The sequence below is a fragment of the Lycorma delicatula genome, chromosome 1, assembly GCF_047948215.1.
Source record: "Lycorma delicatula isolate Av1 chromosome 1, ASM4794821v1, whole genome shotgun sequence".
Lineage (NCBI taxonomy): Eukaryota > Metazoa > Arthropoda > Insecta > Hemiptera > Fulgoridae > Lycorma > Lycorma delicatula.
In genome coordinates, this window is record NC_134455.1 from 208,441,793 (window position 1) to 209,018,508 (window position 576,716).

Genomic DNA, 576,716 nt, shown 5'->3' on the forward strand with positions numbered 1-576,716 from the left:
TTTGTTTTTTTTTAGTAAGACTGGTTTAGAAATTTAAAAACAAATTTCAGAACAAGTAGATGAATTTAAATCTATTTTTTATGCAGGTTTAAAAATGAAGTCGGTTCTCCTCTATCGCCTTCAGAACTTTCAGTTACGATAATCCTAAAATGTAACAGCAAAATTTTAACTTTATGATTTGTGTTATGTAAATTATGACATAATCTACTATTCACATTTTAGATATTTATTGGTAATAACCATCATTTCAGATATGACAAAAATAAGCAAAATGTAAGTTTGTATCTATTTCTATTTAGTACAAATTTGTTCTATTTAACTGGAAAAGTACTTTTTTCTGAATCGAGTTATTTTCTTTTTGAGAAACCCATAGTAGTCTTTCATATATATTCATCCCATCCTTTTGATAACGCTCTTCTTCTTGTAATATTACCTTTGCGGAACCTTCCTCCTTTTGAATCGCTAGACCTAAATTTGGATGGAAGTCAGGATGAGAATACAGGAATGAATTTTTAGTGGAATTCTGCAACCTAAATTTTGTGTAAAATTAATTTTAATGAGCAAAATTCTTAAATTGCTAGTACGATTACTAAATTACCTACTCAGTTATCATATCTCAATTTATCTAACTTTTTTTTAATATACGGTAAGGTTTCACGAAATAAGTCCATAAAAGTTCCACTTACAACCGCATTTTTATATCAGTGCAGTATTTAGTTAGAACATCACTACACTTCCTACATCTTATTTAATAAAATAATACGAACTTTGTATGTGTTTTATGTAATAAAATTTTAATTATAAAACATTCATTTAGGAGGCGGTGGGCGATGATAGCTTGAAAACGTGATCATGTTGTGTGAATACTTCAGATTATATATTTGATTTAGGATGAAAAAATACTATGTAAAACATTAATTTCCTTTCCATTTCCAAAAATTATGTTAATAAGTGTAATTTTGAATCATTTTTAAGTAAAAAATCTATAACCATTAAATCAATAAGTACAGATTATCTTCCTGAACATTCCTTGTGTTTTTTATTCTCTTTAAAATGTACAAGTACTTAAATTAGTTTGTAATCAGGCAATAGAAGAAATAGTTATGTAAGAGTCACTAGTACATTATTTTATTAAAAAATGTATTTATTAGCAAAAAAAATTTACCTTGATAAAGAAAAAAAACAATATACGACATGAAATTTAAAAAAATTATTTTTTTAAACTGGGTTTCCGGCCAATCCGTTTTTTCTGCCGATCTGTCAAAATTATAATGAAATAATTTCTCGTTTAGCAGTTGAAGAAAACCTGAAATTAAAAATATAATCTATTACGTAAGAAAAAGGCCGAGATTTCCAGTTTTATGTGAAACTGAAAATTTTCAGAAAAATTTTCAAATTTTAATCAAAGGAACCGAGTATTATTACGAATTGATGTGTTATTTAGATCAAAGTGTCTCATTAATTGATTGTCCGACCAAAATTGATAAACTGTAGGAAGTAATATGACATTTCCGAAGTACACTGAACAATCGATAGCAAATAATTTGTCATGTAATTGTATAAATCATATTGTTTAGGACGATATATCTAAGCACGTAAGCCTAGACAATATAAACGTAGGATTAGGCACTTAAAAAAAAATCACAATATAAAAAAATGGTGCATATTTCCATTTGATTCTTTTTTTTTCACGTAAAGTCACGTTGCCTAGTGGAATCGCATTGATAAAAAATAATAATTTAGATGACAGTATATCATTTGCGTGCCTTTTGAAAATATAAAGGCATTTCTACCACCAATGATCTAACTAAAAATTAATTGAAACTGTAAATAATATATATATATACATATAGTGTAACAAGACCGGTATAGCGGGTCTGAGTAACGGATTCCTACTAATTATTATGAAAGTAATATAAAATATAATAATTGGAGTAATCCAAAAACGGACAAAAAGGCGAACCGTTTTTGTAAAGAATAGGTCCGTTTAACTATCGTCCTTTGTGATACCGCCCGTTGTCATACAATGAACACCTGCTTTACAGTGAGAAGTGACCAGGTTTGAAATTCATGGGAACAAAAGCCTCGCTCGACTGTTCTCACGCTTCGACTTGGGTCCGATCCGGCAAGTAAAGAGGCTAGGAGTATAAATAGCTCTGGAAGACCAACTAAAAATCAGTTCTGTTTTGTGAGACATTACTACGTCAGTTCAGTGAGGAGAGGAGACTGCGAGTTGCGTGGGTTAGGCAGAGTTCTATTAGAACTTGTCTAGGAGACGTTACGGAGTCGGTCCCGCAAGGACAATTCTACGAGGAGTTCAGCGAGGAGAGGCTGCGAGTTGTGTGAAGTCGTGTGGGTTTTGGCGGAGTTCTGTGAATCAGTCCAGCGAGACGTTACAACGACGGTCCAGCGAGGAGAGTTACGGGTGTGAGTCTGCGAGACAGTCCAGCGAGGTGAGTCTTGAATCCAGTTCGATACGAGTAAGATGACGCCCGAGTAGTTCAAGTAAACTAGAAATGTTATCGGTGAGTTACAGCAAAACTATAAGTGTATAAGTGAAAGAAATAATGTAATAAACTTCATTCATAAACTGTTGGATAGGTAGCAAAGTGAACATTATACGATTGTTTGTTAATATAAGACAGTGGTCAAAAAGGAGTTGCGGTTTCTTTTGTTAATGGATCTAGTTTTATATTTATCTACTTGGAATAATTTCCGAACGATCATTTATTTTGAACTCTGTCTTGTGTGTAATCTGTATTTATTATTTACTAATGACATTTATCACTATTTGCTGAATAATAATTTGGTTGTTATTCTTTGTTGATTACGCTCTGTTTTTATGTCATGCTTACTGTTCTGATTATGTTATATTTGATATCATGTACTATATTATATATTGATTATTTGATTTGTTATTATTGACGTGTAATATTACAATCGTTTACTTCTATTATCCTGATTATTATTGAGGTTGTAATATTACTATAGTAATATTTGTGTTCATTAATTGTTTATTATTGTCACTTATTATTATTATTTTTTTTTTTACTGAATTTTTACGGGCATCGACTGCTAAGGTCATTAGCCCTCGTCACATTCTTAAAAAGAAATTATTATCTCCATCAGGATCGTCATATGTAAGGGTGTAAAGGGCCCTTACATTCTATTTAAAATCACAAACTTCACAATAAACATTAAGACATAAAAGACAAGGACAATCACAAACACTTATGGGGTGTAAAGGGCCCCAATATTAAAATTTGAGATAGGTTCTCAAAAGACCATAAAATTAAAATTTCAGCTTATCAATACCATATCTTTCTTTCTTTCTTTCTTCTACGAGTCTCATTTATAGTTTGTTTAAGCACCCTCGGGGCGACCAGAACCGCCGTTGAGCAGTATATCAGTCGCGCCAGGGTGCCGTGGCAGTTGAATCCTTCTTATAAACAGGCTATAGGCATGCACGGCGTACACCCAAAGCCTCGCGCCCTCAATTCACCCTTGAGGGTCCCCCATGCCATCATCGGACATACCAAGAATCACTGCTCTTGAATGCAGGTGAGCCAAATTGGCCTAGGCAAGAGGGCTACCTCCCGTCACTATACGTGCCACGCTTCGAGACTCCCTTATATATATATATATATATATATATTAAACTACCGCTTAGAGATTCTTTTGTCACAGCTTTAAACATTCATTTTATAGACTTTTAAGAAGTCCACTGGCGTGTAAAAATGCAACTATATTTTCTTCATTTCCATTATCCAGATCAGCACTAATATTATTTGTAAGACGGAACCTCTTTCTCATATATGGTACACTCTTCTATTAGATGCTTGATTGTCAATGTTTTATTACAAACACCGCACATTGGTCTCCCTTCGCCGGTTAACAAATATAAATTTGTTAATCGCGTGTGACCGATTCTAAGTCTGGTCACCGCTACTTGTTCACGGCGAGTCAACTTAAAGTCGCTTTTCCATTTATAAGGAGAAGTTTTTACTGAGTTTAATTTTGTATTTAAACTCCTCCATTCAGCGTTCCACTTATTTCTTACTATGTTTGTTAGACGGTTTTTAACATCTGCCACTCTTACAGGAAATGCATCCAAATCATCGCAGACTGTTGCCTTTCTGGCAGCTTCGTCTGCGATTTCATTACCTGTAATACCAGCATGCCCCGGAGTCCATACAAATACGCATCGCTGTCCTCGTTGTTTTAGAACGTATAAAATGGACAGGATGTTTGCAATTAGGACATCCTTAATGTTCTAATTCCTTATCCTTTGTTCCGAATTACGACAAGTGCACTTAATGAATCGGAACATATTAGCACTCTCTCTTCGCAATAGTGTTCAGTGTAGCGAAGAGCTTGCTGAATTGCAGTGAGTTCTGCCGTGTAGACACTGGCCACATCTGGCAAATTTCCAAAAGTGGGCTTCTTCATTTACATATATTGAGCATCCAACACCATGTTCGGTTTTAGAACCGTCAGTATTAATTCTAAGATGTTCTTCGTAACTACTGACGGTTGCCAAAATTTCCTGTTGGATGATCACAGCTGGTTTCTTTTTTATTTCTCCTTGAGAGAGATCCAAATTTGTATTTACCGCTGGCAAGAGCCATGGCGGTATTTCTCTAGTAGAAATTGCCAATGTATCTGGAATGGCAACTTCATATTTACTTCTTAATTCGTGGTACCTAATTCCGGCTGGTCTGTAATAGGTAGCACGACGTTCGTATAATGCAGCCATAGGATGGTTGTTAAAAAGTTTATTATTTTAATGGGCAGGATAAGCCCATATATTTGCTGCATATCTTAGCAAGAGGATCTCTCTTCTATAATGTAGTGGCATTATTCCGGCTTCAGACATCATACTAGCCGCCGGACTTGTGTTGGGAAAGCGGCTGTTGCATATCTTATTCCGCTATTATGAACTACGTCTAACTTTCTTAAGTGCGACTTTCTAGCGGATGAATATACGATACATCCGTAGTCTAGTTTAGATTGAACCAATGCTTTATACAATCTCAATAATGTCTCTTTGTCTGTGCCCCAATTTAAGTTCGATAAACATTTTATAATGTTTAGGGCTCTTTTGCATCTATCACTCAAGTCCTGTATATGTAATCCCCATGTAAGGGATTTATCCAATTTTAATCCTAAATATCTTACATTGTCTTTATATTGTATTGGATTATCATCAATTGTCAACGCAGGACTTTGATGAGGAATTCTCTTCCTACAAAAGTGTACACAGCACGTTTTTTCTGGTGAGAATTGGAATCCGTTATTCTTTGCAACTTCATTTAGAGCATTGATCGCTCGTTGCAATTTGTACCTCACCATAGCAGTCTTGTTACTGGCATACATAATTGCCAGATCATCAACATAGACGCTTTTGCTGATTTCTACTGGAATGGCTAATATCAATTTATTTACGGCAATGGTAAACAAGGTACCGCTCAACGGCGAACCTTGTGGTATGCCATTTTCCAAATTTCTTACAGATGAATATTCGCTGCTGACTCGTACTTGGAAAGTACGGTCATTCATACAGTTGCTGAGCAGTATAGGCAGATTGCCACGAATGCCCCATTCATGTATCTGGAGCATTATACCATGACGCCAGGTCATATCGAAAGCCTTCTGAAGATCAAAGAAGACTCCGACACAATGTTTCCTTGTAATGAAGCTGTTATATATAACGTCCTCTAAGCTGATCATTTGATCAGTGGTAGAATGGTATTGCCGAAAACCTGCTTGATACGGTGATATCAGGTTTTCATTTTCCAAAACCCAGACGAGTCGATTATTAATCATTTTTTCCAACATTTTCCCCATAGCACACGTCAAAGAAATAGGACGATAGCTATTGGGGTCTGTTAAATTTTTATTTTTCTTTGGTACTGGAACAACATGAGCTTTTTTCCACTGCTGCGGGTACGTTCCATCCCGCCATATTTTATTAAAAATTCTAATAATCTACGCTTTGCAGTGGTATTCAGCTGCCTGATCATATTATAGTGGATTTCATCCGGACCAGCAGCTGTGTTACCTGATTTTTCCAACGCTTTCGCGAGTTCTTCCTTTTTAAAGGGTACATTATATGAGTAATTATACTCAGTTCTGAAGTTTAGTAGACCTTCAAGTTGTTCTTTTTTAGTGCGAAAATCTTCTTCTTAGTTGGCCGTTCTTCTGGCCTTTTCGAAGTGATTGGATAACAGCTCTGCAATTTCATATGGAGTGTCTTTTATTTCATCTTCATCTTGAAGGCTAGTTATGGGAGCGAAATCATTACGCCCACAAATCGCCTTCACTTTCCTCCAAACATCTGATGCAGTAGTAGTTTTGTCAATGGACGACACGTATTGCTGCCAGGATCGTTTTTTCGAGTCTATCATAAGACGTTTTGCATACGCCCTGTATATCTTAAAGGCAACAAGATTTTCTATACTAGGACGCTTCTTAAAGGCGTTATACGCCCTTTTCTTTCTTTTTATAGCTTCACTTATTTCATCGTTCCACCATGGAACGGGTTTTTTCGTAAGTTTCCCAGATGTTTTGGGAATATATCTTGATGCCGACTCAGTTATTGCATTAGTTATAGCGTCGACATCGTCTCCGATAACTCCAGTTGTTTCTGGGAGTATCGTTCTCGCTGTGAAGCTCGTCCAATCTGCCTTATCAAATAACCATCTTTTAGAGATGGGATATGATTTTCTTGAAACATCAGTTACAATTTGCACCGGGAAATGATCGCTTCTATGCAGATCGTCTATGACATGGAAGCTGTACCTCGGTGCTATCGATCCGCTTATAAGTGCAAGATCTATACAGGACGTCGATCCATCTCTGGCATTGAAAAAGGTTCCTGATCCGTCGTTTAAAATAATAAGTTCTGAATTCATCAGGAACCCTTCCAGTTCTCTTCCACGGGGATCTACTCGATCCGATCCCCAAAGGGAATTATGAGCGTTAAAGTCACCCACCAGTAGGACAGGTGGGGGAAGCTCGGAAATTAGTCTTGTTATGTCATCCTTATTCCAATCAAAATTCGGCAAGTATATGCTGCAAACAGTGATCTGAAGCGGACGCTTCATTCTAACGGCGACCGCTTGTAGGTTTGTGTTTAGAACAACCGCTTCGGTGGTAGCTCTAGTCGATGTTAATATAGCTACTCCCCCTCTAACTCTTACATTTGGCGGTTGATCTCGCCGAAATATATCAAATCCTTTTAATTTAAAATTTTCATTTCGGCGGAAATGCGTTTCTTGCAGACATATACAAATCGGATCTACATCATGTACCAAGCGTTGGAGCTCATGGATGTTTGAAAAACATCCATTGATGTTCCATTGTACAATCGACTCGCTAATTTTTTATTAAATTGTTGTCTGGGTTTGCCTTTCGTCCATCCTTTTTTTATCTTCTTCTCCATTATGCGAACGGCATCAAGTTCGCGGAGAACGTCGTTGCCGACGTAGCTTCCGGCCTCCGAATCGGAGACCACCGAAGCCGCCGACGACGACGGGCATGGATCGGCGCCGGTTTCAGGCGCCGATTGAGAGGCGGCAACCTGGCCGCTCCCCAACACGGGGGGCGCACCGGTCACCGCCTGTGGGAGGAGGGACACTCGCCCCCCCTGTGTGATTTTTTGTGGCCTCTGAGGCTTAGAGGCCACTTCAGTTGCAGGAGGCTTGGGAGACTTCATAACAGTCTCTGTAGGTATTATCGTTTTCTTGTCATCAAGAATCTCACTAAGACGGACTTGGCATTCTGCTTTGGCGTCCGTTTTCTTCTGAGCAAGAGTAGCTTTCGCTGTTTTATCTTCGGGAGGAGGATGTACTAATATCTTTGGCTTTATTGGATCTTTAATATTGAAAGATTTCATTTTATTGTCAATAATTCTTTCAATCATGTTAGCCAAGGTCGGAGCAAGTTTACTGATGAGCTGACTTTCATCTACAGCAATTGGAGCAGGAGCAGGAACAGTAGCCGCAGCTTGAGCGTAAGATGTTGTTGCTCTGGGTTTGCGGGCGTTAACAACCTTTTTGACTTCGATGTAGCTGACTTTCTGCAGAGTTTTAACTTCCTGCACAGCTACTTCTTCTTTGTAGACAGGACAATTCCTGGATCTACATGAATGCTGTCCCTTGCAATTGATGCATGTAGGGGGCTCTCCCTCATGCACCTCTTCGCCGCACACGCATATTTGCGTTCTCTCACATTTGATGGCGGTGTGGCCAAAACGTTGGCACTTGAAGCATCGTATTGGTTGCGGGATAAATGCCCGCACATCCAATCGATGTATCCCCGCTCTAATCTTCTCCGGCAAGGTAGACCGGTTAAATGTGAGAACATGAGAGGCTGAAGGTAGGACCTCGCCATTCCTCCTCATGTTCAATCGGCGACACTCTATGACTCCCTGCGTTGACAACTCCTCAACAATTTCTTGCTCCGTGCAATTTAGAAGATCCCGACAGACGACTACACCTCTTGAAGTGTTGAGCGTACCGTGGGGATCGACATGTACAGCCAGTTCTCAAATCTTTTTAAGCCCTAAAATCTTTTGAGACTGGACATCATTTACAGTCTCAACATGAAGTCCCATGAAGGTCTTCCTTATTCTTTTACAGGGCCACCAGCGCATTTGGTTATCTCCCGAGCGATGAGAAAAGGACTCACCTTCGAAAAATTTCCATCCTCCTTGGTAAAAACCAAATATTTAGGTTTCGGTGCATTATTGCTCTTGAAAAAAGCTTTTTGTAAGTTTTTTCTAGCCTCAATCTCTATCCTTTTAGTTTCCGCACTTTTTCTCCGTTTTGCCTCAGGCGAAACGGCTGGTTCTAAACGAGGGTGTTTGCGTGAACCCTCTGCCACGTTTAATTGTTCAGTTTGCATGAACAATAAATCCCTTCTGTAGTAAGGCTAGCCGCCGGGGTACACCCCCACTCCAGGGCTACCAACCCTGGAGGTCCGTTCCGGTACTCCGGTGGAACCGGCATATGTCCTGGCAGAGAGCGGATGCGCAGTCTCTGCACTGACTCCAGGCCCTTACACACCGAGGCTTTCAGGGTTCCCATGCTCCGAACAATATGGGCACCTTAACTACATGCTTGCCATCGCGGGGGGCATGTGGACAACGAAAGGTCTCTGTTACACACGCAAATAACTTCGACCATGGCCGCCACATCGCCAGCTCTAAGTTTGGTATATGTCCACTTCCTAATCCATAAATTGTTCATATCCTGCAGGTAGCCGAAAAATCCAATCCATGAGTGGACCTGAAGGTGGAAACAGGTCAAAAGAAATGCATATCCGAGGAATTTACTCGGAGCCCCGTTAACCAGCTATATGTATTGTACATAAGTACGGCTGTTACCGCCCTGGACGTGGAACGTAGATGTTGTGTTCCGGACGTGGAGATTACCTACCTCAGGGCATTATTATTATTATTATCGTTATTGTATTTATCACCATTGTTATTATTAATTTGTCTTGTTGTAATTATGAACATTTTAAACCAATAAACTGTAATTAAATAAACATTTTAAATTGCTAACCTCTCAATATCCCGATCGAGCAGCGAAACACGCGACAATATATATACTCTAGAAGGTGGTGTCTAACTTTAAAGAAACCGAAATTTGAAATTTTTGAAATTCAGGTAGTTTTATGTTTTATCTTTTAAATGAGAATTATTAACATTTTTTACACAGTCTGTAAGAATTTTGAGGTAACTTTAAAGTTAATAGATTTGATTTTGATATTTTCCTTATAAAATATTTCATGTATTGTAGTCACATAGTTTTTAAGATATTTCCAAAATTTCTTAGTGAACTTTGTCATCAGAAACGAAAGTTGTGAATTTTATTTGAGCAAGAAATGAATTTTTATGTGTTCAATCATTACTCAGATTTTCTAGTAATTTTAAAACTGATAACATGAGATTGTATATTTTTACGTAAATCTAAATTTGAGGAACCCCCTTCTGATTCCAGAAAACTTTTTATTAAAAAAAAAGAAAAAAAAGTCTCTTCTCATAGTGTAATATATCAAATACTATTTCGGTTTTTTAAACAGCACTTTTAAACAACACAGTCGTGTTGTGTAAAAGATCTTATTACAAGACATCAGCCGAGTTGGTTTTTAAGTTACTCATCAGATCCAGAACCATCCAGAACCATAAAAAATACAATCATCTGATAGTTATTAGAAAAAGAGAATTTATTTTTAGATATGTTTCTAATAGTAGGCAAACAAGATTGTTATTAACAAATAACACATTAACACATTCTGTAAACTGAATTATATTTTAAATGATTTTTAGTAATTTTAATAACATACACGTGGATCTTATTTAATAATTTTTATTTCTAAATTTCAGTGTTTACATATTATGCACGAGTTCATGTGCATAAATGTTACAATAACAAAAAATATTTAATGATTAATAAAGAATCATTTTAACATAGATTTTTCATAACATATAAAACATTGGTACCTAATTAAATTTAACTAGGTATTTGATAAACTCTAAAAACATAATTTAAATAATTTTATTAAGGTGGAGCATAATCTGATATAATAATAAAAAATAATAATAGTATTATTTAAACTAACATTTTCACATAAAATTATCTAAACTAGTATTAAAAAAAAACCTATTTTCTTGGAAGGCAATGATAAATAATATGGAAGTACTTATTCTTAGTACATCTTTAACGAAGGAAATTGATTATCTTGTGTATTGTACGGTAATAAAAGAGAAACAGTTTTATAAATTCCTGAAATTTCTGAATATGTACCTTACAGCTGGTTATTTCTAATAAATGTGCTCTAGTCTGAATTAGGCCAGTAGAAGGAAAATCGCATCTCAACACTGGAATGTTTTTCACATAAATTTTATCTGAAAAATTATGTTAAAATTATAATATTATGATCAAAATTATTAATATACTTTTATTGATAGAAATATAATTTAAAATTCAAATTTGTATTTTCTGTTACCAGGTAATTAAGGTATAGAAATGAAAAATGCTATTTTTCAGAAATTCATTTTTGCTGTAAAAATCTTATATGACTAAAGACTAGTACCACAGAAATGTTATAACTGCCACATTCCTAAGAAAAGTATTAAGGTTTAACGTACTGAAAAATTAAGGTTTTAATAGCTTCCAATAGATAGGAGCTGTCGTCACTGAAGTGGTACTGGTTTCTGGTAGTTTGTTGCTGCTGGGTTATACTTTTCTTGCTTATGACTATGAGTTCAGTTACTTTGTAAAAAAAGGAAAGGGAAAGAAAAACCCCAGGTATCGTGTAATTTAACATTAAGTATAAGATTTTAACATTAATTAACCTCTGTTTAAATGCAATATTTAACCTTTTGATATTATATGTTGTATTAAAGCAACTGATAAACCTACAGTAACCAAAGAACTGCCTATTTCTAAATTTGAAAGAGAAGGTGGATGAAAGAGATCCCTGTCATAAACATATTCCTCAAACCAAGTTTACTAATTTTGAGCTTAATGTAGTATCTATATCTTTTTTATAGTAAATAAGACCAATAAAAATAGCTGTACGAGGCAGCAACCTACTCCAGTTTGATGAGATATAAATAACTGACTTATAGGTAATTTTGCTGAACTTGAATTGATTGTCAAAAAATTGTTGTAATAAATTGTTCTGTTTCCAAATATTCAGTGAAAATGATAATTAAATAAAAAATTTTAAACAAACATTAAATTTATCTGTTATTTTATTCTTGGACTTTAGAATATTGATATTTTATAATGTTTTATTGCAAACAACCTAGCATAATTTTTTTATTTGTAAGTTTCATCTCCAAGTACAATTAAATGAATTATGATTTCATATTATTTAAATTAAATAAAACTGTATGCTTTTTTACTGTACTTTGTTATAGTGGTTAGACTTTGGCAATAAGACCTATTGTATATTACAAAAAAAGCTTCCTTATGTTTTTAATTTTATTTTTATCAAAATATTTGAGCTCAGAAAAATGGAATCATCTACATTTCAAACTTTCATCTGAAAAGTAAGATAAACATATGAATTTAATACTTTTGTTTTTAAGATTTTTTATGACACTTCGAATGTTTATTTTCTCAAACAAAAAAAACATATTGAATCTTTTACTTAATTAAATATAAAGTGTAACCATTAAGTTGAAATTATTAAAAATACTTTTCAGATTAATAGTGTGTGTGTGTTTTTTTTCTTATTTATACATAGGAAAATGCAGGCAATTATTTTATAATTTCAATATTATAAATATGTGTGAATGTATATACATATATACTCTTACTGGAATTATATATACACACAATCTTTTTTATAATTTGAAATTGCTCCACAATAGTCCAATTAACTTAATTTATCATTCATATTTATGTCTTTTACACCTTATTAACTGTTTTATTCGATTAATGGAAGTACAGTGTGTATATATATATATATATATATATACATACTCACATACTCATTATATATGATCTTTTTTGATTTCATTGTATAAAAGTCAAGTTTACACAAGAAAAAAAAATTACTGTTGATCTATCGTTGGTTTAATTCATTCAAAAGTTTGCTGCAACAATAATTTATACTGAATTTTAATGAAATTGACTGCAAGTTAAAATAATATTAATTAGAATTCTTCTGGCTTGATGTATTACTAAATATTTTCTTTATAATAAAGCGATATAATATTATCTTTTTTCTGAAATAATATTGATTTCAAATTATCTATGATTATGAAATAATCAAAGTAAAAGATATACTAATAGCAACTTTTTTCTTTGTTACATGATAAATGTCTGGCATTTTCGGTTACACCACTTTTTTTTAGTATTTTAAGTTTACTTTTATACATTTTTAGTATTTAAGTTTTTTTAAAATACCCTATGCAGTATTAATACTGCATACATTTCCACAGAACTTTCTTTGTATTTTGCCCTGCATAGATCTAAAATCTATAACTATGTTAGTATGTCACAGCAAACATTTGGTCAATCATTCTTTTTAATTATTAATATCATAATTGTTTTGCGTCACCTGTACTTATTTGAATGCATATTTGCTCGTAATTAAATTATTGTATTTTATCACAATTTTTTTTCAGACCATTTTATAATATGGAGTAAAAAAAATCTCTAAACATTTAAACAACGTTTAATGATGCATCTGCAATGTCATAAAGCAGAACACAAAAATAAAGTTTATCATTAATTTATTTTATCATTACGATTAATTCTGTGAAATAAATTAATTTTATTAAATGTTATTTTGTAATGCTTATGTAGCTGTATAAAAAGGTTTTTTCTAATTATGTAGTCGATTTAATCTAAGTAACCTTTTAAGTTAATGTATTATTCTCTTATATTTAAAAAAAAATATTTACCTTTATTATAAGAGTTGTATTTACTTTTACAAAATTATAATACGATAAGTAAATTGTAATTCATACTTTCTTTTAAAAGAAAAATACAAGTTAAAAGAAAAATTAAAAAAAATGTTTCTTTTAACTTGCAACTGCAATAAACACCACATTATCTGGAGCTGTTGGTATTTAATGTCTGATAATTACAAATTCAAAATCAGTTAAAAAACAATGCAATTTTTTCATTATAATTATTAAATCTTTTTATTCAGTATAGGTATTTACTTGTTTTTTTGTGAATGTGTGATAAGACCGACTGAATGGAAAAAAGTCCATGAATTACTCAACAATTGTTATGATATTAATTTTTATAGTGCATTAGTATATTCTAATAGACTAAGGAAATCTGTTCATTACAAAAAGTGTTGTGAATGTCTCTATTGAAACAGAAAAAAATGATTTATTTACAATAAAATTTCATTGTTTAACTTAGTTATTCATTTATGATTGTATTTGCTTGATAGATTTTGTATTAGATTAATTTAAAGGAACCCAATGTTTAATAGCAGTTACAGTATTTCAGTACAGCATTACAGTATTCATTTACAGCAATGGATGAAGATATGTAAAAGTAAGGAAATTTAGACTGGATCTGATTTATAGATTACATGTAAATTACTGATGTGACAGGTTATAAAAAGATGCATAACAGGCTAGCCATATATATTTGAAGAAAAAAGACGATCATATCAAAATTCTAAATTTTAAGCTAGTTAGGAATAATGACTGATTCATCTAATATTCTCAGTTGATCTATGTGTTACACCATCCAAAAAGCTACAAGGTAATTTACACTTTATGAGGTATTAAGAGACCTTGCATTACCTTCAGTCAGCTCAGTCTTACGCACAGACAGAACTGCAACAGGACAGAACTCCTATCTCTTTTTAACAAGGGACTACTGTCCTTTTAGCTACTGTATTCTCAGTATAGATTAATGGGGGGTATAGCTTAATTCTCAGTAATAGATAATGGGGAACCCAATAAAGACTCACAGCTCCAAACTAGATACAAAGGATAAAAAAATAGAGTGGATGGTAAGAAAAAATGATATAAAGAAGGAAGATCGCTGCACAAGACAACTTCTTGTAATTACTGCTATCTTGTACAGAACCTTTTAGCAGAACAGGCTAATTTTGACTAGGAGGAATACCATTTAGAACACAAGACAGCATTTAAAAAAAAAACCTATATTAGATCATTTAGGCTTTTAAACCTGCATAAATTTTAATAAATGCAGTTTCATGAACGAAGATATGACATGAGTTTCTTTATAATAAAATTCATGTATATTATTGACATAATACTTTTCCAAATTATAATATATATAATATATAATATAATATAATAATATATATATCTAATTATAATCTGTTTTTTTTTTGTTTCAAATTCTGACTGTGGGAAAGAGGTTCAAGAATATTGTTCTTTTGATTACAACGTAGTCTAACATTTTCAAAAAATGATTAATTTATTACTTTTTTCTGGAATTATTGAGTAAGGTCAGTTTATATATTTGTAAATATATTTTAAAGAATAAATTGCAACGTATATAGTTTTATATCTTCTTCATTTTAAAATAATAGAATAATATATAATAAAACAGCATTGAGCACATAATAAAATAAACTATCCATGACAAGCATGTCACATTAGAATTGTATTCTAAATTGGTATTACTAGAGAACTGCTAATAGTACATTCGTCTTTCTTGGAAATTTATCTTTAATAAATAAATCTACACTGATGTTATTTGTTATCAATTTTCATCATTATTATATTTAGAATATGAAAAAAAGTTGAGCTTCTATTAGGGTAAAATGCAATTATTTGTTTAATGTGTGCGCGCGCGAGTGAGAGTGTGTTTGGATCTGCATGCTTTTATTTAAGTTGTCACTTTATTTTATGGTTTTGTAATCTTTAAAAATATAAAAGGGTATGTAACATCTATGAGAGTATATGTTTTTTTAAACATGTAAACAGTGATTTTCAATATTAATTTAATAAAATAGTTTAACAAATTTTGTAAATCTAAGAGAATCTTGAAGTCAGTAATACGAAACAAGGAAAAACATCTGTTGATAGTGATTTTGTTTAAATTTTTAAAACATCCCAACCTCCAATTTTCTTTTGGAATATGCCATGAAATTTACATACTCGCTTAAATAAAAAAAAATATAAAAATTAAGATTAATTAAAATTTATTTCTGCGGAATTAAATATATTTTATAAGATGGTTTTCCATGATTTAATAAAAAGCAACATTAAAAAAAATATCAGCAACACTACTGCAAAAATAATGTTTTTTATCTTGTTATTTCTTTCAAATAGTTTTTAATAGATAGAGATTTTAATTAGCGTGAAATCTGACAAATATATTATCCAAATACATGTAAAGATTAACATACTTGCACTGATTACTCAGTTCAGTGACTTAATTTATTATGTTAATCATAAAGTCTAGTTGTAAGCATATCCCACCTAACTACTAAAATTACAAAATTAATTACTTAATAATAATTTCTTAAAAATCAATTTGCTCCACCGTTTCATAATTTTTTCAGAAATAATTTATAAAGATAGGCTAATAAAAACATTCATTTTATTACACAAAAATGGAACAAATATCTGATCTTGCATTTGTTTACCATGATCATCTTTAGAAACACTGATAAACTGATGATTTTTGAATCGAGGTTTAATTTTTTATCTGATTTAATTGGTAAGCTCATTAGGGTAAAAGTAAAAACAAAAATTAAAATTAAAATAATTTTGTACAAGAAGAGTACTGTTCGTTAGATGAATAATGCTATTCATAATAATACTATTTATTAATGTAAATAAATGTAAAAATGTTTTATAAATGTAAAAATATTCTCATAAAACTTAACTAATTGTACTGTATCTTACAGTTAGTACAATGTTTACTCGTTTCATTATAATTAACTTAATATGAAAAAAGTAAAAGGTGGTGCTAAAAGTTCTTATAGTCTGTAATGGTTTTCTAAAAAAAAAAAATGTGAGGCATAACTGCTACGTACACAGGTTAACTGTTCAGGAATTCATCTGTCATTCATAGAACTGTCCTCTGGTTATAAAGGATGTATGTGTGTATGCGTTCGCGCGCTTGTGAGTGAGTATATGTGGATGTGTGTGTGCATATATATATATAACATGTGCATGTGTATTTTATCACACGCTGCATGTGGGCATGAGATGATTTGCCAAATGATCTAAGTTTATAATGTATACTCTGCATGGAATTACAAGTATAATACATGATATACTCGTCTATGTATTGATACGACTGTTTAGTATCTATCTGAATGTGCTAGCAAAATCCCTATGAACAGAATACTATTTCATAGTATTCAAAGACAAAATTTAAATAAAACAAAAATGAATTGTATACAGTATTATCGATATAAATTATACTTATTAAAATATTGTGAAGAATAAATATACAGTTTTAAAAGGTAATTTATCAGTGCCAACAAAACAAAGCAAGCTCACATATTTATTACATTTTGTTGAAAATTTCATCTGATTTCAGCCTATTTACAAGGTACAATTTTACAACTGGCAACATTGAAAGCGCTATTTATATAACACAAGATTTCTTCTTTTCTTAAATAACGTAGTTATTTTATTTTGTATAAAACATCTCTGTTTCTCGTATCGTTTAATTAATAAATTAATGAAGGAATGACCAATATATTACAAAATATTTATTTTAATTCATTTATTGAGCGGTCACTTCTAAGTCATTAATAAGTTTTATATGAAATAGTATCAGTTAATGTCCATTTTAATTATAATACAATAATTATTTTAAAAATTTATTTATATACACCGATCAGAACATTACATACATTCCAAAATAAATATTTATTTAAGAAAAATTTACATATAAAGTTATCATTCATAAACGAACAACCTCTCTTGTTATTTTACACAATTCATAAATAATTTATACAACAAAAGGTCAACCAATAAACTGCTAAAATTGTCCGGTTGATCGAATTACTGATCGATCAATCGATCAATCAATAAAGACTGGCTGATTCTAAAATAGATTTTGTTATAAACATAACAGAATTTACAAATGTTATTGATAAGTTATAATTATATATTACATAGATTTTTTTAAATTTATATAATATTATATTTTATATATATATGTATAATAATAATCATAATAATTTTAAAGAATACCATCAATAATAAACTTATTAAATTCATAACATTTATTTATTTTATCATACAACAAGAATTTTCTTAAAATAAAGTCTAAATGAATCATTTGATAATCATAATGCATTATTAATTGTCACAGTCAAAAAATCACTTTTAGTGTCACTAATAAAATGATTTCACACTTTATAAGTGTTAAATGTTTTGTATATATATATATATATATTATGTAATTTTAAATATATAATAAAATGTTAAAATGATAATAAAAATAGGTTTTATACACATATATATTCATTTATATCACACACAATGTAGAAATTATTAATTGTTATTAGTGTGTCCTGGACTATGTATATATATATTTTTTCTCTCACCTCACATATAGAAAAATAATCATATACTTGACCATATATATATTAAAATAAATGAAAGTTAAATTTAAATTTAAAATAAAGTAAGTGAATATCAGTAACATTAATGTAAAATTAATGATAGTTTTAATATAATAAATGAAAAGGTTTGAATAAAATAGTTATTTTATGCTACATAATTTTCATCCCAAATGTGAAAAACTTTCAACAGAGAATAATTAGAAATAATATTAATGAATACTAATTGAATATTATCAATTATTATTTTAAAAAAGCCATATCAAAATTTATGAACCCATTTTTAAAATATATTTGAAACTACATCCCATTTCAATTATATCTCAGCATTTACATACTAGAATATAAATATTGTAGAAAACTAAATTACACTAATAATGTTGATTAATAAATTGATGTGATACAATTAATTCAATAAGAATAGAAGCAGGCAGTTATTTTCTCACAGTAAGCTGCAATTTTTTTCTTCATTCTTTTGTCCTGAAATATCAGTAGAGTACTCATTGTTTAGCCAAAGTGTAGTTTTAGCCTCTTAATTATCTCTTTGTTTCAACAGTCACTGTGAAATCTACCCAAACCCCATCATTTAAAATACATGCACTTTCAATTCTTAATAATCATCGCCATGACGACGACTCATCATTATTATATTAAAAATATTAAATGTACTCTTTAACTTGTTTGGTTAATACCACTACATCAACCACATATAACACATCACAGTTACTATGATACCTAAGTCATCCTTGTTAGGAATATTAAAATTCTGATTTCTAAGAACACTTCTAAACAAGGTAGCACATAATTCTGTACCTAATATTTCCTTCTTTTTGAGATTCTCCAGCCTCCTTAATGTACCAATTTAAGTAGTAACAGCATTCTTGACTTGGTATTTATTGATGCATCACCAACATTTTTCATAATCATTCTCATCACTATTTCATTCATAATTAGAAAACTTACATTCTACTAATACTCAGTTTTTGTAACAAGATGCTTATTGAATGATCGGTCAATTGATCCTTAAAGACTTAATTTTGACAAAACAGTCTACTCCTGGGGTTTTCTAAATTCTGGTTAAGTTCAGAATTTCAGGTTTCCTTTTAAAAAATGCAAAGCAATTAACATACAAGATTTTATGTTTTTAAACTAGTGCTTATTTAATAATGTATAGTTTTTCTTCTTGCACTTTTTCCTCAGTCGTAATGTTTGATCAAAAATGAAATATGAAATCATAATTTTGCACTTGTACTGTCAGATTTTGTAAGTTACAAATTTACAGGTTTTAGTATGATCCATACAAAGTAAATTATACTTACAATATAAAACAGAATTCCTGCTTCAGAATCGGTGTAGGCTCCAACTTAAATCAGTCTCACTTAAAAATTACAGCTATATTCGTTTATTTTAAATACATGATAAATATTCTTTTAGCTTCATTTCCTTTTAAAATTTGGTGTAAATTCAACTAAACATATGTTAAAATATTGATAAATTTACTAAATCAATAGATAGTCAGCAAGTATAAAACCATGCAATTTAAAGATAATTTCGCTAATTTTATGGTTAAATTGAAATGAATATTGAAAGTATTAGTTAGAAAAAAAAAAAAAAAAAAACAATAACATACAACTTTTTTCTCAGATATGGTTTTTTTTACATATTTATTTGAAGGTGTGATAATGTGTATTCGTATTTATAGGCAGCATGTATAAACCAAGAATTAACAGTGTAAAATTTTAGAATTTGTAGCGGTATCTTCAATTTCACACTAATCCACAATTTATCAGAAAAAGACCAAAAATGTTCAATTATATGAACATTTTTTTTTCTAATTACCTAATAATTTAAAGCAGCCCATATTTATGAATCTTGATTCAACTTTTTATCATTTTATGCATATATTTATATAAAAAAAAGCAATATAAATTTTAAAAATGATTTGAAGTTATGGTAAAACTTGAGATAATTATAACTTTATTCATATAAATTAAGTTTTATCAGAAGTTCAAATTATCTTACTACTTTCGGTCATAGTACATATTTTTTTTATTCATGTTGTCCTCTGAAAAAATGCAATATTAAAGTAGAAAACAAAATTCAACATAGAATTAATAGTAAATTTTTTTTAATAAAAAACTAAAATTATTAAACGTATGTTCTCGTGGCATAGTTTACGCTAAGAAAATATAACAAAGATACAAAATTTACTACATTTGGAATGAAATTTATGTTTATGTTTTTATACTTTTTACAAAGGATTTAAATAAGGCCTTACAGTAAGAGGACAAATAACCGCACATAAAATGTGTCCGTGTTGTCCACAGGGGTTGATTTCATCTTGGTGATGCTGATGAAGAAATAATACAATGAAGATGATTATAACTATGTTCATAATGATGAAAACAGCAACATCCGCAATGATCTAGAAGCGAGGCTGTTATGGGCACAGCAACAACAGCGATAAACAGAATAGAAGACAATGAGCATGCGAGGATCGATGATGTGCCTGGCCTCCGTGCTGCATAGCTGCTGGGAATTCTCCTGTAAAAAAATAACTCTTTGTCATGTTATAATTTCATAAAATCTGATACAGATAAAACACAGTTAAATCAACATTTTAATTATTAATATCGTTTGAATTATTTGGAGTTTAATTCACTAATTCTTGTCGGATTCTTAATGAATTAACTACTACATAGTCCTCAACCAAAACATTATTTATTTCAATATTATATTGCACTTAATTTAACTGAACTCAAATTATATTCAATGTTTTCATAAGGCTGTAATACAGTAACCCGCTGCGACGTTTCTTCTAATGGAAGACATCTTCTGTTCTTGTTACGCTCTTGACTAAAGGAGGTCCTTTTTGCCTAATGACTAAAATGTTTGTGTAGTAGATATAAACATGTTTATTGTATATGTATTTATTTGGGATCAGTCACCAGCTACACTATTCGTTACCTTTAAATTATAGGACACACTCAGTGCCCATCAAAATTTAAGATAATTAACATTCTAAAATTTCTGCTTTTATAGAAAAGAAAATAATTTCAATACATTAACGTGTTTTTGTGCGATTGCTTCTTATTTCGTTCAGATATAAGACTGGAAACATATTTAAAAAAATTATTATAGTCTATTTTTTAGCAAAGAGGACGGTCATCGTATGAAATTAGAAAATTTAGTAAACGTGATAGAAAAGTCGGTACTCGAAAAAAACTTTTCAACTGTATTTTCTGTGAAAAAATTTAATTTGAGCGATTTATTTCTAGTAAGAATGAAATAAACAGCTCAAACAAAAGTAGTAGTCAGCATGTTTGCATCCACTTTATGCGATAATTACTTTCTTCATTTTTAGATAAAAATACGTAGATTTCTTTAATTCACCACATAAGCTCAAAAGCTACGAGCGGGAATGTGATTCGGAAGTTTACAACGTGTGAAGGATGCCATGTTTCTCCGGAATTCAAACCCAGAATCTCCAGATGAAAGGTCGGGATGTTATCAGTTCTCCACGGAAGTCGGAGGTCTTAATGCTGCAATCATTTTAAAAATACTACTTTTTAATAATAATAATAATAAAAAAGAAATTAATACAGTAGTTAGAACGCACTTATTTTTTATCTGAGCTGTCCGAATTAAATAATTAAGTTACGGAATAGTGTAAACATTACGCCAGTAGTATTACACTATAGCGATACGCAAACTATTAATTGCAATTGGAAAAATATGAGAATTTTTGAAGTAATTTTCTCATTTTAATTAATATATCTAATAAGTATTCAAATCAGTTAAACAGCATTTATCTCTATTTTGTCATGCAATTTTATTATTATTTTTTAAACCATTGCCAGTAGTGATTATTAACATCATTATTGAAGTAACATATTATTAAAAGAAGTCTAAAATTTCCTTGATTCTAAACAAGATGGTGAATAGTGTTCAGAGAACCATTTTACATTGCGACTGCTCACTTTATGTAATCTAATATATTGAACCATGAAATATCGGAACTTTTACAACTCGGTATGTCATCATAGAGGTACATAAAATATTTACTGAATAAAAAAAAATTATTATTGCTTAAAACAGAATAACACTGTAAAAATAAAAATTTGTTACGAAACTCTTACCGGTCCGATTTTATTTATTAAAGAACGAATAATCATAAGAATTGTATTATTTCTGTAAATGTTGTATGTATTACATATAAATGAAATCCGGCCGGTAAGAATTTTGTAACAAATTTTTATTTTTTTTGTTTATTATATGGAATGCTTAAACGTTGTTTATTATCTATTATTGCATATCTATTGTCTATTACTTATATTTAAAATGTATATTTTATAAAGAAAATTCTAAAGTAATAACAGATTTTGATAATAAAAATGTAGTGTCTTACCTTTTTTTATATCAGTATAGTTTTGTTAAAAAATGTTTTTTTAATATTACAGAAATTTTTGCTTTTTGAGTGCAAGAAATGATATCTGCGGGACTGTACTTACCGTACGGCTTACAATTTCATTGTAACTTTTTTTTTGGATATGGTTGCGTTTTGTTAGTTTATTCTTTTACTATTTTTTTTTTAATGAATTACTGATTGTTATCTTATGGATTTATTATTAAAATTTATAGTCTTAGAACAAATTGAATTTCACAGCCAATTGTTTTGTTAATAGTCATATCATTTACTTCATACCATATCTTTCCTTTTTTAATAAAACTAGAATAATGACCTTTTAGAATCAAAAATCCATGATGTAATATTGCACTTATTACTTTGTAAATGTAACCCTCAATTTTTATCGTTAAATTCGATTTTATCAACCGAATTTATTTCTGTTTTATTTATTCCTTTTTTTATTAAAGAGTAGTATAATCTCTTCTACAATCTCAAGTGATGGGAATTAAAAAAAAATGTTTCATCTTCAGTACTTTCATTTACATAACAGCATTTACTATTAAAACAAGCTGTAGTATATTTTCTTTTAAATTTTGTATTTAAAGTACATTGTCAACGTGCTCCAATCAAACATACAAGTCGGAAACTAAAAACAAGTGAAGAAAAATTAAGTTCTTAACGTTTTCATTTTCTTGCAAGAAAAAAATCGATAAAATTACATAAGAGCACATTATAATTTCTATATTAACTGTACGTAAAATCAGAAATGAGTTGATAGAGAGTAGAAAATTAACCAACTCGGGCAAAAAAGTAAATGAAATATAACGTTTTAAAGGATTGTGATATATTTTCTAAAGAGAAAATCCGACTAAAGGTAAATAATTTCCTCCCTCCCATATGAACTATTTACTTATAAATAGAATATTACTTTGAATAAATTGTTGTTAGTACTTGACAGAGAAAACGATTATCTAGATGTGCATAATATTAAAAATGTACTGTAACAAGACCGGTGTAGCGGACCTGAGTAACGGATTCCTGCCAATTAAGAAGAAAGTAGTAGAAAATATAATAATGTGAGGATCCAGAAAGGGGCTAAAAGAAACCCTTTTAGTAAAGGTAACAGGTCTGTTTAACAATCGTCTTTTGTAATACTGCTCACTGACACAATAAACACTTGTCGCTTTCTGTGACGAGAGTTACCGGACCAAGGTTTGGAATACATGGAAACGAAAGGGCTCGGTCTATCGTTATCACGATTCGAGTTGGGTCTTGTCAGGCAGGTAAAGAAGGTGAGAGTATAAATACTTCGGGGAAGACCAGTTAAAAATCAATTTCGCGAGAAGGGTCTGCGAGATGTGAGTTTTCGAGCTCAGAGTCTGCAGATGTGACTCTGCGAGATAATGTCTGCGATCTCAGTTCTGCGAATCAGTCCGCGAGACGTCAGTCAACGAGAGTATTCAGTGAAGGAGAGAATTTTAAATTGTAGTAAGTCGGCGCAACTAAGGTAAAGTCAGAAGTAATGGTTCGGTGAGTTACTGTAATACTATAGGTGAAAGATATAATGTACTAAATTTCATTCGTAAACTGTTAGGGTAGTTTCAATTGTAAACAGCTAAGGTTATTGCAGTAAAAGAACTTTATACTTGTCTTATTGTACTATTGTTGTTAATACAAGACTAGTGGTTAAAAGTGTTAAGACTAGCGGCCATGCAATGTCTTTTGTCAATGGGGCTGAATTCTGGTTTTCATTATTTATCTATTTGCGAATAAATCCTGAATATTACTTTAAATTCTGTTTTGTGTGTAATCTCTGTTTATCATTATTATTGAAATTTATGATTGTTATTATTGTTTAATATTGCCATTATTGTTATTATTATAAATATTATTGTGCGATGTATTTTTATTGTCTGTCATTATTATTACTATTATTCTGATTATTATTGTGGTTGTGATTACGATACGTTTTTTATTTATTTGTTTTGTGACTGTCGTTTACTATTATTATTACTATTGTCATCATTATTGATTTGTCTTGTTTTACTTATGTTTTTAAACCAATAAATTGAAATTATATAAAAATTTTCAATTGTCAATCTCTCAATATCCTGATTGAGCCGCGAACACGGGACAGTATGTTTTACAAATTTAGTATCATTAGGTTTTCAATTTTTGTCCAGAAATCGAAAATGTATGGTTACTGACAAAAAAAAGAAAAAAAAACATTTTTAACGAAGAGAGATTTTGAGGACAATTGCTAGTAAGAAATAAATAAGAAGGACTAAAAACATTTTATCAGGATGAAATATCGGTTAATGAAAGCGAAACCAGTGTAAAAACTTGGTGTAATATATTGAATTCAACCAAGCAGACACTCTTAAACAGATCACTGGATTAAAATCTTATTACTACTGGAGCACCCGGGTGATCTTTGTACACAATGGAAATGATGATATGCTTCTACATTTTGAAGCAAAGAAAACTTTCGATAACTTATCGTAAAAAGATAAATAACGTGCTATCCAAAATAGTTTCAAAAAGTAACTCAACTGTTGTCAAAACAAAATCTATCAGTTGCAGATAGTGCATTATATCACAGTGACCAAATAGAGCGTATTCCAAGTATATCTTGGCGTAAAATCAAGTTTATTATTATTTCTTGGCGTAATATAAAGTGCATAACACTATACAACATTCATTAAGTTATAACTTATGCAAATTGTGAGATATCATTAGCAGAAATATTTTAAATTCGCAATTAGCGAAAGGATCAGAGATCACGGGTATTGTAATCTAAGGTTTCCGCCTTGTCATTATACTCTAAAATCCTGTAAGGGTGATCTGGAGCCAGGTCTAAGGGCGCAAGGCTAAATAGTAAAAGCTTTAAAAAAATGATATAAAGCGTTTACTTGTATAAGAAATTTATAGAATAAAGTCTGAGAACTGGAAAATTTTATTCTTCACTTTACGACAGAAGGAAAATAAAATGTGGAAATGGACAGCATTTCCGATATGTTGGAAAACAAAATGACGTTAAATGTTTGTACTTCGGAAACAACAGATGAATCTAGCGATTCAAGGGTGAATTAGAAGTCAAAAAGTTAGAAGACTGTTCATTAAAGCAACATTAATTCTGATTTTATTACATATTTTTATAATTAACATTTATAGTCAGTTTTCAATTTTTTAATATAAACCCTATGTCTCTCTAACAAAATATTACTTTATGTTAAGACTAGTTTAGCGGTAATCAAGTTTTTTAATTTATTTTGCTTCTTTGTATCCCCATAAATATAAATTTAAAATAGTACTGATTAGCAAAACAGTGGTACTTTTTCATACGAAAACGAACGTAGTGGTACTTTAATCATCACACGATGACTAAAGGTCATTTAAGATATTAGGAAAAATTATTAGCCAACGTAAAGGCTAATAATTCGGCGGCGGCGGTGTGTTGAAAAAGTATTACAATAATAATAATAATTTTCTCTTGGAATAATTATTTTTCACATTTTTTCAGAAATTTGTTATGCAGTCTCAAGTCGCAGTATCTTTTTTATGTTATTTTGTCTAAGTAAATTTATGTCCTTGTTTCATTTGAATTTGAACGTTTATTTTCCTATCGCCAACACAATTGTAAAATATTGTAAGTATGAACTGTATTGATTTATTATTTATTGCAGTGTCAGGACTATCTGTTGAAATTCAAAATGATTGCCACTCAGATATTTTATAGCCGATTAAAACTGCCGATTGGATAAAATGAACGTGATATTTTAGACGGGATGCTGTTTACTTAAAGCTCATTATTGTTTATAAATGTAGGATATTTGCACATAATACAAAAAAAGGATAGATTCTGAAGTCGTTTTAATAAGCTTTTACAGTTGCAAGTAATATAAAACACAACAATTTACAAATTATAATTCTTTAAGTTTAGAAAAGGTAAACACATAGGATCATCCTATTCTAATAGGGTGTCTAAAATAGTGTTGACACTGCTAATAAAACTAGAGAAGGGATAGTGTACCGCGACAGGCTGTATTAGATACCAAGAACCCGTTCTCCGGTCCAGAAATTCATCTCTAACCAGCGCGTCATGAACCTTCTAAACTTTGACGAGTAATACATTTTAGCGCAACAATTAGAACCCTTATATAATATAAAAATTATTTTTAATAAGCAGAATTTAATTTTACATAATAGAAATTGCGTTATAATATACTTATTTTGACAGAACAGGCGCGACTAAACTAACATGTGTGTATATAGATATATACTCGTATATATATGTACTCAGTATGTCGGAGAAGTCCAGCAATGCCAAAACAAATGTAAGTTGTGGACTTTTCAGCGTTGTATATATATTATTTGTACTTACGAATTATTCAAAGAATTTACATATTATTCGAACTTGCGAATCCCAACATTTTAATATCCCAAACTGTAAATTTAAATTAATTACTGTCAATTATCATGGGTTGTATAATTTTTATTTTTGTAGTTTTTATGTAGCATTTAGTGATGTCCAATATTTATTTACTATGTATTACACATCTAGTACACATGCATATTATTTACATTTTATTTATTATTAAAGGCAGCTCACACAATTCAAGTAATGGCGGCGCTTATAGATTTATTTGTAGTGAAAAATGTAGTTTCTAATGTGAATAATTTTTAATTGGCTTTTCCTTTTGATATATGTGCAAAACTAAATTTCAGTTAGGCCCCATTTATGACACCGCAAACATATGCATATGTTGCGATTTAAAAGTTATTGTGTTATTAATGTGTTTGCAGCTCTGCTACGCAAACGTTTGTTGCTTTTTGTGAAAATGAGACAGCAATGACGAGGCAAATCATTAGATAAGGAAACAATGGACAAAACATGAAGCACTTACGCCTGGACAAAAAATTTTGTACATTCAACGATAGTTAACTCAGAAATAATTCTTCTAGCTCCATCCATATAAAATTAAGGCTTTTCAAAAACTTTGGTAAGACGATGATAAAATGGTATTGGGTTCAGTATTTGAAAGAAAAATCTCCTCGTTTTAGTAATGCTAAGATCAACAATGAAACCTTTTAGGTTTCCAAATAAGATTTTTGATTAAATATGGACGATTTGAAGAATTGTTAAGCCAAGTCGAAAAGTCAGCATAGAGGTCACTTTAAAAGTGTCACGCAAAACCTTTTAGAAAATCATAAATTTCCCAACAAACGTGACATTGTAAGTGAAATATTACAGTCTTACAAACACACGGCTGTATCATGTCCCAAAATATTCATTTCTTGAATTCACTCCTTGATTTCTTTCCGAACAATCTCGGTATCATCAGTGACGAGAAAGAGGAACGCTTCCATCAGAAATTCTGTCATGTAAAACAGACACCAGCGACAGTGGAGTACAAGAATGCTCGCTCATTATTTTTGGACGCTGAAAAGGGATATTTCAGATACCAAATACAAAAGAAAAACAACAATTACGATATTTCAGGTAAGTTGAATAGCGCTTATAAATTGTTACATTTCTTTTAACGTTGCCTACGTATCACAAAAAGCGGTGAGTGATGAAGCAAATCCATTTAAATATTTGAATTCGGCGTGAGAGATTCTGTTAGGATCACATATTTTATTCCTTGTACAAAAAAACAGTTTAATTTTTTTTTCTTAGTGTAATATGTTAACATTTATAATAGAGTAAATAAACAATAAACAGATAAGAAAATAATAATAAGTTATTAAAAAAGAAAAAAGAAGTGATTAATGTAATAAAAAATTTCATTACTAGTTAAATATCGGTAAAAAGTAAAAAAAATCAAAAATTCCTTAGCTTCACAGCGGCACATCGGACATAAATATGTCTCATATTGATTAAGGTCTGAAGTACAAATTACACAAATTTAAATTTATATAGTCGATAATATTTTTTTTTGATCAAATTATGCACATATATACATTAAAATATTACAATCATTATATACATAAGTTATAATTACAAGCAATAATTCGTCACCTAGATTACAATTCATTACATCACATTGATCGAGTTAGTAGAGGCCACAGTCGTAGACAAAAGAGGACGGTGCGTACTGAAGTACGAAACATACGCTTTCGTTTCGAGTAGGTCGATATATCGAGAAAATACTGCGTCGATACACGTCGAATTTTGCGTGGTGGAAACAGCACGGTCGTTGTTGAGTTCAAATCCGAATCGGTCGTGCATAAATTCAAGAAATTAAGCACCATTTGGTCCAGTTTAGGTAAGAAACTGGCTGCTGTGGAGGAATTCACACCTCAATTTGTTCAATAAAGCTTTTATTAACAAAGCTTACCATACAATCAATTTGGACGTACGGTATTGAGTTGTGGGGTACAAAAAATAATTGTAACGTAGATGTTATACCCAAAACAAGGTAACGAGGATAATTGCTAAGGCGCCATGGTTCACAGGAAACGATGAGATTCTCGAATAACTGGAGTTTCCGAAGGTTCGTGAGGTTATGAGACATTGCAGTGTTAAATTCCAACAACGTCTAGAAAATCATCCATCTAACGACAATTTGCTTGATAACAGCGGGGATGTCCGAAGGTTGAAACATCTCCACGTGTTTGACTTAGGGGCTACTGAATGACAATTTGTAGTTTCTATCGCCAAAACTAGCGATGCTATTTTTATTTACTTCTTTACTTTTTTGTTTATAGTTACAATTTCTGTATTTTATATGTCTATCGAATTTCTATGGCTTGATTATTTTATTGTTTTTATTGACTATTTATTAGTTATTATTATTTGTTTTTATGAACTTGAAGTGAAGGCTGATAAATATATATATATATATTTATATATATATATATATATATATATATATATATATATATTGTTTTACTAATAAAATTTAATATCATTCTTACTGATAATTTTAGTTATGGAATGATTTATTTTGGGGGTTCCTTAAGAATCCCTTATCATGTGCTTATTATTATCATACAATTTACTTATAGTACCACTTAAGGAGCCGATTGTAAATATTTTAATTGTGAAAAAAAAATTTAATGACATTAAAAAATGGCAGGACTAATTTTCGTTCAACCTATAGAAGAAAAGAAACTAAATCAATATATTACTCTATCAGTTTGGTGAAGTCTTAGGGCATATATTCGAGTAAAAAAGTGTTTGAGTCTTCGAATTTTATTTACATTAGGAAAGTTATATTCAGACAAACGTAAACATAACTTTTGCGTGATATTAGAATTCACTTAATATTGACAAATACTTTAAGTAATTTCAGAAATTATGAATTAAGAATATAGAAAAAATTAATGACGGTATGAATAAAAGACATGATTAATATGATTCAATTCTTCACAGATAGGTAATATGCTTTTCATTACAACTTGTTACAACTGCAAACTTACAGAACTTCGATTTACTTCTTATAATTCTAATAAATACCAAGCAATAAATCTTCAAATCTATTTTCAGGGTAATAAGTTAAAACATTCTAACACAAATTTAAATATTGAAAGTTAATCAGCGGAATGGAGAATTTGTGAATATTTTATTTACAACGACAAAATAACTGTACTAAAAGAGTTGTCAGTTACCGGCCGTAAGATTTGATGTAAAATGATTAAGATAAAATATTAAATAATGATATCCTATAAAATATCTTACCGTTTAGGACGTGAACATTGATTGATTTAGCCTGTGCATTGGATGGGTTACACTGATATCTACCAGAGTCTGTAGGTTTCGCTCTCTGGATCAATAAAAAACTTGTAGTTGTTTCTCCTTTTTCTGTAATTACACTAACACCGCCTCGAGGTGAATCGTAGCTAATAATCTGAAACATAAAATAGATAAAAGATGTGAAATTTTAGTAATTTTTTTTGTGACTTACATGTTTATAAAATCTTAATAAAGTATACCTGACGAGGAATATTTTTGAAGGAATGATAATATGTAAATGAATTCTATTACCATATCAACCAATTCCCGCTACGCACACGCCCACACAAAAACACGCGCGCGCACGCATAGAAATATCATCATTATTGAAATACGTATTTCACGTATTAAATAAGGAAAACATATTAAACGTACTTGAACTAGTACGTCATAAAAATTAAAAAAAATATTCTACATGCAAAACTGTTTGATGGAAAGCAACAAATCTACTACAATAATATTCAATACAGAATTATTCAAACTAAAACATTTCAAATAATTCTCTGAATCCTAAAACAATCATTCATTCTCTCATCCCAATCCAACAAACTTTCCCACATTTCTGCTAAAACAACTGCAATATTTAATTGTGATATTTATAACTGAACGTGAAATGGCTGTTTGGATTTGAAACACAAACACCAACATACATAATAAGTTCTGGTATTTATGTGTGTTTTATGAGATATTATTAAAATTAGTCTCCGAATGTACACAGACATTTTTAAGAATGCTTTAATGTAATGTAAATTATTGAAAAGGCTGTTCATAAGAAGAAACTACGAGATATATGTATATTCAGCGCTAGCCTGAGCTTGTTTGCCGTCACAAGCAAACCTTTAGAGGCCACAGCATATTTTGGCACTCACCCGGATTATTAAAATTTGAAAAGATTTATTTAAATTTATGCGAAACAAATTATATTTATTGGAGATGAAAAGGAAACAAAGTGGATACAAATTTTTTTATTTGGAAAAAAACACAGTATACATATATCATTCAACAATAAAGTACAGCGTAAATATATATTAACAAAATAAAAAAGGTAAAAAACAAAAACTTCAAAAACGTTTCCTACCTTTTATTGATACGAAATCATTCAACAGCTGTGAAAGATTAAGAATTTTAGCTATTTTACTCTCTATTGAAATGGTAGCTACTCCTGACAACCGCCTTTGAGAGATTGTGCTTCTCAAGTAATTTTTTATTATTTTCAATTAGGAGAAACTTCTTTCTCCTGTTGATACTGATACAGGTATCATTAAAAGAATTCATCAAAATCACAGCAACATTCGACGCTAAATAATTTTTTAGAATACATTTCCGTATTTCTCTATTGGTGGTGTGTTCGGTGTAAAGAGGTCCAGTAAAGCTAATAATTCATTCTAGAGTTCAATTCCATCAATGTCGGAGTCTATATTCTCCCTCCAGCCTAAATACGCATATTGAGTTGGAGAGGTCGTTGTTCCTTAATGACTGTGTTTAAATTCCCAATGTCATATAAAAATTCGAATTTATTAAGTTTCATTTAATTGAAAAAAATCTTTCTTCTAGTGATTTGTGACTAATGTCCAGTATGTAAAAGAAACATTCTATTTTGAATTTCTCCTTCGGATTAATAATAACATTAGCTTCAGATTCATAATTAAATCCCTTTTAATTTTTGTTGGCCTGATGTTTTAATGTGCTTGAAATTTTGGTTCTATATTTACATTTTGTGGAATTTACTTGATTCTTATAAAATATTTTCAAACCCATTATCTGTAGAAATATCCTTAAAATAATTTGCATTTTAAATCGTTAAAATAAACTGGATTTTGCATTTGAGACAAGTTGAAGAGAAAAGTTGAAAAGATAATATCGATTGAAATACATGTACGATTAAAATAATTTTCAAACCACAGTAACAATCGACCACAAATTATTTTTGAGAATAAATTTCAGTATTTCTGTATTGATGGTGTGTTTGATGTAAAGAGGTAAAAATAAAGGTTTTGCAGAATTTTACTACTACATTTAGTATACTTAATTGTAATTGCCAAGTTACAGTAATGCAAGCTAAATTAAAAATGCATTTTTAAAGCTAATGATTCTGTTTCATGACGAGAAAAAGTGTCAAATGAAATACTTCCACTTAATTCATATAAACTGTCATACATTTCTCTAACTGAATATCTAAAAGGTTTAATCGAATCAGTTTTGCTTTCCCATCTGGATGTGCTTAATGATTTAAGTGTAAACTTATCTTTTAAATTAATTTTTAAAATTGCCCATCGAGAAGTGGAATTACTGAAATAGTTATAAATTTACTGAATGTCACAAAAAAATGAAATAACTTCCTTTGGTGATTTTGATGGACCACTAATTCCTAAATTCAACGAATGAGAGTGACAGAGTATGAAAAAGCGGGATTGTTTAAATTTAACTTTTTTTGTCCTCATAATCGCACCATTAGTCCCTTGGCCTTGCATATTTATTGAAGAAATTCCGTATTTATCTAATATTTCTAAAATTTTATTTGTAAAAGCTTTTCTTGTAGTTTCGCACACGGGAAGAAAAGTTAAAGAATGTTCTCGTATTTCTACTCTTATATCCTCATCAATGTGAACAAATCGCAGGGTAATAGACATTTATTTTACTTTACTGATATTTTGCGTGCATTCGACATCGAATAATATTTAGCTTTGAAAGTCGATTTTGTGATTCGGTGAAGTACACACGTGTTCACGGGAGCTCCGTGAACCATGAACACTTGTGTAACCGTCTCATGGACGTATTTTGTTATTTTCTTTCTATTTTTTGTTGTTATTTGCATTTTCTGTTTGTTTTGTTGAGATTTTTTTTTTATTTCGTTTTGTTACATTTAGTTTCTTTTCCACATTTGTTACGGTTGGTGTTTTTTGTACTGGTTATTTTGTGTGAGTTTATTAACAATTCGGCTTACGATTATTTGTGTTTAGAAGATTTTTTTTATATTTTGTTGGAGTTTAATTACTTTTACTTGCGATTTTCGGTCCTAGCCTACGGTTGCTAGGGCTTGTTGATTTAAGTAGCTAAGTGCCCTACACATCGATTGTTTACGTTTTGTTTTTGTTGGGTTTCTTTGTATCTTGGCTATGTCGGAAGACAGCGAGGACAGTAGAGGGTACTGTAGGGATTTTTCGACGCTTTTAGACGAATCCTATGGTGAAATGGGTCCAGGACGGTCGGCGAGGCAGCCTCCTGGTAAGCATAGGTTACGTCATTCTCCGCCTGCTAAGGTGAAAGATGTCGCTACGTCTTTAGCCGGAGGGTCCACATCCTAGTTAAGGATGTAGACGCACTCACGACTCGAAGAAGTTTGTGAAGGAATTTTGCAAGGTTACGGGGGAGGCAATGACCTTTGACATCTTGTCCATTTGGGTGGCCTTCGGGGCGACACAGTTGGTCACTGTGGCGATCCCACCCATCCTGACAGATAAGTTACTAACTGATGGGCGTATTCCCATTGCATGGGTGGCCTGTCGGGTAACGAGGTTGCTCTCAAGAGGATCGCTAATTCCGCTGTTGGAGTCCGGGTCATAGGGATAAGTTCTGTAGGGGTCTGGATTGGAGTGGCCACTGCTCTAGCTGCAGGGAGACCGGTCATGTACGGAGGGACTGTAAGCGGGAAACTAAACGTCCCTCCTGCAGCATGCATGGACATGCGCCTGGGGTTCGGGGATGTAAAGCTTCGTCTGGAACATGAATGTGTGGTGCTGGTGTTGGATAGCCCCGTTCGGTAGGAGTGGGATGCTTCGGTGTCTTATCATCGATGATCGGGCGGGGACTCGTCTGCTGTGGTACCAAGGTGAAGTTAAGACCGTAGTCCCGGTGAGGGATCCCCTCGGGGGTTGGATAACCATAGTCCCGGTAAGGGAACCCCTTTTTCATTAGAAATTGTCAAAAAGCATTTGACAATGCTTTTTCATTAGATTATAAAATTTTACCAGTAGTTCAAGAAAGTCTAAGGAAATCTCCATTATTTTTTTATATAACAAATCAGATGTATCATGAAATGCAAGATACTGTTTTGTCAAAAAAGTTACTATTGACACTAATCGTTCAAGTACAACTTCACAACGGACAGTTTCTGAATTTATTAAGCGTTGCTGCTTTGCATGAATTGTATTACCACAGTTTAATATAGTTAATCTTATTAATGATGCCGTTTAGTTTTTTGAGTTTTCATGATCTTTTAAATGCTGATGCAGATTACGTAAATCGTTAAAACCAGATGATGTCAAAAAAATATTACAATTACAAAAATAGTTTACAGCAGTAACAAAACACAGAATCCTTGATCAACGTCATGATAAGGTTGTTATTAAAAAATACAAAAATCAGAAGTAAATCGTGATGTAAACTCGTACTCAAAATCGAAACCGCCTTCAAAATTTTGCCACCCAAAGCAGTTGCTTGCAGTTTACTTGCCTTACTTGGCTAGCCGGCCCTGTGTATATTGGATCTATCTGAATTTTTAATACAAAAATTGTTAGGAGCGTTGCTGGCTTAATACTCAAAGTCAGCTTTTTGCCCCTTTCTTTCTATCTTTGCATTCTGCCAAAAAAATTGACTGGGAAAAATTAATTCCCAGGCAAATTGTAATACTGTTTGTTCGAAAAATATTCTCAAACCTCTAGAGGGGTTTCTTTCTGCCATACTGTTGGTTGTTTTGCATTTTATCTGTTACTTCCTAAGAAAGAAAGTAATGCGCAACGTTTATCTCCACCTTTTGTCTACTTTTTATTATTATATTTTTTTGGAGGAGTCTCATCCCTTCTGGAGAGAAATTGAATCTTTTAATTTCTCCATGTTGCTTTCTGTCAAAATATTAAATGGTCACTGATAAAAGTTCATGCAATTTTCAATAGTACCAATTTTTTTCTCCTAAAACTTTTATTAATATGCGTCTTATTAAGTAATTAAAGACAGTTAGAAAATTTTAAACACCTGGTTCATTAAAAATATAATTTTTTCGTTGTCGAGAATAGCTGACAGAATAATTATTTTATAATGAATATAATTTTATATTATTTTTCGAACATGGTACCGCTGATATGTTAATTAATTACATAATATAATAATTAATATAATCCACCCTACCAGCACATTAAGATAGCCTCTAGATCTTTCAGCTTACTTGAAAGCCATCATCAGGAGATAAAAATATTATATTGAAGTCATAAATTAAAAGTCGTGGGTTTAAACAATTCAAATGTATAATTTTTAATTTGTGACTTTAATATAATATTTTTTTCGCCTGATGATGGCTTTCAAGTAAGTCGAAAGATATAGCGGCTAACTCAATGTGTTGGTAAGATGGATTTTATTAATTGTTATATTCTTTAAATAACTTTATATCCTTTTACAAAATTTGGACACAATTTTGTTTTCATATTATTTATGTTTTACGGTATTAAAGCTATTTTTGTGAATAATCGATTAGCATATCAATATTGATAATTATATTCAATTTACAATGCATGCATTCCCTCTATAAATAGAGTTACAATTAACATGTTAAGAAATATAAAGCAAATTATGTAAACAATTCAATACCTGCCAAATAATGTAAACTAGTTAACTATAGATTCTTAGGAATATTAAATTATATCATTTCACTATATTCGTTATCGCCATCATTCCATCCGGTTAATTGTACGTATGATATTTGATACGTCACTGAACTGAACTTTATTGTGGTGTATTGTTTCTTTAATCTACGCACAGTATTTCCAATGATATGAACTCTATCCGATTAAAAATAAATAATTTGCTTCAGTTATAAATACTAATCTTTTTTTACCTTTAATTTTATGTATTTAATATTTCCACACATGAACACACTCGAGCACGTGCCCAGACACCCCCTACACATCCCCCTACACACACACACACACACACACACAGGTATGGGTGTATCTATGTTCATACAACCACCACCCACCCATCCAGCACACGCGCACGCACAGGCGTACAGTAAAACGTTCTACTAATTTATTTAATATTAAATTTATTTACTGTTGACTTATTCAAAACAATACACCCACACATCCAAATATACACGCGCAAGCATTCACAAATAAAATTTATTCTTATGTATAATAATTGTGTACATTGTCACGTAAATCAAGCATTATTATCTATCGTTAAAACTGCTATTCAGAGTTATTAATCGTATATTTTTGCATATAATTCTTGTTTAGATTGTTAAGATATTTTAGTACATAATTTAAAGTTAATCAGTGTATCGCAGTATTACTGGTGGATAAATTTTTAGCCTCATTCTCTAAAACTGTAATCCAATGAAATTCAGGATTGTCTACAATGTAGGCTTGCTCAACATTGCGAAGTTGGAGTGTAGAGCGGCTAATTTTAAGTTCTATGCTTTGGTGATAAACGAAAGTATTGATGCTACTAATAGAGCTCAATTGGCAATTTTTATTAGAACTATAGATGATATATATAATATCGCTGAAGAAACGGCTTCTGTAGTGCCATTAAAAGTCACAACTAAATCAAGAGCTTTATACGAAGCAGTGAAAAATACGTTAAAGCGGTTTGCTACGTACATTATGAACATTTCTTTTATAGTCATTGATGGTGCTCTAGCGGTAATAGGTAAAAGAAATGAATTTGCAAAATAAATAGGAGGAGATGCAATTGAATCATAGCCAATACCTTAAATTTAAGGAAGCTGACTATGTATGTTATCATTTACTTTTCGGAAGTAAAATGAGTGAATTTAAATAAGAGATAAGTAACATCTTGAAAATATTTTATAATTTGCTAAATGAAGTAAAGTCGTTTACAGAGTCAAAGAAAACAAAAACCTTTTTTTGGCAGAACTTGATGATGAAAACTAGCTCACAAAATTGACATTTTTTGCAGACTTGATCGCTCATCTAAATGAGTCAAATATGGTTCTTCAATCTGAAATGAAGCTGATCAATATGTTTCAGCTGTAACAGCATTCGAAATAGAAACTATGGCAATCGCAAACTAAGGCAGTTTAAACGTTTTGGTTCGTTAGCCAAACATGGTCTTGACAACTAACAAAATACTTCTACCTCCGTAGTCTTTTCTCGTCATATTTTTATATTCAGTGGTCCATCTACTTTATTTCTACTATATTTCATTATTTTCATTTTGTTCTTGTTAATTTTCATGAAAGAAAACATATTTATTTATAAAAAAGAATGAGAGAAAAATTATTTTCTGTTTTTATACAGTTGTACTTTTGCATTGCTTTCAGCTACAAAGCACCCAAAGACTAAAATGGATAAGCTTTAAGTTTATTGTTCTGCTGTATCAACTGCCAATCAGTTTCTCCCCTACGTAGCAACTATGGTATGTCCACCAGCTTCTCAAGCAACAGAAAAGCTTCTGCAAGTGACGAGTTGAGTAGTTTAATGCAAGATTGACTGCATTTTTTTTGGGAAACAGTTATCCCTTAGACAGTACCCCATCACATATCAGGAACTGCCATGACTATTTATAACTACTGCTCCTTATTTGCAGGTATCCATCTTAAAATGGTCTTTCCCCATTCTGCAATTTAGAGATAAACCCTGTTGCCTGACAGTAGACTTCTAATCCAAAGGTCAGGAATTAATTAATTATTATTTTTATTAATCATGAGTTCTGAAAGAATCACACTTTAATTTTTTTATAATTCGAATGAAAACTTAGTTTTCAGATTTATGCTGTTTAAGTAATTTTTTAATTTTTATTTCTCTTTTAGTCCCATTAAACATCAAAAAACTTTTCATTATACTAATGTACTTAAAGTTTCATTTGTCTTACGGTATGTTATTTTAATATATTGCCTTTTTTATAATTGTCTAAATAGAGATCAAATAATAATCCAGACAAAAACAATCCTATTCAAACTTCTTTTCAGTGAAAATTTTTCAAAAAGACTTCTCTTTGTAACAATACACATTGTAATTATTGATTGAGCTATTATTCTAACTATACTGTTAAAGGGGTATAAAAATCAAAATCATATCTGAGTAAATTAAATTCCTTCATTAATGTAAAACGTTTCTTAGAACCAAACTTTCTTTATTAATAGAAATTAATTCACAACTCTAACTCAATTTCATAAGGGCACACAATCACCAGAGATTATTGCCAAAAATTTGTTATTTTCAGATTACAATTCAGGCTTTGTTTAAGCAGATTTATTTATTTTGGTATTAATATTTAAAGCTTGATTGTTTTATGGGTAGGCTAACTTATTATAATAACTTAGCATTTTACACAAATATTCCATAGTTTAGGTGTATTATTCCTAAAAGACTGAAGCAATTTTTACAGTAGTAGATTTTGCAAAATCTATAAATACTTAGTTTTAAAATAGCATTAATTGTAATTATTTTGTTTACTCTAATTAGTTATTGATACAGTCTAAGAAACAGAAACTTAAAACCTACTTACTTCTTGCACAAGTATAATGAGTTTTTTTCTATAAAGAAAAAAATCGGCATGTGACAAAACATTTTCTTCATTCTTCTTTAATAAAATAAGATGGCATTCTTATAAGTAATATATTCTGAAGGTAAAATAAATCCTAACTGTTCTACAGGAAAGTACTGCTCAAAAAGAGATCATAAGTAGTAAGAGAACGCAATAGTTGGAGAAATACTAGAGTGAAAAAATAGTTATGTCAAAAAAATGAAAGAGGAACTAGGCTTCCATAATTTTTCATTAAATACAAACTCAAAGAAGTGGGATGCAAATGGATTACAAAAGACTGGTGAGAAAGTAAAAAGTTTATGTCAGTAGGGGTAGAATATAAGGCTAAGAAAATTATAAAGAGAAGCAGGAATGAATATACTAAACAGATGAATATAAAAAATTTATAAAATAAGAAGAGTGTCTAAAAATTTAAAAAGATAAAAGGAAAACTTTATATCATACCAAAGAAAAAAATGCAAATAAATTAATGAAATGCAAGGAAAATATTAAAACATTCGAATCCCGGTCAGGGTTGGCAATTTTACATTCTTCAAAATTCATCTTTCATTAGTAGCTGTAATTGGACAATTAGCCTGTAGCTGTTAAAATAAATAAAGTAGAAAAACGTAATTTAAAAGAAAATATAAATAAATATTTTATTTTAGATTGTAGAAAATAGAAAAACCATAAAAGAAAAGAATTACTTTTGAAAAGGGTATTGTTATAAGGAAAATAATAATTACATTTAATAATGAATGTAATAATTATACAGTAGTATATTTGTATGTGTGTGTATGTGGGCGCTCGTGCTTGTGCAAAATATAACATTTATACAAAAGAGATAAATTAGGTAGAGAGTGACTTTTTAGTATTCAGCTGTAATTAATTCTGCAATAAAGTAGTAGGTGGATAAAAAATGCAAAGGAAGATAAAATTTGGAATGTATATAAAACACCACAGAAGATGTTTGATTAATTCATTATGTTAAGATTTATAAATTGGCAAAAATATCACAGAATGGAAAAGATTAGTGAAACATTAGAAAGTCAAAGAACTAATGACCCTCCCCCTAAACAAAAGTCGCTTTAAATCTGATAGACAGCTGTATAATTCGTGTTGTTGAATTTTAAATTTCATAATAGTATTCATATTATCCGCTAAAAGTGTGCTTATTATGTAGAAAAAAAATCTCACAAATATTTTTATATAAAACGAATCCAACTTTTAAAATAAATAAGACCATTTTAATTAAACATAATTAATTATTATTCTGGTTGTTTAATTCAAAGTGTGAATTGTATTAAAAAGGAAACCAAGAAAATGAATGTAATTTAAACAAATTATTTATTCATAATTCAGGGTGTTCGCACATGAGTATTTCTGTGGGTTCAAAGTGCTTTGATCATTTTAAGTTCAACGTAGTGAAAAAAGGTTTCATTACCCGTCTGTTGACTACCAAAAGGGTACATGGAATTACATTTGATAAGCGGTAATGTATTTCATAAAATATTGAAATTTTCACAATAAATAAATTCTATATAAAACATAATTGAACTTGGCATACAAAAATAATTAAAAAGTATTTATAAAAAACTGATTAATACTAAAAGAGTAACGTATAACTTTAAATAAATAAACAGCACACTTTATATCTAGTTACTAAGTATAACATGTGTATTAATTTTATGTTTCTCTCCTGACAATAATTTTTAAACATATAATGAGGATTATATAATATTATATTATTTCACGGACTTCTTTATTCAGTACAGCTTCAACCGGCCACTCGTGGCCTGACGATTTATCTTTTTATTTCTATGTTTTTCAAAAAATATAATTACTGTTGGAGCTCTAGACGAACCTGATTATTTTGCAAACCGGCTTAATAAAATTTAAGATTTTTACGAAAGCACATTATCTTGAAAAACAACTAAAACAAAACCGACTCAATTTAAAACATCCATTTCAAACAACATACCGTATTTTAATCAATAAATCAATTTCTTTTAAAAGATAACACTGTATGTAAAAAAATATCAAAATGAAACCTGGGAATAAAGTTCTGAATAGTACGAGCAAGAAAAAAATAGATAAAAAGTTATAAATATAAAAATGGGCAGATAAATAATGTCTAATTATTCCGGCTACTGCCGGCTTAGAACTGCCCAAGCTGTAAGAGTGTCAGTGCGGTAAATGATTTTGATCAACCTGTAATAAGATGAAAGAAATATTTTATCTGTTTAAAGGGGGAAAAAACGTATTCCTACGCTAAAACTACTGGATTCAGCTCTCTAGAAAAGCATTGAACTCAAGAGAAGTAAGAAGAATGTTAAAACTCTCATGAAAAAACTAGCTTCAGATAAAAAAAAACCTCAATTTTTCTATTTTGGTAAAATGTCTGATAAATGAGAAAAACACATTGCTTATCTTCAAACCTTAATAAAGGTAGTGATGTAAAAATCTATCTATATACTTACAGACGAATCGTACAATCTCTTAATATTGTTTAGAAAAAACTTGGTCATGTTCTTCAAAAGAACGTTTACAGGTACAGACTACAAGAGAAGATAACAATATAATATCCACGCTAATGAAGAGAAGGGGGTAGCAGATGCGTTAACAACGAGGAAGGCTGGCCAAAGTACAGCAAACTATCATGATCAAATGGACACTAATAATTATTGTAAATGAATGCCGAAACTACTTCCCAAAATTAAACCGAATTCTGTTATTATTATTATTTGTAATTCTGTTATGTAACACTTGTGGTACGGTGCCACAAACTCATTGTGGCACAGTACCACAATGTCCGGTCTGAAAAAGTTTCCAATTCAAACAGTACGAAGGAAGGAATGGTTTCATGAAAATTAAATTTTGTGTTCGATGAAAAGGTTACTGAAGTCTCAGCTGTATTCTTTATTAAAAGCATAAAAAACCGAAATGTGTGCGTAATTTAGAGTGGATGATATTAAAATAAAGGGTGGTTACAAAGTGTTACGTTGATTTCCACACTATCCTGATTAAAATGGAATTGAACTAATTTCGACTAACTTAAAAAAAAACAGCTTACAAAACGGAATTTCTTGAAAATTTTGGAAGCACAAGAAGTATGCGAGAAAAAATTAGTTCGGTGAGACCAACTGGATCTATAAATCTGAGAAAATTAAGAAACTTTAACTGGAATTTCTGAATCGGAATCAGTGATAAGCAACTTTATACTTTCATTTCGTTGTTATTAATTTAAATGAAAAAAACTATTACATAGTTTGTTTTGTTTATTCAGAGGATTCATTTAGCAAATCCTCTGAATTTCTCAGAAGATTCGCTGAGTGAATTAGAAGAACTTTAGTTAATTTCTATGCTCTCCTGAGTTTTAATTGTATTACTACTGTTACAGTTAGTTAGATTTCAAAAACTTAATTTTTCTTGTAAGAGTTGTTGGTTTTCACTTTGTAAAATGTGACATTGATTCATTATCTAAGGGTCTTGGGGAAAATATCATCTGTTATATCTGCGCCAAATGAAATTTTGACAAAGTTGTACATATTACGGAAAAAGAAAGCACACCTTGAAAAAAAAGTACTTTACCTTGAAAACTTAATGACAAAATGAAAATAAATTTAAAAAAAATGTGTATTAAATTTTTCGCTCAAGAAACCTCAGTAACAGGATTCAAATTAAATACAAAAAATTTACCTCCTGTAGTCAGGTAACATAAATCCCTCTTTTCGTAACAACCAAGACTAAGAAATCATGCATCAAGAATTTAATCTTGAGATTTGCTGTAAGGTCCAAACGTCTACGTGGATGTCCCATACCTCTTAGAACGGTTTAATTCCAATTGTCCTTAAGATTTAAATAAAAACCAATCTATTAGATGCTTTTATCAACCAAAAAAAAAGCCTTGTAACAGCCAGGGCTTATGAACCCAGTAAAAGGTACTTTAATTCTTCTTAGGGCTCAAACTAATCCCGATAATCTGTCAAATGAAGAAACAATTACAATAATTTTGTTCTTACTATCAAACCTTGCTAGTCTGGTCCAATCCATGGACCAACATGTTAGTAAAAAGCTTCTATCTGAAACAATGGATAAACTTGAAATCGATAATACAATACGTTTAAAAGATACAAACATCGAAGTCATAATCTACATACGACTAGAGAGAGGCTTATGAAGAAATGCCTACCACTAAGAAATATTAATGTAGAAAAGTTTGACTGAATGTTAAAATCTGGATAGAAAATATAAAATATGTATATAATATATAGGAGCCCGAAAAAAAGAAACGCTATTTAATGATATTCAAAAGCAAAATTAAAAAAAAAAAATTGTTCAGGAATTACACACTTCTGTACATTTTTTTTTTTCAAAATCCTTTATGGTAGATAACTAGCTTGAAAATGTAACTCATGAAAAAATTATCAGCGATGGTGTTAAGAAAACAATGGCTAGGTTGAAAAAACGGAGGAAGAAGAATTAAGAAAAGAAAGGGATAGCTACATTTAGGAAAAAGACACTGGGGGTAAAACAGTGGAGGGAATACATCGAGCAACAAGTATCAAATGTAACCGATCTAATATTTATTAGAAAGCGGGCTAATATTTATTATTATTAAATAATAAATAATTATTATTTATTTCCTTGCTTTTTAAAAGAAATATGGAAAGCAAAAAAGTGAAAAACTTAGAGACTTTTTCTAGAACATTTTAGAATTTTTGTATTTTATATACCGTATTTAATTATTACTGTAAGTATTTATAATTTTATAGTTAATGAAAAATAATTGTACGGTTTACAGTGTCGTAATGTAAAGTTCCTGAAAGGAAAAATGCAATTTCACAGTAACACGACTGTCATATACTCGCATGTATTATTGTCAATTTGTATCACATTTTCTTTCTTACAGCAATAATCAATACATTAAAAAAAAGTTACTTTAGAAAATTACATAAACCATTCTTAACAATTTTATTTATTTTAATTTTAGTTATCGACTTTTTTAAATACATAGTAATCAAGGTCATGCAGTTGGTGGATGAGACGGCGAGCGGTTCCTGGAGGAGGCGACCCATCCCGGCAGTGGTGCTGTTAGACGCAAGTAATGCGTTCGACTCGCTGCCGTTCGGGTAAGTGGTTCAAGAACTTACGAGACGGAAAAACAGACGATATTTGGTTAGACTCATTCAGAACTACTTTGAAGGAAGGTCAGGAAGGAAAAAGACCAATACGGTTTACGCCCTGGCAAGGGCACAGAGAACGCTATTCTTGTGATGTGAGTGATGGATATTCCTTCGGCCAGCGCGTGCAAATATGTACTCGGTATCTTTTTGGATATATCCGGGGCTTTCAGCAACTTGTGTTGGCCCTCTGCATTGTTTCAATTGCAGAGGCGTGGTAGTACATAAAATGAGATAGAGGCTTTTTCAAGCTATTTCAGTAACCGGGCCGTTGTCCTTCGCGACGGCGGTTTGGAAGCAGGAAAGACCTTGTCAAAAAGATGTCTACAGGGCAGTGTTTTAAGTCCCCTCATCTGGACTGTCAAATTCGACTCTCTGATGCGGTTGCGCAGTGGCTGCCGCATCATCGCTTATACCGATGTTGGGTGGCTGCTGGTCGAAGGAAACTCAAGGAATGAGACAGAGTACCGAGCACCTCAAGCACGCAATGTTTTAAGGTTGTGGAGTATTCAGCATAAGATGGTCTTTAGTTCAAAAAATACCACTATGACTTTTCTGATAGGCCGCCTAGCCGCGACTGGACATCCACGAGTTTTGATGGGCGGCCTTCCCATTATGTATCTCACCGTTCAAAAATATCTGGATGTAATCTTTGATGAGAGACTTCAATTCAGACTTCACATTCAGTATGTCGCAAGGAAAGAAAATAATGCCTTTTTGGTGTTCGAAGATCATCCATCCCGACTGGCGGTTGAATTTATGTACCATGCGGATTCTTTACAAAGGTGTCGGTGAGGCTATAATGTTGTACGCTGTGTCCATCTGGGCTCATCGTATGCGACTTCAATGTTGTAGGCATATTTTATTACGAGCCAAGCGTCTTCTATTCCTAGCTGTTGTCGGGGGCTACAGAACTATCTCGCGAGAGGCTGTTTCTGTGATCGCCAGCACTAAACCTACAGTTATTCTAGTTACAGAACGTAGCAAGCGGTATGTTTCAAAGAAGGAAGGTCTTCTACTCCCAGGGCGTACACAAGAATTGAAGACCAAGGTTTTGATTCTTGGCAAATTAGGTGGAACGAATCTTCTACTGGTTGATATACGAATATTATGTTCCCGGATGTTAGAGCTTTGCTAGCGGTTAAGTGGATTTCTCCCAATCAGAACATAACAAAATTTCTGTCGGGACAATATTTTTTTTGTGCCATTAGAGACAGATTGGCTAGGTTTGGTTTGGTCGATTCGAGCCTTTGCCCGGATTGTAGAATTGACAACACAGTAGACCATGTCTTTTATGTTTGTCTCCGCTATGAGGCTGAACGTATCAACTTTGCTAGGGAACTTGAGAGAGTAAATTCTTTCCTGGATCTGAGGTCAATTGGAAGACCTGCAGAAATAGGACCATTGTGGCTGGCTTCCTCCGTTTCCTCGCTCAGCGTAGGACAGCTGAGGGTGTCTAAGTAGACAACAACCCGGGTAGCTAGGGTACCGCCTGTACAGTTCATTGGCCGTGGTAGGTGCATTGGCATCGCGCCTCGGTTAGTCAGAAGCATATTGGGAATTGAGTAACAGAATAGCTGTCGGCGGGACGGCAACTGCACTGCCGGGGGGATGATTGTTCAAGCAGCCGTGAGGTGTAGTGCCATCTTGACGATGGTAGTTTTATGTGATGAAGTAAATGTCAGCGGGATTCTGCGATAGAGCTGATTGGGAGTAGGAGGTCTGTCCTTCTCTCCCTGGTATACCAAACCGGAGTCCGTAGTTGCAATTAATAGAAGGATTAAATTTGTCCGATTTGAGAACATTAAGGGAATTAGGACTAAATTCCGTTGTTGCGATCAATATTGCTGGTGATGTGGATTATAATTACCAATAAACTCGTATATCATGCGACATTTATAGTCTCTAGTTGTAACTTAAATGTAGAAGTAGGCTCAGGGTTCGTGCTTTACTGAACTCGGTTAGCTAGTTCAGAGGGCAACGATGTAGGACAGTCAAGATGTCCGGAAGACGCCTACAGCGAAGGCGAAGGCTGAGTTAATAGTCACTGATGTAAAAATCTACCAAGGCATGTGCATCGGTGGCATTCCAACCGAGGCCTGATTAATTACTGTGAAGTGTAGTCAGTTAGAGGGTCTAAAGAGGACCTCCGTTAAAGTCTATCAGTGGTAAGAACGGGGGGGGGGTTGATGTGGGGACCGGAATCGTCACAAGGTCGGGGTCTTCCCCTACGGGGGTTGCGATGTATTATTAGAGAATAAGAAATTCTATTTCAGTTTACTGCAGATTTATTTTATTTATATATTTTTTCATATTTATTTTGAATAATTGTAATCAAAAAAATATCATTATAAATGCAATTAATACATTGGTGCAATTTTATTATTTTCTTAATATATTTTTTTGTTTACTGGTTTTTGTTTCTTGAAACAAAGAAATTAATATTATTGGGAGGGGATACGTCCACTACTTCTTGATAAAACGCACTTGACATCTACATTAATTTTATAGGCAAGTGTGCCTATTTGTGTGTTACTCTATTTAAGCATATAAGGGTAAGCTATTTACTATAGTCACCCGTCTATATGAGTCTATGGTCTTTAATGTAATTTTAACTCAGAATTTCTTTGCACAATGATATGTGCTAATCTACGTGTATAAGACGAGCGAGGTGATATCCTACCTTGTGGTGCAAAGTAATGCAGAGCGTCTTGGTACCTTTTTCCTTTCCTTCCCTTCCCTACTGAAGTGTACGCTTAAAATGGTCAATGTATGACTTACAATTAAAAACCCGACCATCTACGCGAGCTTATGTGGGTGTGTACATAGAAAGGTGACTGAAATACCTACAACAGTAAGGCGAGTTAATTCGAGCCTATATTTGCACTTTATAAATAGAACATATCCATAAAGCGTGAAAAATCCCTACCCGCCTTCGTGAGCCTAACTTGTTTGTGTTATATTTCTAGCATAATAACAGAATAGGAGGGAAGGTACCCTCTGTAAAATCGGCTTAAAATCCATTTCAAAGACAAAAGCAGTTTAACGTGTGTAAATTGTAATACCTATTACAAAAATGAGAATTTATTAACAACATTTTTACAGTAACAAAATCTATTTTTGATTTTTTATTGTTGAGGATTATTTTATTTCGCGTTATGTAATAATTAGAATTTAGTAATTAATCATTCTGATATGTTGCTTTCTCAAACAGAATCAGAATCAATATTATGAAATTAATAATTTTTTAAATTTTACATATTTAAGTAAATGTCAACAACCGTTACACACACACACGCGCGCGCGCGGGCGCGTGTATATATATATATATATATATATACACGCGCTACATATATATATATATATATATATAAAATAATAATACATATACATATATATATATATATATACATATATATATATATATATACATATACATATATATATATATATATATATGTTAGTAAAGAATAAGAGAATAATTTTTTCTACAGTTTGAATTACAAAAGTTTCAAAATTCTTTTCCCAAACATATTCTTACTTGGCTAATTTAACACTGATAAAGCCTTTAAGTTAAAAAATTCACTTCTAATCATTCAGAACAAGAAAATGAAAACTCAGTAAAACAATTCCATTCCAAATTATTGTGAATAAATTAATTTAGTCTCATTTTTAGTGTCATATATTTTTCGTGCTATGTTTCAAAGGCACTTAATAAATAAATACTCTTTCTTACGTTTCGTAGTTTTTAATGAATTTTTTTCTTGTTTAAACGTTAAGTGTATTCAAAACTTCTTGGTTTTGTATTTTATTATTATTATTAACCATATTTTTGTTTTTGGCTTGTTATGGCAAAATTTAAATCTGTAATTAAGAATAAAAATTTTTATAATCAATTGCGTTAAATCGTAAATAATATATGATTTAATGAAGAAAGGATTTTATAAAATGGAGATTCGAGAAATTAATTCCCAGTCATTGGCAGTTACTATAATGGAGTGATAGTAACGAAAATCCCCTATATTATAACTCTCTAGCTGATAAAGCTCCAAATTCTAATTCAAAAATGCTTTGAAAAATAGATTTGATGTGAGTTTTTAAATCAGCCAACCTTCGCTACAAACAAACCCTTTGTATCCAAGCTGGTTATCCTGACCCCTCCCCATAGGGGAAGACACCAGTCTAGTGATGATCCTAGTCGCCGCACTATCTCTTCCGTTTCTAGCCCTGATGGGTTTTGCCGCAGATTGTCTTTTAGATTCTCTAAACCTGATAACACATCACAGTAACAGTTCTTCCAAATTGTTGAGGCAGTGGAAGCAGAAAACCCATGAGTTTATACACATCAGATTATTTGCCCGTTTTCTAATTCTTCAATAATTTTTAATTGTCCGAACTGAAAGAACTTTTTTTTTAATCACTGACATTACTTCTGTACCGTAAAATTATATCTAAAAACACCATAACATGCTCGCAGAAAATACACTCACTTCAGCTCGAGTTAAACACACGAATGTATTGTACAAAGCAGCAACAAACCTTTAAGAATCAACTGTCTGAATTCGATTGTAAAATTACTCACACTTCGTCATACTACCTGTAAAAATTTTATTATAGTGGAGGAATTGAATTTTCCAGGGTTCAGAAATAGCCAGTTCAAAACTGTACATGATCTACTACTGCATCTGTAGTTTGTTATTACTCTTACTTTCACTTATTATAAAGATGTCATTGCCTCCCTAGTCTAAATGAACAACGTTCAACATAACTTTCAATATTACAAAAACATACAGTAATAATGATTTTAACGTTTAATTTCTGTACTTGTATTTTGAAATCATTCACGTTTTAATTACTCAGGGAACAAATTTATTATTCGAAAGAAATTAATTTGTTCGTTGTAACTGATTTCTAATAAATTATTAGCTCGTTAAAAACAAACTTTACTGTACATTAATAATATAGGAAACAACCAATTTTTTTCTATTTTTGCTTATTACAACCGGATTCTCGTTACAAACGACCTCGTTTTAAGTCACTTCTACTGTAATATTCTATAATTCTCTTTAAATCTCCTGAATTTAACATTTATTTATTATTTAATAATTGATTAGATAATGATAAAATATTTATAAAAAAATTGATTGCATAATAATAAATCATTTAAAAAATATAGAATACGCTAAATTAATTTTTTTTTTTGTCTTCAGTCATTTGACTGGTTTGATGCAGCTCTCAAAGATTCCCTATCTAGTGCTAGTCGTTTCATTTCAGTATACCCTCTACATCCTACATCCCCAACAATTTGTTTTACGTATTCCAAACGTGGCCTGCCTACACAATTTTTTCCTTCTACCTGTCCTTCCAATATTAAAGCGACTATTCCAGGATGCCTTAGTATGTGGCCTATAAATCTGTCTCTTCTTTAAACTATATTTTTCCAAATGCTTCTTTCTTCATCTATTTGTCGCAATACCTCTTCATTTGTCACTTTATCCACCCATCTGATTTTTAACATTCTCCTATAGCACCACATTTCAAAAGCTTCTAATCTTTTCTTCTCAGATACTCCGATCGTCCAAGTTTCACTTCCATATAAAGTGACACTCCAAACATATACTTTCAAAAATCTTTTCAAATTAATATAGATTTGAATAAAATTAAAAACACTCAGGCTAGCTACTTACTTAATAATGTTTAAACGTATATTAGACATTCATATAATAATATGACAGTTCATTTGAAGAAACACAAGCACATTTACAACAGTTTGAAATAAGGAGAAATTCTCTTTTCTCATTTTATTTGATTACAAAAATATGAGTAACGCAAAAGATATTTTATTCATATTTTATTACTTAGCTCATGATCTAAATAACCTAGGAACTTGGAAATTTGAATAATTTTGTATGACAAGCTCTTGAATCGTGTTACTGGTCAATAGTCATAAAGTAATAATTTTTCCGATGCTTACTGTAGAGTTGTGATATCAAAACAAATCTTTGACTAAGTGAATGACTGATTGTTACATTACTGTTGGTAAAACTGCTAGTTGGCAATTGGTTTTACTGAAATTCATTGCGCCCCCTTAAATTTACTTGAAGAATGGCCATGCGTATAAATGCTTAGGTATTGAGTAACTTATTCATTCATGCCATTCACCCAAATACAGAGATCATAATAGTACTGTTTATCAGATTCGGTAATAAAGTTGAGCATATTTTAAGAAAAAAAGAAAAGAAAACAGTATTTAATTGTAGTATAGTAGTACCTTATAACTTAAATTTATTTTTGAGTAAGTTAGCTAAACTTTCATTATCTCATACTTGCAAATGATGGATAAGTACATGGTAGTTATAGTTATCTACATGTGTGTATAATTATATTCTGCTTCCAAAAGTTCTTTTGTCTTGTATGATACGCATAACACTGTTATCTAAGCAATTTATTTCTTTACATAACATAGTTTAACTTTGTCGATGAATTGTGCTCTTGAAAGTTGTATTTGTATCTTAACTAAGTGCGATTTGTGTGGAAATACATTTAAATATACATATTATATATATATATTTTTTTTTTACATAAGAATGGGATACGTTAAACACTATCGTTGTTATCTCATTTAAAAATGGTTTTTTAAACGGATAACAAGTATCGATAACGTACAGCTAAAGGCATTGCGCCTCTCGCAACTCTTATTATTACTGTTACCTAACTATGTCGTAAGTCCATATTTAAGAAAATACATCGTATTTACCTCTAATTTTAACCTTTGATTGCAAGCGATTATGACAAAAATAATGACTAAAACTGAAATTAGTGGATGAGTTGAAGTTAAAAGAGTCCTTTTTCATTCACTGACAGCTAAGGGAAAAGTGTAAAAAAAAAAAATAGTAGAATGTAGTTGCAAACAAAACTATTAAATTATGAATCGTTTGGTAAAATCGTTTCAAATAATTTTTAATTATTCATAAAGAAAAGGTACCTTTTCTTTCACTTACGGCTAAAGAAAAGTGTAAAAAAAAGAATATAGATTACAAACAAAATTATTACATTATTATCTTATGTTAAATCGTTTTAAATATATTATTGGCTAGAAAATGAAAATGGTTATGATATGAAATTTTTGCATAATAAAAATCTAAATTATTTATTGAATTTTAATGTAATAGATTATATTGTTTTTATATGAATCTTATCTAATGAATACAGGACATATGTATAAGGGAAAATTTAACGGTCAGATATTTTCCTATGATGAAATCAAACTCCAAGACCAGTTTTCTACACAAGAATTATTAGTTTTCCCATTTCTATTTCAAGAAAAATTCTTCGTGCAAGCCATAAATATTTCAATCCTACCACCGACATAAATAAAGATTTTGAAAATTTTTGATGAGCAAACCCGTTACTTTCGAAATAGAGTTTAAGTAATTTCAAAAGAAATAACTGTTGTGGTTTAAATATTTTATCTTACTTCAAAATTAAAAACTAAATAAAAGCAAAAATAATTGTTATTTAATTTCTTTAAAAAATAAAAATAAATGTTTTATAGAAATAGTACGTAAGTTTTTTTTTTAATATAATGTCGATTTCTTAGGAGCAAATAATAAAATAAAATGCTTTAATAAGTATTTCTATGAAACAAATATACATTTCTTCACAATTTGAAATGAACAATGGAGTTGCGTGTCTTGGAGCGCACTAACTGTAAAAGATAACTGCGTTCAACCAAATAGGCTCACAAATAATATAAAGAAGCAGAATTGTATTATGAGATTCTGCACGCGATGCTAGCTAATCAACTAAGAAACGCTGATTTACCGCACAACCAAATATTTAAAAATAAACCAATGAAAACAAAAGAATTTTGGTTCACAAAAGAAAACCCCTTTTCTTATTCTTTGATAAATTTTATTAAACCATAGTAAAAATTCAATCTTCTATCAAATTAAGGTAGTTTTACCAATATTAATTTATGTACTACTCGATTTAACAAACCAAGAGTCACATTTAAATTTCCAGGAAAAAACCCAATTTTCACACCTTTTTTGCAATTTGTAAAATAATAACTTAAAAAACGGTGTTTTTAAACGCGTGATTAAAATGCCGATTTCCATCATTACCCTCATGAAATCTAAGATAGTTTTGGTCATTATTAGGCGATAGTAAGAATTTAAAAGCGTTGAGAATTTATTTTTCCCAGTGAATACCTGGAATTTTTTACAATAATTTCATATAAATTATTACTATTTTAATTTATTAGATTATAAGTTACTAAAATATAAATTTCGTTGACAGTATTTGCATTTTAAGATCAATATTTTCTACACACACACGCGCGCTTACGCACACACGTACAGAGAGAGAGAGAGAGAGAGAGAGAGAGAGAGAGAGAGAGAGAGAGAGAGAGATAGTGAGAGAGAGAGAGAGAGAGAGAGATAGAGAGAGAGAGAGAGAGAGAGCGACAGAGAGAGAGAGAGAGATAGAGATAGATATATAGAGAGAGAGAGAGAGAGAGAGAGAGAGAGAGAGAGAGAGAGAGAGTGAGAGAGAGAGAGAGATAGAGAGAATTAGAAATACAAAAAAAATAAAAAAATTACAAATTCATTAATGTCCACTTAATTTAATTAATTATTGTGTAAAACAATAAACCAAAATAAAAATCTGTCTACAAATAGTGTGCAACTGAAGCATTCTGGACTGGACCAGTGATCTTTATAGTAAGTTGCAGATTGCAAGCTATTATGACTGGGATTAAAAGGAACACAACTCTCAAACTGCTAGCTCTGTAAAGAGTGGTTCTAATTTAAAAAATGTGACAAATAATGTTTAAACGATTACTACAAATCTTACAGTGGAAATAGTTTTAACTATTGTCATTTCTAAATAAAATTAGACAAGCTGAATATTCCTCTTGTTAAGAAACTTTTGTGTTATATACTTATTAGTAGGCTGTTAGGTGTGGTTTAATACCTATGTCAATACTGCTGACATATTATTTGTTAACAAATAAAGTTTCTGCAATATTTGTATTTTAGGGATGTTAAATTAATAGATCTCTGCAGAAGGCAGATTGGTAGACGTTTTCATGTATGACATAAAATTCATTTCTAGGAATAATATTATAAAAAAAAAAAAAAAAACTAATTTCATTACTGAAAAACTTTTAAATTATACCATTACCAAAAACATTTAACAAAAATCATTTAAAAACCATGTATAAATTAAGTACTGGCATCTAAAATATTACTCATCTAGAATAATTTTTATTACATCCCTGAAACAATATTCTCCTTAAGCAGTTACAAATTAATTTAAGTTGAAGTGCATTTCTATTTCCTGCAATGTTCACTGACCCATAAATTATTATTCCTTCAAATAAAAGCTAAAATAGTAATAAAAATATTAAAAAACACAAAAGAATGAGATGAAGGACAGATTATAATAAAATAGTTGTTATTTTGAAATTTAATTAAAACCATTTACAATTTTAAGTTATATGCATTGGATTTTACTAATGACAAAAAGAATCTATGAACATGGTGTTACAAGCCTTCTTGTTATTCAGTTAAATTTAGTAAAGTTAATGAATCTTATATAAATAATTACTTATTAAGGAAATGTTACAAGATCTTTCAATAAATTTTTCAGTAGGCAAAAATCCCTCGATGAAAATGAAGAGAGATTAGAAATTAAAATTTTTTTCCGTGGGGAATCTATTTACTGTTAATAATATGTACCTTAACGAACATTTCTGTTTAGAGCTTATCCTTTTACATCTATATTTCAGTACTTTTTAAAATAATTTCTACAGAAGTTATCAATTATTCATTCAACTTCATTTTTAATAGAATTGAAACCATTTAAGTTATCAATTGCTACAAGGTGCGAAAATACTGAATACTTATTTCATTCAAATTATTTTACAGCATAGACTATACGTTATTGATCAGACTAAATTTAAATATATAGACAACCTTATCAAAAAATAACCTTTCTTTTGATACCACTTAGAAATTACTGTTGGTTTCTCCTAAAACATTTTTTACAAGAGGTTTATCATTTTTAAAATCAGCCCTATGGACTTCCTCCTGAATTAATGTAATTAGGTATAATCTGTGTTTCATAAATAAACAAAAGAAACCCAAAATGTGGTTTTACTCAAATTTTTATATGAAATAAAATAATTTTTTTTTTTGTGAAGGTTAAGTAGAAATTAAAATTTTGAACTTGAAGACTCTAAGCTCAATCTAATTACAGTAATTAAAAGTGTATGTAAATATGTTTTTTAAATATACAGGGTGTCCCATATAAAACGCAACCTAACCTTATATTGGTACGTATTGAAATAATAAAAAGGCATGTGTAAATGTAAATGTAATTTTTATTATTACCATCCATTACCTTACATTTAGAGTAAATGTTGGAAGTGGCCGCCATCTTCTTGAATACAAGCTTCAATTCTATTTACAGCGTTTCTTGCAACTTTTTTCAAAGTTTGTGGCTGGATATTTAATACAGCTTGTTTAATATTGACTTTCAATTGTTCAAATGTTCGTGGTTTGTTGCTGTAGGCTTTTTCTTTGAGGTAACCCCATAGAATAATATCCGCCGCAGTCAAATCTGGAGATCTTGGTGGCCACAAGCCTCGATCGATAACACGATTACCAAAGAATTCCTCAACGAAATCAGATGTTGAACCTGCGTAGTGCGATGTCGCACCGTCATGTTGTAGCCAGCAGTGTCTGTCTTCCTCTTCTAAGAGTGCAATGAAATTAAATAAAATATCTTGATATCGTTCTGCATTAATGTTGTACTCGAAAAAAATAGGACCGATTATTTTCTTCCGCGATATCGCGGACCACACGCCCAACTTCTGCGGGTGTAATTGTTTTTCGTGATAAACGTGGGGATTTTCAGCACTCCAAATTCTGCTGTTTTGGCTGTTTACGTAGCCATCCAAATGAAACCGTGCTTCATCTGTGAAAAATAACGAATCCATAACATTAATTCCCTCACGCAGAAATCGACGGAACCATTGACAATATTGTAGCCGTTTTTCTTTGTCGGGCTCAAGCAGTTGATGAACCGTTTGAATGCGATAAGGCAATTGTAATTGTTTGGTCGCCCGATGAACAGTTGATTTTGACAAATTAATTTCATCAGACAAACGTCTGATCGATTTATTTGGCGAGGCGAGTAATCGGTCTTTGATATCAGTGACTGTATCTGTATTCAACACTGACGAAGATCTTTTGTGTTCCTTGTTATTAACAGAACCAGTCTCTCTAAATTTTGCAACTAACCTTAATACTGATGTTTTGTTAGGCGCTGGTTTATCTGGGTACTTATGGCGAAACAAATCTTGCACTGCAACCACTGATTTCGTACTGAAGTACGACTCAACAATGAAAACACGTTCATCAAGCGAAAACACCATCTTGTCTCTAGCAATACACTGAACGTTATGCTCGCATTGTTGTTACTATCGGTAGTGTTCTACTTCGTCGCCGCGATGTTCAGATGTTGGACGAGTCCATTTCAGTAACGAGTAGGGGAGTAAGCTTGACTTTTGAAATTTCATGGATGAGTGATTGATGGGTTGCGTTTTATATGGGACATCCTGTATATTCAGGATTAAGAATTCAGTTTTATTTGCCTGTTGTCCAAGTTTTACATAAAGTGATACAGTTTGTACAAATATTTTCAAGAATTCCTTTGTTAATCCTTAGACCTATATTTGATATTAGCAGTTTATATTTATCAGTTTGATGAACTGTTATCTTTTCTGTGATATTGTTTTACTCTTATTTATTTTCACATTAAATTTCGTTCTTTCAAGGAATTTATTTCATTAAGAGATTCTAACTTATTAACTTACTCAAGGTTTCTATCAAACAATATCTTCAGAGAACCTCAAGATTTTAATGTCTTCTCACAGAAAATTTTCTTCATTTTTTATTCTCTTCCTGTATCATTCTACGTACAAGCAAAAAAGCAATGGGCACAAACCTTGCCTGTTTTGTTTCTGAATCAAAGTCTACCTTTCTTCATCTTCTACTTATATCACTGATACTCAATTCTAGTACAAAGCACATAAAAAAGTCACATTTTCCTATATTTAATTCCCATTTTCTTTAAAATATGTACCATGTTATTGCATTATACATTATCAAATACTTTCTTTAGATTAAAAGGCTTTTATTTAACACATGCTTGTCCTGAATTGAAAATTGTCATCATAATTAAAAATTAATTTGTAACTCTTCATTGTTACTAAATTTGGGTCTTATCTTTGATAAATTTTCTAATCCACAATTTGGTTTCAAAATCTATGCTTATTTTTCAAAGATTTACGCCACAATTGGAGCACCTAAGTTGTTCGATGTTCATTAAGCCTTCGAAGAACAAGGTATGGAGATAGCTTACTGCTATCTCTTCCGTTCCCCCATCAGTTTCATATTTTTCGATCTGGCGACTTTCTTTTCTTCTTGTTTTTTTTTTTTATAATTTCTACAATTATAGTTAAACTCTTCGTATGGGACTTTATTTCCTGGATCCATTTATTTTGGGTCTTGTTTTTGAGTAGATAGTTTAGGAGCTGTTTAGTGAGTCTTGTGTCAGGTAGTCTGTACAGGTGGCTGAAAAAGGCGGCTCTCCTTTTTCACAGTGTGTCTATTATTGACTGGTTTTCCTTGTGAACTATGCTATTAGGGATTTTCCACCATTTACCATGAACATGGTGATTGAAATTAATGGCTCTTCTTAATATTCATCTACCTATCTTTTGAAGTTTGTTGATTATTGATTGGGTGTTTAGTTTGAAGAAGGTTTCACAGGCGTACGTGCCCTTCTGGTTTGATTATTGAATTATAATGTTGTATTTTAGCATTGATTGAAAGGGACTATATAATTACAATATCACAGATCGTAAGTTGCTAATTATGATTGATCTAAAAATAATGGCACCCATCATGATTAGAAATTAAATATTTGGAAGAATTTATCTTAAACATTGATAACATAGATTATTAAGAGAAAAAGATGTTTCATCCTAGGCTAGACCAGCACCTTTCATTTGTTTGAAACAAAATACTAGATGCTAAACATAGGTACACATTGTAGCCAAATATATGAGGATATATTTAATAATTTTTTTTTATTTTTCATATAGGGGTAAATTTTCTAAAAATTGCAGAAATATTCAGAATCCCTACTTTGTAAATCAAGCATTGATCATTAATACTGTAGCAGTATTCAAATCCTATTTTGTTTAAAGAATTAAGTACTATTAATAACTTACTACAGTGATCGGCTGGAGAATAATGCATATATTAATGGGGAAAACAAGTGTAAAAAATGATAGAAAAACTTGGGTTGAGTTTCAAAATGAATAGCATATTTTTTAACTCTATGCTTACTAGATAATTAGATCAAATAATTCGATTTATGTTCTGGCAGCTGGTTTAAATAAATTTACTATTTTATAAAATAATACACAAAATTAAAATAAAAAAATAATATACTAGTATTGGTATTATAAGAAGTTAGTTCAGTAAAATTTTATTATAGTGTTAAATTCAGATGAAATTAATAGCAGTAGAAGTGAAGGTGAAAATAGTGATTAAAACATTGTTTCATACATGTATATGTATTGCAGAACTATATATTTTTTATTTTTTTCATTTTAATAACAATTACTCTTATTTTTTAACCACGGTTATCTATTATTAGTAGAAGGAAATTCTATTTGTAGGTGCAGCGTTTCATAACAATGAGATATTTACATGCTTGTGGGTAAGTAGGTTAAACATTGTGTACCGAATGTGTATACAACTGCCGAATGCATTCTGCTGTTAGAGTCTGACAACAATTAAGATGTAATTAAAGTTATTTAAAACCATTAACGTATTAATTAGATGCAGGTCTACTATCAAGTTTGAGTAGATTGTGAAAACGTTATCATATTCGAAATATAAAGTAAACTAACTTTACTGGCGAGAAAATCCACCATGTTTATTGATGTCTATAAACGTATTGACGTCGCAATTCGTTGTGGTCGCATGCAGTCACAACCACGTGTTTTCGTTGATTATATTACCAGAGTTGGTTGGTATTATAAAAGCTAAGTAAAGGGTGTTGTCTATTGATATATTATATAATACATTTCTCTAAGGCGCTTTCTAAACTGTCAAATTTTCATTAACGCCACACAGAAACACGATTCCACATTCTCATTATCCTTTATTAAAATTCTCAACTGCGTGTCATGGAATTTTTCTCAGTTTAGTAGAAACTTTGTAATAAAAATACGGTCATATTAGATGGTAAAAACTATACAAAATACTGAAACACTTCATCGTTCAAGATCAGATTCTATATCCGAGATCGTGAAGTACCGAATACCGGATTGGAACGTACCGTATACTCTCATGTTCCAGAGGGAAGCGGGAGTTTTAATAAACTACTATAATTTTTTTGAATTTAATTAATTTATTTATGTTTATTTTTCGTATAGTTGTTTTATTTAAAAATAATTTTTACCTATTGTAGGTATACATTTTTTTTAGTATAATTAATTAACAGTAAAATTTATACATTTTGGTAAAAATTATTTGTAGGACTTTGATCAAAATTGGGTAAAATAATAACGGGTCTACCAAAACAGACTTGGGGGGGTTTTAATTTGTTATGATACCTCTTGGTTGAGGTGTACAATACTAATTTGAAGCTAGAAGCAAAGAGCAATAAGGACAGTTTCAGTTACGCTCAAGGCTGTAGATTGATTCCCTATCTTTCCGCTTGACAGCGCCCATAGCAAAGATGGCGACTCCTGAACAAAACGTCTTCTTGTCTTTTCCTGTTTCCTAATTGTGAATCTGCAGTTGCAGTTCAACGGGCGTTCCGTAGAAAGTTTAGTTGTGATTCCTTAAGTTCAATAACAATATGTCATTAACCGTTTCAAAATGATGCTAATCACTTTGAAACGACCGAGGATGTTAGAAGAAAATGATGAACATATTAGGGTGTCTTTTCTGCGGGTCCTAAAAAATCTGTTAGGAAGGCCCGTGGAAGCTGCCCGTGATGGCGTGTAATATTTTAAGAAACGCGTGTATATGAGTCCATACCGTTTACAGCTGATATAGAATTTGAAGCATATCGACTACGCTGTGCGCTCCGATTTCGTAATCGAAATTTTGCAGCATGTAGATGACGACATTCTTGATCGTGTCGTGATTAGTAATGAGTCAACATTTCATGTTAGTGGGAGAAGTTAACACACATAATATCTGTATCTGGGGTTCAGAAAATTTAAAGGGACTGTATCGCAATATATAAAAATAAATTAAAATATATCCCGCCTATAAAAAAAAAAACTTATTACAGAAATATTAGAAAAAATAAAATTGATTATTACAATGAGCAGAGATAAATATGCTTAGCAGACGTTTTTGTTTACACTATACACAAAGCATGTCATGTCATTACTTCACTTTTTTTTAAATTATTTATTTCAATTTTTGTTTTTACAAAAGGAAATAAAATTTTACAAAAGGAAAGGAATAGAAGAAATAAAAAAATTCTATTTTCTTAAAATTGGCAATAAAAAAAAATTAATTGATGCCATAAATTTTCACAAACCTGTTAGAATTGTATCAATATTACTTCGATCGTTGTAGCTGGCATTTATTATTTCAATAATCTATTTCTTCATGAGCAGTTCCAGTTTCCATAATTTCAGATAGTCATGTTTTTCTTTTCAATTGGGTTGACCTATTATTGTTTCCAGCTGCTTACGAGAACAAGGCACTGCAATTCTGACGTTGAAAACGACGGGTTTCATCTTTTCATAATCATCTGGTTCAGGGTCGATCATTTGCCGTCATATTTCAAATTACAAATTTCAAATCCAACGCTAATTCGTTCGATTTACAATACAATTTTCTTTGCTAATTTCTCATCAAGATTATTTTTCGATGTTCCCAATTTTAAACTATCATGTTTCAATTGTCAGTATGTAATCTGTCATCTATCAATAATTATAGATGACTATTCTCTTGTAATAAATATGTATTATCTTTTACCAGTCTTTCACTTTTACTTTCTATGGCATTTTTGTCGGATTTCTGTTTCAATTTTCTTTTTTATATTGTTTTGCAATTCTTCCAAGTTTTCCTATCTCTTTTCTTTTTCATCATGTTTTCTAATTTCGTTTCAAGCCTCTTTCATAATAGTACCAATCTTGTAATTAGAAATTTGTTCAAAACAATAGTATACGATTTAAAATAATTCACAAATATAATTCAGTTGTTGCCAACTTCAAAAAAATGTCAGTTACAGTCGTGTTTCATCATTGTATCACTTATTTTAAATATAAAATCGCTGTAAAAATTAAACCAGTTCTGAAAGACTAAATGCTTATTAATACGGTGCAAAACTAAAAGGCATTATCCTCCACCTCAAAAAAACAAGTTCTAAAATGTTTACATTGACATATTCGGTTACCACTACTATCACAAGGAAAATCTTATAACAAAACCTGATATTTAGTAAAACAATCCTTAAATTACGTTTCTTATTTACAACAATTCCTGTAAGAATTAACAAAAGTTTTTATTCACAAAAAACAAGGTAAATTTTTTCTTAAAGTAATTTTAAACAAAAGGTAAATATAATTACCTTTTTTTATTCATCTCGCCCAATGTTTAATATTTATTCATTTAATTAAATAAAAAAACTATTTACAGCGTAGTCTGAAAATAATAAAATTAGAAATCATAATATATATGTTAAAATTTATATTTAATATATTTAATTGTATTTCATAAAGAATATAAAATGTAGTTTGGAAATGAATACCTGGGAAGATATTCATTGGCTCTATTTACAGTCAACGAAAAGTATATTTGAAATAGATTATAGATTATTACAATGACTTTTTTTGCTGTTGAAAGTCGTAATTTTATTAAGAGGGAATGATTCAGATTTGAGCAGAGTAATTAAAACATACATTTATTAGTTTTTAGATTAGTTGATGGAAGTTTATCGTTGATTTTTAATTTAAAAACATGCATGAATTATTTACAGTGCTTAGGAATTTTAGAGTGTATAGGAGATTTGAGTAATTTTTTGTTGCGCGAGGTTGCAGGAGGTGTTATGTAGGAAATTGATCTTCAGAGACATGAATTTGACCATTATGTTTTATTAGATAATCTTTGTTTATATTGGTATGTTTTTACGCAATTTTATCGTTTGAAGAGTCTAAGTTATGAAGTGGTAATACAAATTTTCTGTGTCTGTTCAATGGTTAACGTTCACTGTAAATCTTACAAGTCTGGCGGTTCAGACAAATTCCAGGTAAAGTAGACGTTAATTTGGTTTTTAGAGTGAACTAAATTAAAAAAAATAAATAAATAAATAACCGTAACTCTTAGTTGTATTACGATCGTAATCTATATATATAAAAATGAATGTTTGTCTGTCTGTATGTCTCTTATGCCTTCCTAAACCGTTCATCCGACAGCGATGAAACTTTAGGGAATGGTTTGACGCATGCCAGGGAATGTTTCTGAGTTACTTTGGACCCGCTAGGTGGCGCTGGCGTTGAGATATTTCGAAAAATTGTATTTATGGTCTGATTTGCCTCATATTCAGAATACATGTTATTTACATGGAAAGAATTATATCTGTAAAAAATGAACCCGCTAGATGGCGCTGGGGTTGAGATATTTAGAAAAATTATATTTATGGACCGATTTGATTCACATTCAGAATATGAATATTAGTTACGTGAAAAATTATTTTTGCAAAAACTATACCCGCTAGGTGGAGCCGGTTTCGAGATATTTACGAAACAAATATACAAACAGACTTTTTTATTCTATATATAATATATAATATATTCTATATATATATATAAAAGGCATATTCGTATGTGAGTCCACTGAAGACCAAAAAACTAATGTACCGATTTACGCGCTGGCAAAAGGGAAAAAGGGGAAAATGGAAAACGGGGAAAAGGAGAAAAGGTAGAAAGAGAAAAGGGGAAGTAGAATAAGTGAAAGGTAAAATTTGTGAAGTTCAGTTTTTTAAATTTTTTTATCAAATTTTCAATTGTGTTCATTTAAACTCTCTCTCTCTCTCTCTCTCTCTCTCTCTTTATATATATATATATATATATATATAGCAATAGCGAAGCATTGCCGGGTCTGCTAGTGATTTTATAAATATAAAATAAGAAAGAATTAATTACCTGAAATATATAAAAAAATTCATAAAAAAATAAAAAACGGAATTATGAATTAACTGTATATATATATATATATATATATAAAGGTTAAGTTCGTTTATGTACACTTCAAAAACTCAAAATGTTCTGCACCGATTTAGCTCAAATTTTAGATATATATAATCATATCACATATCATATATATCACGATATATAACTTGCATCAAAGGCAAAGATTGTTTTCATCTACTTTTAATAAATCCATCTATCTATTTTTAATTTGTACAGTTTTTTAATAAACAGGAGGCTAATAAATCAGATGGAAATGTAAACAAAGGAAAACCAATCAGATCAATGCATGATGGCCGCTGTCAAACACAACGACCAATCACAAAGAGCCCGTATGGCCGTTGCCAATGTAAACAAAATCACAACTGATTAAGTAACAAATATCTTTGAATTATATTTAACAGCTAAAACATCTGTATTTTATTAAAAAAAAAAAAAACACCTAACCAAAAAAAAAGCCACCAAGAAGGATGACTTACAGTAAATAAATTAAAACACCGAACTTTCTTATAGCCCAGATAGACTTAAGACTATGCAAACAAAAAAAGTCGAAATAACCAAATACACAGAAAATAATATCCCTACATAATGACCAAAAAATCCTTTGTTAGGTTAAATATTCACTTTTGTCTGAATTTACAGAAGCCATTTACAACGAAGCATTGGTAAAGATTGAAGACAAGTACTTAGCTAATGCAAATAAAGTTCTTAGTCAATTGGGAATGCCAGCACCCACCCGAAATGCGATTGCTTCATTTGATGTGGATTTACGCCGTGAACAGAGTTACAACATTGGTGACCTTCAGTCATATGTCCAATCAAACATTCCCAAATTAACACGTGAACAGAAAAGCATTTATGATCGCATAATGCAAATGATAAATGACGGAGTTGGGGGGACCTTCTTCTTGGATGCGCCAGGAGGAACTGGGAAAACATTCTTCATTAGATTGATTCTAGCAACGGTTCGATCAAAAAATGACATAGCCTTAGCTCTTGCTTCGTTTGGAATAGCTGCGACATTATTACCAGGTGGAAGGATTGCGCATTCAGCTCTGAAGTTGCCATTAAACATGCAAATCTTCGAGACTCCCACGTGCAATATTTCCAAAGCATCTGTATGGGTAAAGTATTACAAAAATGTAAACTCATTGTTTGGGATGAATGCAGGATGGCACATAAAAAATCGCTTAAAGCTCTTGATCGATCGTTACGAGATTTGCGTGAAAACGTTTAACCATTCGGGAATGCTTTGATATTGCTCTCAGGAGATTTTAGGCAAACATTGCCTGTAATTTCTCGATCGACACCAGCAGACGAAATAAATGCTTGCCTGAAATATTCAACACTGTGGCGACACGTACGTACATTGCAGTTAACTACGAATATGCGTGTCCAGTTGCAGAATGATCCATCAGTTGAGGTATTGTCACGACAGTTACTGGACATTGGAAACGGACAGCTGCCATTCGATGAGACGTCTAGACGAATATCATTTCCTGATAATTTTTGTAATTTAGTAACATTGAAAGAAGAACTGATCGAAAAAGATCAGTATTTCCTGATATTCAAATTAATCATAGAAATCACGATTGGCTCAGTGAACGAGCTATGCCGCAAAGAATAAAAATGTCTATCAACTTAATAATGTTATTCAATCCAGCATTAAAAGTGAGGAAATTACATATAAGTCGATAGACACCGTTGTGGAAGCAGATGAAGTAGTTAATTATCCAACGGAATTTTTAAACTCACTTGATCTGCCAGGGATGCCACCACACATATTAAAATTGAAAATAGGTGTGCCAATTATCCTGTTGTGGAATATTAATCAGCCAAAACTCTGCAACGGCATGTGACTTGCAGTTAAGAAATTGATGAATAACGTAGTGGAAGCAACGATTTTAACGGGGCCTTTCAAAGGTGAAGATGTCCTCATTCCTCGAATATCCATGATCCTTACCTATACACCATTTCAATTTAAAAGATTGCAATTCCCAATTCGATTGGCATTTGCAATCACAATCAATAAAGTTCAAGGTCAATCTTTAGAATTGTGTGGTTTAGATTTAGATGCGGATTGCTTCTCACATGGACAACTGTATGTGCGTGTTCCCGAGTCGGCAAACCAGATAGCCTTTATATCTACGCAGACAGTTGAAAAACAAAAAATATTGTATAACCACAAGTATTGCAAAATTAAACTTCTATGAAACGTATGCTTTGTTTTGTTTCTCATTTCTCACCCATGCAACCACAAAGTGCCACAGCGAAGCGTGGTGTGTACAGCTAGTATATATATATATATATATATATATATATATATCATCAATATAATGAATTTAGAATACAAAAATAATATTTTTAGGTAAATTCAATCGACAAGATTTGTGGGAATATTAAAAAGGAAGTAGGTAACAAAAGAGGTTGATTTTTATATTAGAATAGCTCTAAAAAAGGTCAAAGAGTACAGTGGATAAGTTGAGGACTGAAAGTTTCTAGCAGGGAAGAGAACTGAACAGAAAAACTTTTTGGGTTAATTTTATTGTTAAAAAATTATACATTTTAACAGATGTTAAGCAATGTTTTACCTGAAACACAGACTTCGACTAATTTAAAAATCTTTATTGCAAAATATTTTAATAGTAAAAAGAAGTAATATGATATTAATGATAAGAAATAAAGTTGACAATATTGATTCTCAATTTCTATTTAAAAAATGAGAAATGAGCTTATTCATAATTTTATTTTATTGCTGATGCAAAAATAGATCGTTTGATTAAAAAGAAAATTATTGTAGAATTTAAATACGTAATTATCATTTAGACTCTCAAAAGAATTTATTTTTAAACAATCATTTTTTTTATTTTTCAGTAAAAAAAAATTAGAAATTTGATTTCTGTTCATGAAAAACTACAAACTAAGTATATATAGTTACCCCACTCGCTAATATAATTGTGATAAAAAATAACAATTTCTATTCTTTCTGATAAAACGTTTTTTTCTCACAGCTTTCAAAACGAGTGAAAATTTAGATTTAAAAATAATACAGTAACGTCGTACTTTTTATACAATAACAGGAATACGATATAATGAACTTATAGCTCAATAAACTTCTTATACCTCTTAATAAAAATACCAAGTTGAAGTAAGGATAGTCAGCCGAGACAGTGACGAGAAATTTAATGAGCCAATTTAACTGTAAACGAAAATCAAATAAAACTTTTTTTACTTTAATCACGATTACTTTTTGTTGAAGCAAAAAATCAGGGAAAAAAGTGACAAAGTTTTAGGTAGTTTAAGCGGGCTCTTAAAGTAAAAGAAAAAAATGTTTGATGGGAAAGAACTTTCCAATACAAGTACACATTTTCCAGTTTCAAGAGTACCTGTTAGGTACTTAATTCCGCACTCCCTCAGATGAGGTAGTGTTTACTTGAATGAGATAATCCTACAAAAATACACATTCATTTTCAAAACTAAAGAAGATAGTACTACAATTTCCATTTGATTTTTTTGGTTAATTTTTATAAACGATTTACAATAATTCGAAATTCTATTAAAATTAACTTTACGTGAAATATTCCACGTGAAATATGTGAAGAAACAGATGCCATTTATGTTAGGTGGCAAAAATTACATCTGGAAGGTGATGACCATCTTCCCCGATTCATGTTTCAAGTCGAGAAATGAAGCTGACCCACACCCGTTCCACTGTCTTCTGCGTGATCTACTGTACTTCCCTACGAATACCTGTCTTTAGTTGCTGTACTGTACGGAGTTTCTCGACGTACACCCGCTCCTTTGAGTATCCTATTAGGGAGAAGCCGCACATATTCAACTCGGGAGATCGAGGGGTCAAGGAACATCTCTGAACCTGAAAATTTGAATTGCTACCACTTACATACTCATCGTACGTGAACAGGCGATGTTCCAGTGACCACTCAAGCATGGTAACTGAAATAAATGGGATTAGTTCACACACATGTGACGACAAACAAATTACAGGTTGGAGTAATAGTAGCACTGTTCGGTTCATTCCAAAATGGGTATACATCTCTGTGACACTCTTTATTAAAAAATCGCAAGGTATTAGTAATATCTTTCTAACACTACAACAACATTTTTTGAGTATATTATGCAAATTTTAACTATTGCAGGGTATTATAAAAGACTATATCTGACTATATGCTTCCATAAACATACGTTTTTTTATACTTATTCATCATGTAGTATACAATTTATTATTCGTATCATTAGTTTTAAATTTATTCGCGTTTCTATTAAAAATTATTTGAAATAACATCAGTAATGACAATAGTGACGGCAATGATATTAAAGCCACACAATTACATAAATAAATATATAAAAAATAGAAAATAGGAAACGTGAAAGAACAATATAAAAAAAAACTTTGATTATTTCCATATTTGTACATTTTGTGGAAAACAAAATAAAAATAATCAAAACGATTATGTTAATAAAATTATAAAATATTCTTCTTAAAAAAGGTCAAGAATTGTACTATTATTTCGTTATTACTATAATAGAAATTACCAACGGCGCAGAAAAACTTGTATTGAAGAACAAGTTATAAAAATATAAACTGACAAATTTGTTCTATCTCTTCATACGTACACATAAATAATTTAAAAATATATTGTATAAGAGTCCAGTGTAACTTAGGCTAATAATGAAAGCAAATTTACTATATGTTTTATTACTATTACTATCATGTTGAAAGTAGATTACAATAATAATATAAATCTGATTACTTGTTACTAATTTGCAATCAATAAATCCTTACTCTTAATATCGTAATATTCTTATTATTATACGAAGTAGGCGGGAAGTTCCTTTTCACTATGATAAATCCAGCTTAATCGGACCCTTCTGTTGCTAGTTCTCACCGCTGATACGACTCAATGCTGCTGGAAAAGGGGGGGAGATAAGTCGTGGTGGGGATCGTCCATGTGTTCCATCGGGATGACCTCAGTTGTTGTCGAGTGCGGAAAGATAGCGCGGATACGAGTGCGTTCACTACCGAAGAGAGTTTGTTAGCTTGTGTGTAGGTCTACGAACGTGTGCAACGGGGAGTGTTCTTGATGAGCCACGCAGTGGGAGCACTCGAGCTGAGACGTGGGCTGCTGTTAAGGTATCGGTTCAACGATCACCGATGAAATCAACCCGCAACCGTTCTGCAGTTAGGTATTCCAGATCGACAATGCGAGATCATACGCGGAAGAACTCGAAAGTTAAATGTTTATGTTCAGCCAAAATTAATGAGTCGATTGACAGTGACCTTCATAGACGTGTTTATGCATGTCAGTTATTCCTTCAACGCTTTGCGAGAGCAATCGATATAAACAATGTCATGTTTTCAGATGAGTGTGAGATTTATCGAAGCTCTCGTAACCGAAAAGTTTTTTCTGGGTGAAAGACAACCCTCACTTTTTTGAAGAAATGGAACAGCATCCGCCACATGTTATGATTTGTGCCGGGATGACAGCTAGACATCTCCTTGGTCTTTATTTTTTCGATGGCGCAGTCCTTATTTTTTTCGAAGGTGTAATCAACACAGTTATCTGAGAAAGTTCGACGATTGGTGGCTTCCAAAATTAACAGAAAAAGGGATCGCTGACATCATTACCTTTCAGCAAGACGGTGCTCCAGCGCATTTTACTTTGAACGACCACAAACGCTTCAATGAGACTTCTCTGAATCGCTGGATCGGACGTGGGTCAGAAGAGTTACCGGCTCCATTGCCTTGGTCAGCACTAAGCCCTGACTGCACCACATCAGACAATACACTCTGAATGTTGTAAAAGAAGAAATCGGAGAATGCAGATAGTCAACAACGAGCAGCTTCAAGACGTTGTTCGCTCAGCATTTGAAATGAATATATCTGATATGTATGCTGTTTCAGATGAGCAACCGGACATGGAGGCATATTCAATTGTGCTTTGAACATGTTGGAACCCACACAGACGTATTTGTTTTATATCCATAGAAGGTAAGCTGTACCTATCTTAATAATTTCATAACTGGCATAAAGGAACCCATCAACTTTGTATAATATGTTTGTTTTCTCCACTCAGTTTTCCAGCTACTGCCAAGTCTGGGGGTGTGTGTGTTTAGGCAAATGCAATTACTGCTACCAGTGCCAGGTCTGACAAAGGTGCAATGTAAGTGTAAATGTACCGATAAACATTGAGTCTAGAACCAACTCAGGTCGACTACTATACTACTGTGTACTGTACTACTGTGGTCGACTACTACTGAGACATGTGGTTAATTCAGACGTGTGAATCGAATTCAGAAATCTTAGAACACTCGAGTTTGAAAATCAGTTGGGTTTAACCGCTAGACTAAGCCGGTTAATTATATAATAATATATTATTGGTGGGCCCTATCTGCCCTGCAGCATTAATATTACAGATTAATGTTATATATTTAAGAAAATTGATTGAAACCCTATTCTAGCAAAAACCTAGTGAACCCCTGCTGTTACACAGTGTTATAATTACACGATAATGTTACATGTTTAAAAAATCGGCTAAAGTCCTACTCTATTTACAACACATCTCACCCTCAATCTTCTTGATTTTCTCTTTCCTTTACTACTACAGCTAAAATGTGTGCTCAAAACTTATTTTCAGTCCATCCAGATATTGGTGGTTTTTTTATTCTGCTAGGAATAGCCAACAAATATTGTTATCAAGCATCAGCAGACCTTCAAAATGATTTTAGGGTGAATAATAAGCTCAGAATTTCTTCAAATAATTAATAATGATGATTTTTTTAGAAATTCTTGGAGGAGACTCAAGTTTGTAAATCTGTAATTTAAATAAATCACAAACAACAAGATTTTCCAGTTCAAGTGATACATTAAAAAAATTTTAAGAAAAAACTTTCGAGAATGATTTTCGTGTAGATGATATTTTGAGAATCCACACATTCCATGTGGAGAATTTTTTGTCGTTTTATTTTTGTTCTTTTGAGGTTGTTATTGTAATTAATATAATTGTTAGTGGTATTCTAGTTTATTTAAGACATACACACATTACACGTAAATTGGCCTAATGTGATCAACAGAAGTCCTTTTTTAATGTTCCGATATTGCTTCAAGTTGTGGTTTTGGTTTTCAAATAATTCGTCCAACGTAAATATACAAAGTATTCAAGTACGGTTCATTATATAAACATGAGACTAAAATAGAGATTTAATTTCTCGTTCAGCTGATATTTTTAAATCGTTCAAAGGGCAAAATAATATTTAGGTTCAATACAACACTAATTATCAAACATTAAGTAAATACTATTCTTAAAAATTTTATAAACTAAAATTGTAATACAGTTTAATTCGTAAATAAAACATCCCTTATGAATTGTTACGATGATCGATGACTACACGATGGTAATAAGTACATTGCGCTGACACAATTGTAATATACAATGACAGTAATAGGGACCCTTTCTACTCAATTTATTTTAACGCGTGACATATTATGCTAATTTTAAAAATGTTCACCAATACTCTAAGTAACTTTTATTTCACATACACTTCAACATCATACACTTCATACAGTTCAAGTAAAATCTTATATTATTATATGTTATTTATTTGATTTATATTACACGATTAAATAAAGAAGTACCCGATGTAAAGAAATAACTGTGGAAAGACAACATAATTATAAATTATAGAAACATAGTAGTGCAATCTTTTATTACTGATAGCGAAATCAGTTCATAGGTTCGTGAATTTTGTGTTAAAAGAGTAAGTTGTATTAATAATTTGTAGATATTTGATTTGTAGAGGAGAACTGTACCCAATTCCAACATCAATAATTACAAAGTAATATGGATCAAGAACCACATTTCTACCAGATTATTTATTTTATATATACTTTAGTGAGTAATAATTGCAGAGAGCAGCATCCTTACAACAACCCACCGGGTTGGTCTAGTGGTGAACGCGTCTTCCCAAATCAGCTGATTTGGAAGTCGAGAGTTCCAGCGTTCAAGTCCTAGTAAAGCCAGCTATTTTTACACGGACTTGAATACTAGATCGTGGATACCGGTGTTCTTTGGTGGTTGGGTTTCAATTAACCACACATCTCAGGAATGGTCGAACTGAAACTGTACAAGACTACACTTCATTCACACTCATACATATCATCCTCATTCATCCTCTGAAGTATTATCTAAAACGGTAGTTACCGGAGGCTAAACAGGAAAAAGAAAGAAAAAGAAAGCATCCTTACAACAGTCACGCAACATGTATGTATATAAATACATACCGTACATCGAAGTGTACAACCGTATAAATTTGTGTCAGTGAAGTCATTTAAAAATCATAATTTATATGAAATATTAAAAAAAAAATAAATAAAAATAAAATATATATATATATCCATATAAATTGATTTAAATTAACAAGGTAGACAATACTTTTTTATAATAAAACCAAATTATTATCTTACATTTACTGTGATTGTAGACTATTACAAAAGACCACAATATTTTAGATTGTAGGCTACATTAAAAGTTTGTGGTAAAGTTTATCATAAACAAATTCTAACAAACAAGTGTACGTTTATAGCTGTCGGTTTACTAAAAAGAATTAGACTAAAATTTCTCTCAGCCGTAGAATTTAAATTTATGGCAGTAATTCAAGGCTTATTGTAGGATCTGAAATTCGAAGTTAGTAAAATGACTAATATAGGAAAACAATAAATTAACTCAACTAGTTGTTTGTTAACAATTTTAATGAAATTAAGGGTGAGAGAAACGAGATTTTATAAATACCTATATGTATGCGCTTGTCGTGTTGTAATATTTTCTGAAGGAATTGTGCTTATAAAATAAACAGTAAGTAAATGAAAAATAGTGAGCTATATTCGTATAAATAATTATACGGTATTATTATGATTATCTTATGATTTAATACCTCACCATTAGGTTAATAAATATTTTAGTTACGGTTTTATAATATCAAAGATGGTTAATTCACGAGACAGACTTGTTATTTATTTAGATTTTCAAGATGTCCCACTAATCACACCGCAATAACTCTTATTGTAACATTAATAAGTGTGACGAAAGATATCTTGTGTGAGATGTACCTTAAAAATTATTTTTTTCTTAAGAAGTAATACATTTTTAGTATTATTTATTCCTTACAATTAACATTTCAATGAAGAAGAGTTATTGAGAAAAATTCCCAAGTGTCCTTTTCAAAAGTAATTCTCTTATTAAAAGAGAGACCTTCTCAAAATATAGTTATCTCCTCGTGAAAGCCCAGATTCTTGCCGGAAATCGAACTTGGGAGCCTCAGTTCAGGAGTCTAGATGCTATTAAAGAAAAAAATTGTTAAGATGCATGAAAACAAATTTCTGATTCTTTTGCGTTAAAAATCAAGTCACATTAAACATGTTATATTGAATATTAGCAGAAGAATTCCGAAAACCCATACTCTAGTAATTTCAAATACACACACACACACACACACACACACACACACACACACACACAAACTATATATATATATATATATATATATATATACATATACGCATACACACTCGCATACATGTACAAACATACACAATAGCGCGCGGGTTCAAGTCTAGTTAGTGATAGAACACGATCTAACATATGATATAGCATAAACATAATCAAATGATCGAAAAAAATTTGAACCGTTAAAACTTACAAGCATTCTAATTTACCTCGCTAAGGTAATGTTTATTAATTGTATTTAAAAGTTGACAACCCTTCCTGTGTTGCAAATTTTGACCTCAAGCGATTATTTTCTAGGACAAAAAACTAGTTTCTTCTACTAGTTTAGGGGGTTTCTTATGAGAATATTTCAAGTTGTTGAAGTGATCTTTGTAGACTTTCGACTGTACAATCATAACTTTAACGTCTACAAACAAAAGTAACAATGTCTTTTCTACTTCAATACCAGTCGCTATCTTCGATTTTCATTCTTACACAATACAGTCAATTTACAGAGAGGACTAGTGACGAAGTGTAGCAATAATGTTTGGTTTATTCATTTATTTTAAATTTATCCAGTAACTTGTAACATTCTCTAATGTCTATAATATTACATTTAAATATGCTTAAGATCGGTTTTCATTTCGCTGTATTACTAATTTTACTCGGTTATTTGAGATGGCTTGTTTGTTATCTACATACTGAAATCAGAGCAGCCGTCCGTCATCATACATCCAAGAGCTGTAGAAGAATAAAACTTGCAAACACTTGCCGATCCAAATGCTGATGTGAGGGGGAATCCCCTAACAAACATTTACAAGTTTCTTGTAAGAATTAATGTTTATCTGCAGGCCCAATTATTTGGCATCAGTAAGTATCCTTTATTTTGCAGCGTGAAATAAACAGTCTATCCATTTTTCATGAAATTTATAACCATCGTTTAACTTCAGCTGTTTTTCTGAAAAATCTTACAAATACGTACTTCTTTTCCCGGGTAAACCGCATGATGTTGCCTGTATGGACAGTTAGGTTTAAGATTAAATATAGTAGCTTAATTAGGTTTTCGAGAAAGTTTATCCTACCATAAAAAGCTTTACATAAGATTGTTAAGATTTAGATTTGATAAAGATTAAAAAAAAATTATATATGTAGGGAAAATTAAACGTAAAAACACTATTATTTGTTGTTTACAACGGAAGAAAATTGTCGTACGTACTCGATTTTTAGTAGATATACGTATTAGTTCGTAAAGATAAAATACAATAAATAAATAAAATACATCTATGATTTAGGAATTAATATATTCAAAATTGAAGAAATTATGATAAGAAAAATAATTTTTTTTTGATAAATTTTATGCTTAGAATAAAACTACAAAAAAAAATAAAAAAGCTTTGAATTTTACTATAATGGTTGAGGCGCAAAAATAAATGAAAATTTTATTTTAAACATTAGATTGAAAAATATGTTTATTTCAAATAAGTTAAAAAATATAATTAAATAAAAATATTCTTTTCTTTAAATAATCTAGATAAATGAAACAATTCATGTACACACAGTGTGTATTACACTGACTGTGATTTTAATTATGTTATTCAAAGAAAACTTCTTAAAAGCCGCAAAAACAATTATAACGCTTGGAAAAATAAATAAAAAGCAATATTTCTAATGTGAGTAAACAACGTTAAATAATAATCACACTTTGATATTCCCACAATTCACATAAATGTTAAAGTATATTTAAAAAAGTTTTTAAAAGGATTTTAAAATGAATATTACGAAGTTATTTTTTAAAAAAAAGGTTTTCACAAGTAGATAAAAATCTTATGAAAAAAATTCTGAATTTGGAAATGATAACATATTTAAAAATGTATTTAATATAATAATAATTAAGTCTTATAATTAAAAATTAAGTCTTATAAAGAGTGATTCGCGAAGAATGTAACAAACTTTCAGGATATGTGCTACTGATGAAAATAAACGATGTACATATAAAGGTAGGTTCAGAAACGCAATGTTACCATATGTCTGCTGGCAAAGTAATTCGGCCTGATTTTTGCCCATTCAATAAAATTAAGTTAGACTGTAATTCTTGTAATTAAATTTAAGTGGTTTTATATGAAATCTGATCTGAAAAATTGAAAAAAAATTATCCCAGAACTGTATTTTTAGTAGTTTTAAAAAAAATCAGAGGTAAAAGACAAAATATTTTGATCGAAAAACCTACTTTATGTTAGCGTAAAATAATATTGTTAAAAGGTTTCAACAAAACTTGAAGAAAATTTTATTCTGAGAAAAATGGCATGAGTAAAGTCCACAGAAACTAAATACAAACGTAAGAATTTCAAAGTTTATTAAAAAAATAAAATATATCAAAATGAGACGATCTTCAATTTAAATTTTAATTGTTGAAGTTGGTTGTGTCGACGTACTGAATCGTAGTACTGCCGGTAGCACTACCAGCTGTTGATATTGCCAACTTATGAAATAAACTATCTTAAATTTAGATAAAATAAATTTTTAATTAGTTTAGATGTCTAAAAATTGTTTAACGATTTGTTGTTTTATTTGATTTTATCATTTTTTTTTAGAATATGATTGTTACTTTTCAAAAAAAATTTAACTCTTTTGTTTTGTAATAATGAAATTTTGTTTTGTTTAATATCAAGTAAAAATCTGGTTCATTTTGATATGTTTTGGTTTTAATAAACTTTAAAATTCTGTCGTCTATATTTAGTTTTTGTGGACTTTATTCATAATTTTTCTCGAATCAAACTTTCTTCTAGGCTTGTTTAAAATGTTTATGTGTTTATTATTCATTTAACAAAGTTATTTTATATTTTATGTTAAACATAAAATATTTTGCTTTTCTACCCCAAACCTTTTCTTTTCAGTTTTTCAGTTCAGATTTCATGTAAAACCTAAAATTTATCCCTTCATTTGGGCCTAGCTTAATTACACTGAAAGCACAAAAACAGGGCAAAATCTTTTACTAGCCCACATTCGCTAACGAAGTTTCCGACCCTATGTCTATAATGTCTATAAACGTTCTTTATTTTCACTAGTAGAACATATCCTGAAAGTTTGTTACATTCTTTGTGAAATATTCTGTATAATTTAAATCTTATTGCTATGAAATGTAGTTTTATATAGACTGCTCCTTAATTTGTCTATACTATAATGTAAGTGAATTAATAGGTTTTTAAAAGAGTGAACAAAAAAGGTTTACATCGAGTTTAAGTTTTCTTTTTAACGCATTAATTTATGACTACTATGCTATGACTATAAAGATGTTTTATTGTAAAGGGAAATGCGTTTAAACGTTATATATGAAAAAGTTAATAAAATTAAAAATATTTTTACAAACGAGTATATCAAAGATATTACAAAAAATAAGAAAATTCATTTGTTGTTAATTTTTATTTATACATTTTGATATTTATTTCAAAATGAAAGTTAAAAATATATTTCGTGTTTTTAATGGTATAAAATATAATAAAAAAAGAAATTATTAATGAGTGTTTAACGTAAAGAATGACTGAAAACCAGCATGTATTACACATTGACGTCTATAGATGGTAATCGAATGTTTGAACTAATTAAATTCACTTACTGAGTTATGCATAATAGGTCTCTTCAGCGCAGATCCATAATTGTGAATTCCTACTGAATATTCTCGGCTGTAATCTCCATCAGTAATCAGTCGTGAAATAGTAAAGTACTGTTGAAATAAATCACTTGATGTCGAAATATGTGGTTGAAAATAAGCAGCAATAATTCTGTGCAATCTATTTTAATTTGTCACATCTCCAACTTTCATAAAAAGAATAATCTTTTTTTCCAAAAAGTAATCACAATTAGGTAAATTAAAAATTATCATTTTTTTAAAATTTAGCTGAGAAACTCAGAAATATCGAAAAATATTCCTTTTTCTTTTAAATTGTAAGTTTAAATAATTATATTTACTATTAAACGACTTAGAAAGAAAACTGCACATACATTCTACGTTTAAATATCTCTCACTTTATATACGTATTGATAACGTATTATGCATCGGTATGATATAGTAAAGTAACAGAAACGTCCAGTATAGATATAAAAAAAAACACGTGTATTTATCCAGACGTACTCATTAATTTATATTTAGCAATACATACTTTATAGAAGAAAATCCTTCTTAGTACTTTATTTTCTTCTTTTAAAATACTGGTATTTTACAAAAGAGAAAGAAAAATAATGGTTTTTTATTGCTATTTAAAACAGATCAAGTATGGTGAAAAGAGCTGATTTTCTTTGCGATAAAATGTTTATCAAATCAGACTTTAAAATGCGCTTAAAGTTGTTTATTCACTTTGTAAGCTTCTTATGCATTTAAAATATTTTGAAGAAATATACAAATAACATTTTAAGAAGTTTTAAAAATAATCTTAGCAAAACAAAATATTTATTTTATTCAGTAAATATATATATATATTTTTTCCCATGAAATCGGACATCAGCAGCTATGGTAATTAACCCAGTGGAAATAGGTAGTATGTTAAAAAATACCATGCCTGACCGGGATTTTACCCGGGACCCACGCACAAATGCATCTTGGCATTTCGTGCGGAGGTCGCAGGTTCGAACCCCGGTCATGCATTGCATCTTTTCATACGCTAACAATTTCCACCAGGCTAATGACTGTAGCTGTTCATGCTCGCTCTTTCACAGAGGTGGTACTGGTTTCGTCGATTCCTGCGTTAGCGTATTCATGTTATGGACTCGATTGTTTTCACAGACGAGGAGTAGTTTCATCTGGACGGCTGCGTAATAACAGTAGGATTTTGAGTGCTGTAAATCCCTATCGTGAAAAAAATTGCAGACGATGGAGTATGGTGTGTGATATCACGAAAAATAAACTGGGCATCTTTTCTTCGAGTACTCCATTACTACAGTACAATGTCAGAATGTTTTACTGCGATTCATTACAATCTTGGAAGAGGATGATCGATACTGTTGGTTCCAATGTGACGGTGCAACATCAAACTACGCACATTCAACTTCTGATTTTAATAACGAATTCTTTGGTGATCCCGTTGTTGGTTGTGGCTTATGGCCATCAAGATCTCCAGGTTTGATTCTGCCAGATCTTTTTCTTCGGAGTTATCGCAAAGGAAAAGCCTTCAGCAACAAACCATGAACACTTGAACAACTGAAAGTCGATATCAAACAAGCTGTTTTTAATATAATTCAAAAGCTATGAAAACAGTTGCAAGAAACAAAATGAAAAGGGTGGAAGCTTGTATTCACGAAGATGGCAGAAAATTCCAGTATTTATTCTAGTATCTAAGGCTGGAAAGTTCGGAAATAACGTTTTACTTAAAAACTTACAAAATGCCTTTTTGATTTAAATATACCTTCTGACATAGGTGGGTTGCGTTTTATATGGGATACCTGAATTTGCGCCCGCGTTATCGTAAGAGTGATAGTCTTTATAATTAAACTTTAACAAATTATAGGCAGTAGAAGGTATCTGTAGAAAAATTTACTCTGAATTAAACTCTAATGACCTTTTATTTTTCGTCTTTTGCTGTCAGTATCTTTGATATTCTTCTCTGTTCTTTTCTGAAGTTAAAGATTTTACTTCCTGGCATCATAGCTATAGAACTCTGCTGTAAGAAGGAAAGTGTAGTAATCCGTTAAAAAATTGGGGTATGGATTTTTGCATTTCTTGACACTTCATGAACTAAAAAACAAAAAAAAAAAATAGTGATGGGGTAATATTCGTACGTACATATGTACGTGTGTTGGCGTGTTGGAAGCTTATTAACTTTTGATTTGATCGACTGATTTTCACGAAATTTGGTACAGTGATTTGTGTATATGGGACAATTTGATGGTAAAGGTTTAAATGCAAAAGAATGTACGAAAACTTGCAGGGTAAGATAAGTATCTGTTAATATAAGCATCTTCCAATTTTAAAGAAAAATTTTACCCAAAATTTTACCCCTCCCGTAAAACGGAAAAATATATTTTTATTTATCATTTATTGCATATTTTTAACAGTTTTTGTTTTTAAATTATCTATTAAAGTATCGATTTAAAAGATATCGACTTTTTTTAACTTTTTTCATGTATTATTTTTTCTCTAGGAATAAAAATCTAGTGCCAGGAAAGTATAACAACTTTTTAATAAATTTTTTTTTAGATTTTGGTTAAATATAATATTTTGTGTAAAAACGGTGTCAGTATTTTTATTTTGTAGTTTTTAAATAAACAACTACAAAAATGCTAGATAGAAAGGAAAATTAGTAAAGAAAAAACGGGACAGCTCTAACCTACTTCAACAAATAGAATGTAAGATTTTATTCAAACCATGCAAGGTTCTAACTAACTTTTTAAAGTAAGATAACTTTAATAACTTCATAAAAACACTGCTAGAAAATAACCTTAAATGAAAAAAGATACTAAGAAAAATATCAACGACAAGTAGCTGAATGAAAACCTTGTAATAAAATATCAGATGTTAACATGGATATTTTATGAAATTCGGGCGTTGTAACTGTAAAATCTGTTTCTTAATATTTGACTGAAATTTGTTTTATTGGTTTCCTTCCTGCTTCCTTTTGAATATGTAAATATTTTAAACATTTTGTTAATCAAACATAAAATTTTTCTTTTTAGCTAAGGGATTAAAATTACTTAGAAACAGCCAATAAGATTTTTCTAATAGCTACAACTTCTCTAGTAAAAACTGTTATTTTCTAAACATGAGATACGCGCAATTATTTGTCAAAAACATTTTTAAATTTCACTTCATAAAGAATCAGGAATAGAATACTCGTATGTCCAATAAAAATTTACATGATGCTTTAAAATTCATAATTATGGTTGCTGTATTTCATGCTAAAATAAATTTAGGATTTAAATCGTAATTACTTATATTTAAATTTATAAATTAATTTGAAAGTAATTGGGTGTACTAAAATATTTTCAGTAGTTGTAGGTTTATATAATTTAGAAATAAACTGTAGGAATTTCGTGCAGAAATTTTTTTTCTAAACTTTTTTTGAAGTGTCGGAGGATATGGGGGAATCCTTTCCGCCAGAAAAGGAGCTGGGGAGAATTTACAGTTATGGGTAAGTGCTAAAGGAGAAGTAGCCAAGATACTTCAGAATGAGATTACTCAGAAAGTGAAATTTGTTGGTGTCAAGTTAGGTGGAAGGCAAAAGGGTACACATTTTGCTAAAGGACTTTGACAAATTGACCACCACTACGGAAGTTCAGAGGGTTATAGATAAGGCAGTAGGATAAGATGGATTGGTTAGAGTGGTTTCAACACGACCGGCTTTCGGGGCTACTAAAGTGGCAACAGTGGTAGTTCCGGCCAGAGCTACGGATCAATTACTGAAGAGCGGCCGGGTGAAGATAGGCTGGATGGCCTGCAGAGTTTCCCTCAGGGCAGTGGAAAAACGGTGCTTTAAATGCTGGACTGTTGGACACCGTGCGGCCAATTGTAATAGGCCAGACCGTTCACAACTGTGTTTTAATTGCGGTTCAGTGGGTCACAAGCAGAAAGACTGCACACAGACTATGAAGTGCCCTGCCTGCAATAGTGATGGTCATACCTTTGGAGGTAGAGGCTACAGGTAGTCCACTCAAGCACGAAGGTGCTCCAGCTGAATGCGGCAAGACGTTCCGCAGTTCATGACGAGTTTGTGGCTGTCATCATGGAGCGGGACATGGATTGTATACTGATCTCTGAGCCCTCTTGAGCCCTGTGCGTCACTGACGCACAAGGTGCGGCGGTGGGAAATATTTGCTCAAGATTTCCCACCGTCAGATCCGGAAAAGGTCGTTGCTTTGTACGGATGGAGTCGACGGATGTTAAGCTAGTCAGTTGCTACTATTCGCGTTATAAGAATTCCTGATGGATTTCGATGAGTTGGAAGTATAGATGCTGGATGGCATGTTCACTTGGTGATTATCCCAGTGGAGTTCAATGCGAAGCACGTTGAATTCGGTGGAGGTGTAACTGATAGTACAGGTTGTGCACTCCTCGAAATGATGACCGGTATTGTTTTGAGGAGGTCAACGATGGGAAATTCCGACGTTTCGTAGGGATAACTTCTGTTCGTTTATAGATGAATTACTTGGAACGAAGCGTTTAATTATTAAAGAAGGTTTGTGGCGATGATGATCTGTCACACCGTCAGTTTATGAGTGTTACAAATGCTTTCATGAAGGCTGAGAAAACATCGAAGATTACGTTAGTCCGGGCGAATTAACACATCAATCATTGATGAAAATATCGAACAATTTAAGGATATCGTGCTTGCTAATTGCAGAATCACCGTTACATAGGTTGTCAAAAAATTAGAAATTTCATACTGCTCAAGAGAAGATCTTTAATACCGATTTGCACATGAAACGGTTACTACAACCAGCCTTTTTCTCGACATAGCAGCGTCAATCAAATCTTCCCGATGAAAGTTTTGTGAGGAATCAAGACTAAGAAGTATCCCGAGGTATCCACATTTGGGATATTTCAGGGGTCAGCCCAACCGCAGTGTAATGGTAGTTAATCACGAATTCCTACCGCAAGATCGTACAGTCAACAAGAAGTACTTCCCACAAGTTTTACTCGATTTGCTTGTGGCACTCCGGAAAAAAGACCCGAACTTTGGAGAGACAACTAGTAGATTTTGCACTAGGACAACGCACCGACGCACACCGCATAACTTATCCAACAGTTCTTGGTGAAACGTAACCCCGATGTGGTGCTGCAACCACCCTATTCTCCATACTTCGCTCTCTGACGTTTGTTTATTTACTAAACCTAAAAGGACACTCAGTGGCAATATTTGTCAGCAATAGATAAGATAAAGATGAAATTGCAAGCCGAGCTCAAGGCGATGCCCAAAAAGCCGTTTCACAAGTGTTTTTCAATCTGGAAGCTACAATGGCGTAAGGGTATAATGTCAACAACGGGATAATACTTTCAAGGAGACGGGATAAACATTGAAGACTGAATAAATACTTTCGGAGAAAATTAAAATTTCACTTTTTTTAAACCTTTTATTTATATATATATTATGCTGATTATTTTTTTTATTACATTTCAATTTTCTTTTTTATTGTTTATTTAAAATTCTGATTTGTGATATCAAAGATATATATATATACGTATTATTTTAGTATTATGTAAGCAGAAAACTTGAAAAGTTTTTATAGTTTCTATGAGTGTTGTAAAGGATTATAGTATATATAGATGACATAATATATGAGGTCGCAAATACAGACTTCACAGAATTGAAAGATCAGAGAGGTGGTAGAATGTATTAAAAAAAAAGAAAACAAAAAAAAAAGAGGGTTAAAAACTTCTGACATAACGGCCGTTTCCTATCGACCTTCCTCAGTAGTCGGATCCTAATACACATTTACACTGTGAATTGATATTTTACTTGTATATATATATGGTGATTCTTTTTGAAGTCATGTTTTTCCTAATATTAAAATTGAAGACGTATTAAGTTGCTAAAAAACTATAGGGCAAAAATATGAAACACCAATGAATCTATAATGGAAGTTTTGGCAAAAATATATTGCTCTAAAACATTACAATTATTTCATACAGCTTACCAATTATCATAGTTCTTGATTTATTTTTAAAAAAATAAGAATAATTAATAAAACTTATGTAGAAACAGTTACAATTATTTATTCATAGACTTACTCAAATTTTATTTATCTGCTTATTTTTATAATTTTTTTATTTTTTAATTCTACGTGAGTAATCTATCCAATCAATAAGAAGTTACCGATGGTTAGTGTAAGCAGTAATTTTTTATACAGAGTTTTCCAGCACAAACACAAAATGTTGCATTACTTTTATTTTGGGGCTAAAGTTGTTTTTTTTTTAAATTTAATTTTAATAAATAAACAAATATTTTATTTTATTTGATTCATAAGTCTTTGAGATTTTTAAGATATTAAATAATATTGATTATTATTTTATCTAAGTTGGTCTTTCAATGTAAATATTTTTTCCACATTTCTAGGTTTAATAAAGTCTCGAACTTAAACACACTCTTCCTTTACCCAACTTTCAAATACATGTTGATTCTGTTTGTGCTCAACTGTAAACAAGAAAAGTTATCACAGAGGATGATTGTGAGACCGATTCACAAAGCGTGAGGTATGTTGACGTCTACAGCGCACTTCGTCAAGGGAAATCATCTGCTTTGCTTGTTCACCGACTGCCTGTTTTTCTCTGTGCTCGTTGCTCCTTCCAGTTTTTGTCCTTTTGCAGCTACGTTTAACCAGTCTTTTCAACCATTTTGCTTACACTTAACTACATCTCATTCCTTTTTAATTTATAAATATTTTCCAAGATTTTCCTATGAACGTTGTCATACAAATAACGATTCTTGGAACAATTTAATGCCGATTTTTCCTCGCATGCTACTTTTTCTTTCACTATTACTACTATTACAAATTCGACCTAAGGATGTTGTAAATAAAGAAAAACTAATAACAAAATATGATCTAAGCTGCACAATATATTTAATACCAATAACAATTACGCCGCTCTTTCCAACTTAGAAAGAGTTTCTTTCTTTCAAAAGAAACTGTTTTGTTTTATCTCCGATTTTTTATTTCTTTTGTTTTATCTCCGATATTTTATTATATACGGATTTATATATCCAATTTACATTATTAGTTTATAATTTTTATTTAGTTTATAGTTTATTTCGATTTAATTTATACTTGCGAAGAATAGTATAAAGTAGTCTTAAATCTTATATCGGATTATAATTGTTGATCGAAAATTAAATAGCACGCGAATAAAATTAAATGGGAAGTGAAATTGTTTATTATGTTGAAAATGTTTAGAAATGTACTAAAGTAAAGTGGTGCTAATGGTGGTTTTGCGTGCGAATTGGAAGTCTTCGGCTCGACTCCTACATAAAACAAAAGCAGGTTAATGTCGCAAAATAATATAGTCATTTAGTATTTTAACCTTCATTTTCTTGCTCAACTATTTTGTAATTTTACCTAACCTAATAATTTTCCTAACTCATTTATTTTGATTAACAAAGTTCATAAAAAAATAAATTAATCTTCATGGAAAAAGAACAGAAAAAACCTTAATTTTTACTTAACATAATTTTCCTAAAAAATAAGTTATTAATCTTTTTTATATTCATTCAATCATAATTCTGAACTCAAAATTAAAAATCTATTCAGCGGTATACATAACATTTTCAGAGAGAAAATATTTAAAGTAATTTTTTAGATCATATAATTTTACATTTATTTTCTCTGTTAATCATTCTAAGAACTTATCATTTTATCAGCTTGTTACTTTTATTACTTATTGCTGCTGAGTGTATATTTATCACAATCTCTTAATACTTAATTTATAATAATTTTCCTACATGACATATATTTTGTATACTTTGATAATTGTTAGGCCGTTTGTTTTACCTTATCTTCATTTTTTAGATTCAAAAATCTGTATTATATTTGCTTGTCTTTTAAGCGGTAAATAATTCTGCAGGAAACAAAGATAAACTCTCTCGTTACTTCAATTGAGTAATTATAATTATAATAAATCACCAATGTATTTTTGTTTTAACTATTAATCTTTGTATAACTTGTATAACTATGTATAACTTTAAACTATTAATCTTTGGTTAACATTTTTTATAGCTCCATGTTTTACAGAAAGTGTAAAATATTCTGGTCAATCTTGTTTTATTTTTTTTTAAAACTATATAAATGAATTTAATCGCAGCCTAGAGATACGAAGAATGGATATAAAAAAAATCATTATGAATTTTCATCGTTAACTAAAATTTAAGTTCTTTAAATTTAATTTATATTAGTAAGTTTAGTTATATGAGATAAGTCATTTCTAATAATAGAAATTTATGTGTAACTCTAGTGTACGGTGGAATTAGTCATACATTTCCAGTGTTGGAAACGCAAGATATATGTTAACTCGAAAGTATAAATACTAATAAATCAAGTTTATCAAGATTAAAATTGATGATTATTTTACATTTAGACGACTAAATTTCACATAGATTTAAATGCTCTATTTGTAGTAAATGTTTCATTTACTGTTTGGGATTCTTAACAAGAATTCGGTTTAAATACAAGTAAAAGCAATAGTGATTTGTAAGAATGTAATATTAGTTTTTGTAAAATAATAAAATATTCATTATTTTTTAAATGTGTGGCAATGTGATCCTAGGCGATACTTTCAGATCTATAATGAAGTCAGTATCGTCAGCAATGATGCAAAAATATTATTAAAAGTAATTTTATAAACTTAAGAACGTTATTAATGTTGCGTAGAATCATTAAAAGATATTAAAAAAAATCCTCATTACAGAATAAGTACTTTGGGATGGCAATGATAAATTGGTACACACTAGAGACCTTAAATAATACAGAACTTTAGGGTATTTAAAAATTGTTCAATATGAAAATAAATAATTTAATAAATGTTTAATTTTATATATAAGTGTTTTAAATTGTAGAATACATGAAAATAAAATAAATTTGTCTGTAATTCTTGAATTAATATATACCAATTTTATTATTTAATAAAATTATAGTGTAATATGTATTGTATTTATGCATTAACCAATTATAAAACAATTTTTTTTTACTTTCAGTGATTTACCACTACTATCATCTACTTTTTGTTACATAAATAATGCGGCACCTCTAAGTATTTTTAAAATGGATCTTTTCCCGTGGAGAGATCTAGTGACTATCTAAGTTTATTACTTACTGCAGCTTCATTTAATCAGTCAATTAATTATTCTGTTACTTTTAAGCTACTGCATATTTCTCCATTTCTGTGACGGTAGAAAATATTATAAATGATTACGTTCATTAATGCATATATGTATATAAGCATATCTAACTTCAAGTGAAGAAAATTGGTTTAAAAAATAAAACAAACTCTTGTGTATTCTGCTCAAGAAGACCGACTTTTCGTTTCCGATATCCTTATTATTTCGCAGTCAGAAACGCAGTGCTTTCAGAGTACAACCCAATACATACGTTCGATTAGCGACCCTACCTAGGCCCTACACACAAACATCAAGTGCTATTGTGAACTAACTCACAACCGTGACTCGCTGCATAAACGCGTATAAGAAACACACTACTGCACACTCAACATAACCTAAAATTGAGGTTATATTGTCTGCTTTCGACCTTAAATTGAGCGTAGCTATGGAACGACTCAACCAATTTTTATCAAATCTTTTCAAGTTCAGATGTTGATAATCAGCATACCCAATTTCAATTAAATTGATTGGTATAGTTTTAGAGATTTTCGAAACATACATTTAATACATAGGCCTCTAGATATATATATATATATATATACGGAAATTTCATTTTAAGTGAATGGTATATTTGTTTCCTCATACCTCAAAACGTAAAAGAAATTCAATTTTACCTCCTAATCCCACCTTGCGACCAATAGCAATATTGTACTTTTCTTCGAAAAGTCGTTAAAAAATATAGAATTCCATAAGAAGTCAACTATAAAATATTTAACATCAGGCAAGTAGATTTGTAAACTAAAATTAATTAATTAATCTCATGGCGCAATCATCGGTTAGAGGAATACATTCACAATAATTGTTTTTCTTCAATACAAGCAGCAGGTTTTTGGTGTAATTATAATAATTTAATTTTGTAATTTAATGTAATGATTATTGTTTCAACAGTGAAACGTACAACACCAAGAGGGATTTGTATCTCTAAAGGTTTAACTCAGTTACTTTATATAATTTCACATTCATGTTTAATAACTCATTGTACTCTTGAATTCACTATACACAAATTTAATTTTCTGAATAATAAGATTTTATCTAAGTATGATACAATTATAATAATTAAATTTACATGTATATTTATTTAAAGTTTACGCTTCATTAGTTAACTTTATATTTCATAAAATAAATATCAGAACGAGGTAAGTCTTATAATGAAATTGTAATTAAAAATTTGATAATTAATTCAGTTTTGAATTAATTACCAACCGACTTATTTTGTCACTGTTCATTTTACCAGTTAGATAAGCAGACATTCATTCAGTTTTATTCTACCTCATAACATCTTCAAAACATCTATCAGAATTAATTGTTTATTATTAATCCTGGTACGTCTTAAGATTCGCCTCATCATTTTTTGTTAGTAAGATACTAAACATTTTTATCTTCTCCATTTCTTACACACCGAACGTAATTTCATATTTTTCTAACTGCTTTAAATTTATTGATATCTCTGATTATAAAATGTTGATTCGAAGTGGCTTTCGCAGGAATTACAGACTACAAAAACTTATCGTTTTATCTGGGATCGAAAATTTCTATTTTTTAGTAATCTAGTACATTTATTAAGTCAATATTGTATTTATCTTTTATTCATGCATTTTTATTACCTGTTATTTTACATTACAGTGTATTGCATCTTTATTTTCTTTTTGTCGCAACTCAAACTTTTGCACTTATACTAATGTTCGTAGACGTTTCTAAATATCTTCTTAAATAATTGATTTCTAGCAATTCCTGTATTTTCGTTGCCCACTTAATCACAGGATTTAAAATTTTTGTTTGTTATTGTTTAATCTCCGGGACCACCGTTAGGTATTGCTTCAGAGAATGAGATGAATGATTTGTAGCTGTGTGAAAATGCCATGCCTAACCGGGATTCAAACCCGGGATCTCCGGATGAAAGGCCGAGGCGCTACGACTCCAGGATTTTAAACTTAAGTCGTACTAACCTTTCCATGTCAACTGACTCTTTGAGTTGCTCAAAAAGATAGGGAATCTTTAGAGTTACAGAATCGACTTGGATATTGAAGATTAGATTTAATTCCCGCACCTGGTTTTTTCACAGAATTACAGAGGATACAGAGGATTACAGAGGTTACAGAGGATTACGTGTCAATTCTGCGGAGAAATGATGAAGTTGCTATTCTAGTGTCGCTGTTAGATGTAACAGAAAATTATTCTACTCCGACATATATATAGGGGATCAGAGAATGCTAGATTGAATATTCAAGGCCTATTTCGGCCAGGCTTACCTATAGAGAATTCATTTACCTATAGAAAGTCAAAAAAACGTGTAGGATATCTGTTATTATTAACAGAATATAAATACATTTTACCGTTATTCAATAGAAATCTTCATAGATTATTCCTCGTAGAATGCTATATTTTTTCTGTTATTTCCGTTAACTCCATTTACAAACAATAATGTATCAACTTAGAAAACTTTGATATAAACAGTTTTAAATTTGAATTATTTCTAAAAACCTATGTACGTTTCTCTCTCTTTCTTGTCTGTGAGTGGGTGCGTGCGTGGTTTTTATGAATGCGCGCGTGTGTGTGTTATGTGTGTGTGTATATTTGTGTTGGTGTGAGACAGAGAACAGATGGGTGATTTAACAGGCAAATCACCGAATATTCACTTTCTATTTATTCAATGCTAACAAAATCTTGTTTATACAAAAAATTACTGGTGCACATTTACTTTTTATGAACTTTCAGTGTCGGTTGCAATAAAAAACGGAATATTTAAAAAAATTTATGAACACACTTACATTGTTATGGACTTTAAGTTGGTTATTGTATATCAGATAGAGCCGATTACGACGAAGTGAACCTTCTATTTACGAGAACGGCTGGGTCGGTTTTATGGCGTCCTATAAAGAATACGGCATCGTTAATAACACAAGTTTACTACCGTCTTACGATGCTACGATATCACATCGTTTGAAGAACCTTCTGAATGAATGAGGCTACCCGACAAAGTATAGAAATATTAGCATCAGTTACTGATAACATTTTTTTTTCTAAGGAAATATCTCTCCTACATTAATTAAATTATAAATAATTTAACGATAGATTTGTAATTTTTTCGTGATTAATTTTAAAGATATGCACAAGCTTTTTTAAATTATTTGATCACTTTTCTCAAAATTTTCCTCTGGCACTTGATGAATGTAGTTTTCACCAATAAATTTTCAGGTTATTATGATACCATTAAATTTATTAGTATCAATCAACAATGAATGATACATTTAATATTTCCTTTCACTTTTAAATAAGATATTTTTTTTATATTTTATTTAAACATTTTTCTAAATTTGTAAGTTTTCTTAAATTGAAGGAAATGTTTTTATAAAAGTTACTTTAAAATTACTTTATAGTAATTTTAAAGTAACTTTAAAAATATTAATATTTAATAATATTCAATATATTCATATATGAGAACAATGCTTACAGGAAATCAAAAATCATCATGATCGCCAACAATAATAAAATAATAAAATAGAATATATAGCAACAAGACCGGTAGAGCGAGCCTGAGTAACGGATTCCTACCAATTATTATGAAATTAATAATTAACATAATAATTGGAAGAATCCAGAAAGGGACAAAAAGGAGAACCTTTTTAAGGTATTGGTCCGTTTAAAAATCTTCCTTTGTTATGCTGCCCGCTAACACACAATGAACATTTCTTTACGATGAGAAGAGACCAGGTTTAGAATTTATGGGAACAAAAATCTCGGTCAACTGTTCTCACACTTTGACTTGGGTCCGGTCCGACAGCTAAAGAGGCTAGCAGTATAAATATCAGGATAAGACCAGCTAAAACGGGAGTTCTATTAGAACCAGTCTGCGAGGAGTTCAGCGAAGAGAGGCTGCGAGTTGTGTGGGTTCGGCGAAGTTCTGCAAACCAGTCCAGCGACACGTTACGACGACGGTCCAACAAGGAGAGTCACATAGTCACATGTACTATTTTTCACTATTTGATATGTAATATTTTGATTGTTATTCCTTGTTGATTACGTAACTATTTTGCTCTGTTTTATGTCATACTTACTGTTTTGATTATGCATGTTTTGTCATGTAATATTATTATCGTTTACTACTATTATCCTGATTACTATTGTGGTTGTAATTACTATATTAATATTTGTGTTCATTAATTATTTTATTATTATCAATTGTTATTATTATCATTATTGTACTTATTACCATTGTTATTATTATTATTAATTTGTCTGGTTGTAATTTGAATATTTTAACCAATGAACTGTAGTTATATAAACATTCAAAATTGTCAACAACCTCTCAATATCCTGATCGAGCCGCACGGAATACGCGACAATATCTTATTTAAGTGGAAGTAAACAAAATATCAGGATACTATTAAATATACATGTGTCTGGGATGCTATCAAAGGCTACTTAAAATCTTAGATTTTTAATTATACTATTAAACTTAATTACTACCTGATATGGAGTAATAACTTCATAAAAATTATTTTTTCTGGTACCAATAATTTTGGAATTTATTGTTTAAGAAAATAGAATAAAACTTTGAGTTTATTCTTATCGCAGACTTTTAGAGAACTATCTCAGTTTGTTCTAAATTTAACGTAAAAATCATTAAAAATAACTTAAAAAAATAACCGATATGAAAAATGATATTTTGTTTCAATTATAATTAAATAGAAGTTTGTTACATCTGAAGGGGCTGAATTTCAAAGCAATTAAAGACATCTTTTATAGTTTGTGAATAGTTATCTAACTGGTTAAAACTTATTGTGAAATTTTAGCCTAGAATTTTATGGATTGAAAATTTAAAAAAATTAAAACTATTATTTGCCCACTTCGTACACTAGAGCGTAATATATTTACGAGAGCAATCGCGTGTGAAAGTGTGTGTGGTCCGATTTTAGTAAAATACGAGCTGTTTTCTTCTACCTTAAGGAATTGAACTGATTTATTTTCCAATTTAAAGTGTGGAGAAACTTTACCTGAGCCGTAAATATACTACTAAGGTTACAAACCTTCTGTTATTGTCTCGATAACTTATACACGGAATTCACAAGTTTCTTCGTAACTGGTGCTATTGATATGTTTTCTTAACAACTCTGTCCCTTGGAACTTAAATTGTATCTGTACATTAAAAAACCTGCAGATGTATAATACTACCTCTTCAATTAATTATTTATTACAAATGCGTTATTTACATATAAGGTTACTTTTATTAAGTAGAAAGTCACATAATTATATTTCTTATTAAAAGTAATAAAAACATATTAGATCTTACGAAATTGTTTTTTAATAATATATTTCCAAAAATGACTAAACATGTTAAAAAGTATTAGTAACTTTTTTACCCTAAATATAAAGTTTAAAAATAATAACTTAAATATAAAACAGCCCAAGAACGCTTTAATAAAGTCTGTATTATAGCCAAAAGCAATTTAATAATTATCTGTAATATCTTTAAAATGATTCTTGATGGCAAATTAATAATTTGTGCTATAAATGTACCTTTAAAATATTCATCAACTGCCCACAAGACTACGTTTGACTTACGGACTTACGGAATAATAAATACGGTTTATTATTTTATAAAAATAAACTAAAGGTTGAACAACTTCCACATTCAACTCATCGTTGAAAGTAATAATCCAACAAACAAATACCAATACATCAAACATTTGAAGACAGAAGAATAGCTATCAGTGAGATTACAAAACCGTTAACCTCGCTATTGTTTTTCTTTTTTGGAGGGCTTATGAAAACAAGAAAATGAAATTCAATATACTGAATGCTTTAAAAATTGTTATGTATTGTAAACTGGGAGAATATTTGCATTGCAGGCTAAAATTGGTACGCGCCGGGATAATACTGGCAGCTCTAATTAAGTCACATGATTTTTCTACTCATATTAAATTCGTATTCAATCCTTGCCTCATTTTATAAAGTCGAGATTTTTTTTTGTTAAGTATTAATGTAAATCGTTTATTTTAAGGTTGCGTGATCTATTATTAACCTGTATAATTAATTCATACAATTCATGTATAATCCATCTGTGTTATTTGGTTTTTTAAATAAACTTTATTGCATTAGAGCTTCATTTTTTTTTACACTTTTATCATATCTAATTCCTACTCAAAAGGCAGTGTAAAGAGAAAGTATAACGCTTTTACAGATAATGGCCTAAGTAAAGTGATAGCCGATATTAGAGATGGCAAGCACTTGGAAGTAAGAACTATAACGTAAGTAGAGATTTTTTTTTTGTTTGGGGGCGAAAAACGCCTGTGCGTTATCATCGCCCGGAATTTTCTTTAATAAAAAGGTAAAATAACTCTAAAATAATAAAACTAAATAAGGTTTAAAACTAATAAAAATTTAAAACTAAGTTAAAACAAAAGTTAAAAAAGTGAAATAAAACTCAAAACTAATATCGCAGACGGAGTCTTTAAAATATAAACCTAAAATATTAGAAAATGGAAACTATATAAAACTTAAGTAATTGCGATAGGGAATGCAAAAGGCCCCCTACACGGATAATAAAATTAAAAACATAGAACCAAAAAAATCAAATTGAAACTAAGGGAACAAAATTAACAAACACTCTTCTAGCATAAAAAATATATATGACAATATTAAATTTTTGCAGTAACCTAGTACTACGCAAAAACAGAAACATCCGGTTCAAAATTTCATTATCATTGTACAAGATACCACGGATGTTTCTGGGTAGATTAAATTTACGACGCAACGCCGCTTAACATATGCAGTCTATGAGAATGCGGTGCACAGTCATGCGGCAGTTGCATCGTGTACATATGGGTGGTTGTCCTCCTGACATCAGGTACTCGTGTGTGATCCTCGTATGTCCTATCCGCAATCGGCAGAGGACTACTTTTTCACGTCGAGTTTTTCTGCAAGAGGAGTCTCATGGTAAAACAGAATCTTTAATCCGTCGGAGTTTATTATCGACGGTAGTCGTCCAGTCACTTTGCCGCCTTGATCTCAGCGATTGTTTTACACAATTAATAAAATCAGAAGCAGCAACTCGGATGGTGAAAGGATTACATGCTTCTTTGGCAGCGGAATTAGCACGTTTATTACCTGGAATCCCTACGTGGCTAGGGACCCAGCAAAAATTTACTTCTGTGTTGCGATTACTCAAATCAGCGATTGCATTGTAAATTTCAATGACGACAGGATATTTGGAATAAAAGTTTTCAAAAGCCTGGAGAGCACTAAACGAGTCACCGCAAATAAGAATGTTTCTATATTTAGGGTTAATGATATTTAGAGCCTTTTTTATAGCGAGCAGTTCAGCGGTGAACACACTCATAATACCGGGTAGGCCAAACATATAAGTTCTTTCATTGACAACAAAAGCACAACCAACAGTATCGTCTTGTTTCGATCCATCAGTGTATATCACCACGTCTGGGTTCGTCTTGGTGAGGACACACTGAAACATTTGCCGGAAAACAGTAGGTAGTGTTGATTGTTTATCGTATGTCGTAAGGTCAAAAGTAAAATTTACAAGGATTATTCTCCACGGAGGATATGAGCACGGATATATGATGGAAAGAATGACGGAGAGTCAACACTTATATGCTGCAGCAGACGTCGGGTACGGACACCTACAGGTGCAGTGCAGCGTGGACGGTCCTCATAATTTCTTAAATTAGGATTTCTAAGAACTGAGTCAAAAGTGATTTGGCTGTCCTTTGAGACGGGCAAAATAAGATAACAAAAGCTGGTCTCGTCTATCCCAAAGTGATGGCTCACCACAGTCTACAAGTAAGCTTGCGACAGGGCTTGATCTAAATGCACTTGTGGCAAACCGAAGAAAAGCATGATGTACACCATCCAGCATTTCCAGCAAACACGGTTTGACGAGCTGAAGAGTAGACAACACAACCATAATCTAAACGGGAACGAACAAGGGAATAGTAAAAACATAACATACATGACCGATCGGCTCCCCAATTGGTGTTACTAAGGACCCGCATCATATCTAAAAGTTTGGAACATTTTGTCGTCCTTAATTCCTTTTATATGTTCGACCCAAGTAAGACGGCTATCAAAAATGAAACCTAGAAACTTGACGTAAGGAGAGATAGCAATAAGCCCTCTGTTCAGAAAAACTTGCGGAATAGAAGGGTTTCGTAGCCGAGAAAAACAAGATAACACTATCTGAAAGACAACACTATCACACGAACACAAAACGTTCGGTGATTTAAGAATACACGGATAAAATCAAGCATATTGTCCTTGATTCCCCTTCCCTTGAAGGTGTTAAGAATACTACGTCGCCAGGCCGTGTCGTACACCCTTTTTTATATCGAAGAAGATAGCAACGAGGTGCTGGCGGTTTAGGAAGGCGTTTTGTATGGCTGTTTCCGTTGACACTAAATGGTCAATGGAAGATCGTCCTTGTCGGAAATCGCCGACAAGTTCCGAAGTTCGAAGAAATCAGTTCCGAAGATAGAAAGCCATGATTCTCCAAGTACCATGAAAGCCTGCGGTTAACCATTCTCTCCATTATTTTACATAACACGCTTGTTAGAGAAATAGAGTAGCTTGAGGGATCGGTTTTGTCTTTACTAGGCTTTAGTACTGGTGTAATAAATGCTTCTGACCAGCCGGGCGGAAAGACTTGTTCGGAGAATAAACCATTGTGAATATCCAAAAGATGTTGTAGTGCTGAGTTAGGAAGGTGTGAAAGCATACTTAGGCGAACGTTATCTGGTCTAGAGGAAGTGTCACGTGAGTTCTTAAGTGCGTGTAACAATTCATTAAATACGAATGGAGTGTTCAATTCACCAACCGAATCACCAATGTTTAACGACAATATTTCTATCTGTACTTTGTACCTCTGAAAATCGTTATTATATGATGAAGTGAGAGACACCGAGCGGAAAGATTTTGCTAAAGTATTTGCTACAGCCGAAGATGATGACAGGAGTTCTCCTTCATCAATGAGACCGAGAATAGATTGTCTCGGTGATCCGAAAATTGCATGGATTTTTTCCACACAGTAGACGTGGGAGTAGTACGTGAGATGGTGTTCACATATTTTGTCCATGAATTCCTCTTAGCGTTCAAGACCCGACGGCATACCGTCTAGCTCTGCTTTACAAATTTAGATGTTCAGTTGTAGGTCTATTATTAAATTTGCCTAGTGCTCGCCGTCGATTCTCAATAGCACATTTGCAATCATCATTCCACCATGGAATGAAAGGACGTTTAGGATTACACGATGTTTGTGGGATATATCTGCTGGCAGTTTCAAGTATCATGGACGTAAAAGAGGAACATTGGTCAAGGATGTTCGCACCATCGTCATACTGTGATTGGAAGGCTTTATGATATCCATTCCAATCCGCCCTTTCAACAATCCACCTCCGTGGCCTTTTCTTAACCTCGTGGTCCACACCGAAACCAATAATAATTGGTTTGTGGTCACTGCAGTGAAAGTCATCACAAACAGACCAATCAAGATGCGGGAGTAAATTCGGTGAGCATACGGAGAGATCGATGTTAGACATAGTAACAGGTGAAAAGACATGAATGTGTGAGATCCATTACTCAGCAAACAAAGGTCTAAGTCTTGTCTCACACTGTGTACTGTATTTCCTCGAGTGGAGCAGAAGGTCGATCTCCAGGAAACATAGTGAGCATTGAAGTCTCCTATTATTAACGATACTACTCCACCGGTCTCTCTACTGTCTACTATACAGTAGTATCTCTCACAGAAGTATCCTCTGCGTGCTATTGGGTCATGTTGTAGAAGATGAGTTTCCTAGAAACGCATGATTATCGGATCATGTACGTGTGCCAGTACTCCAATATCTTCAATGCGGGACCGAAGACCTCTAACATTCCACTGAATAATGTTCATAAGGGTAAAACATATAAACAAATAATTTAAAAAAAAAATAAATATACCTAGGAAACCATATAATTAGTTGTATGTGATTCGGTTTTTCTTTTTCGTATTATTTATTTCAGATAACTCTGACGCCCTTGGGTTCTTCAACCATATCCTCCAGTTTATGGGGTGATGGTGGAGGAGACTTATTAGAATGGGATGCCGCTATTTAAATCCCAGAAGGGATTATGTGGGTTCCCTTTACGGGGAGCTTATTAGTTGGCTTACTGCCAGCTGTGATAGTCTCTGCCCGTACCGGTAGGACTTTGGAAGCAGGGACTTTCGTATGGATCACATTGTTGGATTCATTTACTGCGACGTAAGACTTTTTATTCATCTTTGTCAGCTCTGAAATAGTGGCTGTAAGCGAAGCAACTTGATCAGAAAGGACCTGAACGAGTTTCTTAAGTTCATTCCAGGATCCGCACTGCTGATTATAAACATTTGTTTCTAGGAGTTTGTTTTGACGTAGCGGTGGCGAAAGATACATCTGGTTTGACGAGGTTCCGTGAGTTAATTATCTTTCTATATTCCCTGCGTGCAGCCGAGAAAGATAGCTTCTGCTCAGTACAAATTTTAAGAATTGCCTTTTCTTCTTTAAATGTTGAGCAATCTCGGGAGCGGGCTGAATGTGAACCACTGCAGTTCGCACATTTTTCACTTTACTCGCAGTTAGTGTCATTGTGATCTTCGTTAGCACATCGAGCACAGATCTCCGTTCTTGAGCAAGATGTTGTAGTGTGACCATACCCTTGGCATCTGAAATATCACCGTGGGTTGGGTATGAATGGTCGTACCCGAACCGAGAGGTAACCCACTTTATTCTTCTCTGGTGGAACAGGAAGACTGAATGTCAGAATAAGAGACGGTGGCGGTTCTTCTGTTCCGTTCTGCCGTTTCATTATACGTTTCACTTCTATAATACATTGAGCACAAAGTTCATCAGCAATTTCACTTAAATTCATTTCCAGAAGGTTACAACAAAAAATTACCCCTCGACTGATATTTAAGATCTTGTGGTATGTCGTACTTATGTTTATGCCGCCCATATTGGTGAGACGTAATATGGAGCGACTCTGCTCATCGTTAAATGTTTCCACAAGAATTGTTCCATTATTTTTTGTAATGTTCCTCGGAGAACCAATACAACCGGTGACACATTTGTTAATCAGGAAAGGTGAGACCTTTTGAAGGAAGCCACTTTCCTGATTATTTCGAAGAACAACAAAGCGAACATTCTTACACCTGACACCATCTTCGTCTGCTGTAGCAAGATTATCCTTGTCAGACGAAGTTGACCAAGGCCTTCTCACTAGACTGAAATTGGTGGTTTTTTCAGATGGACCACCAACCATCATAGAATTTACTGAAGGAACTGATATTTTGGTCCCACGAGAACCGGCGATGTAATAGACCACTCCAGCAGAGCGCACGCGTATTGGAGCTAGAGCTAAATACAACTGGGTTTGCTCTGGTGTCCAGAGGACATCGTTCGAGACTCATTACGTAGAGCCATTCACCCATCGGCACAATAGTTCCGACCTTTGGTTACGGTTGCGTTTCGTAAGATGTCGCAACACCACCGAGTGTAAATGAAAGAGAAAAATTGTGTTGGACGTTGTTGTGTAGTTGAGTATATGTATATGTTGCAATTCGTGTAGTGTTGTTGGTGTAGTATATGTGTATAGTGTAAAGCATTCTGCAGCTCAGTGTGTAGTGCGAAGAAAAGCTGCAGAGGTTTGACCCATGGAGACGCCAACCCCTAAAGTCTTAAAGAATAAGTCCCCCGTCGGGGAAGTAGAGATACTCTTCAGTAACCTGAATGATTTTTGAACCAAATCTATCGGATATCTAATAATTCTGAAAAGCGATGAAGTGAATTTCATTTTGAAGACAAATTAGAAGCAGCTAGATGTAGCTATCTTTTCACCGTAACATATGAAAATAATAAATAAAAAGCATTTCGATAAGAAAAAAGTCACGATCAGATAATTCAATAACAGTTTGCCTGGTGACGACTTATAATGTATTCCTTCTTGCAAAAAATGATTCTGTAGTCATTAATTTCACGCGTAGCCAATAATATTAAACGATCAGGAACATCGATTATTATGAGAGCAGTTTATGATTATTTCAACAGAATCAAGAATGCTCCAAGAAATGCCATCTCTTATATTCAATTTTCATGAAACTACTTATAAGGTACTACTGTTGCAGACGATCCGAAAAGTAAAAAAAAAAATTAAGTAAAAAAGGTGTTTCAATTTTTCCTCGTGATAGAAGCGATTTAAATAAGAGCTAGAGATTAAAAATCAACTTATCTCTTACGGCATATTTAACTGCTGATGGTGAAATTTTAGCTCCATTCGTTGAATACAAAGTCCAGAATTTGTAAATGAATTGGATTAAAGGAGGACTAATTGGTACAATAAATAATACTACGAAAACTGATAGTTTTATTGTCAAACTAACATTCAAACTCTGGTTCTCCAAAATTCTTCTTCGTCATACAAGATTTTGGATAATTGAAGGAAAAAAGCAGGGTAATCCAGTGATTAATTGACCAAATATTAAACAGGGATTTTTTAAAAATAAATACGGGAAAATTTGTCTGTCTCTGAAAAATCAATCGAATCTGGATTTTAACTAGTTGGTCTGGTCCTGTTCAATCCTAACACAACATTAAAAAAAATTCTGAATGCAGAGAATGAAGAAAATACCATCGAAAGAAATTTAGCAGAGATGCTCCCTAATCGTCAAAGGACAGAACAAACCGTCTATAAAAAAGAGACGAAATAAGAAATAGTAGTCCCAGGAAAATCACTTGGCAAGGAACCATCAGATTCCCTAGATAAGAATAATCCTCACATTCATCTAGATCAGGAATGCAGACTATAAATAACCGGTAATTTTAAATACGATCTCTGCAAGTTCTTTTTCTGTGAGTGGGAAAATACAAAGGACCTGACTGAGCACAATTCATAGTGCGTATCTATTGACTCTGCAGATCTTACAACCTTGAACCAAAGAGCCAAAAGGTTAAAGTAAAATATGAGAAATTTTTACATGAAAGTAAAATAGCAAAACATGTAATGATATTATACGGATTTGAAACAAATGTAAACATTTTCGTTTTTGTATTACGTTTAAAAATTACGTAAAAACTTAGCAGGGTTTCTTCATGAAAATTTTTTTTTGTAATAATAATTATTATCATTTAAAGGAAATATTTCATATACCAGTGATTCCGAAACTGTGCGCCGCGAGGCCGCGGCTCTCCAGGCAATATTGTAAATGCTTCATAACTGATTGAACCAAGATATTAAAATTATTAATTTAATGTTAATAATGTAAAAAATTAATGAAGATACATGAGTTTTAATTTTATCTCTTACTAACGAGAGTCATACTTTTATTGAGAGTAGGGCGCCATGGAAAAAGTTTAATTGTAAAAGGGCTCCGCGATTCGGAAACGTTTGGGAACCACTGTTATATACAAAAACAAAACTTTTTATGGCTGTTTATAGACGTATCATTCGTTTTTTAAAATTTAATATTCTAAAGCAGTATTATCAACCAGTGGTCCGCAGGACCGGTGTCGGTCCGCGAGGTAATATTACCGGTCCCTGAACAAATCAACCAACAAAAAAAATTTAAATTTTAAAAATATGAGAAAAAATTAACATAAAAAAAATTCGTATAACGGTAATATAAAATTTATATATTATAATTGCGAGTATTTAATAATGTTCTGTTCACATACACCGGCGAATACTGCTGCATGTTTAATTTATTGAATACATTGTATTCTTTGCACAATTCGGCAACAATAAACTATCCCGCGGCGCATGAAGTGATGATATCAAAACAACGCCGCACTAAAGAGTGCGGCTTTGGCGATACCTTTGTTTTATGACAGCTATGCGCATGTTCAATTTATTCTTTACTTTACGCAATCGATTAGTGTCATAGTGAAGTGGTTTACTTTTAATTATTGCAAAAACACAAATTTTTATTCTTCTTAAATGAGTAAAAAAAGACAAGGAACTTTACATAATTTTTTCCGCACTGAAAGTTCTATTCCGAGAAATGTAAATACAGAGAAATCAAGTGAAACAGAAAATGAATGTCCACCAAACAAGTCAAATAAATCTGCTTTCACAAGATGTTGGAACACGTTGGACGTGTAGACGGTTGGAATGGAAGTTGGAAGACGTTGGAATTACTTGTAACAGTAAAAACAAATTATATGAATAAATGTGAAAGAATTATATTTTCTAATCAATATTGTTATAAATGAGCTAAAGTCACTCAAAAATAATGTAGTGTCAATTGATGTTGACAAAAGGGTGCTTCTTTAAATGATGTAAAACATAAAAGGTACGATTACTAGGGAAGAAGTCAATTTAGAGATGCAAAAGAAAGGAAATTATGTATTTCATAGCATTACTTCAGTAACAATAACAATATTAAAAAAAACTTCTATAGTGTAAAAGTACAACTTCTTAAAGTAAATACGAAATTAAGTATTTTTTTTTTTTTTATATTTGAAATATATTTTGCTCTGGTTTTGCATTAATTTTTTTATTTATTTCTTTCATTCGCTTCATTTAATTGATTATGATTATTTTATGTCAGCAATAAATTTTATTATTATTACGTTTTTTTTAGTTATTACTTTTCAAGACACATTTTAATTTTTTATTATTCTTTTTAAATAAGATTCAAATGTATACTACAAGAATCATTTATGAATTGTATTAATCTACAAGAAATAAAAGTTCTTTATTTGCTAGAGACGCTTGCATTTGGAAACAGTTGTAAAATACATTATATTATACTCTTCCATTAAATATAAAAAAGGTACCTAGTTCTCATAAAAGTGACGAAAGAACAATCAAGCGGGGGAGATATTTATTACTCTTTATGTCAGTGAACTTAAAGGTCATCTCTGGATAAAAATATTTAAAAAAAATATGAGATCTTTGATTAGTTTTAACTTCGGAACAAAGTAAAAGTGTAATTTTTTTCAGTTAATTATTACTACAAATCTTGCACAATAGTATCTGTAGCGCCAACTTATCTATTATTGTTAATAAATCACTACTAATAAATTGTACAGTAACTACTATTATATAATAATACTATTACAATTATATTACTACTATTATAATTACGTTGAGAAAAATAAATCAAACCTGCGAGGAGTATGGGATAAATACAAAGAAGACAAAAAGCATGATAATTAGCAAATCAATCAAAAGGGTAACGATTAGGATCGGGGGAAGTAAAGTTGAGCAAGTGGCATCCTTCAAGTATCTGGGGTGCATCATTAAGGAAGATATGATGTGTGATCAGGAAGTTAGAGTACGAATTGCTAGAGCAAAGGAAGCATTCAGGAAAATATGTAGCAAACTAGATCTGCGACTAAGGAAAAAACTTGCGAATGTTTTGTGTGGAGTGTGCCCCTTTATGGGGCAGAGACATGGACCATTAGAAAGGGAGAGGAGAGAAGATTGGAGGCCTTTGAAATGTGGTTTTGGAGCCGGATGGAAAATATCAACTGGGCGGAGACAGTTCGGAATGAGGAAGTGCTTCGTAAAGGAGGAGAAGAGTGGACGATTATTGAAATAATAAACTGAAGAAAATGCAGTTGGTTGGGACAATGGCTAAGATGTGGCTGCCTGTTGGTGATGGCATTGGAAGGATTTGTAATGAGGAGGAAAGCAACAGGTCGGAGACGAATGAAAATGACAGACAATATAAAAAGGGAAGTAAGTTACTATAAAATGAAACGGTTGGCAAAGAATCGTGCAGAATGGAGGGCGGCCATGTGAAAACCTACCTTTGGGCAGAACACTTACTATTATTATTATAATTACTATTATATAATAGTATATATATATATATATATATTTATTTATATTATTCTATTACTATTTGATTTTATTAATTTTGTTACATTATTACTTAGTTTTGTTGCTGCTTTTATTCTTAAAACCTTGTAACGTTGTAAGATTGAACAATTGAATTTTGTTAATTCATAATACAATGGATATAAAAATTAGTATTCTCATAAAATGTAAGTTAACGCGAAATTTAAAAACGAATAAAGTAAAATAGAATTTGTAAACAACTATAATCTGAATACATGCAAACGTTTTTACAAAATTAAAAATATAATATTTCCAAAAGCATCAGTTCAATAGAAAAAAACAGCTTTGTTCAATTAGCGAGAACCCAATTTAAAATCAAATTTTAAGCTCTTAACATGTTACATCAGAGAGCATTTAACTAGAGCACGACTAAAAGGATAGGATATACAGGACAAACGGTAAACAAATCAGTAAACTCTGGTGCCCTGATTGCTAGCTGCTAGTAGTATATTATTCTGTAGGGATACTTTTCATAAGTGTATTATTATTTGTTTATCACTCATTTTTGTTCCAAATTGACATTTTTCAACTTATTTCTTGCTAGTTATCTGAGAAATTTGTTGTACTCTATACATTACTGTACTTGTTTTTTGTTAAAATCTATTTATTTAAAAAATTTAATCTTAAAAATATAATTTAATTTATCTATTTAAATATTTTGTGTAACTTTAAATTTTTAAAATCTTAATTAAGATTTTATTATTATTTATTTATTTACTTTTTTTGCATTGAAAAGTCTGAATCACTTAATTGCACTCAATTCAGCAATTCCTAGGGTATAACTGGACGGAAAATAAAATTTGAAAGAATGTCCATATTTATTGAAAACTTTTAACAGGAATCTTGGATTGACATAATATTGATTTAATAGACAATTTTCACTTATCTTTGTTATTATTACACTAACAATAGTAAAATTTAACAAAAAAAAAATTGTTTTATAAATATAAAGAAAAATTCTACCGTACCGATAGAACAAAATCAAAAAAAAAATGTCTAAATTTTGTACTGTAATTAAAATACACCGAAAATCAACATAGACTCAAAAGAAAAAATAAATATAAAAAGAAACAAGAGGATTATACGAACGGACGTTAAATCAAATAAATACGCTTTAAAAATGACATTTTGAACATTTATGAACCGTCAATGAATTTTCTTCAATCTAGTTTATTTTTTTTTCAGTTCTACTCGTCTACTTGAGAGGTAAACAGAAATTATGAGATAAATCTCAAAGAAAAAAAATGCTACTTTATTTGTAAAATAATTACTGCGATAAGTTTATTTATAAGATATCATCTATCTAAAATAATTACTGCGATAAGTTTATTTATAAGATATCATCTATCACTATAAATCAACGATATTTCTTTGACCAAGAAGTTAAGAACTCCTAAGAATATGATCAAAATAATTGATTGAGACGTTTAAGTGGAGTTTTAATATTATAATTTTTTTATATTATTTTCAACACGCTTTACTAACTGTCAATTTATTATGTCAGTCTTCAACGTAAATGGATTATTTATACGCTATAAGCACGATGTTTCTTAACTGCTGTTTATTATACTAGTAAGCATAACACAAACATATAATATTTGTATGTAATAATACAAAATGAGAAACATCGTTTATTTGCTTGTTTGTTCAATCTCACAAATAACTTGAATTAGCAATTTGAAAAAACTTTACTGTTTTAACTGTTACATCCTTCTCAATTTCACAGTTATTTCAACCCATCTTCTTTAAGTACCTCCTTTGTAATAAGTTTGTTATTAACGCAAAACTTTCAAATTACAAATAAACTGTTTATCGTTATTCAGTCAAGCTATAGAATCTGAATCTAACCCAACAAAGGACTTCTCTACAAATTTAGTAAAGGTGCAAAATTCTGTAATCTTTTATTGATTTACTTGTGTTAATCAAGTGTACTTCCATTACTAACATAAGTTACTTCCATTCAAAATATACTCTTCAGAAACAAATAAAAAAGTTTATTCATCGTAGAGGTTCTGGCTTATATGAGGAAGGCTGTAGTAATCAGCTTTAGTTGAAAATATTAGGCCTAAAATCTGGTTCCTTTATTTCCTCATCCTGTTACATTTATTGATCTAAAATCAACAAATGAAATATTGCAATACTAGAATTTTTTTTTCAAAATGTTTTCTTCCACCAAGGATAATTAATAAACAACAGATGACCAAAAAAAATGTTTAAATCTCCATGTCATCCTTTTGGAGTCTCCATTAGCCCTTCACTTAACAATTCGAAAATATGGCTATAAACTGTAAAAAAACAATTGTTCTGCTTCCAAGGAGTGACTCACTTAAATTGTGACTTAAATATTATGGTCCTTTTAGATCAGTTTCACCACTTGGCATACTTAGTTCTACAATTCCTTTTATTAAAATTACTGTTATTAATTATTTCTTTAATTCTTTAATTATTTCTTTTTCCTCCTCTATGAATCATGAGACCTTGCCGTTGGTGAGGGGGCTTGAGTGCTCAGGGATACAGAGTAGCTGGACCGAAGGTGCAACCATATCGGAGAGGTATCTGTTGAGAGCCAGACTAAGGAATGATTCCTGAAAGAGGGCAGCAGCTCTTTCAGTAGTTGTTAGGGGCGTGAGTCACAATGACTTAAACGGCCGTATCAACATCACTCAGTCCTCTGAGTACTGCGCAGCTGAAAGCAATGGAAAACTACAGCTGCTTTTTTCCAAGAAAATGTGGCTCTCTGCATTTTCACATATCAATAATGGAGGCGCCTTCCTTGGTAAAATATTCCGGAGGTAAAATAGTCCCCCGTTCGGATCTCCGGGTGGGGACTACTAAGGAAGGGGTCACCAGAAAATTAAAAAATAACATTCTACGAGTCGGAGCGTGGAATGTTAGAAGCTTAAAAAAGGTTGGTAGGCTAGAAAATTTAAAAAGGGAAATGGATAGGGTGAATGTGGATATAGTAGGAATTAGTGAGGTTCGGTGGGAAGAGGAAGGCGACTTTTGGTCAGGTGATTTTAGAGTAATTAACTCAGCGTCAAATAATGGGCAGGCAGGAGTAGGTTTCGTGATGAACAAGAAGATAGGGAGGAGAGTGGAGTATTTCAAAACGCATAGCGATAGAATCATTGTAATAAGGATAAAATCAAAACCTAAACCGACAACGATTGTTAACGTTTATATGCCTACAAGCGCCCATGATGATGATGAGGTAGAGTGTGTATACGAAGAGATTGATGAAGCAATTAAACACGTAAAAGGAGATGAAAATTTAATAATAGTTGGAGATTGGAATGCAAGCATTGGAAAAGGCAAGGAAGGAAATATAGTGGGTGAATACGGGCTGGGCAAAAGGAATGAAAGAGGGGACCGACTTATAGAGTTTTGCACGAAGTATAATTTAGTAATTGCCAACACCCAATTTAAAAATCATGATAGAAGAATATACACTTGGAAAAAGCCAGGCGATACTGCAAGGTATCAGATAGATTATATCATGGTTAAGCAAAGATTTAAAAATCAACTCGTTGACTGCAAAACTTACCCTGGAGCAGACATTGATAGCGACCATAATTTGGTGATAATGAAATGTAGATTGGGGTTTAAAAACCTGAAGAAAAGGTGTCAGATGAATCGGTGGAATTTAGAGAAGCTTGAGGAAGAGGAGGTAAAGAAGATTTTCGAGGAGGACATCGCAAGAGGTCTGAGTAAAAAAGATAAGGTAGTAAATGTAGAAGAAGAATGGGAGAATGTTAAAAAGGAAATTCTTAAATCAGCAGAAGCAAACTTAGGCGGAATAAAGAGAACTGGTAGAAAACCTTGGGTTTCAGACGATATATGAAACGTACATATGAAACGCACGTACATATGAGACGATATATGAAACGCTGATGGATGAACGTAGAAAATATAAGAATGCTAATGATGAAGAAAGTAAAAGGAACTATCGGCAATTAAGAAATGCTATAAATAGGAAGTGCAAACTGGCGAAAGAAGAGTGGATTAAAGAAAAGTGTTCAGAAGTGGAAAGAGAAATGAACATTGGTAAAATAGACGGAGCATACAGGAAAGTTAAGGAAAATTTTGGGGTACATAAATTAAAATCTAATAATGTGTTAAACAAAGATGGTACACCAATATATAATACGAAAGGTAAAGTCGATAGATGGGTGGAATATATTGAAGAGTTATACGGTGGAAATGAATTAGAAAATGGTGTTATAGAGGAAGAAGAGGAAGTTGAGGAGGATGAAATGGGAGAAACAATACTGAGATCTGAATTTAAGAGAGCATTAAAAGATTTAAATGGCAGAAAGGCTCCTGGAATAGACGGAATACCTGTAGAATTACTGCGCAGTGCAGGTGAGGAAGCGATTGATAGATTATACAAACTGGTGTGTAATATTTATGAAAAAGGGGAATTTCCGTCAGACTTCAAAAAAAGTGTTATAGTTATGATACCAAAGAAAGCAGGGGCAGAAAAATGTGAAGAATATAGAACAATTAGTTTAACTAGTCATGCATCAAAAATCTTAACTAGAATTTTATACAGAAGAATTGAGAGGAGAGTGGAAGAAGTGTTAGGAGAAGACCAATTTGGTTTCAGGAAAAGTATAGGGACAAGGGAAGCAATTTTAGGCCTCAGATTAATAGTAGAAGAAAGATTAAAGAAAAACAAACCAACATACTTGGCGTTTATAGACCTAGAAAAGGCTTTCGATAACATAGATTGGAATAAAATGTTCAGCATTTTAAAAAAAATTAGGGTTCAAATACAGAGATAGAAGAACAATTGCTAACATGTACAGGAACCAAACAGCAACAATAACAATTGAAGAACATAAGAAAGAAGCCCTAATAAGAAAGGGAGTCCGACAAGGATGTTCCCTATCTCCGTTACTTTTTAATCTTTACATGGAACTAGCAGTTAATGATGTTAAAGAACAATTTAGATTCGGAGTAACAGTACAAGGTGAAAAGATAAAGATGCTACGATTTGCTGATGATATAGTAATTCTAGCCGAGAGTAAAAAGGATTTAGAAGAAACAATGAACGGCATAGATGAAGTCCTACGCAAGAACTATTGCATGAAAATAAACAAGAACAAAACAAAAGTAATGAAATGTAGTAGAAATAACAAAGATGGACCACTGAATGTGAAAATAGGAGGAGAAAAGATTATGGAGGTAGAAGAATTTTGTTATTTGGGAAGTAAAATTACTAAAGATGGACGAAGCAGGAGCGATATAAAATGCCGAATAGCACAAGCTAAACGAGCCTTCAGTAAGAAATATAATTTGTTTTCATCAAAAATGAATTTAAATGTCAGGAAAAGATTTTTGAAAGTGTATGTTTGGAGTGTCGCTTTATACGGAAGTGAAACTTGGACAATCGGAGTATCTGAGAACAAAAGATTAGAAGCTTTTGAAATGTGGTGCTATAGGAGAATGTTAAAAATCAGATGGGTGGATAAAGTGACAAATGAAGAGGTATTGCGGCAAATAGATGAAGAAAGAAGCATTTGGAAAAATATAGTTAAAAGAAGAGACAGACTTATAGGCCACATACTAAGGCATCCTGGAATAGTCGCTTTAATATTGGAAGGACAGGTAGAAGGGAAAAATTGTGTAGGCAGGCCACGCTTGGAGTATGTAAAACAAATTGTTAGGGATGTAGGATGTAGAGGGTATACTGAAATGAAACGACTAGCACTAGATAGGGAATCTTGGAGAGCTGCATCAAACCAGTCAAATGACTGAAGACAAAAAAAAAAAAAAAAAATTATTTCTTTAGAATGGCTTAATTAAAAAAAACAAAAAAACAATTTAAAAAAACACATTGTCAATAGATAACCCTTAAAATACGAAAGTAACCCAAGAAAATTAAAATTGTTTTGTAACGATTTCTTTTTTCAAGGATAAGCACGAAAACCATGATTCTTTGAGATCTCTTGCACTCCTGCTCTATCAACTAACTCCTTCATTCCCATTCCCATTAACATTTCCAGCCTCTTATTTCCATTCAGTCAATAAAAATTATATTATGATATTGCAACTGTTATTTTTAAAAACATCTCTTAACTCTTGTTTTAATCTCAGTATTACCAATTTATAATCTAAAGATAATCATGCACTATCATCAACCTACAACATTCCAGTCATTTATAATAGTGGAAAAAGGAAGAAGTCGGCTGGTGAAGAAAGACTCACGAACTTATCGTGATTTAATTATAGTAGCTGCTCCCAGTTCAAGAACTACCATGATTTAGAACATATATAAGTTTTGAAAGAACTTTTACCAGTTATACCTTTCTCCAGTTTTGAAAATGAGCGTGAAATACATGATGCACTTAGTAATTTTGAAGTAGAATCGTCCATCGATAGTCAGTGATTAAAATGACAGCATTGTAATTCTCAACATGACATCCGATATGAAGTATTTGGTAAAATAGAAAATGCAGTTTGCGGGGGGTATATCTGAAAAACTATATAAACCTTTTTCTTTACTCTTCAACGATGGATAAAATTCCAGTGACTTTAATTATATCTTTAAATTAATTCCGTTTCATATTTACGTTGAAATTATACTACCATGACATTCTAAAACATATCGCTTCTTATTAGAAATTTAGAATGAATTCCTATATTTATAGGATGTAACTAATAATGTTACGGGTAGTTACAGTGTAATTTAAAAATGAAATTAATTAAAAGAAAGAAAAATTAATAGCATTTAAGTTTTATTGGATTTTTATTTTTCGTTTACAGTATTCCTGTAATAAGAAATGAACGATATCAGCGAGAACAGAAGAAATATGACGTACGGCTAGAAATGAAACATTAACCAACAATGACAACCCTAAAACAATTATCGGGTAAGCACAATAAATAAAAATAAAGAACGTGCAAAATCTGTGACAAAAGATTAATTAAACAATAACATTTTAAATATCAGTATTCAATAAAACCTTCATATCTTGTTTCACATAAATAAATAAATAAATAACAAAGAAAAGAATAATATATATTTTCGTTGTCTCTGACAGAGTAAGAAAAACAGCAGCGATGGTGATGATAAATTACTAGCATATATCATTTTATTCCAAGCTTATTAAAAAGTATGAATAAAGTATGCAATAAATAATATGATGCAATAATTCGTCGTGAAAATATTTATAAAAATGATACGTCAGCGTTTTCATATGTGAGATTAACTTTTGCACGCCTGCAAAAAATAAACTTACTTATTGCTGCACAAAGATATACATATAAATTTCACTCAGTACAAGAAGAAACTCGACATAATCAGAAAAGTTCCAAATCACTCCGGAAAGGTATTGTCTGTTCTTAGAAAAAGATTTGTTTTGATAATCTTGATAACTTTCACCATTGTGGAAAAAATATAATTCTCTTAAATATTATTTTTCTTAAATAATTTGTTATTGAATGTGTTAGAATTTAAACATACTTGGAAGGAAATATTTTAATGAAGTTATTCCCTTAAGTTATTTGCTATAATTCTAAGAATTATAACGGGATAGTAAAAGTAATTTACTATTCTGGCATTAATATGCAAGCGATCTAATTTCCTACATCTATCAAGAAGTGATGATTTGTTCACTTTATTTATAGTGCAATGCTATAAAATTATATAAGCAGTGCAAGTAAGGGAACCGATCTCAAGAATTAAAGGAAGTTTTTTACTACGATGGAGTGTCCTACATCTAGAGTGGTTAATCGATCGTACTTCTGAAAACATTTCAATTTACAGTTATTCCGCTGTACGTATTTCTGAATGCTTTGTAAATGTTATTAATGGAAACTTTTTTAAAGGAATCCATAGTTTTTTCAAATAAAAATGTTTATTTTCTTTTTATTAGGATAGATTTAATTTTTAATTACGTGGTTAATATTTGTGGAATTATATATTTTAACTTAAGAATAATAACAGTTACTTGATTTAATTATTATTGGATAGCACTTATCTGACTACTCATCTTGTATGACCAATTTATTTCTTCTCATACTTTGAAAGTCTTGAACTTCAAGAAGGGGGACGAAAACATCTTAAATTAGGGGAATTTGAAACCTTTTTTTCATTAGTTTTTCAACCAATGTATGCACAAGATTTTTGACAGGGTAAGGAGTACACTGTTTATTTTAGAAATCGTTAATTAAAATGAAAGTTACAAGAGATTTTTAGTAGCGCTCGATTTAGATAAAATGCTTCAAAATATCATTTTAGTCATCTTTTTCCAGGCAAAAACATTACTCTTTAAAACATTACTTTCTGAAATGTCAATATTTAAAGGGTTTTTGCCAATATTTGAAGTAAAACTGGTTTACTAAAATCCGGATTCACTATATGCAGTGTTGAATATAATTTGCAAATAATAGATCTTTATATTGTTAATAGAAATTTCTCTTTGATTAAAAATCGGGCTTTTCAATACGCTGGTTAAGGGAATATTTAAAAAATAATAATAATTTGTCAATTTAGATCAATATATCAAACACCATTTAAAATTTATAAGTAATTAAATAGGTTTTTCTGTTTATTTTAGAAATTACTTATTTCGGTGGAAAATAGCAAAAAACAGCAGCAGTTGGTCATATAAGATTTTAAATGAGTTGTAGGACTCAAATGTAAAAACATATTTTTGTAATTGCTCTCTATTATTTGGACAGAATACAACATGAAGAAAGGGTGCCTGAATAATAGTTTGTTAATTTAAAATCGAGTTTTAAACTCATGTAAATAAATCTACACGCATATGTACATTGTCCAATGTTTTGTAAGAAAGGTTTCTCTAAATTAAAGTGAAGAACATGAAAATAATTTTTAAAATTTTCTTTTATTTCGACCTTAAATAACAACATTCCTTCGAAAACAACAAATATGTGTATTCCACTTACCTCCTTTACAATTATATCCAATATATTGATTTAAATTAGTAAAATATGCTTCTTCATATTTATCCTGTTTCTTTTATTTTAAGATAAAAACTTGTAAAATAATAAGAATGATTTTACAGATATTAAACCCTATAAAATTTAATATATAGTTCAATTAGAGTAATTATTAAAATTTTAACCCTACTCAAAGGTTAAAACTTCTTTCTTCTTTCCCCTTCAAGTAATAAAAATATTGAATTTTACACCAAGAAACACCTAAGGTATCACACATTTTCATGAAACTATGAAAATTAATATTTATGCAAATATTTTTAAAAAGGTTCCCCTTTTTTTAAAGTTGATAAGGAAAACAGACTACTTACAATAATGACAAAATTAGATTATAACAAACAAATTAGATTGAAGCCAACGCTTCAAAATTTATTACTTCTGTTTCTTACTAAACATCTTAGGTGGTTTATAGCCTAATAAAGTTTTGAAGCAGAAAACATCTTTTAAGTTAGTTTCTTCATTTGAGTCTAACAAAAATGAAATAATAATAATAGTAGTAGATTAAAAGCCTACTCAAATTTCTTTTTAATAATGTGGGTAATAACAAAGTTTTCTTTTGATCAGGATTGATTTATTCATATTCCATACAAAAAGAAGAAAAAAGGAAATAGATTTTGTTATTTGTGATTTATTACATAAAAAATGTATTAGAATCATTTAGGTGTAATACAATGGAATTAATATTTAAATATTCTGGCTTCATATACAGTTGGTCCAGAATTTGACTTTCGGAAAAAATCTGAGATTTTCAGTATTACAATCATCATTACAAATACAGTAATTTAATTAGGTTAGCCTTTAAACAAATAAAAGCATAATTTTTTACCCCTTGGTATTATGATAAAGGAGAAGAGAGAACAATAATAATTGCAATGTGTATTATTAAAAATGTTTTTCAAGGAGAAATTTAGTAATATAATTAAAGTGTAAGTAGGAATTAAGAATTTTAATAAATTATCTAAGGCGTTTTGTTTATGGGGTACATGAACTTTAAATGTAATATTTTCTCAAATCTTTATTTATACTGTGGATTTTAAAAATTCATTTAGCTGGTTTTGAAGTAAAAATAATAAAACACATTCTAATTAACATTTCCACTTACATAATATAAGTTGCTTATATTAGATTACATAAAAAATATTGAAAATTAGAATGAATTAAATTCATTTCTAGGAATTACCGACTTACAAAAAAAAAAAATCAAAAAGTAAATATATTGTAAAATTTTGATATTCATACAACGGAAATATAATTTTACAATCCCTTAATTACCTATTACTTAAAATAGTTTATTTATTTATATTACTAATCATTATTTTACACCAACTTTACATAACTTTACACCAACACTATAAAGAATCTCCAACAACAATTTATTAAAAAATTAAGTCCATTTATCTCAGGCCGATTTGAGACAATGGCCGTAATTTAAGTTTCGGCTATACATTTATTATATTCACCAACAATTTTTGTAAACATTTATTAGTATTTAAAAAATATCTTATATAGATTTCGTGCCAATTACGCGCATAAATTATGTAATACTTCAAATCTCAATGAGCATAATTTATGTAAAAATTCATAAAGCCATAATGAGCGCAATAAAGTGTTTTCTACAAACTGTTTGTGTAAATTTGTACTATAACTGTAGGTTGTAGATTAAATTTAATGACTATAATGTAAGAGAATGTTTAAAATTATAGGTTCTCCAAAGTTGTAGGAAGAAACTAATAACTGTATTTCTTCCCTTTATTGCACTGAACGAAGTGTATTTCCATTAATAGGTGCTAGTCATTTATGAAATATTAATGAACGAATATTTTTGTGGTTTTTAAGAGAAAATTGTAGAAATAATTAACTGAAAATATATAACTATTACTTAATTTAACGTTCTGTAGGAAAGTGTAATTTATGAGTAGGAAGTTAGACTCGTATATAAAAATTTAATTCGATGCCTCCGGAAATACAATTTACTTTTTCTTCTAGTAACACCATAATCCACTTTCTTACTGTTTACAACCACTATTCCGTAAAGTAAATGATTAGGAGGCTGGGGCGTAACATAAGATTCATTGCTCGCAAAATAAAACTAAATAATACGGTCAAACTCTAAATGAAATAGTTGGTCTTGTGAACGAAGATAATGGTTATTATGGAAAGAAGTGGATTGTAACTTATAAATATTTCCAATGTTATGTGAATTACAACGGTAAAAAATGGAAATGGAAATGGAAAGGAATGTTTTTTTTTATTACATTATATCAACGAAATATCTTATTACTGATATTCAAAATGATGAAACTCGGAGTGAAAGGAGATTCATTTCATGAAATTAAAAATTTATATAAAAATAGAACGTGAAGTATTGCAACAAAAAAAGAACTAAATAAATTTTAATAATTATTTATGAATGTTTAATAAAATCACACTCAATTATCAAAGAAAAATTAAGTATACTTTATTAGAAAATTGAAGAGATGAATTGTTGAGAATTGTAGATATGAAATATAAACGCCAATACGCAATCATATTATAATATTTCGATTTCAAAGTGAAGTAAACTGCCATGATTACATTCTATTTTCACCGATGAAAACAGTCAAATTGACTGAGGGAAGCGAGGTCTTGTTTTAACTAGACATCTTGAAGTTCGTCAGTTTTAGGTAGTTTCATAAGAAAACCACCTATTTCTACTTGTGACGTAGTACAGCCAAACGTGTTTTCCGATATTTATAAAATTTACAGTAAATTTATTTCATATTACATAGAACAATTAGGGAAATTTTTCCCACTCACCAGTCACTAACTGGCAGATACTTCTAATTCTGTAATATTAATATATTTCTACTAATATTTACTTCTTTTGTAAATATTAACTTTTCTTCATTTATTGTACGAGTATATGCTCGTATATAGTCTAGTTAAAAAATTAAAAAAAATTTTTAGTGCTAAAAATACAATAAAATTCATGAAAATTTGATAACTGTCAAATTATCTTGATAGAAAACTAATATTTCAAACAAATTATAAACTGTAAGAATAAGAAAACCTAAACGTTTATTTGATTATGAAGGAACAAGAGCAGGTGAATGTGTAAATGATCCAGAAAGAAATTTCTACAGATATTATTTCTTAGCAATAATAGATCAAGCCTTATCTTCATTACAAGAAAGATTTGAACAAATTGAAAATCATATTAATATTTTCCGTTTTCTTTACAATATTCAACTATTACGAACAATGGAAGACGACCAAGTTATAATGTTTTGCGTGGATTTAGATTTAAAATTAAGGCAAGATGATAATCGTGATATAAATGGAGCCGATTTATACGAAGAAATTAAAATTTTTTGTTCGATCTGTACTAATGTTGAAAATGTAACACCAGTACAGTGCTTGAATATGCTGAGAAATATGCACGACTCTTTTCCAAATCTGGCCATTAGTTTAAGAATATTACTATTAAAAATTTCGATTTCAACAGCATCAGCAAAACGAAGTTTTTCTAAATTAAAACTAATTAAAAATTATTTACGGACAATAACGTCACAGGAACGATTAAAAAATCTGACATTTTCATCTATTGAGCACGAAGTATGTGAAAAACTAAATTGCTGTAATTTAATAAAAGATTTTGATGAAACAAAAGCCCGCAAAATTAATATTTCATTAAGTAGTACGAAAGGTTCATTAAAGAAAATTACGATAATAATAAATAAATACAAATACAATCTTAAAAAAACTATTTTTACAATTTTTGTTTTATAGTTTCCGCAATTTTGTTAAAAAAATTTTTGAAATGATAAAGTTAATTATTTTCGTTTTTACTTTTTTTTTTTTCCTAATACTTACTTTATTTTTAGAAAGGGCTCCGCAATTTTAGATTTGTCCCGGGCCCTGAAAAAGCTAGGGGCGGCTCTGTATATGTGTATGCAAACATATAAATTATTTATTCATTACTTTATATCTATTAATATTCAACTGTTTTACTGTTTTCAAATCTGTTTTTTTTTGATAATTTTGTGTCTACACTATTAAAACATTTTTTTTTTAATAGTGCTGAACCATTTTCACATTATTATTGCAGTTGCTGAAATAAATCAAAATAAAAACTCAAATACTAATAGATGACTAAATATCGACTAGAAAAACTGACTGATATGAACTAGATCAGTATTAATTTCATTTTCACTGTAGTGAAAAAAAGTCATTTATGAAGTCAAGTACTTAATTTGATGAAAATTTTGGAGTTATTTTTTCATAAAAATAAGAAGAATCTTATTATTAATAAATGACTAGTTATTAACTAGACTTGATATATCCTCTAAAATTTCACAGAATTTAACGAATGAACAGAAAACAAAAAAACAGATTATATCAAAACTCCCAAAACAATAAAATTGTTAAGGTTTCGGCGAGAGTTGAAACATCAAATTGAAAACATCAAAAATCGAAAATCAAAATTTATTTATTTATAGTTCTTCAAAAAGACATTGTCTGAATCAAAAAAGTACAAATATGTATAAAGGCGAGATAATAATTGTTATATATTTTTCCTACTTCATTTACTCAAACACAAAAATATACACCGTTATATATTTTCTTCCTGCAATATTGTAACAAAATAATAGAACTTTCTTAATATGAAACAAATACGAAATCATCGACAAATAATTGGAGATAAATAATTTTTTTTATATACTTGTGTATATACCGAATAACACAAATCATATAATAAAAATTCGTCAGATTTTCTCAAATATGTTCATTGAAAATGCAAAAATTCTTGCCGGGTCGATTTTATACTTTTAAGATCGAATTTGAAAGAAAATACATTATTTTACGCTTAACATTATTATTAATTGTTCTACGCAAATGCATTACGATCTTAACAATAAGTTCAACTTTTTCCGTTGCGGCGAAAAAATTCTATAAAAAACAATATTCAATTTTTTATTTCAATAAAAAGATCACTTAATGAACACATCAGGTATTGATCAAATATCAACATTAGGGGCAGTGCGGATCGTTGTTAAAGTGAATGTTACACAACTTAATATGTAAACAAATTATCATTCGCAGGTTTCTATTGATAAATTTATCATGTGTTCCTAATGGTTAAAAATCAAATAATATTAATAATATATAATTTTATCTTTATTAAAATGTTTTGTTGATATTTTAAAAATTCGTAGTGACGAAATCATTTCTAATATCACCTTCACTCTAAAGTATAATAACTATCAGAACTGCCTCTTACTGTGTATTAATTAGCTTGGAAAAAATTAACTTACGGAATAAAAAAAATTATTAAAAACATATTTCAATTTTGTGAACGAAATTTACATTTTGTTTTGCTGTTTTGAAATTACACAACATTTTTTATAAAACTGAATTAATTTTTGAATCAAAGAAAATTGCTAACCGTAAATATTTTTTCAGCTAATTAATTAATTATTTTCAGTGATTGAATAATTTGATACTGTCATGAATTTTGAATTGGAGAATGATCACTCATTTGATTTGCATTGTGTATTATCGTCTTTGAAAAGCAAGTCAAGAAGTAGAACACTAACTTATGGATCTTGAATTATTAGGATTTATTAAGTATGAAATCGGGCCGGCAAGAGTTTCAGCATTTTCAATCAACATATTTGATAAAATTTGACGAATTTTTTATTATGCTTTGTGTTATTAAGTATACATAAAAGTATAAAAAAATTGTTTATCTCCAATTATTTCTCGATGATTTCGTATTTGTTTTGTATTAAAAAAGTTCTATCATTTAGTTACAATATTAGTAGAGCGGGAAGAGAATATTTAACTGTGTATATTTTTGTGTCTGAGTAAATGACGTAGGAAAAATATATAAAAATTATTTTCCTGCTTTAATATATATCTGTACTATGTTGATTCGGATAATGTCTTTTAGAAGGACTATAAATAGATTAATGAATTTTGATTTTCGATTTTTGATGTTTTAAGTTGACGGAAAACTCTCGCCGAAACCTTAAAAATTTTACTGTTTTGGGAGTTATAATTTACGTGTACAACCTCATGCCATAATGCTCAAAAAGCCACAAGAAGTATATTTCTCATTAATTATTTGATTATTTAATTAATTTTATCCATAAAAAAGGAAATTCATAAAATTTATTGTTAGGAAACGTAATTTACTTAATTAACTCATACGTTTATGGAAAATATTTAAAATTTAATTTTTTCTTAGGTTAATTATTTTAAAACGTAAGTTTTTTAAATAATATATTTTTATTATTTAACTATTTTATATTTTATTAAAGTTTTTGAATAGAATGTATCTAATCGTCAGGGATTTAGGTAAAACATTTTAAGTAATAAATCGTGTAACATAAAGTTATAATGACTGTTACGCCTTTATAAGTATAGACTATAGTACTGTAAATTGTTATTTTCAGCCGCAACCAATCGGACAACTTTAACCGCTGTTTTTGTGTAACAGCTTCAAGTCACAACACAATACACAATTCTTTTCAGTTCATTGTGCGTGATACGTGAATATAGCTTTACATCACGTCATCTCATGATTACGTGGTAATATTGAATTGAGTAGCACGTGGAGTTTATTGATTCCTGGTAATAGCGTTCATATAAAGTACAGAATGAATTCTCCATTATCTGTACGGTACATTTTCTCTTTTCATACAGAGTTAATTTTTTTTTTTAATCGAATGAGTTAATATGCTAAATGCATATTAATTAAAATCTCTTCTATGTAAAACAATTATCCTAAGACTAGTAAGAAACATTTCCGCTAAAGTATCGTTTCTTCATACTTTAATTAATATCAATGATTAACAAAGTCGTTTTTGGTTTCGACTTCGTTTGTTTCACAGATGCATCACTCCAAACAGAGAACGATTTCAATCATCGTCTTTTTACTTATCTTTGAATTTATATTTGAAGGGGACATTTCATTACTGTGATCACACCTATTAAAGCTTGAAAAGTAATTTAATTTTGTTGCTAGATTTTCACATGATTATCTTTATGATTAATTAACCACATAAGCTCGAAGCTTGTCCGTGGGAATATAAAATGGAAATCTTTTACCAAATAAATGTGCAACACCTGACAAGGATTGGAAGCCTCGACCTTTTATTCGATTTGATGCATAAGTGAATAAATAACAGTGAGTGAGGGGAATATAACTGTGTTAATGTGCAAAACTCTCTCCTTTTCTGTTTAGCTTCTGGAACCACCGTAAGATATTAGTTAAGAGGATGAATGATATGTTGATATGTGTGAATGTACATATAATACATACCATTCATACAGTCTTTTACAGTTTCAGGTCGACCATTCTTGAGATATGTGGTTAATTGAAACCCAACCACCAAAGAACAACGGTATCCACGATCTAGTATTCAAATCCGTGTAAAAGTAACTGCTAGGATTACCTAGCAGGATTTGAACCTTAGAACTCTCGACTTCGAAATCAGCTGGTTTGCGATGAGGAGTTCACCACTAGACATACCCGGTGGGTTTAATGTGCAAAACTAAGACGGCATTGTTATCTGGAATATCTAAGAATAGTTCAGCCTTGGTAGCAGTAGTAAAAGTCTGAACAACTCGTAGTAAGTCATCATAGATATCTATTAAAGATAAAGGCTAGTAAATATGAAGTATTTAGATCCAACGGCATCCGGTGATGCTATGAGAAAGAACCATACTGCTTGAGCCAAAATAGATCCAGGCGTGCATCTCGTCACTCACTAAAGGTCATTTGTAAAAGCATGTATCTTATCAGTTTTGTTCTAACTATATTATAAAAAAAGTCCTATCAGATTAATAAAGAGCTTTTTATTAAACAAATGATTTGTATTTTTATTTCAACAATACCTAATAAATTATTATCAGTAATATTATAAAATAAAAAATGGAAAGAAATATATACTGTTAAAAAAAAATTGTGTTCTATAAAAAATAATAATAGTCTTGCAAAATTTCTTTTTTTAACAACCCAGTTTAACTCAACAAATGAAACTATTAAACGATCAGTTTCATCAAATTTAGCTTTTGTGTAATGAACTGTACTACATCTCTTGTATATAAATGTATATTTTAAGTATAATGAAAATACACTCGTGAAGTTAATACGTTATTATTATTATTTTTAATTTAATATATACAAATAAATTTGATGAAGAATATCAAATTACAATCTTGTTTAAAGACCTTTTAGGGATATTTTTAGGGTATTTTAGGAGTATTTTTGTTTACATAGGTGATAGATAATATAAACAAACGGCAGTAAGATTGTGAAACCAGACATCAAACAGCCCCTAAACTGAGTAGCTATTTTCAGGAATATATTCTCTTATACTTACAATGTAAGTGAGAAGGAAGTGGTTTTCCATTGTCTTTTTTCGCTTATCTGAAAATATTTTTTATTATTTTCATGCCCAGCTCACTGAAATTAAAAAAAGGTACTCAGGCACATAAGTGACAGAGTCATTTTGCTCACCATTAGGACTGGCTGTATAATTACCATCGTTGACCTCAGAGATAGCAACTCCAAATAATGCCAGTTTTACCTCAGAGCATTACATGCATCTTAGTAGCAAGAAAGACGAAGACAGAGAATCTAAAAAACAAATTAGTGTACCCCTTTTTGCGCGTAAATCGTATTATTAATAATACATTTACTCAGCAGAGTAATTGCAACGATTTTGCATGTAGCTAAGAATTCTTTAAATACAATTTATACTGTGAATTTATAATACAGTCATAAATAAAAATATTGCTAAAATTTATTTTTTCATTTTTTTCAGTTTTTCCATTTATCCTTTTAGAAGGCATTTGATATTTTTTTAATCTTTCCACTGATTTTCTTAAACTAACTCATCCTGTTGGTCCATCAATTCAAAATGTGCGGTAGCTTGCGGTGATTAGCGGTCGAAATCTCCATCAGATAAAATTTAGTCGGGTGAATTTCACAGTTTTCTCGGAAAGACGAAAAACAAAGTTTTATGCAAAGAAATAAATGTATTCCATGTTTGGAGAATCTCAGACTATCAATCTTATGAGCATTTCACAAGGAGAGGAGTGCAAATAAAAATGATTTTCAAAATGCTAGAGATTTTATATTTATAAGTATTGCTTTGCTTATTACTTAGAAAATGAGATTTCTGAAATTAATATTGTTTTTAATATAAGTTCAGGTATAAAGAGTAGAATTTTTTTACTGTTTAATTGTAAACTAAGTCTAGAATATATTAAAATTTATTTACATTTCTGTTTAAATTATTTTTCTTTGAAAAAGGAAAATGTTTTTATTAAAACCTTTTTTAATAAATATAGGTTTGGTATAACGAAGTTTTATAAAATATATCCATAGACGTAATAGTTAACTAGAATTTTTTAAATATATATATACACAATGTGTGTGTGTGTGTGTGTGTGTGTGTGTGTGTGTGTGTGTGTGTGTGTGTGTGTTACACATTGTTCAATTTATATTGTTATAAGATCTTTAATTTTAACTATTTAAATATGAAAGATACATAGATTATGTGTAAGTTACATGATTATGTATAAACTGCTTCCAGTGTGTATTATATTGTTGAATATACGCATATGTAATTTATTATGCACATGTTAATTGTGTGAAGTAATAATTTTTGAGTAAACAATATAATAATTATAACACACACAACGATGGTCAGAGACTGCCAGAATCTAGTGCGGAGCCGGCTTATACAGTGTAGATGGAACCGAGTGAACCACCAGGAGCTGTGTGAATTATCAGAAGCCGAGAGAATCGTCAGGAGCTGTGCAAATGACACGGAGTTGCGTCTGAACATACTGCCCGCCAAAATCATATGATGATTTTTTTATAATATCTAAATGAAAATGATAACTCTTCAATTGTAATATTAATATGCTAAATGTACATGAATGTATTATACAATGTAGTCAATGAATAAATAATATAATATACAATTCTGCATAGATTATGCCATATTACAGAAAAATAAACACAGTTTAAATGAGAATATCTGTTAAATATAATATTACAATTAAATTATTGAACAGTAAAATAATGATTATGTAATTATATAATGCATAAAACTGAGGAGTTTCAGCAACATGGAAAAAACTAAATGTAATTATTACATATATAGAAGATGGTGTTTCCTAACTGAGTGTAAATGTGATATTTGAAACACAAATTTACGCGATATCCAATTGAACTCTAAATGACTTAGTTGAATTACTATAATGATAAAACAATATTTAGTCTTAGAATTATATACTAGAAAAGCAAATTTTTTGTAAATTAAACTGAAATATTTGTAATAGTACATAACTGTTTACGATTACGATCATAAAAATATTTAAATAACATAAATATCCAATATAAATTAAGCAGAAAAATTATTATATTTTTTTTTTAATTACGGAAGAAAACTAAAAAAACAAATATAGTTTAATGGTTAATTTTTAATGTCAATAAATGCCATAAACATGCCAAAATAAACTAGCTAACAGCTCTTTAAAAAGGTAAATGTAACAAACGACTGAAAATTTAAGCCAAAAGAATAAATCAGAAACATAACAAAGTTATACAAATTTGATGTAAAATATAAGAATCCGGAATTTCAATTTAGAGAAAAAACGTAATATTAATAGAGATACGGTTATATAATTTATTCAGCAGGAAGTTTTATTCATATTAATTAATATCTTAATAAATTAAATAAATATTAAAAATGCAGAGTTCAGTTTAATACACTTTCTAATAAAATTAGAACAGGTAGGGATACTTTCTGAATATCTGATTAGATTCTTTCTTACAAGTATTTCTAGAAAAGATGACTTGAATTAAATCAAAATATTTGATTTAATTTTCAACAATATCTATGTTTAAACGATAGCTAGTCAAACTGAAAATAAATTTTAACAATTCCTAGTGAAACTAAATTGGTTGCAAATCGTTAAAAGTAATTAATAATATAGTACGCGGTAATTGTTAAATATATTACTAAGTGTGAAGGTCTAGAATTGAATAAACAATAAAATTGCCATAAATCTTAAAGTACCTAATAACAGTATATATTGCAGGTACTTTGACGACTATTTTAATTCTTAAAGCATTAAAGAACGCGTAATACATGACTCATCAAAATATTTATTAAAAAACTTAATTAGTAAATCTAGAATCTAGTATATAGTTAAAAGACCACAATTTATTTAATAATAAAACAATTAATATGGCTACTTTTATTACAAGCGCTTCTTTAATTGTCGGACATATAATAGCAATTAACAATTTTTTATCAGGATTAAAATAAGATAGATGGTAGTAACTTAATTTGTATTCAGAATGTAACAAACATTTTATGCGTAAATGTGTAAATAATATGATGTCACCAAATACTAAATGATTTCAGTAAGCCAAATAAAGGAGATAAAAATAAATGAGGGTTGTTGAGAGTTTGAGAAAATAGAGAAAGAGAACCCCGGTTAATAATTTTGTATATATATATATATATATATATATATATAACCGGAGTTTATATATCAAATTCGCTATGTTTACGTAGTAAATAATGAAACGTTACGTAATTTTAATTTTCAACTGATAGAAAAAGAAGTGAATGAGCATGAAAGAGAATGAGTGGGTGAGTAAACGGGTAGGGAGAGAGTTAGAAGTAGTATATATTAGTATTCCCTAACACATTTTTTTAGTTGAGAGCCTGCTTAATCTAAATGATTATGCCTTCCTTCCCGAGTGAGAAATCAAATTTAAAACTGATTAAATTTTAAATTATACATTTAAATTATTATTCGACTTGGTAAATATGAGTTCTCTATTTTCCACATCGAACATTTTCAAATATTTGCAAACTAAAACCAACAAATTTTTTTAAATTGAAAAGTTTAATAATTTAAGCCATGGAATACCTAAATGTTTTCACCTGTGTATTATTATAAAATAAAATATCAACAAAGTAAATTAAATTTTAGGATATTAAAATATCGATATTTTGTTTTAGAAAAATGAAATATATTTCTTTTACCGAATAAAATTAAAAAACTGCCATAGTTCTAATTTAAGATAAATTAAGATTTTTTTATTTACTCTACCCTGGCTTTTAGACTGAAATCTGCCTAAATTCATCTGAATCATGAATGAATTTTTAAAATGTCTTGGTTTGTATTGAAAAATGCTACTGAATCGATCATTACATTTTATTAAACAAAAAAGAAATGGAATTCTAATGAAAATAGACCTTTATCATTATATATACCTTTATCATTCATTTACTTATGAATGATAAATGCCTATTCAACAAATTTGGAAAAATTATTGATAAATGAGAGAAATATCACTGATTTTAAAACAAAACTTTTAGTATTTATGGCACATAAGTATATTTCTTTATTGCTCAGTGGAAATTAAGCTTATCTTATACCAAGTTTAATAATAAAAGTTTTAATTTTATCTAACTTCCGAGTGGTTTAACTCACAACTTTATTATTTGTATTATCGTAATATTAAAAAAATAAAAATAAAAAAAGAACGAGATCAATATCAAAAATTAAAAAACATGACTGCCAAAGGCCATTAATGAAAAACATTGCTCTTTAAATAGCGTCATTGGAAGCCTCTTCATCGTGACGCGGATGATAGGCATTTGCTGGTTAAAGGAGATTCGAGGAATGAGATCGAATTCAGGGTACCCAGGCTTGCAAGGTACTCCAGTTGTGGAGTTTGCAACATAAGATGGTGTTTTGCCCAAAGCAGATAACGATAATATTGCTCAAGGGCAGAGTAGCTGTTACAAGACAACCTCGTATATTAATGACAGGTCATCGAATTAGGTATGTCCAGTTGCAGAAGAATCTAGGTGTTGTTCTTGATGAGACTCTTCGATTCAAGGAGCACTTTCAACGTGCTGCCAAAACGCTTGTTCTGTTTTCTTTGGTGTTCGGAGAGCAGCTCACCTCGATTGGGAGCATAATTTCAGAACCATGAGTGTTCTATATAAGGATGTATGCAAAGTTATAATGCTGAATGGTGTACCTGTCTGGGCTAATCGAATGAGATAGAAATGTTGTAGGAATATTTTGTTGAGACCCCAGAATCCCTATTGTTATCTGTGACTGGCGTCTGTAGGACTGTCTCTCGAGAGGCAATCCTTGCTGTTTCTGGTATTAAGTCCAATGATATCCTTGCGGTTGTAACACCTATTACGTTATAATGCCAAGAAAGTAGGCCAACGTACCTCTGAGAGCATAAAAGAAATAGACGACCAAGGTTTTTCATTTATGGTAGGGCAGGTAGAATGAATAGTCCGATGGCCATTACAAGCGTGGTAGTTTTCCTGATCTGAGAAGTATGCAGGAAGTTAGGTGGATTCCACAATTGACATATTACACTGTTTCTTTCTGGATGTGGTGCTTTTTGAGATAGGATTACCAGATTTGGTTTGATTAATTCAGGCTTGTGTCGTAAGTATAGTGCCGTTGATGATGTGCGCAATGTCTTATATGTCTGCTCCAGGAAGAAAGCTGAACGTACCAAAGTAGCTAGAGAGTATGCAAGGATCAATTTTGGTTTTGTTTTGCAAGTAAATTGAAAAACCAAGAGGGAATGGGACATAGTTGCTGGCTTCTTTAGATTTTTAGCCCTGCGGAGGATACTGAGAGTATCTGATGCTGTTATAGAGGTATAGATAGAATAGAAACCCAGTTGGAGCCCACCTGGATGCATACTTTGCCAAGATAGGCGTTTTGACATCGAGCTCTGGTTTGCTAAGATATTCACTGTTAGGATAAGAATAGGTGAGTGGAGAACTAACTCTATGATGAAGCTGCGGTGTGGTAGGGTGTAGGTATTGACCTCGCTCCCGAAAGCGGACTAGATCCTCTGATAGGTATATTTTTATAGATATTATAGGTTTTAGTATATTTACTTTATAGTACTAAATATTTTTAGTAGGTAGGTATTTTTAGTATATTTATCGATTTTTAACGGTATATTGTTTATATACAGATAGAGTATATTTTCATTAGAGGCTTATTAAATTCTTTTTCTTGATTTTTAGGTAAATCAAGATGACTTTTAGCAAACTGAATTGTAGAACAAAATTATCGTTTTTGCAATCGATACTTGTTTTATTAGTTTGAGGATACTATTTTTGGTGTTAAAGACCAATGAAGTAATAATATGTGTGCATAATCTACTTGAAGTTAGATATGGGAAGAGTTTTTCTGTGAAAACTTTGGTGTTAGAGGAAGGCGTGGTGATTGTGTTTCCGCGATCGGTAAATTTGATAGTCCAGGATTGTCAGTTATGGTAGGTATTTGTGACTGAAAAAGGCCATATGAAGGCGTAGCAAGTTGTATAAATACACTGATGAAAATGTCTGCCGAGGCATTTGCATCAGTGGCATCCTGACAGAGGCCACACTAATGACTGTGATATGTTATGAGGTTTAGAGGTTCTAAAAGACGACCTCCGGTAAAGTCTATCAGGGCTGTGAACGGAAGGGGTGGTGTGGTGACCGGAATTGTCAAAAGGCGGGTGTTTTCCCCTTACAGTAGTCAGGATGCTATAGTTTAAAATAAAAATTTAAATCGCTTAATATATATGTGAAAATGTTAAGTACTTGCAACATGTACTTTTGAAGATTTAATTTTATTTCATGTGAGATTTCGTTCAATAATAGTTTATGTTTACATAATTATTTTTTCAGTATATCCATAAATCCAACATATCACTATTTAGCATAAAAGTTAATTATAATAAAAAACTAATTTGCTACCGGAACGTATATGAAATGTGTGCAAAAATTTAATACAAACACACTTCTAAATGATTATATTCTATACTATTTTATTTCATCAAAGCAAAATGTATGCTTTGATGTAGTAGAATTTTAGTTAAAAACGCAGTTTGTTCCTTTAGTGGTATTTTTAATAAAAATTGTGCTCAGCGACATTCTGCAGTAAGTTGCTAATCATTATTTCCGTGGAGAAAGAGTATGAAGATCAAATATGAGTACACACACACACACACACACACACAAAACAATATTAGTCTCTTTTAACAAATTAATATCTCATACTTTAATGATAGACAAAACTTTACTAGATTTAATGGTTTTATGAAGTGGAATATTTTACAAAGGGAGATTTCTGCATGAGAGCTGGGCTTAGACGTAATAAATTGAAGTGGTTTTTAACAGTAAAAATGTAAAAAAAAATTGAGCTCTTCGGTTAATAACTCAACACACACATCCGCGTGCGCACACACGCACACAATAATTCACATTCAGAGATTGGGAATATAAAAATTAAAAAATATTGACATTATTTTGATAAATATTTACTTAAATTCTTTTAATACACTCTCTCAATACCATTGCCTCAAAAGGAAAACTAAGTAAACATAAAACGGAAACTACAGCTACGAAGTAAAAGTTTTAGAAAGTTTAGAGCTCCCCTGAAAGCATCAAAACTTTTAAATAAATGCAATACAGTTAAAAATGTGAACACAAAACAAACGAAATTTTTGAACAGTTTATTGGTAACCGGGAGTGATGAAAAAAATTATATTCACAGAAGAAAAGTTTGATTAGTAGAAGATAATTTGGTACAAAAGAATAAAATTGTAATATATTAATTATAATAAATTATTATAGAAGGTAATAAAAATATTATGCACTTTGATATGCCTTTCACAAATTATGTAAATAGTTTTTTTTTTGCATAATTTTTGAAATTTATAAATTATCTATTTTTGTCAATCAGACAAACAGTATCCTATTTTGGAAGTTTTAAAAAGTATGTTTAAGGTCCTAAACAAAAATTATTTTATTTTCGTGCAAATTTAGACAATTTTATTTGGGTTAAATTTTGTTTAATAGGTTTAAAATAATGTCTAATCGAAAATGAGAGGTATAATTTCATGAGGAACAACCTGACTTTTAATCTGCCTAAATTTTTAGAGTTAAGCCGGGTACCTACTGCTAAAATTAAACTATAAAGTACTAACTTAAAAATTTTATGTAAAAATTCAGGTCATGATAATATATGAAATTTTGTGTCAACCCTCTTTTAATAGTAATCGGTAAACAAAGTAATATGATTGTAAAATATTTCCTGAAAAAAACTTCATTTAGCTTAGTTAGGTGAAAGCATGACGTTATAATGTGATACTCTATCAGCTTTTTTTAGCCTCCGGGACCACCGGTAAGTATTGCTTTTATAGCGTGTGAAAATTCCATCCCTGAATGGAATTCAAACCCGGGACCACCGGATAAAATGTCGAGACGCTACCACCCGCGCCACTAAGGGCGGCAACTCTATCAGTGCTTAAAGTAATATGAACTTCCTTATGACGTTTAAACAACATAATTGGGCTAACCAAACCCCATTAACCCCATTAATAACTATGATTTATTAACCCCATTAATATCCCATGGTTATTAATGGGTATTTACAAAACAAACATAGTTTCTTTCCTTCTTTTAGTAGTAATGAAAACATCTAAGTTTAGCCTTTTTTGAAAAATAAGTAAATTTTTATTAAAATTTGCATTAAAACGTAAAAAAGAAATGAATGAATGAAGTGTAATAAAACACATCCTAAAACGCGTAGAAAAGAAATAATAAATTTCTATCTGTAAGTTTCTTGAAGCTGCAGTTTAATTACAAAGTTTGAAAACAGAGAATGATGTAAATTTAAAACGTTTAAAAAATTGTGCTATCATTCTTTTTTATGTAAATTTGAACTTGTAAATATTTTTCTGATAATAAATGTTTATTATACAACAAAAAGATATAAATATCTACAAAAAATAAATATAATTGTTTTTTTGTAACGGTATTTTTAACAGTGCTTTTTTGAAGTGAATTTGATTTCTTTGACAACGTTTCGTTAGAAAAGGCTAATGTTTTTAAGTGACAAGGGCCATTATACCCTTTTCATTTTATATTTTATTCTGGAGTTTTAATAACCACGTGTATTTTCTACTGATGATCTTTTTTTGACAAAACAAGTGTGCTGAATGTGTTGCTAGTGAAATAACGGGGAAGGGAAAAGAAATATATATATATATATATTTTTATACATCTTTTTTCACAGCAGACAATGTCCCTTAAACCACAAAAAATATAAAAATTATACGAGTAATAGTAATAAATTTCAGTAGCCTATTTTGTAATATTTGATTCCGACAGTTGTATCAGACTCCAAGCTGGACTTATTAGATATGAATTTGTAATATGTGATGTGTCACCGGATTACTGATATGTTGTTACTTAATTTTAACTGGGTAACTAAAATATATTAATCATTCTGTACTTAAATTTTATTTATTAATATTATTTATTTTTTTATTGCATATATTAATTTCGGTAAAAAGTTAAAAACAAGGAAAATAAAAATGAAAGAGTATAATTTCATTAACTGTGTAAATGATTTAAATTTTAATATTATGTTAACATACAAAGCACCTGTAATACGAGAGGCTTTAGAGTACCACTATCTCTGAAAGTTATTATGTTCGCAATGCAGCTAGCCTCTGAGGTTGAGAGTGAATTTTTCAGTTGTACTGATAATAATAATAAGTGCATATTGCTAAAAAAAAGGATTTTATTTTAGTTAGGTATACTACATCAATAATATTTCATAATTAAATTAATTTTAACTGGAACCAGTTTTCATTAGCATCCGTTAATAATGGAAATGTGTGAAGACCATTCCTGACTTCCTAAGTGCGCGCTCGTGTGAGTAGTGCATATATATATGCACGACACACACACACACACGTGTGTGTGTGTGTGTGTGAGGGAAGCAATATTTAAACTTATTATGAGGCGTATTGTATAAGTTAAAGTAGATGTGCCACGGTCGTAAAATATGAAATGTGTAATTAGATTCTAGTCTTTATACTGAATCATCATTATTTCAGATGTGAAGGAGCTTTTGTAATATTTAACCGTAATAAATTTTGTTAAAACTCATGCTATTAATAATTTTATTATTCATACAAAAACTATAGAACTAGAGAACTACTCTGTGTTTTATTCTCATTAGATTACACTTATTAGATAAGAAAGTTTATGGTAGCAAGAAGGATCAAGGTCCTCATTTGAATCTACGTGATCAGTTTATGATGATTCTGAATAAAAAAAAGTAAAACAATAAAAATATAAATTTCGAATTTTTATAAAATAAATTAAGATTCTTTGTAATACAAGAAATTATCATTATACATTAGATATATATAATGCTTCTATAGTATTAAATATGATACTAAATTCAAATTATTTTTCTGTTCGTTTGAAAGAAATCTTTATTTCAGACAAAAGTTTAACTTAAAAATTCAAGTACTCAAATTACAACAACTTTGTATTTTAAGAATACAATTCTTGTAAATCTAATTTAAATATTAAATTAAATTTTACAGTAATGTCAATTACTTTCTGCGTAACAGGTGTTCAAACAAAAGTCTAACTTGAAAACAAGGGACTTAGAAGATAAAGGACTTCAAAGCACTACAGTCTGTATGAAAATTAACGTAACTTTTATTAATATTTTCCGCTTTTTGCAATTTTAAACATAAATAGTAAAAGATAATGAATACATATAAATATTTATATAACCAAATGTAATATAACAGACCCAGAGTAACGGACTAAGGTAACGGGTTTCTTCCAATTAAGAAGAAAGAAAGAGAAAATAAAAAATAATTTAGTAGGAACTAAAAAGGATTATTTTCTTAGAATAACGAGTCCATTTAACAATTTGTTCTTTGTTATCCAGACAATGGCATCTCCAAATGCCATTGCAAATGCCAATGGCATCTCCAATGGTGTTGTTCGACCAAAAGGAATATCGGACCCTGAAGTAGTTTCGCGAGGCCCTGTTCGGCGCATTCGTGATTACAGCGATATCAGTAAGCGTGTAGTAACAACGAATGAAAGAGTATGTCACAAGTATTCCAGTGTGGACAGTAGGTGATTACAAGAAGTTGTTCGGTGAGTTATTGGTAAATAGTAGTGAAACATTCATAAAGTGTAGGGTGGAGAATCTTCTCAAAAATTATACACTATGCAAAGAACTTTTGGGCAAATAGCACAAACAGTAAGTAATTATGAACAACATTTAACGCCTAACCGTAGAGCAAGAGAAAGCAAAATAAAAGAAGTCATACATAGCAAGAAAAACGATGTAACAATGAGAAGAAAAAGAAAAGAATATACAATAGTTTTTAAAATAAAAATCAAATAAATAATGCAGAGCACTCACAGCTGAAGTTAAACTTAAGACACTATAGACTCACTAAGGTCCCAAATGTGTAGCCGTTTTAATCCTCTAACATCATTGTCTAGGAGGTTTACGGCTAAGTGATTCACGTGGTCGTTATGTCGTAGTTCATACTCGAATTCTCCATGTACTTAACCACCTGTTGATTAAATCGAACTGAAATTGTAGGCTATTAGATGCTATAATTGGGCTGGAATCAACAGCGAGAACAGCTGTGTCATCCACAAAGGAAGCGACAGTAAACTCGTCTGTAATCGTAAGATCTACAGTAAAGATGGAGTATGATACGGGCTCCAAGACAGCTTTGAGAAATTCCCGATTTCATTTCGAAGAACGTCAAGAACTCCAGGTTATACTTTACATGTGAGAAACGTCCTTCTAGGTAGCCGCGTAGAATAAGGTAAAAAGGTTGAGGAAGGCTCATTTTTAATTTGTACAAAAGACCAGAGTGCCAGAGCTTTTCAAAGGCTTGTTGAATATCTAAGAAGGCTACCAAACAGTATTTTTTCTCTTTGAGGCTGATTACAACGCCTGTGTGTTTACTCGATAGTGGAATGCCCACAACGGAAACTGAACTGATAGTTAGAAACTACACAGCGTGTTCCAAAACAGGCCAAATCCTCTGAAGGACCAGCCTTTCAAACACCTTCGATAGAATTGCTAACAGGCTTATTGGCCTGTATGAAGTTGCTTGTATGCCGGTTTGCATGATTTCGGGACCATAGCTATTTGTGAAGTAGTGAAGATTTTCACTCCTTTGGGAAGTATGTTGTCTGGAGAATGCCGTTAAATATGTGTTTACACGATGGCTTTAAAAGGTAGCATAAAGAACGTTATTTTTGTGATTAAATCAAGGTCTGGAGCCTTCTATGAGCTTTTTCCCTTGATCACATAATAACTGAAGCTCTACGGAAAGTCTTAATTGAAAAACTCAAAGGGATAGGACTATCTAAGAAGCCGCCAAATTTTTGTTTTTATTTTTTAATAAACTATACCTACATTTATTCCTACTTTAGCATTTCGGAGTTTTCCTTTTAAATGTAGCTCTAAATTCATTTGGGTGTTAAAATTACACCTAATATATCATACACCTGATTTATATTTATTGCCGCATTCTATTTCTCTACCCCTGACAACTTACCTTTCATCCTTTCCCATTACTTTAACAAATTATTATTTTTTTCTTTTGTAGGCTGATCCTTAAATTCTATTGTTCACAAAAATTCGTCTAATTATTAATCATGCACTGAAGCTCTACAGGGGTATTTGTTAACAGAACTACGTCATCCGGGTAAAATAATACCCTTACCTTTTCCATCCTACCATAAACCTTAGCCCAATTGCTCATGTAAATCATTTAGAAAAAGAGGAAATAACAACAAACCGTATAAACATCCCTCCGCAGTCCCACTGGAGTGTTAAATTTCTTCAGTAGCCCATATTTACACCAAATACTACCTGCTATCCCGTCATTCAAACTTTATAAAATATTTATTATTTAAGTTGACAATCCTAAACATTATTATTCATAAAAAAAGAATCGTTCGATCGTGTGAACCAAATGCGATGGAAAAATTTACTAACAAATTAATAACTTTGCCTTTCTTTTTTTCGAGAAGTTTAATTCAAATATTGATGAAAATACAAAAGTATTATAAATGATGGATTATCCCTTCCGGAAGCCAGCCTGAAACACATTTAAAATTCCGTTTTCCGGAACCCACTTATTAATCCTTTCAACAAAAAAACTATAAAAATGTAACAATTGTACCCATAAAGTATGCACTTTACGGGTAATTCATATCTGTCATTTTGCCCTCTATCAACTTCCCCTTTCTTATAAAGTGGAAAAACAATGGAAAATTTAAAACTATCTGGAAGTTTCCCTAGTGTGTTCATATTATTATATAAAACTATCAGGAGGATGGTGTTCTTTTTCTAAAAACTTATCAGGAAAATTCTTGTAAAATTCATACGGGATGCGATCAAAAATTCATGCAGATCGGATAAAATCATAGGACTTATTATTTTTTGCCTTTAATAAAGTCCATTTGGAAAGTTGCTGTGCGCTGGAATTATGGAAGTGTAATGACGAAACTTCTTAATTATTACTTTGTATTTTTCTTTCATTATTTTATAGTTTATAAAAGGTCTTGAAAATGACCTCCTCTAACATCAATACAAGACTGCACACTTTGAAACGTGTGCAGTCTTGTCTTTGAAAACAAATTGAAATTTTTTTTTCAAATACTTTAAACAGCTGATGTTGTGGAATGTCTCGTACGTATGCCGTTATTATAGTTTTCACTTTGTCAATCGTGCGTAATATATTGCGATATACTGCTTGTTTCACTGCCCTCTCACCATAAAAAGTAATCTAAGGGAGTCAGATCGGGCGATTGTGCTGGCCACAAACCCCTCGAAATGATTAGTTCACCAAAGACATTTCGTAAAAAAGTCATTGACCCGTTAGTTGTGCGCGATGTGGCGCCATCTTGTTGGAACCAACCGTGATTTCCACTTCGGTTAATGACTAATGAAGTCTGTTAAAACATTTCAATAATGATCACTACCAACTAACTGTATTTTCGAAAGAGACTGGACTCACAATGCGCGTTCTACTCACACCGATCCAGACTCCAATTTCTGCTTCGTGTAAAGATTGTTCGTGTAATTCATGAGGATTAGTTGTCGACCGCAGTCGTGCATTTTGTGTATTAATATACCCTCTCAAATAAAACCACGCTTCATCTGTAAAATGGTAATGTCGAGGATACCTACGGAATTTTGGTCAATAAAACGTTTTAACTACTGATAATAATTTAAGTTTTTTTGCATGATCTGTAGGTTTCAGTTCATGAACATACATTACCTTGAAGGGGAAAAGTTTCAGTTTTTCTTACAGCTTTATGTGCGATAGCTAGTCCGATATCTTTCTGCTGTGCTAATTTACCCGTTGACTTTGATGGACTTTCGGCCATAGTATCCAAAATATCAAGCAGATTCTGTTCGTTTAGTTAGTGGTTTTCCACTTTGATCCGTATCTTCATCAGAACCTGTTACTCGAAATTTTCCGTTAAGAGTTCGAAGTTCATTAAACAGGAGTTCATGCATTAATAGTATTTTGTATTTTTTCAGGAAACTTGTGCTTCACTAAATCAGTATGGTTGTCATTTTCCCGTAAAACATGTTCAACGAGAAAGTTTCCTCTGCCGAAAGAACTATTACGTTTCTCGCAAATATTGATTCCTATAAAGGAAACGATTCACGTTCATCACAACTCAACAGCTGACTTCTTGGTTTATTATTTATCAATCCAACGAATACGTAGGGCAACCAACTTGACGCCGAATTAACAGAATTCACCACATAATTCTAAAGCATACTGCACAGCGACTTTCCGCACGCACTGTATAACGTTTAATTCCTCCATCAGAAAATCTCGGTTCAATGAATCAGTTTCCAAATGTGTCATATTCTACTGAATTGGAGGTACAAGCAATTTGTGAATTTAGAAGAGAATTAAAAAATCAACCTACTGCCGAACATCAATTGAATTTGTTATCGGTTTATTTTTATTCTTAATGGAATTTACAAAAATTATATTGGGCTCCTCTTCCCTAAAAATTAGTTCATATTTAGTTATATCTTTTATTCGAAAAGTTTATTATAAATAATATTTAATGTAAATAAAAACTGTAATTACTAGTGACACTATAAAAAATAACTTTATCATTAAAATAATCGGTGTGTAATTAAAAAATGGCAAAAAAAACAAAATCGGATTATTTTATAAATTGTTCGAAGTATCATTTTAACTTAATTGAGGAAAAAAATGAAAGTAGTGTAGTTATTTAAACTATTTCTTCTTTATTACTGAATACAATTTTTCAATATTTAATAATTTTTTTTTAAATACGCTAATAAACCCATTTTAATCGACAGAACTTTGATTAAGTGCTGTGGGTTTATGTAGATTATTTTTAATGGCAACGTACAGAAGAAAATAGGACCTGCTAGTGTTAAAAATCAGGAGACCTGTTGGTTGAAGTAGACTGCTATTTTTATGTTAATCAAAAGGGATCGCCGGTTTTTCAGTACAATAACTTGTTCCCGAGTAGAAGGAAATTTATTTTAGTACCATGCCTCTGAAAGGTCCTTGGTATTAACAATATACCTTACAAATAAAGATTAATAAACTGTTCTTAACCTAACAAGAAAGCCGGAATAGTCGGTAATGTCGTTCTACACAAACGTTATCGATTAAATATCACTAACCTGTAATTAGACTGTTGAAAGGTTTTATCGCCTATAATATAAAAATATTAAGTCTAAAATATATTTTATTAAATCATAATTTGGTGGCAGTTGATTATTAAGCATACAAATATACCTATGAGATTTACAAAAATAATTACTAAGTAATGTTTGATTAGAGTGATTATACAAGTATTACGATTGTTTTTATTGATTAATGATTATTCTCCAGCCATGAAAACGCATCATTGATGTGTATTATTAAAATAATTTTGAAAATGATTAATATAGTGGATTTCCAAAAACTGTGTTATCAGTATCAGTACATCGTACACTATATATTGTATATTTTCAATAATATTTTTATAAAAGCACATAAGGCAAAAATTGACTAAAGGATAGCAGATTTAATAATTTTTCTTATTTAAATCGGTCCTACATTCTCCTAAATATTCTAAAACTATTAACTTTTAAACTATTTTAATAGTTAATATGTTTTCCAACGAAGAAAAACAACGGATCAATAAATGTCCTAAACATCCAATAAATAAAATTTAGGTATTAATTTCATATAAGTCTAAAAACTTATATGTTAATTCTATATTTTAAGTTATTTAGATTTAAAAATTTACGAGGACAGTTACATCCAAAAATGACTGACATCACTCAGATCGGCTACCCAAAGAAACATAATAAATGACTCAATTTACATTTTACATCTTCATTTAAATATATGAACATTTAAAATAACATACATACAACACATATTCAAAATGCTATTCTTGGAGATATATATATATATATATATATATATATATATATATATATATATTTTAATACCCTTATTTAGAAGTCATTTTTCAAAAAATTTACCCATGTGATGTGCTTTACAAATGTGTAAAATATAAACATGAACCAGGTTACAACATAGTTAATAATACAACAAAGAATATTATGTAAATTTGTTTTTAAATTATTGTTACTATTCAAAAAACCACTGTTATGCATGAATCAGTCCATTATAATCCTGTCAGTTAAAAAAAGCGCTCTGGTCCTAAGGTTATTAGAGCCTAGGGTGCGGCGAATGTTACTCGATTTAAAACTGCTCCAATTCAGAATACCAACTAGAAACTGGGCTACAAACAACCCACAGCAAACTCATCAAAAACTGCTCCAATCACCCAAATTCACAGTATTTTTAGCGATTTTAGCATTTAACATTGTAGGTCCCCATATTTATTATGAAGATTATGATGGACGAACAATAGCTGTTATAGCTGATCGTTACTGTAAGATTTTGGGAATGTGGAATAACGATTTTAAGTAATGAAGATATAGAAGGAGGATATTTACAGCATGTAATTGTTAAATCATAAGTAACAAAATCTCCCAAATCTTTCCTTTAAAATTATTTATATATAAGTATCATTGTAAAATAAAAAAAATTGAATTTTAAAATTTGACAGTTCTTTTTGATATACTCTGTATATTTATTTAATATTCAGGAATTTGATAATTGGCTCCGTGATCCGAGTCCTCAGTCATACAACTTTTCACTCAACGCCCTATCTATCTTATATCTATATTTATAGTATATATTCAGTTTTAATAAATGTTTCATTGTACTATAATTCAGGGTTGATGTTGAAGCTTAAAATTAACTATTCATAAATTTGAACTGGTTTTTTTTTATAGTACTGTTATTTCTTTTTAGATATTATTTTTTTATGATACCAGTCACGTTTCTTCAAATTAAAAAAAAAAAATACTTATAATTTTTTTGTTTGGTATGTTGTTATTCTCCCTTTACGTTTGCTTATTACACCAAGTGTGCTTTCAGAGAAGTGCAAAGAATAGCAACAAAAGAGAAAAAATCCTTCTTTACATAAGAAACAGTGATATTAAGAAAACAACTATCGCGAATAAACTGTCGATCTAAAAGAAAAAAATGAAAGTGTAAGTATTTCAGTGTATTAGCTCAGTAAAAAATCAATCGAAAATAAAATATTACAGACAGTTTCATGGAAAATTCAAATCAGCAAGAAATTCATTCTAATGAAAACTGTTAGATAAAAGATCAACAAAAATAAAACTTGCATAATTATAAATCTAATACATTCGATAGGTTAAGATATAAATATATAAGATAAAAATTTAATGATTTAAATGTTACTCTTATTTCTTAAAAATTAAAATTTTTGCTACTTCTAGAAGAATACGGTTTTATTGCCCCCTTCGACCCGATAGTACTAAGATATCCCACAGCTGAGAAGTAAATCATTGCTATTCTAATTGAATGCGGTGATCAAATTCCTTGGTGAGGCAAAATTACATATGATCTATAATTTGTAGTAATTCTACGGTGATTTCTTCTCCAATTGAAAATTTTTAGTATTGCTATTTATCGCAATTACGTGATAACTTACCACATTCTTCAATTTGTAAATCAGACACGTTTTAACGCTGACAAACCTCTTACGTCTCATCAATTCTGATATTATTTTGTGCCTCCAGATAAGTGCCTCCAAATTACTAATAATAACCTTTTTCTTCTAAATTCCTTATATCTTAACTGACAGGGTAAAATCGGTTTTTATATTAAAAATAATTTTGAAGGAGATTATGCCACAAACTTACTGGCAAATAACTTTCATCATTCATACCAAAGAATGGATTTAATTTCAATAGAGCATATCTTTAAAAAAATAGACTATTATTTTTGACAAATCTTCAATTTGGTTTTTTACTGTAAATATATAGAACAAATCGTAATCTATCTGACATTTGCCTGCTTTACATTGAGGAATGTGCAGATATCAAATTTTTCTGTTATTTTTATCGGCTATGACATGTAAACTTTTTCTTCTAAAACCCTGATATGTCTTTGATTTCAATGGTCGCTGTAGATAAACTCACATATTTATTACATAAAACATATTTATTTATTTATTTAGTATGTTAAAAATCGTTCCTTTTTTCTTTATTTTCACTCTTGTTCGTTTATTTTATTCTAAGTTATCTATTATCCTTTCACTCATGATCCATACTTACATGCTCATGATAAAATATATATATAAAATATAGAATATTAGTTATATCATTACACAATAGACACAAAAGGTAATAATAAATAATATTACTATAATACTTTAAAAATATCATATAACCATATATCATTACTATAAGTGTTAATAGCATCACACCAACTGTAAGGTTACGGCTTTCTGAATGAGAATAATGTTTAATAACTGCTACAATATCTATTTGTACGCAGAAAATATAAACGAACGGACGTCAAATTAAAACTTCTCACTCATAAAATTTATGAAAATTAATTAACAGTAAATTATAAATAAACGAAATATGGCAATGGCGTAAAAATCATAAATTTCTATTACGGAATCCTTTGTCGGATTTGGAAGGAGCAAGGTAAAGCTTTAATTAAAATAAAATATATTTGTTTAACAATATTTTACTTTGGCGATAAGTTTTTAAATAATAAAACTCTAAGCCTGAATTTTATTCTTTCTAGTTCAGCTTATTAAGTATAAAAAAAGATCTACGATAAACGGCGGTTACTGAAATGAGTTTAAAATAAGAAACTTACAAAAACTGTTAGAAAATTTTAATTCTAAGACTAGATGGTCATTCCCATTTTTAAACAATGATCTTCCAAAGAAACCGAGAAATTAGTACAAAAAAAAGTAATAAATAACAAAAAAAAAATGAATAAATTTTAATTATTAATTAACAAAGAAATGATAAATATGGAATACTACAAAATCGTATTTACCTTTACTTTTATAATATAAGAAAAAAATAAATAAAAACAACTCTTGACCAAAAAAAATAAGTTCGTTTTAGTTAAAGTTACTTAATTTAAAAACATTCTAAACCAATGGAACTTTTAACTTAGATTAGTCTCCATGACCTGATGCACCATACATGAACTACATGCAAACAAAAAAGTGGCAGTGCTAGTACTATTTTTCAGTTCCCACTACTTAATTTTCATGACTGGCAAAAAATTCCTTTTCATCGAGAACAAGACGTCTCTTCCTCACTGGCTTATAAAATTATTGGTTGTCCGGGGACAATACACTCCTACAAAAAAGCACATAATTACAGATTATTTAATACTACGTTATTCTATTGGAATTACTGAGTATTATTAAGAATTTACTTTTTTTATTATAATTATTTTTTGAATTTTTTTTTCAGAAATCAGTGTGCTAGTATTCATTTGTTTATATTCAGATAATTAATATTTGAATTTGAAGAGTTTTAACAGACTGAATTAAATATTATCAAATTCAGTAATGTAAATGAAACGGTTTTAAAATTCTTATATTGAGATTAAATTTGGTTTGTTTTAAACTGTAGAATAAGTTTGTTGTATTGTTGAGATTTGTAACACAGGATAGGTGAGGAACAAAATGTACTTCAAAATGAAGTCATTTTTCAGACAATCTAAAGATTTTGTTTTAAAGCACAACATCAGAGGTATGTAAAGCTTTTTTAAAAATAACTATTAATTAGTTATGTTGGATATATAGTTTATAAGGAAGGAAAATTTTCTTACATCAGCTTAACGAGATCTTTTATTGATTTGTATTCTGTTTATTTTTCTGGGATGTTTAGTCCTAAACCTGATTGTCAGTGTTTTTTTGATCACATTGCGGTTAAATTCGAGTTCTCCATGTAAACGGTAAACAAATAACTAAAAGCTAAATCAATTTTACCAGAAGTTATGTAATCGAGGAAAGAAAACACAAGAAAAATGTAGCGATAGAAACTCTAGGAAATTGGATGTACCTTGTGTACATCAAAACGCTGATATCCATCCAAATTATTTGAAAATTCTGTAATTAATAAAAAAATAATAGCAGTGATTCTCTTTCCGCAAAATTCTTTTGGCAGAAATTCTATTCTTAATTAAGGCCTTCTTAATTAAATGGTTGCCTTCACGTTGTGCTGCTAGATAGCCCAAAGCTCCTCGGAGCTTTCGGTGAACTAAACAAGAGAATTCTCCAACTTGCAGTATTATTATTAAATCGTAGTATTATTTTAGAAATCACAAGATTTTCATGTATCTGCTAATAATCATAGTAAAGATGGAAATTTCTTTTCTAAAAAACCAATCATCAGGGGGTAAAAATCCGTCACACTAAAAGAGTGTGCAACTGGCCATCTCGGATTTTGCGGTGCCAGATAAAGAAAGGACCCGTCTTTTCTTTATCTGGTCGAAAAGACGAGTCGATTGGAGGACTCTGGAAACTTAGAAAACTGAAATTAAAAATTAAACTGATAAAAAAGGAAGTATTTCATAGGATCTTTAAATTTACTCGTAAATTCACTCTTAAATTCGGTGAATTAAGGGAACTCACCAAACTGTTATATAGATTCCACATCAAAATTTGCAAGATTCATGAAACGACATTCAAAGATGAAAATAATTTTAATTATGAAAATTATGAAAGGAAAGCCAATTGAAACAGTTAAAAATACAAATGGATTGAAATGTTTGGGACAGCCTTTATAGTTGACAAACAGTATGAGAATAATATTATAAATTTTCAATCTATAAATCATAGACTTTCTATTTTAAATTTAAAATGAAAAAATAAATATTACTATATAAATCAACTGTCATGCTCCCATAAACCAAGTCAATTAAGAAATAAAGGAGAAGTAGAAGAATTGTGGGAAACTTTAGAAAAATAAATAAAAAACTAAACAAATACATATAAAAAATTTTATTAGGTGACTTTAATGCACTGATTGGAAAAAAAGAAGATTTAGAGAATAAAGGAAAATACTCAGCCCATAAGAAAACAAATCCAAGTGATAAAATATAAGCAATCCGTAAAATTTTGGTTTAAAATTTATGTCAACAAGACTAAAGAGAACCCCAAAATAATGTAAAATAAGGAAATGTTTAAACTAGATGCTTGGATAATTTCAAGTAGATCACGTTGCAATCTCTAAAGATAACCTAAAAGAAAACTTAAACGTAAAAGTAAGAAATTCTGAATTTGATTCAGACCATTATTTGTCCAAAATTAAAATAAAATTTCTCTCCAAAATCAAAATTCAAGGAAACCCACACAATACTAAAAGATTTAATGTCCGAAAGCTAAACTTAAAAAAAGAGACTATTGAAAAATTTGAAAACAAAATTGCAGGAACGATAGATAAAGATTAGAATAAAATTTTAAAAAAATTATAGAGTCGGCAGAAGCAACTTTCTCTAAAGTTAAAAAGAAAAACAAGTTTGGTGGAATAATGTCTGTGATGATGCTCTTCGTAACAGAGGAAAAGTATGGAAAAATTATAATTATAACCTTACAAAAGCAAAACACTAAAATCTGAATAAAATGAATAAAAAAGATTTCTAAAATCATTAGAAATCAAAAAAAAAGAAATGAATAACGGCAATATAAAATTTTATAAGAAGGTTTTGCTAAAAATAATACAAGAAATTTTTACCAGATTTTTAAATACAAATTTTCAGTCTTTAACCTAATTTGTACTAACTTTTGAATGAAAAAAGGGAACCTAATAATGAATAATTAAGAAAATCTAATACAATTAGCTAAATATCTTGAAAACCTGCTGAATTTCCCCCACTCCAAAGAAACCTTTAACAAAAAAAAAAAATAATAATCGAAACTTCCAATTTTCCCAACCTCCAAACGGAAAGGAAATAAAAGAAATAAAAAAATCACTTAAAAATAATAAAACATGTAGAGAAGACAGTATAGTTGCAGAAATACTGAATTATGCCAACGATGAACTGAGCGAAAAATTAGAAAGAATCTTTAAAGAAATCTGGTAAACAGAAAGAATTCCAGAAGATTGAAAAACGCTTTAATACATCCCCTTTACAAAAAAAGGAAGTAAAACAAACAATAACTGCAGAGAAATTTTATTGTTGTCAGTCATATGAAAGGTTTTGACCAAAACACTGTTAAGTGAAATACAACCGACAATAGAAAAAGAAATCGGAGAATATCAAGGTGAATTTAAACGTGCAAGGTGGAAGAAGTTGTGCAGAGCAAATATTTTAATCTAAAACAAATGTTACTATACCAAAAAATTAAAAATCCAAAATTAGTTACAATTTTTATAGATTTTAAGAAAGACTACTCCATCCAAAGGGAATTTTTATTTAAAATCCTTGAAAAATTAATATAGATCCTAAGAAAATTAACATTTTAAAAGAACAAACAAAATCAAAAGTAAAATTCTTAGGAAACATTCAGAACCATTCGAAATTAAAACTGGTGTAAGGTAAGGAGATGGGCTGCTCCGATCTTCTTTAACTGTGCCCTTGAAAATGTTATAAGGGAATGAGAGAAAGAATCTAAAGATTTACATACACGAAAACATAAAAAAGGCACTAAAATTAAATTCATAAATACAAACATTCTGGTTTTGGCAAAATAGACGAGGATAAAATCAAAATTCAAAAACTAAGCGAATGCGCAAGAAAATTGGTCTTCATATTTCTTATGAAAAAACTAACTGGTTGTCCTGTGACAAAAACATAGCTCAAACTCTTAAAATTTCCGACAACAAAGAAATAAGTAGATTTCAAAAATTTAAATATTTGGAAAAAATCATAACACCGAATATTATTGAAAAGAATGGGATGAAGAATATAGTAAGAAAAATGGAGACTGCCTATCTTCTTACGAAAAACATTTACAATAAAACATCCCTGTCATATAACTCCAAATTGGCACTATAAAACTGTATTCCTACCAAAGAACTGTATGGGACAGAATGTCTGCAGTTTTTTCAGAACAAGAAATAACAAAAGTAGAAAAAAGGATTCTAAGAAAAATTTATGCACCAAAATATGAAGTTCAAATTTATAAATTGAAAAGTGAAAAATAAATTTGCAAACATACAGAAAAACTAGAGGACTTAATTCGGCAAAGAAGATTACAGTTTTATGGACATTTATGCAGAATGAACAACCAAAGTTTGACAAAACCAATATTTAATTTCTACATAAACAGAGCCACAAAGACCAACTGGTTTAAAGTAATAGAAAAATGTCTAAAAAATTAAACATTTCTGTATAGAGACAGAGATAAATTTGGAAAAATGATTCCAGAATCTAAGTTTCCAGAGAGAAAGGAAAAGAAGGGTATAACCATGAATAGTTGGAAGACAGCAGAGCAAAAAAATGAAAATTTTTGGAAAAGAAAAAAATCAAAATTATGTAAACGTGATCCGTAGCGGTCGGAACGATAAGAAAAAAAGGAATAATATTAATTACAGAATTATTTGTTAATTTACTTTACTAACATTACTTGGTTAGAAAAATTATGATCTATAACGCAGCCAGAAATGATTTAACATCGTAGTGCAAGAAAGAGGAAAGAGATGTTTAGGCTTTTACATCTTTATAAGAAAAATAATTCAGCTGATGCAAAATTTTCTAATTTTAAATATTCTTATTTGAAAGTTGCAAATAACTTATAAGAAATTAAGAAAGATTGAAAGTAATCGTAGGGAATTGAAAAGATTAAACTGCTATGGATGTCACATCCTTTATAAAAATTTTGTTAATATTAATGAATATAATATATTAATAAAATAAATTTGATTTTATTAATACTTTTCAAGGTGTTAAATAAAGTATAGTGATGTTTTTTTCACGAAGGGTTAAAAATATATTACATTGCAATGAATGAGGTTATAACCAATAATAAGGTTGCTTCCTTTAAATATTATTATTTTCATTATTCTTTACTGACTTTTATGAAGAGTTGGAAGGGAGAACGTAAGTAAATACCTTAGATATTAAAGTGCTTTTGTACTCATATGATGTTGCTGGTCTCTTGATTTTGTGATTTAAGAATTATATTTGAGTTCGTAGGTTACGTATTAAAATATCAATAACAATTACAACTACAATTTTAATAAAAATTAATACAATTTTACTATTGTGCAAACAAACACCAAAATCTTTACCCTAAAACTTAAATACTTAAGTATGCTGAAATATGCCAACGATGAACTGAGCAAAAAATTAAAAAGAATCTTTAAAGAAATCTGGAAAACAGAAACAATTCCAGAAGATTGGAAAAACGCTTTAATACATTCCCTCCACAAAAAAGGAAGTAAAACAGACAATAACTACAGAGGATGCTAACGTAAAATTTCCTAATTTTAAATATTCTTATTTGAAATTTACAAATAACTTATAAGAAATTAAGAAAGGTTACAAGTAATAGGGTGTTGAAAAGATTAAAAAGATGATGTTGGTCAACATCATCATAATAGAATTATTTTTTATTTCAATTAATCACTTGAGGAGTAACGATGAAATATACAAGTCTCCCAGAAACTGAATTTTCTTTTAAAATTGGTTTTTCCTTATGTCTTATGTTCATTATGATTTTTGATTTTGTTTGTGTGATTGTGTCATTCTGGTAGGCGTTCTCAAACACGCTACGTTGGTGAATATGGTATGACTGATTTCGTATGTTTCAAATTTTATTATTTTTTATTACACTTTTTTTTTTTATTGAAAATTGATTTTATTTTGGACAAACGAGGTTCACTTAATTATACCATATTATTTAATTATAAGCTTTATTACATTATCTTATATATAATTCTTATTCTGAAATTATACCAATTTTTTATTTTATTGTGCGTTTACTTATACGTTTATGTATCCGAGGTATACCAGCAGAATGGAAGAAATAGTAAACCTTCAAAAGGAAGTCAGATAACCATATGTGTATTCCGTGTAATCAAGTCTGTAAAAATATTAAAAAATAAATCGATAAAAGCTATATGGACTTCTTTCAGTAATCACTTGTTATAATATCGTCTGAAACAGTTTTTGTTTATATGAACTTTTTGCCTAATGCTGAACTTACTAGAAGAACGGGTGAGAAAATTTATTTACATTAGGAAAACTTATGCAGAAAGATAATTATATTTTGTTCCTTTCACTCAAGATATAAGGAGATGTCAGAATTTAGAAGTTTATTTGGTAGAGTTTGATATAGGGAAATTAGTACGACATACTGCTGGAATACTACACTTTCCTTGAGAAAAGTTTCAACACTTTAATGATAACACTATACATGTGTTTAAGCAAGGTGTAAGCTAAGATAAGAATTAGGTTTGATAAAATACAACTATTCATAATTATAGAATTTATTAAACTTTGACTATTATATATATATATATATATATATATATATACACATATAAAAAAAAAAAACACCTATATTTTCGAATGGAATTCAAATAGTTACTATAATTTTTCTTACGAAAGACAGATGCAACGAAGTCGGTTGTAAATCTTGATTAACATACTTTATTAATTTTAATGCTACATTTGTGTAGTATGTCATCCCTTTGAAAATTCCAAGACCTGTAAAATTAGCTTTACTTTATGATGTTATCTTGAATGAAACCTTAATAATATTAGCGCATTAACGAAACAAAAAAAAAGTGATTTCTTAGACAACGTACTAGCTGGCGGGAGGGTGGGGGTGAAAACGGTTTACGTTGAGAATCAATATTTTTACGCACGATGAAATAGGTTATTCATTTTTATTAAAAAGATAAAATAAAAACAAACAGAAAAGTTGAAGATTAACGAGAAACAAGAACAAAACATATGGAAAAATACTACGGATATGAAAAAATCCCTCTGCGATTTATGACAGAGGAGATAGAAGCACACTAGAGAATCATTTTATATAATATAAATGGAATGCAGTTGTAATCTGAAATCGGTATGACAGCAGTCTGATTGTACTCTTAAAATATAACAATAATAATTAATATGGTGTGTTTTTATTTTTTTCTACGTATATTTCATTTGTTTTTTTTTCTTTTTATTCACAACTACTCAGAATTGTAAACTAAAATTGCCTGTACAATAAAAAATTAAAAAATGGCTTACGGGAAAACGAAATTCCAAATTGGCAGCTTCTGGTCGCGGTCAATATACAAATAACGTGATATATAACAAAATAATTTTGCTGCTTTGATGTACGTGTAACGAAATTGAAATCGTACAATGTTTATTACTGAAAAAAGAACTGACCCCTCCGGTAATGTATAAATACCTTAATATGTTTATTTAAAATACATGAGGAGGTTTATTCACGATCATCCAGAAAATTATTGAAAACATTGTTTCTTACCTGTTTCAGTATATTTGTAAAAATATCCTTTTTTTTAATTTAGCATTTTCGGTAGTAGATTTGAATATTTTTTTTATTTGATACAGTTGTAATTAAGTTTTTTACAGTTCGGCAGTATTCTTTTCCCATCTATACCACATTAGACGTAAAGTAATGCCATCAACATAGCTCCAAAAACAAAAATAAATGTATTGGGAGGAATTTAAATTCATTTTAAAGTAACTGTAGCTGGATTTAATTGCACTAATTGCATCCTATATTATATTTAATTAACATATTAATTTAAATGGATTTGAACCAGGGTCTGTAGCGTAACCCAGAAGCTGTCATATCCAGTATCAGGTGACGATTCAGTAATAGTGATTTATTTTCGTTCATCAGATATATAAGGTCTTTTTATCGTATTTAATCTACTTTTTTTTATTTTTCATATTTATTTAATAAATTTTGTTTATATTTTTTACAGAGTTTTTAACTGTTTAGCCTGATAAATTATACGTAGATCTTTGCAGACTCGAGCACATTTATTAATCATATTTAAGTACTTATACTGTGCTTTACCTTACGTTCAACGTTTGTTATAGCTGATTAAAATGAATGAAGTGCTAGCTCAGGATTGAACCGGTCAACAAAATTAAAGTGAATGAGATATTATACTATTGTAATGTTTACAGTGTTGAGAAGTAATTTAAAATTAATATTTAATATTGTACTTACCGCTTCATTGTGATTCCAGAATATATATGCTGGAGGCTCTGGGCTATATAAAACGACGCAAGTTAGGTTTATCGTACTACCTCTATCAATATACAAATCAGGGCCGCCAATTATGTCTGTTGTAGGCTCTACAAAAAATAACAGCAAAACAAGTGATTAGTTTTCTGGACCTAGAAATTTTGTTTAAATTTTACATAAGTTGAAATTAATTAATTTACCAGAGAAAAGTTTTCTTATGTATATTTTTGATAAATGTATATTTGTATAAATGTATATTGTTTTTTATAAACATTTATTCTTCAAAAGATTGAAAGAGGATAAAATTTAGTTTGTGGGCCTGAGAGAGCTAGAAAATATAAAAATATATAATCTTTCTTAATTTGCAACTTAATGCGATATGGATAACTGTTAATAATAGTTGTCAGATAGTCAATGTATGCGTGGTGGATATTGTCGCGTGTTCGCCGTTCGATTAGTATATCGAGAGATTGAAAATTTAGAATGTTTAAGTAATTAAATTTTACTGGTTTAAAAACATAAAATAATGTCAGTGGAAATAATGATAATAAGCGACAATAATAAAACCATTAATGAAAAATAGTAAATACAAAAATATTAATCATAGCGACCACAACCACAATCAAAATAATAATAATAAGCGACAATAATCAAACAATTAATACGTAACATAATATATAATATAAAAACATAACATAATCAAAACAGAAAACAATCATAATGTTAGACATCAATAGTCATAAATGTCAATAGTAATAATAATAAACAGAGATTACATACGAGGCAGAGTATAAAATAATCGTCAGGAAATAATTCCAGGTTAAATAGAAAACCAGAATTCCGACCCATTAAAAAAAATATAACATAATTGCTAGTCTTAACACTTTTAACCACAAATCCTTTATTAACAAACATATATACGTACACCAGATAAGACAAGTATAAAGTTCACTGCAAATACCTTTGCTGTCCACAAATAAAGCTACTCTAACATTTTATGAATGAAATTTAGTACATTATTTCTTCCAGTTATAGTTTTACAGTAACTCACCGATAGTATTTCTTGTTTACTGGAATTCGTGGCGTCATCTTAATCGAACTAAATTTACACTGGAAATTCGTTTTTTCACTGTCCTCCCCGCAGAATGCTCTCGCCGACTGACGTCTCGCAGATTCACGCCGCAGACTCTCCTTGCTGTATTGACGTTGTAACGTCTCGCTGGACTGGTTCGCGGAACTCCGCAGAACTGATCGATACTTCGCACAACTTGCAGTCTCTCCTCACGGGATTGATGTCGTAACGTCTCGCTGGACTGCTTCACAGAACTCCGCCGAACTGATTTTTAAATGGTTTATCCCGTAGCATTTTTATTTCTATTTTCTGTACCTGCGGACCGGACCCAACTCGAGTATTACAAAAGACTATTGTTAAGCGGACCTGTTACCTTTACTAAAAGGGTTATTTTTAATCCTCTGGATTCCTCCAATTATTATATCTTCTACTACTTTCATAATAATTGGTAGGAATCCATTACTCAGTCCCGCTATACCGGTCTTGTTACCGTATATTATTACTGTAACACATAAATTAACCTGAAGCTGTAACATTCAAGCGATGCGTCGTATTAATTTCGTTTCGTTACATCAAACTCTACCGAAATAAAATAAAATTAGAAATTCTGACATCTCTGTACATCTTGAGTGAAGTGAACGTAGTTATCTTTCTGTTTTCTTAATGTAAATAAGTGGCAGTAAGTTATGCAGTTTAGGCATACAAGTAATACCTGTACTCTGTTCACTACTAGGACTAAGCATTATTACAGGTTTCTAACGTAAAAATCTTATATTACGCAATAAACTCTTGGTCTTATAAAGACCGAATTCTATACTGTTCTGAATGTTTTGCTAGTTTTTTTTTATAAGAGCTGATGGTTTTGTAAGAGATACTGCTAGTGAGCAGAGTCTATGTATTATTTGTAGGGCTAAATTGATTTTGGTGGGCTTGGCATAGTTTTGGTCAATATATTCAATTCAGCGAAGCAATTCAGCAGGACTCTATCACTTCTCAATTTTCATATTAAACCTGAAATTGTTATTTTTGACAAAGGTGTTTTCAAGGGTGAATGAGTCAAGATTTGACATTTTATCATGAAGTGTTCCCTAAAATTTATAAACGTCTCTTGTAACATTCTCTACTTTGCTAATATATTACTGTGTAAAATGTTTTTTTTTTAATTCTCTAAAATTATTTTTAATTAATTAAATAAGTTATTTTTTACCTAGGTTCAATCCTACAAGTTTTATTTTATAAATTTTTATTAATTTTAATATTTTTCCAAACAAGTAGGCCTTTATCAAATTTAAGTTTTCTTTGGAGATTTTTTTCCATTGCTGATATTAATAATATTAACTGAAAACGAAAAAAACAGTCAGGCGGGTTATTTTTAACTGGTTGAAATGTATTAAATTCAATAATTTTTATCAAATTTTAACTTTACTTTTTTCTTTCACCAAATTAAGGTTAGGTTAGGTTGGCTAAGTGTGAACTAAAAAAAAGACGCGAGCTGATGTGGAGTAATTCACGCAAAAAACAGTAATGGAAATAATTTAAAGCGAAGAAATCTTATTACTCATTCAGAAAAAAATAACCATGAAAGAACTAATTATACTTTGCTTATAAGTCAATTTTCCATCTTCACAAGGATCCTGCTACTAAAATAAATTAAACCAAACTGAAATCTAATCCATTTATTTAATTTATTTCTTTCTTTTGTAGTAACTTCGAAATAAAAGAACTTCTACTAATGTTGTCATAAAAGATTAAATCTAATTTAGTTAAATGTAACTATAAATACATTTGCTTTCTTTTACAAATAAATTCATTCATAAAAAAAAAAAACTAAGCAATTCAAAAACATTAGCGTTAAAAAAAAGATTTTTATTTTTAAAATAAAATTTAACAAAATGTGTCAGTGTCTCCGCTACTGATATCTTTCATCCGGAGATCCTGGGTTTGAACCCCGGTCAGGCATGGCATTATTCATACGCATATTTTATTTTTCAAAATAACCAAAGCGTCGATGTCAGTCTTTAAAAAAAACAAAAAAAACGCCGTTTCTATGCAATGTAGTTTGGTTTTCTCTAAATAAACCAGTCTTTTTATATTTAAATGTTAATTTTTATAAAATAGAACCTGAATGAACGAGAAAAACGGAAGTATACCACAAACAAACTGTTGTTTGAAAACAATAAAATTCGGTGTTGACACTGAATTTTGTATTTTACGTCGGTATCTTAAAAACTACAAGAGTGACTGTTTTGTGACCTTATTTATTCTATTTTTTTTGGGTCCCAAAGATTACAGTAGGGATTCTTTTTATTAGAAGAGTTGAAATCGAGATTTTTCGCTAACCGTAACTCGAAAACAAATCGTTTCCAGACCTATGTTTATATGAACCATTATTTTCATAGGTAGAACATGTCCTGAAAGTTTCTCCGTTTCTTCGTGGGACATTCTGTATTTCTAAACAAACAAATAAAAAATTTTTATTTTTTACCATCCTTCATATCAAATACAGAAATAAATAAATAACTGTTGAAAGTAATATAATACAGTAAATTTAAGGGCCGATTATAAAATTTATATACTTTTTTCTGCTATCATCGATTTTGTAACTAAACAAACCTTTGTATCATGTCTTATTCTTTAATAACGGATGGCCTTAATTAAAGTAGATGATGATCATATAAAATACAAAAGCATCTAAGGCAGTAACAAATTTACAGTGGCAATAAAATAAATATTCCATAAAACGGAAACTTCACTACATCGAAATAAAATGTCCAATTAACCGCGTATATTTTGATGGAAAATTATAATCTTCCAAACCCTTGGATGAGACCGTTACAAAGCAAGTTGATTGCTAACTTATATATCAGTTTACAGTATCAACGTATATTTATTTGGACTATCGTAACTTCTCATCTGAGTTTAGAAATCAATAACTCCAATAATGCATAAAAGCATTTACGAGCAGACTTTTGTCAAAATGTTTAGTTATCGATTTATTTTTAGTGGTCTGCTCTACTAACAATGTAAACAGAGAAAAACTGCTATTAACTTGGACTTCTGGCAAACACCGTTTATATTCGATTTCAGGTTTTACTTGTGTAATAATTAATTTAGTTGTTTAACTCTAAATCTCTTATTGACCTCATTAAAACTCTCCACGTTTGAGCGAATGCCTTGGTTCTTCAGTTTCAACCATATTTGCTTTATTTATGCTTGAGCGTTTAATATAACCTTAAACGTTTAAATATAACCTTACTTCATATTCTACATTCTTAGAGTTTAAAAAAAAATTCTATTTTATTTATAAATTATTTTATAAACTATTCTTTTTTTATTAAGTTATTTCTTCTTTAAAATCTTACATCACATTTTTACTCATCAGTAATTATTGTACCCTAATAAATACAAAAATAGTGTGGATTTTCAGGAATTTTCCTAATTAGCGAATTCTACAAAAGTTTTATTTATTTATATTTTGTCTGTTATTAAGTTGCTTAAATACATTTAAAACTTCGTAAAGTTAATAAAATCTCAATTTACTACGTGTTAATTGTTTTATCCGTGCAACTCTTCGTCTTTAATTACTTCATTTCATCATAGAATTTTTTTTAATGAACCCAGAAACATATCCTTCTATATTATTTAACTCTATCTTACTTGTGTTCGTAAAGGATCACCATACAAATTTAAAATTAAATAATGATGTTTAATTTAAATTAAATTAAATGATGTTGTAAATAATTACGCAATCTAATTATTTTTATCTCATTCTTAATATTCAGACCCCTGAATATTGATAAAAGAATTTTTTTAATATTAATATGCCAAACAGCTTTTCATAATTAGATTTGAGAAGGAGTTTTAAGAACTTTTAATGTTAAATAAGTTTGGCTTTTTAAATTATCAGTTAATTTTTTTTTTAAATTGCCCTCATAATTGACGGTAAGAAGCTGGAAAGAAAATAAATTATAAAAAAGACAGGCCTTTTTACCTGGAACCCCCAAACCTCAAAACCTTTTCATGTAACGGTCAGTCAGCACGCTAGGAGCTGAACCGGTCAACTGGCCGACCGGTCGATGTTACTAGGATGGTACAGTTAATGTACATAGAAATTGGTTTTGACGAATTTTTAGAAAACTGATTTGTTTAAATTATTTTTGAAGTAAATAAAAAACATATTCGTAATTTTACATTATTTTAAAAATAATGTTTCCTGGATTCATTTAATCGTGTACATTTGATAGATAAAATGCACTTAGCCTTACCAAATGTATTTTTATTATTATATTGAAAGAAAAATATTAAAAAAATACTATTAGATTTTTTAATAAAATTTATAGCTGCTGGGGAAAAAATACTATCTTGGAGTATTAAAAGAAAGTTAAAACTTTTAAAAGTTTAAGAAATAAAAAAGTGTAATATATTTTTATATTTCTTATCCTAAAATTTATTATGTAACTATATTAAGGATGTAAATATTTTTAAATTTATTCCCGTTCATTTGTTTATAAAATATAATACATCTTATGGGAATGTATTATATATAAATATATCGTTGTGTTTTAGTACTTTACTACTGCATACGTTGTAACCAACTGTCTAACTATTTCCATCATATTATGGAAGCAGATATTTCAAGAGAAGAATTTCATATTTTATCATAGATGAATGAGGAGGCTTTTTTCTACCTCAAAAACTCCTTTCTTCTTATCTTTGGAGAGTTTCCAACATATACATTCTACTACTTTCTATCTGCAAACCAAACGTTTAAGTTTTTCATTCTTCCCCTTTTCAGATTTTAGCAAAACTCGATAAAGTAACTTTCAAGTTCATTTAGTAATAAGCGATCAATATATAAAATAAAAGTTTTTTTGATTCTTGATATAAAGAACATGCTTTAGTGATCGAGAGTTATTTTTTTAGTTACGTGATATAATCTAGAATACGTTCGAGTTCATTAGATTAAATAATGACATTATATCTTTTCAATGATTATTTAATTTTAATAATGAGTACTAACAATAGTTATGAGTTAAGAATTAAGATAGTTGATAAGGACGTCTAGATAATTTGATAAGGAAGCAAGAAGTAAGATTTGTTATACGTCGACATCTAACAGGCCGAAAAATACATTTCTCTGAAGTAGACTTTTTCAATAATAATACAATAATTTTTGCGACTGTTAAATCTTTATTGTATTTCAAAGTTTTCTGTTTTTTTAGAAACCTTTTTTTGAACCTTTCAATTTTTTGCAGAACATATTAAGATTTAATTTACAATTGATTACACGTTGCACTGATTCGGATAGTAAACGTATTCTACTTTCAGTGAGTAAAATTTTAATGAATAAAAGTAGCACCAGCACAAAGTAACACCGTTTTTGGTTTTGTAGCACATAGAAATAGATTAGAGAAAAAGGTAAACAGGACGTTTTATTAAATTAATGTAAATTTCAATTTATACAGAAAATTACTTGAATGGAATGAAATAATATTTTTTTCTCACAAAGAGAACACTTTAAAAACGATTTTATACTCCTGAGGATCTGTTAAAATCTGTTTAAGCGAAGCAACAAATAAATTATCCATAAGTAAATATTTATGGAATAATAGACGATCATTTATCGAAAACTATTTAAAAAAAAAAGTAATTCCGAAAATGAGATTTCTTTAATTTATTTTGTGTGAATGACAGAAATTTAAGGAAAATACATTAATTTGGGATATAATCTATTTCATGTATTAGTTGTAACTAATCAACAACAAAAATAAATAATTTAAAAAAAATTAGTGATTTAAATAATCTACTTGATTAATAAAAAAAAAAAACTTTTTTAAATTTACGTTATATTTTGGATTTGTCTAGCAACATTTTTGGGGATGTGTTTCCCGCTTATAGCCCTATCAAGTGACTAAATTTTACAACAAATTTATATATATATATATGATATGATATATATTATATGATCATGTATTGCGCGTTGACGGTGTTCGTCATCATGTTATATTTCGACTCTAAAAAGAGGTCGTCTTAACTTCTAATAACATTTGTTTGTGATCCTAATTTATTTTACATGTAATCCGGTGATGTATTTTGATTCAGGATCTTTGTGAATTTTAATAGGAATTACAATGAACCCGAAAATATTAGGACTACAACCCAGAAACGAATCGTTACATAATCGAAGTTATATGATAATCCAAAAATAAGGTCAAATTTTGTTATTATTCAATTGCGTTAAAATATGATAAAATAATTTAATGGAATGTTCCATTCAAAAGTAATAGTAATTAATTATTTAAGAACATAGAAGCACAGTATATCAAAGTAAAGATAAGTAAATATAACCTTGTAATGAAAAATAAAAAAAGTATTTGCGTCAACAAGGTAAGAGTTAAGGACGGGAACTTTGTAATTAAATGAAATCGTTATTTTTGAAATTCATCAATCATAAAAGATAAAGTAAAGACACAGGCTAAAATTGACGCTCTACAGTCTACAAGTTTTACGTCTTCCTTTGATAATAATAAATTTAAATTTTGTTTAATGTTAGCAGACGTAACATATAATTAATTCTTATTTTGATAAATATCTTTTTCACCTGAAGCGGAAATTTAATAATTTGGTTCGTTTAATTTGACTACTATGAGTGAAAACAAAATAATAATAAAAAATAAAACTATTAGTAAAAACATTAATAACAATTTGATTTAAATTTTAATTAGCTCTTATTTGGTTAGATGAGCAAGAAGATACACACGCAACAAACGTATTTGCCCAGAGATTTATGCATTCAGCAATATACTTAACACTGCTGTTAATAGCAACTAAGAAAATCAGTTTTTAATATTCTGTCCATACCCAAAACAGAAGATATGATACTACATTATTTTCTTTTCATAGGATCCTGTCAGTTAATTAATAAAAATAAAGAGTATATTTCCGTTACGTGTTTTAACTCCCTTTATGAATCATGAGATATTGCTGATGGGCTTGAGTGCTCAGAAATACAGAGTAGCTGGACTGAAGGTACAACCATATCGGAGAGGTATTTGTTGAGAACCAGATTAAGGAATGATTCTGAAAGAGGACAGCAGCTCTTTCAGTAGTTATTAAGGGCGTAGGTCAGAAGGACTTAAACGACCATATCAAAATCACTCAATCTTCTGAGTACTGCGCAGCCAAAAGCAACGGAAAAATACAGCAGGTTTTTTTTCAAGCAAATGTAGTTCTCTACATTTTCATGTAACAAAGATGGAGTCGCCTTCCTTAATAAAATATCCCGGAGGTAAACTAGTCCCCCGTTCGGATCTCCGTGTGGGGACTACTAAGGAAGCGGTCACCAGAAAGTTAAAAAATAAAATTCTACGAGTTGGAAAGTGGAATTTAGAAGTCTAAAAAGGTTGGTAGATTAGAAAAGTTAAAGAAGGAAATGGATAGGTCAAATGAAGATGTAGTAGGAATTAGCGAGGTTCGGTGGGAAGAGGAAACGACTTTTGGGCAGGTGATTTTAGAATAATTAATTCAGCATCAAATAAAGGTCTGGCTGTAGTAGATTTCGTAATGAACAAGAAGATAGGGAAGGGAATAAAGTATTTCAAAAATCTTAGTGATAGAATCATTGTAATAAGAATAAAATCAAAACCTAAGCCGACAACGATTGTTAACGTCTATATGCCTACAAGGCTCATGATGATGATGATGAGGTAGAGTGTGTTTACAAAGAAATTGACGAAGTAATTAAACACAAATAGAGGGGATAAAAATTTAATCATATTTGGAGATTAGAATGCAAGCATTGGAAAAGGCAAGAAAGGACATTTTGTAGGTGAATACGGGTTGGGCAAAAGGAATGAAAGGGGGGACCGACTTATTGAGCTTTTCAAGAAGTATAATTTAGTAATTTCCAACACCCAGTTTAAAAATCATAATAGAAGAATATACACATGGAAAAAGCCTGGTGATACTGCAAGATATCAGATAGATTACATCATGATTAAACAAAGATTTAGAAATCAACTAGTCAAGGGCAAAACTTATCCTGGAGCAGACGTTGATAGCGGCCATAAATTAGTAATAATGATATGTGGACTGGGGTTTAAAAACCTGAAGAAAAGGTGGCAGATGACTCGGTGGAATTACAATCTGAGATCTGAATTTAAGAAAGAATTAAAAAAATTGAATGGCAGAAAGGATCGTGGAATAGACAGGATACCTGCAGAATTACTGCGCAGTATAGGTGAGGAAGCAATAGATTGTACAAAACTAGTGTGCAGTATTTACGAAAAAGGGAAAGTTCCGTCAGATCTCAAAAAGAGTGTTATTTTCATGATACCAAAGAAAGCAGAAGCAGATAAATGTGATGAATACAGAACAATTAGCTTAACTACTCACGCATATCAAATCTTAATTAGAATTCTGTTCAGAAGAATTGACAGGAGAATGGAAGAAGTGTTAGGAAAAGACCAATTTGATTTCAGGAGAAGTATAGGGACAAGGAAAGCGATTTTAGCGCTCAGGTTAATAGTAGAAGGAAGATTAAAGAAAAAAAACCAACATAATTGGCATTTATAAACTTAGAAAAGATTTTTGATAACGTTTGATAACGGATAAAATTTCAGCAGTTTAAAAGGTTTTAAAAAGGTTCACGTAAGATATAGAAGAACAACTACTAAAATTTACAGGAACCAAACTGCAACAGTAATAATCAAAGAAAGAAGCAATAATAAAAAAGGGAATCCGACTAGGATGTTCCCTATACCCATTACTTTTTTATCTTTACATAGAACTAGCAGATAATGATGTTAAAGAACAATTTAGATCCGGAGTAGTAGTGCAAGGTGAAAAGATAAAGATGCTACTATTTACTGATAATGTAGTATTTCTAGCTGAGACTAAAACGATTTAGAACAAACAATGAATGGTATGGATGAAGTACTACGCAAGAACTACCGTATGAAAATAAACAAGAACAAAAGAAAAGTAATGAAATGTAGTAGAAATAATAAAGATGGACCACTGAATGTGAAAATAGGAAGAGAAAAGATTATGGAGGTACAAGAATTTTGTTATTTGGGAAGTAGAATTACTAAAGATGGACGAAGCAGGAGCGATATAAAATGCCGAATAGCACAAGCTAAACGAGCCTTCAGTAAGAAATATAATTTGTTTAGATCAAAAATTAATTTAAATGTCAGGAAAAGATTTTTGAAAGTGTATGTTTGGAGTGTCGCTTTATATGGAAGTGAAACTTGGACGATCGGAGTACCTGAAAAGAAAAGATTAGAAGCTTTTGAAATGTGGTGCTACAGAAGAATGTTAAAAATCAGATGGGTTGATAAAATGACAAATGAAGAGGTTTTGAGGCAAACTGATGAAGAAAGAAGCAGCTGGTTAAATACAGTTAAAAGAAGGGAGAGACTTATAGGCCACACATTAACGCATCCTGGAATAGTCGCTTCGATATTGGAGGGACAGGGCATATGGGAAAAAATGTCCTGGCAGGCAACATTTGGAATATGTAAAACAAATTGTTAGGCATGTAGGATGCAGGAGGTATACCGAAACGAAACGGCTGACACTAAATAGGGAATCTTGGAGAGCTGCATCAAACCAGTCAATGACTGAAGACAAAAAAAGCATGTTTGAAATAATTTCCTGAACCTTCCGATATCAGTTGTTTACAAAAAGAAAAAAACTATTATTGTAAATGCTATGTTCTTGATTTTATTTGCGTATTGAAAGTGAAAAATAGTTTTTTAACATTCAATATTTATAATGTTTAGTATCACGCAATATAATTCGCTATGGATTGAGGTATTTTCTGAAATAATTTAGAAAAAAGTACACATTTTTGAGTTTTAAAATACATTTTAGTATAAATTTGATTAAAATCCAAATCTGCAAAAAGGTGATCAATTTTTTTATCATCTCAATCAAATGATAAAGTATACATGTTTTCGTATCAATGAAAAGAATGAAGTAAATTTCTACTGTTTTTTTTTTTTTTTTTTTTAAGATTGTGTTATACTTGTAACGAATAAATTTATATAAAAGAATTTGGTTCTTTTATAAAAACTTGTCCGACAAGTTCTTTTGTAAAAATTTAATAAGAAAAACAAACGGTATAGATAATGATTTTAAAAATATTATCTAGTAATATTCACCAGATAATTTTGAGTATTACTGCCTAACTTCTTGACATTTTTAACATTCGCAGCTATAAATCGCATGTAGACTTTGTAATGTCTATATGATGAACGTTGTATATTTATTCATTTTAATACAGTTTGGTGTCTGTATGTGTTGTCCTACAAAAATCAGTTGGGGAGTAGTGTTTTTTCTTAATATATGTTAACAAATTAAAGTTCGATATTAAAGTTACCTCCTTAGTACAGTTTATTAAAACTTGAATCTATGTTTTCTTTTTATGATGGCATATTTTAATCAACAATATTAAATTCATACCGAGAACGATTATTCTGACAAGCATTGTAAAACGCAGAACTCAGTAAAAGACAAACAGTATTTCCATGGTGTAATATGTGATTTGTTGATATGAAATTAGATTTTATTATATTCCTACCCGACTATGATATTTTGTACTAAAAGAATTCAAGGTATGAGTCTGTAACATTTGATTCAGTTATTTCCATAATGCATATGAACACAGTTTAAATTATTTATATGACGCGTTAAAATTATCGCTGTACAGTTTTAAATAGAACATTTTAAAAATAGAAGTAAAGCAAGGTCTAAAAAAAATGTCATATATAGAGAAGCAAACTTAATTCCACAAAACCTATTGAGCAGCTTGGTGAGGGGGCAGTAACAACTAATGTACTGACGAAACAGATTTAATATCTCAGAAACAGTAAAATATTACCTCGAACAGATTTATTAATTTAAAGTTTTGTTAAACAAATTGAATTAAATTTATATTAGTTGGGGGAAATGGCAGAATACGGTTTTTAATTGGATAGTTTTCTATTTAAGTAAACCGTATTAAAGCGTCTAACGAAACCGGAGTTAGAGTTTAGTCTTACGTTGAGTATAAAAGAGGAAAATTATCACTAATAACAAGACAGAAAAAACAAGCAATTCACGAACAATTTTAGCCGTGCTCAATATTTTATTCGTTTTTTTATTATTATTTCCTTCACAAAAAATTGGAATCACTCCACCGGGTTGGTCTAATAGTAAATTAGTCGCCGTAAGTCATCTGATTTCGAAGTAGAGAGTTTTCAGGTTCAAATCCTAATGAAGTTGCTTTAATTCGGATTTTAATACTAGGTTTTGGATACCGGTGTTCTTTAGTATCAGGATTTCAATTAACCATACGTCTCATGAATGGTAAGCCTGAATTTGTTCAAGACTACACATTTAACGGTATAGTTACATTACACTGATAAGTCGGGGGCCAAATGACTAATTGTTAATGAGATTTTGAACAAAAATATTTAACGAAAAAATTGTAGTCAACGTTTCCATATATTAATATATTGGAGTCAACGTTTTGATTATTATTAACAATCAATTTAATTTTACAATGACTTGTAACCGTGTATTATATAAAGATCAAAATTTTTCAATCGACAACTTACCTATTAATAAGATAGAGATAACGTTATGAAGTCATTAGATATGCTAAACGTATATTGTTTAGCAACAATGTGTCCAAATCTCTTCAATCAACTAGAATTAAGACAGAATCATCATCGACAACACACGTTATCATTTATCTTCATTACAATGGCAATTAAGTTTAAACTTCGACATGAGTCAACCTGTAACGGTGACAATGTATGGGCGCGACCAATAGTTTATTTCCTGCTAAATGCCTAATTATGACAAGTTTTTGTATATCAAAAAACTGTATTTTTCAATTCTACTTATTTAAATGTATCATTTTTAAATATTTCAATTTTTTAGGAACAGAAAACTTTCCTTACTTCGTTAGGTTTTATGTTAATTTGTACCAATAAAACAAAGTACCTGACTTCAACCCCCAGCAAAAATTACTGAAGATAAATTGATGAAATCTTTGTGTACATGTCCTTTTTACGGTATAATTTCACTTTAAGGAATTTTTGAAATGCGATGTTAAAGGGTTAAACATTAAAGGGGTAACATTTAGTTTTACTATTTTTTAAAAATCTTTTGGTAACAAATGAAGATATCAACTTAATTCTTGGTGTGTGTAATCTTCATGTAAATATCTAAAACCTATTTCAAGATTTTTTTAAATTTGGCTTAGAAAGTGTTGAAAAAGTTTCAAGTAATGTTTACAAACTTCCCCCTACAACTTTCCGTCTGCACTAAACGAGATATTCGCACGATTTGGGCTGGCAAGTCCCTTCAAATAAACATCTAAAAATCTTTTAGGTTTTTTACTTCTTTGCACGTAATAAAAGAAGTACTGTGATTGCGAAAAATTTCAGTTTTCAAATTTCAACGGAAATATCCATTTTGACCATTCCTGAATCCATTTTGACTAGTTTCCCTAGGATTTTGGAATTTTGGATCTAGGATTATTGTAACATCTAATTGTGATTTCTGAATTGCGCTTTAGTTGTGTTTTCTGATTGCAATCTACTAAACCAAAAGTGTCGAAAAAAGCCCAAAATCCAAAAAAAATCTGGATTTTGGACTTTTTCTTAACTACAGTAATAAGCGCTCACTGAGAAGTTTTCAGCGATATATCATAAGTGGTACTTATTTTCATTGGCTCCAGAGTTAAAGCCAAATAAATTTTTAATTAATGAAATATTTGGAAATAAAAAGAGGACGGCACATCGATTCGAATCAGACTTCTCCTTTTTTTTTACCTTGTTTTTTTTTTAATTTAACTATATTAATTTATTAGTAATTATTAATCTCTGGTTGTTAAAAAAATTTTTAGATAAAAATTCAGTAATAACAATAAAAAAAATATGAAAAAAATCAAAAGTTATTATTGAAATAAAATTTTATGTACGTCTCATTTAAAAAAAATGTGTGTATGTAATTTAATAGGCGTACAAGCAAGTCATGTACTGTTCACATCAGATTTTTTAAGGGGTAAAAAACAAAAATTGTTTATTACATCTTTGCCTTTTATTCTATCGCTTTTGAATCGATTTTATGATATTACCAGCACATTGTGCTGGTAATTTAGAAAAATGCATTTTCCGTTGGAAAATGAAACCTACAATCCATGGTGATAAGGGATTATGGGCCATGTAATTTATCGTGGGTTTACATTTAGGTAAACGAACAACAGTAAGCTGCCTAGGTAGTGATTAGCAACCTGCTTGCTACTACGTAGCAAATTTAGATAATGTAACCCTTAGCATTTTCTTCGAAAGTAAAGTAGCCACACCCTTCAATATGAAGTTGTCAAATATAATTAACTCAAACTCTAGTCCAATTCCATCCGCACCCTTCATTGCACATGATTTTCAATATAGTAATTCCAATTGTCACTTCAGTAAGTACCTCCCGGTTGATAGCACGTTTCTCGATCTTTTTGCTAAGTGTTAGTGTTAATTTTAATACTGCATATAAAAAACGTTCATGTTTTCATGCATATACATATACACGCGTACGTATTATATAACTTCATCAACCTGCCTATTCGCATGCATACACGCATAATTTGTACACATATACTAACACATCGATACCTACTCATTACTTACCTATACATCTTTTAAATGGATATGCTGTTGATTTGCCTCAATATGACCCGAATAAAAAGACCTATAGCAAACAAAACAGTCTGGCAACAAACTACTACACTTACGGTCTTATGATTAAAGAAGAAGATAATATTTAATGCTGTGTATTTGTTCTCTTTTAAGCCAATGTGTAATTACTAGGTATAGCAAAATAGAGACTAAAATATTGAACTTCATTTAAAACACTACAAAACAGGTGAGAGCAGAAAATTATATTCATCTGAAAGATTGTTTACGAAGTGGGAATGTTAATGCGATCGATGAGGCCCTCAATACATGCATGAGCGGACTCAGGATGCTATGACATATGTCCGTCATTATGGTAGCCCTGATCAGTCTTCTGATGAAGACACAGTTTTCTGAACTTCTATTGAATATAGGAGATACACAGTACCCTGAATCTGGGAAGACTTCGATTCCTGTTAGCTTAGGCACGAATATGACGATCTTAAAGAATCTTATACCTAGAGTTTATTTTGATATTGCCACCTTAAAGGATAAATCCATGGATTGGTTGTGTGAACGAGCTATTGTTACACCAAAAAATAAAACAATACACTGATATTAATGACATAATGCGGAGGTCATTTGAAGGAGAAGGAAAGGAGTATAATTTCATTGATTCAGTGAATTGTGTTTGATACATAGTTCCTCAATTCTCTCATTCCTCCTAAATCAAAGCTTGTGTGCTGTATTTCCAACACACAAGCTTCTTCTCAAAGTTAGCGCTCCCGTGATGCAGCTAAAAAATCTCCAGCCACCTAAATTGTGCAACGGTACCGACTACAAGTTAAGTCCACTCAATATAACGTCATACAAGCTACTGTGATTATTAGCTATGGTCAAAAAGAGTCCATATTCATACCTCTTATGTAATCAGAATGTCCTTTTGAGCTCAAATAGTTGCAGTTTTTTTTTAAGGTAATGTTTTGTAATGACAGGCAATAAGTCTCGAGGACAATCCTTAAAAGTGGCAGGAATTGAACTGAGGTTTCTCTCACGGGAATTTTTATGTAGCCTGCTCTAAGATGAGCTAGCTATTTATTTTGACTCCAGACTAGAAGGAAAGACTACTATGTAGTTTACAAGGAAGTCTAAAATAAATTAATAAAATCATCTCAGAATCTACCTTAACTCAAACAGCATTCATACGATTATAAGCTCATTTAACTGGATGTATATACGCACATGCTGACAAGCTCTGTACCTACCTTTCACTGCTAGCTAAACAAACTGTATGTTTATACATTTCTTTTTTTCAGTTCATGCACACTTTGAACGTTTTATATTCATTCCTTTTTAAGATAAATTAAAATGACAATCAATCAAACAGCCCTTTTCAGTGCTATACACTCGGTAGGACATTTTCAGGGCCATATATATCCGTTACCTGAGTAAAGGATTTCTACCAGTTAAGAAGAAAGTAGTAGAAAATATAATAATGGGAGAAATCCAGAAAAGGGCTAAAGGGAACCCTTTTAACATATTGCGTGCTAATGTAGTAACGGATTATTGTCGCAGTCGCCGGGCCACATTTAAGGTCATGCTGGCTGCCGTTACGGAGCACTGGCGTACAAGTTTTTATTTTTTATTTTTTTCTCTACTCCCCTGGGCCGGACCGACTTGATGGTATTACGCCACCCAGGGGAGTGTCCGTTACTCTAATAGGCCCTCCCCGCCTACCGGCTATATACCGGCATGGCAGGTCAGGCCTACCGGTGGCTCTTTTGAGATTTTTTATTCTCTATTATGTCCTCTATGGAACCACATCATACCTACAAGTCGTGATGTGATCCCCGGAACTTTCATAATACTCTCTTGTCCCTACAGCACACCCCAAGGAGTCCTCAGCGGATCATTGAAACCAGCACACCTAAGCATGCTGGCTCTCACCGCTGAGGCTGTCCGACCCAACCTAACATACTAGAAACCCATACTTCTTTCATCTTCATTCTTCTGTTTTAGTACTGTCTTTATATAATCAGTAACCTTCCTCCAGTTCTCCTTACTGCTGAGCATGAAATCCATGGTTTCCTTCTGCGTTTTTCCATGAATACCCGCGTCGTGTCTTAGTCTTATCCATTTATTACATACTAAAAACGTATGCTCAGAATCATCGTCCTGTTCGCAGTACATGCACCTGGGTTCATTCCTTCTTCCCACCTTATGGAGATAACCATTGAAACACCCATGTCCCGTCAGGAACTGGGTGATCCAATAGTCAGTTTCTCCATGCCGCCTGTTTATCCATCCTGTTAATTCTGGAATTAAGGTTCTTGTCCATCCAGCCACTCCAGCCTCCGCCCATCTCTCCTGCCAGATTCTATGTATGTTTTCCCTGACTTCATTTTTTGCTCTCCCTAAAAACCTGTCAGTTCTATATCTGGCGATAAGGTCAATCGGTAACATTCCCGAGAGCACACAGAGGGACTCGTAAGAAACAGTTCTATAGGAAGATACTACTCCCAGTAGTATCTCCCTGTGTGCTCTTTTCAACCTGTCTCTATTTCTGCTAATAGTGAGAGCACAACTCCATGCCGGCACGGCATACATCATTGTTGACACTACGGTTGTCGCTAAAACTCTTCTTTTTGATGCCCGAGGAGCGCTCTGCTTTGACAAAATTATATTTAGGCATTTAGTCAGTTTCTCCGCACTCTGACAGACACTTAGTACCTGCTCAGTAAATCTGCAGTTTTTCTGTAAGATGACTCCAAGATATTTTAATACTGTTACTTCCTCAATATTATAGTCTCCAATTCGTATATCTACGGCGTACAAGTGAAGTGATTCAGTTTTGTTTTGTCTAAACTTTATTTTTTTGTTATTGTTTGTTTTTCTATTCAAAAAATTGTGTACCAGTAATATTTAAAACAAGACAAAATTATTTTAACAATAATTTTATTGTAATTTATTTTCAAATACACACTTACGTAGCAAGCAATAATAAAAAAATTAACAAATTATTAAAAAGACTATTTACGAAAACACTACACAAAAATGATTAAAAAATTGTTTATTTAATAAAAAAAATGAAATCATCACGTAAAAACAGGAGCAATGGAAGCAGAATGATAGCGAAAAACGATCCTCACTAACAAGTACAAAACGGCTCCGATTTACAATCCAGGACAATAAACACACTCTATGGACTATTGCTAGAGGCCACTAGGAACACGAAACATATCCGACAAGTGCTGCTCTCTGAACAGATGATATAAAAGATATCTGTCTTACGTATCGGAACCGATACGCTGGCCGTGATCGGTAACAGTGAAGTATATCGGAGCCTTGACGTTGGCATTCGGCGTTCGTTGGCATTCAATGTGTTAATAAAGGTAACAGGTCGGTTTAACAATCATCTTTTGTAATACCGACCACTGACACAGAAAACAGATGTTCTTCCGTGAGAAGAACACCTATACCGGATTCAGGTTTGAAATTTCATAGGAAAATGTGAGAGCAGTCGATCATTCTCAAGCTTCGAGATGAGTCCGGTCTAGCAGGTAAAGAAGATAGGTATGTAAATACTTCGGGGAATACCAGTTAAAAATCAGTTCTACGAATCAGTCTAAGCTAGACGTGATGATGTCAGTCCGCGAGATGTTGATCAGCGAGAGTATTCTGCGAGGAGAGTCCGCAAGAGAGTACGTACTATAGAGAAGTTATTATGCGAGTAGGTTAGTGAAGGAGCGAATTTCTAGTGTGAATGAAATTTGACGCGATTAAGGTGATATCACAAGTACCTTCAGTGTGGACAGTCAGTGAAAACGAGAAATTTTTTGTTGAGTTACTGTTAGACTATAAGTAAAAGAAATAATGTACTAAATTTCATTCATAAACTGATAGGGTAGTGTTATTTGTGAACAGTAAAAGTATCTGCAGTAAAAGAACTTTATACTTGTCTTACCTACTGTACTATTGTTGTTAATACGAAACTAGTGGTTAAAAGTGTTAAAACTAGCGGTCAAGCAAATGTCTTTTGTTAATGGGACTGAGTTCTGCTTTTCATTATTTATCTACCTGTGAATAAATCCTGACGATTACTTTAAATTTTGATTTGTAAGTAATCACTGTTTATTATTATTATTATTATTGTGGTTGTTTTTACTGTGATTAATATTTATTATTGACATTTATTATTATTATTGTGGTTGTGATTACCATATTAATTTTTTGTTTTGTTATTGTCGTTTGCTATTATTATTACTATTGTCATTATTATTGAATTATCCTGTTTTACTTATGTTCTTAAACCAATAAATTGTAATTATAGAAACATTTTCAATTTTCAATCTTATCCTGATCGAGCCGCGAACACGCGAAAACATATATACAAAGTGTGTCTCACGAAGAGGTATACGCTTCTGATTTAGTAGCACTCGCCCATTCCTCCATCGGTTCTATGGAAATTTACAGACCTTTTATAGAAAATTCTAAAAATTTTCTGTAAAAATAGAACCTTTAATCATAAAGGGTTAGGTTAGTCATAACCATGACTAATTATCTAACTGATTTTAATTATTCTAGTTCTAATTACCATCGGTTTTTAATCATTTATAACAGTTAATTTTAATGAATAAAAAATGTGGTTTATATGATATTTATGGTTTTATTTGAAAGCTGTCGTTTTGTTTTTATATATCCTAAAAGGTTGAAGTTTTCACAAACCTTTTTAGAACTTTTGTTAAATGATCAGTAAAGTTTTAATAAAACCGGTAGGGGAGTGGGCAAGTGATACTTAATCAAAAGCGTGTACCTATTCGTGGGAGATACGGAATATAGATAATCTTACAAATTATTCGCAAATATCTTACAGTTATACGTATTTAAAATACTTTGTATTTTTGAATAATTACTCTTTTTTTTTTAATTAAAAAAAAGCTTGGATTTAAACAATTAATTTTTGTTTTTATGTTCAAATTCTGATGATGGATTTCGCGAAGCCGCGATGTGAAACGCTAGTTATTGAATATGAGATGTGTAAAGTTAATATTTTTTTAAAAATTAAACATTGGTAAGAATGTATCAAACAAACCGGAATGGTTAAAAATAGCTGAAATCATCATGACAGTTTAGTAAACAGCGAAGTGGAGTAGTATCTTTTGACCGATCAACATACTGATGCAGTTACAATAAAAACTGCAATAAAGCTGTCAATCGTGTTTTAAAAGGTTTTCTTAATGCTCTACGCTAACTTTTACGTAAGTCTTGTAAATAAACAAATAAATAAAAAACAGACTACATCCACAGAATTAATACTTCTACAGATCTGTGAATGTCAAAAATATTTTCAATAACGAACAGTACTATTTAGCGTTTCTAGATTTCAACCAACTATTTCATAAGTACTGGTCTTCACTTAAATTGAAAAACATGTTTCCCTCAAAAATTCTAAAAGATCTTAAATTCATATTTGACATTCAGATATTTTGATATCAAATTTAAAATGTTTTAACTAATCTACCTGCCATAAATTCTAAAGTCCCACAAGATGTTCTTGGATCGACACCTACATTACTAAATTTCACTATACATTTTTATTTCACTAAATTATTAATTCAATCGGAAGATAAAATCATGTTTTATAAGTTTATCGTAAGCTTCTGATTCCATTGATTCAAATACTTATACATATAGGTTGTTTCAAACTCAACAAGTTCTATTTGAAAAAAAAAACGGATTTTATTTTATATAATCAAATTATTATAATTAATATCCATTTAACTTTTAATAATTAATTGTTAACTATTTAATATTCACTTAAATAGTTCTATTTCATTCATTATGTGTACATTCTAACGATTTATAAAAAACGAGTTAGTAGTTTAACGAAAGAGTACAATAGTATATCCGTACATGGAGCGATCTTAAGTAGTATTAAATAACATTTATTTAATAAAGATCAAGGTTGCAGCTGCAATGCATTCTTGAGCGTAATGCTTTCCAGGAAATGAATGAAAGCCGGATGCACGTAACAACTGGAATGGGATGAGTCGGTGACTTATACTATAACTTATATATATATATATATATATATATATATATAGTTTAGTTATAACATAAAAAGTGTTGAACTGAGCAGACGTTACTGAAGTGGACAAATAGTTTTGTGACATAAACGTCAATGGGTGGAAATAAATAGTTTGCTAATTCCGGTATATAATATTACGGATCGGATTTCCAGGGTACTCGTGACCCAGGATACTGAATGGTACTTTCTCTTCTAATGAATATCTTTGATAATATCAATGAGGTTTCTGAAAGTATTTGTAATCTTTTTACATATGACAACATAATTTTTTATTCAACTAAAAAAAATAATTAATAAAACAAAGAAAGCCGATCTCCGTGGCGAAGTGATAGCGTCTCGGCCTTTCATCCGGAGGTATCCTGTTCAAATCTCAGTCGGGGGTGGCATTCATACGCTACAAAATTCCATCAGAAAAAACCAAAACATTCCATGCCCGTAATCTCATAGAGAAAAACAACAAAATTAAACATTTTTTTTAACTTTTGCATTACAACGACGGCTTTAATTAAAAAAAAAAAAATTGACAAAATTAATTATATTCTTTTTATAACTAATTATCGATATATTGCAATCAGGTCATCATCTTACGTTAGTACAATTAGGCCAGGTTGTGAAAACTTTGAAATAGAATTTTATTGACAGGAAATTTTGTTATATTTTATATCACGAGGGTTATTTTTTTTCAAGGTCCGATCAGTCGCGAAATAAAAACCCGGGCAAAAATCGGATGAACCTTTGCGCATATGTGTTGCGCAGCGTCTATAGTATGGCCTTCAATCACGCCGCGCCACTTCGTTTAGTTCTGAACACGCAGATAGCACTTAACATGTCTACAACAATAGCATCTCCCACCAAGTGCGAAGTGCGTGTGGTAATTCAATTTCTTCAGGCTGAGGAGTGTAATGCAGCTGAAATGCATTGACGAATAAGTAATGTGTACGGTGAAACTTCAATGACAGCAAAGTGCGACAATGGTGCAGGAACTTTAAAGCAGGACGTACAGATGTTCATGATGCAGGCGGTCAGGGAAGGAAGCGAGTGTCAAACGATGATCTCGTTGAGCGAGTGAATGAGGCAATTCGATAAAATCGTCGGTTCACAATTTCTGTATTGAGCAATGTGTTTCCTGAAATTTCAAGGTCAGCTCTACACCATTGTGAGTGAGAGACTTCAGTACCGCAAACTGTGTGCGAGATGGGTTCCCAAGATGCTGTCCGACCATCACAAAACAATGAGAATGGACGCCTCCCTAACGTTTCTCCAGCGCTACCACAATGAAGGAGAAGATTTTTTGAACAAAATTGTCACAGGGTACGAGACATGAGTCCATCTCGGAACTGAAGAAACAAAAAAACAAACAGTGGATGCATTCTCATTCTCCTAGTAAACCAAAGAAGTTCAAGCGAACCTTTTCCAACAGAAAGTGTATAACTACTGTGTTCTGGGACCAGAATGGAGTTCTCTTGGTGGAATTCATGGAACGTGGCACGACCATAACTGCAACCTCATACTGCGTGACTCTTCAACGTCTACGAAGGGCAATTCAGAATAAGCGGAGAGGAATGTCGTCATCAGGTCAATGCCTGATGACAACATTCCATGGAGAAAGACAATTCTTTCTCCATGACAATGCTCAGCTGCACTGCAGTTGTAACAAAGAAGCTCTTGCAGCGTTTTCGTTAGGAAGTGTTTGATCCCCCACCATACAGCCCGGACTTGGCTCCATCCGATTTTCACCTCTTTGCTCACATGAAACGCTGGCTAGTAGGACAACATTTTGGCACAGACATCGAGCTGCAGACCAGCCTAGAAACATGGCTGTAAACACAGGCGGCTCCGTTCTATGACGAACGTGTTGGAAAGTTGATACCACGCTACGACAAATATCTAAATGGGAGTGGCGACTATGTAGAGAAATAGCGTAACTATGTAAGTACTTATAACAAATTAAAAAAAATTATTTTCACTGTGGTTTTAATTTCGTGACCGATCGGACCTTGAAAAAAATAACCCTCGTATATTTTACATATTAATAGCGTTAGTGTGTATAATGAAATGTTATTGATTGTATTTGATGTTATTTAACATTAAAGTTAAATATGATTGATGTATTTATTTTTTTTTTGATTTAGGCTATACGAATATGTTGCATAAGTGTAAAATCGTTTCTTGTACGGCAGAATAAAAGAAAACCTAAGATAATCTACCTTTACTCAGTAATCGATATTGCAAGCACTGAAGGGCGTTTAACTTTTATTCATTCTACTTCTGCATAATTATAGGAAATCGAATTAAGAAAAAAGTTAATTAAAATTTTAGTGAATAATTTAAAATTAAAAAAAAAAGTTAGACATTAGTTTTATAAACATCTCAAACTAATTGTTTAATAATACAATGAACAAAATTTATTTATTATTAAAAAGATTAGTAGAAAAGTAATTTATTATGTAATTAACAGAAATAGCAAATCTCTAGATCAGAAAAATTTAGAATAAATCTTTAAAAAAAATGTTTTCCTGTTTTCGGATTTTTGGATATTAAAGTTACTTACTTAAAATTACTTTAAAATTTTCCCTATTAGATTCAATTGTTTTGAATACAGAAAATTACATTTTCACAACTTTTTGTTATGAGATATTCCCTAAAATGAAGTTAAACGACTGAAGGATAAGAACGTCTCATGCGAAATGTTGTTTTGTTACCAAGGGGGTGGTTGAAGCTGACCACAAAGCAATACTAGCCTTTTCCACTAAGAGCATTTTTCCGTCTCGCTTCTTCTCTAGGTAGAATATTTTTTTCTTTTTTTAACGTACAGCATTTGTATTTGTGTGTTTGAATTAGTGTGTATTCTAGGTTTATACATGTAGGTCTATTAAATACACAGACAACCACACGTGTGCAAAGTACTCTCACGCAGAAACACACACACACACACACAGGTACCAGTCAAAATACAAATACCGCTTATATTCACCGTTTATCACGTACGTTATTAAACATCTCTTACAATGCGACTATCGTCTAAATTTTAGACACATAAAGACCGCAACATTTGTAAAATTTGGTCTACCTAATGAAAACTTTTCACATATAAAAGATAAAATAAAACTTTAAAGCGTGTTGAATGTCTTTAAAAAAATAAATTTAAGTCAGAAAGGTCTTTAATTTAAGTCTTTCCTTTATAAAGACTTTGTCCTACAATAAATTTTGGTACCCAGACTTGGTTACATAAAAAATTAGAAGCTCAATTCATTTCAATTTCAATGAAATTTACAAGTACCATATTTTTTTATCAAAATAAGATAGTTTTTTAGGGTTGCAACTATTATTTGTTCTGAAGTTACTTTTTTTTTAGTTTAAATCATGATATTAAAAAACAATTATTTGTGAAAAAAATTTAATTCTAAAGGAAAATTTAAAAATATAATCTATTTTAATTATCCTAATCTTTAAACTTAATTTATTTTAACATATTATTTCACACAGAAAAAAGAACCTTAAATTGCTGTGCTTCTCTTACAAGTTCCGTAAATAGATAAATGAATAAAAAAACTATAATATTTTTTTCAGGCTGGGACATAAAATGCATTGGGTAGATTACGTCGCTACAAGGTAAATAATAAATATTTATATATAATTGCGAAAATTTGTAGATCAGTTTGTTTGCAACAGCATCACACGTGTACAAACCGACCCTTTCTTTCAAATTTTCAGGATATGTCTGTGTTACCCCAGGGAAGATTTTAAGCCATAGATCGCGGCCGTATTCTTCTTCAGGGTTAATATATTAAAGATATTCGTTAAAAAAGAAAGAACTTATCCTTTTACTTCATTATAACGAGTGTTTCATAAAGGACGCAACCCTAGATTTAAGATTTAAGAAGGTAGAAGTCACTCGTAGGTAAATTTTATTTCTCCATACATGTCAGTTGGCAACACTGTATACAAGGTCAGCAGCTTGTAACAGTTGAAATGACCTTTTGCACTAGTGCTATACCAGTATAAATTCGTCTGTATTGTATTAACTATGCCGTTTTCCAAGGTCGAATGTGTGTTTATTATTGAGACTTATTATTGCATGTAAATCTGACGAAAGACGAGTTTTAGATAAAATTACCCAATTCTTCAATTCCTAATAAGTCGACAATAAAGGATTTAATAAATAAATATAGTGAGACTGGAAGTGTACAAGTTAACACGTACGGACGGTTAACACGGGACGGTTTCGTTGTGTTGATGACAACGGTATTGAAATTTTGGATCGTGTTTATTACAGCGACGAGGCATGATTTCACGTGGATGGCTACATTAACAGCCAGAACTGCCAAATATGGATCGCTGAAAATCCTCACGCGTTTCATGAACGATCATTACACGCATGTAAAATTGGTGTTTGTTGTGCGATCTCCCAGCGTCATGTTATAGGGTCTTTATTTTTTGACAGATCCGTAAATGGTGCGATTAAACGCAACTTAATCGAATAGTTTATTGACATGTTAGATTTACACGAACCAGAATGTTGGTTCCAGCAGGATAACGCAACATGTTATACTGCTAATTAAATGCTGAATATGTTACGAGAATGTTTTGGCCATCGTTTGATATCAAAAGCCTTGTGGTCTCCAAGATACCCAGAACTTACACTAGCAGACTTTTCCTTTGGGGGTATGTAAAAAGTAGTTTTTAAAAACAATCCTCATACACTTGATGAATTGAAGGCTAAAATTGATAGTGAGATTTCCAACATTACTGAGAAAATATTACGTAAAGTGGCTGAAAATGTTATGAAACGTATACGAACCTGCATCGGGATCACAGGAAATCGTTTTGAACATCTATTATAAAATTACGAGAGATGGATCAAAAAATAAGTTACACCCTTGTCGTGTTCTTGAATTGAAAGGGGTATATTAATGTCTTGTGGTGGCAGCAATGGTTGTGTTGTTTTCACGCTTCCTCAGCAGCAATTCTGTACGACATTCGAAACGTGTGTAGTGTCGTCGTCAATATGGCTTGTCCTTTAGAGGTATCGTTTAGCTTTCGTTTAGGTTTCGTTTTTTCATAGAAGTGCGTTCAGTAATCCAATTTTTGTGGGGAAAAAATTATAATTGTTGTGAAATTCATCGCCGAATTGTTGAAGTATACGGTGAGAACGCAACATCATGTCCCATGATCATAGATTTGTGCCAGTGTTCAGTAACGGAAGAACAAATGTGAGAGATGAACAGCGTGCTGGGCGTCCTTCAATTGTAAACACGACGGGTAACGCGGAACGCGTGAATGAAATGATCTTCAGTAACCGGAGCATTAAAATTAGAGAGATTACTAGTGAACTTAACATCAGTTATGATAGTGTGTTTCACGATCAGCTTGGTTACTGTAAGATGTGTGCCACATCGTTGACCGACAACCACAAACATCAACGTTTCGCGTTGCTATTTTTTTTCTTCAACTGCATTCCAAGACTGGTCTACAATTTTTGAAACAAAACATTACAGGGGATAAGAGCTGGGTATTTCATTACCCTCCTGAGACTAAACGATCATCACATAAATGGAGACACAAAAATTCGCCGCAGCGAAAAAAAAGTGAAAACATCCCCACATATTCGAAAAGTTATGCTGACAGTCTTTCTCGATTCTGACGAGTGATTTGCTGTAAATTTATGCCCCGAGAAACAACAATCAATGCCGAATTTTACTGTGAGACTAAAAAATTTCGTAAAGCCATTAAAGATCGAAGACCCATAAGATTGAGCGATGGGGTCGTTTTTCTTCACGACAACGCTAATTCTCATTCAGTTCATGTGATAAAGGAGTTACTGTAAAAATTCAAGTGGTAACTGTCTTACAGCTCTGACCTAACACCCTGCGACGACCGCTTCCTTCAATTCAGAAAAATTCAGAAAATATTTTAATTGTATTTTAAATAAATCCATTGAAAATGTTTTTAAATGGTTTGTAATTAATTAAAAATTACAACGGAAGTAAATTAAGGCTCTTTCTCGAAAAGAAACTATTTCTTAAATATTGTGTCGAGTTTTTCAAAAACAATTCCATTGTCTGATTTAGTTCCTTCAGAAGTGGACCATCTCCTTCAAATGGTTGAAGGAAATTGGAAGAAATTTTTATAAGAGGGGAATAGAAAAACTTGTTATAATGTATGAAAAATGTTTAGAAAAACTTTGTGTTTACGTACAAAAATAGATAAAAATATATAGTTTTTTGTTCAATAAAAAAAATTGTTTTATAAATATGTGTTTGTTTCATAGAGGGGATGTAACTTACTTTTCATCGTCGTATTAAAGGTAATTTAAATAATGTAGTGTAAGTATTTTATTAACATTAATATCTTTGTAATAAATTCGCGCCGTTAAACAAGGGGGTTGCGTCTTTGAAACACCCGGCACCATGACAACAGATATATAATGAAGTAAAACGAATATTTTCTTTTCTTTAATGAATATTTGTAAAATATTTAATATTTTCACAACTATGAGGATAACGAACACGTCGGGACTCCAAGGGGTGGAACCCTGACCGGCTAGTTATAAGATAAAAATTAAATGTAATTAAGTTAATATTAATTATTTAAAATGGAATAATATAAAATACCTTAAATAAAAAAAAAAAAAAAAAAATTAAAAAATAGTTAAATTTCAGAAAGCTATAATGAAAATTATTTTGAGCACATAGTTATTATATAAATCGAAAAGAAGATTCACGGTTTAAAAAGAAAAACTATTAGTATTGTTTAAAAATTCATCAGTAAAGTAATAATATTTTTTCAGTAGAAGTAAATTTTTTAATTGTATTTTAAATAAATCCATTGAAAATGTTTTTAAATGGTTTGTAATTAATTAAAAATAACGACGAAAGCAAATTAAGGCTCTTTCTCGAAAAGAAACGGTTTCTTAAGTGTTGTGTTAGGTTTTACAAAAACAGTTGTATTGTCTGATTTAGTAGATGTAAATATTGCTTTTTTTATAGTGGCTAATTTTTTTTTTTTAGCAAAGATCGCACGTTTATAAAAATAAATAAAAGGATAAGTTACCATGCTGAACTCTCTAAAGATCGGTCTAAACCATTTCTAATGTTATTATTTTTTATTATTATCGGCGCTAAACAATGATTTGAAAGCCAATATTTGAATTAAAAACACGTCCTTGGATTTTAAGACAGCTCCAAGAGATGAAATTGTAATTTAGACGGTAATTTACTTAAATTTAACAGATATTGATAATGAAAACTAGCTTAGCGTTTACTACGAAGCTTCAAAACAAAACAGTACTGCTTGATTCTGATGCAATCGAAATCAATTTGATCATCCCACAAACTTATCATCTAATAAAACACCCAGAAATATCGATTTTTAAGCAAAAGAAATACTATTGTTATTATTAATGGGAATTCTATCCAGGCAATCAGGAATGTTACATCAACCTGAGAAGCGTGGTCATAACAGTTTTCTTCGTGTTTAAAGTTAAAGAATTACATCTAGCTGCATTAGAATCTAGCTGCAGAATTACATCAAGCATTTTTTGAGCTGCTATCGATTTAATTAAATCCTTTTAACTAATTGTCTTCAGATATCGATGCAGTTGTAACATTTGCGAAAAGCGATGTTATCTTGAATAAATGAATCAAAGATGTTGAATAAATTCAAGATTTTGAAACAAGTAAATCATAAGAAAAGAGAAAGACTGATAACACTTTCTTGAGGCACTCCGCGTTTTGCGTTTTGAAGCGAGGACCTAAATTGTGTATTTTTATGAAAAGATGAAATTTCCATTACTTCTTGACGGTTGGTATGGTATGACTTTAATCAATTATAAGCAGTTCCTCTGATACCAACTATTAAGTTTTTAAACAGTAAAAAATGTAGAATTAAATAAAATGGTTTACTGAGATGAAAAAATATTGATAATGGAACTTTTTATTCTCTATACAATTTAAATATTTTTCGAAAACTGAATTGCTGTGTTGGTAGGCAATATTTTCTGAAACTCATACTTAAAGTCTATTGAATATGCTTTTTAAGAGATTTTAAATTCATAATTTGTGAAATGTTTTTCAGAATTTTTCAAGTATTTTGGAAAATAAGAACAATAACGAAACTGGCCTATATTTTATAAATTAAGTTCTGAATCTTTCTTAAGAAAAGGTATAACAACGAAAGTTTTAAAGCAGCTAGGTTGTTGAAAGAATAATTAATTTGTAAGAGGAACAATAATGGCATCTACGACTTCTTTTAAAGTACTGGCAGGAATTTCATCAACACCCCCACTAATTGTTTACCCGTATTCTTTATATTTAAAATACAAATTTTAACTTCCTTGATATCAACAGGAAATAAAAGTGCTGATTCATCTACAAAAACAGTAAGAAGGGTGGCTTTATTTGAACTGGATCAATATGTATTGTTTATAATTCTGAAAAATAAATAAATTATTCTACTAAACAAATAGAGATAAGATAATGTAAGTAAATTCCTTTTGAATCCTTGGTTAAGTAATTTGATCTTCTTTATTTCCATATCTGCTTTGATTTTTAATAACTACCCTCATAGTTTTAAATCTATTGTTTGAATTAGATAATAAATTATTATAATAATCTTTTAGCAACATTAATGACTTTAACAGCAAGTTCGTTTGTAATTTGTAGAATTGTAAAAAAATTGTAACCTTAAAACAGCCACGATCTATGATGACATTCATGAGGAATTTGAAGAGAGTTTCTGATAGTTTATGTAGAAAGATTTCAAAAGAACTAGTAGGGATCTATCAATAAATTATCAATATTAGTTTCAGACTAGGGGGTTGAATTGCAGTCTAATCTGAAATTATTTCTTCTGCGATTATATGGTATGATCTTATGCGATTATAAGTTTCAACTTTATTAAAAAGGTGGTCTTTAAACAATTGATGTGAAAACAATGTGTAAACAATTTATGTGAAGTTCAATATAAAGCTTCTACCAGTTCAGAAATGATTAATGTATTAGTCACCCAATGTTTTGAGAAAATTACCAATAATTAAGCAGTTGATGTGGTAGTAAGCTCGTAAAACATCCGATACCACAAAAGGATTTAGCAAAAATTCCTTTCTTTCTTTCTTTGAAATCAATGGTATTACCTATTACCATACAAACAGTTCCTGTTGTGAACAGAGCTAATGTGTCACTCGGAAGACTGAACATCACCCATTAGTAAATAGTGAATTTCTACTTATTCAAAAATTTTAGTCTTCAATTCATAATGTTTACGTTTATTTTCGTAGCAGAAAAATATTCAGTTAGGAATGCGATAAAAATTACGGTTAATACACGTATAGATCATAACGGGCTGTTATATATTTGGTAAATTCATGCAAACAGAACATTTTAAATTATTCTATGAGATAATTAAATAATTGTAATTCTTAAAATTATTAAAAATACGTTGGTGTGTACTGCATGTGCCATAGCAATAGATTCACCATCAGTAGCAAAGCTGTCGTGGAGTTATTGCTTCTGTAAATGTGGTTGGAATAACCCTAAGTGTGATTTGTACCTTTATTAAACTTATTTTCACAACGAGATTTAAGCAGCTGTATTCACAACTACTAATACTTTTTTAAGTAGAAATAAAGATTGGTTGATTATACAAGTTGAAATATGCACTAAATAGGTCTACAGTGCTTTTAAGTAAAGATACTCCGACTGGAAGTGATGCTCAATAACAAAATACTTTGTGTATTTCAGTATGTTTCGAATACATGTTAATCTTATATAATTCAAAGCAGAACAATTTCAGATTCTGTAGCTCAACTTCGGCCAAATAGGCAACCAAATAGACTGACCAAATGAGAAACCAACAATGATAGTTTCCAATTTCTTTTTATTCTACCGAAGTTGGGCTGGCAAAAAAAAAATTATATAAAAGAATTAACTTAATACCATAATTATCATGTTATAATCTTCATCTTCGCTTTCGAAATCTTGTAAATTAATCGTGCAAATCTACACCGAACATACCAATCAGTCAAAATTACTGATTTATACAATAGAAATCCTGGCTTGTTTTATCAGAATTATCTAAGCCAATTTGTATTGAGCAAATGCTAATTGTTCCGATACATCCTGTTATATAACACACTACAGAGTGAAAGTTTTCCTGTATTTATAATCTGGAAAAGTACTTAATTAAAGATAAAACCCTGAAAATTCTATGATTGACAATTCTAGTGCAAAGATATTACAAGATTCAGAAGGTAGATGCCGAAAGAGATTTTCCTCTCTTAAAGTTATTTGAAGCCAAAATATTACATGTCTAGTATTTTATTAACTCATTAATTTTCTACTGACATTGTTGTAAATTTCACATTTAACATTTTACTAAAGATAAATTGATTTTACAACTATGCAATTTACTTATTGTTAATAGATTCTCTATTTATTGGACTTGTCTTTACCCTTCTCAAAATATGAAGTTCGTAACAAATATAATTATCCCTACAATTAATGTAATTTTCTTTTTGTCTTTTCTTTCAAAACAGATGTACGAATTTAAGAAAGATTTATTTCTGGTAATTACAGGTAACTTTTAAATAATGTTTTGGTGTAAAAATTACACTGGTTAACATGATTTTTGTCTCACGAGTACCAATAGGTGTACTTAATGCAGTTTTATTCTGTTTTCAAATATGTACTTGGAATTTCTCCATAACACACAGTTTTTTGTTATTTTAATTTTTTTAAATATTTTAAAACGTTTTTTCGTCCATTTTTCTATTGTCAAGTAAAATATCTTAGCGCACTGTAAATATGATGGAACCAAATGAGCTAACTCAACGTTGCTACTGTTGTGCAGGTTCAGACGAGTGTAGACATATACAAACGTGATCTAGTGTAGCACACATTCATCAGAACGATGCCGGTTTGAGATAGTAGTGAACCAGTAAACATTAATTGTGCGTGCTTTGTGTGAATGAATTATTGTGTATTACATATTTACAACTTTATTTCTTTTAAAAAAAGTCGTTGATTAGAAAATGACTAGAGTTTGTTTAAATCATTCTAACAATTTTTGTGATGTATGTGGTGAAGTGACGCTCAAGTAAGTCCCAAAGGCGAAACCTTACTCAATTAGTAAAAAAGTATTATGAACTTTATTTTGGGTGTAAAGTCGGGGACCAAACAAGGGCCTAGGCACCACATATCTGTTGTTTATCGTGTTCTAGGCTTCTCACTGCGTGGAAAAATGGCACAACCAACATGCCATTTGCTATCCCTATGATTTGGAGGGAACCCAAAGATCACTGTTCTGACTGTTATTTCTGCTTAACAAACATTAAAGGGAATACATCAAAATGCAAAATTTAGCAGAAAATCGTCATTTCTTACTTTCTAGATGGGTCAAATGTTTGAATGTTGTGTAGTTAAGAATGCAGAAAGTATTAAAATGTTCGAAATTATAAATGCCTGTCTCTCGGAAACCTAGCGTGATGGGGAAAATATCGTATTTGAATTCAGGAGAAAAAATACTATCAGAATCACATATTTTTCTTCCCGAGACAAAAAAAAATTCTTTTTTGTTTCCAGTGTTATATAGAAAAAAGAGAGAGTTTGAGTTATTCCCCTGATTAAAACCTATATATTTCTTAATTGCCTGAAATTATTAAATTTGTATAAGTTATGCTATCTCTCAAAGCCTAATGCTGGCACCTTATAAAATAAATGATATCTGAAATATTTTTTCTTCCTAAACATAGGTATAATTTATAGGAATTAATTATACCTATGCACACAGAAACTATTGTAATAATTACGCGAAATAGTAGTAATGGTAGTAGTGTTAGTCGATAAGGTGGTAATGATAGCGATAGCGGTACTTTTATTATAGTTGTTTATTAAATTATTAATTTTAACATTTAATAAATCATTAATATGCTTTTTTAATTTTACCAATATATTTTTGATTAAGATACTGGAAAAGGTGTCCTAAGTAGTATATTTATATATTAGTAAGAAATAATGGCAGAATCCTTTCAAAGACAACGTATACTGCTAAAAAGCGATTTATATACTTACATAATATTTTAATATGATTAATAAATTTTCCATAATTTAAAAAAATACTAATTAGTTATTTAAATGTTGCTTTTTTGTTCTTTTGTTCCATATTTTTTACTTTTAAATCTTTATTATTATTGGTAATGAACCTTAGAATCTGGCTACAATATTGTGCTTGTTTATCTGCGACTTAGTCAACGTCTTTCTTTACCCCAAGCAGCAGTAATTATACGTATAAAAACTAAGTGTACCAGAGCGAAACTACACGGAGGGTTAGGTTTGTTGAGGTCAGAAATAAACGGCACGCATAACAAAAAGCCATTCACGATCGTAGTCCCAAGTCACCGATTCTACCGCATCGAGTATATCAACAGCTTAACCGCCTTTGGCTGTTATACCAGTAAACATTATGTCACGCTTTATTAGAAACACAAGTCACCGTACTCCTTCCTTATCATAATACTATGTACAATGCCAACATACAAAGAACTTTAGGGTCTATTAAACGGTGTGATACAAACACTATAAAAAGTATAATAAAATTTTATTATACGCATACTATGGTTCAAATACATTTTGAATTTTTACGGTAAGGAATATATTCTATTAGAAGAAGTATCTCAATTCCGGATTTCTTTGTGAGATTACTGGTATTTCTAGTGCGGAGTATATTAAATAATTGACATCTTCAGTAATAACACGATTTAAACAGAATAGATGAGTGTTAACCCAAAATTATTGCTAGAGTTTACACATTAACAATATTTATAGCGATTCATACATTTCTTAATACTTTAAATAAATACATCGAGTGTTTTATTATAATGTGTATGGAAACCGAGTAAAAGTTTCGGAAAAAGTCCTAAATTTAAATTATTAGTAGCTAAAACAAAGATAGGTTATTTTAACTCTAAAAGATTAGAAATTAATATACGGGTGTGATATGCCATGACATACTGACATGAGGAATAGGTATGGTATACTAAAATCGTTATTGTTCATTACCAGCCCCATCTAACGACACATTGCTTTGAACCGAAGCTAAATTTTTTAATATTATTTGGAAAACGCCGAATTTTTGTGCTTAACCAATTTTTTCAATAACTTCTCAACTTGATAAGTCAAAGATATCCCGAAACAAAGTAAAAAAACGTCATTATGAAAGCAAGGCAATTCAGAGTTTGGGTTGCTTTTGCAACGACGATTCTCTTACTACAATTTAGTCTGTCATTGCGCTTAACACTTAATGCTAAATTTAAGCGTGTGTACGCGTGCCCGAATGGTGTTTGTTCCTAATTACGCTTCGATTTTTTTTCAATAATTCTTCACAGGTTGTTCTTTAGTCCTTGATGTAATAAAATTATACAGTTTGATAACATATATAAAATTATGTTCATCATAAGGTAATGTCCTCAGCTCACTCTCTCTGAAATGAAAACTATGCTCTTTAAAAATAAGCATTTAGATCTAAGTTTCCGATCAATGTGTTAGGTGGCTGGAGATAAATATAAACCGTCATTCTCCGGAAAATTAGGAGTCTGTATTATATCTATATGTAGAATACATATATAAATTAATTTATGTTGCTAGTCTTAACAAAGTGTAGGCCATTGAAGTCACCATCTCATACAGCCTACACAGGCACCCGATTTCAACATATAATCTAGTTGTAAGAAAATACAATTGCCTGAAAGAAAAGAAAGAAAAACGTTTTAACTATTTTTTGTTCGGTTTTCATAATTATCCTAGGTAGATGTGTACAATTAGTGGTCAGATTTTTTGTTTTTTAATAATTATTTTATTAAACTTTTTTTTTGTTGTTTCCATAAGTTTATTAATATCCAACTTTAAATGAAAGAGCTCCATTTCAAATGTTTATTATATTGAAAATGTATTTTATTCCTCATCCTAATGAAAACAAAGTTTTAAAATGTAATATTTGTTACAAATAAATGATTTATTTTGATAAAAATAAATTCTCTACATAAAACGATATAGAATGAAACAGATAATATGAAAGAAACCGGAAACCTAAAAACAAAGCTTTTCCCAGTCAGTGAAAACACATTATCTGATTACATTCTTATATTACTGTTTACATGAAATGAAATAAATTATCTATTACACAAAAAAAAGATTATTATTTTTTTACTGAAGTTTCTTCGACGTGGTGTTTTAATGTTAGACAGATTAATTTCGCATACAACGCTCTCAATTGAGTTCTTTATCACATTAGGGTGTTTTGAAAGATACTAGACATTATAAAAGTTTTATTCATGTATATATAATAAAATAATGTGTTAAAAATATGTATAATTTAACACATATAAAAAATAAAAAACGAAATATTATCCAACATACAATTATTTGAATTTTCTATAATTATTGTTTAGTTTATTACTTTGAAATTTTTATATGATTTTTTTTTTAATGAGGCATTTATAGAGTAGGAACCGCTTTTAATTCTTATTATATAGAGAACGGTTATATACACACTCTCAATCAGAAAAATATAAATTCGATAAGAATATATTATTATTTTATATTGTGTTAATCTACTATATTAAAAAAGAAGAGGCTTAGAAATGAGTTAATGGATGAAGATGCTAGTTATAAGCCTAATTCATTTACGTTAAAAACATTTTTTTATCTAGCAATGTCATAAGAGGGAAAAGTAACTTAACAGGGGAGACGTTAACTTTGCTCCGCAAATATTTGTTGAAGTCAACAACATTGGTGTCAGAAATATATTTTTATAAATATAATTAAAATATTATTGATGAGTTGGGTAACTAATCATACTAAAATAGGGGAACAAAAGATAAAGTTGTGCTTCTGCCTCCGCGGTGGCGGTGAAGTATAACATAATAGACAGAAAGGAGAGTAAGAAATCTTTTACTGTAAGAAATAATCTCTTTTGAAAGAGAACGAGAACGGTAAAACGTAGTAGGGGAAAGAACCTCTTGACAAATGTGATCAGATCGCGCCGGTCGGGCCAATTTGTAGAATGCTATAAAAACAGACTATTTGTCTTCATGGCTTAATGGGGGATGAACTGACGAGCATTCGTTGTGCTATCTCTTCTATTATATATAGTACTTGCTAACTGTATAAACGTATACGAATTCATCGTAAAATTTACTCTCCATCATATCACTATATGTTTCTTTTAACAATATAAGTTATTGTAGGACATACTAAAGAAAAACGAGCTAAACACGTTTCATGATTTCTATTAAAAGATACTGAAAGAAAATGTAGAAAAAAATAACTCTTTCCTTTTACGCAATGAAACTCTCCGTGCCGTACACTCAAAAATGACAATATTTTAGATTAGAATCTTACAGCGATGTCTATTTTAAGTATATCAGTTAACAAATACACTGACCGTTCGTTTATTACATTCTTACGTTTTTTCTGGGATGTAGACTTCAGAATAAAGTGACAAAACGAAAAATTGTAACCCCCTTTCAAACAGTGCCAAAAATTAAATTATAAAAATATTTCTTTTAATCAAAGAAAGCAAAATAAAGAAGTTTCTCAGTTCTTGTTTATTTCTGCATTGAATAGAAATAACTAAACTTAAAATTGTCCTAACGTTTTGAAAAAATTGTAGATAGAGCTAATAAGAGAATATTTTTATGATTATTAATAAATAAAAAGAAAGGAAATTTTAAAAATGAACGGGATTTATTTAGAAACTCGTTTAGAACCACTCATATATAAGAAGTTTGCGAAAATAAATATTACTCTTAAGAATAAATCATCCTTTTATCATAAACACGATTAGATAAATTTAAGAATAGATAAACAGTAAAATCTATTCTTAAATAGATTTAAGAATAGATTTTATTATTAAGAATACATTTTATTATTAAGAATACATTTTATTATTAAGAATAGAATTAAGAATAATAATTATTATTAAGAATAGATTTTATTATTAGATTATTAGATTATTTTTATAAGATTAGATAATTTAGACAAATTTAAGATACATTCATTGAAGTTTGATGTTTTCCAAAGCCTCATTAAGTTACTTCCCAGGGATTGCGTAGTGTGTTAAAAAAATAATCACAGTTGCTGGTAAATTTATTTTTTATACACTAATTCTCAAAAACTGTGACCTCTATTTCAATTTATAAATTGATCTTGTTCCGACACAAACCAAAACGTCTGAAGATAAAGCTGTTAATTTGAAATCAATTACTAAAGGCCACCGATAAAAATGATAGTCAATTTCAATTAAAATTAACTGCATTATACCTTTATTTGGATTTGAACAATAAACTTAAGCGGTGTTGAATAGATTTAATAAAACATGATCGGAAAATATTCTCCACTAACAAGCTTTAAAAAAGAAGTATTCTTTTATATAACACGATGGCATAAAAAATTCCACCTGCAGTGGAAAAATCTTGGTTTTAACAGTTAGCAGATACTTGATCTTTGTTCTATAAAGTATTTTTAAGTCGTAAGGGGTTAAATATTCCTCAGAGTTAAATATTTTTATTCTTATAGGGGAAAAGATTAGTTTGTTTTATTACTGAGATTGATGGTTGTACAGTAATGAATATTATTAAATGGATCGAATTCAAACCATCAGATTCGTTGTTTTAAAGTACAGATGAAATTTTATGAGTAAAATAACACAAGTGATCAGTAAAAGTTAAACAAAAATTTGGTAATTTTTTTTATGAATAAGAGAGAACAATATTAAGAAATTCTTCCTTTTAATTAAAGATTTCTTCACTTTGAAATTATTGTAATGAGATGAAAAATTTCAAAAGAATTGCTATGTAATGTTGATGTTTGGATTTTAGACTTAAACAGAAGGTTGTGGTTTCAAATCGTAGTCAGACGAGCCAGACGACCCTATGAGACTTGCAAAGTTTTTTATTTTAACCGAAACGATACACTGTACTTGGCTGTACCTTGTCTATAAATTATTCTGTGGGACTTGAAAAATAATTTATGAAATTTTTTATTCGAGCAGGATCCTTTTTTAAGAACCAAATATAGTTTCCATCCAGCAACAGCTTTTGGAAAAGATGTATAAAATATATTGTATAATTCACTCGTTTTATGTAGTTTTTCGATTACATTTATAATTAATTATATGTATATACTTATTTATTTTTTTATTCATTTTGTATATTTACTAACTTGGTAGATTACAGATAATATTAAAGTCTTATTTGCAGTTATTACAAAAAGGCTGAAGCTGATTAAGCTTGCTACCACGTATGCATATAACAATTTAAAAATTATTGACCGGAGAAATTTTGAAATATTGTTCCAGGAAAGGTGAAAAGATTTCTAATATCCATAACCTTCCTAAATTATATTTAGAAAAAGCTAAAATTTGGTTATCCTTGAACATGTTTAAATTAATAGTATTCAAGAGGTTTAAGGGTTCTGGACCCATTGAGTATTTGTCTCTCAAGGCTCCTCAATTTTAAGAAATTGAAATATTTAAATATTCGTAGTGCTTTTTGTCGTAATGTTATTTGTCATCGTCAATACGTTCGAGCACTTTTTCTTTAAAGGTCTGCAGCATTCTAGCCTCAATCAATAAAAAGAAAAGTAAGTTCTGGTTTCATTAAAAAACAAAAACCATAACGCTATCCAAAAGTCCAAACTGTATTTCAAATGAAGTCAGGTATTTTGCTCAGCTGGGTATCCTATTTCTTAGGATTCTTGATTAAAAAAAATTGAAATTTTGTAATGTTCACAGTTTATTTTTATGTGACTATACAAACCTCAGTGATTTTAAATAATTCCAGAATCTCCTAAAGTTGAAATCTTTGTATTTGATTTCAGTTAATGAAAATAATTATTCTATCTTCTAATCATTTATTTTCATAAATTCTATTAAAAATGTGAATAAAACCACTCAGTCATGTAGATGAAGTCTGAGTCCTTCTTTGCCCCTGAGTACCATTCAGTTATAAAAATTCGATGGACTATATAATTCCAATAAATTTTTCGTTTGACAATACTTATAATTATTAATATCTATACGTATAAAAATACATTTTGTGCACGTATTTCTCTTAATAGTTTTCAAGTATTAGATTTGAGTAATAAAAAAAATTACATAAGCAAACATTTTTGTACTACTTGTATATAAGTTAATATTAGCTCAAAAAACCAACGACGTTACCAATTTTAATAAAACTTGTGGGCTAAGGTAATCGTGATTCACGATAGAAAAATATTTTATCTTTCAGCATGAAATACGAGAGAACTTTTTATCACCTAATAATTTTGGAAACGATAATCCTATGCATATAAAAGTCATTAAGGATTGTATTTTGTTATTTATTTGTAATACATACTGCCTTTATGAGTAGTTTATGGCGGTAAATGACTACAATGGAGTAAAATTAAGCACTTAAGTGAAAATAAAACAACTGGACTGCTTCAAGTAAACTCGTAAGAAAAAAATTTAAAATAAACTATGTTGAAAGTATATTTAACGAGATATTAACTAGTTTTAGAATGAATAATAGTATGTTTCGTAGAAACGTTGAGAATATTCTCTCATACACGAAAGCAGTAATAAATCTATTCCTGTTAATTAGTATTTTAACGAAGGACGTAGGTAGAAATATGAGGAATAACGAGCTTCTACATAATGGACGTCACATGATACTGCAGTTGCTACTGTATTTAATAATCTTTCACTTATTATATTTCATTCACGTGAAATATATGATAAATGGTATCCAATCAATTTATTACGGATGTAAAAATAAAAATAAATGACGATAATTTTAACGATATTAAGAAACTAAGATCAAAAATTATTATCTCAGCAATGTTTTCTCAATGTAACACATGTAGTGTGTCAACTAAAACGAATACCACATTACTTTGATTATTATTTAACTTTTACGCGATTTTATAATAAGTTTATTATTCCTGTATTCTTTCCATCATACAAAAGAAGTTCAATTGGTTCAATAAGAATATTTCGTTCCAACCGTCATATTTTCAAAGATCACCCTCTTATTTTTTTGACTGGTGAATTCTACGAAGATAAAATATATAAGAATTAATAGAAAAATCTTGTATTTATTTACTTAAACAACGAAAGTATATAATCTAATACAATACAATTACAAATAATCTAGTACAAATAATTTTTATTGAAGAACCATTTCTTAGATTGATATGCCGTCGTCCTAATATTAAATTCGAATAATACTTTCCTTGTATACTCTCTTATAAGAGATTAAGTTGAAGTGTTAAATGTTAAATTCGCTTTTATTAGACTTTTCGTTTCTGAGTTTAAATACCAACTTCATACAGAATCCAAATTTTAATAATTTTTATGTAAATCTCAAAATTTAAATAACATATATAATTTATAATCAGTAATTTTATGAAAATGAAGTTGATTAGTACAAACGTTTGTGGTGCGCAAATGAAAAAATGAAGACCAAACATAGCTAATACTGAAATTTCCTTATCTACCTTAATCACAAAATTCACTGAAATAACAGACCCAACCAGACTTAAAGGGGATATATGCTGAAGCTAATAAATTAATGTATGAAATTCTTAATTCATAAAAATAAAATATTATAGTTATTCCGAATAACTTTATAATAAGGTGCGACCTCTCAAAATAATTTCAATTCTTAAGATTTTTAAAATTACTTAATTTCTTACAGTCTATCAGAATTTTTTTGATTTCAAGTTCATTATTAGGTAAGTTTTGGACACTTTATCAGCTTATAAATTATTATGATAATCGTTTGTTTTATTCATAATCTATTCTTTACAGTTTAATCTATTTAGTAATACACTTAATAAATTAATTACTGATCACCGGTGTAAAAATTCTGTTCATTAGGCAGAATAGTAAAATTTCTGTAGAAATAAGAAAAAGAAAGCACGAGATAAAAATGAAAAATTCTCACAGAATGAGTAGAAATTCCTGACGCATGCCATTCCCTTTTAAACGAGAGGGATTATTATAGTTAAAGGGGCGATGTCGGACCGAGCGTACTGGTTTTGGATGAGGTTCAGTCTAATTTTCCTTTCTTCGCCTTTTATCCATGACACTATTTGCGCGGAACATTTTTAATTACTTATATGTCAGCTAATGAAATATCGGTCTACCTCATTTCAGTATTTGCTAATATAAAAGGTTGATATTACTTTTTTTAAATTTATGATATGATTACTGCTTTATTATTTCATTTCTTTAAGAAGAAAAATTGTATATTCTTATTTGATAAATAGTTTTATACAATTAAACTCAATTCAATACTGGGATTATTAAAAAGAAAAAAAAACAATTGGTATACAAGAATTTTATGACAAAAATAACTGTATATATATATATATATATATATATATATATATATTAGTGAGACAAAATTTCTTAAATCCATCTTGCAAAAAAACAAGTAAATTTCTATTTATTATTATAAAATAAAATACCATTTTGGGATAAGTATCTAATTGTAAAACACTTTGTAGACCACTTACTGCTCTGGACTTCTTGCCATCAATTATTTCCATCCATTAAAATAAAACAAAATTAAAGTATGCAAATACATACACATAAAATTTAAAAAAAAAAAAAAATTTGCTCAATAACTAATGTTTTACTTGCTTAATTTCAGCGATGAAAATTTTTCCCGGTAGACTAATATTTTCCAATGAACAAAAACGCATGAAATTTTGCACTAAAATGCATAATAGAAGTCTTTTGTAGTTAACTAAATTTTTTATAATGGGAAAATTTCGTGTACCTAAGATCATGATTTACTGTTTTGGATTTCATTGAAGTGGTATTTATTACATCACTAAAATAGCTTCCCGTACTCATTTCATTTCTTTAATGTGGTTTTAAATGATAATTGTAAGATATTTTACGATCAGTAGTAAAAGATTTCTTATCAATAAATTTAAGATTGAAATATAGGAAATTGAGACATACTTTCCATACCCAGTAACTTAAATATATATGCTCACTTAAATATATATATGCTAATGCAACTATATACACTAGTCGCGTGTTCATATGAAATAGAACACCTTTCTTTTTGCAATTTTTTTTAGAACTTTTATCTTTTAACACTCAAAATTTTATTTTCTAAGAAATAATTAAATATGACTTTTTACAACCGAAATTTTTTCTGGATAAAATTTATTACTTTCCAGAAAAAAAACGAGAAAACAATTTGGGATGTAGACAAATTAAGAATATTATAGACTTCTGTACACATCAAAAGTAAGGGAAATATCTTTCTGCAAAAAATCTTTTTTAGATAAAAATTGTTAAAGCTGTTTCTTTTTAATTTAAGTAAATAGTATCTAAAAAAAAAATAATAAATAAAAATAAAAGCCAATCCCATTTTGGTTGTTGAACTCAGGGCCATATCTAAGTCAGTTAATTTCTGTAATATTTAAGGTACACGGGTGACATTTATGAATTTGCACGCATCAATAAAGTTAGAATTATATAATTCAGTAAAAAATTAACCATGAAGATCATTTAATAAAGTTATATTAAGATGAAAGATAGAGGCTTTGATCCACTCAGAGACTTACTCACACAGATTGATTCAACCCTTTTACATATAAATTCTTATAAAATTACTATCTCTTTTTTGCCTAGTTTTCATCAAAGCAGGTATGTTTTTCTGTGAAAAATTAGTTAAATTAACTATTAGCTACTCTTTTTAGTCAAGAGAAAAAAAAACGCATTCAGTCTTGTTTAGCTAAAGTATTTAATTATACTTATTTACCCTTGCTCCAATAAAGAAGCCTACTCAGTAATTTGCTCTTAATTGCGTTTTGTCTTCCGATGGTGTGTTATGACTCTATCTCTCTTTTTTACTAGACTATCGTTGTATTTATCAATGTTTACAAGTAGACATTAACCGTATACCTAAGTGAAAATCAGAAATCTAAGGAAATCAAACGACAAAAGATATATGACTTCTGTTTTCAACTACGTAAACTATTAATAATAAATAAACTATCTTCGAAAAGACAAAAAAGCAAAATCGAAAATGCAATTTCTTCTAAGAAATTTATCTTTCAGAAGTCTGTGTAAAATTAAAAGAAATCTAGCAACGAAATATTAACCTTTAATTTTGAGCAAAGGTTTTCAAATTAAAGATTGAAGAAACATTTTTAAAATATTATATTTCTTTCTTTAATTTTAATTACACGTCTTTTAAATTATAATTTTATTATATTTTTTCTTAGTGTTTTTTAATTTATAATTGTTAAATTAAAAGGCAAAAAAATTACCAAAGAAACCGCTAGCAAGAGGTGATAAAATTAAGTCTTGAAAAAATAATAAAAAGATTCACTGAAAAAAGCGATGGGGTTACTAATTAAAACATACCAGTAAAGCCTCTATTAAATAATATAATTTTTTGATTAAAATATTTTTGATATGTGTTATCAGGCAGCAATTTAAGAAGAAGCAACTAGAGGAAGTTCCTCAGGCTTGGGTTAGCTTAAAAAATTTCTTGCGCAGTTCTGTGCAAGAAGACTAACCTTTCGTTTCTGACGTCTTTACTATTCCGCTGCCAGAAACGCACTGATTTTCAGAGTACAAAGCACTACGTTCGATTTATCAGTAGACCCTGCTACACACATGCATAAACTTTCAAATCACTCACCACTGTGGCTTACTGCATAAGCGCGTATGAAAAGTACTCTATTACACAGTTAACATAACCTCAAATCCTTTTAGGCCTTAAATTGAGCGTAACTCAAATACAAATCAATCAATTTTTATATGCACAACTTCATTTACGCTGCTACAGCATATCTAAATTGTAATTGATTTAGTAGTTAGAGAGATTTTCAAGCCACAAAATTTATACATAGGCCTATTTATATAAATATATATAAGGAAACCCCAATTTAAGCGATCTCAAAACGTAATGAGAATTCATTTTCATCCCCCAATCACACCATGCGACATATATATATATATATATATATATATATGTAGATTTTTTACCGTACTTTTCTTCGAAAATTCGGAAAAATATCGATGCCACTATGAATATGAATTTTTTTTCATAAGTCATTAAATAATAAACGTTGATTTCTTATTTGAATTTTTGTGCTTTATAACTTAATTTGACATGTAAAAAAGAAATTAATCAAGAATTATTTTAGAACTTCTTTTATAAACTTTAACAATCGGTAAATTAATAATTTAATGATTTATTGGATAATAAAACGTAGGTAATTCCTAATATTCTATTCTATTGTGTTTCGATTAAGGTTAGAGATCAACACAGATTTGCATGTATTGGTAATAATGATAGGATCATAAATTATAATAAATTTATTTGATGAATATTTTGGAGCTTAGTTTATTTGTTTTAACATTTTTACTTGTTTCACCCTCGTTTAGGCTGGTACAAGGCTTTAATTACGGTTTTTTTTCTACAAGCGATTAACAGGACAGCTTTAGACTCCGTAGGTGGCATGATATTTCTTTTGAAATGAAAATGTTATTATTTAACAAATTATTTGAGAAATAATTATGTCCTAAGAAAATAAATAATGTAATATTAATAAGCACAGTTATATAAAAACAAAAACTATTTATTAAAAAAAAAAAATAAATAAATATGAACACCTCCAGTAAGAACAATAAAAATCCTACTACTCTCTTAGAGAGTAGCATCACTCTCCAATTTATAGATGTAAAGTAAGGTACAATATTGATTAAATAGGATGTAACACAAATGATTCCACGATAATTTTTCAGTGATAGATGTATAAACAAAATATTATCTTTTTTTCTAACCGTAAATTAATATAAAAGTATGAGTGTGGATGTAAACGCGTGTGCGCTTGTACTTTCCCACCATTACTGTTCAAAATTTAATTTAAAATATTACTGAATAATTTGTAATTAAAGAGCAATTTGTAAGGAAATACTTGAACAGTGCTTCATTTATTGTACGTTTATTGAAATTTTTTCAGAATTACCCTTTTGTTATTAAATAATGTTTTTTGATTAAACTTTAAAAAAATTTTCCGCATGGATAATTTCAATGGCTGAATAGTGAGAACATTTTCACCCTAAAATAAATATTATATATATATTGTCGGATCGATCAGGATATTGAGAGGTTGGGAATTAGAATGTTTAAATAAATACATTTATTGGTTAAAAGAGATAAGTAAAACAAGACAAATCAATAATAATGACAATAGTGATAATAGTAATAATAATAATATTAAGCGACAATAATAAAACAATTAATGAAAAATATTAAATAAACAAATATTAATAGTGATCATAACCACAATAATAATCAGAATAATAGTAATAATAATAATTTTAATAATAATAATAATAATAATAATAATAATAATAATAATAATAATAATAATAATAATAATAATAATAATAATTTATTTATTTTGTTTTTTGTGCAACAGAACAGCTTTACAAAGCCTTCATATGTTGCACAGTATTACATGAAAATATATACAATAGTTACAATATCTATAAACAGTTATAAGTAACAATTCATATATAAGTTGAAAATACAATAATTAAATACATAAATATCAGTATACAATAATAAAACAAATTATAAATTTACAACATTGGAAATAATAATTAATGTTTAAGTCACTATTTACAAAACGTTTACAAAAGTACATTAATTTCGTTCAACGAACTTGCGGCAAGAAGTAATAATAATAATAATAATAATAATAATAATAATAATAATAATAATAATAATAATAGTAATAATAATAATAATAATAACACACAATAGAAAAATCTCATAATAATAGAATAATGACAATAACTGCAACAGTAAACTATAATAATATTACATGTCAATAACACCAAAAATCATAAATTTCAATAATAAATAGTAAACAGAGATTACATACAAAACAGAATTTAAATCGTCAAGATTTATTGGCAGGCAGATAAATAAATAATGGAAATCAGAATTCAGTCCCATTGACAAAAGATATACTATGACCGCAAGTCAAAATTTTTAACCACTAGTCTTGTATCAATAACAATAATACAAAAGATAAGACAAGTATAAAGTTCTTTCACTACAAATAACTTTGCTGTTCACAAATAAAACTACCCTAACAATCTATAAATGAAATTTAGTACATTATCTCTTCCACTTATAGTCTTACAGTAACTCACCGATAGTATTTTCTTGTTTAATGGAATTACTCGTGGCGTCACCTTAATCGTATGGAAATTAATTCACACTGGAAATTCGTTCCTTCACCGTTCTCCTCACAGAATGCTCTCGCTGCTGACGTCTCGCAGACTCACATCGCACATGCTCCTCGCGGAACTGATGTCGTAACGTTTCTCTAGACTGGTAAGCGGATTTGGTTTTTAACTGTTCTTCCTCTGAGGATTTATCTTCTAACCTATCTTCTTTTCCTACTGGACTGAACCCAACTTGAAGAGTGAGAACGATCGACCGCGCCCTTTCTTTCCCATGCATTTCTTAACCTGGTTCGGTAACTCTTCTCACGAAATAACGATTTATTGTGTTCCAGCGGGCAGTATTACAAAAGACGGACCTGCTAAAGGGACTGTTAAACGGACCTGTTACCTTTATTGAAAGGATTCCTTTCTGGCCGCTTTCTGGATTTGTTCCGTTATTATATTTTCTACTACTTTCTTCTTAATTGGCAGGAATCCGTTACTCAGGTTTTTTGTACCGGTCTTGTTATTATATATGCATATTTGTAACTGTCCTGTTCTCATCTTTATAAAATAATACTGTACAAATGTGTTACAGAAATATTAACATGCATAAGTCTGAAGAATATACTTTGAGATCTATCTATTTTAGTTAAATATTGAAGTAAATATATCATGATTAATACTGAAAAAATACTTTATGCAATTTTGTGTACCATTTTATGAATGTCAGTATAAAAGTATACTTACACTGTATAAATACATGTTTTAAAATATTATGTTTGTGAATGTAAATGCTGACATGTATTATAAGTGGAGTATATGAAAAGTTAGCTGAAAGTTTCCTACGTAGTATAAATTACATGTCACTAGCACAAAGTATTCAAAGAGTTTTTTGAAACCTTTCTTTCTTATTATTATAGTGTATCTTTATCTTTCAACAAGTTGCCGAGAAACATATTTAGAAACAAGCAGTATAATGTAGGTTTACTTAAGAGGTGAGGATGAAACGAAAAGTGAAGCCAGAGGAGTGGCAGGATTTCTCTATAAAGTAAAAAAGTAAGGTTAGTTTGTCCATACTGTATATAAAACTACAGCACGCCATGAATAAAAAACACTGTGTAGATTCTCAGTCGCGTTTCAAATCACGTCTCCATAGGTCTATCTCTCCCCCTCTCACACACCCCTCTATCACATTATCTCTCTCTCGACTTCATTCCCTCAAATTTTATTCCTTGCAACGTTTTTTCTAGTATATTTTTCTAAAAATTTATTTTTAATTTAAAGAAAAACATAAATATAAAGAAACTAATCTATTCTACAAATACATTAATATAATATTTTTATTAAATTTCAAAATTAATTAAAAATATTTCTGAATATTATAGAGGTATTACTTTACATTATTTTATTCACAACGATGCTCAAAAAAACCGTGAGGCTTATGCTTGAATAATCGGATGAGGATGAAATTATGTGATTCAAATTTTTAACTCTCCAATACACAAACCCACAAATACATGACCTTGAGACGATCACGTTTCTGCTTTATTAACTTAAATAACACGGATACATACGTGTTACGGCGAATTTGTTATATTCGTTAAATGAGTAGAATAAAAATTCCTGTAAATGCTGTACATGATTATTTTTTTATAAATAAATATTGCAACCTGATATAGCAGTTATATAAACATAATCATAATAAATAATGATCATAATATTTCTGTAACGTGTAGCACGAATGGAATGATTCGTAAATAATTAAAAAATTTTTTTTTTTATTTGTAAGTTTGTTTACATAGACTTATTTACATTTGTGAATAGACAATTTTACTGTTGTCAACCAGGCCGGCCCGCATCGGTCTAAGGAAATGGTCTCACCAGAAGAGGATGGGTTCACAGCTATCTCTAATAGCAGCGGGGCTGAGAGTTTTGCTGACATGGTTGTGGAAGAGTTACTGCGAGAAGAACTGCTAGAACGGGAAATAAGTCGATTCGGCGGCGGCGGATGACTGTCAATCCGGTAGTCTCGACCAGTGGAGATCTTGCGGAAGGTTTTCCGTCTCTTCCGACTACGTCCAATGGCAGTGTGGGTGAACAGCCCCCAAGTCATTGTATATGACATAGAACAGAGCCTCTCCGACGACGAGGTTCTGTCTCTCATCAGAGAGCAGAACACTGACTTGGACAAGTCAACGTTCAAGGAACCGTGTAAGCTCATCTTTAAAACCAGCAAACGTGATGCCCTACGGTATCACGCTTGCTGATACCGTGGAGTTTGCTCATGGAGTTTGTGAGTTAGGGGCTGATCTCCATCAAAAGTTCGTGTCGGAGGAACGAATCGTTGACTTTGCAACCTGTCGCGACAAGAACTTCGAACTTATGCCCTCCGCGCGTATTGTGGTCAAGAGGGCCATAAGTGTGACGCTTGTCCGCAAAATAAAGAGGCTCCGTCTTGCGTAAACTGCAAAAGGTTACGCAAAAGTCATGGGCATTCTGTCAATGGTAAGAGTGTGATTGCTACTTGAGAGCGGTTGAGACCTACTTCAACTCTCTCGATGGTTATGTTCGGTCAACTTAATGCCCAGGGAGCCTATGCAGCCCAAGTTGAGCTAGGTGAGGTTGTTGAGAAACGGAGACTCGATGTTCAGCCAGGTTTTTCAGGCTGGAATAAGTTTTTCATTGTTGATAGCAAATCCACCGTATCGTGCAGGAAGTCAATAGATAGTGAGTTCATACGTGAGGTCTCTGACACGCATCACGTCGTTGTTAAACTTGCGGTGAATGGTTTGGAGCTGGTTGTAGTTAGTTCGTGCTTTCAGTACAGGGATCCCACTGAACAGCACTTGGAAAGATGGGATAGAATTTTTAGGTTGGTAGCGGGTCGTTCTATTCTTACAGGAGAATGCCAATGCCAAATCGCTTTTTTTGCACAGTGGGATCACGGACGATAGCGGCGAATTAATAGAAGGTTCATCCCGCATCATCAGTTTGAAGTTTTCAATGTAGCCGGCGAATTGACTACTTTCGCCGGTGCAGTTGGTTTGCGGAGGGCCTTCCATGGCACCAACATTGATGTTACCATTGGTAAGGATATCCCTGGTAGGATTCTGAATTGGTCGGTAGTCGATGATTGCAAAAGCGATCATTGATTAACAGTTTTTGATTGGGTAGGTGGGCTGCGAGATATTTTTAGGGTTGACGTTCCTGTTCGGCAGCGACGGTTCCTGCACAGGCGGGCGGATTGGCCCAGGTTTTCTAACATTCTTGCGGCCAGGCTGCGAGTTATTACTCGAAGTCTGGACGAGGATCCATCAGACGACCTGGCAGAGAATTTCTATTCTGCGGTAGTTGAAACCGCTGAACATTTCATCTCCAGAGGTACGGGTCGAGAGAGAGTAGCTGGATGGTGGACTCGGGGGTTGACTGCGATGAATTGGACTGTAAGCCAGCTCAGTAGAGCCGCACAGCGTGAGGATGATTCTGATCGGCGTGCAGTCTTGATTGCGGAAGGGGACCGAGTGTTTTCATAAGGTTAGGTCTTCTAAACGTGATTCCTGGCGCTCTTTTGTGCAAGAGCAAGGGAATAAAGACCCGTGGGTTGTTGTTTATCGACTACTTGGTCATAAGTGAAAAAAGACATTCTTCTTTCAGCTCTCTCGACCCGGTGTTCTTAGATAAAGATCGTGTCCTCACTAATCTGATAGACGATCTATTTCCAGATGATACCGAGGTTGGTCTGACCTCTTATCATCGCCGTGTCAAAGAAAGTTGTAGGTTTTCATTTCACTCTGAGATTATGTCTTCAGAAATTACTGAGGCGGAAGTCTGTGAAGGAATTTGTAGCCTGGCTAGGAATAAAGCCCCCGGATGTGATGGTATCACGGCGGAGCTCCTTGTTCGCACATTGCCTGTGATTGTTGGTTCTTTGACTACGTTTTTCAATAGCTTTCTGTTTCCTGGGCACTTCACAGCCTGCTGAAAACGCAGTGTGTTGAAATTTCTCTTCAAAGTTAGCGACAAGGATCCCACTGTAAGTTCCTCTTACCATCCTCTGACGCTCTAGCCTGTAGTAGGTAAGGTTATCGAGAACGTCTTGTACCTCCGCATTAAGAGTAGATTAACTTCTAACCATATGCTGATGGACGACCAGTGTGGTTTCCGCCCCGGCAAGGGCATAGAAGACGCGCTTCTGAGGATCATGTATTTGGCTTCAGCCAGCGAGTGCAAGTATGTACTCGGTGACCTTTCACCGAATCAGCAATGTGGCGTCACAGACTCAGGTATGTCCGCAGTTCTGTGTAGGAGGAAATTAGATTATGTCTTTTTGAGGCACGTTTCTGATGGTCATCATATCACTGTTAAAATTGTTATTGATGGTCTTGATTTCAATGTTCGTATTTTCAATATAGAGATCCAGCCCGCTGAGGAACGTTTAGAAAAAAAGGATAGAATTCTTGATCTTGTTGGTAACTGTATAGTGCTGGGTGCTGTTGTAAATGCTAAGTCACTACTTTGGCATAATGGAGTCACAGAAGATAAGGTGAACTAGTACAAGACTTTGTTGTGTAGTATGTATTAGAGGTTTTTAAAGTTTTTGGTATGTTACCAACAGATGTTGGAATAGTAGATGAAGGAAATTGTTGAATTTCCTTCAATGGTGGAACGAATATTGAAATTAATGTTGGTAGGAATATTTGGTAGGGTTGATGCTTGGTCGGTCGTTTATGATTATTCTCGTGATCATGCATTAATTATCTGTGAGTTGGTTAGTGAATTGCGAAATGTAATGCCCCTGTCTAGCAGGGGAGCCCCCTGCACAGGAAGGCGGACTGATAATTTTTTAATATTCTTTCTGTTAGACTTCGGTCTTAGATCGAATGCTAGACGACATCCAATTGGAAGACTTGGCAGAAAGATTTTCTCTGAGTTTCATCGATGCCGCTGAGAATGCAATTCCTCGTAGTTAGTGGACGAGAGAGTTGTCTTTGTTGAAACAGTCCGTGAACCGTTTCAGGAAAGCTGTTCAGCGGTAGAGTAATCCTCAACGGCGACTGGATTTGGTAAATAACTACCGAAGGCTGAAAATTTTCACTAAGTCAGAACATCAAAAAGGGATTCTTGGAGTTTTTTTTTTCTATAGAGTTAAGAAATAAGAATCCTTGGGGTGTTGTGTATAGAGTCCAAGGACATAAACGTAAGAAAATGTTCTTTTGTCGTCTCTCTTGACCCAGCAGGGTGTTGTTTCTTATAAAACTGAGATTTTAAATATTCTATTAAAAGATGTATTGATGGATAATTTTGCGACTAATGAACCTTGTATCATCTGTGAGTCCGAGATGAACTTGCTGCTTTCTTTTCCGATATTTTACCATCGGAAATTACAGTAGCAGAGCTACGTCATTTAAAGTTTGTGGACCCACCGTGAGCTCCTCTTACAAGCCTTTAAAGTTTTTGCCAGTTCTTGAAAAGGTTTTTGAGCTTCTATATCTTCGTATTAGTGATAGTTTGACTTCTAAAAAGTTTTATAAGGATGATAAGTATGGTTTTCCACCAGGCAGAGCACGGAAGATGCTATTGTTAATGTTATGAGCATTGTTTCTTTTAGTGAGTCTGAGTATGTTTTAGGAATTTTTCGGCTCAAATAAAAAGATTTTAATAGTTTGTGGTGGTCCGCTGCCCAATTTCCGTTGCAGAAACATGATTGTAACCAGAATTAGCTGAATGTGTTATATAGTTATTTCAGCAAACGAGACCTCATTCATCTATGTGGCATCTCAAAAGTAGGAAAGACGCATTCTAAATGTTGTCAGCAGGGTAGTGTTTTAGGACCAATGCTCTGCGTTGTTAAATTCGATTCTTTGATAGAATCAAGGTTGCTCAGCGGATACCGCATCATTGCTTATGCGGATGTTGGGCTTTTGTTCGTTAAAGGACATTCGAGGAATGAGTTCGAATTCAGGGCAGTCTAGGCTTGCAAGATACTCCAGGTGTGGAGTTTGCAACATAAGATGTTGTTTATCCAAGAGAAAACAACGATGATGTTGCTCAAGGGCAGACTGGCTGTTACACGACGACCTCATGTATCAATGGCAGGGCTATGAATTATTATGTCTTGCTGCAGAAATATCTAGGTGTTATCTTTGATAAAAATCTTTGATCCAAGGATCACTTAAAATATGCTGCAAAAAGGCTTGTTCTGCTTTTTGCAGAGTTTGGAGAGCAGTTCACCCGGACTGGGGGCTTAATTTCAGAACCATGCGTGTTTTATATAAGGGTATATGCGAAGCTATATTGCTGAATGCTGCACTTGTCTGGACTCATCGAATGAGGTACAATTATTATAGGAACAGGAATATTTTGTTTAGAGCCCAGCATCTCCTATTGTTATTTGTTATTGGTGCCTATAAGACTATCTCTCGAGGGGCAGTCCTTGTAATTTCTGGTATTATGTCCATTTGAAATCCTTATGACTGAGCGCTATTTATTTTATGATGCTAAGAAGGTAGACCAACTTACCACTGGGTGCATAGACGACCAAGAAATAGGTGACCAAGGTTTAAGGTCTAATGGCTGTTACATGCATGGTATTTTTCCTGATATCACAATTATGTATGTAGTTAGGTGAATTTTCCCGAATCGGCATATTACACTTTTCTTTCTGGACTTAGGTGTTTTTTGACTTAGGTTGATAAGATTTGGTTGGATTAATTCAGGCTTGTGTCAAAAGTGTAGAAACAGTGTTGATTTGCATGCTGTCTTATATGCGGCCTGAATGTACGGAAGTATTCATTACGAAGCTGAACGTACGAAAGTGACTAGAGAGCTTGAGAGGATATTTTCTAGTGTTGATCTGCAAGTTAATATGAAAGCCGAAAGGGAATGGGATATAGAAAGCTTCCTTAGATTTTTAGCCCTGCAAAAGATGGCTGAGGGAGTCTGATGCTGTTATAAATGTATAGATAGAATAGGAAACCGGGTGCTTACTTCGCCAAGATAGGCGTTTTGGCACCAAGCCCCCGTTAGCTGAGTTATTCGCTGACAGAATGACAGGATGAGAATGCATGTGTTGAGAACTCTGTGCGATGGAGCTGAAATATGGAAAAGTGTAGGCATTGACCTTACTCCCGAAATCGGACCAAAGCAGAGAGAAATAGGGTTGTTATTTATTATTATATATAACATATTAGCGGCTTGTTAAATTTGTGAATTTGTTTCTTGATTTTTGAGTAAGTCAAGAGGGCTTTGAGTAAATTGAATTATAGGAATAAATTATCATTTTTGCGATCAACACGTGTTTTATTGATGATAGTATTTTTGGGGTTTAAAAGATCCATTTAAGTAAAGATCTGAGTGCATAGTTTAATTGAAGTTAGGTACGGGAAGAGGTTTTGGGTGGAACCTCCGGTGTTAGAGGAAGGCGCGGGATCACACGCTTTCACGATTCAGTTAATTTGATAGTTATGGCTTGTAGGTTATGGTAGATGGTCGTGGTTGGATGAAGCCATATAAGGCGATAGTATGTTGTGTAAATACACTGACGAGAAATGTCTGCCGAGGCATTTACATCGGTGGCATCCTGACAAATTAATGACTGTGATGTGTGACCAGGTTACGGTTTAAAAGACGACCTCCGGTAAAGTTCATTAGAACTCTGAACGAGGGTGTGCTGTGATAAATGGGATTGTCACAAGGCGGGTTTCTTCCCCCTACGGGTGTCAGGATGTTGTCTACTTAACTGGGATCTGAAGAAGTTGTTAATAATTATCATTATCTAATTACCTTCCACTTTTATGCAATAATAAAAGTACTTTATGCAATAATAATAATGCACTTAATGAGAATAATGTTTAAATATCCAAGCCAAATTTGAGAAGGATGTATCAACAGATTCTTGTATTAATTTTGTGTTATTACCTAATTATTTAAAGAATGACAGCAACATTGATCAGGGCGTAATCGTTTATTCGTTGTAGTATTTTGAATTTACAACTGAGCTACAATTATTTCTGTATTATTAAAAAACGATTTTGTAAATTGCTCAATGAAGCTATTGATTATTACTATTATTAATCTAATAAAATTAATTGTACGCAAAGTAAAAGAAAGACTAAATATGGATTAGTGGTTAAATACTGTGACAAAATTAATAATATTAACAGGCTTATTAATTGTATAACATTAATTAACAATATTAATATAATATTAGGGAAAAAGTTTTATTCCGTATTGTAAAATTATCTGTCCGTCTATTTGTTTTGTGCTTTTATCAATACGATTTTATTTGTTTTTAATAATTTCTTATTCTCCACTGTTTAGAGAAATTACTTGAAAAGGATATCTTGAAGATAAAAATGAAGATTAAACATATAAAAAAGGTACCCTTTCTTATACCGCAGTATTTCCTGGTGATATATTAGAAATTTTTGTTGCGTGACCATAAAAATCAATTTCATAAAATCAATTGTAATAGTCGGCCCCTGTCGTGACCACCTTCCTATAGATACCTTATGAATCATCGCCTCGCATGAACAGCCGGTCATAATTCTTTTATTCCTTATCCACACTCCTGTTCTAGTATGAGATTATTAAAACTTGAAAATAACTCCTATAATGCAATACAACTCATATACTAACATGAGAAAAATGATTACTTAGCAAACAGGAGAGAAAAGAACGAACTGCTTGGCATTAGTTATTGATTTATCATTTGAGTCGGTCAGACTACTCCAGCTGCTGGTGACTGACGCTTTTTCACAGACTAATTAAACTGAAGGTAACAAATATAATATTTTTCAAATTGTAACAAACTGTGAAATAAAAACTAGTCATACATTTTTTTGTCTTGTGAGGCGTTCATAAAAATTAAGGGGAAAAAATTCCAGCATGTTTCAACATATCAAGAAAGAGCAGAATCTCATGCATGTGTTCGATGGTGGAAAGGATTAAAGGAGGCTCAGCGTTTGATGTTAAAAGTAGAAAAGTTGTAACGAACCTTTTTACTTTTGTAGAGTGCTTTCATTTTTAAGTTATTAACAGAATGTTTACATTTGTCATCCACTCTTTATTCTTTGATATAAAGATTAATTTCATCTCGGAGACCGTATTCTCGGCGACATCTTGTATACTTTTATGCGCTAGGGAAAATACCGATTACATTTTTGTGTTAGGAACTAGTAAGGAAATAGTTTACCTCTCCAAATCCCCTTAATCCAAGGCGCGACATGTATAATTAATCTGTATGTACATATGTCTTCACTGGTCGAATTCATCCCATCTGAACTGCCAAATATCTATGAGAACTCCGTAAGACGACGCCCTATTTTCTTTCCCCCCCCCCCCCCCCCGGTAACGATAATCGTTGAACCGTACCAGCAACTCTATCAGCGGCGTACTGACGATAAAGAACACTGCCTCAGAGAGACAGTTAAGTAGCCCGAGCAGACTCGCAGAGACATCCTTCTCTGGACACGCTCAAGTGTCAGTCTATTATGCTGTGTGTTTCAGGACTCTTAACCAGGCAGATGCCCTGATACCCTGTAGCAGCCCTACAGCCTGGTGCTCTATAGCAAGATCGAGTTCACGATACTGGAGTACACAAGCTGTTTCGAGGAACTTGGCCCATTTATGTTGCTGAGAAATCTGCTCAGCTCGGCCACCGTCTTCAATGCCTTAATCGCGGTTTATATAATATGTCTTCTAAAGGAACGCCTCCAGCCATATCCCAAGATACTTCACTGAAGTAATGGGAAGCTCAGAGACATCTTGTACTCTGAAGATGATGTGCCCCAATCTCTGCCTTCAGGTCTTGACCAACACCTTATCTTCTCCAAGGTCAGTTCTAGGCAATTATCAAGTAGCCAACCAGCCTCTCACTAACTCGATGACTGTGTTGTGCGTATGGCGGGTCCGGTATTCGCGTGTCGTAGTGGATGAAGGGATAGTCGGTGAGAGCCCGACACTACCATCTGTGCGGGTGGATGATGTATGTTAGAGATTACCCTCCTCCGATGTAAAAAACTAAAAGGTTTTTTTACATAACTATTAAGCTTATTTTCAAAATAATTATATAATGATCAGATGGGATAAAACCAGATAGAAAGGGTTTCAATAAGGAAGGGTTATTCCAAGGCTGATTCATGAGGTGCTATTGATGGACGTAAGTTAAGTATCTTATAACTACTTTTAAGTTAAGTAACTTATAAGTTAGCAAGTAAGATTCCTTTGGAATCTTAAAATTTAGAAATGTCTTGTGTTCAGTTGCAATGGTAAATATTTTTCTACCGTTCCATTGAAGTTACAACGAATAGGATCATAATGTATTTCCAATTATAGTGAGATTTTGAAATCGAATTGCAGTGAATAAATATTTGATTGTCATCTTTTCAAGAACTTATTAAACAAAATAATTCAGGCATACTAAAGAAGAGGTGAAACATATTCTGTTATTCTACCGTTGTCTGACACCCTTGGGACTGAATTCAAATTTATAATTCTTAAGCTTTACAAAAAAAAAAACTAACTCAATTAACTTTGATCGTCATTATTTCTTTAAAGAAAGGAGCTGCTTGATTTCATTCGTTACAAGATAAATAATATTTTCTAAAGTCCTTTAGAATTTTTTTAGTGACAAAATTGACAATAATACTTGTTAAGAAAGAATTTCTTGATAATGTTTTTTTTTTTTGTTAGCAAAATGCGCTAAACGATTTTTCAGTTTCCTGAGATTTATGGTTAATTAAGCACACAAGTCAAAGTATAAAGGATTCAAATAAAATTGGCATTTCCAAATGGCTTAGAACTTTTCGTGGAGATTAATATTAAAGAATTACTTGAAAGATATTATGGAATCGTTTTTTATATAATAGTGATAAAATGTGATGTTTTTTTTTACACGGATGTTTCTTGCAAAAATTAATGTTGGCAACAGACTGCCAAAATCAGAAATAAACTCTCTTTACTTCCATGAATGAATTGGTATCACAGAATGAATACGAATTTGTAAATATTCTACCAGATAAAAATGTACGTAATACCATGCGATATTTTAACTTCTTATTTTTCTTCTATTCCATCCAAGTTTGAGTACACGTAGAATAACGAGTCCAAATAAAGATCCATCCTAGCAAATTCTTGTCAATGTATCGTAACTGATCTTTAAAAAGTAAAGCAAAAAGAAATTTTAAGGTCCTTTGATGAATTACTGATAAATTTTTTTTAAAGCTAAAAAGAACAGCTACGTTTAGTAGCATTATATGGATAATTCAGCTTAGTTTTATTATTTACCTATTGTAGTGTTTTTGAAAAAAAAATTATAGGTGCAAGAAAATTCTTAAAAGTGGCACAAACCAGCAATCATATTCATTGTTTCTGTTAAAACTTGTAGAGTTTCTAAACTAGATATGACTCTTTTAACCCACTGATTAAAAATATGACCCACTGGTGAAATCTTATACTCGAAACGATATTACTGAAGATTTTTTTTTTTAGTGCGAGTGTTGATTTATTAACGAAGAGTAGCATCTTAAAGCATCCAAATTTTGAATCGTCACCTACTGAAAGAGATTCCATTATTACAATAAAAACATGAATTGAAAGGATAGTGTAATAAACAAATACTTTTGTTATTCATATAACATTAGGATTATGTCATTTTTAAATGTTTTCAAACTTTGTTTTTCTACTTTAAATTACAGTCGAATATCCCTTGAGTTAATGAAAAATTTAAGGACGTGATTCAGGATATGAAAATATACATAAAAGGAGTCAATTTTACAATCTTCTTCATTACCTGTCCGCATTTATGTTGTTTCAGTTTTACTAAGAATATTAGTCATAAACCGGATTGCAAAATCTAAATAGATATATTTATTCTTTATATATTTTTTTTACAACACTCAAATAAATAAATGATTTTAGGTTACTAAATATGTAATGGAGGCCGTGTTAATTTTTAAATTATCCCTATTTAAATAACAATTAATCCTACAAAATGAAATTGTATTAGGAAAAATGTCAAAAATTTGGAAATGGACAAAAGATTTCCTGATACGCTCAAATAAATTTTCAAGTTACATGTGCATTTTTAAACATGACAAAATAAGTGAAATATTCAAAAATATTCCGTTAACATAAGTTGAAATATAAACTTTCATTTTTTTTTCTTATCGTTCCAGAATATAGAATGATATTTTAACAGCGATGAAGAGTATTGTAACAAAAATTAAGAAACGTTGTCATCCATAAAATCAGACTCAAGAAAATGGAAAATAAAACTACAACTATATGTGGATTCTGAGTTATTTTTATTCGGAAGATAATCATGAGCATGCAGATTAAAGTAACGATAAGGTTTTTTTTAAATTAGATAAGTACGAGTTTACTACTACTACTCGTACATGTTTACTAACAATCTCTGGGGCGTAATATTTTTATCATTAACTAGGACCTACACCTTTTCTTTTCCTTTTCAACCACCAGTCAAAATTTTGTTGATGACCATATTTCTGAATCGCCGTGATAAAACTGTTTCTTATTATTAAGATGATTCGATATAACATCTGGAGAAAGAAATAACAACCTTTCAACCTTTTTCTAAACGCCTAATGTAGAAAGAAAAGCTAAAAATGTAGAAAGATGCGATGTGAAATTTGATTAAGGTAAATATAGAAGCCTGCAATTAAACACATCTTCATGGAACATCTTTTTGGTATTTATTTTAAAGTTACGGAATTTGGAAATTGTGTATATAGGAAAGTATGAATAGTGTTTTATTTTACGTTCATAAAATAAGTTATTTTTCCTTCTAATGAATTTTAAAGAAATCATTGAAGAAAACAAAGATTTTTTATAGTTTTTAAAAAATTTTTAAATTATAAAAGCTCAAAGTCAGAATGTCACATTCGTTAATCTTCGAATAAATAAAGTATATAATTATATATATAATAAGAATATCATAAGTTGTAGAATAAGCATGGAAGTATTAATACGTATTCCTTACCTCTAAACCAGAAATAAATAATAAATGCTTGTATTTTCTGATCCTAAGTAGGCAACTCTTTTATTTGGTGATACATTATTTGCAATTAAAGTACTGGAAGATTATTTTGAAAAATTCATTCATTTTTTATCAGTGGTAGGAAAACAAGTTAGATTATACTTAAGTTCAGGGCGGTGGGATTAAAATAGTGTATCCAATATCTTTTCCAAAACGATTCCGGTCTATAGATTTACATTAAAATGCAAATTAAATTTATCATGTGTAAATAATTGTTTATTATCTTCCAAAACTAAAGCGGTTTAGATAACCTAAACATTTGTAAAAATGCGTTTAAGTCATCCCATTCAAATCTTATCGTTTAAAGTGAAGATGAGTAGTTCTGTTTCTATGTTTAACCGAATAAATAATGCATCAGCAGACAAAGCCTGTCGAATTTAATGCCACTTCAAACCATAAAAATGGGAATTATTTCATTGTTTTTATCACAGTTAGTACCAGCTATGTAATCAATTCCATTACTCCCAGACAAAGAAATTGCCTGGTGCTTCTTATAGCTCGGGTACTTTACACTGGACTCAGAAAAAAAGGCTGAAATAGTTTATATAAAGCAACAAGTTATTGTATCTATTCTGTGCTGAAACAATGAATTAATTCTTGGCTAATATGTAGCAGGAGACTTACACATAGCTTTAAAAGATTAATATTTTTAAAACAAAAATGAACCGGTTTCAGGTTACTTTCGGATCTAGGTAAAATCTAAAGACACAATAAAAGAATTACCGCAGAAAAAAAACCATTAATATACCAGTGTTATAGGAACGTATCTTTATTTTATGAAAATTTCAAAACCATATTTTAAATCGAAATAACTTTCTTTATTATTATTTTTTGTTAGAATGCTGAATCAGACAAACAATTTTTTAACTAGTGTTTAATTCACAGATATATACAGTTGGAGACTGTCACCTGTGTCATTAGAGAAATAAAATACGGTACAGAAGTATCTAACCGTAATTATTCAGAATACACATCTTTAAATAAATTATTGATTAGTTATGAAGTAATTGTGGAGTCCATCTCTAGGAAGAAGAGGACGAGCAAAAACAAAAATAAAATTACTACACTTAAAATGAAATAACTAAAAAAACCTTTCAAAACTAAAATAAAACCTGTAATAAAAATATAACTATCTATGAAGCTAGAACAGTAAAAAAAACTTTTACGTAAGACTGGATTGTATTATTTATAATCAAATCTTGTGAATTTCTTAAATTTGACTGTAAATATTTCTGTTTTTAAATCGATTATGTAACATAAAAATATATACAGAAATATAAGTATCTCATGATATTAAAAAGAATACTAGAGTACACTTCCCATGTAATATGAAAGTATTTTATTTATAAATTGGAGATTTTTTTTATAAAGATATCAACTAACAAATCCGCTTAACTGATTTTTATACGTTAATAACATCACTTAATGCATTTATTCCCCATTGATTCAATACAGCAAGTTTTTATTTACGGAAGGTTTTACCGGTCTGAGTGAAAAGTTTTATTACTCGTAAAAAATGCAATAAAAATAACAATATTAATGTAATCTCAAAGGCCATAAATAAAGGTTCCAGATAATATTCAATATGTTTATTAGAAAGTATAAATAATGCATATTCATAAATGTATATATATTAATATGCTTTGAACGTATTTGATGAAATAATTACAAATACTACGTATTTATCCAAAAGGTGTTGGTTTTGGTTTTAAACAAAATTGAACTGGGTTTTTTTTAAATCAGTTTTTAAGTAGTGAGCAAAATAGAATGTGTGATAGAAAGAGATACAGCAGAATAAAAATGAAAAACAGCAGGAGTTTTTGCGAAAGAGCAATGAAAGAAGACTGGAAGTTCGAAGAAGGTATTTAGGATGAGAGATGTTATAAGAAAGCCGCTTAACTTTTTACAATTTATCGAATATCATATTTAAAGATTGGGTTCATTACTCTACTATATCTTACCGACCCGTTCCAACATTGCTGCTTAAGTTTTTACCGTAGTGTTACTTTAGATTTATAGAAGAAGATAATGATAAATTATTCCAGAAAATATATTCAAATGCAAAGAATTTATAATATCTAATTTAGAATTTTAACCATTAGTCAGTATCCTTTTATTTGTCCATGGAGCTATATGGTTTTGACTTTTTTAAATGAAAAATGTATAGTTTTATTTCAAGCAAGATAGCAATACAAAATAACACACTGGTGAATGCTATTTCATAATCAGTTATTAATGAGTTTGTGTAATATATAAATCTTTTATGATTATGTTACGTATAAATTAGTTAAACAAGGTCCATTAATTGTTTTTTTCCTTTTATTTAAATAAAGTACTTCACGATAATTAACGTGACAGACACGACAAGGAAAAAAATACATTTTGCTCCTATTTATTTAGAATGAATACAGTAGATTGACTAAACAGATTTCTGATTTCTTCCGAAAGTAAAAAAAATTTTCTTCCGAAGTAAAAAAAAAAAACTATAGGCAGATGGTTCACACAAGTCCAAGAAAACCTAAAAGAAGTGAAAAAATTGTAAGAGAAAGAGAAATTTTAAATAGAATATTAAGATGAAAATAAAAGGTTCCAAGAAGCGCCAAAACGCAAGAACAGAGCTGAACTTTCTAAAGAACGAAGGAAAGAGATATCAGAAAGAATGAAGAGGTACTGGACAGATTAAAAAACAGGAAAACAGAAACAACTGCAAATACATAAATAATCTAATGTGTTCCCTGGTGAACAATCAGGGGGAAAGGTACTTTGCAAAGTACTAAACTTTTATCATTAAAAAAAAAAAAAAAATTAACAAAACACTTTTTCTTCTGACCGTACGTAATGTTTATTAACGGTTAATAAAGTTTGATAAACATTTGTAGATAGAATTATTAACAGAGCCATATCATAACATATTAATATTCTGTAAATTACCAAAGCGAGAGCATTTGGCACTTCTTGAAAACATTGTTAATGACTTTTTCTAAGCAATGTCCACTCGAAATTTTGCATTTCGTCAGAATCTATTAACCACAATTATTTTTTAAAAAGTAAAAAAAAAAATTCTTTTAAAAATCATTATCATAAAAAAACAACAATGAAATATTGTGAAGTTTTTGTTGTAAAAATACAATTAGAAATAAACTTATGAACGGTAATAATACACCAAAAGTAGATTCTGTAACTAACTCCTATGGTTCTCATAACTTACTAAAAGTAAAAAGAATAAAATAAAAAGTGTAGATAGCTTTAAAAACTGGGCAATTGAGGTATGAATAATTGACAGGAATGATAGTAATAAGTATAAGTGCAAAATCTATGCAGGAAAAGTTTATTTCTAAGAAAGAAATTCTTCATTTTGTTTCAAAGAGTTATATGGCAAATAGAGTATTGTTCGGAATAGATTGTAAGTATGTAGCTGGCCATAACCAAAGTTATAGAAGACTTGGTATGAAAAACTCTAGCATTACCCAAACATGGGATAACCATTTTCAGGAACAATAATTACGGTGTCAAGCTTAATAAAAATATAGAGGTGTGAATTGTTTTCCTATTGGCTAACAACAAGCCAAATAGGTTGTTGTTTATCAGCGAGTCAAGGCCATCAAAATACGTGTGACGTTTAACCCATTACGAGATTGTGTGACTACATTACGAGAATTGACAATGTCTCTCAATATGTTGAGAGACATTATAATATGTTGAGAGACATGTTGAGAGACAATATATTAAAATTAAGTTTTTAATATATATATATATATATATATATATATATACTTATATATTTTATATATAAAATTATATTTAATATATTGTCGCGTGGAGGTTCCGCGCGGCTCGATCAGGATATTGAAAGGTTATTGACAGTTTAGAATGTTTAAATAATTACAGTTCATTGGTTTAAAATCTTCAAAAGTACAACCAGACAAATTAATAATAATAATAATAATAATAATAATAACAATAATAATAATAAAACAGTTACTGAACACAAATATTAATTACAACCACAATAATAGTCAGGATGACATAAAACATAACATAATCAAAACAGTAAGCATGACATAAAAACAACGTAATTAACAATCAAAATATATATTTTTTCATTATCCCTTACCCCCCTGGGCTGGACATAAAATCAAGTAAAGCTCAACCCAGGAGAGCGTCCTTCACCTCTAAGAGGGCCTCCCCATTTACCGGCAGCACGTCCGCCATGGCAGTTCAATCCCCCCCCCCCTTCGGTGGATCTTTTTTATCGCCTGCCTCTACTCTCCGAGAAGAGGTGTATCGGACCCGACTATGTCGTTCCTGGGTCCCTCCCCGGAGACCGGGTCTGGTCTATACTTTCTAATGCGTCACGCCTCTAACCACTGAGCAGGGAGAACTGGGCTTGACCAAGTAGCCCCCGGTTCTCCAACCCAGCAGCCGGGCCTGGGTCTTTTATTTTGTCCCATCACAGCCTTAAGGACCCCGAAGTCTCCGGTCGATCATCGTAACCGACACACCTCGGCATTCCAGACTTTAAGACCAGAACTATCCGCCCTTCCCTAACTCTAAAATCCACGCCGGCGCCCCTGCTCGACTTTGTTGCGTAGTATTTTAGTGGCGAACGAATTAAAAGCCCTCCAATTTTCATCTGATGTCAAAATAAAACGTATTAAAATATCTGGCTGGAGCCCATTCAGGCCAGCCTTTCTGTTTCCTGTTTAGCCTCCGATAATTACCTTTCAGTAATACTTCATAGAATCAATGAGGATGATATATATGGGTGTAAATAAAGTGTAGTCTTGTACAGTCTCAGTTCGACCATTCCTGAGATGTGTGGTTAGTTGAAACCCAACCACCAAAGAACACCGGTATTCACGTTCTAGTATTCTAATCCATGTTAAAATAACTGACTTTACTAGGACTTGAACGCTGGAACTCTCGACTTCCAAATCAGCTGATTTGGGAAGACGCGTCAACCACTAGACCAACTCGGTGGGTTATCCCGGCCAGCCTGCCTACGTAACACGCGCCGTTCCTCACACTCAAAGATTGTATGTTCCGCCGCAGTATCCACCCTACTACAATACATGTAGCAGGAGGAATTACGTCTGCCGAACCTATGCAAATAATATTTGAAAGTCCCATGACCTGTTAACATTTGTTACATTTGGACTCCAAACCGTTGCAGCATACAGAACAGAAAACATAACTGTAGAAACTATTAATCTTCCCTTAGAAGCTCTGGGAGCAGATTGAGTAGAAAGCAGCATGTTCAGCGACTTAAAAGTCTTTTCACATCTCGCGCAGGAGTCAAGAATGTGTTGCGTAAACTTACAGGATTTATCAATCCTGACCAATGTTTTCATTGAACTGGAACGATTGGTCACCCAGTCTCAGGTCTATTCCGCCAATGCGTCTTCTCCCCGTTAGGGTGGTGAACATACATTTCTGTGTAGCAAGCTCCAGCCCATTAAAGATTAAACATCCAGTTACTAATACTAGTTAACGCCATATTGCCACGTTCCTCTACATCTGCCGTCCTGCCACTCACCAGGACTATAAGATCGTCAACATACGCCACTAATTGGGTATCCAACGGCATGGGAAGGTTAAGAACCCCATTGTACACCAATAACCATAATAGGGGGCTCTATGGACTTTACGCTGAGGCACCCCGCCAAAGACTTGGCATCTTAATTTACCTCCCAGTGTGTCGGCCTCAATCCATCTCAGTCAGTTATTTGTCTTCTTAGATAGGGAACAACTCCCCTCCTCGCAAGCGCTATCATTATTGAATCCAAGGCAACAGATCCGAACGCATTGCAAACATCCAGCATAATGATCATTGGTATTTTCCTGGTCCTCCAGGTGATCTTTTTTCCGTAAAAGCTCAGCTAACCACTTTCTGAATAGCCTGCACCGTGGACCGTCCTTTCCAGAAGCCGTACTGACTTCTAAGAATGCCAGCGCCCGCATTAAGCTCCTCAATCATACGACACGCTGGCATCCCTTCCACGGCCATGTTGTTAATTAAACATAGTGGTCTGTAATCAACATTAGGCACGTTTTCAGCAGATTGCGGAAGGAAGACCAACCTTGAATCCTTCCAACACTTGGTAAAGCTTTTGGTTTCAAGACCGAAATTAGCAATGTCGGTCAGCTCCCAAGGCACTTTACTTGCTAGATCTTTTAAGACCGCAGCCGGTATTTCATCAGGTCCGGGGCTCTTGAGATCACGCAGCAGATTAATCGTTTTGACTACTTCCTCCTGAATGAATTTCTTACGATCACATTCTACGATTTTGGTTACCCACTCTCCTTCCTATTGTAGAGTTTAGATATCTGTCTAGAAGCAGACTCTTCCGTGAGGATGGGTAATCATCTATTAAACCATTTCATTGTAATCCGTTGTAATCCCCACGGATCCGCGTCGAGTCCATCACATAACTCCCGAACAATCAAAATATTACATGTCAACAACAACATACCAAACAGTGATAGTAATATCATTAGTAAATAATAATACAGATTACACATAAGACAGAGTTCAAAATATATAATCGTTCGGAATTTATCCCACGTATATAAACAGAAAATTAGTATTCAGACCCATTAACGAAAGAAACCGCTAGTTTTACTCCTCTTTAAGCACTAGTCTTATATTAACAAATAATCGTATAAAATTCACTTGCAAGTCCCTTTTGTTGTCTATCTTAACAGTTTATGAATGAAGTCTATTGTATCATTTCATTCACGTGTACACTTTTATTGCAACTTACTGATAGTATTTCTAGGTTACTGGAATTACTCATGGTGTCACCTTAATCGTATCGAACTGGATATTCTCCTCGCTGGACTGAGGTCTCGCACACTCGTCTCGGATAGTCACAGATAGTGACTATCGAACCTGAATCGCCGTCGTATGTCTCGCTAGACTGGTTTGCAGAACTCCGCAGAACCCACACGATTCCACACAACTCGCAGCCCCTCTTCGCTGAACTCCTCGAAGAACTGCCCTTGCGGGACCAACGCCGTAACGCTACACAGACTGGTTATAATAGAACTTTCTTTTTAGCTTTTTTTCTTATCCTGACTATTTATACTACTAGCCTCTTTACCTGTCGGACCGGACCCAAGTCAAAGGGTGAGAGCAGTTGACCGAGGTTTTTGTTCACATTAATTTCTAATCCTGGTCTTTTCTCACCGTACAACAGGTGTTCATTGTGTGTTAGCGGGCGGAATAACAAAGGATGATTTTGAAACGGACCTGTACCTTAAAAAGGTTCTCCTTTTTGTCCCTTTCTGGATTCTTGCAATTGTTATATTAATTATTACTTTCATAATAATTGGTTAGGTTAGGTTAGGTTTGCATTATCTGTTACTCAGACCCGCTATACCGATCTTAATATATATAATATATATATATATATATATATATATATTTATATTATATATATTATATGTTTTTATATATATATATTAAAATATATATTTAAGCCTACAGAATAACGAAAAACAGGTACAACAAAAAATGTATATCCATACAAGCGGAATTAAGACAACACTGTTATCAAGCCAGAAGGATTATACGCCGTAGAATGTTTATCCATGACCAGAAAAGGGGATATCAAAGAGATCTAAACGCGTGAACGAAGAATCCTACGGAAAATTTCAGGACTACGGAATAACAAAGAAGGAGACTTGCGACTAAGGAGCAACGAGAAACTCTACAAGAAAACGGAAACTTTCACAACGAGGGCAAGAAAACGAAGAGCTACATGTTATGGACACCTAAAGAAGATGGACGCAAAAAGGCTGATGAAATTGATTTTTGAACATCTTAAGAAACTAAGAAACACAACAAATTGGGTTAAGAAAATCAGAAGTGATCTGGTGAATCAGAAAATAAGGTTTAAATTGTTTTATTGCGGTAGGCTTAGGCTAGGTAGGCACATGGTTGTCAACGTAGTCGGGATCCCAGGACGATAGGGGTATCATAAAATTAATAAGGAAAAGGAAATATGCAGTAGGTATATTATTTGAGAATATGGAGAAAGGGTAGTCTTGCTTTGGAACCCAGATCGAACAGACGTCCTGGTGATCGCGAATTCGTTATTTCCCTGAGCCTCGGTCTATCGCAAGTTGTTTTAATATTATTTGAATTCTAAATTGAATTAATCTTATATTGTAATTCGTGTGCTACTGAGTTATTGATAAGTGATAATTATCATTTGTAATTATTTCATTGTACGAGTTATCTACTCATTTTTATTAATTGAACTTTATTGTAATCTGATATATTCTCCACTTGTAATGGTGGGAATGAGGGAAGCACAAAACGTTGAATCCCTGACAAATCTCCTCGCCTCTCCGACATCAGAAGTGGGATCGTCTCCATCTGGTCCATCACCTGATCAGTGGAATACATTGTTTGAGTTTATGAAGTGTTGTATGCAAAAGCCATTATCGACAAAGAAAAGTGTTGCGTTACCACGATTTAATCCAGAGAGTGCGGGATCGGATTCTGTTGCTTGGTGCTCTGCAGCAGAATTGTGTCTATTAGAAAATCCTCTTCAAGGCAGTGAATTGATATCTGCGCTTAGCAAAGCTTTGGAAGGTTCAGCAGCCGTAGCGGTCCAGGGAACAACAAGGAGAATGGTAGCGTCGAACGCCGTGTGAATCTTTGCACAGTTGCAGCCCCTACTGGTATTCTAAACCATCTTGGTGAGTCGCTTCCATATTGTTTTGATTCAGGAGCGGAATGCTCATTAATAAAGGAATCGATAGCGATTAAGTTTTCTGGACGTAGAATTAATGAATTAATAATTTTGAAAGGCATCGGAAATGTTGTAGTAAATTGTAGCATGCAAATTTTATCTATTGTGATTATGGATTTGTTTACATTAGAGATTCTTTTTCACGTTGTCCCAGATGAATATTTGAGTTATAATATTTTAATTCGTCGAGAAATTTTGAGCTTGGGTTTTGAAGTAAATATTTCTCAAAATAATTTTAAAATCTGTAAATCTAAAGTAGTAAATGAATGTAGTAAATTCGAAATTATAAATTTTTATAATTGCAGATACGATAGAAGAAGCGTTTGAAAGACTTCGAGTGGTATTTAAAATTCTTATAGATGCGGGATTCTCATTTAATTTTTCAAAATGTTCTTTTCTCAAAACATCTGTTTCATACCTTGGGTATGAGATTCAAGAAGGACAAGTTCGTCCAAACCGTCGTAAAATAAACTCTTTAACAATGTTACCCGCTCCAAGGACCGTTACTCAGCTTAGACAGTTTATTGGCCTTGCATCTTATTTCCGACGGTTTGTCCCTAAGTTTTCACAAATCATGAAACCATTATATGCTCTTACCTCAGGTAAAAAATATATTGAGTGGACTGAGACACATGAAAACGCCCGACAAAAAGTAATTCATACTTTGACCAACGAACCCGTCTTAATTATCTTTGACCCAGATTACCCTATAGAACTGCATACCGATGGGTACGGAGCAATACTCATGCATAAAGTAGACGGTAAAAATAAAGTTATTGAATACTTTAGTAAAAGGACAAGCCCAGCCGAGTCCAGGTATCATTCTTACGAACTCGAAACTATGGCCGTTGTTAAATCTATTAAACCTTTTCGGCATTACTTGCATGGACGACAATTTACTGTTGTAACTGATTGTAATTCATTGAAATCTTCTCAAAATAAGATTGATCTTAATGATAGAGTCCATAGGTGGTGGGCTTATTTACAGGCTTTTCAGTTCGATATAGTTTATAGAGAAGGCAAACGTATGTCGCACGCGGATTTCTTCTCTCGAAACCCTTTGTCCGATTTACCAAAACAGGTTAATAAGTTTAAAATAGGAGATCACGTTTTGATTACGAACGAAGAACGTAATCAAACGAAACTTGATAGGAAATTTAGAGGTCCATTCGTAGTAACAGAATTACTTGATACCGACAGGTACACACTAAAATCTTTAAGTAGTAGTAGAAGTTATAAGTATAGTCATGATAAGTTGAAAGAAATGCCTGAGAATTATATTCCTAATGAGTTGGATGTTTCCTCGGACAATGAAAGTTGTGCCGAGGAGACTGTTGATGTTGGTCCTGAAACAGGGACTATGGTTTAAAAAGAGACCACCAATGACGCAATGCACTAATGGCTGGCAGCAGGTCGTGGACCTGGAATTTTTATTTTTCGCACATGCATCAGTGTGTAGTCGTAACTGCAAACTAAATTAGTGGCTAATGTTAGTTTGATCAGGGCGCGATGGGCACCTGATGATGTGTCGGGCAGGTAGTTGTGGCAACTACAGAATATGTATGATACTGTATGTGGCATACAGGGTAGCCTAGAGATAGTGCAGAGGTCTATTGGTGGAGGAAATAAGACTGTTGATGTTGGTCCTGAAACAGGGACTATGGTTTAAAAAGAGACCACCAATGACGCAATGCACTAATGGCTGGCAGCAGGTCGTGGACCTGGAATTTTTATTTTTCGCACATGCATCAGTGTGTAGTCGTAACTGCAAACTAAATTAGTGGCTAATGTTAGTTTGATCAGGGCGCGATGGGCACCTGATGATGTGTCGGGCAGGTAGTTGTGGCAACTACAGAATATGTATGATACTGTATGTGGCATACAGGGTAGCCTAGAGATAGTGCAGAGGTCTATTGGTGGAGGAAATAAGACTGTTGATGTTGGTCCTGAAACAGGGACTATGGTTTAAAAAGAGACCACCAATGACGCAATGCACTAATGGCTGGCAGCAGGTCGTGGACCTGGAATTTTTATTTTTCGCACATGCATCAGTGTGTAGTCGTAACTGCAAACTAAATTAGTGGCTAATGTTAGTTTGATCAGGGCGCGATGGGCACCTGATGATGTGTCGGGCAGGTAGTTGTGGCAACTACAGAATATGTATGATACTGTATGTGGCATACAGGGTAGCCTAGAGATAGTGCAGAGGTCTATTGGTGGAGGAAATAAAATCTTATTTGACAGTTAACTGATAAGGAATAATGATTGATGGCTTTTCGATCTCTTGAGTACTGTACGATGACTATTTAGGATAATGAATAATTAATGGATTTCTGTTACTCGAGAGGACTTCTGAATCTATCTTTTGTACTTTAACTATTGTAAAACGCTTTATAATGACCGAGGTCAGTTGAAAACAAAAATTAAAATACCACTGTAACTCAATGTTTTAGATACACCCGAGGGCGTGTGATTGTCAGAATGGCCGTGTCGGAGAATAAAGTACAGTGGAGTATCTTCCGACAAAACGATGAGAATATTCTTTAGAATGTCTGTATTTTTGGTAGTTTTAAGAAATGTATTATTACTAGTAATATTTTGTAAAATAAGGTTTAAATTGTTTTATTGCGGTAGGCTTAGGCTAGGTAGGCACATGGTTGTCAACGTAGTCGGGATCCCAGGACGATAGGGGTATCATAAAATTAATAAGGAAAAGGAAATATGCAGTAGGTATATTATTTGAGAATATGGAGAAAGGGTAGTCTTGCTTTGGAACCCAGATCGAACAGACGTCCTGGTGATCGCGAATTCGTTATTTCCCTGAGCCTCGGTCTATCGCAAGTTGTTTTAATATTATTTGAATTCTAAATTGAATTAATCTTATATTGTAATTCGTGTGCTACTGAGTTATTGATAAGTGATAATTATCATTTGTAATTATTTCATTGTACGAGTTATCTACTCATTTTTATTAATTGAACTTTATTGTAATCTGATATATTCTCCACTTGTAATGGTGGGAATGAGGGAAGCACAAAACGTTGAATCCCTGACAAATCTCCTCGCCTCTCCGACATATATATATATATATAAACTCGTATATATATATATATATATATATATATATATAAACTCGTATATATATATATATATATAAATAAACTGCTTTTTTTAGTTTTTATATAAAACTTATCTGATGAAGTACCAATCTCTAAGAAAGCGCTCATTTATTAGACGATTACGTAAAAATGAAAAAAAGTCAGTAAGATAAATAGGTTAATTAAATATAATATAAATTAATAACAAATATGTTTTCTTATTTTATCACTATATGACATCATAATAAATTATTAAGAACAATTCTGAAAATGTTCTTATAAAGTTAAAAAGATTATATTTTATTGTAACAGTCTTACCAACCATATTCAAAACGCCAGTAAAAGGTTTCGAGGTTTCATCAATATCTCTCTCGAGAATAGAATTGGAGGAATATCTGGCTAATCAAAGCTTAATCTTATCACTTGATTTTTTATTTCATAATAGTCATTTGTTATTGTTAGGTTTGTTTATTTCAGACTTGTAGATAAAAAATACATTTTAATGACATAATGATTCGCAGTTTTTTTATATAGGGTCGGTATTGTGTTGGTTTTAATCTAGTTCTTTAGTTCTCTAAATTATTTTATCAAATTTCAGAGTAGAGTAGCTTTTGAGTAACATTTGTATTGTACTCTGATCGCTCTACAATTTGCTTGGTGTGGATTTTTGCTATTACATATCCTGGCGTTTTTTTGTAATATCCATTCGGATATTTTAACGTCTTATTAATTTCAAAGTCACTCTTAAAATAGATACTTCTTTTCAGGTAAATTTCTTTGTTTATTAAAGTTAAATGAAACTATTGGCTCTTCCATTCATCGGCAGCTTTCCAGTTTGGTTTCGACATAATTCCTTATCATACGGTCTTTTTTTTTACTTTGTGTTGCTATTATAAGTTGCTAAACTTTATTATTTAAAATGATAAATTCTTTTATTTTTATCTCTTTTAATTATAGTAAATGACATTGCAGTAATTAAGGAAGGCAGGAAGGACATCAGAATTAATGACATCAAAAGGTTAACGATTACTCGTGAACCTGCTCTGACAACAAAAAAACCTCAAAGAAAATGCAATAATATTTATGTTAAATATGTAAGTACACTCACTCATCACACATTTCCCAAAAACGTAATACAAGAACAGTAGGAAAGTTAGGAAACCATCTGCAGTGACGTCACTTAGATGGAGTGTGATGAAATATTCAGGTTAGTGTTAGTGACAGCACCTGCGTCTGCTTCTATGATTAACAGAAAGTTCAAAGTTGTCTCGCCAAAGAGTATGGTATGCAATACAGTTACACATTGAAAAACAACGCAAAATTTTATAGCGTTACGTTAATTTTAATAAATTTACATTTATTAAATTTAAAATACAACCATTGATACTCCAGTAAATGCAATTTTGTACTAAAGTGTACTTTTCTGTCTAAAATTAAGCGAAAATTTTTTCGTTACTAGTTAGTATCGATCATTGTTACTCTTGCAGTCACAGTTAAAATAAAAATAACAAACGGATCCTCATGGGAACGATTACAACAGATGTACACGTATTTCACATTCGTATAAATTTATACGCAGTGAATGTATTCGAATATAGAAATACCAGTCAGTCTGAATTTTTAGTAGCCTACAGCTCTAACAGCCAGAGAAAATAATTAAAACCCTACATTTGAAATTATTGTTTCTCTTTTCTGCGTATCATCTAATCGTTAAACTAAATATTGTTTCTTTACTAAATATAAACATTTGTTATAAATATAATTTCATCCGGTACATTTTTGTATTCCCTACAACTTTCATCAGTTTTTAGATATGATTAATATTGTATAATTATCTTAATCTTCTGTTATGAGATACTTTTAGAAAGAAGTAAGAAGTCGTAATTCAGACTAACCAGGAGTTGAATCCCATTTATAAGTAAAATTTGACCTACAGATTTTATTTCTAGTAGATTCTACCTCTCTTAAGACTTTGTTATTTTATAAAATTGTAGTTCAATTTATTATTATTATTTGTCTTTTTTAAATTATTTAAAAAAGTTCGTCGAAAAGTATTTTAACATCATAATAATAATACCGTCGCTATAATATTATCATTATTATATCAATAATAAAGTAAATATGATAGTACTAGTATTTTTATTCGCCACAGTTAAAAAAAAGACTGGCAAGTTGCTAGATGATTTTTAAGGGATGGGCTAGACTGTTTTCGTCTACAACGAAATCATACGTTAATGTTTCGCTTTGAAGGATTTTAACAATCGATAATTCGATCGTTATTCAACATTTGTTATACCTACAAATATTGCCGTCGGAAATATTATGTCTTAGGGGTACTTAAAATGTCTGAACTAGTTTTATAAATAAAAATCTCGACTGTTAGGTCTTTGTTTATGATTTACTTAATGTTTCTTTTTTTTAAATAAAACATTCTGAGGATGTATTTAACTGTTGTAAGCAATTTTTACTAAAAAAAACCATAACCCATTTTTCCCTAAAAAAAAAAAAATACTGATATTCATTTGTATGAAATCAGAAATCATATAAAAAAACGTATTTCTACACTTAAATTATTTATGCGGTTCAACATACGTCAAACTAGAATTAATTCATTCGCTTAAAATAAAAATTATTCTGATGTAATTGTTTCATTTTCAAATTTTTTATAACTGTGCTAATAGTAAGAACTACAGTTATAAATTTTACGTCTTTACATGTAGTGCTAAATTGCTATTTTTAAAAGAATTGTACTTTTTTGTTGTAAAATATTAAAAACTATTTTGTTGTGTTGATTATTTCTAAATATTGACATATTTATGCACGTGTAATAAATAATAATATATTCACATTCACGATCAAAAATAACCTCAAAGTTTAACTATCTATTTAAATCATTCATCGTTTAAAAAATTTAGAATGATTAAATTTCAATTCAAATACAAATAACTTATGTAATAAATTACTCAGCGGTATATTTTATGCCTTCAGGCGATTTTCTTATTTTACTGTCCGAATAACATAAATTTGAGCATGAAATTTAGCAAGATAAATTTTAAAAAATACATACAATGTCCTTGAGAATACTGTCAAGAAATATAGTAATGTGGAAGAGGAAGAGTAAAAGCAAAGATATTTTCGTTTCAGTATTTTTAAACCATCACCTAAGAATTAACCTGCAAAGACACAAAAGAATTAATCTAAGGTAAGAATTAACCTTCCCAGATACCAAGGAAACGATTACTTCTAACTTTAAATATGGAAAAATCATTGCTATGCTCTTCTGAGGTAAATTTACGAATCGCATGATGTTATTTCTATTAATTAAAAGTTACTAAAATTAATATCAGTAATAATAGTATAATGTTGTCATAGCGTCGAGTTAGTTGGTCAGCAGTTCTTTCACCTTAAATTAATACAAATTTTGTGAATAATAATGACGTATATAAAAAAAATTACAAACCAGAAAAATACTTTTAAAAAAAATCATCCATCTCTGATCCATCTAAAATCTGAAGTAGAATAACCTTTCTTATCTTCTCTTGAAAATTTGAGTGAAACAGACTCGCTTTCTCTAACATCCACTACAAAAGGTACATACAATCTCTCCTGGATCATTGTATATCTAAGAGTCTAAGTATGGAAACACTTAAATTCACATTTATCAGCTTACAGAAGGGAAGTCGTCCAGAATAGTTATCTGCAGACATTGTCAGTTCATTCAGGAAGAATCTATTTGAGATAAACTTCAAACAAAGTGTAAGTTATCGCTACTTTCCAGTCAAGAGATAAAGATAAATTACTTTTCTTATTTTAAATCACAAACTGGATTTTGTCTGTTTTGAAAAAAGTAACGATTTTGAAAACTGAGTTCGTATTCCTTATAAAAATTAGATTTGAAGAGCCACAACAAATGAAGCTAATAAAATTCAAAATATTTGACATCACACGAAGACTTACTAAAATCTTAGTCCGAATTTGTTCTTTGTGCTGAGCAGAATGAATCAACAACTCGCAGTAAGATGAGTGAAACGTGGGCAACATGTGCAGTGGCGCCATTACTCTATGAAAACTTCAAAATCATTGTTTTATTTAGTTAGTCTCAAGTTGTTAAAATTACCACCATTTATTAACCCAATTTATTCTAAGTATCTTTCGCAAATTCAAGACAGACGGAGATGTTCCTATTTATCAGAATACGTTTAGTTACAATGAAACTAAACAATAACAGCCCGATAAGGCACAATATATTTGTCTAGAAAAACATTTGTAATATTATAAAATGATCATTTCAGATTGTATACCTGCTTTCTGTTGCAGTCAAACAGCTTCACTCAAAAGTAGCTCTTCTGAAGAAATCGTTGTTGCACAGTTAATTTCTAAATACAACCCCTTCATTCTTCAGTTTATTTAGTATTGCAATTATTAAAGTGATTTGTGCGACGGAATGACAAATTTTAACCATATATTTTCAAATGCCATATTCTAGAATGCAAAAGGATTAGTTCCATCAAGGTGACGAAGTAGATGCATGTTACGTGCATCAGATTTTTTTTTTCAAAACCCTTAATTCTAGTAATAACAAGCCTTTTAATAGCAATTGAATAATGCTTAGATCGTTCACCGATGTAACTGACCGTAGATTTACAATCATTCTTGTATTTACCCAAATTAAATCAGGAACTATTAAGTTCAATAATCATGTATTCTATATTAATGAGACAAGAAACAGATACCACAAAAAATGGATGACATGAAGCATGCTTTTTGTAAATTTTATTCATATGGTACAATCTGCTACCTGGGATCATTTATTATTTTATAACGAAAAAAATTAAAGTAACAACCTAAATATGAAAAGAGCACGCTCCTTCTTATTCAGGAAAGGCGTAGAACACGTCATCACTGATAAAATTCTCAACTGCTAGAAGATAAAATAGATCTCAGTCGATTCTCCCATTACTTAAAAAATTCTAAAATGCAAAAGAAAGTATATTATGTAAATCTCAAATTGGATAGTCATAGACGACATGTAAAGAAACAAATAATGTTTATACGATTTACTATTACGCAGTTTTTACACAAAACTGAAGACGGCCCTGGGGCAAAGAGTGATGAGAAAGAATCAAAACTGTTTGTAAACCACTTGAAATACGTGTTTCAACCGCGCAAATGATATGTTATACTTGAATTTACTCAAGACACTGAATAACAATTTTCCACAGCTCTACAATTATTGATTTCGGTTAGACCACAACTTTGTAAGAAGAAACAAATTTAATATTAATTTCACATTTTCATAACTCTTCATTATACAATTACTAATGGAATTTTGATACAATTTTAAAAAGATGTTTAATTTCTCTATTACACATCACTTTGAAGTTGAAGTTTCATGTAGATGAGTCATAACCAAAAACTCATAATTCAATCATTTGGAATCATTTCATTATTATCGTTTTCTCCAGACAATCAACTCATTGAATCATTGAAAGCCAGTCAATCTGGCGACCTTTTTTCTATCCTCCAGTAAATGTCCTGTCAACAATATCATAATTCCTTAACCGTCTTATATTATCTCATGCCAAATACCTTGATGAAACAAGATCCAGTTAGGATCATCAGTTGGGCTTTTATTATCAATATTCGACAACCTACTACTTCCTGCGGGAGGGGGGTTGAAAGACGAACTAGGGGGTTTATAAAAACTAACTCTGGTGTGACAACAGCTTCTCAAAATCAGGACATCGGTCAGCAATAGGAGCGTTGTGAAATTAGATCCTTTTCAGCTTCTTCTGATTAATTGTCAATTCGTTTACAAAAGGAACTTTTCGAGTCCGTCAAGGCCAGTCACAAACTGGCCTTTAAACATTAGGAGCAGAAGTACAAAATTTTTTCTGCAGCAATCTCTTCTCCTCTCATTTATAGTATATATACATCCAACTCAAATGCGTATATAAATTCATATTCAAATGCTAGTGATATACAAACTGGCACTTACGCCGATTATTCAATAATTATACTGTAAGATGATTCCCACTCTGCTGAAAACTGCTTCTTGAGACTTGAGAATTGGCTTCAAAAATGGAGTATTAAAATCAATAAAGACATGATCAACATATTTCAATTTTATATTAAGACAATGCTCTTGTCCGGTCCTTTCCTTGAATTTGAGTAACTTACAGATTCCAGCTGAGTAATGCAAATTCCTCCTTGGTTAGACAGACGGTTGATGTGAAGATAACATCTTACAATAAAAAGATTTGAATTAAACAATTAACTCAAAATTTTATTAAGATTACTCTTGGGTTAATCAAGTTACGAATAAAATAAATATCGGCTTAAATAAATGTATGGAATTTTACTACTGATGAAGGATGTGTAACCAGCCTTTAAATTTTTTAGTTATTCCACCGAAAATGCTGAAGATACTGACTGATAGAACGTAGTTATTTATTCAGTTTATGTTTGCAATATCACGTTATCTAATAATTTACCATTATAGAAGTCGTAGGAAAATTACAATGTAGCAGATTCTTCAGCCTTTTTAGAGAAACTATTCTTTAGTAAATCACCTGTCCATCTGATAATTCTATGGGAATAAGAAAATTACGTCATAAACTCGAATAAAAGGCTATTATTTGCACAATATTTCTTTCATTTAATTCGATCTTTTAATTTCTAAAAATCAGAACCCTTTCATTAACATATCCTAATCACTATTTTTTTCCAAAAAATAAAAGATCATTCATCAGTGAAAAGTTTCAAGGCAAATTTTAATGTTTAGAGAAGTGAAGCCGTTGCACTTTCTGCTTCTACGAGTCTGTGTATGTCTTCACATCTTAACTAATGTTTGTACAAATACAAGTATAATTCTAAATACTCAATAAAACTACTACAACCCAAATAGTAGCGTAAACACTGAATCGCATGAATCTGCGTCTATTTGTCAATATTTAATATTTTTCCATCAGATTAAGATTCCATAATTTCTCTGTATTTGTAAATAATTTGGTTAACTATAACTTTTTTTTCATCAATGAATAAGATTTTTTTTTTTATTTAACTTGAGTAGTTATTAGTCTAAGAGCGTAATACGAATTGCATTTTCAGATATAACTAACGTTTCGTTGTTGGCGGTTTTGTGCTTCTACATGTTTCTGATGAACGCATTAATTGCGATCAATCTGTACACCTGTACTCAACTTAAACACCTCTTAGTACTTTAAAGTTACCTCGATGATATATAACCATTATTTCATTAAAAACTCATTAGCGTTTAAGTTATTAGCAATTATTTATTTATTTTTTGTCAACTGTGCATAATTTTCTTTAATGTTATCTACTTTTTTTACATTTGTCACCATTTACTGCATTTTACTTTGATGCTATTTTTTATTGTATTCCGCCTAATCCTTTAATGTCAATGCGTCAACTGAACTCTTTAATAACATAAAAGGATAAATAAATAAAGAATTTGAACTTAAATAATTACAATTGTTATACGTGTTTTGGCTTCTTATGATATATGATTTGTAAAATAAAGACTAGTTTTTTTCAGGTTAATAATTTTTAATTTGACCGCCGTTTTCAGTTACCTTCATTTATATTTCTTTTTTTTTAAATTAATCCATTTTACGTATTCTTTTTATAAATATTTTATTAAACAAAATAGAGTTTTAACGATCTTTTCATGAAAAAAATTGTTTCAGTATTTGATGTAGTTTCTACTGTTAAATTTATCCAATCTTCAATTTCATATATAAAACCGAATGTGTGAGTAAAACTGCAAACCGTTGCACTGTTGTGTGTACAAATGCAGTAACATACACTTGAGTAAATTTATTTTCTCTTTATACATTTGATTAAAAATTCATAAGCGGGAAATATAGTTATTTTTCAGTTTAAATATTTCAAGTCAGCCTAGTGAAATGTTCGAATTTTTATTTTCAATAATTACGAATATTATTTAAATATTTATTTAGTCTACCGACGTATAAACAATAAGAATATTCCATATTAAATTATAAATTAAAATTAATAGAGAATTACATTAATTCAATTAGGACTATATTATTTCAACCGTAATTCACTTAAAATAATTTATAGATGTGAAAAATTAAAAGTTTGCCACTTTTTTAATCAAACTTTATTTTTTCGGATGATAAGAACTTTAGACACGTTTAAAAAAGGAAACAACGAAGAAAACAGTAAAATAAAAATACCCTTTAAAAACAATTTACATAAGCTACTTAGGAAACAATGGTAGTGAGAAAAGAAGCATTCTTTCACTTACAACTTTACACTGTGTAGTGTAAATTTGTTCATCTTGAAAAGCAATGCAATTTTAATAAAAGGATTACTATATTCAAAGACATACATGCGCACTCTCACACAAATACAGAATCTGTATGATGTACTACTTTTTTCTGTGAAATTTTAGCTGTCTAATGTTAAAAAATCTCGTAAGAAAATTTAGTGAAAATATTACAAATAGTATATATTTTCTTTCTCTAACAAAAGACTATTCAATTGATTTAATGTAAACCCAATTTCTTTAGTAAAATAAGAATAATAAAACTTTACCTTTAACAATATGATATAATATTATTATTTTTTAACCGCAAATCGCCGATATCACAGAGAAGAAAATCATCGTCGATCTCATTTAGGTTTTTCGGGAGTAGTGTTTATTTATTTCATTTTACTATTTTTATTAAATATTAGACGAAAAGCAGTTTCATTGTTACAATGTTCTAATTTGCAATGTAAATAAGAATTTTAAATTTTAAAAATCTTAATCAGAACATACAGTTTCATTATTTTAGTTCCTTTCATCCGAAGCTAATTGAATAATTATAATTTTTTTTCATCTAAACCACTTTTTGAAAGATCTGTTTGAAAAATCCCAAAAAAATTATGTAAAATTTGTTATAAAAATTCTTGAACAAAGTTAAACTATTATTACATAGTTACTGAGATAAATCATTTTTCGTAGGTGATTAATTCACTACAACCTCCAAGCTTGAAAATATAGAAAGGAATCTTTGTAATAAAGCCTAACCGGGATTTGATCGCAAGACCTTCCGGATGAAAGGTTGAGTATATTTCAATAATGTTTTTCATCATATTTTGTTACAGTTTGGTACAAACTGATATATGTGGTGTATTAGGTCTGTTGAGCTTAAAAAAGCTTTAGGTGATGTCTTCTTACCCCTCTCAAAAAGTTGAATATAACAATGGCGATAGAAGCCTATCTCTTTAATTAAGCAAGAACATGTCAATCCATTTTTCTAGAGATTGTTGTTTTTTTGTGAATTAGGAGATATTATTTAATGGGAAAAACTGATAACTTCGTTATTGCGTTAATGACATAAATGTAAATTAAAGAAAAGTCGACAAAGCAGGGTTTAAAACAGAGTCCTTTTTCTATGAAAAAATATGTTTAAATTTGATATATATTTTTAATCTGGTTTATTTCATCTCTCTCTCCTCTTCCTATGTTTACAGTGTAATAATTTAATTTTCACTTTTCTTCTATATTTTTTAATAACTTAAGAGTTCTTTTAATTCTTCCTGTTCGTCTTGGAGGAAATGATGTCTAATATTTTTTTATCTGGCATTAGTCTTAACTGACTAACCCTGGCTTATTATTATCTGGTCCAAGGAACTCAGAATCATGTAGTATCACTAAATAAGTAAATAGGAACCAATTTGTTTTTTTGTTTTAATTTCAAGAAAAGGATATGCAAGATGACTAAGCAGTTGATAGTGTCCTGACATTTGATAGTTATTGAAATATAAATCTGATCATTTACAAGTACTAAAATGAAATACGGGAGTTAATCTTCACTCATCAGGAATGCTGAAATATAACAACGCTTCTCAAAAAAAGATTGTACACTAATAAAGAAATTACCATAAAAATACCATAAAAAATAGATTATAAATAATAGTTGATAAATTACATAAGTATGTTTAGGAAATGCTTATAATAACTAAGCTAAAAAAACTATAAGTAAAACTTGTTTTCTGATGAACGAGACGAAGGTGAAACAAACTTAATTACTTCTGCTAAAATCGGTTCATTGTTAGTAGTCGAATGGTTTAGTCCTATTAAATCTTTCTGAACAGTTTTTAAAAACTTCTCTCACCGCCTCTTTCTCAGCCTACAGCAACTCCTCCGTTACTTTTCTACTAACTTTATTTTGTTCTTTCAAAGTTGTTTTATATAAAAACCTTATGTCGGTTTGTTTTAGCCAATCTACAAACTGGTGAAATAAAATAAAAAGGCATTTTTGGAAGATAAATTTTCCTACTGTCATTCACTTCTAAATAATTCTTGTCCATCACAGGTGGTCAGTGCCTAACAATCTAAATAACTGATTATAAAAAATAGAAGAAAACTGACAATTATTAAGTAGGTAAGAAAAACGTTATGGCTATTGTTTTCTATTTCAGGAATCATACATTTTTTTATACAAACAAATTATATTTTTTTAAACATCTCATACAAGTAATCTTTATTTGTAACCTTCTCTGTGAGAAATATTTATTAGATTTTTTTAATTGAATTTTTCGAGTTGAAAATTAACGAAAAAAGAGAAGTGTATAAAGAGATTCTTCAGGGGTTCTTACAATGATGCAAGATTTACATGTCAGAAGCTCTTCATTTTTCTTTGTGTTATTGTATTCATAGTTGTAAAAGTAACTTTTGCTGTAGTCCACCTCTTATATTTTCTAAATTCCTGTAGTTCGTCATTTCATTCTAAGTGATTCTTCCTATTTCTATCGTTTACAGAATTCCACTTTATTGTTTAACAACTCTCAACAATTGCTAATTCTTCATTTTATTCATTTAGTTACAGTTCTTTATTCTTAAACAGACATGTGTCCGGTTAAAAAACGACATTGATATGTTTTGTCTTTTCCTCTTCCCTCCTTATTATTCAAGTGTTTTTCTTAAAAATGTTATCCATATGCAACACTTTATAGATAAGAATTCTTCTTTCCTTACATCATAATTCAGTTTTACTCTTCTCATAATTTCATATAATTTTTTTTTCAGTCCTCACAATCCCAGTTTTCAGTGTATATTCACATATATACATGTGGTGTAATACGTTATTATGTTTGCAGCAGTAGAATAAAATGAAGCAAAAAAAAATATGTTACATAATTATTTCAAGAAAGAATGGAACCGACATTAAAATACGCTAAAAAATAATTTCGTACAAATACATAATTAATTCCTTAGACATTTTTTTTGAATTGGCACCAAATTATATAATCATCCTTATTTGGTACTTGAATGAATCAATACATGTAGCATGTAAAAATACGTAATAATCGTAAACGGAAAAGCAATTACAACAGATAAATATGAATTCCATTGATATAATATATGTATCGGTTTCTGTATCTGTATTGGTTTACTATTACTAAAAATTATTTTTTTGTAGAAGTAGGCGCCGATTTAAAAAAATAAAAAATTTCTGAAGAATTAATTATTTGGACAAAATCATTTCTTACTTTTTTATCGCATTTTGATGTCGGTTCCATTTTTTTTTTTGTTTCTTTTAATAATTATCTGTGTCAGATTAATAACGATAGGTTATTTGGCGGAGATAATGTGTTTTTGGTGTTATAATGCAGCTGTCTCCAGTCAAAGGTCATTGGTGTTTTGTTCAACCTTCTTGGTGTGAAGCAAAGAAAGATTTGTGGCATCGGTTTTCATTTTGTGAGCTAACAATAAACATGAGACAAAGAAATGACTTGGTGTTCATCGATTTATTAAATAACTTGAGTTTCGGCGAAGTTGCAACTGGCAAATTGGAAATGCTTTGCGAAAGAAGTAGGGTATCTTTAACAGACGAATTGCAGATGGAAATACTGTAAGAATATTCCCAACTATTAAATTAGTCGATGAATATATCCTAATATGACCGATATGATATCAAAAACAAATAGAGATAATATTATTAACGCTATTGATGAATCACGAGAAGCTGCAATACGTGGAAAAACTCTCCCCGGGAATGGCAATCCACTTCAATAACTGTGGTGGCCTGTCGTATAATTTTAAGTTAGTAGAGAGTTCAAGAGTTATGTTACGGCGTAATATATCGATTTCTGATGGTTTAGTTAACGACACTATAGAAATTGTAAAGAAATTCAAATGACCTGCCCTACCAAGGGACCAATAGAAAAGGGGTGAGTTACCAAAAGCTTATTTTATGTTAATAAAATTCGATGACAAAACAATTCCTAAAAAAAAAAAAATGAAAGAGCTACTAAAGGATATTGAGATATAGATAGACATATACTACTTTTAATTTTAAGTGGAGCTGTAATAGTGCACATATTGCAAGGTACAACATTAAATAGAACTAGAGTAGATTCGGGAGAAAAAAGTATTCGTAAAAGTACAACTTTATGTTGCTTTAAGTCGAGACAGAAGCTCAGACGGTTTAGCTTGGATGTCCAACCTTGCGAGAAACCGCAAAAGACCATGTAATGTGATGCACGAATGTAGAATTAGAAAATTTGCACTGATCCTACCGATGCTGTATATTATATATAATGTACATGGGTCTAGAAGTTTTAAGACGACATATCTCGCTCGATTTATTGATTTTATTAACGGTGCTACATATTTTGTGCAGAAACCACAGAAGACCATATGACATCATTTAACGTTATACATAATTATAGAATATCAGGAGTCCCGTGGTCCCTACCTACGGGCACCGAAAAACATTTTTTTTGTCAATTTTCAGACCGATTTTTTGGTGTTAAAAAAAATTTTTCAACATCATGGTAGTACCGAGAAAAGCATCGATTGCAACAAGATTTATTTCAATTGAATTAATAGAAAAAAAACATTATGCGCGAACAAAAAAAAAGAAAAATTTACGAGGGTCTAATATATAACCTCCTTTTTTGAAGTCGGTTAGAAATGAAGTTTCATCCAAATTTTTAGTGATGATATATTTAGTTGTTTAAAACTTCAATTAGACCGCTAAAGGCTTTTTAAGTGGATCAAGAGCAGTAAGAAAAGAAAGTAACTGAAATATAGTAAAAGGTAAGTAATAAACAGTGTGTCAGAAGTTTACGTTTAGGATTAAAGTTTAATTATTTTCTGTGGAATTCAGATACGGCTGTAATTCATTTTTTTTTTTTTTTTAATAATAATAGTCAGCATTTATCGTGAAATGTTATATTACATTTTTAAGAACAGCAATTTTTTTTTCTTGATAATATCGCTACATTAGTTGGAAGCTTGTGTGTCGGATATGAAAATGCAGCGTATGAAAAATGCCGTGCCTGACCGGGATTCAAACCCAGAACCTCCGGATGAAAGACCTAGACGATACCACTCGCACCACGGAGGCCGGAAAAAATAAATTTAAAATTAATATTCTGTTAATGGAAATAGTTTTAATCAATTGTTGCTATACTATTTGTTTTAAAGTGCGAAGGAGTAAGAAAGTTAAGTAAAATAACGTTTTTATTAACGTAATTAACAATACCTGTATCTCATACGATACGACTACTTATTAATCTCGGCAGAACTAATATTTCTTGCTGATTGCTGCTGTCTGATATCTTATCAAATTAAATTTAGTATTCACTAATGTAAAATATAAGCTACGCTATAGAATAAATTACTCCAGTTTTCAGTTAATATTTATTTCATGTAAAATTAAACTTTTAATAGTTAAGTACTCAACTAATTTTAAACTGGTTTAATTTAAATAAATAAAAGCTTTTAAAGTTTACTGTATCATTGAAATTTTTAGAAAAATTTGTATCTGGGTTTTGTAAATGAAAATAAACTTAAAAATCGCATGCGCTAGGTGATAAGTGTAAAGTATAAGTTGCGAAGTAATTTATTTCTAATAACCTAAACATCGAACCGCTAAATATTTATCTCTAAGTTATGAAGTATTTACAATCCGCCACAAAATTTATGTAAACAGTTTTCAGAATTAATTTATTTTATAGTTGTAAAACAACTAAATTTAAAAAAGAAGTGTTTAAGTGTTTTAAAAACCTGATTATTTATTTTATCCTAGATGTAATTTTTTTTTTCAAAATAAATAAGTGGAAACCCCTAGACATCGTAAAATTTACCGAGTATCACATTTTCTGATGAACTAAACCTTGATACTTGTCGATATTTGAAGCTTGATGGACGTCGAACGATCCCCATAAACAAATTAGAGAAGTTTGCAAATTATTGACGCTCAACTAAGTTAGCTTAGAAAATCACGCACAGATAATAGGATGGATTTACCTAAAGTATATTTCGGTAAATTAGCAAACTATTTTTAAACACCAAATTACATTTCATTCTGAGAAAACACCACAAATGTAATGCTTTGTAAAACAATAGCTGATGAATTAAAAAAAAAAAATTAGACAAAGAAAAGTATCATTAGTAAGAAAATATTTCAACTTTTTCTAACACTTTCGATTAAAAATTCCTACTGTAATATAGCTTTAATGGTAAAAAGAAAAAAAATCGTGTTTTTATTTCTCTCTTCTTTCCTTATGAATAAACAACAAAAATGAATTAAAGAAAAATTCTTCTAAAAAGTCTGAAGTTTTATTAAAAAAAAAAAAAAATAATAATAATAATAATAATAAACATCAGCTGTTATCGGACGTTGTAGAGTGATCAATAAGGAAAATTAAAAAAAAAAACTTACTATTGATCTAATACTTAGATATAGGTCAAATTTTAGAACACAACAAATCTACATGTAATCTAGGCATCACAGTCAAACTACTGAACAGTACTGCCTAGTTCTTTCATCGAGAACAAAATTAGATTATTAGGGCTAACAATATTGTTATTGGACTATACTACTGTATAGCCCAATCTATTATTAGAGATAGGTTTAACTCACCTTTCTGACGTAAATCTGTTTTTTGAAGCTTAAAATTGTCAATGACTCAATAATGAAAGAATATTCTTAATCAGTAAAATGAAAGACCTCTTATCTTTCATCACATTTAAAATTTGTAATGAATTTATTTTTTTTAAATGTTAAAAGTTTAAAGAAGAATTTTAAACTTAACAGTAATGTTTAAGGGCTGAAAATATGGTCAGTTTTTTTAAGTGAAAAAATTGAAATAGCAATTTTTGTCAACCAACTCGATTAAAAAAAAAAAAAAAATAGTAGTACGCGCACAAATTTTGCATGTACTGTTTACGAAGCCAATCTTAAAATTTTTGAGTTAAGTGGTTTAGCTACAATTTCTGTTGAATGCAACATAATTTAGAACAAGTTAGATCCGCACAAGTGAGTCCTACGATTTCACTGAAATTTTAAAAATAACTTTTAAGTACCTACATTAAAATTTACAGTAAATGATCATTATGGATGCATTTAGACATTAAGAAAGCCAGAAACAAATTAGACGTTCAAAATGTATTATTGTTAAAGGAAGAAATTTAGAATAATTGTTAGTGTTCGAAATTCAAAAGTTTAATGACGATTGTAAGAATAAGGAAAATTTTAAAGTGTAGAATTAGATTGCCTCTCTTAATGTGACTAGAACTTTGAGTCAATTAAACGCAAAGACTGTGTGGGTAAACAAAAACAGAATAAGAAAAAAACAAATGCCACTAAGCTAACAAAGCTTATGAAATAATTGTTAATTTAGGCAGTTCGATACATGAAAAAGAGAATACTCGTTCAGTGCACATAGAGTATATGAAATTAAAACATGAAGTAAAACCAAGCAAGTTATGATGACAAAATCATGAACTATTCATAGAGAACCATAAGCTTGTAATAATATATCGTATTTTTAATTTAAGAAATGCGTACAATTCGTGTGATTGAAACATTTTTCTTATGTTAAGAGATTATAGAAATTAATAAAATACGTCATTTATCAATTTATTATGAAGGATAATCTTTTACTAGACACTAAATGTAAACAGCTCATATTCAATATGAAAGAATTTATGTAGAGTAGTACATTATTATAACACTTTACTTTATCATAAAAATAAGTGTAAATCAGTAAAGCATTTTTAGCTGAAAAAATTATTATTTATAAAAAAAAATATTTTTCTAGCGATAAATTTCAATGTTTGAAGTTATAATGACAGGTACAGTAAATTCATTCTTTAGGGGATATAAATTAACCTATGAGGAATACAAACACAGATATAACATCAACTATAAGATACAGTGTTAGTTTTGGAGGTCGCCGTTTGACAGCGCCACTGCGCAGGTAACTGCATCTATCGACCAGACGAAGGCGGGCACAACGAATCCGCACGTAATCTAGGCACCACAGCCAGGCTACTGTACTGTGTATATTGGCCTGCGCGAAAACATTCATGTTTAGTCCCCTCTGCCTAGTCTTTCAACCCCTCATCGTGATCTCACTCCAGTCGTTTTTTGTGTTTGTTACAGTTCACAAAGGAAACGAGTAACATTCAACTTTCAATTTAAAAGAACATGTATCCAACAACAGAATGCATCAATAAAGTAAAATTTCGGAATAAAAGAAAAAAATAATAGAGGAAATAAAATAAAGCAATAATCCTACACAGATAAATCATGTAATAACTGAATAATTGATATTCTAATTATTCCTTTAATTTGCGAGGTTAAACATTTTTAATGTCTTGTATTTCATTATTATACCTTGTAACTCATTAATTTTTGTATCATTTAGTTTTGCTTATATAGTTTTTCATAATTTTGTAAACAATTATTATCGATTATTAACCTGTTTGCTTACCGAAAATTTATTCCTTCTTCCTCTCACAACAACAGAAGTATTAGTCGCATGTCAGAACTGAAGACGTAATTTAAATTTTACTATTTAGCCAAGGACTGAATGAATAAAGACAATCGTTCAAAAAAATAATTTTAAAATGTTTAAAAAACTAAAATTATTACTTATACATATATAAGAAACATACTATTATAAAAATGTATATTAGTTATATGTGTATTATTTATATATTCACACTAGGGCACAACATATAAGTGATTTCAAACCAATTTTTTAGAAATAAATTTATACATTAAATAAACAATAACAGTAGGGTATTTTCAGTTTCTAAAGAATAAAATATCATGGTTGTCTGTATCGGCTGTTCTTAGTTACGTCAGTAGGATATATTGATGATTAGCGGACAATCCTCGAAAATTTAACTTAAGAAAAAATTACATTTTATATTTAGCTACCTACGAAGAACTATCCAACAAAATAATGAGTTTTTAGTTCACACACACGCGCGCGCGCACGTGTATTGAATTATATGTAAGTATAATTATAGTATTATATTATATTCATATGAATTGAAAATATATGTATGTATTTATATACATACATATATTTTTAAGTTAAACCAATTTTTAAACATAATGCACCGAACCAAAAGTTCCGGATTAAAAGTTATTCTAATTACAATTCTGTCCGTGTAAAAAATTATGCAGAATTTCAACAGTCACCTAACTCAATAAGGTTTATATATTATTGATTGATTGTATCCACATAATCCAGCCGGTTTAATTATTCAAATTCTGGCAGTTAAACAATAATTAAAAAAACAGGTTAATCTTATTTTTTGAATTATTTTTACGTGTTTGGAAAGTAGAAATTTTATTGATCACTTGGTCAGTTCAACAAATATTTTAAAAAGAGGATGATAAATATTTCAAAACGTTTCTTCGAGGATTCATAGAAGTTGAATTAAACCCGTTGAAAATATTTTGCTTCCCTGTATTCATTTTATTCTGTGATGAATTCTAAAATATAAGTAAATTGCTTTCTTGCAGGAAGGCAAATCAGTTGCAGGTTGAAAAAAGCAGGTTTAAATCAAACATTCTAAAATGCTTCATAAACCACGACTGTCATAATAAACATCATATGTCAAATGAATATATGAAACAATTTTAACTATACCACTGTGGAACCTATTAAAAAAAGAACGACATTTCGTTATTTTGTTTCCTCAAATACCCAGTCATCATCATAACCTTCATTTAGGTATAACTGTATCTGAATATGTTGAACAATTTTGCTAACCATAGGTACCGCAGATTAAGAAAGATCAAGTTTAAATTGAGCGTAACTCAAGAACAATTCAACCAATTTTCATCAAATTTTCACGTGCACAACTTCAAATACATTGCTACAGCATATATACAGCCTATATATACATATGCTTAGTAAACTTAATAAATATATTTGCTTTTATATAAATATATATAGGGAAGCCCCAATTTAAGTGAATGGTATTTTCGTACTCCTCATACATAAAAACGTAAAGAAAATTAATTTTAACCTCCCCCTCCCCACCATCGACCGAAAGAAAAACCGTACTTTTCCTTGGAAAATTGGTAAACACACAAACGCACATACACATACACACACAAGCCTTTTTAACAGCGTAATAATTAATTTTTTCCCTTTAATTTAACCCAGTTTGGAAATTCTTAGAAGATGGTTTTCCGATCATTTACCAAATAATAGTTACTTCAGTTAGAATTAGTTATTTTTCAATTAGTTAATCAAAACAAACATACTGATGTGTTTGTCTTGGTAAACTGAATTAAGAAATATAATTGTTTGATTTAATTACTAATTAAAATTAAATATTTAATTAAACAGGAACAACAGGCTGAAGCCTAATAAAGGTTACTGATGTATAAAAATTCATTCTGTTGCATGTAAAAAATGCTATATCTGACCGGGACTCAAACCGGTACCTCCAGATGAAAGGCAAAAGCTTTACTCCACCACGGAGACGGCATTATCATTATTAAGTAAATAAAATGATTTTGAAGAAAACATTTTTAACCTTTTAAAATAATTATTACATTAATTTATTACTAAGAGTACAGTACTGTGTCGATCACGAAATAAATAGTCTAGCCGACTGGTGTAAACTGCTACTTGTGGGACAAAGAACGGCTAATCATTTTATTTCAAAATTACCGTACCCTACCACAACTGGGAAAATGTAGTAAAATAAATTCTCGCAACCTATTTTTTATTTTATTTACAAATATCACTCATTGCTAAACTGATTATCGTTTATTTTTTATTATAATACATATTTATATTTCAGGTTATTAATAAAATCTCATAACTAGAAATCCTGCGGAAAAAAATAATATTGAAAGAGGTGAATGAGAAAAAACTGGCTACAAGGAATATGTTTTTAGAACTTTTGTGCATTTCACAAGGTTGTAAATTGAGATAAGTTATGTTTTTATAAAAATGTGTTGCTTTTCTGTAGTTTTCCTTCAGATTTTTTAAGAAATTGTTCAATAATGCAACTAAATTTCCACAGTTCTGTAAAAAACTATTAAAAGAAAGGTTATTACGAAATAAAATACGGCCTTCCTGCATTTTTTACCTAGTTTAAACGTTACAAACCTCAATGTCATCTGATAAGATACAGCGTGATTAGTATATAAATTTTAATTTTCGTGCATGATTATAGAATATAATACATTATAATAACTATTCAGATGAATAGTTAATACACTAACGATAATTTTTTACTTGAAGATGTAGGAGAGTAGTAAAATTCCTATTATATTTAATCTTATAAAATACTGCATTATTAAACTTAATAAATTTGTGAATGAAGTATCAAATTTGTTATTTAAAAAAAGATTTTACAAGTTTTATGGTTTAATTTTTTCTACCTCAGAAAAAAGTAGTACATTACCTTAAAAATAATGTAATTCAAAATTTAAGAAATTTGCACGTACTACTTTGTAGTTATCTCTTTGTTAAGAAGGAAGTAATTGCACTCATTAAGCTCAGTTGTTACATAATATTTTTATTTACTTTCCTTTAAGTAAATGTAAAAGATACAAATGTTTGATAAAAATGTTGATAAAAGAAAAAAATTCTGTACAAACAACTCACCGGGCTAGTCTAATGGTTAACTCGTCACAAATCAATTGTTTAACAGCTGATTTTCAAAGTCGAAGGTTCTGAGATTCAAAACCTAATAAATGTTAGATGATTTTGTATACATATTTGAATTCTAAAGAATGAATATCGGTGGGGGCGCTTATTATTCACTAGTTGAACAGATTGCAACGTATACATTGAGAGAAAAAAAATTGTGCAACGTAATCGGTAAAAAATTATTAGTTTTTAAGGTTCTAAAAGCAAATTTTTATGTTGTAATCGTCTGGGAAAAGCTGTCGAACATTTAAAACATTAAAAATATTAAAACATAAGAGAAACAAATTGTATTTTTTACAAACTTTTATCTTGGATAAAGTAAAACAGCGACTTACAAGTTACTCATCAATGCTGCGCAATAACCAAAAACGTGGTAAGCGCATTACAAAGTAAATTATTTTTACAGTCTCAAACGTATTGGTCTATCATCGTCATCTTAAATTTCAGTTGAATTTGTATAACCTCCCATAAATACAAGTTGTGCAGGAAGGTCATAAATATAAGGGAGAAATTTTTCGGTCTTCAACTGTTGGAAAATTCATAAGATGTTTACATTTTTCAGAATGTCATCTTGAACTGAATTTTATTAGAACGTTACTTCATATTGAAAAGTGATTATTAATAATCTAAAAAATGTCTGTTAGCTAATTATTTCAAAAATTAAAAATTTTTTTTAGACAATTTAGTATTAAATTTACTTTATAAATTATATTTCTTTAACTACTACATTGATGTGTTGTCAATTGTTTATTTTACTATTTTACGCTGAACAGGGATAATGGGATATACCTGTGCAAAGTACACAATACTTGTCGAATTTTTAATTCAAATAAAACCCCTGTTTACCAAAAATATCTACAAAGTAATTAAGGGACCACTTTCAGTGAAGGACTTAACTAATAAGACTGCTTTTTTAGATTGGAAATTCCACAGCTGCACCAACACAAAAACAGGTAAATATGGAAGATGCAGAGTATTTTCATAAAAAAAATAAATAAATAAATGAAAATAAAACTGAAATTATTTACAGCAGAAACGGTAGAATGTTCTGCCTGAAGCACATTTCCGACATGAATCAAGTACTATGTGAAGAGTGATGCTGAGAAATGTCCCTATGTTTTACATGAAAAGAACTTCACCGAGTTAGTTATGGGTTTTGAAATTTTACAGTGTGAATGTTTTTATACTTTTACCCTACTGCGAAAGAAGTGTAATGTATTTGAAAATCTTTTAAGTATGTAGTATATAAACCTATACACTTTATTGTAGGCTCTTTTGCAGTAGCTTTTCTCACAGTTTATTTTGATATTCAAGCAATTTTTATTCCATTTATTCCTATTTATAAAAAGTGAACAATTTTCACATACTTTTTTATTATAAATTCACTATTTTTTCGTTACTTATGTAACAATTACTACAACTGTACTAGTTTTGTTTTGTCAAACGAATGTAGCCAAAATAAATTTATTGTAAAACTAATATTTACTGTTCACTTTTTAATAAATTATTAAAATATAGATTTGTATATCTTTAAATTTTATTTCGCCACCATGGCTTGAATATTTTTGACATAAACTATTACAACAAAATATTATATTTTATAAATTACAGTAGTTGTTTACTTAATCAATAAAGTTTCAGACACAAAGTTTATATATAATTTTTGATTCAAAATTTTATTCTGGAGCAGATTATTTTCTGTCAAAATACAAAAAACTTGTTTTAAGGGTTTTTTCAAAAGTAGGACATATTTTATTATATGATGTTTATCTTTGACAACTTTAAAACAATCATCTTACTTCTTTTTAAAATGGAAACTTCTGAACTTATGATTTCGTAGTGTACATTAAGTAACCTACACAAAAGAAAATGATTTTCTTCGTTACTGTTCTAAAAACGAATAATTTTTTTCGATTACGTAGATTTTACAAAAGGAAATTGGAATATATATTTATGTTCCTATAAGTAGAGTAGGCTTCATTTTATTTTTACTAGTCCATATGTATAAAATACCACGAGTTAGCAAACTTAAATAAAAAAAAAATGTACAAGGATTTTGACATTGTCAAAGTTTTTCGTTAATTCCAGAACGAGTACGTTATTTCTTCCGAAAATTTTCACGGCACATTAAAATTTTTAAGTAGCTAAAGATTTTGTGTATATGACTGACTACATACATACAATCTGTGTATGGCAATACACGTTTTGTGTTTCCTTGTATCTCAATCGTTTATATTAACCATCATAATTTTTAGCTGGAATTTGTTTTCTATTTCAATATTCGGTGTGTATCCTTCCGTAAAACCCTTGAAGTTCATTAAATAAATATATATTGTTTATTATTATGTATTATTAGCCTTAATAATGTAATTTATTAATCCTATAACAAGAAGATAGGGAGGAGAGTGGAGTATTTCAAGACCATAGCGATAGAATCATTGTAATAAGGATAAAATCAAAACCTAAACCGACACGATTGTTAACGTCTATATGCCTACAAGCGCCCATGATGATGATGAGGTAGCGTGTGTATACGAAGAGATTGATGAAGCAATTAAACACGTAAATGGAGATGAAAATTTAATAATAGTTGGAGATTGGCATGCTAGCATTGGAAAAGGAAAGGAATGAAATATAGTGGGTGAATACGGGCTGGGCAAAAGGAATGAAAGAGGGGACCGACTTATAGAGTTTTGCACGAAGTATAATTTAGTAATTGCCAACACCCAATTTAAAAAACATAATAGAAGAATATACACTTGGAAAAAGCCAGGCGATACTGCAAGGTATCAGATAGATTACATCATGGTTAAGCAAACATTTAGAAATCAACTCGTTGACTGCAAAACTTACTCTGGAGTAGACATTGATAGCGACCATAATTTGGTGATAATGAAATGTAGATTGGGGTTTAAAAACCTGAAGAAAAGGTGTCAGTTGAATCGGTGGAATTTAGAGAAGCTTGAGGAAGAGGAGGTAAAGAAGATTTTTGAGGAGGTCATCGCAAGAGGTCTGAGTAAAAAATATAAGGTAGAAAATGTAGAAGAAGAATGGGAGAATGTTAAAAAGTAAATTCTTAAATCAGGAGAAGCAAACTTAGGTGGAATAAAGAGAACTGGTAGAAAACCTTGGGTTTCAGACGATATATTGCAGCTGATGGATGAACGTAGAAAATACAAGAATGCTAGTGATGAAGAAAGTAAAAGGAACTATCGGCAAATTAAGAAATGCTATAAACAGGAAGTTCAAACTGGCGAAAGAAGAGTGGATTAAAGAAAAGTGTTCAGAAGTGGAAAGAGAAATGAACATTGGTAAAATAGACGGAGCATACAGGAAAGTTAAGGAAAATTTTGGGGTACATAAATTAAAAACTAATAATGTGTTAAACAAAAATGGTACACCAATATATAATACGAAAGGTAAAGTCGATAGATGGGTGGAATATATTGAAGAGTTATACGGAGAAAATGAATTAGAAAACGGTGTTATAGATGAAGAAGAGGAAGTTGAGGAGGATGAAATGGGAGAAACAATACTGAGATCTGAATTTAAGAGAGCATTAAAAGATTTAAATGGCAGAAAGGCTCCTGGAATAGACGGAATACCTGTAGAATTACTGCGCAGTGCAGGTAAGGAAGCGATTGATAGATTATACAAACTGGTGTGTAATATTTATGAAAAAGGTTATTACGTCAGACTTCAAAAAAAGTGTTATAGTAATGATACCAAAGAGAGCAGGGGCAGATAAATGTGAAGAATACAGAACAATTAGTTTAACTAGTCATGCATCAAAAATCTTGACATGATTTCTATACAGAAGAATTGAGAGGAGAGTGGAGGAAGTGTTAGGAGAAGACCAATTTGGTTTCAGGAAAAGTTTAGGGACAAGGGAAGTAATTTTAGGACTCAGATTAATAGTAGAAGGAAGATTAAAGAAAACCAAACCAACATACAAGGCGTTTATAGACCTAGAAAAGGCATTCGATAACGTAGACTGGAATAAAATGTTCAGCATTTTAAAAAAATTAGCGTTCAAATACAGAGATAGAAGAACAATTGCTAACATGTACAGGAACCAAACAGCAACAGTAACAATTGAAGAACACAAGAAAGAAGCCGTAATAAGAAAGGGAGTCCGACAAGGATGTTCCCTGTCTCGTTACTTTTTAATCTTTACATGGCACAAGCAGTTAATGATGTTAAAGAACAATTTAGATTCGGAGTAACAGAACAAGGTGAAAAGATAAAGATGCTACGATTTTCTGATGATATAGTAATTCTAGCCGAGAGTAAAAAGGAGTTAGAAGAAACAATGAACGGCATAGATGAAGTCCTACGCAAGAACTATCGCATGAAAATAAACAAGAACAAAAGAAAAGTAATGAAATGTAGTAGAAATAACAAACATGGACCACTGAATGTGAAAATAGGAGGAGAAATGATTATGGAGGTAGAAGAATTTTGTTATTTGGGAAGTAAAATTACTAAAGATGGACGAAGCAGGAGCGATATAAAATGCCGAATAGCACAAGCTAAACGAGCCTTCAGTAAGAAATATATTTTGTTTACATCAAAAATTAATTTAAATCTCAGGAAAAGATTTTTGAAAGTGTATGTTTGGAGTGTCGCTTTATATGGAAGTGAAACTTGGACAATCGGAGTATCTGAGAAGAAAAGATTAGAAGCTTTTGAAATGTGGTGCTATAGGAGAATGTTAAAAATCAGATGGGTGGATAAAGTGACAAATGAAGAGGTATTGCGGCAAATAGATGAAGAAAGAAGCATTTGGAAAAATATAGTTAAAAGAAGAGACAGACTTATAGGCCACATACTAAGGCATCCTGGAATAGTAGCTTTAATATTGGAAGGACAGGTAGAAGGGAAAAATTGTGAAGGCAGGCTACGTTTGGAATATGTACAACAAATTGTTAGGAATGTAGGATGTAGAGGGTATACTGAAATGAAACGACTAGCACTAGATAGGGAATCTTGGAGAGCTGCATCAAACCAGTCAAATGACTGAAGGGAAAAAAACAAATTTATCCTATAGTAAAACTCTTAAAGCTTATTGGTGTGCAGGATTACATTATATTTCGTAAGTTGTATGTAACATAAATGTTTTAAGGGAGAACGCTGAATCAAACATCAGCGAGAAAAGTACGTCGCAGATTCAAGTTCACAAAATAAATCTACGACTATTTTTCAAATGAACTTAATTAATAATTTAATAAATAATGCGACTAAAATTCTTTTTAAAGTTTATAATATATAAATAAGTAGCAAAGGTAGTATACATAATACGGCTTTATGATAGTTCTTCATAATTTTGCAATGTTTTTAATATCTAAGCGATACAACAAAAAGAAAGGTAGAATGGTAAATAGTGTTTTAAAACAAGATTTTAGTTAAACGTTAGTATATTTCGGAAATTATTAAACATCTTTGGTCGCCTAGAAATATATTTTTAGTTTTGTATTAAAAGTATTAATTAAAGAAACCCTGATTAAAGGACACTGTTCATAATTCTGCTACCAAATTTTTTCACTAAAAGTAAACATACGAAAACTGCAAACTGTTTTTGCTGATGCCACATTACGTAAGTACTTCCAACTGCACGGTATTCTGATTAAAAGTAAGCGAAAAATGCAAAAGCTTTCTATATAGGTGAACGATGAAATAAACTTAATCCTTAGCAACTTTTTATGGGAAAACAATTCTGTAATGAAAATAAGTATTATTTTTATTAAGTATTATATTTACATTATTTTATATATTACTTGTCATATACAGTTGTTAAATTCCTAATTTCAATCTCTTTGCATAAAAAATTACGTATTTATTCTTACAAAAACTATGGAGTGTACAGGTAGAAAATTGTTTTATTTATCTCCTTTCATATAATAAATGAGTTCAATATCAATGAACGTATGAAATCACAGGTTGAACATAATTTTCATAATCCCAGTAAACAGAAAGTTTATTTCAGATCCAATTAATATACTCTACCAAAAGCAAATTATTAAACAGGATCAAAGATGTCTTAAGGACATTAAGGGATATTAAGGTTGACAAAAGAGGATGTAAATAAAAAAATGGCTAAAACTGAAAAACATTATGTGTTAGTATAATAATATTTATAAGAATAAGGAATTCATTTTAAGTTAACGAATTAATACTGCTTACTGCTTTTCTAGTTTAAACCCCCTGAATGGTTTACAAATATCTATTAAATACGTTGGAATTTTTCGATTAAATTCTTAAAAAAATAACTGATCTGGTATTTCAAATGTTATTGTAAATGTCACGTAAATAAATAAACAGAAAAAGGAATGAACGAGTAGAGGGGTCTCTAATAGAGTAATCTGGCTGAACAGTTTGAATAATTTAGTTGGACTCTTTAATACATCAGATATATCTCTTTTTGGTGTATGATTTTTCTTGCAGAAGTCTGAGTTTCGTTCTCTAAAGCTTCGTTAGTAGAAAAAAACAATTTTTTGAGTTAGTCCACCAGGCTGGTCTAATGGTAAATTCATCGTCGCAAATCACTTCGTTAACAGCTGATTTTAGAAATTGATGAATTTGAGTTGATGAAAGAAAAAAACGTTGATTAGTAACTCGCTTTCTATTATTAAATAAATCACAAATTACCTATGGATTGTAGAAGGAATTAATATTCTCGTCCCATGATGCCTTTAGGACTTTCAGGAGTACAGCATTTCCATTTTGCGGTTTGTGATAAGATTATCCGTTTATCACTCAATTTCTTTCGTTTACCCTAAATGTTCTGTGAGGTTGGAGTAAAAGCTCAATCGGTTCATGTTACGTGCATCGGACCTTTTAGAAGTACTTACTTTTACAGTAGAAGAGAACAGCTAGCTCTATCTGTGGGCCAAACTAAGTACTCCCTTCTGTCAGATGTAAGAAAAACCCCGTCGTGCTTAATGGAAAAGGTGACTTCTAATTCTTCATAGTTCACTAAAAGTTGGAAAATGTCAATTGCTTTCTATGTTGAATGTTATAAGTTTTTGTGCTTAACTTTTTATGATTGGGATTATAACAACTATTATAAATTGGGTAACTATCCCTTTGACGGTCTAAATAATTATATTTTGTCTACAAGTATTTTGTTTCGAAATCAATAGAAACACTTTATTATTACACACACAAATATACACATACATATGCGTGCGAGAACAAACACACACACACACACACACACACACTACAATACAAATCTAAAATTAATACATGTGTGTAGTTTTTTTTTTTTTAGATTGTACTTATATATATTTTTAATTTATTCATTTTTTAAAATTAAAATTCCAGTATTTTCATTCGAGTGATGTATTGTTTTTACTATGAAATGATTATTACAGAAATTTATTAATCGGAGTACCCGATTAAACTAACTGGGTTGGCATTTCATAAATATATATTAAACGATCCCAATAAAAGTCGTGAAAAATAATTATACGTACAGTTGTATTGGAACAATTAATTGAGAAAATATGATTAAATATTAAAAATAAACTTGAATTAATAATTCTACAAAATGTAGCCCATTTTTTATTTAAATTTAATGATTTAAAGAAATGGTTTTTAACTAATGCTGAAAAATTAAAGTGAAAGTATTATGTGTTATGAATCGTAAAATTAATTTGATTATTAAATTATTAAAAAAAAATTATCATCTAATTATCCAGCTTATTAACCATGGTTCGTAAATTATTTAAGAGATCTTAATATGATTATCGTGAACTAATAATGTAATTCTCGGTAATAAAAATTAAAAGTATGCTACAATCCATTAACTGAATCACGTAAAAGGTATGATCAGGAATCCAGTATTACGTATGTATATCTGACATCTAACTTAATTCATAAAGTTTTTTTGTAGAACTCTATTCCTCTATGAGCGATCCGATTTGACTGATTGTTATTCAGATTGTAAAGGATGCTTTATTTAACTCAAGCGAAATGGAAAATATACTCTCGATAAAGTTGGATGAGCCTAATGTCACTACTCTGACAAACGTCATAACGAGATAAGGAAACCGTTGGAAACATACATCAGAATATCGAGTGATATCCCTTTGACTGCCGTATTCACCGCAAAAAGGAATGGCGTCATCAATCCCGACGTCGGTGCCACAGCAAGGATTCATAATCGAAAGTTTTATCCTTTCAGCTTTTCCCTAAATCGATAAAAATGAATTTTTTCTCTTGAATGTATCTCAAAGTTTGTGTGAAAATAAATGAAAATGTCACCGTAGCAATAATACTTTTCCTTTGTATATTATACTACCCCAGCACGTGCAACTTACATAATTCAGTAGAAACTTACATAATTAATGCAGAAATTTATTTCTTCTGAACCAACTACTAACCGACAACTTGTAAATTCAGAAATATTTTCCTCTTTCACACTTGAAAGAGGATTTGATTTCCAACTGCCAATTTACATATATATGTCGGAGAATAAAGTACAGTGGAGTATCTTCCGACAAAACGATGAGAATATTCTTTAGAATATCTGTATTTTTAGTAGTTTTAAGAAATGTACTATTACTAGTAATATTTTGTAAAATAAGGTTTAAATTGTTTTATTGCGGTAGGCTTAGGCCTAGGTAGGCACATGGTTGTCAACGTAGTCGGGATCCCAGGACGATAGGGGTATCATAAAATTAATAAGGAAAAGGAAATATGCAGTAGGTATATTATTTGAGAATATGGTGAAAGGTAGTCTTGCTTTGGAACCCAGATCGAACAGACGTCCTGGTGGTCGCGAATTCGTTATTTCCCTGAGCCTCGGTCTATCGCAAGTTGTTTTAGTATTGTTTGAGTTCTAAATTAAATTAATCTTATATTATGATTCGTGTACTGCTGAGTTATTGATGGGTGATAGTTATCATTTGTAATTGTTTCATTGTACGAGTTGTCTACTCATTTTATTGGTTGAGCTTTATTATAGTCTTATATATTCTCCACTTGTAATAATAAAAGTGAGTGAAACACAAAACGTTGAATCCCTGACAGATCTCTTCGCCTCTCCGATATATATATCACAATCTTAGATTAATGGGAAAAAGAATTAATGGACAAAATGGATAATATTGAATCTGTTGGTATATATATCTAAAAACAAATTAATCCTTAAAATAGTTAATTTATAATAATTTTTAAAAACAATATTAATAAATTTTAGTTTATTAAATAAATTATTATTATTTACTTTTACTATTATTTTGATTTTAATTGACATGAATAAAATTTTCATTACATTCTTTTTAAATTAACTTATTTAAATCTAATCAATTTTAAAGACTTAATAAATAATTTTTATGTTTATAATAATCATAAAAGAAAATATACTTTCATGAGCCAGGAGATACTGAGTAGACTTCATAATGGACTATAAAATGCAACAGGGAAAAGGCATTCTGACTATAATTTAATATCAAAGAAGTTTAATTTGAAGTTTATGAACTATATATATATATATATTTGTTCTATAAAAAAACTTATGGATAAAAAGGGTAAAATAAAGGAAAGAAAACTGCATCAAAGTGATGACAACAAAAAAAAAGAAAGATATATATATCTATACACTACTGCTAAAAAAGATAGAGTGAAGGTGTATATTTTTTTAACAAATCATCGGCATTGACTGTCTTAGAAGTTGCTACAAAACTATTTTTAGTTTAAAAAAAGAAGATAAATTTAAAAAAAAAACAATAAAAATGATATAGTGGAAAAAAATCATGGATTCAAGAATATAATAGAATTAATGAATGAACACAAAAGATATAAAAACAAAAATCATGATGAAGGCAAAATAAAAAAAATTAACCACACAACAAATACAATTAATAAAAAGTGGAAAGTAATAAAAAGTGATGAATGGGATAATTATCACGATAAACTTTTTACTTCTCGAGCTTACTAATTATTACATGGAATATAGAGTTAGAAGAAGAGCACAAGGTGTGCTTAATGAGATGTTTGCAAGGATTGTTTCATGGGAAGTTATAAAATTAATTTTAGAAAGTAAGTTAAAATCAAAGCTAGTAACACTTTTATATTATATAAAAAAATATTTGTTAATGTTATTATTAACGAAATTCTTAAGAGAAAAACTATAATTAAAAATTTTAACACAGTTACCTAAAATTGATAAACGATTAGTTAAATTTAAAAAAGCAATAAGTATAGAAAATTAAATAGAAAGGAGTTAAGTAATAAAATAGGAAATCATAAAATTCCCCTAGATGTATGTTTCTGTTATTATAGTAGATAGTGAAGTCAGGAATATCGGACAAATTAAAGAAGAATCCAAAAGCTGATTTGGCCTAACAATAAAAGCGTGTTTTTTTTTTATAAAGGAAAGAAATTCTGGAACCAAATCATATTTTTAAATATCTATAGAATGTACAGCTTTGTGATAAGAAAATGTGGACAGTAGAAATATAAGCAAAATATAACAGTATTTTAAATGAGGTGATAGAGAAAAATATTTATTTATATTAGTTGAATACGAAATGAAATCATATTTTAATTGGACTGTAATGGGAAGATATGTGTAGGAAATTTTTTAAAAAAGAATTAGAAGATTGGGGGCTAATTAGTGATCTAGATTGTGTGGATCTTGGTCTTATAAGAAAATGCGACGGATAAGAGTAGTAAATGAAGATAAAGAATAAATGTGCGCGCGCGTACACACAAACACTAACAAAAAATAATTTAACCACTAGGGTAAGAAATGAAAAATACTACAGAGAATACAACACGGAATATATCAGAGCTCTAAAAACAAAAATTTTAAAAATAAGTATATTTTTGTCATTTAAATTTGGTTACGGGTGGAATTGCAGCTAATTGTATTCATACTTATTTCCATTGACAAATTCAATTACTCTACATATCTTAAAGTATGGTCTCTCAAGGAAATTTTTTCCGATTAATATCCTTCTCTATAAACGCTTTTCTCTATCCTAATTTTTTTAATTTTATTATCCTTTAACTCACATTATTTTCAAAATTTACTTGGACACGTACTAAAATATTTATATTTTTTATTATTTATTTTTAGAGTTGTTTTATTTTAGTAATTTTAACATGAGGTATGACTAAATTAGATGTATAAAATAATTTTAATTTATTCAGTTTAGATACTCTTTATCTTTTATTGCACATTATGACGAAAATTATATTTCACCTAGTATAAAGGTTCTGATATTTTCCAGACAGTAGCAACATTCCAAGTACGAATATAACTAAATGAATTTCTATCTCAATTCTACAACACATTACTTTATCATACAACATTCAGTTCCTTTCACACCCTTAATTAGTTTGTCACTTGCATGTAGTTAAATTTAATTTTTAGTAGTTTTAATATGAACAGTTTTTAAAACAGTATTTTTCTCTCGTTCCGTGATTTATATAGAAATGAATCATTTCAATTAAATAATTCTATTTAATTGAAAACATTTATTAAAAGTTAATACTTATTTACCTTTTTGTAGTTATTAATTTAGGTGAGAATAATTGGTAGTAACACTACAGTTAGGTTTTAGAAGTTTTTTTGTAAAATTTCTATTCTGTAGATCTGTAGATCTACAGAATTTACTTTACTTTAATTAAAACTAAAGTAAAGTAAATATTTACTTTACTTTTAATTTTATTCGGAAAAATTTGCATATTGTTTTAAAAGATTTAAACTGAAATTATTTTATTTTCAGGAATAATTAATAAAATGTTGCTCTATTAATATTGAACTCGATTAATTTTTAATTAAAATGAAGAATTTCTACGTTAATAACCACATCAGTTTTAAACATGTATTTTCATCTAACTTGAAATAATGAATTTACGAGTCTATATGGACAGGTGATAGGAAAATATTTTCTCAAACAATATTCTACAAATAAATGCCAGATTTAATAAAAGCAGGTTACAGAATCAGAGTACAGTTAATTAACTGAATTTTTACTATTTTATTTTTTGCTCGATGTTATTACTATACATAAGCTTGAAGCCTGTGCGTGGAATATGAAGATTTAATTCTGTAGCGCGTGAAAATGACCGGGATCGAACCCGGGACCTTCAGATGAAAGGCCGAGTCGCTATCACTCCGCCACGGAGATCGGAAAATTTATTTATATTTTAATCTTTACTTTTGTAGATAAATAACCGTACAATCTCCATGCTTAGGGATGGGACTGTAGAAAAGAAACTTTGCAGCATTTTTCAATGCTGCAAGATTGAATGGAATCTGAACCGAGAACATAATCCTGATGACAGATTGAGAAGATGCTACTTAGCCTCTGAAATTTAATTCAAGAATTCTTTTATTAGACATAAATTAGAAATTTCTTTGCTATTCGGAAGGAAATACAAAAATCTAAAGAAAATCTTTAAAAGATTATAGTAAAATGATATTGAAGATCTATCTTTTGTCCGAAAATTTAATAATTATAAATTCGTTTCTCTAAAAGAAACAGTAATTTTCATTCGAGCCCCCAATTATATCATTATAAAGTATGACTTTGTAAGTGTCGATACTTTCTGGTCACGTCAAAGAAATAATAAGCTATTCGCGATGGTGATCCTAATTTTTGCTACAGATTCGAGTGTACATAAATGGAGCTGCTAGTCTATAAAGATGCAAGTATGGAAAAGTGCTTGTTGTAAAAACATAACAAATGGTATGTTTTTACAATTTCATGCGTTTTATCATGACAACAGTGAGTCGTGTATATTGTTGTCTATAGATAATCAGATGTTACAAAGAGTTCCTTTCCAATTAGGATAAGGAAATAAGTTCTTTACTTTACCGTAAATCATCAGACTTTGAAGGCATTCGTAATCCTTATAATATTAAAAGTTACACAATAAATAGTAAAAATTCTTCCTACTATTCTTTGTGAAAACACTTTTCCACGAAAGTACCTTTCAGCAGTTTTTATATGTCTCTTAGAAACAAATCTACTAGAAAAAGTAGGGAGGCGGGTTGCTGTTTTGATCAGCATTTTTGCTCAACGTCTATCTTTTTCCAGATTTCATCAAGTCTGGAAGTCTGAAGTTTTCAATCACTTAAATATATCGAAATGCATCTAAGAATATAAGAATTTCGGTATAGATAGACAAAAGTCTGTCACAACAGTTACAGTCACTTGTCACGGAAAATGCGGTTTCAGGAGTAAATCATCTTAATATTAGTTCATTCTCAACTTAAATGAGTTATTTTTACAATAAGCTAGAATTAGGTGTCTACTGCAACATATTATTTTTTTATAATAAAAAAATTCTATTTAAGTAATAAATGTGAACTGAAATCGAAAATAACTCATTCTTACATTTCATTATTTGTATAAATAATAAACGATAAAAATAGAGTAGTCCACCTGAGGAGAGAATCTGCTTACTTTCTAATAATTGGCTAGTACGAATAGAAAAGGGTGTGATCATAGAACATGGTCATTCATTTAAGACAGTTCTACCGCATGAAGTAAATTACCTATATAGTTTAAATAGCTTCATCTGTAGTTGCATTAATAAATAACTGAATTTTTTGAAGCAGTTAATTTATTAGTCGGTTCAGTTCATTGATTTGTGTAGTAGTATAAGTATTATGCGGAGAAGCAGTCGTAAAAGTAACAACGACAAAAGTAATAATAATAAAGAGCACAGAATTTAATTTTAACAAAAGGACTGAAGAGGTAAGAAAAGGTACCTTGTTGGCTTTTTATTATACTAATAATGGTGGTTACGGCACCATAAGAAATCCAGTCGGCTGAAGCCAATTACCCCCTGACTTTTCTCGTCTTTCATTTTGTAGATGACGAGGTGAGTTCCGTTAGCAGTGGTCGGGACCAGGAGGAGGTAGCCTGGTTGCGCCATCATTTTTTCATCTGCTATCTTCTGTTCAGTAGCGGTATTGCACTTGTAAAATTTCCAGTCAGTTGAAACAACTTCCATTTTAATCAAATATCCTCACTTCACTCTTAAACTTATTTCTCTCTTCTCCTCCTAAGCGAACTCGTATTACTAGGGTGAACGGGAATTGGAGGAAGAAGAAAAAAAAATATAAAAAAAAGAAAAAAAGGAAAAATTAGAGAACTCAAGGTTTCTTGATACATCCTTCCCGTTCCTTTACTTATCTTACTCTTTTACTTACCAACGTCTATTTTGTTCACCGGAATTTTGTAATTTGACAATAGAAATTCGTAACGTTTTGTTCTCTGTAATATGCAGTAGTCTTCTTTCGTAGCTATAATTAATGCCATTATTACGTTAACTTTACTGTGCTCAAATTACTTTTATGAAATATACATACAGTACGCTGTGTAAGCATCAAACAAGCCAAGTAGAAAATATTTACCTAGTAATAACTCAGTCCCTCACACCACTGTACTTATAATAATTATACCTTGCAGCACAGTTAAAAGAAATATATATAAGTATAACCATAACCAATGTTGCCTTCTTAACATTTTGTAATTCCGTTGTACATGTTTGTGCGTGTATATATATACAAGTAGATAATTGTCCAACCACTTGGCATCGAGATGTCATTTTAAAAAATACTACGAATAAACATTTTTACTTCTAACCCCCGGTATTATTTTCAATATCTCTAATTAAAAAGATTAAAAATTGTGAAATTTGTATTACAGTTTCTTTTATAATTTTTTCCAAATAAGAAAACTACTTTAACCAAATATTACACATATTTCAGTTAGAGTATAAAGTACCTGCTCTAACCGCATAAACAAGTATTTAACGCTTGTTTATTATTGAAGACGATTTGTTACCTTGTAACAAATCATCTTCAATAATAATTGTTTTATTTTTAAATATGGAGAATATTGAAAAATATTGAATTAATATTTATCATTTTTCTGAAGTAATACTACATTCGCCATCAAGATTAATTATCTTAAACTGTAAGATGTTTACTAGTAGTTCATAAATTTTATTGTAAAAAAATTAATTAGGAATTTATGAGAGGGATTGCTTATTTTTAAATAAAATATTCTGCAAATCAATTTAACGTGAATTTGGGTTTTAGTAATTTTTTCAAATATAATCTAAGAACTGCTAAACTAATTGGGTTAAAATATTTTGTGAATTGTAGAAGAAGATTTTCCGAATATAATACATCCATGACTACAGTCGGATATCAGACTTTCCTTCAAACATCAGTCTCATTATTTGTTGTAAAAATGTACAATACTTTTTTAAGTTCACTTAAGGGAAATCAGATTTAAAATCTTCTAAGAAAAAAAAATTTTAATCTAAAGAATTATTTTAAATATCTATTTTTTGCTAGATTTTTTCTAAAAACCTAAGTTATTTTTCGTCTAAAAAAAGCGTGGACCTTGAGTTCCCTCAAAAAAGGATCAAGATAGCAACCCAGCCGAAAATTTATTAGACAACTTTGGTTTTGGTGTGGGTGTTGTCTCCGATAGCGAAACTGATGCTATCACCACAGACTTGCAGATAGCTTTTTTACCATTGATGGTGCCACTTTTGTGTTCCACGAAGGGATCACATTCTTCCGTTGCTTATATTAATTTTCCATTAGCAAATCATTTTCAGGACCTTCCATGGAGGATGGTAACGTCGATGCCTTCAGATGCCTGTAGTCTGTACGGCATCACTGATGTTATCCGGCTAGATGAATTAATTAAAACGGTGGTTAAAAAGTGTGACTATAGTGTAAGAATATTCAGCTCTAAAAAGCTATTGTTATCTCGAAAGATCTGACATTTACAAGCGGATAATTGACTTGGTGTGTGCATATAATCTTATTGGTTATACTTTCATTACGAAGGGTGATTGGTTGGTTTGCTTCGCATTTCTCCCGCTACCACCCCATTCAGTCGCCCTAAAGCATAAGACCGAATGTCTGTGCCACAAACGGCTACTGAGCCTCAGAACAGTTTAGCGACCAGTGTCCTAAATAACTCATAGAGCTAACCATGACAGCGTGAGTGGACTAAGGGCCGTGCCAGACACCACCGGCTTACGTGTCCCAACCAAGACAAGTAAGTAGTTGGCTTATATTTACTAAAATGGGTAGGCGCACCCAATCAACTAATAAAAATATGTTTGACATCCAAAAATTTAATTTCCTTCGTTTAGACAGCAATTCGCTGCCATGCCTAGATCGGTGATTGCCACCAAGTATCGGTCTTCCATATTGAAGCGCTTGAAACCTTAAATGGCTAGTGGTCAGCCACACATATCTTTAGGTTAGCTTTACACAGCAGTGCGGTAAGAGTATTTTCCATTAGGTAAACTACTGATGTCGGTAAACTATTGATATTACTTATTCCGTTCCGATTGAACTTACTAAAGGAGAGCTTGAGGAATACGTTCACGCAGCCCGAAGTATAATTAATGCCAGACTTCCTTTTTTAGAAAGAAACACTTTTCAAAATTTTTCTTAATCTTTAGTCCAAGGATAACAATAAAGAGGTTTTTAATCTGAAATACCGCCAGATGTGGGGTAACATTCGAAACGCCGAGATTTCCTGATGTCCAGTGTATACGCTGTCAGCAGTACGGTCACAACGCAAAAACAACTTCACCGATGGGTTAAATGACCTGAGAGCCATAGGATAGCAGATTTTTCTAAATACAAAAACACTCTAGTCGTTTGCGCGCTGCGCCAATCTGACCATCCTGCTATCTACAGGTGATGTAGAGTATATAAGGAAATCATTGATGGAAAGCAGTGGCAAAGGGTATTACTGGCTGCAGTCCTGCAGAAAGCTGCCTGGGACTCGAACCCGAGTTTAGAGGTAAGTAGAAGGATGAAGTGAGCTACACAAAGAGGTGATGGATCTTATTGCTGCAAAGAAGAGGCTAAAGAGACGATGGCAATTCTACAGGAGGCCTGAAGATAGAACATCCTGGAAAAGGGCCGGCAGATAGAGACGACTGCTAAAATTATTAAAAACGAGATATTCACATATTCCCTTGAGAATTCATTCCTTTCACGTGGAGAGAGTTACTATTTACGGAAAGCAACGAAGAGCTTTCGACAGCCTCCACCCTCGCTTCCTCCATTAAAAGCTTTGAATGGTCGTGGGCTAGGAGTGATGGAGTAAAAGCTGAACTATTTGTTGTTTGCGTGAGAGAGGTCTTTCAACCGGTTGATATGTGGGGTTCCTGTGAACAGAAAATCTCAGAATTTTGAGCAGCCCGATTCCTTTCAGTCTACCTATTAAGCCATATTCTTCAGCAGAGGTTCTATAAGTGATCGGGAAGGGACAAAACTGATAGAAGTCCCTTGATGTTGATTTTCACACCAATAAGTTGCTATTTATGATTCCCTACCAAAGCCAGACAGTATATAACGCACACATTTAATGGTGTCGTCCTGACAACGTACTTTCCTACCAAGTTAAAAGTTTTGGCCTATTTTGGAGCAGAGTCGCGTTATTCCAGTTCCGTTTCCATAGTGGACACTCCACTATTGATCAAATGTACAGACTAGATAACGTCATCAGTCGAAGCATAGAGATACTTTTTCGACAGAGATACTTTTAACCATTTGGCTATATACCTTCTGGACAACGGTGAGGATGTTAGAAGACTTAAGCGGCTACATGTTCTAGACCTTAGTTGTTCTATAGTGTAATTACACTCGCTGAGCGTTGTGCACTGATTAATCAATCCTTCATTCCTTTCCTCTCTGTTTCTGTTTTCACACTCATTTTTCTTTTTTGGGTTTATTTTTTCTTAGTGTTTCATCACTCTCCTATTTTGATGATTCTTGTTACCGTTGTTATTCTCTGTTGTAATAGTGATAGTACAGTTATTCAAAACTACCTTATACGTTCTACCCTCAGAAGTTATATTTAAGGCTAGTAGGGAATTATTGAGAAATTTTAATGAGGATTTCTTTTTACTGTTATTATGTATGATATAATTTACTTAAAAACTGAAGTATTTTAACTTCCTAAAAAAAGTAAACGATTGTAAATAAAAATTTGAAACAAAAAGAGATTGTTATTTTTATACAGTTATCTAAATAAAAAGAATAAAAATTTATCCAAACACTAAGTGTTAGGCTTTAACAGTTTACGATTTTGACAAAATACGATTTTTGGGCATTAAATAATTAAACTGAAAATATTCTAGAAAATAATGTAATTAGAAAAATTGAAAACATAATAAAATTTACATAATCGATCTTTTGAGATCATCGATATCTCAAAACAATTTCTTTGTTCCGACAATATTTATGTATAGCAAATCTTGGAAAGAGATCTTGAGTATTTCTTGTTCTATTACAAACGTATATGAACTTTTGTAAATTCTTTTATTTAGATAAAATCTGGGTTATTTGACATATTAGGAAGATGAATTTGTTGTTAACTCGTTTAATAGATATTTATTTTGAATAAAAAGAAATAAAAAAATAATAATAAATAAAAACAATTATTATTAGGTATTAAAAAAATATTTGTTTTTATTTAATAGTACTATTACATGGATTAACACATAATATTATTGTTAAAAAAACTGTATTATACCGCTAACTGTATGCAATAATTGTGCTACACTGTTGTATAATAGATTATAATACTAAATTACTACATCCTTACGTTGAGAAATCTCTATTCTAAAATGAAAGCGACTTTTGGAGTAATCACAGATTGTCGGATTATTTTGAAACCCTTGTTGGAGTGGAGCAAGGATAACTATGAAGTGATTTTATGATCGCACAATTTATGAATGATTGCACCTCAATATTTCATTCTGACCGCACTACTTATGATGAAAGGTATGAGTGGCCATTCTTCTGACTGCACTATTTATGAGTGATTGCTTGAATAGTGGAATTACTATTAATGGTGTTGAATTTAAGTTTCTAGCGTATGCGGATGTTATGATTCTCCTAGCCTCAGATAAATTTTCCTTGCAGAGTATGATAAATAGCTTTGATTAGTATTTTCATAAATGGAATTTAGTGGCGAATCTTCACAAGTCTAAGATTGTTGTTTTCAGAAATGCAGAGCAGTCTATAAAGAATAAAAAACGATGTTTAATGGGCGAAATAATATAGGCCATCAACAGTTATAAGTATCTTTGACTAATCTTTATATCAATGTAAATAAAATAATATCTTTAAATTACCATTTCCAAGATAAAGCTTCTTATGAGAAATTCGCAATTAATTCACTTAGTAATAATATATTTTTTAACGGTGATGTATAAATTACCTCGAATCTGGACATGTTTAATGCTGTTTCAAGATCAATATTATGTTTCTCATCACAGAAATGGGGATACAAACAATATGAAAATTTAGAGAAGGTTCTGAGCTTTTTCATTAAAATTATTTTCAACACGCTCAGAAATTCTCCGTACGATTGTTTTCATTTGAAAGCTGGAATTTTTCCTATCTTCTTGTAAAGATTCTCATTGGATCTAAAGTACATTCAAGGAAATATGACGTTGGTTACCAGCAGGTATACTAATATTTTTTTAGAAAAGTAAAAAGAAAACAAAAAATATAATGTCTACGTTAAGATGAGTTAATGTTTTGATGGAAATGCCAGTTTCAGAAGATGAATTCTTGTACGCTGTATAAATACTCACATAAATTTTTTACGTGAGTATAACTTGGCTGCTTCATATAGTGAAAGGAGATTATTGTATAAAAGCTCAGTTTTGATTAGGATTATTTAGATATTCATGGTGGTGATCAGCGGGTAAACGGGAAATTTAAAGCTAAAACGAATATGACTTGTTTAAATAAATACTCATACAACCAATATCATGACTATGTTCATAGTTCAATATTACAGAAAAGGATATTTAAAATTTTGTGATTGTTCTGTATTGAAAGATATTCGTGTAGAAATCTTAGGTAAAATTGTATGCAATCGAAATGAGGTGATTTAAACTATAATATCTGTCTTTGCTGGTTGATTTATAACGAATAGGTGTGAGTATAAATAGGAACTAATTCAACAATGTAATTACTGAAATGTTTTTGTTTTCATGTTGCATGCCTATTAATTTTGGACTTTCACAAGTAAAACAGCCTTAAGAAGGTTTGTTTCAAAGGACTTTATTATTACTTAGCTTATAGATTTTGTATTTATTGTTGAAACTTCTCAAACGGTTATACGACAAAGATGGATGTAAAAGAATGTTAAATTTACCTTCTAAGATCTAGAATTTAATAAAGCGTTTATTTTATTATTATTAAATTAGTCTACGATAATAAGAAGATATTCTAAAAATTATTTCGTTACAGGTTGTAGGAAGACGGTAGCTAATAAGCAATGTTATTAATTTGCCTTACAATTTTTTTTTTAAGTTCTTTTAGATTTTAGAATGCATTGTAATCTTTCTGATGGTGAACAAAAAAATAAAAATACATAAAATATTTACCAATTACTTCGCTTGAAAGTCCTTTGCGATATTGTATCGGTAGTATTTTGATATGATTGTATTTTTATGCATTCGTTTGGTAAAAAATATTTTACATAATGAGTTTCGTAAAGAAATTTTTTGAATCAGAGTGTAACATTCCAATATTTGTTATCATTCAGTTAGGAAAATAATCAATTAAAGTATGAACATATTTTTTGCACCTGTCAAAGACTTTTAATTTATTTTAATGGCAAAATGAAAATAGTTGTTAAGGTTGCTGTAGTTCTTTTATTAATACAAGAGTAAAGAAATTAATACCTTGTAAGAATATGTAAATACCATTCTGATACACGGCCAAAAGTCTTTTTTCCAATTTCATCGCGATAGAGAAAAGAGTTTTACTAGATTCACATATACATACGAAAACATATTAAATTGTTTATTATATAGATATACGAGTATAATATAGCTGTATAACTTTGATGTCGGGTTTATTTAGTGGGTAAAATAGAAATAATATTTCCACCCTTTACAGTTCTCTGTGTCCTGTGCCCTCCACACTGACCGTTTGACCTTTGTGAGATATGACGTAATCTATTTCCCCACCACACAATGCTTATTCCTCTCTCTTCTGACTCATATATACAATCAAAACTACAACTCATAGTCGTAATATATTAATCGCTTTACTTACAACTATTGAAGTACAATAAAATTCAAAATATCTTATAACTAATACACGATTAACAGTTGTTTCTATGTAATTTAATAACAAAAACAAATTTACACCCACATCTAATATTTGCACAATTATGTATATTTGAGATAACCGCTTTACACAGAACAGTCTGTTATCGATTGTAGCTATACATAATATTTCCCATAAAAATTTAGTAACTTTTGTTTGCTTTGTGCAAAATATTTATGAAAAATCAGTAGAGCAGTACTTTTATTATATACAAATGAAAATAAGAGAAAATTGTATATACTTATATACAATTCAAATTCGTAGCTTAAAATCACAAATATTTAGAATTTACCTAGATTGGGTGATTAAAAAAATATTATGGATACTCGTTTCAAATACTGATTTCATTAACCGTTAAATAAAACACATATTCTAATTAATGCTTTATTATGTTACCTCATCATAATTTATGAAAAATATTCATAAAATTATCCCAAGAATCGACATTTTTCTATTTCCACAATGTTATCTAATTAAAGAATGCTAATACCATTTAAAGTTTAAGGTACTAGAGATGAAATTGATATTATGCAATAATATTTACTATACGTTACCACGATTTTTATGTTATTCTTTTGTTTAATTCTTTATTTTCTTGTTTATCATTTTTATTGGTCACAGTTCTAGAGGAATGAGTATTTTCACTTAATTTAATAATATTTCATTTATTCTTACTTTTTTACATTGCTTAGATCTAAGGGAGTATGAACATAAACGAGGCATATTATCCTATTACTTATATTTATTTACTACCATATTTAATAACCGTGTCTTACTTATTTTGTAAATTAGTTATCGTTAAAGATAATCGTTTGTTGAATAAATTTCCATTTAATTTTTATGCGTCTTTTCTTTATTAATAAACCATAATGTAATCTTATTAATCAACGAAAAATCGCATGCAAAATAATTCGTAATGTAAAGAGAGAAAATCAGAATAATTTAATTAATCAAATTGAACAGGACTTTAATAAAAATAATTCTAAAAGTTACTATAAACTGTTTTATAATCCGTTACAAAAATATGAAGCTCCAACATTAACGCTTAAGGATAAATCTGGTAAAATTGCACATAATAATAAAGAAATCGCGTAAATCCTTGCAGAAGCTTTTAATAAGCTTTTAAACTGCGAAGAACCAAAAGATTTACTAGAAATAAGTGTTAATACAGAAATTAAAACGCCAGAATCAAACAGAAAACCGCCGACTTATAAAGAAGTAGAAAATGCATTTAAAGAACTTAAAAATAATAAAGCAAGCGGAGAAGAGCAAACAGTTGCAAAAATTTGGAAAAATGCAGGAGAATCAGTAAGAAATCTTTGCATAATTCTCTAGTTAAAATTTGGGAATCCGAAAAACTTCCAGAACATTGGACGACAGCTATTATACATCCTTTACACAAAAAAGTCGACAAGAGAAATCCGGACAATTATCGTTGAATTTCGTTATTGGATTGTACGTATACAATTTTATCTAGAATTATTTACAAAAGGACCAACGAGAAAGCGAGCTAGGCGATTACCAAGGTGGTTTTCCGCCTTGGCGTAGTAGTCCAGATCAAATTATTACTTTGAAATTACTTATAGATATTTATAATAGAAAGCAAAAACAGATGATTATTTCTTTTATTGATTTCAAAAAAGCGTACGATTGCATACATCGTCCTTCGATGATAAAAATTCGGAGAAATCTCGGATTGGATCCTGAATTGGTAAATATGATCGGTTTAACATTGACAAATACAAAATCTAAAGTGAAGTTTCTTGGCGAATTTTCCGAACCTTTTTACATAAAACCCGGACTGAGATAAGGCCACGGACTTTATTATTTCATTGTGCACTAGAATTTCTGATGCGCGAATGGTTTAAAATTAATCCAAAAAATATTCACATAGGCTACAAAAGATATAACTTAAATTTAAATTGCCTAGGATTTGCCGACGACTTAGCTTTATTAGCTAATAGTATCGGCGAAGCCAGAATACAAATAATAAGTATAGAAGAACTTGCGAATAAAATTGGACTTAAAATTTCTTACGAAAAGACTAAAATGATGGCTATAGATCCTTTAGTTATTAATTCTGTGAATATTAATGGAAACAAAGTAGAACTTGTAGAAAAATTTAAATATCTTGAAGAGATCATTACTTGTAATTGTAACGAAAAACAAAATTGGACTGAAAGACTTTATAAATTATTTAAAGTGCTACAAGTAACCAAAAATACTTACAACAAAAAATCAATCGCTCTCGATTATCACTAAAATTAGACATTACAAAACTGTGGTTAAACCAGTAGTTACTTAGCGAGCGCGATTATTTAGATTAAATCAGAAAAATAGGACTGCACCTTTGCTTAAAGTTGAACGCAGGATTCTTAGAACCTGCATAAACAAAAAATATAAACACGAAAATCAGTACAGATTATTGCAAAATAAATTTCTGTACGAAAACTTGGAATCCTTAATTGATACTATGAAAAAGAAGCGAATTTCTTTCTGTGCATCGCAGGATAGGATTAGTAAGAGAATTACCGATCAATTTTGGTCTTTAAAAAATCCACCATTATGGATCAAAGAAATTAAAGAAAACATGCAAGAATTAAATTTGACTTACAAAGATTTACTTAATAAATCCGAAAAATTAAAATTTGTTATTAAAGATCCGAATACCAACTTTAAAGTAAGAACTTTTAATTATACAAAAAGAGTTTATTCAGAAGAGGATCGTAAAGCAAGATCATCATTAAGAATGCCTAAATATTGGGAGAAAGTAAAAGCTAAGAACTTAAAGGCCAAAAGATCGGCAAATAGTTTGGATTATTCTGACTAAAGTGGTCCTTTGCGGCCTTAAAAGTAAAAAAAAAAAAAAACATAATGATGGAATTATCTTAATTTAAAAAAAATCTGATGTGGACATTACATGATTTCATTGTACGCATTTTAAATTACATATACGCATTTTTTGGTGCACTTCATTTAAACTTATTTCATTCGAAAGTGATATACGTTCCTTCAATTCTTAAATAAAGTGCAGCGTTACACAATTGCTGAAATATTAGTTTTTATTAGCATCAAATATTTATACAATTATTAATTCAAAATTTTAAATGAAATATTAGGATAGAGTAAAAGTCCATTTATTACTCATATTACTAAATCAGAAAACTTTAAAACCAAAGAAAGAATAAAAAGATTAAGAGAAGATTATAAATATAAAGAGGAAGAAAACGTTAAAACCAAAGAAAGAATAAAACGATTAAGAGAAGATTATAAATATAAAGAGGAAGAAAATGTCAAGACCAAGGAAAGAATAATAAGATTAAAAGAGGATGATGAATATAAAGAAAGAGAAAATTTGAAAACTAGAGAACTAGAGAACGTGTACAGAAATTAAAATCAGAAGAATTATATTAAACCAAAGAGCCATTAAATGATTGGCAACAAAAAACAAATAAACGAAATTATGATCAACTCCAACTTAGAGAGAATATTGTCCGACAATATTAGAGTAGTAGTGAACTAAAAGATAGGAATGTTTTGCAATTTATTAAACATCGGACATGTATGCCTTAGTGTATAAGTTGTTTTTGGGAGGGTCTATTTTTCAGTCACTCTGTAGCTAAATTTAATGTAAATAAAATTAAGATTCCAGAATAATTAAATAAAATTAAACAGAAATTAAACTAGAAAATCCAAAATAATACGATTCTAACTTGTAATTTTCAATTAATATTAAATAATCCGATGTTTCACCAAATCTGTTACATATACACATATGTAAAAATGCCTATTAAATTACATATACACATTTTTAAAACTACATAAAATTTTATTTCACTAACTTCTGAATTTTTTTTATTGTTATTATTGAATTATTAATTATTATAATATGTCCTCCTCTATGAATCTTGAGACCTTGCCGTTGGTGAGGGGGCTTGAGTGCTCAGGGATACAGAGCAGCTGGACCGAAGGTGCAACCATATCGGAGAGGTATCTGTTGACAGCCAGACTAAGGGAAGATTCCTGAATGAGGGCAGCAGCTCTTTCAGTAGTTGTTAGGGGCGTGAGTCACAATGACTTAAACGGCCGTATCATCACTCAGTCCTCTGAGTACTGCGCAGCTGAAAGCAATGGAAAACTACACCTGCTTTTTTTCCAAGAAAATGTGGCTCTCTGCATTTTCACATAGCAATAATGGAGGCGCCTTCCTTGGTAAAATATTCCGGAGGTAAAATAGTCCCCCGTTCGGATCTCCGGGTGGGGACTACTAAGGAAGGGGTCACCAGAAAATTAAAAAATAACATTCTACGAGTCGGAGCATGGAATGTTAGAAGCTTAAAAAAGGTTGGTAGGCTAGAAAATTTAAAAAGGGAAATGGATAGGGTGAATGTTGATATAGTAGGAATTAGTGAGGTTCGGTGGGAAGAGGAAGGCGACTTTTGGTCAGGTGATTTTAGAGTAATTAACTCAGCGTCAAATAATGGGCAGGCAGGAGTAGGTTTCGTGATGAACAAGAAGATAGGGAGGAGAGTGGAGTATTTCAAGACGCATAGCGATAGAATCATTGTAATAAGGATAAAATCAAAACCTAAACCGACACGATTGTTAACGTCTATATGCCTACAAGCGCCCATGATGATGATGAGGTAAAGTGTGTATACGAAGAGATTGATGAACCAATTAAACACGTAAAAGGAGATGAAAACTTAATAATAGTTGGAGATTGGCATGCCAGCATTGGAAAAGGAAAGGAAGGAAATATAGTGGGTGAATACGGGCTGGGCAAAAGGAATGAAAATGGGGACCGACTTATATAGTTTTGCACGAAGTATAATTTAGTAATTGCCAACACCCAATTTAAAAAAACATAATAGAAGAATATACACTTGGAAAAAGCCAGGCGACACTGCAAGGTATCAGATAGATTATATCATGGATAAGCAAAGATTTAGAAATCAACTCGTTGACTGCAAAACTTACTCTGGAGTAGACATTGATAGCGACCATAATTTGGTGATAATGAAATGTAGATTAGGGTTTAAAAACCTGAAGAAAAGTTGTCAGATGAATCGGTGGAATTTAGAGAAGCTTGAGGAAGAGGAGGTAAAGAAGATATTTGAGGAGGACATCGCAAGAGGTCTGAGTAAAAAAATAAGGTAGAAAATGTAGAAGAAGAATGGGAGAATGTTAAAAAGTAAATTCTTAAATCAGCAGTAGCAAACTTAGGCGGAATAAAGAGAACTGGTAGAAAACCTTGGGTTTCAGACGATATATTGCAGCTGATGGATGAACGTAGAAAATATAAGAATGCTAATGATGAAGAAAGTAAAAGGAACTATCGGCAATTAAGAAATGCTATAAATAGGAAGTGCAAACTGGCGAAAGAAGAGTGGATTAAAGAAAAGTGTTCAGAAGTGGAAAGAGAAATGAACATTGGTAAAATAGACGGAGCATACAGGAAAGTTAAGGAAAATTTTGGGGTACATAAATTAAAATCTAATAATGTGTTAAACAAAGATGGTACACCAATATATAATACGAAAGGTAAAGTCGATAGATGGGTGGAATATATTGAAGAGTTATACGGAGGAAATGAATTAGAAAACGGTGTTATAGATGAAGAAGAGGAAGTTGAGGAGGATGAAATGGGAGAAACAATACTGAGATCTGAATTTAAGAGAGCATTAAAAGATTTAAATGGCAGAAAGGCTCCTGGAATAGACGGAATACCTGTAGATTTACTGCGCAGTGCAGATAAGGAAGCGATTGATAGATTATACAAACTGGTGTGTAATATTTATGAAAAAGGTTATTACGTCAGACTTAAAAAAAAGTGTTATAGTAATGATACCAAAGAGAGCAGGGGCAGATAAATGTGAAGAATACAGAACAATTAGTTTAACTAGTCATGCATCAAAAATCTTGACTTGATTTCTATACAGAAGAATTGAGAGGAGAGTGGAGGAAGTGTTAGGAGAAGACCAATTTGGTTTCAGGAAAAGTATAGGGACAAGGGAAGCAATTTTAGGCCTCAGATTAATAGTAGAAGGAAGATTAAAGAAAACCAAACCAACATACAAGGCGTTTATAGACCTAGAAAAGGCATTCGATAACGTAGATCGGAATAAAATGTTCAGCATTTTAAAAAAATTAGCGTTCAAATACAGAGGTAGAAGAACAATTGCTAACATGTACAGGAACCAAACAGCAACAATAACAATTGAAGAACATAAGAAAGAAGCCCTAATAAGAAAGGGAATCCGACAAGGATGTTCCCTATCTCCGTTACTTTTTAATCTTTACATGGAACTAGCAGTTAATGATGTTAAAGAACAATTTAGATTCGGAGTAACAGTACAAGGTGAAAAGATAAGATGCTACGATTTGCTGATGATATAGTAATTCTAGCCGAGAGTAAAAAGGATTTAGAAGAAACAATGAACGGCATAGATGAAGTCCTACGCAAGAACTATCGCATGAAAATAAACAAGAACAAAACAAAAGTAATGAAATGTAGTAGAAATAACAAAGATAGACCGCTGAACGTGAAAATAGGAGGAGAAAAGATTATGGAGGTAGAAGAATTTTGTTATTTGGGAAGTAAAATTACTAAAGATGGACGAAGCAGGAGCGATATAAAATGCCGAATAGCACAAGCTAAATGAGCCTTCAGTAAGAAATATAATTTGTTTACATCAAAAATTAATTTAAATGTCAGGAAAAGATTTTGAAAGTGTATGTTTGGAGTGTCGCTTTATATGGAAGTGAAACTTGGACAATCGGAGTATCTGAGAAGAAAAGATTAGAAGCTTTTGAAACGTGGTGCTATAGGAGAATGTTAAAAATCAGATGGGTGGATAAAGTGACAAATGAAGAGGTATTGCGGCAAATAGATGAAGAAAGAAGCATTTGGAAAAATATAGTTAAAAGAAGAGACAGACTTATAGGCCACATACTAAGGCATCCTGGAATAGTCGCTTTAATATTTGAAGGACAGGTAGAAGGGAAAAATTGTGTAGGCAGGCTACGTTTGGAGTATGTAAAATAAATTGTTGGGGATGTAGGATGTAGAGGGTATACTGAAATGAAACGACTAGCACTAGATAGGGAATCTTGGAGAGCTGCATCAAACCAGTCAAATGACTGAAGACAAAAAAAAAAAAAAAATATTACAAAAATATTCTTAAAATCACGGACTGATAATTATTAATAAATCAATATATTTAAATTAAAAGAAAAAGTTAAAAAATAAATTAAAAAAGAAGAAGATGAAGTCTGATCGAACCGATGGGCCTTTTTCTTCAAAGATCTAAATATTTCATTAATTAGACTTTCATTTGGCCATAACTCTGGAACCAGTGAAAATAAGTGCAACTTATGATATATAATTTAAAAGCGCACATGATTTTTTTTTGATTTTGCACTTTTTTGGATACTTTTGGTTAAGACGATTGCAATCAAAACGAGAGGTGCAAAACTAGATGTTACAACAGTCCTGAAACCGAGATCTCAACATCCTACGGCCAATCGTTTTTGAGTTATGTGAGATACGTAAATACATACATACACGTACGTACAGATGTCACGTCGAAACTAGTCAAAAAGGTTTCAAGGATGGTCAAAATGGGTATTTCCGTTGAAATCTAAAAACCGAAAATTTTTGCTATCAAAACACTTCTTTTACTTCGTACAAGAAAGTAAAAAGGGTTAAGAATCCTTTTAATTATAGTTTATACAATTTTCATTGTAGTTCAATTTACATCTCCAATTTAAATCTCTTCGCAAAGAAAATTCGGTCCATGTTTTTAATTCCAATTTATGTTATATATTGCTTCATTTTGTAAGTCAATGATGTAGATTAACCAGCCCAGGTGGTTAATTATGAGGTACATAATCATGAGTTCATAATAATTGACTATCATGAGGTACATAATAATTTATTTTAATTTATCCACATATTTTGAAACGATCAATCCAACTTTTATTCAATCCGTCTCATCTGAATTGAGTTTTTTAGAAAATTATATTGAATTAGGAAGCATATTTTTGAAATTTTAATTTTCTTAATTTTTTAAAATAGTTAACATAAGTCTATTTTGAAGTTGTATAGAATTTATTACTAAGTCTTCTCTGAAAATGCACGTTTAATTAAAAATATACTTGTAGAAGCATTGCTATAAAGTGAATGTATTACTTTGCAGTTGAAAAAAAAAAGTATATATATATGTGTGTGTGTGTGTGTGTGTGTGTGTGTGTGTATGTATATATCAATGGAAGATTATTTGTGTGTGTATATAAATATACTCGTATAATGAATATTTAATATTTTCATGTTGTTGTGTACGATGAAAATCCATTCTTATGTTTAGCGCTAAAAGGAAAACTATGCCATCTGTATTAAATACATCTATCTATTTATTCATATGAATGCGATGGCATCCACCGATAATCACCGACTATAATTTGGAAACTACAGTATACTGAGAACATTTCTATTTCACGTGAGTGAAATACCAACTTGTGATTTTAGCGAAATGGATTTATCTAGGAAGCGTATCGTATTGCCTTAACCACAATGATCTCTGCTTGAAGTAACCTGATAAATTTACAAGATGAGGAATAAATCAGATAGTAGCTGGTAGAAATTGATATTTTTAAATTAATTATTTTTGATCTTCAACTACAATTTCTAATAGGTCTTCATTACTTTATATTACTTCTATAATTATATATAATTTATATTTATTTAGTGTATTTTAAAATTCTATAAATAATAAATTTCTGCAGAAAAAATATCGTTCGATAACAATAAAAATAACCCGAAAAGTGTTGTGTAATCAGAAATTATCAACGTAATTATCAGAATTCAGAATGCCATATAGGGGTGCTTGAAATACTTTATTATTAATGCTTTTTTCGTAGCTTAATAAATAAAAAACAGCTTACCTGATTTTGAATAAAAAATCATTTGACAAGAGTGAAGATTATTGTTATTTTTTGATTACCGCTAATTTGTTGTTGTGTATATCATCTACAAAATTTATGTCAAGAAATTGAATTATTTTTTAAAGATTTACTATAATTACTAACGTGAATAAATTATATTTTACTGATATTTGGACCATGCTCTCTTAAAGTGTAATGAAAACTCTACTCCTGAACAATTCATACCTTACATATACGTTCATTGCAAAGGATAAAATTGAAACATTTTATAGACCGACGTCTAAACTAATCTAGACAGGAATCAATCTTCAATCTCTAATTCGTGAAACAAATTCTAAGTATTTTTTGTCGATTATTATATGTATTGTACAGTAACTAAAATGTAGGAATCTTAAAATAATAAAAATAAATTAAGTTAAAAGATATATAGAGGAGTCATTGAACATCATTCACTGATGGAGGGAATTAATTCTAGAATGATCTGTAGTTTTTGTTCGCCAACTTTTTTTCCATTCTCTAAAAAGGTTTTTACTTTACAATGTTAATACCATGCTCATTTGAAATTTTATTAAGCGTTTAAACTGTATTTAACTGTAAATACACGTTTGTAATCTGAAAATGCAAACAATTACATACCTTTCTAACTGAATTAAATTTAAAACGAGTTTGAAAAACGAAAAGTAATAGCAAAAATATAATTTTTCAAATTCAAATATCAAACACCGTTAGGAAAAAAGTTAAGTAAAATGGAGTTATATAAACGAAGTACATATTATGCGGTTTCTTAAGACAAGATATGGGACAAAATACCACCATTAAAAGTAAATAACAGGAAATACTATGGAAGTTTTAAAATATTCAAGATAGTTTCTTTGTTAATATTCAGTTAAATTTTAAAGTTTTCTTGCCATAAAAGAATGTTTCAAAGTAAAGTCATAAATAAAAATTGTTTGCACGCGAGCAGAGTATGCATGCACGTCTACAAGGGTAGAATAAACTTTTTGGCATGGAACCACGAATCTCTAGCCAAATTTTACTACTCGTTTTGAGAGGGGTAGCTGGGATTATACAGTAAAACAATTTCATTCATATTATTACCAAGAATAGTACTTTACTTTAGACAACTGTTAAGTTTTACTAAAATTAAAATTAAATTAGGTGTAATAGAGGCGTTTAGAGGATGCCACCAGTTCCTAAACAATACTATTAGATATGTAAATTAGAAATAGTACTGTTTTATATGTTGCTTTGATTTAATTTAACGATAAATGTTTTTCTTAAAACCAACATTCGTACTCACTAATCTTCTGCTTCTATCTTTAAATGGATCTTTTTTTAAATTTATACTTCAGCGACAACTATAATTGGATTTAAATATGATTGGTTCCAAACAGTCATAGACTAACTGAAGTTTTGATTTGATTCGAAAATTTCATGGTACCGAATAATGAAAGATTACATACTTTTAGTAAAAAGAAATATTTCAAGAGATAAAATTGAATATTATAATTGTGGAAATGTAATATAAATAACACATTTAATATATGGATTTATTGAAATCCTTTAGAAAAGCGGGATAGCATTAAGAACCTAGGGTTGATTTTTTATAAAAAATTTAAATTTAAAATTTCATGTTAAGAAATCTCAAAGCTTTAAACTTTAGTCTTAAGAAAGTTTTATTTTATATATATTTTTTCATTCATTCCATTTTTGAAAAATATTTTTATTTTGCAACCTGAAGGTTGCAGAATTAGTTATTGAGTGGAGGGTTTTAGCTATAAACACTGAGTAATTTCATAATCGTGCAGAAAAGACGGAATGGACAATCCAGATCAAGTGTTTACGCAAATCATTTTTTCTTCAGTTTTGAGCTTATATTACCAACAATTTAGCCATCTTTTTATTTATAAAATATTGGGATGGTAGCAAGTGTTTCATTTGAAACGTATTCAGTATATTTATTTTACTGCAACTTTCAAACATCTTTTTTGCCAAACGTAATCGTGTCCTTAAGACACGTACTACATGTTCTACTGAAAACTTAGTAAGTAACTTAAAACTTAAACAATAAGTAAAACTGCATTAATATTGTAATAACAAAATTATAGTCAAGTAATAACATATTTTATTAAAATTAAAACTTTCCAGGTAATTAAGAAATGCATAGAAACTAATATAGGCTATAAATTACCCTTAATGTGGTGTAGAATGAACATAAAATAGTTTTTAAAGTATTTGTAATAAATTTTTGGTAGTAGACTCGTACAAATTAAAATTCACTTATTGTTATAATTATAATGATATAATGAACTAAATAAAGCTTTAAGATTTACAAAAGCAAATATTAAATAACTGAAACCACTAAATATTATTTATGAATTACATGTAAAAAAATATACTATATATAAAAATTATGAAGACAGATCTATAATTATGAAATATAATTATACTACAGATCCGGTCCAGGGGTGTACAGTACAAAAAAAAAATTATAATTATGAAGGAAGGATATTAAAGTGTTAAGTATTGAAAAATTATGTACCTTCATTGATCAATTATTTAAGCAATGTGTTATTTAATTAACTTTTATAACAGTACCTCTAATTTCAGATGTAGACTGTATGAAAATGAAATAAAAGTTTATTTTAAAAAAAATAATATAATAAAAGAAATTGCACAATTCTTTGGAAGAAGACCGACTTTTCGTTAATTTAATTTGATTTTAATAGGTATTCTTAAATTTCGTTTTATATTGGTAACAATAGGCATCGCAGATAAAGAAACGTCAACGTTCTAACTTGCAGCATCATAACGAACTACGTTTTTAACGTGCCCTGTTCAAATTCTTTCGACTTTAAATTGAGCGTAACTCAAGTACGACTCAACCAATATTCATCAAATTTTCTCATGCATAACTTCAGATAAATTACTTTATATCTAAATTTCAATAGAATTTTTCTAGTAGTTATGCAGATTTTTGAGCCGCAAAAGATTATTCATTGGCCTATATATATATATATATATATATATAAGGAAACCCCAATTTAAGTGAATGTTTTTTTCTTACTCTTCATACCTCAAAACGTAAATTCATCTTTACCCTCTACTCCTATCATGCGACCGAAAGTAATACCGTACTTTCCTTAGAAAATTCTCTAAAAATGCTGACTTACATTAAAAATTATTGCCATTTTACACAGAAGAACAGGATGGCATACACGAGTTATACTTTATCTCTACAGTACGTGAAGAAATAAGTACCAGGTCTCATTTTGAAATGGCTAAATCTCCACGTTAACCATTTGGTGGTAAACCTTCTTGATAACGGTAAGAATGTTAGAAGACTTAAGCGACTACATGTTCTAGACCTTAGTAATTCTATAGTGTAGTTATACCCGCTGAGACTTGTGCATTAATTAATTCTTCTCTGTTTTTTATTTTTATAGTCATTTTTCACTTTTTTTTTTTTTTTTTTGAGTGTTTCATCAATCTATGCTATTTTTGTGAATCTTGTTATTTTTATTTGTTTTCTATTTTACTTCTGAAATTATAGATCTCCAGAACTACCTTATTAAGTTCTACGTTCTATGCAGCACTAGTATGTAATTTTTGAGGAATCTCATTGGAGTTCCTTGTTAATGCCAATTTCTGATAATTTACATTAGGTTCCAACAAATATGTAACCGATAGTAGAAATAAATTTTAAGGAAAAAATTGCCAAATAATTAAATATCGCCCTAAGCATTATAGCATATGAACAACCGAAAATATTGTGAGATATTTCAACTAATTTGAAAACAATTTTGCAAATCTCAGGAACAATTTATGTTAATAGTGTGGAAAAATTTCAAGCCCTCTTGACCACTCACTTTCTAGGTCTTCCTAATCCTTTTAATGAAACAGAATCGAAATATTCAGTTTTATGAATCGTCGTTTTCTACTTTTTCATTTTTCTAAGATTAGATAAAATAAACGATGTTATTAAGAGTTTAATGATCCTATTATTCAGTCCCTTTCACTCTACTACCCTCCTTCACTATAAAAATATTGATTTAACGCGATATTTTAACTGTTACTCTTGATACTTTTGCTTTGGGCTGGCAATAATTACAAAATACTATCACAGAACCATAAAAATGGAACTACGCCCTTTTTCAGCAAAATTGTTTTGGAGATGTAGAATTCTCCTTCAGTTTCAATTAGTAAACATTTAACTGAAGAAAATAAAAGTAAAGCGTATAAGAATTGTAAATTTTGTCATAAAATACACCTTTTATTTGATCACGTGATCCTCTTGATCATAATAAAATTGATTGATAGTTGTATATTATATCTATCTTGTCTTATTAATTTTTTAGTTATTAGCAATATTATTAATAGTTATTAGGTGACTTGGTGCTGCTTACAGTATATATCCACCACTCGAGTAAGCTACCTCTTAGTCACTAGTTGAACAAATGATCCCAGTACTTTTTATTATTTAATTAAACAACCATAAAATATTGCCTTTATATTTCAAAAAAATTCTTTATTTTATATAAAGAAAAGGAGATAAAAACTCCTTTTACCTTCTATATTATTTATTTCCCATGTACACACCCACACGCACGCAAAGATGAATTTATTCTGCACTGAAAATTATGTACTTCTTCTTTTTCTTTCGTATTGTAAAATTTCTCAGACAGTAAGGTAAGATATGCTGTACCTAAAGCATAACGTGAGCGAATTCAAAGTAATAAGTTTTTTTTACTGCAATTAAAACTGTCACTTAACAATTTTCCCTGAAAGAAAATAATTTATTTTTCATTTTAAAAGATGTTTACTTAAGCCTTATGATATTTTCATTATTTATGCACAAAAATTTCCGGAAAGTTCATTTTACTACCATAATAGTGATGATAATTATTTTACCTAACTTGCATAAACTAGCAACTAAAAAACATGCATTAAACCCTAATGCATATTTTCTTAAGAGCATTATAAAAGTTCTTCATTATTACTGTATTCTTTCTAAATTTTTTTCATAAGCACGGAAAAGACATTACTGCAAACTACATAATTAAGTTAATTTATAAAATGTTAAAACGATTATTAACTTATATTACAAGGTACACTATGGAAGAACCGGTTTTGCCTTGAATGTTTAAATTATGTTCTTCCCAAAACAATTCAACATTAGTATATGAAAACATATGTATATGTAAACTTATTTAAACACACACACACACACACACACACACACACACACACACACACACACACACACACACACACACACACACACACACACACACACACACACACACACACACACACACACACACACACACACACACACACACACTATGAAGAGAATGGATGTTTACTAGTTTTTAAAAAAACTTACCGACGACATTCAGGTGTATAAAATGACTCATATGAGGCGTCGTGCTTATCTGACACTCATATATACCGGAGTCTCTGTGCTGTGGGTATTTAATCTGTAGGGTCCAGTCCTCTGAACTCTGATGATGAATGGCGCGGAACCTCTGATCACTCGTATAAGTGTATCTTCCGACTGTTAGCAAATGAATGTCTCTGTGACGAACCCATGATACCTGCAAACATGTCCACATTCATAAAATAAGTGACAATTTTTATCGAATAAATTAGGTTTTTATAATAATAAAAATTATAGCAGGTGGTGTAAATATTTTTACAATAAATTAGAGAAAATTAAAATAAAGTTTAAATATTAAATTATTTATCCACGGAAAACGGTCACCGCATTATTAATAATGAATGTTTAAGGATATTAATTTTCTTATTTTAATTTACTAATTGACGAACATGAATCGTGCGAATCAAACTGATTAAATTTTTTCTACAGATTTCTAACAATAATGTTAAACTAGTTGTTTTTTAAACAAGAAACAATAAGTGCGGTTTAATTCGAAAAATAATTTTAAGGAGAATTTAAAAATAATACATACTGCGTTCTATTAAAAAAAAATATACAATCAAAAATCAATAATTTTTTTTAGAAAATTAATTTTCTAATAAACTAAAGTTACATTAAATCCTTCTTGTTTTTCTGTAACCAAATAAGGTGAACAAATTATATTTCATTAACTTTATGTCTCTTAAAACTGCTGCATCATTACCTTTAGTAAGTTTGTATTTTGAGTAAATTTGTATTACTTATTATACCTCTCTTGACACAGAGTTTACCTTGAAACATAATTTTAAAAGTTTAAAATCACCTATTTTTTTTTTCTTTTGATAAGTTTTATTAATAACATTTCCTTACAGAAATGTTCTTATTAGAATTTTTTTTACACATATTAATTTCTTTTTCATCGTATCTTAAAAAAGTAATATAATTTTTGTAAAAAAATATAATTTTACTTCTGTTAATACGTATGTCTAAAAAAATAGATAACAAAATTTTTTGCAACTAAGATTTTTAAAAAAATTTTTATTTGTCTTAAATAGGTTTAACCTTCATGTATTTTTATATTATTTTTGAGAGTCATTTTTTTAATATTTTTATTTTACTTCTATAATTAAAAGTTTTGGTTCCATAACTTAATTTCGTTTTTTTATTATTTTCATTTTATGATATTGAAGAAAGTGACTCAATTCCCTTGGTTCGTCAGGAATCCAGAAATACATGAGTACCTGGGGATCCCGTATGCTCAGGATGAAATTGACCATTTCATTTCTAAATTCATGGTTAGACATGTAAATCCCCTTGCTTTGAACTTGTTAGATAATGATTATGACATTAATTTGAAAAGTGTTCGTGATCCTAGAAAATGTTAAATTCCTTTATAAGTTTGCTTTATAAACAGCGATCTAACAGATCACGGTTTATAAAGTTTGCCTGTTTGTTTGTTATTGCATCACACGAGACCCAACCGATCGATTCCTTTTTCAAATTTGTAGGATATATTTGTATTATCCCAGAGAAGGTTTTAAAGCCATCGACCGAGGCCCAAGCTCTCTTGAATATTAAGATAAATATTCATTATTTCTTCTCCCCGAAGGAGGATGAAGTTGTGAATTAAATATATTCATTAAGAAAAAATAGATTAATCCTTTTACTTCATTGTTGTATTTCTGCCACCATGGAAAAAAATGAGTTATGAAGTTTTCCTCGTCAAGTGTGTGTACTTTTTAGTTAACATAATTATTATTATTCTGTTTTTTGTAATTTAGTTTCTTTTTCAGGTTTCTATAAAGCTTGAATACTATAATTATTATTTATCAGTATTATTCCCACAACCATGAGGATGACGTACAGTGGGGGTTCCAAGGGGTGAAGCCCTCTGGGTATAGGAGTCTGCGGGAGTCCAGGGCGCTGGTTCTACTGGAAAATTGGGAATGGTGAACGAAGCGAGTTCTGCGGCCATGGGTAGGTCCCTTGGCCTCGGAAGACCGCGAGGAGCCCCTGAGTTGGCTCCGGGATTCGCCTGGGCTGACCTTAGCTCCTAGCATCCAGGTTCTGGCTAGACGAGGCGGTTAGTAATATTATACAGCTACATAAATCTTAAAAATTTAACTGCTACGATTCAGTAAAATAGACAAAAGACTGTTTCAGATAATTCATTTTAAATAATTTTCTGTTGAAATTTTCAATAATTGTGATTAAATAAATAAACCTAATTTTGTATATCCTCAATTATGTATTACGTATCAAATCTAATATTTTCAATTAACGCTTTCAATACTATTTTTTTCTGTACTGAGTAATGTGTTGATTATCTTCCAATACTAGTTTATTATATAAAAAATATTTACTATTATATCATTTCATCAACTAATATTTTTAAGTGTTAGTGTAGATTGTAATTCTCCTCCTAATGGTTATTTTTTTGTATTTTGCGAGGATCCTTTTTCCCACGGTTCTTTTCCTTTCTACCAAATACTGAAATAGATCGTTCGATTAACCGGATAGTAGCACATTCATATAATCTTGCACGTGAGCTGTGCAGTGAGCAATGTACTGGGTAGATAAAATGATCTATCTGTTTAATTATTTATATAATACAGTATAAATTTAGCAACATGTAGGAGCAGTAATTAATTGTAATGATTCTTAATTGGTAGATGTTTTAGAAACGATTTTGAAAGAGAGATATTCAATTTCAATAACGTATTTAACATTTTAAGTTTAAGAAATAACATAAAATTTTCTACTGCTAAGATCAACGTATAGAAAGAAGTTTCATTAACCGACTTCTCGATAACTTATCGGTTTCCTCTGCAATGAATTAAAATAAAATAAATCAAGATTAAAAAAATTCTCTTTGACATAAATTTTGGTGATTGGCGAAAGGATTCAAGCATGAAAGGTACTGCAAGAAACGTTACTGGAAGTGAGCATCCAATTTTAAATGTATTTCCTAATACCTGAGTGATTTTGGTTCCACCCATCGCTTACTCTTATTATGATACAAGTATGTGCTATGTATGGAGATTCTTTGTATACAGGTAAAATTATCTGGTTAGGTAGTAAGATGAGTTTACGCTACGCCCAAAGAAAAAAATAATCTAAATTTTATTGTTTATAATGTTTTAATTTCAATAATTTATATATATCTTACTTTAAAAATAAAAAAATAAAAAATAATAATTTTACTTATACCAGTAGTAATAATAATCGCTACAAATGTAATATTAATGGATATAATAAAAATATACTTTAATAGAGTTTCGTAGTAGACAAAGTAATAAATATTTATCAGGGTATATAGAATTTTTAATTTATGAGTTATTTTCTCGTTGAATTCACAAGTCATAGAATTGATAAAATTACAAGATACACATTTAATAGAACATTGCATGCAAACTTGTATTAGTTTATTGATGCGTATAACTAATAAATGTACGAAATTAAAGACTATTTAAAATGTAGAGTTTAAACTGAAAACAAAAACTAAATTTTATAAAATAAAAATTTTAATAAACCTTGATATTTAATTTGTAGGCTATTTAAAGTGACTAAAATATGTACTTGGCTTATAAGGATGTTGAATTTATAAATGAATATAATGATGCGTTGTTTAGTAATGCTAAGAAAATATTCTGATTAAGAATGGAATTGACATTAATAGGTGAATCATTTTCGTGTAATATAAGATTTCTAACAAAAATAAAAAATAATAATTTAAAACACTTTAATCTCTAATTCAAGCCAAATATCTCCTAAAATGAATCAGTTTTTTTTTCTCTGAGAAGGATCGATTTTTTTTACAGACTTGAGGCAAGCAATATTGTCGTTCTGAAATAACAATCATTGCAATGTAGATCAATGTACATTTCGAAGAATATCTTGATTAATGTCTTGGTTGATCTTTTGTAAAGACCATTTAAATCACCTCATGAAAATCTTTCAGTAGATTTTTAAAAAAAAATTTCTAATTAGCTTTATTAACAATCGGTTCTCTAAATACAATTCAAAACCGAAGTAAATCAAATGAGAAAATATAACAAGAATGATGGCCATCCAATGATGGCCCTCATCGGATACAAACATTATAATACATATAAAATTTCAAAAACAGAACTTCAAGAAATTACAACAACAGAACAGTCGATAGGAAACAAAAACAAAAAAGGTAATAAAACTATAAAAAGGAATAGCTAAATTTAGGAATATATTAATTGAATAAAATAGTAATAATAAATACGATAATACTGCACTACTAAATCCTATAAAAATTAATCAATATCTACTCAATATCAGAATCTTAGAATGTCAGAATTGTAGTAATGGCAATAGGTAATAAAGTTCTTAGAATTTTGAATAGCAACAGTGTCAGTAGACACACAGAGCAAACGCTGCACAGTACTGTACAAATTAGTATAAAAAAGTAATAATTTGATTAACAACATCGAGGTAGTATAAGACATATGATTCGTGTTACCATGGACAATTCATTTTTTGAGACTTGTCACGAATCACTGAGGTCCAGCACATGAAGCCTTTTCAGCCTTATAACGTCCCAACTAAATCTCCGTTGTGTTCTCTGTTAGTACTAAGGAAAGGTGATCGCATCTGGAGTCCATGTTATTCTTCACATTAGTATATAAAGAACCAACCCCCGATGTAATGAAATAATTCAATAGGTCGGGAGACTTACTTAAGTCTGCAGGCCAACAAGTTGATTATAGACCATGAATGTATTGCGGTAATACCACGATAGAATCCTCATAGTACATTCATTTAATGCTCTTCCTTGACTTGTTATTAGTCTAGAACCTCAGAGTAGATGATCTGAATTTCCGTCACCTACAATGATAAAGCGACAACCCAGAGAATAATGTGAAGTAGTCAGAAAACAAGTGATCTGATATTGCTTGATGTGATAGACAGCATATCTCTGAGACCCTCACATGCTCAATCCAGGCTACTATTTCAATTGAAGTTGATTGAATATAATCGGACTCAAATGGAGGTGGCTCAACATGCTTTATTTTATTTTTGATCAGAAGCGCAGAAACTCCGTGCGCCCGACTATTAGAATGATTTATCATGGAAGTAGAGTAGCCTCGGATTATCAAGTAGTTCCGTTCGGTGAAATGCGTTTCTGATATGAGAACAATGTCTGGTAATTCTGTCAGGAACACTGCATCCAGTTTCTCATGTCGGTTCATAAACCCGTTTGTGTTCCAGATGGGATCCTTAAGTTCTTCGTTATTAACTGAGTTTAGTGAAAACTTTTGTCAGTTGATCAATGAGGTTGCTGATCTGTTGCATTAAAAACTCAATTTTTATAGCCGACTGATGGAATTCGTTATCAGAAGAACAATCAATAACGTCGTTACCTGTTACTTCCTTAGCAAACGATCGAGGAGGATAAGGCGACCGGCGAAGGTCATGCGGATGATTATTTTAGTGGTGGGTTGTCTTCCGATTAACTGAGGGGAAGTTGTTAGTATTGAGATCAAAAGGTCTATTCCGTCCCTTTGATAGCCCAACTCAAGTTGGGCGAGTGTTGTTTGACGTATATACAACGTATGACGACGCCGTACCTCGTATATATGTTATACGTATACTTATCAGAGGTGGTCTCAAAAATCTCCTTGAAACTTTACAACGCTTGTAGTTCACTGGGAGGTCTGAATGACCTAATGGGCATGTTGCCGGAGAGTTTCTGTCCTTTTTCTAACAGTCTGCTCTTCTGTACCTGCCCGCGCATTTCACACAGCCTTACGGGCTCATGCAATTTTTCATACTATGACCGTGCTGTTGGCATTTTATGGGTTGCACAATCCCTCTAACCTTCTGGGTTCCTCATATCTAACGTTGCAGTTATCTATATAAGTTAGTTTGAAAATTTACCAGTTGTTACTTTGCGGTTCCAGTTTTATTATGAAAAAGGTCGAAGTCGGTTCGTTTATAACAGGATGATAGGTATTAATAATGCTTTGAATACTGTGTCTTTATCCTTGATCTCTGCTCTTATAACTTCAATTGGGACCAAGAAGTGAAGGTTACGTAATACTACCCGGAACGCCCTGTCGTTCTTACTCGTAAAGGTGTGGCCGATGATTTTCTGGTATCGGATCGGTTAAGTAATGTTCGGGTAAGTGTCAATGCTTCTTTCTTTGAGACGGATCTTAGTTGTTTGCTATTAATAAAACGTAGGCGGCTATAGTCCGATCTAGTAAAGACCATTTTTAATAACTTATACAGTTTAACCAAGTCAGTCATACCAAATAATATTTTGCTGATGGTTTAACCTCCTCCGTTTTGTTATTATTTTCTCTAATTTTTCCCAGAGGAAGGTGCTCTAATTGTTTTGATAATGTTAAGTCAGTATTAGAAATACTTTATGATATTCTTGTTAAAGAATAATATTGTTACTCATTATTGATACTCAATAATATTGTTTCTGATCATTATGCGACGCGCCGCTTTACGAAGATCTTTTGAGGCAATTACTTGTCCTCATTTTCTGTTGTTAGGAGTACTACTATTCATAGTTGTTATTTTGTACCCGCCATTATGAGCAGCCAACAACTGTTCCATAATAACGATAGAGGCTGTGAGTTATTTAGATACATTCAATATAAATTATCAGGGCCTTACAATATTTTGTAAAGGTTAAATTCCAACAAAATTATTATTAATACAATATCTACCCATTCCTAATTCAAAGTTATCACTTGGTACACTATTTACACAGTTTTATACGCAATTTTATAAATAAATCACCCTTCATCCTCCACAGACAGCTGATATTTTAAATACATAAAAAAAACGTTTGGTTGGAATTGCTAAAACTTTTTTAAATTTAGAGCAGTTTGGTTAGCAAGTGTTGGAGGTTCGGTATAATGGTACTGAATTATATGTCCTAATCCATGGTTTGTGGCTGTACCAACATAGTTATCAATAGTTATCGACATAATTATTGAACAGATAATCGGAAAAACTCTGAATTCCTAGTGTAACAGTGACCATTATGTTTTCTTCAAAGACAAGTGTTGAAAGTTTAAGGAATCCCCAAATTAGGCTTCTATCTTTAAATTAATAATAGATATCACAAACTAGTAATATGTTTTAAATTTGATTAAAGAAGCAGTGTTATAAAACCACATTCGTAATTACGTTTTGGATTAAAATAAGGAAAATTAATATTTATTCTTCGAAATATTTTATTCATTATTGCTTAGACATGAATAAATAACCATACAAATTTCTACACCTACAGTTTATCAGACACGAGCTCTCAACCCAGATACACCACTCTAGAATGAGGGATAAAAAGATAACTCGGGTTAGAATTCACGCTTTCAATAAAATGTTAGTGGAATAAAGTATGTACTTCTGGTATTCTCGGTTCATATTTTTTTTTTTTTTTACTGTATTAAACCTTCAAACGATCATGATTTTTAAAATAAAATTAAACGAATTTTAGAGTTTCAAAAATGGATAATATGAAAATATATTTGTAAAAACATTTTTGAAAATATATTGACAATTTTGTATACTTTTATTCAGTCTTTGTGATAATAAACGAATAATCTGAACAGTTTCCATATCAAAATAAAATTAATTTAGTTATATTAAATAAAATGAACATATTAAACGGTATATTTTTCTAGGGTTCTTAATAACCCTAATTATACAAATGCAATTTTAATTAAATATTAATTTAAAAGATATAAATTTAAATTATATATTAATTTAATTAGAATATCCAATGTAATAGTGTTCGTTATTTTTAGATTTCAAACTTCAGAATAATTATGATAATTACAGGCGTGTTAATATTTTAATAACAATCTGTATTTTCCACGTCGTAATTTGATTTCCTTTGCAAAATAAATGTCATTGAAGAAATGCAAATTTTTGTGCTGAAAAAATATCGGAAAAATTTGTAGTATTCCTCTATGCGCAATTTCACACAAATAAGTGCTCATATTTTCAGTGCACTGAAAACTCCTCGAGTACAATTAAATATATAATCTACTCACGAGGTTGGTCTTGTGGTAAAATTCGTCATTGTAAATCAGCTGATTTCTAAGTCAAGAGTTCTATGGTTCAAATCCTAATAAATATAGTTGATTTTACTCGGATTTGAATACTAACTCGTATTTTTTGGTGGTTGGATCAATTAAGCACACGTCTCAGGAATGGTCGGCCTGAATCTGTTCAAGACTACATGTTTATCGATATACATTCACAAAGATATTGGTGAGTCTCTAATTAATTATTGATGCGACTACAAATACGAGTATATTACAGTCTCATTGTTCTTCGCATGGCTATTAAAAACGTAGGCTTCTACTTTTCAAGTAGGCTTACTTTACACACAGGCTTACAAAAATGCTTCTACTTTAACTCATTTCTAGCACTTCAACTTTACATTTACACGGTCAACTTTTGGACTGACCATGAAAAAGTAAAGTTGAATTGCTAGTAATAGGTTGAAGTAGAAGCATCTTTGTAATTATCTTTAATGAAATAAATGAGCGATTTAGATTGTTTCATCACATATCGTAATACAACAGATTAAAAAAAAAAACTACAGGAAAAATTTTGGAGGCTTGAAAACTAGGGTTAGTTTAAGAAAACAGGTCTGATTTTATTAGGTTATTATGAATATAATAACAGTTTCAAGAAAAGGTAAATATTTATACATTTTAAATAAGCTTTACGTTATGTTCTTTAAACGATCCTTTATATCAAAGCTATTAAAGTAAAACATTACAAGCATCACTAATATAAGTACACGGACTTCAAAGAACAGTATGTATTGCACAGAACATAGTTGTAAAGTGAATTGAAGATAAGGTTGCTTGTATTACAGTCCGTTGTTGTAGAGAAGGATGTTAATTGGAGTGTTCAACACTACACTAAGGGGATAAGAGTATATAAAGGGGTTAGAGGATACAGTTACTGGAGATGTTGCCCGCCTGTATACTCACTAGAGAAAAGGGCGGAGTAATGTTGGAAAGAGGAAGGACATCGAAAAACATGAAGTCTATTCCAGCTCTTCCCGACAAGTACCGAACAACGCTACTATAAAAGCGTATTTTGAGTTTTGCATCACTCCAATCTCAGCAAAATCTCTTTTTCTTTTATTCACGTGAGCTTTCTTTTAAATCCAAAACTGAGCCGTTCTATATATACAATATTTTTTTTTTTTTTAGGCCCATTAATCTAACTCGTTTCTTTTGGATCATTTTCTGCACTTTGAGTGTAAAAATAGAAAATTATTTTTTATCGAAACGGTAAATATACACAGCATTAATCTTTCCTGCTAGAATAAAATTTATTCATCAAATATGATTTGTTTTCTATCATCATTTCTTACAAACCACCTTCCACAGAAGAGATCTTAGAAACCACTAAAGAAAAATTGTCATTAGAAATAAAAAAATTAATATAAAGATTTTAGAAATAAATTAGAAGAATATCTTGTTGAGGGGAAATTATATTATCATAAATTTCAAGTATACTTATATATGTATCCTTAAGTGCATATTATCGAGTGAATTGATTCAATCGAAGATAAATAAAATGAAAATATCTCATGTTTCAATACGCAGGTAGAAAAATTGTATTAAGCTGCATCCTTATTACAGAACTGAAAGAACGCAAGGATGTCGGCGATATTATATACCCCCTACTCATCGCAGAGCCTGGACATCAGTCCCTTGCGGGTCTTTCTTAATATCGGGCTTATATTTAATGGCAGTAATATATCTGTTTTGTTTTAGGATGGAATTGACGATTGGATTCCGATCTTTTGTAGGTCGATTTGAATATTATTTGTTGGGTTATCCTTGGAAGACTAGCAAGGTATTTGCGTCGTTCTTTCCGCGTGATTCCACTTTAGACCGTCCGCTGAAGGTCTTTCGATGCTAGTGCCTTTTGGTCTAGCAGGAATGCGTCTGAAGGGAACGTAGTTATTGGAGGGTGAAATGCAGATTCTTCGTGATGGAAGTCGCATGTCCTGTCGGTGGGCCAATAATAATTATAAGATGAAGGAAGGAGGGATGATTTCCCTTTTCTTATATTATGGGATCTAGGTTTTGAATCCTTATTACACGAACACAAAATGAACAATCTTTAATAAATATCATGATTTTGGTCTTACAAAAAGACATAAAAAACAAAGTACTTCTAAACAAAGGATTCGATGTTCTTCACTGGAGTAAAGAGGGTGATCTAATAATTATGATTTAGTTGTAATCTTAATCTTTCGTAATTTGTAACGAATTTGCGTAGTTGAATTTAATAATTGATTTAATATTTTACAAGAAAGAACAGTTTGAACTTCTACTAAACTTGATTATTTTTAATTACTAGATAAAAATATTGTTTGGTGTAAAGACTGTACAAATCAGTCCATATTTTATTATGGATTCTCAGTTACCGATGATTCATGGATTTTCAGGTATTGGTGGTTTAAATAAAGTTTGCTCTTTAAATAGTTGTTTTAAACATTCGTGTTACATTATTTATATTCTATTTAAAACGAATCAATAAGTAATCAATAAGTATATATACATGCTCGTTTTGAAACACATTTTCGTCAACATTTTTAAGAAAATTTATTGTAATTTGAGGGTTTATTTTTCACGTAATACTTATAAAATATGAACAATAAAATAAATTTATCAAATCTAAAAACACAATTCAATTTTTGTCATTCAGTAAAAACAAACTTAAAATTATTATATCCATGATTACAATGAATATACCAATTACAAACACGGCATATTTTAAAAAATAAATAGATTTTCCTCTTCCCCCTCCCTTCCAAAAAATAAGATATTTTTTTATTAATAATTATGTTTTTGTTAATATTTTATACAACAGCAGAGAAGCTTTTCGCTTTAGAAGAGGAAAATTATTGAAAATTTTGGGATACGGAAAATTTTTTTATATTAATACTAGAAACATTACTATACAATTTAAAACAACAGTGTTACAGAATTCCGTAGATTAATAAATTTAGAATTGTTATGGTATCTACATGTAAAAACATGTACAGGTAGGTTCGTTGTATTAACAGAATAAAATATAAACAAGCATGCTTTAAAGGAGTTTAAACATTAATAATGTAAAACGTTCATTTTTTAAAAACTTAGTCATAATAATTTTTTTTTTAAAATAGTTGATGTAGATTATTTTATAAAAGGCAAAACGATAAAATGACAGTATTGTTTTACTTTATTATGAGAATTTCAGAATACATTTGTATAATTTTTATTTACACTATGAATATCAATAAATCTACTTTAAATTTACTATTTAATACGAACTATGAGTCTATGTAAGAAAAAATCCATAAAAAATAGGTAATTCAGATTTAATAAAGAAGTGTTACGTGAAAATGATAGTCATGAAAATCTACAAAAGTCGCAATTGATGACGACCTATGATTTATTGCATACGTGTATTCATTTTTAAATAACTTTGTTTCTTTTAATATCTTTAAATTTATATTTACAATAGTACTAATAATTTTATCATTTTATAGTATTTACTATAGTTCTAGTACGAGCACTTCAAAAAAAGGTTCGAATCACTGTAAACATTGTATTAAAATGAAAAATATAGGCTGAATTTAAGTCAATTTGGACGTTTTGTAAAAGAGGTTTCTGAAGGTTTGTAAATGTAACTGGTTTTAAATGTTAGGAGATTTCTCTGAATGAATGAACGACTTAAATGCAAAAAATATGTTTTTACCTTGTGATTATGGTGTACTATATAGAGTTAGTTTCGTTGTATCAAATAAAAGATTCATCTTTCATTTTACTCACTATAATGCTCTTTGCTTCACAACACACAAATCGTATTGGTTTGATTTCTCCGGTATGTTGAATTAGACTGAAACGCTCAAAAATAACAAGTGAACTTTTTTTATGAACTAATTTGCTTATCTAATTGATTTATGTAAACAATTCATATTCCAATTATAAAATTCTGATATTTCGGTTTACTGCTTAACGTCAGAGTTACTGAAAATTATGAGCGTTAAATTGTGATTAGTTTTGCAGTTTATGAAACACATTACGTTACGTTGTCTCAATTAATTTGTCCAAATATTCTGATCATTTCAAATACAAATACACAAAAGCCAGTTATTATGACTAATTGAAATAAAATTAAATCACCTTTTAAATATGTGTTAAGTATCTTAATAACACAACGAAGGTAAATTAAAGAATTCATTTGATAAAGGAGATGCAGCCAAACCAGGAATTTTTTCATATTTAAGAACAAGAGAACATTTTCTTACTGAACCTACACAATTCAAAATACGGTATTTCATTTATATTGAAAAATAAACTGAACTTAAGCTTTAACTTTTGATAATTTAAAATATAAAAATAAAAGTACGTATTTTGTAGCGCCAACAGCGTAGATATGTAGACAAATAGGCAACAAAAAAATCTCAATTTTTTTTTTAAATTCTAAAAACATTGAAATATATTAGTAAATTAATTACTGATTACAAAGATTTTTCTAATAGGAGATAAATAGAGCATGAATTCTTCCGTTTTTAACAATAACAATACTACAATTTTAACTGAATGAGGTCCGTAAAATTATAATGTTAAGAAAATAAAACGTGTTTGATCTTACAAATTAAACAGCTAAGTAACTTTGTTCACTATAGTATATATATTCATAACGCTGAGGTCAAAATTCATTTCAAGTTTTTAAATATCATCAATAAATGCTCATGTTTAGTTCTTCTAAAATAATGAAAAAAAAAAACAGTTAAACACTTTAAAAAGATATATGTTAAAAATTTAATTTATTAACTACATTAATATTAATAAATACATGTACTTAAAAGAAAAAGAGATTAAAAATTTTATTTTAAAAAATTCATCAAAAGCGACAACATAATAACGGCGGTAGAAAGTTACATAGAAATACTCGTGTATTGGGTCATGTTTGGTTTAATAAAAAATGATAACATTAAGTATCTTTTTTAATTCTTATAATCAAATTTACGCCCACGTCTAGCAGTGACAATATATTACATATTGTAAAGTTCATTACAAAACTACAATTTATTTTTTGTTATGTTTTGTATTTGTTTTATTTTGTTAAAATTATTTTATTTAAAAGAGGATTTTTTATGTTTTCTAAATTAAATTTCTTCATTTTTATACATCTTTGTCTCGAAAATTAGAAAAAGCATTGCTGACAATAAATAAAATATATGCATCCTTCTATTTATCAGTAATGGCGGTAAATGTAATGGTATACAAATCTGATGATATAATTTTGAAATGTTAGTTCTCTGATAATAATATTTAACTACCTTAACAAATTAAACAGTTTTATTTTTCCAAATTGCAATTCCTTTTTTAAAACTTAATCTCGTTAGAATCTCTACGTGATTATATTAGCTGTTTGTCCTTGATTCCTCTTTCCTATGTATTTTACCAAGGATTGCACATTGTAGCTTATGTTTATGGTATCTATTTCTACCTATATACTAACTTCACCGGATCACCTTCCGTTTCCAAGAGATAAGAGTTGTTAGAAATAGTAAATCTAACATGTCTTACTTACGGCTTTACATCACGAAAACCTACCCAATACTATTGTTATTGCTACTAATTTTGCACAACTACCCAAAGGAAAAATCTCTATAATATGTGTATAGGATCAGAGAGAGAGAGAGAGAGAGCAAAAATATTTTTTCAAATTCAATTAACTAATTGAAAACCTTTATTGGATTATTTGATGTTTTATGTACATAAATGATTTTTTAACAAAATTCTACAACTTCATGTACTGAAGATGGTTTGGGTAGTACAAATTTTATTACGTAACCAAAATTTATTGTTTGTTATGAAGGTAAATTACTTATTATCTTTAGTTTATTATTATTTTCTTTAAGGAAGATTTCATACGTTTTGATAACTACATTTAATTTTCTATTTTTACGTATCATTATTTCAAAAATTATTTTTTTATTTTTTTCCACTAACATTAAATATTAAAAAAAACTTTTTAAAAGTCCCTTTTCTTAAAAAAAAGTTTTCCTCCTAAAAATATTGCTTATTCACAAATAAAATATTTTTGCCGATTTCGATAAAGTAAATAATAGTCTTTGTTGTATATTAGCTAGTTAAAGATGGTTATCTCGATAGGTTTATAATTTTGAAGAAAAAGGGGGAAATGATCGAATATAAAAGTTATTTTACAGAAAATATGAACTATTATATTACATTACATTAACTTTATTATTATTATTTTTGTTTTGTTTTCGATTAAGTTTCTTGGACTGTAATAAGCGTGTTCCTACTGGATTAAATCTTACTTTTTTTTAAATATGTCCTGTTTTCTTTTCACTTAATAAACATCTAAAATTTTTTCTCAGTTTTCCTACTTTGACTTTTTATTGGCTTGCAGTATCGCATTAGAATTCTCAAAAAGTACTTTTAGTAGAACTTCACATCAACTTCATCCTTACTAAATGAAAAAAATAAAAATAAAAACTAAATAAATAGTACCATAAACTATAAATAGTTAAAATAAATAAACGTATTTATTTTAAATAAATAGTATCTTTTTGAGTGTTGCCAAGCCAACAAAAAGTTTCAAAACTTACGGATATTAGAAAGGAAATTTATTATATATAATTTTATTCTTTTAAAGTATATTTATATAATAACTTTGCTTGAACTTGTTTACCCTCGACAACATTCTGATTTCGTTTTAACCAGTTTGCGCTTATTAGTGTGATTTAACTTACACCAATGAATGTTTGAGAAAAAAACGATCTTTGAATGATATTTGTTATGTAAATTCGGAACAAAAATAAATTTTGAGCAAAGTAGAATAACTATACAGGATAGAATTATAATTATTAATATCTTTATGTTACCTAACATCCTTCATACGTACATTAATAGTAAGTTAATTTTCCTGTCAGTTTATTAATAATTGTCTTTTACCTCAGATCACTATTTTTTAATCCAAAAATGAAAAATATTGCTATTACGTTATGAAACCTTTTTTAGAACCAATAGTGACTTAATCAATCTACTTTAAGTACATAAATTACATACACAAAAAAAACCCTTTAACATTAAGCTGTTAAATGACAGATAAAAGATTAACATATTATTAATTAATAAAATAAAATTGGATCGATTAAGGAATATTGAATGATATTGTCTATATCATTTCCTACTGCCGTTACAGTATTTATATTAAATTTGCATTATTGTTTGCCTATTTATTCGGTAACCCAAGCTTATACAAGGAAAGAAACTGAGCTCCCTACAAGGAAAACCCTTATAAGCTATACTAAAACCCTGCTAAGCTATACTTTTTAAATTAGTGATGGTGTAATAAGACTTTGATCCAAACTTTTTATGCCTTTAATATGCATACTCAGAGGTGCCCATTTAACAGTAGAACCTCTTTTCTAATCCTAACTTCATTTTTTTTAAAGTTTATTTTTCCGACTGTGGTAATCGAATCAACTCAAATTTCTGAAACCAGATAGATCGATCGCCTATCTACGCAATCTAAATCTATCTAAATGTAATTGAAACATATGTTTATATGTTTTACTCTAAATATTTTGTTGGTAACTTATTCGTTTAGATGTTATATATGTAACTTCTAAAATGCTACTATATTTTATGATTACTATTAAAGTTTGTTTTTAAATAAACAGGTAATAACTACATTTAAAGTGATGTTATTACGCACAATGACATTTACGTTCAAAACATTTAAACAGACAAAGTCGTTCGGTTTACGAGCTTATTTGTATAAATTATTACCATACATTTATTATTATATTATTATCACGCAGGACATAATACCATTATTTTCCGTTAGATAAAAGAATAAAGAAGAGTTTAACGATAAATCTCAAGAAATAACTGAGTGACAGAGAATCTTATAAATGGCAATCACGTAATCGGCGGAACGTCAATTCTTTGTGTTGAACTTTAGTCAGTAAAACCAAATTTTTAATTTAACCTCTCAGTTTGAAGTTAAAGTTTTTTTCTTTTTTTTAGACCTTCTTATTCCATTTTAATCTACTAATATCTAGTAAATAAGGACGACAAAAAATGTGTGCATCAGTAATAGAAATTTTAATAATTATTTTAACAAGTTGTAAATGATCCAGTGAGATTGATTGAGAGTCTAACTTGGTAAATTTAACTCACTTTTCTTTTTCATTCTCATTTTTTTTTTGATAGAAGAAAAGGAAGTGAAAAAAATAATAAAATGAAATTTAAATCATTAAATCTATAGATGTTTCATAAAACTATAAGATTATTTAAGCCACTCATTTAGAGGCGTTTGTATAACATTTAACGTTGGGAATTGACACTTTTTAAAAAATGGGTAACACTTATATAAAGATGAAGTGCTTTATTTTATTTTACCCATGAAATGGTGAAAGGAATTTTGACATTTAAAAAAAAATACACGTAAAAAATGAACAAAACATATTTTGATTGATAGCTATTAATAGCCATACAAAGAAATTCACGGTTCAAGGTAAAAAAAAAATATAAAATTTTATTTTTGTTAGGAAAATCAAGAGTTGTTTAAAATCAATTAAATAAAAAATATAAACTTACTGTGAAAACCAAAATTTAAAATTAATTTTGAAATTGATTTACCTTTGATTTTACGATTAAATCCAAAGTGACAGTATGAATATCAATCGCTTCAAAATATAATCATAACTAGAACCAAACATTTGAGCTATAAAGGAAATTTATTTTTAAATTGTACAAAAAACTGAATTTTTAATCTGTTCTTAAGCGGTTAATTTATCTCATCTACTTTTGAAAAAACTTCTAGTTTTTTTTTGCTCACCAAACAATTATGTGTAGAAAAAATTAAGATGTTAAAATAACATTCAAATAATAGGCTATATTAATATAAAAAAAATTATAATTATATGTAGTTTATACTAAATGCCCAGACCGAGTACCAGGTAGCCGGAACTTGGTCTTTCCTTGCTTGCCTTGCCTCTAAAATGGCAAGGTAAGCCATTAATATCTCCCAATTAATCTCCCATTAATATCTCCAATTAATATAAATATCTCCCAAAAGGGAACCACCCACCGGACTCCGGTCTTGATGCCTCGGTTCTAGTGGGGAAATCCCATGGGAATCCCCCACCGGGACTATGGTCTTACATCCCCCCCCCCCAATGGGATCTCAAAGGAGTCCCCACCGGATCATTGAAGGTGAAATAAAAAAAAAAAACAAATATCCTTCTCACTAAAATAGTGAGAAGTTATATATGAAACTTTTTATTTATTAAATAACAATAGGATGACTCCAGACTATAGTTGTGTTTTTTTTTGTTATGAGATGAGCAATAGGTTTCTTACAGCTAAAAACTGCTAAGCCTGATTAGGATTCGAATCCAGAAAGTTCAAGATGAAAGGCGGAGGCGTTACCATTCTGATACTTGAAGTCCATGGTAAGTTATTATTTTTACTTTTATATTATTTTGTTTCCTGTAAATGTACTTTTAAAAATATTTTGTGTTTATTTATCAGGAGATATTTATATTTTAAGAATTGTAAAACAAGAAAATTTATATTTATTTATTCCCTCTACGTTGTAAACTGTTTAATCTTTTATTAGTGATATAACTTATTTAAATCTTACTCTTGGACGAGAGGTGGAAACTGGTTAATTTAAAATTTAAAATTAAATAAAAAATTCAAATCTTTTACAATTCTCTTTTCTTAACGGATGCAACTATTTAAAAGAGCTTTTAAATATTGTTATAAAATCTCTAGTGTGATGGAATTAATTTAATTTTAAATTTAAAACTAATTGCCCATTCAGGCAATTATATAATAATGCCCTTAAAATTATAGAACTATAAATCGTACTAAAAAGATATCATTTCTTTACAGTAATATCTAAATCTAAATGGTTTGATTGATCAGTGCCAGTTACAAATGTTTAAATATTCAATATATTTATTTTACATTAAACAGCAAAGTATAGTTTTAAATTCGTAAGTTAACAAATAAATCGATGTCAAAACAGTAATATTAACAAAAACTGTATGTACAGTCATTAAACTTTCTATAAAATTAAAAAAAAAGAAAAATTAAAAAGTTAAATCAAATGGATATAAATTAAATTAAAACCTAAACTAATGAAATGAGTTCAAAATGAGTTTTGTGTGCAGTCACTCGGTGACTTGTAGGGTGCTTCGTCATGCACAGCTTGCTGTATGCATAGCTCCCGCAATACCATCACAATCTGAGTCCAGATGGTGGCAAGGCTAGGAATGGCGTGTTGTACGGCTATTATTTATATCCAACGTAATACTCCCAATTAACTTAAATTTCCCTTTCTGTTTCATTAACTACAGTTCTCCCTTCGTCACGATTTCAATACTTTATTTTTACATAGCAATCCCTACCACATACCAAAACACATCATATTCATTTTAATATAAAGATCATACTTCTTAATAAAATATTTTAAAAAAATTTACGGGTGAGTGTTTTTAACAGTATAACAACTATTGCTAGTTGCTACAACTATTTACCACTTTTACATAAGCGACAGAATGAAAGTAACAAAGGCTACACAAGCGAATTAGTAAAGAAATAACTGAAATCTTATTGAAACAGAAAAAGAGGTTAAGTCAGGAAACCTCAGCTTGAACACAAAATTTCCCCATTTTTATTTGTAATAACATATTTCATAAATTTCTAAGAGGTCGTTCGCAATTAAGGCGTAACGCAATTTGTTAAAACAAAGAATTTTTATTAATAATTAATTGAGATTGGAACTGCAATGAACGTGGAAACACAACGTTTGAATATAACAATTAAAAGAGTAGATGGTCACTAATGATTTGTAGATGACTGCTATGCAAATAAAGATTTGACATAACTTCTTTCAAGGAGGTGCATTGGTGAGATGAAGCCGCTAATTTCTATTTCTATCGTGTAAGCTCAGCAATCTATTGTGATGGATTCTACAGAGGACATCTCATTTCTGGAACTATAGGGAATACCCCCAATCTTGTGCTAAATGATGGTTTAATATTGTTACGGATGGACGCATGCTGTAATTGCTAACAACCAACTTGTGCAAATTAGGTCATTAAAGCGGTTAGAGGAAGCGGTTATGTAACTAATGGAGACTTCACCATTATTACTAATCTATTTAACTATGCTCTACTCTAGACATGTGATCTGATAAAAAAACTCAAGTCTCAGGGCTTTATCCATTTTCTGTTCACTATGGAAACAGATATATTGAAAAATATTAACGCCTCTCAGATCCAAGGACAAATTTTTTCACTTATGGTTCCTCGATTAATGAACAAATCAAAGCTGGCAGCAGAAAACGTGCATGCAGAACTTCTCGGTGATTAAGGGCCAAGTTGTAGTTTCTGAAAATTTTCGCTATTTTAAATTGTCTTATTAAAGACAGTGAAATGAGCTGCAGAAGCTTATTTATCTACAGAGACTTAAAGGGATAGGATGATAACGAACAAAATCTTTTTTTGTCCGTGTAAATGCATAACCTTTTTAATATAAAAGCTCATCTTGGCCTTCCTTGTAAGGATTTTCATTAGTTGCTTTCCTTTTGATTGGTGTGGAATTTTTAACGTCATCGGAATAGTTCTGATACTCATTACTGATGAAAAATTGATTAAACTAGTTTTTTTTTTTTAATTTAATGATAATTCTCGTGATATAACTGTTTTAGGGGCTTCTCTAGATTAAATTTATAATAAACTTAAAGAAAATCAATGCGAGTAGAAATATTGACGATTTGATAATACGTTGGTAAGGAAAAAGTCAATAACGCTGTGCTACTTCAGCCAAGCCAAAGTACCGCTATTCTTTCTTCTTCTTATCCCAAGTATTAGACTTTCTGCCTGAAAAACCATGTACATTTCTAATTGGTCCCTTCATCTCTTTTTTTGGAGACCTAAACCTCTTCTTCTTAAGTACAACACAGTAGCTGTCTGGAAATTGTTACTGAACTCATCCAGTTGACATATTCATACCCTGTTATCAATACACTTTAATTTCGTCATTTAAGCATAAGTGTTTATTTAAGCATGAATAATAATGCTAATTTGTGTGTTCTCGCGGCAGTAGCTTGTTACGTACTTAAAAATCTCATTTCTGGACAATGCTGATGCAACTGATGAATATTTGTTGAGGTCCATATTTCACTCAAAAAACAAACTTTTTAGATCTTCATGAAAGCATTCCAACGTGCTCTATTTTGTAAACTTCTAATATTTTCTTGATTGAACCTCTCTATCTACCTAATTATAGTAAGAAATATTGCAATCCAAGTACTGAAATATGAAACTTGTTCCGTCATGTAATTCTCAAGAACAATTTTAGCCCTCGTTCTTCTACGCTTTTAAAAGGCATCACTGGTCTTTTTGATTTTTTTTTTAACACACGTTGTGATCTTTTCTTTAAATATTATCTGCATTGTTAGAAATGATGCTGGTCTCATCTAGTAGCAATAATTTTGGAATAGATTTTATATGCTACTTTTAACAGACTTACTCTACAGTATTTGCAACTAGACCGGTTTCCCGTTTTGAATATCGGAGAAATCACTGCCATTTTCCACACGGATAATTTTTTTACCCGTTATAAATTCAGATATCTCAGAAACTGTTTTTTTTTTAAAACGATTGTTAAGTAGCTCAGCTTTTAAACCATCAAATCCTACTTCTTTCCTATTCTTCATTATTGGTAGAGTTATGTTTAATTTCTTAAATTCTATTAAACGTACGACTTACTTGTAAGTATATAAAGGAATTCAGCAAAAAGAAAAAATTCTATCAAAACAGTCGATTATAATTATTTTTAACTTCTCTGTGGATGACCCCGTCATGGATGTGAGCAGGACGCACTTCCTTTCCGCAAGTGTCCATAGTATTTAAAAAAAAGCAAAATTTCATCTTCCTTGTTTTAGTGACCCATTACCTTGTAAGCAATGAGTTATATCCCATTTGTATAGTTTTCATCATCGGAAATTTACTTGGTCCAACTCTCTTGAAGTTTCCTTTTCACTGATCTTAGCAGATTGGATAATCATTTATAGTATTTTTTTGTCTTATCTGCTTTATGTTTTAAAAGTGCTTATGCGCTTTCTTTTTCTTCCACAGTTTTATGTATTTCATAATTCCAAACGATTATCTTCCTTCAGTTTACACCTTTCATACTATAATTCCAAAATTCAAAAGCCGAGTGTTTCACTGTACACATGATAGTCTTCCATTCTGATTCTATATCAAAATTTTAATTAAAAGTATAGCTTAATTATAACGAAGTGTCCTTTATTCTTTTCTGAACAAACACCTAACAAATTCTTTGGGAAAATAGATTCTCCACGAAATTTCACCGCCATATGGTGACATCGTCTCAAGCCGGTCCCAATCTCAGGCCATCATTCAGAAGGATGGAGACTTCTCCATCCTCTGTCTCTACACTTGTAGTAGAGGCCGAGAATTAGCAACACGGTAAAAAAGCTGGATCTATCTGGCTTCGATTAGCAGGATCCAGTTACATGGCTCCCGCTTAGTGTTATAAGATGACAACCGGTTAACTATCTTACGGCAGAAAATGAAACGATTCCAAATGGTGAGAGAGCTGAAAAGCCTAGCAGTTGCAAATCGGAATGGAACTCTGGACCTTCTTCAGGTGCTCAAAATATCTCAGCCTTCCAATGAAATTACTCGCAACAGGACTAGCGTATCCATTCGAGAACTTCTGTATCATTATCGGTTATAAAAACTGATTATCAAAAGAATTTTGATAAAGGATAAAATTTTGTTTATATTGTTGATTAATATAATTATGTAATGTAAATAAAAATTAGACCTTTACAGAAAAATAATCTATTCATAAATAAGAAAACTGTGGGATGAGTACAAGATAAAGAGACAACTTGCAATTCTGTAATTATCACGGTTGTAACCTAACAAAAGAACTGCTTTTCAATATAAAATAATTAAATGGAAAACTATTTAGAGAAAAAATTTGAGAGCTGAATTAGAGCAGTTCTAGCGAACAAAAAGTGTTAAGATCAATTCACCAATCATATTATCTGACAGCCGTATATAAAAATAAATCATAAACAGCACGGACACATTTCAAAGAGAAAATCAATTTAAATACATGTAAGACTAAAATATGGCACTGCAGAAATTAATATAAAGATAATTTAAGTATTGAAAGCCGACACATAAAATATATAAATATATATATGAATTTGAAAAATGAAACTGAAAAAATGAAGAAAAGAAGAAAAATATCAAACCAGACTATTAATACAAGGGACACGAAGTTTCCCATCAAAATTAGAAATTTTTACTGACATTTAGGATTTTAGAAGAACATTTTTGTAATATTAAATAAATAAATAAAGTAAAAGAAATTGTAAACTATTTGATTGTTTTATTTTTTATTTACTCTAATTAGCTAACAACCACTATTAAGCTGATAAAAATCCTATGCTCTTTCCTTTTACTGATTGTCATTCCCCACTTCTGATAATAATAATGGAAAATTAATATACATAAATAATAAACGGAAGTCATTTTTCTTGTGGGTAAAATAAGAGTCGCATGATGAGAACCAACATTATTGCTGCAGGTAAATTATTATAAACAAAATTAGACACGCCCCCTAATTACATATTCATATACGCGCATACACGCGTGCCGCCCTGCATATACCTAGTGTAGTGTACAACACTACACAATCATAATAATGAAATCAAACAGAGCAGCCAAGAAATATTTTATTATTTTCCTAGGAAATAAAAAAAAAAAAAAAAAAAATTATATAAAAACAGTCATTACGTGTATCAATTCACACAATATAATTTTAGATTTTTGATAAACTTGTTTAGTATGTTTGAACTAAACTATATGCTAGAAACTTTATCGCGTGTCATTTTAGTAAAATATAACAAACCCTCGTATACTGCGAACAGAAGTTTTACTAACAATTGTTTTTGTTCAACTGAATGCAAAACATTTTAAAACACGGTTTTTTCATCAGTTTAATTAACCGTACATGCAGGAGTGTATTTGGTTTCAGCCAAAACAGTGTGCTGTATCAGATATAGTAGAGAATTTTATTTGTTGGTTGTACAAACATTTATTAACACCTATATGATGTTATCCGGAGGCTGCAACAACATTTTCACAGTTTATTGAGACTAGCACAAATTTTGTACCTGAAATAAATCGGTAATTTTTTTTTTAATTTTAAAAGTACTTCGCTAGTTTTATTTTTTATAAAAAATAATCTACAATCTAATATAATGTATTTTTTTTCAGATAAAAGTTTTAAGCCATTATTCATTATTGTTGACCGCTATTTCGAAAACAAATTCACCAAACAAAAAGATGATCTCAAAACAGAAATATGAAGGTACTTTTACAACACACCGGACATTCTTCGCCTACATACTTGCATGCCTTAATACATCATTCACAAGAGATGTTTCATAAATAGATCGAGAGAAATCGTACATAATTATTTATTAATAGATAATCGGTATCGATTATCATGTCACAATTATTTATATGTACTTATTATTAATACTCGCATGTTATATGCTTTCATACCAAAGCCTGCACAGACAACCCAGTACATCAGCTGGAATTAGAACTACTAGTAAACGCAGCAACAAGAAAGGTGTTTTTAGCTAAGCGGTAAGGCAGTTATTTGGAAGGGTATACTTTTAAGCAATTGCCGACATGTTTATATTTGAAGTCTGGTCTTAGAACGAAAATATGGGACTAAAACAATTAATGTTATGTATGAACAGCCCTATAATAAATTTTTATTAAGTATTGTAATGAGCCAGTAACGGGTTTCTTAAAATTAAAAAGAAAGAAAGAGGCATTTTGAAGGAACTAAAAGCGACTCTTTTCTTAGAATAACAGGTACGTTTAACAATCTGGTCTTTGTAATACAGACAATCGCACCTCCAAAAGCTTCTTTCGACCAGAAGGATTACCGGACCGGAATAAGAATTTATAAAAAACCGGACGCGGACAATGAAAATTATTATGTTTCAACAATTAAACAGATGAGTCGGGTACTAGTTCCGCAGACTATGAAGTATGAATACTGCCAGGAACCAGCGGACAGAGTCAGTAGTTTTGCGAGGCCGTATTCAGCGCAGTCGTTACAACAGCGTCATCAATAAGCATGCGGTAACAACGACTGGATAGTGCGTCACGAGTATTCCATTGTGGACAGTAGTTGAGTACAAAAAATTGCTCGGTGAGTTATTGGTAAACAGAAGTGAAAGTGACAGTAGTCTACTCATTCGTCAAGTGTAGGATTGTTCTTTGTAAACAGTAGAAGTAATAATACTTGCAGATAGTGAATGGTATGAACTTTAGACATTTCTATTGTTAATGCAATGTTAGTTATCTATTAGTCATTCTATCGTTTTTAGTGAATTGGACTGTATTTTGGTACTTATTTTATTTAATTATGTATCTATTTATATGTCATTAAATCAATTTCGTCTGTTATACTCGTATATATTTATTATTGTTATTATTATTATTATTATTATTATTATTGCAATTGTTATAATATAATTATTTACTTTTTATGTTATTAAAGTAATAAATTGTATTTACAAGAAAGTTTTACGTTTGTTAGTCTCAATATTCTTGTCGACCCGTGAACAGGCGACACTCACACTCTCAATATCCCACTTCTGACATCAGTGTATTTCAAGTATTTTATAGAAATGTTTAATTCTTATCTTTTCATAAAAATACCAAGCCTCCTGACGAAAGGATGAGACATTCTCCCCTAAAAAGGCGCTACTAGTGCTGTAATATTTATAGTAGTACTTATATCATTCAAATACTATTATGAAGCAAATTATCCACATATTATTCAAATATAAAACATGCACTGGAATATTACAACTTCCGGATTTTACACATCATACGCCTACAGAAGAACTGTAAAGAAGGAATTATTTATTAATTCTATACATTAAGTTATTTTTTCAAGTTTCTATATTTCTTCCTCTTTTTTATAATTATGAATTACTTTGCATTATCAAATTTATATTTACAGTTAAGATAATTACGGAATTACCCATTAGTTGCCTGTACGGGAAAATTTTTTCAAATCCTGTTTTCTTTTCAAGGAAATTGTGAAAAAAAAATTTACAAAATACATATTAGTGGAAAACTGGGAACTTAAAGGTTTTAAAGGCTACTTTAAAGACATTTGTATGATAAGGGGAAGTTTTTGAGTTATGCAAGTAATGGAAAGGCTGATTATTTTTAAAGATGTAATTCAGAAAAAATCTTAATATGCTCTAAAGGTGGTAGTAAATTTGATCGGGTAAGAGCCACTAACTTCTATCTGTAATAAACCTTGATAAAAGAAGCGTTAGAAACAAATATATATCCAATCCTCCTCATACCTAAAAACTATAAAAAAGAGCATGAATTTCAAACGTAATGTAAGCGGAAACAATTCCACAAGATTAAAATTTCGTTAATATAATTAGCCTAGTAATAAAATAAAAGTAAATGTTAAATTATTGTAATAATATATAAAAAGTTTTATAAATTATAATTTCCACTCACCAACAATTATTAGTAGTAATTATGATCTAGCGCTTTCGGAAATATTATTTCCATTTTCAGGAACATATGTTCATTAAATATACGTTTTAAATTCATTTCACATATTAAACTGAGTTAGATTAAAATAAAATCTATATAAAACAATTGATCGTCAAGTAAGTAAAATCAAGTTATTAAAGAAGTCTCAATTTTTATAATAATAGTTCAGACTCTTTTAATGACAAGACGCATATACGTATGACTTGATTTTACTTATTTGACGATCAATTGTTAAGTTTTATATAATTATTATTTTATTTTATTTTAATCTAACTCAGTTTAATGTGTGAAGTGAATTTATAACATAGATTTAATTAACATATGTTCCTGAAGATGGAAATAATATTTTCCGAAAGCGCTAGAATATAATCACTACTAATTATTGTTGGTAAGCGGAAATTATAATTTATAAAACTTTTTATATTTGATACACACTAAAAGGCCAAACTAAATAAAATTAATCTATTGTAACAATGTGTAAATGTATTAATATAAAATAAGTTTTACGTTAAAAACAAATAAATATTGGATTCATATAAAAAATTATAGTACATTCCCGGAACATAATTACCGGTTGCTCCATAATCCCTTTTTAATGTTGAAAACTTTCCTACATAAAAAAAATTGATTAAGCACGCTTAAAAATGATTTTAAAAAATATTTGAAGTACTTGAACCTGAGTAGGGTAGGTCAAAAAAGTGGAGATTATAATTTACATTTTATTGCGGGTTCTATTACCGTAATTCTACTGCTAGACAGAAATAGAAATTTTTTTACATTTAAGATTAGTTGATCTTTTACTCTGAATTTTGTCGTTTTTATAAACCCGGGGGGGGGGGTGGTTCCGCAGGGTTCCGTGCTCGGCCCCCTTCTCTGAAACGTTGTGTTCGACGAGGCGCTTAAATTTGACCTTCCGGAGCAGATGGAGGCAATTGTATATGCTGACGATTTGGCTATCATTGGTGGTAGGACTGAGCAAGACCTTCGCGTTCGGGTAATGAGGCTCTTACTCGATTAAATGGATGGTTGACCATCCATTTATTATCTTCTGAAAATCATATACTCTTCTGAGGCGATAAATATGCGTTTATCGCCTCAGAAGAGTGAATATATCATCCCCGCCAGTCAGAGGAGGGTGGGTCAAATAGACCTACGCATTGGAGGACACCTGATTCCGTCGAGACGTGTTGTCCGATATTTAGGGGTGACTATTGACAAACCGCGTAGATTCAGCGACCACATCACGCGGTCTGTGAACGGGCAGAGAACACTCTTGCTGCGCTGAGACGACGTCTCTCAACCCAGATGGCGTCTCGAGCATCGAAACGGAGATTTATTATGTCTACTGTCGCATCAATTATTTTGTACGCTGCCCGGTTTGCGGCTCAACGTTGCTGATTAAAAGGAACCTCACCAGGCTTCGGAGTGTGCACAGACGTTCGTTTGCAGCATATCGGACCACCTCATATGATGCTGCCTGCCTGCTAACGGGTGTTACCCCCATCGATCTATTGGTAAAGGAACGGATCTATTGGTAACCCACCGGGTTGGTCTAGTGGTGAACGCGTCTACCAAATCAGCTGATTTGGAAGTCGAGAGTTCCAGCGTTCAAGTCCTAGTAAAGTCAGCTATTTTTACACGGACTTGAATACTAGATCGTGGATACCGGTGTTCTTTGGTGGTTGGGTTTCAATTAACCACACATCTCAGGAATGGTCGAACTGAAACTGTACAAGACTACACTTCATTCACACTCATACATATCATCCTCATTCATCCTCTGAAGTATTATCTAAAACGGTAGTTACCGGAGGCTAAACAGGAAAAAGAAAAAGGTAAAGGAACGGACGGACAGGCACTCCGGGATATCGGCTGCGTTGGTACGGAACTCGACTTTTAATATCTGGCAAGATCGGCCGGGGAAACGGCAGCGTGGAGGAGAGTCTTAATACCGGACCTGCGAACGTGGTGTTTGAGAAATCACGGTGACCTTGACTATTACACCACTCAAATTTTCACAGGCCATGGCAATTTTGGCAGTTATCTTCATCGTATTTGGAGGCGTGATACCCCAAATTGTATGTACAGCACGGAATGTGACACCGTTGAACACACCCTGTTTTAGTGGGAGGAACAAAGGGCTCGTGCGTGATTTGGATTCTATTTATCTAATAGCTATGTATATCAGTGTATTGTAAGTAGAATAAAGTAATTATTTAGAAACGTTCATTTCATTATTAAAACCTTTTTGTATAGAAGTATCATTCAAAAAGTAATTGTTTTGTTGATAAAAATAAATAAATAAAAAAAGAGAATTCATTTAATGTTTAGTCTCTGTTCCCAATTTTAAATTTAATATTTTTACGATAATATAATTTTGAACGATACAGTAAATTATATTTGTGATCTTAATTGGAATTTATTTTTCAATAGCTGATTATCATTGAAAACCGATAATGAAATTGTCATAACAGAAACTTTGTTAAACTTCAATTACGGTGCAGGGCATTAAGTTAAAAAAACGTTATCCTGCCAATGGTATGAATAGGTAAAATATTAAAATTAAAATTATTGTTTAGCAATCATACAACAGATTGGAAGAAAGGAGGGAAAGCGTTATGCGTTTTTAACATTTGAACTACTCGTATTCGTTGAACCTAATGAAACAAAAAAAATATTTCTACCTAGATAATAAGAGGTTAATAGTCCAATATTTCTTTATTTTGTTTAAAAGAGTAAAAATTGAATACTACTATTTAATCTATATAAAATAATCTAAATTGCTAACTTATGGTAGTACAGAAAAATGAATCTAATAAATTGACTCTGTAATTGGTTCTTAGAGAGAATTTCCGTTTCATGTAAGAATGCATCTACACGCTATGATTGTTGACAACACAACACAGAATAGGCTAAATTGCACTGACTACTAAAGTAAAATTAATAATTTTTTCCATCGGCTGAATACATTAAAATTAGTCCTTTTTAACGTTCTATAAACAAAAAAAAAAGAAAAAAAAAACATGAAATAAGCCACAATTTTCTGCTTTGAGAACTACAGTTAATTTAAATGCTTAGTTTGTAATAATAAAAACGATTTCATAAACAACCGTTGTATACATTAATTCAGATTAAAATAATACATTTAATTTTTAGAAATATCTCACAATAAGAGTAAGAATTCATATAAGCAAGAGTAAAAATTTAAGAAAAAAGCTGCTTTTAAAATCCAAATCGCAGTTTCCTAATTTAATTTTTTTTTTTAATTCTGTTTAAAAAATAAATCCCGAGTTACAATTATTTTATAACAAATAATTTAATTGGTAAGAGAACATATACCTATTACTATTTTATTGAAATAAAATTAATGACCTAAAAGCTTTTTTGCAGAAATTTCGATTCTTACACCCGGTTCTGTCAAGGACTATTCAGCTAGATTTAATAGTTTTAAGAAATGTGTATTATTATTTTTTGATGGATAAATGTACTGGATCATTCATTATGTTTAAAACTGTTTATATTTCTAAATAAATACTAAATGAATGTAGATTAATTTTAATACTGCTTGTGATATACAATATCGCCACCAGTTTGTTTTTAACATGATAGATGCATAACAGAAATCAGTATATTTAATTTGATGATAAAAACATAGGTAAAATTATTTCTTCGTAGTCAATTTGGATCATAAACGGATTTATTGATAAAAAAAAAATTAAAACAAGAAAAAATAAGTAATTGATTCGCTAATTAACATTTATCATTTAATCATTAAAAACCTCCCAAAAAACATGTAGAGGTGTTAGAATTCCGTTTATCGGATATATTCTCCATTTTTAATTACATTTAACTTCATAAATTACTTATTACGGAAATACTTTAATTTCTGGAAAGTTTACTGTTGTTATTACTACAACGACATACGTTAACTGACAACAGATTTACCTTATATTATTTTTATTTACTTATTATTTAAGAAATTTAAAATATTTTATTCAATTTTTTAAGCAAGTTTAGAATTTCCTTTTTTCAGTAGAACAACATTTTCATTCGTTTTGATTGATATAATAAAGCATCCCTCAAAGAAAACAACGTAATGCATGAAGTTCCAGTTTCTTAGTAGCAGATTAATTTCAGTTTGTCGAACAGTTAAATAAAATATTTTACTACCAAAAATTAAATTAATTTTAAATTGCAAGAATTTCAAGCTCTGATTGGAAACAAACAGCGTCAAAAAAACGATTAGAAACAATTTAAATTTATTTTTCACTTGATTTAGTCAGTGATTAGAATTAATATATAGATTTAATCCCTTTAATAATAAGGAAAATATACTTATCACTGCGTGGTATTCCAAATGAATTATTTAACTAACAATAATGTTTTTCCAACTACTCAGCAGTTAAGCTGCTTTACAGACAGCATTACAACAAACAGCATGTCGGTTTAAATTCTGATTAAAAAAGTGGCAAGTGAACCATACTATCAAAGTCATAACAACTTGTCAATTTAAAATCTAACATATATACGTCGCTGTCAAACACTATTTGTGAAATGATTTGATCGTTTTAATGGAAGTTAAAGTTATTGTGCCATGGTTATTGTAAATAATTAGCACGATCAAGCTTTAAAAGCTATTAAGTTTTTACTAATCGATTAACTGCATTAAAATTCATTTTTCCCCTCAGAGATGCAGATTAATCGATGTCTATTAACAAAAATTTCCCAAAAAGATTACTGTAACTCTACTACGTACTCGTGAAATAGATAGTATAACTAAACCGTGTAAGATTGTACAAGAATTTCATCTGAGGAAAACATCAAAGTTAGAAAAAATCTTTGAAAAAATTTCCATTTCGAAGGTTTACGGATTTATACAGACTACAACGCTAGATCAGAATTTGATTTAACATCCATGATGATCTAAACATCTCGGATCTGGGATCATGAAAATTAAAGACTCGGGAGAATTTTTCCTTATCGATTGAGGTTAGCACAAAAATAAATTATAAATGCATAATTTTGGCATTATGCATTAGAGATAGACTGCTAAATAAAAATTGCATGCATCGAGATTTTAGAAATCATTAGCTAAGAAGCCTAAAAAAAATTTCTTGAATAACATATTTATATATGCGAGAATTTCCTACACGAACAATATTAAAAAAGATATTAACATTTAAACTCTGATTACGTGTTACAGGTACTGAATATGCATGTTTAAGTGTGAGAGTTTAAGCGCCCTCGATGAGGGGTGGGAGGATATGGGCGGTCGTGTTTGTTTAGAAGTAATTATTTATGGGACGCTAAGATATTATCAAGAACACGCATACTACTGACCTCCAGGGCAAATAACACTTCATCTCCTCTCTCACCATCTTCACGGACATTCATATGCATTCACAAAACATTAATGCGCATTTTCTCACATATGTAAGCGTAAAACACACAATCGCTTTAATAATATTCCAATTATTACTTTATTCGCCACAATTTTTCTAATACAGTAGAAAAAATTCCACTAGCTTCATTTTACTAAGAATATATTCTTAAGATAAAAACAATTCACGTTTCAATTATTTTATTTATAAAAGATTGCGTATGTATATGCAAACTTATGATCTAAATTATCGGCTAAAAGACCTACCTTATCAACCTATTCTTTAATCCGTACAAGCTATTAGAATATTTTCCCTCTTCAAGGAATCTATCACAAAAAAGGACCATGTAATAGACTTATAACGACGCAGTCTTACCATTAGGAACATATATAAACAAATAATAATACCCAGAAACAAATGGAATTCTTACTAATACGATAAAATCTAATCTTATTATTAAGATAACCGGACCATGTCTTTTCCGTTTACTCCCAATCATCAGGAAAACTACTGAACCAATTATTAAGGAATCCTAACACTAGCTTTCTTACTCCCGGAATGTTTAGCAAAGTTCAAACCTCACGAATCTCACACCTACGTAAATAAAAAAAAAACAAAAACGTATTAATAAATAACCTATAACTTCGTTTTCTAAACTTAATGTCGTTGTCTGTATCAACACTTATTGCCTATATTGTTCACTATCTACCTCAATATCGATTTCTTCACAGAGTTATTATGTAATTTACTAAATATAATGACTCTAAAAGATTGTCTTTAAAAGGTGAATTTGTATTATTATTATTATTATTATTGTATACAAAGGAAAATATATTAGTTTGATCATAAAATTAAAGGGAATGACGACCATTTACATATACAACCAAGTTTTAATGGTTTGAAACATATTGAATTTCTATATTGATATCGGATTCTTCAGAACGTTTTACTAAATTTAATGCCATTGTCTACGGGAGTAAAGTAGCACTCTAGATTTTTGTACACTTTTGTAATTCCTAGGTAGTCGAGACTACAGGTGATAGGAAGAAGAACTTCTAACGCTACTAGAATTTATGACTGTAGACAATGTGAATCTACGCCAGACCTTTCTCAAAGACTTAAAAAGTCTTGAGAAATGCGCTCGACTCAAAATCGAGTTCAATCTTCAAGAAATATGTTAAGTCTCAAAACACCTTTTGATTGTAACCCTGAAATTAACTATTTGGATTTCAAAGATGTTAAAATATCTATCTCGATTAAAATATGTATCTTTGGAATGCCAAAAAATGGAATGACGAAACTGCTGGACTTAGCAGCTGGGCGAAAAATAGTTCTTATACAACTTCAATATTCTCCTGATTTCATTAAAAATTTAATTTGGAAGCATATCCTTTATCTGAACATTTTATTTTATCCGGTAAGATATGAAGAACGATAAATCTGAAAGGAACAGCCCACACATACTTACTAAAGATCCAGTTTTTTAGGTTCTATACATATTTAATGCGAGCGAAGCTGAGACAGAGGATGCTAGTACTATATGCAATTTAATCGAAACCAAGTATCAAGTAGCAACTCTACAAAACTGATTTAAATTATCAACTAAAAAAGCCACCTTAAAACCCATTTTTTAATCTACACAAATTATTTGAATGTTTTCCCACTGAAACCAAACTTATATAGAAAAAAGGACCATGCAATAGTTTTGTAACGACGAAATATTAACTTTGGGAACATTAACATCCAATTTACCAAGGTCTCAAAATCTGTTTCTATAAGTGAATTCCCACTACTCCAAAGATCTTGACCACTACTCCAAAGACTATGAAAATCAAAAAGACCTGAAATTGTTTACGTAAAGGCTGAATTCCTAGTTACCCGAACAACTGAACTGAAGAGAGAATGCGCTATTTTAAACATTAGTTTAATTATATTCTTGCACCTTTAAAAAAAAAGAAAAAATACAACGAAGGAAAACGTCTTTTTTTTGTTAAAAAACGTGATTCAATTATGATAATGATTACCGGGTAATTTTTATGCATGCAGTCTATGAATAAACATAGAATTTTAAACGCTACCAAGTGTAAAATAAGTGAAATTCACCATATTTTTTTTATCATAAAATAACTAAAATACTGTCATAATAGAAATTACGGCAACTGAAGTAAGGTTTACTGAAAAGGTAATTTTTTTACTTAAAAAGTAAAAAGTAATTGTCTTATTAAAAATACTGGAAATAGAAAATTACACACAATCTTTTTCACGTGAAATTATTTTTACATAACAGAATTGTACTTATTTGTTAAGATTACCGCATTAAGTGAATGAAAGATTGTATATATAATGTAAGTTTATCAAAATTACCTCTAACGTTAATAAAAGAAATAGGTGAACTATGAATTTGCTCTTTGAGTGCAACATATATTTACGTCTACAAGCATTCTCTTATTACATTGATTGTCGCTTCGCAGTAATAATTCCAAATTATCAAACATGTCATACTATTCACTTTTTCTAACATAATCCTGATACTTATAAATGAAGGATAGAAAATCTAAGGTTACATTAAATTGAAGATTTCCGATAACGATAATTTGTAATATACAGGAGCAACTATTATTAGTTACGATGGATGTATGAAAGTGTTTTAAGATATATATACTAGTAGTTGAAATTTCATTCCATTACAATTCCTACACGGGAGAGTAAAGGAGGTACGTGGAATTAAGGGTACAGGTTTGTTAATTAATTATATAATTAAAGTAACCTCTACACAAAGGGTTAGGTATAATATGAATTCTTTTATTACAACACAACAACATATTGTACATTAAACCGCATAGCACACACCTGAAAACACTTTGACCGGCTGCAGTGAACGAGTTATTAATTAGTTTAAACAAGCCTCGGGGGATGAGGTGTCATAGATACGTTAGGGTTCGTTTTGAAAGTGGAAGGGGAAGTGAAGGGTCAATTATGTCAAATTAGAAGCGAGAGAATACATACTGCTCTCTCGCTTTTTCAATCCCGTTTCCCTTACGATTTCTCTTTATCGTGTTCTGTCTTTCCATCGTTCTCTGTCGAGTCAGGACGATTCGCCTGTTGACTTTTCATTTTCATAAGTACACCTCCCTTCTGTGTATCTGGTGTTTACTGTTGAATCTTTTTATTCTGTTCTTGAAACGAATATTCATACCGCTGCAAAGCACAGTATAAAGTTTAAAATTTAGCGCAGTCACAAAATACAAGCTGCTTTTTGTATTTTGGGTATTTTATACAGTGTAAGTAATTGTTCCTTTTTTCTGATGAAATTATTAACTGACGAACATCATTTTGTTCTTATGGAAATTTTGGTATATTGTAAATTTACGAATATTATAGAACACATTTAGCTTAATTAAAGTAATTTTATTTAAAAATTGTGATTGAATTTATACAAACGACCGCATAATGAGGTAAAAAAAAAAAAAAAAATTAATAATAATAGATTTTCAGATAGTTATAAAATAACGATTCGTTATGGTTAGAACCGCAGGGAAAGTTCTAATTATATTACCTGACAATAGACGGCTTATTAAAGTAAAACGTTATAAGGATGAAGAAAAGATGAACAAATTTCAAACGCCTTCTAGAAATGAAAATTAGATCACTTTTATAAATCCAAGATGACGAGGTAGTAAAATTACATAACTAAGATTGTGATTGAATAATTCATATAATAACCTAATTTGAAAATATCACGAATTTCATTAAAAATGAGTTGCTATATTGGAAAAATATTTCCGGGAAAGAAATTCAGTAAAAATAAATTTATGAAAAACCTATTAATTTAGTAAGTGAAACATTAACTTACTTTAAAGTGACCAATTTTTACAAATGCTAATTAACATTTTTATCTTATATTCTCTCTATTTAGGGATAAGCCATAAACATACTCCGATATAAATAACAGCTTGCTTTTTAGTTATTTAATTTTTCAATTAAACGATAAAATATATATATATATATATATATATATATATATACATTTATTTTGCGATTCAATTTACTGAAAGATGTTAAAAAATATACTCGTATACACGAGGAAAATAATAATATCATTTTTTAAAGATTATGAAAAATTATCATATAATTATATTAAGATTATATCAATTATCATTAGAAATTATTTTTCGTAGAAGGTAATTTTATTTCAGTTACAATTACTTAAGTTCTAAGTATGAATCTTATATAACAATAGGTTATAATGCATGAACTAGCATAACTCTATCAGTTATAATAATCAATTATGTGATTATTACCTTTAAGATGGGAGTAATTTAATGAATCCCTCATACCCGTGCCGCTCATTAAGAGCAGTTAATTTAATGTGCCCGCATCACGCCATTCGTGGCCAGATATCAAGGGATTCATAAAGTTCATGCTATCTCATTCTGCTCGTTAAATAACTTTAAGAAGGTTACTTTTTACAAACCAAAAGTAGGTGCAAGAAATAAGGGCGGATTGTGGCTAAAATGGGTTGAGGAACAAAGTTTTAGTCAAAGTAATATTACATGTTTATTCACAAGTTCTGTAGTTGGCACCTCAGTCGCTAATAAAATATGGAACACTTGCTATAAACGTTTCTTTCCTTTCTTACTGATAGCAAAAAAAAAAAGTTTGAGCTGCCTAGGCAAGCAACTTTTTCAAAGTAATTTCAACTCTTACAAAACCAAAATCTAAAGAGCTAAGGACTGAGAACTAAAGCGCGACTTATTTCTGTTTTTTAAACATAAATGAATATCTACATTTTGTCTAAAAAAAAGTTGATATATTTTTATAAGAAATTATATTATCGTGCGAAAACTCTAACTTAACGTTTCTCTATTAAACAGTAACCGTAATTTCATAAATAAAAAGAACTATTCTCAGGCATTCGAAACTTCTATTGTTTTTTTTGTCTTTAGTCATTTGACTGGTTTGATGCAGCTCTCCAAGATTTCCTATCTAATGCTAGTCGTTTCATTTTAATATACCCTCTACATCCTACATCCATAGAAATTTGTTTTACATATTCTAAACGTGGCCTGCCTACACAATTTTTCCCTTCTACTTGTCCTTCCAATATTAAAGCAACTATTCCAGGATGCGTTAGTATGTGGCCTATAAGTCTGTCTCTTCTTTTAACTATATCTTTCCAAATGCTTCTTTCATCTATTTGCCGCAATACATCTTCATTTGTCACTTTATCCACCCATCTGATTTTTAACATTCTCCTATAGCACCACATTTCAAAAGCTTCTAATGTTTTCTTCTCAGATACTCCGATTGTCTAAGTTTCACTTCCATATAAAGCGACACTCCAAACATACACTTTCAAAAATCTTTTCCTGACATTTAAATTAATTTTTGATGTAAACAAATTATATTTCTTACTGAAGGCTCGTTTAGCTTGTGCTATTCGGCATTTCATATCGCTCCTGCTTCGTCCATCTTTGGTAATTCGACTTCCCAAGTAACAAAATTCTTCTACCTCCATGATCTTTTCTCCTCCTATTTTCACATTCAGTGGTCCATCTTTGTTATTTCTACTACATTTCATTACTTTTCTTTTGTTCTTGTTTATTTTCATGCGATAGTTCTTGCGTAGGACTTCATCTATGCCGTTCATTGTTTCTTCTAACTCCTTTTTACTCTCGGCTAGAATTACTATATCATCAGCAAATCGTAGCATCTTTATCTTTTCACCTTGTACTGTTACTCCGAATCTAAATTGTTGTTTAACATCATTAACTGCTAGTGCCATGTAAAGATTAAAAAGGAACGGAGATAGGGAACATCCTTGTCGGACTCCCTTTCGTATTACAGCTTCTTTCTTATGTTCTTCAATTGTTATGCTGTTTGGTTCCTGTACATGTTAGCAATTGTTCTTCTATCTCTGTATTTGAAACCTAATTTTTTTAAAATGCTGAACATTTTATTCCAGTCTACGTTATCGAATGCCTTTTCTAGGTCTATAAACGCCAAGTATGTTGGTTCGTTTTTCTTTAATCATCCTTCTACTATTAATCTGAGGCCTAAAATTGCTTCCCTTGTCCCTATACTTTTCCTGAAACCAAATTGGTCTTCTCCTAACACTTCCTCCACTCGCCTCTCAATTCTTCTGTATAGAATTCTAGTTAAGATTTTTGATGCATGACTAGTTAAACTAATTGTTCTGTATTCTTCACATTTATCTGCCCCTGCTTTCTTTGGTATCATTACTATAACACTTTTTTTGAAGTCTGACGGAAATTCCCCTTTTTCATAAATATTACACACCAGTCTGTATAATCTATCAATCGCTTCCTCACCTGCACTGCACAGTAATTCTACAGGTATTCTGTCTATTCCAGGAGCATTTCTGCCATTTAAATCTTTTAAATTCAGATCTCAGTATTGTTTCTCCCATTTCATCCTCCTCAACTTCCTCTTCTTCCTCTATAACACCATTTTCTAATTCATTTCATCCGTATAACTCTTCAATATATTCCACCCATCTATCGACTTTACCTTTCGTATTATATATTGGTTTAACACATAGGTTTAACACATGGTTTATCTTTGTTTAACACATTATTAGATTTTAATTTATGTACCCCAAAATTTTCCTTAACTTTCCTGTATGCTCCGTCTATTTTACCAATGTTCATTTCTCTTTCCACTTCTGAACACTTTTCTTTAATCCACTCTTCTTTCGCCAGTTTGCCCTTCCTGTTTATAGCATTTCTTAATTGCCGATAGTTCCTTTTACTTTCTTCATCAATAGCATTGTTATATTTTCTACGTTCATCCATCAGCTGCAATATATCGTCTGAAACACAAGGTTTTCTACCAGTTCTATTTATTCCGCCTAAGTTTGCTTCTGCTGATTTAAGAATTTCCTTTTTAACATTCTCCCATTCTTCTTCTACATTTTCTACCTTATCTTTTTTACTCAGACCTCTTGCGATGTCCTCCTCAAAAATCTTCTTTACCTCCTCTTCCTCAAGCTTCTCTAAATTCCACCGATTCATCTGACACCTTTTCTTCAGGTTTTTAAACCCCAGTCTACATTTCATTATCACCAAATTATGGTCGCTATCAATGTCTGCTCCAGGGTAAGTTTTGCAGTCAACGAGTTGATTTCTAAATCTTTGCTTAATTATGATATAATCTATCTGATACCTTGCAGTATCGCCTGACATTTTCCAAGTGTATATTCTTCTATTATGATTTTTAAATTGGGTGTTGGCAATTACTAAATTATACTTCGTGCAAAACTCTATAAGTCGGTCCCCATTTTCATTCCTTTTGCCCAGCCCGTATTCACCCACTATATTTCCTTCCTTGCCTTTTCCAATGCTTGCATTCCAATCTCCAACTATTATTAAATTTTCATCTCCTTTTACGTGTTTAATTGCTTCATCAATCTCTTCGTATACACACTCTACCTCATCATCATCATGGGCGCTTGTAGGCATATAGACGTTAACAATCGTTGTCGGTTTAGGTTTTGATTTTATCTTATTACAATGATTCTATCGCTATTCGTCTTGAAATACTCCACTCTCCTCCCTATTTTCTTGTTCATCACGAAACCTACTTCTGCCTGCCCATTATTTGACGCTGAGTTAATTACTCTAAAATCACCTGACCATAAGTCGCCTTCTTCTTCCCACCGAACCTCACTAATACCTACTATATCCACATTTACCCTATCCATTTCCCTTTTAAAATTTTCTACCCTACTAACCGTTTTTAAGCTTCTAACATTCCACGCTCCGACTAGTAGAATGTTATTTTTTAATTTTCTGGTGACCCCTTCATTAGTAGTCCCCACCCGGAGATCCGAACTGGAGACTATTTTACCTCCGGAATATTTTACCAAAGAAATTCTATTGTATCTCAATGAAATAAAATTACTTAGACATACGTCCTTTTTTATATAATTACGATTAAAAGGGTCAGTAGTAACATGTATTAAAGAAAAGTAATAAAAATTATAATTTTTGAAACATTTCTCAGAATTTTCGTGATATATATTATGTTAATATTAACGATTTAATTTTATAGCAGAGAAACCTCTATAATTGGAAATTTTCACACATAGATAATCAATTACTTCATATTAATGTAAGTAATCTAACTTACTTAAGAAACTGCAGTCCGATTAACGAGTAGTCAATAAAAAGTAATTAGTTAAAAATGGAAAATTTAAGAAAGTAAAATATGAAAGGCAATACTTTTAATACGATAAAAACGAAAACACGATATAATGAGATAATATTGTAAATCTTATTTAAATATTTGTAAAATTAAAACAAACAAACAAAAGTCTTTCGTAAAAAATGAAAGCTTATTAAATCTCCTTTTTAATTCAAAATATATTTGTAAAGCCCCTTAGCGATTAGAGATAAAGGGAATATTCTTGAATTTTGTTATATTATAAAATGTATCTTTTAACTGTAAGAAAATTAAATCAGATGTGTATGTTGTGATCTGGACAAACTAATGTTACGCTACTTCACTTAAATTTAATGATAAAACAAAGTTCTAGAAGATTCTTTAATGAGATCATTTTATCATTTTCGTTAGTTTTGGAGAGTCAAATATAAAATGTTAAAGTAAAATCTAAAGCCCAATTTGTTTCATTTTGAAATGTTATATCGCTTATTCAAGCTATTAGAAACTAAATAAACCCTGAAAATGTACATTTACAATCAAATTAAAGGTAAAGAATGTAGGTAAATGACAATATAATGAAGATTAGGAAACGTGTAAATATTTTTAGGATGATTCAGATAGCAAAAGGCGGTAGATTACTTTTCATTTAATTCAGTTCTACAGGACTAAGCTGCCGGTTCAAACTGGCATATGTAAACATCAGTCTGGATTAATTGGCCCTGCACTGTAGCCGTTAAAGTAACCACCCTTGACTCCACGATCCAATTTCAAATTTCGAATACGACAAGAATATTTTATCGTGTTAACATTTTGATCGTATTTGGGAATTTAGAGAATGTTGAAAAATTCTTTATACCGATCCTAGTATTTTAATAGAAACTTTCTCTGTACTACAAAGTATTTCTGTGTGTTGTGTAGCATGTTGTTTAAAAAAAGTTATACTCTCTTATATTTTTATTTAAACACCCAAAAAGATATTTAAAAAAGTACGGCTAAAAAAAAAAGAGTAAGGGTATAAGATGGTTTAGGCATATACCTCTTTTGAGAGAATTTTCAAACAATGAGCCAAATTTAATATTTTATGATTGTTTACTATCCTTCAATGCAAACTTTTGTTTTCATCAAAAAATTTCCTATACTATTAGAACATCTTATCATGCAGGCGTTTTAAATTATATAGAAATCACGTATAACCTTCTACTTATTCATAAAGCTATTGTATATATATGAATACAAAACGGCTTGTGTAACACACATTTATTCTGCTAGGTACATTTTTACTAGAAAATAATAGTTTGTAAAATTTGAGATATTGTAATCTAGAACAATCTTGAGATCTAAGTCCATGCAATCCTTCATTATGAGATAAACTTTACATTTATATTTACCTACTAAATTTATTCGAAGTTAAATCTTACAGGTTAGAATATTCAAGGGGTAAAGAACTATGTATTATTTTATTTTGTACATATTAAATGTAATGTAACCTTACACATTAGCATAATTAGTGAGGGTTAAATAACATTTTTAAGAAGATTTAAATAACTGCCAAAACGATGTAAAATTAGGTGTGGGAAAAGTTAAATATCTGTATTATTAAGTACGGCAATTGGATTAACTTTGTTGAATTTTGTTTAACGTATTTATTAATAATCTATTATAAAAAAATACATTCTTGGTTTATATGATATTTAAACTATTTTTTTTCTTTTTAAAAAAAGGAAAATTATTTTCGGCTTTTCTTAACAATTTTAATTAGCTCTACCAGAGTGAGCATCATGCGAATATTTTGAAAGTGGCAAAGCACCGTTTTAAGCAAATTTTGTTCAGTATTAACAATTAAAGCGCAGTGTTAATTAACATGAAATAAGTTATTTGTCTATGTAACTAACTAAGGAGTTGTAAGGGGGTGAGCAGTAATGAAGAAGAAGAACAGTAACAAGGGCAAAGTTTACTATGCTAATAGAAGCTATTTATAGTGGAAGACAAGTAAAATGACAAGAACTGAACCGAGTGAGGGACTCTCACTTGACTAGACCGAGCGAAGTTTAGTTCATGAGAATTTATGATGAATGTCATAATCTGTGAGATGGGTAGTTTGTTAACTGCTAGGTAGGAGGGAGATATTATATGTTTGTTGTAAAATACAGTTAGAAACTCAAACACATTTGACAATAGTGAAATAAAACAGGTCAAGGGATGTTACATAGTACTAACTACCACTATTATTAAGTCTACTTATACGTACGTTTCTAAGACTAGTACACATTGTCAAAACAATTATTGTCAGCGAATGGTGTTATGTAATATTCTATAACAAGCTAACAATAAAAGTGTTTGTACAAACCGTAACAAACATAGTAAAGGAACAGCAAGTACACATATAATTCACACAATGACGTAGATGTTTTGATTGTGACTTTTCAAGTCTCTGTTTATGAGTTTGAATTTATAAGGTTTACTCAGGCTGGCCACGGTTAACAGACCTGTTTAAATTTGAAGATTACTGACTTCGTGTAACTAAGTTTTTCTTATACCATAAGTTATGTTCTACTACCGACTTTAAATTTTATGTTTTTAGTTCGTCATTTACTTTCCTATCTTTGTTGGGTCTTCTTCCTCCTAATTTTATTAACTTCTTTTTTATTGCTCGGTTAAAGAATTTTCAGAAAGGATTAATTTTACACATTTTTCTCTTCAAAATTTTAGTAAAAGCTTCAAAATCTCATTTTTTCTACTCTGTGCGTAATTATTGACATGATTTCAAGGTTAAACCAGTACTTTCGAAAAAACGTAACGGTAGAAGAAAACTTGTTCAGATTTAACTTAAATAAATGTGGCGTAATATTCACTAATTGTCGTAAGTCTGCGAAAAATAACAATATATTATTTGGAAAAATGGAAATGAAAATATGAAAAATTATGATGTTAGATTACAACGTAGGACGCAGTGCATTTGGGGTTTTCTGGGCTCACAATATTGCACTAGGATAGGACGTTAGACTACAAGGTGGACGATGTATAGGACGGTTATTGGCCGAGGACTGAGATACATAGCAAGTAAGTGCGGATTCCCTCCTATGGGGAGAAGACAGTTTCCCTTGGGACCTGTAGTAGGACTGCAATATCCCGTAATCCCTTCTCAAAGACCAGGGATATATTGATACACGGTCGGTTCTTTATAAATAAACGACGATCTTTCCCACGCGGCATGTTGCTAGTTTCGATCGAACGTAACGTTTCCCAAATGTTCCTTGTAAAATAATAACACATCATTTTGCAAAATAGAAACAATAACGATGTATGTAAATATTATATCCATTTTCAAGGAAATTTTATTTTAATATCCATTTTTAAGTATTTTATTTATAAAAAAATGCTTATTATAACTGAAATTTACATTCATTTCTCACTGATACGTTTAATTCAATAGCAACATTCATTATACATACATTTTAAAAATATATATCTGTATTACACCTTACCTTAGAATAATTTTCATTAAGCAAAACAATGATTTCTCTCCTTTTTCATCAATTTTTAAATATTCTAGTATATATTTGATATAATAAATAATTGAATATAATTCCATATTACTGGATATATTGATACACGGTCGGTTCTTTATAAATAAACGACGATCTTTCCCACGCGGCATGTTGCTAGTTTCGATCGAACGTAACGTTTCCCAAATGTTCCTTGTAAAATAATAACACATCATTTTGCAAAATAGAAACAATAACGATGTATGTAAATATTATATCCATTTTCAAGGAAATTTTATTTTAATATCCATTTTTAAGTATTTTATTTATAAAAAAATGCTTATTATAACTGAAATTTACATTCATTTCTCACTGATACGTTTAATTCAATAGCAACATTCATTATACATACATTTTAAAAATATATATCTGTATTACACCTTACCTTAGAATAATTTTCATTAAGCAAAACAATGATTTCTCTCCTTTTTCATCAATTTTTAAATATTCTAGTATATATTTGATATAACAAATAATTGAATATAATTCCATATTACTGATTTAGCAAGAAAATCCTATAATAATAAAAATATTATTGTCAATACTTGATAGGGATCAAAGTGTAATTCTACTAAATGTAACAACATAAGTGTCTTTGTAGTACCAGCTTAATAATTTATATCCCCGACATCAGAATATTAATCTGTTTGTAGGTAATAGAATATATTATAATTTCATTGCTATTATCTATAACATTTATCACCTATGCACTGAAAATGTCAAATCACTAAGATGAGCAGACTATACTTTTACTGCCAAAACTGGTTTGCGGAAAAAGTAAATTTCCGATGCCGGTCCGAGTCGGTTAAACGAGTTAGAGTGTTCACATTAATTGTTTCTTCCTCAAGTACGGCTAAAAAGGTCAACGTTATAATACAATTGATCGTTTTCCTGGGAGGTATCCTTCTATACTCATAATTTTTCCACATGGTATTCTGTTATTTTATATATCACGTAAGAGCTATTTATTTTAGTTTTATATTAATTTGGACAGAAAAGTACATTATCTTCAGTTTATTTTGACGAACTTGACTTTTTAAAAATATTAGTTTTGTAATATAAATTTTTTGACGTTATGACTCAAAACAAAGTATTTGATTATTTTATTGAGATTTTCTGTAATACAAGTACGCCTGCTATATCTGTATATATATATATATATATATATATATATATATACATACACTTATGGCAAAATTATGACCCTTCTTCCAGAGTTAGAGTAAAGAGTTTTCATGATTTTTATGTGATCAGAGGATCTTTTGAATGTAGTTGTGTTGTCTACACAAGGTTGCCTAAAGTAATAATACTTCTATTTAATAATCTTTTAATAAAACTCATAATACGTTTATTATTTTTTTGAGTGATCCTCAATCACTCGGAAATTGTTTCATGATACTATTGACATGAATACCAAAGCTAGCTTTCTGAATAAAAACCGACTGATCTATTAAAATCTCTATTGACTTGATTGAATCGTGAGACAGGTAAGGGGTGACTTCCGGTTTCACGAAGGACGGCGAAGACTTTTATTAAAACGAATGAATATGAAAGTAAAAAGGTTTTAAAGATATTAATAAGCTGCCAAAATCAGAAGGAGTAAAACAAATTCAAATTTTACCAGAATAAAAATAATAATAAAAAGTTTCTTTTGGTAACAGAGATAAGAATGTTAATCTAGTCAAAAAGAAAGGAAAATATATTTTTTTCATGAGAAACTTTTCTTGAAATTATAAAGAAATTAACGTTACTAAATAATGTAAATTGGACTAAATTAATAACTAAAAATAGGATTGGAATTATCTTTATGTTGAGGGCGGCGAAAATCATTATGATAAAACATCTTTTTACGCTGGACCATCAGTAAAATTGATCCTACCTTTGTAACATTGATTAAGTAAGATTACTGAATGGTAACAGAAACGCAATGAGACCAAAAGGAGGTTGGTAATGGGAGATTCAAATAAGGAGCACTTAAACTTGAAAATATATAATTAGAATATTAAACGGCTTAGTACAGTCTGTTAAATTTATTATTTCAGTCTCAGACGGTTATACCGGTTAAATTAAAAATGTCATTAAAAATAGTATTAGTCGTTATTATACAATTATTCTATGCCTTCTACCTAATCCAATTTATTTAGATCACAGAACTAATTGTTAAGTTGATAAATCTGATAAGACAAGAACGGTTTTCTGATTGCTACTCGCTCTTCAATACTCATTTTTCGTAGGTTCTATTTAGAATGTGTCAGTGAATGTGGTTGTTTTAAAGTTATGAAACAGGATGTAAATTTTAACTCATTAAAGGTGTTAATATTTTAGATCGTTATCTAAAATGTGTTAATAGTAGTTATTTTAGGTATGTCTCTCATCTTCTACAAAAGTTTTACTGTGTTATTCAGCTTTGTTACTGGTATAATCCAGATGAAAAGTCGGTAATTGATCTTTTAGTTTGGAATATGAGATTACTTGTGAAAATGTTATATTGTTTCTTTTGATGTACCTCATAATCATATTTTATTTTGGTGTAACTGATGAAGGAAAATCAGATACTGTTGCCTGATTACCATATAGGTGCCTATGTTCTATAATGGTAGGCATTCAACTACAAAATAAAAAACGTTTTTGCTTACATAAAACATTTTCTTGACGAAAGTTGTGGGATAAGACCAATTTACAGTTTACAATAGTATCATTACTAATGAAGAAGCAATAGATAAGGAATTTTTCAGATAATCCTGACTTTTTACTAAGTAAAGTAGTTCTGATGATGGGAATGTTATTCTAAGTGTGATATGCTACTTATCTGATATGATAAGATTCACGGCTATGGCAGTGAATTTACCCAAGTTTGACGGGAGTTTATCGTAGGTTGTCTTCAAACGATAGTTTGGGGCGTCATTCAGGTTACACAGCTTTGGTGAAGGCCATCACCGCACTTCAGATCAAAGTACCGGAAGTTTTTTATGGTGTACCATCTACTGTTGGCTACAATGATGTTATCGCAATACTAGGGGGTCACTTCGAACAACACAACCTATCCACAGGTGCAAACTTCGCGGACAAGTTCAGAAGACCAACCAAACGCGGCAGGGGGTCTAATAGAACTACCGCCGCCCTGCCTGCGGCGACAGGCACTATAAAACCTGATTATACGGTACCGAGCATCTAATTTCAAATTAGCCGTACATTATTTTCAAATAAAATGAAGGTTCCCGTCCGGATGATAAACCTAGGAACGACTGAACAACTGTGTTAAGATGAACCACTTTGAGAAATTGTTATAACCTAAAGTGTAGACAAATCCTAAAATTTCGGAGAGAAAGTTCTGAAGAAGAAGGGACGAATGCCCTCATCCTAGTACTTACGAAAGTTAATATTGAACGCTAGCGTGCATTAGAGATCGAAGATTAGGTGCAACTAAGGCAGTTTATCGCTGAATATCAGGGTCTCTGCAACAGAAGCAGATTTCTACGGGCGTACAAATAAAGTCTATCACCACATTGACACGAGAGACTGTTAATTTAGTATTAGTATCTATTAGCCATCGTAAGGTGTGTAGTAAATCGGAATTGTGTTTTGTAATTCAGTTGACTATTTTGTTCACTATAAGTTATTTGAAAGTAATAAATTGGATTTATCAGAAATTTTTTCTCTCAACATTCTTGTTGAAACAAGAACAAGCGATAAGTTAATTTAATCTTAACTTCAGAATGTAAATTTTCTAAATAATTGGATATCAGAATCTATTTTGTCAATTAAAAACATTGGTTTCTATTAGGTTATCAACATAATAATCATTAGTAACTTAAGGGATTCAACTACTCAACTGTTCGAGTAGTTGAAAATGTTCAAGTAGCTAGATGGGAATCAAACTCAGGGTCTGCAATGTAATTACAAGCACGATACCTTTTGTACCTTGAATTTCTAGTGATCTTCCGATTTTAATTAACTATTTTATTTTAAACCGTAATATAATTAACCATATATTTTATACAAAGAAATTCTAAAAGTAGCGAACTGTATTCTCTACAAGTACATATAAACCGTTTAAAGTACGTTTAAAAAATGAATTTATTTTTCATCTTTGTTATAGGTCTATGCGTTATTTTAATAAGAAAATAGACTTACTTTTTATTCTAAGTGTTGAAATCAGGATTGCAAATGTATTAAATTTATTTTAAAACTTTTCATTGTATAAAAAAATACTACAACTGAAGAAAGGAAAGGGTTCTTAAAATCCTCCTAACTTTTATTAAATTTAAAAAAAATAATTTTGAATCTCATTGAATTCTCCTTGAGTAGAATCTACTAATTTATTTTAATGAGAGCAAGGATATTAACATTGCAATAAATTTTAGTGTTTTATCTGACTTTTTAATTACTTCAATAACTGAAATTTTTATTGCAACTGCATATTGAAGTACTAAACAAATTGCAATAATTAATTTCTATAACTATATTTTTTCGTTAGCTTTATAGATAAGATAATTTTAAAGATACCGATCATTTAAAACGTTGAAATAAAATGAGATCATATAAACTGAAATTAAGTCAGTATTTTTATTTCTCCCATATATATCTATCTATAACTATTTTACTACACACACACACAGATATATATATATATATATATATATATATATATAGAGTATAAAATATTATATGAACCTAATATCTTTTTGGAATATTAAAGTATGCGCCATAAATAATTCTAAAGATCAATAATTTAAAATGAGATTGGCTTTGGGGGTTGAGTTTGGATGAGTTACAAAAATAATTATTAATTTTTCAAAGGGAAGTAATAAAACATATTTAATGCTTTAAATGTTGAAATAAGAGGTAAAATGTAATAAATCACATTTTTTTCTCCCTTTTATTTAGAATGTGTAGGATGTTATTTAACATATTTTCAAAAGAAAAGAGAATAAGATTTATGAAATAATAGAGAGTAAGAAAAATAATAGATCTAGCTAGGAGTCAAACCTAGAAACACGTGATTTAGAAGCAGTGGTGCCAATAGGCGCTATTCGCCATCGGTGCCAATAGGCGATCTTGAAATCGACATAAATCTTATTATTTATAAAACGTGAATAAAATTTAAATTTATAAAAAACAATTTTCAAAGAATTATTTAATTTCTATAATGCATATTTTCTACAACTACGATTTATGCAATATGTTACAAATACTGAATTTCTTTATTACGAAATAAAGTAAAACATGGTTGATAAATAATCCTACTTTTATGAAACAATGCTTCACTATGTTTGAAATATATTTCATTTTACTTTCATGTTTGCGTTATATTCTTGATTGATTGAAAATCAATTGGAGAATTAAAATTAAATAAAATAGGTCAACGAGATATATACTTTACATTAAACAATTCAGAATTGTACTTCTAAGCGCAAGTAAAGCTATTTTAATGAGAATAAATGAAACTTCAGAAATTTTGATTTGAGTTTATTTTAAATTTGACGAAAAGTTTTATTTTCAGTTAATCTTTTAAGGCCATAAAGTAAATTTAAATTAAACGATTGCCTAAATTACTTTTTAAGACTCTTTTTGAGCATATTTTTAGACTGAAGTATTAATTATTAAAATTTTATAATATAAATATTAACATAATCATAATATACCATTGGTTATATAAATATACATATATGTATTAGCATCGCTATCGCGGCTTCGCTCGCGGTGTATGGTTACTTGTGTTTTCTTTCGCGGTCAGGGAATACTTAGTTAGTCATGGCTCACTTCGCAGGCCCTTCCCGTCTAGCCAGAAGGTTCTGCCCCTTGGATCCCGCTGTGTTCATTAAACTCATGCTTCTAAAAATAATAATACATAAAAATTAAAGCTTGTTCACTTTATAAAAAATATCAGTGTGTTGTAAATTCTTATTAAAGAAATCACAATCCAAAGAAAAAAAATGAAGCTTTTTCCTTAGGCGTCTTTTTTATTATTAGGGGGAGGAGCAACAGTGTGGTCAGTACAGGACCTGAGACTATGAGTGATCTAAGAATGTAGGTTTCATAACATCTTGAAAACATTAGTTATAATTGGTTACCTGTACTTTGTAAGGGTAAAAATGTATTTTGTCCCGTTCTTAGCGTTACCCCACAAAAGGTTAAGGTGACTGTACTTCGTTTTTATTTTTTTTAAACATTTTTTAATTATTATTATTTTATGTTTTTTAGTCAAGTAACTGAAGGTAGGTGCAGCCAGTCGCGTAGCACATACTATAACAGTGGATGTGTTTTTGAGTTGCCATGCCGTATACAATCTCACCACTTGATTAATCGAAATTCATAATACCCGAAAATGGTTTATCTGAACAGTATATTTGCAAGCCCTAATCTGATGAATATCTCGTTTAGTATAGTCGGAAATTTACAATCACTATTCAAATTTATTTTTATCTTTCTTCACCATTTCAAGCTCGAATTTAAAAAATCTAGAAATTAGTTTTTATATATGCACCTGGTGATTCCACCATTATATATTTGGTGATTACACACACCAAAAATCAAGTTAATAATCTTCATTTTTTGACGAGAAATTAAAAAAAAAATAGTAAATTTCATCGTTGCTCTATTTTAACCCTTTAAACTCGGAATCTCAAAAAACCCTTTCTTAGTGTGCACTTACACCGTAAGGAAAACATGTATAGAAATTCCTAGGAATTTATTTTCCTAGTTTTTTGTCCGTTAATGAATCAGCCAGTCGGTTAGGACTAGTTGATTTTGTGCTCTAATTATACTAATTGAACCTTATACGTAGTACAGTTAATTGTATTTTCTATTTGCAATTCTACATTCCATAAACATTTATCCATTTAATTCAACTCTTCGAGCTCTGCAAATTCCGCATAGACGGTTTGAGTTTCTTTAGCTTGCTTTGCAAGATTATTCCAAGAGTTAATACTGATTACCTCACAACAAAGCTGTTTCTAATTCCTGTTTAAAATTCTTCTAGAACACTTTCTATTTAACTTTTAAATATCCTGTTTGGTACGTTTGATGCGCGAAACCTCAAACTACTAGTTAGGTAAATCTTGCACTAATCTGCTTCTTTAATTTTTTGAGATTGCAATTATTATATTTTTAGTGAAAACTAAGACAAATTCCTTAATTTGGTAAATTTCTCCTTCTCTATCATTTTTCTTCTGGCAAACTTCTTTTACCACCGTAATTTTGTATTTTCTATCTCTCAAAAGCAGATACTTTTTTAACTCTCATCTTTTGCTTTTTTATTTATTCTAGATTCATCCACTGATAATAACAATAATAATAATAACAACAAAAACAATAATAATATTGCTCCGGATAAATCTAACCCCATGTCCGTGCAATAACATCTACGCACACGCCCGAGACGGGCAGGGAACGACACAGTATTTCGGTACCTTCATTTATATCGAACAAACGGGGCTATGGTTTTGCTCAAGAGCTGCAGAAGGAGCTTTTAAAGAAAGTAGGAAGGCTGCTATAGAACTGTTTGTAGAGACTGTCAAGGATCTACAGTCATCAGGCTTTTGAAAGCCAAGAAGGTTGGACTATTTGATAATGAGATTGTTCCACATGGTACGCTTAATACTTCTAAAGGTGTCGGCGTGTGCAGGGACTTGTTATGAAAAAGAAATCGTCGTACAGCTTCATGTACAAGGAGATGTTGGATGTCAACGATTGAACACATAACGCAACAGAGAAGTCTTACCCTTCCAGTTGCATGTTCTAACCTTTAAAAGACCTAAGTGCCTGGAAAAAATAAAGACTGGATTTCATAGACTGGCTGCTCGTCTTTTCATACCTATTGCACTGCGGTATTCTGGATGTCGGAGGTTCGGACATCCAGCAGCGCAATGCACGAGGAAACAATTTACTTTTGAAGACATATTAAATCCGGATGACCAGTGTAGGAATCCACCAGTTTGTGTCAATTGTAATGGAGATCACTCGGCGAGATCAAGAAATCGTCCGAAATACAAGGAAAAAGTGGCAGTACAGGACGTAAAGACTATTCACAACGTCAGTTACTTCGAGACAAGAAAAATTGTCCTCAGCAAATCGCCAAAGATCACGTCATATGCACAGGTTACTGCCGCCCCTGCGGTCATCATTAAACCAAAGGAGGTTATAATTACACTAGTGCCAGCCTTAGTCAATTTAATCAGAACAGATCATTTATCAGAAGATCCAGGAGTCGACCAAATAATGAAAGCAGTCCAAAATCACCAAAAATGAAAAAGTGATGAAAAGTGTGATTGAACAAAAGTGTCCATCTTCAGCAAGAAATGAGCCTTTGACAATTTCAAGGTGAAGGACAGTAAAAGGATGTGGACAAGAAGCCTGAATCTAAGGTAGAAATAAGAAAACTCCCTATACAAGTGAAAGAGAAAATAGAAATACAATTATTAGCAAACGACGATCTAGGAAAAAAACAAAAATGAAGCCCCTAAAAGCACGGAGGGGGTGAGAGGGCTATGGTTTCAGCCACCTTACTTTCTTTAGCGGGGAGTGCATCGAGTCTCGACGAAACTCTGATGCACTTTTGATCACATACTCAGAGCCGATGTCATCTGATGCCGGTGTCAAGGGATTCTTTGTGGTTTACTGCGGAGGATCTGATGATTCCATTTCCGAGGCCTCAGATACCGAGAAACTGACATCAAGATCTTTGGGAAGGTGAAAAAGAGAAGGAAAAAGAATGGCTGCAGTGAAGCCTAGACGATAACATTAAAGTATGAAATTAAAGAAAGTTTATAACGAAATATGATTTTTAATAATCATGTGATATGGTTGTAGCAGCTGAAGATTCGACAACATTCGATTGGAAATCATTTATAAGTTTTAAGTGTTTTTTGAGGTGTTTTAGTATGTGTGCTTTAAGTGATTTTAAGTGGTAAGAACGATTTACACGCTTGCCATATTGTGTTTCTATTGGGATTTTAATTCCACAAGTCTGTTTAATAGATGACCTGTTTTCACAAGATTAGTCTACTTACTGTGTCGCTAGTGTTTTGTCTGGGGGAAGAGAAATATTCTCACTATTTTATTATTATAATTTTTTTTTTTTGAAGTGGAAGGAACTTACGACCAAATTTTTCGATGCCCATAAAAACCTGAAAAAAAGCTAGTTTCTTCTTTAGGTATCCAAATATCCCTACCATTTTCTTCCTTTTCATCAAAAGCTTTCTTCCTTTTCTTAATTATTTAAGGTATTAAATTTTCTCAACATAATTATTAAATTGAAGAAAAATATAATCATTGTTGTGGTAGACTAGTATTTCAGTTTGAGAGTTAAGTACATACTTTTCTCTTAATTTTAATTCTCTAAGTAACTTTTGTCTCGTTCCAAAAATAAAATTGCAATACAGTATGGTAAATTATTCTAGTAAAAAGACGAATTATTAAACATTCTGTATATATACATTTATATTCAAAGATTCATAAAGTATGGGAACTTCTAAATTTTAATGTAAAAACCTAAATAATATTTTGGGTTAAACAATTTTTACTCGTTACATATATAAGAATGACATTTAGTAAATGCTCCTGTCCCATAAACTTTATCGTTATGAGATCATCACCAAGTAGTAAATGAGGCAACATTAAGATTTTCTATATAAAATGAGTAGGATTATGACGCAGTTTTAAGAATCTAATAAAATATTTTGAAATAAAAGAAATCGGATTATGACATTTAATATTTTAAGCAGCTAATTTCAAAAGTGGTCTTAATTAACCATTCTACATAAGTAAAAAAAACAAGTTCAAAAGTGAAGAAAAAATCTTGCCTTCCTACCTCAAAGGAGCAATTTTTTTTTTACAACTCTTAATACTAATTACTAATTTAGATTAGTACTAGTACTGTAGATTAGTAATAGTACCTTCCTGTACTAGATTTAGTATTTTTTTAGTAGTACATTCCAAAACTCCATCGAGTAATTTTTAAATGGAAAGGAGTTGTGATATCATTTTAAAGTGCACTGCAAAACCAAACATACTGGCATAACATTACGTATTGGGCTAAGAAATCCTAACCGATAAACATTTTCACAATTTCTTTTAAAATTGGTAAATAGCAAACCTCAAGAAATGATCTAAAACTAAAAAATTGTCCTTCCTGAGGTAAAAGCATTTTTAATTTCTTTTCTTTTTTTATTATTTCGCTGCTGAGAAAGTATTTAAGAGGTTCTGTACATCACTTTTTAAAACATCTATTGTTGAGAGAAATATTAAGTGAATAAGATAAGAATAAGAATAATAAATAGACACTAGTTTTATTAGAATCATCAATCGTAGTTTTTATGTCAAAATGTTTGTTTTGTAAAGCTATTTAAAATGTTTTATCGCAATCATCCTGTTTCCATTTAAAATTTTGAAGTTGCTTCTCATGTGGCTTGTGGTGGAGGTGATCTCATACTGAAAAAATTAGATCATTTTGGAGGTAGGAATAAGTCTCGTTTTTCTATGTTTAACAGATGTATAATGCAATACATTGTTAACACCCATGATAATAAAAATATTTGATGATTATTATAAAAATTGTAGGGTACCGTTTTATTTTAAGTAATGTTACCTACCTATTGCCATTGAATTGTGTGATTAAAGTGATAACAAAAAATGTAAGCAATTTACTTTCAAATTATGGTAACTGTACTTCCAAAAACCTTTGAAGCAACATTTTCACTGAGAAAGGAACTAATATCCGAAAGAAAATATTTTCACGTAAGTTGAAAGCGAGTAGATTATTGTATTTTACTTACTCTACATAGATGCTTGTATTCTGACTACTGTAAAATCTGAATTTAACAAAATTTAATAAATATAATTAACGTAATTCATTGATTTAGCATAATTCGTAAATATAAATTGTACAGCAGAGACCAAATTAAGGCCTGCTCTGTTTTAATTTACTTTATTAGAAAGTTTTTAGACGGCAAGAAAATCATCATTACATTTAAATTTTGAGATTTTTTTTTATATGCACCCTTAAAAGTACACACAAGTGTATAAAATATATAAATAACAAATTTTTAAATTACTTAGTTTTATCTTTAACTTTATTTAATGTTCTTTTAATGATAATGGTACTTTAAAAAATGGCTTCTCTGTTTCCAATATTCGTATCGAAATGATTATTTAACACGAGTGAATAGTTTTAAAACATAATTTTATAACTTGTCTACTACTTATTTGCTGTACTTAAAATTCTCTGTAAATTATTTTTAAAAAACTTTTGTATAAACCTTTTGTAAAATTTTTAAAAACTAACAGTAGAATTAAAAATTTAAGTTTTTTTGGCTAGTTTGTGGTTAAAGGTAGCAAATTGCTATATTTAGTTTCGAATTTTTTATATGATTTTTAGAATAAACTTTTTTTTAAGAAAAAGTATTTTCCAATAAATAAAAAAGGGTATAGTTATAATTTAGAGAAAATTTATTTTACGAAATACTGAATATATTTAAAATACAAAATCAATATGAAATATTTTAAGCAGTGTAAAAAAATGTTTCAAGAAAAACATTCAAATTAAAAATATGTTGATTGTGAGAGAAGCAGTTAATCTCTTATCCTCCTCTTAATATTATTAAAAAATAATTTTCAGCACATATTCAGAAAATTTTATAAATATAATTTATTTTGTTTTTGTATTTAATGAACCTACAAACGAAAATCTAAATATTTAAATAACATACAAACGAATATAGAGCAACCAAGTAATTGTATAAAGAAAATTTTTATGGAATGAATTTCTCTCTCTGGGGAAAAGTGTTCATTTATATCAAGATTTCCTAAAGGAAAAGAACCATCTATGTTTGAATCAGCAGGAAATGCAACACAGTATTCTGTTTATTCTATGTTATACCTCTTTCATCCAATCCTAGTATTTCTTTCATTCTGAATTTAACATTCCTTACACTGAAAATATTTTGTTAAGATATTTAATAAAGTTTGTTTTGTTCTACATTTCATGTTTTAATTTGGCGTCTTACACAAAACCTAAATAAACTGAATTTTGAAATTAATATTTAAGGTTATTGATAATGAAAAGGTGCTGTTAGTTCTTTATAATAATTTATGTTCTTTGGAAAAATAATCTAATGCTTATAATACATATAGTTGAAATGTATGAAAGGAAACAAAATATTAAATTTCCTGTACCTATCAAAATACTACATTAAGATTTTTTCTCGTTTTGTACATGCTGTAATTTGATAACTTTAGCTTTAAGTTAGTGAAATTTCTCGTAAGTAGAATGTTACAAAAATTTTAAAACGCATAAATAATAAAATAAAATATTTTGTTCCATTGATTTCTTTGGATCACTTATTTACATTAACAATAAAATTTCATGAATATATTTTTGCAAATAAAATTTTTAAAAGAATATTACGGAGAGATAACGAAAAGATACAAGTTTTAGGTTAAAAAAATGAAATGATAGCTAGGTCAAAAAATAAACTATTTTTGGATCATTTAGGTCAAAAAGCCAAACTAAAAGGTTTGGATTAATGATACATTATACAGAGTGTATCACGAAATTCTCCGAGGACGTTCATAGTTATTTCACTCATTAAAATAATGGCAAAAAAATCATTTAACTTATGTTCTAAAATTCTTCATTTGAGATTAACGGCTAGTGAAAGATTTTGCTCGAATTTTAGCTGCGCCGGTGAAATAAGATCGCACTAAAATTTTTAGAACGTTAATTAAGGTACAGAATCAGTGCCTATGGTTTTTGACCTGAAAAATAATAATTTTTCAAATAATTTATAATATCACTGTCATTCCCATTCATTCACATTTCAATGTCTCATTTCCATAAAAAAAAGATTGCTATCCCAAAAAAGGGTTAAAACCTTTTAGTTTTTCCAGTCTTTGCATTGCCATTAGCAAGTTCTTTTTTAATTATTTCACTGCTTTTATACACCAATTTGGTTTTGGAGAGTTATTTGAATAATATGTTATTTAAGCAATGTGGATCGTAAAAAGATGCTGTGTTTAGTTTTAGGAAAAGAATAAACATGTATAAATTTGACAAATACAACTGTTAGAAATTTGTCATTTCAAGTTTTTCAAAAATTTTCTTTTACAGATTTTCAGGCCCACCATTACTTTTCCTTCGGTTCATCTAGGTTATCTAGATGAATAAATGCATCATTTGAAAATTGATCATTTTATCTCTCATTATTGTAAAAGTTAAAAAGTTTTCCATTTTTTCTAAAACTATAAAAAACTTATAGAGGTAGCAAGAAAGTGTCGGTGGCAATTTATCAATTTAGTACATAAACAATCTTAATATATGAATTGTATAAATTAAAATTGCAAAAAAATTTAAAATATGTTTCAAAGTACTTTCGAAGTTGCTACTCCATTATCAGGGATTTCATATAAGATGTTATTTAAAAATTCATATGTCATATGTACTTAAATTAAAATTATTACGTTCATAATAGATAATTAACAACTTTAATATAAATATAATTATACATATGACATGAATTTTGAATGAATATCTTATAAGAAATCCCTGATGATGGATTAGCAACTCCGAAAGTACTTGGAAACATATTTTAAAATTGTTGTAAGTGGAACTTTAATTTATACAATTGTATTAATACCAACAGTGCCAAATTCTTGGAAAATTAAATACAAGATTTCATGTTATATTTATCTGGCCATTTTCATGTCCATTCAATTTCGTCTTTTGTATTGAAATTATTAAGCACATGATTGTAGAATTCCGTCGTATGGATAGTAAGAAGCTAATTTTTACCAAAAAAAAACGGATTTACCAAAAAGATAAAAGGGGCTGCAGTGTGTCTAACACACACCATGAGTAAGACATGGACCTAAACGCCACACTATTAGTAAGAAGCTGTAAGGGTACAGAAGAAAAAAATTGATGATGATATTGACGTGAAACTGTTGTGAGAAATCAACAATAGTCTAAATAAATAAACAGAAATAGGCGGTAAAAAATGGTGATATACTATGAAAACTATTATCTTGTTTAGAAAAGTAGGTATAAATAGGCAATATATATATTTATTAGTGTAGTAAATTTATGATACAGGAGAATTACCCAAATATTTTAAAAAGCTTAACTGTTAACATCAAAGGAAGAAGAAGTAAATAAGTGTACATTCAACAACTGATCAATAAAAATTAGTCACTAGAATAATTAAAAATGAAGAATAACTGAATATATGGCAGAAGGTGTCTAGATGAAAACCAGTTCAGATTCAGGAGGAGTTTGGATGTAAGGGATTATCTTTAGAGTTTCATGTAAGGAAGGAAGTAAGTTTTAAAATAATAAAGCCTAACTGACACGATAGCATTTGGTAGGATGGAAAAATAACATTGCAAAGAAAGTTGAGTAGAAACGTAGTGAAAGTAGATTCTTAAACAATCTGTATAATAATCAGGTAAACCAATAATATAAAAGACGAAAAAGGCACACTATGATTCAGAAAATACTGAAACAAAGAACTCTTTATGTCAACTTTTAATTTTCAACCCTTCTAAACATTTCCAACTTTTACAGAGAAGAAGTTTGTAACTGAAAAACAAATTTATGAGAAAAGAAACCGTCCACCGAGAAAAAATTGTTTTCAAGATTCACTGTTGACATTTATTTGATAGAAACCACAAATTAAGTTACAAGAAATTCTTAACCGCATTAATTTATAAATAGAAAAGAAATTCAACCCAAATTAACCAGAAGTAATAAAGTGTGAGAAACAGGAGGATACTTTGTTATTTAGGCAGTAAAATGACAAAATATCAACAAAATAATACAAAAATTAAAAACAGTTTGTTAAAAGGAAGTAGAAAAAAGAAAAGAAGTTTGGTTGTAAATACACTTCTTATTATATGAAGTGTAGTTAGTTAACATCATATAGTAGCTAGGAATGACGGTAGTATATATAAAGAAGAACTGCAGGACAATTCTTGACCTTTGCCCTTCACGATCAAAGCAAGGTCGAGTCCATTTCACTAGTCAGTAGAATGTGTTCCAGGTTGAGATTGAGACCTAAAGTAAAAAGTATTAAATCTGAATATTTCTGAAATGAAAAGGGCTAGAAACTCCGTTTTTGGTATATGTTTATGAAGACGCTGGGCCGTGCTCTTTATTTTCTATGGCGAAGGATAAAAATGTTTTGGCTATGAGTTAATTTACTCAGGGTTAAGGTGATCGGATCACATATTTAGAGATATTAAAACCTAAGATGGTAGAGAGGGGTTTTGTGTAAATATACGAGAACTTTTTTACAGAAAAAATAACGATTAGTAGACATTTTATCAGTAACATCAAATAACACAAATAAAAACCAGAACAGTAAAAAATGAGGTCTACCCATTCATGTAAAATGACACCCAATAATTTTAAAGGCATTTAATATGAAGAAGGTACTTAAAAAAATCACCTGCATGATTTAATTTATCAAACCTATAGGAATATTCTGAAAATTTGAAGTCTTAATAAAGTGGTCTTGCATGGAATGAGAAAAGATGAGGATCTTTTCGTATGTTTAAGCTAGTTGTATAGCTGTAAATTAGAATATCTAGCTAGGTATTTCTAATATTCCAATATTTGTGATTTTATTTCGATGCAGATTTTAGCGTAAAATCTTTTTGTAACTTGTATAATATAAAATAATGTTTACCGAATACTTATTTACTTATTCATAAACACCTTAATAATCATAAGTGTAATCAATTAGTATATATAAAAAAAAACTCAATAAGAATAATAAAATTCAACCATGACTAAAATAAAAATAAACCCATAAACTAAGATCAGCACTTTTGGTAGTTGTCCGATCTTTTGAATGCTTTGCTTAACTATACATTATGGATTTTTTTTACTTTTCCGCTGGCACATAATAATTATTTAACAATCCTTTCAAGTTAGAAATAATTCAAGTTTATAACTTGTAACGTTTCTCCACTTGTAAAAATGCTGTTTACTTCATTTCATCATTATGATTATACTTAATTTCTATTTTTATCTTTCTACCGCTTAATTTATATGCATGCACAGAATGAATATGTGTTTAATTCTAGAATTACAATACCGGTTTAAGCATAAACCGTAGGCCTACATATAATTTATTTGCTACTACGTGAACAGCGGTGGTAGAATCTAATATTCCTTTCAGATAATTTTAGATTTTATTTCTTTTTTAGTAGGTAAATTACTAAAAATGTATTATATATAAGTGGTAGTGAATATTAATTCACCGATTTTTCTAAATTTTTTTTAACTTATTAAAAAATTTCCATTAAAATGAAAACACTATGAATTTGGTTTAAAGATTCAATAAAAGTATTATAATTATAGAACAGGTATTTGTTTAACGACAAAATAAACTTATTTAAAAATAAAGTAATGAGCTATATAAAAAGAGCAAAACTGGGAATAAATACACGTAATGGATGGAAGGGAGACTATTCATAGATTGCGCAGATATAACAAACCGTTATTTAACCGTAGACGTCTAAGTGAGTAACATCTATAAGCGAGATAAAAGTTAAGAGAGTTTTAAGCAAAGAAGTAGTCGAGCATTATTACTGTCTTTGTCTGTTGTGCTGTTCTTGGTGTTGATAAGAGAAGTAACTTTGGTCGCTGAAGAGACGATACTGCAACATCTTTTACGCCCGTGCTCTTTCTTTTATCTCTATTACGCACAGAGCTCTCTCTCCTATTTACTTCTATACAAAACGAAAAAATCACACTAACACTCGCGCACATACACGTTCTTACTTCTCATGTCAATCCTCCTTTTTATCCACACTCACTAATCCTGAGGGACACACTAACCCAGAATTAGGTTCCTCTTACAATACTCTCACCACCAAGAAAGTATGAGTAGTTCTAACAGGAACACAGCACACATACAGACGTCTCTTCTTCACCGTTATATTATTCACGAGCATACTCTTACACAAACGCAACATAAATATATAAGCTCACTATACTAGAACTATTGCTATTAACACTACTTAAAGTAACTTCTACTTGAGAGAATTTCTTGTTTTATGCAAATACATTTGAGCTGGTTTCACGATCCCGGACTAAAATTTCCATTTAGAGGTAAAAATCAAATTAAAAATGTATAACTTAGAAATTTGTTCGCTGATGTTAACGGTTCTTTTCCTCTATCAGCTGGGGATTATAAAAAATAGGATATATATGGTATTATAGGTACATAATTTATTAACTAATAAAAAAAAACTCCTACGTTAGTGAAGCTCATTTCATAATCCATCCGTTTATATGATAATATATAAATATTAATATCTTTTATTGACTCTATTACTAGTTAATATACACAGAATAAGGTTGTTCATAAAGTTTTAAAACATGTACGAGAATATTACCTCGATATTATACAACTGTACGAGTACATGTAATACAATAATCAGCAATTAAGCATCCAACATAACCAAAAGAAAAGGGAATTTTTAAAGAATAACTCTGAGTAAACAAACATTTACATAATAATAATAATTAGAAATATTTGAAACCAGTCTAAATAAGGGAACATTTTCATAGCAAAATTTTTCTATCATAGCAAAATGTTTTTACTACAGAAGTTGAAATTAAACAATGCACGATGAAGCTGAATGCTTCTATGAGGCAGTTTGACGGCTACCACAATGTCTTCTGGTCGTCTACTCAAGAATAAGGAATCCAGTGGCGGAGGTAGCCACACAGACGCCGGTTACGTATGATGGCCAGGAGTTCCAGACGACTTTGGAGGAGGACATGAAGGAGTGGGTATTAATGGAGTTGGCCGGGAAGAGATGGTCGAAAGAATTGTTCAGGTACAATGGTGAACCCTGAAGGGTTGAATGATACATCGGTGGCGTGGGTCTTTGACCTGGCGGTTGATGTTGGGCAAGGATTATAGAGGAAATTGGTGACAAAAATAACCTGCATTAAAAAAATTGCCCTGCAGAAGAAACTACAGGCGAGGTAGGTTATAGTGGAATGGTCGATTGCCGGCACCTTGGCGGGAGACACTTTGGACTGTGGGAGTTCAGCGAGCTACATAATACCAATTAACTCGTTGGATGGTGAGGAGGGTATCTTAAGGGATCTAGTGCAGGCCATCCTCAAAATTTTGGAGAGTGATCGAAGGGCCTGTTTCAGTGAGCCTGCCGGCAAGGTCGGACAGTTTCTGAGACGGATCGTAGAGTACCATGGATGGAGATGTAAGTAGAAATCGCTGGTCCACCTGGAGAAGTCGCCTTCGGTGAGGAAGCAATCAAGGGGAAGCCCCAAACGACAAGGCCGACAGGAACGCCCACTGCTACCGTGGTTGTAAAGGCGGAGGGGAGAACCTAAGCCTACCTTCTCAAGGTAGTAAAGGACAGTGTGTCATCTGACTTTGGCGGGATATTCTCGGCCAGGAAAGGTGACGGTGAGGTTCTTCAGCTTAGAGTTAACGCTGAGGGAGGAACAGCGGAGAGACTCAAGAGTGAAATTGCACAAAAGGTGCAAGGAGTGATGGTGTCATGGGAGGCAGAGCGGGTCGGCGAGTCCACGTTTTGACCGGGTTAGGCTTCGTTGAATTGAACGATGATGGTGTGCCCACTATCCAAGGGGTGACAGCCAGTCTTACATTGCTGTCACCTTTGTGATGGAGCGATGGAGGAACCGGGTCACTGGTTGGCGAATCATAGAAAAGGTATCACTCAGTGACCCAGTCACTCAGCGAGCTATAACTTTTGAAGTGGGCCCTCATCCAGTTCAGCGGAGGCAGTGGTTGCCTTGGTAGAGGCTGACAACGGCCAAAGTTAGACAGTTTGAACAGACAACCGTGAACCGGCTTGTGAAGTAAGAGCATGTAACTCCCGAGCTTCTGTTGGCGGTCGTAGGAGTATATAGCGGAAGTCGAAGCTGGAAGGCGTGATCAGCGGAGGAGAGTGGTATACTGGTGGACGACCGAGATCGCCAGGTTGAGGAGGGTATGCTGGAAGTCCAGAGGAGCATTCCAGAAGTGCACCGGAAATGATATGAGGTGGGACTTTCTGCGTGAGTAGCACCTGGGAGCCAAAGCAGCGCTCATGTGAGCCACTGAAGAGTCCAAGTGCAAAAAATGAAGAGACCTGTGCAATGAGTTGGAGGAGAGCGTGTGGGGGATGCCAGTAAGATAGCAAGGACTTGGGGAGGAAACTGTCGTTGTGAACTTTTACTGATAGTTGTGAGGACGATCTTCCTGGAACGACCGCAGGGTGACAGGAAAGTGAATTCTGTCATGGAAATCCTTCTGTATATGGACCAAGAATTAAGAGCTGCTGCTGCCTGTATGGCGGCAAGAGTCCGAGACCGGATGGGATCCCCCTAGGAACGTGTTGCAGAGATAGCAGAAGTGGTGCCTGGGGCGGTCTTAGAAGCCTTCAACACCATCCTTCTTCGGGGAGTTACCCCTCATGGGTGGAAAAAGTAGAGGATGGTGCTACTAAGGAAAGCGGGAAAGCCGCAAGAAGATCCATCGGCGTACAGGCCAGCATGCCTATAGTATAGCCAAGTTTTTCGAGAGGTTTTTGGTCAGGAGGTTACAAGCGGGGTTTGCGGAGAGAGCAGGTTTGAGTGACTATCAATTTGGTTTCAGGAAAAAAAGCCAACTTCACCGTGAATTTTTTTTGCCAACAAAAAAGAAAACTAAAACTCAAATTAAATTCAAATAATGAAGAAAAAATTTGATTAAATTCATAAACAGTTATTGAGTTAAATGAAACAAAAAATTAATTTAATTAATTTTAATTTAAAATTACCCACTTTTTAATTTACTTAAAGTAAGGGAGCAATCAGAAGGTGGAATTAACCCCAAAAATTATTTTACATATTCAGAAAAAATCGATATTTTCACTTTAAAAAAACGAAAATTACTTAGTAATAATGGTTAAAATTGTACGCTTCCAGTTGTAAAAAAAGTTTTATTAATATTAGAACTATGCTTTTTAATTATTTAATTTAAATCTATTAGCATAAGCACACTATAAAACATATAAGATTAAAAGAAGTGAATAGAAGTATTATTTAGCGTTGTGTAACCAGAATCGAAAAATTAAATTGAAATTTCATTTTCAATAATTAAATTTTCACGAGGTTCTCTCTGTATTTGAAAAGCGCGAAGGAGTATTGAACTACAGAAATGTATTGAATCCTATTAACTTGCAATAAATTTTATAATTTTTTGCGTTCTAGTTGCAGATTTAAAAACATTTCAACAATTACAATTAAATTAAGCGCTTCAATTAAGCAGCGAATTTACTAGTCAAATAAATTTCTTCATTTAAACTCATATTTGTTTTGTCATTTAAGATAATAACAATAGATCAGCAGTTCCGAAAAATCCTAACAAATTAACTTTCTTTTCATTGATTGAAATTTTATTTGACCCTTTCGTTATATTTTCGCCCACCAAAAATGAAGAATTTTCCGTTACATTACGGATTGTACGCAGTAAATTTTTTGTAATTTGCTCAAATCCTATAACAAATAATGTAATAAGGCATATTATCCCTTAAATCTTAGTGAAATGGATGCGTTATTTTATTAATTTTTCCTATACCTAAATATTCGGATATTAGAGTAATATTCTATAGTTTACCTATGTCGTTTCACTTCTTCAGATTTATCTTCTATCTTACCACACTGGACTTCATTTCTACTTTTCATCAATTTTTTCCTCTGATATTCTCTATTCTATTTCTCTATCTCATAATAACGATATTTCTGGTACCAATAGTATTGTTTTCTGTTTTCTTTTGCAATATTTCATTTTTAAAGTACTTAATTAGTTTTAACCAATTTTCACAATTAAAAATAGTCTGTGCAACATCTGATATTGCGATATTTTTAAAAGATCTTCAGTATTAATTTGTAACGTTTGAATTGAATTGAGAATGGAATGGATCTCTTTTCCTTCCATCCAAAAGTTGCAAGAAAAGAAGATATCATTCTAAGTATATTGAAAGTAATGTTTCCGTTAAATTTAAATGTTATTTAAAAAAAGGCCATATCAATGGTAGTTTTCAAATATATTAAATCACGGCATTCATAGATGCTGCTACTATTTCTGATAATTTATCAATAAGAAACTAATGATAAACAGAAAATAGAAATTGAAAAATAATTGAGTGACGGTAAACCAACAACCTTTGACATATTTTTATTTTAACTTTGCTAAAAGGTATCGCACATCATTTTCTTCTAACTGTATCCTACCGATTACCTTGCTTTTATTTGCTACTTTCTGAATCTGATGTCGTCTATAATTTTCTCAAGGAGGTTTTGTCTTTCTTCTTTTCTGGAGGTATTATCAGTAATGATGGAATCATACAGTTCTTTTACTGACAAATTCCTAACCTCTTTTTTCTTAAGACTAGAATTTAACTGCTCGCAAAAACTTCATCTTCAAATTTAGGATTCTAATTCTATCCCTTTGCTTTTATTCTTATTTTCCCTTTCAAAGATGAATTGCACAGAATTTAAGTAGTATATGTTACATTATGTCCTAGATAATTAAATGATCGTGATTTTTTAAGTTATGTGATTAACATTATAATTTTCACAGAAGAGGATAATATCCACAGAAAGCCGTGGTATTACATACCACGATAAGCCAAATACATACCCTAGATGAGGCCTAGGGCCTCATCTAGGGTATGTATTTGTACTTTTAAGGATTAAGTACGTTCTTCTTACTTTCACCTTCAGTGATTAAACACTGTTTCAATCGACTGTCCTTAAAATCCCACGTTGTCAGTTGTTAAAAAATTAATTTAACAGAAAAAATTAGTATTTCCTAACTTTCGTCTTAATATAAAGGCTTAGTTTACAGACCCTCTGACTTTACGATTAATTGCCCTTCTAAGTAAAAATAGTGCACTGGATATTCTTTCAAGATTCTACTTCTTCCGTACAGCGATTAATATGCATAATTTAAATATTCACGTAACTATATCTATAATCAACTAATTAGTCTTTTTTCAACCAATGAAAACAGTTTTTTTTTACGTTCTTTAAGAATTGTCGGCATTGTCCAAATTATTATGCATTCGAATACTATTTAGTTGAGGTGCATCTATCTGAATTATTAAAATGGCTAAGTGGGACTAAGTGCCACTTAGTCTTTGTTGGCGATTTCAGAAATAACCTAATCCCATCGGTATCCAGAGTCAGGCAGACAGGTTTCGCTTCCTTTTATTTCTCTTTCTCTTTAATTTTGGTTGGTTATTCGATTATAAGCTACTTTCTCTTAACAGTTTTCTCAGTCTTGTTTTTCCATTTCTTAAAACTTGCCTAAAATTTACGTGTTACTGACAACTGGACCCACCTATGTTATTGCATTCAGGAATTTAAAAAAAAAATTAAAATATACTCACTAAATAGAATAATAATATAACAGCTGAATTATTCTTAGCGTAGAATAATTATGAATGTGCGAGCGTGTGTGTATATATAATATTATATACAAATAAAAAAATATCCTAACTTATAATGTAAAACAAATTATATAAATAAATTTCAAAATTACTGTAATTTTGCTATCGTTCGTTTCTTACCGACTTAGAGCACGTATATTGTATATATTGGGAACGTAAATTTAGGTGTAATTTGTCTGACACTTTACGTTTATTAAACATATGTTTTTAGTTTAGAACATTTAGGGAGGTTCAACAGCCGGAAACTTTGCAAAGGTTTTTTCCTAAAGCAAGTCTAAACTTATAACCGTCATGGACTAAGTCCTACAAGACTTACTCTGTAAACAGAGAAAATTAAATCATCTGGTGGGTGTAATATTTTAAGTAGGTAATTATTTTTCTATATCATTTTTTATGTTAGCTTCAACACATTCTATTTATTTACTTATTGTGTTGAATGGTCAATGTCAGCATGAACTCTGAAATTCCATAAAGTTATTTGCTTTTAAAAGCAAAAGCAATACTACTTTATACTTTTTAAAGTATTTAGAGAATTTTAGAAAAATTAAAATAGTAAAATAAATTTTTACCATCAGTTAAGATGCGCGGTTTTAATTTCTTTATTTAAAAAAAAGAAGTTATTTTTCAATATTTTAGTTTTGACAGCATTGTGATGAAAATAATCTACCATAAAATAAGAATAACATGTGTGCAGAAAAGTGGACACATAAAATTCGTTTCTCAAAGAAATAAAATTTCTATTCGTCTTTGAACGAGGTACATCTGCTAATAAATAATTTGTATTTCGCTAACATTTCTTACTATAACCTAACTTTAGAGCTGTATTCTCAATAGAAAGAAAACGAAACTATTTTTTACTCAATCTTTAATGTTTACAAATCAGCAATTAAAATATGTGTTAAACTATTTACAGCAATATTGATAAAATGGGTAATTCAAGAAAATCACTTACTGAGTAACCGCAATCGTGGCATCTATTTTTTAATAAATGGCTTAATTTCTAGTTTAAAGCAAAAGAAACGTACTCGTACTCGTTACGGTTATTTTAAAAAACCAATTAAAACAAATGACAATAAGCTACTAAGTGTGTTTCAGGGACATATAAATTTTAACTTGAAAAAATTATTTTTAACCGCTCTATGTTCATAAATAGAATCGAAAGAGAAGCATGCAATTTAATAAATGTAACAATTTGCGTGTAAATCGCCTTAACAATATTTTCCATTAAAATTGAATCTTTTTAAGAAATTTCATTAACATTAAACCCAAAAAACTAATATTTAATTCTAACCATCAGAATTAAACTTAAAAGATTTTATCTTAATTGTTAGATAACAAAACAGATTTCAGCCTGAATTCCCCAAAAATGTTCATACATTTACTAGAATCATAATATAATACGAGATGAATTACTGTTATATAAATACAAATGTATAGTTTGCTTAGTTTATTTTTTAATTTTTTCCCCTACTTCCTTAGACCGGACCTAGAATTAAGTATAACTCGATCCAGGGGAGCGTCCATTACTCAAACGAGCCTTCCTGTCTACCGGCAGTACGTCCGGCATGATAGGTCAGCTCGCCGATCGGAGCTTCATTTTTTTTTTCATTTTTTGTCCACTCTAATGGGGGGCACCATATCTGAATTTCCCCCACCGGTATCGGGTCTTTTCATTAATACATTCCAGCCCTAAATCTCTCCAGGAGTCTCCAGTCGTTCATTTTATAACCGGCACACCTCGTCATGTCGGCCCTCGCGACACTAAAATTTCCGCCCATCCCTACACTAAAATCTTTGGTTCCTTCCCTCCAAATCCTTGGCCCGTAGTATCTCTCTGCAAATTCCTTCACCTCTCTCCAGTTATCAAACGAAATAAGCATGTGGACCATAAAATTGTCAGGTGCCAGCCCAGCAATATCCGTTGACCGCACCATTTCGGGCAGTAGAACACTGTATGTTCGACTGTATTGTCCGCATACCAATACATACAGGTCGACAAATCTCGTCTATCCATTCCGTGGAGATAAGCCTCGACATTTCCATGACCTGTCAATATTTGTGCTGTATGAAAATTAACCTATCCATGTCTTCTGCACCACTACGCATCCAAGTCCGGGAGTATCCTCCTTGTCAACTCTGCCTTATCTTCGATCATCCACCTTACACGACTGCGCAGAGTAACCAACGATGTCTTTATCCGGTCCATACCGCGATGTCTGTTGATATGATCCCACATCAGAAGATCATCAGAAGGGGAAGGGATGGACGTAAGCACGCATGCTGCCGTATATGATACGGTCCGAAATGCCAAAACCACTCCCAACAGTGCTTTTCAGTTGACTCGCTGTAGCCGTTGGAGATTCCACTGTCTCTCCGCTGCTGCACCCCAAACTGGAGCCACGTATATCAGGTCAGTTGTACATCATAAGGAGCCATACCGTCTGGTCCTTCACGTCCCCTGCCTGAATGCAGCAGCCTGTCCGTCACGCATGACACAGCCTGTATGATCGACCCCTTCGGCACAACGTAAGAGGTTATAAGCCGTCTCAGAGCCGCCAGGGTATTCTCCGCCCTGATAAAACTATCCAGGACATGCTCACTGAACCTGCCCGAACTATTAATTATGACTCCCAGTTATTTATCACTGCTCTTCGATTACAGACAGTGGTCACCTATCTTCAAATCTATGCGTCAAATCCTCCTCCTTCCAGTTAAGGTAATCTACTCACTTTTCCTAGGAGCTAATTCTAGTCCATGTCACCTCATCCCGGCGTCTATGATGGCGAGAGCCTTGTTCCCCTGGAGCTCCAGTTCCGTTAGTATAAGCAATTAGTATAATTCAGTATAAGCAATCGTTTCCGTGTGTTCAGGCAGACGAAGGTTAAGAAAACCGTTATAGACGATGTTCCAAAGGAGGTGCCCAGCACCGACCCTTACGGGACCCCCTATGCATCTGGAAACACACACTTCCGCTCTGCATCTCAGCCGTAACAAACCTGTCATGAAGATACTCTCTAATTTGTTTTTAGAAATAACTCCTTATGCCCTTCTCCTCAAGTGTCATCATGAATGCATTCTATGTCACGAAGGCAAAGGCATTAAGGAAGTTGACTAGAATTAGGATCGGCATCCGTCTGGTCCTTCACGTCCCCTTCCTGAATGCAGCAGCCTGTCCGTCACGCTTGACACAGCCTGTATGATCGAACGGCCCTTCCAGAAGCCATACTGGTTAATCTGATTGCCCGCACTGCCAATCAGTTCGTCGATGATACGGTCCGCCAACATTCTTTCAATCACTTTCCCCATGTTGTTTATCAGGCAAAGCGGTCAATTTTCCTCACTCAGGTCCTTTCTTATACGCTTTGGCAAGAATAATAGCAGGGCCTCATTCCAACAAGTCGGGAAAGACCCGCTCTCCATACCCTGATTAATCATGTTCAACATATTCCAAGGAATTTGTTTTATCAGATTTTTGAGGACCCCTGGCAGATATACCACCAGGACCTATTAACAGCCAACTTGACCTCACCGAGCGTAGAACGTCTTTCTCAAAGTCACAAGGTCTCGCAATCGTCAGTCACCGCATGGAAAGAGTCTAGCCACCTCCATCCTGATTATTTAATCTCTAGGGATTGGCAGACGTCTCTCAAACCGTTTGGTGACGATTTGGTATGCCAGCCCCCAGGGATTCTTATTCAGGCCCGCGGAAATTCTTGCCACTTCTGCTGCTTGGTCCGCTTTATCTCAAAATTGACAATCTTCCTGCGTCGTTGACGCACTAGAGGCCCATCGGCTGCATCATTTCTGTTAAGATCTCACCCCTTCAGTTAGTTTGTGAACTCCCGGCCTCGATGGCTTTACGATTAGAATTGCTCAGCACTACAATTTTCATGGCGGCCCTAATGTTAACATCCTGCAGTTAACTCACAGTTAGGTGATATGTAAGCACCCACTATCACAGTCTCTGCCAGCTTGACTACAACTAAACCACACCCCCTATCAAGCAGCCCTGTTTATAACTTACATTTCGTATGACGACGTCACCCATCCTGTCAGCACACCAACCGCTCTTAGCTGCTACTATCCTGTTAGGATCAGTCGTAACCAGTATATCTACATCATACGTCCGACCAAACATTTCTCCGACCAAATCGTGGGAGGGAGAGCTCCTGTTAGCATTCGTAAGCATTAATTTAATCATTTTGTGATTTCTTGCACTACGCCTCCCGTGAAATGTTCTCCACTTCCACAATCTAAACATTTTTTGGGTTCCCTGCAGCTGCCTACCTTATGATTCTTGCCGCCACAGTTATAACAAAGATCCCCTCTGTTAGGTCCACGTCACTCAGAATTCCTGTGTCCCATGCCCCAGCATCTGAAGCAGCGGTCCTCATCTTCATAGATGTAGGCCCCGCAGTGAACTCACCCTATTTTTATCCGTTCTTCGACAAGTTTCCCTGCCACCCTGTAGGTGATGATTACCGGGACTTTCGCGCCTCCCTGTAAGCAGGCCTTATATATGTGGCTCGGAACTCCTCGTCATCACCAAGAGAATGGGCTATGGCAAACTTCACCTTTTGTTCAGTTATATCGGCCTCCATGTCTTTAATGTGGACTACCGCCATTCTACCACCATGAGGCTTAATATCTATCTGCAAGTCTGCAGCCTTGTTCTTCAGCACTGAGGTGAAGTGTTCTGCATTCTGCATTTCCTTGACTCTGATATGCAGCTCATCCTTGTTATCCCTCCTCAGGGAATGGACGACGCCAACCTCATCTAGGAAACCGTGGCTTTCATTATATGTAACAGATCTGTGTAAGATGTGCCGGCACCCTTCACTATCACCGTCCTACTACCGATGATCGGTGGGGTAAGTCTATTAGCACCAGAATGTCCCGTTTGTGGTTTAATCTGTGTTGAGTCTCCGGCTGTGACATCCTTATCCTGATCATCTCTTCCGGATCCCGTAACTGATAGACCAAGATCTTCAAGAGTCTCCTACTGGCAGAACAAAAATCGGTGCGCTTGAACTTTCAAGGACCCTTCTCATTTCCCGTCCTCACTTCTCGCATAACCGCAGCTACAGAATTATGTATTTCCTCCGTTGAATTGTAATAGACCCCATAACGGCACTTTTTAGTTGTCACCGGATCCTTAACCATGATCATGGAGACATCCATGACAATATCGTCGGTCTTATTGGCTAACTCCTGAGATGAGCAATTCTGCGAGAGAAGTACCCGAGAGAAGTCGTGGAAATAATATCTGTCTCTGACATCTGAAGATGGATCCTTAATTAGATTGGCCCTCTCTGTGACTCCATCTGGCCGTTTGGGAGGAATCAGATTTCGGTAACGTTCTCCAATAGAATATTTTCTACGTTAAATTTCCTGGGTTCTTTCGTTTGAGTAGCCTACATTATTCCAGGTATAGGTGGTGACAACTCAGTAAGTGCCTGAAGGCTCTTGTGATTTTTGACCAGATCCTTCTCATGCTGGCCTATATATTTGGGCAGCCCAGACCCCAGATATTGCTTCAGGTGAACACCACAAGACATGATTTGTTAGATATGTCCTTCAGCCTTCCAGAAACAGGGTCTTCCTCTTCTGATGATACTGGTCTGATCCGCTTCTTGTCCTTTTCCTCCAGCTTCTTAAGGAGTGCTCCCGTTGTCTCGAGTGAAACTTGCTCGGCTTAACCTGCAAGCGGGGGCGATCTGAATCTCTGCATATTAACACTACGATAATCAGGGCCAAATTCCAGTTTCTATGACACCTTACACGACTATTTTTGAGGGGGTTCGAGAGGCGGTTGAGAAGAAAGTAAAATGTATCTCCCCAAATCCGAAGTCGGAATTTGGAAGCGTAAAAGATAGGAAAGGTTGAGATCGGTCAAGATACAGGAGGATTTGATAAAGTAAGGAAGGGTTCTTCAGAAATTGCAATAGGAATTTCCCTCATTATTTCTGTTTGGCACTTAGAAAGATTCTACACCAACTCACTTGCAGATCGATGATAAATTTACTAAGTCGTTGTTTACTATGCAGATTTACTGCCTAAACAGGAAAAGCAAGAAAGCACTATATTATATGTCTTATTGCTAATGGCAATAAGGTTGAATATCTAAATCTGTGAATAAAAAATTTGCCCGATGTCCAAGAAATCTTATAGTGTGCAAAACACGTCCGTTATATAATTATTAAACATTTTTAACCGCCCCATTCCAAAAAAATTACCAAAAAACCCAGTCAAAAATCAAAAAACTGCGGATTAACAAGAAACACATCGTACACGTAGAAGCTCTCTAACTCAACTAGTTTGGTTAATCTGTCTGCTATGAAGCTAATAAATATACTTTAAAATTTATCGTCTGACTGCAGGCATGGTAAAAAATTAAAGTGTTTAATGTTCATTTCAAAATCTTTAGCATTAAAAGATCATATTTTTAAGATTTATTTTTAAAATTTTTTAGATGAGATTTTTATGGTTGAAAATTAGTCATACCATTTTGCTAGTCTTAATATTTTTATTACTTATTTGTTCAAACAGTAACAATACAGCGACTCCCAATAATAGTTTCAATAACACCTGATAATGAATCTTGGGTGAAAAATGTCATGCTTGTCAGGGGACTTGAACAGAATTTAGGGGCAGAGGGCGCTACTACTCTGCTGTAGAGATCGGAATTATTATTTTTAACATTTTTGATTAGAATAAAAATCTTTGCACACTATTTTAAGCACAGCAAGTGGCATCAACAAATTACTGAAAAAGATTTTTAATTTGAAACCCGTCCTTTATTGGATGGCTTTTTAGAAACTAATTTTATATTTTAAAATATTACACACTACTAGAATTGAGTTAGATGTTACATTAATAATTTACATCTGCATATGAATATATCTACATATTAAATACAAGTATACATATATTCATACATATAATTATATCTATGTATGCAATTATAACTAAGTTATCTACAGAATTAGGCATCTCAAAGGAAACCCAACACTGAGGTTATCGTTAGTTTCTTAACTGTATCTAGTAAATATTCCAAAGTTTGCATGAGGAAGATAAGTAGGGTTTTATTATTTATTTTTTAAATAAATTTTATAAAATTAAATTTTTATCATGCAAAAATTAAAATACAAACACTAAACAAGATTGATCATAGGAAAATAGCATTACAATATTGAGTTCCTGCTACGATAACTTGATAAAAAATAGTTTAACAAAATATTACACGAATGACTACTATGTTTCCCATACGAAATATCTGAAAAGTATCTTCAAATTTTATTTTTTTCAGCTGTTTCGGGTTTAACTATCTTATCAGTTGTTTTTATTCAATTTAAAATCAATTTAATTGGAAATAATTTGTATTATACTAATTAATAGGACCTAGTGAATTTTATATTTGTAATGTTGAGAAATTTTATTTTAATTTCTGGACAATTAGTTTTCTTTTATCTTTTAATTCTTATATAACAGTGGTTTGTTAGTATTTGTCATTGAATTTTTCATTTCAGTTACCTCTTTTTATTTTGCTGCTAATTTATAACTTTTAGAATTTCATAAAACTCCTTGTTTTAGTTTTTACATTGTGCGGTTTGCATTTCTGATAACGCAGTTAGTTTGTTTAGAGAACAAATACTTTTTATACCGTCCAATGGATTTTTATTTCGAAGGCTTATATTTTCATGATATTTAATTTTGTTATTGATCGTAAACGTTTGTATATCTTTGTATGATAAATACAAATGTAATAAGGAAAAATATTTCAGTGCATTGAAATTATTGTGTAACCTATTCTACCCTTAGAAACATCAGGCAATTATAACGTCTTTAACGTTGCTATTTTTCTTAGCTTGTTTATATACAGCTTCTGCAATGTTGCACTTTCTTTGTGGGTATTTTTTTTGTGGTTGATTGGATTGTGTTAAACTTTAAAAAAAAAAGTTAAATAATTATCTTTAAAACTGATTATTATAATTTCATATAATCATTTTCTCTAAAGTTGTTACCATTTAATAACGTTCTATAAATTCACATTATTTATCATACATATAGATTCTGTGGCGTGTATAAGGAATACTGACTTATATTTCAAAATGAAGCCTTTATATATCAAAATTATTACATGATGTACTTAAATCCTTGAGATATTATTATTAGTACTTAAACATTTTTTCTCTCCTTTTTGGACGATGCTCAACTTTTAAAGTGGAAATTTTCCTTAAAATATAAAATTTGTTTCATATAATATTCTTTTCACATTAAAGTTAACTTTTCCGTGTTAAAGTAGAAAATATGCAGCGTAAAAATATTTTAATTTTAAATATTACTTCTTTATACTTTCTAGTAATATAAAAAGAACTGAGATATTAATTACCTAAATTAATCAGTGAGAATCCGCCGGCGATTTTGTATCTTTATTTTAAACAAATTTTTACCATTAATATTTTTAATAATTTATTTCAATGCTTTTTTTCATCACTTATTCACATAATAAATTGAAATCATTATTAGTCTTTGTCATCATCATATGATTTACATCTGCCCTGATTCAGGTCTCTTGCAATAAAGTCTATCAAGTCTATTTTCAACCATATCTACTCTCAGCTAATCGTTTTTTAAATTTATTTATTGGCAACAACAAAATGCAAAATTTGAAACAATACAAACATTGTACATTTTTAAAAAGAAATACAGTTTTTTTTTGTATCCACTTACGTTAAAAAAATTATTATTATTTTACAAATTTATTTAACAAATAATAAGTTATGTTGGCTTCACCAGCAAAAGGTACAAGACTTTATCCGCTAGTATAAGCACCCAACTATAGTAACAGATCAAACCTGTAAGTAGATACAATAAAAAGAAAACGTTGAAAATTCTATCCGTATGAGAATAATTTAAATTTTCAATTATATTAGAAAGATTGTAAATCAAATTAATCGGCCTATAATTTTTAGGATTTTTTTGGATCATCCTTTATGAATAATGATTTAAGTGCTACTTTTTTAAAATGATTAGGAAAATTAACATTTTTAAAACATTTGTTTAGGATGAAAGAGAGCGGTTAAGAAATTGGTTTAGCTATATGTTTAATTGTGCAATTGCTTGTTTCATAAAGGTCCAGATTCCTGTTATTTTTTAGGATAGAAATTACGTTTTCAACTTCATTCCAGGGCTGAGAAAAAACGAATGGTTCATTCTAAAATTCGGTAATGGTCGTTTCAAACTAGGGTATTAGAAGGCAGCGAAGAGATGATTTGCGCATACCCGCGTTGATAAAGAATTGATTGAGTTTATCAGGAGTTCTTTTTATTTATAGAATCTTTCATACACTTCTAAAGTTTATTAATATTATTTTTTTGTGCGTCTAGTTTGGTTCGATAATAGTTTATTTTGGCCACCTTTAGTTTATTGAAAAAATTTATGTAATTCTTTATACTTTTATCCAAGTTATTATTGAATGGCTTTTTTATTGATTTTCTATTAATTTCGTCCATAACATAAATCAGCTCAAAAATATCACTAGTGATCCCAGTTGTTAGGGTTCTATTTTATGAGATACTTAACGCGTTTCTATTGCTTGCTTTAAATACGTAATCAATATGTCTATGAATACTACGACTAATCTTTCAACCGAGTTATCACTAATCTAAAGAAAGACGTGTCGACGGAGTTCTGTTGTACAAGGGAATCACTCAATTCAGAGTAATTGATTTTAATAATTTTTCTATCGTGTTTAATAGTGTTCAAATTTTTGGCAAAATACCTATGAAAGGTAGTGGAAAAACGATCTTTGATTTTTGTTTTTCGAACTCTACCGATACAATTGTGAAATATTCATTTGTATTTATAAAAGATATATGATCTAGACAAGATTCTGAATTAACCGATTTCCTTATGTTAGCGTTAATATAAGAAGTAAAACCACATCCGTTGAGTAAGTTAACGTTTTCACAAGCAATCTTATCATTGATATTTCGTATATCGCCTACCAAGAAATCAAACTTAGCTTTCAGTTGGTTCAGTCGGTTGTGAAACTAGTTGTTACATTCTGTGATTAGTTCAATACAGTATGAATTCCAAAATTTTTATGGCGACGATTTTCACTGATATTACTTTCTTAACAAAAATACAAATAACATTGCACTTAAAAAAGAATCTTTATAAAATTAATTATATCCAGCTATACTATAATTTAAAGGTTCAACTTCATCACTCCAAGTTTCAGGAAGAATTATAGCATCACAGGCAATTTTAATATTATTTAAATGATACATTAAATCATAATTTTTTATAATACTTCTGATGTTTATCTGAAAAATATTAAACAACTCTAAATTCAGATCATCTTCAATTGTCTAATTTTATACTAAAAAAATAATCTATTTCTTTAGTAATATTATTATTTGTGTCAATTAATTAATATGTTTTCTATATTCTCGTCATATTTAACATTAAAAATTACAATATAAGATGTCTAAACTAGCGTAAAAAACAGATACTGACATTATTTCAGTTATCAAAATCTGCTGAACTTGCTAGACGAATTGGGTTAGAATTTTGCCATCTTCGTAATAAATATTTCACCGTTTCTAACCCATACGTATTTAAAGTTGTTCATCTTGGCGAATTGTTTTGTATCCTTAAGAAATTTTTTTTTAGTGAGATGACAGTTTTGGTTGAAAAGTACCGGCTCATCCAGTAAGTTGATCTAAACCCATGCGATTTGTTATTTCCACCACTTGATTCTTTTAGGAATTTTTTATAACTCATCATCCACTCTTCTTTCATTATCTTTGATGTGAACTGAACTATTATAAAAGGTGGTATTTGAATGACAGATTTGTGAAGCTGATTAACTGCATTGGTTTTAGCTTCACTGAACAGAATATTTAAAACTTTTGATGCCAGATTGAAAATAATTGACACATTTTCATTTGGAGTTACTGGAATGCCTTGAATTTCTAAGTTTTGTCCTCGAAAATATTGTTATATTTCAACTTGAGATTCAACTTAACAGATCCTGATTTTTAGTTTTTTTAATTATTTTTTTAATTTCTTTAGAAGGTTTGTATAACCTTCAACCATCAGATTAACCTCGTAATTTTTTGTTAGAAATACAAACTTATTTCACTAATGTTGGTGTTATTTAACGTTGGTGTACGGTTTGAATACCTAATAGCTATACTTCCTTTTAGGTCTACAATTTTTACTTTCTCCCCAAACTCTACTTTTGTAATACTTTCTGATAAGACTAGCTCTGTTTTAAACAAATTACAATATTTTTCTTCCCTTGTATTTGTTCCAACGAGTTAATTTTATTTTTCTGAATTGTTCTGACAAAGTTCTATTCTCGTTAATTCTCCTCATTTCTTTTTCATTTTTATCTCTATCTTTGAATTTCATTTTGCTTCCTTTTGCCTTCTTCATTTCGACATTTTGAAAGCATACAGCATTTTATTGTCTTAGTGTAAATGTTTACATCCATAGAAAGTACAATCTAAATTTTACACTTCACAATATTTCGTTCTAACTCCATATTCCTATATAAAAACTGTTTCTTTCTATAAAATCCTTCCCTAATTATCATTTCTATTCTTGTTTTACTGCTGCAATTCTATTCACTCCTGTAATTTTCTGTTAACTTGGGGCCTAGATATATGTGTAGTTTTAGATGCTAAATTTTTCTTTATTTTTCTGTAGACCTACATCGTATTTTTTACTATTGTATCGAATCCTTACTATTTTGTTCTCTAAACACTCATTTTTGTGCTATATTGAATAGAAACTTCTAATTTTAAAATCATCTGTTGAATATTCAGTTTCATTTCCTGAAATTAGCATTTTATCTGTGAAATATATTTAATTTATTTTCCTTCCACGCTGATATCTTCATCTTCTTCTGGAAAATATTTTTTCTACTTTCAACATACATATCAAACAAGATGGGGAGAATTAGCACCCTTGTTTTACTCCTATTTCTAGATCAAACCAGTTAGTGTGAGCGTTCTTTATTTCACAGCCTTTACTGGTTCTGGTGAAATTCTTTAATTAACCTTACCTTTCAAATTTACTCTTTCGTTTCCTAAAATTATCATTTATTTCTCAAATTCGACGCAGTTGAGTGATTTTTCCTTATCTATAAAACATGTAATTTTTTTAATTTATTTACTAATACCTCTCAACAAGTTCTTATTAGCCTAATTGCATTACTTCTTCTAAAACTGTTCTAAAATCGTTAAATGTACTTTTACAGAAGGATCTTTTCTTGAAAAAAAAGTTTTGCTGAAAATTCCTTTTCTATTAGATCGGTATAATCATTCCCACCTTTTAGGTATCTTCCTGATTTTATAATACTTTGCCATTTCTAGTGCAAAATTCTTTACTGCTTTTATTATTCCTCTAATTGTTTCTTATGTTACTACTCATTTTGCTCCTTTATAGAATAGTTCATACTCTCATTTTTTCGAAACCTTTTGCATCTGTGCATTACATTGCAAGCCAATTTTCCTTTGCATTGCATGTACTCTTCATAATTCATTAATATATTTTCTGTCAAACCTCTTACCTTCATCCTCTATATTCTACTGTCGTCCAATTTTCCAATCATTTGTATGGTGACAGATGACGTCTTAATTTCATCGTTGTCTACCTCATATCGGGAAGCCAGTTTTTTATTCTATTCGTAATAATGTTTTTATGACATCGTTCATACTACTTCATATTTTATTTGCACTGCTACCTTCCGAATATTTGGTCAAAAACTTAAGCGAACTTCTTTCCAACTACCTGTTTCCAATTTCATTGTTTGTATTCCACTTATTTAATTTTTTTGATTTTCATAATCTCTTCAGTACTACTGTGCTGCCAGAAGTAATCGGTTGCCATCGATATCGGCTCCATTCAACCTATGTGATTTTATCACGTATCTGAATTTTTATCATTTTAATCTTTTGGAATTACGTGGTCGAGTTGATCAATATGATAACGTTCATATTGAGGCGGATTTGTAAATCTTCTTTATGGTTTAAACCAATTTTTATTAATATTTTATTTTCGTCAGATAACTAAAAACGTTTTCCCCTTTATCATTCCGTGGGAACAATCTGTACTTACCAATAAATGGATATTGTTTATTATTGGATTTCATAGCATTCCAATCCTCCATTATCACCATATTTGGAGAATTATTGAAAGGTTGTAACTCATTCTTCTCTTACACGGAAAACAGTCGTTTATATAGACGACTGTTTATACAAACACACTGAATAGGTGAATAGACGTTTCTTATACTGGCTTCTACACTTCAACTTGAACGATATAGAAAGCGCTGACGATAGCTTCGTTACAGCCTATAAAGCATTCAGGACCAACGGATTACGTAATCTCACAAATCAATGTCCTGCAATCTCTAGGTGGAGAATTCAAATTATACAACCTTTATATTAATAAAGGTTATAATTTAACCTGAATTACGGAATCAAAGAAGTTTTGGTCTTAACAAAACTTTTCCCTTCTGCTTTACATTAACAGAATATTCTTGAGTTTAGAATCGTAAAATATTAAATGAGATTCTATTTGAACAAGTTTTTTTAATCTGAAGCTACTTTAATAAATGCTATAACCTAATAATTATAACCTTAATAATTTCTGTAACCTAATTAGGAATCTTTTAAAAAAAAAACAGTTTCAAATTTATTTTTCAAAGGGCGAATTTTAATGGATTAATAATTTTATAAATTTAAATTTTTTTTAAAAAATCTGTAAATAAAAGGCTCACATTTTACAGCTAACTGTACAGTTATTAGATATAGGTCAAGCAAGTATGAATAGTACTAAATGAAATTTAGTTGGAATACAGATTCGACAACAAAGAAAATTCTATTAAAATCTCAATAACAGATAGAAAAACTAAAATAGTATTTTCTTTGTAGCTCTTAAGCTTCTTTTGAAAAATCTTACAGCTGATGCTCATTCTTAGGTGCCGTTTCAAAATAATAATCACAAACTGCACTAGAATATACTCGCTAAATGATGGCCAGCAGCATTGCTATTCTTCAGTAGTTAATTTTGTCTAGCCGTAGGAGAAAGTATTTACCTGTGTAAATATTGGTGACTGTTATGTAACAATGTACTTAGAACGTTTTCTTGTCAATTTGGTGGATGAATTCTTTTTACAATATATTTCGGTATTTTCTTCAGTCTCAGATTCATACAGTTTATTCTTTCATAAAATCCTAATGTCCTCTCCTGTTGTGAACATAACACTAGTTCGTGTAATTTATTACACGACATTTTTTTGTTTGACCATTTTTAGTTTGAATTTCGAAATCATTATATTAACTTTTGGCCAATGGAAATAGAAAACACATCAAAATTTGAGAAAAAATTAGCACGTCCTGAATAAAAAACTATAAATAACACAAAACTCCTTTGTTAACTTTAATATAGCTTTATAATTTAAGAAGGCTTTATTATCTACCAGAATATGTGTATAAATAATGTGTCTGGAATTATTATTTGTATAATTCAGAATGAAAAAATAACTTAGTAATAGATAGTCATTTGTTTATATTTACCTTTCATCTAGATGCATAAAAATCCAACCCCGCAGGTAATTCAAATATTTAAAAAAATGGAACACGATTCTTCCCTCATACATTTATAGGGCTTCCTTAATAAATATACCATGTTTCATACTGAATTTTGTTTATAAAAATTATAGTGAAATATGATATATGCTGTTTCTGAAAGCATTACCGACAGTTACACCGCATATTTTCACGCAAGGTGAAAAGTGACAACGATCATAAAACGCTGAAAATTACTACTGTACGGTGTCTAGTATACCCAAAACCGATATCATGTACATATACGATCCCCACGAACAAGGTTTATTGCAGTCATCTGTCACCGCATTTTTATTTGTATTCATGCATTCATTTTTCCTCTACCTTTCATGTCGGTACTGGGAAGGTAAACCTATATGTCCGTGTGATATAGTATGTGTACATGAGTACTTACTTAAATATAAACTTTGTCGGTTTATTTAAACGGATGTCCTACAATCATAAAATATTTATCGTTAAACTGAATAACGGGAAAAGTACATTTATATATATTTTCCTTGAAATTTCAGCTTAAATTGAGTGTAAAATGACAGTTATTTTGTAAAAGTTAAATGTAAATAATACTCAAAACACTATTTTTCCAAACATCAAATAAATTTTGCTTAAGCTCATTAATAAGGTATAATTAATAAATATGTATGAAAAATTTATTTAAAGAAAGGTATAAATATATTGTTTCGTAATATTATTTCAACATACTGCGAGATTTTTCCTGAATTCTCGCAGCCTTAACTATCATTATCATTATCCTTAGCTTTATTATCAGGTCATCGAGGTTATACGGGAAGTTGAGTGTATATGAGTGTATTATATTTGTGGATAAGTTAGTTTAATATAATATTACGAAAGTAGTATTTAAAGAGAAATATTGTAAACACAATTGAACAAGTTCATATTACAGTAGTACAGTAATTATGTTATTAGAATGATAAAAAAGTATAGACAGATCAATAAAACTCTATCAGAAGTCAATAGAATATATATTATTGATCAGTTTGTATTTATCTTGAGTATTTCTACGTTAAATCTGGTGCATTTTGTAATAAAATATAACACCATTGATTTTTTTGCATGTTCTAGCTGCAGTTCAGAATGGTACTACAAATAAGGTAAACTTCGTTCTGTGCTGTTTGTGTAATTGCGCGTATCTTATTTGCAAAAATGATTACTTGATCGTTTAATCAGGAGGGCTAACAGATTTTTTTTTTTTAAATTTTAACTGATGATGCGATACAAAAAATTAGAATCATCATTCTTTGCATCAATTCTCAGCTCTTACCTTACAAACTTATTGACTAAGGCGATTTAATAGAATCCTTTGATCTTTGCTCGAATCATTTAATAAATGAATACAAATCCCTTCAAAGGAAGGAGAAATAGAAAACAGAATTCTATGAGAAGAGGGGTTTATGGATGAAGATTGAGGTTTAGCAAATTGATGTTTAGTTTTGCTTAAGTTCAAGTTTTGTTTAAGTTTAGGTTTGGTTGTTACTTGAAATATACAACTAGTAAACGGCGTCGTATAACTGATTGCTCCTCTTCTGTTACTAACTCTCTCTTTCTTTCCCCTCCAACTGCATCAATTCATTTTACTCGCACTCTCCTTCTTCAATTTTCTTCGTTCGAAATCCACTCGCGACACTTTCAAACATTTACATCTGTTTACTTTTGAATACAAATTTTATACCATTAACTCACAGTCACTAAGGTAATTACAATTTGCAACTTCTTAAAATATATAATTTGCTCAAATTAACGTGTTTGATATTTTTCATTCATTTACCATTCACTTTATCAAAAAATATCCAAATTAAATAAAAATCTTCCGATATACTATTAAATACAGTATTCGGTTATAAAATTAAAAACTTATGTATTGTATTTTTACCTAATTATATTTCTTTAAAATTAACTTTATTATTTATTAATTACCGGTTACTTTCAGATATAAATATTTAGAATTCAATAGTTCGGTATATTTAGACATTTTTACCTAGGATAAGAACAGCATATACCGTCAACAGGATTTTCTGGTTGGGTTGTTGTTAATGATTTTACAATAACCGATATAAATATATGTTATTAGAAAAATCGCTTTTCCTTCAGAAGTTAAATTACCATCTTAAAACATGACCAAAGCCAGGGGGTATTTGGCCTTTGATTAAAAAATAATAATAATAATAAATCAATAAGCGAATTTCACTAATACAGGTTAAAGGCCTGTGTTGTGAATTTCTACTTCACGTACCACATATAAGGTATTAACGGAAAAGCTTCAGTAAATATGAGGAAAAAATATATAAAAAAATACGGTAAGTAAGAGGAAAAAATAATGAATTCTTACGATAGTTCAGCCATCTCACCGTCATACATAAATAGACAACAGATGAGTATGAAAGATTTTGAAGCGTTGGTTTGTTTTCCGGATGAAATAAGAAACTAATTTCCAACTGTCATTTGAAATCCAGTTTTTTGAACATGGAAGACATATACTGCACTCCGTGTTTTTAGGGTAGGTTATTTTAAAAGAGAAGGCTTGTCCTTTTATACTTACGGAGATTATTCCGATTTTAAGTCTGCTTATTATAACACTGTTATTTACAAAAGGATGCCTTAATTAATATAGGTCAAGTAATATGCAAAAAAACAGTTTTAATCTAATTGGCCAGATTAATTCTCAGACAGAATTCTTCTGAAGTATTTTACATTCCTATAAAACAAATAGTGTAATGACATAAAATAACTTTTTATTTGGGCTATCAAATATTATTCTAAATTGTATAAAACTTCTTTCCTGTTGTTTATTTTAGACTGTGATGATAGAATACATAATAAATTTTGCTATAAAATATTACAGAGGTTATACCCAAAATACAAAAACAAATCCTTCTCCATTCAGAATATCTCTAACTTTGGAACAAATGGAAGCGAAATGTAATTAAACTAAGCTAAAGCCCAACATATAACTTGCACATAGATATGCAAATTTTGTATGTAACATAAATGTGTGTAACGTTTGATGTGTAACTTTAACCTAATATGCATTTTGAAGAAAACCAAACACATCAGCACCCTTTAATATGTAATAAAATATTAATGTCGCTAGGTACGTCATAACAGTCTGACGGTTGTTCGTGTTCCATCTTTTGTTACTTGTATTAGTAAAAAATGTTTCTACCAAAGATAACAGCACAAGTATTAAATCTCGTAATTTTCGCGAAAAGAAAATATGTTTTTTATGTAAACAAAAATTAAATAGTTTTCTATATAAGTTATATTTTATATATTTATATTAAGCTTTTTTAGAATAACATACTCCAACAGATTAGCAGGGCGAACAGTTTACTAAAGTATTTACGTATTATAAAAGATGTTTTTCATTCAAATGTGTTTTATTACAAATATACAGAGTGATTTTTTAGTCCTGTTACCCAATTGTTAATGTCTGGTAATTTTTTTCTAAGAAAGAGAAATTTTGTTTTGTGACTCGAAGTTGGTAGCGCTACTCAACTGGTATAGATATGGCAGTGTGAGTTGTTTCTCCTTGAGCTGTGTAAACCTTTGTGCCGTTTCCGGTCGTGTTACGAACAGAATGTCTTTTTCCATAGAACAACGAGTTTTCATTCTTGAACAACATCTTGTTACGAAATCGAACGCGAGTGTAAAAGAATAATTTCAAATTAAATTTGTTGGTGTTCCTCCACCAGAACAAATGTCAATTTCTAGGCTAGAAAACCGATTTCGAGAGACAGGTAGTGTTTGCGACAGAAAACGTAGTGGTCACCAACTCGCTTGACAGATGACGTTTTAGAGAATGTGGAAACAAGATTGCTCAATTCTCCACGGAAAAGTTTACGAAAACTTTCCACGCAAGTCGGTTTGTCATATTTGAGTGTTCAGAAAGCCGCTAAAAAATTGAAATTGCATCCGTATCGCGTATGATTATTCAAAGAGCTTCAGCCTCCAGATTTAAACAAGAGATTGCAATATTGCTGTTGGTGTAGGTCTATCGTAAATGATAACAGAATCGAATTTTTAAACACAGTGTTCTTTAATGATGAAGCTTGGATCCATATCGATGGTTATGTGAACAGTCAAAACTGTCGAATTTGGGCGATTGAAAATCTTAACGCTTTACAGGACAAATCTTTGCGTCCTGAAAAAATTGGTGTGTGGTGTGCGATATCTCGTCATCGTATAGTCGGACCCATATTCTTCGTACAGACAGTAAATGGTGAAGTATACAGGAATATTGTGCACCAATTTGTGTCCCTCCTGGAACCTCAAGAACGGTATTGCTGGTTTCAGCAAGATGGTGCTACATTCCATACGTCTCGAGAAACCATGGATTTTCTGCAAGAGTTCTTTGATGATCGAATAATAAGCAAGGGCTTATGGCCTCCAAGGTCCCCAGACCTCACATCTCCTGTCTACATTTTGTGGGGCTATATTAACTCCGAGGCCTTCAAAAATAATCCTCACACTATTGATGAACTTAAAGTCAATATTACAGAATTAATCACTAATATTTCCAATGCAACTCTTACAAAGGTTTCTGCTAATATGTTAAAAAGAATCCGTGCGTGTATAACCGCAAGGGGTGGGCATTTTGAGCATATTATTTAACAATTATGTAAGTAATAGCTTTTTATTAAATCTCTTTTGTAAGTAAAAAAAAAACATTTTTATTACACCTAAATTTCCCTTTTTTAAAATACATTTAAAATTGGGTAACAGGACTAAAAAATCACTCTGTATAAACACTACTTCCTACAATTTATAAAAGTTGATAAATTTTCAAACTGGCTTTTTTTAAATTTTGTTAGTAGCATATTTTCAAATAAATTTTTCGTAGATGTTATTGAGTAATTACACTTTGCAGTTTATAATATTCAATAACTTTAAAAAATTAAACGGTTAATCATATTAAATAATTACTTTTAAATTACAAATAAATTTAAGCTACTAATAAATGGACACGTAAATTTATATCGCTGCAACTACATCCGATAGCTTACTGGGGTATTATTTTCTATAACATATGGAGAGTTTTACAAGTCGCTCCCGCAGTGGTTTACATGACGCTATTATAAATACTAAGTAAAAATTATATGTTCATTATTATTTACGTAAATCTTTCTGTATTGAATTTTTAAAGTAAAATAGATGGTCAACGTTTAAAACGCTTTCTGAATTTCAAAGATACAACAATTGGTAAACTTACTTGAAATGCCAAAAAAATAAGGAAATTTAATGTAAATTAAAAAAAAAAATCTTAACTCGTTTTATTATTTCATGTTTAAAAACTGCCACAAAATGGCGTGTTTTTTTTCTTAACTGAAAGAAGAATGATAAAAAATAATACTCTTTTCTGTGTTTCATAACGATATAGCTGCACACTCCGACGTATCCATTTTTTTTATAGTTCGAATACTAACGTCATGTTTAGTAATGAGCGCTTTTGAAACATACTTTGAATACCGTTTCATTTATACTCCCGACTCGTTTTTAGAAATTATGTTTTCTATGTTAATTAATATAATGCTACAGATAATAAACAAAAATAAATGATGATGGGAATTTAATATTTAAATTGCAAACATTAAAAGAAAAGCACTCGAATTTAAAAATCAGATTAATGAATTCTTCATTAGTAAACGCTCCGATTTAGTGGTTATGCAAAGTTTAAGTTTTAAAAAACTTACGACAATTACATGACTTTAGTTCAAAATCGGTAACTTCTCCGACCTTCAATTTCTATCAGTGTGTTTTGTCTACACACCTTTGTACAGGTGTGTGTTTGTCTAAATTACACGTACACCCAGAAGAGTTTTTTTCTTATGAATAGGAGTTAAGGGAGATTTGGCGCTTTCTAAAATTGTGTGACAAAAACTCCCAAAGTGGTTGTCGGATGGTGTTGTACAAGTGGCAAAACTAGTGTATGGATGCATTACTCCCTTGTGTGATATATATCGCATCTTATACGGCTTTCTTGAAATAGAAACAAAGAAGTAGGATAAGGAAGAAAAGCGAATTACTGTAAGTAAAACTTTTATCTCTTTCAAGAAATTATTATAAATATTGTGCACAGTTTTATTCAAGATTTTATCTCTATTTACTATTTTCTCTTGTTACCGTAGCCACTTGCTTCAAGACAGTTATGCTGCTTTTTACACTGCACAACATATATTAAATTTATAAAAAGGAAAAAAATTATCGCCGTAGTTATTCTAACACAAGCTGTTAGAATAGTTACTGAAGGACGTAAGAACGTTCATACCTGTATATTAATATTTATTAATAGGGAACAATATTTGAACAAAAATACACAGGATTTGAATAAAAACAGGGATACTATATTATTTTTTTTGGGAATGACTATTATTTTTTTTTTACACTGTACAGTGACCACCAATTGAAATAATGAAAGCTTAATCTTCAGTGTAAAACATTAATCTTTTACTCTTATGTTTTTGTTGCCAATCATTTAATCACTCTTTGGTTTGATATAAATCTGATCTTAATTTGAGTACACGTTTTCAAGTTTTCATATTTTATTTCTTTTATTCATCCTTTCTTAATCATTTTGTTCTTTCTTCAGTTTTATAATTTTCTTCCTCTTTAAATTTATCATTTTCTCTTAATGTTTTTATTAATTTTTTGGATTTAAGATTTACTTCCTATTTATGTTTACGATCTTCTCTTAATTTTTTTATTTTTTTCTTCTTCTTGATATTTTCTTCCTCTACATATTCATCTTCATGTCGTTTTTTTAGATATATCTATTCATGTTATCTTTCTTTCTTCTATATGATTATTTCTTTTTCATTTTTGATTATTCACCAAATAATCCAATAATAAAAACTGAATATTTTACACTAAGGTCGAAATTAACATTTGTAACCAGTAAATAGGAGTCTAAAAAACTGAATAGTTTAATTATTACTAACTTTTATTTATGCGACACACCAGAAATCTGATCTTCTCTTAATCAGCAAGTCACGAAGATAAGAATCAATCAAGCTACAATGAAAAGGTTAGGTGCACAACTAGATGTTAGAGCAGTTCCAAATGAAAAATTTCTATATTCTACGGCTAATCGTTTTTAAGTTATGCGAGATACGTACATACGTAATAATAAAAACTGAATATTTTACACTAAGGTCGAAATTAACATTTGTAACCAGTAAATAGGAGTCTAAAAAACTGAATAGTTTAATTATTACTAACTTTTATTTATACGACACACCAGAAATCTGATCTTCTGTTAATCAGCAACTCACGAAGATAAGAATCAATCAAGATACAATGAAAAGGTTAGGTGCACAACTAGATGTTAGAGCAGTTCCAAATGAAAAAATTCTATATTCTACGGCTAATCGTTTTTAAGTTATGCGAGATACGTACATACGTACGTACAGATGTCACAACGAAACTAGTCAAAATGGATTCAGGGATGGTCAAATGGATATTTCCATTGAAACCTGAAAACCGAATTTTTTCGCGATCACATACTTCTATTACTTCGTACAAAGAAGTAAAAAAGAGTTCAATGATAGTTATGCTAAAAACTACCAACCGTCACTACACAACTTATGATAACTTAAGAAATTGAAATCTTTACGAACATCAATCACAATAAAATTCATAACTGTATATTATCGATAAGTGAACTATAAAAATAATAATGTATTTTAAACTAATTGTTACCGGTAAGCGGATGTACAACAGTACTCAGTAATTGGTTAGTTAAATCGTACTGTATTTACGGTTGTCTAGTTACGTAATTGTAATCCACCTTAAATATTGGGACTAGCCGGCCTCCGTGGCGCGAGTGATAGCGTCTCGCCTTACATCCGTAGGTCCTGGGTTCAAATCCCGGTCATGCATGGTATTTTCACACACGCTAAAAATCATTCTTCTCATCCTCAGAAACAATACCTAACGGTGGTTCCGGAGCTTAAATATATATATATATATTGGTACTAGAGTTCTGGCGGCAGGATTATTTTAATAAAACTTTTAGCAGTGTATTGATTTTTCAGTACCTTAAGTGTGTTCATTCTTAGATTTGTTAGTGTCATTATTAATCGATTCGTTAAATGTTTCTCTTTATGAAGATAAGAAACCGTGAAAGTAATTTACTCGTATTCTAAGGTTTTAAATAATTATTCATTAACGGAGGGATATTAGAACTTTATCTTAAAGTATAATGTATTTGCTTCCAGATATTTGCGTATATATTACGGTTAAACTTATACTACACTGCGTTCAGAAAATCGCTGTGCAGTATGCTTCAAAATTATGGTGCATTCTGTTCCTTCGGCGTTAGGTTTGTTGTCCTATGGATTGTTTGGGCGTTGCTCAGTAATAAACCAAGACGTCAGTAGTTGAGTTGCGATTGAACGTACTTCGTTTCGTGTTGTCTTGTTTATCGGAATCAATATTTGCGAGAAACGTAATGGTTCTGTCGGTAGAGGAACGCATTTTTATCGTTGAGCACGTCTTTCGTGAAGGTAACACGTCTTTCACGTCTTTCGTGAAGGTAATGATTTTTAGTGCACTTGATTTATACTGACAAGTATTCTGATGTTTTTTAGCTCAAGATTTCTGAAAAGTTTTAAAATAATCCTGTTTCTCCTCGCAATGCAGATTGAATTCTTATCGAAAAATTTTGGGCAACAGGCTTTTTTGAAGACGTTGATCGAAGTGGAAGACCAGATAAACTAAATGAACATATACTGTTTGATATTTTGGATGCTGTAGCCGAAATCCATCAAAGTCAATGGTATGTCAGCAAGATATCAGACTTCCTACCGAACATAAAGCTGCAAGAAATTAAATTATTGTCATTGTTTAAATTATTGTCAACGGTTTAAACGTTCTTTCATTGATAAAAATTCCGAAGGTATCCTCGAAATTAAATTTTTACAGATGAAGCGTGGTTTCATTCAGGAGGGTATATTAAATCACAAAATATACGGCTGTGTTCGATAACTGATCCCCATTAATTACACGAACAATCTTTACACGAACCAAAAAATATGAGTCTGGGTCTGTGCAAGTAGAACGCGCATTGTGAGTCCAATATTTTTTGAAAATACAGTTAATAGTGATGGTTTTAAAAACTTTGTTAGTCAGTTAACAGAAGTAGAGATCGATCACGATTGGTTTCAGCAAGATGTCGCCACAGTGCACACAGCTAACAGGTCAATGACTTTTTTTCAAAATCTGTTTTGTGAAAGAATCATTTCGACTCAATGCCCTTGCTTTCTACAGAGAGTAGAAAAACAAGCAGTGTATCGCAAGAGACCACGCACGGTTGACAAACTAAAAACCGCAATAACGGAATACGTACGAGGTATTCTAGTACCAGCTGTTTAAATTATTTGAAACGTCTGCAGTCTTGTATTATAGGAGGAGGTCATTTTTAATACCTTTTATAAACTATTCCAGTTACTGTAATATCCGTTTGCATAAAATAATAAAATAAAGTTACAAAGTAATAATAAGGAAAGTTTCGTCATTACAATTCCATAATTCCAGTACACAGCAACTTTCCGAACACCTGTTTAATGGTACTGTAATAAAGAATCGAATATAGTTTTGCGCTGATGTATAATACAATTTTGAAAAGTGAAATAAAATATACACATCAAACTTTAATGGACTAAAATATATTATGATGAGATCTTAACATATAGGGAAAATCAACTTCAGTCTTTCATTGAAGTTCAAAATATCAATAATTTCAAATTGAAAGTTATAAGTATTGTCAGATAATGATGGTGTTGTCATCATCGTGTCTTCCTGGGGTATCCGTAAATTTATCATGTATACGACTGTTTCGCAGAAATATTAAAAATGCTTTCATAATTAACAAAGAAATTTTATTTATTGTCATTTTGTTCAGAATAAATGTTTAAGTGATAATGATATACAGTGTGTCAGTCTCATTCACTTGGGTATGAGAAAGAACGATCTACGTACGATAGTTTCGAGCAACGTCAGTAATCCAACGGTAATGATTTATAGCAAAAGGATCAAAGCTTTTATATTTTTATTTTTCACATAAATACCGTAATAACCTAAGTGTAGTAATAATATTTTAGAACACTGATAAATAATAACGTAATAAATTATTTCATAATAAATTATCGGATTATTATGAACAAAATAAATAATCCTGAAATTATCTAAGTTTGTAAGAAAACAAATTGTTACACTTAGTTATAAATGTAGCAGAATTATTAATTAATTAAAGACTTTACTTACCAAAATCTTATAGAATAATTGCTATTAAAATAAATGAAATAACTAATTACTTATAAAATTGTTCATCTTACTAACGCAAATCCCGATTGTGTAGTCCCAAATTCACCATTCATTCACGAATGCATACATATATATACGAGAGAGAGAGAGAGAGAGAGAGAGAAAGAGAGAGAGCGCGCGCGCACACACTCAGAGTGAGACTGAAATTCAGACATGTTAGGAGCAATACTGTTAAAAGACATAATTGGAGGGCAGTGTGTTAGAGCTGAGTGTTTTTTTTTTTTTTTACAAAGACAATAAAGGAAGCATTAATTTGGCTTTAGATGGTTGAGATAAAAGCTTAGTAAGCTGGTTAAATGAAACTGAGGATAAAAACAGTCTCACTTCTTCCTATCTTTACCCGTTTGATTCTACATTAATGCTTTTTATTCGACCTCGGATGCAAAAACAGAAAAAACCTCAGATGTAGTATTCATAAACAGCTTCCCTGTTTGTATTAAGAGAATTTTTCTTTCCCTTTTGCATTTTCAGCGTGCATTGGAAATTTACGTACTCTATTTCACTTGAATTATTTTATTTCTTGAAGAACTCGAATCTCACTCAAAGATTAATGATATCGGTACCTAAAAACAAGGATTGCTTTGATGTAAAAGAAAATGTATCCAATAAACTTTAGAAAATTTTAATTCGGTGGGTATTGAAATAAAAAAAAATAAATTTATCTATTAAAACTGGAAAACATTCTGCTCACATTAAACTGAACATGAAAGCATATTATGCTATATTAAGTAACATAAACTTACGTACGCAAAAACACACACAACTCAGATTATCTCTATCTGAATTTTTTTCACTGTTTAGTTACTTTGGTTACAAACTCATTCATTACTGAATTAGAATTTTTATAAAATTCTAATAGAAAAAATGACTGAGGAGTATTAAATATCTCCAAAAAAGTTATTCATAGTTACTACCAAGATTAATTACTGTTTTAATGTTATTATGATACCATTTCCAGCAATGATTGCAGCACGATTTGGTGTTCAATTTCAACAACAATTAATTAATGGTCGCTTGACTATAGTTTTCTGTCATAAAGCAATGACAAATCATTTTCTTTACTTTAACAAAATAAAAAAATTATTGAATTATTATAATTAAATTAGTAAATTAATAATTTTTGTGATAAACATATCGCAAAATTATCGCTTATTTCTAATGGTTTTAGCTTGCTAATATGCAGCAGTATATTTGAGTCAAAGAAGATGCACACGAAATTATTTCCATTTTACATTCTACGCTTGTCGTAAATTATTGTTATTTATGTGTTTGTTGTATCCCGTTTTTACGTGTGACATAACACAACTTCGCTAACAATCATTACTATTACAGTATCTAACAGATATAGCAATAGTTCCTTTATACAAAATTATTAAAGGTTGAAAGTAATATAGGAGACATAATATACTCTATTTAATTACTGCAAATTACTACTTAATATATTTACAAATTTCTATAAACGCTAATAACTCGATTCATTTGGTAAAAAGTATTTTATTTTACACCCAAAAAGTTAAAATTGTTGTATCTACAAATATTTAACTTAAAATTTCTTGTCTTTATTAAATTACCAGAAAAGATGTTTTTAATGTTCTATATAGCTAAAATTGTTTTATATTAGGCTCTCTTTCATGAAAACAATGTATCAATCGTGAAACAAACGGTTGAGTGTAATTCATTTATCTGCGTAATATTCTTCAAATATTTATGCAGACAAACAAACGTTTTCGTAAAGATAAATCAAATAATGAAATCAATATTGTTCTTTAAACTCATATTCATTATAAGAAAGTAAAATAATAAATGAGATGCGTTACATCTTTAAATAGTAACAATAATTTCATGTATTTAAGACCGCAATAAGAATTAAAAATAACACTAAAGGAGATAATTCAAAACTTATTCGCATTTCGAAGAAAGTCTTTTCCACTTCATTACAGTAGAGAGTTAATCGTAAATATAGTTATATTTATTCATTCAAACATATTAACTGCAAAGAATTTTGCGGTTAATATTTTTCTGATTAAATAATTTGCATCAATTTATTACTTTTCATCGCTAATTAATTTAACCTTCTTTTTCTACACCTTGAGAGATTTACGAAAATCTTATTTTCTTCTGTTTCTTTAAGTTAAAAAAATTCTTCCCGTTTTACTGAACAAGTCTTATTGAATGCTATACGTATTGCCAATATTGTATCAGCTGTATCACAAGCAATTCTAGTGATGGTAACTGTGATAGGATTAACGTCACTCAACGAGTCTGGTTTGTTCTCTCCTCTCCTATTTATGTTATATATTCAAGACCTTAGTAAATACAATAAAGTACCAAGTTATGGTAAATTATATTTTTATTTGACAATCGTCAGCCCATTCTTAACTTCAAAGTACTTAAGTCAAGCAATGTTCTTATGTTAATTAATTCACATACAGACTGCACTGAAAAAATGAATCTAGGGAAAAATTGGTTGTTTGTTTTGTAAGATAAAACGAATTCTGATTAACACGTAATACTTATATTTGTTATTTATTTTTGTCATCTTGTAAAATTGGGATTTTTTACTAGACTTCTTCTCTTATTCTTTGAGTTGAAGTAACTGTCATAAAAAAATGTAGATATAATATTATAATGTTTAATGAAGTAGGGTGGGCTGAATCCTTATCTTATGAAAAATTATTTTTCTGTATGCAAACGATTTAATTTCCACGCTTCTTTAAATATACTTACATAAATTGTGTTTACAACCTCTGTAGGAAGACATATATGTCTATACTATTTCAACCGTTATATACGAGTGTAAAAAACATCAAAACTGTCTTAATTATTCTGAATAATTACGAAAAAAATGATTTCAATATTCAAAAATAGAATCAATAAAACATTGTTACCTTACACTGTATGTAAGTGGTAAAGTATGCAAATTTATTTTAATTTTATGCATTTCATGAATTTTGAATTAAAGTATATTTTAATAATAAATTATATGTAGTGAAATAAGATAGAAGACCCTAACAGCACCACCTCAATCAATCAATCAATCTCTCTCAGAGCACATAATATGTTAACAGAATCAATATTTGTTAACGATAGTCACATTATTAGTCTACGTAATCTGATTAACTGGCTATGAACAACAGCTTAACAATGTTTGACTGCATACATCCTGGAGGAAATTAATAAGTTAATAAACAAAGATATATATATTTTGAGATTTATTTTTCTATCATAAGCATAAATTTTAAAAGAATTACTTCTGGGTTTCATTTATTGCAAGAAACTGGATTTTTCTGTTCAATAAAATCAGTTAAAAGAGCTTTTATTATGGAAAATATTCATGAAAATTTATAAAACTAATCAGTAAAAAACATTAAATACATGCAATATTTAGTCATGTTACGTGAAAATTTATATATTTCAAAAATTTTAAAAAACTTTATTTAGAAATAGTATTAAATACTTTTAATACTATTAATACATAATTTTAATAGAATAGTATACTTATATTTTAAATACAAGTATTTATAATGATTATTCTCCGGTAAAACTGATCAACGTGGGGAATCTTTCACGAACGGTAGGAAGTATACGTATTCTTTCTAAGCTCGTTAATTGGGTTTATTTAGATAAAAAGGTAAGTATCGATAAAAATTCTGAAGGTGAGTCTTAATAAATGGTAACAGAAATAATAAATTTTTAAAAACTGGTTTCTACTGGGTAAAAATTTTTATCCAGGAAAGTTTTCGATGTGTTATTTGGCTTCTTCTTCAGTAGCTTCTGGCAGTAATTAATTACGCCTATATAGAAGAGTTTAAGCATCCAGGTAAATATATGATCGGGTAGATGATTCATCTTTCAGTATTTTTTAGCTATTCTTACGTGTTCTGGAAAACCAAAAGATTTTACTTGCTGTTAATGATACTTTCATTTGTAGTTAACGTTTTTGTATGTGTATCTTATTTCTATAAGTAATTTTGAAAGGTCGGTGGTTTTTACTTTCTCTTTTTTTATCAAAAGGTTACTTTGCTGAGTAGTATATACTTCGCTTATTTGAAATGAATTTATATTCTGTTTTTTGGAGGATTTAATGTTTAAAAATGTTTTCTAAGTTGATCGTACTCGCTAGTGTACTTAGTATTTTGTTTTGAAATCAGTTTACCAACGTTGAGGAAATAATTTGCGTAGTCTTATTTAAAAAATATTTATGTGTTTCTACGACACTAAAATTCTGAAAAAAATAAAAATTTTACACTTTTCTCCGAAAATATTTATAATGAATTGAAATCTACATAAATATTTTACAAAAGCTAAACGAAATTGTATTTAAAAACAAGAAAGAAGAAATAAAATTAATTGTCAATGTTATAATATTACACCTTAAAAAATAAATATAATAATATATTTTTGGTGCTTTAATTTATAATATTTTCCGCTATTGCTGAATTAGATTTTTTAGATGGAATGTTTATTTTAGCATTTGAAAACACTTTTTTAAAACAGACCTCTAAATTTTTTTTTTCATCCCACAACGAATCTCAGCATCAAGGAAGGTCATTCATTATCATGCTGTAACTCATAATTTCTGAATAATCAGCTATGTTTGTACTCGGTACTTACACTCTACTAGAGAAGAAAATTGTACATAATTAAACAAGTTATACGTGTAATTTATTATTACATCACAGTTGTAGCATTAGTTAGTCAGAATAGATAATGAAATTAATCGGGATAGGTGGAGAATTAGCTCGTTGTATAGCAATCATGGATCAAAGATAAAGCTAGTCAAATGCAGCTGTATACTAATTGTATATTTGAGACCGGTATTTGATGCAGTCCTACAATAAATGTAATCATGGTAGCTTAGTAATTTAATATTAATAAATATATTCCTTTATAAAATAATTCGAGTTTTTTAAAAGAAAAATCCATACTTTGATCAACTTTTTACAAAAGACTACGGAATGAATCGTGAGATATGAATTATTACGCGAATTTATGCTTTTTCCTTCGGAACTTTTCACAAGCCTTTTATCAATTATTTAAAATTATATCCATAAAATGGAAGCGATTTAAACTTTTTATCCAAATTTTGATTAAAACCGTTTGTTTTAATATTATATAGTACAATTTAATTTCCCTTAAATACAAAAAAGTTTTTTTCATAATTAAGACTTAAGTTCTTATTAAGTCTAACGGCACATTATTTAAAAACTATTTTTACTGATTAAAGTCTATAATGAAAAAAACGTTAATGTGCCATATAATGTGAAATAATTAATGTGACTATTTCCAATTTTAAAGTAAATAACTTCATTACAGTCTGGAAGAATCATATTATTCGAGTTTGTATAATAAGATTTTCATAACAGGAAAGTACAGGATATTCAAAAAATTAAGTGTTTGAAATTTTTGTTAAAATTTAACGTATACTATTCACTCATAATTTCAAATAATTAGATAAAATTAAATTTAAATAAAAATTATTGAAATTTTTAAATGAGATGCAACCGATTATAATTAAAATTTACAATACAGTCTTTATCAAGTAGTTCGTGAAATTATTACAGAATTTTAATAACAATTCACAGTTGATATTTTTAAAAAATAAAGTTACTTTATAGAATTCATTATCACTGCTTGTAATACATTATCATTTTATGATAATTCATACATTATCATAATTATTACAAAATTTTACTGATACAATATATTTCAGTCGTTATTTTTTTATTTTTATTATATTTCAAAATAATAATTGAATAAATAATTAAAGTTAAAATTATTTCAATAATAATTAATGACGACTTTATTATTGATTTCTACAAGGCATATATTTCTTGACAAGAGAATATATTTGAATACTGACGTAAGGAGGTAATAGAAAAAAATGCATTATGCTTTTTTTCTTCAGATTGATCATTTATTTATATTACTTAAAATATAATAAACAAATTGTACACACAAAAGTTAAAGTATTGATTTTTGCACATTCTTTCCTCTATGACAAAGCTCTGTAAATTATATATTACTTTTACAAATTACCATTATCACAGATAAGATATCTAATAGCCGTTCATTTAACTTCATCAATAACAAAAGATTCTACTCTCTTCTATTTTTCATCCTCTTTATTATCAGTTTTATTCCTAAAACTTGATAGTACAGCACGGAAAAGAATGACAAAGTTTTTCTCATCTATTCTCTTTTTAACGAATAAAACTATTCCGGGTCTAAACGAACAGAGTTATCATATTGTTTAATCTTACGCCCAAGTTAAAAGAAAAAAAACAACTCTTCTAATTTATACCTATGACTCTAAACATGCGTCTTTTCTCTTTGAAATTAAATGGAAAAATCTTAATTATGTACTTTAATTTAAAAGAAAGTATTAAAAAAATAAAAGATGAAAGTAAACATCTTCGTTGGAAAAAATATCACTACATTAAGTAGAAAGATTAAGATCCAAATGATATATGTGTTAAAAGAAATTAATTATTTTTATTTACATCATACTTTTTACAAAAGTTCATTACCTCAAGAAAGAGTTTGTTGAGAAAAAGTTGTTAGAGATTCAATTTGAAAGAAAACCAGGAAAAACAATTACTTTTTTAAATAATGAAGAAAATGTTGATTTATTTTTAACGAAAATGTCACAATAATCAGTTCAGAGAGTACAACAAAAATGCTTTTCTCTAGGAGTTCGTATATATATATATGGAATAAGGCACAAATGATATAGAATAGAATATGTAACAAAGAATGAAATAAAAATAAAAGAGACTGGAGGAAATAAGCGATAGGTAATAATTTAATTCTTCTAGCAAAAATGTATAGATCAAAGGTATCGAAATTCAACAAATAAAAGGTTAATGAAGAGTTAAATAATAATGCAAGAGAATACTATGTCCCAAGGTCAAATATTCTGTTACTTGGGTGTTATCATTTAAAAGAATTAATAAAATGAAGAAGATATCAAAAGTAGAATTGTTCAAGCAAGGAGAACTTGTAGAATTCCTCTTTGACATAAAAATACTTTAATCGTGTCAAACATTGAATCAGGCATTAGAACATTTTTTAAAAATTATTTTTGTTAAGTGTAACGCTCTACAGAAGCAAAAGATTGGATAGAGAAAACCCAGAGAAACCGAGAATCTTTTGAAATGTTTAAAAAAAATAATATTGTAAATTTGAGTACAAAATAAGGAATTTTAAATAAAAATGAAGGAGGGAGTAGTTTATCGTTGTACAAAAAAAAATTCGGGGTTAAAATATTAAAGAATTTCTGTTTATTGAGTTTTGCTCAAGAAGTAAATGTAAAGAGCAAAAAACTTTAAACAAGATTAAAATTAAATATTAATAAGACCTCAATGCAGCCTAAGCACGGCATAAATTGATAAAATCTTTTATGCTGATCGGTACATAATGATACATTATACAGATCACATCAGGGATAGGTTGGCATACTACTTCACTAGTCAGAATAAAGAGCTTACTTTTGCATCTGACTGGGTGAATTAGAGGAAACCGTGGAAAACTTATTAGAATGGCACTAAAAAATTCATAATTAATTGTTTAATATAAAAAATAATAAATTTAGTCAAAGAAATATTAATTATTACAAATTTAAATGCATGAAATAATATTAAAACAAATATGTTATGATACTAAATACAATGAGTAGCTGCAAAGTAAATTGTAGTTCGAAAGGCGTTAATGAAAATTACTTGAGCACATATTTAACATATATATATTTGCATGTTGAACGACGATGCAAACGTTCAGGTTTTTTTTTCATTTTTTAATTAATATTGTTTAAAAATCGACACGGTAATGTTTTTTCCTGTAAGAGAAAACCTTTAAAATCTGTTGTTTGAATGGTAGGAAGATTTTTTAAAAGGTTCGGTAATTTATTAAAAAACGACAACGCAAGAGTAATAATCCTTTTTCTTGTAAGCTGAAATATTTTTCCGAGTTATTGTTTCTGGTTTGATAGAAGTAAATACTGTTACATTCTAAAGAATTTGTGTTTATTCTTTTTTAGTCTAGTTTAATTTTTTTGGTCACTGGCGACTTCTATTAGGACAACTTTTAATTGTTAATTCTTTGCTGGTTTCCTTTTCTTCCAACCCTTTCAAACTATGTGTTTTGACTCGCGAAACATTTAGCCTGCTTTCTGCTCCCTCTTTAAAATTAAATAGCACTAAACTTCTTATAGTGCAAATCGAGGAGTAAATTTGGTGCTTCCTAATTATATTTGATTTAAGAAATTGAATAAAAGCGGCTTCCTGATCTCTATCTCGTTTAGGTTTGGAAAAGTAACTTTGTTAATTTACCAATAAACAAATAAAAATTTCTAGTTAACTTTGTAGAGAATTTAACTTTGAGGAAACTAATTTAAATAACGTCTATTAAAATCAAACATAAATTTGAGAAGTTTAACTTTGATTAGGAACAAAATATACATACAAGATCGGAAAAGTGATCCGATTTTAAACAGAACAAATTACATACAAATGTAAAAAATTATAAAAATAAATTTGAGACATACTTCAAAAACGTATCAAAAATCTTTATTCTTTTATAAGTTGGAAATAACAGCTCATCAATAATTGAATGTAGTTGTTAGCATTTGTGTTAATTTTTCAAAAAAATATAACAAGATTTATTTTCACAATTCTATGTTTATTTTTTTTTTAACTGAATTTTTACGGGCATCGACTGCTAAGGTCATTGCCCTCGTCACATTTTTTAAAAGTAATTTGTATCACCATCTGGATCGTCATATTTAAGGGTGTAAAGGGCCCTTACATTTTATTTAAAAGCACAAACTACACAAACACATTAAGACACAAAAGACACTATGTTTATTTATTTTCAAGATATACCTTTAAACAAAGAATTTTATTGAAGGTTTCAGCTATGAATGTAATTAAAATATATTAATATTTTACTTATTTATAAGTATTATTATTTTACAAAAATTGTTAATTGAGGTATTTTCTATAAAATAAAATAAAGACAATTTTAATTTTGAAAAAAATACTACCTTAGTTTAAAGAATAAAAGTCCTAAACCGATGATAAACTGGATAAAACAATTTTTATTCTATAAGTAAAATTTTTTGTGAGAAATTTAATTAACTTAACGACTATTAAGCTCTATGACATTCCTCAGATACAAAATATACATTACGTCCTTTGAGTATCCTACACGTTTACCCTTCAGAAACAAATTTTTTTAATGCGTTTAAAAATAATTAAAAATAAAAAATACTTAAGTAAGTAGTAAGTTAAAAAAACCTAGGATTAGTTTCTTTCAGTCTCTAGGGGAAGATTAAGCCTTTTCATAAAATTGAAGTACAAGAATATTTTCTCGCCCTCTCATCAACCGTCTCTTCTTTTATATTTCCTACAAAAACGGAATAACACTAGCTCTTTTAAAGAGGTCGAACTGCCGCCAACTGATTAAAAAGTTTCGCTGTCAGCAATTATTCATTGTAACTAAGTACAGCATTATTGTAATCCTAGTTTTCATTTAAGAATTGTATCAGTGTTTCCAGGAATACAAATAATTATAAATATAATAATAATATTTTATATAGTTTTAATGAGGTTAACTGGGTTAAAAGCAGAAACACATGTTAATAAAAATTATGTACATTAAAATAATTTTATTTCGTGAATTTAATAAATAAGAATAAACCATCATTTGTTTTATTTGTTAAAAAAAAAACTGACTTACTATTTCAACTATGTTGTCAAAAATGAACAACCATATTTCATTGTTTAAAAGTAACCGTTAGTTTTTTTTTATTTACCTAATAAGTATTAAACCATCTAAATTTTATTACTCCTGTATTCTTACAGAAGCATATTTTCTGTGGTAACAATTTTTGGAGTAAAGCTCACATAAGTTCTGGCTTGAATTATTGTGTAAAATCGTTGAAACTTATTTAACAACGAAAAAGTAAAATATCGATTTATTAAAGAATGTGTTATTTGAAAATAAATATTCGTTCACCAATAAGTGATTACTTTTAACTGTCTAAAGTAGAAATCGTTATATGTTTAGAGAATTCGTTACCAAGAAGACTTACAGTTTTAATGTTCAGGAACACGATGCAATACCTGACTTCAGATAATAATAATAATACTTGCAATCATGTCAGGATTCAGCAAAGTTTGAATATGCGCTCCAATGGATGAATCCCGTAATATGGGTTTACGGGATTCATCCATTGGAAAAATTATTTTTCATCCCACTTTTCATAGTATCACTTTTTCTGAATACATAATTTTATAGACTTATACTGAGCTTTGGAATAATCAGTCAGTTTTTCAATGATTTTTTAATCTGTTAAAAAGTTCCTTTAGAAAATTCGAACGTTCTGAAACAAACTATATACAAACAATTTACAAAAAAAAAATTTTTTTACATTGGTATAAATATGTGGTAAAGAATCTTTAGTAGTTTTAATTAACAATTTTATATATGTTGTAGATACATCTATCCATATGTATTCCTCCATTCGCCTTGCTTCAGGTCCTTTTTACGACTACCACTATTACTCCATTTAATTTCTCAATCAACGGAATGATTTTATCTGATTACTTATTATAATAATTAAATCTAATTTTCGTAACTATCGGGAGAGGATCAGGGAAATTTACATCAAAAACTTCAAACATATTCACAATAGGGAAAACGGCTCTGGTTAACACAAAGATCAATTACAGAAGTACCACGTTGACTTATAAAAGTAATTTCGTTACTATGATCATCTTTAGTAAGACTATTCAGTAAAATAAAACAAAATCTTTAAAAAAATTGTCAGTTATTTATTTTCATTAAGAACCAAATTCATAGAATTTCGATTGAGTTTAACGAGAAAATGAATGTTGCTTATTCAATTTACTGGTAGAATACGACACCCACCAACCCGTGTATTCTTATCATCAATTTCCATAAAATTTCTCCCTAGTTCCAAGAGTTTATATAAATATACTGGAACAATAACAAAAACTATTGAAACTATAACGACCTCAATGAGATCAAAATCTGATAATCTTTTATATATAAATGTTTATTTATATATACATTTTTATATAAATGAACCTTTCACTTTTTTAACCCAAAAGCAAAAACTCTAATAGCCCGTCCCAAATTAGAAAGTTTCACTGCGATTATTCACAACATATTAATTATAATCTCTAAACTTAGTTCAAAAATAAAAATTTAGGATTCATTATCAAAAACAGCTTCAGACGAAAAAATATTCAAACCTTTTGAAGCAATTAATAAAAGCAAAATTATACATCTTAAATATTAGGCCACAAATTATGTGCAAAATATTTACATAATCGTATCTGTTGTCCGAATTCAAATTCTGTTCACAACTCGGCTATTTTATTGGAGAACAGAGCCTCACTCCGGGGCTGAAAACAATGGGAAATATTTTCCTTTACCTATAGCTGTGCAGTAGCCCTTTTACTTTTTTCCCTTGCTCCTGATATGCCTCTATAACTACAAAATCCGATTCATATTTTTTAATAATTTCTTCATATAGGTAAAAGATATCTTTTTTTTCTCTTCTTGTCTTCAGTCATTTGACTGGTTTGATGCAGCTCTCCAAGATTCCCTATCTAGTGCTAGTCGTTTCATTTCAGTATACCCTCTACATCCTACATCCCCAAAAATTTGTTTTACATACTCCAAACGTGGCCTGCCTACACAATTTTTCCCTTCTACCTGTCCTTCCAATATTAAACCGACTATTCCAGGATGCCTTAGTATGTGGCCTATAAGTCTGTCTCTTCTTTTAACTATATTTTTCCAAATGCTTCTTTCTTCATCTATTTGCCGCAATACCTCTTCATTTATCACTTTATCCACCCATCTGATTTTTAACATTCTCCTATAGCACCACATTTCAAACGCTTCTAATCTTTTCTTCTCAGATACTCCGATTGTCCAAGTTTCACTTCCATATAAAGCGACACTCCAAACATACACTTTCAAAAATCTTTTCCTGAGATTTAAATTAAGTTTTGATGTAAACAAAATATATTTCTTACTGAAGGCTCGTTTAGCTTGTGCTATTCGGCATTTTATATCGCTCCTGCTTCGTCCATCTTTAGTAATTTTACTTCCCAAATAACAAAATTCTTCTACCTCCATAATCTTTTCTCCTCCTATTTTCACATTCAGTGGTCCATCTTTGTTATTTCTACTACATTTCATTACTTTTGTTTTGTTCTTGTTTATTTTCATGCGATAGTTCTTGCGTAGGACTTCATCTATGCCGTTCATTGTTTCTTCTAAATCCTTTTTACTCTCGGCTAGAATTACTATATCATCAGCAAATCGTAGCATCTTTATCTTTTCACCTTGTACTGTTACTCCGAATCTAAATTGTTCTTTAACATCATTAACTGCTAGTTCCATGTAAATATTAAAAAGTAACGGAGATAGGGAACATCCTTGTCAGACTCCCTTTCTTATTAGGGCTTCTTTCCTATGTTCTTCAATTGTTATTGTTGCTGTTTGATTCCTGTACATGTTAGCAATTGTTCTTCTATCTCTGTATTTGAACCCTAATTTTTTTAAAATGCTGAACATTTTATTCCAATCTACGTTATCGAAAGCCTTTCTAGGTCTAAAAACGACAAGTATGTTGGTTTGTTTTTCTTTAATCTTCCTTCTACTATTAATCTGAGGCCTAAAATTGCTTCCCTTGTCCCTATACTTTTCCTGAAACTAAATTGGTCTTCTCCTAACACTTCTTCCACTCTCCTTTCAGTTCTTCTGCATAGAATTCTAGTTAAGATTTTTGATGCATGACTAGTTAAACTAATTGTTCTATATTCTTCACATTTATCTGCCCCTGCTTTCTTTGGTATCATAACTATAACACTTTTTTTGAAGTCTGACGGAAATTCCCCTTTTTCATAAATATTACACACCAGTTTGTATAATCTATCAATCGCTTCCTCACCAGAACTGCGCAGTAATTCTACAGGTATTCCGTCTATTCCAGGAGCCTTTCTGCCATTTAAATCTTTTAATGCTCTCTTAAATTCAGATCTCAGTATTGTTTCTCCCATTTCATCCTCCTCAACTTCCTCTTCTTCCTCTATAAAACCATTTTCTAATTCATTTCCTCCGTATAACTCTTCAATGTATTCCACCCATCTATCGACTTCACCTTTCGTATTATATATTGGTGTACCATCTTTGTTTAACATATTATTAGATTTTAATTTATGTATCCCAAAATTTTCCTTAACTTTCCTGTATGCTCCGTCTATTTTACCAATGTTCATTTCTCTTTCCACTTCTGAACACTTTTCTTTAATCCACTCTTCTTTCGCCAGTTTGCACTTCCTATTTATAGCATTTCTTAATTGCCGATAGTTCCTTTTACTTTCTTCATCATTACCATTCTTATATTTTCTACTTTCATCCATCAGCTGCAATATATCGTCTGAAACCCAAGGTTTTCTACCAGTTCTCTTTATTCCGCCTAAGTTTGCTTCTGCTGATTTAAGAATTTTCTCCCATTCTTCTTCTACATTTTCTACCTTACCTTTTTTACTCAGACCTCTTGCGATGTCCTCCTCAAAAATCTTCTTTACCTCCTCTTCCTCAAGCTTCTCTAAATTCCACCGATTCATCTGACAACTTTTCTTCAGGTAAAAGATATAATGTAACAAAAATTTATTACCTCGAAATTTAGTAATATTTTGGTCTCGAACTTAGTTGTGCTGTTATCTCAGTAAAATCTATATTCTTAACTCTTATCTTCGCAGCCAGAATCCTGGAATTGTTAATGAGATCCAATTTCTTTGTCCCCTCAAATTTTTCCATTTTGCCACAATTTAGGCAAGCACAGAACGTTTCCGAATGGACTTAGTACCCAATCTTTTTACAAAACTTAAATCTGAATCTGCTAGCTTTACTGATTTTACTTTGTTACATAAATCCAATAGTTTATCCATTAATCGCTTCAGAATCTTATCCAATTTCTTTTTCAGTACCAAAGAAAACCAAGTTGTTCGCCCTTTGATTATTATTCACGATTTTTTTAAATTTGCCAAATCAGTCTGAAGTTCAAATTGTTTGGCTTTCAGGTAGGCATTCTTTTTTCTTATTTTGACCTTCAATTAAAGTTAAACTTCAAAAAGTTGCGGGGGTAAGTAAAAATTGCATAATTAATTTTTAGTTATAAAAAATAATATAAATATACACAGTTTGTAGAATAAAATGAATATTAGAATTATAAAGATAACAGAAATAAACTACTGCAAAGTGTTGTAGATTTATAAAGCAAGTGAATAATGGCATTGATCTGATTACTTACGAAGCATCAGACCACAATTTAACAGGGATAATTAGGGAAAAAAGCAGCTAAATTGCCATAATGTACGAATATTTATAAAATAAGTTTCAACTAATTAAAACAGGTACCTGTCTAATAAACCTGTCTAATTAAAAAACCATTCTAAATAAGATAAAAATGTTTGGAAATGCTCCGATTTGATCTACTATAACTGTTTGGAGAAGGTTATGTACAGTTACAGCACTTCTAACAGTTTAGTCTCTTGTCAGCCCAAGTGTTCTTTATTTTCTTTCGTTTGTTTTTGCTCTGGTAAAGACAAGCATCAAACATCATAATATAATCCTAAAAATAATTTCATAATTTAGCTTCAAATAATGCTAAAAATCCACAAAACACAAAAAAAATCACCTCAGCCATCTCGGGATTTTGGAAATGCACAATTTTTAATGAAATTGAAGTTTTCAGGATAAGGAAAGTGATTTATCAATTAATTATTTTATTACATATTTTTATTGCACACTTTCATTTCACAATTTTATGGCAATATTTAAGAATAAATCGACTAATTATAGGGTTTATATATACGAGGTTTTGTATACACTGGAATAGAAATTCTTCAATAACGCAGTTAGTACGTTAAAGCTTCAGTTCCATCAATAGTTAATTAATTTGAAAATTTTATTAATTTGCATTAAGAAACAATCACCTATTCTGCAGAAAAGAATAATTGGTAGTAATTTATAACTTACTTAATTAGAGGATGTATTTTACGTACAAAAATAACTTTCATGCCTGATCCATGTCTGTTTTTGTTTTCGTTTTTCTTTATTTATTATTAAGCTATTGTCTTTGCATGTTAAGTAGCATTTTTAAGATAAATGCTGCAACATTTATGATCATATAACACACATTTCAATTAAAGACCAGTAGCGGTTTAGTAAAAAATAACGATAGTAATAGAAAAGAATATACAACAAAATTTGACTCGTAAATTTCTATATTATTTTACGATGATAAAGCTGTGTAATGTTTAAAAGCGATAAAGGTTTTATAAGAATAGAAAATTTATACGTATATGGTTTATTCGTTTTAAAAAATGTAGGATATAAAAAAACAGTAATATTATTGAAAAAGTATGTGTCATGCAATAAAACGTTTTACTAATCAAATTAGCGCTAAAAGCTCCATTCCATATAATACATAACTCGCACACAAGAATAACATTTTTATTAAAATAATCGTTCTAAAGGAGGTTTTCTTTCAAATGAAATCAAAATTATATTAAATTTAGTTCAACCGAACCGCTTTAAAAATAAATACACTTTTAAATAGTAAATCTAATTAAATTGAAAACATTTGTTTTAATAGAAAATTTCAATAAACTACTAATATATTTAAGTGCAATTCTTTTGAATGCGTATGTTTCACATTTTTTAATCATATTAATATTTCCCGGAACGCGAAGATTTGAAGTACTCCAGAATTGAAGTACTTGATATACATAGCAATAGTAACAAAAATACATAACACTAAATTCAAATACATAACAATAGTAGATAAGTAGTAACAAATAAATAATTGCAGATCATTTATTTAAAGAGTAAATTAGAAGTAAGAAATATAATTGTACCTTCCGATTCATCATGCTTATTAAAGGTAAAAAAAAATGTAAACAGTAATTTTGCAATTAGTATTAATATACATCATCTTTAAAACATAATAGGGAATACACGTTAAAGAAAATGAACTGGTTATTAGTGTTTGATTAATACTATTGGTTTTTTTTTTTGAGTTCATCTTGCTTTTTCGCAATCCCGAAGGGATCTTCCACCCGGGACTCCGGTCTTGACGCCACCGCTCTAATGAAAAATCTGAAAGGGATCTCTCCCACTTTATCTGCCCCGTCATGACGTTCCAAGAAAACCTCGGTCCAATAATCGAAGGTGGAATACTTGAGCATCCCACCCCTCCTGGATGGGACTGTCCCAACCATAGACCACCATCCTCAAGAACGAAGGCGCACGGATCTCATTTCTTACTCCTTTCCCTGTAAGTGACACCTCGGTCCTCAAGTGAAGTCCACTGACATTCAATAAGGAACATTTCGCTTCCACTTGACAATTTCTCCGGTGTCCCAGGCCCCCGCAATTAAAGCACTCCTCCCTTCTATCGGAACCACTACAGGACCCATTCCGGTGCCCTACCCCCAGCACCATAAAGATCGCTCTTTGGCGGACCTCCTCGACACGCGTCAGGCACCCATCCTATGTGAATGCGCCCGATCTTCAGCAATTCATCACCAGCAGAGGCGAAACCGCCACCGTCGCCACCTCCGACTCTCCGAACGGCACCTCAGGGAAAGGACACCTATCGTTGCCGAGTCCCAGACAATCTTTCGTATGACTCCCACCAGATTCTTTTCCGTGGTAAGGGCGTCGACGTCCTTCACCAATAAGTGGACACGCTGAACGCCCCTACCAGTCGTCACTATAACGCCTTCCACTTTATCCATAATTTGCTGTCGGAGCTTGGCAACAGTGTCTTCCGTATCATGGACTTGTATATGGAGGTCCTCTCCCTGACCCTTGTGTGCTGAAAGAATGTCCGCCTCTCCCAGTGACACTGTGTTCGTTACTGTGAGGAGAAGATCCGCATACTATCGATCCACCGCCTTCATCACTACCGTCGCGGTTGGGGCTCCATAGACTTCTTTATCGGGACTCGACCCCCGCAACATCTATCGATGATACCATATGTACTCGGAGCTTACCGGAGCTCCATATACTCGATTACCCGGTGAAGCAAGAACTCCACTCTTCCATATCGGCCACAGAAACAAACTTTGGCTTTCTCGGCCAGTACTAACCGGACTGACTTCACTAGATGGGGAATCAACCGTTCCTCAACTCCTTGTCAGAGGAGTCCGCAGCCACAATATTACTTGACCCAACAACATTAACTGTCCCGCCAGTCAGTTCCATGGCGCGGGTACTAACAACCACCACTTGACTCACTCACAGCGTGTCCGAGCGAAGCATCGGCCTACCCAAGGCATCTCCTCCAGTAAATGTGACTTGTTCCAATATTCCCCACCCTTTTCCAGTTCAATCACCCACGCAATCCCCTCGATACCACTGACGTCGTCAACCGCTTCGGTGCATGTGAACACACTTTTGGCCACTGCTGGGAGACCAGCCGCTGTCCAACCCACTATCGAGTGCCTTCTGCACCTCAATGCAATCCCTAGTCCTTGAGTTGACACTGTCTTCTTCCGTTTGAGTGGTGGTAGGTACCATCACCATCTGTGTCTGTGTGGCCAACATCACTGTTACCACAAGTACCCTTTTGGCTGTTCCTCCAAATCACCGCTGAACATCTCCATTATTTTTGCTATTCCGTCCATATCCCGAGAACAATCTTTGATTTCGGTTTTCATGTTCATATTCTTACGAACCAGCTCACTCATCTCCTTAAAGTATTTGAGCAGGACGCCCACGTTAAAGGCAAGTTATTCTCTCCTCTTCATCCTCCTTGTCATTAGCTCCTCCTCCACACCAGAGACCGCCCCTGTACTCTCCTCTTCCGGGCCGATCCACTTGACTCCCGGCAAGACTTCCAACCACAGATGGACCCACATTCGCAGCTCGTGGCTTTTTTTCGCATATCATAGTGGTGAGGGGGGTAAGCCGCATCCTTTATTTCGATGTCTTTCCCACTGGTAGCCCTATTACCTCCTCGACAGCAGAAGCCACTGACAGAAGAGGAGGAAAGTCCATTTCACATTCGCTGATGTCGTAACTTCCACCACTGAGCTCTATGTATAATGCTTCAGTCTGCTGCTGACGGTGCCCAGACACATCCACCTCTATTTTTCTTCTGATTGCGGCCTGAACTTGCCTTGCAACCGACCGTTGGTGAGCCTCACGATCAGTGCTTGCTGCACTGTCGGTTTCACAATCACCTGAGAGAACCTCCCGGATGACTCGAGTACACCGCGACAAAATGTGGAATAAAGCAACCGTAGTAATACCAAAACAGCTGAGCGCTGAAAAACGTGAAATATACGTGAAAATATCTACGTGAACTAATCAAACTTCTTAATACCTACAATTGTAGTAGGGTAATTAAAGTCTATTCTACCTTAAGCTGACAAAGTGTTCTCATGCAAACAACTAACTAATCTACAATTAACACATCGCTATGTGATTTCTATATCAGTTAACTTAAGTGATCAACAGTATTGCTTTATTTATTATTATTTACAGCTTTGGACGTTTGTTCATTAAACTGTGAAATTTTTTTCTAATATTGCAAATGTCATAATCTTATTATTTGTGTCTTATCAACAATGTTTTACCATATTCATCAAATCAAGGAGATTAGCCTTTCACCATCCGCCAAGATAATTCATCGGGAGCGGTATTTTTTTTTATACAGTAGTAAAGATACCGTTAACTGACTGACATCCTTTCATTAAATGATCTTGCTTTTTTATTTTTATAAACAACTTTTTAGATTTTTTAAAGTAATAATATTTTTATTATATAACTAAGATTAGAGACATCAATGGACAACATTGAAATTACCGCATGTTTACCAGATGTATGATGTTTAGTCGAGCGCTATTATTTATTGAAGTGTCTCTCACTGATATAACATTAATGACTTGTTCAGTTTGTTTAGCGATTAATAAACATATGAAGTAATTATTCCACCTTTAATTTAGTCATTATACATTGGGACGAAATGCGAACCTTTCAGAATTAAGATAAATTACATCAAATCACTTTAAAATTATATTTAATTTATTCTTTTTCAAGAGACATTTCGACGTTATTCTGTAGTTCCTTTTTTAGTGAAGATGTTTGGATAGATTAAGAGAACAATAAGTGTTTCATTACGCGTTATGAATTGGATCTGTATTATTTGTGCGTTGGAAATGTGTTACACATTTAGATAAACACTTGGAAATACTTAAAAATTATTCAACGTATGATTATCTTATTTGTTTTATCTGTCTGATCTTTTATTCGATAATATAAAAATTAAAATTAAAACTAAAAGTACATAAAAAAAAAATTTTTATTGCTATTAAAGTTAATCACAAGTAAATTTTCTAATACACAGCTAATGAAGCAGGACAATTCTTTTAACTACCAGGTATTTTATTATTCAGCAAAACAATAGTTAAAATTCAAAAAATAAAATTATCATATGGAAAAATTTCACATTTCTTTGTGAACAGAGATTTATAAATTGGTCGATTGCCATGAAACATTTGTAAATGATTTACAAATCATTTTTTTTTTTGGTAATGCTTTATAATCTTTAAGGAGCCTATAGAGAGCAGTATGTAAAGTTGAAAATTAGTAATTCTGAATACCGGTAATAATCAAGTTCCCTTTATAAATTCCTTTTATCTAACAATTTATTATTTTTCACTAAAAAAATAACTAATAAATCATTGCCTTAGATCACAATAAATCATTTTCTCGCTGGTGACACATTTGCGTGGCAGTTTTAGTTACCGTTACTGACGAGACGATTTTCTTCGTTTAGTTTACACTGGAGTTTGTTTAGTTCTGCGTTATCAGTACATTTTTCATGAATTTTAATTGAGAGTGTAATTACTTTATCACAGTTAAGTAAAATTTATTAAAAATTTCAAAGGGATCGTTACATTTATTTTTGATAAAACCATTTTTACAAATAAGTATCATCCGCAATAATCAAGTCGCTGAAATATAATACCTGTCATTAATGGACCTGAGTATCAGCCGTGAAGAAGTGTATTTTGCTGTTTGGTAAATGGATTTATTTTTCAAGAATAGATCAATGATATATTACGTAATTGCAACCGGAATTTGTGTTATTTTTCTTGCAGCTGTAAAAAAATATTTTTTTTATTTATTGCAAAAGCCAATAAAAAAAGGAACTACGTTTTGAGAAACTTAAATACTCTAATTATCCATCTGCATAAAACCATTTCACACTTGAAATAAGACGAAATTTACTGTTTAAGAACAGAAGAAAGCTAAAAATATGTGGGTAAAAAATGAAAAAAATTATAACGAAAATGTGAAATTTCCTAGGTTTTAAACTTTAGAGTGAAAAATTGATGATTGTTTTAATTTTTTTTTTAATCTCGGTGAGAAGTTGACTACAGTGTCTTCAGAGCATAAAAATGAGGAGGCAGAAGTTTGTATAAAATACTTAAAAAACTCATTATGTTTGAGTACGTGAGAATGTGTATGAATGTACTGACTGAAAAAACGTCATAAGAGCTCTTGCGAAAGTTACAGAAATGCAGCATTCCCTTTTCCATTCAAACTTACTAGTTGACTAATTCATGAACATGTGAATAGAAATAAATTCTGCCAGCAGTGCTAGTACAATCTCGGATTCATTAGTTCTATATGATCTCAGTAGCAGCTCCACCATACGTTCTTTTCATTCAATGTGTGTGGAAAATCTCTTTTTAATCATAGGTACTAGTATTTAAAATTTTTTGTTAGTACGCTAAGAAAACTTTATTATATATATATATATATATATATATATATATATATATATATATATCAGTCTGAGCTCGCTTCTCTCGCCCGTCTAGCCGTAGGGATCTGAACCCTGAACCGCCGCATTGTTTCTTATCATCACGGTTGTGAGAATAATAATGATAAATAATAATTGAAGTATTCAGGCTTTGTAGAAACCTGAAAATAAACTGAATTACATAGATAGAGTAGTAGTAATTAAGTGAAAAGTATGCAGACCTTTGATGAGGAAAACTCCACAACGTATTTCTGTTGCCATGGTGACAGAAATATAGTAATGAAGAAAGAGATTATATAATAACACTAATTATAAAAACATTATAAAATAATAATATTTTTCTTCATTGAATTCTTTCGTTAATTCACAACTTCAACCCCAAGGGGAGCTAGGCCCTCTACTTATGGCTTAAAACCTTCTCAGGGATAAGACGAATGTATCCTGCAGGTTTTCTTTTTTTTGTTTTTTTTTGGGAAACGCTTCGGCGTTATCATTGCCCGAAAATTTGTAGTCCTACAAATTTGAAAGAGATCGATTGTCTTGTTCTCATGTGAAGCTATTGCAAACGAACAAACTATCTGAACTGTGTATAAGATGTATACATCTTTTGTAAGATATTTCCAGATATAACGATACTGCAGATTTTTATTTATTTTAACAAATGTGAAATTCTTTTATTTAATAATTTTCAGTAATATAATTAAAATGATTTTGCTTGACATATCCTTAAGTCTAAACAGTAAATAACAGCACTCAAAATTTATTATTATAAAATGTTTTTTTCTTTGAAAAACACATGATGTATTTTTTATTATTATGTTAATGAAAAATAAAAGTATTAAAGTTATATTGAAATAAATAAACAAATATATTTTGTTTAGATATAATTTCCCAAAAATAAAAAATATTCAAACAACACATAAATATATTATTTAGTTTTAGTAAAATAACTTTATTATTATTTTAATAAAACATTCTATTTCAATAAAATAATAAAGAAGTTTCGTTTTACACATCGTATATCTTAATACTGTAAATTTAAAAATTGTTTTTGAAATAAATAAACAAATAAGTTTGGCTAAATTGTTTAGAAATATATAATGATATTTTTTAACACTATAATCAAAGTTCATTATTATCTTTCCTAAGAATCAAGATTTAAAAGATTAATTTTTAAAAATAAATTTGCTGAAAATGAACAATTTATAAGAAGATAAATCTTAAAAGTTCATTTACTTAAAATTATGTGAGTTAAAAGTAGTGGAAATATAAAACATTATTATTTCAACCATAATAAAATAAATTTTTCAGATATCTTCCCGTATTCTTTTAATTTTTCTCTGATTCTTTATGATTCATTTTAAAGTATAACGTTCTTTTGTTAGTGTCAACCCTTATGAAAACTACAATGTGTTGTAAAATCTTGACTATGTTTGAAGGAAGAAAAAGTAGATGAAAAAGGAAGAATTGCGAGAAAAAGAAAGCCCGGGAGAAAGATAGAAGTAGTTTATTGGGGTTCATGTCAATTACAGGCGAAATCTCCAGAGTTTTCTACTTTGGGATATTGCGTTGCAGAGAAACATTTCCAGTAGATAATTACATTTTCCACGCACAACGATTAATATACGGAGTTACTCTTATTCTTCTCCCTACCAACTCCAAATCCTACACAAGAAATAACCCGCAACAGTGCTTTATGGAATTTTGCACTAGAGCCGTTACAACGTTTGCTTTTGTGTGAATTTTATCAAATCCGAAAGTTTTCACTAATTACATATCGATCTAAATAACTGTTTGCAACAGTAACAGTTTTATTCCAAATACAATTGTTACTGTTGTAAAATGTTACTTGCAAAATGTAATTTTGCAAGTAATTTGAAAAAAATTAATCCTATTTTTGTTATAAAATTAATTGTAAAATGTATACAAAAAGGAATGGAAACCATTCTGAAGACAAGAGTAGTCTATAGAATTATTATTATACACAGGTATAATAAACACATATAGGTGAATTAAAAGTAATTTTGAATCAGTCATAAAAATTCAAAAACAAAGACAAAAACAAGATTCACGGAATATCGGGGTTGGATTAATTAAATTAGTTACTATTTACTTACTACAGCCTTTATATTTAATACTACCAGTGACAGTTTGTCACTAGCTGATTGTTGTAACTAGCTCATTGTAGCCCAGTTGTCAATTGATCAATCTATTTCGGGTAGAGATTTTATGAAACGAAACTTTATAAGTGACATTAAAAACCTAAGAGATTTAATTGAATTGAACAGTCAATTAACTTATTGTAAATAAATAATTTACCAAAATCTCTTTCTAGGTTCACTTTCCAGTACATCTGATTTGTTACGACTTAACTAAATATATGAGACTGATGACGGGCAATATGTTCATAATTAAGAACTGAATTCAGAAAATTATTGATAAATAAAAATTTTATCAAAATAAATTATCAAATAACAAAGATAACTTTTAAATAACTGGTTATTGTACTTAAATCTTAAAAAAAAGAAAACAAAATTTTCATTACATTCAACGACAGCGATACACAATAAATAAATGAGCGAAAAATAATGGATTATCATTTAAATTACAGATTCCTCTAAAAGATTTAAAAACCGCCAGATCTATTTAATTTCAACTAATAAAATATACTACCTTAGCCAATAAACTTTATTTTTAATAAATTCCTATTAATCTAATCCTGGTTTTTTAACAGATTTATTTAGTAAATATATACGAGTATATTTATATATTTTTCATCCAAATCTAATTTTTTTAAAAATTTAAATAAAAATAAGTGCTAAAAAAATAAGCTTGAACTTGTATAACACAAATACTAGGACAACATTTTTTAGTCCCAAAAATATAATTTTAATTAAAGAAATAATTTTAAAAATAAAGAAGCACTGGAAATATTTATATAAATCATTAGGAATAAAAAATTAAACAAAAATTTATGTGCATTAAACTAATAAAGCTAATTTTAAAAGCAAAGATCAAACGTTTTTAATGACAAAAAGACCTACTAAAAATAATTTATTAATAAATCATTCAAAAGAGGTATGTCACATATAGTACTTCATTAAAAACATCTTATGTGGACACCACATGACTTCTTTGTACGCCTATTAAATTATATACAGACATTTTTTTAAATGAAACGTACATAAAATTTTATTTCATTAATAACTTCTAATTTTTTTTATTGTAATAATTAAATTATTATTTATTGTGAAAATATTTTTAATAAATATTTAAATTTATTACTCTTAATAAATCAATATATTTAAATTAACAAAAAAACGTATTTTTTACACACTTTTGGTCCAGTCGATTGCAATCAAAAGGGAAGGTGCACAGCTAGATGTTACAACAGTCCTAAATCCAAAATTTCAACATTTCACGGCTAATTGTTTTTGAATTATGCGAGATACATACAGACGTACAGAAGTCACGCCGAAACTAGTCAAAATGAGTTCAGGGATGGTCAAAATGGATATTTCCGTTGAAATCTGTAAACCGAGATTTTTCGCGGTTACCCCTTTCCTTTACTTCGTACAAGGAAGTAGAAAGTAAAATTAGTTCCAAATTCCAACTTTTATTTGTTAACATAGTAGCTTTGATTCTTATATGAAAAAAGTAAAGGACCAACTAAAAAAAAAAAAATGTGGAAGTAAACTAAATTTATTAATCGTTCAAAAGTAAAGTTGGATTTACAGCATGTACTTTCGTAGTATCACTTAAACTTTGATAGTAGTTGTCCTAAAGATAGAGCTTTTTTAATGTTTTCAGCAGAGTTCTGAATTATGCAGAGGTTTCTCTTCATAAGAGGTTTCCTCGGCACCTATCATGTCTGTTAAAACAATTTCAAATATTTTCACAAATTATTAATCAAACGGAATAGAACTTAATAAACCTTTTAAGAAAGGAAAGTAAATTACATAACTGTAACAAAATTTAACGCTAAGAAATCAGAAATCGCCTAAACATACTGATGAAATACTTTACCAAAATGACACTGTGGAAGTGACATCATAGTTAAATTGTTTAACTGAAAAATTTCGCTTAATTGGAAATAATCTCTAATTTGGAATTTGAATTGCAACTGTTTACAGCACTGAAACTTTTAGAAAAATAAAAATATCAAATAGAGACGTGAAGGAATATATATATATATATATATATATATATATATATACATACATAATATGCGCATTTATTTATTGATAAAATAAAATTTACTTTCATAAACTAAAAAAAACCTATTTCTGTACGTATTTAGAGTTGTTTTGACATTAAGGTGTAGGCCCATTTTTTTCACTCACTTTCTTCCTTCAATATTTTAATCAACGTCTTCAGATCATGCTCTGATTCAACTAGAAGCGTTGTCTCAGAGCGGAGATTAACGGAGATTATTAATGTGACCTCCAATTTTGACTCCAATCTTAGATTCTTCCAAGTTTAATCCGCATAATCATCTCTGCATTAATGTTAAAAGGGTGATGAGATGCAGCTTTGTCTGAATTCTTGGCTAAATTTTAACCAATCAGGGTCCTCATAAGCAGTTTGAACCGTTGCCTCTTGGTTGGTATATAATGATCTGATGAGGTGAGTTAAGTGTGGTGGCACTCCCAGTTCACGTAATGTGTCCCACAACTTCCTGTGATCAACAGAATCAAATGCTTTGGAGTAGACGATAAAGAGCAGGTAAATGGCTTTTTGGTATTCTTGAGTTTTCTCCAGAACCCAACGCAAATTTGCAATGTGGTTACGGGGCTGTGATGACGTCGAAACCCAGCCTGGACATCTGGTAGCTGAGCATCAATGGTCGTCCTGAGACAGTTCTGGATGACCTTCAATAAAACCTTACTTGCAGGGGAAATCAAACTATCGTCTGGTAGTTTGAACAGATATGAGCGTCACCTTTCTTTAGTAAAGGAATGTAAACAGACATTTGCCTTTGCCAATAATAATTACCTACTTATTAACTTGAGGAATAATTTAATTAATTAAGTTTATAATAATTAACATAATTACTTAAATAATAACAGTACATTGCGTAAGCTGATATTAAGTCACTGCTAGTAGTAATTTTTTTTTTTTTTTTTTTTTTTTTTTTTAGTTTAGCTTTAGCACCAAACAGAATTTTTTTTAGTCGTAAAACTTTATTTACGTATCAACTAGCTACTGATAACTTTAAATACGTATTTACATCGTAAGTGTAATTTCAGAAACGTTTCGTTAATTCACGGAATTTGAAAGTACATTTATAGCATCAAATTTGATACAAATATCAGAGTTTCTTATGAACGGAGACTCACGAAGAATACAACAACTTTCAGGACTATTTCTACTGCTGAAAATAAAGAGAAAAGTTCAGATAAACATAGACTCAAAAACGCTTCGTAGCAAGTGTCGGCTGATAAAAGTTTTCGCCCAGATTTCTGCTCACGATTTTAGAAAAGATGATCTTATTAAACTAAATATCATAAAAGCTATGTTTCTAAACTTCACTTTTGACAGTCTTTTAGATATATTTTACAAATTAGTCATGTATGAAAACATAAATACATAAAAAAAATGGTGAAAATTTTACAAGCTTTCGATTCAAATTTGACTGCCACTTAATAATTTAAGCTAAATTTAAAACCCATTAAATTATTAAGTTAATAAGTAGGTAATTATTATTTAAGTTATAAATGTAAATAAAATAATATAAGTTTAAAAATTATTTTACTCGTAGCTCAATTAAATTTAAGCTCATATGAATAAAAAACTAAAAATATTTTTTTTGTAAGTCCATCAGTATACTTTATCAACAAGAATCTTCATTAATATTTTATAATTTGACGTATTTATGTATTAAAAGTACAGGTTTACTAGTTCAAACGATATCAAGTTTTTCTGATTCTTATAATGGTCTATATTTAAGAAAGTCGAATATAGATTCTCTCTGAACAAAAAACTTGTTTGACAGCCTCAAAAGTTAACAAATTTGTTGAAAATCAGTAGTAAACCGAAACTTAATTAGGTATTGTAACCGATATAAGGAATAATTCGAATATTTAAGTACGGACAATAATTCAGTACAAAAAAATTTCACTTTCATTTCATTTAAGAACTACCTGTTATTCAGTTTTCTCACAATTGTGTTATCTTCTGCAGGCGGTAATAAGCCAGATAAGTCTATTCATAATTTGGACTGTGGTTTTGAAATAAAACATGAAACTGTTACAGCTTACACATGTACTGAGAGTAAGCAAAAGACATTGTGTGTTGCATAGAGATAGATGCGGGAAGAATTTAATGAGAAGAGCTGAAGCATTCGCATACAAAACCGACGCAGTCCAACAGCAATGTTACGTACAACTACGCATCATAACACATGCAAACACTCATATTAAGAGACAAATATGGTACTGTGAACACTAACAACCTGTGGTTTGTTTTGAGGTTTGAACATGAATTTTATATAGTGAGAAGTTTTATTTAATTGTAATGAGTTCATCTCTACTCTTTTAACAAAGTTTCACTCAGTTATGAAGAATATTTAAAATTATTTTTTGTTTGGGTTTTCTTCTGCATTAATGAGTGCCTTCTCTTTGTTTGTGTATATAACAGCAAATATGATAATAATGACCGGATTATTTTATCCAAACAATTTATGATGTTGACCTTTTCTTTAAAAATATAGCAAACCAGAATACCTTTCCGAATTTTCTGTCATAAATAACTACACATACCTTTATAGTTTTTGTTACCTTATATTTTAGTTAAAAAATTATTAAGTAAAAAACATTGTTTGGTAAAAGGAAAAATATAATTTACTAAAACTTAATAAACTTAAAGGTGAAGGAATTTATAGATCAAGTAATGACGTAAAACCTTGAAATAACTATATATTGTCGCGTATTTGCGGTTCAACACGGATATTGAGAGATTACAGATGTAAAAATTTCTTATGAATTACAATTTATCGCTCTCAAATATATAAAATAAAATATAATAATAATAATAAACATGCAAGATATTAAATGGTAATTCAAATAAAAACAGATTTGAAAAAATAACAAATTATAAACACCAAGATACAGTCCGATTTTCCAAATACAACTTAATAAGATAACAACAGAAAGATTTGCAATTTTAGAATTCACTTTCTGGAATTACTATTTACTTTTACTGTTTACAAAATAACTAACCTATACTTCATGAATGAAGAGAATACTGTCACTCATTCATGCTCACAAATAACTCACCGAACAGCTTATTGTTTTCAATTACTCTCCAAAACGGAATACTCGTGACACACTTTTCAATCATTGTTACCAAAACATATTATCGCACTCTGCGTCGAACGAAGTTGAAAAAATTCTAATTCTCTCTGGTTACCGGCAGTAAATACTACCGGTAACCAGCGGAAAGGCCAGTAAGTATAAATATACTTCCTGGCCTGCAAAACCAGTACCCGACCCGTCCTTCTGGTTGTTCAAGCGTAGAATTTTTATTTTCTAAACCTCCTACGCTTTATTTTAATCCTCTTCTAAAAATAATCGCTTTGCCGTTCCTTCTATAATCTTATTTCTAGAAGTTTCTTTGCCCGTTGCACTGCTCCCTTCTTAAAGCTGTTTGCTCCGAACTGACCCCTGACAAGGCGCCTGGGGATGCAGATAAGGGACGACCTTCTTCAATCCTGAATTGCGCTGAATTGTATAGATTACGTACGTGATTCTGTTCAAAAAGGTGAAAGGTCCTTACCAATTGGTCTTAAGTTTCGGACATCTTCTGATTATCTACCTTGGACGGTATAGTCAGACACCGATTCTTCTTTAAACCCGGACGAATTTGCCTATAAGTCATGTCTTGTTTTCATGCGGTCACTTCAAGTGCTGTCGGGCATAATTATGTACTTCGGTTAGACGACTAACCAACCCTGCTGTGTACTGTATTGAAGGTTGCTGTTTCCCAGGTGGTGAACCGAGTACCGGCCTCCGTGGCGCGTGTGATAGCGTCTCGGCCTTTCAACCGGAGGTCCCGGATTCGAATCCCGGTCAAGCATGGCATTTTCACACACGCTTCAAACCATTCATCCCATCCTTTGAAGCAATGCCTAACGGTGATCCCGGAGGTTAAACAAACAAAAAAAAGGTGGTGAACCCAAACCAGTAGCCGAACTTTTAGTTTTTCAAGCGCCTTTACGTTTTTTTGTCTTTTTTTAAAAATAATTTCTTTGTCGTTTCTTCTTTCTTTATTTTCTCTCTCTTTCTTCTTTCTAAAAGCTTCTCTACCCTTTACAAATTATATACATACACTAGCATCACCATCGCGGTTTCACCAGCGCTACTCAAGTAACCACTTGAGTTCCTGTCCCGGTCCGGGAATACTTATCATGTCAGAGTTCGCTTCGTTCGCTCTTCCCGTCTAGCCGAACTCCTTTTTACATTAAAAACATGCTTGTGAGAATAAGTATGATAAATAAACTCTACTCAATTTATAAAGGCCATCAGTGATCGTAATTTCTTCAGAACAACAGTTTGGTCAGTACAGGGCTCACTAACTGGGGTTTAGATTTCCCTTCGCGGCTTCGCTCGCAAAATATACATAATTAGAATTACAAACATAAATTACCATCACGACGTCACCAAATCTCTTATAGATTAACCTAATAGCGACAGCATAAAACGGAAAGAATGAAAAAAACATGTTTTCTATTATCCCCTAAAATAGTAAAATTCAGAAAACCCGAAAATGGTTTTTATATATTTATCTGAAGAGTATTGCAAAGCCCAAATCAAGCGAATATTTCGTTTAGTGTAGTCGGAAATGTGAAAAATTTGTATTGTTTGATATATTTTACCTATCGTCACCCCTTTCAAAGTAGAATTTCCGAAAATCTAGATTATCTATTCACATGAAAATTATATACACAATAATCAAGTTGGTATCTTGATTTGTTACAGAAAATTCAAAAATAGTAAAATCTAATGTTGTCCTTTTTTAATATTTTCAATTCGGAATTTCAATAAATCTAGAGCTTATTTTTTAGATATTTACATAAAGATTACACACACCAGTAACCAAGCTGATGTCTTCATTAGTTACCGAGAAATTAAAAATAATACTAAACTTTTTCGGAATTTCAAAAAATCCTTTTTTAGTGTACTTACACCGTAAGAAGAACATGCATACAAATTTTCATTTTCATGCATTCAAATTTTAATTTGTCATAAGCAGTTTTCCCTGGGCGTTGATGAACTAGTTGGTCAGAACGTTTTCTTGTACACACACACACACACACACACATATATATATATATATAAATAACTTACAAGGTGTTACAGAAATTCATATGTGTGTGTGTGTATATATATATATATATATATATATATATATATATATATATTTGGGGTGTGTGCGCGCACACACGTGTGTGATTTAACTGAAGTTACCTGATGAAAATACATTGAAGATTACAATATTACATCATGTTAATTTGTAAATGATATATCACTTGATCCAAGCGACTTGTGTCACTCATAAGATTGTGTTTCTCTAAGGTTTGATGTACCAGAGAGCATAGTTCTGCTCATAACTTGTGTAAATCTCAATTCATTTCTCTAGACTTCCAAGCTAAAAGAAAAAAATCGCAATTTATAATATAGAGGTATTATATTGTACAATTAAAAAAAAAATTAGTTGACAAGATTAATAAAACAAAAGAAAATAAAAATAAATATATTTGTTGATTTTTTCAAAATATACCTTTCTGGGAAAGGTAAGATTACCTTTCCCAGATGTATACAAATTCTTAAAAGTAATTCTTTCATTTTACAGTTTGTGACATTCAAATTACTTTCCTAACACTGTTTGATATTATGTCTCTATTATTATTGCACAAAAATAAATGAAGTAAATATTTTGAAATCATTCATAGAATCAAAACTATAGAATTATCGCTACGAGGTATTCTTAACTATTATAATATATTTGTAAATGAAGAAATCATCAAGCCTGTTTTAATTATATTAATTATATTTTTAACAACATATGTTGGGAGAGATAGCACTGTATAGTTAAAATTAAAACGTAAAATATGATTTTTTTATAGTTAAATTTAGTACGGAAACTAATCACAAATGGAAGTTAATTAATATTATACTGAAAAAAAGGTCTTACCCAACACTGAAATTACATACTTCTTGATTGTAACACCAAGAAAGTGAGGAAGTATAATTCATTTGTTATTTTATAATAACTTGTCTATAAATAATTAATGACAATATTTTTGTAAAAAAAAAAGATGACGAAAATGGTGTTTATACTTTGCAATTAGAAGGAATATATTTGATGGGAATATTTAAAGTACTCGTACGATTGAGAAGTCCCCGTTCCACCAATTAGTGTATCGCTATTTTTTTGAGAATCCCGCATTATTCGGTTAGTAAAAAAATAATGTCTATTTCAGTTGAAATTCTTGCTCTCAAGATCATACAAGTGACTTACTCGCTTTCTTGTTTTAGATACTTATCCATGGATAATTAAACGGAAGTAGTTACAGTGTTGAGTAACGGTCGATGCTATGTCTTTGGGTGCATGAACAACCACATATCTGTTATATAAGGCTACAAATAATGAAAGCATTTTATGAATGCTATATCAAGGACCGTGCAAATAAATCAACAACAGTTGACTGGGAGAAATTGCTTCGGCAGTGTTAAAGACAGGCCTTGTAGTAGAAGAAAGAAAAGACGAGTGTAAATATATTTCATCGTCGCCGATTGACTGAGCAATCTCCAATTAAATCTGTACCCAAATGACTGACCTCACTGAATACCTCGGTCAAGAATGCATTGTCATATTAAAAAAGACTTTAATATAAAACCATTCTGATCAGCCTTTGCAAATGAATTATCGGATGGGATCATCAAACAGCGTGAAGCCTGACATGCTTCATTCGTAGATTTATAAATGAAGTGTCTCACACAAGAGTGATTTTTTATGATGAATGTGCAATTTATCGTATTTCACGAGCTAGGAATTTGGTTTTCTTGGTCTAAGGAGTTCGAGCACCGGAAAATATTCCACCGGAAACTTATAAGACATTTTATGATATTAGCCAGGATGATACTTATAAGACATTTTATGATATTAGCCATCGTAATACTTATTCGGATCATAGTGAATGATGAATCATATTTGCAAAGATTGTTAGTACCTCAATTCCAAGAGAATATCATGTAATATGGCTGGGTATCAAAGACTGAGCTTCAACTCATTTTGCTCTGTGAGCGCGCTATTTCCTAAATTAACAATTTTTAGGCCGCTGGATAGACCAACTGGTGAACAATTATCTCCAGTTTTATTTCAACCCCCAGTATGAAACACTAAACTTATCGCAACCGAAACTCATTGTGGGGAATAATCAGTGTCTATATATCTTAATGTCAATACGCAAGAAATAAAGGATAAAGTAACAGCGTGAAAGAAGCCTTCCGAACCGTAACTCCGGAGATGCTTTGCAAAATGCAATAATAGTAGATGCTATTCCTTCACTTGGTGCACACACAGATCCACTGGGTAAATATATAATGAACTTTCCGGTGTTACTGTCGATGTTCACAACCTAGTATATTGAAAGGAAACTGTAAGTATTTAATGCCATTGTGTTTGGACATTACCCGATGATATAATAAAGATTTTTCTTATATAAAAAGTAAAAAATTATTGTACGTAATTACAAAATTGTATTTCTGTATTTATAAGTACCTTAATAAATTATTATGAATGTATGAATGTTATAATACATAAATAAGTTTAAATAATGCGTAAACTTAGTTATTTGAATGTTGAAGTGCCTTTATTTTAAAATGTACCTATTAACAGTGTTTAATTTATTTGAAGAAAAAAATATTCTAAAGAATACGTACATATAAAAAAATGTAATTTTTACGCATAACGCTTTTGTGTTTGTGTTTACTTATGTTATTATTCAAACAATTAGCTTATTTCTGATGATAATTATTTACGTCTATGCATTTGCTTGTTAAATTAGCGTTAAATTTGTTAAGGTTGTTCTTTATTAAGCATATCCTTTTATCTCTTCTTCTTTGTGGAGATCTCAATTGTTTAGGACAGTAATTAGAATGTACGAGATACAACCCCATCCAGTCTTTACTTTACATTCAAGTACTACAATAATATTCAGGAAACACCGTTTCGCATTAAAACAGAGAAAGGGTAAATTATTTATCGTTGTGTTATTCTTGATGGCGACGCAGTCCCTTTTCATTCCCTCTCTAGAGAAAATGTTACAAATGAATGTTCACTAATACTATCATTGTCATCACCAAGATTATTCATACTATAAAATCACACAGGTAATATTTTAAAACTAACTCAAATCTACTTAAACTTGAAATGAAAATAATTGAAATCTTTCGTATTACAAGAGTTAACACATTTAATCAAATTAACTACTAGACACAAAACAGGTAACACTTAAGTTGAAAACAACTCAGTGTCCTCCTCGACTAACCTTTTCATCTATTTTGTACTTACTATATTATATTCTGAGCCATATTACTTCACTTAACGACTACTTGTCTCATTTAAATATATATTCATTTATAGTAAACCTTTAGCCGATATTTAACGACATAAAATATTTCTTATGCAAGCGTAATTTATTTACTAGTATAATATCAGTAAAAATAATTAATTCTGCAAGATAAATATAATATAATTACGCAATTTATTAAATATATACTTCATTAAAACAGTTATTCAAAGTTCAACAAGTACTGGTCTAGAAAATTATTAAATTGCTTATAAAAACACACAAAAAAATGTTTGTATCCAATAAATTACTATATTTCTGGTAGCGAATTAATTAAAAAACAAAACAAAGTGTGGAATACGTAAACAAATATATTTTGTTTCATCCGGAAGTCCCGGGTTCCAATCCCGGTCAGGCATGGCATTTTCACACGCTACAAATCATTCATCTCATGCTCTGAAGCAAATATCTAACGATGATCCCGGAGGTAAAAAAAAGTAATAACAATAAATTTTGTTTGAGGTTATGTCTTGCTCTTGTTGGATACAGTCGGGTTTCCAAGCTCTGCGTAACTGAAGTTATTATTGCGTTTTTCTTTAATAGTTTTGTAGTTTTTTGTTCGGTTTTCATTGTTTTCTGTTATTTTTAGTAGCTTTGTTCGTTATTTATGGCGTTCTTGCTTATTTTTTATAGTTTATTTTATTGGCGGCAGTTTATTTTTGGCCGTGCGTTATTCTTCGTTTTGCGGTAATTTTAATTATGTTAAATTTTCTTCCGTTTCGTTGGATAACTTTTATTTTGTGTTTAGTTCACGTTTTGTTCATTTATTTAATTTAAATAAACTATTTAATATTTATATTTTGTGTTTGGCCCACGATAACCAAGGACTGATTGCTTGGTTACACAGCTGTGAATGTTGGTTTAACTAGTTTGCTTACATTCGAGTTGCTAAATCGAATTTTCATAAAAACTTTAACTTAGTTGTGGACTATGACCGAACCGGATCGATCCGGGACCTTGTTCCCTTCTGCTGGGAAGGTTCACTCCATTGCGGACAGATGGTCCGGAGCTTCACGGGTTTTGGTGTGTGAGGTCCCCTCCGACGGAAATGGAAGTGATAGTTCAGCGGATATGGAGATGATGGAACTTCGGCACGAGAAACTATTGTTAGATAGGCGTCGAGAGATAATGAAGAAAGATACGTCGGCTAGGAGGCAGCAACAGGCTGCTGATTTACCGGCTTTAGCCGCAGTTGACATTACAGGAAGTAGAGGCTTTGAAGAGGTGTTCTTTGGTGGTTGGGTTTCAATTAACCACACATCTCAGAAATGGTCGAACTGAGAATGTACAAGACTACACTTCATTTACACTCATACATATCATCCTCATTCATCCTCTGAAGAATTATCTAAACGGTAAATACCGGAGGCTAAACAGGAAAAAGAAAGAAAGAGGCTTTGAAGAGGAATTTCCCATTTCTTCTAGTAAGGTCCGATGATGACATGGAGGTGGGGCAGGAACTCCGAAGGACATCTGAGAAATGGAGGTTACGTCTCTACCCCCGGCGGCTGAAGAGAAGAAGAAATTCAAAGGTAGTAGTCGGCGTTCCTTATCAAACAGTGTTTTCTCTACAGTGATCTCTCAAATGGAGGAGGGGAAGCCAGAGGGAGAGCAGAGAGTTGATTCACCGTTTGATATTGGTCACACATATTACGTCTTCTTTATTTATTCGGCGGCCGGAGACCGAGAAGTAAATTCCATAGTCTTTCGGTCGGTTCCTCGAGTTACAAAGGATGGTCACAGTAGTGCGGTGTGCATCTCAGGGCCTTCGGGACAAGTCCACCAACTTCTGCGTAGCTCAGTCGAGTACTGCGGTCGACGGGTTGGGAAGAGTTATCTTGTGCACATAGAACACAAGAGTTATTTTGTGTTCCGCCTCTCTGACGCCAAGGAATGTCGTCAGAGCGGCCGGGAAAAACTACGCCGATCTCCTACGACCAGTGAAAGGAGCTGTCACCAGATGAAGTCGGGGTCCTCTCCGCACGTAAGGGCCAGGGAAATAAGGGTGGCAGAAGGGCTCACGCTATTGTCAAGGATGTGGATATTCTAACTACTCAGGATGAGTTCGTGAAGAAACTTCGAAAAGTTATGGGAGAGTCAGTGTCGATTGAGGTTCTGTCCATGCGACCGCCTTATGGTGAAACGCAGGTGGTCACTGTGGCCGAGCCACTCATCCTGGCGGAAAAATTACTGGCCGGCGGACGTGTCCGTATTGGATGGGTGGGTTGTAGAGTTATCAGGCGCTCAATTGACGACCTTTGTTTCCGGTGCTGGAAGACGGCCCGTAGAGCCAATTCCTGTACTGGGCCAGATCACAGAGGCCACTGCTTTACCTGTGGCGAGGCTGGTCACCGGCGAAAGGACCGCCTGCGAAAGGCTCGGTGTCCTTCCTGCAGAGGTTGCATGGGCAAGCACCCGGGGGGTGGGGATGTAAGACATCACCTGCGCCATAAGATGCAGCGCCTTCTTAGCGCTGTTGGGGGTCTGTGGGAGACAGCCCCGTACAGGAGGGGTGGAGGCTTCGGCGTTCCACCATCAGTGATTGGCCGGGGACTACTTCACTACTTCGCAGCACCTTTGGGAAGGGAATGTAGGACCGTAGTTCCGGTGGGTTATCCATTTGGGGGTTCCTCATTAAAGGAAGGGCGTAAAGACCGGAGTCCTGGTGGGGGGGCTTTCAAAGAGATCCCCTTATTAGAGGGGTTGCGCGCAAATAAAGACTGTTTCCCGGCTGCCTGGGTGGGACTTTGTTTCTACGGAGTAAGCTTGAGGAGATGGCACCCTCTGGTTTGTGCTTGGTGGCGAATCCAGTTCCGGTAGGAGGGGAAAATACAGGTATAAAATATACATATATATTTTGTTTAACCACAATAAATTAAAAGCAAACATTTCAAACATAAGGAAATGATTAATTTTTTTTCACTATCTACAAATAAATTCAATACCGTATCTTTACAAGTTGTTAATACACTTATAATAACGAAAACCGAATTAAAAAGACGTGTTGAGAATACCATTGAGTAACATAATTAAATAACCTATTATTATTGTTAAGTTTTAGAAAATTTGTTCTCTATTGATAGTTAAGTTGTGTAAAGAATAGAGTGTTGAGAGTAATTCATTAATTTAAACCGTCGTTGTAATTTAAAATAGAATTTGTGACGTAAGGTATGCGTACATCATCGTTAATACTTTTGTTGAAACGTACATCGGTGGATCTTTCAAATCGTATAGATTTTGTCAATAATTGTTATGTACAAACATGAACTCAACATTCTCCAAATCATTTACTGCAATATATTATATGAAATTACAATAACGTACTCAAGAAATTAGTGTAACAGATTACGTATTTTATAATCTTAGTTATTCAGAACAACAAATATGAAATGCAAATTAGGTTAATAGAAGTAAGTTTAACTTAACTAAGGAGCATTAAAATAGATAAGACACAAGAATAATAGAAATAAAACTATGTAACAGATAACCAGAATTGGTAAAGTTGAATGAATATTGACATTAAACACTCAAACACTATTTTACACATGTAATTTACAGCAAGAAAATTAATAAATACATAAACATCATCTGTCTATAAACCAGAAGGGAGTGAGGGTTATGATAGCGGTAAGCAGCAGCCGAAAAGATGTTGTACAGTTACGTCATCTATTCAGAACAGGTAAAGCTCAAATGATGTAACGTTTGTTATATAAGATTATCTAATCCTGTATATTCGTTTATACGGGTTATCCGGTAATTTTTCTTTAGTGGAATGCTGTAAATAAGAAAAGTTACAGAACTTTAATTAATATTAAAAATAATAATTTTTATATGTATGACTATTAAAGTCATAGAGGCAATATTTTAAAACTAAATCGAATCTATTTAAACTTGGTCCGATTATTTAAAATAATCGAAATTTTTCTCACATTATGAAAGTTATCACATTTATTCAAATTAACAACCAGACAGAAAACGGGTGATACTTAAGTTGGTATTATTATTTTTACAATTATTATTAATGTAATATCTACTTACTAATATAATAATTATTATCGATATGATGTATAAGAACTCTCAGTTACATGATTATGTACATAATTAAATGATTTCTGTTTCAAAATGATCCATTACAAGTTACATTACTGAAGTATCTAAAAAACTTTAAAGAAGCTATATACAAGTTAAAAAAATTAAAAATAACTTTTTGTTTAACCCAAGAATTCAGGTTGATGAGAATTGGGGATCAAAAAATTGTAGTTATATTTCTACCATCCAAACTACCAATTAAATGTTACTGATATTGACTTTGAAATACATTATGTTCAACTCAAATATTATTTATAATATCAAAACAGTGCAATTTCATAGCAATATTTTTACACTTTATACAAAAAATCATTATTAGATATAAAATAATTCATTAGTTTCCAGTGAAGGTCACTTTCATTTACATTTAGATTGTAGATCATAACTGATAGAAACCCGATAAATTACACAATGTAGAGGAATAAGTAATAATGGGATCAAAGAAATTAATGACAAATTTATGCAAAAATACTAAGTTTAATAAAAGTAATTTTATTTTTAAAATTTGAATAAAAAACAGTTATTGAGAGAATAAATCGTGTTTGTTTTGGGTGACTCTTAAAATAGAATTGTGTCTTGTTACTTAGTGCGGGATTATTGTAAATAATTTTCGTTTTGATTAAGACTAAGAACTATTTGCAAGATATATTTAATTATATTTAAAGTATTTTATTTATATTTGGGGCTCGATCTATCCACCCTTAGGTTAGAATATGTGATCGAATATTCCATCTGATACGGTCGACGATGGGACGGTCTGATTTTGGAGGTTATCTGCTATCGTCAGGAAAGCGTGATCTACTGCCTGCGGGTAACTCGCAAAAGAATAATCACAAATGAAATATGCGATAACGACCGTAATTATGGAATCCCAGTCTACCTCCACTCCGTGGAGAAACATACCTATGCCAAGAAAACAAATTGCAATACATAATCTGACCATCGGAGCAACATCAAATAAATTTAGCAGCCTTCCATTAGAAAACACAAATGTTAGGAACCAAACGGAACTCATCAAGTAATCATCTAATATATATATATATACACACACATAAATGATGTGTTTAGGTTATACGGGCATGAATAAGGCAGATTACGACATACGACTTGTAGGAGGGAAACAACTTAGAATAATTTCGTAAGGTGATAAAAAAGTCAAGCAAAACTGGAATCTTCTTTAGGTCCGTAGGCCAGTACGTCGGCTGGAATACCGAAACTACGTCCAGGCGTAGATTTTGAATACACCTCTTTAATATTCTTCTCCTGCTGATCGTCAACCATGGAACCGACAATGGGTCTTTCGCGTTCCAGTTCCCTCCAGCGATAAACCTAAAACCTGGAGCTGCAAAGTATTCTGAAAACAACTCGTCGGTTACAGTATAGCATGGAGGACAGTACACTGCAGACAGTCAGACAGGTTCCAATCTCTCTGTAACTTCATCGTGGTTGCCCGAATCTAATTAGTGCAGAAGCCCGGAAGTTGGTAATGCCTCAGAGAATTCCTAACCAGAATCGCGGTTCTTGCATGGGCTCTCCCATCTGGGTGATTTGTTACATACACAGAGAATCCAGGAGGTCTGAGGTAATTTCGGTTTATAAAGTACGTTTCTGATATCAATATTACATCCAGAAAATTTTTAATCTCATAATTTCTAGTTCTTCCCGCCTAGAAAGTAGGCGTTAATATTCCATGAAACGATCAGCAGAAATTTGTCATTGACAAGCTTTGGAGAGTACGTGAGTAAGCAAGGATATTAGCCTCCCAATCTCTTGAACTAGGAAGTCTATATTTGATGAAAGCCTGCCTAACTTGTCCACACTATCCTCACCAATACGCCCAGCTGCCGCAGCATAGTTTTGTGGAGAGACTCAGGTTTCGCGCCGATTGTTCTATACGCTCCATGTCTCAACGAGGGGAAATATTTTTCATCAAGGGCGGAGCGGGTCACCCTGCCGCCAGCGGATTCGACTCTAGAAGGAAGCTGTGAGTTCCAATTAGCCTTTCGCTTATGTTTTCTCTCCAAATCTTTTCTCTTTCCTTGGTATACTCTGCAGCCTCGATAGCGGGTGTTCGGATTGACACAAGGTGCAGATTGAAAAAATGCTTCTGTCCTTCCTGGAGCAATCAGGTATCCGATGGCCTTTCCCACACTTTATACAGCGAAAAGGTCTGATACAATTGTTTTTGGTGTGTCCGTACTGTTGACATCTCATGCACTGCACAAGGCCTGCTGATTTCCGTGGTGTATCAAACGACAAGCTACAATTCCAATGTGTTTCAATTCAAATACAGTCTTATTGTTCTCTTGCGGCTCCAGGTTCACGAAAAACGCCGTTGTAGCTCCTTAGTTACCCTGTGGCATGCATCAAGTCCTTCACCCAATACCCACGGCCTTCGATTTCTTCGTTGATCATTTCTAGTGGAATCGAGTGATGTAGGTATCTAATCACGACACGAAAGGCTTGTTGGTTCTTTCTAATGAAGGTATGACCTTTTAAACCATGTTCCCGCACTACAGTTGTGATTTTTTTGTACGCTTCGATGTCCCTAGAAATTATTCTTAGATGTTTACCTCCAACCAGTTGAAATTTATAATCCTCCTTGCACACGACCGTTTCTAGCAGATCGTACAGCCTCAGCATATCGTTTATCCCGTAAATCACAATAAGAGCAGGCTTGACCAGTTCCGTTCGGTTCCCAACAACAGTATTCTCTAATGGAAGCCCACTAAATCTATTTGATAGATTTTTTTCGTCATTATTAGGACTCTGAATCACAGTCTACCTCCTCGGCATAGGTACAGTCCTCCAAAAACTAGTGGTAGGTTGTCATTTCATAATTACATTCTCGTTATCACTCGAATTTCGCGATAGATTGTTTGCTAGGTCGACTCTGATACGTTTTCTACGCCCAACCCTCCTTGGGTGTTGTGCGTATGTTATCTGAGACCCTCTAATATCAGATGGCCCTTCGTCTAGATCTGCTGAATGTAGCTGATCCATACTGAGTAGGAACAAAAGATAAATAAACGAAAGAAGTAAACATACAAAGTAAACAAACAAAAAATACTCCTAAGCAACTGAACAGCAAATCGAAAAGAATCTCTAATACTACAACTAAAAAAACAACAAAACCTTAATACCTAAGGAGAATTAATTTCCAAAACGCAACTACAGAGATAACATAAAACACAACACAAATATAACGGTTAGTTAGAATCAATAAGCACACCACTATCTTAGAGAACAGCTGATGAAAAAGAATTGGCATTCTTCATTTAAATTCGACGTGAGGATTTAATTAGGAAGTAGTTAATTAATTCCAAAAGTCAGAATTAGAAGCCAAAAGCCTGAACCCACATTACAGGTTGTAAAATATAATAAAACCTTGGTTTGTATTAGAAAGTAATGTAATGATAAAATTGCATTCAGTGTTGGTTGTTGTCACATGAGATATGTTTTACACATTACTGAAATAGTTTTAAATTCTCGGTAGGGTTGACAATATACTGTAGCTATAATTAATTTAAGCTATATTGAATGTATATTTTAATTTCTTTTACTAACTATTTCGTTTTTTTCGTTTAAAAATATTATTGATTATTTAAAATAATTGAACACTAAATGTTAAAATATTTTTACTTTTATTTACGGATAAGTCAGAATGAATTTCTCAAAGCAATGATTTTAGAACATTAGTATAATATATGTTTAACTTAAATAAATAAAAAAGCATTATTCTGATAAAAGAACCTTCACAATCACACGCTTATTAACAAGTAGAACATCAAACGGCAAGGCAGCCACAATTACATAAATTAATTACTTGACCCCCCGATTACCGTAACACTTATATTTAACTGATAAGAATGAAAAGACTATCGATTTCTAGAATAACAGGCAAATTAACATATAAAAAAAGTTGTTGCTAAATTAACTCATCTAAGCGAATTATTGAAAAAAACGAACTGCATCATGTACTCCCATTTTTAATGTATTTTTAGGATCTTAAAATGTTTTACAATGGAGTAGGGTTAGTAAGGAAAGAGATAAAATTCTTTTATTAAGGTCATCTGCAATTGTATTTAATTTTTTTCAGATTTGATGTCCATCATTAAGACACATTTTCTGAGACATAAGAAGGACTTTATGTTGGTTTACATAAAGAAATTTATATTATTAAATCTGTTTCCCCTTTCTGTATAATGGGAAATAAAATGTTAAGGTTATTTGTGAAGTAAACTGATTAAAGAAGTTTTATGTAGCAATATTAAGAGCACTTACTCTAAATTTGTAAACTCATAATTTCATATTTTACTGAATTTTTTAAAATCAATTTGTTTGTAAAAGCATTATTTTATCACACAACCATTTAACAGATATCAAATAAAATTGGCTTTACCACACTCTGTTTGCAGTTTCATGATTTGGTTTACCGCAATGGATACTGTAAAACCCACTCAAAATAATAATAATAACAATATATACTTTTATCTTTTACGAAGCAAATTAATTGGTTTAAAAATATTATGTAATTGTAATTGTATAAGTGATTAAGAAGTAGGATGAGATTTTCCATTTTTTATCACAGTGTGCGGTTACATCAGAAAAAAAACAATTTTTCACATAATGATCGCCAAATAGTCCACTTTCAAAATTTTTTAAGTTTAAAATAATTCTAAACACGATGAATTTTGATGTAATATATATATACAAATACACAATTTTTATTTAAATGTAGTTCATTATTTATATTCTTAGTTAAGTAATTTTAATTAGTCCATATATTTGTTGAAAAGATGATTCCTTTGAATCAGTTAATACGGAAATTTTGTCACTGACTTAATATGTGGTAATTACGTATTCTCAGTTACTTGTATAGATTTATTGAAAGCGTTTACGCACTTGTTGATAGTACAATTTAGTCGGCAGGAACCGACAATATGTGATGGTTTGAGGGAAAAGCACATCATATCGACTCTTAGTTCAACAAGGACTTTTACAAAGTTGTCTATCTATATTTGGTTGCTCAGGTATTGAATAAAAAGTGTTGATTTTCTTCAAAAGTTTTCCTAAAGAATGACAAGTATTTTTATTCTGTTCACGAGTCACTTGGCAATACCCATTACCATATTTATGTGTGTCATTCAACGTAATATTTGTGTATGAATGATGAGGTAAAGTGAACTGTATGATGAAACTTATTTCAAAAATGGTTTAATAATAAATTCATCTTTTTTTAAAATAAATGATGATGTGTAAACATTTAGCCATTAATATCACAATCCAACCTTTTTTAGTTTAGATATTATTAATTAATATTAAGTGTTTTAGTTTTACATTAAAAAAAAAAAAAAATACATCAACTATTTGTATATACTATTATCATAAATACTCTGTGCAACATGACTGCTAGTAATAATTTAATTTTTAATATTTCTCTCTTCCCTTCCATAAAAAACAAAGATATATATATATACATGCACGTGCGGGTGAATCTAATATTTATTCTTTCATCTGAAACCTATATTTCCTATAACAAAAATCTTCTAAGTCCAGACTAAGCATCGGCAAAGAAAAACCTTTTCAATGAAAATAACAATCACTTAATGTTAAGTTCATTTTTTTAGATTTTAATTTATACCAAACCATTTTGATAAAGAAACGATTAAATAGGATTTTTAATGGGCTCCTCTTCATGTTTGTTTAATAAAGAAATTTTTTACATATTTTCTTTTTTCTGTAAAGTAGCAATAGCCATGAAAAAATGTAGTCATTTAACAACTGCGTCACCAGCATTCATGAAATTTTTTTGTGTTAACTGCTAAAAAAGTATAACTTTGAGCATATTCAGCAATTTGAAATATTGGAGAAGTTTTGGTTTAATCTTACGTAACATATTCAATCACATTCAAGGACGTTTAGGAATAAAATGAAAAAAATTACAAAAAAAGAATTTGAAATATATTTTATACACTTCGTTTTTTTTATATATCTTAAGAAAATCATAAAATAATATAATCATCTCCTTAAAAAAATCATATAAATGTATATACATATTCATATATAATGGATAAATTGTAAATATAAAAGTAATAAATTTTGGATTTTCTTATAGTTTTGAATGTAAATAAAAATTTGGCTTAAAATAAGATTAAGAAAAAAGTAAATTTTTCATAAATTCTAAAACTATTTTAGCTTTGATTATTACCAGTAAAAAGGTTATTTTAAGGCCGATTTAGTTTGAAATGAAGAGAAATCTAAAAGTGGATAAAAAAGCTGTGAAAATAAGTCCAAAAGCCGAATACTCGCTTGTAACACTTATTCTTTCTGTTACATAAAAAAAATTCGTAATAATATTAGTATTTAATATTAGAGTAGTGAAAAATGTCTGACTTCTATAACGTTAAAAATGGTGTTGTAATGCTGAAATGTAAAGACTTCAAACTGAACACTAAATTTATAGCTTTTTATCTCTGCCAGCGAATAACAAATTCAGAAATTGATTTTGGAGGGTTACCGCGCTTTCATACATACGTGATAACCAATTATAGTTATAATCTACATGAAAATAAATATTAAGTAATGTGTACTAAAAAATGGAAACTGCTAGACATAAAGTAATAAATACGCATAAAATAATAAAGCGTAAAACATAAACTAAAAAATGAAAATATTGGCAAAATGTAAGTAAAGCAATTTACTAAATAAAACGATTGATGTGGAATTGGAACGTACCACCCATACTTCTTCGTTGCTGCTTCATATATTGTTCATACTAAGTTGATAACAGAGACAAATTATAAAATAAAGACAACATTTGAAGAATCTTTTTCTTATAAAATAATAATTGTAACTGGTTCAAATAATAAAAAAAATTTACAAATAAATAAAACACCATAAATTATTTATAAACCTATTTAAGTTTAGGAAATATCCTTAAAAAAGTTCGGTTTAACTTATTTCTTTGATGAAGTAGTTCAAGATTTACGCGTACTTTGGAAGGATGAAAATTTAATTTCAGTATTATTAAAACGGATTTTATCGTTTGGCTGTTATTAAAAATGAATTTTCAAACAACGATGACAGTTTACAGCTCATTTAAAAATCAAACAATATTTTCTTTTTCATAGTGAAGGAAACAAGAAGTTATTTCAAGAAACAGACATTAATTTGATTGAGTAGACTGTTACATAGTAATTTAGATTCAAAAATTAATTTGGCTACGAGTTTGACATTTTTTAAACATTAAACCCAAGATTTATTTGTTAGAGATATCTTATAAAACTTGTAAAATGTATCCTTTATTTTAATACACGTAAAAATAAGCCAAACTTCTAATAATTGGCAAATCATTTTTAAGAGAGGTTTAATATGAAAGTAAAATGTTTTTTAATCTACACGGTAATTAGGTAAAGAAAAGTCAAGTTCTTATGCATAAGATTAAATTTATATTTAAAATTTTCATAATTCTAAAAATTATTTTAATTTTAAAATTAATCAACTAATAATTATTTAATTTTTTTTATTTTAAGCTCTAACATTAGAACTTTTTCTGAGAATTCATATTATTTTTTTTCTATAAACAATTAATTCTTGTATGCAATAACTAGTTTTTTTCATATTTTCCTGAAAAAATTAACAATAAATATAATGCAGATGAAATTTGAGATCAACAATATTTTCCTGTAAACAAAAACTTCAGTTCTACTCTGTTATTTATTTTAATTTCCTCCTTTTAGTTTTTGAATTGTTGATTTAATGTAATATAATTTAATTTTATTTCATGCTGAACTCTGAAAATTGCCTTTAAATTTGTTTTTTTTTAAAGAAATCATGTTTTACACTTCTAATACTGTTCACGGTAAAATTATCATTTGCTCAAACATTAACTAAATCATGAAGAAGGAAAAAAATTAAAGAAGCAAAAATAATAATATTTAAAGTGAATAAATTTTTGCTAATTTCATAGAATAAATTTAACCTTGGTTTAAATACTTATAAACAATTAATATTTATTGCATGGAACAATTAGGTATGTTTCACAATATTTATTAATTTTATTTGTATCATGATACGAGTAATATTCAAATAAAATGAATGAGGAAGTACAATGAAGTGGTATTTACAATTTCAGTCAATAAATTGTAAAAAAAAATAAAAAAAGTTATTGTTGGTGTGACAGAACCACTCAAACAATTCAGCGACAGTTTTTCCAAATATATTTGCAGTGGTGGAAACGATGATGGAAATGTCATCTTTATATTTTGGACATCATAATCAATTTCTCTAAACGGAATAAATATAAACGATGTATCAATCCGTTGCTTTTATTTTAATTATATAAAAATATATTATTTTATTCACAATTAATTTTATAACAGTTTTATTTATATTATGTTATATTTTCGGTAATAATCGACTGTTTAGGGCCTATTAAACATAATTACACATCCACAAATTACAGAAGGAAATTCACTAATGTGGAATTTTAAATAATAAAAAGTTTGGGTGATTATTTATTTATTTATGAGTATTTTTTTTAATTAACCATATATTTTCTGCTTTACTCTTTCAAATATTAATCTAAAATAAGTTGCACTTCCCATTATTTAATTAAATTTAAGTATTAACAGGTTGTATTAACGGGCTGTATATTATAAATATAAAATTATATTTGAAAGTGTTGTAATTTGAAGTATTATACTTGAAATAGTTACCAATATACGTTTTATTTGGAAAATTATTTATATTTTAGCTGTTTTTCTTCAAATTATCAATCTTTGAAAATCTGTTTATAATTATTAACAATAATTCATTATAAAAAATTTTACTTTCATTTTTTTTTTTACTGGTGCAACAAAATTTTTTAGTTGAAAATAAAACAAATAAAAAATGCAAACCCACCGGGTGGGTCGAGTTGTCGTAAATCAGCTGATTTCGAAGTCGAAGTTCTCTAGTTCAAATCCTTATAAAGTAGTTGCTTTTGTTATGATTTGAATGCTAGATCGTGGATCCAATGTTATTTGGTGGTTGAGTTTCAACTAACCACACATCTCAGGAATGGCTGACCTGAGAGAGTTCAAGACTACACATCTACCGGTGATGACTTTAATTGTTGATACGATTATAAATAAAAGTATTATTAAGAAAGACACAACAAAATACCAGAAGTTTAACTATAAGTTGAACATTTATCAAATATATTACAAAGTGACTAATTTAAAACAGTATTTTAATTAATTACTGAGAGAAAACACAAGAAAGCTTTAGAACCAAGACGCGATTTTAAAGACTCTTAAAAAATATATTTATAAAAAAATATCTAAGAAACAGTAAAAGAGCGGGTGTGAGATAGAACATTTATTTATCAACCGCTCAAATTAGCAAAATCCTGCCACTGTTTCATACCAACATACATTTTATAATTTCAGTAAACGGAAAATTTGGGTCAAAGGAATGTAAAAAGAAACATTAAATCCTAGTTTTTTAAATAATCATATTTTAAATGTTAAATATTTCGAGTTTTAAAAGTTCAGTTAGTATAGCATCTTAAATACGTGAAATATTATTTGCATAAATAAATATATATATACAATACACAAATTAGTCAATTATTTAATTCTTAGTATTTTATTGAAAGTTTAATACTGACTAAATATAATATATAAAAGTTATATATAGTCCTTGTAAAAATTGTTTATCGGTATGAAGACAATATTTTAAAACAGAACGAAATCGATAAGCTCGTCAAACATCAAGCTCTGACAGTAGGATGGGGAATTTTCTGCTGCATTTACGATCAAAAATGACAGCTGTATTTCCCCAGATAATATTTCTTCTAAGCTGTTAATATATATATGCGTACTGGTACTTATATGAAATTTTAATCGGTCAATTATCTCTGGGGGTTTTCAAAACGTTTACACCTAACCTTTTTGAATTAAATTATTGAAAACTTACTTCTTTCCTTTCACTGTACAACAAATAAACGAAACATTCTGTTTCAAATTCCCTGAAGATTCGAGATTCAACAGCATCATAGAAAAAGATAGTTTTTTTTTGAACGAGGAACATGATTTCACGTGCTAGTAATTAATATTTCAGCCACATAACTCACGAAAACACCCAAAATCAATTTCTTAATAAGAAAAGTAAAAATTAAAACAAACAATGCTTTTTTAAAATTAAAATAAGTAGAAATTAATAACATATATAATCGCTATTTTTTTCCCAAAGCACATAAAGAAGTGATATATATTTATTAATATTTATAATAATATTATCAATAATAAGAATAACAACAACAAGACAAGATCCCATGCAATGCAGAGCCGCCGGCGCTTCTCTGAACTCATAGGTAAGATTCTCCATAACATCTTGAACCATCGCAAATCTATTCAAATTTCAAAGAATATCTGTGGAAATGACAGGGGCAATCAGGGCGGGAAACTTGGATTTCTAGTCATCTTTGAATGAAAATATAGAAAAAGATGTAGACATAGCCATAATCCCATTTTCTGAGCTATTTGTGAAGTGTGAGCTCAAATATAGTGATAGATCCACTGAAAAGAACTGTAATCCGGAGGTTGTTAAAAAAAGCATAAACAAATTCATTGAAGATATCAAACGGCTGCTATCCAATAAAGTAAAGTATTTGTCTACAACTCAACGCCTTCATGCTTTGGTGAATATTGGTATCCTCTTTACATACATTAATGACCATAGAGAGATACTCCAAATTATTGGCGTAATTGACAAGAGCACTCCAAAGCCTCCAGGTTGGGTGACTTGGCTTGGCAGGAGGTTTGACAAGCTGAAGAAAGATATTGGCCATCTGATTCCATTTATGAGATCAGCTAAACCCAGAATGAGCCTCCGACCCTTTTAAAGCCCATAATTCATAGTCGTAAGGACATGGAGAAAAATTTGACTACTGAGATCCTGCTAACCAACGCCTGATGGTATTATCAGCAGAATTAGCCAGTATAGATTGAGTAATATACTACGCGAACAAAAATATCTGTTCGTGCCAATGAGTGTACACTCTACAAGCAAGAAATCAGTAGAAAGGTCACAGGATCACAGAATGTCTGATAAAGGAGAAATACTAGAATTTTGGGCTTGGTATGGTCAAGCCTACAGAACATCGGGGCGGAACTGTTTGGATCCATGAAGAGAAAAAGAGGGGTTGACAGGACACCAGCAATGGTGGTATTGTCATAACGCGTGCTGATGTTTACCATGTAGCTGTGAAAACTCATAATTGGAGAGCGCTTGGGGTTGATGAAATGCAAAACTAATGGTGCATGAGCTACATGAAGCAGCAGGTAGTGGATGGCATCCTCTTCAGTTTGGCTAACATGTTGAAATAATCTGTACACAGCACATATAGATTAAAAGAAGGCTTAATAATAAGGTTTTTCTATGTCACACTCCTGGCTCATCGAGGTAATGATTCTGTAGATGATCGATACAATACTTGTTAAATTTCTGCGACTACGGATGGGTGGCGCAACGCCCTTTTGATAGCCGTCACTAATAAGGCGAACGCAAAGATAGGTAAAGTAAGGATAGCCAAACGCATAATTCAGTAATCCATAACTTCCTAAGTTGACCAAATTTCCAGCCTGCTGAAATTAGCCAACAGAAACTACAACTTAGATCAATACAGGTACAGTCACCTCAAGTAAATGGAAGATATCAAACTATTTTTTTGAGAGATCAGACTGCTCATTAAACTGGTAGAGAGGTTCATTTGCAAAATTCAATTATTCATGAGGTTCAGCCCTGACAAACATAGAGTCAGTGCAATGATGAGTGGGTGCGTGGGACTTGGATAAGGCGATGCAGAAAGGCAGATGGAGACTGAGCTGTTCCATCCATGGGGCTCCAGCCGTCAAGGAGGCTGGAAAAAATATTATGATCTATCGTTATCTGCATTTCCTAGAAGATATTGAAATTAGCTATGACCAGAAAGAGCTCCTAACAAAGAGATTTCGTAGCGGTATTCTGACATTTTCTGGTAAGTGGGCGTGCCGTTATGAAATAGCAATTGAATCAACATAATAAAGTAAGGTATGTGAACATACCAACAGTGCCATTAGTTGCCTACAGTTTTGGGATCCTGAAATAGAGTACGACGCATCTATAAGGGTTGAACAGACAGACGCGTGTAAAATTCACTTTACACCTTATTAGATGAAATATCAAACACTTTGTGTGGATCACTTAATTTCTAATTACCTCTTTAACAACTTTCAATTATATACCTTTACTTCACTATGCAAAGGTCGTAATTTTGGATGCTTGTGCATTGGTGAGGAGGTACATCATTTCTAAACTGCGCTCCTGAAAGGATTAAAGAGTCAGAAGCTCTCGCCGTTTGCTGGTGCAGCTCTGTGATATTTAATCAATTAATTAATTGCGTATACTGCTCTTTACGGTGTCAATAGCCCCTCATAGTAAAACAAAGAGTTCAGAGCCCATGCCTTGCTTAAGCCGGTTGGAGAATTTTTCCAGGATTTGCGATGTATGAAAAAAAAATTAAATATAGTCTTTAATTTTATTAAACTGGATTATACTAAGAACTGATGAAAACTATATCAGCTTGTGTAACAAAAACTTATGTTATATTTTACAACTCACGTTTTCTTGGTAAAAACGTGAAAATGTTTTGCTATAAATAGCAAATGTGAGTAAAAACTAATATAAAATACTATCATTTTGTATATTGCACCCCAGAAATTTACAGGTATCTCATTCGAAAACACTAAAATTAGTATTGAGGGTTGCGATTAATCAGCAAAAAATATCAAATGTTGTGAATAAACTATCCTTCTGTACCTTCTAGCTTTCGTAATATTAAAACCTGTAAAATGATATCTAAGTTTCTACTTGAGTGGTTTAATTGTACCCTCTATTTCTCAAAAAATCTAATGAGTCAGGAAGACTCATTAAAATGGAATTTTCAAAGCTATCAGAATTATTATTTCATCTGAACTGAAAAAATACACGATTTTCGTTAATTATTCAAATGCCCGTTAAAGATTTTTTAAATCTATTTTTAGAATCTCAGTTAAACTATTCAGCTGAAATGAAAAAAACTATGAACTTTGAAAAGAATGTAAATGAAGCATTCCAAGTTTCTTGTGCTATGTTCAATTTTCTAAATCCCATTATTGTGAGCATATTACTCAGATTTCCTTTATTAGTCCAATTTTAATTGTTAAAATTAATATTTTCCTTAGTACTAATGTATTTATATATTTTCTCTCTCTCCGTCTCTCTCACTCTCTCTCTCCCTCTCTCTTTACTATAATTTCTCTTTAGAAAACACTTTCAATACATAATACGAATAAAATAAAAGATGAAGAATTAATCAAAATGTATTTGTAACTTAAGAAAACCAGAAAACCATATAATAATGCAAAGTAGTAATATGTTTGCCAAAAAGTATTCAGAATTATTCATTAATTCTGTTGATTTAATTAAATGGGTGTGTTTTGGGTGCTGCGTTAAGGATATAGTATGACGTTTAAATCAATAGTTCAATATCATTTAGCACAGTGATGGAATATAATATTAATCAATATTTTGCTTTGTAGCTATATAATCATTATCAACGTACGGGATAATCGCGATCGGAAATAACATTTATATGAACGAGTTAAAGTAATTTATATGACCCAAAAATATCTGATTAGAATTTTAAAACTTTTTACCATTTATTTTAGACAAAGACAATCAAACGTAAGCAATTAAATATCTTTTTAGGAAGTGGTACTTATAAGATTTCTAAGTAAAACTGCAAGTTGGTTTGCGTACAGAATTAGTAAAAATAAAATTTATTGAATTCTTATTTAAATTAGTGATTTCCCCTGTTTTAATTTTTATGTAATACAAAATTAACCCACTTCTTACACGTATTTTATTCTTTTAATAAAAGTACAAAAACTGAATATATAAAGAGAAAATATACATACACACACACACACACACACATATATATACTTAATCAATGCCAAGCAGCAGCAGCAAGAATGAAATTAATTTAAAATTTTTTGTTATGTTACTAACCAAATGCAATATTTAACGATTAGGTTGTTATTTAATCATACAAATGAACGCTTGTAAACATATATGTATAAAACGCTGTCGTCCGTTTGTAATCTCTGTTACTGGCAAGCTGAAATTTTACTTTTACGGAATAACATAATTTAAAACCAAATTAAATTAAAACCATTTGTTTCGCCACCCTCAGCAAAGATTACAGACAACGAAATTTATTTAAACGTAAAAGTTTATTTAAATAATCATTTTTCAGTACTGGTTCAATATACAATAAATCACAGTTATCCAGAAAACAAATTTCGATTGTTTCGGATAGCGGTGTTTTTTTTTTATTACCAAACAAAAATATTAACGCTGCTTTTGTGAAACTAACATTTAATATGATAAAGTATTAAAACTTTTTATTTTATTTTTAAATTTAGGCGTATTAAATTTTTACCATATAAACATATATTTGTATTAAAAGGTTAATTTAGCTGAATTACAAAACACAAAACAAACATTTCAGAGTGTAGAGATGAACATCCACTAAATCTGCATAGCAACGAAAGTGTTTTTAAGTTAGATCAATTTTAAGTGTTTTTATTACTTAATATGCTTAATTTATATTTAATACTTACCTAGATGCATGTGTGATTGCAAATGATCATGCAAATGTGATTTTTGTATGAAAATTTCAAAACTATTTTTGAAAAGAGATTTTTTCAAAATTTAAACATTTTTAATGCCATAGTAAACCATTTATAGTATTGGTAAAAAATTCATTTTTTGTTAAGCGAAACAGAAATGACTATTTTTGGGAAGTCGGTATCAGTCTTTGTTTGTCAAAATTTGTTTGATCTTTTAGAAAAATTTATTTTTTTTTTTAAGCAAGTTGAATTGCTTAAAGGCATCAGGTTGGAATATGTACTTTTACGAACAGAGGAAAAATCTATTTACATATCTATAATATATAACTATCAAACAGAAATTAAAAGATATCCATATCTTGGTAATTTTACGATTGGAAAAAAATCATTAAATTCTATATTTCAAACCAGCATTTAGGTATTTACACTGCTACCAAAATCTAAGATTGAGATTAAATTTGTTAAACATTATTTAAATTAGAACCCAGAAACAAAAAAAGAATTCCTACACGAGGTGTAGCTGTAATAAATTTATTTTTTTTATTCATCTAGATACAATTGCAATTTTTTGTCCAGTTATCTTAAAAGCAGTGTGCAGAACTGTTATTGAGGGATCAGCAATCTGCCCTTTTCAATTTTCCTCCTTAATAGGGCCAAATATCTTTCTTTTTTTGTGTCTGTGGTAATATTTTTGTTTTTCAAAAATCAATCCAAGCAGATTTAGATTCTTATGTGAAAATTACTATAGCTAGAGTAATGTTGTTCTTATAGTCCTGCTAGCTGGCCGAAGTAAATTGTCTAATGATGCCCTTAATCGAATCTTAAATAGTTATAAAGAATTACTAGAAAAATAAAAATTTGATATTAAACATATCAAAAATATTTCATAAGATCCTATTAATGTATAATTTATTTTACCTCTAAAAATCAGAATTTTCATTAGATATACTGACGACAATGTAAACAAACGGAACCAAAATATTTTGGAAAGAGCTGTTGGTTTGTATATAAATGCTGACATTTAGAAAACCCTGCACCTTTGATGACTGGAAAACTATGTAAAATACGATTTATTGTTATTAATCAACCTTTTAATTAAAAGTTTTTTTTTTAAATTTGAGTTTAAAATTTCAACCATTAATCTGTCAAAATACTTGGAGAAATCATTAGACATATTGTGGAGAAACAATTGGTTTCTATAATCAATAATGTATAACAATCGATTTATACGATTATATGCCTGTGTAAAAGAACTATTTTATCTCTTTTTCAGTATTAAAGTTTTTTTGTTGAATTTTCTTATTTAATGACAAAAAATTTTACGAAAATTAGGAGAAACATTTTAGCAAAATATCTGAAAATGTATATGATTTGGGCTTCATTATATTACCCTTTTATATTATAATACTTTGTTTTATTACATTATTATTATCTCACAATGTTATTAAACAGCATATTAACTTATCTACAGATCAACTGTGTTTTACTTACCGCTTTTTTATTTCTGAATTATAAAATGCAGTTTAGCTAACGAAAGAAAATACGTGATTTTGAAGCGTTGAAATTTTGTATTATATAGTAAAAACTAATTTCATAAAAATTCAAGTCAGCTTTTTATTAAATTATTTCATCAAAATATCACATCGACGACAAAGTTACACGTTTATATAGAGAGGATTTTTATGACTTTTTGTTAGGTGTAATTTTAAACTCCAAACTTCAATAAAATAATTAAAAAAGAAATTGTAACTTATGCATGTTAAAACAGAGTGTTCATAGTTATCCTTATCAGGTCTTAACAATCATTGCTTAGCTATACAGACCTTACAATATACACATTTTATTGAGATACAATCACATATTTTAAAGTTATGATTTATAAAATACTATTACATCTTTTTATAGAAAATTTTGCTTTCAAAAGCAAAATTTTATACTTATTATTCGTTTACAGAATTCATTACAGAAATCTAAAACCAATCGACCAATTTTACAGAAATCTGTTATTGGTATATTTTCCTCCTGCAGTAATTTCTGTTATTAAGATGTCTTCTCCGACCTTCCTCCAAAAACACTTGATGTTTTAAGCAAAAAAATGAGGAACTATATTTTCTACTTTGATTAATAAATATAATTATCATTTTATAGATGATTACATTTTTGTTTTGTCCCTGTATTAAAATTATTTACTGTAGGCAAAAAATTATAAAATTCTGATAGGCAACTAGAATCGGAAATAACCTTTTTTGAAAATAAAATTTTTTTACAGTTTTAATAATAGAGGAGATGACTTGAAATTTCAGGATATTAATTATAAAATGTAATTTTTAACTGTATTGACAACAGGAGTTTACTTGTTTTAAATTTGTTTATTGAAGTTATGAACCACAGATATTGCTTATAAAATACAAATAAGCATTAAAATATTGTATCTTTTTTATACTTTTCACTTACTGTACACGGAATAAGAACTAAAACAATTAATACAAAAACCACAGAGTTTAAATTATAAGTCGTAAGATATCTATAACAAAATTAATAGTTTATGGAATGGATATATATATATATACATACACTAGCTTCCCATCGCAGCTTCGCCCGCGCTGTATAGTTACTTGTATTTCACGTTGCGGTTAATCTTTTTATTTTATGCTGTTATTGAAGTTACCGGAGGCAGGTGCAGACAGTTCTACATATAGTAACGGTGGCAGTGGCTGTGTTGGTTGAGACACAGCAGTATATACCTTTGCACCCATTAAAAAAAAAAAAATGGGAATTAAAAAAAAACCGAAAATTGTTTTCAAATACTTATGTGAAAAGTATTTGCAACTCCAAATCTACTGAATATCGTTTACTGTCAGGATTGAACAAATTTGCAGTCATTATTCAAACCTTTTTTTTACGTTTTTCATCGCCTTTCAAGGTGGAATTTCAAATATTTAGAAATCAGTTTATTGATATGCAGATTACACTCACCAAAAATCAGGTTGATTTCTTCATTTGTTACCGAGAAATTAAAAAAAAAAAAAAAATGGTTTCAAAAAGATTTAAATAAAAATTCATTTTACAACTTGAACTCGGAATTTTAAAAATCTAGAAATTGGGTTTTAGATGATCATAATCATTCAGTTCAACCCAGTTCACACGGCGATAGACACTCACAGTTCTCAATTCATTAATTCAATTAATTGAAGTTTGTGTTTCAACAGGTAAATTTCCACTACTATTACTGCTACTACTACTACTACTACTGCTACACACACACACACATATATGTATATATATATATATAATATGTTAGGGATTTTTTGAGATGAACTATATCCAAATACCTTCTCAGTTTTTTTTTACCCCGAACAAAAATCCTCTTTCGCTTTATACAATAGTATAAATATATTTTTATAAATAACCTACGGGAATAAATACTTTTTACTAACTATCCTCAATCAAAAATTTATTTATAAAATTTTTTTGTTTGTTTTAGATTAGAGTAAAACTCAAACATCTGATTTTATAATATGTTTTATTAAAAGTTCTCATAGCAGGTATTTTAACTCAAAGCTTTTTTAAACTTATTTTTATTGAATGAATAGTATACAATTTTAGTTGGCGGTAAATTGAGATGGATTGTGTAGCGAAAATGTAATGATGACATTCATCTATTCCTTTAAATAATAGTGTTATTAGTACTATTCGATATTATAATTCATATATTTGTAAAGTCTACAGCTCGGTGTAATTAATTACTGAAATAAACTAAATACATTTGCAGCAAATTACCGTAAATAATATGTTGAACTGCAATACTGTATTGTTCAATTATAAAAGCATTAGTTAGGAGTAAATAATACCGTAAAATGATAGTATTAGGTTTTGTTATACCGTACCTCATGAAATTATATAATTAAGTTTACTTTTCTTTATATTAGCATTTACAAACTTACATATATACGCCACAAACATTATTCTACATACATTTAGATAGGATGGGCTGAAAGATACCTTCAGCACACAAAATAAATTATGTAACGGTTGGTTTTGCAGCAATAAACTGATATAATTATTAATCAGTTATTTAGTTAATTTTTCTATCTATATTGTGAATAATAAATTTAAGTAAACGAAAAAATAACAAGTTATATAATTTATTCATTGCCAAAAAAAAAAAAACAAAGATACTGCTGTCCTCTATGAAGAATGATAGGTAAGGTTTTCTTAATTCTCCACCTAACGATCCATTAAGATTTGTGTAAATCTTTCAAATTTTTTCAATAAACATAAAATTTTAAAATACTGGCAACGCTACAGATGCTCCAGGTTGCGAAATGTAGAGGTCTCTAAAGTTAACTAGCAAAGTTTTTATTAGTGTGGATATAAAAAAAATTAAGAATGATTTGAATGAAATTTAAATTTATGGAATATCGGCAAAGATTAATTAGTGAAGATGATTTTGTCAGAAATTCGGATTTCCGTGGGGAATTAATTATCCATTGATAAAGAGATCCTCATTTTTATAGATCAATGACACGGTTAGATGAAACGTGCTGCAAATTAAAATTTTTAAGAAATCGTTGCAATTTTGTATATCGATCAGATGAAAGTCTTCGTATACTATGTAGAATGAATTTAATGTACCCGAAGTTCTTGTCTGGATGGAATGACAATACAAGAAGTTGTTAAACGATTCCCTGAATGCATCAAGGCAAAGACATTACTGCTTTAGACGTATTGAATACTTTTTATGTGCGTCAATTTTTTAATAATTCTAAACATTTTGGTTTTTTTGTTGAAAAAAAAAAATATATCATGTGTTTTCGTATTTTTAATTGGGGAAACTCCAATCCCATTCGGTTAAAATTATTTATAAAAACGTTACGCATACATGTACTCATGTAAAAGTGTATATAGTACAAATACATAACTTAAATCCTTTAATATATGTTAGATTATCCAGGCTGTAGATCAAACAGAAAATAGGATTATCACAACGTATAATACTTAAAACATATTTTCTAAAGATGGTATTTCTATGTAACACAATACTTTATAAACAAATATAAGGCATATATATACATAAGAATAATTTATGTATATCTTTCCCCTAAGTTACACAATATATTCCATAAAGATTTTATTTGTATCTCTTGAATTACCGTATCGAGTGAAATTTTCCATTCGTCATCTTAGTAAATATTGAATATTCTTTTTCTGTAAAGTTCAACGAATAACAGATTTTTTAAGAAGATTTTTTCTTCTCAAATTTTTAAATAATCTTCTTAGAATAAAAAACATTAAAGAATACTAAACATCTTAAATAAAATGCTATGCCTTTTTTTAAAATAAAATGTACGAGTAAAATAACCAATGAAGAAAATATAGTATAATATTAAACAGAAAATCTAACTGAAAATGAAAATTGCTTTATTTTAAAATGGTTTTATTTTTAACCATTTACTTTGTTTAAACTAATTTACAAACCTAAAAATTGGTAGAATAATCGAATCACGTTCTTGTTTTATCCATTTTTACATTGTTAAACAAAGTGTGTACACATAAAACATTATAAATTTTGGAAGTGAAATTTTTTCCAGGAAATTAATGTTATTGTTTTTTTTATTTATTTAATGAGAGTAAAAAATACTTGTAATAATAGGGGTACTTTGAATAAAATTTTTACCATGGAATGATTTATATCAAACTGATGACAAAAAGCGTCCTTCAGCTCTTTTCCTCTGCAAATCTATTGTAAGCCTCCGCAAGAGAAAGAATTTATTTGTAAATAATAATTAAAATGCAATATTTAATAATATAAAATAAAAGTGTTTAAAATATTGTACAGCCAGTTTAAGTTGTATAAAGTAATCTATTACTACGTTATTATAAAAATGTATTTATACATAAAACAATTTAATGTTTAAATTATTATTACGTTAACTGTTCCCTCAAGAATTCATTATAACAATGTCAATAGCACACAAAAAGACAGTGTCAATTTAAGAGATACTCTCGTATTCTATCAGTTTGGCCAAAATATTTCAGCACAATATTACTTTTGCTGAAAATTTCTTCTTTTGATACTTAATAATATGTATGATATTATTCATCTTGTTCATATTAGCCATCTCAGAATGACTGCGATTCTGAGTTCTATGTAGAACATGTATTGGTGAATTTAGAGATTGTGATATCGACTAACACGATATTAGGTGCAACGCTTAATGTCATGTAGTGTCAGAATTCATTGAATTTTCGAGCAAGAGGAGACAACTTCTTAATATATTTTTTTTGCACTTGATGTACTTTTCTTAATCTATTTTTGTCATTCTGGATTAGGACGAGAACAATTTATACATAGGTTGTCTTTTACCTACCAAACTTACATATAATTTGTTTGCAAAAATTATCTTCCTAATGCTTAGAAGTGCACTATCCTGATAGATCATGTGAATACCTAGTAATAGGCGGAATCATCGTTATATGGAACGATATAATTTATAATATTTGTTTACGGATCCTTACTGACTACTGAAAAAAAAAACAGTTTTAGCCACATCATTATTCTAGTTGAGTATTCAGTAGCTGCAAACGATAACAGATTGTAAGTCAGTGATTTAGGATGGTAGCTGACAGTTGCGGTATTTAAAATCCAAACTACATATGGCAATACCCACGTTTGTGTGTATAGATAACCTCTGTGCAATCAGGCTTATGGCTGCTGTCAATCAACGTCGTAAAAAACGTATGGAGTAATATTATAAGGAATCAATCGCACTAGTTCAATTTTATGATTGCACTTGTACTACGTACTACTTGTTTTTCTTATAAGATTTTTTTACGTAAAGTACCTACCATATGTTGCAATTTGAAAAAAAACTGTATGAAAGAGGAATCAACCATCAAACAATTTAATGTAAATTTTGTTCATTCTACTCCAAAAGAGAGTACGAGATTAAAAACCTACGTAATAATGTAATAATTTCAGCATGTAAAAATGTTTTTCAATGTCCGTGAAGCATCTTACTTCGCTAACTTTGGAAATCGTAACCATTCCTTTAGAAGATTTCAAATGATTTAGAAGATTTTTCCCATTATGCTTTCCTTTCATGGCATTAGAAAAAGTAAACCGATCATTGTCTAGTTAGATTTTCACCTTATCACATAAACCCGCTCTTTCATCCAGCATATAATATCCATAACATTAGCATCGATACCGCGTCGTGCCAGATTTCCTTGTAATAATTACTTGTAGTCGTTTCTTTATAGCTCGAAGAGCTTTAGAATTCTAGCCCACATAATAATGCTTTTCGGATACATTCATAATTCTTATAATTCTGTTCAGGAGTTAAATAAATTCTAATAATTAAAATATTAAGGAAATTTCGGTCCCTATTTTATTTATTTGTTACGTTTTTTGTAACTTGTAGGTCTAAATCAAGTTTTGAAGGGTGGTCGGCTTCATTCTCGCACCGTACTTGAAGTTACTTTTTCAAGTTTACCTTATCTTATTTTGTTTTTAGGTTAGTTTGTTTGTTTTATTCTTCTTTTTGGTATTCCCTGTTTGTCTTGTTGTTTATTTTACGTTTTCTTTAACATAGCCTATTTGGGTAACATTGCTGCCCATCTACGCTCTTGTGTACTTTCTTATTTCGGGAGTGTGTTACTTTTTTCCCGTGTTTGCGGGTTTCTAGCGGGTCTTAGTGGCACGGTTTGGTAATTTTATTACAGTTTTGAAGGATTAAACATGGTAATATTACTTGGTTTAATTGTTTTTATAATCTTGTAGCCATGCTAGTGGTTTTTAGGGTTACCTAGCAATTGTAGGTAAACTTTATATTTTTAATTTTATCGTGTTTTATTGTGTTTTTTGCACTGATATCGGAACTTTGCAGTGTACTTTGAGTGAGGACTGGCTATTTTTAAGTCTTTCGTCCAGTGGTAGTGTTTATTACTTTCTTGTACGAAGAAAAGAAAGAATTGTGATTGCGAAAAATTTCGGTTGTCAGATTTCAACGGAAATATCTATTTTGACCATCACTGAATTTATTTTGATTAATTTCGGCGTGACATCTGTACGTACGTAAGTATATATGTATGTGTACGTTCGTATGTATCTCACATAAGTGAAAAACGATTAGCCGAAGGATGTTAACATTTTGGATTTAGGACTGCTATAACGTGTATTTGTGCAACTTCCTTTTTGATTGCACCAACCAAACGAAAAGTGTCCAAAAAGGCCAACATCCAAAAAAAAAGAAGTTAATTATGGACTTTTTTAACTGCAGTAAAAAGCTCTCATTAAGAGCTTTTGAAGACTATATAAGTGGTATTTATTTTCATTGGTTCCAGAGTTACAGCCAAAGGAAAGTTTAATTAATGAATTATTAGGATCATAAAATGGGAAAGCACATCGGTTCGAATTAGACTTCATCTCTTTTTTTAAATTTAAATATATTGATTTATTAATAATTATTCGCCCTTATAAAAAAAAATTACGATAAAAAATTTAATAATAATAAAAAAAAATGTATGAAAAAATAACAGAAGTTAATAAAATAAAATTTTATGTACTTATCTTAATACAGTATATTTATATTTAGAATTAAATTTTTAAAAAAAATTAATTTTAAATGGTACATTAAAAAATTTGTTATTTGTTTGTTATTTAACTGACATTTTAACATTTAAACATTTAACATTTTTTTGTTTAAAAATGGTACACTAAATGTTAATTAAAGATGTTACATTTAAAAAAAAAAGTGTATATGTAATTTAATAGGCGTACAAGGAAGTCATGTGGTGTCCACATCAGATATTTTTTATAAATTAACTGGTTTTGGTTACCTATATTTGTTTACATAAAATTAGCTGACATTGTTTGTTTACATTGACGTAGTAATTTTTCATGTTTTGTATTTTGAATTTTTTTTGTAAGTTTCCTACCATGTCCGATACCGGTGGGTCTAGGGGGATGGCCCAGCCTGCAGGCTAGGAATTTCTTCCCCCTGTCAGCTGGCGAAGGGGTTAGGAGGAGAGTTAATGCGGTCCGGGTACCCAGAAGGGCCTCTTTCGGAGAGAGTGTGGGCTCCTTGTGAATCTCGCTGATGAGTCGAAAAGATTATTTGGGGCCTTCAGGCTGAGCCTTGTGTGTTTGAACGTTTCCTTGGCGAGGTTGGAATATATATTAAGATGTTAGGGAAGCTGCTCGTAGCAGCGAACGTTACCACCAAATAGAGATCAAGGAGTCCTCCTCCTTGCTCACGAAGCTGATGCGGCGTACGGAGGAGCTGAGAGGTTTGGGCACTTCGTGTTGTGTTTTACTGTGGCGAGATGTAACTGAGGTGGCCTCGCAAACGGTACATCTCGATTCCCCCCCGAGGGGAGAAGAACCCACCTCGTAGCGTGTCCGGTCGCTACACCACCCCCTCCGTTCCTAGCCAGTAGTGGCTTTAACGGAGGACTTCTTCTCGCCCTCAAACTGATTTTGCCACATAGCTTTCAGTCTAGGCCCCGCTGAGATGCCACCGATGCAGATGCCCCGAGGGACATCTACATCGGTAAAAGTTCACCCCGAGATAGATTTACGTGTTTATGTCTTCAGAATGAAGACAACGGACACCTGCAGCTACCACGTCGCCCTCAAGAACTAAGCTAGGAAACCTAACCGCGGAAAGAAGACCCCGCGCCTAGATCCTACTATAAAGAGCCACTTTCTGAATGTCTCAGATCCGCACTAACAACCTCATTATAAACTTCCCACTAAAGTTTGTACATCGAAATTTAGACCTAGTTCCCTTAAGAACCCCGCTTAATACTCAAAATGAGTTAATATCTGACTCCGCTCCGGTCCGCCCGGGAGAGGAGATTTAACACCTACCCCCGCACAGGCCATCGCGGAGTCCCGCGTGACATTCACCATCCTTCGCAATTGCCGCCGAGACTCCCCTACGTACCGCCGGAGCGGCACCCAGAGAAGCCCCAACAACAGTGATTTCGGCTCAAAAACGCCCTCGTCGGAGCGCAACCGCACCCGCCGGGCAAGAATAGTCCGGCCCACCGACAACGGCCGCAACTCCGCCGACAGCCTAATTCAATGCATACCACAATACTTCTAACCGAGGCACGCTGCCTAAGCGCCTACCTTCGGCCAGTCAACTGCCCAGGCGGTCCCTAGCCACCCAGGTTCCTAACACCTACTAAATTCCTTCGGCGGTCCTGCTCAGGGCGAGGAAGCGAAGGAAGCCAGCAACTATTTTCCATTCACTACGAGTCCTCCAGTTGACTCGTAGATCCAAAACTGAGTTTACTCTCTCGAGCTCCCTACTAACTCTGGTACGTTCAGCTTCGTACCGGGGACATATGTAGAGGACATGGTCCACAGTTTCATCGACCCTACAGTCCGGACAGAAGCCGGAATCAACCAACCTAAACTTAGCCAATTTGTCCCTAAATGCACCATGTCCTGAAAGGAACTGAGTGGTATGCCGATTGGGGGATACCCAGCTAATAGCTCGCAACTCCCTAACATCGGGGAATATACCATGCGTATAACGACCAGTTACAGAAGCAGTCCACCTATCTTGCCAAGAGTCAAAACCTTGGTCTTCGATCTCACGCATACGCCCAGTAGTAAGAAGGCCAGCCTTCTTAGCAACATACCGCTGGCTACGTTCCGTAGCCGAAATATCCGCAGGTTTGATGCCTGCAATCACAGTTACCGCCTCTCGCGAGACAGTCCTGTAACCACCGACAACCGCTAACAAAAGAAGACGCTGGGCTCGTAATAGAATGTCCCTATAACATTGGTACCGCAAACGATGAGCCCAGACGGGCGCAGCGTACAACATAATGGCCTCACAGACGCCTTTATAAAGAATCCGCATGGTACGGAAATTCAACCCCCAATCAGGATTGACCACTCTTCGGACTCCGAAGAAAGCATCAACTGCCTTCTTCGCCACATACTGGAGGTGCTCCTTGAAGAGAAGCCTCTCATCAAGGATAACACCCAGATACTTTTGAAGGGTGACATACCTAATTGAACGACCGTTCATCACAACCCGCGGATGGCGAGTTGCAGCTAAACGGCCCTTCAGAAACATCATAGTGGTTTTCTCCGCACTGAAAACCATCTTATGCTGAAGACTCCACAACCGCAAAACCCTACATGCCTGTGCCGCTCTAAGCTCTATCTCAGCACGCGAATTACCCTCAACCAGCAGCAGCCCATCGTCGGCATAAGCCACGACACGACAGCCACCAGGCAAGCGCAACCGCATGAGAGAATCGAACTCGATGGTCCAGACGAGTGGACCTAATACACTGCCCTGCGGACATCCTTTAGACAGGGTCTTTCCTACTTCCGAACTGCCGTCACGAAGGACGACAGCTCTGTCGCTGAAATAGCTCGAGAGAGTACTAATTTCTTCCTGCGTGCAACCACGCTTCTGCAATTGAAACAAGGCAGAGGGCCACCACAAGTTATTAAATGCCCCGGATATGTCCAAAAAGACACCGAGTACATACTTGCACTCGCTGTCCGAAGCCAGATTCAGGACCCTAATAATCGCATCCTCTGTGCTTTTACCGGGTCTAAAGCCATACTGGTCGTCCATCAGCATGCGATTCGAAGTGAGCCTACTATTGATGCGGAGGTAAAGAACCTTCTCGAAAACTTTTCCAACAACTGGTAAGAGCGTCAGAGGACGGTAAGAAGAAGTAACGGTGGGATCCTTGTCGCCACCCTTGAATAACAACTTTAAAACACCTCGCTTCCAACAAGCCGGGAAATGTCCGGCGAACAAACACCAATTGAATACCCTAGTCAATGGGCCAAGAATTACGGGCAGGGTGCGAACAAGGAGCTCCACCGTGATACCATCATATCCGGGGGCTTTGTTCCTAGCAAGGCTGCAGATTACCTGGCGGACTTCCGCCTCGGTAATCTCCGTAGACACAGAATCTGTAGCGAAACTAACAACCGCCGCTCGAACTCTCCGGTGATACGAGGTCTCACCAACCTCGGTATCATCGGGGAGCAGATCGTCCATCAGAAGAGATAGAACCCGATCCTTCTCAACAACAACGCCGTCCTGGGTCGAGAGAGCCGACAGAAGACTGTCCTTTTTCCGCTTGTGACCAAGTACTCGATAAACAACACCCCAAGGGTCTTTATTCCCCTGCTCTTGGACAAAAGAGCGCCAGGAATCTCTTTTAGAAGTCCTAATTCTATGAAAATACTCGTTCCTTTTCTGACGGTACTCCGCAAACAAGGCCTCGCGCCGGTCAGGATCACGCGCACGCTGTGCGGCTCTCCTGAGTCGGCCCACGGTCCGTTTTACCGCAGTCAAGTCCCGAGACCACCAACCAGCTATTCTCTCTCGACCCGTACTTCGGGGGATTGAGAGTTCTGCGGCCTCGACCACCGCAGAAGAGAAATCCTCTGCCAGGTTATCTAATGGGACCTCGTCCAGGGTACGAGTGAATACCCGCATCCTGGCCGCAAGAATGTTAGAAAACTGGGGCCAATCCGCCCGCCTGTGCAGGAAGCGCCCCTGCTGAACAGGGACGTCCGCCCTATAGACATCGCGCAGCCCACCTATCCACTCAAAGACAATGAGCCGATGATCGCTTTCGCAATCATCGACTACAGACCAGTTCTGAATCCTGCCTGGGATATCCTTGCCTATGGTAACATCAATGTTGGTACCAAGGAAGGCCCTCCGCAATCCCACAGCGCCGGCGAACGTTGCCGACTCGCCGGCGATGTTAAAAACCTCTAATCGATGCTGCGCGATGAAGCCTTCCAGCAACTCTCCGCCGTCGTCTGTGATCCCACTGTGCCAAAGAAGCGATTTGGCATTCGCATCAACACCTATAAGAATAGGACGACCCGCTACCAGCCTGATAATTCTATCCCATCTTTCCAAATGTAATTCAGTGGGATCTCTGTACTGAAAGTACGAACTAACCACAACAAGGTCGAAACCATCCACAGCAAGCTTAACAACGACATGATGCGTGTCAGAGGCCTGCCGTATGAAAACACTATCTATAGACTTCCTGCACAGAACAGCGGATTTACTTTCGCCAACGTGGAACTTATTCCAGCCTGAAAAACCTGGCAGATCACCCTTGACAACATACGGGTGCTGAAGAAGCAAGACATCGAGGCTCCGGTTTTCAACGACGTTCCCTAACTCTACTTGGACTGCATAGGCACCCTGGGCATTGAGTTGACCGAACCTAACCATCGAGCGAGTTGAAGTAGACCTCAACCGCTCTTAAATAACTACCACACTCCTTACTGTTGATGGAGTGCCTATGATTTCTGCGCAACCTCTTACAGTTAACGCAGACCGGAGCCTCCTTCTTTTGCGGGCAGTCCTCACGCTTGTGGCCCTCTTCACCACAATGCGCGCAGACCGACGCATATCGACAAAACTTGGCCCTGTGGCCAAACCTACAACACTTGAAGCACCTCTGCACATCAAGGTATTCCTTGACGCGGCAAGAGGCAAAATCAACGTAGACCCTACCCTCGGACAAAAACTTCTGGTGGAGACCAGCACCAAGCTCAAACACTCCGTGATACCGAGAGGCATCTCGCAAACGGTACAGATGGAATATGGATGGTTTTTGGAGCGCGTTAAAGGTAGAGTGCTGAAAGAGGTATTCCTAACCTGGTATTCCACAGGTGGCCAGCCGACATTTTTACCAGATGTGAGTCACTGAAGGGATCTGTTTTTCGAGTGCCCAATCACGACATTGTAGTGTTTTTTTTTGAATTCACCATGTTAAGTCAGACTAAGGCAAACAACTCTTGGAGAGGTTTACATCAAAGACCTTGAGGAGAATAATACGGAAACGACGACGCTATAGGCTATATGGAAGTTTGCTGGAGACGGCGGGGTTGAGGCAAAGGTGGTATCTCTCAGGCCAGCGTATGGGAGCACAAAGAATGCCACTATAGCAGTATCCTAGACAGTAGCAACTCGTCTGGTGAAAGAAGAAAGGATAAGCTGGATCCTCTATCGTGTTGTCATTAGACATGAGGAACCAAGATGCTACAGGTGTCGGGAGGTGGACCACATTGCTGCCAACTGCAGTGGCCCTGATAGGTCGAGCGCGTGTTTTAACTGTGACGGAGGTGTTCACTGGGCCTCTCACTGCAGAGAGAGGTCCAAATGGACTGCTGTGCCTGACAGCCTCCAGGTTTTTCTGGTCCTGGAGTGCCAGGAGGATGGTAGGGAAAATAGCTTTCTACTGGAAGTAAGCTGGAGTACTTGGGCAAAATGGTGTATTGAAAAACTAACGATCTCGTGGTGACACCCGTTCGGGGGACCCTGACTAGAGGCAAAGCATGTGGAGAAGACCTAGTCCCGGCTGTCCGGGTGGTGCTGCTGGAGTCGGCATTACCGAGCCCAGCGTGACCACTCGGATAGTTAGAGGCAACGGCACTGGAAAAGACCACAGACCGGCCTTGGCAGGGAGGGTTGAATGGGAAGAAGGTGGAGAAAATAAAAGTTCTTAAAACCATGCTCGCATTATAAATTTGGCTCATTTACTTTCTCTGCATGAACTCCGTTTACTGCTAAATCTTTAGTCAGTTTATCTGGGGAATGTTCTTTCTGGCATTAGAGTGAAGTACCTTAGTTTAACATTTCTATGTGTTCATTTGGAAAATATATGCCTTTCTCGGCTGTTAGTTTATTTCGTGCTGAAAGAACAGATCAGTGGATAGCTTTTGGATGCCTGTATTAACAGTGAAAGATATTAAACAGAACTAAAAATATCTGAATGGTACTTAGGGCAATCTAATCAAATGGCGTTATATGATGAGTAATAACGGATAAGCTATTTAAAAATTCCCTCTTTAAATTGGTGTAATCAATTGTAATTAATTTTGCTAGCCACTTAGTCAGGATAGTAGAAATACGTTATTCATCTGTATAGTTAATAAAGGTACTGGTCGTATATTAGAACAATGGAATAATTCCACTTGTATTATGAAATTATTAAGGGCTTTGAAGGTAATTTCAGTATGTTATATCTGCAACAAGGATCACGTTTAGAAAGCCTAGGTAAAATGCAAAAGAAACAGTGTTAAAAAGAAACGACGATACTTGTGGGGAAGTATTCTCTACAGTTATTGAGAAAACAGAATTAAAATAGGAAATGACAGTTTATACTACATAGGTTGCCGAGGGTTAGTCGGATTAAGTGGAGTCATGGAGGTAGAGTAAGAATAAAAAAGAGAGGAGATGACATTGTATCGTTAAAAAGCCGTCTCAAGCGACCTAGTAAGGGTTGATCACAGGTGTCCACCCTACAACCTCAACCAATTCTAACTACTACTCGAGAACGCATCTGTGCAATTGGTCCTTTTTGTTTCTGATATTATCTTCTATCCTTTTCTGTTTCATTCCCTTAATATGAATTTTTCACTGAAAATAATCCCGATTCAGATATTATATATATATCACGTTATAATTATATTTAATGGTATACTGGTTATATAATTAGAATTATCATAACATTAAAATTTTTTTTACGTTACCAAGTAAGAGATTTTTATATTTATTAACATAGAATATATTCATTATTGAATAGCTTACCATAAATCAGATGCATGGTTATATAATTAAATATTGAAAAATATCGGGTCGGAAAAATTCTTATTTTTCCGCCCCGTTATTTTTGGAAGCTGTTAATTATTTATGAATCTTTATTAAAATATAAATATTAAGATGACATTCGTCAAAATCACGTTATAATGAAATTATTTAAATATTTATTCGTAAAAATAAAGTATAAGTAGAAGCGAAATATTCCCTCATCAAAGTATCTTCCGACTTTCTGATCCTATAAATTCTATTTTTAATGAAATTCCATGATACTTCTAACAAATATTTTAAACTTTAATTTTAAAGAGTAAAAATATAGTTTAAACTGGCATTTTTTCTAGTATGAATTCTTCCTCTTCGTAAACATTCATAAAGCAGGAAATGAGTTTTAAATTTAGTCCAGTTGTTATTTCTTTTGCAATATTTTGTTGAAACCCGAAAATTAAAAAATTATTGTCACCTTATTTCAGTCATTAGTTTTGATAATTTTATTTGGAAAAGTTTATAAAAACATATACATTTTTCAAGCGTTTACTAATGAGTTCTCATGACTAGGCATTGTTAAACTAATTGAACAGTACAGTTGTAATTTTCTGTAAAAATGTTTCTTTGTTAAGTTTTTTTTTCATAAAAAAAAGTCACAATAGTTTCCTGAGGCAAATAAGTAAAAAAAAAAATCAATTCCTCATGGGTAGGGTGAATCAGGAAATATAACTGGAAGAGAGAAGAATAATCAGGTAACAAATAACGATAAATAAATCCAACTGAATATAAGTTTATGAATGTTCAATAATACTGCTTTCTTAAGACATTTTAAGAAAGCAATATTATAATACAAGCCTGCAAAATTTGGGTTGTGGCAGGTTTTTTAATCTTTGATAATTAAATCTTATATGTTATTTAGCGCTGAATCTGAAAATAGCCTTGATTTTTCCCGTTACGTCAGGATTTTTCGCAAATCCAAATTTAAAAATTTGTATAAAGTTGAAAAATTGTGAAAATGTGATACTACAAAATACAAGTAGAAGAGAATACGAGGTCGAAATAGATGGGCGAGGGCGGGGATTTTTGAAGATGAGACGGTGGGGAGAGCTGGCCGACAGGTAGTGAAAAGACTTAAAAAGATGTAGCATGTTTGGCAAATATACAGGCCACTCATGCACAATGTAACTACTATCAGTACTGTTTCAACCATCAGCGTCCGTAAAACAAGGTTTAACGTCCTCAGTGATCAAACGCGTTTTTGTCGGAAGAAAAAATATTTTCAACCCATACTTTCCATTTTAAAAATGGCTTCAAGAAGTTGCAAAAATTCTGCAGATATTTTTTTGTTACATTTGTGGTGAGTTAATGGTGGAAACGCAAAAAATAAATATAACAAGTTTCGTTCAACAAGGATACCTCACGTATTTTGGAGTGAAAACAGGAGATCAAGGCTAAACTTTCGCATCCCGTTACGTTTTCTACACATGTATTGAAGGACTTAGGCGGTGATCAAAGGTTGAACAAAAAAGCATTCAGATTTGGCTCTTCAATGGTGAGAGCTATGAAATCACACCAATGATTGGTACTTTTGTTCGACTGGTGTTCACAGTTTCAATTTTAAGAATATAAAAATAATCTTCAATTAAAATATGCCAACCTCTTTACGCCCGATTCCTCGTAATCCAGACATGCCGGTGCCAATTTCACCAGAACATTTACCTGAAATTGACGGATCCACAATTAATTTGAATGAAGATAACATCTAGGAATACGAACCCGGAGACAGCTGTGCATCAGAGCTTTATTCATTGTCTGAACTAAACGGTTTGGTTCGAGACATCTGACCAAATAAAATTCAGAATTGCTTGGTTTGAGGCTTAAAGAGAAAAACCTACTAGCAGCTGGCACCTCATTTTCCTGGTTCAGGTTCAAAGAAAAGATTTTCTTCCATTTTTTTCGGAAGATTAGCCTTCTACACTGATTTACATGGACTTTTGACTCGATTCAACATTCCTGAAAGTAACAATCAGAGACTGTTCATAAATTCATCCAAAAGAAGCCTCAAAGTTGTCTTTCACAGTGAGAATATGTATCCCCGTCAATACACATTGCACATTCTGTCCATTTAAAAGAGGATTAGGGTAATTTGAAATTGGTTCTCGATAAAATTATATATGGCATTCATAAGGGCTTACGGCGATCTCAAAATAATATCGATGCTCCTAGCACAGCAAGGCATACACCAAGTTTCCTTGTTTGTTGTGTGAATGGGATAACAGAGACAGAGAAAATGAATGGATAAGGAAAGTTAGTTCAAAAGGAAAAACCTTTCCAGTTTGTTCAAAAGGGTTCCGGATTTTATTAAAATCCGGAACCAAAAATGTACTCTCATAGATCCGAATAAAGTTGACCTCCCACTTCTGTATATCATGTTAGGCTTGATGAAGCAATTTGTCAAAAGAAGGGAAATGTTTTAAGAGGGTGTCTTTACTAGTTCTGACATTAGAAGACTTCTCAAAGATTGTAATTTTGAGGAACAATTGGAAGTTGCAGAAAAAGAAGCCTGGGAAGTCTTTAAAGACGTAGTAATCAAGTTTCTGGGCAATAAGAAGGATCCGACATTAAAAAAACCAGTCGTTGAGAACATGATGCAGAAGTACAAAGATTTAAACTATTTTATGACCTTGAAGGTTCACTTCCTAAATTCACATGTGGACTATTTTCCTGAAAATCTGGGTGCCGGTAGCGAAGAGATGGGTGAAAGGTTTCATCAGGACTAGAAAAAAAATGGAAAGAAGGTATCAAGGAAAATGACAACTACGATAATCACAGATTATTGCTGGGCCAGCCTCCGAAGCGCGCGTGGTAGCGTCTCCGGCCTCGAATCCCCAGTCAAGCGTGGCATTTTCACACACGCTACAAATCATTTATCTTATCCTCTAAGGTAAACCTAACGGTGATCCCGAAGGTTAAAAAAAAAAGAAGACTATTTCTGGTTGTTATACCAAGATGACCACTATAGAGAACATAGAAAGAAAAGCGCAATGCAGAGTATAAGCCGTCCAAAGAAACTTTAACACGTGGAATAAAATTGTCAGTCAGTATTTCACATACTTCGTCATTCTGGATAGGTGAAGGTGGATGGGGATTGGTTTCCAACTGCATGACGTCCATCATAAAAATCAATTAAATAAATTTAAATAATTAAGAAATGCACTATATTAGAAATTAGGCTTATTTTTTGCGATTTGCAAAAATCGTTACGGGATGGAAAAAATGACGATTATTTTCTGATTCAGCGCTGAAATGTAAATAAGAATCAATTATCAAAAACTAGTCATCGCAGGCTTATTTTATTTATTTTAATATGTATTGTATAGTAATATAAAAAAATATATCCAAAAGCTTCAACCAATAATGTACCAGACAATAATAATTTTTTTTTTTTTTTGAGTGGGAGGGAAGTGGAAATTCATTTAGGAACGAAGTGTCGGTCTCCACTGGTGGTTGTATCAAATACCCATCAGCAGACTGCCTACTACAATCACATTCCTTTCTACCAGGATTGGGCCCGGCACCGTTTTACACATTATTTCGGGCGGAGTCCTTCCATCCTAGCCTGAGAAGGTTGCCACCTAGTTTGCACCTGCCTCAGAATTATTTAGGTCACTTTTCTTGGCCCTGAGAATGCCTCCGACAAATAGGGACAGTGTGGTCCACTCTCCCACTTGCTCAGATCCCGGAGCAACCCCGCAAAAACATATTGAGGGCTCAGTACTTCGACATCCGTCTCTAGTGAGCCTTGATCTGTCCCCACCAAGCACATTCCAATAAAGTGAACTTGGTGTCATCCCGTATACCGGGGCAAACAGGCTGGGGGACGGCGCTTTCCCAATGGCATAGAGATAAGCGCAAATATACCCGTGGTTCGTTGAAAACTTCACGCAGTACTCCACCTCTCCATTCCGCCGCTCCTTCTACGGTCTAACCAGAGGAATAAGCCTTTCGGTCCATCAAACCTTGCGGTCTCGCTGTTCCAGGCCTCTTAAATGGTGAAGAACATGCGAGTCTGTTCCTCCCGGTGATGATATCCCGGACTTCGCCTGCCCGCCGCCTTCTATAGGTCGCCTAGCGCTCCCTTTCCAAAAGAGCAATAGGAATAATGCCAGCGACTACCAGAGTGGCAGACTGGGAGACCGTTTGTTATGGGGAAGACTCGCAAGGTAGCGTGTGTAACACCTGCATGAGCCGCTTCCGGTTTCTCTCAAATCCTAACACCTGGGTCAACACTTCCACTCTGTATAACAGGATGCAATGCACCGTGGACATCATTAGTTACCGTCTGCCGACCTCTGGTCCGTCAATATGTGCAATGAGCCTGCTGAGAATGGTTATGGCTCTCGTTGCTTTATCGGTGACTCTCTGTAACTGATCAGCAAAACTGAGTTTCTGGTCATACATAGGAACTTCATGATCGGATTGGTCTCGATAAATTTATCCACAATCCGCAAGGAGAGGAGAGCAATATTAATAATAATGCCTCGGACAAAACCAAAGCCATGTCAGTTCTATAACATCTACGCACATATTCGAGGCGGGCAACGGCATGGTCTTTCGGTACATTCCCATTTGTTAGCCAACGGGGATATAGACTTGCTCAGGAGCTTCCTGTGGAGTAAGTATTGGCTGTTTCGAGCTGGGTGTGGTTGTGCTTTTCGGTTTCGCTGTTTTTAGCGTATGCGGGAGGCTTGACCGTCATATTTTTTGGCAATGCTGGTCGAATGTGGACAAGGAGTGCTCATTTCTCTTCCGTTTCTAGAGCCGTGTTGAAAGTAGGCTGCTGTGAGCTTAACGCAGCCAAAGTCTTGCGTAGTCGGGGTCAGTCAGTCACTTCTGCCATTAGCAGGGATTGTCTTACGGATAAGAGCAGCGGAACCGTTACTGTTACGTGTGAGCCCTAGGATATCAGTATTTTGGGTCAGGCAGTATCTTACTCCTTGGCTCGGGTTAAATATTTGGGAGGCGGCTAACTGGAGGAATACAGGCAGAATGAATGATTCAAAGCATCCATCCGTATTTCCGTCCGCATCTTATGAAATAATCACTGATGAGCTTGTAGGTTATTGGTACTTCAAATTCCACAACTGTAGCAGAGGGTCCACGTAAAAATGATGTCTTGGAGAATCTCTGTATTTGCAAGCAAAGAGGAGGAGGGTCTTGTGTTCAGCAATAAGAAAGGCTGAAGAGTTCAGGAAAAGTAGGACCGAGCCAAATTTCTACCGAAGAGCACCGGATCAATTTAGAAGTATTTGATGATCAAAAGAAAACAAGGAGATTTCTCAAAGGTTAGTCTTTTCGCGATAGCGCGAGGCATCATGAAAGTTGCGGAAGGCCTATAAAAGAGACAAGGAAAACTAGTGTTGGACTATTTGTTGAAATAGTCAACGATTCCCAAAGGTTACGACATCCAAAAGCAACGAAGATGGGAATCATGAACATCGAGGTCTCACCACAAGGAACGTTAAACACCTCAAAAGGAATGGTTGTGTGCACGGATTTACTAAATTGCATCGAGGAGGAAATCGTCGTGGAACTTCATAATCAAGAAATTTTAGCATGTCAGCGACTAAACACACGACGCATTGGAGAAGTTACATCCTCCGTATCGCATGTGTTATCTGTCAATATACCGAAGTGTCGAAAGAAAAAAAGGCTGGATTCCATTTATTAAATGTTTGTCACTTTGTTCTGAGTCCATTTCGGTGCTTCGGATATCAGAATTTCGGACACACAGCGGCAAGATGTACGAAGAAACAGATCTGTCCATGTGGCAAGCCGTTACACCGTGATTACCCGTGCAGAGATCCATCTGTCTGCGTCAATTATCGCGGGAACCATTCGTCGAGATCACGGAATTGCGCAATCTATAAGAAAGAAGTTACTGTTCAAGAGATCAAGAAAGTACAGTGTCAGCTACTTTGAAACTAGAAAAATTGTACTCAGCTGCAGAACAAGGACTGCATCCTGTATACAGGTTGGTGCATCTCTGTTTAAACTAGAACCTGTAGTCTAGCAACTGGTACACACTATTGCTAGTATGGTCGAGCTTATAAGTCATGAAAAATTGAGTCAACCATCTAGAGAAAGTAGTTCAAAACTAATGAAAAAGAAATAAGATGCTCCAAATCAAAATTTTGGCACAACCTAGGAATGAGCCTTCAATCAATAAAAAGGTGAAAGAAACGGAAGCCAAACCACCTAAGAGATCGAACCAAATCTACCGGCGCTAAAAGTTGAAATACAGAAAATCGACACCAAGGGAAGTGAGAAGCACTTAAAAGTGACGCACTTAAAAGCACTTAAAATGTACACTTAATATGTGCACTTAGAAGCACTTAAAAGTGTAGAAAGTTACTAGGGAAAGAAGACTAGAGAAAGAAGCTTGATAGTTTTTCCAAAGATATAGTAGATACAAATTAAAAATTTTGAATAAATTAAAAAAAATTAAACATTGAAAAAAAATTTAAAAAAATGGTTTATTAGCAAGCTCTACATAATACGATAGATAGAAAATCATTTCCACTCTTCCCGTTCTATAAATAACAACACGATCGGTTTTGAGAAGATTATTTAAAACAGTATATGAAAACGTAATTTTTTAGAACATAAATTTAACTGTAAAGATACCTATGTATATTTTACTATTATAGCATAATACACCTACTTTGCTACAAATAACTCATTGCAGGTAGTAACTTATATAAAATAGTATGCAGTTAGTGAAAATCTTAAATGGTAAACTAAGAGTTTAAAGCAAAGCTAATTTTTAAGTTAATGTACAAACATGGGGCACAGTACATTAATCTAAGAACTACTTTATTATTATTATTTTTTTTTTATCTGAATTTTTACGGGCATCGACTGCTAAGGTCATTAGCCCTCGTCACAATCTTTAAAAGAAATTACTATCACCATCTGGAGCGTTATATGTAAGGGTGTAAAGGGCCCTTACATTTTATTTAAAAGCACAAATTACACAAAACATTAAGACACAAAATACAAGTACAACACACAACACTTACGGGGTGTAAAGGGCCCCGATATTAAAATTTGAGATAAGGTTCTCAAAAGACCATGAAATAAAAAATTCAACCCATCAATACCACATCCTTCTTTCTTTCTTCTACGAGTCTCGTTTATAGTTTGTTTGAGCACCCTCGGGGCGACCAGAACCACCGTTGAGCAGTATATCAGTCGCGCCAGAGTGCCGTGGCAGTTGAATCCTTCTTATAAACAGGCTACAGGCATGCACCGCGCACACCCATAGCCTCGCGCCCTCAATCCACCCTTGAGGGACCCCATGCCATCATTGGACACACCCCGACTCACTGCTCTTGAATGCAGGTGAGCCAAAATAGCCTAGGCAAGAGGGCTACCTCCCGTTACTACACGTGCCACGCATCGAGACTTCCACATTTAAATGGAACCACCTCTTAGAGATTCTTTAACACAGCTTTAAAATTTTCTACTATTACAGACTTCTAAGAAGTCCACTGACGTGTAAAATTGCAACTATATTTTCTTCATTTCCATTATCCAGATCAGCAGTAATATTATTTCTAAGACAGAACCTCTTTCTGAGGTCCTCATATATGGTACACTCTTCTATTACATGCTGGATTGTCAGTGTTTTATTACAAACACCGCACATTGGTCTCACTTCGCCGGTTAAAAAATATGAATTTGTTAATCGCGTGTGACCGATTCTAAGTCTGGTCACCGCTACTTGTTCACGGCGAGTCAACTAAAAGTCGCTTTTCCATTTATGAGGAGAAGTTTTTACTGAGTTTAATTTTGTATTTAAACTCCTCCATTCAGCATTCCATTTGTTTTTTACTATGTTTGTTAGACGGTTTTTAACATCTGCCACTCTTACAGGAAATGCATCCAAATCATCGCAGACTGTTGCCTTTCTGGCAGCTTGGTCTGCGATTTCATTACCTGCAATACCAGCATGCCCCGGAGTCCATACAAAAACGCATCGCTGTCCTTGTTGATTTATAACGTATAAAATGGACAGGATGTTTGCAATTAGGACATCCTTAATGTTCTTGTTCCGAATTGCGACAAGTGCACTTAATGAATCGGAACATATTAGCACTCTCTCTTCGCAATAGTGTTCAGTGTAGCGAAGAGCTTGCTGAATTGCAGTGAGTTCTGCCGTGTAGACACTGGCCACATCTGGCAAATTTCCAAAAGTGGGCTTCTTCATTTACATATATTGAGCATCCAGCACCATGTTCGGTTTTAGAACCGTCAGTATAAATTCTAATATGTTCTTCGTAACTACTGACGGTTGCCAAAAATTCCTGTTGGATGATCACTGCTGGTTTCTATTTTATTTCTCCTTGAGAGAGATCCAACCTTGTATTTTACCGCTGGCAAGAGCCATGGCGGTATTTTTCTAACTACGTCTAACTTTTTTAAGTGCGAATTTCTAGCGGATGAATATACGATACATCCGTAGTCTAGTTTAGATTGAACCAATGCTTCATTCAATCTCAATAATGTCTCTTTATCTGTGCCCCAATTTAAGTTCGATAAACATTTTATAATGTTTAGGGCTCTTTTGAATCTATCACTGAAGTCCTGTATATGTGATCCCCATGTAAGGGGTTTATCTAATACTAGTCCTAAATATCTTACGTTGTCTTTATATTGTATTGGATTATTATCAATTGTCAACGCAGGACTTTGATGAGGAATTCTCTTCCTACAAAATTGTACACAGCACGTTTTTTCAGGTGAGAATTGGAATCCGTTATTCCTTGCAACTTCATTTAGAGCATTGATCGCTCGTTGCAATTTGTACCTCACCATAGCAGTCTTGTTGCTGGCATACGCAATTGCCAAATCATCAACATACATACACGCTTTTGCTGATTTCTACTGGAATGGCTAATATCAATTTATTAATGGCAATAGTAAACAAGGTACCGCTCAACGGCGAACCTTGTGGAATGCCATTTTCCAAATTTCTTACAATTGAATATTCGCTATTGACTCGTACTTGGAAAGTACGGTCATTCATATAGTTGCTCAGTAAGACTGGCAGATTTCCACGAATGCCTCATTCATGTATCTGGAGCATTATACCATGACGCCAGGTCATATCGAAAGCCTTCTGAAGATCAAAGAAGACTCCGACATAATGTTTCCTTGTAATAAAGCTGTTAAATATAAAGTCCTCTAAGCTGATCTTTTGATCGGTGGTGGAATGGTACTGTCGAAAACCTGCTTGATATGGTTTTCTTTTATCAGGTTTTCTTTTTCTAAACCCCAGACGAGTCGATTATTAATCATTTTTTCCAGTAGTTTTCCCATGGCATACGTCAAGGAAATAGGACGGTAGTTATTGGGATCTGTTAAATTTTTCTTTTTCTTTGGCACTGGAACAATATGAGCTTTTTTCCACTGCTGCGGGTACGTTCCATCCCGCCATATTTGATTATAAAGTTCTAATAATCTGCGTTTTGCAGTGGTATTCAGCTGCCTGATCATATTATAATGGATTTCATCCGGACCAGCAGCTGTGTTACCTGCTTTTTCCAACGCTTTCGTGAATTCTTCCATTTTAAATGGTACATTATATGAGTAATTATACTCAGTTCTATAATTTAGTAGACGTTCGAGTTCTTTTTTGGTCAGAAAACCTTCCTCGTAATTGGCCGTTTTGCTGGCTTTCTCAAAATGATTGGATAATAGCTCTGCGATTTCGTTTGGAGTGTCCTTAATTCCATCTTCATCTTGAAGGCTAGTTATGGGCGCAAAATTTTTACGCCCACAAATCGCCTTCACTTTCCTCCAAACATCTGACGCAGTAGTGGTTCTGTCGATGGATGACACGTATTGCTGCCAGGATCGTTTCTTCGAATCAGTCATGAGACATTTTGCATACGCCCTGTATTTTTTAAAGGCAATAAGATTTTGTAGGGTAGGACGTTTCTTGAAGGCGTTATACGCTCTTTTCTTTCTTCTAATAGCTTCACTTACTTCTTCGTTCCACCATGGAACGGGTTGTTTCGTAAGTTTCCCAGATGTTTTGGGAATGAATTTCGATGCCGACTCAAGTATCGTATTTTTTATAGCGTCGACATCGTCCCCGATAACTCCAGTTGTTTCAGGGAGTATTGTTCTAGCTGTAAAGCTCGTCCAATCTGCCTTTTCAAACAACCATCTTTTAGAGATGGGATATGTTTTTCTTGTAACATCAGTTACATATTGCACCGGGAAATGATCGCTTCCATGCAAATCGTCTAAGACATGGAAGCTGTACCTCGGTGCTATCGATCCGCTTATAAGTGCAAGATCTATACAGGACGTCGATCCATCTCTGGCATTGAAAAATGTTCCTGATCCATCGTTTAAAATAATAAGTTCTGAATTCATCAGGAACCTTTCCAGTTCTCTACCACGGGGGTTCTACTCGATCCGATCCCCAAAGAGAATTATGAGCATTAAAATCACCCACCAGTAAAATAGGTGGGGGAAGCTCAGAAATTAATCGCGCTATGTCATCCTCCTTCCAATCAAAATTCGGCAAGTATATGCTGCAAACAGTGACCTGAAACGGACGCTTCATTCTAATGGCGACCGCTTGCAGGTCTAACTCTAATATTTGGCGGTTGATCTCGCCTAAATGTATCGAATCCTTTTAATTTAAAATTTTCATTTCAGCGGAAATGCGTTTCTTGCAGGCATATACAAATCGGGTTTACATCATGTACCAAGCGTTGGAGCTCATGGATGTTTGAAAAACATCCATTGATGTTCCATTATACTATCGACTCGCTAATTTTAAATTATATTATCGTCTGGGTTTGCCTTTTGGCCACCATTTTGCCCTTTTTTTCTCCATCTTACGAACAGCATCGTGTTCGAGGAGAAGGTCGTCGCCCGTGAAGCTTCCGGTCTCCGAATCGGAGACCACCGAAGCCGCCGACGACGATGGGCATGGATCGGCACCGGTTACAGGCGCCGATTTTGGGGCGGCAACTTGGCCGACCCCAGACACGGGGGTCGCACCGGTCACCGCCTGTGGAAGGGGGACACTCGTCCCCCCTGTGAAATTTTTTGTGGCCTCTGAGGCTTAAAGGCCACTTCAGTTACAGGAGGCTTGGGAGCCTCCATAACAGACTCTGTAGCTGTTACTTTCTTTCTTTTCTTCCACTAAAATCTCGCTAAGACAGACTTGGATTTCAGGTTTAGTGTCCGTTTTCTTTTGTACTGGAGCGACTTTCTGTTTTGGAGATGTGTCTTCAGGAGGCTGTACAATTATTTTTGGCTTAACAGGTTCTTTAGTGCTGAGAGGCTTCATTTTATTTTCAAATATCCTCTCAATTAAGCCAGCCAAGGTAGGTGCAAGTTTGTTGATGATTGCACTCTCATCAACAGCAACTGGAACAGGAGCAGGAACAGCAGCCGCAGCCTGAGCATAGGTGTTTGTTGCTCTAGATCTGCGGGCGTTTACGATCTTCTTTGCTTCGAAGTAGCTGACCTTTTGCAGGGTTGTAACTTCCTGCCCAGCTACTTCGTCTTTGTATACAGGACAGTTCCTGGATCTACAGGAATGCTGTCCTCTGCAGTTAATACAGGTAGGAGGCTCTTTACACGGCTCTCCCTCATGCACCTCTTCGCCGCACACGCATATTTGCGTTCTCTCACATTTGATAGTGGTGTGGCCAAAGCGTTGGCATTTGAAGCATCGCATTGGCTGCGGGATAAATGCCCGCACATCCAAACGATATATCCCCGCTCTTATCTTCTCCGGCAATGTAGGCCGGTTAAATGTGAAAACATGAGAGGCAGAAGGTAGGACTTCGCCATTCCTCCTCATGTCCAATCGGCGACACTCTATTACTCCTTGTGATGACAACTCCTCAAAAATTTCTTGCTCCGAACAATTTAAAAGATCCCGACAGACGACTACACCCCCTGAGGTGTTGAGGGTACCGTGGGGAACGACATGTACAGCCAGTTCTCCAATCTTTTTCAGCCCTAGGATCTTCTGAGACTGTATATCATTTACAGTCTCTACATGAAGTCCCGTGAAAGTTTTCCTAATTTCCTTAACAGGGCCTCCAGCACATTTTGTTATTTCTTGAGCAATGAGAAATGGTCTTCTTTTGTAATAACTAAGTATTTTGGCTTTGGAACGTTGCTTTTGAAGAAAGCTTTTTGCAAGCTTTTCCTAGCCTCAACTTCAATTTTTCTAGATTCTGCGCTCTTTCTCCGTTTTGCCTCAGGCGAAATGGCTGGTTCTAGACGAGGGTGTTTACGTGAACCCTCGGCATTATCATTATTATTATTATTATTATTAACTAAGAACTTTATTATTCAGTTATTCTATTATTTCTTCCCTTAAATAATTTTTGCCTATATTAAATTTCAGTTTATTCGATCTTTTCAATTTTTATTTTATTGACGTGTGAAGGAAAAAAAACGGATACCGTGTAAAAATTTGACATTAAACATGTACTGTATAAAATGTACCATGTACGAACATTATGAAAGAAAACATAAATTTAGACATATTAATTATTTTATGACTGATAATATTAAACTGCAATATAAAATAATAGGTTAAAAAATGGTATTATCATAATTTTTTTTTGTGAATAAAATGTCTTAGATCAATAAACAAAAAAAAATAATTAAAAACAATAAGAATAACAATTTTGATGCGTGAACTACGAGTAATTAAAATAGTTTGAACATGTTTTAAATCCAACCTTTTGATTTTCCCCTCCTGAATTTATTAATTACTATTATTTTTTTTTTGCAATTAGTTAAGTAAGCATTTAAGTTCAGTAAGTAAAAGTAGTTAAAAAACTTTTAACTCTGTTACTTTCATTTTGTTTTGGTAAAGTAAAAGAAAAAAAATATTTTGTTTAATGTACAATTTAAGTGTCCGTAAATTCATTCCTTCTAATTATAAAATGAATGTGACGATGATATAGAAGGCAGTCATAAAAAAAGATATCTGCCATTTTCTGTTTGTATCTATGTAATAGATGTATTACATAACATTAACCAAAATTTTGAAATTTTTATGATCCACTTTAAAATACCATCAACTTTTTAAATAGCTATTGATCAACTGTTACAACTGATGTTCTAGTAAATTTTAATTTTACAAAAAAATAAAAGCAACATTAACCTTGCGATATCAGAAACAAAAATTTAATAATAAGAAAAAAACATTCAAGAAATAAAACCTTACAGGGATTCTAAGGGAAAACCAACAGAAAGGTTTGTTTTTACATTTAAGTTTCGCATGAGAAAAGCATCTGTAATAGTTAAATATTGAAAACAATTGTAACGATTCAACGGCTTAATCATTAACTTTATAGCAGCGTGTACAATGGACAGTTAAACATTTGTAACATCAAATTAAACAATATACGCTTCAGCGGTTCAACTTACGTTATTTCTTTGAAGTAGTAAAAGAAAACAATTTCAACATTTAAGTGATTTGTGAAAATTGTTTTTGTTTTTTAATTATTTAATAAATATATTAAATTCTAATAATTATATAATAAAATATGTTTTTGAAAATTGCCTTTCTATATTTATATTTCAAAGTGCATTCTTCTTGCAACGTCGCAACGAGTTAGAGGAAAGTGAAATTAGTTTAGAGCTTGTAATATATTTGGTGTTTTTTCAGCACTTCATTATACGTCTTTTCGGATGATTAATAGTGTCAGTGGATAAATAGACATTATTTTTAAAATACCCTAAAAGAATTGACTTCTGTACCTTTAATTGCGGCTTGTACAATATGACTATATGACTTACACAACAATCCAATATATATAATTTTAAGATATAACAATGTATCATGAAACGTTTTTGCAGTACCCAGTGAGTTTGTAATCAATTCTGGTAAAACCTGAGTTGTTTAACTGTTTTCCAACATTTTCCTGGATGGCTTGTAGAATTTTATTGATAAACATGTCACAACATGCAACGTTTTTAAAGTATCAATATTAAATATAAAGCCTTCAAATATGGTAGACAACAATTCCTGTTAAAACTATCAGCTTTTGAGAATGCAGCTTACAAACATTTATAACCTATCAGGATTATTGCTCCAGGATTAACTGTATTAACCAAATCGTTAAAAAACAAATTAAGTCGATTAATCGAGCCATTTAAAAAACAAATTACGTAGCATATGAAATCGCCATGCCTGACTGGGCTGGACAATTTTCACGGTGGTTGGCAGAGAGGTACCCTCTGCCGACCTCAGAGATTTCCTATTACAACACAACGTAATGAAAACCATTTTAATTGTTTTCTACTGTTCAGTAAATTATTGTGTTCATTATAAGATTTTCGATTACGTAGATATTTCTTAACACTCTTATACTTTCAGAAAAACAAAAATAAACACATGACTTTTAACGCTCCTTCAGTGTGTTGGTTTTCCATACATCGCAACTTCAATAAAACAATTGATCATGAACAAATTTGAAACGTATGCTAAATTATGGAATACTACCTTTTCATAAACTTATCAATATATATAAATTCTAAATTATTTTTTCCATTTCGTATGAAAATATAATTTAAATCTTATGGATGGCAATGTTTTATTCAGTATCTGTTTTAAAATTAATTATTACGGTAAAAGTTATTTTGATAACTGATTGAGGACCGAAATATCAATTTCTTTTAGTACATTTCATACTACATATTTTTACAAATTTTTTTTACGAAGTCGTGAATGAAAATAACAAAACAAAAGAACTCAAAAATCTGTTTTTCAAAACACAGAGAAAAATTTGTACTTTTACTTGTTCTCGATAAAATAATTTGAAAAGAACAGGCTTAGGTATTTTATAACCTATAATAAAAATAATACTTTCTAACGAAATTCAAAATTATAACAGCTTAACTCACAGGTGGGTTTTTGTGTTAACCAAATTATAAATAATTAATTGTCCTTTTAGAAGAGGATGTACGTCTTTGTCAAATCTTTATTTTAAAAATCCGGTTGCCTGAAGTGATATTTGAAATTATTGAACGTATATGAAGTAATATTAAACGTATAATTACGTTCTTAGATTAGCAATATTAAAATGTGACAATATACTACGAGGTATAGAGTGTATATAAACTTTGTAGTCCTTCAAACTTCATAGATTTGGCAGGTTGGATAGGTATATTCAACTTTTCACTTTTCATTAGTATTAGATTTTGTTTACCCTAACTTTTTATTACGGTTGTATTTTATGTATCAGTTTCATTAATGTGTTTATTATCAGATTTGTTGTCACCTCTCCACTCCACTTTTCGGAAACACACTGTAAAGAAACACTTTATTCCTTATTGGTAGAATGTGTCGGTGAGTTTATTAAAAATACTTTTCTTTGTATATTCCAGTATTATTAAGGTGTACATATAAAATTAGGAGTGTTATTAATAAGTTGAGTATTTATACATTTCTCTTTGTAAATTATTTATTAATTTATTATACATCTTAAATTTAACAGTATCGGTAGGCAGAACGATACATAAAAAAATCAGACAGCAATGCAGGAATATATTATCTTAAAAAATCACACACACACACACACACACACACACACACACACACACACACACACACACACACACACACACACACACACACACACACACACACACACACATGCGCACACACGCACACACACACACACACACACTCACACACACACACACACACACACACACACACACACACGAACAAGCACACACACACAAACACATACACAGACACAGACACAGACAGACAGACAGACAGAGAGAGAGAACTTAAAATAGCCCTGAATTTTACTATTTCATCAATTCCATAGGCAAATTAAATGTATTTTCCAAATTTTGTATTTAAAATGAATTTTACAGATTAGCGTATTTCATGTATTAAAGTTGAAATCAGTTCAGTACAATATTATAATTGTAGTAATAAAAAATTATTTTTCGTTATGTTGTCAGTGCTTAAGCGAAAGAGAGATAAAACATTTCTATATTTTCCACTTATGCATGCAAAATTAGTAAATAAATATTTATAGGCTATTAATCAGTCTGTTTAGCTAACTTGTAAGAGTTACAAAAATAAATTTGCTTTGCAAGAACCAAGTCATGTACATGTAAATATACCCTTTTACATATTTTGATAATAACTTGTATCAACCTTATTAAATGGTATAAAACAGTAGAAGATTTAATACTCATCAACAGCACATGAGTATTAAATACTTATAAAACAAAATACAAAAAAAGAACAATGAACAATAATGAGATTTAGAATAATCTTAAAAGTATGATTTTGATTAATTAATAGCATTTTGGTATTTTAAAACATTTTATTTTTCTGCTAAAATAAAGTTAGATTTTACAGTGCTGTACTTAACTAAACCAATCATTTAAAATTACAGTGTAATTTTTTTTTATTCTATTTTATTAATAAAACTGCAATGTTTGTTAATGCGATATAATATGGAGTTTAGAACCTGTAAACTAGTATTGCGCAGGGATACTTTATTATATGAAAATTAATAGTTGGTCTATAGTATAGGGGGCGATAGTTTGCGTTGAGAGTGGGTTGGAACGGGATGCTTTCAGTTATGGGATAGATAACTGATAAGGGATGTTTCACATGATATTGTGTTTATAACCGGTCTTCAGTACTAACCCACACATATTCAGATTTGACAAACACATACACGCACCCTAGCACCCTAGTACGTGCATACGTATAAGTGTACTGTACAGTCAATATCCATTCTAAGTTATTGAAAATGTTGCTCTCAAAAGAGAAAATTATGTAAACATGATTGTGTTTTCACCCTTCTATTTGTTACCTCCCAGCAAAGCGGTCTTTTACTTTATCATACTAAAATCTAAAACAGACAATTGTATTAAAAGTTAAAACCTCCCTTAATGTACGATTTAATAGAAATGATAATGTCAACAAATTGATGACTGGATTTAGTCACACTTAATGAAGCAAACAGTAAAATTATCATTGTCATTTACTAATAATTAACGACTAAACTTACCCGCACAAAGACTTAAATATGAATTCACGATTATCATCTATCCATAACATTATAAATGACAATAACAGATCCTAACTAGATATAGGCAAGTAATATATTCATAACATTAGCACAACCAAAAGGGATAAAGATATCATTTTTAACTATATACAAATAAGGAGTCAATGGGGAAAGTTCTGGGATTCTCAGTGACTGAATTCTGGCTTTCATCAGTGTAATAGGTTCAACGCAACTTAGAACAGAGTGAATCTTTATCTTGTTCGGCATATAATATTTGACTGGTGACCTGATAATTGTAGTAAAATTATTAACAGTGACTATTGATAAAATGTTAATTTTTGTTAAAATTAATAAACAAAAATTAATTTTGAGCAGCATTAATATATAGTAGTAATTTTTATAAAATTAATTTAATAATAATAACAGCTATTGTAATAACAATTGTTATTTTTAGATAGCAGATAAAATGTTTAGTAGCAGGATGTGGATCCGGCTACTAAAAAAATAGTAAGTTACAATACCAATATCAGTATAATAAATCAATTTTCTTCAGTAACACATAATAGACACCAATAATAAATACCCTCCACAAATAATACAAAAAGCTGGTAATAAAAAACTTGTATAGGTTCTGGAAATAAACCCTCCGGTTTTGTATTTATTGAACGTCAGAGAAAAATACTACATTCTAAACCTTGTCCCACAAAACCGTGCAGAAAACCAAAATATAAGAGTATGTTGATTCTAATTTAACTTAATTTAGCACAATTCATCCGAGAAAAATCCCTTCTCTTTGCTTGTAGCATAAATATAAAGTAAAAGTATCTTGTAATACAGAAATTTAAAAAAAAATGTGATAAAATTATATATTTACATTTAAAAGTATAAAATTTAAGAAAATATTATACTTTAATATAACTACCGTTATATTAAAATTTCACGAAATAAAACAGAAAATAATATTCTTTATTTTAATGTATTTCTTCAATACGCGATAAGCTGCTATGTGTTGAACTATTTTCATCGTTTTTCAAATTTCTCAAAATATCTTTAACAACATTTTCATATAAACTGTTCACTTCCCATGTTTTTTCTTAATTACACGCTGAATACAATTTTCCCAAGCATGTGTATCTACTATTGATACCTTCTATCAAAAAATATCTTATATCATTTAACTTAAATGTGTTATTACTCGTAATATAGCCTTTGATATGCGCCAGAAAATATAATGATATTTTATTATTATTATTTCCAATGCGCCAGAAAAGTGATAGCTTACAGTACGTTATCATGCGCATAAAGCAGTAATTGCACTTGTATGTGGGAGTGACAGAATGACTAATCCTAAACTACTGAGATATTACTCAGGCATGCTGAATTCAATACTTAGCCTCGTACACGATTTCATGAGAAAATGTTTAGTAAAAAAATGAAACTGTTTGAAGGAAATCTATTTCTATAAGAAATAATTTTCTTTTAACCAGAATGGTATATTTTAAGCCAAAATAGTATATTTTAGCCCATATCAATTCTATTAGGTTAAAATGATAATGATATAGAGGAAGACGCAACACGACACAATTTTTTGATTTTGCGATTTCATTTACTGGTTAATGAAAGTATTTTTTTTGTTTAACTGATTTTAGCTTTTTTTTTTAAGTTCTACTTCAACATATCTTCTGTGTACGCGATTATTTAATCTTTTAATCATTCGACAGTTTCTGATAAAAGCAATTGGAACTTTTTAAGTTTTCAAGCAATGGTACGGTGCATTATCCATTACTATGACGGATCTTTTAGCAACAATTTCGACAATTTTTTAAACTATTGCATAAAATTGTCACCATTCATACCATCGTAATACTCTTGGAAAGATGACTCTAATACCCATAAATTACAGCTCGAAAACCCTTTTTCACTTCCTACGTGCATTATTATTAATCGTTTACCTTTTTCAGCTGGAGTTTTCTCAATTAACAAACTTAAACTTAAAAATAAAATTATAACAAATAATTAACATCATGATTTCATTAATTTTTTAGTTGTTAAGATTACATGGAGCTACTTGAATAATATTTTGTACAAAATAAATATAATATAAAAAATAATAATTGTTAAACAACTTTTGTAATAATATTTGTTCAAAAGCATTATTGCTCAATTTATTTCTTTATCAACTCATACCTTTTCCACTACATTTCCCGTATTAGCCCAACCTCCATTTAAATAACAAACTGTTTTAACCTTCTCACAAAATCGCTTAATTTCTATTAAATATTCCGTATGACATGAAATATAATAATATCTTTGGCGTTTAATAAATAAAAGAGCATTTTTTTCTGGACATAAAATTAAAATTCATTGATTTTAAAAACGATGCAATGTACAGCAGCTACCACGTAACAGCGAGCTTGGATGATCAGCTCGCACGTCACTGCTATACTATTATCCTTTGAAAGATTGGCACATCATGATTAGCCTTCTCTTAGTAGCATAAACGTGATGCAACTGGTATTAACAAAGCGGTATTAATGAAATTAAATTTTTTATTGAAGATTGGAAATCTCGTTATTGAAATAAAACGAAAGAACTTTTTTCTGATAACAGTTTTAATAAAATCATCCAACTTTTCAATCGTATTCATACGCTTTCGAGTAAGGACTCGAAAGCGTGTTAAACATGTAACATGCTTTCGAGCTAACATGTTTACCATCAATTTTGTGTTTCTTTATTACATAAGAAATTGTTCTTTTGCACTATTATACACTAACTATTATACCTTTTGCACTATTATAGTGCTTTTGCACTATTTTTCTCTCACTAAAGTTTCAGGGTTATCTTGTTTTAAGGCTGTATAAACGTTGCTGATTATTTTTTTCGGAGTTACTTAAGAGTTTTCCCGGTTTATGTTACACAAAAGAATCGATCATTGTTAAAATTTTATTGGGACAGAAACACAGGTAGATTAAAATTAATGAAAATAACGCTGAGTAAGACCGTTATAAAAATGAAGTACAAAACTATCGAGTAACTCGATAATATAGGCTGAAATACTTTCTTCCACTGAACTGAATAATGGTGCAAAACATTACAAATGATATTATCGTTATTAAACATTAGTATCAAAGACTCAACAAAATGTTTTATTGCTTATCCTCGACATACCACGATGCCAGAAAAATGATAGCTTACAGTACGTTTTTACGCCATAAAGCAATAATTACACTTGCACGTGGGAATGGCAGAATGCCTCATTCTAAACTACTGGGATACTACTCGTACATGCTGAATTCTATACTTTTATTTATTGCACGGTTTCATGAGATAATGTTTAGGTAAGAAAATAAAATTGTTTGAAGGAGGTCTATTCCTACAAGAAATAAATTTATTCTTAAGCAAAATGATATATCTTAAGATAATATCATGATTGCTCCTGAAAAAAGAAAATCAGTAGTAATATTTAAAGAAATAGAAATTACGATATATCCTATTTAATATCGTCAGTAAACAGGATTTAGCTAAATGATAATATCAAGGATAAACGTTGTTTTTCTTATGTTGTAAGTGAAAAAGCTAGGGAATACAATTATAAATTTTACCATACAATGAAAATGTTAGGAAAATGTATATTTTTCAAGTTTTATTTAGACAACATAAAAGTAGAAGGGGTGTTACTGCCCTGTTAGGTAACAAAAAATAAAGTGTATAATGATAAGATAAGGGTCAATCGATTGAATACTTTGACACGCAATAAAAATTATATGATCTCAGGTAGAAAATATAAATCGATTTTAATTATATGTAAAAATAAATTACAAATATGTCTTTTGTAAAGTTTTTGTCAGATGTTTTTATCAGATTTTACACTGACCTAGTTTTATAATTGAAAATTAACAGATTTTTAAAACGGAAATTTTTAATATTGGTCTGTTTTGAAACTGTTTCCAAATGATTTTTTTTTATTCCTTACTGCTACTTTGCGGGTAAGAAAGATAAAATTTGAATTAATTAACATGTATCTCATTTCTTATAACTTATAAGCATCTATATACAATAAATGTATAAAAACTTATTTTACTGAATTTATTTACAATTTATTCACAATATTTATTCATAAATTTATATAAAGGTTATCAGGTACCTGATTTTTTAATTTTTCCAAGTTGATCGAATTTGAAACTTAGTAGCAATATTTAGCAGAAGTATTTTTTCAAAAGAAAAGATAATTCTGACTGAATATTGTTTGAAAAAATCACAAAGATTTTGGTCTTTGTTTTAGAATTCCCTCAATCCACATTTTCACTATTTTTACTCTTTTTTTTTTTAATTCACTATAATTCTAATCTAAAACCATAGGATCTCGGATCTAATAGTGAAACTTTCATTTATTAAATTTCGAATCATAATAAATACTTACTACAATATATCTCTGCCGGTCAGTTTAATAATGTTATTAAGCTTAAAAATAATGTTAGATAACAGAGTTTTTACTTTTATGTTTGCTTCACAATAAGGTTAAAAGATCAAAAGTAATATAAATTAACAGGCCAAAACAGAATAATGTGACTTTTCCCATTATCCAATAGATTTATCAGCAATATGACAAGATCAGAATATTCAGATAATATTTCAATGAACATAAAAACCTCTTATCTAAAAAAAAGTAAATTGCATTTAAAAGAAGAGGGATGAATCAAACTAAAAATATAAATAAAACATAAGTGAAAATAAAATACAAATAAGAAATTATTACGTTAAGTTAATGAAAGGAAAGTAAAACTATATTAATTAAGAAACAATAAATCACGTTACAATTATCGAGTAACAAAAATGTGGATAGATTCGGAAAAATGCCAAGTTTTAAGTCTTCTTCTATAAAGAACGGGGGAGTTATAGCAATTTAAAAAGAAACAACTTAGTTGTTTGTTTCGTATTTTCACAAAACACTTTTAAAAAAATTCAGAAGCTAATTAAGAGGGTATTTTTGTGTAATCGAATGCGGAACACAAACAAAAATTTGCAGATTTTCTGTTAAATGTTGATAATGGCGGCCCCAGAACCTTACCACAGGTTGATAAACTGCATGAAAGTGATGTAACGAACTGAAAATAATTAATTTGGTTTTATCAGTCATATAATGGAATGAATTGTATTCTTAAATTTCACTTATACTTAATTTTTGAATTTACTTAAAATATTTATTCAAGTATTTGTGAGTAAATGTATTTTCAATACATGAAACCTGCAAGACAGTGGTTTTAAATCTTGTAATAGATAATTTTTTTTTGTGGGCGAAAAACGCTTGGGCGTTATCATAGCCCGGTAGTTATTAGTAAAAGGGTAAAATAACTCCGAAATAATAAACTATACAAGGTGTAAAGGTAATATTAATCATATAATAAAAATTTACTAAAACAAGCCAAGGAGGCAAAATAAAACTCAAAACTAATACAACATACAAAGTTGATAAAATATAAAAGTTAAAATAATAGATTTAAGAAAGTATATAAAACTTACCTAACTCCGATGGGTTGTGCAAAAATCCCCTCCCCGGATAGTAAAATTACATACATAGAACCAAAAAATCAAATAGAAAATAAAGGTTAAAATTATTAAAAAAACTCTCCTTACAGAAAAACATATATGTGCATATTAAATCCTTTGCAGTAACCCGGTACTATGCAAAAAGAGAAATATCCGTTCCAAAATCCCGCTATCATTGCACAAGATATCACGGATGCTTCTGGGTATAGCCTCTGCAGCTTTTCACCCACTACACACTTAGCTGCAGAATATTTTTCACTATACACGTATACTACGCCAGGTACACTACATGAATTACAACATATACATTTACTACTCGACTACACAACAATATCCAACACAGTTTTCTCTTTCACTTACACTTGGTGGTGTTGCGACACGTACGAAATGCAACCGTAACCAAATGTGGGAACTATCGTGCCGACGGGTGAATGACTCTACGTAGTGAGTCTCGAACGATGTCCTCTGGGCACCAGAGCAAACCCAGTTGTATTTAGCTCTAGCTCCAGTACGCGTACGCGCTGCTGGAGTGGTCTATTGTATTGCCGGTTATCGTAGAACCAAAATTTCAGTTCCTACAGCAAATTCTATGATGGTTGGTGGTCCATCTGAAAAAACCACCAATTTAAGTCTGGTGAAAAGGCCTTGGTCAGCTTCGTCTGACGAGGATAATTTTGCTACGGCCGACGAGGATGGTGTTAGGTGCAAGAATGTTCGCTTTGTTGTTGTTAGGAATGGATAAAATGCATGTATATTGCGTACCATTTAAGCACTAGTTATGAACTGTTACATTATAATAGTACTTCACGATTGTATTCTTGAATTAACCTCGAAAAACGTTTTTCTTATCAATCTTGTTTCTTTTATTCAAAATTTCTTCCAGATATTTCTAGTATCAACATTACAGTAAGGAGACCAAATTTGTATTATTTTCTAACTATTACACAAAAAATAAGATGTTATTTAAACTATCATTATTGAAACCTGACGATAGTGATAACCTACAACTACTGATCTGAAGATGAGACCAAACAAAAATTTTAAATGAAAACTTTTCATCTTGTAAGTTTTCATATTAGACCTACACATTCCTGATAGTTTTAACTGAATAACGAATCAACTGGAAATTGAATAATTATTGTATAAGAATTTCACTTAACGTATAAAAGTGACGTGCATAGTAAAAACCTCTCAAAAGTTTAAAATAGGCTTTGCAAAACTTTGTTATTCCTTGACACTAATTTTATTTTTTGATGTTTGAATTTTAAAGCAGGAATTATCTTAGCAATTTGGAGTGTAACAATAATTCTAATATCACACGTTATTTCCTTTGCGGAATGTAACGGATACAAGATTGTTTCCTCCTGCATTAGTAATATTACAATGCGAATACAAATCATTAGCTTGCTTCAGTTTGTTTAATTACGTATTAATGTTCAGTTAGAGAAGTCACGCAGTCTAGTATATACCTGAAAATAAGAAAATTATTAAATAACTGCTAAGAACTATAAACTATTAACTGTTAATAAGCTACGTATACTCTTAGTATTAAGAGCATAATGACTGCAAAATCTAAGGAAATCAATAAATCAGTTGAAGGAGAAAGGAAAAAATATTAGATTACCTATAATTTTATATTTATAAATCATATTTAATAACAAAGTAATTTTTAATTTTTTCAGAGATACTTAATGTTTTTACGATTTTTTTTATGTGATAACAGTAAAAACGAACGGAAGGTATCTAAAAAAGGCAAGCTCTGAACTGGAAAATCTCTACTGACATAATCTTTCTAGATGTTAAAAAAGAATTATTATTTTCCTTCATGCCAGCTAAGGAAAAAGATAATTTTAAAATCATCGCTGAATTAAAGAATAAAACTCAACCCGGTGGGATGAGATCTTCAGCTGTGTAATAAAAAAATATCTCTTATCGCATAACTGAACCTGTCACAAATATTATTAATATTTCTTTACAGATCCGCCATTTTCGAATTAAATTGAATTATTCCATAATTAAATAATACTTACAAAGAGAGTCGTGCGAGATAAAAATAATTAATATATAGGCTACCTGTTCATTCTATTGCCCGCGTTTTCAAAAAAATATTTGACATAAACTCAATCATAATATTATTTCTGAAAACCAAATTATTTTTAGTTAATATTCTAAGGGTACTGAAATATTTATAAAATGTTAATTAGTCTTTATCAAACACAATGCAGTCGATGCGGCCATTTTAAGCTGTTAAATAAGTCTTTGATTGATTGTTTCCATGAAAAATACGTTTAAAAAAGAATTTTAATAATTTCGGTAATTGGATGACTGCCTGACGAGTGAACAAATTAACATCTATACATAAGCCGAGAAAATATAAAACGAAATCAAAATGTAACACTGGGCTAGAGTAAGTACTGGTGTATTCTACTGCATACAAATTATGAGTTACATTCCTCTTAAATCAATCATTATTATGTTGCTAATGCAATGATAATTGTGTGCAAAAATATCATTAAGTAATTCACGCCAGTGTAGGCGTTTAGTCAGTCATGCGTGTAAATGATTAGTCGGCTCCTTGTCAATAGAATGGCAGTCCAAAGTGCACTGAAATGCCTTGTTTTACTTCTTTATTTGTTCAGAAAATAAATAATTATTATAAAACGTTGTTTTTTTTTTTGTTGCAGATACCAGTTCATTTCAGGTTATTTATTTTTATAAATAAATAGATTTTTGTTAAGACACACATTTTATGATTCAGGTTAGCAACCCACCAGTTTTTCTGTTGTAAAAGTTTTTACATTTTCCGAGTGAAATAATTGTTACATCTAAAGTGAATTTATTACGGTTTTATAAATTACTGGCTGGAAACAATTAAATTAATAAGTAAAGATAAAAAACAAAATCAGAATAAAAACAGATAAAAATAATATATATATATATATATATATATATATATATATATATACATCACATAAAAATTGAATAAGTTTGCCATTGTTTCGCTTTTTTGCTTTGTTAAGTCAGTACGACCGATAAGTTGCTGGATCAAACGAAACCTGGCTTAATCAATAACAGAGCAACGTCAATATAATTAATTTAAATAGATAAAGCTAACCAATTGTTATAAAATGTTGTCAAACTTTAAACTGTTTCGTTAAAATTATATACATAATAAATTATTTAAATTCTTACTTAAACATTATGCTCAAATCGAATTATTAAACTCCGTCTTGTTTAAGTTAATTAAAAATAATAAATTTATCAAATTCACGTTGTTATTCTTTTGAGGAAATTTTTAACTTTAAAAGGAATAGTGAGCTAAATAGGATTTCTTTTAATAAATTATTTTAATAACTTGTTAAATTTAAAATCTCCTTAAAAGATAATGTCGATTCTTTGAATGAAGATTAATTATGATTTAAATAAAATTAATTGATAGTTCCTTTAAATGAATCCTTTATTTTCTCGTTCGCGCTATTATGTGAAATAACCCTGAATTCTTGAGCTTTGTCCTTTTGTTTGCTCTTTTCAGGGCCCAAGAAAAAATAGGTACGACAAATATACGATTCTGTTGAGCTTGGCGTTATTTTAATATGTATCTAAGAGGAAAAGCGTGGTTTGATCCTATTTCAAACAAAATGAGTTTGATAATCCATCGATAATTTAGTTATCAAAACACCGAAAATTTTCTGGTAAATCTTTTCTTCATTTATTCACAAAAATAAAGATACTAAACATGTACAAAACTTAAATCATAAAAGGCCTTAAATCATAAATCATGTAAAGCCTGGTTTATCATTTTCGAAAAATGACAAACCAGGCTTAGGAGCATCTATATCGCGTAACCTGTAAATGGAAACAACGCCAAATTCCGGCAGCGAAAATGACCGTTTTCACAATTAAATTTTTGTCAAAATTATAAAAACCCTATACAACACCCCACACCGTCCCACGAAGAGGTCACAAACGATACGTATGTATTTATATATAGTTTTTCCTTTTTTTTTATGCGATACGCGATCCCAGTAGGTACCCCACAGAAAAATATAGTAATAAACACCAGGTAACATGTAACTCCACGCATAGGAGTGTTTGTTTTAACCACCGTGCCTAGGGAAACTATTGTCTTTTCCCTTCCTTTTCTTCCCAAAAAAATAAAATAAAATCCCTTTATTGTGTTTCTGTTTCTTCTGTTTCAGATTCCACAGCCAACACAACATAGGCAATTGACGGTAGCCACGCGGTCCCCGCAACCCCTTCCCGGACACGCGTGGGTCTGGATGATTTATTAATTACGTTTATATAAGAATGCCACTTCTTACTACTTCAAAATTCAAGGCGATCGCCGCTCCCAAACCGCGACCGCGAAATTAAACCTTACTTTCTTTTACCTTTCAAGAAAAAAGAACGAGCAGAGAGAACGAGCCAATCAGCCAAGCAACCCCCAGCCTTGACCGAAGAAAGAAGAAACCTGCAATTTTCCCCGTTCCGCCCTTCCGGGCCACGGGACTTTCTAAGATTAGTGGCGTTTAATTCGATTACATCCAACTCACGGAAAGTGCAGGCTAAAGAAGACAGAAGAAGTCTACAAAAGAAGAAAGAAGACCCACAACGCGACTCACCGCCACGGACTGGAGTCTGGTAGAAGAGCCCAGCAAAGAAATAACACGAAGGGCAGCCGCAAAAGAAGCTGAAGATCTACAATCTTCCTACCAACCATCCTCAAAACTTACAATTTAATTCAGTCAGCACAAGCGACTCCCTCCGGAGAAGGGGACGCATTGCTTCCTCCAAATAAGTAGGGCCCTGGTAGGCGTATTCCTGCTAGCCCGAAAGGCTTTAGCACCGCAAGGACTTCAGTGGATGGACTGAAGGGGAATCACGCCGGGAATAAGAGACTCAGTGCTCAGTCTCCCACGGTCAGAGGCAGTAATAATATTCACGCTGGTCCATACGGATAGAAATGAAAATTACCAAAACGGTCCATAAATAAAACTTTAAATTTATAACCACCACTAAATAACACCCGATAACCCGCGTGATAATAGAAAAATACAGCAGCAAGGGACATTGTCGTCCATGCTCTGCGATTTGTAGGGAGAAATAATGAAACTTCCGCCATTCTTACGTTCCGTTCCGTAACGTCAAGTTTCTATTCGGATATTACACCCTTTGCTGTTTTCTAAGAAATACTAAGCAAAAATTGAATCCTTTAATAATAATATCTGGAGTTAAATCTCAATCACAAAGTTCATTCTCTATATAATTACTATACTAGACATATATTGTAATTTTAAAGGGGCGATTCATGTCATTTTAGTCAGTATGATACTAGCCTTGAAGAGTTCTATATATATTTCTTACTTTGTGTTCATCTGAAATGTCAAATATAATAAACTTTTTTTCTTATTAAATTTTTTCATACATATTAACTGCTGCCGCATCACCTTCTCCTATCCACAATCGCAAAATTCCGCCCAACTATTCTTCCCCTTTAATAATCTATTTTTATTTTTAACAGAGTTTTTAAAACATTTTTCCACGTTCATATCATTGGAGGCAGTTTTTATCCACCCGATATTACGCAAAGTAAAAACTGAATCTGTTTTCCATTTCCCTTTGTCCTAACTATCTAATTTCTCGCATTTTTTATTAGCTAGTTTTTTTTTTATTAGCTATCGTAGTATGGGAAATTTCAAACGAAAGAAAATTTTAGTCAGCTACTGTAAAAATTTATACATTTTTCTTCCCTTTTCGTTATAATTTATCTATGGAATTTTCACCTTTAAACTGATCCGATTGAATCGTAAATGAATTGTTTTTCTAATGAAGGAACGTTAATTTTCTTCCCAACGTCTTATGAAATTTTAACTGAGATGCTGCATTCTTACAAATGTTCCATCTGATCGTGCGAAAATTGAAACAAAGAAAATATTACGTCCGAGTGCAGAACTATAAACAATCATATTAATAATTAAATCAGTACATTAGAACTCGAATTTCGCAAGTAATATTTACCAAACATAAAGCCATATGCTGGTAACAGAAACATCGGTAATGAGTTTTAGTCAAGTGGTCGTTGTTTCTCCCACCCAGACAATTCTATGTTAAACAGTTACGTACGGTATGCCGTGAGTTAACTCTAACTTTGTTTAGTTAAACAAACATGATTTGTTATAAGATATTAGTGAAATTATAAAGGATAAAAATATTACATCACTTATCTTTATTCCAGTTTAATTTCTTAAGTAATATGCAACACTATTTTTAAAAAAAATACTTTCGTGAAACATAAGTTCACGTTATTCGGATAATTTAATAAATAACTTATTAGTTATCATATGATAATAGTAACTTAAATAAATTAACAAAGCTACTATAGTAATCAAACAGTACCAGCTACTGAGATTATTACTTTAACTTACCATGATAAAACCTATTAATAATAAATACGTTGTACTACATAACATATGATAGTATAGCCATTCAACCATAGTTATTTATGTTACCAGTATTTTTAACTTTTATTTTAGTTATACTACCGATTAATAGTAACAACCTGTGAAATTTACCCGCACTTTAGCAACGTATATATCGTTTGCTCTTAAGTATGCGATGATGCAGGTTTATTTAATTGTGATCCTGATAATAAGAATGAGTGACAAATTTATTTAAAAAGATATTAAATTCAGCCTTTTTAATCTTACTTGTTACGAAACGTAGAATCTGCGTCATAACCGTATTTTCTATTCTATATTATCTACATATCATACTACAATAAAATGTTTAAGTTATTGTAATTAACGAATAATAATTCATACGCTTTAACTTAATTTTCAGTCTGTTAGATATCATAACCGAACAGTTGACGTGTAAAACAAGCCTTTTGTGAAAACTCCACAATAAAACAATATTCAAGAATAATAAGGATGCCAGACTTACCACATAAAACACTGAAAGGTAATATTTGCTTCAGCGAGCCGAACATACACATAACCAAACTTTGTGAAATGAAAATTAAATCCTGCACTACAAATATTACAGATACGGTTAACCCAAGGAATTAAGTCGATGTTGAAAAGCAATAGTAGAAGAACAAGTAACTATAATGGGTGAGTCCTCCATTACAGGTTCTTTACATTTGTAGCGGTTATAAGAAACACAAAAATTAAAAGCATAAAGCAAGAAACTTAATATTTCTTTCAGGAAACAATATTACACGGACAGCTTCTACTAGCAGGTGAAACCATTTACGGAAAATAACAAATTGAAATAAAAATATATTACAGATTATTAACTGCTATTTTATTTTATAACATCGTTATTATTAATACAAAACTAGTGTATCAGCATACATATATATATATAATATATATATATATATATATATATATATATATATATATATATAAAGTGTTCTTATCGATTGGGAAGCATAATACGATTATAACCTTTCAAACGTTAACGACTTCTGCAATTTATTATTGTTATCGAATTACATTGTTAACAGAAATCTGGTTCATTTCCATATTGATATCAGATAGATTTTCTCCTTTTCTCTACGTTCTATTACATTATCTTTAAGTGCCTACCATATAAACACAAAATCACTTTCATCAACAAAATAAATGAAGTTATGACATTAAAGTTAGAATATCGCGCAGTAACGTATTTTATTCTTTTTTTATCAGTTCACAGCATGCAATTTGTGCTATGATGTTCTGGTAAAAAAATTCCCGGAAACTGAACTTTTATAACAATCTCAGGTAGAATAATGAAAATTTTATATTCTGAGTTCATTTATTTTGAAGCATTTTTTTACTAAAATTCGTGTTACAGAAATACCTTATATTAATTATACTAAAATATAGAGTTCATTTCAAAGTTCATACAAACTCAGAATTGGTAATAATTTAAAAAAAAAATATTATGAGATATGTTTACTGTTTGCAAAATTTAAATTTAAATTTTACTAAATGAAAAATTATTAATAGTTCTCATTAACGTAAAGAATAAAAATATACAAGCAACACGTTTGTATGAATTAAATTACAGTAAAAAAATAGACCGGTATATAAATTTTAAGTACGTTAGTCTTTCTTTTTCTGTTTAGCCTCCGGAACCACCGAAGATATTACTTTATAGGATGAATGAAGGTGATATGTATAAATGTAAATGAAGTGTCGTCTTGTACAGTCTCAGGTCGACCGTTCTTGAGATGTGTGGTTAATTGAAACCTAACCACCAAAGAACACCGGTATCCATGATTAATATTCAAATCCGTAAAAAACGTAACCACCTTTACTAGGATTTCACCCTTAGAATCTCGACTTCGAAATCAGTTGATTTGCGATGAAGAGTTCACCATTAGAGCAATCCGGTGTGTTAAGTACATTAATCAACAAAAGTGGAAAACTTTTCAACTATTAATCAACTAAATACTTTAACAGGAAAACTGCAGAATTATAAAGGTTTTTTATTTTCTTCATACATACGAGTAAAATATGCACGTATCAAATAAATTAAAAAAAAAAAAATACATAGTTAACTGTAGTAGTAGTGCAATGTTTGCAATATACTTCGCACAAAAATATATATTTTTTTTCATAAAAGAGTTAATAAGTAAGAGAGAAGTAAAATAAAATATGATAATAAATAACAGATAATGTTAAAAATAGTTTTTATTTTTTTATTAGATAATCATAAAATATATTGCAAACTCGGTATCTACGCAATCACCGTTATTGACCACAAAGTTATAACGTTACCTTGTTAGATAATATCAAATTTCCAAGCAATCAGGGAAAAAGTTATATTTATTTAAAGGCAAGTTTGTGTAATATGTAAGAAAATCAGTATCGCTAAAATACAATCAACATAAATTTCACCTAAATTTAAACTTAATAAATCACAATGAATTGCGTCAAACTTTAAATTAATCCGTAATATTCACTACTAATATTTTATTTCGAAGTATTATAAATTATATTTTTTTATGGAACAAATTTTAGAGAAGATATATATCTGAAAAACATGTACCCTTTTATTGCTTATAGATTGCAAACCTGACCCAGGTTATCAACTCCTGAAAATTACAGCAACACAAAATATAGGTGAGCAACGATTAAAGTGAATGGTTTTAGTTTCTAGAGGAAAACTTGTCCTTAATAATATAAATACTTGTTCTTTATATATATAATATTGTTATTCTTTAGTTTAAAAACAATTCAAATAATGAAACAGTTCTCGTCTTAAAAATAATGATAACTTTTATCATTAATAATTTATGTTTTATTTATATATTAAATAATTTATAACAATACTACTGTGAAATAATACCCTAAACAGTTTCCATACTTTATCCTGTATCTGTCCTTTAAGTTATTGACAAACACACATTTTTTATATATTTTTATACATAATCTTTATAAAAATAAATCAACTGCATTTTTTGATAATAGTTAGAAATATTTTATATTATATATTGTGAGCAAACTTAAGTCTGTGTTTTAAAATATCTCATATTACTCGAATAATAGTTCATAAATTTTCATGACTATTAAAACCATTATTAAAAACAAATGTAAGCAAGATAAATTAGCATTTTTCATGACTATAATAATTTAAGGGAACATGTTTTATGAAAAATAAAAGTTTAACACACATACACAACTGATTTTTAATATTGCAAAAGAGGACTTATTTGTTACACACTTCGAAAATCTACATCAATATTACAATTTATCATAAATCATTATTTAAGATACGAAGTTCAAGAATCGGAAAAGGCAAGTTTTGTATATTTGTGAAAATTTATTTACTTGAAAAAATTATGATATTAATAGTAATACTAGTTTAATGGGGACTACAGAACCTATTGTAACATTAAGTCCAAGTAATTTCATTTTTCTATTTACTGCATTACAAATAACTTCAACGGTAATAAATACAAAGGAAAAGTTGAATACATATTTTCTGCTTTACACACGCACTCATACCAAAGCAGAGATACATTTTATCGCTAGTTAAAAAAAGGTACGGTAAAAAATGTTTAAGATATTAATATATCAATTTTAAACCGTTTTACCATACAAATTAATAACTTATGGATGTCAGTTTATAATTTGTATTTGACCAAAATATATATAAACATTTTATCATTTTTAGCTTTTCACATTGATGATTTATATTGTTATGATTAGATTAGTTTTTGTTGTTCTTTTCGTCTATTAGCATTTATAATTAGTACATCATAGTAGACCGTAAGTAAAGTTTATTTATGATAATTACGTAAAGGAAGGTTTCAAAAAAACCCCTTACTAAATCATACAATAGTTCAACACATCATGAATAAGAAGAGAACTTGTATAAACGGCCCAAGTAAAGTTTACTGCTTAACACAGCACTAGAAATAAATAGCAGGTAATCAAAAATAAAAGCATTAAAATTAAAAAAATTGTAATCAATATATGAAAACAGCACTATAGATAAACAAATAAATATTCGTCCATAAATAGAAATAGCTGTAATTCAAAGACTATCAAGTGATGTTCACTATACAATGAAAGAATTATCCTATGTTCCTGCGAACTCCTAGCTTCCTTCTCCAGGTCACTCTGGTTTCATCTCCAGGTCCAGCACATAGAAACGTTTTAGTCGTCTAATATCATCGCAGTTATCCAATAGATTTACTGCCAGATAATTTATACATTTGTCTAACATCTGATTGTATCGCGAGATAGTTTTTTTGATCTCTTCGTAAACAGAAGGTAATCCTTGATAATCATGTATTTCTCTACCCTTAACAAACCATGATGTCTTTATATGCTCACCGATTTATTTTTGAATCTTTCGATTATCTCAATAGGTTTAAGGATAACTCTGTAGATCAGCAGTTTATTAGATAACGATACCTATGAGTATCTTCCCAGCGACCACTTTAATTCCTTATAATTAATGTTAAGATGTTTTCTCTACCACGTTTCCCTCCACGTCAGGCAGCTATACAAGTGTAGCCCAAGGTACCGTACCTAATTCGTGTGAGGGCTGTAGACGCCATTCAGATGGAACCGTGGAAAATCACCCCTCCTCATGGTAAATGTCACATGTCCCGATTTGTCATTTTACAGTTTGTCAGCCACGCGCAGATCTTGTCTAACTCTGATTGTAGTTTAGCAGAGGCTTGATTCGCATCTTCATCATGAACTAGGATTGCCGTGTCATCTGCAAACAATGCGAAAGTGACATAATAGGGAGCAGGAAAGTCTGAAGTGAAAATCGAATACAGAATAGGCCTCAGAACAGAGCCCAGAAGACTGTCGTCTTCGTATCGAAGAACCCAGATAATTCCTGATTGAACTTAACTTGGAAAAAGTGACCATCAAATTAACTTCGAAGGAATAAATAAAATGGCTGAAGAAGGCTTTACTTTAGCTTATACAGTAGATCAGGAAGTCAGCCTTATCAAAGGCCTGTTGAATATTCAAAAAACACTGCTGAGCAGTATTTCCTTTCTTCCAAGCATCTTGCTATGATGGTAACAGCTCTATGGATGGCGACTAGTAAGTTTTTTTTTTAACTAATCTAACAATAGCAGTTATTTAGAAGTGAAAGTGCATAATTTTATGGTCCGTTTAATTTTTGATTTTTATGTGAAATAAAAACTGTTGTGTCTTTTTTTTATTTTTTGAATTTTGTATCATTTGGTATATTATAATTGTATGTACGTTTTATTTTTTAATTAGTGGATTAGAATAACTAACCTGTAGGCCAGAAATTTGTAAACACAAATCAGCTGCCAAGCTGGACAGAGCAAGGATGGGACGACGTCTCCTGGGCCTTGCATAACAACTAGAAAACCATTAATATTATAGACCGCATTATCTTCAGTCTTACTAATGCCTCGGAAAGTGAGTCTGAAATTGATATCTCCACCCGGATCGCCTACCATGGCAGACAATCCCATTGCTTCAGTTACAATGGGCACCACAATCCCCAAAAGTACTCCTGATGAACTGCTGTTATAGAACCATTTCACTAATCCTCCAGTAGAGGATGTAATCATTGAGATAACTCAGAAGAACGCTGTTAAAACTTTACCGGTAGTGCTCTATGGTATTACGGATGTCAACAGATGTAGGTAAGAATAATTAATTACTAGGAACGTTTAATAGCTTCGAAAAAAATACGTATGCTCTCTAAATACAAATGAGATATATAAAAAAATAATTAGTTTGGTACGCGAACATAATCCCATCAGATAAACAATCACATGAAAATGTGAAAGCGCCTTCCGAGTCGTGCTCAGGAAACTGCATCACTCGGTTCCGGTGGATGCTATTAGAGAAGAAATTGAAGAACACGGGTACAGAGTCTGTACTGTTGACAAAGGGTGTCGAAAGAATTGACATAAACGTTTTTTATAACCTTGAACTTCAGGATAAGAACAAAATATTAAAACTGAAATATATCGCTAACTATACTTTTCCAACTCTAAGAAAATTGCCCGATCTAGTACAGTATATGCGCTGTCAGCAGTATGTCTATACGAAAAATTACTGTATGTGACCATACCGCTGTATTAAGTGTGCGAACGGGAATAGTACTGCGGACTGTCCAAGGAAGGACAAGAGTACTTTGACCATCTGCACACTCTGTCAATCAGATCACCCTGGCAAGTGTTACAGGCAAGTGTCACCACAAGTGTTGCAGAGTGTATAATGAAATACTGAACAGGAAATAGAGGGAAATGGTCGCACCACTTCTCAATGACTACTACTAATCTGCGTGAATCGGGAGGCAAAAGATTGGCATATTTCGACTCGGGTAATGCAAATATTTCCGCACTGAGCAGAGGGCAGATAGACACTTTACTGATTCTAATAAGCTTCCGCTAACATTTGTTTCGTTTATGGAGGATAGCTGCTGAGATGCCGATTGCAAAAAAAAATAATCACCAACTTGGGGCCCTCGTACAGCAAATTAGCCTTATAGGCATACTGACCGAGTTAATCACATAAACTTTGCTGATGGTCGGATTTTTCAATATTTTGATATGAAACATCACCATTGGTCTTGTTGGTCGAAGGGAGGAAGTAGAGGCCCAAGTTTTTACTGAATCGGTAGGTGTGATTCTGATTTCCGAAACCCATTTTGCTTAGAGGTTATTCTGTATATATAACGAACCAGTCATTTGGCAGGGCATATCGAGTAATCAGACGTTAGATAAAAGTTAAAAGACATCAGCAACTCCTGGAATTCAGTAGACAGCAAATTCAAGTAATCTCAATTGAACTTCTGGATTGGTTGTGGCCTTAATAAGCAATTTACTGCCTCCCCTCCCGTCATGTAATCTTGAAAGAATTATTCACAGAGTTCTTTGAGACTCTGGATTTCCGTTTCGTAGCCGGGGTTGACTGGAACGCAAAGCGTGATCATTGTGGGGTTTGAGCCTCATGGGAGAACATACAGAGTTAGTTGCGTTTTCGAATTGCATTTCAATGTAATGTCTAAGTTGCAACCCACGAACTGGCCATCAGACCCAAGAAAGGTGCCGGACTTCATTGATTTTTTATGTAACCTCGGCTGTTTCATCATTCTTCACATTGTTTAAACTATGACTTAAAATCGGACCACTCCCCTGTCATATTCCCCATCAACACGACGTTTATAAAGAAGAAAAAGTCTTCGATTCTTCACAACAACAGGACCGATTGATATTCATATCGCAACTGGGTTGAAGAGGAGTTGATTGAACCTCTGCAGCTGAAGTACTCAAGAGATATTGAATGTGCAATATAGTACTTACCCTCAGTAATGCAAGAAGGAGCCTGGCGGTCGACGCCAGAAAAGATGTATGAAGTAAGGGAACGTACGGTCTATCCGAGATAGGTGATGGACCTCATTAATACTAAGAGAAGGCTTAGAAAAAGGTGGCAATGCTACAGAAGGTCTGAAGATAGGACTTCTTTCAACAGAGCGGCACGTAAATGAAAAGAACTGTAGTAGACCGTTAACAATGAAACATCCAAGGAGTAACTTGAGGATCTTTCCCCCTTAATAGTGGCAGGCACTCTTTAGGAGCCACTAGTAAATTTTTAGCTGAAAGCGATGAAACTAGTTGATAATAATTATTCAGAAGAGAAATATTAGAGAGTTTAATATTTATTAATGAACTTATTTGTCCTACTTTTAAGGGAAAATTAACAATTATTAATTATTACAACTTGGTGTATTATGCTAATAGCTTTCTTATAAATAATGTGTCTGCCATTTAAAATTTAATATTTTATTATGTATTACTGATATTTTTATGTAAGACATAAATAAGGATATAAAAATTCTGAAAATAAAATAAATGTTCAATTTCAATTATTCATCGCAAAATCTTAATTGTTTATTTTAATCGACACAAATTTAAAATTGAAAGATTCGTATTTTCATCACGATATTTTTGTTACCACTGGATCATTCTTGAGATCCTCAGATTCTCAATGTTTTTTGGACTTTCATGTATAAATTTCTTTTCCATTCCAGTTGCCTACAGACATGTAAGGATATTACAAGAAAACGTTTGAGTCCCACCATTAAATAATAGATTATAGGAAATTATTATACACTGAATCATATTATCATACGTTTCCTCTAATGTTAGAATTAGATTAATATATTTTTCTTTTATACCTGTCCTTCTCAATCGCTGGCAGCGGTGGGGAAAACGTAGCTAAAAATCATCTGTATTATTAGTCTTAATAAGTTTTAATATTAATGTTTCATCATTTAATAATTATGTTTGATATGCTTTCAATATTTTCTACCACTAAACACCTGTCCCGAATGGATAACATATATTCTCTTTATTATGCAAGATACTAATTAATTTTCTTCATCGGTTGACGGATGCTTGAATATATACTTGGCAATGCAACGCTGATTATTGTCCTTGTAATTCCTTTTTCGTCTACCTCACTTTTTTCACCTACTGAGTACCAAAATGTACAACAGCAAAAGAAATTTAAAAAGGAATCATTGATGACCGAGTCAATATTGTTCCTACCAATCAGCCTATATAGAAAATTGTTAGTACACTTGTTTAGAAAATAAGCTCGTAACTGTTATCTGAGAGGAAAATAAGTTATCAAATTAAATGACACCTAATAATTTTTTTCAAGGAGAAAAACGATAAACAAAATAAAATTGATCATTTTCTTAAAGATCAATTAAAATTAAAATAAATTTTGTAGATCTCTACTAAATTTAAATTCTGAACACTAAAATTAATTCAGTTCATTACTTAACTTCAATATTCTTTAGGTAGTATTAGTTAGGTAAGATTGACTATATATATCTATTACATAAGAACAAAAACTAATTGAAATTAAATATGAAAATATCCACACTTACCGTTTTGTTGCCTAAGTTTTTCACTTTGCAGTTCAAGTAGGCGGTCTTCCCAAGCAATGCAGTAACATTTTTAGATGCTGCTTTGTCAAAGTAGGGACCTTGTGGCTGAGGGTTGAGCGAATTCGCGGATGATGAACTTTTACTTGCTTTTCCTCCACTAATTGCACTCTGCGCACCAAAAACTGAAAATAGAAAATTTGATTACAACAGTTTTGTAAAAATTACTCGTTTCATTATCGTCTAGTAAAACAACGCTATGCTATATATAATAATAATATACTATATACTATTAAGTTTACAGCAAGTAATTTGAGATTTGTTAGATAAAATTAATAATAATATTTTTTTCAAATAAAAGAGCTGAAAATAGTAAATGGTGAAAGTAAATTTAATGGTAAATTCATTATTGAACATTCGAAATTCCAAATATCACTTACTGTACTTACTTCATAAGTTTGGTACACTACCTTTTTGTAAATGTACAATACAAAAAACCTCCTTACGTACGTAAAAGCAGAAACAGATTCTACTTAGTGCGGCTATTGTTTGTGAGCAACCTACTCCATAACTTACCCTTCCTAAGTTAATGGATCTCGTTTCAAACGTTCCATTCCAGGCATCTAAAATACAGCCACCTACCTCGCCTTCATTCTAGGTACATAAATTATTGAGAATTCATGCAGTCATGTTCACTTTGCAGTTATGGGATTGGTATTGCTATTGATTATCATCCTACGACAGATGAATACGTCCACCGATGGACTTGCATGTACCGTCTGTAATGAATAAGTTCATTAATATCCCTCCCTTTGTTTAATAATAATAATAATAATAATAATAATGCAATAATAATAGGTCCTTTATAATATCCTTTCACAACAAGAAGTCTGGTATAAGAAGAGATATTGCTTATAAATTCATAAGTTCAAATAGAGTTTCTGGAAAAAGATCTTCCATTCACTGTAGTGTATTGCTCGTAAATTGATTTTTTCTTTAAATCTACGAATGGAGTATTTAGTAAACTTACGTACAGTGTAATTTCTATTTTATCTATATAGAATAAGGAAGATGAATAAATAATAAGATTTTATATCAAGAAAGGATACTTTATAAGTGTAATGATATTACTTTTATAAATTGTAAAAGTATTATTAAAAGTGAACTGAAAGAAGGTGGTTTATTATTTACTTTAAAATTCCTTGATAATGAAAAAAAAGAAGAAATTTCTTTAAATGAAATTGTAATCAGAGATTTTTATTTTAGAATCACTAGACACTTTTTCTGCATTAGCGAGGGATTTTAAAATTAATATCAGGCCATTTCAACGTAAATCACTTAAAATTTTGAAAGCTAAAAAGCTTAGCTAAACTAATAAAATTTGCAAAGAACAATTTTTTACCACTTCCAATTGAATTTAACTACAGAAATAAGTAAACAGTTGACATATTATTTAAAATCTTCAAGAACGCTAATTTTTAAAAGTCGTGGTATTAAATTTTCTTAATCTTTACCGTGCTGTAATTAGTTACAGGAATTTACAGAGTTAAGGTAAATTTATCCCGATTAAGTTAAATGCATTTTTATCATAATTTATGAATAGAAAGGTTATTATAATGTTAAACTGTTGTTTTTACAACTTTCTTTTGAAAACTTTTCAAGTCAGATTTTAGTATTAAGCTAATTTTATTTGCATCAATTTTATTTTTTCATAAATGAAATTCCTGAGTAGGAAGATGCTTATTCTGAAAGAAGTAATGATATCGGTTTCTATTGTGGTAAATTTTCGGCGGAGGCTTACCTATTTTAACAAAACTTTTACAATTATTTGTTCTAAGATGTGAACAATCACATAAGAACTCGAACCGAGATTTGGTGTGAAATAGAAGATATATAAATCAAATACAGGTCTAGCGTTCAAGAGTATTCATCAAAAGAATTAAGAACTCAAATAAAACTGTAAAATGATGGCATGAAACATTCTTCAAGAACGGAAATTTTTTTTTAAACAGGAATACGTTTCAGAATCAGAACACCCCAATACACATTCATCTCTTTTTTGCTTCTAATCGCGAATTAAATGTTATATTCCTTAATTAACATCATTATAAATAAGTGGTGTTTGTTTACTTGGTTAACCGATATTCACTTGAAACTTTGAAGCATCAGGGATAATTGAATAACGTTTTCTACCCGTGATTTTATTGTAGTTTGAAGGGATAAATTAGACGGTTTGAGGAATGAATTTATTCAGATTGCTTCAATTGTAGGTGTTTTTGTTGGTTTAAACTAATATCGGGTAGTATTTTAGAGTATCATTTTTTGTTTCTTAATGTTTCGAGTCGTCGAATAAATTATATTCCCTTGGCCGTAACTCCATAGCTCCTGTAAATAAATTAAGAAACAGAAAGCATTTTTTTTTGTTTGTTTTTCATTTATCAAAACTGAGTAAAGTGTTTTGGAGAAATCAGCGCTTTAGTAGAAGAAATAATCATTTCACAATACCCGTAGATCAAAAAATACAAATTTTCGTAGTTACTTCAATGTAACATACCATCACATTGTTTATAACTCCATCAAATTTCTTCTTAACGAGGGATTTATCCTAGAACTTTGCTATTAATCAAATAAAATTTTGATGAATTTAAGATTTAGAATCAATTTTTTCCGTTAATTTCCATGTGTATTCTTTTTCTGGTTGAACTATTACGTGAGGATCAATGAAAAATTTCAAACTATATATTTTATAATGTACTCACTCATTATGCCTTTTAAAATGTTAACAGGAGAAAAAGCAAACTCCCTTCCTTGTTGGTAACTATTTCAATTTGCACATTCAGGATGTATTTTATTTATTTAAAAATGTCATGGGATAAAACTAATAATATTTAACAATATTTGTGACAGTTAAAAAAGAAAATATTTTACGTATATTTGAATTTTCAAGTAAAACCTATTAGTCTAAAAAATTTACATCCCAATCTACATTGAATTTAATGCAGACTTTTGAATAGAAATATTTAGATAACGAGTGCTTAAGAAGATGCTTTCAGAATCTTTTGTTACCCGGTCGCTGAAGTAATCTCCATTTGATAATGATGTTTAAAACAAAAACGAATACTATTAAAGCATACCTAGAATTTTACATTGTTCATTTTTCTCAATCTACCTTCATTTCATATCACAGTTGACAGTATCAATTGAGGGAATCATTTGGCCACATAGGAGTTACTGACTGGCTAATAGAATAGAAAATGTACGTCTAATATTTGGAGAAGTGGTTGTAGTTCAACATCTACAAGAATTGTAGATTGTAGGAAATGAAAAATGAATTGTAGAAGTGACAGATTCTACATGTTGGATAAATTAATATTTAATAATAACAACGGAAGAGTTTTATTTGCGAATAGATGATGCGAGTGCCGATATTCGGTTTTTTATAATTTCTATATTATTAATACGTATCATTTAGAAAATAAAGAGAATAACAGTTACAAGGTGGTAATAAGAAAATTAATAATATTTGTTACAAAATAGCAAGCATGTAGAGAATAAATCCTTTTATCTAAATCATTATCGATGTACTTTTTGATATAGCACTCAAAATATACTAATAATGATGATTAAGAGATCACTCTTATATCTCATTACTCAATTATTTTCACCTTAAATCTCTTTCTAAATTAAGATAAAAATAAGACCATTAAGTAATTGGAGGTTCTTAATTTGGTCTAAACTTCTCTCAACTTCGTTGAAGATAAGAAGTTACAAAGTATTTAGGAATGATTAAAGACTTAAGACATTAATTTTACTTAAGGTAGCTACTCATTTTACTTCAGGGCAAAAAGTTTTCTCCATATGGCAAAAGAATTTGTCTTTTATGGTTTAATCTACTAGTAACAGTTGCTCTAGCATAAGCAATATTTCAATGGATTTAATTTATCTTTTTTCTCTAAATAATGTCAAAATAATCGATTTATCTTTGATCATGTTTTTTCAAATACAATTATAAACAAAAAAATAATAACAATGTCAATATTATTATTTTAAAAATATTTTTTTTTTACACGATTATACCAATCTTAAATTATATAAACTACGTAAAATTATTTTTCTACAAAATTTTCAAGAATGAAAAATTGGCTAATAGTACAGCTATAAAATTTAAGTTAAGGAATAATATATGTAAAATTATTGGTCGTTACAAAAGTTTTAATAAAACTGTGATTGAAATTTGTTTAGATAATGACCAGATTTTAGACCAATAAATTTAGGTGTAAAACTTCTAATGATTTATTAAATTTAATTAAAATTGAGAGTATTTAAAAAAATAAATCGTCTGTTTACAAAGAAGTGAATATAGTATATTAGATAAAGAAAATATAGCTGGTAGCAAAAATAAAATTTTAAAAATACCCAATTTGACTTCAAATTATTTTAGACTACAATACTCATATATTTACAAGCTTTTATGTTGCTTAGTACGGTTGGCGTACTTATTCCACAGCAATATTTTAAAGACTTCAATCGATGGTGGTTTTTAAACCAATTTCAACCTTTCTGAAAGATTATCTTTTTTGAAATTGTGGACTCGTTTAATTAACTTACTATAATAAGAAATCCTAAACCTCAAATCTTTGTCAAAAAGTTTACATTCTTTTTGTTTTTTGCTATAGGAAAACTGTACACTGAGTCAAAAGGATATTTCTTTTAATTTTTTTACATTCAAACCTTTTTCATTATCATTACTACACAAAATAATATTATATAACCTAAATATATTTTTATTTACCTGGAATGCTTTCAGTTTCTTTTCTACACATTATATGTCTTAGGAAAATCATACTCTATTTGTTACAGATTAGAAATTCCAGTAAATTTATAAAGCTATCTGCTTTAAAACCGGTGAAATCATATCAATGTAGTTCTGATAAATTGAAAATATTTCAGCTATGAAATAATCTTAATTTAGACATAAAGGAAAATAACCAGAAATTAAATTACTGAAAAGAAAAAAAAATAGCTGTTTTTTCCACTTAATAAAAACCAAAAATGATTAGATATAACTAATGCACATCAAAATTAATATTGATTGATTTTTCTCAGACGTTTCAAAGAGTGTTTAGACTTGAAGATGGATATTTGCATATTTAGCACGGTTTTAACAAGATATTCTTGTATTTTATCTAATTTTAATTCTCAAAGGATGCATGAGTAATATCATCTACTGAACTAGACATTATGGTTTTTAAACTAATGTAGAAGTGTTGATATTATAATACAATAGAATTCTGATAATTATATTTTACTTGCTACTGTGTGTAAAAGTTTTAACATTTATATAAATAGAATAATTTACCTCAGCAATCCGTAATTTTCAGTGTGATATCAGTTTAGCCAAAAAATTACGTTTAAATCTTTCTTAACTTAAACTGAAGTATTCTACACCAATAAAACAATCAGTAACTATGTTTCTCTCAGAACCGTTATTATTAGTAGCCGTAGAAGATTTATGATTACTGTCAGCACGCTTCTTACCAAGATTTAATAATTCTAGCTGTATGAACAGCTCATTTTCGTTAAATCTGAATTTTTAAATAGAATGTTTCTTTGTAGTTTATTTTTATTGGAAGAAAAAGGCCAATTTAACACGGTTGTTTCAGTTTACGATTTTAGTCACGGTCTTCAAATTACAGTCTCAGTTAAATCTATTTAACGCTAAATAAAGCTGATCAAATAACTCACCATCTCGTTCATTTAGCTAAAAGAAAATAGCTGAAAACATTTATATTTTTAGTTTTCTGATCACCACACCACAAAATCTTAAATTTTGTTCAAATAAATATGGAATAAAAATTTTGTAGACCAATGAAAACTTTATAGTTTGAAAACTTTCAAGTTCCACGGGGTATCCTATTTATTAATTTTACTATTTTAATTAGCGTGGACATCGTTATGATAATTTTTTAAGTCATCAGTTTTTACTAAAAGAATCGATTTTGATGATTATTTTTTTAAATTTTTGTACAGGAAGTACTTTTTTTTTCATAATACATTTATTTCAAATGCTAAACTAAAAGATAATTTTTTTAAAAATTTAAACGAAAGTTATGTGTATATTTGAATTTTAGAGGATTTGAAAATAATTTTTGTCGGCTCAACGATCTCATTATTTCATATATTGAATTTTTATCGCATAATGATACACATTCTTAGTGGTACTTCATAATATTCGTAGCATTTCAGTCAAAATTAAATAAATTGTTCGTAGGATTTATATTAACATGTTGTAAGACTAAAAAAGGATTACTAACAGTTTGGAAAATACAACTCTTTAAAAAGGAATTTATAAATTATTGATGACCCCTCAATCTCATTATTCCAGAAATATTTGAACTAAATATCAAAACTTAGTACGTTGTTTTTTTAATAGGCTAACGACTGTAAAAAAAACTGAATGTTTGGCAAAGCCTTGAAAAATTCTTTTTAATTTTATTTACTTACTTTATTATTGTCAATAAAGTTTATCAAAAATAACATCAGTCAAAAGTTGCAGTAAATACTTTGATTTAATGAATATTTTGATTTTCTAAATTAATTAAAAAAAAAAAAAAATATTTATTACATTTTCAGAATTTATATTTCTTGTTATAAAAGTAACGAAGATTACAAGAAAAACGATTAGCAATAAATAAATTATAAAAAGTATTTTTATATTTGAAGAATTAATATTACTTTTTTAATTAATATGTTTTATTAATTAAAAAAAGAATAATAGAGTAAAAAAATTAATAAACATTTAATCTCCAGTTATTAAGATCGACAATAAATTGAGTAATAAAAACATTCTAACCAAAATTTTGAGTGTAAGCAGTTTATTCTATTCTTACCGGACTACAAGAAAATATCTCTTTTAAGTTGTGATATTACTTATTTTTTATCATTTTGTAAAATTTTTCATATAATTTTTATCACAGTTTCTATGTTATTAAGTAAAAGATTATCGTCTACTTCATATTTTGTGTTAGCTATGTACTTTTTCACACATTATCGTGAATTACTAATAACTTAAAATGAATTTTATTTGCTTACTTATTCGAAATAAACAAATTAACCGATTTAAATATAACCGTTGCTATATTATAAATAATAATTTGTTGCTTCCCTGTTACCTGAAATTGGACAACTCGAATAATTTAATACAAAAAGAGTTTGGATCATATATATGAATTGCAATTTTAAGCAAAGCTGGTGAGATACGTCTTTTGTTACTTAGAGTTCAGTATAGATAAAGTAATGCTTAGTTTAATTTATTAAAGTATTGCACGTAAAATTCCTACCAATAATGTAGAACAGTTTCGTGAAGATTAACTGATAGAAATTAGAATAAACTTTATGTTCAGTTTCAGTTTCCTTATGATGTATATCGACCTATATAGGAGCAAGATAAACGTTTACCATAAAAAGAAATAAGGAATAAACTTGATCATACTAAAAAAAACGTACTAGAATGAGGAGAGGGAGACCAATTAAGGATATGTATTATAATCAAAAAGTGTAGAGTAAGAATTGGGGAACAACTGATAGAGGAGGTAGAATTTGGCAGAGGGATAAGACAGAGTTGCTGCCTATTACAAAACTTGTTTAATATCTATTTGGAAGAAATAATTAATGAATATTTAAATGGAAGGAAAGGAATGTGTCTGAGGAGAAGAAGAGTGGAATCTTACACATACCACGTTTGTTGATTACACAGTACTACTAGCTGAAAGAAGAACAGAAGTAACTGAAATAAATGAATTTTTGAAAAAAAAAGGCATCTCCAAAACAGATGCCTTTTTTTTAGTGAAAACTAAATTCATGAAAATGAATTTGAAAAAAAAAAATGAAAACAAAATTCATGGTAAAAGGAGAAAAGACACAAAAATTCAATCAGGGTGGATGGGAAAGAGGTTTGACAAACAGATAAATTCAAATAACTTGGAAGCATTATAACAAAAAACCTTTACTATATCACTAATGTAAGATGTTAAATAGCTATTGAGCAATATTTAATAGCCAAGGAGATCAATTTCTTCATCTTTAACAAGAACAAACGTTCTTGTTAACAAACGTTTGGGCCACTAGAAAAAGAGCTTAGGAAAAGATTAACTAAATGTTATGAGAAGTATCGCTTTGTAAAGAGCTGAAACTTGGACATGTAGCAGGCTGAAAGAGAAAAGTTTGGAGAGGTTTTTTTATGTGACTATGATGACGAGTAGAAATGGGAAGATAGAATATCAAATCAAGAACTGCTAAGAAGAGATAAAGACGAAAGGAAACTACTGGACGGCATACAGAAGAGGAAATATAATTGGATCGGCCATACCTTGAGAGAAAGCTGTCTATTGAGGAATACTGCAGAGGGAATGGTGAAGGGTCAAGAGGAAAAGGAAGAAGAAGCTACAAAGTGCTAGATAACATCAGGCAAGAAAAGGAAGGCTGCAGTGGAATGAATCGGAGAATTCGACATATTTGAAAGTAGCTGCAGCAATGAATGGACCTGCCATAAGACAAAACAACTGATGATGATATAAAAAAATAAACTAGGAACACAGTAAATTAAAAATGTTTGCCCCTTGTCATGAATCAAACCCAGAGCGATCTATAAGCCAATACGCTAACCACTAATTTAGCTAGCCGACTAAAAAACAAATGAAAGCAAATACGGCTGGATAAATTAAAACATGTTAAGTACTGTCCTAGAAACGTATTATTAAAAATAACAAAACTTCCTAACAGATTATAAATATTAAAAAAACACAATAAAATGCAAAATAAATTAATAATAACGCTTAATAATTGACAACAGAATAATCTAGTACAATAAAAATTGTACTAGATTAATAGAAAACTTTATCAACAAAAAAGTGCATTTTTTTCATATTAGATATGATATCTTTTTCATCTAAAAACTTTCCTTTGTATGTATATGCTAGTGAATTTTGCTATTTTTCCTAGGATGTTATTTTAATTAACTGTTTTCTTTTTAATAAATATATATTCATTACTTGACAAAACTGCTAACGAAACAAGAATAACATGCATATTATAAATAGAACCTTTTGTACAGTTTTCCTTTAAAAATTGAGTATTGCCTTCAATTGTCTAACAAAAAACTAACAATTAATGATTAAACAGTACAGTAATATGCTTTATGCCTTGATGAAACCAAGAGGGATTATGAAAAAATTAGGTTTTAGTGCTCACTTTCGAAAAACCAAATATGTCTTACTTTTTTATCCTTCTTAAAAAATGGGGGAGGTTTTTATAAGGCTTGTATGAATTTCTTTTTGAAAATTCAAAAAGAACATGCTTGAACATAACTAAATGGATAGAAGAACTTGAGTGATGTTTTTGTCAATAAAATGTTGTATTTTTTTTTAAATTTTGTTACATTTATAGCACTTTAGCAACCCTACGCCATACGTGACGTATTCTATGTTCTAACTGTTTGCGGCCGTAGTTCCGACACAGTCTCCGCCGATTCTTTTTTATATAATTTCGACTTGTTGAAAAAATTTAAATTATGGTTTTTGAGTTGGTATTCTGTTTCTCAATTTCAATTTGGGGACAAGAGTTTCTAAATTTTTTTCCATTTTTTAAATTTTTTAAGAGGTTTTATTAAACAAAAATTCTTTTTGATAAAAAAGAATAAAGTAAACTTTTATCTTACCTTAGATTTTATATAAAAATTATTTCATTTTGTAATCAAATATATTACATTCTCTCTCTTTTTATTTATGAATGACTTTTTTCTTAACATGTCAAATTAGGCTTGTTACCTGTTCTGAAATCTTTTCACAGACCTTCCCAGACCTCTAGTTCTCTGTGTTGTACACTGCCTAATATATATAAAGGTTCTTGCCTCAGTAATTCTGTATATCTTCCTCCCATTTCATATTAAAAGAAGTAAAATTAAACTGAAAATGCTACAGTTGCTTTTTACAATTCTATAAAATGTTTATGATTATATAAACATAAAAATTTCGTATTAACATTATTCTTATGTAGCTAGTAGCTTAACGTTTATAAGAATTCCAGATGTGGCTTTTAAAGTCATTGTGTAAACTAAAATATGTTTTCAAGACAGATATAGAAATTCTTTTGATCTTAAACCAGTAAAACGTGTAGATATTGTAACAAGACAGGTATAACGGGCATAATAACGGATTCCTACCAATTATTATGATAGTAGAAGATAATGGGAGGAATCCAAAACGGACAAAAAGAGTTTCCTTTTTGTAAGGTAACAAGTCCGTTTAGCAATCGTCTTTTGTTATACTGCCCGCTTACATACAATGAAAACCTGCTGTACCGTGACATAAGCTACCGGACCGGGTTATGGAGTTCATGGGAACGAAAGCCTCTGTCGTCGTTCTTCCAGTTGGGTTCGGTTCGGCAGGTAAAGAATACAGGAGCATAAATACCCCTGGGAACCATTTAGAAATCAGTTCTGCGAGATGTGAGTCTGCAAGACGTTATGATGTCAGTTCAGCAAGGAGAGTCTGCGAGACGAGAGTACGAGACGTCGTAAAGACGTGTAAATTAAGTCCGATACGAATAAGGTGACGCCACGCGTAATTCCAATAAACAAGAAACAGTATCCGTAACTTACTGTAAATCTGTTCATCTATTCATCTACCTGGAATAAATCATGACGATTATTTTAAACTGTGTCTCGTGTGCAATCTCTGTTTATTATTATTGACATTTATGGCCATTTGAAGTAAAATATGATTATTGTTTACTGTTTTGTGTTTGCTATGTATTATGTTTTTATGTCATGTATTGATTGTTTGATTTGGTTGTTATTGACATGTAATATTATTGTCGTTTGCTACTATTATTATAACTACTATCCTGATCATTATTGTGGTTGTAATTATTAAGATTAATATTTGTTTGTTTAATATTCTTCATTGGTTATATTATTATTATCACCATTGCCTTTAATATTGATTTTCATGTTCTAATTATGAAAATTTTAAACCAATAAACTGTAACTATATAAACATTCTAAATTGTCTGTCTCCCAATATTCTGATCAAACAGCGAACACGCGACAATATAAACAATCAAACTATTTTTTAAATTAAAAAAAAAAATCATAAAATGAAGAATATTCAACAATAGAGACTAATGTATTCACATTATATCAGAATTTTAAAATTAATCTCCTTGAAAAGATTAATATTGGAATTCAAAAGAGGAGAAGAAATATGAAGGCAATATAAATAAGCAACACGTTCATATGATTCATGAAAGCTATAAAAAAATTATTTCCTTATAAAATGTTAAATTTATAAATAAATTTAAATGTAATTTAATTTTAAACTTTAAATATATTAAAAATATTTAAATAGACAAAAAAGTGTTCCAAATTTTCTTTGAAACACTGAAAATTTAGAAATTCTTCACAATCATTGCAGTAAAAAGCTAGGTAAAGCAGTAAATTTATTATTAGGTAATAACATTTTAGGGTTGAGTAGCTTTTTCCTAAGATAAGTAAAAATATTAAATAGAAAACTTTCAAATCAATACAGTAGAATAGAAAAAAATCCATCTACTCGCACTCAAAACATTCACAATGAGGACTGTTTAACATAACATTTAACGAAACTGCAGTTACTTTTATATGGATTTGAATACTAGATCTTGGACACCGGTGTTCTTTAGCGGTTGGGTTTCATTTAACCACACTTTTCAGAAATGGTCGATCTGAGACTTCACAAGACTACAGTTCATACACATCATCCTCTGAAGTAATACCTTACCTTCCACAGGCTAAATAGGAAAAGAGGGGCGGTCATATACGGTCTACGTTTTATATAAATAAAGGTAAAAAAAAAATAAATAATTTTGTTTATACAAAATATTTATCTAACCGTGTTACGCAAACATTATATTTCCAGATAAGAACTGGTGTATGCATACATTTATTTATTTTTATCAATACTGCATACTTGAACGTACCACAAATATATTTTACCAAGAAGTATTAAATGTTTATGAAAAATTACCAGAGACCTGGTGAGATGTGAATTTAATAATAGTTTGTGAAGAAGAAAACATACTATTTAGAACTAACTAATAGGTTATTTTAAATTCCATTATTGATTCTGAAAAATATATAACTACATATATTTCAGCTCCAAAAATGAACCTTCAATTTTAATGTATTATGATCAATATGCATATTATTCATATATATATATACATATTATATTTTACAAATTACTAATTTGAATACAACACATAAAAATAGTAATAAAATTACATTCTGAGAAAAAATGCGTCTAAATATTAAACTAAACAGGATAAAGGAAGTATTAACAAATGTTAACCACACACTTCATAGCTAAGGCAACTATAGTCGGCTATAGTGGGTAATTCGACAAACGAAATTTTATACACGGCTATAAAAATAAATTGGCATGCTCTTTGGAAGGAAAAAAGAAAAGATGGTGAAAAAGAAAATAAATGAATTGAACGCTGCTTCACATCCAGTGATCAAGTTTGGTGAAGACCACCGGTGAGCCTACCAGATCAGCGCTCTTTTTTTCAGCAACTACCCTCTCTTCACCCTTATATCCCGTAGGGATAAGAGAGGAAGCTTAGGGGCAAGAAACGTGTAGTGAATAAATGGCAAGAAGACCAGCTCAGGGAATTGTACAGGAATCTCTCTAGGCATTTCTTTTTGATTTTTGACCACAATTCATTCTCTTTCACTTCTTCCAATAACTAAAAAATCGATTTATCATATCTTTTAATATCAGTATTCAATAGTATTATAATATCTCTTTGTTTATTTATGTAAAAACAAATATACAACAATCAAATCAATTAGTATGCTCCGAATTAAAAATTAAACTCTTATAAAACATTTTACTGTAATTGATTAACATAATTTCTAAGTATATAAAAAAAGAAAACAAATGATAGATAAAGTTACAAAAAGTCTAGACTTTAAATTAAGGTAGTATTCACCCAAGAATATCTAAATTTAACTTACACTTCTCAAATTTTACTTTTAACATGTTAAACCCCAGGCTTCAAAAACAGGTCTTTTCCTACATTCTGGAATAATTCTCTTGAATTTTCATCTCAGCCCGTGTGTATTAATATGATACCAAATTTTTGGTTAGACCGTGTGTATCAAATTGACTCTCAACATCATTCTGACGTTCTGTACAACACTAATATATACAGTACCGTTCATTTGATTGCTGGTTATCTTTGTTCGGGGGTTGTGATGAGTTTCTTTACAACATTAAACACTCTTAGCAGCACTATATGCTACTTTCCAAACGCATTACTTTTCAGGTTATGTCAATTTGTTACGTATGTTGTTTAAAGTTCGTGTCGTGTTGCTTATTAAAATTTGGTCTAAGTTATCGGAAGGTAGTGAAAGTGAATTAAATGTATTTGATACTATTAGTGATCCAGATTTTAATGATGCAGAGCTCGAAGCATCTTCTCAGTCTAGTAATGATGAAGACCTGAATGTAGGTGAAGATATACCGGATTTCGAAGATGTTGAAATTGAAGATGGAATTTTAAAAAAAGAACGTCCATCTGACATGCTGGTATTCGAAGAAGATGTTGAACCGAAGAATTAGTTTTGAATTGAGATCGGCTTCCTGACATTCCTGTGCTCGGAAATCATGTCAAAGTGCCTGTAAGTGATGACGAGATAAATGTAGATAGAATAGTTTGTGAATTATCAAATGATGAAGTACATAAATTTTAATTCCACCCTAAAAAACCAAGTATAAATCCTGGCATATTTTAATATTTGCAATCGAGTAATAACAATCCTTTTGACTGTTATTCAATTCTTTTATCGCCTAAAGTACTAGATTTAATTCTGGAAAATCAGCTATACTCCAAAAAAAATGACAAACCGAATTCTCTAGTTGTCAACTGGACTGATAATAAAAATAAAACATTAAACTTCTTAAGTTAAGGTTTAACATATTAACTTATTTGGATAAGTTAATATGTTAAACCTAAACTGCACAGTTAGTAGGCTAAAAACATTTTATTCGCAATCGGAATGTCAAAAATGATGCAAAAAATAGATATGAGTCTCTTAAATATGTTTAACCTATTATACAATGAAAAAATGAGTGATGATAATCTTAAAATAATTCCTGCTACTAATATATTAAAATAAAACTTTCAGAAATCCTTGAATACAGAAGAAGTAATTCGTATAGATGAAAGTATGATCCCCTTTAGAGGACAAACTTCCATTCTTCGGTTATGCGTAATAGAAAACACAAATGTGGCATCAAATTAATTAAATTACTTTTAAAAGGTGGCCAAACTTGGTCATTATAAGTGTAAACTGGTAAGGAAAACAGAAAATGTGGAGAATCATTTGCAATTAGGCTTGTTAGGAAATTAGCTGAACCTTTACTTATTGAAGAGCGAACTTTATACCGCAATAATTACTACACCAGTTTTGGTGTAGCGAAAAAAGTTAACAAGAAGCAAACACATCTAGTTCGAACATTTAGGCGTAAAATAAAACTTACATCTTCAACAGTAGAGAAATCAAAGCTACGAAAAAGAAAAACTGTAGCCAAGAAAAGTAATATAAAAAGTTATACTAGCAAAATGGAGAGACAACAGAGATATGATGATGTTTCTGATTACTAAATATACACCAGGAATGATATCAGTAGAAACCAAGAGGCCCAGTAGAAAAATTATCAACAATAGTTGATTACAATTGAGCCAAGATTTCATAGATGTGTCAGATCAGATCGTGTCAGATTCAGATCTATTAGATCCTACTCCAGTGTCCTCAGGCGAGGAGTCAAGTGGTACAGGAAGATTTTATTTGAACTACTGCTAAATATAGCAACTGTAAATGCACACATCAATTACATGTTAATGGTAAAATTAATATTTTCAGTTCCGAGAGAAGTTAGCAGAAAGATATACCTTCAGCAATACAGATACTGCTACTCCAGAGGATAATAATCCTATTTATTTATTTATTTACAATTTAAAACTTACATGCTCATCCGTCAGACCTAAGTCTGTCGACAGATATAATAAAGAATTATTATTACATTATTAAGTGGTTAATGCAATAACCAATTTTATGTAACAATTAAAGATATGATTAGTTTTTCTAATAGTTATAATAGTTACAATAGTTATAATAGTAGTACAATTATAAAAATTAATTTAACAAAATTAAACTATATATTTAAAAACTAATGAACAAATTATTTCTTTAATATTTGTTATGTATTAGACTTAGTAACTAAAACTATATTCAAGAAACAAAACTATACTTAATTACAACAACTAATTACACAATTAATATCTTGTTGCAACAATTATATAAAGAAAATAAATAACTAAGCTTTAACCATTCAACAATACATTATTTATTGATTTATAATAATTATTAACATAAAAATAATAACTATAATCATGTTATAATTGTCTGGACTGCCTGTATAAATCCAACATGAATCCTGTTAGTACCTATTACGTTATAGTTAATGCCCACTCAATGAGAAGTTTTTTTAAATAATTTTTTCATTTTTACATTATTGAGGTGATTCGGTGAAGAATTAAGTAATGCAGGAACAACATACTTCTTTAATCGTTTACCATAAGTATTATTATATCTATCTGTAATAAAGCTATTACTAGTAATAGGAGTAATTTAATTACTATCATGCTCGTAGAATCTCGCATGAACTGGTTGAAACGTCAAAGCGAGGAAGTTGCACGGTTTTCTATGTTCATTTTGCAAAAGAACTTGATCACAAGTTTGCTTTATATACATCACCTCAATTGCGGTTTAATTGTTTAACTTGTGAAAATTGTATATTTATGGTATGCTTTTTCAAAATTATTATATCAAATAAGAAATTAAATTAAAAAGTTAATGATTAAAAACATAAATATTTAAAAAAAAAAAAATTATTGATAATACTTTTAAACTCGTGAAATTAAATTATCTAAACAGATACAGACACTTCAGATAAACTATTATTTGTAATAATAGTATCGCTTTATAAAAAGTATATTATTATTCTATTTGTATGATCAAAATAAATTGTTAAAAGACTTTTTTAATTTCGTTAAAATTTATTTAGTTATTTTTTGTCTTTTGAAAGCTTTTTTGTAATATGTTTTTACTTTTTCATTATAATTTTTTTGTGGTGTTCTGATGTTGATTTTTTAGAATGTTTGCACACACAGCTCATGTGTATGAACTTTTATGCACGCCTTCAATACTTACCGAACGATTGGAAAAAATCTAAGTATTTGTTGAATTATGTTAGTTAAATTTTGTTGAATTAGTGTTTCTGGAACATAAGTAAAGATATTTAAAAGAAAAGTATGGGCCGACAGAAAATTTTACCATTTTTCGCATGATTTCTACGGAAACAACCCTGTAGGAAACTTGTATCACATGGGATGGATGAAATCATCATTGTGTATAAAATTTATACATTGATGGGGATACATTTATACATTTATGTATACATTTATACATAATTATACAATTTTTTTTTAGTGATATGGTGAATCCGAAGGAAATGCGTGAAAAAAATATTTTTAGGAATATAATTGAATTTAAAATTTAACAATGATTTTTTTGCATTTGTTCATTACTTTTCCCAAAACTCGTAATTTTTCAGGTGGCGAATAAGTCGTCAGGAGTCGAGTGCATCCGAATGTCGCCGAGTGACGTGTAAGGGGCCGCTGAATCTTCAGCAGCCGAAAATGCGTACGAAAGGAACCGAGTTCACTGTAAATATCCGAGTTAATCCGACCGAAGCCGAAGACATTTACAATTAATTATCCTATAAAATACACTAAAGCTCCAATATTTAAACGATAATAACAAAATATAAATATGTAAAAGTATTTAAAGGTTTGGCTATATCAAAACTACAAAATCATATATTTATTACAAATATAATTTTATTATCAACAAAAAAACATGGTCATAAATTGTTTACGTATATGATTCAGAATGTGTATAAAACTCAATAAAAATAATTTTTCACAAATATAACGTTTGTGTTAGGTAATAAAGATGAAATTCACATGGATGGATCATTCTTAGTTACATCAAGCTTCCTTATTTGTACAGGTGAAAAAAAGTATTTTTTTAATTTTAATTGTGAATCACATTTTTTTAACGATATATGAATTTAGGTGATAATTATAATATTTTCTTTGAGTGAATCTGCATGCCATATTTCACTTCAATTTGATACACTCGTACAGCAGTGATTGAAACATTTATGGATAGAATGATTCGAGAGAGAGAAGAGGGTTAAATAAATACGCTTAAAATGTTTATTCATCAACGAGGTTTTTTTATATGATAGTCAGCTTTTTCAGCAATAACAATAACTTTTTCAATTAAATTAAAAGCCGATGTATATATCACATAAAATATAATAATATCAATATAATAACAAATAAAAGCAGTAAAATGAAACCTTTAAAATAAATTAAAAATATTTACGTTAGACAGCTACGTATTCTTTTTAAGTCAAAAGGAAAACTAGACATGCTGCGATAATTCCCATATTTTAAAATGATAAATTGTTAAACTTTTCCATATTTTGATAAAAAAATTTATCAAACTTTGAAGGGAAACAAAGACTTATTTTTAGGGTAAAATGTTGACTAGACAATATTTTAATATGATATATGCTGATCGAATCGAAGAGTGCGTTAACTCAAGCCTAAGATAAATTTTAAAATAAGGATAAATTTACATTCACCCTCAAAACTTACCATATGTAACTTTCCTCTTTCCTAAGCCATTAATGTACATTATTTTCACAATAAATTTCTCTTAAATACATAAAATATAATTTTGTTTAAATTAGAATCGGTTAACAACATCGGGTAATAAAATTTTCTGTATAATACATTTTTTAAAAGACAGTATAATATTTTTGAAAAGTATAATATATATATTGTGTAATGAAAGCAATACTATAAAAAATTATTTTTATTAATATTAAAATAAAATAAAACAATAATAAGTTAAAAATATGGAGTGTTGATATGAATTTTGAAGTTAAAATTGATAATCTTTGGAATTAAAATACTAAAAAAAAATTTATTTTAGTATAGAAGAATACAAAAATATACGAGCACAAAAAAAAATCAGGAGAAAAATTAAAGAATACTGTTTAAAGAACCTGAGGTGAAATGTGTCCAGTCCAAAGAACTTAGACTTTGGTAGCTTGAGAGATGAAAACTTCTTACATTTTAGGCTGTAAACTGGTACGTTTCACCTGATTAACTACTTATTAAACTTATACAAATAAAAAATTGAATAATATTATACCGTACATCGAAGTATACAACTTTGTTAATTGAATTCATGTAACCTTTCTTTATTAATTAGGTTTACTTTGAGATCACAGGGAACAAATCGTTTTTTGTAAAAATTTTACTTTGATCATCAATTTTTCTCCAACTTCCTAGTATTACCATTATTCGACAAACGGTTAGTTTCTTTTATCCTTGTCGCGGTGACAAAATGATTAAATTCTGAATGCACATTATCGTGTCCTCTGCGGAATCCTTTACAAGTGTTATCAAGTTAATCGTTTACAACTTCAACATTGTACATTTAGTAGCTATAATAAAATTGTTTTCTTTTCGAAAGTCGCATAAACTTTTTCTTGCTTTAAATTAGATTATAACTACCTTTACTAATTCACTTTTATAATAATTTATTTTGTTTGACAACACTATTAACAACTGATATAATGTTGATCTCCCCTATGAATCATGAGACCTTGCCGTTGGTGAGGGGGCTTCAGTGCTCAGTGATACAGAGTAGCTGGACCGAAGGTGCAACCATATCGGAGAGGTATCTGTTGAGAGCCAGACTAAGGAATGATTCCTGAAAGAGGGCAGCAGCTCTTTCAGTAGTTGTTAGGGGCGTGAGTCAGGACGACTTAAACGGCCGTATCAACATCACTCAGTCCTCTGAGTACTGCGCAGCTGAAAGCAATGGAAAACTACAGCTGTTTTTTTTTTCCAAGAAAATGTGGCTCTGCATTTTCAAAAGCAATAATGGAGGCGCCTTCCTTGGTAAAATATTCCGGAGGTAAAATAGTCCCCCGTTCGGATCTCCGGGTGGGGACTACTAAGGAAGGGGTCACCAGAAAAGTAAAAAATAACATTCTACGAGTCGGAGCGTGTTATGTTAGAAGCTTAAAAAAGGTTGGTAGGCTAGAGAATTTAAAAAGGGAAATGGATAGGGTAAACGTGGATATGTAGGAATTAGTGAGGTTCGGTGGGAAGAGGAAGGCGACTTTTGGTCGGGTGACTTTAGAGTAATTAACTCAGCGTCAAATAATGGGCAGGCAGGAGTAGGTTTCGTGATGAACAAGAAAATAGGGAGGAGAGTGGAGTATTTCAAGACGCATAGCGATAGAGTCATTGTAATAAGGATAAATTCAAAACCTAAACCGACAACGATTGTTAACGTCTATATGCCTACAAGCGCCCATGATGATGATGAGGTAGAATGTGTATACGAAGAGATTGATGAAGCAATTAAACACGTAAAAGGAGATGAAAATTTAATAATAGTTGGAGATTGGAATGCAAGCATTGGAAAAGGCAAGGAAGGAAATATAGTGGGTGAATACGGGTTGGGCAAAAGGAATGAAAGAGGGGACCGACTTATAGAGTTTTGCACGAAGTATAATTTAGTAATTGCCAACACCCAATTTAAAAATCATAATAGAAGAATATACACTTGGAAAAAGCCAAGCGATACTGCAAGGTATCAGATAGATTATATCATGGTTAAGCAAAGATTTAGAAATCAACTCGTGGACTGCAAAACTTACCCTGGAGCAGACATTGATAGCGACCATAAGTTGGTGATAATGAAATGTAGATTGGGGTTTAAAAACCTGAAGAAAAGGTGTCAGATGAATCGGTGGAATTTAGAGAAGCTTGAGGAAGAGGAGGTAAAGATGATTTTTGAGGAGGACATCGCTAGAGGTCTGAGTAAAAAAGATAAGATAGAAAATGTAGAAGAAGAATGGGAGAATGTTAAAAAGGAAATTCTTAAATCAGCATAAGCGAACTTAGGCGGAATAAAGAGAACTGGTAGAAAACCTTGGGTTTCAGACGATATATTGCAGCTGATGGATGAACGTAGAAAATATAAGAATGCTAGTGATGAAGAAAGTAAAAGGAACTATCGGCAATTAAGAAATGCTATAAACAGGAAGTGCAAACTGGCGAAAGAAGAGTGGATTAAAGAAAAGTGTTCAGAAGTGGAAAGAGAAATGAACATTGGTAAAATAGACGGAGCATACAGGAAAGTTAAGGAAAATTTTGGGGTACATAAATTAAAATCTAATAATGTGTTAAACAAAGATGGTACACCTATATATAATACGAAAGGTAAAGTCGATAGATGGGTGGAATATATTGAAGAGTTATACGGAGGAAATGAATTAGAAAATGGTTTTATAGAGGAAGAAGAGGAAGTTGAGGAGGATGAAATGGGAGAAACAATACTGAGATCTGAATTTAAGAGAGCATTAAAAGATTTAAATGGCAGAAAGGCTCCTGGAATAGACGGAATACCTGTAGAATTACTGCGCAGTGCAGGGGAGGAGGCGATTGATAGATTATACAAACTGGTGTGTAATATTTATGAAAAAGGGGAATTTCCGTCAGACTTCAAAAAAAGTGTTATAGTAATGATACCAAAGAAATCAGGGGCAGATAAATGTGAAGAATACAGAACAATTAGTTTAACTAGTCATGCATCAAAAATCTTAACTAGAATTCTATACAGAAGAATTGAGAGGAGAGTGGAGGAAGTGTTAGGAGAAGACCAATTTGGTTTCAGGCAAAGTATAGGGACAAGGGAAGCAATTTTAGGCCTCAGATTAATAGTAGAAGGAAGATTAAAGAAAAACAAACCAACATACTTGGCGTTTATAGACCTAGAAAAGGCATTCGATAACGTAGACTGGAATAAAATGTTCAGCATTTTAAAAAAATTAGGGTTCAAATACAGAGATAGAAGAACAATTGCTAACATGTACAGGAACCAAACAGCAACAGTAGCAATTGAAGAACATAAGAAAGAAGCCATAATAAGAAAGGGAGTCCGACAAGGATGTTCTCTATCTCCGTTACTTTTTAATCTTTACATGGAACTAGCAGTTAATGATGTTAAAGAACAATTTAGATTCGGAGTAACAGTACAAGGTGAAAAGATAAAGATGCTACGATTTGCTGATGATATAGTAATTCTAGCCGAGAATAAAAAGGATTTAGAAGAAACAATGAACGGCATAGATGAAGTCTTACGCAAGAACTATCGCATGAAAATAAACAAGAACAAAACAAAAGTAATGAAATGTAGTAGAAATAACAAAGATGGACCACTGAATGTGAAAATAGGAGGAGAAAAGATTATGGAGGTAGAAGAATTTTGTTATTTGGGAAGTAGAATTACTAAAGATGGACGAAGCAGGAGCGATATAAAATGCCGAATAGCACAAGCTAAACGAGCCTTCAGTAAGAAATATAAGTTGTTTACATCAAAAATTAATTTAAATGTCAGGAAAATATTTTTGAAAGTGTATGTTTGGAGTGTCGCTTTATATGGAAGTGAAACTTGGACAATCGGAGTATCTGAGAAGAAAAGGTTAGAAGCTTTTGAAATGTGGTGCTATAGGAGAATGTTAAAAATCAGATGGGTGGATAAAGTGACAAATGAGGAGGTATTGCGGCAAATAGATGAAGAAAGAAGCATTTGGAAAAATATAGTTAAAAGAAGAGACAGACTTATAGGCCACATACTAAGGCATCCTGGAATAGTCGCTTTAATTTTGGAAGGACAGGTAGAAGGGAAAAATTGTGTAGGCAGGCCACGTTTGGAATATGTAAAACAAATTGTTAGGGATGTATGATGTAGAGGGTATACTGAAATGAAACGACTAGCACTAGATAGGGAATCTTGGAGAGCTGCATCAAACCAGTCAAATGACTGAAGACAAAAAAAAAAAATAATGTTGATAGGGAATTCCATTATGATTTTTTTTAATCATTCTAATTATATTTTATTTTAAACTGTTCCTCTTGTTCTGTGAAATCGCACTCGCAGCAATAAATTTTAATATGATGGTTATGATTACAATACAATGAAAGAGACTATAAATTGATTTTACAGTATCGCTTAATTTAATCAGTCAATTGAACTAAAAACTTTCAGATTATTGAATTAAATATTTATTTTGTATGTTTTTTGAAATAATACTGAATCACAACAGGCGAAATATCAGATTAAAATTCAATAGTGTTTACTGGGTTCAGGTTCACTCTTATACTGCAGATAAAACTCCTCAGTCAGGCACGGCATTTTCACACCTTTCAAATCATTCATCTCATACTCTGAAGCAATATCTAACGGTGGTCTCGGAGGTTAAAAAAAATACGATAAAACTCGTCAATTTGATAGACCGACAGCTGATGGAAACATCATTGATGTCATATCGTGTGGTCCATTCCAACCGTAACAAATGACACATGATCTGTAAGTTTGATTTAAAAATAGGGAACATATACATAAAATAGGGTGCATGGATATTTAAAATCAATTTGTAGTAATGCATAAATCAGTTTTTAAGCTGAACTATGGAGAACAATTATCTTTATTTTATTTATATTGATAGTTAAAACTAAGATACAAGACAAGAACATAAAAAAATATGTACATTCATATTATCTTTATACGTATATATAAACAAACATGGCATGAGTGATTCATAATCAACCCCTATCAAAAACTACTGAAGATGAATTAATGGAAATTTGTATTCACATTTTTCTTACGGTGAACACTAAGGCAGGATTTTAAAATTCCGATTTTAAAGAGTTAAAATGGAGTATCAATGAAATTTACTACAAATTCTAGATTTTTGAAATTCCGAGTTTAAAATGATAATACAGATTTTTTAATTTGTTTTGAAAACCGATTATTTTTGTAATTTGTCGAAACAGTTAAAGTATCAACTTGATTTATGATGTATGTAATCTCCATGTGTACATCTAAAAATAAATTACTAGAATTTTAAAATTCCAGCTTGAGGTGGTGAACGAGATATTCAGTAGATTTGGGCTTGCAAATACTTTTCAGGTAAATATCTAAAAAACATTTTCAGTTTATTTTTTAATTTAGATTTTTTAACGGGTGCAACAGTGTATGGCGCGGTGGCTCAACCAACAAAGCCATTGCTATTGTTACTTCATATGCGACGTGACCGGCTGTTCCTGCCACCGGTAACTTGACTAAAAATCATAAAATGAAAAATAAAATTGATTGCAGCAGGAAACGCAAGTAACCATACAACGCGAGCCAAGCTACGATGAGGATGCTAGTATATATATCCAGTATAATATATATAAAACAAATATTTTTATACTTATTACAAAATGTAATTTTAAAAAAATGTATAACCAATTACCGATTTCTGCGAATAAAAAATTAGCATATTACTTCTATGTAAAATTTAAACTATAAGGGTACAGGTACAAAAACAGTGTAGAAAATTTTTTTCCTTTATATTTTAACATTAGTAATGAGCTCTTACAAATATAATTTTTATTAAATTCAAAAGGCGTGGTTGTATTCTTTCGCCTCAAACAAATGAACAGAAAAGTTAATTAATTTAAAATTAGAAGGAATGTTCAAATTTCATAATTCAATTCAACAAAACATGGTTTTTCATAACGTTATTCGTCATTTGGATTCCTTCACAATCTGATTCCTTCCTTCAATCCAATATTAAACATTCATATACGACCTGCTCATTAAGAAAATATTATTACGTGAACATAATCTCGCCCAAAATAAATTTTAAGGTCCACTCCATAAATTCTCTTGGATAATACTGTTAAAAAAAATATATCAAGTCATCAACCAAAAAAATATGAACAAGTGCCCAGAAATCGGCATTTTGACTCCTATTTGCATAAATTTCAAACTCCTATAATTTAAACTTGAACAAAAAATTTATTGTGCAGTTTTAATTTTTGAACGATCTTTAAGCCAAGGGAAAACTTTTTGATATTTATTAAAACGAAATGGGGAAAATAAAATAAAACTTCTACTTAATATTTATCTTTTATGAAAATATCACACACCTTATAAAAACAGAAAACAACTTTTAGGACTCGTTCTTATCGGTTATTGCTGACAAAAATCCGATGCCATTTTTCTTATTATGTAAGATAAGTTTCATGTCTATTCATGCTGTTATATCATGCTGTCATGGGATAATTACTAACAATTGTTGCTGATAACAATCACTATTGGTATCAACTAGCTATTATTTATTCTAGCAAACCAGTAATTCCGATGTTCATAAATTAATTTATTGATGACTTTTTTGTGTAGAGGAGTTCATTGAAACTACACCGGCTTCGCGGCAAAAGATTGACCACAATCACACAGCGTGGTGATTTAGTTCACTGAGCCAGATTATCTTAAAACAATTCAAGGGGTTGAAGTGATCATATTCTGCAAGTCGTTATAAATTACTCTTTGTAGTGCAAGACAATACATGTTATGAACGATCTTGCCTGATGACTTTTAACACGTTGTTGTAGATTTTAGAGCGAGTATGGACTGTATATTCATAGGTGATGAATTGAAACAACCCCTAGTTGCTTATTGAATTGTTCTTTAATTACTTGTCGTCTTGACATTTCGGTAATGTATAATTGACTATTTAACACATATAATTAAAATTAATAACATAAATATATTAATAAACTAAGCGTTCATCCGAACATGTCCAACTGCACAGAATGTGCATCATGAACGCTCAGGGATAGATTCCAGCTCCGAATGAATAGAAGGTCGCTGCAGCATAATGACCACTCCTTGCGGTATTATGACGTAGGACATCGCGTGATCAGATCGCCTGACCAAGCTTGTAGGAGAGCCCCAGCCCTCGCTAGGTAGCAGCACTCGATGGCACAAGTGGAATGGAACAATACGCTATGATCTGATGGAAGGCACGACCCGTGACTAGTAATTTCTAGAATTCAGATATGACAAGAAATTATCTGAGTTCAATCTGTGGTATATAGTATTGCATATTTTTTCTACAAATAATTTACTATTATTATATGATTTGTAAAGATAAAAATTAACTTTTGCTGATATATTTTAAAATATTTTTCAATTTTGTATAATTTCTTACAAAGAAGTTTCATAAAACTGATAAATCTGGTAAAATGTTAAAACGTTTTGTTTTACCCTATGATGAAATTAATTTCCATGTAAAGATCAATGATCCATAGATGTTATGACGTAACATGGAAGTAGTACCAGTTTAGGAAATTGGAAGTTAATAGAACGGAAGCAACACTGAAGGATAGTAGAAGAGAAATTTTCGGCTTAGTAAACGTTAACTTAATATTTGCACATGATTGTGACGGTTTAATTACATTCAAATTCGATTTAATCAGTTTAGATTATAACTTGAGATAGTAGGGTACCAAGAGCGGCGACCGCAGATGCTATACAATACCATTTCACACTTAAATAACAACATATTGTGATGAGGTTTTTTCTGATTATATCAGAGTTTTAAATTACTGAAGGGAAATTTTCGTGATTCATACAACCGCAGAAAATAGTGTTAAAGTATAAAACCTAACCAAAATCGTGAAGTATTTTTTATTTCATCCGTTTTTAAACTTTTAGGAGCACACTACTATTCCATGATACTGGAATTATTTACCTACAACCAAAAGTTATTTATGAATCAACATTTTTCTTCAAATTTATATTATACATCAAAGAAAAAGGACTATTCAAAGAAAATCCCAAAAAATGGTTTTTGCTTCATTTTACATAATTACAAGTTAATTAGAAAAAATTGGTTTTTCTTCAATCAGTCGATACCTAGGAAATATACGAATAATAAATTATTTTGCGCAGCAATACATCAAGTTTTATTACTTCCAGCTCACAAAAAAGATAAAGAAAGTGAAAACGTTTTTCAATCATTTTTACAGCTGTGTAAGCAACAATTAATTTTAATCAAAAAATCTCATTTTGCCAATACTCATATTTTAGCTTTACTTTCTTGGCAACATAACTCTAGAACTATGCGACAAGAAGAAAGTATGATAATCAGTCAAAAAATGGGGTATGGGTAGTTTTGCATTTCTCGACTTCTCCTGGTCCAGGAACCCCCCAAAAAAGTGGAGGGTCATTTTCGTACAAACGTATGTATGTTCATTTTGAAGCTCAATTTTTTCAAAATTTTGCAAAAATAACCGCACTTATATTAATCTCAGTAGAACTGTACATGCTTAATATTCTTAAAAAATTTGCTCTAATATTCCTCCTTTACCAAAAATTGAAAAATTCCATTATTATTTTTATTCATTCATATTTTTCATCGAACTTTTTTTACTATCTGCCTAGGCATAGTATTAGTAGAAGCAACAAAAACATAAATAAATAAATACTTTGGGAGCAATATTGGAAGTGGGGCGCCGATCAAGGTTTAAATTATCGATTTTTTGAATTTTTAAAAAGTTTGATTTATTTTAAAAAAATTAAATATATAAAAATTAGATAATAAATTTTTGTAATAATATTCAATAAAATTTTATCATAATTGAGCCCTCAGTTTTTATTCGCCTTTTATCGGTTTTACAGTTTATAGTAAATCTTTTTTTGGTTTCTTCCATTTAACATTCAAAAAGTAGAAAATTCAAATGATTTTTTGGAAGGTGGAAACAGAAAAAATAAAAAAACATACCAATTTTTAAAACGTATTTGGTTTATTTCAACATGTAATGATGATATTACGATAAAATTTTATCATAATTTATCCCCTCATCAGATAAAATAAATATAAGGTAACTTTTTTCATTTATAGTGGTAACTTTTTCCACTATATAAGAATAAGTTACCAAAGGCAGGAAAGTATTAAAACTTTGTTGTGAGATTTTTAATTTAATATCATAATCGAAATTAAGTTGTCAATATAACTAAACCGATCCTCAATAGATAATTTGTTTATCTTCTAATATATAATCAAATTGGAAAAGTTAAAGATATCTGATTTTATGCTGCAGATTTGAAGCGAAATTTTATATTAAACTATACATAAGATAGCCAACCTTTTTCTTGTTAAAGTATCTATTGGCAAAGATAACGCTAATGTATATAGATAACTGTTATACTGTGTTATATATGTACATTTGTATTCTGCAATGTACAGGGTTCAGCGTACAGTCATACTCTGCGTTTACCACTTATTATTGTATTAAAATTTTAATGACACAAACAATTATATAAAAAAATTAGTTTATAAATTTTCAAAAAAACGCCATGCCCCTATTTAAAGTGAAAATGAGTATAGTTTGTCACTAATAAAAAAAAAAAAAAAAAAAAAAAAAATTTTTTTTTACCTTCTTTATTCCGAATCAATTTGAACATCGGAATGTCAATTTAATTAATATACATGTTTTCTCAATTACCAGTGAATGTTGTACTCCGAAAATAAATAATTAGGAAAATAAGCTTAAATAATTTTAATAGTTTAGTAAGTTTGAATAATTTTCTATCAAAATTTACGACTGAGGTAATAATTACTTCGATTTTTTCTTTTGTTACTTTGTTACCCCGACTTTCAATGTGAAAGTATGAAAGGAATTATTTTCCATTAAAAGAAAGGTAACGCCTTACTGAACACAGACCAACACTGTGTTACGAGTGTGTACATCCGCTATCAGTGTCATACGTACTTCTGTGTTTTCAGTATTGTATTATGTTTTCTATTCTTTGTGAATATCTTTATGTTTGAAACCCAATACAATTTTGTGTAAATATTAATTTTTACGTAATTGTTCAAGTATTCTAATTTTGATAGTATAATAACATTTTGTTAGATTTGTTTATTGTCAATACTTTCTTATTTTAGTTTTTTGTTCATTCAACTATATATTTAAAATAGGATTAAAAAATGTATTTTCTGTAAACAGGAAACCGTGATTTATAGAGGTTTGCTAAATTTGGCCATTATAGTACGTTCACCACTGCTTTTTGAAAATATGTATCTGAACTTACTCATTTTTTTCTTTGGTTCTTTTTTTCTTGCCTGAAAAGTAGGGATCAAGAAGTTTATTATTTTAAACTGGTAAATTTGGATAAATTTAAAAAAATTGTTTTAATCCTTTTCGTTACTTTATTACGTATAACATAATTTTTTTAAAACCTAATTTTTAACCTTCCCCGAATATCCAGGTTTATTCTATATAAATGTTTTATTAAAGCTTCGACTATTAAGAAAGAAGAAGAAAGTTTTCATTTTTCGTCTTGGCTATCACTTATATTATCACTATTGTTAAGGAATCATGGGCGGATAGAAGAATTAATTACTTGTAATTAGTTGATTAAAAAACACACATTTTTTCTCAGAAAAAAAGAACTTTGAGAGATAATCCTGAAGGATTTCGGCTGCGACCCAAACTTGATTTCAATTATTTGATTGACTGATGATGAGAATTTTTGCAAAAATTTCAAATTATGAGACTTCTTTCCAGTACTTGTTACCGGATATAGCACTGCCTAAATATCAAAAATTATATTTAAGAAAAATGTTTTATTTTACATTATACTTAATTTATACTTATGTTATTAAGCACTGAGGAAGTTTTAATTAAGAAATTTTGGAAAAATATTTTCGTTTTGGGGAAGTACTTATTTGTGAATTTTTTTCGGGAATTTAAAAAAAATATCAGTAAACAATTAGACTAATAACGAAACCATTTTGCAGTCGAAGACTGTTATAAATAATCTGTCTTACAATCGGATTAAAGAATTATGACACGGATAGAACAGTGGATATAGACTTTTTGACGTCAGTAGTGGTGATTTCACTATTTTAATTAAATTGCAGATTAAAACTTTTGTTTCAGCAATAAAAATTTATATTATTTACATTTCTGAAAATCTTTTGTGGTGTTTTACTGACATATAAGTTGAGTACTGGATTTAGTGGTTAAATACAGCAGACTAATAAAAAATAATATGGTCTTTTGACAGACATTTACAACTGATCATCTGAAAGAAGAAAAGCCTTAAGAAGTGAAATTGTTAGAAGATTTTGAAAATTTAAGAGATTTCTAAATGTTAATACATGTTAAGATACAAACCAATTTATTATTGCAGGGCGATAACGTCAAATGTTATGGATAAAGCACTACACGTAAATATACAAATTAATTTTTGAGGATGAGAAATTAATTATTTAAACCAAATTTGAAAGAATTTTCAAAAATATTTAGTTACTACTGAAACTTGCGGATTTTTACAAGGTAAAATCCATTGTGTTACTTCGTTGACTTTCATCCTTTATATTTGGGGATAAAATACTTGTTCAGTTGTGTTAGTCTAAACGGAATGTTTGTGACATCGAATGCTTTTTTAAAGTGTAATAATAAAAGTAAGGACTGAAATATGTCAGCAAGTGACTAGCTTGTTTATATTCATGTAAAATTTTATTTATTTAATCATTTTTTTCTCTATAACAAGTCGGATAGGAATGAAAGTATTCTTAAAATAACTAAAGAAGCCCAGTGGTACGTTTTCATCAAAATTATTAATTCTCTTCTCGTCTCTTATTTTATAGTAAAATGTAAAGTTGTCCAGAAACCTCTCTCCTATCCGTGGTACCATAGGGAGAGAATGATTAATGCCTCAACAACCTCCTTTCCCTTTCTGACGTAATTGCAAAACAGAAACGGGGTGAAGGCACGCGTAACTCTGAACACATTCATTTGAAAATATACGTACATACATACATATGTGTACGTATACATAGACACATTTACAAACGGGGTGAAATTACTACATGCAACAGGGGGTGAAAGAGAAAGATGGAAGGAAGGGACTTTTGAGGGATAAAAACTCAGTAATTTGTCTTCATGCTTTAATTTAATTTAGTCAACGGTCTGTTTGTTTTCTCTTGTGTACATATTTTTATGAATATAACCACTTAGTTTAAGAGTCAGGTTAGGTTAGGTTAGATTTGCTGTTCATTTATTTATTATAATAGAAGTACTTCAACTACATGAATCTGAAAAGAACCGTACTACGTATTATATTCTCATGTAAAGCTATCCTATTCTGTATTTTTCATGCCGTCTTTTACACAGCAGTTTACCACTTAATTAATTACGTAGGTATTACTCGGGACGTTTTCGTTAAATTCAAATTACAATAACTGTTATTCTTGATTTTATGGTAATTAGACTGCGATTTCAGGTAATTATCGACATAAATTTCAGTTAAACATTTTGAGTAAAACTGCCTCTTTTTACTGGAAACGAAAAATAACTAACCTAAAAATGCATATATATATAAATAAACGATTTGAATTTCCTGTGTGTGTAAAGGTGTACTTTGTTTTTTCTGGATTATTATCGATAAGTAGTACCACTCAGTTATAATTTAACAATTTCTTTAAAAATATAAAAATTATTATTATTTCATTTTGTGAATTAAAAGGTATAGTTCTATTTTATTCATTTTCAAAGCCTATTTATCCAGAAAAAATAAAATATACTCTTATAAATTTTATAAAATAAATATATATCTTTTAAACACAAAAAAAAAAACAATTATGTAAATACTTAAAATAAATATATAAAATGCATTTTTCAAATATAACATTTTAATTTTTATATATTGAACATTACAAAAACAAAAAGAGTAATAAAATATATTGGCATTGTGTTAACTGAAATATTAAAATATTAATTAAAATTTAGTTAAAATATTATTTGTGATTATTATTTTTACATTCATTTAATTTACAAATGAATAATTACGTAAATTAAAGAATTAATATAATCCACCTTACCAGTACGTTAATGTGTTCTCTAGATCTTTCGGTTTACTTGAAAGCCATCATCAGGAGTTAATATTAATGCATTAAAGTCAAAGTTTAAAAAAATCAGTTAAACTTTAAAAAACATTCATGACTTCCCGATCCTACTAGTTTAACTTTTATAAAAACTAATAATACAGTTTGTACTAGTAGGGCCGGGACGTCATGACTAATTTTAAATTTTAACTATGATTTTTTAAACTTTGACCTTAATACATTAACTCCTAATGATGGCACCAAGTAAGCCGAAAGATCTAGAAAACATAAACCTGCCGGTAAAGTGGATTATATTAATTGTTAATTTATTTATTTAACATATCAGCGGTACCACTTTTGAGAAATTAATAATAATATAGTACATTTTTAATAATGGCTGTAAAAAAATTATTAAAAAAAATATAGAAATTTGATCAAACTGAATGTAACTATAACAGTATACCATAACTTTAAAATGTTCCCGATGATAACTAGACAAAAATGAATTGTTGATAACTAGACAAAAGGCGATTTACATTAAGACTACTATTAAACAACTAAATAAAAATCAATAAGAAGAATTCATCCAAAAAAAAGCGAAATTGAAACGAAATATGATATACGTCTTTCACCGACAAAATGCATTAAATTGAGGATTTATAGAGTGGTAAAACGGTAAAGAGGGACACTGTGTTAACTTAACATTTTATTTTATGGCCGAAAGTATGTTAGTTATATCAAAACTCCCAAAACAATAAAATATTTTAGGTTTCGGCGAGAGTTTGCCATCAATTGAAACATCAAAATTCGAAAATTCAACAATTTATTTATTTATAGTTTTTCAAAAAGACATTGTCCGTGTCAAAAAAGTACAGATATGTATGAAAGGCGAGATAATAATTGTTATATATATTTGCTAGTTCACTTTTTCAAACACAAAAATATTCACCGTTAAATATTTTCTTCCTGCTCTACTAATATTGCAACTAAATGATGGAACTTTTTAATATAAAATAAATAGGAAATCATCGAAAAATAATTAATTGGTGATATTGGGAATACGAGCCAAATCGGACCATAAATACAGTTTTTCGAAATATCACTACCCCAGCGCCACCAAATAGTTCTAATTGTAGAATAAAAATTTTACAAATTTATTTCTAGTTTATTTATTCCTTTTTTAATAAAACTAAGTAAACGAATACTTTTTTTTTTAATGAAGTGATGAGACTTAAAAAAATTGTTTCATCTTCAGTATTCTCATTTGCATAGAGTTACTGTTAAAACAAGTTAAACTGTTAACTGTTAAAAGTTTATTGTTAAACCAAGTAGTATATTTTCTTTTATTATTTCAAGTATATTATTAAGTTTTTGTACGCTGCCTAGTACTATCAAGTAGTACTGCTATCTAGCGGCGCGATTCATAAACGGGATAGGAGAAAAAAATCAGGGTTAGAAGAACAAATTTTCACATTTTCAAATTAAAAAACATGAAATTACAAAGATTAACATACATTTATCGAAAAAAAACTTATATTCATTAAGAACCTCTATTTTTACAAAGACTTTATTTCATCAAAATTATTTTTTTTTTATATTTTAAACAATTTAAAAAAATTTGAAAAGTCGATTTGCGAGTTGGACAGAGTAAATAAGTCTTTCGGTGTGGGCTAACTCTCGCCAGCATCATTCTACCGAACGACTTGATAAATAAGTTGTTTAGGCCTTGCACAAAATTCTCTTCTCTTATAGAATCTTCCAAAAATGTTGAATTATGTGAATTTGCAATTATCTGAAATTTTTAAACCTCACTATGTATACCTTTACACATTAGGTCACATAGAATGCAAGCTGTAAAAGTAGATTTAAAAAAAAAAATTTATACCCTGTCAATTTGGAATACTATCATATATATATATTAATTCTTAGAACCCATAAAGAAATCACATTATGACAGGTTTGGTTTATGAGCAGTAATAAAATCAGCATTAAAATATAAATATGTTTTCTATTTATTTTCAGCATTGACTAAATTTTCATTTAAATCTTAATTATTTTAAGATAAATTGCAACTTAAAACAAAATACTTAGAATAAGAATCAAAGTTTTCTTGTACTGTGCTATCATCGTCTAGCAATAATCATTATTAGCAGAATATCTGAATCCATAGAACAAAACGTAATTAAAATAAAGAAAAAAATTGTAATATTTCAAACATTAAATTTCTTCGAATTGAAGTTTTCTCGCTTGATTTATGAAAAATTATATATGACCATTTGCATGAAACAAAAAAAAAGAGTAAAAGAGTAATATATCACTGTAATATTGATCTTTAGAAAATAAGAACAATGGGGGAAAGATTAAGCAATGTGCTCAGTAAAATATTTCACTTTTAAATTTATTTATATACACACACACACACACACACACACACACACACACACACACACACACACACACACACATAAAGTTTTTCAATAAAAAAGGGTCACAAAATTTAAAAATTCAAGCTTAATAAATTTTTTATCAGAAACTCCTATTTTACTACTCTTACAGGTACTAAAGCAAAATTGTGATAAATTTTTAATTCTTTTCTGGCTGACCCTACGAATAAAAGATGAAAGGATGCATACTGTTAAGATATAACAGGCATATCGTAGCGGTTATTCAAAATATAAATAAGTTTTGCAATTTTATATATTTGTAGTCTGTAAAATAGGAACTGTCAACCAAGCTATTTGTGTTTACTATTATTTACTTAAAACCCAAAATTAAAAAAAAATCCTATTCATGTTAATCCAGATAGTAAAAGGTCTACTACTTCTTTTGGCAAGAACTAGGTCAAAAGAAATGTTAATCGTTTAAAAATTGGTGCAATTCCTTACAGGAGATACAGTACATTGTCATTCTCCTCTTTTATGGTGGTCAGTCTGGTGTCGGTGGTATAAGCTGATTGAAATAATTTTAGTAAATCTTTTTTTCCTAATTTTTCTGTTATTTTTCGATCCACTGATGTTTGAATTTTTTACTCAGTATCTGTTATGTCAAATTATACTGATATTCTGAAACATTCTTGATAAGTAGAAATCATTTCTTGCTTTTCGTATGAACAAAAAGAATTTGGAAATTACGTAGTGTACTTTCTGATTAAAACTTTGTGTGACGAAATTATCTGAGCAATGCCAAACTATCTCTTACTACAGGTTACGTTAAATCATAATATTTCAACTGTTATCGAGGTTACTGCTATCAATCCCTGATCGCTGATTGATCGATTCATTATTCATGAATTTTATAAATGATTAATTTATAACTTTAATTATTTTGTATGAAAACAGATAATTTTAAAACCTTTGACACCATTTTTCTGATGGAATCGAAATTAAGTTTTCATTAATTTATTATTATTATTTATTCGTTAATAGGAATTTTACCAAATAATTATTTTAAAAACATTTTAGAAACTATGTTAATTTTAAAACGAATCCTTATAACTTGAGTACTTAAGTCGGATTTACGTAATTATTAAATGTATATCTTACAACTAATAAAAATATATTTTTTATTTATTCAATACAAAGAAAGATATAAAAAATGTACTGTCTTTATTAATTTGGGTGTACATATTTTTATTAATAAATAATTAATTAAACGGTTAGTGAGTGGGTGCATCTTTCTCCAGCTAGGTAAATCGTTGCCAGAGGAGTCTTAATTTATCAAACAGTGACTCTACCTATAGTCTAATAATAGAAAATAATAATTGTTTGAACTGGTTACAGCTTTACTAAAAATGTATGGTAGTATTTTGAATGCCAGCATTTAAAGCACCCTCTCCCACCTCATTCGTTTTTGGCTTTGTTTTCTATAAACACTTCTCTTAAGTGTACGTAAATACACAAAAATCTTTGATATTAATTTAACTTTAATATTAATTTTCGAGATTCATGTAAAAAACCTTTGGATTTTGAACTTTTCATTTTCTTCTTTTATAAGATTAGGGTTCCCATCAGCCAAATGAAGCCAATATAAAAAAATAAATAAAGTAAATTAAAAAGGAGATGCTTATAATGGTTTTCTAGGAAAATGTGATAAATGATTTTTCGGTTGTTAGATGTTGCTTGCCGCTTAAAAAGAAACCACCCCAATATACATTAGACTGGTTTTCTGAAATATTCCAGAGATAAATTTATTTAAAGCATATGAATTAAAACATTCGTGCTGGCTGAAACAATGATAAAATACTTCATAGTTATAATAAAAGTCTTAAAAATATTAAAGAAAAAAATACATACAAATCTATTTTAATACATACAAATGGGGTTTGTTTGTTTATATGTTCATCGGGGTAAGCTTAAGAACTTCTAATCAATCTCAAAAATCCCTTCACTCTTTATGAATTACTTCTTTCTAAGTAAAACAAGATATATAAAAGAAGCTTCTCTCCTCTACATTTTCCTCATTTTCCTCTTAATAATAATTATATATAATTATAATCATCGTCAGAATTAAACAAAAAAAAAAAAACAGTCTTGTTCTGAGAAACGGTTCGAAATACAACCACAAAATATGATTACTTAGTTCAAGAAGAGGTATGATCTCCAGGATTTCTAGGACTGAAATTTTATATTCAGCCTCCAAACCCATTTTTATTTACATGCGGAAAAAAAGAAAAAATATGTCTAAACAGTTTTTATAGGCCATCTTTTCCTTTTAGAGAAAAGTAAAAATCTTAGTAAAATCGTGTCAAAATCTCCTAACGGTTCCGGAGGCGTAAAAAAATTAACATTTTCCAAATATCCATATTTTCCTTTTTCAAAAGGTACTCTGCTTCCGGAGGTTTATGAAAAACTCAATTATTTCTTGCACGTCTAGGTATACTAGATCCCTTGTACCAACATTAGAAAAATTCCATTAACTTCTTAAACCATTTATTATAAAGTATTTTAAATCTTATCAAGTCTTTTGTGAATGTATTCCGACAAAACAAAAAAAAAAAAAATATATAAGTAAAAATTTACCTCTACACCAAATATATTTGTATACTTTTGTAAACTACTTATAAATTATACTCATAGCATTCTTTAAGTTTTTGACAACCATTACTAAGATTTAAGGATTCTAAGATTAGTTTATGAGCTCAAAAATTCTAGCAATACTTATGAAATTCTTGATCTTTAAAAATGAAAATTATTTTTTTCCCTTTTAATCAGGCTAACGTTATTTTTTACTTAGAATTTAATATAAAATTTTTTCTGTAGTAATATATTCGGACTCGGCGACTTCAAGAATATACTATGTAGAATTTTGTCAGAATTTCTGAATGGCCAGATTAATATATTGAATTTTTATAAATACTTTGAAACTCAAAAAGTATTCAAAATTGAAATCTAACAATTGTTTTTGGAGTTATTTAGTTTGAAAAAATGTTTTATTTTTAAACTGTATTTAAAATGTAATTAAATGAGGAAATTTTTAATAGCGCTAACTTACGTAAGTGATGGTACTTCTGCACGCCTAAGATATTTATGTAAAATTTGTGTAGTTTTGCTAAGATTTTATTAAAAAAAAGATAGTTAAAAAAAATTTCTTGAAATCGTTTTCGATACTGTAGAGTATCGTTTTAAGAAATTTAATGACTTTTTCAGGAATTAAACATACGCTATAAATAAGTAAAGTTAGAAAAAATTAAATAATAGACTCGTATTACGTATATAATGGCATTTTTGACTTTATAAAAATCCTATTACTTTTTGTTGAATATTAACAGTCAAACCATTAATAATGTAGGTTTTTACACCCAAACTTACATTGTATATAAACCTACATATATATCACATTAGCTTGACGCTGAAGGATATAAATATGATAAAAACACACAATATAATTGTTAAAAAAATAATAAATAAGTAATTAATAACAAATAAATAAAATGGCAATACATATGAAAACTGAGTAAAAGAATTTGTGTTAAATAAAATTTCAATTTTAATTGAAAATTTTTAATTAATTATACGGAATGTAGTCTGAATAGGTTTCGTTTACACTTTAATAAAATTAATTTTTATTTAGTGAACATTAAATCCTAAAGTGTGGTTTATAGTAAAAAATAATTACGTAGATACTCTATTTTAATTAAATTCTATTTTTACCAGAATGTAAAGTATTGTTGATTACTTTCAATTTTATCTAGTGTGTTCTTGTGAATATGATAACAAAAATGTTTTACAAAATAAAAATAATATATAATGCAAACTTGCAAACTGGAAAAAACTTATCGCCTCTTGCATATTATTATAATATTTTTTTTAATTTGATTAATGATAATAAACGTTTTATTTAACTTACCTAAACTTTTACCTACATTATCGATATAACATGATTTTACTGACAAACGTTGCTGTAACTATTTAGCTAAAAGTTATAAACTTACGTCAAGTGCCTTTATAGTTCCTTTTGCTGGTATATTTATTTAGTCTCGGTCGCTATGATTTTTCCCACTGAAGGCAGCTGATATTATTTCTAGCGTATTCATATGCAAGGAAAAAATATAATTAAGATGAGACCGACAAGTGTATCTTCCTCGTACAGCATAGTTATATATTTGTAACTTCATAATATTCCATTGTATCAAACATTCATTTATTTATATATTTAGAATATCTAGGTTTTTGTTAATGTTGATGTATTTGGTTCAATGAGGTGGTTGGAAAATGTGATTGATGTATATTCATTGTATATTTTTTAAAGCAACTTCTCATTTTTAACGTTAGTGCAAACTTTTAATGCATCAAATAGTGTTGTTTAATTAAACATAATATAATTAAATCGTGATGTTAGTCCAAAAAATAATAATGAATAGACAAGTAATGATGGAAACAGATATAGCAAAACTTTTATATTATACAAATAATTTTAAAAAAGTGCATAAATATAAATATAAAGTAACATTTTCAAGCAGAGTAAATTAGGCATAAAACATAAATAGCCATTAATGATGAACGTGCATTTTTCTGAACATATTCTGCAGGCATTCACTGAAAAATATTTAATCTTTTTTTTTTCAAATGATTCCTTACACAAAGATAATTTGGAGCTCACACTTAAAATCAAGAAATCTATTGTTTAATGTAGGAGATATTTTAAGAGTAAAATGACAAGAAAAATATTGAAAATATAAAGAAAACATGAAAAAAACATTGTTTCCGTTTCCTCTACGTTAGCTTGTGTCAAACATTTTTCTACTGAAACTTGAATCGTTCCAACTATTATTCAAGATAAAACTAGCTAAAGTTTTTGATAAAACGTATATCGCCATTTGAGAGTTATTGTCAAAATGTGTTAAACACACTCAATATTTAAGTATGAAATGTCTAGATAGCTATATTTCCACAAATCAGTTTGTTAACTGTTAATTTAATTAATGTAACAAGATTTTTTAGGCGATATGATAAAAAAATGAATTTTATCTCTGTATAGTACAATTTAATACTAAAACCTTTGCAGAACAAACAATTTTAAACATGGAAAAGTATTATTATTTTTTTTAAATCTTGAACCAGTTTTCAATCTGGTTCAACCTTCTAATCTTTTCATTACAAGCAGTTACTCTTGCAGCATTATATGTTCAACGGACAAACGTCTAATTAATAAACTATTGCCATAATCGGTAAATATTTGTTGAGGTTGATCCCAAACATTACGGATTAGGTAGGAATCCGACCGAATTCACGAATTAACCGTTCTTTAGCTTCATTAAAAAAAAAAAAAATATTATTGCTTATCGGAATTAATCAGTTTATGCAGGTTCACGATGAGTCCGTTAGGTCCATTTGAGAATGCCAGGATTTATAACTACAGTGAATTCATTAGGGGCAGCTTCAGAAGAAATCTAAGAATTCTTTTTCCTGTCCAGCAGTCACACAATCGGCCTAACGACCTGAAGTATATATCAAGTAAAACGTAGCCTCCTAATTCCACAAAAAAATTAATTTAATACAGCATTTTTTAAACTGAGAAAAAAATGAACAATACACAGTAATTTACTTTCTGTAATTAAGGAAATCGGGTCATCAAAAAAGATTAAATTAATTTTATACTGGTCTCTTCTGGTAACTAGAATGTACTTAATTATTATTTATTACGTAAAAATTTTTGTTTTAATAATAATTAATATTTTCCTTTGTATTTTGTTTCCACAAGTTAAAATTCCTCTATTTTATATGATAACAGCCTAATATATTGTTTAATAATAATATTGAAGGAAATATACGAGTACTATTTTGATAAATATACATTTAAAAACAAAATAATGTTAAATATATTTAAAGTACCCACAATAAAAAGGAAAGGACATAATGTAGCATTCACTTAATGCGATTAGAAGTGTTGTGAAACAATTAGTACAGTGCAGCAAGTAAATAAGTCTTTAATCACCTAGAGTCTACAAAGTAATCAGATCAAACTCTTTGGATTACGTTAATCACCCACAAATTCCTGTAAATCTGTGTTCTAACTAAATCAAATTTGACTGTTATGCAACTCGTTACACTCTATACTCTTTTCAATGGACAAGAACACTTTTTAAAATAATGTCTATTAACAAACACTATTTATTGACTGATTAATTTTCAACCTATTCTGGTCATTACTGCCTTTCAGTAATGACCAGAATAGATACTTATTTATTACTTTTCATTCCAAATTGAAACGCATTTCTTCACTTAAAAACAGCTTGTTAACATCGTTGAAACCAGATATTTAGCAGCAATAAGACATCTCTTTAAACTTTCTAGTCCCTTTAAATTCTGAAAAAATCCTTCGAACCTCGTTTGAAAACTCTATTAATAATATTTTCTTGATCGTCCAACAAAGTACTCATATAAAGATTTTGACGAAATGTACTATTCATTTTTCAGCCAAATCTGATTGTGAATTAAGTTTTCCATTTTAAAAAAACATTTTGTTTCTTAAAAGGGACAAATTTTGTTTGTTTAATAAGCCAGCACACCGTTAGTCACTAGCTTTTAGCTAATTGGTATCCCGAATGAGATACTGGATTAAATGTTTAACCAAGTAGTTTTTTAGTTTATTTTTAGTAGTTTTAAGTTTTTTTAATAGTTTTTACAATCAAAGTTGGTGGATTTATCGAGTACGGTCGTGGTAGTTTTGCTCCTGCTGGTTAGTGCTTTTTTCGGATTGTTTTTATTGGCTTTACATACGGACTGTTATATGGACATTGATGGCTGGATTATGGATTGGATTACAACAATTTTTATGAGTTTGGTTTGCTTCTAGTAACGCAGAATATAAGATGATTGTGGAAACCGGACCGTAGAACCTCAATATGCAAGGTCGCGAATCACTAATTGAAAAGCTGAGCTTATCTCAGACAGTAGTGATGGCGACGTTACTGATGGATCCGACATGGATCACTTACTGGAGGAGTTGCGTGTCCTGGAGAAGCTTATTCGGCAACACTAAGAAGGAAATTAAAGATAATCCTGCCAGGGCATTAGAGAAAGCCATGAACTAAGAGGCTATAGTGACCTCTCTTTATGAGATGTTCTTTCCACTACTGGACACCTCTACAGAGGCATCTATGCAGACAAAAAGACAGTGGGAATATGGTATACGCAATGTAGTTGATGATCTCGCAAAGATCAGAAATTCACCCATTTCGAATGAAGAGTTATGTAAATTAGTCGAGAAAAGATGGCCCGCTGATATAATGCAGAATGCTGAAACGTTGACATCCCTCCCTGCTGAAGGAGATTTATGTTACTTTAAGGATATTGCCGATGCTTTAGGTAGATCGGACTAAATGACTTGACGGCCGATTGTTAGAGCTGGTGAAGTTAGGAAGGAGAACTTGATGGTGTTGAGCGATGATTTCGTCCACTCAAACGGCGCGTTTTGTGGCGTATTACGATTCGTCTTTGGATGTTAGCTCTGCTTTGAAAACTATTTTGGGTTCCGTCAAGAATGTGCTTCGGGTGTTTTCACCGGTATTTGTTTTACCTTGAGGTAAGCCTGGTGAGTACTTACAGAAATTACTGATTTATTTGTACCGAAGACGTGACGATAGAGTCAGGTTGTGTTTGACTTCTGGCGATACGGCGCCTATTGAAGGCAGGATATTTGTACGAACTACCCCAGCTGTCTCTGATAGTCGGACAGTTATAGTTAAGCACAGGGACGTACTTATGCGGATCTGTTGAGAATTGTGAAGGAGTCTGTACTCTCCAGCGAGGCCGGTGAAATACTTTCCATGAGGAAAGGAACTCTAACATCTTCATGTTAGAGTCAAGGGAGCAAAAGCTGCTGAAGGATTTCGAAACGTTTTGTGTTCGAATGTTGTTGAACTCCGGGCAGACCTTAAATCAAGAGAAGGTCGCCGGACGGTGGTCAATATTAAGGGTATTTCAGGAGACACAACCGCGAACGGGATTACTGACACATTGCAGCAGGCTCTTGGTGAGAATGAGGATTAAATAGTCCTCATTGTTGATTGCAACAACGAAATTTACTCCTAGTTCCCTTAGTGAAACTCAGCTTACGCTTTAATAAACCCCTGACTTAGATTAAATTATGGACTCCGGTCTGGTCCACTAGGAAAAGGCGGACAGACCTCCTACTCCCAAGCGGCTCCATCGCAGAGTCCCGCGTGACGGTCACCATAACAAACTATCATCGAGATGCCGCTACACCTCACGGCTGCATGGTGTCCCATGCCCTTCGGCAATGCAGCCGCATCCCGCCGACAGTGTCGTTTGCTCGTTCTAATATGCCTCGTCAAAACGCCGCCACACCTCACGGCTGCATGGCATCCCATGCCATCGGCAGTGCAGTCGCCGTTCTGCTGACAACTTTACAATTATTGACACCTCTTATGTAACTAACCGTGGCTCGCTGCCTAAGCGCCTACCTTCAGCCAATCAACTGTCCAGGCGGACCCTGCCACCCAGGTTCCTACTCTACTAAATCTCTTCAGTCGTCCTGCACAGGGCGAGGAAGCGAAGGAAGTCAGCAACAATTACCGGAGGACTAATTACTGGAACAACAACAACAATTACCAATGTTGCTGGACCAGCAAAATTACCAACTGGAGGACTCGCAGAGTCCTCCAGTTGACCCGCAGATAAAAGAAGGAGTTAACTCTCTCGAGCTCCCTTAAAATTCTGGTACGCTCAGCATCGTACCGGGGACAGACATACAGGTCATGGTCCACCGTGTCATCGACTCTACAGGTCCAGATACCGTCGGAGTCAACCAGTCTAAACCTAGCCAAACTATGCCTAATAGCACCATCCCGAAAGAAATTGAGTGATATGCCGATTCGGGGAAATCCAGCTAATCACTCGTAACTCTTTAACATTCTGAAAAATACCATACGTGTATCAACCAGTAGAGTTCAAATCTCGTTTAGCGTGCAACCACGCTGCTGCAGTTGCAAAAAGGCAGAGGGCCACCTCAAGTTATTGAAAGCTCTGGGTAAATCCAAAACGACGCCGAGTACATACTTGCATTCGCTGGCTGAAGCCAAATCCATAATCCTAAGAAGCGCATCCTCTGTGCGCTTGCCAAGGCGGAAACCATACTGGTTCTATCAGCATGTGCTCAGAAGTTAACCTGCTGTTAATGCGGAGGTACAAGACCTTCTCGAAAACCTTACCTACATCGGGCAACAGCGTCAGAGGACGGTAAGAGGAACTTACAGTGGGATCCTTGTCGCCACCCTTGGACAGTAATTTCAACACATCACGTATCCAACACGCCGGGAAGTGTTCAGCAAATAGCAACCTATTAAAAACTCTAGTCAACGGACCAAGAATCACAGGAAATGTGCGGACAAGGAGCTCCACCGTGATACCATCATATCCCGGGGCTTTATTCCTAGCCAGGCTACAAATTACTTGACGGACTTCCGCCTCAATAATTTCTGAAGATGCAATCTCAAAGCGAAAACCCGCAACTTCCCTTCGGACACAATGATGATACGAGGTCTCATTAACCTCGGTATCATCTGGAAGTAGATCGTCCATCAGATGAGTGAGGACAGGATCTTTATCTATAACAACACCATCTTTGTGTTTGAGAGAGTTATAGATAACTTGGCTCTCTCAAACCAAGAAGTTGGTTTGAGAGAGCCGATGCAAAAATGTATTTTTTCCGCTTATGCCCAGAAATCGATAAACAATACCTCACTTGTCCTTATTCCCTTGCTCTTGAATAAAAGAGCTACAGGAATTTTGTTTAGAAGACCTAATTTTATTAAAATAGTCGGTCCTCTTCCGACGATAATCCGCAATCAAGACTGCACGCCTATCTGGATCATCCGCACGCTGTGCGGCTCTCCTGAACCGACCCATAGTTCGCTTCCTCGCAGTCAATTCCCGAGTCCACCACCCACCTACTCTCTCTCGACCCGTACTCCGATGGGATAGAGTGTTCAGTGGCTTCAACTACCGCAGAAGGGAAATTCTCTGCCAGGTCATCTAATGGGACCTCGTCTAGACTGCAAGTAAAATCTCGCAGCCTGGCCGCGAGAATGTTAGAAAACTTGAGCCAATCCGCTCGACTGTGCAGGAAGCGCTCTTGCTGAAAAGGAACGTCCACCCTAAAGACATCGCGCAGCCCACCTACCCAATCAAATACTATTAGCCGGTGATCGCTTCCGCAGTCATCGACTACCGACGAATTTTTGAATCCTACTGGAAACATCCTTACCAATTGTAATATCAATGTTGGTACTATGGAAGGCCCTTCGCAAACTAACTGCACCGGCGAAGGTAGTCAACTTACCGGCTACGTTAAAAACATCAAACTGATACTGAGCGATGAAACCTTCTATTAATTCGCCGCCATCGTCCGTCATCCCACTGTGCCAAAGAAGCGATTTGGCATTCGTATTAACTCCTATAAAAATAAGACGACCCGCTACCAGCCTAACATTCTATCCCATTTTCCAAGTGCTGTTCAGTGGGATCACTTTACTGAAAGTACGAACTAACTACAATCAGGTTCAAACCATTCACGGCAAGTTTAACAACGATATGATATGTGTCACAGGCCTGCCTTATGAACACGCTATCTATCGGCTTCCTGAACAGTACGGCACAATTGCTATCATCAACGAAAAACTTATACCAGCCTGAAAAACCTGGCAGATCACCCTTAACCACATACCGATGCTGTAGAAGGAGAACATCGAGGCTCCTTTTCTCAACAAGTAGCTCAACTTGGACTCCCTCGGCATTAAGTTGACCAAACCTAGCCATCGAGAGAATTGAAGTACATCTCAACCGCTCTCAACTAGCAACCACACTCCTTACTATTGACAGATTGCCTATGACTTTTGCGCAACCTTTTAGAATTGACGCAAGATGGAGCCCCTTTTTTCTGCGTACAGTCGTCACGCTTGGGGCCCTCCACGCCACAATGCACGCAAACTACAGTCGTCACGCTTGTGGCCCTCCTCGCCACAATGCACGCAAACCGACGCATACTTACCGCTGGAGCCAACACTTAAAGCATTGCTGCACGTCAAGGAACTCCCTGACGCGACAGGACCGATATTAAAATAAAACGGGTAGGGGCGAAATTTGTATATTTCCCTGAGTGAATATAGAAAGATTTACGAGTGTTAGATATTAAAATGCATGTTATGGGGATATTTTAACCCTCTAATAAAATTAGATGTTTAGTAGCTTAAATATGTTGTTATTGTTATTAACATGTTGTTAATAGTTATTTACAAATATTATGTTTAAATAGTTTCAAGGTTTTCCACTATCAGACGACTCAAACTCTCAAATTTGATTTCAATATTACATTTTATAAAAAAAATAATGTTAAAAGATCATCTGTTACATAAGCAGGTGTACATAAGAGTACTTACCCTACAAAAATTACATCCGACACCAATAAATTTTACCTGGTACATCCGAAAAGACCTCGTAAGAGGTTTATTTTTATTAATTACTAATCTTCAATATTAAATTATTAATTTCTTATAATATGATTGCACATGACCAATCTTAAGAAATGTAGTAAACTCCGATTATTTTGAAAAAAAATTCAGGCTTTAGTTTAACTCTCGTTGTTAGATGCAGATCGAGGTTATAATAAAAATGTAATCTACAGTATCAGATTAAGTCAATTACGATTAGGTTCAGATTCAATCAGGTTGTCACTACACGTAAAATAGTAATAGGAAGAAAAATAATTGCCGTTTATGACTGAATTTTTGCTATTTTAAAAAATTGTTTTACCAACACTTACAATAATCATATGTGTTTGTTATAAAACACGTACTACTAAAAATAATCGCTGCTTAAACAACGGGTAGTTGAAAAATTGATATTAAAGAAATTTAATTAAAGATAAAACGCTTGTTTTGGTTTTTATATTTTCTCCCTGCTCCAATTGTAAGTCAATACACTTACGTAAACAGCGTTCTGTGAATAGGAACGTGTTTACTGTTGTAATACAGTATTGTAATGTGTAAGAAAAGGAGAAAATACTTCTAATACATTCACTATGTTTTCAACACTTCCATTTTCCCAGTCCTAATGACAACTTCCTTTTGCTGAAGCATAACAATCAAAATCAATCGCACTATTTAGTTCAGAACAGAAAAAAGTAAAATGTAAATCATGTATGGTAAATATATATATATATATATATATATATATATATATATATATATACCGGTGAATAATAATAATAATAATAATAATTTTATAGAAGTAATACTAATACTTCCAAGAAAATTTTCAAAACAAAGAAAACAAAGAGAAAAACAAATTAGAATAAGATTGCCTATTATTAATTAGAATAATTATTACCAATAAATTAATCTAAAAATGTAGTGATATTTATCTGAAAAAAAGGTTTATTGTAAGATAAAAATTTTTTATTAGTAAATTAATCAGAGTTATTTCTAATTAAAACATGTTAGGTGTTAGGCGATGTTGCGAAATATTTAAAAAACTGGATATAGATAGTACTGCAAGCGTGAGAACGAGAGTGTGGGGAAACTATTCAGAAAGGGTGTTCATAATTCATCGACGTCCCAACCAATGCCAGATGTTGATCATAGGCGAGATACAAATAGCAGTCATTACCAGCAAATGGCTAGACACGTCTATTTCCCTTACTACCTTTCCATTGAACCAGATGTTCATACGACATTGTGAGGATAAAATGATGTCATCAATTGAAGGACCCGCCATCAAAACAAAACGTTTTGCAATAATTTCATAGAACGAACTTAAGGACAAAATAATTGACTGAAGTGAATTTATATAAATAGTTCTTTATGCATCAGTATTGAATTAATGTAACAATAAATTGTTTTTTTTTTTTTAATTCTTATGTTGAAATCTGTTAACCGTACAAAACGGAAGAATGTAAAACAAAAAGAGTAGCGAATCGCTTATTGATTATAAAAGAATTATCGTTTTCTTAATTCGAATTGTATAAGAAAATAATTTGAAATAATTTGCTAAACTTCATAAAAGTTTCCTAAAAAACGTAACTAAAATAAATCTCATTTGATAAAACTTTGCGTTAAGAATTAAATACAGATTTAACACGAAAGAAGGTTATTAGAATAAAAATATCTTTTTAATGTTCACTTTTTTAAATAAATAAAAAAATTGGAATTTAAGCATCTGTCAGATGAGAACATTGCTTAAGTACTTTAAAGTAAATGAACTTAGATTTTTTTTTAGAGACGGATTTAACAAAATTTTAGATTAATTGTATCTCAAAACAAAGTAGAAGTACTGTTTAATTGAGTTTGGTAAAGAAACCATCATACCGTTAGGAAAAATGAATAACCTTCAGACCTTTGAAGTATAAAGTTTCTACAACATACACACGCTGGAAGGAAATTAACCCATACACAGTCTTAGTACTTAGTCATTGGAATTTCCCAGATTGATGTCAATTTTCCAGTTTGATCAGCGGGTAGAAAACCTACAGGATAGCTGGCGAGAAGGGAGAATAAAAAACGAAACGTTATAATGAAAAGAAAAAGCACGGATATTAGGCCACTCAATATCGGTAAGAAAGCTGTCCTCACACGTAGTTTTGCTTCATGAGTTGTCTACCAGAAAATTCTAATACCACCGTACAATGAACCTCATTTCAATCGACCAAAAATTTGAAAGCAAAACTGGATGACACGTAATAAAATTGCACAATTGATAATGCAAATAAGATACTATCAATCATTAACAAGATCAGAAGTTCAATCTGAATCCGGTATAAATATTGTATTTTATTCAGTAAAATCAATGCACCAAAAACTAATAACACTGCAGTGTTTCAATGATTTGATAGATCTTAGTCCCACAAAGCAAGACAAAGAGTGACGTAGTATGGGTAGGACTACGCGAGTAAGGCCATGCCATCGCGTGTAGCACGAATCAGTGCGGAGATTACAAACTGACTAAACACAGCTTACCTGTCGCGGGCATTTTTTTGGAAAATTACCCTTACTTCGTCTGGATGGAATAACACGAACCGCTATAAACTATCGTTATTGAAAGGATTTAATGGAAGCTTTTCAATTCAAAGGAAGAAACACTTCATATATGCTTTGGATTTTACCAGAAATAAACTTTAACCTACAACATTCTTTTGTTGTACGCCTATTTATATAGCTCTTAATTTACTAGTAAAAATATAACTTACGATGTTTGCTGTTGTTCCGAAGGAATAAATCTGCTTTTAATAAAGTACAAAATTTTTAATTAAAAAGACTTCTTTGTAGGATTTCTTTATGTTAACTCCATAATTTGTAGCAGTATCCATCCCTTAAAGCATCATTTAGCGTTTCAATAACAAATTCTAATGTAGGCAATGTTAAAAATGACACAAAATTCAAATGGGTGACATGGTTCAACGGTTTATAAAATTTCGTTCTAATGTTTGTTATTACAACTTGAAGAATTTGAAAAATGTAAACTTTATATCATTCTTGAACTGCTGCATCTGCGTTCCCAAAACATTTTTTTCTTATATTATCTAATTGCTATAGAATAATTATTACTCTTTTTCTCTTAATTTTTTATCTTTAATAATTTGTTCTCTTTTAAATAAAACACTATAGGAGCGGGAATAATTTACAACCTGTAACTTTTTAAAAGGCTTTTATATTAATGTCTTAGTTCAAGAATGATATTCTTTATCTTACCTCTTCTTTCCAAATTTATTATCGTGATAATAATGAGGATTCTACAAAAAAGATGCAATTAAACCTCAACCAAATATATTTAATATTAATAATATCCGCTTACAAATATGCACAATTTTTAAAGTATAATATCCTTATTAACGCATAATTACATATTTTTCCTTTGACCAATTTATTACTCTGGATTTGCTACTGTTCATCCAACTTGAAAATAATTAATAAATAATACCAATAAGTAAACTAATTATGTAGTAATTAATTTATGTTAGAAAGTATGAGGAAAACTGTTTTAATTACTTTAATACGCTGTGAAAGAAGGTATAAAATAATTTCTCGAATATGGTTTTTTTTTTATTTCTATATGCTATTCTGAGAGTGGTCCAGTAGTTAAAAAGAAAAACTGCTTTAAAAAACGCAATGAACATAATAATATTAAGAGTTAAACAACAATCAGGTTTATGTTTATTAATGACTTATTGGAGCGAATATTAAAGTATATTAAAAAAAGTTATAATTACAGGATAATATAATTAAAGGAGTGCAGGAAAAGTTAACTGGTTTTTCGGCAAACAAGTGTATTAATTAAATAACTTTAACGTTCAAATGAACGTTTATTTATATAAAAAAATCCATTAAATTGCAAAAGTTTCTAAGGTGTTCTCCATTTTTCCAAATAATATTCTTAATTACGTGTTTTAAATTTCGTTAATTTTGTTTTACAAACTTTGGTCCAGCGATGAATTTTGATTAAATGTATTTTAATCTTTATTAAAATTCATTCTGGTAGTTTTTAGTTTTAAAAAGTTTTAAAGTTTTTAAGTATTTAAAGTTTTTAAGTATTTAAGTTTTTAAGTATTTAAAAATAGTTATTTATTTTAACTGTCAATTTCTTACAAAAAAATCTGATGTGAACACCACATGACTTCCTTGAACGGCTATTACATTGCATACACACACTTTTTTTAAACAAAAGTACATAAAATTGTATTTCATTTATAACTTGTGATATTTAATTTTCTTTTTTCATTCTTATTATTGTATCATTATTTATTATTATTTTTTTTTTACAAACAGAGCTTAATAATTATTATTAATAAATCAATACATTTAAATTAATAAATAGATTTAAAAAAAGGAAATTTAGTCGGATTTGAAACGATGTGCCTTCCCTTTGTAAGATCCAAATATTTCATTAATTAAAATTATATTTTATTTGGCTGTAACTTTGGAAAAAATGAAAAGTACCACTTACGATATATCGTTGAAAAACTCTCAAAGAGAGCTTATTACTACAATTAAGAAAAAGTCCAAAATTCAAAGGTTTTGGATTTTGGGCTTTTTTTGGTTACTTTTGGTTCAGTCGATTGCAATCAAAAGGGAAGGTGCACAACTACACGTTACAGCAGTGCTAAATCCAAAATTTCAACATCCTGTGGCTAATCGTTTTTGAGTTATGCGAGAAATATACGTACATACGTACGTACAGACGTCACGCCGAAACTAGTCAAAATGGACACAGGGATGGTTAAAATGGATATTTCCGTTGAAATCTGAAAGCCGAAAATTTTTCGCGAGCACAATACTTGTGTTAATTCGTACAAGGAAGTAAAAATTATGCTTCGTGTGGTGCATATTATGTAAAATCTTTTTTTAAATTTCACGAGTTTCTTTATTGAAACTATGGTAAGATAAAGTTCAGTAGAAAGGAACTATATTTTTTCTTAAAATGTGAACTCTAGAGAATGATTCCTCTTTGTTTCAGAACGATATGAACAGCCGTGTGAAAGAATTTAATTTACTTTATGTCTGCAGGTTTGTTCTAATGTAAGCATTGCTGATAAATTAGTATGCATTTTTACTATGCTAGAGTAAGATTAGCACTCTACAAATAGATTAAAATATAGTAATTATTTGTTCCATTAGTGATGAAAATCCGATCAGAGTATGTAAAATTAACAACAATCAATCCATAGGAGCTATATGGAAACAATCAGGCGGGCTAACAAACACCCACGTACTCACTCACTGTCATTACCACCGCGTGTTTAGTCGACGTCTAATTTACTCAATAATGATCATACGCGTACACAAACATGCACTCACACACGTATGCACATGCACACACCTAACCGATTGCAGGCAGCATACCAAACAGCAGCATTCTGTCATAGCTCTCAGTAGTATTCCCCTTCGTATCTACTTAAGTGACGTCGCTAGACCAATCATATAAACATTAAGTTTGATTAGGCGTTATCAATGCACATTAAGCAGTTGTGCTTGATATGTGCTTCCACACACTACCAGCGCTTCTGTACTACAACCATTATGTTCTCCATTTATGAACACTAGTGTGTAACCTGCATACATAGTTAGGTCTACATAAACTAAATTGAGTAATTTAAATACAATGTTGCGTTTGCTCCATTAATTTTATGTTGTACTAAATTACAAAAATCTTTACAACTTTATTTTCTATTAACATAATAATTTAGTTTTTTTATATTTTTAATAATCCTATTTCTATAATAGATCCATACTAACGTATTTTTAAAATTTCGCTATTCTACGATGATTAGAATATTTCTGCATAGCTTCTCACCCATTTATATCAATAATTGCTTGCCAATGTACAACTTCCATTCAATTACTAAGAAAAATATGCTCTACGAGAAATAAAAGAGTCTAAATAAGAAGAAGGACAGTTTAAAAATCACAAGCAGACACCCCTGAATTTTATTAAAAAGAATTGCTGAAAATTTTAATCAACGCTTTAATCCAGTTTACTTAAATATTCATGGTAATATAAACTGCTGTAAATTATGCGCAAAATGGGAAATATTACAGCTCACTGACAATCACAAAGAATTCAAACGTTAAATGTGCAATACTCGGGCAACGCTCGTTGTGATTTTATGCCAGTAATAATTATAATTTTAGTTGTGTTGGTTGAGAAACTGTAACTGGGGAGTATGTTGAATGTAGAGAATTTGTCACGAATAGATTATTTAAGGAATAAAACGTTTTAAAATAACAGCTGCTGATGTAGAAGCTTTCCTTTGTAAATTCTATAGTTTAAAATGTGGCATGTAATATATTACAGCTTTATTTTTGAAGTGTACCTCTGAAAACTGTCAATTTGAGTTAAATATTGCAACTGAATGATTTGACATTTTCGAATTTTACTTTGAATATTTAAGGTAATCAGTTCACAGAAAAATTCTAGGAAATCATTTTAAAAAATGCTGGTAATTGGAAACTTTAAGTAACAGTAAATATTTACTAACTTCTTTTATTGATTTCAATAGGAAACAATTTGGATGTAGATAACGAATTTTATTTTATTTTAAGACATAAAAATAGAGTGTTTTTATAAATGTCTCACAACTGTATAATTAATTACAGCTAATTATTTTTTTAACTTAGTGGTGCAAAATTTCCACGAAATTTAAGATAATTTGCAATCTATAATGAATATGGTTTCTATTTTTAAATCTTACTGTAGTATGAGTTTCATGTTTGCAATCTTTTTCCACTGATCTTAATTAATCATTTTCTATAGTCGGAAACCCCAGCAACAGCACATGTTTTAAATTTAGAGCATTAAACTAAATAATTCAATTAAAATTTGTTGATATCACGTTAAATTGCATTTAACAGATTTTCATTTTGAACACTGGACAGCCTGGCATTTGCGAAGCTACTGAGTTCATCTCTATCAGAGAAGAAAGCAAGCTATTTGTGACTGGGCTTAGCTTTAGTTGGCAATGTGAGTAAATAAATTAAAATTCATTTACAGAACAATACATAAAATAAAATATCATTATAAAAAAACGAATAATATAAAAACTTATCTTGCTGTATTCTTTATTAGTTAGTAAATAAATAAAATACCTAAGTAAATTCTGAAGAAAAATTCACGAATAAAGCCTTAATGGCGGGAATTTTTTTCAGTAAAATGAAATCATAACTTATTTTTATCAATAATTCAACCCCTTAACAAATGAGTATATGCGAGGAGCCAGGTTGTCTTACCACGTAATTAGAGCAATCCGTAAAGATGGTGTACAGGCCGACGATCGAATCTGATGATGATAGAAATATTGCTTTCTCTTCAACGACTGGAGTGTTGCGTAAGAAGAATACCAAAGATTTTATTTTACAGCAGTGATAAATGCAACAACGAGACTTTTAAATAACTGAATTTAAATATATATGAAATCAGGTGTAAACCTGTTTGTCGTACAAACCCAAATTTCTGTAATTTCAATGTACTTTTACAATAACATTTCATTTTACAAGACAAGGAGTTTTTGTAAAACTTATGATGTTATTTGACACGTTGGACTGACAGCTGGGTATTATTTAAAACAAACGAGGTTTCCTTTTGATTTATACAAAAATAAATAAGATAAAGTAGTTTCAGACTTTAAAAGAATGTTTAATTCTAACTTAGTATAAGCAGTTTAAAATGACAAAAATACAGAAGAATTTGGGAACGTGTTTGTGTTGCACTCTATATTTGACAGACCAAGATGTGCAGTAATTTGAACCCGACAATAAATCATGAGCCATTACCATAACAGAAGTAAAAAAAAATTAAAATAATTTTAAGGCAGTTACTTTAATATGGATTTGAATAATAGATCGTAGATACCGGTGTTCTCTTGTGGTTGGGTTTCAATTTACCACACATCTCAGGAATGGTTGAACTGAGACTGTACAAGACTACATTTCATTTACACTCATACATTCATCCTCTGAGGTAATACCTGAACGGTAATTCTCGGAGGCTAAGCAGGAAAAATAAAGAAAGGGCTATAGAACCGACTCCTCAATGAAGTATGCACTAAAGCGGAGTCGATAGTCAACGCTCTATTTAGACTGATGGGCGCCAAGTGGAAACCCAGAGCAGCTAAAAGAACCTTTTGATGATAACAGTGACTTCTATAGTGTTGTATGCAGTGCCTGCCCGGTTTTGGGCACAAAACAGCAAGAGGAATGTGACGATGATGACATCACTGCAGAGATTAATGAATTTAAGCGGTGTACCGAACGATATCAGCGGATGTGGCTGGAGTCCTGGCTGGAGTGGTACCCCAGCCAGGACGGTATCCCATTGATTACGGATATTTATTACGCCATGATCGGTATTGATTACGGGTAGCGGGTTACCCAAATGTTACGGTTCTATGAGGGCATGGACAGGGAAGATGCCAGTAATCTCTTGCTACAAGAATGGCAAGAGAAGTGGAACGCCGCTACGACTGGAACGTGAATAAAGAAACTTATTCCTGAGCTAGGACCGTGGCTGGGAAGGAAACACGGTGTCGTGGGGTACTATCTGTCACAATTCCTCTCCGGTCACTGAGGATTTGGTGTATATTTACACACGTTTAAAAGAAGGGAGCTCCCAAATTGTGTGTACTGCTGTCAAGTAGACACACCTTTTTTGAATGTGCACGATGGGAGGATCTAAAATCCAGATATAACGTAAAGGAGATTACCCCGGAAATTAAAATAAACTATATGTTGAGAAGTAAAGAAGAATGGCTGACAATAGTGAAATTCGTGGTTGATGTTACACAATCAAAGGAAGTAGATTACAAGAAGTAGGGTAAGTTACTTTACGAAAAAAAACCGTTTGATGGGGCAGGACCCGGGAATGACACCGCCCGGCCCGGTGTCCCTGGCCTTAGCGGTTGGTGGCAGAGGCAGGATGAGAATAAGCAAAAGATCCAGCACCAGTGAGCCGATCTGCCATGCTGGACATACTGCCGGTAGGTGAGGAGACTAATTAGAGTTGCAAGGACACACCCCTGGGCTGAGTAATACTTGACTGTTGAGCCTGCCCAGGGGCTCAGGAGAACAAGCACACAAAAAAATCTAATCCTGCTATCCAAAACTAAGTAGATTTGCAATTTTTCTTCAAACATAGTGAGTCAATTCTGCTCGAATCGAAATCGAGTCCAATCTGCTCGAAAGCTTTTGATCTTCGGTATACTTAGAACCCAAATAATAGAAGAAACACATTATTGGACAAAAGTCTTGTTTTAGCTTGTTAATTATATCGCACAAAACAATTTCTTCTAGAAAATATGTGTCAGAAGCCTTAGAAGAGCCTAAGATTTTCCTGAACAAGCTCTCTAGTATAACTTATCTTTTTTACTCTCTCTCAATATGCTTATTGTTAGTGCGAAAGTATGCAACTCAAAATTGAAATTAAATATAACATGTTACAACTAAAAACGGAATTATTACTTTATTCGCCTCTTACCACAGGTAATTATCATAATAACGTCAACTTTGTATTATAAAAGAATTTCTTTTATAATAATGACATACTTTAATTTGAACTAATATTTTTCGTAATTAACCACGAGAAGTACCATATATGTACATATACTCGTAAATTTTCAACATAAGCTTGTTGAAAATTAACAAATTCATAATTCAGTTAAAGCTTAGTTTCAGAAAAAAATGAAATTTTTTCAATTATTTTTTAATTTATATGAATGTGTGTGTATAAGTGTGTGTGTGCGCGGCCGCATGATTGTATATGAATATGATACGAGTATGTATGATAGTCAGCGCCTCATTTTAAAAGTATTAAAATAAATAGAATTAATTGTGCAATGTAAAATTTGTTGAATGGCTGAAGGAAGTGAGACCGTGAAGGGGTAGCGCAGCAGACGGAACTCCTATTACTCAAAAAGTTTTGGGCAATTGTATTAAATTTTGAGAAGGAAATGAGACTGAACCAGAGTAATAGGAAATACAATGCATCGAATGATCGTAATATGAGGAGGAATGCCCCGTTACAGTCGAGAACCGGTATTTCCGGAGCACCGCAAACTGTCCTGTAGTTCCGGGTGAGAGTATATAAAGGATATTTCTTTTGGTTAAAACCAGAAAAATTTTCAACTTAGTTGCTGTTTACATTAAAATAATCTAGTCGTATTTTATTCAGAAATACACCTAAAGATATGAGCGCCAGTTATAATCTGTCATTGCTGTTGTTCCTAATACTCGTACATCCTTTCGCAAACGTAAGATTAGATCAAATTTTGTTTATCCTACCATTTTTCGTGAGAAAATTTGTGTGCATATATGTATGTGTGTGTAACGCGCGCGCGCGTTAATTCATGAAGTCATTGTAATTAGCAAACTCAATAAACTTTAACCCCAAATCATAATTGGCGCTTATATCTTTAGTTGTATTTATGATCTAAAAATGACTCGATTTTTCTAGTAGGAACAGCTACTAATTTGAAAATTCATCTAGTTTTACCAAAGAAATCTAGTTTATATATCCTTCTCCAGAACTACAGGACAGTTATAAATCGTTACTAAACTAATTTGTATTTACCAAATAGATTCAGGATTTATATATTAAACAAAGATTAAGAACTAGCACAACGAAATAGATCTTTTTAGATAAATGAATTACAGAAAAACCAAAAGAAAGAATCATACACGTGAATACTTAAAGCTTTAATAAATTTTAAGTTTTAAAAAATTTCGCGTATTATATTTTTTAAAGTTATGATAGGAAATAAATTACAAAAAAAAATGGTAATGATTAATTTAGAAAAATACATATGTATGTGAAATTTTAGCATGAGGTCAAATGATTTTTCAGTTTATGGAAAACTAAAGGAAACGTGCTTAAATTTTCAATGACACTATTACAGTTCTACTGTTTATCTACTACGAGATAATTTGATGTCAAAACAAATATATATAACTTTATGAATACATTAGCATTGGTTTTACCATTGAATTTGGTATTGATTTTAAGGTTATATCCTAAATATCCCTAAAAACAACAAGTTAAGCCTTTACTTTTTTACAAAATTATTTAAAAGAAATGTAAGATGAAGTTAACAGAACTCATTGTTTTGTATTAATTATTGGATCACGATAATTATTTAAAAAACATATAATAATAATAATAATAATAATAATAATAATTTTGATTTAATAATGATTAATGTGTCTTTTCTAGAAGGCTCCGGAACTAATAAGGATTGTTTAATTGGATCTTCAATACGTGCTGCGTTAAATGTTCGTGTAGGTAGTGTACCTGTAACTACTTATTGCTTGTAAAACTAGACCAGGGGATGTGATTTGAATTACTATCCAGTTAGAGACTGGTGGCGGAGAGACAATACTGAGGATCCAATTGTGTTACATTATTATTACTGGTCCGACCAGTTCTCAAATTTCCAGCACATTTTTACATTAGTATAAATATATGTGTGTGTGTTTTTCGAGTTCATATGTGCGGTATATATATATATATATATATATGTGTGTGTGTGTGTGTGTGTGTGTGTGTGTGTATATAATGCACCGTAAAAATCTTACATATATTTTTTACAAGCCACAGTTTCTCCTTCTATTGTTATCTTAAAAATTATCTGACCTTTCTAATTTTGCTATATTTTTTAGATTATTTCGATTAAAGAGGACTTTATAAGAAAATCAACAATCTCTCAACTCAGTTCTCATGGCCACATAGTTAAGGAATGGTTAAACGATTAATTGTACTGAATACTCCAAAAATATGTTACTAACTCACAGTTTAGAACACAACGGAACGGATGGAGTTGGATTACAGTTAGATGTTATCAATTCAAATCAACCAAGCTGCAAGCTAAATTGTATACCAAAGAGAGTTCACTCAGAGTCATGCTTTGAAATGTTTACAATAAGATTACTGTCATGTTGTAACAGGTACAGTGCTGTATAATAGAAGAGAAATGATACTGATTTTATTACCAGAAGCTTATGATGGTGGTTCAAAGGAATATTAAAAAAATATACGTATATATATTTCTATTAAAACATCTCCATTAAATTCGGTTGATCTTGTATAAATTTTTTTTTTAAAGTTTAATAAACAAAAATTAAATTTATTTTATTTAAAAACTAATATCATAATCTTTAACGTATAAATTAATTTTATGTGCACGTGCAGATATATTTAAAATTATTCAATTATTATGATACTGTGGTGTAAATTTCCACCTTTTTTAATAATTTTAATAAAATATTAAAACTTCTTTTTTTTTAAATAAAATAATTGTTTTATATTCACAAAGTTTAATAAAGTATCTTTCCATTTATAACATCTGTGAATATAATGACTGATTATAGCAAAGTCGATAAACCTGAAAAACATTCCATTTATAACTTTGATATTTTTAAAGGATTTAAACAATAAGGAATCCGTTTTACCTTGAATTATATTAATCAACCTTCTTTAAAATTATTTTTTCAAAAACCATAAAATATGAAAAAATTACTGATTTATGCCTCTTTAATATTCACATAATGTTATATATATTAGTGTTCATGAGGCTATTTCTTTAATTGTGAGTTATATTTACAATGTGAACTTTTTAATTGTAAAATTTTATTACCACGGTACAATAATTAGGTTAATTAACTTTCAAAACACATGCAAAAAACTATATGTTAACCACTTGTCTTTACGACGCAGGAATAAACAAGCAAAGAGTACGAAAGGGGGAAATGTTGCCTACACTAAGTTTCATGACATCCTAAATTTCTGGAAAGCAAATAACAATAATATATATATATATATATATTAAAAAGTTGAATTAAAATACTGTATTACCTAAATCTACAAAGAAAATCAATTAGATTATAAAATTATTAATTACCTTGATGTTGATTTTACTATATATTGATTATATTAACCTTTAGCAATCAGCAGTCTGTTAAATTCTAGAAGTAGTTTCTAACTCAGAAATTAAAAAAAAGAAAACGGGGTAAGATTTGCACACGTCTAGAATGTTTATGAGTATTTATAATTTTGATTTTTTTTTAATAAAACATCCTTATAATTAAAAAGGAGAAATGTGAGGGATGAAATAATTATATGACAGGTAACCATGATATACAGATATTGCAGAATTTTTTAATGTAAGTAATAAAATTAAGAAAGGTTACAGAGAATGTAGTAAAATAGAAGTAAAAAGAAGGCTAGTACAGGCAAGAAAAATTTTGATGTTGCAAAGATTTTTTCCGGCATGAAATACCTGGAAGTAAGAATTAAAATAATTGTGAAATATGTTCTCGTGAATTGTAGCATTTTATGATAGTGAAACATGGAAAAGGAAAATTAGAAAAGAAAAGAATATAGGACTTTGAAATGTGGTGTAACAGGGGAATGGTGAAAATAAGGGCAAAATAAAATAGAAAATGAAAACAAGCTAGAGAAGATAGAAATTTGTTTCTGTAACTTATGAAGAATATTAGGCCAAGGTTTCGGTAATTCGGTAGTAGAGGAATGGGTGGGTATAGAATATTGGTGTAGAAAAGACAATGACGGAACACAGAAAACAGATAACTGAGCATGAAGGATGTAGTTAAAGAAAAGCGCACGGTTGAAAGGAAATGAGAATAGCACCCAACCTGTCACAATTGATGACTGCAGGAAAAAATTACTTTCTTCCTGAGTCAACTTATTACCTAGGCACAAAGATAGAAATGAAGTATTGAATGATTGTTTAAGTTGAGGTGATTGATTGCGCTAGTTGTTTAAGAAATGCTACTCATATAGTAAGACTGAACACGCATTCAATGTTTTACTGAATATTAATAAAATCTGCTCTCATTGCGCGTTAATATCTTTTATTTCTAATTTTGAGTGAATGTGTTGTTTAGTAATTGATTTACAAAAATTAAAAACATAATACAACAAAATGAGGGTTCTGAACATAAAATTTCACTTACGTTTATATTCATAGAACTGTATAAATACGTTACTATCTGTTCTTAAGTAAAAAAGTTCCTAAGTAAAAATAGATGTTTATTATTAAGTATCATATTAAAAATATTTTTGATCTCTAAGCGAAATGTTTAAAATCAATTAATTTTTTTAAAATTCTGTTATAGAAAATTCCTGTTGAAGGCTGATAATGCGAATAACGTGTGCACTGTAATCAATGTTAAAATTATTTCAGTTAGTTACCATTTTTAATAAGCGTACTTATTAAGAATATTACAGTTTTTAAATTATTTGTTGTCCTTTTAGCACTATTAGCGGTTACACTAATGATGTTCGTTCTAACTTACTCAACTATCTATTCAATTTGTTTTCTTTAAATGTAGTATAGTTCATTATATTGTTGTAACAGGAGAGGGTACCATTTTATGAGATATGTATATTAAACTGTGGCTGTGGGAAATTCCACCATTGAACTAGTAAAGAAAAAATTTGTAAAACTTGCAAATTTTGTGGACATCTTGCGGTAGATGCGTGCTACGTTCTTGTAGTTTGTTCACGAATAAAGACTTTTCCGATAAGATGCCTTATGGATGTGCGTTTGTAAATCTATACTGTCGAGATAAAAATAGGAAATCGTTCATAATTTGCATGATTATATGATTACAGTGTTAATGTAGAGTCATTACATACATACACTACTAATTCAACTGATAGTTTTTTGCAAATTTTTCAGATTTAATGTTACGAAAATTACTTAGAAAGAAACCAAAAAAGGCAAAAAAAGAAGTTTTGAAGTATTTTGTTTTTCATGATAACCTTTATAATAAAAATATTAGTTAATAATGAAAAAGTTGGTGTACGTTATATTTTAAACAAATGTTGACTGAAAACTATTTACATCCTACAAATCTAAAGTTCTAAATTCAAAACGGCTGTAATTTTTTGTTTTATTTTAGAATCTTGTTGAATTAAAACAGTAAGACTAAAGAGATAATTTTAAAATGTCTATTTTTCCATTAGCAAGAAAAAGCTCCTAGTGCATTGTAAATATGATGGAAACAAATGAGCTAACTCAAAGGATAGCGTTGTTACTGTTGTGCAGGTTCAGACTTGTACTGACATATAAATGTGAACTAGTGTAGCACACATTCGTTAGAACGAGGCCAGTTGTGAGAGAGTAGTGAACCAGTAAACACGTCAATGTGAGTGCTTTGTGTGTCTGAATTATTGTATATTACATATTTACAACTGTATCTGAATTATCGTGTATTATATATTTACAATTTTATTTTTTTTTTAATTAGTCGTTCGTTACAAAATGCCTAGTTTGATTAAATCATCCTAAATATTTTTGTGATGTATGTGGTTAAATAATGCTCAAGTTCCAAAGGCAAAACCTTACTCCATTAGTAAAAATATTATGAACTTTACTTTGGGTGTGTAGTCGGGAAACAAACAAGTTTCCGAGCCACACATATCTGTTGTTTATCGTATTCTAGGCTTCTTACTGCATGGAAAATTGGCACACGTCACATACCATTTGCTATCCCTATGATTTGGAGGGAACCCAAAGATCAATCTTCTGACTGTTATTTCTGCTTAACAAAAACTAAAGGGATTACGCCAAAATCAGAACATACATTGGTGTACCCTAACTTACGATCTGCAATGAGACTAGTTCCACATTGCGAAGAATTGCCCATACCAATGCCTTCAGAACATTTGACATTAAATGAAGAGAGCTCAGAGTCTGATGGAAGAAAGGATAAAAAAGAAACAGATTCTGGTGATACAACTTTTGAATAAAGCAGTTCATCTGAGCCTCATTTACTGACACAAGAAAATCTTAACGATCTCATACGAGATTTAAAGATATCCAAAAAACAGTTTGAAATGCTTACTTCCCGGCTAAAAGAATGGAATCTTCTTCAAAAGGATACAAAGATGTGTACATCGTAATCCTCATTCTGAATTAGAAGACTATTTTTTTAAAGAAAATAACTTAGTGTTTTGCAATGAATTTCTTCTCTTATGGAGACATTTTGTAATGAACATAACCCAACAGAATGGCGCTTGTTAATTCATTTCTCTAAAGTTAGTTCAAAAACTGTGCTTCTGCATAATGCCAATTATTCCCATCAGTACCTGTGGCTCACTATGCTTGTATGAAAGACACATATGAAAACTTTAAATCTATATTGGATAAACTTCAATATGCAGTGTATGAGTGAAATATTTGTGGTGATTTTAAGATAATTGTACTTATTCTTGGTCTGTAGCTAGGTCCGCAAAGTGCTGTTCTTTTTTGTGTGAATGGAATAGTAGTGACAGAAAAAAACATTTCATTAGTAAATAATGACGTAAACGCGAATCACTCCTGAACAGAAAAATATGAAACATGACCCATTGTGTAACCGTAAAAATGTGTATCACCTCCGTTACATATCAAACTAGGATTAATGAAAAATTTCGTCAAGGCCATTGACAATACTTCTGGTTTCATGTACTTAAAACAGAAGTTTCCTAAAATTAGTGATGCAAAAATTAAAGAAGAAATATTTGTGGGTCCACAAATACGATCACTAATGCATGGTGAAAAGTTTGAGGAACTATTGAATGCACTGGAGAAAGCAGCTTGGCAAGCATTCAAAAGTGTTACACACAGTTTTTTGGGAAGTCAAAAGGCGAAAAATTACCGTGATATTGTCAACCATCTTATAACATCTTATAAAAATATAGGTTGTAATATGTCCTTAAAAGCACACTTCTTGCACTTACGCCTAGATTTATTCCCGGAAAACCTTGGCGCAGTGAGCGATGAGCACGGAGAACACTTTCAGCAGGAGATTTTAGATAAGGAAAAGAGGTATCAAGGCAAATGAAATCCTAATATGCTGACCAATTATTGTTCGACCATGAAGAGGTATGCACCACCTGAGAAATATAGCAGAACATACTCATTTCTTACTTTCTAGGCGAGTCAAATATTTGAATACTGTGTAGTTTAAGAATGCAGAAAGTATTAAAATGTTTGAAATTATAAATACTATCTCTCGGAAACCTTGCGTGATGGGGAATAACTGATATCATATTTGAATTCAGAAGAAAAAATACTATCAGAATCACATATTTTTCTTCTTAAGACAAAAAAAAATTTTTTCTTCCCAGTGTAATTAAATTTGAGGTAATTTCTGCAGATAAATCCCTTATCGTTTTTCTAATTTTTTGCCTCTGGAAAAAATAGGGCAACAAAATTTCATGCCTCAATATAAAAGAAAAAACCTCAAATAACATACACGGAAAAATATTTTGAATATTTTGATTTTTCACTTTCTTTCTGAAATCAGTGTTGTTTACTTTCTTACCATAAACCTTTGATACAATTTTAACGTACAAAAACACTTTGAAGCGGCGGATACTTCATGAGTTAGTTAAACTCGTTGATGTATGTTGAGTTTTTCGAGTTGGAAAGTATTTAAAGAAAAATAAATTCTGTTTGTTATATAATTTTTAGAAAGTTTGGTTTTTTATCTAATCTAACACGTACCGATCGGAAATCCCGTTGACATCCACAACGGATTAATTCCTTTTTGTCTTAAATATTTCCGTCTAGTTACGAGTCACTATATCCTTCTATATAAGTGAGAGTAAGATTATGTAAGTCTTCGTGACATAATACTGTAAGAAACATACGTACCATCTCAAAAAAGGCGTCTAATTTTACAACCTATAGGCTAGACATATTTGGGATGGTTGGGTTACGGCTGCAGCAGTCTCGCATGGTAATCGCATGTCCAGTGTAGGAGATAAAGAAAAATAATCGAGTGGCTTTGCTTACAGTGATAACTACAATCACTCGTTATGACTTTTTTTTAATGAAGTCTGCCAGTATTTTTTAATTTTTAAACAAATATCATCATTTGGTCGTCCAAATATTTATTATATAATACTTGTGAGTTTCAACTCCTTAAGTAAAGTAATAAATATTTTCAATTGAAAATCATCCAAATATTATGTTTTATAACTGAAATGTATCTAAGGTTTTTTATTTTACCTGTTTTATTTTTTATTAATTTAGGCGCAACATGAATTATCATATCTGAAACCGTTTGTGATAAAACTTTTATTGGATTGTACGAAATTCTATAGCAATTATCTAGTTCACAATTTATTATATCAGCAAAATTACTGGAAGAAAAGTGGCAGTGTTTAAAAGTATTGTTATAGCTCACTAAAACACATCAGAAACTCATTTTCAATGAAAGAAAACGAATAACGTTTATTATAACAAAATTGAAAAACCAAATCGAAGAGAAAGGAAACAAAAATAAAAATAAAAATTTTAATTATTTCAAATGCAAATCTTACAGTAAATAATAAGATCCTGTTTAATTCCTTTTATAATGACGAGAAAAAGATAAATACTAATGGTAAGATGAATAATAGATTAATTAATTGAAAGTAAAACAAAAAATCCATTTTGAGCATACAATAACAGCATTAGCATATTTCATCTCACATTCAATTTATAAACTAATTGAACGTTATTTAAAAATAAGGAATAAAGATTTCCAGTAAAGAGGTGAATAAAAAGGCGTTTTATTTTGAAATTTAACTTGCTAGTAATAAATCAGAGAGGTATTGCAACTTTTTTGAAAGAAGAAGCACAATTATTCTTTTTAGCTCTTTTACTATTATGCAGTTACCTCAGCCAGACCAAGCCACGGTCATGATTTTTCAACTGGTTAGGATATCTTTAACATTGTTGTTACTAATTTTCTAAATTATTCGTAGCTGAATAATACATTCTCCTTATTAATAAACACATTATTTATCAGTCAGAAAATAAGGAATAAACCAATAATAGAAACAAAACATTTCAATTTTCTTACGTTATGTTATATTTTCGTCGGTGAGCAGTTAGTTTATGCGAAAGCTTTTAAATTAAAACAAAATTTTACTTAGCAAAAACTTTAGCCAAAAATACTAGAAACACGCTTAGTAACTAAATTTTTCTCGTTGCCTTCCCACAATTTGGGCGATTTTTGACCAACGGTCATTTATAGCCCATTTTCTTATAAATATTTCTTTTACTGAAGAATAGTTCTCTTTTTTTGGTGGGTCTGTAACCTCACAAGTTTTGGTAAGCTAAATCAATAAAATTTAATAGCAGTAAAAAGTAACAATTATTTAAACGAAGATAAGGATAATGTCAAATAAAAACCTTTTAAAATAAATTTTACGTTGAATGACATGTTAGAAAAATTTATTTTACGACTGTGCAAAAACATGTGATGGGGAATTCTGCTTATAAGACAATGCGCTGGAGAATCACTTTATGGTTTCATACAAGAGGTTCTGCATTTAACCTTTTTTGTACTGGCACATTAAGTTTAATCCACCTTCATTTTCAAATACAGTATCAGATTGATTAGATATAAACCTAATTTATTATATCTAATTTAACTATTAATTTTATGTTGAAAATAATATGAAAATTAATTATACTTATCAGCCGTTACTGCGATAAAAGTGGATTTATATATTTATTTGTAATAAAGATTGTGCACTTTATCCTGCCTTATAAAGAGATAAATTCCATATATATTAAAAAAAAAGTAATATACTTATCAGAATAAATTGTTAAAATTAAAATACGATTGGAGAGACATGGAATAAGAATAAAGAGAGTAAATGAATAAGATGAGAAAAATTATTGTAAAACCATAAACTCTAAAAAAAGAAGTGGATGTTTAATGAAACTGCTAGAAAGAAAAACGACTAAGTTAAAAATTATAATAAAATTAGTATTTAGTAATTAGCATTTTCCAACTAGCTTCTGAGTGAATGACGTTTTAATAAGGAACAATACCTTTATTTGTTAGGAGACACAGCAATACAATGAGTATGGTGTGGTGAGATTCATGACCGTTAAAAGGAGAAATGTATAAGCAAGAGGCGGTTCTGGACAACAGCCAGATATGTATGTCTTCGTAAAATTAAGGTGGTAAAATGAATTTATATTCGTATCATTGTCACTCAACTAACAGTTTTTTGGAAGTACTTAAATTATTTCATGCAAATTATTTTTTTAACAAAACAGATATGAATGTATGATTTTAAAGTTTTTGGTTACTGAAAAATAGCGATATTTAAATTTATTTAATACGGTTTGATACAGCCAAATTAATACTTAACAACACAATTCAAACGATATTCGTAGAATAATTACAGTAAAAAAATTATAGTAATTTTTTCCTGAACAGCAGTATATGAAGAAAAGAAAATAACTGTGCAATTCGTACGCTCTCCCACTTAATACGTCATCCACTAACAGTGAAGGAATCGAAATGAAGCCATTTTGGTACAACAGTGTTAGCAGTAAATTATAGCAAATAATCTTACATCAATGGTTTTTAGCAAAGTTTAATCGTATCGACGGTATTTTTTACAGAGTGATTGTTGTTCATAGCAGAAAAGTTGTATTTAAGCTCTGGGTAAGTAATTTAGCCAAAAATTGCAAAGGACCAAATATGAAAAAAATTACTTTAGTAGCTCATCCGTATTTGACTTTGCCTTTCAGTTTTAAGTGGAGCGAAAGACGTCCTATCTGAATTTTTTGCTTAGGAACCGTTGTTGGATTAAGCTTTTGAATAATTGCAATTTGAGAATCTTTTGGACCTAGGAGAGTTGTCCTAAATTACTTAAGATATCCTTGGAGATAAAACAACACTATTCGATGACAAAAAAAAAACAATCCGCGTAAATGAAGTATTAGGAGATAAAGTGAGTATTGTGAAAATAGATGGTGTGAGAGAGATATAGACACACGACCACATGCGCATGCACACACCCTCAAATATACTGAAAAGCGTATTTAAATATATTTGACGTTGGTAAGTGACATCGTAACGATCATAAATTGATGTAAATACATAGGCATGCATTTCTGTATAAATAAAATTGTAGTTTTTCGATTATAGATTTGCATGAACTTTTATGGTTTATACATTTTTATGAAAAATAAATAGATTTGATAATTATTCAGATCTAAAATGATATGTATTTACATACAATTAGCAGATTGCGTATGCCAAATGTATTAACTTATTGTAAAATATAAATTATTCATATCGAATTTAAAATATCAATTTAATCGGAAATTAAGAAACTGCTTGCAAAATATCACAGATAGTGAGTGATATTTTGCAAGTATGACTTTTTTTGGTAAATTATCTGATCCTGATAACAACAGCGATGTTTGTAATAGAACATCATCTCCTATCTCCCTCGTATTATGGCACTTGACGGAAATGTTTTTTTTTTTTTTAATTTAAAATATACTTTTATTTAGTGAAATTAGTCATGTTTCAGGTTAAAAATAAATCTACCAAAATATTGTTTAACGATAAAATTCATTTTGTTTAATTTTGGTTGTTTTAAATGTTAAATCAATTTTACATATTTAAATAAATCTTTCATAAAAAGTTTCTATGGCCATCAATTCCCATATAAATTTAATTTTAAAAATTCGCTTTTTACGTTTCCTGATTTGAAAGTAAACCAGAATTCATCGATTAATCAGGTTAGTGAAAATCATTGAAAAATTAGATAAAAAAGAAAACTTAAGTTATTAATCTAAAAAAAAAATTGCTTATTATGATGTCAGATTTACTGAATATAAGAGATGTCAGCCGTACGTATGACACCTTTACTTAGATCTACAACAGGGGTTGTCAGTAGAGAGAACGATTGTTTTGATTGCAATAAAATAAACAATTATAATTATTTTATTTTATTCATGTTATCATAATTCTATAATCTCACATTTAGTAGGTTATTTTTAAATAATTAGTTTTATTGTTTTATAACACATTTTTATAGGTAGTACAAAGTTTGAAAAAACTTTTGGTCGATTGAAATATATTTTCTTTGCTTATTTAATCTTAAATTCTAAGATTTTTAATAAATGAATTGGGGGAAAAAACCGCAAAAATACAAATTTTTGAATTACTATAAACTCAACTCTTTCCCGTTGTGGTTTGTGAAGTATTATATTTCAAAAAAAAAAAAGCATTGACTTTCGATACTCATCTGCTGATATTTATTATATTGTAATGTCTAAACGTTAGGATAAAATCGAAATGATAAAAATAAATAAATTACAGTAAAAAAAAACCAACATATCAAAATATTGCATTTCACAATATTGCAGCATGAATTTGACTGAATTGTGTTTTTGACACTATTGTGTTTTTGTGATGAGATTTAACATACATAACTGTAACTCTGTACAGGAATGGTTGAATGACGTTTTCCCCAACCACTGGATCGGTTTGGGGTGGTATCCAAGCTCACTTGATCTGACCCCCGATGCAATTTGTTTTCCTTTGGGGTTTTATAAAAGATCGTGTGTTTGTGCCTCCGCTAATGTCAATAGGCTCTACATTTTTAGTACATCTCGTTAATTTATTCAAATGGGTTAAATGTAGGAGAAAAAGAAATGCTTTTGCAATTCCTAAGATTAGACCATAGTCAACAAGTAATTTAGAAGTCTACGTTTACCTTACTCAAGTTTTGGGATTTCCAAAAAGAAGACATGTAAAATAAATTATCCAAATAAGCCTTCTGCTATGTAGCATATATTTATCTGTAGCTCTTAGCATATTGTGATATTAAAGATTTCTACACCTCCAACTCTGGAAGTTGGGCTGTTGTAACTCAAATAACAAACTATAGAATAAAACATTTCTTCCCCTTTCACTATTCCTGATGGTGCCAGTTAATTAAACCCTGTGGAAGAAACTCAATAATGTTATTTCAGATCTCAGTTGTTTTATACAAGAGGCTGTACTTCAAGCATCCCACTTTCAAGGCTGGAATCCTCAAGCTGATGTACAAAATGTTAATCTAACTGACAAAGAACATAAGAAATTTCAATTTATTTCTGTGTTGGGTAGTATGTTTGTTACATAATAAAAGTGTTCAAAAAGTGACGCAACCATATACAAAAATATTCCTTCTTTTGTTACATGTTTAATTAAGGAAAATGGGTTACGCAATGCATCAGATAATATTCACTGACTCCCAATAAATAGTCTGGGCCAGTTATACCCAACCCAGAATGCCTTTGGTGTGAATTAATGGTAATTACAGAAAAATTATGGTATGGATGCCCCAAATAAGTCCTCTATCAAGCGGCTGTACGACAAGTTCCAATAGACAGGGAATTTTGCAGATGCAGCCAGAAGTGGTTGACCGAAAGTGCTAACACTAAAAAAGTTGTCGACATGCAAGCTGTATAATCTGTTAGTTCCAAAAAGTCTGTGCGACGTCTACCTAACCAGACTGGTCTCTCCGTAAGTAGTGTCCACACGGCATTGCGCATGTGTTTAAAGATGCATACATACAGAATTTGTGTTGTTCACGGATTGTTACCTGCAGACATTGTAAAACGTGTCGCTTTCTGTCAGCGATTCATGTTGTTTGTAACGCGGGATGCCGAAGAACACGATAACTGCTTTTGGTCTGACGAGGCATGGTCCACCTTGATCGATATGTGAATGCACAGAATTTACGCGTTTGGTGTACGGAAAATTCATATCAGCTGCAAAAGTCTCCTCTCTAAGGGTAAAAAGTAGGTGTTTGGTGTGCAATATCACGTAAGCGCATCTTCATGACATTCTTCCACGCCACAGTGAACAGTGGGAGCCACATATAGATGGTGCAACAAATTTGCAAGCACTGTACCTGCAGACCAACTAGAGTACACGTGGTTTCTGCTGGACGATGCTACGGCTCATACAAACAACTTTCTTGGGTAAGTGTTTTGATGGACAAAGTGACTTCGAAGAGGTTGTGACCCGTTTGGGATCCTGATCTATTCCCTTTTGAATTTTTCTTGTAGAGATATCTTAAGGATGCTGCTCACAAAACTCATCCTCACACCATTCCCGAATTGCAGAGTGAAATGAGAAAGATGTATCGCTGCAATTTCTCAACAAAAGTTACAACAAATTCTGGTTTCGAAAGTCAGGAATCATGGGTTCCAAATGTCACAGTTACTTTTCTTACTATCATTTCTCTCTATTTCATTTGGCAGTAGAAAAAAGTGAAAAAGACTTCAGGAAAATATTTCAAAAATGGAGGAAAGACATCAAGGAAGACTGGATTCAGCCTTGATAAATGTTAACGTGGTTAATTTCCCATCAATCTGAAAATTAATGGTAGAGAGCTTACCGAAGAAAGAAATAATCAACTGAATGGAAGAAATGTAAATGAGCCAAATATCCAGTTTTTCCAATTTAATTTTCAAAATTAGTATTTCATAATTCGTAAATTTATAAATAATTTATTTCTCAATCAATGAAAATAATATGATTTTGACTTAATGTAATTTTATTCCTTTAATTGTAATTGAATTTTTGCTACCAATAAAAATTAATACACATAAAAATAACAGTTGTCATATCGAAACACTGTTACGTGCTAGACGTTTGCTGTTTCAAATAATTAGAATCAGTAACTTAAAATGAAATAACGTTAAATTTTTCTCCAATAATTGAAAGTTTTTAAAATATTAAATTAGGGATTGATTCTTTGTTATTATTAAGTACGATATTAATTACGACATTAAGAAAATCATTCTCGAATATGTTGCGTTAATTCGTTAAATTTTCCTGATTACATGAGAATTTAATCTCTGACCTCCGATGTTGCAAGCAAGCGTGCAACTAACTAACACAAGTGAGTGGTCATTCCATATAAACAATAACACAATTACTTATAGATTTGTAAGAATATTTAACACCTTCGCATGAGATCATAATTCCCTTTGTGGAAAGATACGCTAGCAATGGTGATGTTTATCATCGTATTGCAATGTCTCTTGAGACTGTCAAGAGGACAACCTCTTGATGACAATCAAGAGATTGTCCTCTTTCAAAAATAGGATTGCGTGAACTGATGAAGTTAGTTGAATAATCTTTAAAACTGTCAATGAGCCCGCATGTACTGAATTTTTCTCTTTGTTTATGAATTTTATTATGACTGTCATTGTGCTGTCTCCTTTGCTAAATTAAGTTTGCAATCATATATCTGAAATTGTTGGATGGTTTAGACCTTTTGTATTTTCATCTTTGATTTTACTATTTTTTTATTTTTATATTATTTCATATATATTTTTTTAATTTCATTTTATATTTTCATATTATAATAAATTATATCATTTTTCCTATTACTTTATTTTTTCATATTATTTGGCTATAAGTGAAAGGACAGCTGCATGGTCTGCTAACATTTTGTGCAGTGGCATGTATTTTGGTGGTCCTTATTGATTTAGACTTGTTCCAGGCATCCCGCTAGCCTCAGATGGTTGTGACATTCTTCTTCTTGATATCTTTTACTTTTGACTAGTTTTTTTGTTGTGTCGACTACAAAATATATAATTTTGTTAATGGTATTATAGTTCATTTGATACTACTTTGCCAACCCCCCCCCCCCCAAACCAACATTAGTGTTCTCCAATTTCAATCACCGAAACTCATCGCTGATGTTCTATGTCTGTGTTTCTGCTGCTGGTTGACCTAATGGTCTCGTTTGGTTAGGATTCCGTTTTCAATGCATTTCAAAAGGGCCACTTAGTTATCTTTTTGCAAATGTAACTGGATCTCACACTTTGCAGTGAGTTTCAGATGTGGTTGAGGATGGCTGTGAAGGAAAGCCATCAAAATAATTAAAAATCCCTTTCAGAAATGAAATTGACATGAAAAGAACAGAATTAATATTTTTAATGTAAGGTTGTAAGAAAATACATCTAAAATTTTTATATTAAAATATTAATTTCTCTTAATTATTAGAGCTATCGGTTTTTTCACTGGTCGAATGGTATTCTAATACTCTATTTTCTTCTCTTCTAATCTGTTACATATTTACTACTTCACACATCCCCAATAAATGTGTTTCAATTTTTGTTTTTCATTCAATTTTTATTCTCTGCACACTCTTTTGTTATCAATTTAATTAAAGCTTTTTATATTTAGCCTACCACTCAAGCTAATCTCAACAAGACTCTAAACAAATCTCTTGCCTCACCGGTTCCTCTTAAATTTGTCGTTACTGTAATACTCTATTAATCAAGAATATATTTTTAAAAATTTCATTTTATTTTGTTGATCTCCATTTAATAAGAAACAGCTTTGCTTCTTGAAATCACCCTTTTGTTTAACTAGTCTTCTCCTTTCTTGCCCAATCCTTTGTAATTTAACAAACAATTTGTAACTTCCAGTATACCGAATTCGGCTAATGAAATATTCGTTATTATTTTTCTAGTTTCTTTCAAGCTGCATTAATCTTTCCTGCTTTGCTATTATTTTGTTATAAATAAAAAACTCATACTGTGTATTATGAAGGATGGAAATAAAATTATCGTTTGATCCTTATAATTAATATTAACATAATTCCTAATAATATTGGCAGATAGAACCTAGCCGAAGTTGTACGTAGTAATTTATGGTTTACCGTGTGATAATCACTTCGTATAATAGGTATTTTAAATCTTTTAGTAATATTTGTAATTAACTGTGAGTAAGAGGTAAGGGAATCAGATAATTGTCTATAGATAAAATAAAAAAAATAATCACGCAACTGATTAATACTACGTAATCTTTCTCTTGAGTTAGTAAAATGATCTATCATTTAGAATTATGATTTTAAATTTATAATTTAATTAGAAAATAAAGTAATATTTCGTTTCAATAGAAGAACATAATAAAAATACTTTCTCATAAAATTACTTTAAAAATAATTTTTCATCATTTGCGTAATGTACACCTGATGTTTGTAATTTTTATCTCTGGGGGATTAGACATATGATCGTAGTTTAGTTTGTATTAAGTTATTTAATTTAGGACAACCACTTCTTTTTCTATTCAGTAGCTTCTATTTTAATCTAACTAGTGGAAATTTTATCCTACACAGCTTGTGTGGCGAACAAATTGGATGGTTAAAAGAAGCTACCTCACTAAATGGATTTTCTTCTCATATGATCTCAATTCCAACAAAGCCTTAATTTACAAGTTTAATCACCTTCTCAAGTTACTTAACAACATAATGGAAGAATGTAAAAAAAAAGTGTGTTCCTTTTGTTAACATTATCCTGATAAAATTAATTTTCGTTTAGATTTATGAAAGAATAATACCAATTATTTCTGTATTTCTTAGTTCATTTGTGTCCAAATAAAAATACAGTGTTTTTGTTTAAGTTTTTATTTCTGTATTTATGATAAAAAAATATATTAACTTTTTCTGTATGTTTTTACTTTCCGGTCTAGATAGTGCTGTAGTTCTAGAAAGGAAAGTAATGTATTCGGTCCAATTTGGATATGTACGGTTTTCACGGATCTTGACGATTTTACACCTAAGGAACCTGAAAAAAACCGGATGGAAATTTTCCGGCTGTTAATGTTCATATGTACGTGTGTTCGGTGTTGGCCTCTAAATCACCATGTATCTCCAGAACTGCAGAACCCCAATTTTGACGAAACTTACTCATATTACTTCTATATATGGGGCATTGACGCCATTAAAATTTCAGCCTTAAAGGTCAAGTGGGTGAGGCTGTAGGGCAAGGTCACTGTTGGTGACCTTGCCCTAGGTGAAATTTCGCCTACTTAAGATGATATTTTTCTTACGTACATTTGTTAACAATTAAAAATAACAATATTGAAAAAAATATATATTTTTTACAAAATCGCATCCTCACTAAAATGAATAATACTTAAAGTATGAAAAGTAACTCGGTCTAGTTGGGTCTTGAACTCACTCGCCCGGTTGACTCTGTACTGGTGCGTTAAACCTCGAAGCTTCACCAGCCTATTGACCGTACAAGTGAAACTTGTTCTATATTAGTCGTGAAATTACATTAGTTTATTTAGTGCCGACTGTCACCACTAGTACCGCCACACCCGCGTGCGCGGGTATAATATGGTATAAATACCGTACACGCGCGCTTTAGTTATAAACATTTCGATTAAATAAACGAAAGAAATATTACATTTAAATGAAATGATAAATATTTTTAATTAATTTATGTATGTATGTGTATGTGTGTGTAGACAAAAATATAAACTAGATGCAATTCAGTTGTAATTTGAAGTGGAAGAACTCAAAAGTTCTTCCAACTCAAATTTCTTAAAAAACGGAGCTCTGAAAAGGAGTTTTAAATTTTTTCCCAGATCTAATGGTCTAAATTTTATTCCAAATTTTATAAAAATAAGGATTATAATTCGAAGAATTTTTCATCAAAAGAGTTTTTAAATTTCGTTCAGAAAAACTTCCTATTGTAAAGGAAGTTTCCAACACTTTCTCCTTCGTATATTTTTTGTTATTATTGATCAGATTTATTAGTAACCTATAATATCGATGGAAAGGTCAGAATATGTACTGTATTCCATAAAATTTTGGAAAAGAAACAGAAACAGATTTAAATAGAAATCACTCATTTCTACAACAACAAAAAAATGTGTAGAATATCCATTTTACAATAAATTAGAATTAATGAAATTAACAAGTTTCACCAGGGAAGTAGGATTTTACTAAAATAGAAGTAGTGGTTAACAAACTAATACCGCTAAACAAACCCGTCAGTCAGAAAAATGTAAATCACACTAAAGTTCGTTTATAAACTAAAGCTGCGAAATGTAAAATAATTTATGATATTAATTAGATTACTAAACAGACGCATGTAGATAGCATCTTATATTTCGCTTAACCTCATGTGTTAATCTTATATATATACTCATGGAATGATATTCATGATATATTTGACCCGGATAATTAATATAACATACTCAAGAGAAGAAATATATGAAACTTTCAAAAAATATTATTACGTAGTAAGTTGCAGACGTTTTTATATATCTTACATAAAAATGTTCGATAAATGAACTTGACGCTCAAGAAGAATTTTCAAATCGCTATAAGTGAGAGCCTTAAAATGTATACAGCTTTTATTGAGTGGTGAGAGTAGAAATATTTGAATACTGCCACTCCTTTCTTATCTTAACTTTACTATTACTAGTTTAATTTCAACTTCAGTCTAAAAAAAAATAAGTAAATGAAATGAGAAGACTGAATGCACTGATTTTTTTGGGACAATAAATTTAATAAAAATGATAAATATTAACCGTTATTTTTTAATATTTACAGAATAAAATGCATATTATAAAAGAGGTGAAACGTTTCAGCTAATAAAATTACTTTTGCAAAGGAAGCAATACAATCAATCATCGGACCGAACTACCTAGCTATCTTCTGTACGATGCAGAAGTAATATTGAGTTTAGGTGAAAATATTGAATAGAGAGTAAATTAAAATTATAAAATATTTTTGAATTTCACCAGAATAAACTATGTTAAAAATGAAACAGAATGATTGAAAACACTCTATGCCGTTCTCTTTCCTCTCTCTTCCGCAAACTGAAATTGCAATAAGTAAATATTCCACCTGTTGCTAAGCAAGATTAAATTAGAAGTAATATTCAGAACAATAAATGAAAATTCACTGGAACGTGAATCATACGTTTAGCATACAAACAAGTTAATAAATATGAAAGTGGACCGTTACCGAAGATGAGATTTAGGGAATATGCATTAAATGTAATAACCGTCTATTGCTTTAAACTGTTTTTCATTCTCTTCATCTTTAAGCGTTCGTCTCTTTTACCTCCCTTGTTTCCCGTTCATTTTCTCGCTTACTAAACCTTAACGGAAACTGAATAACAATTCTCTTCATTGTTGGGATACCATAAAGGTATTGAGCGAGAAATGACGGAGTACCTACCCAGTACGTGCAGGAACTCCACATATTCACACTAAACTAAAATTGATCACGTGATAAAATTATAGTTATCTCGGATGTCTGATGTAAAACCGACCTTATCCTTAACAGCGGTTCCTTCCTATAATTTGAAATTTAATATTTTCATTATACACATACTACTTGCAAATTTACGCTATTAAATTAATAATTTTAGGTAGTAATTTAATTAAGCTTTAAAGCTTTCATAAGTCTTTCGACTAAACAAACTCTTTATACTTAGAGAATAATTTATATTCAAAAAATTAACTAATTTTCATTTAAATTTTGTTGATATCAGACACTGAACTAAATAAAATCTTTTTTAGTGATTCCTATAATATTCTAGAAATTTTTCGATAACTTTAACGTAATTTTCTTGCTTGTGGGATTCAGAAGCAGCTGCATTTGTTGTTTTCGTAATGAATAAGTGAAACTGTACTGTTATTCTCTAGATCATCAGATTAGATTATTTTGTTAATGAGAACCCAACAACAGAATAATGATAATGATTGTAGAGCTATTCCGCCTGAAGGTCGTATTTTTGTGACGTTCTGTACTTGCTGTTCAATTCTACGTATTCCGTTATTATTGTTATTGATTTGTTCGTTTCGTTGTTTAGTTATTTTCGTTTTTGGGAGTTTCCTGTTTACTTTTGTAGTTTTACATTTTACGTTATTTTAGAAAAGCTTAATTTGGCATCCATATTGTTTGGCTACGTTAGCCCAGCTGTTGTTTGTTTATGTGTTTGACTGAAATTTTTCATGTTGTTGGACGAATTTTCGTAAGTTTTTGCGGAAAGCGGAAGCTGTGGTCTTCCCCCTCGTCTGGGAGGGTTGAGAAGAAGAGTAGGACGGACAGCCAGAGCTCGTTAGCCTTCATGGAGGAGTAGCCTTCAGCTGGAACTAGGTACGAGATGGTGACTGAAGTGGCAGCCGTTGAGTCTGTAGGTGAAGGCGTGAAGAAGAAGGGAAATTTGAGCGGTGAAGGGAAGGAGCAAAGAAATGCATTGGTAGCTGTTTTAGAAGCGCTGGAAAGCATAAGCGATAGATTTCACAACGCCGTAGATAAAAATACCAAGAGGGATTTAAAACGGCTTCAACAGTATATGACCAAATTGGTGACTGAGGTGGCAAAATATAAAGTAGACACGTTGAGCATGGTGCATAAGACGGTTTGCAGTGTATATGTTGCTAGACCTATGACAAGTGTTAATGTGGCTATTCAGACTCCCAGACGGGTAGGGGCAGAAAAGCTGAAGAAAAAATTGGATGAGGGGCGTCACTAATGAGGAGATCCCTATACTGATCACTACACATTGCGCTGAGAATGTTTTTAAGATGGTATGTCTGTTAGATGGCCCCTTTCCTGATAAAGGTGGTCGAGATATGGTACGGTTCCTTGACCTGCATGTTTCTGTCCAGGGATCGAAGGACAGGACTCACAGATTGGCCCCGAATGCCAGAAACCTAGCCGACAAGAACAAAATTAGCAGTGGTCAACTTTTGATCTACAGTCATGTAGCTAGCAGTGTTTTCTGTGATGAGGGGATCGATGTAGGAGGTACGACCAAGATGATCGTCGTGGACTCCGGAGATGTTGATGACACGATAGCTAAGTGCTTTAGGTGCATACAGAAGTTCGCCGACATGATGGGAGTGGAAGCGCCTTATGTGTCAGCTACTGGGAGGCCGGGAGCCTTGTTGAAGCGTCTGCTGAAATGTGATGTAGTTGAGCAGAGAAGGAACGGTTCCTGAAGATCCGGTGAAGAGAAGGTCCGGTGGAGAAAGTGAACATGTTGCAGCAATGTATTGGGTTCGGGACCGTTCTAAGCTTTGCTTCCGGTGCAACAGCAAAGGCTATAAGAGAAGTGAATGTCGACAACGTGAAGGGAACGTAGTTGTCAGGGTGAAGTTATGTGTTGGAGGTGCTATTAATGGCTACCATGATGAAAATTACGGTTAGGACAGATAAATTCTGCCATACCAAAGGAAAGTCACACAAGAGTATTTCAGAGACACGTACGTGATCGGAAATTCATAAGAGATAGAAAAAGAGTTCTCTGTCGAGAGGGGTGTCCCTCAGTATCAGTATTGGGTTCACTTTGTGGAATATAGAATTCGGTGGAGTATTACGGTAGGAGTATCTAGAGAGGGTCACATCAGTGGCGTTTGCAGATGACCTGGCTTTGGTGTTATTCAGTAAAACCGAAGACGAGCTGATGTCTGTAGGAGAGGAGGGTGGACCCTTGCGTAAGTAGTGGGAGAGGTTTTTTAGCGGGTGAGAGCCCCGCACTGCCATCAGAGCGGGCCTGTTGATGGCTGGAAAGCTTTTTCCTCCCCCTACGGAATACAAAAAAAAAAAACAACAGAATAATTACCGGTAGAAAAGATCGATAGTTAAATTACGAGTATAACTGTTGTTTAGCTATAAATAATAACTCTTAAACGTCAAATAAAAAATAAAGATATATATTTATTTATATTACAGATAGATTATAATAATATTATCAAAATATAATGGAATTATACTCATATATGTTATTATATTTATCCCTAACCCGACAACTGGTATTACACACTGTTAATAAGTTTGAGTGGCATGAAATTAGGAGGAAAATTTTAATTAATGATTATATTTTTATTAATTATTTGTTGTTCATAGGCTAGCATGGAAAATGAGTCAAGAAAAGAAAAGCTGTAAATATTTGATTGATAATTGTAAGTAAACTTGATTTTCCAATATAAGTGATTTCAACTGTGGGAATATTAGTAATAATTTTCCACGATATAAGCCTTTAAATCTGTAATTGATTTGGTCGTATGTCTGAGCATGATGCTTTCATAAAATGTAGTAACAGAAAAATTGACAAATTTTGATTTCTGGACATTTTCATTATTGATATTTTAGGTAAGAAAAATGTTATACATAATGGTGTAAATTAATCTATGTAAATAAAAATAAAACAATTCTGTCTGTAACTATTTTGCGGCCACAATACTAAACATACGAGTACATTAACCAAACGTTACAGGGCTCATATCCACACCTTCAGGATCGTTTTAAAACAAAAATTCAAAAGTTGCAACCAAAAAAAGGTAAAAAAATGCCCCTTTTTTCAACATTTGCCAACATCTATATGTATAGCAACGTCGCTATATATATTGAAAATTATCTCCTATATATTTTCTATTGGCTAGCGGTCACATTACTTAACATACAAAATCGAAATTTTAAAGGGTCAATATTCAGGGCTACGAGATATATATAAATCGAAATAAGTATTACTTAATTTTATAACATGCATCGCTAAAAAAATAAATTAATATAATTTAAGCTTAGAAATTAAATTAAATAATCTGTAAATTAATTGACAAAGACTGCTAGCGGGAGCCATGTGCAGCGGGCGAAGCCGTGGCAACCGCCAGGCGCAATATTATTTGTCCGCTCTGTGCCAATAGCAGCTAAAATAAAAATGTGAGCACATACGCCTAACAAACAAACCCACGCACCAACATTTTTTAAAAAGAATGATTATGGTTTAAAGATTTAAACATTAGGAAAGCTAAGAAATCTTGTTTTTTTATGTCCCTTTTATAAAGACACCTATCTAAAACATTGTTAGAATTTATTAAATTGGCTGTATAAGTCAAGGTTGCTTAAATTTATCAATAATTAAAAATTAAACTAAATTTTTAAATACATGTATAAATTGTATAAAATTTATCAAAAAATTTCCCGCGATCTTGTATAACGCGTTATATTAAACAGTTTGTTAGAAATGATATAAAATGGTCGATCCTGTCAAAACAATCTTCTTTATCAAATATTTTGGATACCACCTTTCCTCATTATAATGAGTTACGAATTAAGTTCCTCTATTACGGCACAAGTATGATCGTCTTTAAAGTTAAACGGCAAAATAATGAATTTTTACAGTTTTCTTTGAATTCCAAGAAGAAGTTCAACTGGTTATCGTAGAAGCAGAACAGCTGCTAAAAGACGATGTTTAGATCAAGAAACTTCAGAAGAACAGGAGAAGAGGATGGTAGAAGATCGGATTCGCATATCTTGTCAAAAAAATTAGTAAAAACCTTTTTAATGGTGCATTTAATTACGATTACAGGTACAACTATAAGGATGACCCGAAAGTAAACGTTGGATTAATAGACAATGTTTGCGATTACTGTCAAGCTCTTCGATACGCAAACGAATCTGAAGGACTGAAGGAAATAAAAGGTCATTTTACAAACTCTTGAGACGCCTCCAGAGTCACTTGATCACTATATTGTATTTTACTTTATTTTTTATTTTTTGGCGACCTTATCCAACATTCACGTGTCGTTGGTAACATGCATGTAAATCAAAAAAAGTTTTAATTAATTTTATTATATATTCATCGCTAACGAATCAATAAAAAAATCTTACAGAAACTGTGGTTTAAATTTTTCTTTCAATATGTAAATAATTTTCTCCACAAAATTACTATTGCTGGGACGGCGAAGCCGGCCCAGTCGACTTTTACCATAAAAATATAATTCATTCCCTCCCAGAAGGGCTGCTCGCCGGCGGCTAGTTATTTTATATATATATATATAAAATTTTTATTAATATATTTAATTCTACTAGACACCAGTAGAAATAATAAAATTCTTTTACGAAAAATATTTATAAGATATAATCAACTGAAAACCTTATTGAGTTTAAATAGTATAATTTTTTAAGCTACGATGAAAAATTACATGCGTTTTTGGATAACTGCGGGAGTTAAATTTAATGACGTAATTATTATTTCTGCTATTCATTACTTCTAATATTTCATAGAAAGAATGACAAATTCATTCTTCAGACTTAGAATTCACTTAACAAGAGGGTTGTGTGAAATTAAAAATCTATTTACTTATTTTTACTTTTAATTAATGAAAAAATTATACTTAATGTTTTAAACCATTATTAACGTTGGTTTCAGCGGTTTTATGCGTTAACATAAGAGCTACTGGAATATAATTTCGCCTCTTTTTCAGAATGTTAATCTATTCTTAATTTTATTTTCCTTTTGTTACGAATACGCATGTACGGATGATATTCCGAGATGCTTCTACGGAAATAACTTTGAATGTTAAAAGTTGTTTCCAAACTTTTAAGCACACTTCTTATATTTTAATAAATATTTTATTAAATTTTGTTTCGTTGAAGTTATTTCGTAAAGAATATTTGTTAGAAAGTCACACTACAAACAAAATTCAGCAATTTTGTATTGTGCCAACTTTGCCAGGATTAGTGGATATTTTAATATCTATACTTAGATTTTTTCTTTAACGTGCTAATTTATGTAATCGATCGTCAAATGTAAATATAAAATAATGTATCATATTATCGTTGGGTCAGGTTTAAATCGAATTCTACAACTACGCTACTGTTAAATTAATATTTTGATATCATCACTTTACCTGCATAAAAAAAAATAAAAATCATTCTTTGGAAAAAAATTTAATTTATAAAATACCAAATTCACGTAAAATACGATAGTGAAGTTGAACATTTTTTCCAGGATTTCATGTTATTCTTCTAGAAATTTTAAAGGAAAATAGTCTATTACTGAAATAGTCTATTTTAAAATACTTAAGAATTTTTCTAGCATGCACTAAAATAATTAAGGCTAAACCTTTCTGAGTTTTCTTGTCTTTCTTTTTAATTAATTGCATTTATTACATTAGATTTGAAAAAAGAGACGACAAAAAGAGTTTCATCAGTGTTTATACGTTTTTTATTTAAACACCAATATCATGATAATAAAAAAATTTAGTTGTCTATTCACAAACTAATTTAGTCCACATTAGAAAAGCGAGAAACTTTATCTTATTTTTAAATGAAACATTTTTCGCTTATCTATCACAAGGTTAAACTGACGTTTCCTTTGTAACAGACCATTCACACATCATTCATAGGACAGATTTATAGAATTCATTACCTCTGGCAGTAGTAAGTAGTGATCTCTTTACAGTCTTCTTCTACCTTGTTCCGCTGTATAATCATAATATAGTATAGATTGTTTTTCGACAGCAATTTATATGACTCGGATAAGAAAGTATTGAAAAATCATTTTACTCTTAATTTTTTTAAGTTAGTGAGGTATGACATGTTGCCTATTCTTAAGATGGCCGACCAATTTTTGGGACTATTTAATCGTTATGTCAAGTTAGATAATTCCGTTCGATTCTAACAGACAATTTGTTAAACTAATCTCAACTTTTTCTATCACATAACAGTGTTAGAGCCCTTTTGCATTTTACTAGTGCTCAAGCAAGTGTAGCGGTAAAATGATGGATTGCAGCATATACTCAATTTTTGAGATTATTGATCTAGCTGTAAATTCGTTAGTGACTATCCAAAGCATGTTTTAGATCCTAGACAAGGGACGTTTGGCAAATTAGACTGCTTTATACAGTTATAAATATTGTCTCTTTCCTATCCTGTAAATACAGTTAATTTGGTTTATATAACATTTTGTGTCATCAAGATTTGGAACTACTTTTCAGACTGGTAGAACCAGTAAACGGCTATGTTGAAGTGTAGAAAAATAATTTGTGGATTGAACAAATAGTAAACTATGTACAACATATACTCAATCCTTTCCAACAACCATTGTAATGTGGTAGATGGTGGGATCTGTTAGAAAGGAAAAATACTTGTATGCTTGGCGTACAAGTATGGTCGAAATATTTCGACGGATGAAGCACAGCTGCTTGAGATAGAAAATTTGTGTCATATAGAAGAGCATGTGGATTTTTAGGATATAGAATTAATGATTTTGAAGTTAAATTACTAATCTGAATATAATGTATTCAGTCTCAACATTATTTAAGAAATCGCATGCCAACTTGTTCATTGTCACTGAGAAAAAAATAATTATTTTTGTGTTCATGACGATTGATGAGACGATTAGCTCTTTCAATTTCAGTTTTTCTGTATTTTCTTTAATAATAATAATGCACCGTAACTTAACTTTAATTAAATTATCTTCGCTTCTGATGGACAATATTTTACACTTAAGTTATTTTGTCTTCTTGTGGCAAATAACGAAGAAATAATCAAACTAAGAAAACAAAACCAAGTAAGCACTTAAACCAAGATTTGAATGTCTTCTTGAATATACATCCAGTGTAATATTATATCATATCGATGTCAACGCCTTCAGTATTTACAAATATCTATACCCTAAGAAGTCTTTTATAATGAGTTAATAAGAAATAATAAGTAAAGACTTGAAATTTAAACCATGAAAGAACAAGAAATATATTGTTTGTTTAAAGGAATATCTACGATTCATTTATTTTGGTTTGGAAATGATTTATCACATTTTAATTTTGTGTATATTTAACGATACTAAACATTTTTTACCATTAGTTTCCTCAAAAACATTTTTAGCCTGTAGCTGATGAATTTTGAGTTTGCATATGGTCTTATATTTTCTAATTTTAAAGAAACAACCTGAACCATATGAAATGAATAAAGTTCATGGTTTCAAGACTGATTTCACTGAAGAATATGCGAGAAAAATTATTAATCTGATCTTGCAGGAAATGAAATCATAAAACAAGAAAACAAGTGGATATCAGTATAAGATTTTTATTGAATACGTTTGCAGTTCATTATAAATATTTATCATTCATGGTTTAAATTAAATTTCACTGCAATTAAATATTTAGATTGTAACATGCACTCACTGTATTTTACTTTCTGTAAGGTTAAAAAATTATTTAAAATAATAGCACAAAAATTAATTTTAACCATATTATTGGCAAAAATTGAAATAATATTTCTCATTGTTACTGCAAAATATGTTTTTGAAATAGGGCACGTCAGTGAAAAAGGAAAGTTCTATATCTTGGTTACTAATTTGACGTTTAGAAGAGAGCAGAACTTTATGTTTTATTGTCAGTTATTTAACGTCATTTAGTGAACATGGAACACTGGTCTGCAGCTTTCTATGTTACATCATTTTATAAGACCACCTATTTCCTACATTTTAAATCGTGTTATAAAAACATATCTTCACAAGTGTCGGATGGTTACTTAGCAATCGGTCCAATATTTCGTGTTTTGCGGTGGTACCGTCTGTAAATGTTTGAGGACACTGAGTCCACGTTAAATCTAAGACATAAATGAACAGCAAAAATTACTATAATGCTAGAAAACATTGATTGAGTTCAAACTGTCATAATAAGCAATTCAAAACGTTCTGCGATTAAACGTGAATTAACATTAAATATCAATGTACCATAAATCAGTCGAATCATACACAATGATTTAAGTTTTCACTCCTAAAAATTCAAACTGTTTAGAAATTAAAAATTCTGCCTGTTGCTCGCATTAATTTTTGTTGAGAAATGTTGCAGCTTTTGGATAACGATGAAAACTTAATTCACCATATATTTATGTCAGATGAAGCTTATTTTCATCTGAACGATTATGTAAATAAACATAACATAAATAAGGGTTTGCTCAAGAGCGATGTGTATATCGAGCAACCACAAATATTAGCAGAACTAAAATTAAACTTGCAAAACATTGCACGCATTACACCGTCAGGCGCATTCCTACTAGACTAAAACGCACTAACACCGAAAAGCCTTCAGCTGAGGTTCTGAAGGGGAATCGCGCCGAAAGAAAAAGGTGCATATCTTGCTAATTTCGCAAGGAATAATCAAAGTAAAAATAACATTGAAACCCGGAACTACAAGAAACCTGTTAGCAATCCCCAACTCCGTCCATCTTAACAATAGCAATAAACGTATAACTGCCATTAAATAATTAAATATCACCCGATAATTAGAAAGACCGTAAGTAAGGAAACGATGTTCAGATTCTGCGATTAATAGGGGGATAAGTGTCCTCCGAATTCTGTGATCACACTGGCCATGTTACGGCGACATTTTTGTAATATTACATTTATGTAATTTATTACATTTTCAATGAAGATTACAAAAGTGCGTAAAATGTAATTGTGTCCACTAATCAACACCTATTTAAAAAAAAAATTAAAATGTCGTGTTTTACTTAACAGAAAACTGTAGAAATACTCTTATTTAAATAAAGTTCGTTTAATTACAGGATTTTTACATTTTCCCCTTTATTGACGAACTCTTTTTCCATTTTTTTTATTATGCACTAAACTTAATTTATAATAATATTATATGTTAAAGGTTTTTATTTAATACCAATATTTATTGATTACTATTAATATAGACTCTTATTAAATTTGATATATGTTATTTATTTTTGTTTTTTATTATATATTATTATTTATTTGAGTAGTTAATATTCTTTCAAGAGTTTTTTCTAAGTAAATATGATCGTATTAAAAATTACCTTTCACAATCACCATATTACCTTCGGTTTTTTACAAAATTCAAGTTATTTAAATTTACTTTACGTAACCTTTACAGTTTTCTTTATTTTTATAGATTTTCAGAAAACTAAATTCTCTAAACTAAATTTCTCTAAGTGCATTAGTTTACGACAATCAAATAATTTACACCAAACGTAAAAAAAAATATTTTGTTAATTCCAGTTATTTTGAATTTCAGCTATATTTTTGGTTGTTGCTAAAAGATAACCTCCAGTAACGTTTGAAGAATTGGTCACTTTTAAAATTGGTAAATGTCAAAAACTAGTAAATTAGCTTTAAAATTATTTTTTCTCTTAGAGTTAAAATAGGTAATAGTGTATAATACAGTAGCTGTACTCATCCTACGGCCTGCGAGCCACATGGAGCCCACCGAGCTATTCTATGCATCCCAATCGCCAAGTAGCAATTAAAAATTTGAAATTGGCAGTCGCCTTCATCTGGTGGGTAACTAATCAGAGTCGCAACTTGGCTGCTTGTATATGACTGGAGGGGAACAGTTTATAAACCAGTTCTATAATAATAACAATTCCAGTATCTCTACTTTAGAAATTTATATGTCTTACAGTTTGCATTAAGGTATTCCTATTGAGTTGAGTGACAATTTATTTATTTATTTATTCTATGTTATGAAATTTTGTTGGTGAGACAGAATTGTCGTAAACTATTGAGATGTTAACACGGATAAAAATCACTTGATACATAATTTTCTAATTGGCTATTAAGTAATATTTTATATATACATAAATTTAATAGTTTAAATATCAGGAAATTTATTAACCGGCAATGTATTTCAGTAATTATTAAAAAAACAAACCTGTTCAAATATTTTTAAACTTCAACAAGTCGAAAAAAGACTGGAACAGTTTTTAACCTTATTGAAGAATGTGCAAAGTTTAATGTTATGCAAAAGTTAAAAAGAATTTATAAGAACAAAAGAATTTTGCATCACAAAGAAATCGTATCTAAAAAGACACAATAACAGAGGAGATCGATCCATTAAATGTATGTCAAGAGTGAAAAATCTGAAATTTGTAGTTATTTCTTCAAATAATAGTAATACATAAAAGAAAGATAAAGATTGATTTTATATCGTGTATCTTTCACAATTTTATCACAGAAGAATATATTTAAGTAAAGATTTTAGATAGAATGATCTGTTAAATATTTAATCTACAAAATATTGGGAGATAGAAATATTGGAATGGTAAAAAACTGTATATACTTTTTTCAACTTGTTGATGTTTAAAAATATTTGAGCACATTGTTTTTTTTTTTTTAATAATTAGTGAATTACAGGTCACTAAATTTACTGATATTTAAACTATTAAATTTATTTATTTCTATATATACAAATAAAATATCACTTAATAACCAATTACAAAATAATGTATGAAGTGATTTTTATCCGTTTTAAACATCTTACCAATTTATAACAATAATTTTGTCTCGCCAACAAACATTCATAATATAGCTTCAAAAGAATGTTCATGCACGAATGACAGATGACCTCTTTTAAAAATTCTTCCTTAATTTTTTCGATCACAGCTAGTATCACAAGAAAGAATTGTTAAAAGTTATAAACTGATGTCAGTTCTATATTCATCGATTGCCATCTTTTGTAGAGCAGAATTAATAGTCTTTAATTTCATCTACAATCGTAAAAATCTAAAACAAATGGTAGTGATTTTTGAGGATTGTTAGCGTCCCGGAGAAGATAAAATTAAAAAAATAAATTGATACAAGATATACCTCAGTAATCTCGATTTCAAAATACAAACAGCTGAGCAAAATTATTTATTGACGAGCCAACCGGCCTATTTACTTTCTCCCTTGCTTGCTATCACGAAAGTTTACTATGGTCTACCAAAATAACTTGGAAATAACGCTCAAAGTGTGGTTCCGAATTAAACCAAGAGATCATAATATATATCATTAATCTATGAATTTCTCTGTACGAAGAAAGCAAATCGTAAAAATAAACATATCTTCCTCAATAAATGATGCTTAAAAAAGAACCGACAAGTAGAATATACAACGTGGGTCGAAAAACCCAAACTAGAGGAGGTAAATAATAAGAGATTCTGTTAGGTATATATACACAATTTTTTTAATTTACTTCAGCTTTTCACATGCTATAAATCGAAGAAAATAAAAGATAGTTAAAAGAAGGTAATTCATTTTCATTAGATTTCTTTAACTTTTTAAGAAAAAACTTTTCTAATGAAATTTACTACCATGGATTAACCGAAAAAAATATTGGATAATAAAATAAAATAAGTAAATTTTTTTGATGTTATTCGATAAACGATTATGACCTCTTGAAACCCTTCGGCTGAGATATAGTATAGCTGAGATAACGGCAACTAGTATAGTATTGTGTTTATTATATCACTAAACATAATGAAATAGTTAATTTTAAAAATCACACCTAATTGATAATTAATTTTTCTGACATTGCATATAAATGAATAATTACGATAGTTTTATGATTTACAGGAAATATTCGTATGATTTTTAACAATAACTCGTAACACTTTAGGATGGATCTGATAACTACAGAATTAAGGACTTGACTAACGAGACTAGAGAAGGTTTATGTGAGTAACGGCATACTCAGAGTATTTATCAAAAGTTTTTTCTCTTTAAAATAGTGTCAATCAAGGGCTGCAAAAATTATTTTATTCTGATAAACTAAACCAATTTTCAGTTGGCTACCTCAATTAAGACCTACACTGAACTAGTACGTATAATTAGAACGACTGTATTGTACTTTTGAAGACCTTGCTAGCTAAGACTACTTAGATTCACTAAATATAATTACAGCAATTTAAAATGTAGGTTTAGCGAATGAATTTTTTGTGCCATGGTTAGCTTCAACTTGTTCAATCAACCTGTTGATTGAATTGAACAGTGTGGGTATATATAAATATATATGTGTATTTATATACCCAAAATAAGTTGTATACATTACAAGCACAATGTAATTACATACTGTTGTGTATAATGAAAGTTGTATATATTTTTAGTATGTACGTTTATTTTTTAATACCGGGAATATTGTTTTAAGGTTATAATTAGAAAAGGTTCATACACCGCACAGGACGTAGCGTCCTAATAGAGTAAGTTTATTATGCCACGGTTGGATTACTGGATTAACACTTAATCTTTCCAACAAGCAAAAGATGAGGAAGGAATAACATGATATTAACTTAAATTAGATTCGATGTTTTTTTAAACAGAAAAAATAATGCTATTTTCGCAATGTACAATATTACCGTGTTTCTTCAGAGTCTAGTAAATTAAATTACAGCAATGGAATAATTTTTTTTTTAATAAAAAATACTATTAATAAAATGGTAATTTTATGTATTAAAACGTATTATCTATATTCCTGAATAAAGATTTGAAGATAAAAAGGGTCACTTAATTATGGACAGGACCAACTGCGGTTTTGTAATCGGGCTTGACAACCTTTGTAACAGAGTATCATTATAAAATAATCTATTTTTCATATCTGGTTATATTTTAACGAAAACAATATTTATCTCCTTTTGGTCAAAACGAAGAAGAGACTGGAAAATTACTGAATCTCTAGTATATTACTAGTATATTTTATGAATTAACTAATGTCAAGAGCAATTTCAATCAGACATTTTGAAACGAGTAGAAGAAGAATTCTTCTTCCTTATCCAATCGATATGATGCACATACCTCATCTACTACTTTTCAGAGCATGGGTCGTAATGGAAAGATACCTTCAGCAACATAAATTTAGTTTTACAAATTTAGTTATGCAGCAATTACTCACACTGACAATTCTATAAATGCTGATAGTTGAGGAAATGTGTTCCCGCATACATGTGATGCGACCGTTCACTGATGTGAGAGATGTCTTATTTTACTCTACTATTAAAAAACTAAATATATAAAACAGTAATACGTATACACCACTTCAAACTGTCCCTCTACAGAATAAGTCGAAATATATTCGCAAGTGGGTAAAATATGCAGAACCAGAGCAATCAGGTTGAGAAGTTTGTTACACCGATAGCTAAAATAGCTATAAAAAAATAACTATAATTTTGAGATTGATGAGTAAACCACGTTTTGTAAAAGTTGTGACAGAATAAATGTGTGAGGAGAAACATCGGTTAAACAGAAATATCATAACACCCGATGATTTTACAAAAGCTAATACACAAATCAGGAACTGGAAAGCGCCGGGGATCGACATAATATGGCAAACGCTTCCAAGTGGTTCAATTCAATTTTGTTCCGTTTTACACAGAGATGGTTCAGGATGCAAATAAAATGCCTTGAGTTTTCACCCAAGAAATGATTTATCTTATTCCAAAGACTGCTTCTGCTACTGAACGTATTACTTGCCTCAATAACCTCTTAAATGCAACCATAACACCATTTAAAAGATTGTAACATATATCCTGATGACTAAGATGGCAGAGCAACTTGATCAATACAAAGTTATGGAAAAGGTACAGAAAAGTTGTCATCAAGGAAGTCGGAGAAGTAAGGAGCAGCTAATAATTGTCAGTGCCATTTGTAAAGCTGAAAAAATATCGAAAGGTGTTCTGAACATAGCATATATAGACTATAAAAAGGCCTTCTAATCAGTTCCGCATTCATAGTTGAAGATATTAGCGTTTCATAAATTCGACCCTACTATGGCGAAATTCCTGAATAAATAATATATTGTGCATCATTCTCTTCTTTCCACACCCAATAAAACTTTTTACGAAAATATCGGCGAGATACTGATAACTCAGGAGATTTTATTGAGATTTCCTGAGCGCTCTGTGGTTCTGTGTGCCATTGAATCTCTTTTCTGACAGGTAATTCCTGACAGGTTGAACCCCCTTATGACAGGTAACTGACACTTTCCTTTAGGCCGCTGTAATTTTAGTCATCCTTCGTATTTAGTTGACATAAAACTAATCTCTTGAACGCATAAGGATCACAAACATCATGTAATAATCACTAAGATATTCAGAAGTGGCATATTTATGGAATTTTGTCTCGATAAATAGAGGATTATTACCATGAAGAAAGAAATTTGATACAAGTAGATGGGTTTAATGTGCAAAGTTATGCAAAATGGTGCAACCTATCAAACAAATATCTGGGTTTCACCCAAGATGTAGGTATAAGTGACGAGAAAGCCAAAGGTATTTAATAAAAACAAATCGAGAGACCTAGATAACTCGTAGAAATTGGCAACTAGTTACAACCATCATGAAGTCGGGTTAAGTGAGGAGAATAAAGTCCGATTCGGATATGTTAATATATTTGTTATCCCATGTGTGTTACAGTTTCAGAATCATTATGTGAAAACGAACTGAACTAGAGGGGCTAAATAAATTAACAACCGTAACATTTATTCATTTTAACTGACACCATCCAAAGGATAGTATTGAACGCTTCGATTTGTCCAGAAACATAAGCGAGGTTTGTAACCCTCGCATATAATTTTTTTGCAACCTCATACAAATCAATGGGTGAACCCTCGGAATAAATTTTCTTGATAGACGTATATCTCTCTGCTTCATAGGGAACTAGTAGAAAATGATATGAACTACACTCACTTATCATTGAACAACCGATCCTAGAATTTACGATAGACGTACCCAGTGACGAAAAAGAATATGACCAGATGGCCTGAATTGAACTCCATGGGAGGTTCATTGCATCCATTTTGAACGAAATAATGCATTTTTCTGCCTCTTTTACATGGTTCAAACACCACTAATTATTTACTGAGACTGAAGGACATCGTTCTTGAACATAAAGTTACATCGGTCATCGGTGTAACAATCCCACTGGCATCAATCATGAATAGTTGTTATATCGAAAAGATCTCGAAATATAGAGCTCTAGTGGAGCAAATTTAGGAGATTTGGCGTCTAAATAGGATCATCAGAGAGCCCACAGTCATTAGATCAATAAGTGAAGTTCCGCATTCTCGATCAGGAGAATTACAATCGTTGGGAATCAAGCATACTTTACCTGAAAAGGCCAAAGGCTGTTATTTTGAACACCTGTAGCTTGATGAGTAGGTATGTAACAGACAACTCTGACAAATAAGAAAGGGAATCAGCCCAAATACATGGAATTTTGAGGCTATAACGCTGAGATATTCATTTATTTGTAAGAATAACAATACGGAAAAAATAGGTGTAGGTGGCAATAAGAAAAAAATCACACCCTAATCAAATAAGATCTGACCGTCATTTCAGTTTACAATTCTGTCTGTATAATAATAATAATAATAATAATAATAATAATAATAATAATAATAATAATAATAATAATAATAATAATAATAATAATAATAATAATAATAATAATAATAATAATAATAATAATAATAATAATAATAATAATAATAATAATAATAATAATAATAATAATAATAATAATAATAATAATAATAATAATAATAATAATAATAATAATAATAAAAATAATACTAATTTTTGTACACCCGCATTATGGAGGTAACGTTTTTATATGGTAATACAAATATGTTAAGTTTTTTAAAATATATTCACTACACAATTGTTTTTTCCTTAACGATTTTCTAAAATTATAATTACTTACCTTAACCCTTTGCCTACTAACCACTACTAAATAAATGTATTCTTTTTCATCAGTTTAAAATTAATTTATTTCGTCATTATTTAATTATCTTATAGTAATTTAAAAACACATTAAATAAAACCAGATTTGTGTTTTACTAGATTACATAATCAATCCCGCAAATTAAACAGTGTTTTTTAATCTGAATTTTTAATACATTACTTAATATGATTTGAATGAACGAAATCGAAAAAAACTAATTTTTATTTTAGAGTTGGCGTCAACTTAGAGTACTAAGTCAACAGTTTTGGTATACCAGAACGTTTGCAATAATTGTCGGAACAAAAATAATAGACTACATATTTTTATCATATTAGTTATTGGGAGTATTATTTTATAAATATTATTAAAAGTAAATATAAAAAATGTTTAATGTACTAATGTAATACTTATTATAAGTTAGTACGTTAGTACTTATTATAAGTCGCTATGAACTTTTACCCTGTGTCGAAATTACTTAACAATAACGCTTAATTACATAACAAAATTATTTAACATTCATTATTGTTAAAAGAATTATTAACAAAAAATTTGAAATATTTTTAATTAGATAATTTTACAGTTAAATTATTAAAAACACTCATAAATTTACCACATGATCATAAAGTGGGCTTTATAATTTCATTAGTTTTCATTAGTTATGCCAATAGTTAAAATCATTATTTGGACTATAAAAAGATATAATCTTGCCTTAAATTATTTCAAAAAATTTCATTCAACCAGAATCAATCCTCTGCCTCCTGTAATGACTTCACTTATAAATATTTCACAATTTTAAGATAAAAATTGTAATTTTAGATTGTTGTATCATTAATATTATTAGTTATTGATTTTCCAGTTTATCGACTGCACGTTTTATATTTGAGTTCCCGCTCAAAATTATATCAGCAAAAGTACTTCGATCGTTTGCTGTGACGGACATCTGTCTACGTAATTTTCAATCCTTTACGAATAGGCGTCAGAACAAAAAAAAAAAATTAAAGATAACCACCTATTATTCATTTCAACACGATTAATTTTTAAACTAATCGTTTCTACATATTTATTTTTAGTCAAAGCACCAATGTTCAGAGTTCTTTATTTTACATTCTTTTAAGATAATCTTTTATGTTTTATTTCCTTGGCTTATTCTCTACCCCGAGTGATGTTGTTTTATTGTTATAGTTTCTTAATTCGTTAGAAATAGCTTAGTATCGTAGGAAATTTCATTTATTTTATAATGATGGTTGATAAGAGTTATATGAAAATTCCAATTATTAATGTAGTAAATAGCCTAACTGACAGAATTAAAAATTTAGTGGCTAAATTCATTGTAAAACCGAAAGAAGTGAAACCGTTGAAAAAGAGTGATATTGAAGTCATAAGATAAAGGTATTTTAATAAAAAAATAAATAAAAATATGGGAATGCGAGTATTGCTTGCTATTAAGGGTGTAATCAGTATGACGACGACCAGATCGACGTATACTAATGCAACTTAATGATTGAATTTTATGCCACCCCTGCACAATATTATCATCAATCTAAATTCCCACCTTCCAAAAAAATAATAAATAAAACAGATAGCGAGAGAGATAGTAGGTCTCCGTGCAGTTTTTTACATTGTCTCAAAAATCCCTTTATTCCATATCTACACAATGTACAAGCCCTATTGTGTATATACTACTCCAACAGAAGACGAAAAAATCTATGTCCATATTTGTACAACTTATAAACATGTGCAACGTGTGAATTTTATCAAAGGTGCTTTTCAGATCTAGAAAAAGAAACAGTAAATTTTCTGATCTCCTTCCTTTAATTTTAAAATTATACAGTTGAAATAGGTTATCGATATTGGAGTACCGTTTTATAAAATCTTCCTTATACTAGTACAATACGTTATTTTCACTAAAATAATTCTGGAGCATCTCAAAAAAAAAAACGCAAAGATTTTTGCGTATAATATACAAATGTTAAATATTTATAAACAGCAATATCAGACATTTTGAAAGCGGTAACTATATGACATCTAAATTTCTAAGGAACAGCAATGTCATGGTAGGTTTTATTAAAACAAATTTTAAATCTTTACTACACGTTCATCAGGAGAAATTTTTTAAAATTATATAGGGATATCATTAATTTTAGGAACTTTACCATCCTTGCTAAACTAATCTGCAGTTCTTTCCAGCTCACTTCGAATATATCATCAGAATTAAACGAACCTGTCGAATATATCATCAAAATTAAATGAACGTATGTAAGAAAACTGTACGGCCCTCCAGCTCGGGTAAAATAATTAACTAAAACCTCTTACCTCCCTATTACAATTGAATTAACGCTCATAACTTAAAGGATTTAATTCTAACAATCTTAACCAAATTCCGAAGTTTTAAGATCCTTAACTTTGCTGAAACTTCAGCACTGTAGAGGTCCAGCAAAGAAGTAATTATCTTTGATAGTGGATGGATATATACAAATCACTTACTTGAATGTTATAATTTTTTTTTTTTAGCGAGATTAATGAGAGATTTATTTTATTGGTGGGTTTATTTTATTTTACTTAGTGACTGGGATTAAACGTAAGGAGGAATATATTTTATTTAATCACGTACTTTGAAATAATGATAGGAAATTTGTAATTTCAGTGCATGAATAATAACTTAGTGACAAATAAAAATTACTAATTTCAAAGTACAGATGACACCTTTCGAACAGTATAAAGATGAGATTAATCAATTTTAAATTATCAGTTTAAATGATCAGCAGAATTGGAAGATTGAAAAGTTATGTGAGAAGTTTAGTGCTACGTTGTTAAATAGTAGAACGAATGGTGATCGCGAGATGGTATTAACTTGTATTGTTGGTAGGAATGTTTTGGTGATATATTTATGCTGTATAAAAAATACTTCACAATTAGAGAAATTTTAGTATTGCCTGTTATTTAAGTTGATGGTGCATTCATTACTAGTCGATGTAGTAAAAGGTGAAGGCAATTTTGCAATAGTGAAATTGGTGAAGGCTAGTTTAAAGCAGATTTGGTGTGATTAGAAGAGTGCGAAGGGTGACAAAAGAAAGTATAAATGTTTGAATTTTCTTAAGAATTTTAATAATAATAATATTCAAAATAGAACAGCTTATTTACATACCAAGTATTACAATAAATACAGTAGTTATACATAAATCTGTATGTAAATAGATTTAAAAATATTTTTATGAACTATTATAATCATTCAAACTGAGTATCAGTTCTTTATTTTTTATTTAATTTTTTGATCAAAAACCTGTCTGTGCTCTTCTATCATCTCAAGTTTTGATTCAGTTATCAGAAACTCATACATGGGTGTTAATTTTAGTTACTTTTATACTGTAATTAATCTACCAAAACATTTAAAAATTCATGAATAAGCTCCCAAATGTCGGCGTGTGGGTGTAAATGAGTGTTAAAACTTTTGATAAGATTTCTTAAATAATAAACAAATTAAAAATTGAATTTGAAACTACATTGAAGATCATAATCATAAATAAAAACAATATCTGTCATACGGATGTTCACTTTTCATTTTATTTAGATAATTAATTCATACATTTATTAATTAAACAGTCAATTCCATTCTTGCATAAGTTACCTGAATTACAAAAAAAGTAATTAAGATAGATAATAACTATTGAATAACAGTTACTTAAATCAGTAAATGTTACATCAAAATAAAACCTTGAAATATTACATGCTAGTACATTCAATATTTCGTAGAACTTATATTCACTGTTTAATATATACAAGTTAATGATCTGGTTTTAGAAAAGATATTCCTTAATTATGTTCCATTCTACTGCGAAAGGGGAGATGATATATTATGGCTATTGATTAATTTCAATAAAATTATAAATGTTTTGCCTCATAATTCAACTTAATTAAACGAAGACGTCTATAAAGTTCTAGAGAATGTGACCAAGGCAATAAACATACCGTTCAGCAGCGATAAAATATCAATATCTCGTACGATACCTACAAGAAAAGGTAAAATTAAGCATACTATATGCAAATTTATCCACAGATATACAGAGATGAAATCGTTGGCTGCCGCAAAAGAAAAGTGATCTCTTAAATCTTTTTTTGATTTGGATGCACGTCTTCCTCAAGGAAATATTTATATCAATGAACATCTCAAGAAACTGAACAAAATCATCCTAAGTAGAGCCAGGGAACTTAAAAAACAAAACAGTCTTACATATATTTAGGCGAAAGAAGGAAAACTGTTTATAAAGGAAAAGCCTGACTCAAGAGCCGTCAGACTCACTAAGGAGGATGACATACTTTGATTAGAAAATAAGTAACTCGTTTACAAATCAGAATGTCGGTAAGTTGATTCATATATATTTTATTATGTTTCTATGTGTTTCACTATATTTGTGTACGTGTTAATTTTGTAATGGGTATCAGAAAATTAAAAATTTTTCGTATTTTACTGATTATTCAGATTACAGGTATAAATTTTAGCCCGAATGGAATTGGGTAATTTTAGAGATTTCTCATTATTTATTTATTTATTTTTTCATTTCTCATCAGACTTTCTAGTAATTTTAAAATCAAAACAAGATGCGGTTTTACATTTAACTACAGTAATTTTAATAAAAAAAATAAGATTATAGCAACATTCCTCGTTTAGCTAAGGCATTTGACACAATTCTTCAGAAAAGTTTAATACAGAAGCTAAATAACTGCGGTATACGAGGACCATAAAAGAACTGTTTGAAAACTTCCTTAAGGATAGAACTCAAATTCTGACCTTAAATAATGTCAGTGATCACAGAAAATCCTCAAACTTCGGACTACCACAAGGTACTGTTCTAATATTTGTCAACGATCTTTTAAAACTGAACCTTCCTAACGGTACCATGGTAGCTTTCGCTGATGACACAGCTTTGGTTTTTTCGGGCGAGACGTAGGATGAGTGCTACCCATGGATTAGTTATAGTAAAATCTTAATTTGAAAGCCATGTTCTTACGCTCAACCAAAATAAAACGAATATATGTTATTCTAGCCTACTGAAACCGGCAAGCTCTCTCGTGAATTTCGACTAAAACTATATACATGTTCAATAAATAATAACGAATAGATAAACAGTAACTGCTGTTGTCAGTCAATAGACGAAGTCAAATCAATAAAATATCTGCGAATAATATTGGACTATTATATGAAATGGAATGTTCACGTGCAGTATTTAACATCAAGACTAAAATACCTTATTCATACTTTTTACAAAATAAAAAAAAAGAAAGATCTTGAAATAATAAGAATCATATATTTTGCATATGCTCAATCACTTTTTCAATATGGAATCTAGATATGGGGAGGAACATATGATACCCATCTTAATAAAATATTTATACTCCAGAAATATTTAATTAGAGCAGCTCTTGATAGACCAAGGTTACATCCCGGTACACGCTCATTTGAAAAATTTAAAGTACCAATTTTGAGGGTAAACATAAAATTTTCAAACTCATAAATGAGTTTGAATTTAAAAATACACCGTACAATACTCGTTCAGTAAGAACAAATACTTATATCACATTCTATTCAAAGTACCCAATCATTTTGACGTCCAAATAACAAATAGTTATCTAATTAAAGAAGTAGGTGAATGGGTGAAACATAATATATATTTTAAATTACTAAATTGAAAGACAAAAATAATGCTCACTAATAACAATATTATTATAATAAATTTCACACAAAAATATAATATACTAAACATTAAAAAGTCTATATATATAAAACTGTGAATCTTTAAGTGAATGCTAAGGCAATATAAATTCATAACAGTATTCAGTTGTCTTATCTTAACGAATATTTTTCGTTGTCTTATATGTTATCTTATAATGTATTTTTTTTTTATTTCTCCATAATGAGATTATTTTTTTCTAGATTATCAATTTATTGTATTTTATTTTATTTCATTTCAATGTAAACTTAAATAATTTTTCATTCTGATTCTGTGTATTTTTTAACTTAATATTTCAATTAAATTTTTATTTCTTATTTTTATGTAACATGTTATAAAGTTCGTGTATTTTTATATGTTTAAATATTGTATTTTTAATTAGTTCTTTTATTAATCATTCTATTATAATGATATGAACTCGGGGGTAGTACTCAAGGTTTCTTTTGCTAGGATAATATGTTGAATAAAATTATATTTGTAATTTTCAATTGACAATAAATAAATATTATTATTATTATTATTATATTATTATAATTATAATCATTTTCACTATAAAATCTTTCTTATCTCTCGTTAGAAAAAGTTTTTTAATTTCTTGCACAAGTTTGTAATTTTTTTTAAAATGATTTCCTGGGAAAATCAAACTCGTTATCTAGTTAGGCATTATGACTTAATTATTTATTATATTTAAATGCAATTTTTTATTGAATTTAAAAAAACATTTGTTCGCTCGTTTTTCTTCCAGGTATCAGATTTGAAATTCTCAAACAAAAAAATTATTCAAGAGTATAAATCTGATTTATTTTTGAACAATTTGAACAAATTTCTTTTTTGACATATCTTAATTTTTTATATTGTACAGGACTGATTAAAAAGCAAATATTGTTTTTTATCTTTTACTAGAGACTACACTCATTACTAGTTAGCAAAAACAGATTTTAGTAATAGTGATTATAATATCAACATCTAAATATAATACTTTAACTGGTAAATTAAATTTTTCAGCTGGCCAGATTCCAGCAAAGATCTTAAAAATGAGGAAATTAAGACTGTAAATCTTTTTAATTCCGTAATTATTTTAAAAATTAATAATTTAAAAATTTTTTTAAAGTGTTATTATTTGTTTTATATTTTTTCAGAAGAAAAAACTGTGAATTTTAGAAGTCATCGGTTTAAATAATTAAAATTTAGCTTCAAAAATCGTATGAATTAATAAAAACGTTCAAACTTATTAGCTTCTAAAATAAACGTTTAAAAAATTGTTTGGAGACATAGAATTCATAATTTGATATAAATAATAATGATAACAGAAAAACCTAACGGTTCATCAAAAGAACGATTACACATCGTGAGAGTTTGGTAATCACGTAATCTCATTAGAAACTGAGAAGTGGACTGGTTTAAATTGATCTATTTAGTACACTAAAAATTTAACTATTCATTTATTAATATGATTTCGCATGTAAAAAAATTGATTTCGATAAGAAGTAGTATACGCTTACATATTAAAAAATGAAAATAAATAAAACACGTGAGACCACTTGAAAAGAATCATCCGTAATAAGTAGGAGTAATAAAATATTTTTGTAAACTCGTTTATATTTATACCCTTATTTTCGCAGAATTTTATTCACGAATATCTTAAGCATTATACCACCTATATTCCATGAACAAATATGTAACTTATTTCTCTTTGGAAAATTAATGTTGTCTTCTTCATTGGCTACAGTTTATAGGTTAAGAACGATCTGCTTCAGAGCTATCGTTTCAGCTGAAACGATTTTTTAATTGTAGTGATAAGATAATAATTATAATATAATACTATAATTATAATATAATAATAATAGTATAATATAATATTATAATTATAGTATAATTTTTCTTTTCTATAAATTAATTCTTGATCATTTTTCTTCTTAAAGAATGCACATGTGTATATGAGAAGCTTACCAATAAATTAATTTGCTTAAAATATGGGTGGTGACCAACAAAAAGTGTACCAGATCAAGAACAAGTGTATCTTTGGGATAGATTTTGTAAGACAATATCGATTTAATCGGAAAAATATGTAAAGTATTATTTACTGAAATCGTTTAGGTAGGTGGTATATATCTTTTTTATAGGTTATTAAGAAATTGTTTTCCTAAGTTTTATAAATACAATTACAGAAATAAATTAGCCTTAAAGAATTTATTGAACACTAAAGCCCTTTTAATAAAAGATATTTAAAATGAGATTTTAAATAACTTTCTTCCTCATTACTAAGCATTTTTCTTATAAAGAAAAGATTATAGCATTTGCATTCAGTGTACTTCAAAGACTGTTTTAATTCATTAAACTTAGAACATCATAAATATAATACAAAAGAGAACGGAATATAAGTTGGTGACAAGTCACTTAAGTGTCTAGAGAAGTACTAAGTAGTGGAGCAATAGCGGGTCGGGTCAGCCCTTTGGGAGGAGCGACTACATTTACCCCTTTTCCTACACTACATCCGTTCAGCCCATTGAAACTGATCCTAAAAGGGTTGTTCAGTGTACTTACAGCTTCTATCTAGTCTACTCTAGTCTACTATAGCTAATTACAACATTTCTCACTTTCCTTACACAGCTTGCAATATAATAATGTACTTAGAAGTAGAATCACCATGATTAATCGTAGGACGCACCTGGTGTAATATTATGAGCTCCAGATGGTTTAATGATGACTTTTACATTTTTTTAAAGACGTTTTGTATTAAGTTTAAAACAGAATCAACAGTATAAAATTTACAAAGGAAACGTTGCCAATAGCGACCTCATAATGTGGTAAGCTTATGTTACAGTCATTCGCTTCATATATAATAATACCACTGTTCCAACAGTCTCTAAAATTACAGGTACATAGTCCTCAGAAAAATTAGGTAATAATGTTCTTAAACTCCAGTAGAGAAATAATAAAAAAATCAACCTATTCTCATGAATGTTTAAAAATATTTACATTTATACTAGGTCTTCAATATTTATCATACCTGGTTCATTAAATCAGACAGATATTAAGAGGAATTTCATGACAAAACGTTTCACATAAGTAATAAAAATGTGCATTTTTGGTTGATTCAGTTATTAAGTTTTTTTTATTTTATAGCAAATATATATATAAACGAGCAATCCAGGTTAACGATAAATCAAATCAGCACAATGGAAATGTGCTTACAGGACATAAATAAAGAAAACTATCAGCAACGTACGGTTACTTGCCAGTACTTGAAACAGTTTCCCCTTAATTTTACTGAACATTTTACATACGAAAAGGCGCTTTAATAAAATGAGATAACCCCATTATTATCAGTGTTTTAACGTTTTATGAAAAGTAATAATTCATTAAGTTTTATTAATAATAAGAAAAAATTATATATATTTATTTTTATAAAGCAGTAACCATATGTTATTTTTTATATAACCACCAATGAAATAGTTAAGTTATTTAAACAAATTAATAAAAATTAAATAAATCAATAACTACAGTGATTGCTAGTACAATTACGTGGAGTTATCTCATATCGTGTTTTTTTTAATATGGTTTAATAAGGTTATTTGGCTTAACAAAGAAAGTGAATAGCAGTGAATACAAATTATTCAAATATAATTGTTACAGAATTAAATTAATAGATAAGTAAGAAGCCAATTAAGTAAGATAAGTAAGACTGTAGATGATTTTCTCTAGAAAATGTTGGTAAGGCAGTTTATAATGAAAATACATTAGACTTTTTAAGTTTCAGATACTGACCAATAGCCGTGAATATTGGGAAGAGTATTAAGATCAGATCTTTAAAGACACTCAAGAATTAGAATTAATCTAAAGTTTGAAGAACCCGGGGTACTATTAATATAAATATAAATATTAATACTGAAGTAAGTAGTAAATAAAAAACTGATTGATTGATTAGTACTGCAGTGATAGGTCCATCATTTTTGCAGGATTATATTCATATTTTTATTACATTTTTTATAACAATTTCATAATATGATTTAATTAACTTTAGTTTTTAGTTTTATATGAATTAATTATATTTCCTCATATTTTTGTGAATAAATTTAATTAAATACCAAAATTTTTGTTTCATATTATTAACAAAAAAAATATATGTATATATTTATATATGAAGGAAAATCAGAACTTGTACATTAGAATTCAGCGCTTTAGGAAAATCTAAAGTAATGAGAACAGTTGATAAAGAACTGACTTTCATAATCGTATAATATATCATATTTTACAAAATTAGAAAAAATTATGATGCAATCAGTTTAGGTATTATTTCTATATTTTTCCAAATAATAATGAAAGTAGAATTAACAAAAATGAAAAAAACAAAAAGAAAAAGTAATTGACAAGTTAAAAATATTGAAATATTATTCATCATAATTTTTTTTTACAATGAAAGGTTAATAATTATTCATAAATGGAATATATTTAAATTGAAAAAAAAGTTAAAAAAAGATATGAAGTCTGATTTGAACCAATGTACCTTCCCCTAAGATCCAAATATTTCATTATTTAATTTTTATTTGGATATAACTCTGGAATCAATGAAAATAAATACCACTTACGATGTATCGTGGAAAAGCTTAATGAGGACTTATTACTGCAGTTAAAAAGAAGTCCAAAATCCAAATATTTTGGGATTTTGGGCTTTTTTGGACACTTTTGGTTCAGTCGATTGCATTCAAAAGGGGAGATGTACAACTAGATGTTACAACAGTTTTAAATAAAAAATTTCAACGTCCTACGGCTAATCGTTTTTGAATTATGCGAGATAAATGCGTACAGACGTCACGCCGAAAGTAGTCAAATGAATTCAGTGGTGGTCAAAATGGGTATTTCCGTTGAAATTTGAAACCCGAAATTTTGAGCGATCACAATACTTCCTTTACTTAGTACAAGGAAGTAAAAAACAATTTTTTTTTTAAAGTTTCCTGATTTTTTCAATTTATTTTGACTGTCAAGGTAATAAATTAATAAATGCTTATTAATTTGCAAAATAGATTCTTTTACTGTTAAAAATTAACATTGTTGGTTTTGTTTTTGAGTGCATCATTTCTTATCCCCCTCCCGAAGTCGGACACACAACGTAACATTAACACAGCTCCAGCGGGTGCATTTGGCTCAAACTGCCACGTCGAAAACTAATGTTCCCCAAGGTAGCCGGGACTCGGTCTTTTGTTGATATGACATGACTCTATGAGGGGATTCCAAAGGGGTCCCCCCACCGGGACTCAGGTCTTTACGCCCTGCCTCTAGTGAGGAAACTCCGGAGGGAAAAACTAACATGAATGAACAATAACTACTCCTTTTAAATGAGTAAAATTTTAACATAAGCATAAAAAACTACATTATTTTATCTACATTGGGATCAGTTTGATTTATGATATTCTAGAAATCAATAGATAAATATGATGAAATAGCAAAATAAAATATTCTAAATTTGTATTACGGTCCTAAAAAAAATCTGCTTACAAACTCAGAAACACATCCAGGAGTAGAGAGAATAATCCTTCAAAATTTAAATTTAAACTTATGATACTATAATTTCATGCTAAATTAAAATTCATAGAAATCGAAATCGTCGTGTCATTATAACCATTTTAAGAGTCATAATTTTAACAATCTAGAACAAAAGTACCTCGGAAAAAAATATTTTTCCGGTAACTTACATTATATCAAGATCGGAGTTAGTGCCATAAAAAAAGCAATAGACATAATTTAAAAAAAGAGCTATTTTGTGATGATGTAGAAAGAAAGCCTTGTCTACAGTTTTGAGAATTTTATAACTAAAATTTAATAAATTTACTTTTTATAAAATTCAGTTATTTCATTCAATAAACGTGTTTTAAACGTTTACTCAAGTGATTTAATTTTTATAAAATGTAACATTTTATCTCGTAGACAGGTTGTGAGTTCCTGACTAAATTACCTTTTATAAATGAGGTTCCAAAGGTACAACAAAACAGCTTTCAGATGGAATTTAAAAAGAAGACAAATATTAATTTGAATTCTACTCATCAAAATTTAGTACCTGTACTATGCAATAGAGAAAAATGGGAAATAGAACGAAATGAAAACATACATTACTTATTTGCGTAATGTTGCCTGAAAAAGGGTTTACAAAAAAATACTTAAGTTTGTTTTATGAATAAAAGGTATTCAACTTACTCTTAAAAATATGAATTCAAACTACGAAACTATTTCTTTTTCTGGATAATATTACTCAAAAATAATAGCATCAATAACTATAAACATATTTTAGTTATAGCGCAAAAATATTGCCTTAAATTTTAAGAAAATAGATTCCCCAAAATTCAGGGAACACATTCGTGGAAATATGAAAAACTCTTGAATAAAACAGCCTTTTGATGATAAAAGTACTGGACTTACAAGACATCAATATATGAACGTGCAACATTAAAAAAAAATTAAATTCATTGTCTTCCTTCTCTAAAGGTGGTCAAAGTCAGTACTATTAGGAAACAAACAAAACATAATTCGCAAAATTAACCGCATTTCAGTACCAGGTTAGTTGATTCCACTTAATATCGCTCCAAAGCAGGAGTTTGTTGAGAGGGCTGTGCGGAAAGGAGTGAGTACGCTAGCAGTCCTGTTAGATGATAAATCACTGCAAGGTGATTTATTGGGGAATAGAAAACCAGACCGGCCACTGTTAGAATAAGCCAGAAAGAGAAAGAATGAGTATGCGGTACACTTTCTGATCTCCGTTCCTGTCAAAAAGTTCTGACCGAATTCATCCCTCTTCCGCTACCTCACCTATCCTGTAATTCCGCTTATTCGACTAGATGGTGCTGTCATAAGTCCCAGACAGGAAAATATACAACGCCGGTAAGTTGAGCGCCATTAATTTCAGCAATATAAATACAAACACAATCCAATTCCCGACCTCGGCTACTGAGTGTTAGCATCTCCATCATTGATTCAAAAGGTTCTTGGTTCGAATGTCGGTCTGATAAGACATTTTTTCATACACAACAATAATTTAATTGTAATTCCGTAACTGAATGCGAGAGTTAACCCGAGAAAAAGAATTTTAAAAAAAATTTAAGAAAATTTTTTAAGTCGTATGTTCGTGTAAGATCGTGCCCCAAATAATTAAAAACATTAAAAACAAAATAATATACGTTCAGAAACGAAATCTGTTTCATATAAATCATCAATTTGATAAAATATTTTTGTAAAAATTTGACTCAAATTATCCAGTTAAATAAACGGTATCAAAGAAAATTCATTAATGAAAAGTTTATTAAAACAGACTAAAAGTTTGAAATTTTCATAACATGGATACATTAGAACATACAGAAGGGTTCAGAAATTTAATTATATAATAAAAATTCCATACAAAAAGTCAATTTCCCTAATGTGCTATTCAAATAAATGTTTGCGTTAATTCAAAGCGGAGGGAATGAACGATTATGAAAATAGGCACCTGTACACTCTACTGAGACATAGTCGACTTTAACTGAAATTTTCTCCGGTTTATTTTTAAATTCTTACATTTTCATATTTAAATATTTTAATTTCTGTATACTTAATTAAAAGCTAGAAAAATACAGAAAGTAAACGTTTGCGAAAATTTTGTATGATTGCACTTTCAATATAAGTCACGTTTCTTTAAAAATCAGCGCCACGGCATGCATATGGTGTTAGAGGAAAGAATTACACTAATTTTGTATAATAATATTAAATAGTTAATGATCAATTTTTGGTCGCTTTAAAACGAAATTCGTTTTTTATATCGATCATCAATATAAATTAAAGTCCAAACGAAGAGAATTCATAACAAGCGTGTTAATTTTGAAAAGGCTTCTGCTAATGATAATCGATCACCTAGGAAAACTGTTATTCAAATATATACCATAGACAAGCAACAAATAAGATTACTTATCCAATATTAAAAGGTAATATCATTCTGTTCAAGTCTTGAAAAAAAGTCGGAATGGGTTTATTAATCATTACAAAAGATCAAACAATAGTGAATACAAAAAGACTGCGTACTGATTTTTTATTTTTTTTATTTAAAAATTAACGTTAAGAAGCTCTTAATAATTTAGGAGTTAGTTTTGAATATAGTTCTATATTTGATAGTTTGGTTATTAATTTTCGGTTGTTTTTCGCCAGGTCATTATGATAAATTTGAATACGTTTAGTGTTTAAGATGGATAAATTATTTATCATTTTAGTTCATATGAACTTAATGGTGGGAGACACAATTCTGGTATTAACACTATTCTTTAACAATCTTGTTAAAATTTTAAACTTGTTTTTCACGTTGGTTTTCTTAACAATTTCTATGACTTAACCTGCGATATCAGTAAATTGTCATTCACTTTTTCAGTAATAAAAATGTTATTATTTCTGTTAAAGGTTCTTTAAGCGAATGAAATTACTATATCTTAATTTTGAAAAAAAATAAATAAAAACAGAAACAGGAATATCTGCTTTAATTAGCAATTTATTGAAAAACTGCAAGAATTGGTAATTATTGTTCCTAATTTTTAAGACATATATTATATAAACAAAATGTGTACCATATATGAGGACCTCAGAAAGAGGTTCCGTCTTAGAAATAATATTAGTGCTGATCTGGATAACGGAAATGAAGAAAGTATAGTTGCATTTTTTCACGCCAGTGGACTTCTTAAAAGTCTATAAAATGAAAGTTAAAAAGCTGTGGTAAAAGATACTCTAAGCGGTAGTTTATATATATATATATATAAAGAAAGAAAGAAATGGTATTGATAGGTTTAATTTTAATTTCATGGTCTTTTGAGAACCTTTCAAATTTTAATATCGGCGCCCTTTACACCCCGTAAGTGTTTGTGATTGTCCTTGTCTTTTATGTCTTAAATGTTTTGTGTAGTTTGTGCTTTTAAATAAAATGTAAGGGCCCTTTACACCCTTACATATGACGATCCAGATGGTGATAGTAGTTTCTTTTAAAGATTGTGACGAGGGCTAATGACCTTAGCAGTCGATGCCCGTAAAAATTCAGTTAAAAAAAAAAAAAACAAAATGATTTAAGTTGTTTATCAAGAAATATTATTAGATATTTCATGTACATTTTTAGATACACTGGAATTTGGTAAAGCAAAATTTTATGTGAAATTTTTATCTATTGTTTTTGAATTAATTCATAGGAAATATAAATAACATCAAAAACAGTCTGTTAAAGACAGAATACTAAACAAATAAAGAAAATAGCTCATACTAGAATTAAAGTACAGTCTGTAAAGATCATACATTTATTTATTTATTTTTTTGTTGTTATACGGGCATTGACTTCTAATATCATTAGCCCTCATCACATTCTTTAAAAGAGGGTTAGATCACCATCAGGTTCATCAAATGTAAGAGTGTAAAGGGTCTTTACATTTTATCTAAAAAAAAACAGTAAAATTTACTACGCAAAACATTTAATCACTCATATAGATTAAAACACACTAAAAAGCATTTACAGGGTGTAAAGGGCCCTGATATGAAAATAAAATAGACACAAAATAAAAAAAATGAAAAAGAACGTCTTCACACAATATCAATATTCTTATTTTCTTTTTTCTTTTAGCACCTCCAAGGCAACCGGAACCGCCGTAAGCATTACACCAGTCGCCACAGGATGCCGTGGTAGTTGACTATCCCCCCCCCCCTATAAATAGTCCTGTAGGATGTAACCCATCGGGGTCTCCCCCGCGTCATAAGAGAAATTTGACCACCTGTTCAAGTAGGCCAAAGAACCCCTCGGCGGGGAGGCTGCCCTTTCCGGTCATGATCTATCTGGCTCCAGACTTGCCTTGCGCACACCCTTTGCCCTACGCCATCATCAGTCCCCCATGCCATCATAGGAAACGTCCCGACCCCCCACTCATGTATGTAGGCGAGCTCGGGCGTCCTTGGAAAGAGAGCTTCCTCCCATTCCTATACGTTCCACCCTTCAAGACTCCCTTGTACACATGGAATTAGACTACTCCCTTAGAGATTCTTTAACACAGCTGAATTTGCTTACAAACTTTTTAGTAGTTCACTGGCATTAGATAAGCAACTATTTTTTCTACGTTTCCATTTTCCAAATCAGCAGTAATACTCTTTCTTAGTCCGAACCTCTTTCTGAGGTCCTCATATATGGTACACTTTTCCAATAGATGCTTGACTGTAACTGCTTTATTACAAACCTGCACATTGGTCTTTCTTCGCCGGTTAACAAATATGAATTTTTTATTCGCGTGTGACCTTGTCTGGTCATCGCACTTGTTCTCCGCGAGTCAGCTTCACGTCGCTTTTCAATTTATACATTTATTTACTTTTTCGTATCCGAGCGATGAGACATTAAAACCTTTGCGACCAGTATTGTGCACTGAAACACCAGAAGCAATTCCTTGCCACAGAAAATTAAAATATGAAATATCATTAAAATATTGAAACTCCCAAATTCTTTTTATAGTAAAATATGGCGAAGAAGGTATAACCCTGATCTGTGTTTTGCTAGCGCATGTGTTGGGGGGAGTTGTGCCAAGGAGGTATATGACCGTATCCCCAGCACAGACCTGTTGGAATAAGCGTCTACTCAGCCATTAAAACTACTGAAATTCCATTCAAAAGGAGATTTATCTTTAAAAGAGCGGACTGGAAGCAATTTTTCTCTCAATTGGATATAGCTGTTACTGATCTTGAGCCGACACCTCAAAATCATGAAACCTTTGGTAACATCCTAAGGGAAATTTCCCGTAAGCATATTCCAAGAGGATGTAGAAAGAACTACATACCTGGTTTTTCAAAGGATAGCCAGCATGTACTGACTAGATACAAGCAGATTTTTGACCAGAATCCTTTCAGCGAGGAAACAATCGCATGTGGAGAACACCAGAAGCTATTATTAAATTGATAAAAACTGATTTGTTATTGTAAGTCAAAATATTTTGAACACTTGAATTCTGAACGACAAATAATACCGTTACTTTTCGTACTGTAATAAACTTACAGTGTCTCTAGCAAAAAATTATTTAATAAATAGTGTTACATTTCCATTAAACTACACTGAATTTTAAGCAAAAAATTCATTACTTCTTGGAAACGTTTAAATAAATTAGTTATCTTTCTATTACCTTATATTGTTGTAAGGTATTTTTATAAGGAATTGAACGTTTTATTTAAAATGTATCAATATAATGTTATGAAATAATTTCTAATACACTCTATGATGAACAGTAAATACCTCTTAATATTAAAATAGCTAAATTAATTCGAAAGGTAAATTTAAATGAATAATACTTAGTATAGAGAACTCTATACTAATTGTAGTAATTGTACTAATTTTAAATGTTTAATTAAATGTAAACGTCTAGCCAATTCAGAATTTCAATTTGTCAGGCCTTCTGAACAAAATTTCTACAGAAAATTATAAATTAAGTCAATTTATCAATGATTAAATTTAAAAAAATACCCAGAGGGTTTAACAGCAACATAAATGTCATCCTTCAGAATACAAATATTATTTAATAAGAAAAAGATAAGGGAGTTCATTGCTAATCTATACAAAGCAGACTTTATAAAATATTCTTTTATGATTATAATGAATTCACTCGAGTATGAATCATTTATTTTCTTTTAGCAAACAAAATAAAAATCTTAATTTCCTCTATTCTAATTTTTATAGAAATAATTTTAATAAATTATTTTGTTTCAACTAAAACATTTAACTCTGCGATTGACTATTTGCAAACTTAATATCTTCAAATTGTTCTGTATTTCAAATAAAATGTTTTTTTTTTTTTTACATTTAATTTTGCATATCGCAGTACCCTTTACTGTAAGTAAAGGGTCAATTTCCATTTCAGTTTATCATTGCATTGTTGTATCACATTTACTCTTTTGTAATTGAAGTAAGCTTATTATTATAAAAGTCCTCTCCTCAAAAAATATTTATTATAATAAATATTATTATTTAACAATTATGCCATAAGTATTAATTTTTCACAATATGTCAACTGCAATTTGTCGCCTTACATGTCAGACATAATTTCACCATTCGATTTGCGAAGTTGTGACGATTGCAATTTCATAAATTAGAATGCAGTGACATCTAGGCAATGAGGTACAAAAGGGTAGATAGATAACGCTAACGAAATTGCAGGCATCATACTTTGTTATTATTTCATTCTTACTATTAAATTAAAATAGAAAAACTTTTCAAGTTTTTGACTTTTCGAGAAATTTTTATTTTAAATCGGGAAAATTATTTGCATAGTTTTGCAGTATTGTTACACTCGTATTATTGAAGTGAAAAAGAAGATGATAATGGAAAAATTCCAAATTTTCTAAGTTCAAAGCAAGAATTTTATGAAAAAAATTGATAATTTTAATCTGCATTAATAACAGTACCACTAACCGAAATTCATAAATGTATTATGAAATTCTGAAGTTTGTGGCAATGCTATGTAGTACAGTTGCTTATGGTTTTCTACTACACTTACTTACTACAGA

At 30.9% G+C, this 576,716-nt stretch overlaps 1 protein-coding gene across 1 annotated transcript; it reads right to left on the reverse strand.

Annotated features, from left to right (window-relative positions):
• Positions 1-20,253: 20,253 nt before the first annotated feature.
• Positions 20,254-468,234, reverse strand: LOC142317749 (neurotrimin-like). Its single transcript, XM_075354297.1, has 6 exons — positions 468,219-468,234; positions 467,615-467,796; positions 271,301-271,511; positions 144,837-144,964; positions 30,147-30,315; positions 20,254-20,598 (listed from the first exon to the last, which is right to left on the reverse strand). Exons 1-6 carry the CDS (start codon positions 468,232-468,234, stop codon positions 20,495-20,497), a joined length of 810 nt encoding a protein of 269 aa, XP_075210412.1. The 3' UTR covers positions 20,254-20,494.
• Between the last annotated feature and the right edge of the window lie 108,482 nt (positions 468,235-576,716).

What these genes read in the sequence shown, in the direction of transcription:
- LOC142317749 (XM_075354297.1), bottom strand. An exon ending in TCTGGAATCACAATGAAGCG is followed by an intron (nt 30,316 to 144,836) that starts GTAAGTACAATA and finishes TTTATGTTTCAG; the next exon opens with ATTATTAGCTACGATTCACC. An exon ending in CAATGTTCACGTCCTAAACG is followed by an intron (nt 20,599 to 30,146) that starts GTAAGATATTTT and finishes ATTTTTTTACAG; the next exon opens with GAGAATTCCCAGCAGCTATG.